This window comes from Cololabis saira, chromosome 5, assembly GCF_033807715.1.
Source record: "Cololabis saira isolate AMF1-May2022 chromosome 5, fColSai1.1, whole genome shotgun sequence".
NCBI lineage: Eukaryota > Metazoa > Chordata > Actinopteri > Beloniformes > Belonidae > Cololabis > Cololabis saira.
In genome coordinates, this window is record NC_084591.1 from 43,111,257 (window position 1) to 43,687,972 (window position 576,716).

The following is a 576,716-nucleotide window of genomic DNA, read 5'->3' on the forward strand; positions in this document are numbered from 1 at the left end:
GCGATCTTGTCCTTTCGGTCACTACCCAAAGTTCATGACCATAGGTGAGGGTAGGGGCGTAGATTGACCGGTAAATCGAGAGCTTCGCCTTTCGACTCAGCTCCCTCTTTACCATGACGGTCCAGTACATCGACCGCATTACTGCGGACGCTGCACCGATCCGCCTGTCAATCTCACGCTCCATCGTTCCCTCACTCGTGAACAAGATCCCGAGATACTTGAACTCCTCCACCTGAGGCAGGACTTCTCCACCCACCCGGAGAAGGCATGCCACCCTTTTCCGGTCGAGAACCATGGCCTCGGTCTTGGAGGTGCTGATTCTCATCCCTGCCGCGTCGCACTCGGCCGCAAACCGCCCCAGCACATGCTGGAGGTCCCGGTCTGATGAAGCCAACAGGACAACATCATCTGCAAAAAGCAGAGATGAAATCCTGAGGTTCCCAAACCGGATCCCCTCCGGCCCCTGGCTGCGCCTAGAAATCCTGTCCATAAAAATTATGAACAGGACCGGTGACAAAGGGCAGCCCTGCCGGAGTCCAACATGCACCGGGAACAAGTCTGACTTACTGCCGGCAATGCGAACCAGACTCCTGCTTCGATCATACAGAGACCGGACAGCCCTTAGTAGAGGGCCCCGGACTCCATACTCACTCAGCACCCCCCACAGAATGGCACGAGGGACACGGTCAAATGCCTTCTCCAGATCCACAAAACACATGTAGACTGGTTGGGCAAATTCCCATGAACCCTCGAGCACCCTGCGGAGGGTATAGAGCTGGTCCAGTGTTCCACGACCAGGACGAAAACCGCATTGTTCCTCCTGAATCCGAGGTTCGACTATCGGCCGTAATCTCCTCTCCAGTACCCTGGCGTAGACTTTCCCCGGGAGGCTGAGAAGTGTGATCCCCCTGTAGTTGGAACACACTCTCCGGTCCCCCTTTTTAAACAGAGGGACCACCACCCCGGTTTGCCACCCCAGCGGTACTGTCCCCTTCCTCCATGCAATGTCGCAGAGGCGTGTCAGCCAAGACAGCCCTACGACATCCAGAGACTTGAGGTACTCAGGGCGAATCTCATCCACCCCCGGTGCCCGGCCACCGAGGAGCTTACGAACCACCTCTGTGACCTCGGCTTGGGTGATGGATGAGCACGCCTCCGAGCCCCAACCCTCTGCTTCCTCAGTGGAAGGCATGTCAGTCGGGTTAAGGAGATCCTCAAAGTATTCCTTCCACCGTCCGACAATGTCCCCAGTCGAGGTCAACAGCTCCCCACCAGCACCATAAACGGTGCCGGCAGAGTACTGCTTCCCCCTTCTGAGGCGCCGAACGGTCCTCCAGAATTTCCTCGAGGCCGACCGAAAGTCCTCCTCCATGGCCTCCCCGAACTCCTCCCAGACCCGAGTTTTTGCCTCCAAGACTGCCCGAGCCGCGGCCCGCTTGGCCTGCCGGTACCTATCTACTGCGTCAGGAGCCCCACCGGCCAACATAGCCCGGTAGGACTCCTTCTTCAGTCTGACGGCATCCTGTACTTCCGGTGTCCACCACCGGGTTCTAGGATTGCCGCCACGACAGGCACCGGAGACCTTGCGTCCACAGCTTCGAGCCGCCGCGTTGACAATGGAGGCAGAGAACATGGTCCACTCGGACTCGATGTCCCCCGCCTCCCCCGGGATCCGAGAGAAGCTCTCCCGGAGGTGGGAGTTGAAGATGTCCCTGACAGAGGGCTCAGCCAGACGTTCCCAACAGACCCTCACAATCCGTTTGGGTCTGCCCGGTCTGTCCAACCTCCTCCTCCGCCAGCGCATCCAACTCACCACCAGGTGGTGATCAGTTGACAGCTCAGCCCCTCTCTTCACCCGAGTGTCCAAGACATGCGGCCGAAGGTCAGATGAAACGACAACAAAGTCGATCATTGACCTCCGGCCTAGGGTGTCCTGGTGCCACGTGCACTGATGGACACCCTTATGCCTGAACATGGTGTTCGTGATGGACAAACTGTGACTCGCACAGAAGTCCAACAACAAAACACCGCTCGGGTTCAGATCGGGGAGGCCGTTCCTCCCAATCACGCCCCTCCAGGTATCACTGTCATTGCCCACGTGAGCGTTGAAGTCCCCCAGTAGAACAATGGAGTCCCCAGTTGGAGCACTATCAAGTACCCCTCCCAGGGACTCCAAGAAGGCCGGGTACTCCCCACTGCTGTTCGGCCCGTAGGCACAAACAACAGTGAGAGACCTATCCCCGACCCGAAGGCGCAGGGAAGCGACCCTCTCGTTCACCAGGGTGAACTCCAACACATGGCGGCTGAGCTGGGGGGCTATAACCAAGCCCACACCTGCCCGCCGCCTCTCACCCTGGGCAACTCCAGAGTAGTGGAGGGTCCAGCCCCCTTCAAGGAGCTGGGTTCCAGAGCCCAAGCTATGTGTGGAGGTGAGCCCGACTATCTCTAGCCGGTATCTCTCAACCTCACGCACAAGCTCCGGCTCCTTCCCCCCCAGCGAGGTGACATTCCATGTCCCCACTGTGAGGGTTGATGTCCAGGGATTGGGTCGTCGAGGCACCCCGCCACGACTGCTACCCAGCCCACAATGCACCGGCCTGCCATGGTCCTTCCTGCGGGTGGTGGGCCTACTGGAAGGCGGACCCGCGTCGCCGTTTCGGGCTGAGCCCGGCCGGGTCCCACGGGCAAAGACCCGGCCACCAGGCGCTCGCCTACGAGCCCCGACCCCAGGCCTGGCTCCAGGGCGGGGCCCCGGTGACGCCGATCCGGGCGACGTAACGGTCCTTGATTTCTTTTTCATCATGGTAGGCTTGTGAACCGCTCTTAGTCTGGCCCGTCATCCAGGACCTGTTTGCCATGGGAGTCCCTACCAGGGGCGAAAGTGCCCCCGACAACATAGCTCCTAGGATCACTCGGGCACACAAACCCCTCCACCACAGTAAGGTGGCGGTTCAAGGAGGGGTAAAAAATAAGTATGCAAATAAGCAAATAAGGTATTTGCAAATTAAAGTTGAAAATAAGTATTTGGTCAATAACAAAAGTTCATCTAAATGTTTTGCTATATACCCTTTGTTGGCAATGACAGAACATTTTCTGTAAGTCTTCACAAGGTTTTCTACACTGTTGCTGGTATTTTGGTCCGTTCCTCCATGCAGATATCCTCTAGAGCAGAGATGTTTTGGGGCTGTCGCTGGGAAACACAGACTTTCAACTCCCTCCAAAGATTTTCTATGGGGTTGAGATCTGGAGACTGGCTAGGCCACTCCAGGACCTTGAAATGTTTCTTACGAAGCCACTCCTTCGTTGCCCGGGTGGTGTGTCTGAATCATTGTCCTGCAGAAAGACCCAGCCACGTTTCATCTTCAATGTCCTGCTGATGGAAGGAGGTTTTCACTCAAAATCTCACCATACATGGTCCCATTCATTCTTTCCCTACACGGATCAGTCGTCCTGGTCCCTTTGCAGAAAAACATCCCCAGAGCTGATGTTTCCCCCCCATGCTTCACAGAAGGTTTGGTGTTCTTTGGATGCAACTCAGCTTTCTTTCTCCTCCAAACAAGTTGTGTTTCCACCAAAAACCAAAAAATCCTCTTGTGCATCATCCAAATGCTGAAGTAAACTTCAGACCTGGACATGTCCTGTCTTCAGCAGGAACGTCTGTCCCTGCAGGATCTGATCCCTGATCGTAGTGTGTTACTGATGGTTCCTTTGTTACTCTGGTCCCAGCTCTCTGCAGGTCATTCACTAGGTCCCCGTGTGGTTCTGGGATCTTTACTCACCGTTCTTGTGATCATTTTTACCCCACGGAGTGAGATCTTGGTGGAGCCCCAGATGGAGGGAGATTATCAATGTCTTGTATGTCTTCATTTTCTAATAATTGCTCCCACAGTTGATTTCTTCCCACCAAGCTGTTACCTGTTGCAGATTCAGTCTTCCCAGCCTGGTGCAGGTCTACAATTTAGTTTCTCACGTCCTTTGACAGCTCTTTGGTCTTGGCCATAGTGGAGTTTGCAGTGTGACTGTTTGAGGTTGTGGACAGGTGTCTTTTATACTGATAACCAGTTAAAACTGGTGTCTTTTATACTGATAACCAGTTAAAACAGGTGTTTTTTATACTGATAACCAGTTAAAACAGGTGTCTTTTATACTGATAACCAGTTAAAACAGGTGCCATTCTGTGAAAGCCAGAAATCCTGCTTGTTTGTAGGTGACCAAATACTTATTTTACCCAGGAATTTACCAATTAATTCAGTAAAAATCCTACAATGTGATTTCCTATATGTGTAACTGCAAACTGTTCACTAAGACACAGCATTCATGTGGTATAATCTTTACCATTTCTGCCACTTGGAACAGTGAACATTTAGGGCAAGACTGCTGATGATTAGTTAAATGGCCTTAAACCTTAATTTTACCCTTGCTTTCAAATTAGCCCAAAAATGTTTAAATGTTTGAAACGCTGGTGTTCTGAAATAGTCTGAGCAGCAAACTCATGCAACCTTTCTTAGTGAATCATCATCCACAGCAGGGACCAGGATAGTGAGGCTGCGTTTTATAAGATCTGCAATTCCCCATCAAGATTTTAGATGCAACAAAGACATCCTCAGCTTTACAAACTAAATATCCATTTGCTGGGATTAATAGTTTTCACCTCCTCCTACTGGGTAGAACTCTAAACTTGGCAGAGAAAGCATTTCCACAAAAGAATATCAGCTAAAATGTTTGCTGAGTAACTTGCAGCAGCAGCAAGCTGTTCAATCAGCAGCCTTACACACGACTGAAAGGGAAGAGGTCAGAGGACAAAGCATCCAGAAAAAAAACATGCGTTTTCTTTTATGAGCAACAGGAGGGAGGTGAGAATGACATAAATGCAGAACAAAGACTTCCTCATTCCACTTCTGATGGAAAAAAAGCCCCGTCCGACCTGTGGATTATGCATTTTCTCTTTATGGTTTTATGGACTCGTGATTTAATCCCTGCTCTGTACTGGTTATTCCAACTGATTTCATGTGTTAATCCAAGCTAAGATCCAGGCTAAGACACTGCAAGAAATGCATCTTTTCAGGACAGAAAATAGGTCAAGTGTCCAGACATCATCTTGACCTGCTGCCATATCCACAACCTCATTTGCATTTTTGACTTTTCATAATTACATGCCCAATTATCCCCTGCTTGGTGGCCTATTTTGCCTGGCTGCTCCCAAATCAAGCAGAAGCAAAAAAACTCATTGTCCAAAAGAAAAAAAGCACACACTGAGCCATTGATTGAGAAACGGCCATTGCTTCAGCAGTCCTTCGTTCAATTTCTCTGTTAAATGTTATGATTGGACTCTGTTATCATCTAAACTGTAAAACATATTATCAGAATAAAAAACTAATTCAATGACGGAGTCAACTTTCCACGATTCATTTTGGTCAACTCTCCGGCTAAAGCCATGGGGATGAATTTATTAATATTATTATTACGTTTATTGAACAGGGACAAATGTATCAAACATTGTTTCATAAAAAATACAAAACAGATGTCATACATACAGGTTTCTAGCCAGAGCTAATTTGCGACCCCCTGTCCCTGGTTAGGCCTTTACTTAAAATTAGAAAGCAGAGTTAAAACAGTACAAAACCATTAAAATACAAAACATGCAAAACACAATAAACAGAATAAAGACAATAAATAGTAAATAAAATAAAGACAAAGACAAGAAGCAAAAACACAAACCAGATAAGGACAGAAAACTAACATAATACAGTGGTTCAGTATGTTAAAGTCAATGCTCATGTTGTTTTACTTGTTGCTAAAAACCTTGAGCTCTGTCGATATTTTGATTTCAGGTTCAGTGTATTCTATAATTTGGTACCTATTACCGAGAAGGATGACTGTCCAAATGTTGTTCTGCGTTTTGCTATCCTACAATTACTGCTTGTTGCACCTCTAGTTCTAATTCCACTGTTTTATTTGTTTACCAATTGGCAGAGTATTTCTGGGGCAAAGGTTATTCACACATTTGAAAATAAGTTTTAAAAATGAGAAGCCTACAAAACTGTCAAAACTTAATAGATTGAATGAACCACGGTGGCTTTTATCCACAAGTCACAGACTAATATCATGCTCAGGATGCATCCAGTATTTACACCCAAGTGGGTAAAGGTTGGAAACTGAGCCTAATCAAAACAACAGACGCCATCAACCTAGGACTGGACAATCAGTTGTGAGAGGAAGGATTTGAGAATTGTTTATTCCACAATCTTATAAACTGGATAATGTCAAAGCATTGTATTTTTCCCACACTCAGAAAGCTGAAACGGTCTCAACGAAATAAGGAATATGGGTAGCAATTTATAACAACTACACACTATTAAGCATTAGTTAGTTAGATAGTCCTCACTTTAGATGGGCTCTCCTGAAACACTTAACATAAATCGTTCATTGAGTATGAATAAGTGTTTATAAAACATGTATTAACACTCTAACCATGTACAAATGTACGCATAAATATACATACAAATGGTTCGTATATAATTTACTTAGACATTCTAAATGATCTTATGAACCATTAACAGACATATAATACTTATTTATAAATGGTGAACCTATCATTTACAAAGTATGAGAATCCAGCTATACAAATGATACATTCATGATCAATTAAGCATTTTACTAATGCTTAATAGTGTATGGTTGTAAGGTTTATAACTGTGTTTATTAATGCTTAGTAATGTATGAATAATGCTTTACTAATGATGAATTCATGATCAATTAAGAATTTACTGATGCTTAAGTAATGCTTAACAGTGTGTAGTTATTATAAAGTGCTACCAGAATATGACATTAAATATCTAGTTTGCATTGACCTACACAGCAGAAAATTTGAGAAGCCAGAGGGCAAAAACGTCACCTAACAAATATTAGAGGAAAAAACTCTTGAGAGGCTTCATCAAGGAGACGAGAACATATATAGATCTGTGCTGAGCAGGCGCTTCAAAACTCAAACTGTTGTCAACAAGAGGGTGACAACAAGAAGAAAGAAAGAAAAAAAATGATCAAGAAACCTCCCAGAGCAGGGGTCGGCAACCCGCAGCTCTTTAGTGCCGCCCTAGTGGCTCCCTGGAGCTTTTTCAAAAATGTTTGACCTCTTTTACCTTTTTTTCTCTCTTTATTGTCTCTTTTTTTTAATCTTTTTTTCCTTTTTTATTCTTTTTTTCCTTTTTTTCCTCTTTTTTTCCTTTTTCGTTTTCCTTTTTAATCTCGACATTTCGACTTTTTTCTCGACATTTCGCCTTTTTTCTCGACATTTCGCCTTTCGCCATTTGCCTTCATTCTAAGGCTTATAAAAGACTTTTCATTTTTTGCGGCTCCAGACATATTTGTTTTTTGTGTTTTTGGTCCAATACGACTCTTTTAACATTTTGAGTTGCCGACCCCTGCCCCAAAGTATTCTCCTCTGGAATGGGCTGCTGAGCTGGGATGTCAAGTTGGTCAATTTGCTGCAAGAGATTTTGGGAAAGATAAGAGCATTCCTGGCAAGTAAGACACCACTGGAAACTCAAACTCAACAATTATCCTGTCAAGGACTAGAGCTGCTGAAGAAAACCTACGGTGGACCCCAGTGTTTCAATTCCTTTACTCACTTACTTCCTATTCCTTACTTGGAACTGTTTGCAAAATTTTCAAACTATTCCCTTTTTGATTCCAGTGAATGACGTCATCACGCATGTTGTTCAGCAGTCAATAGTAAACATGCCCAAGGGTTACAAATGCTCCAAAGTCTGGTTACATTTCAGTAAAAAAGACAACAGGGTAACTTGCAATACTTGAATACCTCCTCAAAGGGTTAGGGTTGCAGATTTGCAAAATGCAGTTTGATTGTATTTGACTTGATTGTATTTGTCACGCTGACCGTTTTATTTTTGAGTGCTCATGTTCATATTTGAATTTCTATTAGAAAAATGTTAGACATTCTTGTGGAATTGCCACAGAATAATTTGTTGTATTTTATTTATTTCTACAGAAGAATATTTTATTTATTATTATTCAAATGTTATATTGGTGATGCTAATCAACCTTTTATTGTCCTTTTTTTGCCAAAGAGAATCGATAAGGGAATCGATAAAGACCCGAATCGTTACGCAGAATCGAAACTGGAATTCGTATACGCCCTATACGCAAGAAACAAAATTAACGTAGTAATTACAAGATTATTTCATCAGCTCCTCAAAAGAAAAACCTTAATTGATGGAGGAAGTGCTTTTTCACATGACTGTAAATATTGAGGGTTGTGTGAGAATACTTGAGTACTAAAACAAGCCATGTTTCAGTACCAGAACCTTCTTTGGACTCGAGCAAAGTCACAATTTTCAATCAGGTTGACTTAATGAAAGAAAACTGTCCCAATTAGCTACTACTTAATCATGAAAAACAGGTCTTAAGTTACATGGGTGTGAAAGTAACAACCCACAGTTCACGCAGGCCAAAAACACTTCATTTCAATCATCTCTATTCCACTGTTGATGCCTTTATCCCTCAGACAAATCATTTAGTTAGTTAATGAGCAGGAACCACTGGAATGTCCTTTATTAGTCGAGCAAACACTTCAGGAAACAGGGGATTTAACACAAAAAAAATATTTATTAATATCGTTACATTTTAAAAATCAGAAATACACTGTCAAAACTCTGACAGATGATTGAGGATTTTTTATTATGAACATCAGCTCATAGAGAGAAAAATAAAAATGGAGTCATGTTGGATGTTCATATGTTCGTATAGATGTGACGTAAGGTTTCAAATGATGCATTTAAAACTGTTAAACAGGCTCAGATGTACATGGACCGGGAATACAAACTGACATATTAGTGTAGAAATATACATCTCATGAGAACATATCCTTTAACCGTTTAAGGCATCACCTTAATCAGGCGCAAAAATAAACTAAAAGCTGATTCACTTGCAGACTAATAACCATCTCAATCTCAGCTCAACTCAGTCTTGTTTCATTCATTAAACTGAGCTCATAAATGAATGATGTGTAGTTCAGATAACACTTCTGTATGGCTTAGATTATTCAGAGTTGCCATATAATATTATGCCATTTACCTGCTGTAAAACTAACATCAGCAGTCTGCATGGAGTTAAAATCAATGTTTAATCAAGCAGAAAACAATCATAGCGTCTTCCCTTAAAACAAACGTAAGTGATAAAAAAAAAAAGTATGCAGCTTTGTTCCAGATGAAACCTGACCTTTTAGAAATGAATAAGGTGCGACAACAATCATTTATTCATCAGTTAATGCTGACAAACTAGGACGGTGATAGCTGGTAATGGCACGGGTCCACACTCGGAGGACGAGCGTATTAAAGTCCACGTTCCACCACTTCAGTCATACGTTTGCGAGTCCTGACGGCCTTTCCGACGGTGAGGCGTTTGCAGACAATCTGATACATATGGCTCTGATTTTGCAGCATCGCTCCAATTCTCCACCCAACACTTCTGGGAGGGCAGAACGCCAAGAGCTTTGTGTCAAAACCAACTGTGTAACATTCAGGAAATTCAGTCTCATAACCCCATCTTGCAGGGTTTCTACAGTAGTTTTAATCCGTTTCATGAAAAGCTGTATGTATTTTTTTTTAATGCTTTGATTTTTCTCATGTGTTTGATCCATTGACTTTTAAATATCTCTGAAACATTCAACATCATTGATGATTGTAGCTCAGTTGCAGTTTAGAAAAAACAGACCAAACCATTAGCAGTTCATTTGACTTCTGATGTAAAACTAACTTCACACTCAATGTTTACACAATAAAACAAATTTGCCCTCCTCCCTGTACAACCGTTAACACTTTCACATTTGTACAAATGTATCACAGAACTATGTACGTTTTCAGACTGGCAAATAAATAGAGAGACAGAGAGAGAGAGAGAGAAGAAAAAAAAAATCAAACCCAGACTAACAGAGGAAAGCTTGAGTGCTTTTGGATAAAGTTAATAAAAGGATTTAACCACACCGAGTGTTTGGACATGGTTTAAGGCTTCACTCGTGCACGGTGCTCTTGGACACGATGTGCAGTCCCTCGTTCTGCAGACGGGCCAGAGCAGGGCCGTAAACCTCCTTCTTCATTGGAACCACGAGACCTCTCTCATTGATCTCACCTACAAAAAAGCAACAACATTTAACAATATCACCTCTGTTCAGTGAGTGGATGAAAAACAATAACAGATTTCAACATTTTTCCGTTTCCCCGGACACTTTAACAACCTGAGAGTCACTGTGTAAATACAGTTATATCAAGAAGTAGCCATTCATTTAAAGGAGCATGAGGCTCCTTTTAAGAAATGAGACTCTCTAGCGCCACCCTTCACCACGACGGCCGTCGGGGGTACTGCAGCCAACTCATTCAATAAAGTCTGAACTTTGATCAAATCTTGACCATTTCTTTTCATACTTGACTGTCCAAACCCTTCTGGACTCAACTATCCACGCATGTTAGTCACAGACTTGCAAATGGAAGGTGAGCATGAATCAATCTTTTTTATGATGTTAAATTGTATGTATTTATTTACTTTTATTTATTTATTTAATTTTAGTGGTTAAATGTCTGGAAAAGAAAAAAGTCAAATCATACATGAGAGAAACTATTCAGTTTGTGGCAAAATATTTTTATTGTATGAAACTGAAGATCATAATGCAAACCTGACATTTACTTTTAGTTCAGTTTGTGGAAAATGGTTGGCCTGGCTTTCTCTTTAAAACTTAAACAGTTATAAAGCATTACAAACTGTAACAATAGGGCAAACGCACAGCATTGTTTTGTATTTTGTGTCTTTCAAATAAAAGACAATTTTTTCCAGTCATATGTTCCTCATTCAAGGTTGTTAAAAAAAATACTGCTATAATATCGTATCATATCGTTATCGTGACCTCAATATGGTGTATCGTACCGTATCGTGAGATTAGTGTATCGTTACACCCCTAGTGGACGCACAGTTATCGACAGATCTCTGTCGTTACGGAGAACGGTTTGTCTTTGTGTTGATAGAGCCACAAACTGCTGGGATTAATCATTTCACAGCGGCAGGGTGTGATCGCATAAATCTGCTTTCAGGATATTGGGGGGGTTGATGGGTAAACGAGGGTACTCATGGTACACAAAGGTGCAGGTGGGTACATGTGGGTAGATTGGCCTTCAGGAGGATATGCAGGCACAGGCAGGTACAGGAGGGAGAGGAGGGTAAAGGAAGGTGCTAAACCAAACCTAGTCAGTACAGCAAATGTATGAAGAATTTTGGAAACAGAACAACTTTCTGGATTTTAATGGATGTATATTAGCAAATTAAATCAAGTTGATCAGGGAAATTATTTCACTAGGGTCTTATCTCTTTGCTAAGAGCGGAGGAAGTGAGCAGTCGTGCACGGGGACATCACTGACCGTCAAGAACCATGCGAGCAGCGATGGCTGCTGGATATCCAACCGTCTTGGCCATGGCAGAGAAACCGTTGGGTTCCCCGTAAACCACCAGGCTGATGTGTTTGGTCTCCAGCTCACCCGTCGGATGTCGAATCCCCACATCGTTTCTCATGATGATCATGTCCCGCTCTCCCTTGTCTGGCCACAAGACACAGTCCATTCACTTTTGCACTTTTCATTTAACATTTTCTTCTAAGTGGGAAGACAATCAAGATGCTCACCAAAGGAAAGTTTGACTTCTAGATGTTTTGCAAGCACAGCCAGAATGCTGTCAGCGTGAGGCACTGCGGCATCGCCAAGCATCTCAAACCTGCAGACACAAATAAAAAGAAAACTGAAAGACACTAAACAGAGTCATCTTTGCAAAAGTTCATTAAAAGCTTAAAAGCAAACAACTGTGCTGCAAGTCCCCGGTGGCCCACATGTCCTTGGACAAATGTAGAGATCAGCAGTTGCTTTTTGTGGTTTTCATTTCAACGGCGAGTTTAAAGGCTTTGTACGCTTTAACAGCACAGATGGAATGTTTTAAAAAGTTCACTGTTACCGTTGAGAGTTTACGGCTCAAAGCCTGTGTGGCCCTCGGCCCTTCATCACCAGAAGCAGATGAATAATGACAGCATGCAGCCTTGATCTAAAGACACGCTCAGGAAGGTGCATTTAAACTCAAGTTTAAATGAAATGATTGAATGTGGTGGACACCTTCAGGCCTCCTTATTAGACAGGCAGCTGCAAAGTGGGGAGCAGAGGAACAGCCTTAGCGTTGCTCCGGCGCATCATACATATTCAAAATGAAGGTTTACTGGGTTTATTTTGCGATGTTTTAGCTTGTTTTTTCGAAAGTAAAAAAAGAAAGTTACGCCACAAAATCTACCATCAACCGGCGTAACAGCTGAAGCTTCTGTTGAAAAAGCTCTGACTGGAATATAAAAACCCGCGGCTCTAGAGCCGCATGCAGCTCTTTAGCGCCGCCCTAGTGGCTCCTGCAGCTTTTTCAAAGATGTTTGAAAATGGAAACCGATTGGGGAGGGAAATATATTTTTGGTTTTAATATGGTTTCTGTAGGAGGACAAACATGACACAAACATTCTCAACGTTTCCCAATTATATAAAAATGTGTAGAATAAATATTACATTGCAACATTTCTGTTAACGAAGATTTGTACGGAAGAGTATCAGGGCCATGCAGGAGAAAAAATATTTGAGAGGGGAAGATTTTTTTTATTGTGCACTTCGAGAAAAAAGTGAAAATGACGAAAAAAAAGTCGTAATTCCGAGAAAAAAGTCGAAATGGTGAGAAAAAAGTTGAAATTTCGAGAAAAAAGTCAAAATGTTGAGAAAAAAAGTCATAATTTCGTGAATAAAGTTGAAATGTTGAGAAAAAGGGCGAAATTTCGACTTTATTCTCGAAATTGTATTTCAACATTATTCTCGACATTTCGACTTTTTTCTCGAAGTGCACAATAAAAAAAAAAATCTTCCCCTCTCAAATATTTTTTCTCCTGCATGGCCCTGATACTCTTCCGTAGAGGATTCAATGTTTCTTGGAGCGAATCATTTGCATTCATTGCCTGAATGTTTGCTCTGTAGCGAGAAGTTGGCCGATAACAAAAAGAGTCGCGTGGAAAGACATTAACATGCTACATTTGCAGCCGAGGACCCAGTTATAACTAATATAGATACATGTGCTGCCTTCATTCTAACTACACACTCATCGTGTGATCGCTGTGAGAATGGCAGGGTACAGTGTATACAGTATCAATAAAATAAAGCTTTCTGTAAATGAGAGAAATAGTAAAACAGGGTTTGTTTTTAGAATCCAAGATTAAAAGGCACTACATAGAGGGAAGCACTTCTTCCAAATATTTACTGTTTATGTAGGATGATAAGATTGTGGTAAGTCATCAAAATCTTCAAATACTCCAGATAAATAAATGAGGCTTTCCACCCCATGTCTAATATTTGTATTTGGATGACAAACACTGATAGTATATGGTGAGCAATGCTATAGCCAGCAAGGTGCTGCAACTGCACAACTGCAGCTCTCTGACATTGTGGGAGCTCAACCCTAAATCCAAATGTTGCTCTGTAATCTGGACGGACTGCTGTTGTAGGAAGACGACGCCGAGGCGGTGAGATGGAAGCAGATGTTATCCAGAATATTTGTTCCCATGTTTTGAGAGTGTCAAGCTGAGTATCAGAGAGCTCATTCCTCCCAACATGTCTGCTAGAAGTGTGTGTGAGGTATAGGGCTGCAACGATTGGTCGACGTTGTCGACAAAAATTGATAATCAAAATTGTCGACAATGAATTCCATTGTCGACAATTGTCGCCAGACGTGTTTTTCCAACGGAGTGAGGCATCTCACTTCAGTACAATCTCTGCCGAGAGTCGCACATGCACGATAGTGTCTCAGCAGCTGCAGGTAATAAAAACTTCAAAAGTTTGGGAGCATTTTAGCCTCGATACGGTGAATAAAAAGACTGGCAAGGTTTGCAAAGCAGACGTTGCTTTTCAGGGGAGCACGTCGGTAATGCATTAGAAGAGAAAGCACGTCGGAGTGTTGAACAAAACGGACTCGCCTGTGTAAGATATTAAGCTTATTTTAATTTGTTAAATTAATTTGTTTCATTCGTTAACTTTGTTTATTTCATGTTATTTATTAGTATTATTTGAGCCACTCACAGCTACTCTCGTTGCTATAACCTCAATCATAATTGATGCAGCGCGAAAGTACAAAAAGCTTGTGTGATGACGACAATGATGGATTTGCATCTAACTTTCAGTCAGGTGCCTATAACTGTCAATTATTCATCAAGCTCCACAATGATCATTTTAACATTAAATCAGATAGATTTGTCTGGACATTTCTCTTGCGGGACGGGAGAAGACACTAAATTAATGCATCTCTATTATCGTGCGCCGTGCGGGCATGAATTCTCAGAGTTTTGCGGATGCGGGCGGAGCAGGATGAAGAAAACAGTCCCGCTATATCAGGATGATATATCATTTGCCACATAATTAATGCAACCTCATACTAAATTTTAAAAAAAATTACTAATTATCCGATTAGTCGACTAATCGTTTTGATAGTCGGTGACTAGTCGACTATTAAAATAGTGGTTAGTTGCAGCCCTAGTGAGGTATCTGGTTGTACATTGTGAACCCTGCATGGCAGCTTTGGTTTCGCACCATCTTAGCGTGTCCATGATGAAGTGGTCCTCTCCAACGCGCTTGTACACCGCCTCTTCAAACTCCTCCTGAGAGAGATCAGACGACAAGCCCATCTGCTGACAGAGAAGTTCTTTCTGCAGAAGAGACCAAAGAAAACATTCAATTTAGCTGCCATTAAACTCTTTCATTTCTTCACACTGAGACAATGACAGACTCCTGGTTTGCCTCCTTGCTCTAGCTCAGCTCTTACTGGGCTGTTTCATCAATCCCAAACGGATAACAGATAACGGATATGGCAAAGACAAAAATTACATTTGTGCTGCTATTACCGTTTTCTTTTCCTCCTCAAAAACTATTTCTGAATTCAAAATGATAAAACTCATGCTGAAGACACAGAATCCTGTGCATTTTTGTAATTTCAAAAAGGTGGATGAACTGGAAACAAGACAAAAATGCCACTGAACTTGCTCCACTCCTCAACAGAGCTTCTTACCCAGGAGACTGGTGAGGTTTGCTGCAGGAAAGGACTGGGGTCGGCGTTGATCAGACCAAGTTTAACAAAACCACTCATGGTCTTGGAGAAGCCCTGTCAGAGAGAAAAAGGAGCTATATTTAGTTACAATGAGCAAAAGAAACAAAACATCCACCCTTTCTATTCAAGGTGATGGTGATTGATAGACTAAGAACGTAGTTGTCTTAAAAGAGCATTGAAAAACCTTAAGTGTGCATATGTATGTATGTATGTATGTATGTATGTATGTATGTATGTATGTATGTATGTATGTATGTATGTATGTATGTATGTGTGTATGTGTGTGTGTGTGTGTGTGTGTGTGTGTGTGTGTGTGTGTGTGTGTGTGTGTGTGTGTGTGTGTGTGTGTGTGTGTGTGTGTATGTATGGAGCTAGAACAGTCTCATAATTCACAAATGCACAGGACAAGTTTTACAAATGCACAGACCGATTTGCAAATACACACACCGTTTCACACGTGCACAGAACAAGATTCACAAATGTATTTTTGATGCACACACAAATATAACCTGATTTACAAATGTTTTTTTGTCTGTGAGCTGCGCTGGATTTGTGTGTGAGTTTTGAGACTCCCCTGACGTGACTAGATCCACAAATGGTTTTTTTTTAACACGGAAGGATCTGCAACCAATCAGATTAAAGGGGCGGATACACCTGCTGTTTGAACTGCGTTAGCGCTGTTCACTGAGAAAAGTGATTAATATTTCAAGTTAGTGGAGTAAAGATAAAAAACAGTTACAGGAGATAAAATATAAATAAACAGGATGGAGAGGAGATCACTGCTGCTTTTCTTGTGATCCCGGTAAATAAAACAGCGCGATTGGAGATGGTTTGTGGGGCTGTTCAACCAGAGCCGTCGGGAGAGCTCTTAGTCCTGCCGATGCAGCAACTGATGATGAAAAACAGGGACTATAATGACACTAGTCAGTTTATCTGTAGTGATTAGTCTGTTTTAGATTGGGCGGAGTGATACGCCACAGTACGGCACTAGGTGCTGTGTTGATGTTCTAAAATCCTACGCTGTTGAGGGACATTAAAGTACACTGGAACTCAGCAGAAGTTTCCCCGTGTTTATCCTACTCACGACCCGAAAAGGTTTAATGTAATAAGGTAAGGCTTAACTCTACACCAGCCTTACATGAGTAAAAGTTCAGAGCTCAAAACCCTGCAAGAGTCCCGTGATCGGGACCAAAACGGTACTAGTTTCTTCTGAGCGGAGGAAGATTTTGGTTATATTATTGGTTATATGTTATGGTTAATGTAGAAAAACGGCTATTTTGCAAAATAGCTGTTTTTCTGCATTAACCATAACACACACACACACACACACACACACACACACACACACACACACACACACACACACACACACACACACACACACACACACACACACACACACACACACACACACACACACACACACACACACACACACACACACACACACACACACACACACACACACACACACACACACACACACACACTGGGGAATGCACGTTAAAGCAGTTTTACCACAGTTAATGGTGTGGGTGCTAATGCCTCCCTGGTATTCTCAGGTGTGTGTACCTTGAAGCGCAGCGTTCCTCTGACCAGAGTGTGGGCTGTCTGGATGCCGTACGGCTCGGCGTACTTGGTGCTGTCACGGTTTGGAAATCCCTCTAGGTTGAAACCTGGTAGGAAATCCATGGGCGAGGCTGAATCCATCAGAGATCCACCAGCCGGGACGCTCACCACCTCAAATCAACACAAGCATTCAGCTCATATCAATAGGCACCTTTGACGGACGGATGTGTGTCATCTTCTGCTCTTTGGACGGGCACGTACCTGGCTTTCTTTGAGGAAAACGGCAGGACTGATGGTGTTGAGGAGGACGCCGTACGGACTCCAACTAAACTTGTAGCGAAGAGGATTGTCTGAACACTCAGGAGCAGGAAGTCCACCACAGAATGAGCTGTATGATTCCACCTTGAAAACATCAACAACAACGTCATTGCACTCAGACTTATTTAAAGTAACTTCATATTAACAATTGTATCTCAGGCGCTTTCTCTCTACTTTTACATTTCAGGAGCACAAATGTGTTTTCTGAAAACATCCCAAGACTCAGTTTAGTTAGGATGTGACTGTATGGATGTCAACAAGTGGGCCGTCTTCAAGTCCATCCTCCACGGTAAAACCTCAGTGATTCAGAGCATGAAACTGTTACTTTGATTACACTGAACCAACAGAATGCCGTCATCACATCTCCTTGTGTACATGAGTTGGCCCCGAGTGTTACAAGGTGGTTACTTTGTGTTTCTCAGACACAGAAAATGACCAGCCTGCTCAAAAGGTCACTTCCTTTTATTTTAGGTGATTTTTAGAGCAAATGAGGCTGAAAGTGTAAAAAAAAAAAGTGTGAACTCAAAGGCGGCTAAAACCAGAAGTTAATGGTGAAATTGTACATTCTTAATGAAACGATGAAAGTTACTCTGTAGTTGCTGAATTCACCATTTTTGACTAAAAATATAAATCTGTTATTGCTTGATGCCACATTTATTTGGGTGGTTGTTGAGGCTCCAGGACGGACTGCTCAGAGCGGTTAAACGGTTGATGAATGCATGTGCAGAGGGGTCGATCTGCCCCCCCCCCGACGAAACCTTGCACGCAAGTGGAGACACATGCATTAATATGTGGAAAATCCTTTGAATACAGTCTCCTTTAAAGACGCAGAGACGGCGTGTGTGGAACTCACGGTGCAGCCGTCAGCTTTGGCCCGGTCGATGCACTCCATGGCGAGCATGTGATCGATGCCCGGATCCAGTCCCATCTCGTTCACGATGGTGATGCCTGCAGCCTCCACACTGACACACATCCACACACGGGTCGTTAAACACACGTCAACACTCTGGTGTTGTTAATACTTCTAGATCAGGGGTCGGCAACCCAAAATGTTGAATATTGGACCAAAAACACAAAAAACAAATATGTCTGGAGCCGCAAAAAAATGTAAAGTCTTGTATCAGCCTTAGAATGAAGGCAACACATGCTGCATGTATCTATATTAGTTAGAACTGGGGGAAGATTTTTTTTTCATTATGCACTTTGAGAACAAAGTCAAAATGTCGAGGAAATAGTCAAAATTTTGTAAAAAAATCGAAATGTTGAGAAAAAAGTTGAAATGTCGAGAAAAAAGTTGAAATATCGAGAAAAAGGTTGAAATGTCGAGAAAAAAGTCGAAAGGTCGAGGAAAGTGTCAAATTTTGAGAAAAGGAAAAAAAGAATAAAAAGGAAAAAAAGAAAAAAAAAGGAAAAAAAGAAAAAAATTAGGAAAAAAAGGAAAAAGAAAAAAAGGAAAAAAAAGGTCAAACATTTTTGAAAAAGCTCCAGGGAGCCACTAGGGCGGCGCTAAAGAGCCACATGCGGCTCTAGAGAAGTGGGTTGCCGACCCCTGTTCTAGATGCTGCCTTTTATGCAAGCAGTTGGTTTTAATTTATTCTGTTCATACATTTGTCACTTTATATTTTGTTTTGAAAGTTTTGAATTCAACAGAGTCGTATGTAGACACATCAAGTGCTGTTATAGCCTCATTAAAGCAGCTGACCTGAAATGATTTCAATATCTACACACGATACAACAAAATACTCTTAATTCCTGTTGAAACTTTGGGGTACAACTGGGGGGGTCACCTGCTCTGCAGCTCCTTCATCGCAGGACTCAAGTAGCTGGCTGTCACCATGTTCACCTTACTCTTGATGCAGTGTTTGGCAATGAGCGGGTGGAACGAGTACGGCAACATGCTGAAGACGGGAGGGAGGGAGGGAGAAGAAGAAGCTTCAGACAGACAACCTCTCAATTCGTCTCTACGTCAAACGGTACAAGTCTGGTTCGTCTCAAAGGAAAAGCTTTCCATCACACGGAGTAAGCGATCGACTGTTATTCACATTTGAAAATACTGACAATTAATTAGTTTGAATTAAGCAAAGATGAAAGACAAGTGTGATTTTCTGCTCAGGCTGCAGAGGCAGCTGTACCTGATGACCAGGTCGTGGTCTTTGACCAGAGACTCCAAGTGTGCCTCCTGGCTACTGACGTCCAACATGATGGAGATGGTGTTGGGGTATTTGGCCGCCAGCTCCTCTGCCTGCCGCAGCAGCGCTGACGCTGGTGGGGTATGAGACAAAACAACAAAAACATTGAAAAAAGTATTTTCTTCTTTACTCTTCCATCCCTGCTTACGGAAGAGTATTAGGGCCATGCAGGAGAAAAAATATTTGAGAGGGGAAGATTTTTTTTTTCTTGTGCACTTTGAGGAAAAAGTCGAAATGTCGAGATAAAAGTCGAAATTTTGTGAATAAAGTCGACATTTCGAGAATAAAGTTTAAATACATTTCGACTTTATTCTCTTGTTAAGCGTGTGTGGTGGTTTCCATCTTACTGCTATTATCTTTTTTGCTGCTGTTAGGCCAGCGAGTAAGATTGGTTTTTGACATAGTGAAGTATTGATTGTTGATAAATTACTTAAAATAAGTGTTTGAGGGTTTATTGGAATATTCTATACTGTTATGGAGGATAATGCAGCTGCAACCTGTTGCCAGGAATTTGCAACAGGTTGGCATTCCCAGACCATGTGCAGTCCAGTTTTTACCCAGCCAGCTCTGGTAAAGATCCTTAAGAGGGATAGCCGGGCAAACGCCTAAACAATGATATTGTTAGGATTCAGAGGAGCAACAGTGTTGTGGTCGCTGACCCGTACGTTCAGACAGAGCCCTAGTTCATGGGGGGGGGGGGCTTGTAAAAGCTTTAATACAGCCATGCTGACTGTTCATGTCTTTGAGATACAGCTGCTTCAATGTTTCTGAAGAACAATGTATTTAAAACTCAGCGGTTCACAAACTCACCGACAGTGACCTGGGTCTTTGCGTCACGAGTTAAATATTCCACGACGGGGCCGGAGACGTATCCCGAACCAAGCAGCAGGACTCGCTTCATCCCAGCCTTCTTCATGATCTGAGCTTTCTCCCTGAGTCACACACACACACATACACGCACACACACACACACACATACACAGTCAGGGAACTGTCAAAGGGAAACGCCATCGGGGCTCAGTGTCTGTACTTCACCCCGAGTCACACAGGACAAATAAGAACGGGAACTGCAGGCAAATTTAGGTGTTGAAGCCAATACACCGATTTGTGTATAGCATATTATATTTATCATATTCATGAGAGTCATTTATGATCATGCTGCCACCTACATATCAAATCAGGATGAATTACTACTAGGGCTGTTCGATTTTGCCCAAAAATAAAATCTCGATTTTTTTCTCTCAAAATCCGATTTTCGATTACGATTATTTTGTGAATTGACAAAAGGCAAAGAAATTATTTCAAATATGCTGTTTTTTTATTGAACATTTACCCATTGGGCTTTAAGTGCAAACTTTGCTCTTATTGAACCAAAAATGAATGAATAAAGTGCAAAACTCTGTAAAATAAGTTGAAAAAAAGTTTTAAAAAATATAATAAAATAAAGTTTTATCTCTGAAAAAAAAAAATCAGCAAATCAGCACTTGCAAACATACAGTAAGTTATATTTCCAATTAAATAAAACAAGACATTTTCTAATTAAACTAAACTGGGTCTTTGCATGCTAAATAATAATGCAACCCATGAAGGAGGTAGAGGTGTGTAATGTCAGTTATTACATTTGCTATTCACATTTGCAAGTTTTTTGCAAGGAAAACGAGCCGGTCTACCCGGTGACATGTTACAACGCCCCCTCCTACACTAAAGAGCCTCTCCGATGGGGCACTCAGGTATTGAGAGGTATTTCCATCAATCATCAATATGGTATCAATCATTAATATGTGTGCAGACAAGGTTATTAAAAAAAAAAAAAAGTGAAAAATCGATTTTACGAGTTTCACGTTTTAACATCGTTCTAATTACATAATCGCGATTACGATTTAAAATCGATTAATCGAACAGCCCTAATTACTACTGTTTATGTTGAAGTGCTGATGATGAGGATGCAATGATGATGTGAGGGGGTGTAAACTATTTTTCCGCATTTCCACATATTGGGAGTTTTCTGTTTCAGTTGATCTTTATTTATTCTGCTGTTGCCGTTATGCAATAAAAGGAAATATTGTGACACTGCCAAAGAGTGAACGCGCCCTGATTTACTGGCTCCCGCTCCCACATGAGGACTGCGATTAAACAGAATTAGAACAAAGTAGTTCAATTTACCCTGATCATTTTAGATAAGAGCCACACAAGTAAGCTCAAATAGCCACTTCATTATTTGCATTAATAAAATGATTAAAACAGGGCTTTCAACAGATACTGCAAGTCTTATTATTTTCTCAAACATCTTAAGATCTGAGCTCTTGTCTGGCATGTTTTTCTCATCCCTTCGGCCCCCTTAAGCATGATCACATATTACAGCATGTAACCCCCACATGTGATCTGGGACCTGTCCCCACTGCACCCCAGGGGGAAGAAGAATCATTTCAACATCCATAATATTGCTACACTTATGTAGCCATAACTACTTATTCCATTATTTGCTTAATCAACAAATTAAACATTATAGAAAAGTTCATGTTTGTGCATCACCACTCAAGGCAACTGCTACTTTTTACATATAAAGTCAAAAGTTCAGATTGTGTACCAGGTTTAGGTCTTCATGGCACAAAAGGTAAACTAGATTTTAACAGTATAAATATGATCCAGAACCCAGAAATATAACAAACTGTCTAAAAGACTGAAAGCCCCTCTCCTAAAACACAAAATCAGAACCAACACCAAACTGAGATGCACTACAGGTGGATGTATGGAATAAGTTAGAGAGGGATTTGAAATCATGTAGAACCTTAACTTATCTAAAAAGACATTGAAAAGAAGGATGATTTCTCTATATCAAATTAATGAGTGGTGATGCTGCTATGTTGATTTGGGTATTCATTTAATTGGTGATTGGATTTTTTAAGGATGAAGGAAACAGGTAGATGCACCTTTTTTTGCACCCCATGGAGGCAATGTGTTTTACTGGCAGTCTTATCTCTCACTTCTTGCTTTTATTTCATTACTTTAAATAATCTTTTTGAGGGTAGGCAATTAATAAGCTTTGCTTCAGGCTACACCTTTTTCAGTCTAGATGTTATTTGTATATTGGAAACTTTTTTGTAATGTTTTCTTTGAACAGTGTATTAGTTTCCTTGTCGTCATTTTTATTCTTAATTTTGTAAAAGCTATTTTGATGTTTGTCTTATTTTTAGTCTTTTTTTTGTAATGTCATGACCGAAATAAACTAAACTAAACTAAACAAGATTCGGTTCCAACTGACAGATTTATCTGAGCAGATTATCTCAACAGCAGCCCGTCAGTGATGCCAGCAGGATGATAATATTATTGAGGCGTCACACAGAGTAGCCTGTGGCATTCTCACCACAACGACCCCTCCCCTGCCCCCTAAAGTCTCCGGAGTCAGACTCGTGGACTCATTAGCTGGAGCCGAGTCGGACACAGCCCCGCACGCGTGCACAAGCTGCAGGCGCGACTGGCCGGAGGTCAGGCCTGCACGCGGCGTCTTAATTAATAAAAGGAAAGATAAAGGTTCCCCGGGGAGGATTTCTTCCCCAAGTTTACATATCTTAAGGAGCCAAACTCAAACAAAAGGATTAAGATTTTGGCTTGTCTGGAAAAAAATTATACGTATACGGATCAAGAAGGAAGAAGCTCATCTTGCAAGTGGCCTAAATATGAGCGAGGGTACGACGACGTTAGACGTTCCGCTCGGACGACAGCGGTCGACAAACTCTTCAACCAAGCTGTTCACGGAGCCGCCCGCTGTGGAGCCGGGCGGCCCCGAGTGCAAACGCTGATGACCTACAAACAATATCAGTGTTAGGGAGCCATTAAAATGCATTCAACAGTAACAGCCAGTCAGGCTGCTGAGCAGACAGACAGACAGACAGACAGACAACATGCAACCAATCAGAGCTTTGCTAGCCTGAGAAGATGATCAAACAGATTTGAGCTCCGAGATAAAACAGATCGGAGCAGAAAAACATTAGTGAATTATAAGAATTGCAAGTAAATTAACACATGCACATATTTGTGGATGATAATATTAACTAATCTTAGTAACAACACTTGCAGTCAGCAAACAACCAGGGCAAAACTGTCAGCCATACTTTGCCATATAATTGGTTTCTTATCAACACTTAATTTGCGAAGGACTTAATTAAATTAATTAAATTAAGACACGAGTTAAAAGTAGTCACTGACAGAAAATCTTTTTTTGCGAATGCTTAAATATCCCAAATTTAAACCAATTAAGGACGTTCTGAGTGTGAAAATGCGTTGGGGCGAAGCAAACTGTAAACAGACACTCCAGCAGCACACTGCCGGACACTCAGTTTATTTTCATATGCCGGACATGCCTCATGCATCTCTACATTCCTATGACAACTGTCTGTGCAGAGCGCAAGGCAGAGCAGGAGAGAGGTTTATTTTCTCCTGATTTTTTGTCTGTAGATGCTCATTGTTATACCATTCAAATGTGAGTTACAGAGAACGGATTGAATACTTCCTCCTCAAACTACAAGTCAAATTAAAGCTGCAAGCAGCGATGAACGGGCCCCTCACTCGCAGTCTTGTGCACGTTCAGGCTGCAGTGGAAGCTTGTATGACTTGCATGTAGATTCTTCAGGCCTGGACATTTAGTGGATGAAACCACCCACGACTCTCTATATCAAACCATTCAAAAGTTATGGCAGAAAGTAGGAACTAACACATATCGACCAAGCAGATGAATGGGGGGCGCGCGCTTTTTGGCGTCTATCGTCGCCACGGTAACGCTTTCGACTGAGAAAAGTAATGTGCATCGTCGCAGGATCGAGACGCACATTTTGATGTATAACACACCTGGGGGCACTTTATGGTTCGGGCGAAGAAGCGGCCAAAGAAATTGCATAAATTGCGGCAAAATTACACGATTAATTCAAAATGGCCGACTTCCTGTACGGTTTCGGCCATGGCGCCAAGAGACTTTTCTTTAAGTTGCAACATGATACAGGTGTGTACCGATTTTCGTGCATGTGCGTCAAACCGTATTGTGGGGCTTGACGCACAAAGTTTTCTAGGGGGCGCTGTTGAGCCATTTTGCCACGCCCATTAATGTAAACCATTAAATATAAAATTTTTCGCCAGGCCTGGCTTGCGTGAAAAAATTTGGTGACTTTTGGGGCACGTTTAGGGGGGCAAAAAGGCCCTCATTTCATTGGAAGAAAAAAATAATTCCTACAGATACAATAGAACCTTCGCACTGTAAGTGCTCGGGCCCTAATAATCGGTCAGATTATGTCCTCGTGTTCAGATCTCCCTTAAGGAAGACCAGGATTAGCCCCTTCTGCTTATCTGAAAAACGGTTACAACCACGCGTGATGAGCAAAACTTAGTGTTGAAACATCTTTTGAGCTTTGGATACATTTATAATCCTCTAAAGGTCTTGATGGAAGAATAGCAAGCAGCTTCCCATCGATTTCAGTCTTCATGCTAAACTAGACCAATTGTCGTGGATTTGTGCTTGTGAACAGGAATTAAACAAATAATCACATTCTGATCCAGCTCCAAATTTAGGAACAGCATGCAATAACTTGGAAAAAAAAGGAAGAAAAATGAGAGGCAGACTGATTGAGCATGACGGGTGATGGGGATGTTGATGTAAGGTAAGAAGAGGAAGTGTCTACCCCTCAGTGCCCGAAGGTAAACTTCAGCCTCTGCAGTTGGAGAGCAAACGTGGGCTATTAACACACAAGCCGCGTTAGGTGTTAGTGCAGTCACAGCAGGAGGAACTGTGGAGGAACAACCACAAGACATGAGTGGCTATGCCGACATCCACCACCGCCTACTGGAGGAAGCCAAAACATCACAGCTATTAAACTAAAACAAAGGAGCAGTTAGGAAGTAAGTCAGCAAAACGCAGGATTGCAAAGCACAACTATCACTACGCTTTTTACAAGTTATCAAGGGTACGTTAAAAACTCTAAAGTTGGGTAAGGTGGCCTGGGTGAGCTGTTACAACTGGCAACAAAGGGAAAATGTTACCTGTCTTGTTATCTTTAGACAACTCATCCTTAAACTGGTTGCATTAACTCGTAGGTAGAATGTGTGCAAAGTCATTTTGGACAGATGTATCAATATTTCAATTGGAATATACAAAAATCTACCAACCAACAACATGTTTTCTAGCCAAATATGAAGTCAAAACAGACATATTTCATAACACAAAACCTTTGTTAAATATTAAGTCCTACCTTCTTTCTCGAAGTTTTTCAATGTACTCAAACTTTGGGGTGAGTACTCCGTTAGAGGTGATGATGGCCTTTAATAATGAAAACATAGAAAAAGGAAGGAAAGGGAGGACCACATCAAATATAACAAAACTGCTTAATAATTTGAATCCTTAAAACTTCAAAATGATGGCAGGGAAGTGTGGATGAACAGCTTTTCCACTAAATGATGTGGCTCAACCCACATTTATTCGAGTGGTATTGCCATTCGAAGAACAAACTGTTTGAATCTCTTGATAAACATTATAATACAGTTTTTTTTGCCAAACACGACCTCTTTCCACGTGAACACACAGAAAAGCCAAGTTTCAGAAACAATTACAGCTGATAATCACAGTTGCACCTCAGTATCCCCTAGTACACGCGCCTGTTCCCTCCCCATTTTAACAAACTGACAAAACAGAAAACCCATAATCTTATTGACAGGTGGAGATTGCATATCCATGTAGATTCGGGCTGCAATTAACGATTCATTTCTTGTTGATCAATCGATTATTCTTTTAGATTAATCTTATGATACATCTTTCTGTAAAATGCCAACAAATAATACATTTTACCATTCTCACAAGTTTTTACTTGTTCATTCAGAACAATCTCCATAAATCTAAACTTATTCAAACCTCAAAAAGTGCAAACACTGTATAAGATCTCACTTTGTGTAAAAGTCCATAATTCTAATAAATTAAAGTGTTAATCGCTGCACAATTCAGTGTCTTCACTTTAAGGTTTGAGGACTATGGGATGTTTTCTTTTGAGATGCTCAGGCTTGGCCGTCGTACTCCGGTGTTGCACTAATTTAGATTTTACTGAGCGTACAGGGCACCATGTTGTTGGATCTCTCCCTGAAAAAGTCCCAAACCTGATGCTCGAATCCAGTATCAAGAGGAAGAAGTTTCATTTGATTAATGTTTGCTACTTGTACTCGCCGTTGTCAGGGTGTTGTGTACGTGCGGCATGCCACGCATCAACGCATGTTACAACAACCTACAGTGGAGATCTGCAGGTCACTTATTTTTCTATAGTAAATGCAGAAAAGTTGAATCAAGCCACATCATGTCCTGGAAAAACAGCGCTGTTTTCATAGATGATCCAGCAGCGCAGGCTCATGGGTAAACCTTAACATGTACACATCATGGCTTCCATGCGTATCCTGCGTTCATTTGGCATGTCGGTCGCGCACATCTCCCAAAAAATACGCAAGGCGAACAATTATACTACTTACGTCTCTGACTTGGGGGCTGTAGTCCTCTTCTTCCAACGGTCTGGAAGCGTCTGAGGCCAGCTGGTAATGAAAAGACCCAAAACTTAACAACCAAACAAGGAAAGTAGCAAGCCAGAAAGGCGTTATTGTCAGGGGGACAATCTGACTTATCACAGGTCTCTCCCACAGCAACCAAAATCCGAAGTGCGGGACGGAAAGCACCACAAAGTGAGGAAAAAAAAGCACTTCACCGAAAATCCAGAGCTCACCATCTCCCAGATGTAAGGGAATAGTCTGTCTCCAAAGTACTCTGTTGCTTCGATGGGCAGCTGAGCTGGAAGGTTGTCGATGGAGCACATTAGAATTCCGTTTCCCTCCACGCTGAAAGAATCAAAAGAACATTTTGCCAGTTGATTAGCCTCTTTGTGCCTTTATGCACAGTATTTTTGAATTGAACTGAATTTAAATCCCACTAGGAACATTTGGGGTCAGATCGCAAGGGACGTTTATAACAATGACATCAGTTCTGGATCATGGACTCTTCATAAAGTCATCTTCACTTAATGGAGCAACGTTCCCAGCAGCCACCTGGCAACACTCATACAAAATATATACATAAATGTACATTCATTTAATTTGTACCTCGGTCTGAAGATTTTGATCAGAAGTGTATACGTTTACATATGAAGATCTGATGTCTGTTGTATCGAGCAAGAAATTTACAAATCTTTCAAATTTCAAGTACCCCTGACCTGAATAGAAACACACCGTTGATTTTGGCAAGAACACATTTTATTATTTATTAACCGTTTTCACTGTACCTGTCATGATCTATGTGCTGGTCCGCATCATACATGCAGAAAGGCTTATCAATGGTGGTACACACGTTCATGAAGTCGATGGAGCCTCCGGTGTCGGCAGATATGTCGCAGATGGCCAGCAGCCTGTAACGACAAGAGGCCTGATTGTTACAGTGTAAAAATGACATGCTGCCATCCTGGAAGACACACTCAGATAATTAGTGTGAATGATTTCTACAATGGTCTTTTTGATCGAGTACAGTACCTATAAGAGAGGACGTTTTCCACTGAAAACTTTTTTCAAATCAAGCCAACCTTGTTAAATCTTTTCCTAATTGTACAGTGATGACCTTGAACATTTAAGATGCTAACTCAGGCCTGTAGATTCTCAAGATGCTGCACAAGGCCGTTTTTCAGAACTTCATATCCACTGCGAATTACATTTCTAAATACAGACTGATGTAAACTGCTCTAATTGGAAATTAACCATTGCTACATTACTGCTAAAAAAAAAAAAAAAAGCAGCAGTAAGATTATCACTTCATTCACATCCCCAGGATTTTTCCTCTACATGATCTCAAAAAGCAAAAACTCCCTCATTCCCTTCATCCGCTCTTCACTCCCTCCCTCCCTCCCTCCCTCCCTCCCTCCCTCCCTCCCTCCCTTCCTCCCTCCCTCCCTCCCTCCCTCCGCCTGTCCGTCCGTCCTCCCTCACAGGGTAACAAGATGTTCTGTTCTTCCTAAATTTGAAACATAACTCGGGTGTAAAAGTGATATTCTGTCATGTTCTTACTTGTGAGGTAATGCTGGTGATCCCTCTTTGTTTGCAGAGGAGGTGTTTTGAGGCCTCATGAGCCTCTGAGCATCCAGTCTTCTAAGCAGTCGGGGGGTGTGGGGATCCCAGTAAATACAGTTAATCAGACAGGATGTGTAGGGCGCCACCTGCGGTAAACATTACATTTCTGAAGGCTCCTTTAAGCACCATAAAGTGTAGAGAGAAAAGAAACTTGTGCAAGTGATTATCTGGGTTGAACTTTTCCTGTATTTATTTTGTTTGAAATAAATAACACAAATAGATGCAAATAATATACAAAGAAGTTGGAGAATATAGTAGGTTACTTAAGTATGAAGGGAAATCAGATACATTGGTTTTGGTAATAAAAGTAAATAATTTACTCAAGAATTTGAAAATCGGCCCGAATGATCCTAGGAGCTATGTTGTTGGGGGCATTACGCTGCTGGTAGGGTCTCCCATGGCAAGCAGGTCCTAGGTGACGGGCCAGACTAAGAGCGGTTCAAAGCAAATCAGGAAAAAGAAAATAATCAGGGACCGTTACATTGCCCGGATTGGCGTCACTGGGGCCCCTCCCTGGAACCAGGCCTGAGGTTGGGTTTCGAAGGCGAGGGCCTGGTGGCCGGGTCTTTGCCCGTGGGACCCGGTCGGGCTCAACCCGAAACAGCGACGTGGTCACGACCCGCAGGAAGGACCATGACAGGCTGTTGCAATGTGGTCTGGGTGGCAGTCCCTGGACCAAAACCCTTGCAGTAGGGACATGGAATGTCACCTCACTGGGGGGGAAGGAGCCGGAGCTTGTGCAGGAGGTTGAGAGATACCGGCTAGAGATAGTCGGGCTCACCTCTGCACATAGCTTGAAAGGGGCTGGACCCTCCACTACTCTGGAGTTTCCCAGGGTGAGAGGCGGCGAGCTGGTGTGGGTTTGTTTATAGCCCCCTGCTCAGCAGTAATGTGTTGGAGTTCACCCCGGTGAACGAGAGGGTCGCTTCCTTGTGCCTTCAGGTCGGGAAAAGGTGTCTCACTGTTGTTTGTACCCAAGGGCCGAAAAGCAGTACGGAGTACCCGGCCTATTTGGAGTCCCTGGGAGGGGTGTTTGATTGCTCCAACTGGAGACTCCATTGTTCTACTAGGGGGCTTCAATGCTCACGTGGGCAATGACAGTGATACATGGAGGGGCGTGATTGGGAGGAACAGCCTCCCTGATCTGCACCCAAGTGGTGCTCTGTTATTGGACTTCTGTGCCAGTCATACTTTGTCCATAACGAACACCATGTTCAAGCACCATCAGTGCACGTGGCACCAGGACACCCTAGGCCGGAGGTCAATGATCGACTTTGTTGTCGTTTCATCTGATCTTCGGCCGGATGTCTTGGACACTCGGCTAAAGAAAGGGGCTGAGCTGTCAACTGATCACCACCTGGTGGTGAGTTGGATACGCTGGCGGAGGAGGAATTTGGACAGACCGGGCAGACTCAAACGTATTGTGAGGGTCTGTTGGGAACGTCTGGCTGAGCCTTCTGTCAGGTAAGTCTTCAATTCTCATCTCTGAGAGAACTTCTCACAAAGTCCGAGGGAGGCTGGGGACATTGAGTCCGAGCGGGCCATGTTTTCTGCCTCCATTGCAACCCCCGAACCGGGTGGTGGACACCGAAAGTAAGGGATGCTGTCAGGCCGAAGAAGGAGTCATACCGGGCCATGTTGGCCTGTGAGACTTCTGACCCAGTAGATAGGTACCAGCAGGCCAAGTGAGCCGCAGCTCTGGCAGTCCTGGAGGCAAAATCTTGGTTCTGGGAGGAGTTTGATGAGTTCATGGAGAAAGACTTTCAGTCAGGCCTTGAAGAAATTCTGTTAAACGGTTCAGCGCCTCAGAAAGGGGAAGCAGTACTCTGCCAACAACGTTTACGGTGCAGGTGGGGAACTGTTGACCTCGACTGGAGACATTGTCGGACGGTGGAAGGAATACTTCGAGGATCTCCTCAATCCGACTGACATGCCTTCCACTGAGGAAGCAGAGACTGTGGACTCTGGGATGTACTCGTCCATCAACAAAGTCGACGGTAGAATAGAACATAGAATGTAAGATCCTCAGTGGCGGGGGACCAGGGGTGGAAGAGATCCACCCTGAGTATCTCAAGTCTCTGGATGTCGTAGGGCTGTCTTGGTTGACACGCCTCTGCAACATTGCATGGAAGAAGGGGACAGTACCGCTGGAGTGGCAAACCGGGGTGGTGGTCCCTCTTTTTAAAAAGGGGGACCGGAGAGTGTGTTCCAACTATAGGGGGATCACACTTCTCAGCCTCCCCGGGAAAGTCTACGCCAGGGTACTGGAAAGGAGAATACGGCCGATAGTTGAACCTCGGAGGAACAAGAGGAACAATGCGGTTTTCGTCCCGGTCGTGGAACACTGGACCAGCTCTACAGCCTCCGCAGGGTGCTCGAGGGTTCATGGGAATTTACCCAACCAGTCCACATGTGCTTTGTGGATCTGGAGAAGGCATTTGACTGTGTCCCTCGTGCCATTCTGTGGGGGGTGTTAAGTGAGTATGGAGTCCGGGGCCCTCTATTAAGGGCTGTCCGGTCTCTGTTAACTTAACAGACTGTTAAAATCTAACGTTAAAATGGATGTAAAGCAGAAGCAGCAATGGTCAACTTGCTGGATTGCAAACTTTTGCTGTCCAAGAAAGGCTTGAGAAGCCAGCAGCAACACTTGAGGTGCGTCCCAATACTCCCCCTCGCCCTAGGCTCTGCGTTGATGTACGCGGCGACGCGCGCCGTACGCCGTAATTTCTTAAAGGGAACCCTGCATATTAAGACATGTAGTCCCTAATTAGCCACAATTGTTCTCTTATACTAAAATATGTTGTTAGAAACACATAAAATAATCTAATTGCTTTAAAAATCTACAATGTTTATTACATATTTTGACCTGCGGGAGGCGCCATGTTTTACCTGCGCAATGTATTCTGGGGGCGATGACGTACGACGGTGGCTCTGGGAAGATAAGCCCCATTAGTTTAACTGGGACAGGTATCTAAAACATAGTTGAGCAGCTCTCTCCCGGCCGTGGAGGCTGACGAGGGAGCCCATAAGACGTCTCGGTTCAGGCAAACTGGATCAAAGTTCTGTGATGCACGGGAGATCTGCAAAAATGATCAATGTTGTGCGCATCTTACCAGTGCATTAGGCTCCTGCGTAGACGGCGTAGCCTACGGCGTAGACGGCGTAGACGGCGTAGGCTACGCCGTAGCCTGCGTAGGCTACGCCGTAGCCTGCGTAGCCGGGGCACTACAGCCCGCAGCGCTCCGCCACCCGCTCTCCGCTCTCGCTGCCGCCGCCGGGATGGAGACGCCGGTGGGCAATATGCACGTTTGAGTGGGCATAGCCCCCCCCTCTCCCCCCTAAAACCGGCCTCGGTGCTGGGTGATGACAGACCCGACGCTGAGGGGACTGGCCCGGGACTTTGACGAAACGGGAGGCGCAGACTTCGCTTCAAATAGGCAAGAACATCTTTATTTAATTTAATGACGCCAGATCTGGCTGGGGTTTTTATTGTAGCATCGGCTATCTGCTAGTTGAAACGTGTGGTCTGTTAGTCTGTCTGAGTTTTATGGTGTTTTTATAGTTCATGCTGTATGGGGCTGCACTTTTTTTTAATTTTATTTTACTTTTTTGTAGGTGCGCCGTCACCTTAATATTCAGCTGTGTTTTCATCTGTGTTTCTGGTGCGCCGTCACCTGTTTAGCTGTGTTTTCATCTGTTTCTGGGTGTCAGAACAGTGGACGGGGGTTAGCAGGTGCCACCGTGTGACGTACTACCCAGAACGTAAAAAACAATGGCGACCTACATGTTAAATTATATTTTCAAATTTTATAAAAACGAAGACATCAACAAGGTTTTTTATATCACATTGTTATAATTGATACCAACATTTATCTTTTAAGACCTACATGTCTTAATATGCAGGGTTCCTTTTAACAGGCGTAGCTACAACTGATAGATTTCATCTATTAAACCAACATTTATCTTCCTAAATGATTTTTTTCATCCAGTGTAATTCTCAACAGAGCTGCCGGTTTCTCCCCCGGGAAGACGGCGCAGGTTGAGCCGGCTGTGAGGGGCTGCTGTGCCCCGGGGCTGCCGGCTCTGGAGTCAAATTTATTAACAGGCGTTATTTGGATAAACTGAGCCCAGGTTGGGGATCTTAAAGGTTACTTTTACTGAAAAAAATATTAAAACTTAATAAAGTGCCATATTAACAGCGCTACAGCAGGAATTAAAACAGCTTTTAACTGTCGGCTTCCTCATATGGTGTGACGATCGACGCAGAGCCTACGGCGTAGGTTACGCGGCGACGGGCGCCGTACGCCGTACCCTACGCCGTAGGCTCTGCGTCGATTTAAAGCGGAACCAAAAATCGGCTCCGGACCCTGCAGTCAGCCAGAAATTCCGAAATTTTCAGAGCAAATTTCTTAACAGGCGTTATTTGGATAAACTGAGCCCAGGTTGGGGATCTTAAAGGTTACTTTACCTGAAAAAATATTAAAACTTAATAAAGTGCCATATTACAGCTGAAATTAAAACAGCTTTTGGCTCTCAGCTTCCTGATCAGGGTAGGGATGAAAACGAGGGGGCGTGGTGGTGACGTATACAGTAACGTAATGACGTGGCTCTCTGGCCAGCTGCTGGCCAACACCAGCTTGTGTAAAAGCAAACAGTTCTCAACCAGTTCTTACTTAGAACCAACCGCGAACCGGCTCTAGCAACAGCACTAGCACCAGCCCTGGAACCAACTTGGTGTAAAAGGGGTATGTATGATCGGAGCAGGAGTCTGGTTCGTATTGCCGGCAGTAAGTCAGACTTGTTCCCGGTGCATGTTGGACTCCGGCAGGGCTGCCCTTTGTCACCAGTTCTGTTCATAATTTTTATGGACAGGATTTCTAGGCGTAGCCAGGGACCGGAGTGGATCCGGTTTGGGAACCACAAGATTTCATCTCTGCTTTTTGAAGATGATTATGTCCTGTTGGCTTCATCAAACTGGGACCATAGGCATGTGCTGGAGAGGTTTGAAGCTGAGTGCAAAGCGGCGAGGATGAGAATCAGCATCTCCAAAACCGAGGCCATGGTTCTCCACCGGGAAAGGGTGGCGTGCCTTCTCCGGGTGGGTGGAGAAGTCCTGCCTCAGGTGGAGGAGTTCAAGTATCTCGGGATCTTGTTCACGTGTGAGGGAAAGATGGAGCGTGAGATTGACAGATGGATCGGTGCAGCGTCCGCAGTTATGCGGTCGATGTACCGGACATTCATGGTGAGGAAGGAGCTGAGTCGAAAGGCGAAGTTCTCGATTTACCGGTCAATCTACGCCCCTACCCTCACCTATGGTCATGAACTTTGGGTAATGACAGAAAGGACAAGCTTGTGGATACAAGCGGCCGAGATGAGTTTCCTCCGCAGGGTGGCTGGACGCTCCCTTAGAGATAGGGTGAGGAGTTCGGTCACCCAGGAGGAGCTCGGAGTCGAGCCGCTGCTCCTTCACATTGAGAGGAGTCAGCTGAGGTGGCTTGGGCATCTGTACCGGATCCTCCTGGACGCCTCCCTAGGGAAGTGTTCCGCATGTCCCACCGGGAGGAGACCCCGGGGAAGACCCAGGACACGCTGGAGAGACTATGTCTTTCGGCTGGCCTGGGAACGCCTCGGAATCCCCTCGGAAGAGCTGGAGGAAGTGTCTGGGGTGAGGGAAGTCTGGGCATCTCTGCTAAGACTGTTGCCCCCGCGACCCGGGAACGGATGAGCAGAAGAAAATGGATGGATGGATGGGATTTGGGAATGAAATCATAAAACTAAAAGGAATTTTAATTATATTTTTTTAATTTGAATGTATTGTTGTATTTTATAATGCTCAAAATCAAAAGGTTCAATGTTGAGTTTCAAATGTTTGTTTTTCATCAACAAGTTTGTTTGTTTAAATAAACTATTGGCCCTGATTTAGCTCCATACTAAAGCCAGCTTTGCAGCTGTTGGCTGTACCTTTACATCAAGTGAACAATAAAACATCAGTTATATTTCCATTTCCTGACAACATGGATGTCAGTAACAAATTCAGACACTAGAACATTCAGTTAGTTCTAGTGAGCCAAAAGTGTACCAAAACTCGTCCACAAATTTATGACACTGATGCGAGCAAAAGGTAAGCTTGCCGTGTTGTGTGGAGACCTAGTGCCGATGATCTCACTGCCAGCTTGAGTCTTGAGTGTAACTCAGATTCGTTGCAGTTCCTCAACTGGCCGCTAGGGGTCGGCTGCAAAAAAAGCAGTTCAATCTCCATTGACCTCCATGTTAAAATGTCCAAATTTAGAGCAAAAATAAACATTTACAGCCTGGTTCAAAAAAAGGTTTTCGTTTCATTCATTTGATTTAACACCTGTGACAACTCTGAGGAGAATTTACATGAAGAAATAAATGTATTTCTAATATGATGACTGACTGGCAGGCAGCGAGCCATCATCACTGAATCATCCCTAATCGTCATATTGCCAGCCGTTCTACTAGCCCAGCATTGGCTAAGCAAAACCGTCATTTTTGATTTCGCCATTGAGTCAACATGTTAAATTATATTCTGCTTTAAACATCAGCTGACTCTTGTTTTCCATTTTCAGAAACTGTTTTTGGATTTGCACCCACCATTTAGGAGTAACAGTGGAAAGCAAAGCTTATAAATGCATGACCATAGACAGCAAATACATGTGTGACATGCCGGTGAATCTCGATTGTGATCGTCTGAGGTCGTACTTCAGAAAGTCCCGTAAAGACTTGAATATGTGCACAAAGCTCTGTTTCTTCAACTGTTACCTCCAGGGTCGCCACAGCGACTTATCCACCTCCATCTAACCCTATGCTCCATCCTCTTGTTTCACAACTTCAAGTTTTTATAGTCTTATTAGCAGCAATGTCTGTTATCACACAGTGTAAATAAATCACATATTTTGGACTAAAATATTGTCTTGTTAGTTAGCCGAGCCTTTGGGCTAATTTAAAACCTTATAGTTATATAAGGTTTAGTTGATTAATTGTTTCAATAAGTGATAGATTAAACCAGGGGTCGGCAACCCGCGGCTCTAGAGCCGCATGCAGCTCTTTATCGCCGCCCTAGTGGCTCCTGAAACTTTTTCAAAAATGTTTGACCTTTTTTTTCCTTTTTTTCTTCTTTTCTTTCTTCTTTTTTCTCTTTTTCCTTTCCTTTTTAATCTCGACATTTCAACTTTTTTCTCAACGTTTTGACTTTTTTCTCGACATTTCAACTTTTTTCTCAACATTTAGATTTTTTTACGAAATATTGACTATTTCCTCGACATTTTGACTTTGTTCTCGAAGTGCATAATGAAAAAAAAATCTTCCCCCAGTTATAACTAATATAGATACATACAGCATGTGTTGTCTTCATTCTAAGGCTTATACAAGACTTTTCATTTTTTGCGGCTCCAGACATATTTGTTTTTTGTGTTTTTGGTCCAATATGGCTCTTTCAACGTTTTGGGTTGCCGACCCCTGGATTAAACAAACTAATTGTCGCTAATTGCAGCCCTTTTGACAATGCAAACCATTGTCACACTACGAGGCACATCCGACCATCCTCACATTTATGTAGCACTCCTCATATCTAAAGCGACGTTTGACATATTGCTTTCACTGCTGAATCGACACAGAGCTTTTTTTCCCGTCACACACTGATGAACTCATGGGAGGCCATGTGAGGTTCAATGTCTTGCTCCGGGATGCAGCGACATATGGACTGCGAGGCCAGAAATGAAACTACTGACTTCCCACTTGGCAGACAACTGTGCTACCTCCTGAGCCACAGATGTCCCATTTAATACATCGTACAAATGTGCCACGGAAGTGCAAAGTTATGCCTCCCACACAGGAAAGAAAGTCAACTTACTTTGTTCATAACTACATCATTGCTTATGAATTTTGAAAAATGAGCTGAGATAATGTTCAGAAAGAGTTCATATTTGGATCATAATCGTCAAAGAAGAAAAATATATATAAATATATTCTATTATTAAACAGGGTTAAAAAAAGACAGCACATGTGTTTTGTCAGACAGATGGACGTGTCTCCACAGTCAAACCTTAAACCAAGTTACACTGAAGTTAAATTTACCCTGAAAGCAAATTTTAAAAGTCCAGAGCAAAATCTGAAAAAAATAATATTATTTTTATTGTTAATTGCAATTATTATTATATTTAAACCTGAACACGAGAACTCTTGATCTCAACATTAAAAGTATCTATCACATGGACTTGGCCCATGACATATAATTTTGAATGCATTTAATTTTATATCAAATCATCAGAAGACTGTCCTGCTGATTGACTTAAGCCACGTCATGTGAACATGAAACATTAAGACTGTTAATGCTCAGATAAAATGTCATGGTTCTGTGTCATGATGGTGGGCAAAAACGTACCTTCTGCGTGTGACAAATAACATCCAGACACAGATCTAAATATATCTCAACTCAATAAAAGACCAAGTCCTGGTAATTGTCAGGATGACAAAGCATTTAGTGCTGCTGACAGAAAAGGACACCTTGGCGACTGACAGGAACAGGTGGGAGGTGAGAACTCTATAAATCAAAGCATGCCAAAGCGTGACCCATCGGTGTCTGAAGAGCGGTTTTAAAGCCCGTTTTCCTTCGTGCATGTCAGTTATTTAGCTTTGCTCCCAGCTCCTTCAGCCAAACCCTGCTGAAATATCTACAGCGGGATACACCGTTCTACATGTCGGCTTGACGGCAATATTGCAAAAGAGCGTTGTGTTCAGCCGACGCTGGGTTAATAAAAACTGGTTGTTGCTTGCCAAAGTTGGTACCATGAAGATTACAAATAAGGAAGTGAGAAACAGCTAGTGATTGGCTGAGGCGCCCGCCAATCAATCATATTAAAAATAAATTTAGTTAACTCGATATTTTATAACACCAAAAATAAAATCTACGCAACTCACCAACAACAAAACTGCTGGAGACTGCAGGAATGTGGAGGCAGACCATGCACACGTCTGCTGGAACTGTGCAAAAATTAAGATATACTGGCAAAATGTAAATTTAGTAGTAAAAAATATTCTGGGATATGAAATCCCAAATACTTGCCCAGTGACGTATCTTGGGAATATTGGAATGGAAAGGTTGTAACGAGAGAAGATCTGTACTTGACTAAAGTGTTACTCGCAGCAGGTAAAAAAGCAGTCAGAAACTGGCTCAATGTAAATGCCCTGAAACAGGAGTGGTTGGAAATTGTCCAGGAAATCTGTGTTATGGAAAAATTGACATATCCTTTAAGGATCAAAGAGAATGTATTTGAAAAGAACTGGGGAAAATTGAATACTTACATGAGACGTGACACAAACTGAACAAATGCCGTATGGAACAGTGGACTGAATAGAGGATCATCTCCAGACAGTTTGTTAATGTTACTATTATTGTTATTCTAATCTGTAACTTGATTGTTTTGTTTATTAACATGTGAAAACATAATAAAAATTTAAGTTATAAAAAAAAATAAAAAATGTAGTGCTTTATATAAAATTAAAAATTCACCCCCCTCAGAGTAGGCATAGATGTGAAATCAAATGACCGATACCAAAATGTTTTTTTTTTTTTTGTTTTTTTTTTAAACCAGGCTATAAATTGGTTTATTTCTGGTCAAAAAGACATTTTAACATCAGGTCAGGGGAGATTGACTCTTTTGGAGTCAGAATCTAGCAGTCAGCAGAACAACAAATCTTAGTTCTGCATGAGCATCGACGTGGAAGTGAGATGATTGGCGCTTAGTTTTGAAGCCTGTTTTTCGTCGTACGGGGCGCAGCCATGTTGCTTCGCCAGCCAGCGGAAACACGGCCACCGCATGTCAACCAAAGTTAACTTGCTCCCAAGCCAAAACCCCGCCGAAATGTCTTCAGAGCTGCCGGCAGACGTTTACAGCAGCACATACGGTTAACATGCCGACTTGCTGGCGAAATCAAAAAACCACCATGAAAAACTCACACTGGTCCTGAAATGTGAGGTGTACAGTTCCGGATGGTACTCGTACTCCAAGGGGTCGTAGATGCCATCACTCTTCCTCACCAGGTGGTGGTGTCGGCTCAGGACAGTGGCATAAACCTTCGTCATATCTGACAAATAAAATCAATCCATTAGTGTTCAAAAGAAATCAAATAGTTTGATTCAGACGTATGTAAACGATTCATACATGCAGATCAAATTAAAGATTTTTGAAAACTTTCCCTTTCAACTGCATAAAGAACCAAAATTTGAAAAACATTTGTAATGAAATATAAAGATTATATACAGTTGGGCAAAAAATTATTTTGTCAGACACCAGTTGTGCAAGTTCTCCCACTTAAAAAGATGAGAGGCTTGTAAGTTTCATCGCAGATATATCTCAACTATGAACAAAAAAAAGAAATTCAGAAATTCACATTGTCTGATTTTTAAATAATTTAGTTGAAAATTATAGTGGAAAATAAGTATTTGGTCAATAACAAAAGTTAATCTCAATACTTTGTTATGCCTTTGTTGGCAAAGACAGAGTTGTACAATATACGGTAGTCTTTGTTGAAATTGTATTCCTTCTTTTATTTTCTCTTTATTCTATTTTAGTTGTTTTGTTGTTGTTTGGCTGAATATAATTACCATTTATAATAATATAGCACTCATGTGACATTAGCTAAAGTCAACATATGAACACATCATTCATTTGTACCGAATGTTCATTGTCCTCACCACATAAATAAGGAAAGGAAATAATAAAAAAAACACAATGTCTTTGTCTCAGTACAGAAAAAATTTCCATTTAAAAAAAATATTTTTTTATAAAAAGTCATACCTCCTGTTTCAGAAACATCCTTCAACTCATGAGGCTCAACATACTCAACAGGAAGCTCATTTATCATATCTTGTGCTCCCTGAAAAGAAAAACAAAAGTATAATTTCTTGTCTTTTTGAATTGAGACACTGCTTTGCTCAGTTGTGTGTACAGGTTTTAGTTCAACCTTGACGTACCTTAGAAACATTTCCAGTTCCGGTGAAGCAGAATGTGACTGGGCCGATGGATTTGGGCATGAGCCCTATGGAAATCTCATACCCACAATCCCTCACTGCCTGGATGGCCTGACTGACATTCCTGTAGTTGTGAGCCATACCGATGTGCTATAAACAACAGGGAGCCGTGGCGACGGTACAGGATTAACTCAGGCAGCGCTGCACTTGTGGAAAATCATTTTCCGGCTCTGGATCAAATGTTAGTGGACTGGCTTTCTTACCATGAAGGGAGTGTGATGACCCAGTGCCAAGAACCGAAGCCCCAGTCCGTGCAGAATGTTAATCATTCCTGCAAAACGACAAGAATTATTTTCATGAAGGCAACGCAATTTTATTTGCATCGTACATTTCATACACAAAGGCAATTCAAAGTGATTTATAAACACTGAGGTGTTTGAAAAAAAAAAAGAACAAATGCCACAATATTGAGAGACAATTTCATATTACTTTTTTCGAGGTCAAAAGTTTCTAACGTTTGTTTCCTTAGTATTTAGTAGCATTGCCTTTGAACTGCATGACTCGGGTCAAACCTTTTGGGTCACCTTCCACAAGCTTCTGACAGTACATTGTTGGAATTCTGGCCCGTTCCTCCTGACATGACTGGTACACTGCAAAAACTCAAAATCTTACCAGGAATATTTGTCTTATTTCTAGTTAAAATGTCTCATTTTTATTCAAAAAATCTCATTACACTTAAAACAAGAGTCATCCCCAGAAAAATAACTCGTTATTTGAAAATTTTGACCTGTTTCAAGTAAATTTTCACTTGAAATAAGTAGAAAAATCTGCCAGTGGAACAAGATTTATCTTCTCATTACAAGCAAAAAAATCTTGTTCCACTGGCAGATTTTTCTACTTATTTTAAGTGAAAATCTACTTGAGACAGGTCAAAATTGTTGTTTTTTTCCAGTGATGAATCTTGTTTTAAGTGTAATGAGATTTTTTTAACTAAAAATGAGACATTTTAATTAGAAATAAGACAAATATTCTTGTTAAGATTTTTTGCAGTGTGTAACTGAATCAGGTTTGTCGGTTGCCTTTCTTGCACACGCTTTTTCAGATCTGCCCACAAATTTTCAATAGAATTCAGATTAGGGGTTTGTGTTTGCCACTCAAAGACATCGACTTTGTTGTTTTCAAGCCACTTTTTTAATTGTCCATTTGCAAGCTCCTTTTTAGTTTCATCAGACCACAGGACATGTCTCCAATTCAATTCAATTTTATTTGTATAGCGTCTAATACAGGGGTCTGCAACCCAAACTGTTAAAGAGCCATATTGGACCAAAAACACAAAAAACAAATATGTCTGGCGCCGCAAAAAATGAAAAGTCTTGTATCAGCCTTAGAATGAAGTCAACACATGCTGCATGTATCTATATTAGTTATAACTGGGGGAAGATTTTTTTTTTTCATTATGCACTTTAAGAAAAAAGTCGAAATGTCGAGAAAAAAGTTGAAATGTCGAGAAAAAAGTAAAAATTTCGAGAAAAAAGTCGAAATGTCGAGGAAAAAGTTGAGAAGAGTCCAAATGTCGAGGAAAAAGTCGAAATGTCAAGGAAAAAGTCAAAATGTGGAGAAAAGTCAAAATTTCGAGAAAAAAGTCGAAATGTTGAGATTAAAAAGGAAAGGAAAAAGGAAGAAAAAAAGAAAAAAAAGGAGAAAAAAAAGGTCAATCATTTTTAAAAAAGCTCCAGGAGCCACTAGGGCAACACTAAAGAGCCGCAGGTTGCCGACCCCTGGTCTAATACAACAAAAGTTGTCTCTAGGCGCTTTCCAGAGACCCAGAACATGACCCCCGAGCAATTATTACTAATAATAATTATTATTATTACTACTCCAGAAGGTATGGTGTTTGTCTTGGTGTCTTTTTGCAAAGTGTAATCTGACTTTTCTATTCTTTCTTCAGGAGTAATGGCCTCTTTCGCGTTGAGTGGCCTTTCAGCCCATGCCACTGTAGGAATCGTTTCACTGTGGATAATGACACTTTCTTACCAGCTTCATCCAGCATCTTCACAACGTCTTTAGCTTTTGCTCTGGGGTTGATTGGCACATTTTGGACCAGAACACATTCATTCAGAGCCCATCTCCTTCCTGAGTGGTGTGATGACTGGACATTCCCATGATGTTTCTACGTGCGTATAATTGTTTGAATAGATGAACGTGGCACCTTCAAACATCTGGAAATTGCAACCCATGGATGAACCAGACTTGTGAAGCTCCATGATTCTCTTCCTGATTTTTTGGCTGATTTCTTTTGATTTTCCCATGATTTCAAACAAGTAAGCAGGAGGTTTGAGGTGTGGCCTTAAAATACATCCCCAGATGTGCCATCAATTAACTCACATGTTCTCAGTTAACTTACCAGGAGCTTCCAAACCCCTGACATCATCATATGGGCTTCCCCACGTGGTTTAAAGACATAGTACTTTTTGTGTATGTAAACTTTTGACCTCAAATAAAGTAATATAAAATGATCTAAGAAATTCTCTCCCTCATTATTGTGGCATTTGGCAAAATGAAATTATTTTGGTAATCTTGACTGACCTGAAACAGGAGAAGTTTAGTCCGATTTAACTTCAGACAGGGAGACAAAAAATGTTGCGTCTTTTTGCACAGTTGTATGTAAACTTCTGGTTTCGACTGTACACCAATCCTCTGATCATTATCATTAGTCTCACAACAGTGGAGAAAAACGTAACCTGCTGAGAGTTATTTTTCATACCTGCAACACCAGCCCATTGGCCAAAAGCTACAATCCGGAAACCGTTGGGATCAACCATCTTCTCGTAGTCTATCAGACGGACCTCCTGAAAGAAAAGTGAAAAAGAGACAGAAAGAATTAAAAAAAAATCATCTGCATTTCTTTGAGAAATCTGACTAGAGACTGAGTATTCAATTCTGGTGGCACCTTAATAAAGTGCCTTGTCTCATTCAACCACTTAGTCCAGCAGTTTGCATCAGAAATAAACATTTTCCTGAATATCTTCAACTCAAATCCTCCATCCAAACCAACTTCATTTTATGACAATTAACCCTTCGACACCTCAGCTATACCAAAACTCCTCTCCCCAAAATAAATAAAGGAAAAAACGCGGAGAAAAAAAGTACACAATACTATATAATTAAAAACAAACTTTAAATCATCTATGAAGAGGAAATTAAATTCATTCATTAAATCTGCCAAGTTCTATACTAAAATTTGCAAAAACATCCATTTCATTACCAAAAACAAGGTAATTTACTGCATATACAATATAAAGTACTAAAAAACAATTCTCCATGAAGCAGAATTGTGGTTTATATCGGAAAACTCCAAAAGGCACGGAACCCATCCTGCTAAATGGTGTATTTGATTTGACACTACACACCGACTCCTGTTCTGGAAACCACTATCGCCCTCTCTTACCTTGAAATGAAATATACTAGTCAACATTTGAGGTGGATCAAAACATTGTATCAAAGTTGTCCTACCTTAACTTAACATGCAAGTGTGTTCTTGGGCCACGTCAAATGCCGACTACTGTACATAAACCGTATACATTACTCCCGGTGGCTCGAACCAGTCAAGGAAAACAATTCTCATGAATTGGAAATCGATTAATAACATAACATGACAGTGGAAAAAACGTTCTTATATACTGTATTTGCATGGAAAGTTTAACTCCATAATTCTCCAACAAAAACCTCACCCATTCATCTTTTGTTGGCCCTTCACAAACCAAAGTTGTTCTTTTTGGCCGTGAAGCAATAAAATAAAAACATCAGCTTTACATACTTTTTTCTCATTGATTGATTAAAAACATGGACATAGGCTTTCTTGCATGAATTCATCCTTGGATTCTCTCTGTCTTTCTTAATGTCATTTACCCTAGTTTTTTTCTCCTTTCTGTGATACGTTTCAAAATTGTTTGTGTCTCAACTGCTTATTTTATTCATTCTATTCTTTTCCTTATAATTGCATCTATGTATCTCTACATACTGTTAGTTCTAAGTGTCATTGATTGATTAATTTCATTGCTTTTTCTTTTGTCCCACTCTAATTTGAATTGATTTCAGAATCATTTGTCTATATTTAACAATAGCAATGTGCCAGTGTTAGCAAAATAAATTATTTTTAACTTTAGTCTCTTTGTAAATTCACAGATCAACATAAAAGTATACAATAAAGACAATCAGAGTCAGTATGATATACAGTAAAAGCATTTCCAAAAAGATTTTTTTTTTTTTTTTTCAAATACAGATACACAGTTCAGCAGTTCCAAATATGTGCTACGCTGGCTTTTCATGATTACAAGTTATGGCCATTTTTAGTGTGCCCTTCCTCAGACCCAAGCACAAAATTAACAGTTTTTAAAAATATTCTGTCCCATACAGTTTGCAAAGATATGAATTAACATTCAATAGCATGTAGGCTGAAATCAAGTGGGTTCCTGTATCTTCTGTTTGTATCTTAAAGAGACTCTAAAACAATATGGATGTCACTAAACCTTTAGTTTTGCCTCAGACTTTTGCACAGTTTGCAAGTACAGATGTGTCTAAATGGGCCAACGTGTATAAATCAGGAAATCCATTTAAACATCACCCTCAAAATCTCTAGACAAAAACCGTTACAAATAAAATGTGATCTTAAAAGAACCTCTCCTTGTACAAGCTTAAAATCTCCTGCCGGCCTCTGATTTGTTTACCCACTTAGTGTGCACCAGTCTAGAAATAAGAACAAGAATCTCTTTATTCTAATAATGCAGGGTTCATACACATTTTAACCAACAAATTTGCATGACTTTTCCATGATTTTTCCATGACTTGGCAGCAAGTTTCCATGACTATACATGACCTCTAAAACATCAATGTATGAATGAAATATAGGAATAAAACTATATAAAAAGTCACTACAGTGGAGATCTAATGACAATTATGGTTTAATACAAAATAAACATGTTTAAACTAACACTGATATACCAGCAATATGTTGTAGTATATGTTTTATAGTAATCTAATATAATTAATAACTGTAATAATAACCGATCTGCATGATGCACAAGATGCTTGGCACGTCAAGCGTGAGAACGCACAAGACTTTTCTATACGAAATATTTATTGATCAATTTTAAATCTACCTAATAGGCTGTTATTACTAAATTTTATCATTAAGTGAGAAAAATAAATTCCATGACTTTTCTATGTTTCAAAAACTTTTCCACGACTTGAAAATTACATTTACAAATTCCATGACTTTTCCAGGTTTTTTCAAAACGTATGATCCCTGTTAATGTTTTTCTGGAGGCACTGTCATTGAGGTGATACGGAAGAACTCACCTTCTTCAGCAGGTCCTCCAGGAGCCCCATGTTTGCCTCCTGAGCTTTGATGGTGTGAGAGAAAAAAGCGTAAGTCTTCCTGGGAATGACCTTCTCCTCCGGCGGCCTCTTCACCCCCAGTATCAGCGACGCCATAGAAATGTCCTCCTGAATAACAGCCCCGGCCTTCATGTAGAACTGAGAGCACAAAAGTGCAACATGGGTCAAATAAAGCAGCTAAGAACTATTTAAGTTTTATTTTTGCTTTTTTCAAACATCTTAAAATATTTGGAACACTTTAATGGTTGCAATAGTATGACGAAGTATTAGGGCCAAACTAAGAAACTAAAAAAAAAAATTGGAAATTACGAGAATAAAGTCATAATATAATGAGAAAAAAGTCGTAACATTACGAGAATAAAGTCGGAATTTATGAGAATAAAGTCGTAATATTATGAGAATATAATTTATGAGAACTGTAACAGGAAGAGCATCTTCTCCCTGTGTTAAAATTAGGAATATTGAGCATCTTCTGAAGTTATATATAGTCATAACATATTTAATATTACGACTTTATTCTCAAAATATTACGACTTTATTCTCAAATATGAATTTATTCTCATATTATTATGACTTTATTCTCGTAATTTCCATTTTTTTGTCTTAGTTTGGCCCCAATACTCAGTCGTATAATAGTGATATATGATCAAGTTAACAAAAAACTACAACATCAATTCAGGAAAGAAAAACTGGAACTGGGGCAATGTAAGGAAAGGGGAAATACGCCACTTACAATTCCTTTGACATTTCCTTGTCAGTTTGAACACAAGATACTTTCTTTTTTTTTTCGTCAACCTAATTTCATTTGTTAATACTAATCCAATGTTGTATTTCAGAACACATTCCAAAAAAAAAATCTGGAACTACTTTTTAATGCTGCTGTTCATTTACAAAACCAAAGCTGCATGCAGCGATGAACGGGCCCTCACACCCTTGTGCATGTTCAGGCTGCAGTGGAAGCTTGTATGACTTACATGTAGATTCTTCAGGCCTGGACATTTAGTGGATGACACCAGCCATGACTCTCTATATGAAACCATTCAAAAGTTATGGCAGAAAGTAGGAATTATCAGATATCAACCAATCAGATGAAGGGGCGGGGCTGATTTGCACCAATTATGTTCAAGGACTCAAAACCGAGTCCGATGACACCAACCACAAGTCTTTATGTGAAACCATTCAAAAGTTATGGCAGAAAGGAGGAACTATCAAATATGGACCAATCAGATGAAGTGGGGGCGCGCTTTTTGCAGTCTAGCGTCGCCACAGTATGGCGATCGTCGCAGGATGGAGACGCACATTTTGATGTATAACACACCTGGGTGCACGTTACGGTTCGGGCCGTATTAACTGCCCAAGAAATGGCATAAATTTCGCCAAAATTACACAATAATTAAAAATGGCCGACTTCCTGTTCAGTTTCAGCCATGGCGCCAAGAGACTTTTCTTTAAGTTGCGACATGATACAGGTGTGTACCGATTTTCGTGCATGTACGTCAAACCGTACTGTGGGGCTTGAGGCACAAAGTTTTCTAGGGGGCGCTGTTGAGCCATTAGGCCACGGCCATTAATGCAAACCATTAAATATCAAATTTTTCACCACGCCTGGCTTGCGTGCAAAATTTGGTGACTTTTGGGGCACGTTTAGGGGGAAAAAAGGCCCTCATTTCATCGGAAGGAGGAAAAAAAAACGAGGAAAAAAAATAAATAATTCCTACAGATACAATAGGGCCTTCGCACTATAAGTGCTCGGGCCCTAATAAAAGCCATTGTGGCACTGAAGCTACGAGTCAGAACTCTCTTTTACTCTTTACTCAAAAAGCAAACAGCCCTTTTTTTTTCAAAAAGATACTGTAGATCAGGAAAACTGATTCATCTGACCACAAAAAACACTTCCAGCCTGTGATGTGTCTCTCCACAGATGTGCACACAGTAAAGTCTTGGTCTACGTGGGAATGTGTCTCTGTATAACAACGGTTGGTGATGGCGGATCATGGATCTTGGAACTACTTGACCCCCCCAGTTCGTGTGGTCACAAGACCATCTGTCCCACATTGATAGGGTTCCCTTTCATCCTCTACACGGCAGACTGGTCTCACCACACAACTGCAGATAATCTGATGACTACAATCAATCTTTATGATCATTTTGATGACTCTGCAATCATCTGACTCATCAGAGATGAGGAACATGGAATACCAAACTTTATGAACTGATGCCACAAAGTTCTGCTAGAGCTGGTGATGCCGCTTCTCTAGCATCACAACTATGATCACGACCTTCTGCACAATCAGAACAACAATGATCCCTGAAGGCATTTTCCATTTCTTATGATTTACATTGGATTATTTTTACAGGTTTTTTTGGTTTTTTTTTTAGATAAATTGCTTTAATGGGTGGGCTGTGTTCAGTAAAGGCACAAGAAATTATAATTGTGTGATTTTATCTTAAACACATAGTTTTTGTTAAATATAATAATAATACATTTTATTTATAGGCGCCTTTCTAGCACTCAATCACATTTCCATTACACTTTTTCTAAATAAGTTACATATTTCAATGGCTTGATACACTTTAAGGTATAGTAGGATGCATTGAAGTCTTTTCTTGTCTCTACTCACTTGTAACAAAATGTGTTCGTAGTCGTTTAAATGTGACATTTTAGAAGTGTATCGTCATAGTAAAACACTACTTGTATTGCTCACACACTGCAGAAACTCAAAATCTTACCAGGAATATTTGTCTTATTTCTAGTTAAAATGTCTCATTTTTAGTCAAAAAATCTCATTACACTTAAAACAAAGGTCATTGCCAGAAAAATATGGTAACTTATTTGACAATTTTCACATGTTTCAAGTAAATTTTCACTTGAAATAAGTAGAAAAATCTGCCAGTGGGACAAGATTTATCTTCTTATTACAAGCAAAAAAAATCTTGTTCCACTGGCAGATTTTTTTACTTATTTTAAGTGAAAATCTACTTGAAACAGGTGAAAATTGTTGTTTTTTCCCATTGATGAGTCTTGTTTTAAGTGTAATGAGATTTGTTTTGACTAAAATGAGACGTTTTAACTAGAAATAAGAAATATTCTTGTTAAGATCTTGAGTTTTTGCAGTGCACAGGTGTGTATCCTACCTTCTCGTGGATGGCTCTGCGGTTGGACGGCTGGACCAGGACCTTCACTCCGGCGTTGGTGAGCTCTTTGACGTGCCGTGGAGCCAGCGGCGCCCTCCTCTCCCACGGGTTGACGTCCTCGCGGCGGATGGCCATGACCGTCCCGTGGTGTTCATAACGCCACTGACCCACGAGGCAGCTCGGACGCTTCTTACCTTGATGACTCAAGAGTCTGAACATGACTTCCCTTCCCCTGCTCAGGGTGACAGACTGGTAACCAACAACACATTTCATCAGAGATAGGTGACTCATGACATGACGCTCAAGGGCAAGTGACAAAGAGGTGTTTGAAAAGGAAACGTGCATGGTTGCTGTTGGGAGAGAGCTGCTGACAAGCAGGTGGTCCTGACAGGCCGCTTTCACAGGAAAAGCACAGGGGAGATATGCTCGGTTTAAGATCGTCCAGTTTCATTAAATACTCATGAAGGCATGGTAATGACGAGTACCGCCATCCTTAAACCAACTCACCTAAATCAGATGCAATTATTCTTACCGTCATGAATTACATCTGGGCTTTTCCTGCTGCAGCAACTAGGCTAGTTGCAGCAGGAAAAGTCCAGATGTTTTTATAGAGGCATACTTTACTTCCGATTACACAATTGAAGTGTCTCAAACAACATGCACATTCTTGAGAAGCAATAAAATAAAATAAAAAATCCATATATATATACACACACACACACACACACACACACATACACACATACATACATACATACATACTGTTGGATATAACCACGATTATTATAACCATACTGAATATAACCAAGTTGATATATCCACACTAAAAATGTAAACTGCATGTGCTTACTAATTGAATCTGTGTATGTGTTAAAACTAATAATCATAATTACACTGAACATATATAAACTGCATACACTTATTAACTAAATGTGTCTATGTGTTAAAAACTAATATGAGTGTGATGAACCATTGTATGTATTCTGAGTTGTCTCTGGAGAATTCTGTACCAGGCACGAGATAAGGGGGGCCCCAAGCCACCCCTACTTTCAGAGGTAATAAACTTGTTCTCAAGGCAGAGATGGGCAGATCTGAGCAGGACAGGGCAGACTGAGGAGTCTGTTTGAGGCTGGATCTCACTCTGCAGAGGTTGGTTAATTATATTCGAGTCTAATGTCTTTCTTTCAATTCCTAGCTCGATCAACGGATTCGGGGTGACCGAGGTTTCGATCACAACAATTTGGGGGCGTCGTCCGGGATCGAGCAAAAAGGTGATTCGGACAAAACTTGCTGAGTACGAACAGACCAAAAGACACGGGCCGGCACACACAAGGTAAGCAGACCTTTTTTTTTCTGCATTGAACATCACTAAAAGAAAACGTGTCTGAAGTCTTAGTAAATACTCAACTGCTAAATTTAATTTAAAAAGAGAGAGACAACGGCTGGAATATAAATTAACTAGATAGTGTACACAGGCGGGGTTAGAGTCCCCAGAGAGGGTTTGAGGCCCCAGAGGGGGTTAGAGTCCCCAGAGGGGGTTAGAGTCCCCAGAGAGGGTTTGAGGCCCCAGAGGGGGTTAGAGTCCCCAGAGAGGGTTTGAGGCCCCAAAATTGTCATGGTTTTAGGCCATTTGGCATTTTGAAAGTCTCGGGCGTAGCGGCCCCCCCCTAGGATCGACGGGTTTTAGGGATAAAGCTGGGTTTTTGGAAAGGCCCGGGATTTGAGACCACCCAAAAATTCTGACACATAGACACTGACACAAGGAGGAATGAATGCACGGAGCGCAGGGGGAAGAAAAACTTTCCAGCACTAGCTAGGCCGGAAAGTGAAGTACTCAGCCTGCACCGTGATTACAGATTTAATAACTTGAGTGTCTCCAGTTAAAGGTTTAAGGCCGAAACTGGTAAAGGTTTGGTACCCTGGACATTAATGTGCCATATTTCCAGACCGGCTCATGTACCGTAAGACGAGAAAAAACAAAAGTCACTACAAATAAACTGTGAGGACGTGCGAGACCGCTGTCCAAAATCAGGAGGGAGTCAAGCACAAGCATAAAGCCCCCCCCAAGAACACACACACACTCAGAGCAGCCTCTGTGAAAAGTGCAGACATAAATTAGCTGCTGCTGATACACACACATATACTGGGTACCGCATGATTGTGCTGTGTGTATGAATGCCAGTAAATCTTTCGTCTTAAACTGAAGCAGACGAAAGACCTGGATTAGGGAAAAACATGAACGGGGAATTTGACAAGGACGAGTGGGGAATCATGAATTCAGACCCTCCGAGTCAGGGTGAACTGACTGTAAGATCAATACGAGAGCAATTGATTGAATTGAGCAAAGTGTATAAAGTAATGGAGAATTCCAGGAATGCCGTTAAACGCATTAATGAGTTAGAAGATGACGTGCAACAGATGTTGGCACAGACTGGAGGAAATGATACGGATGAGTTTAATCTGAGAAACTGGTTCTGGCAACGTGTGAGCAAAATAGAGCAGGTAATGAAGCAGATAGAGGCGGAAATGAAAACGGCAGGACGGTCACAGAAGCATCGATTGAGGAAACGATTAGTAGATGCAGAAAAAGAACGCAGAAAATGGTATAATAGAGGTGTAAAATGGCAAGGAGTTAAGCATTTGCTAATTAAAAAAGAAGAAGGACCCGGTAAAGGTCCTCAGGAAAAGGGGAGTGCACCCCCGCCCTATGCGCCGGCTCAGGCATCAGAGTCTGGGCTTTACCCGGTTTTAAATATTGAAGGGGGAACTTTAGACATAAAAAATAAGTCCTTGAAAAACGTTTCGTCTAAAGGAGAGTGTCCCTCCCCTCCGGTGGTGAATCCCCCACTGACCCAGTCACCCCAAGAAAAAGGGGGTGCAGACATGGATATGGGATTGCGGGACAGAATAGTCAGAGAAATCGCGGAAGAAGAGAATAAGCTGAGATGGAAACAAAGTTTGCAACAACATATGATTAGCACTCCGGAACAGAAACTCGGCAGTGACCTTAAGACAACAAATAAGAGACAATTAGAGGAGACAATAGTGCAGCTGCATATAGGAGAGAGGAGGGGCTCGAAAGATGGCATAAGAACTGTGAATGTAATAGGAGACGGAGAATGGGACGATGGAGAGGGGGGGGTTCAGAAGGCTGAGTTCAGGTTAAGAGCTCGTGGCACGCTGGTAAGCTCTGAGGAAGACAGTGATTTACAGTCTGAGTCCTCCCTTCCCTCCCCTATTTTAAAGAATAAGAGAGTGGGGCGGAAGGCCTGTCATTTGAAAAAGAAACCAGGACAGATATATGATCTTGTAGATAGTGTTAAGGGGTCTGGTCTGGTCTCTCCTCTCACCCCCAGTGTAAAGAATGTGACAGTGGAGCAGAAGTCCAGTCAGTTGAAACAGAAATCTGGACAGAAATATGACCTTATTTGTTTGGATCCCGCCACGGACGATGATTCGTCCGGTCCGGTAGCGAGCCGACTTAGGAGCAGCCGCCGCGTTAGAAAGGAAGGCGGGGCACATTCCATGTTGCCTCTCGTAACTACCACGGGACAAAATAGACAGTACAAACCGTTCCAGTTCGGCGATTTGCAGGCTTTAGTGGATAAATTACCTCCCATACATGAGGGTGGTGGATTGTGGTTGAGCAAATTTAATCAGTATACACAGGGGCAAACTTTGGCCCTGGGAGACCTGAGGGCTGCACTGAGTAGGGCGGTGACGCCGGGGGATCTAAGGGACATAGAGATGACCGCGGGCACTGTAACAAAACAGGATGACATCCTGTTGGCATTACATCTTAATACACTTTCAGGTGTCTTAAGAGCCAAATACCCTCTCCCCAACACCATGGCTATGCCGAAAGTGACTTGGGATGGGAAACAAAACCCTAGAGAATTTTTAAGTAAGGCTAAAGATATGTGGGTCCAGCAGACGGGACATCATCCGGGGCAAGCGGGGACCCAGGAGGGGTGGTTTAGGGCAGCCATTTTGGCTGGCATACCCCAAGCAGTTAAGACAGTTATGGAAGACAACCCCGATATGCCAGGGTGCAATTCTCAGAAGTGGGAGAACCATTTAGTTCATCATCTGACTAGAGCACAGGAGGCTGGGGAGAAGCAACAAAAAGAGGTTGAAGAATTACAAAACCTGCTTTTAAAAATGCAGGTGGGGGAGGCCCGGCGCAAGGTCAATGAGGCTAAAGCCAAACCAAAGGCGTTGATAGTGTCAGAGGTACCACACACCCCCGAATCGTGTTCCCCACCACCTTGGGCACAACAACCCCCACACTACCATTCCGCATACAGAGGGAGAGGGATGGGGAACCGGGGTCCCAGAGGTGGCCGAGGGGGTCCCATACAAAGACCGGTCATAGCCAGTGACCAGTGCTCTTTCTGTCTGGAAAGAGGCCATTGGTCCCGTGAGTGCCCCCTGAAGGCCCAGAGGGGGAGAGGCAGAGGTCAGGGTCCCCCTAGGGGGCAAGGAGGATATTGCGCGCCAGGCCCCAACCCAACCAACCAGATGCCACTGGCATGGGACGAGTGGGAGGGCCAGGAGGGGCAGGAGTGACACGCCCCACAGAGAGACCAGGGTGTGGGAATCACGGTAGATCCCACACTGATCATGGAGGTGGACGGCGACCAACAAAGGTTTCTGGTGGACACGGGAGCCACCTGTTCCACAATGAAGGTGGTTCCGAAATCTCATCTGTCCAGCCGTACATTGACGGTGACTGGCTTCTCTGGGGATAAACAGACTCTACCATTCACACAACCCCTCAGGACGAGGGTGGGACTACAAACTCTGAAACATTCGTTTCTCGTATCACCACAAGCTCCTTGTAACCTGATGGGAAGAGACTTACTGATCAGGTTGGGGGTGATGATTCAGTGTGGTCCCGATGGTTTAACGCTTACCTTTCCGGACGGAGGTACACAACAATGCGTGGGTTACCCATCCAGCGGACAGTTCATGTTATCCCCTCAACCAGATCCGGCCGCAGACATATATTGGGCTTTGTTGGAACCAGAAACACCAGCTACTCCCGGTCTCTATACGGTCTATCAACAGTGGCGCCCTTGGGTCAACACACTGGGTCCCTATGCTCCTCCTCCTGATCCCTTACATCTTACATTATTTTATGACAGACAGGACACCCAATGCTACCACGATGCCTTCCAAAACATACAGGGGGACCGTTGGAGTATTGTGTGCACACACATGTATATTTCCGCTGTAGGCGTTGCCGCCTCTGCGGCACTCACAACTGAACAACTGAGGTGGTATGAAATGGCGGACGAGGCTTTTCCTCATGTGTCATTGGCCTTGCACCCGGGTCATCAGGCTAAAGATTTAGGTCCGATGGTCAAACGCCTTCAGAACAGCACAGACTGGCAGTCCACTGGGTTGCCTAATGTGCTTTATTCCCCTAGTGGGGAAGGTTACGCAATTTCAATTAAAACAGTTAACCAGTCTGTGCTCCAACACTCGCAGGTGACTCGACACCATGGACGCGAGCTTGAAGACCACCCATTGACTGAGGAGTTGATCGGAGTTCTTCCAGACTCCTTATGGTCTAGCAGCCCTACGGATGTTGGCTCCGTCTCTTGTCCAGATATTGAATTTGATCTGACGGATGGCAACCCCTTATGGGTTCCCCAATACCCTCACAAACCAGCCGCGGTTGAGGGAATTGCAGACACTATACATGGCTTATTAGAGGCGGGGGTGTTAGAACTGTCCTCCTCCAAGTGGAATACCCCCATTCTTCCTGTGGAGAAGAAAGGCACGGGTAAATGGCGCATGGCACATGATTTGCGGCGAATTAATGCGAGACTGGTTACTAAAACCATACCGGTCCCAAACCCGTACACAGCTTTGTCTACCTTGACCCCGGACCAGAGCTGGTTTACGTGTATAGACTTGGCGAATGCATTTTTCTGTCTCCCTCTACATCCCCGCTGTCGCGACATTTTCTCATTCATGTATAAGGGTTGTCAGTACCGCTACACTCGAGTCCCACAAGGGTTTGCCTTGTCTCCCGGACTCTTTAATGGCGTACTTAAGGAGGTCTTGGCGGATTGTCCGCTGCCATCAGGCACCACTTTGATCCAATACGTCGATGACCTCTTGCTTGCCTCACCCACAGCGGAAGACTGCTTAACAGCAACACGGGCGGTGCTGGAAATTTTGGCCCGTGCCGGATTTAAGGTCTCCAAAGCAAAATTACAATGTGCTAGAAAACAGGTTTCATTCCTCGGGAGATTGGTGTCCCAAAAGGGGGTGCACATCTCTCCAGAGCATCGCTCCTCCATCCTCCACCACCCCAAACCCCTGACTGTAAAGGACATGTTGTCCTTTTTAGGCCTGACGGGGTACAGTCGGACGTACATACCTGACTATACCTCCACCACCCAACCATTACGCGACATGGTAAAACAATTAGGCATGAGGAACCTAATGGCGCAATTAGAGTGGACCGAGGCTGCAGAAAGAGCGTTTATTCTGTTGAAACAATCGCTATCGTCGGCAGCAGACCTCTCCACCCCGGATTACTCGTCTCCGTTTTATCTGGATGTTTCTGTAACAGGATCGTCAGCGAACGGTGTCCTGTTCCAGAAAAAAGGGGGAGTGCGGTTTGTAATCATGTATGTCAGTGTCCTTCTGGACAACATGGAAACACGACACCCTACATGCACACAGCATGTAGCAGCTATGGCGAAATTGATCGAGAAAACGGCCCACATCGTGATGGGACACACACTGATAGTTCTAACAACACACAGTGTGGTGGCGTATGTAACATCAGCGTTGTTCACAATGACTCCATTAAGACAAAGAAGGTTGTGTAAAGTGCTGGAAGCACCAAATATTTCATATACACACGAAGGAATAAACATGGCAGATCATATCACACAGGGAGAACCACACAAGTGCATGGAAAGAATCGTTAGAGAAGACAAAGTCAGGGAAGACTTAGCGGCGACACCGTTTGACGAAGCAGTCAATTTGTTTGTAGATGGATGCTGTTTTAAACACTGGGACGAAGGGTTACAATCAGCATACGCGGTTGTGAAAGAGGAAGACGGAACATGGGAAACAGTAGAAGCTAGCAGGATTGAAGGCGCTCAATCGGCCCAGAGAGCAGAAGTGTTGGCTATAATAGCAGCTTTGAGATGGGGAACGGATCAGAGAATCAACATTTACTCAGATTCTGCATATGCAGTAGGGGCGGCACAAGTTGAACTAGGAAGATGGGAAAGAGCGGGATTTCGAACAGCAGACAACAGGCCAATCAAATATGAGAAAGAAATGAGGGACTTGGCACTAGCGCTGCATTTGCCAGCACAAGTGGCGATCATAAAATGCAAAGGACATGACAAAAGCGCAGGCAAAGTGGCACTGGGAAATCAGAAAGCGGATGAAGCAGCTAAGACAGCAGCGGGGTATATACCCACACAAATGATAGTGCAGGCAGAAACAGATAGATATGAATGGGGCCAGGAACAACTGAAAATCATGCAAGAAAAAGCGTCCCCGCAGGAAAAAACGTTGTGGGTAAACCGAGGTGGGAAAGATCATGAAGGCATTTGGAGAGCGCCCGATGGGAGAGTAATCCTCCCCCCAGGCATTCGACAACAACTTTTGGAACAAGCACACGGAGTTGGTCATGTGGGAGTTGCACAGATGATGAGAAATCTAGGACAATGGTGGCATCCTTATCTTAAGGACATGGCCCAACACGTAATCCAGTACTGTGAACAATGCAGGGATTTTAATCCAAAACGAACGGTCCATCCAGAGGCAGGAAAATTTCCCCTAGACACGCAGCCCGGGAGAGAAATCATAATCGATTACACCGACATGATTGACAGGGTACAGGGGTATCGATATCTGTTGGTTTGTGTGGATGCATTTACAGGATGGCCAGAGGCCATACCCACTCGCAAAGAAGACAGCAAATCAGTCATTAAATTTCTGATTAACCATTATATACCCAGACACGGGTTTCCACAAAAAGTAAGGTCAGATAATGGGACCCACTTCAAAAACAAGGACCTGGAAGAGGTGGAGAGCATGCTGGGTTTGAAACACAAGTTCGGGACAGTATATCACCCGCAATCCCAAGGTAAAGTCGAGAGGATGAACGCGAATATTAAGACAAAATTGGCAAAAATCTGTGCACAGACCAAAATGACATGGGTGGATGCGCTGCCCTTGGCCTTGATGGCTATACGGAGCTCGGTGAACACGGGCCACGGACTGACCCCGTATGAACTACAGACCGGACGACTGTTTCCAGGGCCGCAGAATGCGCCCTACTTGATGGATACCGACAAATATAAACTTGGTCAGAAAGCTTATTTTGCCGAACTGCAAAGTTTGGTATCTGCTTACTCCAAACAGGTCGGGGACTCCACGGACAGGCGGACACCAACCCCACAGACAGAGTGGGTTCTCCTAAGAGTCATCAAGAGAAAGTGGTCGGAGCCAAGGTGGACAGGACCCCACCGCATCACGGAACGGACCTCCCACGCCGTTCGACTCCACGGGAAGGGTGACACGTGGTATCACTGGTCGCAGTGTGCACCGACCGACCCACCTCAAAGATCAGTACCCCAGATCCGGCTGGATCTGGCACAGCTGCGGACGTCAGACCTGAGCCCTCAGCAAGGGGCAGAATAATCCCCTGGGCAGGTCCAACAGGCGTCAGGCTAGTCTACCCCTGGCGCCCGAAGACAGAAGCAGCAGAAATTTGACCTGAGCCCTTAACAAAGGGGCAGAATAATCCCCTGGGCAGGTCCAACAGGTGTCAGGGTAGTCTAACCCCTGACACCCGAAGAAAGAAAGAAGAAGACCTGAGGACATCTGCATCGTAAGATATAGGGTGATTTCATGTGTAGTAGACGTTGTGTTGTTTTTTTTTGCTGTGTTTTTTGTTTCAGGGGTAATTGTAACCTTTATTTTGTGATATTATGGGGAATTGCCGTGGCAAGATCGTTATGTTAATTTTGAGAATAATAGCACTGTGGGGGGCAATGGCACAGGCTACGACCACCCCGGAGCAGGACTGTCAGAGTACTAGGGGCATTATAGCTTTCTGTTGCCCGGAAGGGAAGTCATGTTCGTTTCAATTGGCAACCGCGTGGTTGGTAAACTCGGAAGTGTGCCCCAAAAGCCAGGTACCCAAGGGTTGTGCCAAATCATCGCTCGGGGAGCATATGTATAAAGATCCCTGGTATCTGTACGCGAACCGTCGGTCCCCCTGGGGCAATATTTGGTGGTACAACGGTAAGCCCGCTACATGGGGCCTGAATCCCAGCGCTAAGGCGCTACGATATATCCAATTTAAGCTACACCGACCCCAGAAGACGTTCACATTGACCATAAATGCGACAAATCAGAAACCTAGCACACCCTCAGTAAGCATAGGGGTGCATAAACGCGGCTATAACCCCTGGTGGACGTTAGATGTTAGAGTTACCAGGAAGGGCACGGTACCCATGCTGAGCACCCCCCCGGACCTCTATAGTGAGTCTCGCATCAGGGATTTGCCGAAATCACAAATTTTGTCGACATCGGAGAAGGAGGATTGGTTTAAGATCCATACAGGGAGGTCAGCCCATCAAAATAATTGGTTATTAATGACGGAACAGGCCGCTAACACCACAGATCACTCATGCGTAGTCTGCTTGGGACCCCGACCGCTATTAAGAGTGGTACCCGCACCGGTCCCGTATACCTGTGTTCTGGAGCTCATGAATAACACCAACATCCACCAAAACTGTTCCCAGTGGGACATTGTGTTTCCACTGGTACCGCTCGAACCCGTTAAACCTGTCTTTTCAAGTGAAGTGGCCCCCGGACAATTCCAGTGTATCAATCTGGCCGGGAAAGGATTCGAATTAGGACGCGTCAACAGTTCCTGGTGTAATTATACACAGAATGTTCCATCGACATTTGCCTCCGTTTCGCGGGCGGATGTCTGGTGGTGGTGTGGAGGTGACAGGTTGTTTGATAAATTGCCTCGTGCGGCCTCCGGCCTGTGTGGGTTAGCTTCGTTGCTTCTCCCGGTGTCTATAACCCCTGTTGCACTGGACGATTTGCTAACAGGGACCGCTCGGCTTTCACGGCACCTTGGGCGGCGTAAACGCAGCACTAAGTCATGGGAACCATGGGCAACGCAGGCTGATCCCACGTACATTGATGCGATTGGGGTGCCAAGAGGGGTTCCTGATGAATATAAATTAGTAAACCAGGTGGCGGCAGGGTTTGAAAACCTGCCTTGGATTTCGGCTATCTTTCCGGTCACTGCCAACAAGAATGTGGATAGGATTAATTACATCCACTATAACGTGCAGCGTCTTAGTAACTGGACCAAACTAGGGTTCGAAGCGGTCCACGAACAGCTGGCCGCGACGTCCCTGTTCGCTTTTCAAAATAGAATTGCGCTGGACATGTTGCTTGCCGAAAAAGGGGGCGTTTGTGCCATGTTTGGTAGTCAGTGCTGCACGTTCATTCCGAATAATACGTCCCCGGATGGGAGTCTGACCAAGGCGATTGATGGTCTTAGGATCCTGAGCAATAAAATGAAGGAACATTCAGGAGTAGATACCTCCATGTGGGATGCGTGGTTGGATCGGTTCGGGAAATATAGGACTCTCGTCGCATCGGCTCTCATGTCTATCATGGTTTTTGTTGCGCTGTTGACCATCTGCGGGTGTTGCTGTATTCCTTGTTTAAGGGCCCTGCTTCAGAAATTGATCACGACCGCGGTTGGCCCCCTTCCACTGGATAGTGGGGCCATGATGCCTCTCATGTCACTGGAGGCGGGCGATCCAGAGGACAAGGTTAGCCCTGAGAACGTTAGTTATTTCAGGGACCCGTAAGGCGTGATCTGTGCTCCATTGCGCCCCATCAGGTGAGGGTGATCTCTGAGATGAGATCAAAAGGGGGAAATTGTTGGATATAACCACGATTATTATAACCATACTGAATATAACCAAGTTGATATATCCACACTAAAAATGTAAACTGCATGTGCTTACTAATTGAATCTGTGTATGTGTTAAAACTAATAATCATAATTACACTGAACATATATAAACTGCATACACTTATTAACTAAATGTGTCTATGTGTTAAAAACTAATATGAGTGTGATGAACCATTGTATGTATTCTGAGTTGTCTCTGGAGAATTCTGTACCAGGCACGAGATAAGGGGGGCCCCAAGCCACCCCTACTTTCAGAGGTAATAAACTTGTTCTCAAGGCAGAGATGGGCAGATCTGAGCAGGACAGGGCAGACTGAGGAGTCTGTTTGAGGCTGGATCTCACTCTGCAGAGGTTGGTTAATTATATTCGAGTCTAATGTCTTTCTTTCAATTCCTAGCTCGATCAACGGATTCGGGGTGACCGAGGTTTCGATCACAACAATACATACACATGCATGCATGCATGCATGCATGTGTATGTATGTATATATGGTTATACTATTCAGTGCCAAAAATCTGACCATATTGTATTTTGAAAGCTTCCAAAGTGTCACAATCCTTGGTCTGTAAGACACCAGTGGAAAAATACTGTAGATTCCACTGCATTTACCACTTTTACATTATTCCAATTAAATTATGCATGTTTGAAGTGAATGTTCCCAAACCACACAAGTCGCATAGTAAACAGTCATGCTTCTGCGTTTAGTAAATGACAAGTCTACAATTGTTAAATTGGAGTTACAAATCCTGAGAAAGGTTTTTGTGGACTTTTCCCTGTAATGCATGTGTGACCTGCAGCTTTAGCCTGCACGGGGACCACATGGATTTCCGGGATCAGGTCAACACTGAGCTCTCAACTTCCATTCACTGACTTCTCCACATGATTACTGCCGACTCATAAAACCCACCTTTGTGTCCGGGTTCTTTTGACCTCTCCGGCTCCAGGCAGAGAAACCTCCGCGACGATTCACCTACTATACAACGGTGTGACACTGAAGTCAAGACGAGCTGCAGTTTCCTCACGGCGACGGCGACCAGAGCAACAGCTGTTTCCGGTGTTCGTTTCAAAATAAAACTCAAATTAGTAGTGGCTACTCGCATAAAATAACTGTACATTTTAAATTAAGGATTTATATATTTCTGTGATTTATCAAACGTTTAAATACCGCTGTATATAGATATACAAAAAGAAAGTTAATTAATATTTTTAGACATGGACTGATTCATAGATTGTCCGGCTCCGACTTTTGTCCATGTTTTGATCATTAGAACTGGCCAAATCATCTTTCAGACCACCCTCAATGCAGAAGTTTTTCTTTTTATCTAATTTACTTATTTACGCCCTGTAAACCAAATTACAGAAGAGTATTAGGGCCAGGCAAGAGAAAGAAAATTTGAGAGTGGAAGATTTTTTTTTATTGTGCACTTCGAGAAAAAAGACGAAATGTCGAGATTAATGTTGAAATACAATTTTGAGAAAAGTCGAAATTTCGTGAATAAAGTCGAAATTTCGCCTTTTTTCTCGACTTTTCTACTTTTTTCTCGACATTTCGACTTTTTTCTTAAAATTTCTACTTTTTTCTCAAAATTTCGACTTTATTCACGAAATTTTGACTTTTTTCCCAACATTTCGACTTTTTTCTCGACATTTCAACTTTTTTGTTGAAGTGCATAATGAAAAAAAAAATCTTCCCCCAGTTCTAACTAATATAGATACATGCAGCATGTGTTGTCTTCATTGTGCAAAGTGCATAATGGAAAAAAACTCTTCCTCCTCTAAAATATTATTTTTATTTTTATCCTATTTTTCCCCCTCTTCTGTACTAAATCAACTTTCGGGCTCCAATGTCTATTTTATTTTGAAGGCCCGGCCACCCTTTTCCGGATTTATTCGGGATTGTTTTGCTGGTATTTCGGAGTTCCTTCTCCGGTGGGACGGATGGAATTTGCCGAGCGAGAAATAGAAAGCCCCTGGTCGTTTTGCCTTTACGGCAGACACCGCCCCTACAGCTGCTTTACAACCCGCCCTGTAGAGCTGTCTTCGGGAGTAAAACGAACAGCCCTGTTCATCAGTGCTCCGCATGCGTTTGGAGCGATGCATCTGTGAGGCTGATTTATGGTTCCGCGTTACCTCAACGCGTAGTTTACGCCGTACGGTGCGCGTACCGTTCGGCGTAAGCTACGCCGTCGATTTAACGCGGAACCATAATTCAGGCTACTGTGAAGCGCTTCCAAGTCTGTCAGCCAATCAGCTTCCAGAGTTACGGCACGGCCTCCTGTAAAACTACAGTCTGGTTACACACTTCAGCAAACACTTAACCTTGTAATAATAATAATTATTATTATTATTATTATTATCATTATCATTATTGTTGTTGTTATTATTTTAATTATTACTATTACCATTATGTATGGAAAGATTTGGTTGGAAACTTTTGGTTTATCAAAACTTCTCTATGCTAAGGTTACATTTTTTTCTTTCAGTAGTCCGCTAATTTCATGTTCCTATTTACATTGTGAGTCTCTTGGATTTTTATTTATTTCTTTATTTTTTATCGCTGCTTTAGTTCTGCTGTAATTCGGTAAGCTCCACAAGTATTGGTTTAACATATTTGTCAGGTCTGTGCTATAATTACTGAAGAAGTACAAAAAGGACCACATAACAGGGGGAACGTCTACAATGTGCCAAAAGTTAAATAGTTCATGATTCAAATAAAAACAAACACAAAAAAAATCTAATTTATTTTCTTCAAAGCAGACATTTAATTGTCTGAAGTGGCCAAATAAAATCTCTGACGTATCCCAACACTGTCACTTTGTTTGGAGCCAGTCAGCCTGAAAATGGAGTTTGTACTTAAAATTCACAGGAGAGTGTGATATCACTGACGCAAATCATTACAGCTGTCGAGAAACTGCAGCTCTTCTTGTTATTCATGTCCATGCCAAGTTCCCAACATACTCCATTTGCTTTACTCTGGAAGGGAGAAGTGTAAAGTTGTAAGGAAACTGTTAAATGTCAAGGCATGAATCGTTTTTTAAAAAGTCATCCTTTAAGAATGTTATTAATTTTCCCCAATTGTCAAAGTTGAAAGAAGCTAGATTTCATCACTGCACTAATTTGAGCATTCAGTCTTAAATCCTTGTGACAGTAGGCTTCACACTGTACTAGAGAATCCATGTCAACAGGAAAGAGCCCATTACTCACACTGGGAAGAGGTTCAGAGTCAGCCAAGCCTTCAGTTCCTGAAGACAGTCAAGTGTACAGCTTGTATGTATGAGGCAGTCTTCTGTTTTAGGGTCAATTTACGTATAATCTGCATAACAATCAAAAGTGTTCAAAATGAAAGAAATCAGGGGAGAGACACAGGGAAACAGCAGAGACCCAAGTACTGACCAGGCTGAGCAGGGGAGGATGTGATATCATTTAGACCAGGGGGCGGCAACTCAAATTGTTGAAATTGGACCAAAAACACAAAAAACAAATATGTCTGGAGCCGAAAAAAATGAAGTCTTGTATAAGCCTTAGAAAGAAGGCGAAAGGCAAAATGTTGAGAAAAAAGTCAAAATGTTGAGAAAAAAGTCGAAATGTCGAGAAGAAAGTCAAAATTTCAAGAAAAAAGTCCAAATGTCCAGGAAATAGTCAAAATTTCAAGAAAAAAGTCCAAATGTCCAGGAAATAGTCAAATGTCCAGGAAATAGTCAAAATGTCAAGGAAAAAGTCGAAATATCGAGGAAAAAAGTCGGAATGTCGAGAAAAAAGTCAAAATTTTGAGAAAAAAGTCAAAATGTGAAGATTAATGTTGAAGTACAATTTCGAGAAAAATATCGAGATTAAAAAGGAAAATGAAAAGGGAAGAAAAAAAGAAGAAAAAGAGAAAATACAGAGGAAAAAAAAGGAAAAAAAGGTCAAACATTTTTGAAAAAGCTTCAGGGAGCCACTAGGGCGGCGCTAAAGAGCCGCATGCGGCTCTAGAGCCGCAGGTTGCCAATCCCTGATTTAGACTAACACAAAAATTTCTCTGAGCCAACCACTCTGGAGCTGCACCTGAATGCCTTCACATTGCTCCAAAGGAGATATTCAAATATTATGATAAGATAAGATAAGATAAGATAAACCTTTAATAGTCTTACAGAGGGGAAATTTGCATCCACTGTGTGGCATCTTAAAGAACCATGATTGATCACACCGTCTCCTGAATCTGTGGCCATGTGGAAATCATTAAAAACCCTAAGCAGCACAGATTTTTGAAAAGACCTTAAACCAGAGTGAAAACCTCAACAACTTAATTTGCATCAGATAAGACATTCAATTGAGTGTAAATAATTTTCTCAAAAACTTTTTGGAGGATAGGAAATAAACTGGATAAATGATGAGGTTTTTTTTGACAAGTGGTTGGAACGTTGTAGTGTTTCTCAATGTTGGCCCTCATGGGCCACTGCCCTGCAAGATTTAGATGTTTCTGTGTCCTTATACAACTGATTTCAATGACTTGATCACTATTGTCCTGTCAACAGAGTCTGCACCGGTTCGGTAACCACATTAAATCCTGCCGGTGTGTATCCTGCATGGCTCACAAAGCAACATGCACTCTGACTGGACGGCACACAACGGGCTCAGAGGAGCTCGGTCTTCTCCTCATCTCCTGATCAGGATCCAAGTGGAACGTTTGAATGTGATCACGCGGGAGATCAGCAGGAAGGTACAGAGGAAAAATCTGCAGAAATCATGCAGGTATCCTGAGTCTTAAACCCAGGAGTTTATAAATGCTTGTGATGTCAATCCTGAATCTCCATTCACTGCTGGAATTTTTTCAATTTATGAAAAAAAATGAACCTTGACCTACTTTCATTGATTGATTGATTTGTCTTTGACAAAACACTGTAAGTTATGCAACTTCTATTCAGTTTCTGATTTGTGAACTTTTTTTATGTCGGTATTCCAACTTAGATGAAACATTTGTTGAAAAATTGAGCACACAGATTATTTTGTGATTATTATTTTATGTTTTATGTTTGCTTTGGGAAGCCATTAACAAAATAAGACTTTTTTTTAATGCTGAAGTTCTTAGCCCAGTCCTTCTTTTTAAGTTACAAGAGGAACACACTTTAAAATCAATACCATAAAACACTTCTTTACACAATAATTCTAAGACTGAAAACAAGAGAGGGAAATATGTAAAAGTGACTTTTTTCCTTCTTTTTCTAACAACTGTGCATATATATGGCGGGTTATTGCAGAGGTTGGCAAACCGGGTATATTTATTTACACATGTTAATTCTTTTTAAAATGTTTTTTTTATTTCATTTACTTAGTTTTTAGTATTTTTTTTTTCATAATTTCTGTCATGAATTTTAACACCTTACTTTCCACTTTAACAAGTAAGATAGATTAAGATGATACAAATGCCATCTTGTCTGATGTCAACAATGAAACTGAGTGTTCTTAATAACTGCAGAATACTTTCTTCTCACGTACAACTGGTTGCATACAGTAACTAAAGCCAAACTTTAAAGGCATTACATATTTGAGTGTGTAGAGATTTGTGTGTAGCTGATTTAATAAAAAGGTTTTATCATCAGATGGTTGGATAGAATGTTGTTGCTGCTACAAAAAATAAAAATACAAGTACATTTGGGCCAGTCTAATGTATAAACTCTGAGAATAAATGGTGATGACGGCTAAATTATCAGATCTGTGAGCCAGTGTCAAATATATTTACATATTTCTTGGAAAATCGCATAAGAATGTGGGTAATAGTTGGATGAAAACGTGACCAATGTTTTAATTTTTATTTTATGTTACTGAACAGTATATCCTACTGAAGATGTGGTTAATTGTACCTTCTGTCTTATCTTGAGGATTTAGTTTCATAATCTCTGTTATAAGACTTTACTTACCACTTGAACAGTTTTTAACTGTACTGACTGCTTGTCTGATCTTTATACCGATAATAAAATACTTTCTTCTTGCATCCAACTGGGTGCACAGCAAAGTCATGTGTTATTTTCTTGCTTTTGACTAAAAGCAGGAACGCTCACTGAGGGTCTTGGTCCCTCTTTAGTTGTGCCAGCATTTTCAACCTTTTTTTTTTTTATTACTTTTTGAAAATGTTGTAAAGTGTTTGTGCAGAAAAGAAAAACTGCCATTGAACGTCAGGAATTCCAGACAAGGACAAATTCACTCAGTCACTCACAGGAACAGCCCTTTGCTTGACCAGTCACGGCATAAAGTTTTTACTATAAAATCACAATGAAATCATATGATCATATAGTAGTAGTAGTTTTATGTGGTTTTATCTTAATGTTTCAATTTAAAGGCGCTGTCACATTAACTTGAATCACCATTTTTAATTATTTTACTGTGTATTATGTTTTATCTTTGTTTTGTGAAGCAGTTTGGTTTTAAATCTTTATGTAGATAAAGTTGACTCCGGCAGACGCCTGTAACCCTGTACACAATTAAACGGGTATAGAAAATGGATGGATGGAAGTTGACTTGTCTTGAAAGCTGACTAGTATTATGCAAATGTTACCTCAAATGAACAACAACATATAACTTTTTTCACAGTGCCACAAAAGAAAAAAAAAGTGATTTGGGCAATGCTACACCCCTGACTGCTTCCATGGGATTGCAAAGGTAAGTTGCTCATCATCAGTCTTCAATGAACTGATCTTCATCAGGAAAAGCAGATGTTTGGGCAGTTTTCTGGTCATTCAAGCAATTGTTGCTTCATATAAGTCTGGATGGGGTAAGAAAACCTTCAACAGACAACCTGAATTCAGCATTCAGTCAGGACTATTACTCATTTTACATTTTACTATTACACACAGTTTCCAATGTTCTTGACAAGGAGCCCCTAAAAATGTACCTCAAGATAAAAACATGCAACCTTTTAAAAAAAAAAAACAGGTTTGCAAATCTGCCTTTGAGCAAACATCAAGATGAAACCAAAGTGGAGCCGTTTGGCTTGAAGTCCTTATACCTCCACCCATCTGGAGTGCTGGGATTGGACTGCGTGAGAGTTGTGTGTGAGAGTTGTGTAGACGAAACCTCAATAAACTGAAGATATGTTGGAAAAAAGAAAGGCCCAAAGTTTCCGGAATAGCGTGAGACTATTAAAAGTCATACAGGAAGTGATTACTTCATGTTGCTGCTGCTAAAGTAAACTAAGAAATGGGGGTACTTTGTGTTTTTCTTCTTTTTTGGCTTTTTTTTTTTTAATAAATAATGGCACACTGATAAAGCACTATCACTGTTTTATACTGCATTTGCTCATTGTACTTCATCTTGGGTTGTATGATTTTTATTCTTTTTTTGATTAAAAAAAAAAAGAAAAAGTAGCTTCAAGAGATGATATTAACTTGTGAACATGAAGTGCAGTACCCGTGTTAAGAAAATGAACAAAGATTAATTGAGTCCTGAAACTGAATCTGTACCTGTTGGGCTAGTCGGGACAAAAGAGTGAATGTTGATGTTTTACCAAGGCTGTTAAAAAGCAGGAGAGTGGTAACCTAGTGGTGAACAATGCTGAATAATGCTGGAAAAATGGCAGCCCACTGCTCCTGCTGTGACTGGTGACGGGTTCAAAAGGAAGAGTCCTGCTTTTGCTAAAGGGGATTAATAAAGTATCTCAGTATTTCTGTAATAGTGCACACAAAAACATGCAGTGATTCTTTTTTTCTTACCGAGTTGATATAAAAGTCTTATCAGGTTTTAACCGCTCCTTATAGGAAGCTTTAGTTTCCTGGTAAACTAACACTTTCTTTTTGCATTGCTCAGCAAAAGAAATACCAGCTTGACAGGACATCTCACCAAAAGCGTGTCACACAACAATCTCTTTGTTTGTCTGCATTGTTCTTATTGTCAACAAATGCCATGACAATCAAATTAATCTCTTCCCCCCACTGATGGCTCCCTGCCTCAGCTTTCCTTAAAAACTCAAAACTTAAGAAAACAAAACTACAAAAAAACAATTGAGCACTGATTTTTAGCAGTTTCTCAACCAGGGAGGAAAAAAATGCCTCTCTTTGGGAGCATTTTTGATATAAGGTTAAGCCACAGTTTATGCTGCCATTTAAGTTTATTTCTATGCAATTTGTTGACATTAAGAAAAAATGATTTTTTTTTACAAGATTAGGCCTCTAGTAGGTCAAAATATGTGCGAGAGATTCCAGAGTAAAGCCTGAGGGAACAAAAACACTACATAGATTAGAATGGGTTGAATATTTTACACTGCCAACTAATAATGAATAGAGCACTTACATGAACAAAGAAAGTGCACAAAAATGACAGTTACAGCTTTATGAAACTCTTGTCCCTGAGGACCGGGGCTGAGTTTCCCGTGATGGAGGTCACACACTTCCAAAGACAACTTTTTGGTGAACTGGGACGGAGACAGAGTCAGAGATGGGGCTCTCAGGGCTGCGGCGGTGATTGTCCTCCCACAGGGTCGTGCAGCTTCCTGACATGTTTCTTCAGGTCAAAGTTCCTGCAGAAGCCCTTCCCGCAGGTGGGGCAGGTGAAGGGCTTCTTGTCGTTGTGCGTGTGCATATGGAAGGTGAGGTTGTACACCTGGTGGAACGCCTTGCTGCAGATGGAGCATTTGAACTGCTTTTCCCCACTGTGTGTCAGCTTGTGGTTTTTATAGTTTCCTGCAAAAGAATAAGGACAGGATGAGAATGAAATACAGAGAGCCCTCCAAATCTCCCAAGATTTTGCGACTTTATGAAACCCTAAAAACTGTTATTTATGGCTGGTAATTACCCTGGCTTTTAATGATTATGCTTTTAGCAAGATTTTGCTCAATTTAGGAAAGTAGTGTACATGTCATGTTTAATTAAACATTCATTTTTTGAACACTCTAACTAAAGCAATCTAAACATATATAATATCAACAAATATTATAATATTTTTGGAGGGGATTATATTAACTAGACGATCATTTAAAAATCTTATTTTTGTAAATTTGATGGCTAAATCCTTTTGCTGCACGAACATAAATGCAACAATTCTGACTTCATCATAACCCTATAATGCCAGATTTCAGAGACATCCGCACCACCGCCATTATCAGAAAAAAACTAAAAATATAAAGTATTAAAAAAAGTATTAAAAAGTATATTTAAAAAGTACTAAAAAGTGTTAAGATAAATTAAAGAAAATATATATAAATATAAAATTACCCACTGTGTTAATAATAAGAGAAAAAATGTTATAATCATTATTTAGAAACTGTTAAAAACTAAATCGGAGGTATTTCAAGATACAATAAACACACACACACACACACACACACACACACACACACACACACATATACACACACATATATATATATATATATATATATATATATATATATATATATATATATATATATATATATATATATATATATATATATCGTCCGCTATATATTAATTCTGCACTTCCATTTGGCCCAATTTTACGTTGGACGCCCTTTCTGACACGTTTCAGCCCCGGTCTGAGGTGCTACTGGATTAGTATTTGTTTATTGAAGCAGCCTGGAGGCTGTTAGACCATCATTACATGGACACTGCAGCTGAGAATAAGATGTAAGCAAAAAAGTAAATTATTTTTTATAAAAGCGGAGATACAAATTTTAGAGCATAAAAACTGATTTACACCACATAATCTATATGGCGCTACACCTGAAAGTAAAGTCTCATCACAGTTTGTGACTGTCACAGTGTCACACAAAAAGAAAAGAGGAACTTTTACTCATGTAATCCCACCTTTCTGATGAAATCCTTTCCCACAAAACTCGCACACAAACGGTTTGTATCCGGCGTGGATGCGGGTGTGAGTGTTGAGGGTGGAGCTCCGGTTAAAGGCTTTCCCACACTGGTTACACTTGTGAGGTTTTTCCTGTCATAAACGTCGGAGAAAAAATCATGTTAGAGTTAAAAATCCTCAAATTACAACAACAACAAAACGCATCACAATCAGGGGCCTATTTTAGACTCAGATTATTCTCATTTCCAGCTGAGGCTGTGTGCATGTTGGACAGTATCACAGTAGTCGACAGGAGGAGCTCAGTCCCAGCGAAACCAAACCATCTCCTCCTTGCGCCTCAACGCTCTTGTACCCCTTATAATAAACAGGAAATTTGGAAGCAAGTGTCAAATTTACACCGCTTACACTTCATTGGATATGTTTGTTTTAGGTAATGTCTTAACCAAACATGTGAGCATATAAGAAAAAAATATCATCTAAATGGCATTTAAACGGTAACAACTTTAGGCTGCTGTTACATTTTTATCCTAAAAAAGAAGGAAAAAAAAACATTGGACACCGTCCGTTTAAACTGCAGACCACAACTCAAGCCCCATAAAAGGGAGTGATTAACGGGTCGGAAAATCAATGTTTGCCTTCTGAAATTTGACCATGAGTGATCATGATCGACTGTTGAATTGTCAACAGTGTCCTAGAAACCTTCAAATTTCAAGCAATAATGCCGCTGGAAGTATCACACACACACAGGACAAAAAATAAATAAAAAAATACTTTTGTCGGATAGACTTAAAAACAAGCCAAAGTCTGCCGTTTGGAAGTGAAAGCCTCCCGTCGTCTCACCTGAGTGTGGATGATTTTGTGTCTGCAGAGCGTGCTCGCCTGCCGGAATCCCTTCCCGCACACTTTACACACGAACGGCCGCGCGCCCGTGTGCACGGGCATGTGGCGGGTCAGGTTGTAGTGCGCGTTAAACACCTGGTAAGGAGATAATAATAATATAAAACAACAACAATAATAATAATAATAATAATAATAATAATAATAATAATAATAATAATAATAATAATAATAATAATAATAATAATAATAATAATAATAATAATAATAATAATAATAATGAGCACAACACTTGTATAAAAACAGGGTAAAATAGCGTTATAATGAAAATGAAAATGATGATGATGATGATGATGATGATGATGATGATGATGATGATGATGATGATGATGATGATGATGATGATGATGATGATGATGATTAATAGAAAAAGTAGTGCAGTCACCCACTGCAATTAATCAATTCAGGGGCAAATTTAAAAGTAAAAAAAAAGGGAAATTGAGGTCCTGTAATTATCCAGCTGTGTCTATTAAAGGCGGGCTAATCTGTTGGGGTCATTTAATAGGCTGAATAAAGTGAACAAATTGTTTATAACAGTATAATGAGAACGAGATAAAAGAGCAACACGAGCCGCCTAACCAGATTAACTTTAACTCCCGAAAAGAACGCAGCAGGTTGACCCTTTAATTAATTACTGGTCTCAGTTTATTCACATTTACAGAGGCATATAGGAATGCACAATTTAGCTGATGTTCGGAAATGTAGTTTTTTGTGTTTGGAGCTGCTCGTGCAGGCAGCACTTGTGCGCCTTCAGCGCGCTCCGTAATTCAGCGAGGAACAAAGGACGGGCCGAAACTCACACACTTACACAATTACAAGAGCAGATAAATGCAGCTCACAGTCACCCCGAGGAAGGAAAGGAGTCAAATAAAGAAACAAGACCAAAATTAAGGCTAAATGATGTTCATCCAAAAAACGGGGTATTGGTGTGCTTCATTATAATTATGCTCTTTAGTTATTTTGTGTTTCAATGCCGGTAAATCAAGATTAGGATTGAGTGTATAATAAATTAAAATGGATCAGTGTTATCATGCAGATCATTGGCTGTGATAAAGAAGGTCTTATCCTCAAAGAGCATGCGAGTGCACACATACGCACATATTCATAGGCTATATATACATATATATACATATACATATATATATATATATATATATATATATATATATATATATATATATATATATATATATATATATATATATATATATATATATATGGGGCTAAGAACCTCAGAATTTAAAAAAACGTCTTATTTTGTTAATGGCTTCCCGAAGTAAACATAAAACTTTTTTTTTGTAAGTAAATATGTACATATCTTTGTATTGGATTTACTTAAACACACACTGCTGCCCATTAAGTCGGAATATTTTATTATAATCATTGTTATCATTATTATTATCATCATTATTATTATTATTATTATTATTATCATTATTATTTTTATTATTATTATTATTAGTATTATTAGTATAAGTATTATTATTATTAATAATAATAATAATAATAATTTGTTCATCAGTTCAAGAGAAGACATGCATATATATATATATATATATATATATATATATATATATATATATATATATATATATATATATATATATATATATATATATATATATATATATATATATATATATATATATATAATACTTCGATGTACAGACTGCTGCCCATTAAGTTAGAATATTTTGTTTGCAAAAACATATATTACATTTTATTAACTGGTGCCAACAGATAGTTTTGCTGTCACATTTGCCATGGAGACTATTTGTGAGTGTCTCTCCCTCGCTCACCTTTCCGCAGACCTCGCAGGTGAACACCTTGGGCTTGCTGCCGGGGCAGGAGCCGCTGATCCGGGCGGTGGCCGCCGCCGCCGCCGCGGCCGCGGCCGCCGCCGACTCCTTGAAGATCTTGTCGGTGAGGATGTGCTCCCTCTCCTTCATGTAGTGCTGGATCTGGCTGTGGGACAGTTCCCTGAAGGCCTGCGCCCCGGACCCCCCCGGCTGCAGCCCCGGCCCCGGCCCCGGCTTGCCCCTCTCCTGCTGCAGCAGGGCCTTGTGTCGGGCCGACAGCAGGTACGAGGCCATCGGGTGCAGGTTGAGCAGCCCGGCCGGCGGCGCGCATGCGCCCCCGGGCTCCGCGCCGCGGTTCAGGTAGCACACGGCGGGGAAGGAGGACTGGTTCACCACCCGAGGTCTGAACAGTTTATACTGGCCGGCGCTCTGGCTCAGCCCGCACTCGTCCTGCTGGCTCGTGTAGTTGAACCCAAAGCCGAAAATGTCCGTCGGAGCCGGAGGGGTGGAGGCGTCCAAGTGCGGGTCCAGCCCGGTGACGCAGAGCCGGTGGCCCGGCTCGTACCCGAGCGGCACCAGAGGGATCATGCACTGCAGCGGGGACGGGCAGGCGTCCGGCTTCCCCGCGGGAGCGGGCTGGAACCAGCCGGGGAGCGCCGGTATCGACCTGCAGGGCTCGGGCGTCCTGGCCATAATCCGGTCGATGGAGAAAGCGAGGGGCTTGGTGCTGCCGCCGCCGGAGGGGAGCATGTCTGTGCCCGCGGGCTGGCTCTGGGCCGCCGGGGGGGAGCCCAGCATCCCTGCTGGGCGGCACAGAGACGCGTCCATCACCTGCGCACCAGCCGCGCACAGACGCGCAGCCGAGGAGAGAGTGCGCGCAGGAACCCCGGGGTCGGTGCTCCTCACCGGCCCGCAGGAGAGGGCCACATCTGCCGGGAAACCCCCCTCCCCAAAACCCCCCCACAGCAACACCTCCAAAAGCCGGCTCTGTCCCCGCGTATTGACGCCAATCAGGGCCGCCGGGCGCACTCGATAAGTGCGTGTGGAGAGCCGAGACCTCGCCGATCGTTCCCGTCCTGGAAGGAGAGCGCACAACTAAATCATTTGTTCAATTGTCCTCCGTCGATTCTCGTCACTTGTCGACCCTGGAGAGGAGGAGAAGGAGGAGGAGGAGGAGGAGGAGGTGGTTGTTCTTTACTTGCCAGGACTCCAGCTCAACTGGAAAGGAAGTTGGTAAATCCCAGGTCTCCTTGTGGCTTTGCGTGACATCACTTTTAATCTCGACACGGCAAACGGCGCGACGGCCGTGCGGGGTCACGAGCTGTCACAGTTTCACATCGCGTTGGGGGGAAAAAGTCTGTGCGCTTCTCCAAACACATGCACTTCAGTCGCGGTTCACGTGGCACGGAGCTGCAAACGAGCCGCTGCGTGCGTGCGCGTAAAAGGGAAGAATGGACCGCATCCATGTCGACCTCAGCTCTGTCTCCCATCAGTCTTCTTGTCTTCCATCAGTCTTCTTTTCTTCCATCAGTCTTCTTTTCTTCCATCAGTCTTCTTTTCTTCCATCTCAAACTTTGACTCAACCGCATTTCCCCCTTTTTTAGTGCACCAGACATTGAGACATTGAGAGGTTGCAGGCTCTCGTTAAACGGACTGATATGGATTTATTAGTTCTCCAACAGAACAACGGGGAAGAAACAACAACGCAAACAATTTAATCAAGTATTTTTATTTTTATTTCCACTTCGTCACACAAAAACGACTATTTTACGCAAACATACACACTTTTACTCAACACAAAAATCATCACTTCCTCGGTCGACATATTGGACAAAAATCGTACATATATTTAGGAAAACAAACAACTTGCGCAATTTTTCTAGATATTTTGGTGTCGATTCTCTCAGCACTTATAAATAATTACTTTTATTCTTTATGAAGACAAATGATCGGAATTGTCGGTATCTTATGAACAGGACACTCTTACAATTTATTTTGCGAGCCCGTTTTATTACAATAATGTTTCTGTGAACTTCATTTTATCTGATTTTCTTTCATATTTCTACTTCAATTTTATTTTTGTACCGGTATTCATTTATTTATAAATATTCAGAAGTATGGTTGTGCAAAAGGCCACAAGCATTTCTATTGTTCTAGGCCTACTAACAATAACAACAACGAAAAACAATAACAATGATAATAATAATAATAATAATAATATTATATCAGTATTCCACAGCCACCTCGACTTCTCATTATGTCACGTGATTGACATTATATTGCGCTCACGTCACTGTCAGATAACAGGTACGTGCGCTGCACTGTGGCCTCCTGATTGTTGGGTTTAGAAAGAGCGCTCAGATGTATATACAGTATATATATGTATGTATATATATATATATATATATATATATATATATATATATATATATATATATATATATATATATATATATAATTATATTTATTTACAGTTTAATTCATAGTTTATATTTATTTTATGCTCATCATCCGACGTTTTTCCCTGGTTTTTAATCATTTACGCACTGATAATGCCAGGACAGCTGAATCTGAGCTGCCTGCAAAACAGCAGATCCACATAACTGCAACATTAATACTGTATATTTCTGATACTAATACAGCCCAGGCTCAGGGTTCACTGACAGAAGTGAGGAATTTGAGTATATGCTTCTGCATTATTGACAGAGACAAAAATACAGTCAATCGAAATACTTTACTGGGGTACCAAAAGATGCTACATCTCTCTCATTCCTATCTTGCAGGGCAGAAGCGCAAATGGCTCCTGCAGCTGCCTTTCTCTGTGTTTCTTTAGCTTTTCATTTCCTGACATTTTGCTGCAATTGTCAAACAAAATGTGCGCCATCTATGATTATTAAGTGTTCGAGTCAACAGAAGTGAACCCGCTGTATCATTTAATGTTTAGCTGTTTGACCATAAAATCAAAAATACTGTCGGTGTTTGAAATGCAGGCACCTAAATAAAAAAGGTTTTTCTGATTTAAAAAAATAAAACTAATAATAATGATTATAAAAATAATGAAGAGAATAAATATAAACAATTAAAAAAAATACATAGCCTATAAACAACATTTTCTTTCAATTTTTATAAACATAAAACGCAGAGCGGAGAGTCGGGGTCCTCTGGCAGAAGGAAAACGGCGACTTCATTTAATGCATCCTCCATACATGAGGACTAGGCGCACAAAATCTACAAAATAATGAAGCTGGACAAATGCATAAATTCCGCCGGAAAAGGATGGTTCTAAAATACTATTTACAAGAAAAAGCTGCCCTTCATTCTGCATTATTAAATGGAAGGACAATCGACCAAGACTTGAGAGAATCATTTTTGAAATTAGTAATCTTCAACATGCATTTGCAGTTTGTGTGTGATCAGAGTCTAAATAATGTGAGTGGGATTTTGGGAAGTCGGGGGGGCATATGCCTCCTTGTCCCCAGTGAAATTACACTTGTGTCTATATTTTTTCAGCATTTACATAATTCTTATAAACAAAACAAAGACAGATTTCCTGCCCTCCTCGAAGCTGATGTTGTAGTACTTTTTTTCTTCTTTCTTCTTTTTATTTTTTAACCAATCTCCTGTCCTCTGCACTTTCTGCTTCAACAAGCATGTGCACTTTCGTTTTCCAGGCAGAGCCAGTTCCCGTAGATGCTTCCACGAAGTTTAAAGGCTGATTTATGGTTCCGCGTCACACCAACGCAGAGCCTACGCCGTAGCTCCGCGTCAATTTACCGCGGATCCATAATTCCGGTTTAATGAGTAGAAGTTGTGAACATAGAAGGTTCTCTATGGAGCCGCTGTGGAGACAGAAGTGAGGGGCCCCAAACAGCGCTATTCCCTCTTGTTTTCTCTTTTCACTTGCGCAAGCGGTCATGTACCCTGTCATATCATCGAGAGACTCTTTGTCAGTGTTTCATGCTCAACTATTGGTTCAGGAGCACAATGGGCTATTTTTACCGGAGTCTTGCAAATTGCGCAAGTCCCAGCAGGCAGGTGGGCGTGTGTATGACGTCACACAAGTCAAACAGTTGTAAACATTATTTTCATTCAAATTAAATCCCAATCGCTAAAGTAATGTTACTTATGCATGAAACTAAAGTATAAATTCAAACATTTGTTATACATAAATATACATATACATATTTTTTTTGTTTGAGTTTGAGTTTGAGTTTATTCACAATACCATAATAATAATTATAATAATACAATTGAATTGAACGGGTAGAGTGAATGGGTCCCCAAAGGAAGCTAGGAAAGCTTATAGGTGGGGGCCCATAGTACATATAAGGGTGAGGGTACAGTCAATGGTATAAGCAGTTACCATCCATAAATAGATGGTGATGGATAAATGCATACAAAGTACACAAAAAAACAAACACTTAACATACATACTTAACATTACATACACATACAGTCACACACATACATCCCAGCAGTCCATGAAGCATTTTATATTATATTATATTATATATATATATATATATATATATATATATATATATATATATATATATATATATATATATATATATATATTATATATGTTGAAGTCAGAGAAGCTGGAGTCTGTCTATCTGGATATCAACAATTTTGTCCCTTCACGCATACCTGTACATACATACTCTATGAACATTCAGTTGGTGCTGGTCCGTATACATATTCTTTATAACCGACATTTGTACTTATGTAATCGTGGGAATTACTTTATATTTTGCAGCTGCTGAAACCTGTGTCCAGAGAAAGCGAACGTCCATTTTTTTCTGTAGGTGTCTGCAGGCTCAATGGACTTCATCATCTGTAACAGAAGAATGTGGCCTGCAGCTTCATTTCTGCCATCAATCGGGAAGGCTAGGCTTGGCTATTTATTTGTATAACACATTCATTCAAAGTGCTTTACAAGAATACAAAAATTGATTCAAAAGTGAAAGAGTTTATAAGCAGAAATCAAAGACAGACAGACATACGTTTAAAAGGAAAAAAACAACAAATGAGATGCAAGAAATAAAAGTTCCAATGCATTGTGGGAGATTACTGAAATGCAGCAAAAGTTTTTCAACCGCTGAGAGTTTCAGCAGGCCTGATGCATTCTGGGATCTTTATTTCCACAGGTATAAAAGCTCAACACCAGCCCACGTGTTTGGTTCTAACTCTGGGTACAGAAAGTATGCGTGACCCTGAGGACCTGAGGGTTCTGCTTGGTTTCTATGGACCAGGAGATCAGAGATGTATTTTGGCCCTGGACCATTCAGAGATTTATAAACCAACAGCAGGATTTTAACATCTATTCTGTGACAGACAGGAAGCCAGCGTAAAGATCTAAGAACTTGAGTTATATGGTCCCTTCTCCTGATCTTAGTGATGACTCAGCAGATAACTCAGGCAATAAACCATTCATGCCCTGATGATCATTAAGAGCTCAAAGTGACAAAGAATATGGTACAAACAAAACAATATGTCTCCTCTTTTAATCATTTTATGTTTTCACATTAATCGTAGACAATATTAATTCTGGGCTCGGATAGGTTCCAGCGAACCTCTGTGATCCTGAAGGATACAGAATAAAGGAGTGAATGAATATTAGGGATTAAGTTGTTTATTTTTGTCAGCATAAAACATTACTTTGAAAGAGTGATACATGTTTTAATCTTTTATTTAGAATTCCTATTTCTATGTTTCTTTGGCTTTTTTTTTTAAATAGAAGCCACTACAGGTGATCATTGTGTTCCACATATAAATGTAACAAAGGTTTTACACTGATCCACCTGATTTATCCTGAGATGGAACCAGGCCAGAACACTGGCTTTATACAAAATTGTATCTAATTATTTTCATTTAAATAATAATAATAATAATAATAATAATAATAACAATAATAATAATAATAATAATAATAATAACAGATTTTGTTGCTAATTATTTTTTATAAGAAAAGAAGAAAGACACCTGGGGGTTGAAGGATCAGCTCCCTTTCAATAAGACAAACATTTCATACTGCAATATTGGGTCTATTCAGAAATTCATAAATGTATATTTTAGAAAATAAATCATAAGAAATTATCATATTTCACCATGATTTTATACTTTGTCCAATAAACATCAAATTTACACAAACAGTGTCCACCCTGATCTTTTTATTTTTTGTGGCTTTTATGCAGATCGGTGAATGGGAACAAACAATGTTTACATTTTGGACAATCAACCCCATAATGCCTGGTGTATCATATTTGATACATTGATTTCTGAGACTTTTGTACCACTCCAATAATGAAAAACGTAGAAAATAAATATTCAAACCAAAGATTTATAAAAAAAATAAATCAAATCAATTAAAAAAAAATATGAACTTACATAAGGATAAGAAAAATAATTACTTAGAAATTGTTAAATACAAAATTGAAAGTTATTTTATTTCATATAGCAGGCATTGGCAGGTTAACATATGTATTAACAAGGTATTCAGAACAAGGTAGTGCCAAAAAACAATATAAATCCCCCCTCACAAAAATAAGAAAAATAGAGAAACATATTTTCTCATCAACAAAACATATTTAAAATTTTTCAAGTAACAAAATAACATATTTGAACCATTTTTCAGACAATAAAACATTTGAACCATTTTTCTATATATATATAGCTGATATAACATGAATTACTCCTATGTGGGATCAATAAAGTTCTTATTTTTGCCATCTGAGAAAATTAAATATATTATATTTGGTGCCAAACTGTTTCCCAAGTATATTAGTGCGTGTGTAAATGAATAAATGAGACGTAAAATGTACATTTCTTTGCAGAAGGGCGCTTTATGAAAATAAGTCAATTTACTTGTATTAGTTTACAGCTCAGTCTTGCCACATCCAATATGGCGGCATGGTGGCAACACACCAAACGACAGGGCCAAGACGGCCACCGCCCGCTGCCTGTACCCGATACCGCAGTAGCAACAAACAACAGGGCACAACCTCCACCACTGGAGGTATGTCCTAGTCCCTAACAAGGCTCCTGACGTCCGTGTATTTATTGTATTTTATTGTATTGTTCGCTGTTGTTCTTTTTCTTCCTTTTCTTTGCACACGAGGGCTGCATTGCAAATTTCACTGGACATGTTCAGTGACAATGAAGACTTCTAATTCTAATTCTAGAGCAGTCAAGGCCCTGATGGACACATACAATAACAACCCCGGCTCCTTGGGTCCCCCTGGGACGCAGACGGCAGTACAGGGCCCAAACACCCCCCGATCAGTCCACCAGCCCTCCCCATTCCCAGTTAGATTTATATCTAATTTTAAGTTTGTGGGTCTATTTTGGAATGTGTGTGTCTGAGTGTTCTAAAACAAAAAAAGTTTGATGTGGCATGAAAGGTGGGATGTTCCAGCATCGTCAACTTTCCGCATCGCTGAGATACTGTATGTTTTTAATTAGTTTGTGTGCATTAAAAAGTGGCCTAGCAGAGTGATAGATCCCAAAATCCACAGTTTTCCTTGTAGCCAATGCCACCCCACTTCCCAGAACCCATACGTGTCAAGTCTCCTGTTTTGCTCGGAAAACTACTGTATTTTACCCGTTTCCTGTTGTCCTCCTGTATTAGTAATTTCCTGTAAATTTCCTGTATCATAATATAATAATTTCTAAAAAGCACTCCAGTGGCATCTCAAATCTGAATTGTCACTAGCCTTGCGAGAACTGCCACCTGCTGTAGTCTGGGTGTAAATATCTCAAAAAATGGGATAGCAAATTTACTTTACTTTAATTTAGCATGGGGCACAGTTGCTCGTTCTGTAAGATTTATAACTGCAATTTTAGTTTCTCTTACGTGGGAAGGAACGATATCAAGTCAGCATGAAAAATTGAACAAGCACAAGCGTGGGCTTGAGGCACAGAAACATGCATCTGTATAATCAGCCAGTGAATGCCAGAGAGCCACATGAGTGAAAAAGACAAAGTAAAAGAAAATGTAAATGTTTCACTGGAAGACAATCGAACTGACAATATGTAAAATAAATAAATGTGCTTTAATTCCCTTTTATGTTTTCATTTAGGCTCTATTATAGTAATTATAACAAAGGTAGGTCTTTCAGATTCTGATCACCTAATTGTAGTTTGTAAGTGGTTGACAGATAATTTTAGATTTCTTGTAAACCTGTCGTAAAATATAAGAGATACTGGACCTTGGTTGGCTGATGGGATGGCTGGCAGCGAGCGCTGGAAAATTTTACCTTATTTGTAAATCCAAAACTTTACTTTAGGTATGCCCCACTGCAGGCACTGACACACCCCCTGCACACTACCGTCCCTGCTACCCCTCTTATATGCAGCAGACAGAAAGCAGCAACCCCCCCAAATTTAACCCCTATTACTGTAGTTACAGTGGTGCATTTATAACAAAAACCCAACTAACCCATAGCCAATAGAACTCCATGTCAGTGTTCGATAATCTGACCTCCCTTTGGGGTAAAACAACTGTCATCGCCAAACCGCACAAGACATTGCAGAGGTCACAGTTGTAACATCATCTAGGTGTGGAAGTGGGTGTGGACGCAAGGATCAATTATCACCAACATCCTCACCCTCATGCTCACTCTTTGCTGATAGTGGTTCCATTGCCTCTTGGGAATCATCAGTGGCATCTGTAGCTGCACCCTTGGCCTCCACCACCCCTGAGGTAACTATTGCCAAGAAGAGACAGTCTATTTATGATGTCCAAGAGGAGCAGCTCATGTGTGATTTACTTTGCGAGAACATCACCCTTCAGGACATTAAAAAGTTTGTGTACAAGACCGCAAAGCTCTGGGGGAATCGAGCCAAGGCTATGGGGGAGACTGTTGAGCACCTTCAACGGTGGTTCAAGTTGATGTGAGACACACACACATTCATCTCAACAACAATCCAACACCTACATCCCAGAAATGTCTACTACCGCTTGTGGAACAACAGAAACAGTGGTAGTAGTCATTTTGTGGTTGTAGGATACTTCTCAGGTGCTATTTTTGGAATGCGTTCTCCATCAATTGCACCAACACTCTGTAGTGCTCCCCAGCAGTTATTGAAAAAGGTAGCCATTTATACCAGTTTAGCTGTGTGCAGACATGTATGGGAGGAAGTTGGCAGAGCTGTTGGAGAGATGCAGAGTCGGGGCAAACAACTCCACAGATCACCATCGGCCAAACATTGCATTCGTCAAACCAGGAGAGGTAGGGCAGAAGACAGAGGTGGGAAGATCGCCGCTGCTTACCCCTGATAAGGGATGGGAGATGCGTGTGCACCTGGACAAGCAGCTAGTCTTCCCAACCGAGGTAACACAGACCACGCTAAGACCAGATGTTGTGATGTGGTCCTCAGCTGCCAGGAAAGTCCTCATCATTGAACTAACTGCCCTGGGAGGAGGGAATACCAGTAGCACATGAGTTCAAGCGGTCAAAGTACAGCGACCTGGCAGAGGACTGCAAGGGGGGAGACTGGTCTGCATCCATTCACCCCATGGAGGTTGGATGCATGGGCTTCGTGGGAGGGTCGGCGTCCTGTCTCCTCCATGCTGCGGCAATGACCGGTTTTGGTCTGAGGAGGGCCATCAAAGAGTTGGCAGAGGAGGCCAGTTTCTGGATGTGGCTAAGGAGGAGGGACAACACTTGGGGCTCAACACCCCAGTGAGGTCAGTTGCAGGGAGTGACGCGGGGAGACGTCCCTACATAGCCACTGCCCCCCCCCCACCTGGAGGGGTCCTGGCTTGGTGGCGAAACATCAGTGAACGGTGGCACCAGCTGACAACCCTACAGCTGACCTCAAAGTGCACTGGAGGACAGGAAGGCAGAGATGCCAAGCAGTTAGGTCTGTGCTTATCAAATATGGCAAGCAAGACTGTAATGACTGCATTACAGGATCCCAACAGGATAATTACCCAGCTGGCCTTTAGAAGAAGCCCCCCGATCAAGGTTTCTTTCTATTTTTTAAGGTGAGTTTTTTTGGCCAATGTTTGGTCAAGGTTTTTCTCTGGAAAGGGGGCTCCGCCATTATTAATTTAATAATTGCTTGGGGGACATGTTTTGGGTATTTGGAAAGCATCAAGTGAAAACTTGTGTTGTACTCGACGCTGTATCCATAAAATTGAACTGGATTGGAGTACTCAGGCCTACTCCAGAAAGATAGCCAATTGTCCTATGTTCACTGCCAGTGGCCAGCTTGCAAATAGCGATTGCCCTTTTTTACAACAGGGATACACAGACGTTAGGTGGGAATGGAGGGTTGTGGCGTCTATATTGCAGCGTCTTTGCCTGTTTTCTTTTCCAATACACAGGGAGACAAAGTGGAACAGACAAGGAGTCACAACACAGACTCCTAAAATATGAGAATAAGTCCAAGTTAAGAGATGCTTGTATGTCTAGAACTTCCTGACTATCATACTGAATAAGCGACAGGAACATGCGTGCAAAAACATACGTCCATTTGACGGCACACCGAAAGCAACAAGTAACTAATTAGTAACTAATATTTTCTAACTATTTTCAACCTAACATGTATATTCTAAACGTGCACACAAATTACACATACTATTCCTGATAGAACAATCCAATCTTGGACTTAACAAATACATAGAAATAAGAACAGCAGTACAAAAAATTGACATTTTAAAAATGTTTAATAGTGAAACTTGACACCTGCACAAAACAGGTGGAAATAAGACCAGTTTTTTTCAAGTATTGTTTGGCCTATATGACAATATATGGCAGGTTTTCCACAACGTGAGTAAACAGCAGTGATAAGACATTATGCAGTTAAAAAGTCAAGATTGTTTCAGTTTGATACCATATCTCCTTTTTCAATATTAGATGAACAACAGACATAACACTCCACAATTCCATGTTCTTTATAGCTGCAAATATCACAATGGACAGAGATGTGGATCTACAACAGCTTTAAACCACAATATTTAGTCAGGTTCCTCAACAAATTTCATTCTGTCAGTTTTTCTGCAGATCCAATACATTTTCAAACATTTTTTTAAAACATTTTGTAATCATTAAACTTTACTTTACAAAATGACATCAATAAGAGTATGGCAGCATGTATCCTGCAAGCAGGACATTTGTTCCTCCACTTTCCGGTAGGCTGTTTTCCAATACCATCTCCTCACCTCAGTGTCTAGTTAGTTGCACACTGAGACTCAACTTTATAATGGCAGTGTCTTTACATTAACCTTTTCAAGTAAAAGTGGATGTGTCACCACGATAGATCGCTAGATGACATTAAGACATCTAAATGCTCCTTCTCATCTAATCAGGACCTTCAATCATGTTGAACAAAGAGAAATATCTTATCACTTACTGCAGACATGTGCAGCTGTACATGGATTACTAACTTTATGGTTATTCATTAATTTTTTTCAATTTTGGATTCTTATTTAGGTACGTCCGAATGACGAGAGGCAAGCCTATAATCATTGTTGACATTAAGGTTGAATTTTATAGATATGTCTCACTTATTAGCTAAGGCGGCGGGACCCGGCATGGATGTAGGTGGTGTTGTGCTACACCAGTAAAAACAAAGCAGTAGAGTAGGTGATATGTTAGTTTGTTTTATAGTTTAAGTTAAGTTCAAATGTTCTTAATAAACATCTCAATTCTAGTAAAAAACTGTTCACACAGAGAATTAAGCTTTATACTTGCGTATAAAGCCCAAAACGGCTTAGCTCCACATTATTTGCAGGACCTGATAGTGCCTTATGTTCCTGGCAGAGCTCTCCGTTCTCGGAGTGCAGGTTTACTCGTAGTTCCTAGAGTATCCAAATGTAGATTTGGAGGGTGGGCGTTCTGCTATCAGGCACCGTTACTATGGAACCAACTTCCAATGTGGGTTAAGGAGGCTGACACCACCTCCACCTTTAAAACTAAACTTAAAACCTTTCTGTTTAGTAAAGCCTATAGTTAGTGTTTAGTAAACCTCTAGCTGGTGTTGGTAAATCTCTAGGTAGTGTAAACTCTAGTGTGTTAGAGTCAGTAGTCATAGTTGCAGCTATAGAACATAGTCTGGTAGATATGCTGCTATAGGCCTATGCTGCAGGGGGGCACCGACATGATCCACTGGGCGGTGTCCCTCACCCTTCTTCTCTTCTCCTCTTCCCTTCCTCTCTTCTCCATTTCCATTTTTATTTACTATAAGTATCTCATAGCTATCATTCTTGTCCATCGTTCCTGTAGTTTCTTGTGCTGGCCCCCTTTTTTCTCTGTTGTGCATGTTTGCTGGCCGGAGCTTCGGGAGCTGCGTGCTGGCCTGCCCCCCCCCCCCCCGGTCATCCCGCTGCTGCTTCCACCTGCCTTCCCTCCTAAAGGGGAGTTTTTTCTTGCCACTGTTTGGCTTAAGGGCTTTCTCCCACTAGGGGAGTTTTTACCTGCCATTGTTTATGTAATAATTGCTCGGGGTTCATGTTCTGGGTCTCTGGAAGGCGTCTAGAGACAACATCTGTTGTATTAGACGCTATACAAATAAAATTGAATTGAATTGAATTGAATGTTATTACTGTGACTGGTTATATTGTCACTGTGAAACTGTGAAACAAACAAACAGACGCTGTGTCTTTTGTGATGCATAACTGCTGCTCCCACCTTGTCGGGTGTTGATCGTCGGTCTGATCTGCTCACTTGCCAAATGTACAGCAAGGCTTTTGTGCTGCAGGATTAAAACATGTTTATTTTCTAATGAGAAACAATCGTTTTAAGTTGACAAAGTTAAGGGACTGCTGGTGGACATTGGCCAACAGCTTGTATTTTCACCAGAAATTGCCACACCCACCTTAAGACCTGACTTGGTACTCTTCTAAAAAGACGGTTTACATCGTCAAGCACTGCTCCCTGGGAAAATTCAGTTGAAGAGACTTATGAGTACAAACACCTAGGCTATACTGAGCAAGCTGAAGCACAGAAGCCCACCCAGTGGGGATTTTGTGGCAATGTGGAGCATAAAACTACTAAAGGACCGGGAGAACTCGGTACACGTGGCCATCAAAGCTGCATCAGAGGCAGCAGAGAAAAGCAGGAATGATCCTTGCGGGGATCAAAGTAGTGGCCCGGGAGGTACAGTATGCAGTGAACTAGGTTAGACTCAGGAAATAGGACCCTCCTGCGATGCACAGTCTGTTGGGATGTCTGACATTTAACAGTAAGGCAGCTCTCATGACTAGGGATGCTACCTCAGGTTTGATCACCCTGTAGCCTTTTGATGAGGGAGTTTAGTGTAAATGTGAACATGTTTAGATTGAAACACAAAATGTTACTCTGTTAAGTTTAGAATTAACATGGATTTTGCTAAATTTGATTTTGCAAAGGGTACTCGGAGTCTAAGGCTGAGAATGTCCTTGTTTGTGTTATTATTCATAACTGGCTCCTTTGCTGGCAGACTTGTTCACATATTTGTCTGTAACCGGCCATCTTGGTTACGATTGGTCTCTTTGGACAGCACTTACACTTACTTTTTTCTGTCTGTGTCCTATGTCGTCAAACTTTTTGTCGCTGCATCTATTGAGCACTTCCATTTTGTATTTGTACTGTAAGTTTCCAAGAATGTGCAAAATCGGTTCTTCAAACAAAGGAAAGTAAAGCAAGATAAAGAAAACCAAAAGCGTAATCAAAAAGTAGGCTCTTTTTAAAATCACATACTTCACATACTCATAGGTTTATTAAACCGAACACAGCTTTGGATCAAACGTCCACTCTGCCAACACCATCGTAAACGGCCTTGTTCTTGGTCAGCTCATGTTCTCTGGTCATATTATTACATTTTATTAACCCAAAACTTTCCACTTTGCTTGAGCCGAACTTGTTTATGACTGCGTAAATATAAAATAGTTGAAACAAATTGAATAAAGATTACGATTTAACTTTTAAAAGAAGCTATTCTGATTTTTGTATCAATTTCATTGCAAAAAAAAAATAATTAGACTCAGGGTCAGTGACGATAATCCTTATCTCAACTCATCTATTTGTTCAAATGACAACAAACACTACATTTATTTGAACTTTTAACAGTCTATAAATCTTGACTGGTACCTGCTATTTCAACTTAACGAGTCTCAACTACCTGCTCAAGTGTGGTAGTATCACAAACTGTGACAGAAGGTCCTGATATGTCAGAGAGGATTTCTATCAAGTAGGAACAAATCATGAGAAATGACGACGTTTTGTCTGCACGAGTTTAGTCATCCTCCTCATCGCTGTCTCTCATGCTGATGCCCTGCAAACCCCCGCCGGCTTTGACGGCGGCTGTAGCTTCCTCCATTGTCAGCCTGTTGTAGACGGTCTCGTAGCTCTTGCTGTTGAGCGTACCATCCAGTACACCCTGCAGCCTAAAGTCACGGTAGGTCTTCTGATAAGGGGAGAAGGTAGAGGGAGATAAATAAAAAGGAAAAAAGGCAAGAAATAGCTTCTTAGTACCATCTTAAGAATGTAGCTTGCAGGGGGAGGCGGCTGCTATTTGCCGTTTGAAAAGGACAAAAGCTGGAAGATTGAGGCTCAAGGACGTTCAGTCTTTTATTCGTCACAGAAGGCACACTGAGGTGTGTGAGGGGTTTATACTTTCAAGTCAGGAGCTATTATCATTCTTCGTCTCATTGCTTTCTAGTTAAACTAGCAAACGATGAGAAGACAAAAGCAGTGGGAGGCAGCACACACAATTGAGCAGTTTCCTTTTTCATGTCTCTCAGCTTCTTCACACTGCTGCTTTCAAGGACACTTCAGTGTGCTTTCCACTTGTGTATTTTTTTTCTTCTTTTCTTTCACTGTCAGTTGTGACTGTTTTTTTTTTTACAGAGGAACACTTTAGTCACCTCACAGTGAGAGGACTCAGGACTTGAGCAGCTGCTGGGGTTTTTGGGGGAGTCTGCATGTGCTCCATGTGTGCTCACAAGCTTTCTCCAGTAACCTCTCTCTGCAGCTCTCTGTTATTAGCCCTGTGAAAGACTGACTAGTTGTCCAATGTGCACCTTTTTTCCGCAGGCTTAATTTGAAAATAAAATGAAAATCTTAAATTTGATTACCTTCACAATCTTGATGAGTGTCTTTAACTGGTACATGTGAAGCTGCAGGTCCAGTCTATCAGTCAACCACACACACACCGCCTTCATTGAGCTAGTGTACCATTCCTGTCAAAAGCAGAAAAAAATGACATGCTTTTTATTTCTGAAAGAGGAAACAAGAATGAAAGTGAAAAATGGTGACCAAAGCTTAATTTGTAAACATCAGACACAGTTCATACAATACTTGAAATTTGTCCAAAGCTTTGTTTTCATACATTATGCTTTAGGATTTCCAAATTGAGTCCCAGATAAGTTACTTTTACATGATCTGGTTTTGGACTTCACCTGGCTCAACAAGGTCCATGTCAACTGTTAGGGGACACTGATGTCGAACGGGATACTTGAACAAGACATAAGGTGTGTCCCAATTCAGGGGTTGGGTCCTTCTGAGGACGTGGTCTTCGTAGGCCACGCCTTCGAAGACCGCGAGGCCGTACCGAAGGCTGGACGGACGCTAGTGAAATGAGACGGTCTAGCCCGGGGGTCGGCAACCCGCGGCTCTAGAGCCGCATGCGGCTCTTTAGCGCCGCCCTAGTGGCTCCTGGAGCTCTTTCAAAAATGTTTGACCTTTTTTTTCCTTTTTTCCGTCTTTTTTCTTTTTTTTTCCTTTCCTTTTTTTCTCTTTTTTTCTTCTTTATTTTCTTTTCTTCTTTTTTTCCTTTTTTCTTCTTTTTTCCTTTATTCTCTCTTTTTTCTTCCTTTTTCCTTTCCTTTTTAATCTTGACATTTCAACTTTTGACTTTTTTCACGAAATTTTGACTATTTCCTCGACATTTCGACTTTTTTCTCACAGTTCGACTTTTTTCTTGAAGTCCATAATGAAAAAAAAAATCTTCCCCCAGTTATAACTAATATTGAAACATGCTGCATGTGTTGCCTTCATTCTAAGGCTGATACAAGACATTTTTTGCGGCTCCAGACATATTATTTTTTTGTGTTTTTGGTCCAATATGGCTCTTTCAACATTTTGGGTTGCCGACCCCTGATCTAGCCTGTGGGGGATTTCCTGGTTGCGTCACCAGCTGTTCCCGCCCTTGACCTACGTCACTAAACAAAGTAGAAAGAAAGAAAGATAGACAGACAGCAAGATAGACAGCAAGATAGACAGAAAGAAAGAAAGAAAACACGATAGAAAAGAAAGAAAGAACCAAAAAAAAAAAAAGAAATGGAGCCAGAAGTTTTGTTTTTGTTTTTTTTATTTTTCATTTTGTTGGAGGAGGAAGAGAGGCGTGTCCGCCGGCGCCGGCGGGTGCTGTATGTGCGGCTGAGGGAGGACCAAATATTAAATAAACCAAATAATAACCAAATAATAAATAGGACTAAATATTTTTCTGACTGTGCGCAATGAATCTTGGGATATGGTGGGCCGTGGAGGATACAACCGATGGATCCTTCAAACGGCGGGAAAAGAAGGCTGCATTTGTGGGCTGCATTTGAAGGAGCCTTCGAAATGGGACAGCCTTCGGCGCACCGCTGTGACGTAATCGGCCTTCAAATCCAGCCCTCGAAGGACGCAGCCCCTGAATTGGGACACAGCTATAATGTGGACTTGAGCGGATATTATAGGACTGTTCGAAGACTACTATGCAAGCAACCCAGATGCAGAGGTGGGTAGTAACGGGTTACATTTACTCTGTTACATTTACCTGAGTAAGTTTTGGGAAATTCTGTACTTTTAGGAGTAGTTTTGAATCACTATACTTTTTACTTGAGTAGATTTGTGAAGAAGAAACTGTTCCTATTACTCTGCTACATTAGGCTACGTTGAGCTGTTACTTTTCTTTTATCCCTTTTATCCGCATACGCGTCAATCTCATCACATCACTGGGTGATTCTTTGGGAAAAATGTTTGTTTTTGCATGTTTTGTCACATTTACACAGACTCAAACACACACAGAGTTTCTATGAGTTCATGGGCTTGTTCTAGTTCTGCCTGGTTAAAAAAGAAAAGTACAAAGGCTTGAAATTTTGTGCTACTTGTGCTTAATTTATTTTTTTATTCTGTTATTTTATTTATTTTATTATTTATTAAAGTACTTGAATTTACTTTAAGATTATTTTAATGTAAGCTATTTTTTATTTATTTTATTATTTTATTGATTTAATTTGCCTGAAGATGATTATTTTGTACTTTTGTCTGTTTGAATGGTTGTGTTAAAAAATAAATAAATCAGACGTTACTCAACAGTTACTCAGTACTTGAGTAGTTTTTTCACCAAGTACTTTTTTACTTTTACTCAAGTAATTATTTAGATAACTACTTTTTACTTCTACTTGAGTCATATTATTCTGAAGTAACAGTACTTTTACTTGAGTACAATTTTTGGCTACTCTACCCACCTCTGGCCAGATGATACATGCAGAGGATGTGGGAGCTTTGGATGCTTCAAAGCCCGAGGTGGAGGATGAATGAGCGAAGATCATGTGGAACTTCCAAAAAATCCAGACTGATAAACTGCTGACGGCTAACCAACCGGACATAGTGGTGGTTGATAAAGTGGCAATCCCAAGATACAGCAATATTAAGAAGGAGGAACTTGAGAAACCGGAAAAGTACCAGGGGTTGAAAGAGTAGATAGAGAAGATCTGGAAGGTGAAGACAGCAGTTGGAGCGTGGCTCCAGCAGATCTGAGGAACATCATCAGTGATCTCGGTCTACCAAAGCATAGACAGCAAAAATAGCACACAGAACGTCCAAGCTGCCAGACCTCTGGTGGAGGACCCGAGCTTGAAGAAGGGCAACCGCCCACAGAGGAATGGGCAATGTGAAGTGTTACAATGCTTCAGGAAAGCAAAGCAGGAGCAGATTGGTAGAATATACCTCCTTTATGACTATAGGCAGGGGTGTAGCTGAATGCTTAACTACAGTTAAAACTCACTTTGATTGGGATTGTAGCTAGTTGATGTTAAAGGTATTGTGACATCATTTTTAACATGCTTTTAACACTATTAAAAGTCTTGGCCAACATCCCTCAAATGTGTCTAAAAGAGTGTAACAAGAAAAACTTCACTCTAGTACTCCATTCCTGGCTTTTTATTACAGTGTTTTTTTGCCCCGTGAAAAACGGGTCCTTTTTCCCCTTTCCTGTCAATCATTGCGCCGCTCCTCCTCCAAACCTCCTCCAACCAACCGCTACACACTTCTGCCGTCTTCACACACACGCGCGCACACCAAACCACAAACACCGACACACAGCCCAGACAGGGCGACTACAGCCCGGGGATGAAGTCCAACCGGGACCAGAGGACCGGGACCGCAGCTCCCCGCGAGCAATACGCTCACAGCGGCATCGGAGAGTTAAGCTGGGAGCGACAGGCGAAGCATGCACGGAAAAGCAGCAGGGCGAAGCAGACAGTCCACAGCAAACAATCATAAAAATAAAGGCATGCAAGCAGCAGTGTCCTCTTATCTTAAGTCCAGTCAGTGGCCGCGGGTCTTCTTAGCAGTTTTCCTCCGGTGATTAGAACAGAAGAGGCTCTAAACAGCTCCTTGTTAAGCCTGATTTATGGTTCCGCGTTAAATCGACGCAGAGCCTACGCCGTAGGGTTCAGCGTACGTAGCGCGTCGCTGCGTAACCCTACGCCGTAGGGTCTGCGTCGGTGTAACGCGGAACCATAAATCAGCCTTTATGGTGCGCTGGAGAGGAGAGGACGCAGGGAGCTGGGTGAAGGGGGCGGTGATTTAGCGGGCCCTGACGTCACGGCCCGCCACCAAACCAGGTGCGCCGTTTTTGCATAGTTATGCGGAAAATCCCAGAAAGCACACAATACACTGAATGTTAAAAGTTCGTTGTTTTTTGGGTGTAATTGATGTCAAGACACCCAACAAAACACAAAAAATCAAGAAAAATGTGTTTTTCATGTCACAATACCTTTAAAATAATGAAATGAAAACTGTTCATTTTTTTTATTTTTTTTTTTAGATTTTTTGGGCTCTAGTGGCCCTTTATTGAGATGCAGACTGGAAAGGGGTAGAGAGAGAGAACGGGGAAGACACGCAGCAAAGGTGCGCGGGCTGGATTCGAACCCGCGACCGCTGCAGGAGGAGGACTGAAGCCTCAGTATATGAGCCGCCACTTAAACCACTGCGCCACCGAGCGGCCGAAAACTGTTCAATTTTAAGTTAATGTAAATTCTATAGATTTTGCTGTTAAGGACATTGAGCACAAAATGCTATTCAGTGTAACAACAACATGATGATGATTAAAATGTGTGTGAGAGACTTAAAGAAGCAGCACTATGTAACTCTTCCTCCTTAATATAATATTTCCAGAGTCATTGTGATGGTACATCAACTTCCAACAGGTTTAATGAACCTCTGTCATGGTCTGAGGGGTCTGTATCGCCTTCACTGGCACTATGTAACTTTGAGGAGCATGGTAGGAACCCTGCCACACTAAAAAACTACACATTTTTACGGCTTTGACTGCTTTACGGCATACGTCACTTCCCCCTCCTTCCCGATTCGTAGTCGAGACGAAAATGGGCGGGGCGTGGAGCGCAGAGCTCAGGTTGGTGGTGAGCTGAACGCAGAGTTGGTATCATGGCCGAAGCAGCGAAAAAAATGAAGAAAATAAAAGTTTTATCGGAGGAGGCGAAAAAAAGAAAGCGGGAGAGTAACAAGCTAAATGCCCGGTGGAGAATAAACATTGGCCCAGCGTTCTCTCGCTACAAGCCCTTGTAGCCGTCGTCTTGGACAAGAGATGGTTGAAGGATGTAAAGACGTTCATCACCTTCAGGTATGCACTTTTGTCAACACCTATGTCAGTGTGTTTTACAAAAACAATTATCCTGAAACTACTACAGCTGGTGTACGTGTTGCTACTGTATCAAATGTCAATATCTACCGTAGATGACCAAATAGTCGCCCGCGCGCAAATACGCGCCTGTGCTCTAATAGCTGCCGGGGTCCGAGCCCATTTGGCATAAAAAACGCCGGTTCAATTAAACGCCCGGGCGACTACCGGTAATAACCTGGTAATAACAGTGTATTTGCATTGAATTGTGTACAGTATCGTTCATACTGCTCTGATCAGCTCCGTGTGTCGCCGTTACACAGACAAACTGTCTTTGTATATCAGAGCATGTGAGCGGATTGAAGCGGCGAGAATTTCCGCTCCTCGCTCACAAAGGTTGTCACCGCTCTGCTCCTCCCTCAAAGTCGCAAAAAAATGCTCCACCCATAACCGCTCAGCGCTCCAGTAACACTGCACCCCGCTCCGCTCCAAAAATGTTTGCATGCATATAAAATGCACATGTTTACCTGAAGTCTGTGTACTGGAACTCGAGGCCGGTTTTGGGGCAGGGGTGGGCTGTTCCCACACCCAAACGTGCATCCTGCCCACACGATCAAAGGTTATGGGGATTCTTTATTATTTATAATTTTATTTTTTTATATATTAAAATCCCAAAATATCTGTACCGTTTCTGATTGGGTGTGTGCACTGCGAATCATTTTTAGACACAACAAAGAACGCGTACCGCATAAGTTGTATCTCGGCGGAGGAACCCGGCGTCCCAGCAAAATGAGAAGAGAAAAAAGAGGTTTTCTGAAGAGCAGACAGCGCACAACTGAAGGCTGATTTATGGTTCCGCGTTACACAGGGATTAAAGCAAAAAAAAATCCCAGGACGGAAAGTTTTCAGACCCCCCCCCCCGTTGCAATTGAAAACGTAAATTTATAATTCATTCCTGAGAGTTCATCTTTTAATCCAGTGGCAATATCCGTGCTAGTAGATACTTTTTATGTAATAATGACAGGGGGTACTAAGCGAGGCACTGCACTACAGACTCGCTACATAACTTTGAACAAAGCATCTGAAATTAAAATGCAGATATACAAGCTCACAGCGCGTCACATTCGTAATGGAACGTAGGCTTGTAGCTCCGCAGTGTTTACATTGCGGCACACCGACATGCGACGAGGTCTAGCGCTGAGTTATGGTTCTGCGTCACACCAACGCAGAGCACACGGCGTAGGGTACGCGGCGACACGCACCGTACGGCGCGCGCTGCCGCGTAACCTACACCGAGGCCATTGGCGTAGGTTACACGTCGATTTAACGCGGAACCATAATTCAGGCTTCACAGCGCGACTCCACTGTCCGCCGGCGCGCGCGCAGCTCCTCGCCACGCCGACTCCGTGCTCATATATTTAATACATTTATAAAGCCCATATATTTATAAAGCCCCACCTGGCCGAGCCCTAACACTGAGGCCATGGTAGATTTAGGTTACACACGGACACACGGCACTGTTGACCTTTTTTCCTTGCCGGCTCTGCTCATTCGCAACGTGACCAGATCGTAGAGCCATAGGCTCTGCGTCGATTTAACGCAGAACCATAATTCAGGCTTCACTCACTGCCGCAACGCCGCACAGAGGCTCCCAAATGGAAATGATTTTTGATTTCTGAATGAATGGATAGATACGTCGCTTATTTTTTGCATATTATGTTTTTCTTTTCTGGCCTGGCGCATCGCGTTTTCGAGTCCGTTGTTTGGGGATTTTTTTTTTTTTCCCCGTTCCGCGGAAATTTTTTGCTGAGACCAAAATCCGCGCAATTCCGCGGATCCGCGGAAGATTCTGATGTCTGGTTATTAGGTGTCAGGTTACGTGCATCTAAAACCAGAGGAGAACTTTACTGTGTGTGCACAGCCAACAGCTGATTGACTGCAGTGGGCGCCGTTCGACAAGTCACCGCGGCGCTACAGACACCCCGGTGTTCATATTTTTTGTCGGATTTGCGCTGATCTCATAAAAAAATATCCCAAAAAAATCCCCAGGACGGAAATCCGTACCCAGTACGGAGAACTTTAATCCCTGGTTACACCAACGCAGAGCCTACGGCGTAGGGTACGCGGCGACCCGCATCGTACGTGGAAATGCGCTCTTTTTTTTTGCTATTAAAACATGATTTGTAATGTGAATTTGCAAAACTTAAACTACAAATAATAGTTTTTGACGTAACATCAGATATTGCGCATGCTCTCTGTGAAAGGATGAGTCCAATCGGGTCGCAGCTGCTTCAACTGTGCGATTCCTTCACAAGGAGAGACCAGGATTTCAAACAGGCTTGATTTTCTTGCGACCTCACGATTTGTGATCGGGAGCTCGTCGTGAGGTGTTGTGTTGTGTACAGTGTGTACAATTTTAGTTCCAGTGGTACTATGGTGATCTCATATGTTCTTTGTAAGTAATGGTCTGGTGCTGCTCATTGCAAAAATAAATTGTAGCCTGGTGCAAATACCCGCCTGGTTCTTATAAACGCCTGGGGTCCAAGTGGATTTAGCATATTAAACGCCCGGGCTACTAAATGGTCATCTACGGTATGTAAACAATGTGACTCTGCAGGTCTGTTATACAGATACTTATACACTGATGGTAAAAGCAACACATTTGTAGATACAGTAAAATATAGCCAGAAAAATGAAATATATAGGCAAAGTATACACTTCCAGATAAAAAGAATACAATATAAACACCATATAAGCATATAAAATAAATCTACTTTGTTGGAATTATATTAAAATAATAACAAGGGTAGTAAAATAAACCTTATATGGTGTTTATAATGTGTCGTTTTATCTTGTGAGTGTATAAATATATACATTTCTCTAATTTTTCTATAGCTATACATTAATTGCTTTTACTGTCTGCGTAATTACAGTGACTTCAACAAAGAAAAAAATTCAAACTTGTGATCAACAAAATATGTTGATGGATTTATAGGTCAGTAATTATCAGAAAGACATAATGTTTTTGTATCTTTATTGTCACACTCTGCAGGACTACATCAGATCTGGAAAACTTCCAGAATCACATCCTCATGCAGGGAAGGTTCTCCTACTCCAGCAGTGAATCATCAGGGAAGGTTCTCCTACACTCCAGCAGTGAATCATCAGGGAAGGTTCTCCTACTCCAGCAGTGAATCACACGCGGACTCTCCCAGCACCAAACAAGGATGGACACAAGATGCTACTGCTACCATAGTCATTGTATTTATTTACAGTAACTTCTTACACTGTTTCATAGTTCAGTTTTTATTATCAGTTCATTATTTTTAGTTTATTTTTCTACTACTTTATTTGTACAACGGAGTATTAGGGCCAAACAAAAAAAACAAAAAAAGGAAATTACGAGAATAAAGTCATAATATTACGAGAATAAAGTCGTAAAATTACGAGAATAAAGTCATAATATTACGAGAATAAAGTCGTAATATTACGAGAATAAAGTCGTAAAATTACGAGAATAAAGTCGTAATATATTATAAATATATAAATATAACTTCACAAGATGCTCAATATTGCTCATTTTAACACAGGGAGAAGAAGCTCTTCCTGTTAGAGTTCTCATAAATTATATTCTCATAATATTACGACTTTATTCTCGCAACATTACGACTTTATTCTCGTAATGTTACGACTTTATTCTCGTAATATTACGACTTTATTCTCATAATATTACGACTTTATTCTATTACGACTTTATTCTCGCAACATTACGACTTTATTCTCGCAACATTACGACTTTATTCTCGTAATTTCCAATTTTTTTTGTCTTAGTTTGGCCCTAATACTCCGTCGTATATTTGTTTACTTTATTCACAGTAATTTACCCTGTCATACAGTTGTTCATTACTGCTACTGTGATACAGATTACTAATTGTTTATAATAAGTATGTATGGGATAACTGCTTTTGAAGTCAAGGCACCTCAATTAAACAACATAAGGAGCATTTTAAAACTTATTTTGATTCATTTACTTTTCACAGGTTCAAATATCTTTGAAGTTGGCAAAAAATATATTATGTTAAAAGAGTTACAGCTCTTTGAACACAAACCACTTATGGTCATCATTCCAGTGTGTTTGCCTTCAAAGTTCAAAGTGTTGGTAGTTGGCTGATAATTTTCCCTCACTTGAATTAGCGTTGAAAGACACTACAATACGGGGTCAACAGATTTGCTGCATGAAAACAGGAGAACTTGAAGATGAGAAAATGTTTAATTATTCAAAGAGGCTGATTTACTGGAAAGCTGGTGAATGCTACGTGTCAAGGGAAGAGTTCAGGGTTCTGCTTTACACTTCAAAGCGGCAGACAGAAAAGAAACATCAGGTTCCATCATTTACCTGTAGCATTAAAAGACTATTAGTAAAATGCACACATTCAGTGACTAGTCTAACTCAGAGCTGCTCTTCTGGTATAATTTCACATTATAATTACTTTCCTTTTAAGTGAGAAATTAAAGAAACAGTTCAAAGGTCATTCTGTCTTCTCGACAAAAGCCAAATCGATTCCATCATCCAAGGTTTATAGAAATATTTGAAGCCACCTCCAGCTTGAGCAACCTTTGCCTTCTTCATATTACTTCTAAAGTCATGACGCAGTTTTCTACCAGGTCTGAATACCAAGCATGCGTTTGTTAACGTACAAATTATAGTTCAAAGTACAATAATCATTAAACATGTAATTACCTTTGCCCTGAATGAATAAATACACATACTTTCTTCAATCATTTCCACTTAAGACCTGCAAAGTCACCAGAAGGTCATACACTGTGTCTTTTCATAAAAGCCTTTGAAACATAATCTTTATTGAACATTTTATTTTGTTAAAGTGTCTGGCAAACTCAGTTTAGTAACTTCTATGAAGCAGAAATGATCATCACATCGGAAAAGTGATAGACAGATGATAGACAGCCAGCTGACCTTTAAGGACCATGTTGCCTTGGTTTCCCGGTCTTGCTGATTCGCTCTCTACAGCATCAGGAAAATCAGACTCTACCTGACAGAACATACGACACAGCTCTGGGTTCAGGCTCTGGTCATGTCATGTATTGACTACTGTAATTCCTTGTTGGTCGGCCTTCCTGCTGCTCAGTTAAACCTCTGCAGATGATCCAGATGCAGCAGCATGTCTGGTCTTTAACCAGCCCAAGAGAGTCATGTCACTCCGCTGCTAATCTCTGCACTGGCTTCCAGTTGCAGCATCAAGTTCAAAGCTCTGCTTCTGGTTTATCAAACAATTACCCAAACAGCTCCTCAGAACCTTCACTCCTTCATCCAGAGCTACACTCCCTCTACCTTCACTCCTTCATCCAGAGCTACTCTCCCTCTACCGTCACTCCTTCATCCAGAGCTACACTCCCTCTACCTTCACTCCTTCATCCAGAGCTACTCTCCCTCTACCGTCACTCCTTCATCCAGAGCTACACTCCCTCTACCTTCACTCCTTCATCCAGAGCTACACTCCCTCTACCGTCACTCCTTCATCCAGAGCTACTCTCCCTCTACCTTCACTCCTTCATCCAGAGCTACTCTCCCTCTCGACAGCTCCGCTCAGCCAGTGAAAGATGCCTGGTTCTTCCTCCATTGTTCCCCGATGGTGGAATGTCTTACCAAACTCTTTCCGATTACTTTTAAGAGCAAGCTAAAGACTCAGCTCTTTAAGGAGAAATTCTGCATCTAGTAAACTTCTCTGCTCATCAGAATTAGTTAGAAAATGTGTCCAGCTCTTTACAGGACTCAGCACTGAGTAAGCTACATGCACTTATGACAAGATGATTGCATGATGGTGTCTTTTTAGACGTAGCTTTCTGTTATAAAGGAACTGTTGAGTTTTTAGCAGTGGCATGGCAGCACCTGTTTCCAACTGGACTCACAGCAGTCTGACCAGCACTGATCCAGCTGGATCCTCCTATGTGATTTCTTACTTGTGTTGTTCTCTCAGATGTAAGCCGATTTGGATAAAAGCGTCTGCTAAATGACAGTAGTAGTAGTAGTAGCAAGTATTCAATCAGTTTCCAGTTCAGTTTTCCATTTCAGAGAAAATCCTAAAGGCTTAATGCTGGATTAAGAATAAATGTAGTTTATTGTAAAATATTTGTCAACAACCTTAAACTTTATAAACATGAAAAATATTTATGTTGAGAAAGAAAAGTGCAGTTAGAACTGCACTAAGTAATGGATGTCCAAATGAAATGTGATAATAAGAAGAAACTTTGAAAACACTGTGCTAACAATATCTCACATACTGAGCCTTTCTATGGACCGTGATGATTTCTTCCAATCCTGAGATTTTGGTAGGTGAAGCAGCTGACTGAGCTTTCAAACGGCAAAAAATACCAAGCCTGAGACCCTGATGCCCTCTGTGAGTTGAAGAGCAGGAACAAAACAGAGCGAGAGCAAGAGGATGTTGAAATATTTTTTCTGGCAAATAAAGTGGACCGGTTTTGAGGACTGATGAGGACAAAGCAGGAACATTGGACATTTCATAGTAAATACAGACAACAAGCTGACATTGAACTGCTGTAAGAAGGAGCAGTGAGATTCCATGTTATTTACCAAGACGGTGCATTATTATTTTGGTGGTGGTGCCAAAATATCACACAATATCAAGGAATCAGTTGTTGCTAGGTTACAAACACAACACCCCAATCCATTCAGTCTCTGGAGATTTCAATCATGCCACTATCTGCCCTGCTCATCAAATTTTTCAACAGTAAATAAACTTCTGTATCAAAGAAATTATTGATTAACGTCAGAGATGCATAAAGCTCCTCCATCCATGTATAAAATTACATTTTCAACATAATATGTTGATTAAACAGTGGAATGTCCCCAGTGAGTCCAATGTGACTTCTTCAGCTGAGCTTCAACACAGACCAGTACAAAAGAACTGAAGCACTTAAAAATAATCAGTCTCAATCTTAAAAAAAAAACCACATCACTGCAGCGTTAATTTACCATGCAGCAGGTCACCGGCTGCAGGGCTTTTACCACACTTTATAATGTGGAATATAAGAACTGTACTTGCTGAAAGAGTAATGCAAAAGAAGATGCCAACAATATTTTGTTCCATGTTTTCTCCTTGACTCTGTAATTGATAAATAAGGCATACAAAGCTTACATATGAATGGGCTTTTTCAAATATTTTCATCTTCACTTCGTGTTGTGTCAACCAAAAACACTATAAAATTCTATTCACTAGTGTATAAAATAGTGTATCAAGTGAATATAGTGTATTCATCAAATGTAATTTAGTCTTTTCATACATTTTCTGTTTTAACTCATATTTGTGATGGTCTTTTTTTTAAATAAAAAATAAATAAATCTCATCCTACTCTCCTCAGGTTTTTTCCTCTTAGTTTGCTCTCGACAAAAAAATGTCTTTATGCCGATACGCTAGCTGTCAATAGTCCTAGAGCTAAGAAAAAGATGCTCGGGGATGCTGAGACTATTGAATTCTTTCCTGACCTTCACTCACTGAAACCTATTTTTGTTAGCAGATGACTTTATACAGAGCAGCTAATCAGCCGCCTGCGGACTGCCTTGTGAGCTTTGTTAACACTTTTTAAAAGACTGCGAACAAAGATGGTCCTTAATTGAGAAGACAAGAGTGAAATCAGATGGATGGAATATAGTGCATGTGTGCGTGTGTTTGGAGGTCAGTGTTCTTATTTGTTAGGGCAAAAACAATATTCACATGATGATTTCATGGTTGGGTGTATATGCTGGTGCCACATTAAGACCTGGCCCAGAATCAGGTCTACAAATGATGATATTAGAAAGAAAGCCTTATTATAAATAAAAGACCAAAAAAGTTTCCTCTCAATGATCACTGATTCCTGTGAAAATTTAAAGCAGCTGGATGAAAATATTAGCATTTTCTTTAATGTTGATACCAATTTTCCCTGATTCAAACACTTTATTTTGTAGATACGTTATGTACGTATGAATGTGTGTATGCGTGTAGGGGTGATTGTGTGTGTTATTTGGCTTCTAATTTCTAGAGGGTGAAGGTGTGTGTGTGTGTATGGGTTAATGACGAATAAGGATTTTCAACAGGTCAATTTTAAAATAATAAAAAAAAGAATATCTATTGCAGTATTTCAAACATTAAGAATGTTGTGTACACAAAAAGTGTATACAAAAAAGGTCATGTGGTGCAACCATGATTCATATTAAAATAAATTAATTTTCTTAACATCTTGACATCTTTTTTTTTACAGGTTTTCAGTATTATACAAAAAAATGTTTTTTTAATGGTCGCGCGACATGATATTTCATAAAATGGACATCATCAGTCAAACTTTGTTTGTATATTATGATGGAAATATAAATACAAATGTGTTGCAATCTTACACACTACAAGACATTTGGGAAATCATGCCAGATAGGGCAGAAGATTGATTTAAAAACATTTAGAGGGATTTCAAAACAAGAGTCATGGTCGGACGGCCGCACCACATGACATTTGATGCTTAAAACAACAACAAAATCCCAAATAACTAGTATTTTTTGTAAAATTCAAGTGAGTCCATATGTGGAACAGTTAGTTCATATATCTGGTATTTTTTATCCATTTAAACCTTTTTTGAATTGAAAAAAAAAAAATCAGTTTTTCAGAAAATATAGGTGTCACGTCATTGACCCGTATACATGTTATACTGCATGTTATCCTCCTCATCGACACCAAGATGCTTCCTGCTGAGCGCTTGTACACAAATAGATGGACAGGTACATCTAAGCATGCACATGGGAGGGGGGATTGGGCATGTTTGTTTACTCCACACATCTTTGCCAAAGCTTTTGGTGGGTGGCTCTCCATGTCCATCAATGCTCACATACTGTGTTCCTAAAGAGGTGCTGTGAATGAATTTGACTGACTTGCTGAGAGGTACATAAACAAGACAATAGCAACACTCAAAACACTCCCGATGCAGTCGAAAAACAAGATTTGTTTCCTTTGTTACACAGAAAATGCACGCGTGTGTGGGTGTGTGATGGATACTGAGGGGGTTAGCGAGCGGAGGCACTTCAAGGCCCCGCCGTCACCTCCTCTCTGGTGCATGACTGGGCGCTTCTGAGCTCCATTAAACTGATTCTCCTAAATCTCCTTTCCATTAAACGCACACACACACACGCGCACACACACACACCAGCAAGGTGCAGACTGCAGCTCCCTCTGAACTCTCGGAGGAGCTGGTGGGAGGCAGAAATCCATTGTTGGCCGTCGTGCTACTAATGCGCACAAAGTTCCATACTGCCATGTCTGAGCCGCTACATTCACTCACAACGGCGAGCTGAGGGCGTGTTTGACAATTCGTCGTTAAAATATTCTTATAAACGTGTGTATCCGAGATGGGCGCAGTCTGTAAAGAAGACAGACAGTGTGGGACGGAGGGATGGTAAGACGGATAGATAGGAGTGGGTGTAAAAGTGTTTTTGACTCCAGCAGAGAGAGCTACATGCTCAAAATGTTTCCCCCGTGATAAACAGGTTCATTTTCAGCAACAAGGCAGCTTGCTGCTGCTCTGGAAAGTAGGAAATCAAAGAGTATAAACACCAAAAATGTGCGCTACTTACGACAATATTATAACATCATTTACTGTAAAGCATATTAGAACATCAGATACTATCAAACCATATTCCAGTTCTGTCGGGGCCTGGAAGTACAAACACAGCACAGTATCTTCACAACAAACTACTGTATCTGCTGGACCCAAGTAATTAAGAGTGTACTACATTCCATCACACTTTTTATTACCGTGCATTATTTCAACATTGACAACAAACTGTCATTTGGAAAAAATACAGACTCGATATATAAGAAAAGCCAGCAGCGCCTTTTTTGTCTTCGAAAACTCTCTAAATTCCAGGTGGATTCTTCCCTGATGACTATGTTTTATCGTTCTTTTATCGAATCTGTCATCACTTTTTCTTTTATTTGTTGGTTTCAATCTTTGAAAGTAAAAGACAGAAACTTGCTCAACAATGTTGTCAGTCTAAGCAGTAAAATCATTGGGTCGGCTCAACAAACTTTACAAGAACTTTATAACAAACAGCTGATCAAGAAGGAAAACTCCATGTTGTCTGATTCTCACATCCCTTAATAAACAGTTTCAGTTTCTACCATCAGTTACTGCTTACACTCCCTTTTGCAAAGACAAATAGATACAAACACTCCTTTGTTCCCTCGGCAATTGTTCTTTTAAATGCCGGAAGGAAAAGGTAGTGGCTGAAAAAGCCTCTTAACTATAGCTTAGGTCTGTACTATGATCTGTAACTTATTGTAATTTATTATGTATATTTACCATTGTGTGCTTCTCCTGTCGCGAAACTAATCGCCCCCTTGGGGACAAATAAAGTAATTGATTGATTGATTTTCCTCTTCACATTTGCTGGTTTTCGTTTTCTACACCTGTCTCCAGATGTGTGAATGAGGCAACTGTAACCTTCCGGATTTATGTACTTATATATTTGTTTTCCAACATTCAAGACATTATTACTATTACAGAAAAATGTAAGAATTTCTTACAAATGTTATTTTTGTATGAAGTTTGTGAAAAGAGTTGTGATGTTCTGTAAAACACGGACACACAGAACAGCAGATAACGAGTTGAAGTCGTTGTGCGGGCAGCGCAGGTTCGAGTCCCGGCCTGTCACTCTACACTGCAACGTCCCCCCTCTCTCTCTACCCGTTTCCTGTCTACCTACTTTCTCAATGAAGGCCACTAGTACCACAAAAAAACAGCGGATAAAAAGCCAACTTTTCAGATGGAGACTGAAACACTGAAGTTCGCCGTTGGGAAATCGGTCCCCTACGATTCTGTCGGGAAGAAAGCTGACTGAGATTGTCAAACCTACATTTCGTATAGGACCGTGTCTTACAACTGCTGATATTCAGACTTTTAACAATGAAAGTTGTCCTGGATTGACCGTTCACTGGACTGCATCAAAATTGTTTAGTGAGAAAGTTACAAAATTTTATAATAAAGTAATAAAGTAGTAATAATTATTTTACTTCCAGCAATGCAAACTGTGACCTAAAACATGGCTCTAAAATATCTTTTTTAAATGTGCTGCTCCCATGTGAAAAAGTGTTTCAGAGCAGATCTGAACAGCCATGTTTCATTAGTGCCTTTTTGAAAATAAAAGATTATAATAAGAAAAACAATAAAAAGTCAGCATAAGACTCATCCATCAATCAGAAAGAAAATCAGAGAGAGACGAGAGGAATGAGATGCAAAACTACAGATATTTAATTCATATATGGCTAGAGACCGGGGTGTATGACGGCAAGTATTTGCAACAGAAAGCTTGAAACACAAAAAATGGGTCAAAGTTATTTGACCATCAAATTGTTGTGGGCAGAGGAGGGAGAGTGGGCCCACTATTGCAGTGCCAGGCCTGTGTCTTCAGGCTGCGCCTGACCCAGTCCTCATATCAAACCTGAACTCCCTGAATGTACTTTATGGATCCAAAGATGAAGAAAAGATCAAAACCTGGGGCTTCATGTACGTAACGTGCAGCGCACAAAAAACGTGCGTACGCCACTTTCTACGCTCACGGTTGTATGTTCAAAAAGTGATTTGAACGCACACATTAAGGCTGTTCTACGCACTTTTCTGAGGTTTTGTCCGTTGGCGACACTCACTGGTGATGCAGTGAAGTCCAGAATATGAGGAAACGTAACGTCAACAATAAGTTCACGACCACGTGAAGGACACGACAGTCCCGACATCACCAGATAAGTTACACAAGAGTGGAGCTGCAACAATCTCACAATCAACCACATGATCTGAACATACAAGTAAAGGCAGGAGCTCAACGATGGAACCTGCAAATCCTGATGGAGCTTTGGCTCCGTTAGAGGAACCTGCTGATGCATCAGATCACACCGATCTGCTGGTCCAGGACTAAGACTCACTGGACCATCAGCTGGTTCAGGTACCAAGAGGATCCTCCTGGATCTCTGCCCTGAACTGGACCAGCTGCTCCGGTTCAGATCAACATGATGCTTCAGCTGGAGCTGCTACAGGTCGGACATCTCTGTCACCATGACGACCGTATGGGATGACTACTGGAGATAAAAGCCAGATCCTAAAACATCCCATAACTGTGTCTGAACAGAAACACATTAAAATACATTTTGCAGCGAAAAACCGGTTCTGTAAAGTTGTCTTTTAAAATAAAACTAAGATATCACGGAAAGGTTGGTTGGTACGAACTGATGTGACTCAGAAATGAATGAATGAAGTTTTTATTGAATGTTTAGGCAAATTTCAGAGTCTGATATGGAGTCGCTGCAGGTGCTGCAGGATCCAGAAAGTGTTTCTCCGGTGATGGACCGGGACCGAGACCGGTCTCTCCTCCGGATGCAACACTCCAAGTTACAGCCTCTTTGCTCTTTATTTCTCACGTTTGCACCTCGATAATCCCGTCAGCATAAGTTGTCTTTCTGCAGCAGAGGAATCAGATCGTGATGCTTAATGTTTTAAATATAAGTTCATGTTGTTCACATTGTTATACTTATGAGAGAGGTGATCGCGGACATCCACAATGTGTAAGACTCCTGTACATCGGGCTTAATCCGTCAGTATATAACACGCGTGACAATAAAGCGGAACGAGGAGCCGTTTTTCATCCACCAACTTAAGTTCTGGTGTCGGTTCTTAAAAAACAAACAAGAAAAGGAGAATGTAATGATGCACTAATGCTGGCCATAAACATTCACAAACCCGTACGATCATAATAAAACCACAACTCTTCATGGAACGCAACACAAAGCAAAGAACAACAATACCCATAATGCAATGCAGCTGAAATCGGAAGAAATGCCCCCAAATAAATTAGTTTTTCCAGGCCTCAACTTTTGACAGGACTGTCTCCAGCTCACAGCCAATTTTTTTTTAATTTGTTTTACTTGTTTTTGCAGGTTCCTTGTTAAGATGAGTGGTTTTTAATGGATAATTATCCTCATTATCATTATCAACATGAGGGAGGAGACAGGGCGGAGTGTTGTGCGTGTGAATGTGCGCTCAAATCCACGTTGATTGTGATGTTCAAAGAAACGTGCGTGGATTTGGGCGTACGCACAGTTTTGAACATCTGGATTTTTTTTTTGCGTACGCAAGAATTCCACGCACGGATTCACGTTGAAATCCACGCACTCTTTGTACACGAGGCCCCTGGAGGAAGCTTGTACTGAGCAACTGTGATCTCTGATGGATCCAAATCAGGGGAGCAAATTCCTCTCATCACGTGACAACAGCCTCTGGATTTACTCGCTGTAGGTTGGTGGGCTCAGGATTATTTCCTGGGTTGGGTCATTTGTCCGTATTGCAGTTTTAATACTTAAATATACTCACATTGAACACTTTCTCAATGTAGATTTCATCATTGATCCGATCACGGAGGATGTCCTGGTTCTGCCGAATAAAAGTGATGTAGGTGTCGGCCAGATCCATCCCTGGTTTCTGCAGGACAGAGGACAATGTTAGGCCTGAAGACTAAAACTGCTAATGTCAGAAATCCACAGCAACACGCTGCACAGTGCTGAAAAGGTTCAAATGGCTGATATCCACAGTACAGAAAACAATAACGTAACACCAAAAATGAATCACGTGGAGGCTGTGTGTGATGACCTCTGCAAAGGTGAAATGTAGTAATAAATAAAAGGAGAATTGCTGTACAGTTTTTATCATAGAGTGATGGAAATATGTCCAAAATAAAACATGCAGGAGTGCACACAGTGCTGTACGGAAGAGTATCAGGGCCATGCAGGAGAAACAATATTTGAGAGGGGAAGATTTTTTTTTTAATTGTGCACTTCGATATAAACGTACAATTTCGAGAAAAAAGTCGAAATTTTGTGAATAAAGTCGAAATTTTGTGAATAAAGTCGACATTTCGAGAATAAAGTTGAAATACATTTCGACTTTTTTCTCAAAATTGTACTTCAATATTAATCTTGGCTTTTCAACTTTTTTCTCGACATTTTGCTTTTTTCTCAAAATTGTATTTCAACATTAATCTCGACATTTCGACTTTTTTTTTCTCGACATTTCTACTTTTTTCTCGGCATTCCGACTTTTTTCTCGGCATTCCGACTTTTTTCTCGAAATTGTACTTCAACATTAATCTAGACATTTCGACTTTTTTCCTCAACATTTCGACTTTTTTCTCGACATTTCGACTTTTTTCTCGAAGTGCATAATGAAAAAAAATCTTCCTCCTCTAAAATATTATTTTTATTTTTCTCCTGTCTGGCCCTAATACTCTTCTGAGATCCAGATCCAATCACAATTTTTTCCAAGCCGCTGACACAGAAGCTATTTTTACTTTAGGACTTTTTGAGGCAAAAAGTATATTCATAGTAAACATTTCTCTTTTTCTTGTGGATTTGTTTTTTAATCCCTCTTCACATATTTAAGTAACAGAAAGAAGTATATTACTACTAAATGGTTATGGAGCATTTTTGAAGTTAGTTATATATTACGGTTTTAAGGCTACACCCACACTAGCACATCTTCATTTATTGCAGCCTTCTACTCCAACCACTTCAACCACTGAAAACAACATTCTGATCCACTGCAGACCTTGTTTCAAGGAGTCAAAGAAATGTTCAAGTATTGGATGATTAGAAAACAGCTTCCTCTCTTTACTGGCAAGCTGTCTTCAAGGAACTGTGGATGTATTAGGAACCTCACTTATTTCTGACCAGGATTTGTCTTTAAAATCACAATATTAACCCTTACAATTACATACTGTTAGAATTTTAAGCCTTCACAGTATTAACCCGCACCAAACCCGCTCCTTATGACTGCTTATACAAGATTTTTTGACTTTATATGTATTAACTCGAAAACAAATGAATCTATGATTAATGCAAAAATAAGCCAAAAAAGCCATAATGATTAGAATTCATCTTAATGGATTGAAACATTTCAAATTTTCTTCTTTCTTCTTCTGTCGGAGTTGCATGTGTCTGGCACTTTTTTACAATTGTTCCGTCCTTAGTTGTCATTTTTGTCAAGGATAAATAAACATTGCTGCAATGTCTTTTACTACAATGCCAATTCAGGTAGTGTTCTTATGTGACAAAACCCCCATCACCATCATTACCCATCCAATCAAAATTGATTCAAAAGAGAAATATCTTCTTTTCTTTTTTACATTCCTACAAGAACCTGAGCTAATGTGGTGGGAGCAGATAGTTTTTGTGACATACCTCTGTCACCACTGCCCCACCAAAAATACAAACTAACATAATTTGCAGTTTCACAGGTTCAAGATTCCATAAAACAACAATTTCCAACATTGGCACATCTAAAATTCATCTATATACACCGGGGAAAATTTGACATGAAACAGTCTCAGGGTGCAAACATTTGTGGCACCTGAATGATAGTATAACATTTTAAAACATTTTCATTTTTGAGTATTTTGGATTTTTTTTCCAAAACTTTTCAATTTCAAGCTAAAATAACATTGTTTGGAGTACTTTTACTGCTGTTAAACGTAAAAATTGGTTAAATTTGACTTTAACAGGATGTAAGGGTTTAACAAGTTTCTTAGCTTCTTCCACCTTTGTAACTTTGTAAAAAATTGTAAATCTCACCACAGCACTATGACAACAGACTAGTCCCTGTATTGTTACTTCAAGACAAGATTACTGCAAATTCTTATCAACGGGATGTTCTGAAATGACTCTGAATAGCCTTCAAATTTCTCCAATTAACTCGTACCCTGGAGCCACCGGTAAAGGGGGGCAGATGCCATATAAGAACATAAGCCTGAGACCAGGCAGAGCATAATTAAGTATTAATTTACTGAATCTATGTCAAATCAAGGATAGAATTTAGAAATATTCTTCGATTGAAAGCCCTTAAGGGCCTTCCTGCTAAAGAACTTATATCTCCATATTATTCCATATGAGCACTTTGCTCTCACAGACTGCGTTTCCATGCATCAATAACCCTTTTAAAACCTGAATATTAGCAATAACCCGGTTTTGCACGGCCATGTAAACACCAATAACTTTGAATTACCTGAATTTGCTCATATTCAGGTTTTTAAAAACCCGAATATGACCCCTGGGTTACTCCTTTTAAAACCCGAATATTCGGCCAAACGGGATATCCCCATCAAACGGAACAGGAATTTGTTTTCTGCACATGCTCTGTTCACAAGGAATCCTGGTCTTTTGAGTCCAGGAAGTTCTTATAAACACGGAGAAACACAAGACCAGGAGGAGACTAATCACTTCATAAATGTAATGAAGGATATGAATATTTTGGCATTTGTAGACGGTAGAAAGTACGCGGATAGCCAGATTTACAAGAAGGTGAGCGAAAAGTTGCACGAAGCAGCATTTGTTTTGAATTTGGATACAGGAAGAAGAAGCGGAACTGACGGCAATTGCGTCATGATATTCTCTGCGCGTCGCTGGTTTGATCCAAATATCCCAAATGATTAATCACCATGTAAACAGGGATAACCCTGTTTGCTCACGCATGTAAACGGAATATTCTGAATGTTTCAGTAACCGGAATATTAGCAATAACCCGAATTTTGACTGCATGTAAACGTAGTCACACTGTAGGCTTAACTTATGGTTCCTCAAGTTTCCAAAAGTATAGGCATGAATTGCATTCATAAGTAATATTTAACATGATATTGGAAAATACAACAATGGCGTGTACAGACCCAAATCAAAAAATGTTGAGACAAAGAACTAACTGTTCAGGGTTCAAGCATTCAACACCAATTTCCACAACGCCTCTGCTAAATTACTGTTTCAATACGGCGTTAAATGATCTGCAAGTTCAAAGCACAGTTGGTGATGTTAAATGGAGCAGTATTTTCCATTACTGATATAAATGAACCTCAATGTACTAGTGAGGAGGAAGACGTGTCATGTGGTGTTATATTCCGCCTCAGACAAGCAGCATCAAAATACTGTATCTGTCCATCTTAATGAGGTCCAGGTAGACACCGATTAAGAAGTGGCAGGTGGCCATGCTACCCTACTTCACAGGATGCTTTCCGAAACCAAAAACTGCGTACTACATATATTAGTCATCGTTAATATATAAAGTGTAAAGGAAATGTATTTTTTTTCCATATACTGGCAAATTTTCATAAAAAATGTCATACAATACAGTGCATAATGAGCAAGGGAGCTGGCGTGTAGTATTACAATGGACAGAAGGAAGAAGGGCAGAAAGAATCAAAGGAACAGAATTAAATAAGGGAAAATAAATGAGAACTAAGGTAAAACAGAAATCGTGCTAGAAGTTCTCTGTATGTTGATGAACCTCAATCAGAAAAGCTTCAAAGCATTTCTTTTTTATATCTGTATTTCATGGATGACAAATACATATCTCTGTCTGAAAAACATGAACAAAGTCCTCTTGATTTCATGAATCTATTTATATTCATGGAAAAAAAAGAAATCCACAAATGATTATTGAGCTATCTCAGCCAAAGGCGAAGGATGTTGAAGATTTTGATGAAGAATTGATGCCATGCAAGTCATCTTTCACTATTGTACCAATTATAACATTTTCTTCATTAGATAAGCAAATTTGACAAATTTAAGAAATACATGCAAAATGTTTAACTCATCCAAGAATGCATTTATAAAAATACATACATCATAAAGTAAATGTTCTATAATTGCAGCTTGTTTATCAGTTATTGCTGTCGGAGTCAAAATTCTTCACTTCTGTTTCAAGTGAACTTCAACACCGAAAATTTCATTTTTTTTCTTATTTCACTTTCTCATTTGCTTCTCTTTTAGAATCGAATTTAGGTTTGAAGAGAATGGATATAATTCCATAAAAACTGTAGTTGTCCAAGACAACTTGATTGGACTTGATTGGACTTCTTTTTTGATAAGTGCTTGTTAAGTCACCACATTTTACATAAACCATCCACATTGATAATAAATCATTTGATAGTGTACACTTATTCATTTAATCATTTATTTAATATCCATAAATATTTTCAAGGAAAGCATTGCATTTAATTAAAAAATATTTAAAAAACTGTAATTTATACGAAAATACACCAGAAAAAAGTTGATGTGAACATGATGGTCATTTTTGTGTTCTGTTTGTCACAGTTTTTGCAGAGTGAAATAATGCATAGAGCCACAGTACGGAGGAAACAGTAACACTTGTTGTATAAATGGGTGTAAATGACAGGAAAGTTGAGGAAACTCCCCTAAAAAGTTCTCCTCAACTTCTAGAGAGGGGCATAGGAGAATATCGAAACTGGAAACACCAAAAACTAGTATAGTTTGTGCACAGACCAAGAGAGAAATGTTCAGCAGTGGATGATTGAGCAAAGAAACTGAACAAACTGTTAACGAAGGCGGGCTGTGTTTCCAGATTCCTAAAGAACAGGGTCGGCGTCATGGGGGGTCATTCGCGGGCCATGCCCCCCCAAATGACTTATTGTGCCCCCCCACAAGCAGGCCAAGCCTTTGTGCCAAACTTTGTATTTTATTGATTACTTATCTTATTGAACGTGAAATCATCCTTCATAAATTACATTTAATTAAAACCTGTGCTTATTAATCACAAAACACAGGTTAAACATCATGACCAAATCTGCTCCGACCCGCTGTGTCAGGATCAGCGCAGAGACTGCAGCTTCGCCTGAATTATGGTTCCGCGTTAAATCGACGGCGTAGCCGAGTGTGTAGGGTCGCGGTGCGGTGTGCGTCGCCGCGTACCCTACGCCGTCGGTTCTGCGTTGGTGTGACGCGGAACCATAAATCAGCCACCGGAGCAAGGGGTTGGGGGAGCTGGGTTGATGTTGTTCCGCGGACCAAACTTGTTAAAGAGCATCAAACTCACTCTTATCTACGCTGAAATAACGCTAAAATATAAAGAAGGCGTCCCAAAGTGTGATCTATGGTGAAATAGGAAAATTAAGATGTGCAACTCTTCTAAAGGTGAGACATGCATTTAATTGACTTCATGGCGCCAGCCTTGGCGTTTATTATTACGCAAATGTGGAATGTTTAGGTCTGTCTAATTTCGCCAAATTAAATTTGGAGATTCACCGTTCACATTTTTATGTGTATGCGTTGTATGAGAGAGAGATGGAGAGGGCGAGGGAGGGAGGGAGAGACGTGGCCTGTACGTCGTTGTTTTTTGTTTTTTTGCAGTTTGGGTGCACAATACACTTGTGTGTGTGTGTATTAAAAAGAGATTTTGCAGTATGTTGTGTAATTGAAACTGGTTTGCTGAGATCGTTGATGGCAAACTCATATTAAGCATTTACATCATATTGCGTTCTTGAACGGCAGTTTGTGCCCCCCCGCTGGTTATTATGTGCCCCCCAATTAGATCTGTTCTGCCGCCGACTCTGCTAAAGAAGAACATTTAGACTGTTACAGGAGACGCTTTTACATGGGTTATGGTTATGAGAGGCCAAGTAAGGCTCAAAGACACAAAAGAAAATGCAGATTTGGACCATATGGATGAATTTAGGAACCCATGGTCCCCTTTGAGTTGATGTTTTCCAAAGCAGAGTTAACCAATATGAACTCAGGGGAACATTTATGTGAAGGAAAACAAAGGCAAGAACCAACGTTAAACAACGATGCATCTCAGTGACAGGAGTTAATCTGTGGAACAGTTTAGATAAAGAAATGAATATGTGTAGCACGTTATTACAATTCAAAAGCACCTATAAATACAAAATGATCAATAAATATAAAACAAAGGGATAATACACATAGGCAGGTACCTATGGACATGTGTATGTATGTAGGTATATATGCGTATGTGTGTGTGTGTGTGTGTGTGTGTGTGTGTGTGTGTGTGTGTGTATATATATATATATATATATACACAGTATGCGTGTGTGTATGTATGAATGTATATGTGTAGGTGTGTGTATGTACTATTGTATTATTGCTTATACAAATACTGTATGGAATGATATTTATTAATGACACTGTACTAGTTTATAAAAGGGTAGGCGTCATAAGCTTAGGCTTCAGTCTACACCTTTTGGTCCTTGGTCTTTAGCTAGAATTGTATAAAAAAAATTGTATATATATATACGTGTATATACCAAAAATTATAATGTTTTTTTTGTATGGCACCGACGAATTGCACCTGTACTGGGAATCGAAATTACCAATAAACTAATGTAATCTAAACTAGACTAAACTAAACTAAACTAAAATATCATCAATCAAGGTCAATTATGCGGCAAAGAAAGCTGCAGATTTGGTCTCTGTTTGACCCAAACTATTTTTTTAGTTCTAATTTTTCAGGGCAGAGATAGTGTGTACCTCAACTGTAAAACTGTAAAAATTGTTGCCATCAGCAAAGCACTGCAGATACTCATGCAGCAGCAGGCTGGGGAGAAATGTATTTTCTCTGGCTATTAGGGCTGGGACACACCAAAAGGGAGTCTTCTAATGAATAATGATTTAACGTCCTCATCACTAAACTGTAATAAGTACACAACATTGTTTTGCTAAATATTATAGGCAATGATAAACTTTCTTCTATGCTGCACATTTTAGTTTTAGTTTTAACTGAGCTAACTGTCTTTGGAGCCAAAGAGAAAGGATTACAGGTCACCATAGAGGTTCAATCTAAACACCTAAAAACCACCAACCAGGCCAGAAATCTAGGTGTAGTCATTCAGGGACAGAAACAGTCTTAACAGTGTGGTGAAAATCTGTTCCAAGCTTATTGGACTCAAGCAGAGAGACCTCGGCTCCCTATGGGAACAACAGGTTTTGAGGAAGACTCCTCGTATTCTGGGAACTTCTGGACATGTCTTAGAAAAATAATTTTCACTGCTCCTTCAGGGCGTCGTTATGCCCAACCTGTTTGTAAGGGTAATCGCTTTCCAAGTCTTTTATCCCCTCTGCTGTCCGGCTATTAAATTTATCCTTATGAATTTGTTTAGTACGTGCAGTTAGTGCATTTACCTTCTAGGAATGATATCATCCAATGTTTGTATAGACTGTTTTTTTTTAAATTAATTAATTTGTTGGTATCAGCACTTTTTAATGCAACAAATTGCAGATTTTTGCACACAGCTGCCAACTTTCTCTCTGTGTTTCTATTGAATGTGTTATGTGTTTGTTATGTGTGCGTTTGGGCGAATCAAATTGCCCTTCAAGGGATAAATAAAGTTGTCTTGAATCTTGAATCTAGTGATAGACTCGGACCTAAATTTGGAAAAACACATTAAGGCAACAACAAATTCAGCCTAGTATTACCTTAAGGATATATCAAGGTTAAAAGACCTGATGTCTCAGCAGGACCTGGAAAGTCCTGCTGAGAGACTAGTCCATGCATTCATCTTTAGTAGCTTGATTATAGTAACAGCATCTTTACAGATTTACCTAGAACGTCAGTTATACAACTGGCTGCCTGTCTGTCAGAGGATATACACTAAAGTTCTGATGCTGGTCTATAAAGATCTGAATGGTCCAGGACCAGAATACATCAGTGACGTCCTGACCCAGTATGAACCTGACATGGACATGGAGAAGCTGCATTCAGCTTCTATGCTCCACATGTCTGGAACAAACTCCCAGAAAGCCTCAGATCAGCTGAAACACTCCAGGCTGAAGGGGACTTTTCAAAACGTAATAATATTTTAACTACTGATTTTTATCCGAGTTTTACAGATTGCTCTTTTTTCTTTCCGTTTTAAACCATGCTCTTTATTTACGTTTTAATGTCTGTAAAGCACTTGGAGTTGTGCTGTGGAAATAAACTTGCCCTGCCTTGTATACCAAATAATCCAAACAGGTAACAGATTTTCACACTTACCTGCATTACAGGGGATCATGAGAAAAAATATTTTCACTCTGTTTGTTCCGAGTTTCAAAGAAAACTGCATTTAACTAAGAGTGAAATAGTAGCTTGTGTGGCAGTGACAGTCCACAAAAAGAAGAAGTGTTCATTCACGATCCCTGCCGTCAGGGGAGATTACAAGTGCAGTTCCTGTTGTAATTGCCTTGACATTTTTCACACCTCTTTTCTCTAAACGATCTGCAGCAGCCCCAGGGAGATCTGCTATCTGGATCCAGTGCTGCACGACACAGCGCATTAGAGGACAAACTAGTAACATGACACATCAAGAAACCAAGAAGCCTTTGACTTAGCTTAAAGACAGCAGTCAGGTTGGAGACTGATTCTTCACTGGGACTGTAAGGCCTTGTCAAAGATTATCAAAAATAAATCAGTACTTGAGCTTTTAACAAAGTTTGAAAAAGCCTTAATTTAGCTTGCATGCTCACAAGAAGCCAGTGGTAGAACACAATAAGCAGCCCCTACTCTTGAGGAAGATGACCTGTTCTGATAAATCCACTTGTTGATTAACTGATTAGCTGCTGTATTGAAGTTTCTGAGGTTATCCTTATCATCTTTCATTTTCTCCCTTGCCAATGTGTGACGGTCTTTGCAGACAAAAGCACACGTCACATATACATGTACCGTATTTTCGCGACCATTCGGCACGCCGTGTGGAAAGGCGCACCCTCAGTTTTTTGTGTCATATTTTGATTTAAAACACACATACGGCGCACCGACCGAAAAGGCGCTGTCTACACACATGGAGCGCTGCCTTACAACACACACACACGCGTGCACAACACACACAAATAGAGCGAAAAATAAATAAATTAAAAATAAAGCGGGAGCAAAACTTAGTTTGATTGTACTTTATTTAAATTATTACATTTATCAAACCCATCGAAATCTTCATCCTCCGTTTCTGCATTCATCCGAGCCTAATCGCGCTGAGACCAGGAGAACTGATCAGTGAGACCAGGAGAACTGATCAGTGAGACCAGGAGAACTGATCAATGAGACCGGGAGAACTGATCAATGAGACCGGGAGAACTGATCAATGAGACCAGGAGAACTGATCAGTGAGACCAGGAGAACTGATCAATGAGACCAGGAGAACTGATCAATGAGACCGGGAGAACTGATCAATGAGACCGGGAGAACTGATCAGCAGCGACAGGCAGAGTCCGCAGCTCTCTGGCCGCGCTGCAGCAGAGTCATTTCCCGTGCCGTACGGCCCCTCGGAAATGATGCCGGCTTTTGCAAAAGCACGAACAACAGTCCAACCCAGCAGACAAGTCAGCCCACACATCTACAATCCTTCAATAGTAAACGACGGAGCCCGCCGACCGAGCGGGAGCCGACGTGTCGGCTTCTGCTCGGTCGGTGGTTCCTCCCTGCCTTCCGGCCCGCCTCTGCGGCGCAGCCACCCCGGGAGCAGCGTCTTCTTCTCGGTAGCGAGTCAGAGTCTGCCCGTCCGCCACGGAGCCGCCGCCGGGCAATTCACGCGCCCCCTTCCCCCTTTAACATCTCATGGTGGTCCCTACTAGGTCCGCAAATCCCGCCCCACCCCTTCCCCCTTAACTTCTCATGGTGGCCTCAATTACGTCCGCCTTATGGATCCGCGTTAAGTCGACGCAGCCCTACGCCGTACGCTCTGCGTTGGTGTAACGCGGAACCATAAATCAGCCTTTAAATAATACAATAGGCGCATTGCGTCATTGGGCGTGCGGCACATTTAAAAAAAAAAAAAAGACGTTTATATGCACCTAATGGTCGCAAAAATACGGTACAATTTTGTCCAAGCAGACACTCAGGAATGTAGAACTATAATAATTTGTTTAATCATCAGCTACATGCTTTATTGGAAATAAATAGTTCAAAATCCTACAGTAATTTAATCGGCGGGCGGACGGGTGGGGTGGAAAACTAAGGGATTACTGTCAACGTCTGAAAATACATCTACGTAATCACAGATATCCTCTAAGTGAGAGAACAACATTTTGATTCAACTCTGACGCTGAAGAAATATCAGAAAGAAATGTGTGGCATCATCAAAACAATACAGGTTTATTTAGATTTAGAACGTTCCTCTTTTCAAAATAAAAATAAACTGTATAAAACATTTACTTATTGTATAAAATACAAAGAAAGCAAAACTCTGTCAATACAGAATGCAAAAAAACGAAAGAAAGAAAAGTTGCTATGGGCTATCCTGAAAAACATCATCACTTCATTTGCATAAACCATCATTTGTATGTATTACAAAGCAAAAGTCTTCAACAACAGGAGACTAAATAAATTGTTAGACGAGTCCCTGGCGACTAGCGGCAGCAACAACACAGCAACAAAGAGGCCATGACGGAAACACTGATTGGCTGTTTTTGTATAAGTTTTCCTTCTTCTTCTTGTAGTTTTGTGGCAGAGTAGAAGTATGTTATTGCTTGTCCTACTGGCATGTTCACAAAACAGCTTTTCACATGATGAGATATTGTTTCTCTTCACATCCCTACTTAAAGCTAAACTGCATTTATCAACTCTTGTGTCTGCAAAACGGGGAGCTAGAGGCTTTTCATTGTTTGACGACTAAAATCTGAGCGCAATGTTTCCGTCAGACAAACAAAGAGGGTGGAGCGGTGAAGTGGAGGGAGAGAGGAGGTAAAGAGCAGTTTGATGGGGAGGAGCGCAGTGAAAAGACAGGTAATTCTATACCGCTAGAGATTGTTCCTGAGCATTTGTGTTTCAGCAAAGTGAGCAGGTTGAATTTAAAAACAAGTCACTATAAATAAGACATTTATGGTCTTATTTTATTGTATTATTATTGCACTTACAATAAAGGACACATGTATGCCCAGATTAGTTCTTTTTACAGTGAAAGCGATCCACACTCAAAAAAAACATCTCCATCCACATGACACCAGCCCAAAAGTCTGTCACACAGCCATCCACACAACAGATTAAAACATCTTCGCCAATATAGAAACCAACGATGTTTGGGGAGTGCTGAGTCTCAATTTTCTGCCCCCAAATCGTTTGCGGGGTTTGCATTATAGCTTGTATATATTGTCAGGAGCTGTGGATTCCCAGATTTGTTTGGAGAAATATGTTGTAAAGATGGTGAACAGCCAGTGATGCTGATCACTCTTCCAATGTTTGTGTTTCTGCTTTGCTTGCGTGCATATGTTTGAAATGAGCATGTGTGGCTGTCAGTCACTGGAATCTTGGCTGCACAGGCGTGAACATGTCCTGCTGAACATGTGTGACTCAAGTGTGGGAAAAACACACAATGAGCTCCTCCACCAATTTGCAGCGTTTGAGTCCTGTCATGTTACATTATTTTGAGAGAAGTCTTGCACGGGAAGGATGAATTATGTTAAAGGAAGTATTATTGGTAAATATCTAGGATTACATGGCTCGTACTCAAGTGAGACTCCCAGCTGTCTTCTAGAGGGTCAGTGCCATAGACTGTTCACAATGTAACAGTTTCATTTGACTTTATGGCAAACTTGTCGATCACAAGTGGTCCCGTATTCAAACATACTGTAGCTTCATTGTCATTTTTGCTCTAAATGTAATCACAATTTATAAAATAAACACCATGCTGTATTGAGGTACTCTTAAAACTGGATTAAATGAATGACTAGATCAAATTAAAAAAGATTGAACTGAACAGGATTGTGTTTGGTTGGACGATACTGGACTTTTTCTGTGGAAAGTGCCTTGAGATGACTTTTGTTTTGAACTGGCACTAAACAAATAAAGGTGGATTAAACTGAACTGAATCGTTCTCACAATAAGAAAGTACAAAGATTTAACCACTGCAGAAGCCTAATGTTTTAAAGCAGGTTTTCAGACGAATAGTTCATGATCAGTGTGAAATAAAAACAAAAAAAAAACAAAAAAAAAACAAAAAACATCTGGTTAATGAATTAACTGGTTAATGAAGGTTTATTTCCCTTTGATTTGTTTAATGACTGTTTATTTGTATTCTTTTCTGATATATGTGTAATTGTTTTTCTTTTTTATAATTAATATGCTTGAAATAAAGATTTCAATTCAATTCAATACGTTTAGAATTGTTTTTATTATTTACTCATGACATGGACATAACTCTTAGATATGAGCTTAAATGTCAACACTAATGAGATTTGCTGAAACACAAAACCAAGTCAGTATCAAAATGATGGAAATAAAATGTTGATAATTCAAAGTTGCACTGCACTTCAATTGTTAAAATTTTAAAATGATAATGAAATGATGAATATGATGAAATTATAATATTTTTTTTTTAATATCACTGAAGATGAAACACTTGGAATAAAATGCCTTAAGTCAGCATTTATCATATATGACTGTAAATAAGACATCAAATTCACGAGTCAGATAAATGTAAAGCTTTAACAAAGAGTACAGTACTCCCATCTCAAATTAAATGAAAGAAAAGGAGAAGGTTGAGATTATCGCTTTATCTTCCCGTGACAAGGGAGGAGGAGCTGTCGTGCAAGAGGTCTCAGGAGGCTCCACCTCCTGTTCTTCAACCCAAAAGAAGCTTACCTGTGTCAGGTTTCCTCCACACAAAAGACCAACAGGCCGAGGTGGCTGTTACATTATAATTTCATGGCAGGGGGCGGCTAAGAGGGAAGTCTGGATGGCTACCAGAGAGCATTGTGGGATAGGTTGATGGCGTTACAGAGGGGGCAGGGGATTAAAAAGGTCAAGTAAGGTTATTCTACTGTTCTTTGTCTAATACTCAGTAACTTAAAGAAGGACCTTTTCCACATCTGGTGTTTAATAACCAATACCTAAAAGAAGCAAATAAAATAAACTAGCTTTGACTTAACGTTTGGAATTTTCTACCAGTTAATCGTTAATTACAGCTTTCAGTTAATTAAAGCTCTTCACCCAGAGTTGTATCCTCGTTCGGCACTGACCTGAATCGTGCTCAGAGATGTCTGATCACCATGTCTCGCTCACACTGAACAGAAGCACCAGTTCAAGTTATGAAGTAATAAATAAAATATATCTTATTCAAACTCACCAAAGAGGAGAGAGACAACCTCGGACTATAATTCTTTTGATTTTCTGTTTGCAGCATAATATATTAAGCTTTTAAAGAATAACTGACCATATTTGCTAACATATTTGCTAATATTTGCTCCAGTAGAACTACATACTATGATTATTTAAAAAAAGCTACAATGGTAATAGAGGTCATTTAATATTTTACAATAAGCCTTTAGAGTTGAAATTCCATTGAACATATTTTATTGACTGCCATATAAAGGGTTAAATGTCTTACATTAAGTAACTTTATACATGTTTTTTTTTCTCCTTAGAAAATAAGTCATGTTACCAACTGTGAGAACTAATACTGCTATTTTATGTTTGCTGCTTTAAGGTCAGAAATACATGTGTGAATGAATGAATAAATGCTGTTAATCCCAGTGCCGACCCTTGATCCAAGACAAAAGTTACATAATGGGAAGCTCACCCAACAAAACTTAGATATGGTATTGGAACAGGGGTTTGCTCTTTAAATGCTGTTGGTATGGGAACATTCTTTGTCTTTATGGCTATTAGCACAGCATTTTTACCTATTAACTACTTTGAACTGTTACTGTAAAGATATACCAATTGGAAAGATATACCAATTGGAAAAATTCCATTCCCCTATCTGGGGAATGGAAGACTTTTAGAGAGAACAATGTTGAAGCGCTAACAAAATGGGAAAATTTGTTGCCATTGTTGCTAATATATGCATTTTAATCTTGGAGCATATGCTAGTTTTTTGTGTGCGTGAAAGTGAATATGTCCTCCAACAGTCCTCTTGACAGACTGATCAAACATCAGAGCTGATCAAGCATTAAGAGCTGAAACCCGGATTCACCAAGAGAGAACTAAAACCACTGATGTGAAACATGAAAGGACAAGACAGAAAACGACTGAAGGCAGTGATGGGTGCAGTGTGTGCAGAATGGCGACTGTGAGGTGTGTTGTGATGTAAATAATTGTGTGGTGGATTAGTGTATCTTTAAAATACATATAACAAAACACATATTAGGTCTGCTATGTATTATTAATAAGAATATTAGATGACAGGGAATAGTCAAATTGAATATATTTCTATCTGACATAAATCAACCCAGTCACTTTGAAGTTGAAGATCATTCAGTGAGCCATACAGATTGGCAGGGTACAGTGACATCCCAGACCCAGCTAAGATTATAATTATCCAGCCTTCCCATCTTTATCTCAGCCCGACATCCCATCCTGCTGTATTTGATCCACCTCAGAAATAAGTAGCACAGAGCACGGAGCAGGAGTTTGGTTCGCATTGCCGGAAGTAAGTCAGACTTGTTCCCGGCGCATGTTGGACGTCACCGTTCCTGTTCATAATTTTTATGGACACGATTTCTAAGCGTAGCCAGGGGCCGGAGGGGATCCAGTTTGGGAACCACAGGATTTCATCTCTGCTTTTTTGCAGATGATGTTGTCCTGTTGGCCTCATCGGACCGGGACCTTCAGAATGTGTTGGGGCGGTTTGAGGTCAAGTGCAATGTGGCAGGGATGAAAATCAGCACCTCTAAAACCGAGGCCATGCTTCTCCACCGGAAAAGGGTGGTGTTCCTTCACCGGGTGGGTTGAGAAGTCCTGCCTCAGGTGGAGGAGTTCAAGTATCTCGGGGTCTTGTTCAGGAGTGAAGATAGAGCGGGAGATTGACAGACGGATCGGTGTAGCGTCCGCAGTTATGCGGTTGATGTACTGGACCGTCGTGGTGAAGAGGGAGCTGAGTCGAAAGGCGAAGCTCTTGATTTACCGGTCAATCTACGCACCTACCCTCACCTATGGTCATGAACTTTGGGTAGGGACCTAAAGGACAAGATCGCAGATACAAGCGGCCGAGATGAGTTTCCTCCGCAGGGTGGCTGGACGCTCCCTTAGAGATAGGGTGAGGAGTTGGGTCACCCGGGAGGAGCTCAGAGTCGAGCCGCTGCTCCTTCACATTGAGATGTCGGCAGGTGCGGAAGATGGCGGCAGGTGCGGCGCCGACGGATGGCAGCAGCTGTGTACGCTCTAGTCTTTGCAGTTATAGCTTCTTTAGTCTCCTACGTTTAAGTATTTTCCTCTCCTTTTTTGCCACACACATAGTCTCCAGTGTATACACGTATGATAGGCACACGCTTTTAGAGATCAGATCAGCGATCGCTCACTCACCAGAGTTCCAAGGAGCAGATCCTCCATACAGCTTTAATGCAATGGATCCATGGATCAGTGGGGTGGCAACCATGCCACCGAGACGGCGTCGGAAAAGGCTCCGTAGAGGAAGGTACCGCGGCAGACGTGCCGGCATCCTAGTACGGGCGAGGAAAAGAACGGACCGGCTCCCATTGCTATCGATACTCCTCGCCAACGTTCAATCGTTGGACAACAAAATGACCGAACTACGAGCGCGGATGCGGTTCCAGGGGGAGACAAGAAACACAAACATTGTTTGTCTCTCCGAGACATGGCTGGATGATACGGTCCCCGACTCAGCGATTGAATTGCCCGGGTACACTTCCGGGTGGACAGGTCCAAGGAGCTGACCGGAAAGGGAAAAAGAGGCGGGTTCTGGGTCTACGTCAAGGACACCTGGTGTACCGACGCTCAGCGCATTGGTTCCCTCTGCTGTCCAGACGTGGAATTTGTAACCATCCAACTCAGACCATTCTGGCTCCCCAGAGAATTCAGTGCTATTATTTTTATTGGTGTCTACATAACACCCAAGAGCTAGTATAGATATAGCACTGAATGAGCTGCACAAAGCCATCAGTGAAAAAGAGACTGCTCAGCCTGAATGCGCCTTCGGGGTGTCAGGAGACTTTAACAAGGCGTGTCTTAAGAAGGTTCTCCCCAAGTTCCACCAGCACATCACCTGTAATACCGGAGGTGGTGGCATACTGGACCACTGCTACACCACCTTTCCAGATGCCTATAAACCACTACTCCGCCCCCCTTTGGAAAATCAGACCACAGCGACATTCAGCTTTTGCCTGCTTACAGACAGAGACTGAAAAGAGAGCCCATCTGCAAGAAGGAGATACGGATATGGTCAGAAAAATTGGACTCTGCACTACAAGACTGTTTTGACAACACGGACTGGGAGATGTTTAGGAACTCCGCAGTGACAATGTCAACAAGTTTGCAGATACAGTCATGTGTTTCATCAGTACATGCATTGAGGACAATGTTCCAAAGAAATCAGTTTGGATTTTCCCAAATGAGAAACCGTGGATTAACAGCGAGGTACGAGCTGCTCTCCATGCACGCAATGTCACCTTCAGAGCTGGGAATCTGGGGGACACACGTGCGGCACTCCTGAGAACCATCAGGAAGGCCAAGAAGGACTACAAGACCAAGCTGGAGGCTCAGTTCGAGAGCAGGGATGTGAAGACTACATGGCAGGGGCTGCGCACCATCACAGACTACAGAGGGAAAGCTAGATCTGCAGAGACCCCCTCTGCCTCCCTCCCTGACGAGCTCAACACCTTCTACGCCCGGTTCGAGTCTGGAAGTACGAGACAGCCACTGCCTGCACCACCTGTGGACACCAGCCCTCTTGTTATCTCGGAGGCGGATGTATGCAGAGTCTTCTTGCAGATCAACACCCGCAGAGCGGCCGGCCCGGATGGCATCCCTGGCCGTGTGCTCAAGGCCTGTGCAGCCCAGCTGGCAGGAGTGTTCACAAACATTTTCAACCTCTCCCTCTCCCAAGCTGTGGTTCCCTCCGGTTTTATATCCTCCATTGTGGTCCCTATTCCAAAACACTCTAAGGTGGCATGCCTCAACGACTGGAGAGCTGTCGCTCTGACACCGATTGTCAGCAAGTGCTTCAGGAGATTGGTGAGAGACTACATCTGCTCTGCACTGCCTGCCACGCTGGATCACTGGCAATTCGCCTATCGTCAAAATCGTTCAACTGACGACGCAGTTGCCTTGGCCGTACATTCTGTACTCTCCCACCTGGACAAGAGGGGGAAGAATAGATGTGTACGGATGCTTTTTGTGGATTACAGTTCCGCTTTCAACACCATCATACCAACCAGACTGGACACAAAGCTGAGGGACCTCGACCTGCACCCGACCATGTGCAGCTGGACACTCAACTTCCTGTCTGACCGCCGTCAGGTGGTGAGGATGGGCAACATAACGTCGGACCCACTGACCCTCAACACAGGGGCCCCCCAGGGCTGCGTCCTGAGCCCTCTCTTCTACTCATTGTACACACATGATTGTACAGCCACGCACAGCTCCAACGTCATAATTAAATATGCGGACGACACGACAGTCATAGGCTTGATTGACGACGATGACAAGTCGGCCTATAGGGCAGAGGTCGGGTCACTGACACAGTGGTGTCGAGAGAACAGCCTGGCTTTAAACGTCAGCAAGACCAAGGAGCTGATCGTGCACTTCAGGAGATCAGAGAGAGAGTACCCACCTGTAATCATCAATGGTGCTGCTGTGGAGCAGGTCAAAGACTTCAAGTTCCTTGGAATCCACATATTGAGGGACCTGAAGTGGGCTACACACACCACAAAAGTGGTGAAAAAGGCCCAACAACGGCTATACTGCCTGAGGTATCTGAAGAATTTAAAAGTGAGCCCCCGCATCCTCAGGGCTTTCTATACAAGCACCATCGAGAGCATCCTGATGAGCGGCACCACTGCCTGGTTCGGAAACCGCACCGCTGCAGAAAAGAAAGCACTGCAGAGGTTGGTGCGAACAGCACAGCGCATTGGAGGAGGGGAGCTTCCACCTCCAAGAACTTCATGTGAGACGTTGTGTGCCTAAGGCCCACAACATTATCCGGGACATCCATCACCCCAGCCATAGCCTGTTCCAGCCACTGCCGCACCCACGGCCGGGCCAACGGTACCGGTGCATAAAGAGCAGCACCACCAGATTCCTGTACAGTTTTTATCTGTCAGCAAATAGATTGCTGAACAAGACCTAGTTCTTGTTAAAGACTGAAATGAAGATTTTTTATATCATACTTTTATATCATACATACAAGCCCAAGACTATTTATTCATTTTTCTATCCTTTTATTCCACGTACTGTTTTTATGTTTTTTATGTAGATTATTCATGCACAATGCACGTTGTTTGTATGTCTTCTGTCGTCTGTATATCTTTTAACTGCAAATAATAAGCCTGCACAAACAAGTTTTTACCCATGTTACTGAGTAATATGATGTGACAATAACGTTTGATTTGATTTGATTTGAGAGGAGTCAGCTGAGGTGGCTTGGGCATCTGTACCGGATGCCTCCTGGACGCCTCCCTAGGAAGGTTTTCCAGGCATGTCCCACCGGGAGGACACCCCGGGGAAGACCCAGGACACGCTGGAGAGACTATGTCTCTCGGCTGGCCTCAGAACGCCTCGGACTCCCCTCGGAAGAGCTGGAGGAAGTGTCTGGGGTGAAGGAAGTCTGGGCATCCCTGCTGAGACTGCTGCCCCCGCGACCCGGGAACGGATAAGCGGAAGAAGATGAGTGAGTGATGAGTGAGTGGATCAAGAACCAGGCAAAAGTGGCCTTCAGGAACGAGAAACGTTCCCGTAGTAGAGGAGGTATTTAGGTTGGCCCACAGGAACTAATTGTCAGGGGTCTCTGCTGATTGAGATTTCAAAATGACTAATTTGTACTTATTGGACCAGAAACATTTTGCTCTGAGTACATTTGATAAAGATGGAGATTACAATAAAAAAAACCTGATAACGAGTCCGTCCCTTGTTGGTGTGTTACACTAATGAAGAGTTTTAATTCCAATTGCTACAACCCCGATGTATGTTAAAAAAGCAAAAAAAAAAAAAACACGTAGCATCCCTTATTTCTTCTTCTGCTGCATTTTTCTTTCCATTTCCTTTTATGCTGCTGACCGTTAGCAAACAGTAAAATAATTACGCATTACCGCCACCTCGTGGTCAGCAGTGTTATTTATTCGATCAATGGTTCTTGTGTGGTGCCACAGTGTAATGGAAACACAGCGTTTCTTAATTAACTGCACAAATCCCAAATACTGCAAAAAAAAACCCTCAACGGGCAATTTCACTTCTATTTTATCTTTGACATACTTGAAAGTGTGCAACGTAAAACAGATGTAACACAAACAGTAGCTTTGCATTTCCATGCTGCTTGATTTTCCAGCCAACACTAAATCCCTGGATGCAAATGCAGATGGAAACACAAATATGTGAAAGACAAATGATAGAGAGAGCGGAAAGAAAGGAGCTGATCAGCTGACTCACAGGAACTTCCACATATTTGGCAGCTGCTTTCACCTTTCCCGTTGAAGGCAGCAGGGTGAGGAAGACAAAGAGGAAGAAGAAGAAGAGGGCCAACATGTAGTTTCCAGAAAAGAACAAACTACATCATTGAGCTGAAAACCCTCTGTGACACTGAACAAAAATGTTGCTACTCACTGTGAAAGATAGGATTGAAGAGAAGAACGTGCCTTCATCATATCTCGAGAGCTTGGAGAGAACACCGTCTAAAACAGCGGCAAACTACAGACAGAGAGGAACAAAATAATTATCCACAATTTTTGAGTGAATTTTATTTTATTAAAAAGTTTTTGTCAGTGCAATCAGAATGTTTTAACTTGCTTAAAACCTTTTATAAAGTTTTTTTAATTTCTATTAAATTTGTCAGCTCCAAGTGCTCCAACTATTAATGGCACCATTGCTGTCTTTACCTTCCAGATCTTCTTTATCTATTTATTTGATTTGATTTGATTTATTTTAGTACATGTAAAAAAAAGAAACAGCACTTCATGAGAAGTCTAAGAAAACAACAACAAAACAAAACAAAGAATTTCATCCTTTAAAACTTGCTAACTTGATTAACATGTGCCAAAAAAGGAGTAGGAAGAAGTGTAAACTTATTTAGTCCTACCCCCATTCACTGATCATTTAACCTGTATTTATAATTATTCTCACACTGTACTCACACTGCTAACATTATTATTATTATTACTATTATATACTGTAATTATACTCACACACATCCTTATGCATGCATACATATATACACATAGTTGCATATTTCTATATATTTGTACACATATGCCCATATAGATATTTATATATATATATATATATATATATATATATATATATATATATGTATATATATATATATATATATATACCCTTTTCGTGGTTCTCCATCGGGAAAGGGGGGCGTGCCTTCTCCGGGTGGGTGGACAAGTCCTGCCTCAGGTGGAGGAGTTTAAGGCTACGTCCCAATTGACCCCCTTGCCCTCGTTTTCATCCCTCCCCCTAAATTTTGCGCGTTCCCGTGAGGGTAGTGGTGTCCCAATTCCTCTTTTCACCTAGAGGGAGTGGGCATAACGAGGGCGAAGGGCTGAGAATAGCCCCTACGGATCGAGTGATTTCAGATGCTGACTTCGCGAGCGAGGGGGTATAAAAATTTCCCAGAATGCTTTTCGTCGTCATTTGCGGACTGAATAAAAAAAAAACAACATGGCGGACATTTCTTAGTGAATAAATCTATATTTTGAGTTAGTTTCTGCATAAAAATGCGTTTTGATTAAATTTTTAGCGACAAATGTATATTTTACTTTCATAATATTCACTCAGTGAATTTACATAATCTCTTTTTTGTTCGTTGTTCGCGAAGAATCGCGCTGGAGTAAAGGCCGTTAGGTTACGTAACGTACGCCGTAGGCTACGTAACCTACGCCGTAGGCTACGTACCCTACGCCGAGGGCTCTGCGTCGATGTACGCGGCACGCGCGCCGTACGCCGTACCCTACGCCGTACCCTACGCCGTACCCTACGCCGTACCCTACGCCGTAGGCTCTGCATCGATTTAACGCGGACCCAAGCTCCGGAGCCGGCAGACAGAAACCTCGAAATTTCGGAGCAAATTTCTTAACAGGCGTAGCTACAACTGTTAGATTTCATCTATTAAACCAACATCTTCCTAAATGATTTATTTCATCCAGCGTAATTCTCAACAAAGCTGCAGGTTTCTCTCCCGGGGCGACGGCGCTGGGTTGACCCAGCGATCGCGTCTGTCCCCCCGGCCGTGAGCTGCTTCTGCTCCCCGGGGCCGGGGGCTCTTCTCATCTCCGAAAACGTCGAGTCAAATTTCTTAACAGGCGTTATTTGGATAAACTGAGCCCAGGTTGGGGATCTAAATGGTTACTTTTACACCTGAAAAAATATTAAAACTTAATAAAGTGCCATATTAACAGCGCTACAGCTGAAATTAAAACAGCTTTTGGCTCTCAGCTTCCTGATCAGGGTAGGGATGAAAACGAGGGGGAGTAGGAGAAATGGGACAGGCACCTGGGCCAAGTGCCCTAGATCTCAAGTGCCCTAAAATCTCCCCCTTCTTTTTTAGGGGGTAGGGAAGAAAAGAAGGGCGAGTGGAGAAAAGAAGGGTGAGTGAAAGGGAATTGGGATTGGGCCTAAGTATCTCGGGGTCTTGTTCAGGAGTGAGGGAACGATGGAGCGTGAGATTTACAGATGGATCGGTGCAGCGTCCACAGTTATGCGGTCGATGTACCGGACCGTCGTGGTGAAGAAGGAGCTGAGTCGAAAGGCGAAGCTCTCGATTTACCGGTCAATCTACGCACCTACCCTCACCTATGGTCATGAACTTTGGGTAATGACAGAAAGGACAAGATTGCGGATACAAGCGGCTGAGATGAGTTTCCTCCGCAGGGTGGCTGGATGCTCCCTTAGAGATAGGGTGAGGAGTTCGGCCACCCGGGAGGAGCTCGGAGTCGAGCCGCTGCTCCTTCACGTTGAGAGGAGTCAGCTGAGGTGGCTTGGGCATCTGTACCGGATCCTCCTGGATCCTCCCTAGGGAGGTGTTCCAGGCATGTCCCTCCTCCCTAGGGAGGTGTTCCAGGCATGTCCCTCCTCCCATGGGAGGTATTCCAGGCATGTCCCTCCTCCCTAGGGAGGTGTTCCAGGCATGTCCCTCCTCCCTAGGGAGCTGTTCCAGGCAGGTTCCACTGGGAGGAGACCCCGGGGAAGACCCAGGACACGCTGGAGAGACTATGTCTCTCGGCTGGCCTGGGAACGCCTCGGACTCCCCCCGGAAGACCTTGAGGAAGTGTCTGGGGTAAAGGAAGTCTCGGCATCCCTGTTGAGGCTGCTGCCCCCGCGATCCGGGACCGGGTAAACGGAAGAAGATGGATGGGATGGATGGATGGATGTATATATATATATATATTTATATACTTTGCTTTATCGTTTTTCTCTTTATCTCTAGTTTCTCGTATTTCTTCATCTTGATATTGCAGCCACCTGGGATTGCCATGTCAATCACTATCCTGTAGATGGGTTACTATGCCAGTTTATTACTGGTAGGGCATACGTCTTGATGACCCGTACTTTGTTATTTTTATTCAACTGGCTCTTCAGGACCTGCCTAACCCTTTGTAAGTACTTGGTCGTTGTTGAATTGCTTGCAGCCTCCTCAGAGTTGCCATTTGCTTCTGAGATCCTCATCTATTTGCAATGGTCTTTCTGAACCCAGAGTTAGAACCAAACACGATGAGGCAGCGTTCAGCGTTTATGCTCCTCACCTGTGGAACAAACTCCCAGAATGCATTAGAGCAGCTGAAACTCTCAGTTGCTTTAAGTCAAGGTTGAAAACCTTTTTATTTCCTGCTGCATTTCAGTAATCCACCATGATGCACGGTAAACTTTATTCCTTGCATCTCATTTGTTTATTTATTTTTAACTGATGTCGGCCTGTCTTTAACTACTGCTTTTAAACTCTACTTTTGAATGCATTTAAAATAAACTTCTTATGCAAAGCACTCGTATATGATATGTGCTATACAAATACATTTACTTTTCCTTGACCTGTCTTGAAAATCTCTGGTAGCTCAACCCTCTCAGACACAATCCAAGCACATTTATTCAGGCTGAATGACATTCCGATATCTCTGCTGTATATCCTTGTGAGGTGTATTAGTGAGTCAATGTTTCGCTCACTCTTTGGCATACAGCTTGGTGTCGTCCATGTCAAGGATGTGGCTGATCATTGCTCCATACCAGAACCGGTATCCATAGCCACTCTTTGTGATGATCTGGCTGAAAGGCTCCAAGCCTAAGCAGAACAGCAGTGGGGACAGAGCATCTCCTTGGTATATGCTGCACTTGATGGTGACTTGTGCAATTAGCTTTCAGTTGGCCTCAGTAGTAGTCTTCCATGGCCCAATGTAGTTCTTGATCAAGGTTACCAGTGTCCTGTTGATGTTGTACACAGTAGCGGAGCCAGAAGGGGATTAGGGGGCGGTCGCCACGGGGCCCACAAGCTCATAGGGCCCAATGATAGGGCCCCGTTTTGTGTGATACGTTCATATAATCGTAAATTGTAGGCTATAATAAAGATAAAATTTGCATTGTGCGGCCAGTGTAGGTTAATTCTTACTTGGCTGTAACCCTACGCTGTACGGTACGGCATAGGCTCTGCGTTGGTGTAACATGGAACCATAGATCAGCCTTAACAGTTACAGCCAATTTGCCGACTTCCTGCCATGAAGGAGATGAGCGCTAAACTTTAAAAGAGGACTTATGTACAAAGTTTTGAATGTTACCCTGTTTTCCACGTTACCTGGATTATTTTGTTCGGGCCAAGGGTTATAGAAGAGTCAACTGCCATTGGTGAGTCTGTGTAACCTTCATAAATAATTTCTTTATCAGAATGTTGTGTAGCCTTGACCACCTGCCTATTTGAATGTGCTTTGTGTTGTTGTCAACTAGAGCGCCGAGTCTATTCTCTGTTAGAGAGCTCAGAAATGATGTTATAGACTGCTGTGTCTGTATCTATCTGAATAGATTGTGTAATTTTAGACCATTTATGTTTTTTTTTGTATTTAAGCTGTATCAAAGATGGAACTGAGTCAGTCCATGACTATCTGAGTTTTCAGCGCCATGTGATTGACAGCTGTCAGGCCTGTGTGTGTGTGTGTGTGTGTGTGTGTGTGTGTGTGTGTGTGTGTTTGTGTGTTTGTGTGTGTGTGTGTGTGTGTTCTTCTGAACAAGTTTGTGACATTACTCTGCTGTCTGCAGCATAGGCATATAGGCTTGGCTCAATAAAAGTGAGAATAAATGTTGTTTGATGGGTAGGATGAGGTGTTGTTGAATGTTAAAATGACCATCATAAGGGCCCATCCACAATGCCCCTCTGTACTGAGACCCGCGCTCCGCCACTGGTTGTACAGTTCCAAGCATTCCAGTATCCGTGAGTCATAGGCTTTCTTGTAGTCTATCCAGGCAGTGCACATCTTGAAGTCCTTGGCAACTGTTGTGTCGACCAGCAGGTGGTCCTTGGCTCCTTGGGTTTCCTTGCAAATTCCCTTGCGAGCTGTGATCATTTGTGGCACCATGTACCTACCCATCTTGGCTGCTATGATCCCTGACAGGAGCATCCACATAGTGCAGAGGCATATAATTGGCCATAAGTTGGATGGGGCCGCCACTTTCCAGGGTTCCTTCATGTTGAGGACCATGCAGCCTAGGGTTAGCCATTCTGGGTGGGTCCCATCCGTGAGCAGCAGGTTGATTTGTACTGCTACACGCTCATGGAGTGCAGGCAGCTCCTTCAGCCAGTAGCTGTGGAGCGTGTCCGGGCCTGGTGCCTCTTCATACCGGAGACTCTTCTTTTGGATGTCTGTCATTGTGGTGGTGACTGTGTCTGCAGCCTGTATGCCTGATACCAGCGTGTATCCTCCGTTTAGAAAGTCCAACCGTAACATATACAACAGGAAAACTATTGGAAGAGGAAGCTATCGTTTTCACTATTGAGGAAATAAAAACGTATAAAAAAATCAAAATACAAACTAGGAAATGAACTACATTGTTACTACAGAATTAATACATTTCTTTAGGGAGACATTCTCTCGGGGAAAATGTAGGTAGGGGACGCATTTATATCAAAAAGGGATTTTTAAACAAAGAGACGGGAGTTGATAAGCCTTTGCATTGACTCTTGGTGAAAATAAATGTTTTTTGGAAGATATGTAGGCTACTTATGGATATATAGTTTGGTTAACAAGAGAAAAAGGTGGATTAGAAATTCACAATTTTTTAAAAGTCACTCTGAAGGAAGCCACAAAGAGAACAAATTAAAATGTTCAAACACGTTACAACACAAGGGTATGAAGAAAAAAAGCTAGTGGTTTCCATGTCTGGATTGACCTGGTTTTGTTGCAGTCTTGGCAGAGAAAACAGCAGTACTGTACATCAGAGATGGCGGAGATTGAATCAACACCATTTGGATCATCAATAGTTTTTTCTGGTTTTTCTGATGCAGGACATTGATGACGTGAAACACAAACACTATCTTTAACTGTGCTCCACGAGGTTTGTATGTGTAGAATTTGAATAGATTTGATGACCCATTGCATCCGATTGCTTGACCTGATCAGTGCTACACCAGTCGCCTGCTGACCAGCGCTGACCGCTCGTTTGCTGAGAACCTAACGGTCAACGGTGTATTGCAGATCACATACGCGTCACATATTTTTGAGGGACATGCACGACAGACATGCCAAATGAAAGCAGGATACTTGTGGTAGCCGTGATGCGTACATGTAGGCATTGTTAACTGCAAGTATATTCCAGGCCTTAGATCCACCAACCATGGGGCATTAATGTCATATACTATATTATATATATATATATATATATATATATATATATATATATATATATGGGTCAATGACGAATAAGGATTTTCAACAGGTCAATTTTAAAATGAGAAAAAAAAGATTATCTATTGCAGTAGTTCAAACATTAAGAATGTTGTGTACACATAAATTCATTCGTCAATTTTAAATTAAGTGATTTCTGAGTTGAGTTTCTGAGATGAGTTTTTTGTCAAGATGAATTGGCACTAGCCTTAAAAAAGGTCATGTGGTGCAACCATGATTCATATTAAAATAAATGAATTTCCTTAACATCTTGACATCTTTTTTTTTTTACAAGTTTTCAGTATTATACAAAAATGGTTGTTTTTTTAATGGTCGCGCCACATGATATTTCATAAAATGGACATCATTAGTCAAACTTTGTTTGTATATTTCCATCATGATGGAAATATAAATACAAATGTGTTGCAATCTTACACACTACAAGACATTTCGGAAATCATGCCAGATAGGGCAGAAGATTGATTTAAATACATTTAGTGATTTCAAAAAAAGTTTTCAGAACAAGAGTCATGGTCAGACGACATGACATTTTGACGCTTAAAACAACAACAAAATCCCAAATAACTAGTATTTTTTGTAAAATTCAAGTGAGTCCATATGTAGTACGACAGGTAGTTCATATATATCATATTTTTTTATCCATTTAAACCTTTTTTGAATTGAAAAAAAAATCTGTTTTTCAGAAAATATAGGCGTCACGTCATTGACCATATATACTGTATATATATATACACATATGGACAATAGAAAAAGGATACTATGAGGAACTGTTTAAATGGCATAAAGAAAAAGAAATTTACCTTAGACACGAGGGAAGAAATCATTTCTTTGAATGCCTCGTCAATCAGAACGTCGATTTTGGAGTGGTACTGTTGCTGTGGTGGTGACGGTGGCCCAAGTATGTTGGTAATGAAGACACATGTTTATGTGGGAGACATAGACAAGGAACAAAAAAAGCAATAATTAAATTTTTCCATGGAACTGATGGTCATTTCTTTCTTTATTTAGCAATGACTCCTAATCTTGACGTTGAAAAGGAGTGTGTTGTTAAAAAGACAGAAACAAAAACGCTGCTGCTGTCCTCATGTGTGGACACGCATGCACACATGCACACACGCACGCACGCACGCACGCACGCACACACACACACACACACACACACACACACACACACGCACGCACGCACACACACACACGCACGCACGCACACACACACACACGCACAATCTCCCCAGCCAGTGAGGTGTGAAAAACCTTCCCATCTGTATAACGCTGCTAAGTTAAGCAGCTAATAGGATGCATTATGCTGGTGAATAACATTCCCATTCGCAGCAGAAAAGAGAAGGAATCTGAAGGATACTTTTTGTGAACCTCCCCACAATTAGAGCAGCCTTGTACTCCTCTAAAGCACCGGTCAAGCTGCGAGGACCAAAGGCTCACACAAGATTCAATTAATTCGCCATTTCATGTCTTGTTTGCCCCACCCCCCCCCCCGAAAAAAATATTCATGGCACCTTTTTCCCTTTACGGAGTGAGAGTAAAAAAGGCTGGGGCTGAATGCTGAATAACAGCGGCAGCAGGGGAGTTCATCTCTTGGCAACAATGCCCTTTCATTGGCCATCTAAAGAACGCCCAAATTAAAAATTTCAATCAACAAAGCACACAGATCGCTGACAAACTATGGGTCCAGGAGGTCACTGCCAAATTTAGTTTTTTTTTCCTTTTCTTTTCTTCCACAGGTCTGCAAAATGGCAGCTCTCTTTCAGCTGAAATCTTTATGGCTAATCTTGAGTTCTTCTCTTCTTTCCCCTTCTTCTTACCTCAATTAACATGGCTGCTTTCTTTTTCTGACAATGACGTCTATAGAAAAGCAGGGAAGAGGTGAAATTGTTGGTCTTTGCCATATGCAAAGCAAAAACTGAAAAGAACAATTATTTCTTTTGAAAGCATTTTTGTTTTGTTTGTTTGTCTGCTGTTTTTTCAGCTCTACAACATTTTTTAGGTATGAATTGCTTCACATTTTTTTATTAATGCCCCCTAAATACTATCTTTGTGTACTCAGCAACATAATGAAACTAGAAAAATAATATCTATTAGCATATTTTATTCATCAAGTGGAGATGTTTCATGTTTGGTAAAACTGTCAAGTTGAGACCCTTAACATACAGTATACACATATATATGTTTACACATACATACATATGTATGCAACACCCAACACAGGTCATGTGCAGAGCTTCAGAACCAAGGAAAAAATAATTTAAATAATAAACCACCTCATAAAAGGCAAGGAAGATATCTGCTTTTAAAAGAAACACATATTGAAGACAAATAACTCCCAAATATTAAACTAAAAACAATTTAAAGGCCCTATTACACCATGACGGTTTAGCCAGTGACTTGTGAAAAATTTGGGGAATATGCTGGCATATGTCAAATAAGTTTTGAGAAGGTTTAAGGGCACGACGAAGCACAATGGAATGCACAAACTTTCATAACTTATACCGAGTTGTCCTCTGACATCGGCATCACCTTAACATAAGAGTATAATGGTCTTTTTAAAAGGCTGAGCTTGGTGTGTGTGAGCGTGGATGCATATAGAGCTCCGGACCGGGAGGTCACAATTCCCAGTGTGCAACACTGTAGAACGTAAACAATGCCGTGTTTCTGTAATGGTAAATGGTAGTAACAACGCTTGATAGCTGTTGTGCACCGGGATGCCAGAATATTAGACAAAGGGGAACATATAGAGCTTTTTAGCGGATTCCTTAAGATCCAAATAGGCAAGATAAACGGATTTATGCCATAAAACGCACGACCAAGACAGCTGACACATGAGACTCAGCTCTCACCAAATCCAGCCGTCTCCCATACTTTCTGAACACTATTCATGACTTTAACTGAGGGTCACTTAGTATTTCTGAATGACTCACCTAAAAAAAACAAAACTACATGGATAAAAAAGGCACCTGCATGACAAATATTTATCATAGATGTATGAAATTAATGGATGAGGTGGTGGCTTAAAATTTTCATTCACACAGTAAACATATTCTAATTTATCCAGCAAAAATCCACGGTAACATTTGATTCTAATGAACATGCCGATTACATTAGCCGACACTGACAGTGTTGGCGTTGTGCCTCAATTTAGCTACTTTGTTTATTTTATGAATGAAGTGCCCCTTATCCTTCCAGTATTGATAAAATAATCCTTTGCTGAAAGATTCCAAAGCTGAATGTTGTTCACAAATCCAGGCATAATGTCCCTACACGGCTTTGTAATTTTTAAGAGAATCCCCGGAGTAGGACGAAGGAAAGGTGATCAGGTAGTTGTAGATGTTGGAATATTAGAGGACTGGCAGCTCTGTTACAGTTTTGATGCTTTTAAAAAGGACTCCCGGAGCTTTTTAAGGGTCAGTAATATTGAGCCTTTCAAGTTTAGCAACATAGTTTTCTTTATCTTTTGGGTTTAATTGCGCAGTAAACTCGGACCTTGTGAAGTTCATGATTACGCTGTGACTTTTGACTTTTCTTTCCTGCCAAAATGGCGCTGCAAACAAAACAGGTCACGTGGGGTCCGGAGCAATATAAAGGCGTTTAAATACTGCCATTTCTTTCCTGAACATTTCCCCCTTTTGCTGTGTCGATGCCTGTATGTAAGAACCACCTTCCAGAAAGACCACCTCTTTTTTCCCAATCACATGAAGTAGACCAAAAGGCGTGAAAAAGCAAAGGCCGGTAGTGTATGCAAGGACCACTCCCCCATTCTGTAACTAGTGATCTGATTATGTTGGAATTGTGCCGACCGTAGTTGTAAGAACAAAGGAGTTGCACTTTGCTCCAGGAACGATCAGTGTTCGTAGTTAAAACCCGCTCCCCCACCAGGGGACGCCTTAGCAGTGCCTTCAACGTTTTCGGCATGTGGGGGTGATGTTGATTTCGATACTGTGACTTCAGCAATGTTTAATGTGGCTTCACACGGGAGCATTTTTGAGGCCGTCTGTGATACGCTAACATGTGATATGGAAAACTTTGACTATCGTTTGGCATAATTAGTGAACGCTGGCAAGACGCACAGTATTCAATGGTATGATTATGTTATTGAAAGGTTTTTATAAAAGTTACTCATATGTGTTTATATGTTATTTATATGTTCAACTTGTTATGAAGCTATGCATAAGCCCAAAACCTTTGAAACTTTGATATTTCACTTTATAGCACTGGTTTAGATACATTTTGACACATCATCATACGCTGGCTAAATTGTCAAGGGGTGACCTTAAATACATCTTTTCATGAGAATACAGTAACAGATAGAGGATTCTTTAAATTGATTAATAACAATATACCTTTTGTTCACAATGCAACAACAACGTACTCTGGTGACAGAATAATTATAATCCATGCTTCCATTAATCATAATAATCAGTTTGGTCAATATTTATGGGCAAAATAATGATGATCCTTCCTTTGTTCATAACTTTTTTTCATTAATTTAACATATTTAACAAACATAACTATTGCAGGAGATTTTTACGCTGTCATTAATCCAAAACTAGATCATTAAATTCACAGACTTCTATAAAAAAATCAACTGAAACCATTATAGAATACATGAACCATGGAGGTGTAAGATAGTTGGAGAATAAGAAACCCCTTCACTAGAGAATAGATTCATACCTGCATCCATCAGTTGTGTTTATATGTTATTTCAATTTCATTCAATTTCCTAATATGTAACCAAAACTATGATCCATCCAATTATAATTAGTACCCATGACTCCATTTCTCTCACATTATAAATCCTAACACCATTTACAGTGTATCCGGAAAGTATTCACAGCGCTCCACTTTTTCCACATTTTGCTATGTTACAACCTTATTCTTAATTTGATAAAATTAATTTTTTTCCTCAAAGTTCTATACACTACACCCCATAATGACAACGTGATTGACACACACCAACCCCCCACCCCCCGAGAAGTGAACGGAGCTAGTACCCACTAACTCTTTGCACTATTCTGCACATCTGTACATAATATAATTGCACTGGAATTTTTTACCAACTACCTCATCGCACTGCTGCAATCACCCATGTACATACTGTAACTCAAATCTGTTGTAAATCATATAATCACATCTCATCTGTTTATAATATATATTATCACTCATTCATCTCTGACCTGCACCTTATAACAACAGTATTTATTAATCTGCACTGTGTACATACATATATATATATACATACATATATATATATATATATATACATATATATATATATATATATATATATACATATATATATATATATATATATATATACATATATATATATACATATACATATACATATATGTGTACTGCACAAGCACTTCTGGTTAGATGCTAACTGCATTCCGTTGCCCTGTACTTTAACATGTGCAATGACAATAAAGTTGAATCTAATCTAATCTAATCTAATCTAATCTGTATATAAGTATTAGGGCTGAATAATTAATTGCATTTGCGATAATATCGCGATGTGATAAAACGAGACCGCAAAGGCTGCGATTTGAACAGTCACGTGATCTGGTCACTGTATTTGTATTGCATTTTTGAATAATGCATCTGGCCTAAACGGTTTGCTGATGTGCTTGAGCTTTTTCTTTTGAATTTCATTATTATCAAACACACTTCACCAATAAAAATGTGGATTTCAAATCTTCTCTTCTTAGTGTATTCAATTGATTAATCATGCACTGCAATTGTGTAATGTCCTAGAATTCGAATTCTTTATTTGGGGACCTTTAGCAGATATGAGATTAAAATGCGATTAATTAGATTAATTAATTATAAATCCTGTAATTAATTAGATACATTTTTTTATCGCCTGACAGAACTAATTCCAACAACTTGTTTCTAGAATCTAAAAACGTGGAGGTTGGAAGTGCTTACTTGGTGGACTAAGTAAGCTTACTTATACTTACAAGTGGTGGGGAGGCGGCAACACATGAGTGTGTCGCTATCCTCCTACCACACCCCTGTCCACTCCTGCCCTCCTTTAATGCATCTACCTATCCCAATTACTGAATTTGGGGTTTACGGGTTTTATTAGCACTCACACTTACTTTTCTTATTTAGAAGTTAGAAAACAGCCTAACTAGTCTGAAGCTCTACACATGGTTAGAGTTAGCGTTCCTGGCTCGTGGCCTATCTGGATTCTGGGGTGGCCCGGTTTCTGTCCGGTCTGGGGAGTGGCTTTTCACCTACCGTATTTTCGCGACCATAAGGCGCACATAAAATTCTTTTTTCTTTTTAAAAATGTGCTGCGCGCCCAATGAAACGGTGCGCCGTATCTATTACCTGTATTACGGTAATGTAAGGCGGACGGCCACCATGAGAACGGTAAAGGGAGAAGGGGGCGTGTGAAGCACCCGTGAGTTGCGGACGTGAATGAGACCATCCTCAGACTGAAAGCAGTAGCGCTGGCGGAAGAAATGAAAATTGAACATTTTCATGGAGGTCCGTCCTGGTGCTTTCGCTTCATGAAACGGTGCCAGCGCAGCAGCAGCGCCCGGCCGATTATATGGAAAAGATGGAGAGCTTCCGCTCATTCTGCAGCCGACACATCACCGACAAACACATCCAGTCCAGACACATCACCAACATGGACGGAGTGCCGCTCACGTTCCACATCCCCAGTGCATCACACAGTGGAGTTAACGGGGACCCGCGCGGTGATAGACAGAACCAGCGCGGTGGAGAGATGGGACCCGCGCCGGGGAGAGACGGGACCCGCGCCGGGGAGAGACGGGACCCGCGCGGTGGATAGACGGGACCCGCGCGGTGGAGAGACGGGACCCGCGCGGTGGAGAGACGGGACCCGCGCGGTGGAGAGACGAAACCAGCGCGGTGGATATCCACACAACGGGTATGAAAAGTTTATTTATTGTCATTTAAAGTCATTTATTGTTGTGCTTGCCTGCCACGCTGATGGACAGAAACTGCCGCCGATGGTGATTTTTAAAAGAAAAACTTTGCCTAAAGACGTTCCCAGCCGGAGTCATTATAAAGGCAAATGAAAGGGGCTGGCTGGATGAAGGCATGATGAAAGAGTGGCTGAGGCAGGTCTATGTGTGGCGACCCGGTGGTTTTTTTCACACATCATGCCTGTCATTAACGTGTCTGCAGGGACTGTTGTTCGGGCTTTTGCAAAAGCCGGCATTTCCGAGGCGCCGCACGGCACGGAAAGTGACTGACAGCGAGGAAATTCGGACTGGCACAGCTGAATTAGCGGAGCTCTTTAATGCAGAAACAGAGGATGAGGACTTTGAAGGGTTTGATTAATGTAAAAACTGAAATAAAATACAATCAAACTAAGTTTTGCTCCTGCTCTATTTTTAAATAAGCACACTTGTGTGCTTGTGTGTGTGTTCTGCAGCAGGTGTGTGTGTTTTGTGGCGCGCGTGTGTGTTTTGCGGCGCGCGTGTGTGCAGCTCCGTGTCTGTAGACTGCGCCTTTTGGGTTGGTGCGCCGTATGTGTGTTTTAAATCCAAAAATTACACACAAAAATGAGGGTACGCCTTTTCACACGGTGTGCCGAATGGTCGTGAAAATACGGTACTCTTATCCATATACAGTATGTGGGGGGCAGGCTGACAGGATAGTTCCTAATGGGATGGGGAGGAAATCCATACACTGGTGGAGGTCCGCTGCTTGACATTGGCCCAAGAAACCAGTAACAAATGTGCTTCAACCTGAAGTACTGGTTGTGCTCACAAGTTTTTGCTGAGTGTTTGTAGTCAGCATATCTGCTTTATATCTCTCTTTAGCTGTGGCATGAATTGGGGGGGTATTTTCATCCAGCATAACCACATGAAACCAAATTGTCTTTCTGTACTTCACTTTCTGTGATTTTATTCCTCTTTGTCAGAACCCATCTCAGGTCCCACCAAAGTTGGTTAGACTTTCAAGAGGACTGCTGAAGGACATTTTCACCCTCACGCTCATATTGAGTTGCCAACAAACTTTTATTGTATACTAAAGTACATAATAAGTAAGTAAAGGCAAATTTGAGGCAATCTGTCTGATAGCTAAAGCTTGGCCAAAATGTGGTCAGCACAACAATCCAAAGAGCATCAGTACAGCTACATCAGAATGATTGAAACATTTAATAGTCAGGGTTGTCTAGTACAAATCAAGAGGTCAGTTTCACTGAAATGCAGTTTCTGACCATAAGACTGTTTAAAAAATAATGACACAGGCAACTGATTAAACCTCTCAAGTGTTATGAGATGGATTTTTTTTTAGTTGAAGTGTGATCTGTTCACTAAGAAGGAACAACTTATATTTTACTATGCAGAGACCATATAGGGAAAATATAAGAGGAAAGAGAGGCAATGAGAAAATGGAGGGACTTACCCACTGTCCGTCAATCTGGAAGTGAAACAATGAAGCACGGGATGGATGGACATGAAGGTCGGGAAGAACATGAGGCAAAGGAAAAGAAACGGGCACAGTGAGCTATGATGTAATATTTTACAGTACAAAGATTTCCGCAGTTCATTTAATGCATGGTTGGTGGTTAATATATGGTGAATAGTAATTGCTGCTTCAATTCCCCAGTTTTCTTTTGTTTTTTTTATTGGAAAACCTGCAGTGTCATAGCAGTTTTGGAGAACCTAAGGGAAACAGTTTCCCTTGTGTTTTCTTTGTTAATCAATGCCGCTTTGACATATTTTTTATCATTATGCCATTCAAATTAAAATCTTGTCATTGCTAACGTACTTAATACAAACCCCTAAATGAAAGAAAACAAAAGGTTTTAAGATGCAAAAACCCCCAGAGAATTTGATACAAAAAACTCACTCAAAAACCGTTGAGGAAAAGCAAAGCTTATAGAATATACAAATAGTTTGAAAATTCTCTAGCCTACAGATTCATTGATGAGCGGTGAGGATGCCAGGAATAGGCTTAAAAGGAGCATCTAAAGGCTCAGTTTTTCTAAATAAAGATGGAAAGATGCTCACCACCGTGTGCTAAACTCGGTCAGACAATCATCTCAAATGTTCTTAATGAATTATTGGAAATACCTGTGAAATCTGTAGTGTATATAATTGTGAAAAGATTCCTGGAGTTTTTGCAAAAGTCAGAGAGTAAAGGCCGAGCACAGAAACCGCTCCAGTATACAGTGTCATCTTGAAACCTGTCATACCACTGTGTTTAACATAGCCACATGAGTACCATTGAAAAACCATTTTTATTCAACACATTCTGCTGCTACATCTACAAATGTAACCTGAGATTGTATAATTGTGCTGATGGGGGAACATATTACAAAAGTTCCAGCTATGACATACAAGTGAGCGTCTTTTATTAGACACAAAATGCCAGGTAGGGATCATAATTTGATGAAAATATGTGCTGAAAAGTGAAACAGATCTTTTCCAAGTATTCACGTCCAACAAGCTGCAAATGAAAATGGGTTGATAACTTCAGTCCACCCTGTGAAAATGCCTTACACTTAAACAAATATTTGTGGTTTTAAATTACACTATACTTTCACGGAAGTCAGTTTAATGTATGTTTTAAGTTATAGTTTTAACTTTAAATGTTGTTTTTATTCTAATCATAGTTGTTTTCTTGATGCATAATTCACCTTAGAAGACAGGCTGTCCAATGGCAGACTCACATTTTATTGCTACCAAATAATAAAAAGCAATTGTGAAACTTCTAATTCATGAAATCCAACACTGACATGCTTTTCATTTAGAGTCCTAATGCATCACCCTTTCATGATTTCAAAACCAAGCATGTAAAAAACAGCTGAAAGAGGGCATGTTGTAAAGGATTTTCTTCTTTTGATTAATTTTTCAGTCTGAACATTTATTTGTCAAGGTTATTCAGATGTTGGACTCTTTTGGGCATGGTGAATTCCATCTTGAAAAGCTGAATCATCTGCGACACAATGCCAAACTGAGGTTTTCATGTGTTTGGAAATCTGGAGGAATTTTAAGGTATTATTTTTTTCCTCTCTAGTTGACAAATGATTAACAAGAAGATTTGAGTAATTTGTTGATGGCATCATTTAATGTGGTGTTTGAGATCTTTTCTACTCGGGTGGAAAACAGCTTATGTTTAATTGGATTGTCTCCAACTGTTCCTCTGATGGCCTTGATGTTGTTGTTATTGTTTCTGAGGTAACTACATAGGTATCTGAGATGTTTTTAATCTGGATGCTGCAACCTGACCCGAGTCCTCCTCCTGCCTCATATCCATGTTTGTTTTTCATTTGCTCATTTTACTATCATCCTGACATGAGTGGGGAGTCATACAGTTGAATTTATACAAATTAGATGCCACCTATTGAACGTACACTTCGCTTTTGAGTAATGTTGCAAGATATAGGCAAGTATGGAGTCGATTTTGCCAAGCAGGGAGTCTGCAATGTCAAGTCTTGTAGTGCACACAATATAATTAGGCAGTTTAAACTTAGTTTAAAAAAATCTTTATTGAAAATCATTTCAACTATAATAATGGCACAATGTATGAACATATGGAAAAATAAATATATTAGTTGGTTTATTATTTAAGTTTTAAACTTTTGAATGGCAGTCATATTTAATGTGTTCAAGTGTGTATTCAGGATTTTGTACTTAATGAGTTTTCTTTTTTTCATTTATTTATCATCAAGTCTAAAAGTTATGATCAATAATTTTCAAGGATGCAGGTTTTTCACTGAGGATTTTCTTCTTCTATGATTTAATATTGGTGAATGCAGACTCCTTTCATGTATCAGATTACTATTAGTCATTTGTTTTTTTTTGTGTAGGCTTCTGTAATTGACTTAAATATTCTAGAAGTCTTAAAAGTTAAGTTTTGATGCTGCCATCATCCACTCCACATATTCCTTTCTTCTGCTTGTACTGTATATACCACTGAAAACCATTCTGCTGTTTTCACGTCTGAAATAAGTCTAAAAGGATCGAAATTAAGATGGCTGATAATGAAAATATGATACAATCAAACGCAAGCCAAATTCAAACCAACGCGATGATAGAGTGTAGTTTAGCGTTTGTACCATCGCTGTTTAGCTAGTAAGTTTATCATCGTTATTTTCGGTTAACTCTGATTCGCTAGTGTAGGGCTAGCACTCAACCAATCAGATCTGTCATAGAGGCCGACATCTAGTGGCCAATTCTACATGTCGAATTGGCCGAAATGAGCGCAGACGCCGATGGACGACAGTACGGACACACCAACCCGACCCCCCGACCGACCGTACTCTTCCCTCTGGCACGAGGCTGCGGTCCATCAGGACCAAAACCTCACGCCACAAGAACAGTTTTTTCCCCGTCTGCAGCTGTCCCCATCAACAAGGCCCCGGTCCCCCTTCCGTCCCGTCTACCAAGGACTGCCCCCCCATCCCACTCTACGTTACATTAACGTAAATATTCCAACCCCGTAACATTTGTACAGACTCACATCCGGCACTTTAAAAACCCCATATTGTACATTTCTGTTTATATTGTTCATTTCTGTTTATACATTTTATCTGTCATCTGTCATCCTACGTCACTTTTTGTAAAGACTCATATCCGGCACTTTTTAATCCTCATATTGTAAATTTCTGTTTATTTCTGTTTATACATTTTATTTTATTCTATCTCTTATTTTATCTCCATATATTTGTTTGTTTTTATATTTTTATTTTTACTGTATTGCACCAATCACCACAACAAATTCCTTGTGTGTGTTAACAAACTTGGCAATAAACCCCCTTTCTGATTCTGATTTCTGATTCTTAAGTCCATATTGGACAATATCACACACTCTTTCTATAGCACACTGACCCAGCAGAGGAGAACTTTCAGCAGAGGACTCCTTTCACTCAGATGCACCACAGGAAAGCATTCCTGCTTGCAGCCATCAAACTTTAAAACACCTCCCTAAGAGAGTCAGATACTTCCTCTCTGTAATTTGGAACTAAAACAAGGACAATCATCAGAATTATGCCAGGGATTTTCATGGTGGTCTTTCTCTCAATATGGACAGTTCTACTCACACTTTCTTTATCGGCTTATTGTTTGATCGTAACTGATCGTAAAAGTTGGGGAAGGTTCTGAACTGGACGTCTTTCACAATCAAGTTTCTCATCAGGAGTTGCACCTATTACCTTAGCCAAATTGAACTGATTTCTTAGGGCATTCTGATGAGTAAGCCAAACAATGGCCTACGACACTTTTCTCTCCTTTGTGTGCCACTTGCTTCTGACAAGGTTCGGGCCTGCCAACTGACACCACTTCTTCCAAAACTTGTTCACCTCTCACTGGATAATTCTCAGTGGATTGTAGGGGTAACCCCTTATATTGGAAATGTCCTGGATCTCCTTTTGAACAGGCTTACCCCAAAAGGAGGGAATTTGGAGTGATATACTTCACTGACTCTTCCTGGCTTTGTGTCCTAGCATCTATAGGCCTCGTTAGCCAGACTAGTTGACAGATACACAAAGGTCGGAAATTCTCCCCATTTGAAAACTCCATCACCACTCAAGTTTTTCAGAGCTTATTTCACAGTTCAGACTTCTGCTGCTGCCACTCCATTTCTGTGAAGGAAATAAGCTTGGTGTATCCTCCTGGTCCATTTTGGTCCCATTTCCATTTCTTAACAACCTTTATCTCCCCTTTTGATCCTTTTAGGTGCTTTAAGAACTTATAGAGGTCATCAACAAAATTTGTGCCTGGGTCAGACCACACCTTGCTGAGATGTAATCTCAGTGTTGTAAACTTCTAAAAGGCATTTAGAAAGCCCTTTGATGACATGTCACTGACAATGTCTGCATGGATGGCTCTAGTTGTCATACACCTGAACACCTTTCTCCAGACTTTCAGTCTCTTTTCTTCACCACATCTCTTACTTCATAGGGTCCGAACACGTCCATGATGGTAAACTCAAATGGAGCTGCTGGTCCTGCCCGCACTGGTGGTAAGTCACTCATTATCTGTCAGCATAGTTTTGCCTTTGCCTTCTGCAGGTGACACAGACATGTATTATCTTTTTTGACACTCTTTTCCCTTTGACAACCCAAAGTTTGCTCTTCATGCTCAAAAGTGTTCCTGCCAATGAACCTCGTGTTTCATAGCATGAGCCCCTCGAGCCAGCAATGCGGATATCAACACATGTGGGAGAATGGGCTCTGCCATCTTATCTTCAATGAAGGCTTGGATCTTTCCTCCACAGACAAAAAGTCTATCTTTTTCTTCAAACACCACGGGTGGTGTCAGGGAGTGTTACTCCAGCTTAAGATCCATGTTGGATAACCATCTGTTGTTTATTCCACATGGCAGTGCATGCAGACACTTTGGCTCTTCTTCGTCCTGACCAAACAGTGTTTTTGTGTTTTCCGCCATGTTTGTCAAAGTGTTTCTGTCCATCCTACGCTCAATTTGAAGCACACAACAGCACTCCTGCACACATGAATCCATCCCTTCCAGGTGATCAGGTGGATGTTTAAGGTCTTTGTAAAGCACTTTGAATCACCTTCTTGTTGAATTGTGCTATAGAAATAAACTTGCCTTGCTTTACTTTGTTAGCACTGCTGAGAATGTCTTTCTCTGCATTTTACCGATGTCATCTCGTGTGTCAGTCACAACTTCTCCAGCAGACTTTACTGGCCACTGAACCAATGACCATTTCAGAAATTCTGGCCCACTTTGCCAAGCCCATTGAAAATCTTTCAATTTAGCTACTCTCATAATGATGTCTGCAATATTCATGTTACCTGGTATCCACCACCAGTCTCTAACTGGTCCAGCCTTTTTGAGCTCCCCTATCCTAATGGCAAAAAATGTTTGGTAACCAACTGTCTCGCTGAATGGCTCTCAGTACTGTTTGGCTGTCAACTAGGTGGAACTAACGGTTTATCTTCTTCTGGCCATAGTTCTCAATAAACTTCCAGAGCTTTGCTGAGAATACTGCACCACAGACATCAGCTTTGACAGAATCCTCCTTGTGGTCCAGTGGTGTCTGCTTAGTCTTGGACTCGACATCAATGCCTTGCTCTGTTTCCCACCTGAGCTGAGAACAGCTTGGTAGGATTTGTCACTCCCATCAGAGAAGGTAATGGCCCAAGGTTCCTTCTTCAGCCTGGTGGTGGAAGGCTTTTTGGAATTTGATCCTAGCTATGCATACTATTGAAACAGCTTGATGGCATCATCCCTGAAACCCCTCAGAAAGTGGTTTGTTTTTAGAGCCATATTTATATCCCCCGAGTTCTGAAAAGCCTTCCTGACAAGGATAGCACCCTTTTGCTTGATTGGGTTGATAAGTCCAAGGGGATCATAGAGCCCCGCTACCTGGCTCGGTAGCTCTCACCTCATTAGGGCTTAGGTGTCTTTGCATTCACCTCCTCTAGTCTAGAGGTCCTGGCCTGTCCTCATCTTCCCTCTCTTCCTCAATAAGTTAACTGAAGTGATCATATAGAGCCTATTTTCCTCTACCAGATACCCGATGATTAAGGCCTTGATATCCTCATCTCTCATCTGATTTGGCAGCATAAATGATTTGTCCATATCAAATGCAGTGTTCCCTGTGTGGGCTGATAATTCCTCTTTCTCTCCTCTCACTTTGCCCTGACTGGACCCATGACTTCGGGAAAAATCTACTCGCCTTCAGGATTTCCTCAACTTCCTTAATGATTTGTTCAGCCTGTGTGCATTATGTAGGATGTCAGGATGTGATTCACGTAGCTGTCCTCCAGCACAACAAGTTGGATCTCTCCTAAGGCAGCAAGGCAGGGGTTCAAGAAATCTGGTCATTTTAACAGTAGATCATTCATACTCATTTCCTTGAATTGTCAATTACTGATCCAGACGAGGCGCACTGGAGTTGAGAGAGGGGGGGATTGGTGCTACTAAATGGCTCACATCCTTCTGTCCGAGTCTCCTCGCAGTACTTTACTCAACCATCTCATGGACTTGAGCCGGCAGGTTCCTTTTTGAGCCACTTTTCAGTTCTTAAAAGGTAGCCTGAACCCCACTTCTGTTGTTGGTAAGGCAAACTGGATCCATTAACCAGGGAGACTGTGAATCTCAGTGTGGATTATTGCTACGTTCACCCCTTCATGACATTTGTGAGGCTATATTTTATGATTTCAAGCTGCCTTTCTTCTGCTAGGGTCATCTCCTTCTACCCAGGTTGGCAGTTCCCACAGCGGCATCAACCACAATTCAGGGCAAAGGCCGTACCAATGCTGTCCCAGCTCCATCACTCTAGGAAGTCTCTGAATCGCAGCTATGTGTTTGGTTTCTGCCATGGTGTCTTTCAACTGTCTTTCTCCTGAAGGGGAGTCCAGCATGAATTTGCTGATAGTTGACAGCACCAGTTCTGATCGAATGAGCAAAGTGAGTCTTTGACTTGTGTGCAGCCATGCTAACTTGCTCAAGTAGGTCAGGGTGTGCTCCACCTACAATCTTTCCACGGGGGCTCTCCCACAAGACAAGATCCCCTCCAAATTTTACCCTTTGTGGGGCAAGTCTCCTTTCTCTTTGCGTTATGAACAACTCAATCACTTTAGGTCTCCTCAGCTCCTCAAGGTTAACTTCCGGGAAGAACATTTTCAACTGTTCAGGTCTGACTACTTGATGGACCTCTGCAATCTCCATAAGGCCATAACAGATGAGCTCATGTGCCCTCTCATTTCCATTGAGGTTTTGACTCAGACTCTGAGGAGATGTTTTTTTTGGGCTATCTTGATGGTCATTCCATGCACAACAAGTATGATCTTTTTGTTCCTGAAGTTAAACATATGAGCAGCATAATGAGTGATGTAATTGGTGTCTGATGCTAGGTCAACCAGGGTTCCAATCTTCTGTCCTGCATTTGTGGTCACTTCCAACAACATCATTGTAACAGGAAGTTCTCTCAGCCCACTTTTTTTTTTCAGGAGGCTAAACTGAGACTCAGAAAGACAGTTTATTTGGGATGAATTGTTAATGAAAGCCTTCCTGCACCTTTCTGCCAACCATTAACAACTACAAAATTCACACATGAAACAGTTTTACCACTAGTGGCTTCCCTGGAAATGGACACTTGAGCTCTCTCAACATGCCAATGAGAAGCTTAGAGAGTCAATTTCCTACTTCAAAATAAGTAGTAAGTGAATTAGTTCTCTTTTTCTTATTTAAAAATAAAGTGTGTTCTTCAGAAACCGATAGCACATTGATAAATACCAAACCATGGCACAATCTGAAAAGAAGTCTAATTGTTTGCTTGCAGGAACAATCGCCTCCAAGGCTACACCTGACAGTAGCAGGTTGAACCTATTTGAAAGAAGAACAAGAGTAAATATTTTATCGAAGTCAAATATTACATCCTCAGTTTTGGCACATTTTGCATTTCGCCGCCTACCCAGTCGTGCGGCGAGCGGTGCTGGACCGTCTGGGGCGGTCCTCGGAAGACTACCGCCGTCGCTTCCGGATGCCCAAACTGGGGCCAGAGGACAGGCCCTTCACCTTCGCGCACCAGCTCCACGACGGGCGGTGGTCGCGGACTCATCGGTTCCTGTTCCGGCGGTGGTCCCGGATGCACCTGTTCCTGTTTCGGAGGCGGACCCGGACGTGCCTGTTCCTGTTTCGGAGGCGGTCCCGGACATGCCCGTTCCTGAGGCGGACGCCCCTGTTCCTGTTTTGGAGGCGGTCCCGGACGCGCCTGTTCCTGAGGCTGACACGGTCCCGGACGTGCCCGTTCCTGAGGGGGATGCGCCAGTTCCTGTTCCTGAGGCGGACGCGCCAGTTCCTGTTCCTGAGGTGGACGTGCCTGTCTCTGTTCCTGGGGGGGACGCGCCAGTTCCTGTTCCTGAGGCGGACGCGCCTGTCTCTGGTCCTGAGGTGGACGCGCCTGTCTCTGGTCCTGAGGTGGTCCTGGACGCACCTCAGCGGGCGCCACAGATTCCGTCAGCCCCGAAGCCACCCTCTGCCCAGTCCCGAGAATGGTCCTCTGGCCGGTGTGCCCGGTCCTGAGTCCGTTTCCGAGGTCTACCCCCTGAACTGTCTCGCCGTTCTGGACGGCCCCTGAACTGTCTCACTGGTCTGACCGACCTGGAAGACCTGGAAGACCAGGAACCTGGAAGACGGCGGCCCCTGGTTTCCTCTCCCGCTTCCAGGGGCGGGGGGGAGTTGGCTAGGCCAGATGGTCCCAAGCCTGAGTCAGGCGATGGGGGTATGTGGCAGAGTGGAGGATTGGGTGTGGTCTGCGGGGGAGTAGCGCACAGGTGGCGCGGGTTAGATCAGCTGATTGGGCACAGGTGTTTCCAATCAATCTCTCCTCCCTGCCTATGTAATTAAGTAGTGGGTTGAGGGTGATGACACAGAGCTGCCTGAGACCCGGACAGGATGGCTGCCGTGTGGTTGTGTGTGTGTACGTGTCTGGTGACGAATAAATCCGACCATTTCTCCGCTAAACCACGTGTCCTCATTCCTTTCTGGTGACCCCGGTAGCACGAGTTGGCTAAAAACACGAATTGTTAAAAACCTGGCAGAGTCAACATGAAAGGCAGGATCCAGTGGATTCCTACTGCAACACTTCAGAATAAAAGGTGAACTTTTCTTTTCTACTAAGCAGAGAACAACCATGGGTCATGCAGAAAGTTGGAGGTTTTATTTTTGGTTAAGCTTAAGATGCAGAAATCTGATTGTCAGTTCCAATTGTCAAATGGTGACTTTCTGTACGAGAAATGACAGCTATTTGTTTACAGATTTTGAGCCCTATTTGGCCAGCCAGCGGAGAAATGCTTCATCCTTATGTGAGAATAAGTCCAATTTAAAGCAGCATAAAGGAACATTTTTAGTTTGGTCATGGGGGTTAAATCACTTTTACAACACTGGCCCAAAATTGCTTGTTTTGTGTTCTTGATAAGTCCCATTAGTTTCTTGAGTCCCTTAATCACCTCTGCCGTGATGCCAGTTGTAGCTTTGTCAAAAGATGAAGGGCTGCTCAAAAAGGTACCTGCCTCATAAATGGCTAGATATTCTCAGGTGTTTGCTTATGCAAATTATTTTAAAAAGTTGACTTCTGATTAAATTAACCCTGTCAGTGCTTGCAGCATGTAAATGGTCAAGTTTACTTCAATTAAATCAAAACAAGACAGAAATCATTCTATTTAGTAATAAAATAAAAATAATGAAAGGGCTGTTCTGATGCACTGTGTTTGGGGTTCTTATGCCCAGTAAACCTTTTTTCCTTTTTTTTTTTAAATTGAATTTAGCAGATGCTTTTATCCAAAGTGACTTACAATTGAACTTTTTCAAAGTGACTTATTTTTTTAATGAAATCTCTTATTTTGTTTTGTTGCCATGAATGTGGAAAAACGAAAGCAGTATGTGGATGACTAAAGCTAAAATGCAGTAGCCTACCTCTGCTGCAAACAGAGTGTATGTGAGAAAGAATAATTGTCAAAGTGTTTTTCAGGCAGCAGAAGACTTTGATGGAGCACTGAGGAAGCTGAAGGTTAAAAGAGCAGCAAGCTTAGCTTTCTGTCAAGACTGCCAATGGACAAGGGTTTTGCTCTCAGAGATACCAAGGCCACTGCTTCACACAAACTTCACCGTCATCCATTTAGCAGCTCACTTCGAGCATTTGGCGGTTTCAAGTGAGGACGAATACACCTGAACTCTAATTCCACTGGATGCTCAGAGGGGAACTTACAGTTTAGTGGCTGATCTGACAATTTGACTTGACCCGGTGAGTCTATTCTTGGAAATATAAGACAGCTGAACAGTTTTTAGAAGATTACACACTTCCACTTTGTGAGAAATAAATCTGAGATGCAGGATACAGCTGTTGACTCAGACTAACTGATCACATCAGATACTGACACTTGGTATTGACACAACAATTCTCCCAATGAACAATTCTATAATTTTCCAAGTACAATTTTTAACAAAATTTGACTAAACAGCCATTTTTTGCTGCTAAATTCACTGTTGGCACCGCACAACCTCACCACATAATATTACAAAAAACTGACAACAGCCAAATAACACATCTACAATTATTAGTTTTTTTGGTAACTTTTATTGCTTCATGACTTTTGGTTTATAAACTGAGCTCATAGATTAATAAATGATGCAGATGGATGGGGGTGCCAGTGGATGTCAAATTATGAAACCAGTGCGAGTATTGCTTTAGCATTGCTGCAGAGACGCTGCAGTTTCTTAACAAACAAATGAAAGAAAAAGTTAAGTATTAGTGCAACAGAATAAAAAAAAAAAAAAAAAAAAAGGCCTTTATGGTAAGTTCTTGGCCACTAAAGCATTATCAAGTAAAATCTAAAACAGTGTCATTAAACCAAAGTAATGTAGAACAAGGACTAATGTGGACTAATGTGAAATGCAATATACTGCTATCTGATTTATTGTGTGGCCTTTAAGATTATTTTTGAAATGAGACACAAGTCGGACATCAGTGTGAATGGCTATGGCCCTGAAGTGACATCATATGAAGAGAAGAGCAGTAACAAGGGCTCAAATGTAGCATGCTGGAAGTAGAGATGGGAAGCATGCTTATGGTTTCATTTTTAAAGTTCTCATGCAGTGGAAGCCAACCAGGTTATTACAAAATGGCAACAAAAAGAGGAACAGAGGGCTAAATTTTGAACGATGGTTTTATGTGGAGGAATGGCTACTTTCTCTGTACAGAGATGAATGCGCTGAAACCAGGAGAGGTAAGATCACGACAAAAATTGAAACAAATTGTCTGTTTGCTGTGTTTGTAACACAAGTATGAGTTGGGATATGTCTGTTGAGAGTTGAGACCAAGTTTGCTTCGAAAATCTTGGATCTTCATTCAACTTTGATCACATACAAAAGCAGCCAAGGTCTGATAAACAATAATAATAATAATAATTGAAAAAAAACCCAACAAAAAATCAATTTCAAGTCATTTTTGCCGTTGAGAAAATCATAAAAAAAATAAAAGAGGAGTGAAACCACTTTTGCCAGCAGTCTGAAACTACACTCAACCGAGGTTGGAATCTGGAGCAATGTGGTTTTATTTGATTGTAAAACCATGAACATGTATTGGTTAAAAAAAAAGTAAACCACAAGCAATACTCAGTAAAGATGGGAGGATTTCTTTTAGTGACGGCTCACTCAGATCTTGTACAATGCAAAAAAAATGCAAACAAGCTAAAAGTGAAACAGAGATCTCAGTGTGGTAGCATCATACCTCCTGATCGCAGTCCAGTGCACAGAGTTTGGAGCACTGCTTCTTGGCATCCATCAGCACGTTGAACATGGTGCACACAGACAGCGGTACCCGGAGGTCTGTTGACTTACTCACTTTCTGCATTTTGGCATCAAATGCAGATTTTGTTCTACAGGACAGGAGACAAAGACTGACTTAATCACATTTTATGACAGCATGCACGGCATCGAAATTGTAGTTACTTTGAAGTGAGTTTGCAGTAAATTACACCACAAGATTTCAAAGATTTTGTTCCTTTCTTTTTCAGATCAGAAATGAGTTTGCCCAGTTTTTCTGCATGAACAGCTGCACGCCTTCATATGATATGATATGATCAGTACTCGAGTTGTAAAAAAAAAATCAGGGGGGGTGGTGGATTTTATCATATAGGGACAGATAATTTGTGCTGATTACAAATAATATAATATATTACAAATAATAGCACTGACCAAAACACCTGCAGAAATACTGCAGGAATGACATAGCAGCAGTTAAATGCAGCCTTCTGTAAGAAGATAAACAATAAAAAACACTTTTCTGAACTTATCAATATGACTCTGTCCTTCACAGGATACGTAAAATGGATCACTGCAAAAACTCAAAATAAGAATATTTGTCTTATTTCTAGTTAAAATGTCTCAATGTCTCAAATGTCTAAAATGTTTTAGTAAAAAAATCTCATTACACTTAAAACAAGATTCATCACTGGAAAAAACAACAATTTTCACCTGTTTCAAGAAGATTTTCACTTGAAATAAGTAGAAAAATCTGCCAGAGGAACAAGATTTTTTTGCTTGTAATAAGAAGATAAATCTTGTCCCACTGGCAGATTTTCCTGCTTATTTCAAGTGAAAATTGACTTGAAACAGGTGAAAATTGTTATTTTTCTGGTGATGACTCAAAATGTTGAAATAGCAGTAAAACCACATTCATTGATGAAATAACATAAGGAATGGAAAGGGGGGAAGGCAGTTTTACTGGGGGGATGATTTGGACCGTATTTATTTCAGGGGGGATGCCATCCCCCCCTCATCCCCCCTCAACTCGAGTACTGGCTGCACGCCTTCATATGATGTGATATGGATATAATAGGAGGTCTAGATATTGCTGTTGGGGTCTTTCAGTCTGACCTTTTGACACAGGCCTCCATCATGTCGCTGGCCATCAGTTTGAGTCTCTGCTCCAGATGTTTGGCAAACTCTGGCTCAGGCCAGTGGAGGTCCAGCACGAACATCTGGAGAGCGTCCAGCTTCCAGAACAGATCTTCAGAGGTTGCTGTGCCGTTACTGAAAAGAGGATGGAGACAGTTACTGAGAGACATCAGCAAATGCTACCCACGCCTTTATATGGACCTGGTGTGTTTTGTGAACATGGCTACGATATCTGCATTAACAATGCATTAAGATAATTCAAAAAAAAGAGACAAATGCAAGCAATAGTGTAAAGGAGTACAGCGAGAGCACTTTTGTATAATACTATGTGTTTTATATTAGATGTGGTTTCACTCCTACAATTCTGATTTTGTTTTTGGGCTTATATTACAGCGTGAGTGCCAGATGGTACACAACCATGTGGGAAGTCCTCCAGAGAAATTGCTTGGTAAAGGGCAGAAAGTTTAAAAAAATCCTGTTTGGATAAAGCCTCAGTCCATCAACATCTATCGCAAGAGGATTCAAACCAATAAAAGCTGCTATAGCACACGCACACCCATCAAAGCGCCAACCTCTCCATTTGGCAACAAACAGGGAGATCAGACCCTGGTCATGCAGATTCTCTAGTGATTCTGACACCTGCTGTACCTTGGAGAGCAACTTTTCTCCATCTCCTGTACATGTTTGGTTTGTTTATTTCTTTATTTATAGGATCCCCATTAGCTGATGTCACAACATCAGCTATTCTTCCTGGGGTCCCCAATACAATTTAAAAGAACATAGTCCATACGTACACACATTTATTGCTGTTACTGTAACACCAAGTCATCATATACACAAACAGCAATCTTTCTGTCTAAAATACATTATTGGTACAAAGACATTAACATCATTACAATACCACAAAGTATAACCCACAAATAAATTCCTGTAATAAATTATAGCACGTGATATATTTCTTACTCATTGAATTTTATGTAAATAGTCTTTTGCTACCTTTTTAAAACTGTATTTTAATGTAATATTTTGATGTTATTAGGTAATGCGTTCCATCCTGTGATAGCTCTGTATTAAACAGTGTGTTTTAAAAAGTTTGTTCTTGGCTTAGGTGCCAGTAAATGATCATAACATGATTGTCTGGTTGGATATTTATTGACATTTCTAGTGAACAGTATCTGACCTGCGAAATATTATGTTTTTTTTTTACTATTAATCAAATTCCTCATGAAAGTAAGAGACTTAATGTTAATCTGTCTACAACCAACAGCCATGATAAATGCTGATGCATTTTTAAGATATTTGCCTGCAGTGAACAATGTGCACTCTGTTGACCAATCTCTTGATGTTTTCTGGTACTAAGCAGGTTTATATTTTTTAATTTCTTCTTTGAACAACCAGTGGTGAAAGTTGAGATCACGATAATGTCGTTTCTGCAACAGGTTTTGGTCATTTAGCCGCAGAGCTGCGTGGTCTTGGTACAGTGAACACAGTACCAGGCTGACGGCGACAGATGGACATCTCCCTGCCTTCTCCCCTGCGTACAGGTTACACAGCTACACATGGCAACTCTCAGCAACACTGACATCCAAGTGTACAGCGCCAACAGCTAGAATGGTAGCACACAAGAGGACGAGGGGGAGGGGGGGCTTTAAAAGACTGTTACCTTAACAAGTGGCGCACAGGAATAAATGCTTTGGGTTGAGTCTGTGGTGCAATTACATCCTCAGTGGCTATCCCTCTCATGTCTAATTAGTGGTGCTCTTCTCTGAGCGCGCTCTGCCCTCCTCCCCGGGGAACGGGACAATCCCACTCGCCCGTCTGTGCTTGCTAATGAAGTGCCAGTTTTTTTTCCCTCTCTTTTCTTCTTGGATAGTGGTGAGCCAAGTGAAGTGAGGTAGAAGAACAGTGTGGTCTGTGCTGTGGGAAAGGCTGGGGGAGTCAGACTGAGGAGCCTTTTTAAGAAACACACCCTCCACTGGTCTCTTGAGACCCCCCACCCCCAAACCCCTCATCCCCCCAAAATGGCCACCCATGCTGGCAGATCTGTGGCAGACTCCCATGTTCTAAGAATATGAAAACCCACTGAGTGTTTTTCTGGAACACCACACAAGCAGACGCATGTCACAGAGTCCACATCTGAGTACTAGAAACAACAGCACCCAACAGTTATTTTCAGCGCTGATTTTCTCAATTCGTTTTGGATTTAATTAGTCATTTAATCGTGCTAATTTTAAGAGGCATGGTGGACTGCTTTCCTCTGACCACCAACCCAAATGCCACAGATATTCACAAATTCTTGATGAGGTTGACGTGATAATGCGCATCGTCATTCAACTAGTTGCAACATTTATAAAACTGGAAATCACTTGGCTAGCTCAATCCTCTGTTTGCATGCACAGCTGCATTTAGTTAGTTAGGTAATATTTATTTCGGTCAATCACAAACATAAAAATCAACAAACAAGATAACACAGGTTTTTCCCTGGTCAACATTGTGATTATTTTGACCGAAAAGGTCTGGACTTGAAGCATAAAGATTATCTTGCCCACCTTTTAACAGATTAGAATATACAAAAAGAACAAATGAAGTATCATGAGGCTACACAAAATAATAATAATAATAATAATAATAATAATAATAATAACAATAATGACAACAATAATAATAATAATAATAATAATAATAATAATAATAGCTTAAATAACTGTAATAATAGTAATAATAATAATAATAATAATAATAATAATGATAGCTCTGAAAACAGAAAGTGAAAAGATGCTAAAGAAACCAAAAAAAACAATTTAGGTTGTAATTTCATCTCATGCATGTGTACATTCTTCTTGTTTGCTTATTGTGCTCCTATATATGTGTCCATTACCTTTGCTTTGAATAATATCTTGTATGCTTTTATTGAGTTTGCTAGTTTAAGGTTGTTATCTAATGAGTCCCACCGTTTTACTCCTAAAACAGATAAACATCTGCCCTTTGTATTTGTTCTTATTGCTGTTGTGTCAAACATTGCTGCATGCACAGCTCTGTCCACTGTTGACCTTTAACCTGGTGCATTGTGATCAGCTCCAGACCTGGGGTCCGTTTCACAAAGCAGGTTCAACAAACACTGAGTCTAATCCTGAACTCTTAGTTGATCTACTCTGAGATCAGAAACTCTGAGTTTTCGGTTCCAGAACAGCGGATTTGAGGTAATTTACTCAACTCTAAGTAGTTTCACCGGGAGTTAAGCGCGAGCGTGAGGGAAATAAAAAGCCAGCATCAGTCGAGCGCTGATACAAGGATTCACCATGGCAACCGGCGACACAAAAGAGCGACATACATTTTCTTTTTTTTCTTTTTAACTTTATTTATCTTTTCAATTTACAAAATCCCTTTGAGGAAACATTAGTTTGCATCTCAAGATCCACATACTTCACGCCACTGGAGTTAGAAGTGTTAATACGTGCATATGGCGAGTATGAGAGCATATTTTGAAAAAAAAAAATGAAATTTTATTGTCATTTAGATCAGGGCCGTCAATTGGGTACGGCAGCTGCCACACCTCGGCTTCAGGGGAGAATGTAAATGTTTTATTTTAAATACATTTATGGAATTACTCTGTATCTATTTGTATTGATGTATTCTATTACTTCATACATATAAAATAACTACAAATGCATATCAGAACAACATGATGGATTTCAGTAGGTATTATCTATCCCAACACTTGTATACCCCCCTCATATCTTGAAATGTCCCAGCGTCCCTGACGACAGTGGTCGCTATCAATCTGGTTTTTAGTGCGCTCTGCAGATATAATATATGTCCTGCCATTTTCTTTCTTTTTATTTAAATTCATTTATTTTATTATATTTATGTTACTTATGTAATGACTTATGCACTTCATCCACTTTATGTCTCATACTGTATTTGTTTATTTAATTCCTTGATGCCTGACTGTCCACGGTCAATGTTCTGACTGTAATTGGAACTTTTAAATAAAGTTTTAAATAAAGTTAAAAAAAAGTGCGCTCTGCAGTGTTACTAACTTACAAAAATTAAAATGAAGCAGACAACCACGCAATAAAAAAAAAAGAAAGAAGGCAAGTGATGGGTCCAGAAGATATTAACGAGGCTGTTAGCCACTGATGGATTAATTATGCAAGTTCATCTCAAAGTAAGATATAAATCCTCTTATACATCTGTTTAAGGGAAATATTTGACTTTTTTTTATTCTCCCTCTCCTTTTTGCATTTGGACTTTAACTGTTTGAAGTTAAACTGGGATGTCCCTGTGATATTGTTGCACTGACATAGTGAATAAAATACGTTGCGTTTGTCAGATACGCCTTTTCTGCTCTATAACTCTGCCGCTTGCTGTCCGTGCTGCAGAAAACGGATGCGTATTGCGTAAAGACCCATTGGCTGAATTGACGCCACTGAGGGAGGAGACAGAGAGAAACTCCAGGTTCGCTGAAATAAACCTGGTCCCGACAAGGTTAGATTCAGAGCGTCTGTTACTACGGTAACTGACCGAGAGCTTAAGTTACCTCTCTTTGTGAAACAGGCTAGAGTTACCTCTCTTTCTCTGGTTTGAGTTACCTCCCTTTGTGAAACGGAAAACTCAGAATTTCCCTCATTTCAGGGTTAACAGACTCAGAGTTTTCACTAAACCTGCTTTGTGAAACGGGCCCCTGAACAGGTTGTTAACCAGTCTGTCAGTTACCCGTGATCTCGGCTGTGGTGAACGCCATCTTTGATGTTTTTAGGAAGGCAATGATTATGTCGACAGTGCGGATTCAGTACAGTCAGTTCGATTTGAATTTCATTGAACAATTTCTTAATTCCATCTACTAAATTCTGTTCTTAAAATTTCTGTTCAATTTTACCAAAGCAAAGAAAGATGGTGTAGCTTACTAAAATAAATGTCAAAAGGCTTAGAGAACCAATGACATTTGTGTTTCCTAAAGACACCATTATTAACCACAGCTGTGCTGTGAAAGCTGGGACAAATGAAAACACGGTAGAACTTCTAATTGGTTAAAACAAGCAGGAAAAAAACTCGATTAGGTGATCATAATACATAAATGTAACACAGATGGTTCACTTTCATCTGACCGACTGAATGACCAATTGTTCGTGTTTTCTATAAACACTCAAGACAGTAATCCATACTTTTATTGACTTCAAAGACCAAAAAATGCTTCAGAGTGAATTTGAACATTTCTCTCATCACCTTTTATGTAAGAAAATCTTTCAACTTACAAAATGTCAGGAAGATTAATTCCTTGGAAGCTGCAACACAAGGCATTGTGTTGTTATTGACATTCATATCATTGTCGCATGCATGCACCCTACAAAGCACAAGGACGCAGACGCACGGCAAACGGGAGAATCTCCAACAATGAGTCTCTGAGGTAAAACTGATGCAAGGAACACAATGTTGGCAAATGAGCCCAAGTGTTGCAGAAACAATTTAAATTTGCAAATCTTTGTCTCGAGTCTCCAGTCTCCAGTCTCGCTTTTTCAGATAAAAATAATGCTCAGTTCACCATCAGAAACCAGGACCAAACAACAAAGTGACTGCTTAATAAAAAAATAAGAATGCATATCATGCAGGGGGAAAAGAGAAATGAAGAGTGGAGTTCTGACTTTCATGACACTGGCAAACGCACAGACGGATGAATGATCACAGAGCTGCAAGCCGACTGTTGAGCATTCAGGACAATCAGAGAACACCCCAGACTACAGGTCTTCATCCACATCTGACCCTGAAAATAGTCTCTTGTTCATGTTTATTGAGGAAGATTCCTCATGGATGAATCCCAGCCGTGTGGCTGAGTGAAAGTAAGGACTCCAGCTCCAAATACTGAGAAAAAGAGCTGCAGCATTTTTCAAGATCTCTTCAGGATAGGACACATTGGAAACAACAGAAAATTGTTCAATAATTCCTTATTGATTCTTAAGAAGGCGGGAATAAATATATAAACACACGAAATGTAATAGTAAACAGAAAAAATGAAAGCCAAATGAATAGAATCAATTTGCACTTAAGTCTGTTTTTTTCAGATTTTCCTTTTCTGACGCTATGATTTTCTTGATTTTGATGTGTTCATTGGTTCATGGTCACCCCTGGATATGAAATTCATTTTCATTTTCATCTTTTCAACAGTGGACAGAATGTCTTGCGCTAAAATATCTTATTTGGTATTTGAAGCTAAGAATTCTTGGCTCTGGGCTTCAGTAGCCTCTCTGATAAGGTTCCCAATTGTTCTCTCATCAACTTTGGAAGACACTTTGCGATGTCTCCATGGTAACACAGCTCCTCAATTTATTGATTGTGGTTTTGATGGTTTTCCATGGAATATTTGGTGCCTTGGACATTATTTTATATCTATCTCCTGACTGGTGCATTTCAGTGATGAAATCTGAGAGTTTCTTTGGCAACTCTCAGTAGTGCACGTCTTTCAGTAGCATTCATACATTAATGAATTCACTTAAGTAGATGAGAAAAAGCATTAAATATATTAGTTTATGATAACTACAAATAAATAGCATATAATAATGACATTCAATGTAAACTGAGGAGATTTTCCATTCTGATTTTCCTTTTTTTTGTTGTAGTTAAATATTTTACCAAAAAGCTTTCCACTAAATAAAATTCTGATATGACGTCCAACTGATATATCCCAATTATTCTGGATGATTTCTCTTTATGCAGTTTTCCCAGTAAGTCTCGTGATTCTAGACAGCCAAAAATATGACGTCTCACTGACGGTGTGGGCTCAGAGAGAGCAGCTGCTGGAACTCTGGTAAACTCAAATCCACCACACAGAGCTGAAATGTACATTTTCTTTGCCCAACGAACTTCCATTACATCTGTCAAAGCAGACGTCTGACATTTGGGTCACATCTGGCCCATATGACACACTGCGACCCGTGTTTTAACCTTTAGACCAGGGGTCGGCAACCCGCGGCTCTAGAGCTGCATGCAGCTCTTTAGCGCCGCCCTAGTGGCTCCCTGGAGCGTTTTCGAAAATGTTTGACCTTTTTTTTCTATTTTATTTTCTATTTTTTCCCCCTTCTTGAACCGCCACCTTACCGTGGTGGAGGGGTTTGAGCACCCGAATGATCCGAGGAGCTATGTTGTCCGGGGCTTAATGCCCCTGGTAGGGTCTCCCAAGGCAAACAGGTCCTAGGTGACGGGTCAGACAAAGAGCGGTTCAAAGCCCCTTATGAAAGAAAAAACAACAAGGAAGTGTACGTCGCCCGGACTGGCGTCACCGGGGCCCCACCCTGGAGCCAGGCCTGGGGTCGGGGCTCGCAGGCGAGCGTCTGGTGGCCGGGTCTTGGCCCACGGGACCCTGCTGGGCGCAGCCCGAACGAGCGACGTGGGCCCGCCCTCCGGTAGGCCCACCACCCGCGGGAGGGTTCATAAGGGGACACAGGTGCCGTGTGATTTAGGTGGCAGCCGTGGGCGGGGGCCCCGGCGACCCAATCCCCGGATGACGACTCTGGCTTTCGGGACATGGAATGTCACCTCGCTGGGGGGGAAGGGGCCTGAGCTTGTGCGGGAGGCTGAGAGGTATCGACTAGAGATAGTCGGGCTCACCTCCACGCACAGCCTGGGCTCTGGAACCCAACTCCTTGAGAGAGGTTGGACTCTCTTCCACTCTGGAGCTGCCCATGGTGAGAGGCGGCGAGCTGGTGTGGGCTTGCTCATAGCTCCCCAGCTCAGCCGCCATGTGTTGGAGTTCTCCCCACTTAACGAGAGGGTCGCTTCCCTGCGCCTTCGGGTCGGGGATAGGTCTCTCACTGTCGTTTCGGCCTACGGGCCGAACGGCAGTGCAGAGTACCCGGCCTTCCTGGAGGCCCTGGGAGGGGTGCTGGAAAGTGCCCCAACTGGGGACTCCATCGTTCTGTTGGGGGACTTCAACGCTCACGTGGGCAGCGACAGTGTTACCTGGAGAGGTGTGATTGGGAGGAACGGCCTCCCCGATCTGAACCCGAGCGGTGTTTTGTTGTTGGACTTCTGTGCGAGTCACAGTTTGTCCATCACGAACACCATGTTCGAGCATAAGGGTGTCCATCAGTGCACGTGGCACCAGGACACCCTAGGCCGGAGGTCAATGATCGACTTTGTAGTCGTGTCATCTGACCTCCGGCCGTATGTCTTGGACACTCGGGTGAAGAGAGGGGCTGAGCTGTCAACTGATCACCACCTGGTGGTGAGTTGGATCCGCTGGCAGGGGAGGAAGCTGGTCAGACCTGGAAGACCCAAGCGTATCGTGAGGGTCTGCTGGGAACGTCTGGCAGATTCCCCTGTCAGGGGGGTCTTCAACTCCCACCTCCGGGAGAGCTTTGACCGGATTCCGAGGGAGGCCGGAGACATTGAGTCCGAATGGACCATGTTCTCCACTTCCATTGTTGACGCGGCCGTCCGGAGCTGCGGCCGTAAGGTCTCCGGCGCCTGTCGCGGCGGCAATCCCCGAACCCGGTGGTGGACACCGGAAGTAAGGGATGCCGTCAAGCTGAAGAAGGAGTCCTACTGAGCCTGGCTAGCTCGGCGGACTCCCGAGGCAGCTGACGGGTACCGGCAGGCCAAGCGGGCTGCAGCCCGGGCGGTCGCGGAAGCAAAAACTCGGGTCTGGGAAAAGTTCGGGGAGGCCATGGAGGAGGACTACCGGTCGGCCTCGAGGAAATTCTGGCAAACCATCCGGCGCCTCAGGAGGGGGAAGCAGTGCTCCGCCAACACTGTTTACAGTGGAGGAGGGGAGCTGTTGACCTCGACTGGGGACATCGTCGGGCGGTGGAAGGAATACTTCGAGGATCTCCTCAATCCCACTGACACGCCTTCCGTCGAGGAAGCAGAGGCTGAGGATTCAGAGGTTGATTCATTCATCACCCAAGCTGAAGTCACTGAGGTAGTTCGAAAGCTCCTCAGTGGCAAGGCACCGGGGGTGGATGAGATCCGCCCTGAGTACCTCAAGTCTCTGGATGTTGCGGGGCTGTCGTGGCTGACACGCCTCTGCAGCATCGCGTGGCAGTCGGGGACAGTGCCTCTGGACTGGCAGACCGGGGTGGTGGTCCCTCTCTTCAAAAAGGGGGACCGGAGGGTGTGTTCCAACTACCGGGGAATCACACTCCTCAGCCTCCAGGGGAAAGTCTATTCCAGGGTGCTGGAGAGGAGAATTCGGCCGATAGTCGAACCTCGGATTCAAGAGGAACAATGCGGTCTTCGCCCTGGCCGTGGAACGCTGGACCAGCTCTACACCCTCCGCAGGGTGCTCGAGGGCGCATGGGAGTTTGCCCAACCAGTCCACATGTGTTTTGTGGACCTGGAGAAGGCTTTCGACCGTGTCCCACGTGGCATCCTGTGGGGGGTGCTCCGAGAGTATGGGGTCGGAGGCCCTCTGCTGAGGGCTGTACGGTCCCTGTATGACCGGAGCAGGAGCTTGGTTCGCATTGCCGGCAGTAAGTCAGACCTGTTCCCGGTGCGTGTTGGACTCCGGCAGGGCTGCCCTTTGTCACCGGTTCTGTTCATTATTTTTATGGACAGAATTTCTAGGCGCAGCCAGGGGCCGGAGGGGGTACGGTTCGGGAGCCACTTGATTTCATCTCTGCTTTTTGCAGATGATGTGGTCTTGTTGGCTCCCTCGAGCCAGGACCTTCAGCAGCTGGGATGAGAATCAGCACCTCTAAGTCTGAGGCCATGGTTCTCGACCGGAAAAAGGTGGCTTGCACCCTCCAGGTCGGGGGAGAGTTCCTGCCTCAGGTGGAGGAGTTTAAGTATCTTGGGGTCTTGTTCACGAGTGAGGGGAGAACGGAGCGCGAGATCGACAGGCGGATCGGTGCGGCGGCCGCAGTAATGCGGTCATTGTATCGGTCCGTCGTGGTGAAGAAGGAGCTGAGCCGAAAGGCAAAGCTCTCGATTTACCGGTCGATCTACGTTCCCACCTTCACCTATGGTCATGAACTCTGGGTCATGACCGAAAGAACGGGATCCCGGATACAAGCAGCCGAAATGAGTTTCCTCCGCAGGGTGGCGGGGCGCTCCCTTAGAGATAGGGTGAGGAGCTCGGTCACCCGGGAGGAGCTCAGAGTCGAGCCGCTTCTCCTCCACATCGAGAGGAGCCAGCTGAGGTGGCTCGGGCACCTGTATAGGATGCCCCCTGGACGCCTCCCTCGTGAGGTGTTCCGGGCATGTCCCACCGGGAGGAGGCCCCGAGGAAGACCCAGGACACGCTGGAGTGACTACGTCACTCGGCTGGCCTGGGAACGCCTTGGAGTCCCCCCGGAAGAGCTGGAGGAAGTGTCCGGGGAGAGGGAAGTCTGGGGATCCCTGCTCCGACTGCTGCCCCCGCGACCCAGACTCGGATAATGCGGTGGACAATGGATGGATGGATGGATATTTTTGTCTCTTTTTTTCTTTTTTCTCTTTTTTTCTTCTTTTTCCTTTTTTCTCTTTTTTCTTCCTTTTTCCTTTCATTTTTAATCTCGACATTTTGACTTTTTCTCGAAATTTCGACTTTTTTCTCAATATTTCGACTTTTTTCTCAACATTGACTTTTTTTCGAGATTGTACTTCAACATTAATCTCGACATTTAGACCTTTTCCTCGACGTTTAAACTTTTTTCTCGCCATTTTGACTTTTTTCTCAACATTTCGAATTTTTTCTCGCCATTTTGACTTTTTTCTCGAAATTGTACTTCAACATTAATATATCGACATTTCGACTTTTTCTCGAAATTTTGACTTTTTTCTCGATATTTTGACTTTTTTCTCGATATTTCGAATTTTTTATCAACATTTCGACTTTTTTATCAACATTTCGACTTTTTTATCAACATTTCGACTTTTTTCTCGAGATTGTACTTCAACATTAATCTCGACATTTAGACCTTTTCCTCGACGTTTCAACTTTTTTCTCGACATTTCGACTTTTTTCTCAACATTTCGACTTTTTTCTCAACATTTTGCCTTTTCGCCATTTGCCTTCATTCTAAGGCTTATACAAGACTTTTCAGTTTTTGCAGCTCCAGACATATTTGTTTTTTGTGTTTTTGCTCTTTCAACATTTTGGGTTGCAGACCGCTACTTTAGACCTTTAGTTCGCCCAGATGCAGTTGGATTTCAGTACAAAAACCGAGCTTACAGTTCATTTACAGCCGAGTCTGATAAAGTACAGAACTCAAACAGGGTTACCACTGAAACTTTGCAACAAGCCATGTTGGACTACCAGACGCTGTGAAGACCTCTAGCCCGGAGAATCAGGAGCATCACTACCACTGCCATCATACGTACGTGTTTTCACACAGAGGTCCCATCCAGGCCGGCGCTGAGAAGCTCGGCATCTGCGGCAACGTGAGGGGAAGGCTTGGGACTTTGGGGAGAGGAACACTGGCTAGATTGTTAGTTAAGGACCTGTCCGGTGACAGGCAGCGGCAAGGTTGGTGGATGGATGACGTCAAAAATAGTATAAAACAAAAAATAAAGAGAGATGTTTGAAAGGGAAAAGAGAACAAAAGGAAGAGTCAACATCCTTTATCTCAGTGGATATATAGTCACGCACGCCAGCACGTATGTGCACGGAAACTCTTATAACAAAGGACACTTTTAGACTTTTTTTCTGTGAGCAGTTAACTGATTAGAAAACAAATAATTAAACAGTCACTCCTCCATTCTGTTCACTGAATTTTCTGTCGTTCTAGGAGCTTTCTTCTGTCTCCTTGTCATATGTGTTGTATATTGAACTGTACCTTTGTTCTCCTGCTATAAACCTCTGCATTATGTTTCCTCAGTTACGTCTTTGACTGTTTTGGTGACGAAAAACTATAGTTCTAACAACAAGATGAAGTCTGATTTGTGCGACGTGTGTATACTTGAGTTGATTGCAGACGGGTTTACATGGAAGCAATGAATAACATCTAAACTTTGGAACACTGTCAGAGGGATTTGGTGAGGTGCCAGTCATTGACTACATTTCTTCAACAGTTTACATGCAGTCAAAATTCGGGTTATTGCTAATATTCCGGTTACTGAAACATTCGGAAAAATTCCGTTTACATGGTAATTTATCATTTGGGATATCTGGATCAAACCAGCGACGCACGGAGAACGTCATGACGCAATTCCCGTCATTTCCGCTTCTTCTTCCTGTATCCAAATTCAAAACAAATGCTGTTTCGCGCAACTTTTCGCTCACCTTCTTTTAAATTTCGCTATCCCGGTACTTTCTACCGTCTACAAATGCCAAAATGTTCATATCTTTCATTACATTTATGAAGTGATTAGTCTCCTCCTGGTCTTGTGTTTCTCCGTGTTTATAAGAACTTCCTGGACTCAAAAGACCAGGATTCCTTGTGAACAGAGCATGTGCAGAAAACAAATTCATGTTCCGTTTGATGGGGATATTCCGTTTGGCGTTTATATGACCAAATATTCAGGTTTTAAAAGGAGTAACCCAGGGGTCATATTCAGGTTTTTAAAAACCAGAATATGAGCAAATTCCGGTTATTCAAAGGGGTTATTGGTGTTCACATGGCCGTGAAAATTCGGGTTATTGCTCATATTCGGGTTTTAAAAGGATTATTGACTGCATGTAAACGCATTCATCGTGGGCCAACAGAAGCACAAGGCAAAGGAAGACTGGGCGATTACTTGGAGGCATCTCCACCATGTTGTGTCCTTCATGCTGTGTGTATTTGTGTGTTACTACAAAATGTAAAATCGATTGAATTAATCGATTGAATCAATGCATGTGCGTGAGCGCGAGTGTGAGAGAAAGCTGTCTGCGTTGTAGGAGGACGCCTCGAGTGGTCCTTGAACTAGAAAATTGCTACACAAGCACATAGTTGTCAAATCCAAAGCATTTCACTTTGCTTTGATATCTCTATTTGACTTCTTTTGTGCCTTTGTGTACACACGAACTTACAAAAAGGAGACGTGTACACAAAGGCTGTTGTTATAGATGTCGGTAATTTTTTCAGAATGATTATAATTCTTTGCGACACATATCTTAACTAAATGAAACATGGTTCCACATCCGTGTTAAAACACTGATTTTGCGCACCGAATGACATTTAGGCTTTCCAATTCGACTAATAAGGAATCTGCACCAACATAATTTGATTTTAAGAAGGAATAAAATGCATTTCTGACAAAGAAAAGAGAACTCTTCAATGGCCCAACCAGCAGCTGCAGAAATGCCGTCAACAATGATCATCATTTTCAACAGCAACACACTAATAACAGTTCTTTGTGTTGATCAAGGGGTTATTCTTACTTGACGGACTGCCAGGTTTCATGTTCGAAGCCGCGGTGGATTGACTGGGCGATGGAGGACTCCATCAGATCAATGTAGCGCACCACCAGAGGGACAAACAGGTCCTGCAGATGTTTGTGGAACGGTCCATTGCAAAGGTGAGCTGTGTGAACAGACCAAAACACAAGACTGAAACAAGCTGCAACACACACAACCTTCACGTAGAAAAGTTTTCTATTCTGGTAACTGAAGGCAAAATGTAGACAGTATTTGAAATGCACAAAATACAATTCTAGTCACTGACAGTTCAGGCAGGTGAGACATCAGTACTGCGTGTGAACAATGTCAACATAAAGTTACAGTTTTGCACCGTTTTTAGGAACATTTGTAGATGTACCTACTGTATTACTTGACAAAGGTTTACTACAATATTTTGTTTCCCATGTGATATCAGTTATTGATGAAAGATGTTTCTTGAGTGTTTGAGGGTTTTAATATCAAGTCTCAAGGTGAAAAAGGTGACCTGAAGGTGGTAGTGAAAGTATAATTGATGATCAATTATATGCAATGTAGGAGGAGAAATATGCAAATTCCGTCAAGTATTTCTCTCAGGAACATTATTCTAAACATTTCAATGATTGTATCATGATATTGCTGACAAATTAGGCGGACGTGCCTGATTTGCTCCTCAAGCCTTCCAAGGATAATGTATCAAATCATCATTTAGACTTCTTGATATTTCCTGTTTTAAATAACTTTCTTTTATTTCTCTTCCTTATTTGCACTAGATTGCCTATTGCACCGCAATGCAAGAGCTGATATACAAATGAAATGAAGTTGAAGAGGAAAAAATATGAAAAATCTTGGATTCACAGTCCAGAAATAAGTAAAACTCAAAGTAAAGGAATCATTGGCAGCATCTTTTCTTGTAAGTTTAGGGCTGCAAAAAACATGCAAATATCCATCCATCCATCCATCCATCCATCCATCCATCCATCCATCCATCCATCCGCCCATAATTGCATCTCTCCATCCATTTATCAATCCATCCGTGTATCCGTCCATGTCATCTGCAGCAAAACTGCAGCTATTCTTCCTGGGGTCCGACACATAATATACAGTACATGACAAAAAATTTAAAGCAAACCTAAAGAGGTACTGTAAAAAGAAAAGAAAAATAGAAAAGAAAAAAGCAAAAAAAGGAAATTCTACTATAAAATGTACTTTAGATTTCTGTCAAATAAGACCAGTGCTCCTTTTGAGACTCACATTAAGGTTAAAGTCATTCCGTTACACATTTAGATATAAAGCAATACAATACAAAATCATACATTCTTATGGTTACTTATCGTAACTTGAACCAATGACGATTTTTAGTAAACCAATAACCATTTTTATAATAATCAAATACATTTTATATATATTTATTTAAGAGATGTTTCTTTACTAATAATTTGAATTCTTTTATGCTAGTATTTCGCTCAAAGTGTTTGGGAAGTAAGTTCCATTCATACATAGCTCTGTACACCACCGTTCTCTTACTATAGTTTGTCTTTGTTTTTTGGGGTGGGGCTGAAAACGAAACAACGGCTGACAAAAGTCAGTTTTGTGTTGTAGCAGGGTTTTGATTTAGTGACTGAAAGTGACTGCACAGGTGTTCATGTTATTGTGAAAACTCCTTCAGTATCTCCAGCTCCAATCCTCCCTCTGGGTTAAAGTGAGACAAATAAATCCTCACCAATAGTGCCAGTCCACATAAGAAGAGTGCTGAGAGAGTAGCGAGGAGCCACAAGCCTCCCAGGGCTTCATTAGTTTTAATTCCTCTTACTCTGCTCCATCATGATTAACATTAGCCTTTTTACCCCCCCAGAGGACGAATATCGTCTCTCCCACGACCACTCGTCTTCACTCGCTGACAATCAAGTGAGCATTTAAATAATCTGCCCAACAAGTGACACATTACACACTTGCTGAGGGAAAAGACAAAGGGTTTGCTGAAATACAGTCAAGTGGCCTGAGATCAGCTGACCGGTGGTCACTGCTTGAGGTCTGAATCTCTGAAAATTGATGTGCACAAGTAAAAGAAGTGGTGACTTTATTTCCTTTGTATTATGTTGAGATTCTCTGATTGAAACTTGCAAATTACTGTAACTTCTTTGTCCATTAAAACTTTTTTCTCATTCCATTGGACTCGATATGAACTGAAACTAATCCCTTTTGTCTCACTTTCATCTTAATTACCAAAGGGAAGACCTCATTTGTGGAAACAGTCAAAACTGTGTTTCTTCTATCCATGTCTCGGCTCCATCTACTGCCTCATTACGCTCCAATTCAGGATGACTCATGTTGTGACACTTGGAATAATTATGCCATGAACAGAGGATGGTAATTAGAAAGAATATATGCGCCACAAGAAAGATATTTGTGGGTTCTTTTAGAGATGTACAAAGTTTTTTGTTTCCAACAGTGCCCTTGGGGTGTCTGTCTGCCTGCCTGCCTGTCTGTTACTGTAGCTGAGCTACTTGGGCATCAGCCATGTTAAATAACGCCTCGCCTCTAGCCAAGTATGTGTTGGCTCACAGAGAAAGCATCACAGCCGATAAACTGCTCAATGATGATTCAATGAACTCGGATTTTTTTTGTCAACAGTCAAAAGGAATCTTAAAGGAGCCTTCAAATTTTCACTAAACTGGTGCAGCAAAATGTCGACATCAGACGTTCTTCTGTGTTTTCCACGGCCACTTTCGAGCGTTACTTTGCTCAACTTATCACAGATCATTCTTAAAAGTTCAAAACACATCTCTGTTCCCTGTCCCGGGGGAAAGTTGAGTGTATTTACCCTTGTAATGACCTCTCTTTTGTTCTTTGTTTTTGTTGTACTTGATGAGATTGCTGTCAATCAAATGCTGAAGGACCAAAAAACGTCATATACACACCAACAGAAAAAATCTGCAAATAGGCATATAAATCTTACAGAAAAAAATATCAAATTATTAATAAAGGAAGAACTAATACAATTATTTGTGGTAGTATCGTGGTAGTATTTTTTGGATCTATGAACTACTGGGTCTTCTCCAGAGGTGGACAGAGTACTCGACCCCAGTACTTGAGTAAGAGTACAAATACTACTAGTCAAAATTTACTCCGTTACAAGTAAAAGTAGCTCAGTCAAAATATTACTCGAGTAAGAGTAGAAAAGTACTTGCTTTTAAAGGTACTTAAGTATTCAAAAGTAAATGCTTTTAAATTTACTTTAAGTAAAAGTAAGAGTAAGAGTAAATTTCAAAGCAGAGAGGTAGTTCTGCTTCGGCAGACACAATAAACATTTGAAAATAAATGTCTGTGGTTTGTCTGTGCCCTCGTTTTTTACTCGGTGGAACTCAAACATTGAGTTAAGATACGGCCAAGGATTTTGTGAAAGTCCCTGCTCCGAGTCCGGCTCATTATCAGACTCAGACGACTCAGCGGATTGTCTTTCTTCTCCTGACGCAGGCGTAGCCATTGTTGCAGCTCTGTCTTCACTTGTTGCAGCTCTGTCTTGACAAACGCAGGCTACTTTGGCGGTATGGTTTTGAGGAGGCTTGACGTATTTGCGCTTTACGTACATCCCAGTGGAGAGCGTGCACTGTGATAGGTCTCCTCCTTTGACAAAAACAGCTTGTGTCCAATAGGATTTTAGGGAAGAAGAAAAAAGAGCAGACCTGAAAGTAACGAGTACTTTTCAGCCTTCCTAGAAATTTACTCAAGTAAAAGTAAAAATATTTGTCTTGGAAATGTATTCAAGTAAGAGTAATAAGTACCAAAGAAATCTAATACTCAAGTAAAGTACAAATCCTCTGGATATGTACTTAAGTACAGTACTCAAGTAAATTTACTCTGTTACTGTCCGCCACTGGTCTTCTCCTCCTTTAATCTCTCTTTATATATAGTAGGTTAAGGGTGATTAGTACAGTGTCATCAGTTGGTAGATATTTAATCTCAATGATAGAAATGAACATTTTCAAAAGGAAATATTCAGTATATTTTTGTAGCCAGCTCACCTCATGTCTTGGACACTTAACATTCCTGAGTTTCCACCTAACTAACTGAGGCAAGACCACAATACAGTCATAATAACCCACAGGACAAACGTATCCCGTTCCAGAGCGACGGAGCACCAGGGATTTGGACGGATAAATGAAGACTCATCAGATTACTACATTTTTCCAATGCTCCAGAATTAAATCTTTACGCTCTTTAGAGGGTGTCAGACTTCAAGTTGCTGGCCACGCACGTGTCAGAGCATCTCATATAGGACACACAACACAAGCTGCCTGGCCGAGAACGTGCAGGAGCCACGAGTTTCCTGAGAGCTGTCAGAAAGATCAGCGTGTATGAACCCCCACTGTGGCTGTGGATTCTGCTGTGGTTGTAAATTCTGCTGTGGTTGTGGTTGTAGATGCTGCTGAAGATGTGGATGCTGTTGAAGATGTGGATGCTGCTGAAGATGTGGATGCTGTTGAAGATGTGGATGCTGCTGAAGATGTGGATGCTGTTGAAGATGTGGATGCTGCTGAAGATGTGGATGCTGCTGAAGATGTGGATGCTGCTGAAGATGTGGATTCTGCTGAAGATGTGGATGCTGCTGAAGATGTGGATGCTGCTGAAGATGTGGATGCTGCTGAAGATGTGGATTCTGCTGAAGATGTGGATGCTGTTGAAGATGTGGATGCTGCTGAAGATGTGGATGCTGCTGAAGATGTGGATGCTGTTGAAGATGTGGATGCTGTTGAAGATGTGGATGCTGCTGAAGATGTGGATGCTGCTGAAGATGTGGACTCTGCTGAAGATGTGGATGCTGCTGAAGATGTGGATGCTGCTGAAGATGTGGATGCTGTTGAAGATGTGGATGCTGTTGAAGATGTGGATGCTGTTGAAGATGTGGATGCTGCTGAAGATGTGGATGCTGCTGAAGATGTGGACTCTGCTGAAGATGTGGATGCTGCTGAAGATGTGGATGCTGCTGAAGATGTGGATGCTGTTGAAGATGTGGATGCTGTTGAAGATGTGGATGCTGTTGAAGATGTGGATGCTGCTGAAGATGTGGATGCTGTTGAAGATGTGGATGCTGCTGAAGATGTGGATGCTGTTGAAAATGCGGATGCTGCTGAAGATGTGGATGCTGCTGAAGATGTGGATGCTGTTGAAGATGTGGATGCTGCTGAAGATGTCGATGCTGCTGTGGTTGTGGTTGTGGTTGTGGATGATCCTGAAGTTGTGGTTGCGGTTGCAGCCGAGGTTGTGGTTGTGGTTGTGGATGGTGCTGTGGTTGTGGTGCAGCAGCAGCTCTTGAGCTCATAAGAAGGCCCTGCAGAAGGTGATTAAAGCTTCACAGAAAATAATTAACACACACCAACCAGTGTGTTTGTGCGCACACATGTGAGCTCCCCCGTTATATAATGATTATAAACTTTCCATTTTCCATTCTTACTTTTTTTTAACATTTTGTTATATTTACATTCACAAAGACAATCAAGAAATCTAACCGAGTTTTATTTTCAATGCTGTGAAGTCTGTTCATTTTCTGGTGTTTAGACTGTTGATTTTTCTGCTTCCCACAAAACATTTTTCTTGATATCATTAATCCATTAGAGGTTAAGAGGAAATCATACAACTGAGAACGAAATTAAATCAGTAAACACTGTTCACATGTATATCCAGCCGCTACTTTATATAAAAGACTGACATGGAGACACAAAGACGACAGGCAGCTGATTTTTCCCTCGTCTCCCTACTTGTGTTAATTATCTTTCTGCAGAATATAACATGCTATTGACCTCCTCTTTTAAAAACACTTGTTTGCTCTAATGTTACCAGTGTTAATTAGCAAACCAAGTAGGGTCCTAGAGGAGCATTTTCTCAAAAAGATGCAGCTTCAGGGGCCAAAAAATTAAGGAGATAAACAAAAACCAGATGAAGTCAGAAGGAAGCAAACCTGGATTGCAGCCAGTGAGACCAGTTTGTGGGTGTCAGAGCCACTTAGATCACAACAAAAAATCTGAATATGTTGAGCTTTCTGGATCTTACTTTAAAAACCATATAGCAATACATATGGAGTCAGAGTTGCAAACAGTTTTTAGGGGTGAGCTGTAATAGTCAAGTCTTTGATGAATCTTCAGAGAAAACTAGCTCTGATAGTTGTTGCAATAATCTAATAATCTCCAGCTTTGTTTCTGCTCAAACGAGCTACTGAGAAGACTCGCCTGATGCATGTGATGTCATCAACCCAGTTTGTCTGTCTGCAGAAACATCCCAAAGCATATACGGTGATTGCCATGGGTTGTAAAGCATATCTGCCTTTCCATTAAACTTCCAACTTTCCAGCAGTTGTGAAACATACATTAAAAAAAATCAGCGATAAAAAATATTCATTTACAGGTCAAGAAGGGGAAAAAAATTGTAATAACAAAAAATGAGGGCAAAATATTGTACTTTATTTGAATTTCTAAAAATAAAAATAAGCAAATCCAAGATGTATGCATACAGGCCCAAGTTAATACGCTGCTGTACCTGGCAGACTGATGGGAAACAAACAAACATGACTAAACAACATGCGAAGACTGTAAAAGACTGTAAAAGAGAAACATACAGTACATGTAGATCAAGGAGGCAAGACAGAAAATATACGTCTTGAAATTAAAAAATACACACTACTACTGGACAGAAACAGGAATCATTGTTTGCTCCCGATCTGGAAAATGTACATTGAATAAAATGTTATTCATATCCAGCAAAGCTAACTATATACCAACATGAACACCTAAAAATAAATAAGCAAGGACTCAGTACTCAACCCTGAATATATTTGAGCCAGAAGATGATACCTGATATATACAGTATGAAGATGAATGGACGAATAAAACAAACACATTTCCACAGTCACCAGTGACAGGGGCTGCTGACGTTCAACTGCTCAGCAGCAAACGCACCACTGCAATTTGGAGGGTTGGACACTTTTTTAGTCTATTAGTCAAACATACAGTTTGGATGTCTATCAGACTAGAATTTCATGATGGAAATGGAAAAAAGCTTCATCCTGCAAAGCTTGTCAGTCAACTGGGATATGAGACAGTTACCAACTGATTTTTTAAATTTGTGACTTTTTTGCCTCAATTAATCCAACCTGTCAGGTTTGACAGATATAAAAAACAACCATAATTGTGATTTTTGGTTCTGAATTTTCACCCTCGTGATTGTGTGACTGTCACGGTTTGGTCAGTTCCTGTTTTATTCTAAAACCCATGTCTGTGTTTCAGTTCTGTCTTGACTTCCCTGGTTCCCATCTGACCCAATTGTCTGCACCTTTGTCCCGTCGACCCTTCTGTGTGGGCCGCCCGATCGATCGGTCCCGATCACAGCATTTTCTAAACATCGGTATCGGCCAAAAAAGTATCGGGACATACCTAGTTATTAATGTTTTTAATATATATTCAATCGTTTTATATATCGTTGCATTTAACGTCACTTCCGGCCAGCGAAACTAACATGGTTTACATGTTTGAATTTTGAATTGTGTGTTTATATCTGTTCATGTTCATTAAGCTGCTGCTATTCATGTCATGCCATTCAGAATGTTGCACTAAGGTTAAGCCAAAAAGTATTTTAATTTTCTTGTGTTTGTGAGTTTGACTGGATGTCATTCAACTACCTCTTTTGAAGTTAAATGTATTTATTTTTGTTATTGCACTATTTTGCACTTTTTGTTTTAGATTGCACTTTCATGTTTTTACATTTTGTGTCACCAGAGCTGATAAGCTTTGTTGAAATAAATGCCCATGTTGTTCTCCAATGGACAAGAAAAGAAACTTGGGATAATTTAGTTTAAGTCCTCTTTTTCTTTTTTTTAATTCATTGCCAAAATGTATCTGATCGGGAAAAAGTATCGGAAATGTACCGGTATCGGGAGCCAAAAAAAGTGATCGGATCGGGAAAAATCGGGATCGGCAGATACTCAAACTCAAGTGATCGGGAGCTAAAAAATCCTGATCGGGACAACCCTAGTTTGCACACTCCGTGTGTCCCATCAGGTTTTTGGATTTTGGCTCTTGTGTTTTTTTTGTCAACCCTGCTCTGCAACACTTTTGGTTTGTTTTCGGCATAAATAAATCACCTTTTTGGAACTCCTGTCTCCCTGCGTCTCTCCTGCGCTTGGGTCCTAATCTACTTTATCTACTGACTTTGTTATTTTCTGCACCTGATCTGAAAATTTGTGCCTGGATTTTCTTGCAGCCCAAAAAACAAGCACGTACTGTAAGACTGATCGTTGACTGTGAAGTGTCAGTAGGAGAGTGGGCGTAGATTTTTTGTCTTGTTTCTCATTGTGACTGTGACGGAATGGCCAACTGCACAGGATAAACCCCAACTCTGACCCTGATCAGGAACAAGTGCAATGGAAAAATCCCTGAGCCTTTTTTACCTTCTTTTTTTTAATGGATGAACATCTTCCAAAAGCAGTTGTTCTATTTCAAGCAACATGTCAGAACTCATAGCAGACTTACAGTCAGTCTCAAGGAAGTTGTTGAGGAGCTGAAATAGCGGGAAGCTGTTCCAAGAGTCAACAGACTGGACCTGCAGAGCGGCATCCATGTCGGCTCTGTACAGAGACAGAAACGTCTCAGCATGTTCAGCCATGAGCTCTGGCCACCACGAAAAAGCCTGACAGAAATGGAAAGACACATTAGACCAGTTGAATCAGAGAAGACATGTTATAGTGTTTGCGTTCAAATAAATGACTCTCACGTTACGAAACCCACTAAACTGCAGTATTATTGCTTTCTAACTTATTTGGGAAAATAAAATGTGGATGATGAAGAAATCTCCACAGAAACAAATGTATAATAAAGCAAATAAAAACATCAAAGTGGATCTTGGGATGTTTTTTTTTTTTACCTCCTATATCTGTCAAACATACCCGTATTGACCACTGGGGTATTTTTTTTAACGCCATCTCAGTTACGTCATTGCTCACTTTAAGGCATGTATTTAAAAACTTGAAAACAATTAAGTATTAAAAAAAAAAGTGGATCTTGGGGCAGGACTGCTGGGTGGTAACCTCTTCCAGCAGTGATTACAGTTATTGCATCTACAAACAATTGCCTATTATAATCTTTAGCAAAGATTAAATCATGGTAAACATGACCAACCCATGACCATAGTGCTGTTACATTATAAAACAAGATATGTTTCTACTACTGCTGTCATTTACCAGATGCTTTTATCCAAAGCGACTTACATCCAAGAGAACAACACAGGCAAGAAATCATATTCTGCTCTTTCAGAAAGGATGTGCAGATTTTGAGGTGTTCATTTGTTGAAGTCCTGTCAGTTGAATGAAAAGTTTCTTGACATTAACCAGAAGGAAGATAGACCCTTTAATGGCCATGTTTCCCAGATTCGTAAGAAGCTCTTAAGCGCTAAGAGCCTTTTAGGAGCTTAAGAGAGAAAAGAAGGACGTATTTCCCAGAGTCGTTCTTAGCTTAAGAAGATCTTTCACTAAGAAGAAAACGTAAGATCGCTCGACCCACTCTTAACAGCCCTCTTAGCGACCAAACGCAAGAAAAATAGCAATATAAAAATCAAGAGTTGCCCATGTGCTCCTGTAGCTACATAAATAAAATGAATCCTAATTACTGTCACTCATTACGTTTTCACACACATTCGGCATCTGCATAAGTTTACAGTATCTATAAAAAGATCGACAACCCCTGTGCTACTTCAGATATCAGGGAAACTGACAAGTGTAATTGAACTCTGCCGGAGCCTCATCAAGAGAGGCTCCACCTACTAGTCTATATAAAGGCGTTGCTGAAGTCCACGTGTGTGACACAATGGTTGCAATACAGCATATTCTCGCTGCCAACCAACAGCGTCGCCGTGCGCAAAGCCAGATGGTTTACATGAATGCCTATGTGCGTCAGGAATTCTCCCCACTTAACGTGCTGTCAGACCGTGCTGCCCAGTCCAAGCACCGGCTTCCCCAATGCTTCCAATCAGATCCAATGCCTCATCACGCTAGTGTCAGCACACATTGAGTGTTTTTACGCAGCGGGGAGCTTCCTGGAGGTGGTGGGGGACGGCACCAGCCCCAGCAAGGCTTTGGTTTCACTGAGTCAGTACGTTTACATGCAGCAGTTCAATCGGATTTCTGATCGTATAAGACATTGTTCGGACGGAAACTGCATGTAAACACCTCAATCCGATCTATTTAAGACCTATTTCGGACCTATTTCGGACATTTAATGATCGGATAGCATAGAATTTTAACGCCATGTATACGGAGACATCGGATATTGCAGTCTGCGCATGCTCAAGAATTTCCTCTGGGGCATTCACCCGGAAGTGAAAGTTGTTTAAACACCTTTAAAAAGATTGCGAAAGAGATGGCAGAAGCTACATCAGGACACTGGAGCAGATCAAAATAAAGTGGAAAAATATACGGAAGGCGTACATTGGCGCCAAACAAAACAACCGTCAACCGGAAGTGGCTCTTTGTTGAAATGGTTACCATGGTTACAGCGCCACATAGCGTCACAGAGTCAGCCATGCTCTGGACATTTATCCCATTCTCTGAACAGCATGTAAACTCAGACAAGTGATTGGGTCTCCTGGATGTCTTTATCTGATACGATCAGAAATCCGATCTCTTTGCTGCATGTAAACGTACTGAGTGTGGTAGCCCTGACACAGCTCCTCCTCTGCCAGGCCCGGACACACATCAGAATGCCCACCAAACGGGACGAGGGTCCGCCAGTTCCACCATGGATTTCATACCATGGCTGGGATCATCTGGGTGATTGGTGTCGTGGATGGCACACTGATCCAATCCACAATCCCTCTCTGGTGGATCCGTGCTGGATTGGGAGGAAACATTACGCAGCCATCATCACTCAGGTGGCAGTGGTCCGCGATGGCCTCATCACAGACATCGTTGCCCGGTGGCCAGGAGGCCCACACGACAGCTTTGTGTGGGCCGACTCAGCTGTGGGGCAGAAAGCTGGCAGAGGTGGGTTCTTCCTCGGGGACGGTGGCTAACCTCTCCGGAGTTACCTCATGACACCGATAACTATCCCAGCAACACCACAGGAGGAGAGGTTCAGTGGCGACCATAGGGCGTTGTGTGTGATTTATGCACTGATAAAGTGGTTGGTAATCGATTTGCCTGGCATTGATCGATTTAGTTCCAGCACCACGGCGGTGGACAGCTCCCACTAAGAGCTTCTTAAGAAGCTTCTTTGGCAGGATCTTAAGAAGGCACTGAAGAACGCGTCTGGGAAAAACACCCCTATCTTAGCGCTCCTTTTTAGCCTTCTTAAGTCCTTAAGTCCTTAACTATCGAATCTGGGAAACGCAGCCAATGTCAGTCTGATGATTTTGATTAAAAGATTTTCTGTGGTGAAAAGCCTGAAAGTAATATATATATATATATATATATATATATATATATATATATATATATATATATATATATATATATATATATATATATATATATATATATATATATATATACTTTTATCAGAGACTTATCATTTTTTTTATTCCCATTCTCTATCCTTTTATCCATTTTAATCATTATTCTCCCTTCTTAATTTTTTTTAATATGTTTCCTTGATCAGAAAACCTGAATCTATTCATTCAAATTGGCAGTTATATTCCTGACTATACTTTCATGTGCCTCTTGTTACATCTAATCATCTTTTTTTCCTTTACTTCTGCATTTCAACAACTATTTACTAGCAGCCGTTATTGAAATTGATGTATTGAAAAGACAGTTTGAAGTGCAGAAGAAACGTCAATGCTGTTTGTTGACAGTAGCAGGAAACTGAAAAGACGCATTTGAAATGTCGGATGATTCAGCCTTCAAGGCCACAAGTATGAGGCACCGCCGTGTAATTTCTCTTCTCCCCCTCACCCCTTTTCTGCTTCCTCTTCCATTGAACACAAATACTGGCATCAGTATATCAGCACATGCTTCGAAGCTGGTTGCACTTTTCTCTCCGAGGTCCTTCAGCCATTAATAGCGCGGGTCACGCGAGCAGATGGACCTCGGTCCACCGAGGAGTCACACAGCCTTGATGCTCTCTAGACAGAGTGAAAAGGCAGGTACTTTCACAGAAACACCCGTGGCCTTTCCTGACCTCTTTTTTTGGTTTAAATTCATCCAACAGTCAGAGCAGGTACATTTCTGTCTGTTCACTTGGACACGAGCAGCTTTTAACAGCTCATACATCTTAATCACATTTTACTCATCAACACTTTGAAATACACGAAACACAGACGTAGCAACTGAACCTGCATCTAAGTACATCCATTCCATCTTTTTTTACACTGACAAGGAGGAAAATAGAAACTTTAATGCCAAATGGAAGGCCAATCTCTACAAATTGATTCAGATTCTTGGCATGTATAAATGCAACTATCTTAACATGAAGTGTTAACTAAAGCTGCCCCGGTATTAGGTCAAAATGTGGTTCTCATTAGATTTTATGTATAGAAATGATTAAAATAAAACTCACAGATGTGACTAGGGCTGAACGATTTTTGAAAATAATCTAATTGCGATTTTTTTCCTCAATATTGCGATTGTGATTTAATATGCGATTATTTTTCAACTACACAAGCAATAAATCATTCTGTTTTATAATAAACAATGTCAGATTTATTTAAAGCACAGATTACAACAATAAAGCAAACAAATCTGTGGCTTTACCTCTTTAACACGTCTACACACGTCTGTATACACGAGTGTTATGGGTCGTTCTCTGAACCCAATCGCACGACACCAAACCAGGTTAAACTTTAGCCAAAACGAGGTGTAGTTTAATAGAAAAACACAGAAAAACTTCCACAGGGAACAAAAAAACCCTTCCTCACCGGGAACTCAGAATTTCTTCACAAATAACTCAAAAATCACAGGAAGAAAAAAACCACCAGCAAACTAACAAAACAAACCAACAAAGCTCAACAAAGAGTTAACAAAAAGAACCAGCAATGAACAACTGGCAGCCCCGCTCTTAAACCTCCTGATGAGCTGACGGGCTGCAGGTTCAGGCTCACAGCCGGACTCAAGGCTGATTTATGGTTCCGCGTTACACCAACGCAGAGCCTACGGCGTAGGGAACGCGGCGACACGCACACTCTGCGTCGATTTAACGCAGAACCATAATTCAGACTTCACTGTCCGCCGATGCACGCCCGGCTCGTCGCCGCGCGCAGCTCCTCGCCACGCCGACTCCGCGCTCATATATTTAATAAATATATAAAGCCCATATATTCATAAAGCCCCGCCTGGCCGAGCCCTAACGCCGAGACCATGGTAGATAAGTTACGCTGCACCGCTCTGCTCACTCGCACATCACGTGACCAGATCACATGACTGGTCAAATCGCAGCCTTCGCGGTTAGAAAATCTCGTTTTATCACATCGCGATAATATCCCAAATGCAATTAATCGTTCAGCCCTAGATGTGACTGTTTCATATCGAGAAAAGTGAGAGCGGTGATATGAGCTCTATTGTAGAAATGCTCATGATTGACTTGTGTAAACTCAAACTTACTCAAACTTTATTTATTTATATAGCACCAAATCATACAATACAAATGTAATACATGGTACTTTACACGCAGAATAAAATAAGTAAGTTTAATAGTGTAACTGTATAATGTTGTCATAAATGCTGAGCAATATTTGGTTTGATATCTGGAAAAAACAAAAATTGTGGTGAGCAATCCCCAGCTTTAAAAAATCTGACTGCATTTTTCTTATGGTCTGGCGATGCTGGTATTAGATAATCAAGTAGGAATGCAGAGGCACAACAAAAATGTAGAAGAGAAGAAAGAGAGGGAGGTAAGATAAAGAAAAGCAGGAAATTAAATAAAGTGATGAAGAGAAGTGAAAAAAGAAAAAAGAAAAAATGTAAACCACTGAGTGAGCAAAACAGAAAATTGATAAAGAAAAAAGAGATTTGGAAGAAGTGATTAACTTAAAAAAAGGTGTTGTGCTTCTACTAAAGAAAAGGTTTCTTTGTTTCACAAGTAGAAGAGTGTTTGCGCTGTAAAGGGCTGATGTGCTTATTGTCCCTCCCAAGGACATCCATTGCTCTAAATTCTCCCTTCAATTAATGATGTGTCAACAAATGTTTGAAAGTCTAATTACTGAATACTTTCAAAGGTGAAGTGGATTGTTCCATCAGAGACACTGGCAGTTTTCAAAGCCAAGAAATAAATGGAAGAAAGAAAGGAGGTCAACTTTGAGAATGAATGTGAGCACACAAGATTTATCTTCTCATTACAAGCAAAAAAATCTTGTTCCATTGGCAGATTTTTTCTACTTATTTTAAGTGAAAATTTACTTGAAACAGGTGAAAATTGTCAAACAACAAGTTATTTTTCTGGTAATGGCCGGGTTTCCCAGATCCAACCTCTCTTAAGGATTTAAGAGAGGTTCAAAGAAGGTTTCAACTAAGAAGGTACCCTAAGATACGGGTGTTTCCCAGATGACTTCTTAACACCGTCCTTTAGTTTCGCTCTTTCAGAAGCTCTTTGGAGGAGCTGTCCGGTTCTGAAACCAAATCAATCGATGCCAGGCAAATCGATCACCGATCACTATCAGCGCATTTTCACACGCAGCACTGCTGCCTAACGCACTAATTCCCTGCTGTGCGTTACAATGAAAAATTAAGATGATAAATATAATTCAATGACCCTTCTTCATGATGAAAACATGACTGCAACTAAATAAGAAGTAGTCTTGGTAAGAGAACAATGAGGAAATGTATTGTTTTTACTAAATGTGAAAGATGGACGACAGGAGAAATGAACTTAACGATCATTCAGCATATAGGACCACGTTGTATCCTCCTGACTAGTAAAACAGAATCCTTCAACTCAAAAAAATATTCTGAAGTTTATAAAGCTGCTTGACCGTTTTCACTATTGCATTAATGAACGTTGTATTTGCGGATGTTTGGAGACACAGCGGGTGTGGAGACCAGTGTTGGGACTAACGTTATTTAGTAACGCGTTACAGTAACGCCGTTAGTTTTGCGGTAACTAATACTCTAACGCATTACTTTTTAAATTCAGTCACGCAATTACCGCTACCAAACGGTGCGGTACTCCGTTATTTCTGCAGCTACAGTGAAGCTTTTTTTCCCCACACGCGGAGACCGGAGGAAACGTAGTGGGCGTTCAAAAACATGACGGTCATGAGCCAAGAGAAGGCGAGTTTCTCAACGTGGAATTACAGAAATCCCTGGTTTTTCGCAGGGGTTATGTTCCAAAAAGAACCCGTGATAATTGAAATTCTTTTTACAATTATTATAGAAGGCTTCAAATTGCGGAGATCAGCACGCACGTATGTACGCATGTATGTAGCACGTACGTATCTCGCACGTATTTCACTGCTCTTCTGATGCTGCTGCATCCCGACTCGCGCTGTAGCCTCATTTTATCCTAAACCCTGCAGTGTAGCTGTGTTTTTTCAAGAGAAGAAAATAGTTATGGTTGTCTTCGCCCTTTTTTCTTCTGGGCAAAAAGATTGTTATAAACCGACATGCTACCATTGGTTATTATATTTGAGGACTGTAATGAACGATTCATCAAAGGCTCCTGTTCTTCAGCTGCTGCTGAAGCTCATTGGCCGTTCTCAGCTTGTTGCTAAGCAACCAACGTTATTGATACAGGAAGTGAAGAAGCGGGGAGACTGTTAAGAATGCAGAACAAGATGCACAATGTAAATCCATACAGTACCTGCCAGTGGGACCAGATTTATCTTCTCATTACAAGCAAAAAAATCTTGTTCCACTGGCAGATTTTTCTACTTTTTTTAAGTGAAAATCTACTTGAAACAGGTGAAAATTGTCAAATAACAAGTTATTTTTCTGGTAATGACACTTGTTTTAGGTGTAATGAGATTTGTTTGACTAAAAATGAGACATTTTAACTAGAAATAAACAAATATTCTTGGTAAGATTTTGAGTTTTTGCAGTGTAAGCTTTCTCCTGGCAACACTTCCAAACATGCCATATCGTTTGGTCTCTTTCTAAATGCATAGTAATGAACTTTCACATTTAACATGGTAACCACCGTAGAATGTGGTTGTTTTTTTATTTTTAATCTTTTTAACAAGTTGTCTGGGGATTGAACAGCCAGGTTTGGGGGGTAAACTTGCATCTGTGTTCCTTCCTAGGAGGATCAAGGATCATCTCAAACATTTCTCATTTCTCAATAGTTCTAATGGACTCTGTGGCAGGGTGGAGGAGCAGCCACTCAGCCGATTGGGCACACCTGTGCTCAATCGGCCTCTCCACCCTGCAAGAGGTCTGCTGGGAGAAGGTTCTGCTGGTGCACGTGTGGCTGTGTGATTGAATAAAGAGTTCCTACACTAAACCCTGTGTCCTCTGTCCTGTCGGCCGGCCCCAGTGGCAACGAGCTTGCTACAGACTCCAAATAGTTTGGAAATGGTTTTGTGACTCTGCCCAGATTGGTGGGCAGCTTCTCTGAGTTCAATGCCGATGTCTTTCCTCCTTGGCATTGTAGTCATTCACATGTGAATGACTCAGAACACAGCAAATCTTCTGCTTTTATATAGATGCTCACACGTACCGTTGATTAGTTAATCAAGTGAATTTGATTGCCAGCACCTGACTCCTACTTTCCCTTTCAATTCCTAACGAGGGTAAAGGTTCTCTTACCTGTAGGCCCCATTGGGAGTGGAAGTGTTGTGGTTACTTTTCAGCTGTTTTGTTCCAAGCTCAGGTCTCACAAAAGGAGCAGAAGCAGAATGCTTACATGCGCTGCCTGATTGGATTTATTTGTAAAACGACGACTCTCCCCAAATGTAGTCTGCTCATTTAAAAATGTATATCTTGTAGGGATTTCAAATAAAACGTTTATCAACTTCTAAACTTAACCTCTCTTTGTACATAGCTCAAATATCTCCTGAATCTTCTAAAACCCACCTGAATTGACTGACTGTCAATTCCAAGCCAAAGGTTAACATTTGAGTAAAGAGGGCTGTGTGTTTTATTTCTTTTTTTGGCTTTCTGAGGATGAGCAAAGGATATGAGCTCCATTACAAAAAATGATTATTATAACCAATAAATAACAAAAATTAAATGAAATAAAGAATCAATGTAAAACTAAAGTCATCTAGGTCTTTACATGGTGGAAATAGTTTAAACATCCATTCACCATGACACACAGAGAGACCAACTATGCGAAAGGAGGATGACAGAAACCAAACAACCAGCTTACCTCTCTTCCCTTTCCATGGAAGGAGAAAAAAAGAAGAAATGTAAAATGACAGTGAGATCAAAATACAAGTTTAGCCTTAATTGATATTTTACTAAGAATGTGTTTGTATCTGTTTTGGAGGCATGGGTCTTCCTAGAACTGGTGCAACTCTGTCTCGCAGTCTGGTCCCTGATGTGAAGTAACGTTAGACGTAACCTTCTGTAGATAAAAGCTGCGGGGTTCATTCCCTATTTTATACATTGCTGACTCAAAAAAAACATAGATACATAAAAAAAAAAAATGAAGGAAATGTTGGGAATATCAAAAATACAATGAGCACGCTGTTTACAATAACATTTCCACATTTAAGCTTGAACAGATTGTGGCAGAGCTCTAAAAAAATCTTTTAATTTGTAGTTAACATCACATCGGAAGCTCGGAGCAGAGATCTGCTGGTCGCCATGGCAGCGGCAGAGCTCGGTATGTTATTAATACTGTAGAAACAGATGCCTGAGTGTCGAGCTGCCACTTAAGGCCGAAACAAATGCCACATCTCAACACCTATGATTGATCAGTTTTACACCTTGGCACCAAACTCTACGCATATGGGCCGTGGGCGTTGTTTTCATCGTGTCTCTGCGGTGGAAGTAATGCAACACCACCACTTGCCGTGTCATCTACCACTTTAGTGTGATTGCTGCCAACTGAAGTGAAGGAAGAAACCGGGTAGAGCTGCGGAAAGTGATCAAGCATGTAAATGAAATGATCAAGTGACTCGTGCTGGGTTCACTTTTAAAAAAAAAGAAAAAAACAACTAAGTTTCTGCCGTAAAGAAACTCAAAAGGATTTTTTTTTTTCCAAAGGTAAACTGTTCTTGTTAGAAATCCAAAACACTTTCAGATTGGAGGCCAGGGAGTCACAAAGCAGACTTTCTGTCAGAACAAGAACAACGTGACAATAAAATAATACAAGGGTAAAAAGAATACCAAAATGTTATTTCTTTTAATGTTAGTGTTTTTTTTTTTTACTGCGATTAAACTGAATGCTCCCAAACATTTAGGGTTAAATTATGAATAAATGTACAAATAATAGCAATGACCCGCTCATTTCAGCCTGTACAACATAGGATTTTGTTGCTTGAATGAGTTGCTTGAGTTTGAATTTGTCTGAAGATTTAGATGTTTATTTATAAGATTAATTCCTCAAAAAGTAAATCAAAATAAACTGGAATGAAAATGACAGTTTTTTCTCTTAGTGGCAGACATATAGTTAAAGCTGTAAAAGACAATCTGTCTTACCTGATGAATAAAATAAATAAATATTAACCTGCCTACTGATAACTCAAAAGCTGAAAAGAATACCTCAGAGTGGTGTTCATCGTTCTGCTGCAGGACTTCAATGCAGAGCTCTCCCAACCTCATCATGTCCTCCAGTCTTTTTTCTGGTGTGTCTTGAGGGTCAACTAAAAGTTAGAAGAGAGGAGAAATATGTACAATACTGATTTGTTTCTTGAAAACTGACTTTCAAACATGACCTTTCCTCATACTTGCTACGCTCTCAGAGTGCAAGTTTACTTGTAGTTCCTAGAAGGCCAAAATGTATTTTTGGAGCTTTAAATACATAACATCTGCAGACGTCTATGAACTAAAGCTGTTGTAAAGAAGAGTGGGCTGAAATTCCAGCACAATAATGTGAAAAACTGAAAGGCACCATTACCATGGAACCAACTTCTAATTTGGGTTAAGGAGGCTGACACCACCTCCATCTTTAAAACCAAACTTAAAACGTTAGTGTTTAGTAAAACCTCTAGTTAGTGTGAACTCTAGTGTGTTAGGGCCAGTAGTCATACCTGCAGCCTAAAGACTAAAGCAGCTGGTCTTAAACAGAGCTTCATCCTAGATATGCTGCTATAGAGCTACGCTGCAGGGGGATGAATGAATGAATGAATGAATGAATGAATGAATGAATGGTCTTTATTTCGACAAGTACAAGTTATTTTACAAAACAAAATGAAAAAAGTAAAATAAACATTGCTTTTGCCGAAAAGGTGTAGGCTGAAGCCGTAGCTTATAGTGCCGACCCTTTTTGTCTTGTGATCAGCTTAAATCTGAAACATTAGTATTACTTCGAGGAAACAAATAATGCATAAAGAAGACAAAAATAAATAAGACAAAATATAAAATTGACGTTTCACATTCTAGAATGTTTTTGATAATATACTTTATAGTTATAGTGTTTTATATTTATTTAAAATATTTTCTTTAAACATTTCCTTAAACTTGTAGATAGAACTGCACATTTTTAGGTCGTTGTCACAACTATTCCATATTTCTCTTGCCTTAATTGATGTACATCTCTTTTTAATATTTATTCTTGCTGTCGTCGTCTCAAACATGAGTTTCCCCCTCAGGTCATAGCGGGTTTCTTTAATTTGGAACAAATCCTGAATGCAGTTTGGAAGCAGTTTCTGCTGGGCTTTAAAAGGCAAATAGAACAGTTTTCTGCTCTACTATATCATGGAATCATGGAGTATTATATTTAATAAAGAGATTATTTGTTGGTTCATAATAGTCAGATCTATTAATTATCCTTAAAGCTCTTTTCTGTTATAAGAAAATAGGGTTTATATTTGTTTTATAGGTGTTACCCCAAACCTCCAACACAATAAGTCATGTATGGAACTATGAGTGAGTTATACATCAAAAACTGTGCTCTTTGACAGAAGATATAATTTGTTTTACTTAATATTGCTAGGGGGAGATGGGAGTGGTGCCTACAGGTGGTGGACCTCTTGGCCCTGCGATCGGCCTATACCAGGTGGCTGGTGCCTGGCTGGGTCCTGGTCTGTCGCCGTGGGTTTCCTGGCTGCCTCCTCCCGTGGACATGGGGGCTCCACCCGGGGCTTCCCTCTGTCGCCACTGGCGGGGGGCGGGGCTTCCTGGTAGGGGGTTTCCTCCTGTCCCTCTTCTGGTCCTCCGTGTGGCTGCTGGTGGCCTGGGTTCGGGTTTCTTCCTTGTCGGCTTCTGGTGTCTCGGGTGGCGTGTTTGTGCTCTCCCTCTTCCACTGTAGTTGCAGTTCAGGTAAAGCCCTGTTTTCACCTTGCACACACACATCACCTGCTCACACACCTACACGCTCACCTCACAGTTCAGGGGCAGATAATCGCAGTAGGCTAGTACTGATTTAGTTTTAGAGACCTGGAATGGTTGCTGTTTGTGTTTCTGCTTGTTCCCGTTTCTGTTTATTTCTTTCTCTCTTGCAGATTGCAAAGGCTTGTGTGCCCGTTGTGTGTTTTCCTGTGTTTCTCTCAGTTCACAGATGCCCCCCGACCTATCCCTCTCATATATATTATAGGCTTATAGGCTTCTGGCCTGTTGTTGCTGGTACCTCTGAGTATTTAAAAACAAAACTAAAAAAAAATTCCACTATTTTTGTTAATTTTTTTTTACATGAATTATTTATATAACATTAAATCTAAACTGTAACCTTTTGATAAAAAGAAAACTTACCCTTGATCTGAGCATAATCCATCAACTGACTGTAGTTAAGTTGTGCTGCCTTTTCCAGACACCTTTGGACCAGTTTCTTCATGTCCTCAGAAGAAACAGGTGAGGAGATGTCTTTCATCAAAACCTGAAAACACAAAGATATCATTTCTCAGAAGTTCTAAACATAGGTGTCCCTGGAAAGGTCAGAGCCTGCATTCAGCAAGTTTATCAGATCAAGAAATGCTGATCTATTCTGCTTACAGTTCTGATTTGTTATCGATTATTTAACCAATATTCAATGTGGTAATATAAGTGCTTTGTCAGCATATTGAATGCTAGCTGAAGCAAAAGTCTCAATCAAAATCTAAAATTAAGAGAATTAGAAAACATGTAGAATTTGATATTTATGTTTTTTAGTTTAGAGAAGAGACAGCTCGAGTAAAGATTCTTAATGACATGCATTCCGATACAGATAGTGACAACAATTCAGTCTTCAACAGTCGAACATAACACATTGATAGACTGGTTGAAGAACTGGGTGGGACTTTCTGGCACAGCACTTGCCTGGTTGGAGTCCGATCTAAAAAAAAAACAGGGACTATTTTGTGTCTTTAGGAAACTGCAAATATATATATATATATTAAAAAAAAAAAAAAAACAATTTGTGGAGTTCCTCAAGGTTCAGTTCTGAGGCCTCTGTTGTTTAACATCCATATGCTTCTACTCGCTCAAATTATGTAAAAAAACAAAATGTGCATCATAACTGCGCAGATGTCACACAAATCCATATACCGGTAATCATCTCCCCAGGAGACTATAATTCAGTTCAAACATTGATCAAATGCATTGATCGAATTAAAGAATGGATGTGCCAGAATCTTCTCTAGTTAAATGAAAGGGGTGGTTCTGGACTCAGATCTGAATTTTAACAGCCTCATTAAGACAGTAGTGAAGTCAGTCTATTATCACCTAAAGAATATTACGCAGATTAAAGGACTGATGTCTCAGTGGGACTTATTTTCAGGTCTCCCTAAAAATCCATTAAACAACTGCAGTTAGTTTCAGAATGTTGCTCCCAAGAGAGTGGACCATATAACTTCGGTTCTTAAATCTTCACACGACTTTCTGTTTATCACAGAATATATGTTAAAATCCTGTTGGTTTATAAATCTCTGAATGGTCTAGAGCCAAAATACATCTCTGATCTCCTGGTCCATTATGAACCAACCAGAACCCTCAGGTCGTCATGGTCACACCTACTTTCTGTAACCAGAGTTAGAACCAAACATGGTGAGGCAGCGTTCAACTTTTATGCTCTTCACCTGTGGGACAAACTCCCAGAATGCATCAGGTCTGCTGACCCTTTCAATTGCTTTAAATTAAGGTTGAAAACCTTTTTAATTACTGCTGCATCTCAGTAATCTCCCACAATGCACTATAACCTTTAAGTCTTGCATCTCATTTGTTTTATTCTTTTTAACCTATTTCTGTCTTTAATTTCTGCTTTTAAACTCTTTTTTAAAATCTTTTCATGGAAAGCACTTTGTACATGAAACGTGTTGTACCAATAAACTTGCCTTGCCTTCACATAAATGCACAAAAGGTAAGTAAACAAATAAATACACTAACAAGGAAAAGGCTCGGGATGAAAATCAGAGAGATTTCTTCTTACTATAATACCAATGACTTATTAAAGGTATTGTGACATCATTTTTAACATGCTTTTAACACTATTAAAAGTCTTGGCCAACATCCCTCAAATGTGTCTAAAAGTGTGTAACAAGAAAAACTTCACTCTAGTACTCCATTCCTGGCTTTTTATGACAGTGTTTTTTTGCGCCGTGAAAAACGCTTCCTTGGTGCCGACGTGGACTTCCGGTGAGGCACCGCATGCTGATGGACGCGTTCTGAACGCCGCTCTAACCCCCCGTCATCTTTAACAAAGTATGCTTTACAAGAGTGATTAAGCGATACGAGACTTAACTTAAATGTGAGTAAAAAGAAAAAAGAAACAAAAGAAAGAAAAAAAACCGACAAGATCAGTAGCCTAAGGAAAAACAGCAGCTTTTATGGCTACTCGACTCCGCAACAAAGCGGCAGACCAAACGGACAAAGACGAAGATAAGATGTTGGATAAAATCCTCCAAGAGCTCAAAGACTCTCGAAAAGAAATCCAACAGTTCCGAACCGAAACTGGGAAACATTTCGTGGAATTGAGGGAAGAAATGAAAGAAATCAGAACGGATTTGAGTAAAGTGGAACAGAGGCTGGACGAAGCGGAAACTCGAATCACAGAAATGGAGGACAAAGACACGCGACTGACAAAGGTGATGATCCACCTGCTGCAATCTCAAAGAGAAATAAAAAAGAAATGTGAAGATCTGGAAGGACGAAGCCGTAGAGAAAATATAAGAATACACGGAATTAAAGAGGGGAGTGAAGGTGACAGCCCCATTAAATTCATCGAAAGGTTGATAAAGGAAAAGTTAAATATCGCGGAGGACTTGCAAATTGTCCGAGCGCACCGCTCTTTGGCTCCGAAATACAATGTGGGTATGAGACCGAGATCCTTCATAATTCGCTTTCTAAACTACAATACCCGCCAGCGAGTTCTGAGTTCAGCATGGGCGAGGAAGGAGATTTATGTGGATGAAACGAGAATCTTCTTTGACCAGGATTACTCCACCGCGGTCCAAAGAGAGAGAGCAAAGTACAAGCCAATGCGTAAAAAGTTGCATGAACTACAGATAAAGTCCCATCTGATATATCCAGCAAAGCTGAAGGTCTTCAGCCAAGAAGGCGCAGTTGTCTATGACAATCTCCAGGCCGCAGCGAGGGGATTACGGGCCCGAGGTATCAGCATGGATGTACCGGAGGAACCAGACCTGGATGAGCTGCTGCGCAGAGACGGCTGGATGACAGCGGACAGACGCAGAGAGGGAGAGGCCGCGCTGGTGGCCCAGGTGACGGCTTTGGCGCAGTCATTGAGACGGGATGGAGAAGATGATTAGGAGTAAATAATCTACCCTGGAAAGAGGTACTGCTGTTTCTTCTTTTTCTTCTTCTTTTTTTTTTTTTTTTGATGGAACTTTTTCAAAGATCAGTAACTCCATCTAAAGACTTTTTTTTTTTTTTTTAATGGAACTCTCTCAAAGATCAGTAACTCAATTTAAAGACTTTTTTTTTTTTTTTTTTTTTTTTGGGAACTTTCTCAAAGATCACTAACTCTATTTAAAGACTTTTTTTTTTTTCTCTCTCTTTTTAAATGATGAGACCCGAGTAAATGGCAAGGAAAGGGTTTTTTTTTCATTTTACCTTATACGTGTGGGTCTTGAGATAAGAAGGCTATTCAAAACGCTTCCCACTCCTTTTTTTTTTTTTTTTTAATTTATTTTCTTTTTTTTTTTCCTTTTGAAGAACGTGAGACTCTAAAGTGCAACTGAGAGTATAAATTGTGTATGGGACTTCGGAAAAGCAGCCCACTTAAAGGACTGTTTTGCTTTTGGTCTTGTTTTTTGTATGTTGTCCGTTTGTTTTGAGTAAATATGACTTTAGTAGGCTATAAGAGCATTGTCACGAGTGATCTAACCTGTGATGGCTTCTATTTAAAGTATAAAGGGGAAAAAAAAATAAAGTAAAACTGAATGATTAGATGAATTAGGCTAATATAAAGCCTGAAAGAAGGCAATAATCTAGACTCTTCAAAATATTGAGTACTTGATTTTCTAAAGGGGATCATGGATTAGGTTGTTGCTGTTAACTTTGTCTGTTTATCTATTTTTATTATGTTTTGGCATAAATTCAGTGCTGTTTGGTTAAGTAGACTATAGGTAATAGAAGGCCGAGAGGAAATATCTAAATCAATGCTTTAAATGAAATGTATATGAAACAAGTTACAGTAAATAGCCTTCTGTATGGATTTTTTTTTCCCCTTTTCTTTCTTTAACCTAATTTAATTTTTGTTTTATTTCAAAAATCTTTTTCATATATATTATATATATTTTGCTTTTCTTTGCAATACATACAATCTAAGAATTAAATATATGTTTGTATAAAAAGGGCTTTTGTAGTAATGAAAACATAACGAAATTATTGATTTTATTTTTTAAATATATATCGCAATTGTGAACAGGGGGGTCAGGGTGGGGGGTAAAAAAGGGGATAATACTCATGAACTTAAGTCACAGCATGGTGTTTCCCATATTAATATGGGCAGTATCCTTAGGATGCCCAGTATTCCTGAGAATACACAAGGAATCATCGTTTCGGCAAACTAGTAGAGTTTGCCACTCATGGAAGCCGTTAGGGGATTTAGTTGTTTTTGTCTTATTATTTTTGCACGTGGTGGTTGACTCAAATTGTAATAAAACTTATTGGAAAACCGTCAAAAAGAAACATAGGAGTTTTAAGCTGGGGGTGCTAGACATGGTACAGAAATTATCAGTTATTTATGAAACCCCTTAAAATAACTTCATACAATGTAAATGGTCTTAAAAACCCCATCAAACGAAAAAAGATATTACATCAATTGAAAAAAGATGGAGGGGACATATCATTTTTACAGGAGACCCATCTAAACCAAACTGAACATGAAAAATTAGGAAAATTGACTTCAGCGCAAGTTTTCCATTCATCACATAAATCATCAAGGAGAGGTGTAGCAATCCTAATATGGCCCCAGTGTGTGTTTCATGCAGATAAAGTGATCTCCGATAAAGAAGGGAGATACGTGGTGGTGATTGGAAAGATTGATAATATAATGATTTCTTTGATAAATGTATATAACCCCCCAGAGGAAGGGCCAGATCTAGTAAAAAAAGTTGTCGATATAATTGTTTCTCAAAGCCAAGGAATAGCAGTAGTTGCAGGAGATTTTAATCTCATCATGGACGCCAATTTGGATTCTCAGAGTAAAAGACTACATAGTTCTGAATCTGCCGCCAGGATACTTAGAAGAGCTATAAAAGAAATTGGAATAGTGGATGTTTGGAGAAGTCTTAACCCTACAGAGAGGGATTACACTTTTTATTCAAAATCTCATGACAATTATTCAAGACTAGATTACTTTTTTATTTTCAAAAATGAAATGTCTAGAGCACAAAATTGTAATATACATCAGATCACCCTCTCAGATCATGCTCTAATATCACTACTAATAGATATAGGACGGGAAAAGAGCAGGACATTGTGGAGACTTAACAACTCATTACTGCAATTGGAAGATTTTAAAGTGAAGATAAGAACAGTAATACAAGACTATCTGGAAATTAATGATACAGGGGAGACCAACCCAATTACTATCTGGGAAGGTTTGAAAGCCGTTACTCGAGGGGAAATTATTTGTTTTTCATCCTGGAAAAAAAAGGAAAGAGAGAGAAAAGTTGAATATCTTGAACTTAAGATAAAGGAATTAGAAAAAAATCATAAAGCAACAGGGGGTGCCTCTATAATGGTAGAATTAAAGAAAATAAGAAAAGAACTAGATGATCTGTTAACTGAGAGAGTAGAACGAGCCCTGACTTTCACTAAACAAAAATATTACGATGGAGGCGTAAAATCACTAAAGATACTTTCTTACAAATTGAAAAAACAGCAGACAAAATCTAATATTGTCTTTATTAAGAATAAAGTTACAAATAAGAAGCTAACAAGTAAACAGGAGATTGTAGAAGAATTCGCTGAGTATTACAAACAATTATATAGTTCAGACAAGGGAGAAACTCGGTATCAGTCGAGAGATTATTTGCAAGGCTTGAATCTTCCACAAGTGACAGACTTACAGAATCAAAGCCTCACTGCACCAATTACTGTGGAAGAGATATCCAAAGTTATCGGAAGATTAAAGTTAGACAAGAGCCCAGGCAGCGATGGCTTTACTGGAGAATTTTATAAAATATTCAAAACCCAACTTACTCCTATCTTGCATAGAACATTTAACTGGGCACTTACACAGGGAATATGGGCAGATACATGGTGTAACTCTATAATAACAATTATACACAAGGAAGGTAAGGACCCATCACAATGTGAAGGATACAGACCTATAACTTTATTAAATGTGGACCAAAAGTTGCTAAGCAGTATCATAGCCGACAGATTAGCTAAAATTGTACCTGATATTATAAATTTAGACCAGACGGGGTTTATTATAAATAGACAATTATCAGATAATGTTAGACGTACATTGAATATAATAGAACAAGTACATAAAAATGAAAAGCAGGCACTCATACTCACCTTAGATGCAGAAAAAGCATTTGATAGAGTGGCCTGGCCTTTTATTTTTGAGACCTGTCAAAGCTTTGGTTTTAGTGATACTTTTATTTCTTGGTTACAGACTATGTATGGACTATCTAAAGCACAAGTCAGAGCTAATGGAACACTATCAAGCTCCTTCGAACTTAGAAGAGGTACGAGACAGGGAGACCCTCTCTCACCACTCATTTTTGCCTTATGTATTGAACCACTAGCTGCTAGTATCAGGAGGAATGAGGAAATACAAGGGGTAGAAATTGCAGGTACACACCATAAATTAGCATTGTATGCAGACGACATTATTTTATACTTAACTAAATTAGAAAGAACTCTTCCGGCTCTAATGACTAATATTAAGGATTATAGTGCAGTATCTGGGTATAAATTGAATATACAAAAATGTGAATCGATTAGCTTAGGAGAACCCATTCCTATAGAGTTAAAAAATGGATTCCCATGGAAATGGGATAGAGAGAAAATTAAATATTTAGGAATAGAAATACCTAAGAATATAGAACAATTATATAAGTGTAACTATGATAAACTTGAAATAAGAATCAAACAGGATCTAAATAGGTGGAGTTTAGTCCCTTTGTCGTTATTTGGAAAGATTGATACTATCAGGATGAATATACTCCCTAGATTTTTATTCCTATTTAAGTCATTACCCTTATATGTTAGTCCAGTTACGTTTAGATGTTGGGATCGAATGTTAATTAAATTTATATGGAACAGCAAAAAGCCGAGGGTTAAAATGAAAACACTTAAATTGGCCAAAAGATTTGGGGGGCTGGCTCTCCCAAATTTGCAGAATTATTTTTATGCATCCCAAATACAGTCATTACAAACATTACTAAATGATGATATAAAAGCAAAATGGAGGTCTATAGAACTGTTTCAATGTAGAGAGATGGGGAAACTTCTTCCATTCTTAGCAAAAACAAAAAAACAAAAAATAGATAATAAATGGTTTCAAAATACACTTACTGCTTGGAATAAAGTAAGAAGAGATCTAAAGATTCAAAATGAACTGTTACTATTGAGAGAAATAAGTAAAGATCCGGACTTTAGACCGAACAAGGAAGTGGGTATATTTAAAATTTGGAGCAAAAAAGGATTGAGTATATTCGGACAGTTAATAGATAAAAAGGGCATTGTGGAATTTACATTATTACAACAAGAACATGGTCTGCCATCCTCCCATTTCTTTGGTTATTTACAAGTTAGAAGTTATCTGGAAAACAATGATATACAGAAGAAAACAATTAGAGACTTTCATCCTTTGATTCAATTTTTAGTTAAGAACTATAAAAGTGTGAATGTTAAACATCATATATCGGTATTATATAATATCTTAGAAAGTGATGACGAACCAGAAGAATTGAGACAAAAAATAAGTTGGCAAGAAGAACTCGATCTTATTATATCTGAACCCGATTGGGAAGATATAAGTTTATCCTCACATAAAACAACTGCATCTCTGTTCTGGCGAGAATATGCATGGAAGATTCAGATGAGATATTTTCTAACACCTGTCCAACAAGCTAAATTCCAGCAATCAGTAGCATCAAAATGTTGGCGGGATTGTGGTGAAAACCATGCTAATTACAGTCACATCTTCTGGTCCTGTCCTATTCTGAAAATGTATTGGTCAAGTATTAGTAAAGAAATCTGTTGTATTTTGAAGTTGGACTTAAATATCGATTATGAGTTTGCTTTGTTAGGGAAAATGCCAAAAGAGATAGTTAAAACTGAGGATAAGTACCTTATAAGAATTTTAAGAATAACAGCTCTTAAACTCATAACAAAAAACTGGCTTCAGAAATCAAGTCCAGTTTTAGAGAAATGGCGAGACTTAATGGAACAAGTAAAAGAAATGGAGCAGTTAACATGTAAAATCAGAGGAAATCTTGGGATGAGACACATGCTGTGGGCTAAGTGGGAGAGCTATAAAAAAAATGGGGGTGAAATGCTAAGATAGCATAAGAAATGAAGAGATCTAAATGCACCTAAAAGCTTACTACTCTTAATACTGAGGCGGTCAATGGATTACTTGACGGATATGGAGGAGTATAATAATAATAATAATAATAATAATAATAATATGAATATGAATATGGAGGAGTCAACAACTGAACGGGGAGCACTTAATGTTTTTTTTTTTTTTTGTTTTTTTTTTGTTTTTTTTTTTGTTTTTTGTTTTCCTTTAACTTAATTTAATTTAATCTTTTTTTTTTTTTTTTTATTTATTTTTATTTATTTATTTTTATTATTATCTTTTTATCTTTGGAGGCACTGTTATGTGCTCGTTTGCTTACTTGCTCTCATGGTGCGTCTCTCTCCCTCTAGCTGTATTGTGTTCATGAAATAAGAATGGAAATAAGGATTTGTGAAAATAGGAATTTTGGCTAATACATAAAAGAGTGAAGTGTAAGGGATGTATAGGGGAGGGAGGTAACAGGGGGGTTAGAAGGTATTTAAAGGCATGTTAGGCCTCTCTTTGCTTTGTTTGTGTTTGTTGTTTAGATATGTCCTTTTTAATTTTTTTTTTTTTTTTTTTCGTGTATATGTTGAGGTTGGTGTCTGTCTTATGTCTATATATGTATATTAGTTGTTGTTTTTCTTTGTTGTTATACTGAACGTCACTATGGTGTGGCACATAGAAAAATAAAGTACAAAAAAAAAAAAAAAAAAAAAAAAGAAAAACGCTTCCTTTTCCCCCTTTCCTGTCAATCATTGCGCCGCTCCTCCTCCAAACCTCCTCCAACCCAACCATACGCTCACAGTGGCGTCGGAGAGTTAAGCCGGGAGCGACAGGCGAAGCATGCACGGAAAAGCAGCAGGGCGAAGCAGACAGTCCACAGCAAACAATCATAAAAATAAAGGCATGCAAGCAGCAGTGTTCCCTTATCTTAAGTCCAGTCAGTGGCCGCGGGTCTTCTTAGCAGTTTTCCTCCGGTGATAAGAACAGAAGAGGCTCTAACAGCTCCGTGTTAAGCCTGATTTATGGTTCCGCGTTAAATCGACGCACAGCCTACGCCGTAGGGTTCGGCGTACGGTGCGCGTCGCCGCGTAACCCTGCGCCGTAGGCTCTGCGTCGGTGTAACGCGGAACCATAAATCAGCCTTTATGGTGCGCTGCAGAGGAGAGGAGGCAGGGAGCTGGGTGGAGGGGGCGGTGATTTAGCGGGTTTATACGTAACGACCCGCCACCAAACCAGGTGCGCCGTTTTTGCATAGTTATGCGGAAAATCCCAGAAAGCACACAATACACTGAATGTTAAAAATTCGTTGTTTTTTGGGTGTAATTGATGTCAAGAAACCCAACAAAACACAAAAAATCAAGAAAAATGTGTTTTTCATGTCACAATACCTTTAATAAAGTTAGTTCTAGATGAGGTCGCCACCGGGCCCACAAGCTCATAGGGCCCAATGATGGGGCCCCGTTTTGTGTGATACGTTCATCTATAATCGTAAATTGTAGGCTATAATAACGATAAAATGTGCATTGTGCGGCCAGTGTAGGCTAATTCTTACTTTACAACTGTCCTGAACGCATCGGGGCTGTGAGCCAACGCTGATTGGCTGTAACAGTTACAGCCAATTTGCCGACTCGGCAAGTTTGTTAAGCTGTATCAAAGATAAGTCAGTCCGTGACTATCTGAGTTTTCAGCGCCATGTGATTGAAAGCTGTCAGGCCTGTGTGTGTGTGTTTTTCTGAACAAGTTTGTGACTTTACTCTGCTTTCTGCAGCATAGACCTATAGGCTTGCTTGGCTCAATAAAAGTGAGGAAAAAATGTTGTTTGATGGATGGGATGAGGTGTTGTTTTTCTAACCATTTTTCCCCACTCAATGACAAACCCGCTCATAAACCGACCTTGGTGATTGGTGACTGACAAAGAGTAATCATAAATTCAGAAAAGATCATACATGCGCCAGTGACACACGTCTACGCCAGTCTGAGGTCACGAAAGTTAACATTGTGTCGGTGTGTAACTACTCCAAAACCATGTTTTCTATGGTCCCCTTCTCAATCTGACCAGTGATAATATGTTTGCATGTCATCGCTCCGTCGCTGTGTCTTTTTATTGACAATTCCCTCTACACACTGCAAAAACCCAAAATCTTACCAGGAATATTTGTCTTATTTCTAGTTAAAATGTCTAATTTTTAGTCATAAAATCTCATTACACTTAGAACAAGAGTCATTACCAGAAAAATAACTTATTTGACAATTTTCACCTGTTTCAAGTAAATTTTCACTTGAAATAAGTAGAAAAATCTGCCAGTGGGACAAGATTTATCTTCTCATTACAAGCAAAGAAATCTTGTTTCACTGGCAGATTTCCTTCTTGGTCTGCACCCTCGTAGGTCATTCCTGTGCAGAGCTCTAGTTATGGTCTTCTTCGAGACAATGATTCCTGATGTGGCCAAGTCATTTGCCAGCGCCTTGGAAGTTAATCTGGGGTCTCTAGACACGTCTCTCACCAGTTTCCTCTCCAGTCTCTCTGAAATCTTTCTCTTTCTACCTCTGCCAGGCTTGTTCTGCACTGTGTTGCCGTCTTTGGAGCGTTGAATGATGCCTCTCACTATGCACATCACCTGTGAAGGTTAAGCACATCACTGCATAAAAGTGGCTTGTGTGATGACTTAATAAATGGTAATTTCTTAAAGGGGGCTAATAATAATGCCCCTGGTCATTTTAGCTTTTTCTTACATAATAATGTTTTGGTGCACAAATATAAATGTTTTGGCTCATATAATGACAAATTGTATGTTCAGGAATGCTCTGTTAGAACCGCCTTGCTCTGCTAAAAAGGATCTTGCCAGAAACTTGAAAAAACTTAAAATTCCATAGGGGGGGCTAATAATATCGTCCTCAACTGTAAGTGTAATGACATTTTTTTGACAAAAAATGAGACATTTTACTGTAACTACAAATAAGACAAATATTCTTGTTAAGATTTTGAGTTTTTGCAGGGCAATTCAAGGGCCAGGCTAGGATGAAGAGCAGCAGAAGCGTGGGGCTTTTGAGATTATTATGATCACATTTTTTTTTTTTAATCCCAATTTTTTTCCCATTTTTATCACCCAGTGCTCCTAATTAAAATCACCAGGTGGAGTTGATTCATTTAAACTAACATACACTTCCTCCAGTAGCCACGTTTCTGATAAACAAAGAAAATATCACTCTAATTTTTTGCTCTTTAATTGCTCTAAATGGCTACCAGTGTTTATTTTAATAAGGTTATTTTGATTAACGCCTCTATCGTGCTTGCTGAACTTTGGAGGACTGGGAATCAACATCAATTTTTATTTTACTTGGCACTTAGCATTGACGATTACGTAACTGATTCCTATATTATCATTGGTAGGATGTAGCTCTTGAGAAGCAGCAGAGCTGGAAATCAGAGAAGCCATTTTTGTTAGTTGTAGTGTACCGGACTGTAGCACCCTATAATGTAATAATTTCCTGAAAATGTAATAACGCCTGAAAATGTAATCAAATTTGCACTTAACTCAATCAAAAATGTAATAAAATCCAATAATGTAATAACTTCACCAATAATGTAATAAAATATCTTGACGGATATTGTAATAACATTTTTATCGATAATGTAATACCTTATTACATTATTGGCAAATACTGTACCAACAAAACCTTTCTTCGCCACCTCCGTTCAGCTTTTTGACACGCCCCTTTTCAACAACTTACCAGTGGGGCAATGAAGTCAATGATATCTGAAATTTTAGAGTGAAAGTTATCTGATAGTTCATTTACTGAGTTACAGGGCCGAGTGGAAGTGGAAGAGTAGACTTGGTTAAAGGTTTCAGCTGAGTTGTCTGTTTAAAAAAAAAAAAAAAAAAGTGTTTTTTATAACCTCTCTTTGGGTACTTGAGTGGATGGAAATGGTGCTTTCAAAGAAAACAGAAAAGTGGTCAACCAGGGCCACATCAGTCACAAAGACCTTGGAAATGTTAAGACCCTGACTGATGATCAGGTCCAAGCCCCCATTTCTGCGTTGTCTGTTTCACATGTGGGGAGAGACCAAGATTTTCAAGCACATAACAAAGCAATAAACCAGATAGGAAAACTCAATAAGTTAAACTAGAAAAGCACCAGCAGGGGTCCGTGTAGCACCCTATAATGTAATAATTTCCTGAAAATGTAATAACGCCCGAAAATGTAATAAAATTTGCACTTAACTCAATAAAAAATGTAATAAAATCCAATAATGTAATAACTTCACCAATAATGTAATAAAATATCCTGACTGATATTGTAATAACATTTTTACCGATAATGTAATACCTTATTACATTATTGGGAATTTATTACATTTTCAGGTGGGTCTTTTTTTTTTCTTCCAAAACTGATAATGTAATACTTGACAAATAATGTAATATATATGTTCATGTTAGAGTGTAATGAAATTTTTTTTGACAAAAAATGAGACATTTTAACTAGAAATAAGACAAATATTCTTGTTAAGATTTTGAGTTTTTGCAGTGTGTAACTGCTAAAACTAATTAAGATTTGATGTCACGTTGTAGAAGCAATATTACAAAAATAAAAACAGACCTAGACTATTTCCTTACCCGCTCCAGCAGGGAAAGTGTTGCTTTCAAGGCCCCATCTGGTCGTCCAAAGGGAAAGCAGTACCTGCAAATGCAAAATGTGCACCGGCATCACATGTAGAAACAATCTCAAGGACAACTAAATAGAGGCAGAATAAAAAAAGAAGAAGAATAGGAAGATTGAAGCAGCAAGGAACACATTTGTGAGCACTAACAGATGGCTGCCGTCTTTTGTCTAATTACCCTGATGAAGGAAGCTTTTCTCACCTCCAGCTTCATCTGAGCACAGATGAGGCAGTTCACGGAGGTTTCACGTTGCTAATTGACAAGTGAACAGTACTTAACAAACAAAGGAAGGCGGTCACACAGGTTGGCCATTTATTAGGCAAAAACCTACAGGCAGATGTTCTGTTTCTTCAAACCAATATGACAAGGGGAAAAAAGTGTGGGTTTAAATGAACACTATCAGACAGAAATAGTTTGAAATTTTAGTGCTTTGGCAAAAGTCATGGAGTTCATGATGTTCATTTAAATGAAAAATAGAAATCCATTAGAGAGCAAAATAATGAATGTGTGTTAAATTAAAATGTGTTAAAGAGGTGTCTTATAGAAATTAACAAAATGTTATAGAAGAACACCTAATTGCTAAACATTTAAGAAGAATTATGAAAGTTGTATGAATTCCTAATTGTTGCTTATCGCTAATTAAATGTCATGTGTTTAATTTTTCACTTAATCTCTTCCATTGTATACCAGAAACTATCAATAAATGACTTTTTTTTGCCTTTCTTAGTTTTGACGGAATGCAATTGCTTTAAGTTCAAAAGAAATGATCATCAGCAGCATTGAACTCAATCTTTTGTCACCAGAACTTGTGAAGCCCACACTGTGTCTCTGCAGTGTGTCATTAAGTTTGAGAAATACATATTGTTTGACTGATCCACTCTAGGTTCCACGTGTAAGTAAAAAAAAGAAAAAAAAAAAAAAAAGAAAAGTTACTAAAATACAGTTGAGAGACTATTGACAAAGAAGACAAAAACATTTTTTGTTTAGGTTTCATCTAACACAGCCATCCAGAAGCATCATCATGAATCTTAAAGGGGACCTATTATGAAAAACACGTTTTCTCTTGCTTATAAAGTGGTCACCCCTCACCCTGACAACTCAGAGAAGGAGGAATGCAGCCAAATTATGCAGGGTCTGGATGATCCTTCCAGTGTCATGTGACTTCTACGAGCCGTTCAGATTTGAGCATTTTCGTTACGTCACCAAAATGCAAACCACGCCTTGGTCTCCTCCGCTGCTGAAACCACGCCCACAACCAACTCCGCCGGCCAGAGCGTCAGCCATTGTTCAGCAGCGGTGGCTGTTTAAACAGCGAGGGACAGTAGAAATGAGATTTTGCATCGACATTTACCCTCATAAAAGGATCAGTTCACACAGCACGGACCCGGTAACTGCACACGAGTCAGTTACCGGGTATGTTCCTTTTTTTTTAATGTTATTTATATTTGTATGATCTTTGCATGGGCTAAGTATTTAGCTTAGCTCCGGAGCCCCGGCGCCGCATACGGAGCTGCGGGGGCTGCTCACGGACCGGACCGTCGAGGAGCCCTGGGCTCGGGGCTCTATTAGTACCGTAATACATTTTTCTTCTGTGGTTTCAGATCTTTCAAGCACCTGGAGCTGTTCACATTCAGAAGACGCGCGGTCCTTCCTTGAGCCAGTAATAGTGCATACATTTTATTTATATATTTTAACAATAAAGTTGCCATTTGTGAAAATTCAGTGTTGTGATTTCTTTACAGTTAACAAGATTCATTGGAGTAAATAACTGTGGTGTAACTGTTTAGAATTAAATTCAATCTTCCTGTTTGAAGACTAGGTGACTAAAGGCTGATTTATGGTTCCGCGTTACACCAACGCAGAGCCTACGGCGTAGGGTACGTGTCGATTTAACGCAGAACCGTGGACACGCTTTGCTACGCAGCCGCTGCCCCTCTGCCCGGAGCAACGCTTTGTCTCCTCCCCTGCTACACGTCATTCAAGCAGCCAATCAGCACAGAGCCTTATTATCATAGCCCCCCCCGCCCTGAAAATGAATCACAGAAAAAGGCTTTAGAAGCGGAAAAAAATAAAAACATGGCCCTGAGGCTGAATTTCTGATATATGTAGAAAAAACAAGCTTTAGATTGTTTTTAAGACATTCAAGGCCTGTTTAAAATATACATTAAATGCCATAATATGTCCCCTTTAACGCAGAACCATAATTCAGGCTTAAGATCCGTTAACACCGTGTAACTGAATGAGAGCGTCCGACATCGGACGCTCTCTGTCCACACTGAAACTGTTAAACTCGTGGCCAGTTAGGACAGTCCAATAGAAAATAAAGCAATGGAATTGATTTTGTCACTGAAGTTCGATCGCATCGCATGGGACACGCTTTAATAGTGTACGCAGCCGCTGCTCTTCTGCCAGAGAGAGGCTTCATGTCCTCCCCTGCTACACGTCATTCAGGCAGCCAATCAGCGCAGAGCCTCATTATCATAGCCCCGCCCCTCAGAATCCCTCATAGAGAAGGAGGTTAGAAACGGTAAAACTAGAGACATGGCCCACAGGCTGAATTTCTGATTTATGTAGAAAAAACAAGCTTTTGACTTAGAGGAATCGATACCATCAGTAGTTTCATGCATGTCGTATTTCACACACACACACACACACACACACACACACACACACACACACACACACACACACACACACACACACACACACACACACACACACACACACACACACACACACACACACACACACACACACACACACACACACACACACACACACTTTTTTTTTTTTTAAACTAACAACAAATAAACAAAAGGGCAGTTGGGGAAGGCACAGTTGTCATGGCAACTTTATATAACAATCATACAAGTGTAGGTGTAACACTAGATAAGAGTTTTTTTTCTGTTGCAGTGCTTTCCAGAGCGGAAAAGACATGAAAGACATATGCACAAGGTTTGATGAAGAAATGGCTCCTTAAAGGTCATGTTTGAAAGCTCTGATGAACTGTCTTCTCCCCATCAGTCCTGCAGACGGGTTTTCACAATTAATAATCTGGTACGCTTGAAATGTGTCACCATAAGATCAACTAACAATCTTTGGTGCATTGGTGATTGGGTGATCTTTATTATCATTTTCAACTATTTCTATTTTTTTGTTGTTGTTTTTTTCTGATAAAATATAATGTGGTAACAATGTTGTAAACTTGAACTGGGCTTGACTGATCTGACTAATACTCATAATTCCCAGAAGGAGACTATGTAGTTGCAGTACAAATTATTAAGGAAAGAAAGGAACAAACTGGTGGAAAGTTGGTGCAGAGAGAGCCAACAGTTTGTGGACCAACAGTCCACAATCACAAGATATTAAATTTACTGTCATAGACTAGAGAAATCAGAAAATATGTATATTTAAATAGCTGCCATTGGAGAATTTCGACTTTTTTTTTTTTTAAATAAAATACTCAAAACGCTAAGTCGATTATCAAAATAGTTGGTGATTAATTCAATAGTAAATTAGTATATTTAGTATATTAGTATATTTTATTTGTGGGCCTTGCCGGTTTCTGCAGGCCAATCAGTTACACCAATGTATAATGATGTACCTAGAAGACATTTTGTTCAATTTGTAAAAAAGTTAAAAACATGTGTCATTTTTTTGGTCAACATATGGAGGTTATTCAGGACTATGTCGGTCAGGGAATATTGGAACATGATGAAAATAAATAATTCCTTCGGATTCATGAATTGCCAGACCTTCATGAGGAAGTTTAGGAGCATTTTTTAGTCATTTTCTTTGCCTGCAACTATTAAGACATCATTTCAGGAAAAACTAACAAGGAAATTCCTGGTGTCCACGCTGAAGCCAGATCCTCTATGACAAAAAACATTAAAAAATGCAAATAAAACACAAATTCTAAAGAGGTGAAATAACTGCAAAGGAAAAATAGAAAACACAATAAGAGGAAATAGTGAAATGAAACATGTTGAAAGTTCTGGTTTTAGCATGGAGAACAGAGCCAGGTGACTTTGTTTTTGATTTGAAAAACTTGATTGAATTTCTGGAAAACCAAAGCAGCACTAAAAGGGCCATGTTTGAACAACTGTGTGCCCATTCAATCCAATTGGATTTCATTCTCCTTTCATCACCAGTGAGACTTGTCTTTTTCTAACAAATACAGGAATATGGATTTGAAAGGGACAATAATCTACCTGAGCATCTTTTACATTGGTATAATCAATGGTGTGCAGAATTGCCTAACATCAGAAATATGGGAATCCATCCATCTTCCTCTGATTATCTGGGGTTGTGTCGTAAGGGCAGTAGCCTAAGCAGGGAACCCCAGACTTCCCTATCTTCAGCCGCCTCGTCCAGCTCATCTGGGGGGATCCCAAGGCGTTTCCAGGCCAGCCGAGAGACATGGGGCCTCATCAGTGGCGGAGCGTGGGTCTCAGTACAGAGGAGGCGGAGCATTCTCGATGGGCCCTTATGATAGTCATTTTAACGTTCAACAACGCCTCATCCTACCCATCAAACAACATTTATTCTCACTTTTATTGAGCCAAGCCTATAGGCCTATGCTGCAGAAAGCAGAGTAAAGTCACAAACTTGTTCAGAAGAACACACACACACACACACACACACACACACACACACACACACACACACACACACACACACACACACACACACACACACACACACACACACACACACACACATCAGCCTGACAGCTGTCAATCACCTGGAGCTGAAAACTCAGATAGTCACAGACTGACTCAGTTCCATCTTTGATAGAGCTTAAATACAAAAAACAAACAAACATAACTGGTCTAAAATTACACAATCTATTTAGATAGATATAGACACAGTGGTCTATAACATCATTTCTGAGCTCTATAACAGAGAATAGACTCGGCGGTCTAGTTGACAACAACACAAACATTCAAATAGGCAGGTGGTCAAGGACCACAACATTCTGATAAAGAAATTATTTATGAAGGTTACACTGACTCACCAACGGTAGTTGACTCTTCCATAACCCAAAATAATCCAGGTAACGTGGAAAACAGGGTAACATTCAAAACTTTGTACATGCTTAGTCCTCTTTTAAAGTTTAGCGCTCGTCTCCTTCATGGCAGCAAACTTGCAGAGTTGGCAAATTGGCTGTAACTGTTAAGGTTGAATTATGGTCCGCGTTACACCAACGCAGCGCCTATGGCGTAGGGTACACGGCGATGCGTATGTACGGTGCACGTCGCCGCATAACCTACGGCGTAGGCTCTGCGTCGATTTAACGCGGAACCATAATTCAGGCTTTACAGTCAATCAGCGTTGGCTCACAGCCCCGATGCGTTCAGGACAGTTGTAAAGTAATAATCAGCCTACACTGGCCGCACAATGCACATTTTATCGTTATTATAGCCTACAATTTACGATTATAGATGAATGTATCACACAAAACGGGGCCCTATCATTGGGCCCTATGAGCTTGTGGGCCCCGTGGCGACCGCCCCCTAACCCCCCTCTGGCTCCGCTACTGGGCCTCATATACAAAGAGTGCGGCGCACAAAAAACGTGCGTACGCCACTTTCCAAGCTCACAGTCGGATGTTCAAAAAGTGACATGAAAAATTGCGGTCCCTCACGCACACATCAAGGTTGGCATACGTACATTTCTGAGGTTTTGTCCGTTGGCGACACTGGTGATGCAGTGAGGTGCAAATTATGAGAAAACATGACATCAACAATAAGTTCACGACCACACGTGAAGGACACGGTAAGTGCTTTACAACCCCTCCCTCCTCTGGTAATGTAATATCGTATTTGCACTGCATCAACGTCAGTTGAGCAGAAGCTGGAACACAATACAGCGTAATGTTTTTGACTCAACAGTGCAAACAGCACCTATCCTATCATCTTGTCCTGTAAAAACATCTGTGGACATTCTAAAGCACGGACATATTAAGTTTGTGAATGACCCTAAACTGCCAGGACAACTTTGCAAAATGAGAAAAATCACAGAAGTTTACAATGGGAAAAGATGGACGGTTACGTTCTCATCTTGTCTTGCCTTTCTTGGATGACTTTAAAAAGACCAGCAAAACTATTATAAACTCTGAGCTGACAGGTCAGTAAAACTGACCAGGAAAACAACTACATCTGTTGTGCTGCTTAAATCAAGTGCACCTACATAGTGATGTCATATCATACAAACATCAGTTATCAGGGAACTGGTTATCTGTGCTGATCAATATTTGGTCATGAAATAATCTCAGTGTGAACAAATGAAAGCTAAAGAACACTCTTTACACAGTTTTCTATCTTCTTCGAAACAAAAGGATGTCGCAAAAGAGAATGTAACTGCGGCTTGAAACACACCATTACAAGAGCTATGTATGTTACTAATGACAACATAGATTAATATTGGTTAAAGCCTTCTTTTCACTCTGGGTGGTTTTATTTTCTTTTTTTCTCAAGTAAATAATAAATGAGTGAATGGATGGAAGTCTTGCTATCTAATGCCCTAAAGTTTCCATATAATTGTAGTCGTGTGGTCCCTTCAGAGATGTTTAAGAAGTCATTTGAATAAGAATGTAACAGATAAAATCTTTAACTTTCAACATTTGCAATAGGGAGGGGCAATAGATACAATAATTGGCCCAAAAAAAGCAAAATTCATCTTAAAATGATCTTCTAAGCAAAAAAAAAAAAGCTGCAGCTGTAGATAACATTCATCCTGCATTATTCTTCAGCTCAACTTTAATCCAAACTAAATTGTGGAAACCTGCACATGTTTTAGGGACATTAGGATAATCCCAACATTGGCCGGGTTTCCCAGATCCGACCTCTCTTAAGGACTTAAGAGAGGTTCAAAGAAGGTTTCACTTAAGAGAGAACCCTAAGATACGGGTGTTTCCCAGATGACTTCTTAACACCGTTCTTTAGTTTCGCTCTTTCAGAAGCTCTTTGGAGCAGCTGTCCGGTTCTGAAACCAAATCAATCGATGCCAGGCAAATCGATCACCGATCACTATCAGCGCATTTTCACACGCAGCACTGCTACCTAACGCACTAATTCACTGCTGCCTGTGCGTTATAATGAAAAATTAAGATGATAAATATAATTCAATGACCCTTTTTCATCCAAACGGTGCGTTACTCCGTTATTTCTGGCTACAGTGAGGCTTTTTTTCCCCACACGCAGAGACCGGGAGGAAACGTGGTGGGCGTGTGTGTGCGTTCAAAACATGAGCCAAGAGAAGGCGAGTTTCGCAAATCCCAACGTGGAATTACAGCAATCCCTGGTTTTTCGCAGGGTTTATGTTCCAAAAAGAACCCGTGATAAGTGAAATTCTTTTTACAATTATAGAGGGCTTCAGATTGCAGAGATCATCCCCGCCACGCATTCCACTGCTCTTCTGATGCAGCTGCATCCCGACTCTGTAGCGTCTTTTTTTCCTAAAGCCCGCGGTGCAGGTGTGTTTTTTCAAGAGAAGAAAATAGTTATGGGTCGTTGTCTTCGCTCTTTTTTCTTCTGGGCAAAAAGATTCTTTAATATAAACCGACACCATTGATTATATTTGAGACTGTAATGAACGATTCATCAAAGGATCACGTTCTTCAGCTGCTGCTTCCCTGTCATCACACATGTAGGTGCTCGGGCTCGGGCTCGGGCAGGTGTCACGGTTGCCTGGACAGCCCGGTCCGACAGCACGTCCAGGGGATTGAAATGCTGACGCACCAATGCGTTCATATAAACAGTTCTGCTTTGCGCACGGTTGATTTGCAGCGAGAACATGCTGTATAGCAGCCAAATTATCAAATAAATGATATTCATGATGATCGTTTTATTTGTGCGCATAAAGCATATACAGGAACACACTTGTTATTCCTTATTTTTCTTTTTTTTCCCCCTTTGCTGTCACCAATGAATGCTAAACAATATAAATCTAAAGTATAAAATAGATCCAAATTTGTGCGGGGTGCATTGTTTTAATATCTCATTGCTTGGTGTGATATTGATTTGCCTGACACGGCTGGATCTGTGAGTCTTTGTTCACTAAGATGGTTGTAAAGACTGGGTCAGCAGCATCTTTCATTTCCTTCTTAATGAAAGAGATACTTAAGCTAAGAGCGACTCTGGGAAACGCGATTTTCTTTCACAGGCTCCTTAAGAAGGTTTGAAAGAAGTCTTTCGCTGTTAAGAACTACTTAACTGATCTGGGAAACCCGGCCATTGTCTAGGCCAGGGGTCGGCAACCCGCGGCTCCAGAGGCGCATGCGGCTCTTTAGCGCCGCCCTAGTGGCTCCTGGAGCTTTTTCAAAAATGTTTGACCTTTTTTTTTTTTTTTCCTTTTTTTCTTTTCTTTTTCCTTTTTTTCTTCCTTTTTCAATGTCGACTTTTTTCTTGACATTTTGACCTTTTCCTCGACATTTCAACTTTTTCCTCGACATTTCGAATTTTTTCTCAACATTTCGACCTTTTCTCGAAATTTTGACTTTTTTCTTGACATTTTGACTTTTTTCTCAACATTTCGACTTTTTTCTCTTATACAAGACTTTTCATTTTTTGCGGCTCCAGACATATTTGTTTTTTGTGTTTTTGGTCCAATATGGCTCTTTCAACATTTTGGGTTGCAGACCCCTGCTATAGACCATTGTTTCCCAGCATTAGGCTGTTGCTGAGGTGAGTTAGTAATGACTCCTGCTGGGGACCCCCACTGCTTCTCCCCAGGCCCAGACCAGCCCCTCGTCTCTGCCCTGCAGCCAGATGGAGAGTCCTCCTCAGGCGTGAAGGGTTTAAAGAGCCATGCTTCAGGATTGTTAATGGCACAGGTTCATTCAGATGAGTGTTGCTCAAGGTCTTGGGACTGTCGCTTTCACACCGCACTAACAATGAGTTCACAGAGCAGCGGCAGCGCTGAATGGCGGCACACAGATGCAGGGAGGTCTCGTCAGCCGCCGTCGGTGCATGTCACGCACCTGTTCTGCACAACTGATGGGGCTAGAAATACCCAAACCCATTTCTATCCATTTAAGTCATTATGACTGAGTTAAGGGAACATACCAATGGCTCTACATGTTTGGTTGGATTTCAGCAAATCAGAATATAGCCTGAATAAATGTCAAAAATAAAAAAGATTTTTGTATTTCTTTAACAACAAAATACACAAGAATTAATACGTGAAGTTAATGCTGTGACCAGGAATTATTTTCTATATTATTATCATTAGTAGTCATTTTCTTTTTTATTTCTCACAGTAAGACACACTGCACTCAAAATCTCAACAAGAATATTTGTCTTATTTCTAGTTAAAATGTCTCATTTTTAGTAAAAAAAAATCTCATTACACTTAAAACAAGACTCATCACTGGAAAAAAACAACAATTTTCACCTGTTTCAAGTAGATTTTCACTTAAAATAAGTAGAAAAATCTGCCAGTGGAACAAGATTGTTTTGCTTGTAATAAGAAGATAAAACTTGTCCCATTGGCAGATTTTTCTACTTATTTCAAGTGAAAATTTACTTGAAACAGGTGAAAATCGTCAAATAACAAGTTACTTTTCTGGTAATGACTCTTGTTGTAAGTGGAGATTTTTTGACAAAAAATGAGACATTTTAACTAAAAATAAGACAAATATTCCTGGTAAGATTTTGAGTTTTTTGCAGTACAGTAAGACTGTACATGCCTGGTTCCCAGCGTGAAGCATGGAGGAGGAGGTGTGATGGTGTGGAGGTGCTTTGATGGTGACACTGTTGGGGATTTAGTGGAAATTGAAGGCATACTGAACCAGCATGGCTACCACAGCAGCGGCGGCGTGCTATTCCATCCGGTTTGCATTTAGTTGGGCCATCATTTATTTTTCAACAGGACAATGACCCCCAAGCAATGATCCTGCATCATCAAAATGAGAGCAGGCTCGCTGACAAGGCCATGCCATTTTCAAATCCAGCCACAAGACGAGACGCAAATAACACTGGGTCTGAAAGGGACTTATTTGCTTTTATTTGGTCCAAAATTGGTCTCTTGGACGTTATTGATGATTAATGTTAGAGCTATTGGTTTATAATTACCAAGCATCACATATCTCTGGTTGTTAAGGGATGAGTTGGATGAGATCTGTTTTTTCTATAAATGTAGTCTACTGTATATTGCTATAAACACAAGTCTATACATTCGATCTGTAATTGACATCATTATGACAGGATTTAGCCAAGCATTCTGCTGTTTTTGGAGTTACAGCTGTTTCTTTGGTTTCTTTCTTTTTTCTTTTCCTTTAAATCTGTCAATGTTGAAAATAAAGGTACAAACAGAAAACTTGCTTAATTACTTTTTTGCATTTTACTTCAGAGACCGTTTGATATACTGCATCAGCACATGAATGGAAAGCTAGATACGCTGTTTGAGAAACACTTCATCACAGTGGAAAACTACACGCCGATTTCTGCTTTGTCACTGCAACAGAATGGTGTTTATACCTGAAATGTGTAATCTGGTTCTCCAGCAGATCAATGAGGCGACTCCTGACAGCGTCAAACTGCTCCTTCTCCTCTACAGTCACCGTCCCCATCCCATCAGGTCTGAAGAGGGAGAAAAAAATATCAGGGAAAAAAACCTTTTACTTTTTACAAGGCGTAAAAAGCCTGCTGATGATAAATGCCATTAAATCTCACAAAAAGCCAGATTTTAAACCAAAGTGATCAAAAGCAGATTAAATTAATTGCTAATTTGAAAATTCAGTTTGTAAAACCAGGATATTTATCTGTAGTATAGAGATATAGATCAGTAAGATTTGTGGCTCCAGTGGCTTTTATGTGAAAAAATGCAGACAGTAAATCGAGTAAAAGAGAGGGAGGAATGACACGAACACAGGCCAGCACGCAAACCTTGGCTGGCTGCATACTTTACCTTTCAGTTTGTGGTAGACAGTGGACATGGATATGTTATGCTTTTGTAGGGCCCGAGCACTGACAGTGCGAAGGCCCTATTGTATCTGTAGGAATTTTTATTTTTCTCGTTCTCGTTTTTCTTCCAACGAAATTAGGGCCTTTTTTCCCCCTAAACACGCCCCAAAAGTCACCAAATTTTTCACGCAAGCCAGGCCTGGCAAAAAATTTGATATTTAATGGTTTTCATTAATGGGCGTGGCCTAATGGCTCAACAGCGCCCCCTAGAAAACTTTGTGCCTCAAGCCTCACCATACGGTTTGACGTACATGCACGAAAATCGGTACACACCTGGATCATGTCGCAACCTAAAGAAAAGTCTCCTAGTGCCATGGCCGAAACCAAACAGGAAGTCGGCCATTTTGAATTAATCGTGTAATTTTGGTGCAATTTATGCCATTTCTTCTGCCGTTAATGCGGCCCGAACCGTAACGTGCACCCAGGTGTGTTATACATCAAAATGTGCGTTTCCATCCTGCGACGACGGGCATTACTTTTCTCTTTCAAAAGCGTTACCGTGGCGACGCTAGACGCCAAAAAGCGCACCCCCCCTTCATCTGGTTCCATATGTGATAGTTCCTACTTTCTGCCATAACTTTTGAATGGTTTGATATAAAGAGTCGTGGGTGGTGTCATCGGACTCGGTTTTGAGTTCTTGACCTTTATTGGTGAAAATTGCATGTGCGAGGGCCCGTTCATCGCTGCTTGCAGCTTTAATTTTTATTTTGTCATTTTAATCATTAACACAACACCTTCCAAAAAAGTTGGTACAGGCACACTTTAGGACAAGTAAAAGGTGTAAGTAAACAAGCAATCAATTAAATGGCTTTTTCAGATGAGATTTTTTAACAGATGACGTTAGAAAGTGATGATTTGGTACACTGTGTTTTCTGGATAAAGGACAAAAAGGACAACCCAAACATGCCATGGTAAGGGGTTGTATCAGTGTCCTTGCAGGAAGTCATTCAAACTTCAGTGGTGGGAGCATTTACATAGAAAAATACAGTGACATTTTAATTTTCAGGGACATTCATGCATTTTACAACTTGACAATACAAAAATATAATTCTGCACACTTTACAAATGTATGGATGAGGATGGAGAGGGTAAAGTTACTGGACTGCCCTGCCTGCAGTCCTGGGGTGTGTTTCCCAACCCCAGGACTCCCAAATACAACCCCTTCAAGCTCTACACCAGAATCAGAATCGTCTTATTTGGCCAGGTTCGAACATTGTCCAACAAGGATTTGACTCTGGTTATTTTGCTATTTAGATTTAAAAATATCAAACAGTAAATAAACAAATGTGGCACTTTTTGACATATATACAATTAAAGAACTGAACTGAAGGTGCAGCAGTATGAGGAAGGCTCTGAATAAAATAACATATATACAATTATACAAAAAACTGAGAGGTGCAGCAGAAAGTGAGAGGTGCACTTATTTTGTGTGGGGACTACTAATTTCTCAATGGCTATTACAAACATCACAAAACAATTATGAAAAATAGAGTAGATGCACTTGACTTCTGAAGAGATACAGGGGGTACCATCATACACAAAATAAAGCATAAAGGTATTTAGATGTTGCATGAGTTTATTCTTAAGAGGGCAGTAGAATAAAAAAACCCAAGTGACGAAAGACCTGGTGGTTGCAGGCATTGAGGTTTGAGTTGACAGTAAAACACACATCTCAAACTAAAAGGAAAAACATATTTTCAGATAAGTGTAAAATCATCTGGAAAAGCGATTAGAGCTAATTTAATAATGGAGCAGAATGGGGACTTGTGGTACTCCGGTTTCCTCCAACAGTCAAAAAACATGGATGTTTGGTTAATTGATGGTTTTAAAATTATTCATAAGAGTGAGTGTGGTTGATTATAAACATGTGGCCCTGTGATGGACTGGCACCCTGTCCAGGATCTACTCCTACTATTCACCTGAGCAGAGTAGGGTTAGATATTTAACATGTAATAAATGCTTCAAATAAAATAAAAAACAAGATTTAAAGAGTTAAATCATAACAGCAGGGGCTGGCTATACAGAGTATTATGGATGGTTTTGTTTAAGGCACTAAATAAAGACATATAACATTTATTGAACTCTTCCAAGTCCAATTACAGACACAGAAATAAGGAATGATTTGAAATCATGTAAACAATGAAGTGGAAGAAGCTACAAAAATCCATGAAAAAGCATGTGATGCCAAAATGTAGAAATCCACTGTGGTTCTTTTTTTTTTTTTTTTTTTCCAGTTTTGTAAGTCTGACTGGTCAATTTATTTCTCTCGCTCACTCTCTCTCTCGCTCTCTCTCATTTTCTTTTCTAAACAAACGGGTGAGACGACCAAACCCTCTATCATGACCTCAAACTAAACCAATCAAATACAAAGCCGCTCTGACTCCTCTTTCTCCTCACAACTCATCCAACTGGCAGCAGGAGAGTCGATAAAAAGAAGAAAAGGAAAAAAAAATAGCTGAATGCTTCATTAATGTTTTCAAAGCCTTCATTCCCTCTTTGCTTTCATCTGAATAGGCACTCTAGTAAAAAAGGGAAAAAAATGCAATCAGTACCCAGAGCAACCAGCCTTGACTTTCCGGGCTTTTTCTGTGCAGCTAAAAGAGAAAACAGCCTCTCCAAACGGCCCTCGCGGTCGCTGGAAGGGAGAAGCGCGGAGGTTGTCTGTTAATGAGTTGTTCTTATAAAAGCCTTCGCTGGTTCAGCCTCTGCTGTTTCTCGAGTACCAACAACTCCGCTTAGATTAGCATGTCCTCAGCTCTTCAAAGTTTAAAATAATAGCACGAAGAAAAAGCAGCAGAAAGTCACGAGAATGTGAGAGTGAAGGATACTGAACTTTATGTGACTAATAAACAGGGAAAGGATTAACTTCACTGATTTATGTGGAAAAAGAAGTCAATCCTACAAAACAATGATGGCTGAAGGCTAACATTAAAAACCAGAAACAAGTTGGGAAAAAAAACTTGTATCAGCGCCCTTCGCAAAGATCATTTACAACGGCAGAGATGCAGCATTAATTTATTTTTGTCTGGGGCTAGTGTACTAACCTGATATCTCTATTTTCCAGCTATTTAACGGTTATAGTGTATTGTCATTTCCACTCTGCATCAGTTTCAAGTGTTATGTCCTGTCATATCTTGTCATGTCTCATTTTTATGTTTTATGCAACTGTGTGGATGTGAACAGGTCACACTTGAAAATGAGTCTTCGGACTCAAGTGTTTTATCTGTATAAATAAAGGATAAATAAAATAAAATAAAAATGCCAGAACTGACATTGAGATTTTTAGAGACGCGTATGTTGCTTTCAAGACCACATCTGCTCCATGGACATGCAAAGATAAATACATATAAATAATTCAAAAACAACATCCTGCACATGTTAAAAGGTAGAATTGAGGAAGAACCCGTACTGGAGTAACCTGCAGTTCAGACGTGTTCCCAACAGAGAACGTATGGGGTGATTTTGAGATGAAATATGCAGAACAACCTTGTCCTCTTACACAAGCATTTCATCTCTTCAGACATTCAACCCAAGAACACCCTTTGACTGAGAAGGAATGGCAACATCAGAAAAGTGCTCAAACCTTCATTTACCTTCACCTTTATTTGGCACGTGTTGCAGGCCAGAAATGCAAAAAATGGAATTCAGCTGACAAAAAAAAAAAAAAAAAAAGCATGAAGTAACATGGTTACAAAATGTTGCATTTTCTGCATTAACCAAACCTTCGGATATGTGAAAACCTGAACATTTTTCTTAAAAAAATTTGCTCATTTTGAAAGAACACATCAAATAAAAGCTGGTTGTTTTGTTGAATGACTGTAGGCGGTCGTCACACATTGTGTGAGAACATCAGCCCCGCTCTTCTGCTTCACTCAACTCAATTCATTCTGGAGTGAGAGCAGGCTTTCTTTACACAACGGCTCTTGTTAGCACAACTTATAAACCCCCGTTGTTCCCTAAATCTGTCATTTCATTACCGCACCCCTCCTCTCAAACCCCTCATTTACCAAGCGGCCGATCATCTTGGGGAGAACAGAAAATGGAGTTGTTGGAAGGTGAGGGTGTGTTTGCTCATTCACATGAAAACAAGAAAAGTTTGCTTTCATGTTGAAGGGGCCAGAGGTCTCGCCACACTCGGAGCGCCCCCCCGATACGCAGACAAATGAGGACATGAGGACTGTGATCAGTGGGAGGTGCTTGATGGAGGGAGAGATGGAGGGATGGCCTTGGGCAACAAGCCCTCACAGCAAATGCCAGCTGTCCTGTAATCCAAGTTGTTCATCCTCCTCAAAAGATTACTGTGCAGCCTAGGTTGAGATGTCAAAAAATAAACCGACTGATCATTTTTGCAGCTTAAGTGTGCAAAAGAGTAGAGATGAACTTTTGGAATGTTTTTGGAAAACAATCTCTTAATTGCTGAGTCTCAAAATACTTCAGCTGAGAGAGGAAGGATAAGAGGGTATAAATGAATAATGCTGGGTAATTTTACCAAGACAATTTTATCATAAGACTGAAAGTGTTACTCATGTGGTTCATGTGGTTTTTGTGTGTAAATAGTCTGATCAACTTTCAAGTGAAAAAGGAGGTACTTTCTTTCTTTTCTACTTGCAAATCAAACAACTTCCAGTTTTAATTCTAGATATTAGGCCACGTGTTTTTAATCTAAATGCTTGTAAAAATAAAAAGGTTCATTGCTGAGGATGATATTTGGCATTCAAGGGGATTGCTGTGTTTGTGAATTAAGCAAGAGTTTAAGCTAGAACAGTACTTATTATCACTCACTCATCTCACTCATCGTCCGCCGCTTTTCCGTTCCCGGGTCGCGGGGGCAGCAGCCTCAGCAGGGATGCCCAGACTTCCTTCACCCCAGAAACTTCCTCCATCTCTTCCTCCATCTCTTCCTCCAGCTCTTCCGGGGGGAGTCCGAGGCGTTCCCAGGCCAGCCGAGAGACATAGTCTCTCCAGCGTGTCCCGGGTCTTCCCCGGGGGTCTCCTCCCGGTGGGACATGCCTGGAACACCTCCCTAGGAAGGAGGGACATGCCTGGAACACCTCCCTAGGGAGGAGGGACATGCCTGGAACACCTCCCTAGGGAGGAGGGACATGCCTGGAACACCTCCCTAGGGAGGAGGGACATGCCTGGAACACCTCCCTAGGGAGGAGGGACATGCCTGGAACACCTCCCTAGGGAGGAGGGACATGCCTGGAACACCTCCCTAGGGAGGAGGGACATGCCTGGAACACCTCCCTAGGGAGGCGTCCAGGAGGCATCCGGTACAGATGCCCAAGCCACCTCAGCTGACTCCTCTCAATGTGGTACTTATTATGTCAAAATCCAAAGTATAGACAGGCCATTTGTAATTTTAGGATCAATAACAGCATAAAAATTTTAAAAAAAAGTCACTGGAAGGTATAAAGGTCTGGATATAAGTCAGAGATTCTATAACCTCTGTAACGTCAACTGTATTGGAGATGAGTTTCATATTTTGTTTGAATGTAAAAATGTAAATATAATGAATCTCAGACAAAAATACTTACCAAAGTATTATAAAAACCCACCATTTATGTTTAAATTGATTTTGTTACTCCAATCTAATAAGTTAAATGTCATTTATAAATTAGGTTCCTTTTTAAAGAATGTCCTTCCTGTTTAAATGATTTTTTTTTTTTTTTTTTTTGCCAAATTGAGTATTTTAGTTCAACATGTACAGCCTGCCACTTGCTACAAATGTACAAATGTTTGTGTTCTTGTACCATGTGATCATGGTCGTGAGTTAAAATAAATGATTGATTGATTGATTGATTTTAATCATGACAGATTATTGATGAATACAAAAACCAGCCTCAGACAAAAATAGGGACGAGAGAGATCGCCTTCTCTAGTCAGTGAAACTGAACAGGAGTTGATCACTTCAACAGATTTGTTTGCGTCTTTGTGCATTTTTTCCATAAAATCTTAAAGAGGAAAAGTTAATGCAGAAGCACAGAAAAAAAAAGATATTTTTAACGGCGTGAAGGTTGTTTCACCGAGAGCAGAGCGGACGGAGCTCAGAGAAACATGACGCGGTGTGGTGTTTGCTTTGGTAGCTCTCACGGCAGAGTGGGGAGCGACAGCTTGTCGGGGTTCAGACACATTGTTGCTGCTAAATGAAGCAATCACACCGAAAGCGAGGCTGCAGTCAGTGGTGGGGGTGGGGGAAAACGCAGAGGGCAGGGACACGTCTCTGTAGGCCCAAGTCAACGTGTTTACATTCGATGTGGCTGGAGTGTAAACGATAAGCCCCACGGCCGCCTGTAGGATCCACCAGAACCCCAGTCGGTGCTGATGAGGGTCGACAGCAGTTGTCATGAGCGGAGCTCTGCAAGCGGCGTGGCAGAGTGCTGGGTGTGGGTGCCACTTCACCTTAAGAGGTGTAGAAAGGAGATAAGGCTGAGTGGCAGGTGATCTCATGTGTCACTTTCCTCCTCTCCATCACCTCTCGGGAGACAGCGCTTTGCAGTACGGAAGGTTGGGGGAGGTAAAAGCTGCTGTCACATCCTGTGTCGGAGTGTTGTGGATAGCTGCGACAGGAGGAGATCCGACCTGACAGGTGAGAGGGAGGCGCAGCGCCCTCCTCCCGGCTCTCGTAATGCTCCTTTAACCCTGATACAGGTTCAAACACAGCTGTCTCTTCAAACCCGCGTCAACCGTCAGACCGTTGATGCTTCCTTCACTCTACTCAGGACCAGTTGGTCCAGGCAAACTGGCAGTCTCTTCATATTTAACTAAACAAGTCTTCCATGGCCATCCACTGTATAATGTTAGAAAACAGTAAACATGGTAAAGATTTAAATCTTATACCGGCAAAATGTTAGATATTACTTCTGGACTATCTCAGTTTGGTGGTCCTTAAGTGAAAATAACTCAAATATACAGTATAAGTGATTTTTCAGGTCAGCGTCAAGAGTGGAGACTTTCCACACTGCAAAAACTCAAAATCTTACCAGGAATATTTGTCTTATTTCTAGTTAAAATGTCTCATTTTTAGTCAAAAAAAATCTCATTACACTTAAAACAAGTCATTACCAGAAAAATAACTTGTTATTTGACAATTTCCACCTGTTTCAAGTAAATTTTCACTTGAAATAATTAGAAAAATCTGCCAGTGGGACAAGTTTTATCTTCCCATTACAAGCAAAAAAATCTTGTTCCACTGGAAGATTTTTCTACTTATTTTAAGTGAAAATCTACTTGAAACAGGTAAAAATTGTTGTTTTTTTTTCCAGTGATGAGTCTTGTTTTAAGTTTAATGAGACTTTTTTGACTAAAAGGAGACATTTGAACTAGAAATAAGATAAATATTCTTGTTAAGATTTTGAGTTTTTGCAGTGCACTTTTTCTTTTTTTACTTTACGCCTGCCATTCAAGCTCACAAAACAACTAAACCTTGGTCTGATGGTGGTTGTTGAAAGATGGGATGTTTGATGTGGCTGACATGCAGTGCTTTGATCAAACCTGGCTGACGTCCTTCAAGTTATTTTGACCGATAATTTGGCCGTGTGGGGGAAAAAATCCATCCTCAAATTAGAAACTAACAGACATACTTGCTTTGCTATTTTTCTATATGCTTCGTCAACTTAATACTGCGGCAGCTGGCATTTCTGCTGCCATATATTTATTTATAAAAGTATATACGTTTGATAATAACATAAATTAAAACTGCAAGCAGCGATGAACGGGCCCTCGCACTCACGGCCACTGCCCCCCATAAGCATATCAGAAATGACACCACCCACGACTTCCTATGTCAAACCATTAAAAAGTTATAGCAGAAAATCGGAACAACCAATCAGAAGAAGGGGCGGGGCTAATTTTCACCAATTATGGTGAAAATTTGCGGAAAGTTGAGTTTCCTGTTTGACAAAGTCTATGACAGGCGGAAGAAGCTATATTACAGTCCTCCTTGTATTACTGTTATATACTACTATTTATTCATTTTAAATGCCTCCATTAAGGACTACTTTAACAATACATAAAATAATTGAAAGCATATTGTGCAGTCTTGGAAGAAAAGGACTGGTTTAACCTGTGAAAAAATGGTGGAAGAATTGCTCTTATAAAGAAATAGAAAAGGCAAGGCAAAAAAAATATATCACTTATAAACTGTAATATACTGTGAGACAAATTGCACATTTTAAATGAAAGACCAACTACAAAACAATCTTACATTGGATAATTAACATGTACGAAAGGTTAAAAGCCTTTTCAACTGACAAGATGGGTTCACCTATGTGAAGCTTTGATGTGGAAAAATATTTACATCTCAAATCAAGATCCAACAAGGACACCGTTATTCATTCTGAATTCAAAGTCATCATAGTTGCTGACTTTGACATTCATATGGATGTTGACAGCATCTCACAAAAAGTAAACAAACGGAGGCACTGCTTTAATCAGAACCTCATTAACACCTCTGCATTACAGTACGTATTTAAACCACTGGGTGACTATCTGGACTGAAACTGAGTGCGTTAGATTATCGTGAATAAAGACGTGAGATGATCCAAGTTTAGTATGCAAGTGGGTCAAACATACATCAGGCGTCTCAGTGAAGGAACGACACAGAGTAAAAGGGTGCATAGTACTTTGAAGACCACAAAACGATGAAGACTTAACACTACAGTTCTCATAAACAGGCCATTGTGACACCAAGTCTAAGCTTTCAAAGACAAAATATGAGTCTGCAGTCTCTGTACTCAGGCTCAGACTAATATTTCCCCACCCTTGATCTCGTTCTCACCTATGGTGTAGAACCCGGTAATCTCCCTCCTATCAGACCACTATTTAATCATTTTTGAATCTAACGTCGTCAACGTTAAAGCGCAAAATAGGAGGTATTATTTTAGCAGATGTCTATCCGATTGCTACTATGATACAGCTGTCACTCAGGAAGGGTTATCATACCAAAATATCATCTATAGACATGGGAATTAAAGTTTTGTGTCCTTGAGTGGTGCTGACAAGTGAAATTTTGGGCTCTGGCCCACGGACTACTGGGCTGACCTCAGTTGCCGGTAGAGCTAAATCATCCACGTGTCTGTTAGACTATGGAGTAAGATAGCCGTCCTAATGTTAACCATTCACGTGTCGATTTTTTTATGCGGGTACGAATCTAAAAGCTGTGAGTGCAAAGTCTTGTTAATACAACTTTAATTTCTACAACTACGAAGTCTTCACTGTGAACATGAATTAAATATAACCATAACCAGTAAAAAAGTGTTGAAATAACATCTCATTGGTCACAGAGGAAAGTACGACGGAGTATTAGGGCCAAACTAAGACAAAAAAAAATTGGAAGTTACGAGAATAAAGTCATAATATAATGAGAATAGAGTCGTAAAATTACGAGAATAAAGTCATAATGTTGCGAGAATAAAGTCGTAATAGAATAAAGTCGTAATATTATGAGAATAAAGTCGTAATAGAATAAAGTCGTAATATTATGAGAATAAAGTCGTAATATTATGAGAATAAAGTCGTAACATCACGAGAATATTATTATTATTATATACTAATAATATACACTAGTTAATACTAATATCTTGTCTTTTGTACTTTTGACAGTATGCATCTCTCCTCTCTCTGTTCTTCATCCTTTCTTTGCCCCCCTTATGATTCAGGTTTTACTCCAGGTTTCTTCCCTCCCACTGGGGGAGTTTTTACCTGCCACTGTTGTTACGTTATTATGTAATAATAGCTTGGGGGTCGTGTTCTCTGGAAAGCACCTAGAGACAACTTTTGTTGAATAAATTCAATTGAATATTTAGCCTTTATTAGTGAAGTTGCTGATCACTCATTTTTTCTTCAACAAGCCTGCCAGCTTTCTGAAACATCCGGGTCAAATCAGCAAGTCCTGAAAAGACAGTTGTTCAAATCAAAGCTCTAACTGACAAAAAGCTCATTTTAGTAACCCCCCCCCTTCCCCCACCCCCCATTTATATCTGACAATTAACTGAATAAATTAATAACTACACTTTCTAATTGACTGAATGAGCACGGGTATGAGTAATTAGCATCCAGGGAGTGGAGCAGGGGGGCGGCTGAGGGTGAGGCGCTGATTTCAACTCCAGGAGTGATTTGGATGCTGAAAGAAACTGTTGTTGTTAAAATGTGGCCAGTTTGAGAATGCCATGACTGACTGACTGTCCTGGTTCACTGTCCAAGTGCTAAAACAACAATCATAGTAGTACAAATATGTAAATGACAGATTTACTTTCAGAAGGTGAAGAAAAAATGACTAAATATAAATCAAATTAGCACGTTAATTGTGATTAATTAATTACAGGCATATTTAGTGCGTTATGTTTGTTATTTGCTTAATCTATTTTTTAATCTCTAACTTTACTTATTCTGTTTGCGAGTTGCCTTTATTATGAAATCTGTGTTTGCGGTGGGCTTGTTGTGCTTGAGTTGTGGGTGGAAAACAACGGTCAGTCCCACCTTGAAGTGGACGCTGATTGGTTGTTACTGACTACGTTTACATGCAGTCAAAATTCGGGTTATTGCTAATATTCCGGTTACTGAATATTTAGTTTCTGAATATTCCATTTCCATGCGTGAGCAAACAGGGTTATCGCTGTATACATGGTAATTAATCATTAGGATATCTGGATCAAACCAGCGACGCGCGGAGAACAGAAAGTTCATATCCTTCATTACATTTATGAAGTGATTAGTCTCCTCCTGGTCTTGCATTTCTCCGTGTTTATAAGAACTTCCTGGACTCAAAAGACCAGGATTCCTTGTGAACAGAACATGTGCAGAAAACAAATCCATGTTCCGTTTGATGGGGATATTCCGTTAGGCGTTTACATGACTGAATATTCGGGTTTTAAAAGGAGTAACCCAGGGCTCATATTCGGGTTTTTAAAAACCCGAATATGAGCAATATGAGCGGGTTATTCATAGGGGTTATGGGTGTTTACATGGCTGTGCAAAACCGGGTTATTGCTAATATTCGGGTTTTAAAAGGGTTGTTGATGCATGTAAACGCAGTCATTGTGTTTGGGCTTGTTAAGCAACGATGCTAGGCTCCCATTGTAGCTGGACAGGCATGGGGGGCGGGGGTGAGTAGCGGAGAAGAGAAGTGAAAATGGAGGAGCGTGTGGAAGTTGTCGGCCCAGTGAATGGGGGAATTACATTTCTAAAACACCACCATTGATAAAGGTAGAGTGATACATGTTATTTGTGGAAAGGACTTGCTCACCACCGAAGTATCTCAAGTTTAGCCACATAAACGCAAAGCATCTGGTTGCGAGCGCAGCCGCAGCTAACGTTAGCAGCAACGATGTTACCACAGCAATGATTTTGCCACACCACACCAGTTCCCCAAACTAGACTCTAGGAGAGCACCGCGCATGCGCACGTCTGCAAACTGGAGGCTGGCGAATGATCTTGCCAAGTGGATGTAAATGGCTAGGACTGCATCTGTTCAAGTCCGTTTAAATTAGGGATGTTAAAAATTAATCGATTTTCGATTAATTGCCGTTATGAAATTACCCGATTCAAATTAACGATTACAATTAATCTATTTATTTATTTTTTTTTTTTGTTTAATTTCACCAGCTGGTATTACGCCCGGACCACATTTAATGCGACACAACTCGCCGCGCCGCGCACATAAAGTAAGAAAGAGACGGCGGATATGTTGGTTTTAGTAATATCATGCTCAGACAATGAGTCTGCAATGGCCCAGACGGGAGACACATGTAGCTCAGTGCTTAACTTTTATTTTTAATCCACTCTATATTCTTCTGGTTGTTCTCCGGTATGTTCCCCTAAAGCCTGAAGGTTCCGCCTTAAATCGACGCAGAGCCGCCGCCGTAGCCTACGGCGGCGGCTCTGCGTCGTTGTAACGCGGAACCATAAATCAGCCTTCACCCGGTACATACATAGGTTTCTCTAAACATCTGTCCCCGCTACAGTTTTAACTAAAATAAAATGTGCTCCAATACAGCAGGTCTCATAATTTTATTTTGAACACTGCCAAAACTCTAACTTAAAACGTAACTAGAACTTAAAATTTGCTTGACACAAATGACACTATTATGGCTGCTGCTACTACTAATAGCCTTGAAGTGCACTTTATATTATATTCCTTGTAGTACAAAAATGTCTTTTTGTTACTTTGGTATCAAATAAATATTTGATTAAGGAATACATTAAAATGTCCTTTGTATTTTGCAAAAAAAAATTATGTTTGTATCTCAGATGGGGGAAAAACGCCGCTTATCAACTAATCGATGATCGATCGATAAGGTTATCAACTATCAATTAATGAAATAATCGATAATTTGCATCCCTAGTTTAAATGACTTTATATAGCCACTTTTTTTTGTTATATATCAATGTTTTGATCTGCCACAATAGTGTAATGAATTTAAAGGAAATCACCTCAAGTTGAGGGTTTTTCTCAGCAATTTTTAGGTGAGATTAAAAAAGAGATTAATAAAATTTATTAATTACAGATCTTAATTAATCTCTAAATTTTTTTAATTGCCGACAGTAAAAGACAGTAAAATAAAGGTGCTATATATATATATATATATATATATATATATATATATATATATATATATATATATATATATATATATATATATAGGCTACATACATACAAACGCACTTAAAAAGGAAGAGCTTTTGTCCTTCTCTAACTTAACTAACTAAACATAATTCGACTGCAGTTTGTATAACTTTGCTCTGAAATGAGTTTTGTTGGATTGAAAAGCTTTCCTGTTTGATTTCATATTGAAGAAACAAAAATAACTCTCCAAACTTACAAAGTCCCTGAAAGTCTGTAGAAAGTGCACTGAATGCAGCCAGTCAAATCGCTGAGTTGAGAATTTGGACGCTTCTCAGTAGCCCGTACTTCACCATCACACGCCCACAAAGTGATCTCGTAAGTATGAGGAAGCTGGAACATTTGGATTCCGCTTGCACAGGGCTGAAAAAGACCATCTGTGCTCAGCGAGTATATAAGTCAAACGCTCAGCTGACAGTCTGTTCACTGGGCTCTTCCCATAAAACAGGGAATCTGGATTTTACAGGTCTCAACTCATTCCATGTTGCACATACTTTTCAACCAGGTAAAAGAAACAAGAAAATCAAACCTGTTACTGTTCATACTACTCATGTTTCAGTTCCTGGGCTGGCTTCTACTGATTTAACACAAAATGACTACACGTTAGGGGTGTAACGATACACTAATCTCACGATACAGTACGATACACGATATTGAGGTCACAATAACGATTTTTTTAACAACCTTGAATGAAGAAATGTAAAAAATTGTCTTATTGAAAAACACAAAATACAAAACAATACTGTACGTTTGCACTATTGTTACAGTTTGTAATGCTTTTAAGTTTTAAAGAGAAAGCCAGGCCAACCATTTTCCACAAACTGAACTAAAAGTAAATGTCAGGTTTGCATTATTCATCTTCAGTTTCATACAAGTACAAATATTTTGCCACAAACTGAATAGTTTCTCTCATGTATGACTTGACTTTTTTCTTTTCAAGAAATTTAACAACTAAAATTAAATAAATAAATAAAAGTAAATAAATGCATACAATTTTATCATAAAAAAGATTGATTCATGCTCACCTTATAAGTGTAAGAGGAGATTTATTTTTGTTAATGGTTATTTTGGTAATTCAGGGTTCATTATTTTATAAATATATTCTTTGTATTCTGATGTAAATCAGGGACTATAATGACACTAGTCAGTTTATCTGTAGTGATTAGTCTGTTTTAGATTGGGCGGAGTGATACGCCACAGTACGGCACTAGGTGCTGTGTTGATGTTCTAAAATCCTACACTGTTGAGGGACATTAAAGTACACTGGAACTCAGCAGAAGTTGTTCCCGTGTTTATCCTACTCACGACCCCAAAAAGGTTTAATTTAATAAGGTAAGGCTTAACTCTACACCAGACTTACATCAGTAAAAGTTCAGAGCTCAAAACCCTGCAAGAGTCCTGTGATCGGGACCAAAACGGTACTAGTTTCTTCTGAGCGGAGTAAGATTTTGGTACGCGGGTCGAGGCGCGGTCGGCACAAATACACTGCGCGTTACTAGTCAACACAATAGATTAATATTAATAACCCAATATCGCGATACAGTTTGTCACCTCCACGACACGTAGCTGATTTTGTATTGCAAAAATTTCGTGGCACGATATATTGTTACACCCCTATTACTGTTGTTGCTTGTGTACCTGTTTCCATGGACGTGGGAGGCGCAGAAGGCGTAGCTGTAATGCAGCAGCGTCGGGTCGACCAGGGCGTTGCTCTCCGAATAATCCATCAGGTCCTTGAGGAAGCTCAGATGACGGTGGCAACCTCGGACACCGTACCGGGCGCAGTACTCATCCAGGACAAACACCTGACCTGGGCTGAACCAACCCTGAACACAAATCACATGCACATTACTCAGAAATAAACTCAGAAAAAAATCTACTTGTCCGTTCAGACCAAAATGAATATTTACACTGCTTTACTCATACGACACTGCAAAAACTCAAAAGAACCAAGAATATTTGTCTTATTTCTAGTTAAAATGTCTAATTTTTAGTTATAACTTATAACACTTAAAACAAGAGTCATTAGCAGAAAAATAACTTGTTATTTGACAATTTTCACCTGTTTCAAGTAAATTTTCACTTGAAATAAGTAGAAAAAATCTGCCAGTGGGACAAGATTATCTTCTCATTACAAGCAAAAAAATCTTGTTCCACTGGCAGATTTTTCTACTTATTTTAAGTGAAAATCTACTTGAAAATTGTCAAATAAGTTATTTTTTTGGTAATGACACTTGTTTTAAGTGTAATGAGATTTGTTTTAAGTGTAATGAGATTTGTTTGACTAAAAATGAGACATTTTAACTAGAAATAAGACAAATATTCTTGTTAAGATTTTAAGTTTTTGCATTGTAATAACTGAATAACTGATAACGATGGAAAATCTGGCTCAAAATTTCAGTAGTAAAAAACAAGCTTTGGTGGTTATTGAGGTAGCAACAGTTTTTCAGGGTCTCATGAAGCTGTTTTACAACTTTAACAACGCTTCATCCTAACTTTGTTTTGTTACAGACAGAATGAACCCAAGGTATTAAGTGTTGCTGATGTTTTTTTTTCTCATAATCTTCATTGTATTTCTTTATAAAACTCTATTGTCATTTGAGGTCTGCAACACATTCCAGAAAAGTTGGCTCAACACTTGACAGGCATTAAGTGTTTAAGTTAGTATGTTGCGCCGCGCTTCCAAAACACACACAACAATCTAAAGGTGTGTACAGAATGAGGTCATTGTTAGTTGGACCGGAGTTGATCAGCCCTGCTATAAAGGATACGTTTAGCCTTTTTCACTTTCTTTCGATACCCTCTATTTTTATATTCACTATGCACAAAACAGTGTATTTGTTGATGCAACTGTGATGTTGTTCATGCCTCACTTCAAACCATCATTTCATAATATAATTCCAAAGTGAGTGTAAACTAGAATACTTGTTTAATTATTTTGTACCAGACACTCTGTTGGAGCTTTTCAGGTTGTCTTATAATAGGGACAATGCAGTAACATCAATCAATGAATACGTGTCCTAATACAAGTATCAACATTGGTAAGGCAGGATCAGTTCATGCACGTTCCATCCAAGACAAAACAAGGAGGTAAAGATAAGATTAAAACATGATCATAAAATAAACAATTCTGAAAATACAATAAAGATCTCATTAAAGGAGCTTGAGGCTGGATTGAGGCAGGATTTATGAAAAAAATTCGTATACGTTTTAAGTTTTCTAGTAATAATGTCAGATGAAGCGTTCCAAACCAAAAAGAATGAGCCCTCTAGTGTATCTCTCCGTTGCCTTGAACAGGCTGTGTGCTGCAAAATGTGCTGCAATTGTGGGGCCGAATTTCCCGCGCTGGGCTGCGGATGTGACGTCACATGACGCTGCATGTGCGTTCTCCCCGTTCTCCCGTGCCGGCTTCACTGTTGGCTGCAGTACCCCGACGGCCGTCGTGATGAAGGGTGGCGCTAGAGAGTCTCATTTCTTAAAAGGAGCCTCATGCTCCTTTAAATAAATTAATGAAACTAAACACATTTTTACAGTTATGTAGGTATTTGTAAGTATTTAAACATCCCTTTTCATGTGTTTTTTCCACAGATTTATTTATCTATAGCAATACTCAATCATGGCTTCAGGAGAACCAACATGGGTTGTTTGGGATTTTTTTGAAGGGTACGGCCCTTCTAAAGAATCCCAAACAATCTAATTTAGCTCAAACTCAATACAACCTGTCAATACCTTATTGCAATTAAAACACAGTGTAGACACTTGTAACTACATCTGAGATATCTGCTGAAGTTTTCTATAATAAACAACAACAATGATGCTGAACAACTGGAACATCCTGAAATGTTCATTAGTTTATTCATCTTGCACATAATCACTAAATCAGGTATGAAACTTACAAGCTAATTAAAATTCCACATGGAAGCAACATTAACAAATTAGCACCTCTGAAGCCACACACACACACACGCACACACACACACACACTTCTTCTCTCCTGACAGCTCTGGCACCGTCTGACGATGAGTGACCCGTGAGAGAAAACAAGCAGCAGAAAAAACGTTGTGTTTTTACTGGATTTTCTGTCATTTTCAAGTCCAAAAAGACACTTTTGTTAAACATTAAATCAGGGCAAAAGCAAAATGTGTTATTTAGATAGAGTTTATATTAATGGGTACTTTTCAACACAGACTATGATTTTAAAACATCTCACACAGTAAAGTGTAAAAATGTCTTTTGCTTGATCAAGATATAAATTGATTTGAGCAAATAGCTCGTAATTTGTGAGATAATCTATGTACACTTGTACATTCGGTCTGGTCTTTGTGGCTGCTGTGGCAAAATGTTTTCAATTACCCATTTAAGTAAATGCATGTACCCAGTTGATAAAGTGCATGTAAATTGAGCTGCAGACCTTACAGTAGATCTACTGTACTGGTGAGACTAACAACACATGATTTGTTCAGGTACTAAAAACAGCATCAACCAGTGAAAAGTCTGTGTTGGCTGAATATTACTATGTTGTCTTGTTTAAATATTTACTCTTTAGTGAAGCGATTCTGGATTAAAGGTTGTCGTATGTGATTATAGACAATCCACACAAAAATAGGGAAGAACCACATCTGGACTCTTTGCAAATGACGTCAGGATTATTCATTGTTTTTTAGGAAATCTAGTCCAAACTAGAATGACATCCACAGGTAAATCAGGATTATAAACTGCAGCTCGTCTGGCGACCTCTCACAATCGACTGTTTTGCAGATGCTAAAATTATACGACTTGTGTAACTTTATTTGAAACATTTGTTGTAAATTCTGCAGTAATGTAGTGATCAGAACCGTGTTTGGAGAGTGGACAGTTGTATCTTTGGTACATCACATTCAGCAGAAATTGACAGAAACTCACAGACAACTAATAGTAAATAACAATCAAAATTGTTATTTACCAATAATTGGTAAGTAACATAGCCACAGGTTTCAGTTTCACAACATTTCCCCAAAATCTCAGTGATCAATTTCTGATGTGGATGTTTTTCCTCTAATAGTGAACGCTGGAAAGGAGCACTACATGGATACTAAAATGGGTACTTGAGTTTTGTAGGATTTGATCTTTGAAAACATTTTGGCCTGCAATCTCATTTATACTCTTTCTAGCATTCCTTTTCTTGTCTGGGTTAACTGCACCTGGCTGATTCTTTTGGGCTCTTTTAGTTCCCTTTTTTTCCCACATTCAGGTCTGTTGTTTGTCTGTCATTTTACTCAGTTTCTTTTTTTCATTTCCCTCTCTATGTCTGTGGGCCAGAGCTATTAATATCACGCCACAGAAGAGGGAGAGAAAGAGAAAGATGGGGAGGAGGGGGGCCCTCATTGATGGGCGTGAAGCAACAAGATGTTCCTCCATGACAAACAGATGGCGCGCTCCAGTCTTGGCGCTGACCGCTCAATTAGCAGCTAACGAGCAGACTGCCTCATTACGTCTCCATCAGCCGCGTCCGCCCGCCGGAGCGCCGGAGCGCCGGCGTCCGCCTCCCTCCGAGGTAAAGCATCGCCCGAGAAATGTCAAAGCAGTGTCACCGCTCGCCTGACCCTTCCTTCACCCCGAAACACAGGGGAGCTGAGAGTTCCTGGTGTTTCACGTGATGGCCTTGTTCTTAAAAAAACGCTTTTGGCCCGTCAAGCCCATTTGCTAAGCTTTCTAGTGAGGTAAACAAAGTTGTCTTGAACTGCATTCGCTGTTCAACTTGAATAACAGTCTCGTAAAAAACTAAAACCTTAAAATTAACAAAGGACAATGTTGATTGGTTTCCACCGTACATCAACTTGGCCTGTCTCTCTCTCAACGCCAGATACTGTAGAGGGGCTGGAAAAAAAGAGCAGCTGGGTAAAAGCTGTATTTATAGAAGCTAAGCAAGTGGAAACCTCCCAACGTTTTGAAAAGTAGGATGCTGCAGCTTAACCCAACAGGTTGTAGGTATCCACTCCCTCACAGTGACACACACAACACTGCAAAAACTCAAAATCTTAACAAGAGAATTTGTCTTATTTCTAGTTAAAATGTCTCATTTTTAGTCCAAAAAAAATCTCATTACACTTAAAACAAAACTCATCAATGGAAAAAGCAACAATTTTCACCTGTTTCAAGTAGATTTTCACTTGAAATAAGTAGAAAAATCTGCCAGTGGAACAAGATTTTTTTGCTTGTAATGAGAAGATAAATCTTGTCCCACTGGCAGATTTTTCTACTTATTTCAAGTGAAAATTTACTTGAAACAGGTGAAAATTGTCAAATAAGTTATTTTTCTGGTTATGACTCTTGTTTTAAAGGGGACCTATTATGAAAAACACGTTTTTTCTTGTTTTAACATATATAAAGTGGTCTCCCCTCACCCTGCCAGCACAGGGGAGACAAAATACCATGAATTTCTGCAGGGTCTCTGACCCCCGCCGGACAGAGTCCCCCAGTGTCACGTGGTTTTTTTTGAGCCGATTAGAATCTGCTCCCGTCGTGACGTCACGACGGGAGCAGATTTCCAGAGGTTCAGCCTCCGCTGCTGAAACCACGCCCACAACCAGCTCTCTCCGCTGCTGGAGCGGTCCTTCCTTCAGCCAGTCGGACGCGGCGCTGCGGCGGAGCGGATCCGGGTTAAATCATCCAGGTTCCCGGGTGGTTTGGGAGCTGGGTCCTCGGGGGTCTGTCCCAGGCTGGACCAGCTTCACCCTCCGAGATTTTCAGGCAAATCTGTCGGTTTGATCACCGGTAACCGACGATGCGCCGCGGATGCGCTCCGGAGCTCTGTGCGCCCGCCGTGAGGTTGCGGCGCCCGTCGCGCAGCATCCGCCGCGTAGATCCGGCTGAAATTCCGCTGGTCGGTCCCCGGGAGTCCTTGCTACCAGTCCAGGCCGGTTCCTGCGGTCCCGGCCGGTCGGAACCGGTCAGATTCCCCCGTTAAAGCCGCGGTGATGCGCGCTGCTCCAGCAGCGCTGCTCCCGGGCAACCGCCGTGGCTCCGGGGCCAGCGTTCAGCATCCGCCGGGCAGATCCGGCTTAAATAGTGCATAAATGTTATTTATATACAACTCATATTTTATTTTTTTAACAATAAAGTTTCCATTTGTGAAAATTCAGTGTTGTGATAATTTACAGGCTCGGGCTGCTCTGGCGGAGCAGGTTTATCCTCCTCCCCTGCTACACGTCATTCAGGGAGCCAATCAGCACAGAGCCTCATTATCATACCCCCCCCTTCCCTAAAAATGAGGCGCAGAAAAATAGGTTAGAAGCGGTAAAACTAGTGACAGGGCCCACAGGCTGGATTTATGATTTATGTAGAAAAAACAAGCTTTAGATTGTTTTTAAGACATTCAAGGCCTGTTTAAAATATACATTAAATGCCATAATATGTCACCTTTAAGTGTAATGAGATTTTTTGACTAAAAATGAGACATTTTAACTAGAAATAAGACAAATATTCCTGGTAAGATTTTGAGTTTTTGCAGTGAAGACACCACAAACCAACTTATACCCTCACACAAACACCGACGGATGAGTGGAAATCTAATGTGTGTATTTTTGGAGGAAGACATAGTACCCAGAAAAACCCAATTAGTTCAGATTAAACAATATAGAGTGGAAAAAAAAAGTAAAATGTTTTACAAAAAAGGGAAAGGTAACCAAACAAGCCAAGTATATTAGTATAGCCCATTTCATGTACAAGGCAATTCAAAGAGCTTAACATCCCAGTTCAAACGTCTTTTATTGGGAACACAAGGGTCAAAGTGAACAAAAGTTTCACGTTGTGTCCCCCATTTATTTTCATGAATCAACAAAAAAGTTACATTTTAAGTAACAACAGTACAAATAGCAAATAGCTGTGTCCTTGGATTAAAGTAAACTTTTGAGTTTGTTCTCAATCAGGTTTCAGAATTTATGAACAAAGACAGAAAACATGTGCATCCTTCCAGACTGGCAGTTAAACTGTTAACGCTCTAGTTCCACCACATGATCATTACGCCCTTAAGTGATCAAATATTTCCCTCATCCTGAAATCACTAACACTGAAAATGACCAATAATAAATAATAATCAAACATTTAATAGAATGTGTCTAAAGTCCTTGGTATTCTGTTTAAAAAGACAATGATTCTGGGTCCCACATCGACTTAAACAGTCAATTATTGGTTTGGGTTTCTTCCCTTTTGAAAGTTGGACAGGAACAAAACTTGGCATATGATACCAAATCATTACAAAAACAAGGCAAAATGTGAATTATGTGTGCACACACTTTTTTTTCCCGAAGTACACAATTAGCTGGCCGATGCTGCTGATAAAAATCACGTGATAATGTGATCATCATAAAGAGTGATAGCGTCTCTTTCTGGACGTTTGCTGGTCTGAAGTATTCAGGTGTGTGTTGATCCCTCAACCATGATCTGCTAACCGTAGCGACCATGAATCTGGGCAGAATCGTAAAATCATTTCCATTCTACAATGAAAGTCATTCTTCATGAATGGAAAACATTCAAGATAGCTGCCAATCGTCCAAGGATGTGTTGTCCAAAAATCAAGCACAACGTGCTGCAGTCTCACTTTTTGTCATACAGTTATTGGCACAGAATAACACGTTTTATTGAAAATGTGAGGCAATATTTATCCAATTTTGAAACCTTGTAAGGACCAAACTATTCATTTATTGATTTTAATTATGACCTGCTACATGAACCATAGAAATGACTGAATATCATGTTTCTTTTATCACAAATGTTTTCCAGCACCCACCATTCAACAGTCTTCCTCTGTGTAAACGGATCCTCCTCCTCCTCCTCCTCTCCTGCAAATTCCTCTAATTACTATAAATGTGACTGAACTGCTGGGGGTTCCTCAGGTTTAAAAGGAAAGTGAGTTTCATCTGTGTGCACGCATATATTTGAGCAGTTATATCAGAGTCTGCCATATTAGATCCAGCAGGGGAAGTCATTGTGGCATGAGGACACCAGAGAGCAGATATGAACGGTGGCCACCTGCATCCCCATCTCTCCAATGCATAAGAAGACACAGGACAAAGGTTTCCATGTCCCAAAAGTGAGAGTTCTGTCAGGAAAATGGGTCAGAGTCATGAGAATTAACGTTAAATATTGGTTTTCAGATGTTGTCCACTCCAGTGCTCATCCTCAATGACCTCATAGCCCATTTCCCTCTGCTTCACTGGTCACTGGGCGGGGGGGGGGGGGGGGGGGGTGTCTTGGGATGACAATAAACCCTTGGACACGAGTGTTTATACAATGAAAAGGTCTGTCACCTCAAATCTAGGAAAACCCAAACAAACGAGATGAAGTTGCAGACGATAAGCGTAACCCCCACTGAGCAGCACATGACGATATGTCGTATCTATTTCAAGACCGCCTTAAACAGCTTTAAACCTGATTGGTGTGGTCACTTATCTTCAAGGTTTAACAACATTGAAGCAATTCTCTGTCACTGCTCCTTTCCTGATTCTGCGTGTGCAGAATCAGTCCCTTCTTTTTACCCTGCAGCATCACCTGGGACTACTGTACGGTGGCCGAGACCCGCCACTGCTGAAAATAAAAGTAACGCTACAAACAGAAACAAACGCCGCTGCAAATTAAATAAACGCTTAGCAAATAAAATAAACGCTGCAAACAAAAAGAAACGCCGCTGCAAATAAAAGAAACGCTGAAAATATAAAGAAACCCCGCTGCAAATAAAATAAAAAAAACAACGCAAATAAAAAAGCCACAACGGAATTGAATTACCGGGGACTATTTTTGCAGATGCACCGGTGTTTTTTACGTGAGAGGAGAAGAAGAAGACGAAGAGGACGTAAGTGAAAAGGAAGAAATAAGAAGAGCGAGGAATAAGAAGAACAACGAACGAGAAAATAAGTAAAAAGGTTAGTGTTCAATGTCACTACGTGTAAAATACCGGTGCATCAGCAAAAATAGTCCCCGGTAATTCACTTCCGTTGTGGCTTTTTTATTTGCGTCGTTTTTTTTTTAATATTTGCAGCAGCGTTTCTTTATATTTGCAGCGTTTCTTTTACTTGCAGTGCCGTTTCTTTTTATTTGCAGCGTTTATTTAATTTGCACTTTTAATTATTTTCATATATTTATATATTTAATTATACTTAATTACACTTTTTAACCACCTGTTACAATGAGTGACCATAGCAACAACAAAGTTGTTTCAAGAGGGACATTTCAAAAGCCAAATAATACCTAAACTGAGAGCCCAAATCCCTGATAAGTTGAGATGGATGGATGATGTAATGTTGGCGCAGAGAAAGAGAGAGGTTTCCCTCATCTATTCCCTTGACTATAACGGGGAGCACAAGATCTCTCACAAATAAGAGAGACGTACTGTATATTGAGAATCCTGGGAACATGTGTGAACAACTGTCTCCTGTCTTCCCCCGCCGTCACCTCTGTCGGTGAGAGCGATGGCCTTGATAACTGCGTAGTGAACGGGTGAAATACATTCATGTAACAGGAACTGCTTATGATGTGCTAGTGAAAAATGATAAAGCTTTTTGGTTTATTAAAATACACGTAACTATAATGAAACAGGTTAATATGCTGAGACTATGCAAGGAAACACTGAGCTCATAGCCACATTTTTTCTTTGTTTTCTTTCTTTATTTATTAGGGCTGTCAAAGTTAACACGTTAACTTAACGTCCTCTTAATGGCAACAATTTTTTTAACGCACGATTAACGCGCAGGATTAAAAAAAACAAAAACGTGCATTATATAGTTTCTGGCGCTCGACGGCACCGTAGTCTGAGGAAAAGTCTGGTGAACTGAAAGATGGAAAATGAAAAGGGACTTTTGAATGGCTAGTTTACTTTCAAAAAGATGCCAGATGGTTTGCTGGACAAGACTAAAGTTATTTGCATGTACTGTCAATTTGAAATGAATTACCATCAAAGCACGTCGAGTCTCAAATACCACTTAGGAGAAGGGGATATTTTTTGAGCCTTTTATTTTCCTCCATATGACGTTAGACATAATTACATGGAAAATTTAACTGACCAATGCACTTCTTGTACAATGTTTGTGATGCATCATTGTTTTACATTGAGCTGCTTAAAACAACAAGGAATCTTAGGTTAGTCTTTACAAGTGTAAAGTTGGGGACTGCATTGTGTTTGTATTTATGAAGGAAGCTTTTTTTGTGTACAGTCTAATAAACATTGGCATAAAGCAAGCATATTTGCCCTTTCTCATGTTGTTAACAGTATTAGAAACATTAAAAAAAAATACCTAAAGGTAATTTGGAACAGCAAAAAATGTGTGAATAAATGTGCGATTAATCGTGAGTTAACTATGGACAATATGCGATTAATCGCGATTAAAAAAATTAATCGTTTGACAGCCCTAGTTTTTATATTACTGTGTAAAGTCTACACCATTTCTCCCCTCTAGTCAGAGGTACAGATGTAGTTGATATGTTCTTGCTGACAGTTGGATTTGATTTACGCGGAGTTGCCATATTTCTTTTGCCCAGACGCTGCTCGTGTGCAGAGAGACAGCAGGGGCCTTTTCTTCTGCTGGTTCTTCACGTGGGTTTGCTGTACAAGGGCCCTTAGTCATCAATAGAACTACACTTAGTTGGGCAGTGGGCTCCATCTACACACCAAATTTCTGCCTAATTACTGTTGTTGTTGCAGGGTTCAAACTCTTTGTGAATAAAATATGACCTAGATCATGACATGAATCCAAGCCACTTCTCAACAGATGTCCCCCCACGCCTCAGCACTGGCCTTTTCTCAGAGCGCTCGCTGAAAAGGGGCTCAGGTTGGAACACAAAACCCTCCAGTTTTCACAAAAGACCAAACACAGAAGAGCTGGATGGGCGGTGAATGGATTGTTCTAATTGCAGTGCTGGAAGGAGTCTTGGTGAGGCAGGTACAGAAATGAAAGAGGCCCAGATGTCATTCTGGAAAACATCTCCTCAGTCTGCTCCTTTAAAGAGACAAGCTCACTACTCAGCTCGAGCCTGCAGCACAATCCCGCAGCACAATCCCGCAACACAATCCCGCAGCACAATCCCGCAACACAATCCTGCAACACAATCCCGCGACACAATCCCGCAGCACAATCCTGCAGCACAATCCTGCAGCACAATCCCGCAGCACAATCCTGCAACACAATCCCGCAGCACAATCCTGCAGCACAATCCTGTAACACAATCCTGCAACACAATCCCGCAGCATAATCCCGCAGCACAATCCCGCAACACAATCCCGCAGCACAATCCCGCAACACAATCCTGCAACACAATCCCGCAACACAATCCTGCAGCATAATCCTGCACGACTCCTCAGAATCTGACACTGTTTGTCTTCAGCGCAGTTTTAGTAATAATTGTTTGTCAAGAATTAGTGTTGCCCGTTCACGGCATTTTCAAAACATCGGTATCGGCCAAAAAAGTATCGGGACATACCTAGTTATTAATGTTTTTAATATGTATTAAATCGTTTTATATATCGTTGCATTTAACGTCACAGTTGGTGGCCGGAAGTGACGAAGTAAGCGAAACTAACATGGTTTACATGTTTGAATTGTGAAATTTTACATATGTTCATGTTGCATTAAGCTGCTGCTATTCATTACATGCCATTCAGAATGTTGCACTAAGGTTAAGCCAAAAAGTATTAAAATTTTCTTGTGTTTGTGCATTTGACTGGATGTCATTTAACTACCTCTTTTGAAGTTAAATGTATTTATTTTTGTTATTGCACTATTCTGCACTTTTTGTTTTAGTTTACAATTTCATGTTTTTACATTTTGTGGCACCAGTGCTGATAAGCTTTGTTGAAATATATGTCCATGTTTTTCTCCAATGGACAAGAAAAGAAACTTGGGATAATTTGAGTCTTAGTCCTCTCTTTTTTTTTTTTTCTTAATTCATTGCCAAAATGTATCTGGTCGGGAAAAAGTATCGGAAATGTATCGGGAGCCAAAAAAAGTGATCGGATCCGGAAAAATCGGGATCGGCAGATACTCAAACTCAAGTGATCGGGATCGGATCGGGAGTTAAAAAATCCTGAATCCCCTCAAGAATACGTTTAACCTTAACAGAAATTAACAATAAAGGATTTTAGAGCGTTGGGAATATATTGAATATTTGCACTAATATATGATAGATTCAGACAGTAAAATAAACAAATAATAGCAGATTTAGCATAGCCTATGTAATGATTCTCACCATTACAGACAGAAATCACTCAGTATTTTCAAACATTTTGGGAAGCAAATCCACATGGTCACTATTTCATACGCGAGTGTCTTATCGAATAACAAAAAAAAAAGCTTTATTTTCCAGCTGACATGCTACTACTGTAATTAAACAGTGAGAATGAAAAATACTGACACACTTTTGATGCTGCCCCTGACAAACAAATGAAAAGCTCTTTCAGACAGAATAAGGCATCTGCTACGATCACTGATGGGAAAAAAAACTAAATACAAACAAGCACAGTCCTGCCTGTGACAAGAAACATGCCCATGTGCACCCTGTAGGTGCAAGGAGTTCTGGGAAGTCACACACTTGCAAACACTGACTTTTTCCTCAGCTTTTCCTCATGTGCCTGGATGGATGTTTGTGCTGCACAAATATCTGTCACGGGGGACCACACTGCAAAAACTCAAAATCTTAACAAGAATATTTGTCTTATTTCTAGTTAAAATGTCTCATTTTTAGTAAAAAAAAAAATCTCATTACACTTAAAACAAGACTCATCACTGGAAAAAACAACAATTTTCACCTGTTTCAAGTAGATTTTCACTTAAAATAAGTAGAAAAATCTGCCAGTGGAACAAGATTTTTTTGCTTGTAATGAGAAGATAAATCTTGTTCCACTGGCAGATTTTTCTACTTATTTCAAGTGAAAATGTACTTGAAACAGGTGAAAATTGTCAAATAAGTTATTTTTCTGGTAATGACTCTTGTTTTAAGTGTAAGGACATTTTTTGACTAAAAATGAGACATTTTAACTAGAAATAAGACAAATATTCCTGGTATGATTTTGAGTTTTTGCAGTGCACTATGAGGGAACTGTACTGAATTTCAGCGCAGTGGTGTCATTTTCATGTTTGGTCTGGCGTAGCCAAAAGGGGGCAAAAATAAGGACATTTCAGGACTTTCCTGGGAGCCATCAGCTTTATCGAGCTAAAGCCTTCCTTTTTGCTTTTTAGCTTTAACTGCTAACGTCTGTAAAGTAAAGCAGTCACTTAATTCCAAGAGGAAACTAGGGGGTCCTTGTTTTTGCTTCACTGGACACAACACAAAACCCTTCATCTCATCCCTCTCCCGCCTACACACTTATTTAGGCCTCGTCCCCCTCCTCCCTCCTTGTCTTCTATTAAGTCAACCCAGCAGTTGTCCATAAGGGTCATGTTCCTATTTGGAAAGTATTGATTAGAACGTTTATCCCCTCAATCAGTGTGAGAGAGCCTGCAGGGCATCACACACACACACACACACACACACACACACACACACACACACACACACACACACACACACACACACACACACACACACACACACACACACACACACACACACACACACACACACACACACACACACACACACACACACACACACACACACACACACACACACACACACACACACACACACACACAGTGAGAGGGGGAGCTCGGTGTTTTCCTGTCTTTTCCAACTGTGCACTGAAATGTTTGTGTTCCCTCACAAATGTTTTTCTTGTTCTTCATCTCGAGCTTGGAGCTTCAACAACACACAGAGGGGTATAAATGTCTAAAGTTAATGGTTTGATTCATGTTCTTCAAGCAACCAAAGAGACGTCAGTGTTTTATTCATTGATTTATTTGCTCTGATGGCTTCAAAATCACACTTCTAATAAGAAATAAATGTTCATTATGTCTTCTATGTCAAATGATGAGGAAAGTAATACATCACAGTCCTGGATGAAGATTTGTGGTTGTCCCCAGCCCAGGCACAAGCTTGAATGAGAAGGTGATTGGTGTGTTTGGCACTTATTAACATAATTAAGCTTTCATGTCTGACATGTCAGACATGATGTGTTAAACTATGATTGAAGTGGATTTGTTTATTTGGAAACATTGCAGTTTCCTGAATCAGTCATGCAAAAATTGCGCAACTGTGTATAATTCTATCTGATGAATTTAATAAAAATTCAACCCCGGTACAGTTGTGATGGGCGTGAAATCCAGCCATGGAGGGCGTTTTTCTGTACCAGGCTGTAATTAGGTTTATTCATGCAACCAAGAGGTCTTTTCAGGAACTGGACATCTCAGCAATAGCCCCTTTGACCATTGCATAGCTGGACATGAGAGAGGTGAAGGGGCAGGGCGGTGCCATCTGCTGGCAGGAGGAAGTGAGCATGTTCATCAATCCCTATTAATCTAACAAAGACAAGAGATCTGGGGCCTCATGTACAAAGAGTGCGGGATTTCAACGCAAATCCGTGTGTGGAATTCTTGCGTTCGCAAAAAAAAATTCAGATGTTCAAAACTGTACGTACGCCCAAATCCACGTAGGTTTCTTTGAACATCACAATCAACCAGCCTATTTCATTCAGAAATAGAGTTTTTTGTCTCATGGTGTGATGAGAATCACTTGGTTTTGAACGGTAAGAAGACAGAGGAGATGGTTTTTGACCCCAGAGGAGTGGGTGACCACCGGCCCGTGGTCATACACAATGAAGCCATCTCACAGGTTGCCTCGTTTAAATATTTGGTTGTTATTATTGATAGCTCGCTTACTTGGAGTATGCATGTTGACACGCTCTGTAGCAGACTCCAACAGCGCCTGCACTTCTTGCGGCGATTGAGAGTTCATGGTGTAGAACAAAAATGTATGTTGATTTTTTACCATGCTGTTTGTGAGAGTCTTATCAGATATTGCATCGCCGCTTGGTACGGTAATTTGTCTGTACAATTAAGGTCCAAGTTGGTTTGTCTCATGCAGACGGCATGGAAGATAACAGGTGTACAGGAACACCCACACCTGCAGTCCACCTATGAGCAGGCTGCTCTAAGGCGGGCCAACAAGATCATACGCCATCCTTCCCACGTGTTACACAGGGAGTTCCAGTTACTGCCATCAGGGAGGAGATTTAGGGCCCCACGCTGGAGGCTAAATAGATTTAAAAACTCTTTTATCCCGTCCTCAATAAGGCTACTTAATAGCAGCAAATGAAATATAGAGGAGGGTTATCTTTGAACTGTGTTATTGAAACGGTATCATCTAGTACACACTCTGTGGTCTATGTCTATGTAAATATGGTGTATGTTCTTGTCCTTGAGGAGTCCCTGTCCTTTGTTGTTGTTGATTCTTGTTGTCTGTGTTTCTATGGGCGCAGCATGGGTTAAAGCCCAACCCCAATTCCCCACACGTGGGACAATAAAGTGTATCTTTTTTTTTTTTTTTTAATATTTTTTATCCACAATTTTTTCCTCATTTCATCACCCAGTGCTCATACCTAAGGTACAGTCCTGGGCATTGCCATCCTCTACCAACCCCAGGAGGGCCCTGCACTGAGCTCAGGTCTCCTCCTTAACCTGAGGAGTGAGCAGGCCGCATCTTTTCACCAGACAGGGTGGGGTAGCGCGTAGAAGGATCACGTTATTCCGGCCGGATCTTCCCCACCCCATCTGTTCCCCGGTTGGCCAGAGGGGGCAGTATAGCCCAGGACTGTTGCATGTTTTTGTGAGTGTAGCTCACATGTGAGGGTAGCTCACATTAGCTACGCAAGGGGACACGGGGAGAACATGCAAACTCCACACAGAAAGATAATTTCTCCAACCCCACGCTGTCTCCTCCCTCAAGTAGATCCATTTGAATATAATAACGAGGATAAATATCCATTAAACGCTCATCCTTAAAAGGAACTTGCAAAAACAAGTGAAACAAATAAAAAAAAAAAAAAAAACATCGGCTCTGAGCTGGAGACAGTCCTGTCAGAAGTTGAGGTCTGGAAAAAATGATTTATGTGGGGGCGATTCAAGCTGTAAAAGAAAGAGTAACGCGCTGTAGTTGTGTTGAACGGATTGCATTATGGGTATCGTTGTTCTTTGCTTAGTGTTGCGTTCCGTGAAGAGTGGTGGTTTTATTATGTTCGTAGAAAGTGGCGTAGGCACGTTTTTTGTGCGCCGCACTCTTTGTAAATGAGGCGCCTGTAGTCAACCTTTTTTTTTTTTTAATGAAGTGGACTTTAAAAAATGGTCCTTTCTGTCCTGGAGGTGGCTACTTTACAATGCAACCTGCCACTATTATGGCTATATATTAAGGTCACTGAGCATGGCATACATTATGAAGAGGTTGTTTAATATAGGCTGTTGGAAGCATTGGCATACTTTCTTAGGGGTGGGGGATTTGCATCAAATTTAGGTAATACATCTCTGAATCTGCTTTGTTTGCTGTGGCTTTTCAAAAGTTGCTCTGCTGTAGGGGGGGGTGCTCGTCTAGTGGCTACAGAGGTGGGCTGGGGTCTGGAGGACTCGGGTTCAAGCCCCACAATGGCAACCAAGATGAACCACCTTGGGCCCCTGAGCAAGCCCATAACCCTAATTGCTGTGTGCATCTCAGATGTAAGTCACTTTGGATAAAAGCATCTGCTAAATGACCAGAGGTGTAGGGTAGAGTAGCTAAAAATTGTACTCAAGTAAAAGTACTGTTACTTCACAATAATATGACTCAAGTAGAAGTAAAAAGTAGTCATCCAAATAATTACTTGAGTAAAAGTAAAAAAAGTACTTGGTGAAAAAACTACTCAATTACTGAGTAACTGTTGAGTAACGTCTGATTTTTTTTTATAACACAACCATTCAAACAGACAAAAGTACAAAATAATCATCTTCAGGCAAATTAAATCAATAAAAGAAATTAAAAATAATAAAAAATAGCTTAAATTAAAATATTCTTAAAGTAAATTCAAGTACTTTAATAAATAATAAAATAATAACAGAATAAAAAAATAAATTAAGCACAAGTAGCACAAAATTTCAAGCCTTTGTACTTTTCTTTTTTAACCAGGCAGAACTAGAACAAGCCCATGAACTCATAGAAACTCTGTGTGTGTTTGAGTCTGTGTAAATGTGACAAAACATGCAAAAACTAAAATTTTTCCCAAAGAATCACTCAGTGATGTCATGAGATTGACGCGTACATGCTTAAAAGGGATAAAAGAAAAGTAACAGCTCAACGTAGCCTAATGTAGCGGAGTAAAAGGAACAGTTTCTTCTTCACAAATCTACTCAAGTAAAAGTAAAAAGTATAGTGATTCAAAACTACTCCTAAAAGTACAACATTTCCCAAAACTTACTCAAGTAAATGTAACGGAGTAAATGTAACTCGTTACTACCCACCTCTGTAAATGACAGTAGTAGTAGTAGTAGTAGTAGTAGTAGTGTACATTTTGATCTACAGTTATTGGATTTTTGGATGCGTTGTCAGTGGTTTAAAGCTAAAAAAAAAAAAAATAGCCTTGATCTGAGGAGTTGGAGGTTGCAGAATCTTCTGCCAGTTGACCAACAATAATTCATTCACTCAGCTCTACAGTACATGTCGTGAACTAAATCCACATATTGAGTTCAAGTCACCTTGGAAGTTGGGGCATACATGAAAATAATTACTGTCTGCACATATCTCTTGAACTTTTTCATCAAGACATCAGCAGATTATTGGAATATTTGTACCCACGCAGTTTCCCTGTACCGTTGATTATCAAATACGGTAACATCAACTTCCCGTTTCCTGTGCCCCACCAACCCTGCTCAACAGAAGGCCGACTTCCGTGAAGTTTTGTTTATGAAATGGTTAAGAGAAGGTGCTTATTTCAACGTACCAGGCAGGAGAAGGAGTCGTTCATGCGGTGTTGCAGAGTGTGTTTCTGTAAAACGGTGAAGAGAGCAGCGTGGTCGAAGCGACTTGGAGCTGCAGAGATGAACTCCTCCACTCCCTGACGCTGAGTTGGATCCAGACCTGAGGAGGAAAATCATTACAGCCTCATCAGAACATTGTGGGCAACAAGATCCCCGGATTAAATGCAAATGTACTTCGGATTATTGATCTCAAACAGCAGCTAGATTTGGGTGTTTAACGTGGGGTATCCACCAGTATAAGCGAGGCTACAGAGGGAAACATCACAGTAGTCTGGTGTTTTGTTTTCAGCCATTCTTGGGTGGTTTTAGCTGTGTGTTTCAGGTCATTATTCTGCTGGAGGACCTACGACCTGCGACTGAGACCAGTTTTTAGAGGGAAAAGGGATTATTCAATGACTCGTACATGGATCAACAAGATTTATTCTGCAAAACTGCTGCATTTCACACCATTTTGGACATCTTTGATTGGCTCTGCCAATGTCACATGCTTCATTTGTCTGATTGGTTGTATGCCTGTCCAGTAACATACAGTTTCTTCTGCGTGCATTGGAAAACATGTGCAAAGAGTTTCAAACTGGACCACTGGGGTCATCTCAGACTCTTAATTTACTGGGAGGCACAGTCTAGATAAAACAAACAAATGTGCAAAGTCTGTCCCGGAAACAAAAGGAAATGTGGTCAAACAAATAATATGAGGAACCACATGTTCCTTAACGAAGCCAGGTAAACTTAAAATCCAAGAAATAATTAGGCAATGTCCCCTTTTTTCTCCAAGTCTAAGAGGGAATTGGTAATAAAGCTGTTTACATGGGTGAAGGTGAGGTTATATGAAATGATGTGGTCAATTGGAAATGCAAAATGCTGAGATGCATCAAGACATCAATGGTCAGTGACGTGAGCAGATTCACACCAGTCGTCATCAGGTGGGAGCAGACCTTTTATCTGACTGATGTGAACAAAGCCTTTGTACTCTATAGACGTGGCAGGCCCCGGGGCTGCAGACAAGAACGAGTCTTTGCCGTCAGTGGCGATGGAATACAAAAAAGGAGGAGAAACCAGGAGAAGTAAAAGAAGCAGAAGAGGCCCACAGCGTGGCAGCCTGAGCAAACCTGGGTTCATTTCCAGTCCTTTCAGGCACTCTTGTTAATGGCTCCTACTAAATGAAAAGCCTAACGCTCCCCACTCTGCCTTCTTTGTAGAAGTACATTTCAAGATGGGAAGTTTGTGAGCCTGACACATGGCCCCACAAAAGACCACAGCTTTCCAAAGAATGCCGGCGCCGTTTCCACGCCTGCGATGCCTCCGGCCTTGCGCCCGAGACAAGCATTAGTGATTGCTTTTTATTAACACTGCCATTTTGTTTTTGTTTGGATGCAGAGAAGCTCACAAGGACTCTCAGACCCCCCCTCCTTCTTTCAGCCTCTCTTTGTGCCTTTGGAGGAAAAAAAGACAGCAAAAGTGAAAACTCCACAATCATCTTCCAATCAACGCTCTTCTGCTTTTCTTCGGACTCTCCCACTTTTCTGTCGGGGCCTTGCCCTTCGGCTCATGTGTCCTGCTTTTGCCCTGCCCAATTCCAATGTAGGTCATTTTATATTCGTTACATCAAAAACATGGGATTGTCCCTAATGTAATTTAGAGAAAAGGACAGGGAAGCGAAGGAAGCGACTCTAAAGAAAAGGAGACAAAGAGATATAGATTAGTACTGATAATAACAGGAGGAAAGAGGAGGGGAAGTATTGATTGGGGGACGACGGGCAAAGGAGTGATGTTGATCCGTGTCAAGTCCAACTTTCAGCTATTATCTACGGGGGGTGTGTGCGTTTTGGGGGGCAGGGAGAGTGCATTCAAATGTGTGTGTCTGGGGCAGAAACGTGGATGGATGGATGTAGCTGCTCCTGCCACAGATGGTGCATTCAGTCCCGGCTTTCTTTAGGTCTCTGCAGGTCAGGTTCAGACGGACGGATGGATAAAGATAGAGAGCGACAATGAACCTGTTCGGCAGGGTTTGAAAAGGGTAACAACAGTTTCTAGAAACCACAAAAAATGCTATTGCCTTAAACAACAAAGCATAGCACAAAGGGCTGATTCTTTTTTAGGTTGTTTACGTGCGTCACATGACATTCATCATACATTTGAAAAATAAATATCGACTTTTCCTCCTCGATCAATACAACCTGAGTAGATGTATTTCTTTGTTATTCGTAAAATGTTTGAATATAAATGTTATTTGCACATGAACCGGTCATAATTCTGTTTTCTCTTTGTTTTAAATTACATTTTTTAAATGTATTTTGTTCTAAATTTGATATTGAACATTTTGGTGCATTTGCATCATTAACTCATTTCTTTGGACCAGTGCCTTTTGCCGTTGTTGTCTTTTTTTTTATTCATTTCTTGTTGACGGCACTCAAGCCTGAGGATGGCAACGTGACATTTCCTGAGTGCACACGAAACCAACTGTGTGCAATCACAGTAAACAGTTGGTTCATATCAAAGATGCGTTCCAGCGGTTGAAGCAACCAGTTTATTCAAAAGCTGCTTATAGTTTTTTTTTTTTATTGGGAGTGGTAATATTGTGGTGTTTTTCCAACAAAAAATAGATCATTTGAAGATTTTAAATCACTGCATCTTATTTTTTTTATCCATCTGAAAGCACAAAGTGCAGTATATATGAAGATTATATTAAATATAAAAATATGAGCTTATCGGTTATCCGCATCAACCATGCAGGAAGAGGTAGAGCGGTGTAATCAATTGGAGTGTACACTGATGCATCAATAAAGAATGAAATGTTAATACGTGTAATCTAGCTACATGTTTGGCTCAATAAGGAAGCACAAAAAAACAGCTAAATCCCATTCTTTTGCTTTGAAAGGTGTTATGGAGCAAAATACACCACATCAGTAGGTTATCAGACCATAAACACACATCTCTCTCTGTGGCAAAGCTTTCTCTGGTTTCTCTGAGATGAACCTTTAGGCCGTTGACCCTAACTGACCCCCAGGCGCTGGAAACACGGCAGCTCACTCCTACTAGTCCAACTGATGGGTTAAACGCAGAAGACTCGTTTCAGTGTGTTTGGTGAGATGTATACTGACAAATAATGATTGTTTTTAGTTTTATCTATTGTTAAGTGCTGAATCTGCAAATGTGAAATGATAAAGGCAGGAGTAAGGTGACGGCATATCCCAATTGGACTCATCCTTTCACAGAGAGCATGCGCAATCTCTGATGTCACGTCAAAAACTATTATTTGTAGTTTAAAGTGTTGCAAATTCACATTACAAATCATGTTTTAATAGCAGAAAAAAAAGACTGCATTTCCCACGTCTGCCCAGCCAATTCCTTGTCCAATCACGGCGTTGGCAGCGAGTTTGTTTTTGCTGAGCATCTTCAGTGTCTCCCACGTCGGGGTTCCTCCTCTTCCACTTCTTTTTGACGTTGCAGTTCCAGTAACAGAAGTCCGACATGAGTATTATGAACGTATAGTGTGAGCAGACGGAGCATCAGAGCATCGGGTCGTACAGTGTGAGACCATAAATCGTGGGCTGTGAACTTTTGAACTCAGCGATCTAGTCGTGCAGTTTAAGATGGGGCAGAATCAAACGATTTAAAATATTGCACAGTGTATGCCCAGCTTAAGAAACATCTTGGACTGTTCTTGCAGCTCAATATGGCTGACTTATGAAGCACTTTGCACACAGAGGTTTCTGCTATCACCAATGCCCCACCTCTCATAACGGTGTTGGCTAATCCAGACAGGTAACCCCCCCTCACACAAAAGGTGAGCATGTCTTCTGTCCCATTTGGTAACCGAACCAAAGACCTGATTACTTACGAGTGGTGTGAAGACTAGCACCTGGCTCAGACCTTCATGCACAGATGACAGAAGCTATACGTCTCCTCAGTTCAGTCACCAAGGAAACGGCTGTCTTCCCAGCCAAACATTGAGCAGGAAAGCTTGGTGCTCATCAAGAATGACCAAGTAACGGGAAATGAGCGTGTAGCACCATATAATGTAATAATTTCCTGAAAATGTAATAACATTTGCCCATAACTCAATCGAAAAATTTAATAAAATCCAATAATGTAATAACTTCACCAATAATGTAATAAAATATCCTGACGGATATTGTAATAACATTTTTACCGATAATGTAATACCTTATTACATTATTGGGAATTTATTACATTTTCAGGTGGGTCTTTTTTTTTTTTTCCAAAACTGATAATGTAATACTTGACAAATAATGTAATATATATGTTCATTTTCAGTCCAGAGTTCTACATTTTGTGTTTTAAGTATCTAAGAATGTTATATACGCTGGATTTGAAACACCAGAATAACTATTGGGTTAAATTGCAGACTTTGAGTACCATGTAATACATTCCCAATAATGTAATATTACAGGTATTACATTGGTAAAAATGTTATTACAATATCCGTCAGGATATTTTATTTCAGATGTTTCAGATGTTTTAAACGTTTCAGGTGTTTTAAACGTTTCCAATGTTTCCGACGTTTACAACGTTACGGACGTTTTGGACGTTAACAACGTTTCAGATGCTTTAAACGTTTCAAACGTTTCAGACATTTCGGACGTTTACGATGTTTCAGACGTTTCCAACGTTTTAAATGTTTCCGACGTTTCAATGTAATAAGGTATTACATTATCGGTAAAAATGTTATTACAATATCCGTCAGGATATTTTATAACATTATTGGTGAAGTTATTACATTATTGGGTTTTATTACATTTTCGATTGAGTTAAGTGCAAATTTTATTACATTTTCAGGCGTTGTTACATTTTCAGGAAATTATTACATTATAGGGTGAAATTATTACATTATAGGGTGCTACAGAGCGGCCTTTGGATCTTTTACTCAAGTCTCCCGCAGCAAAGATGCCGGAGTTGAGATCAAGGTCTCCAGGAAAGAAGGGACTAAAATGTTCCTGCATTCCGTTACTGGGACAGTGCTGCTCCCAGCTCCTCGGGATGAGAATAATCAGTAAATATACTGAGGGGAAAGCAGAAAATAAATGTATGACATAAAGTCACAGTGTAATTGGAAGACTTTGAGAACACACTTTTGTCTTCAGGTATACACAGGTAACAACTGGTAAACCACTGAGCGAGCACAACAATGCACCCGGACTCCAGGAAGAAGACAGCAGTGCACGAAGGAGAAACACAAATGTTGATATATTCCTTAGAGAAGTATGGAAGAGAGTGATTAATTAATCCCCCCCCCCCCCCCCACACACACACACACACAAGAAGGATATCTACACTAATAAGGGTGCACTGGGGAACTGTATGTGCGTTTTCCGCCCTGCTGCTGGCATTAGTGCCGTAATTTAACCAGTGTTCATACATGAACGCATCCAAACTCCTACAGTACCCCACAGCTTAGTTGTGAGTAACACAAGTGGAGAGTTTTGAGAAGAATGTACTGACAAAAATGAAAAAAACCAACAAAAAAATACTCAAAACTAAACACTGTTTTTGCTCGATTAATTTTCGATCACTTTAAAAAAAAAAAACACTATCATCTTGAGTTGGGGCACAGTGAAAATCTGCTTCTCATTTGTTCAGCTTCTCATCATAGTTGTTCCTGGTGAGTATCTGTGTGTTGGTAAATGAGGTGAGGTGGTGGGGGAGTTGTTGCCACTCGATCTCTCCTGGCCAGAGCTCCGCTGGATCGTCACAGCAACAGTCACATCTATGTGACATCCTACTCTGGAAGATAGTGGCGGACACTGATGACAGGTTATTGATGCAGACGAGGAGTAGGAGGAGGATGAGGACAGAAAGCGGTTCAGTTTCAGGAGCACGGCGCTCCGAGATGTGACATGATCTGCCTGTCGGAGCGGAGCAGCACCGGTGATGTCAGAGTGAGCTGAGAGGAAGATGCAGATGGACGTGTCGATCAGCGTCCGTCTACTTGAGCGTGACTTCTGTCCACGAGAGCTTGAACAGACTAACTCCACTGATGGAAAAGTTTGAAAGGAGCACATAAAACACAGTTTTGATTTGTCGAGATTCTGGGAGTTTAAGACAAACGGACAGTTTTGACGTCTCTCCTCAATGTCCAACTGACCACCTGCTTTTCGAGAAAAACACAAATGACAGGTGTAAACATCTCTAAAAAAACACCTCCAGCAGCCAGACTTGGCCCGTCTGTTCCTGCTGAGGATGGGAGTTCCCAAAAGTGGATTTCAGTTCAGACTCAGATGTTGTGGGCCTTGGACTTTATTCATGGGGTGTTTTAAGAGTCAGGCCATTAAATTTGCCAGTGCATTTGAAATCCTGTCTACTGGAGATTCTTTATCATGGCTGCTCTGAGGTATTTGTCCTATCACCAGAATTTTTAATTCAAAAGTAAACACCATGAAGCGAGGCCGCTGACACCTGCTCCACTGAAGGCCTGGTTTCCTTTTATTCTCCAAGTCAGTGAACCTTACTTCTTTGGAAATAGCCTCTAACCCTTTTACTTACGACACACACTGCAAAAACTCAAACTCTTAAGAATATTTGTCTTATTTCTAGTTAAAATGTCTCATTTTTAGTCAAAAAATATCATTAAACTTAAAACAAGACTTATTACCAGAAAAATAACTTATTTGACAATTTTCACCTGTTTCAAGTAAATTTTCACTTTTTTTTTGCTTTTAATGAGAAGATAAATCTTGTTCCATTGGTAATTTTTTCTACTTATTTCAAGTGAAAATCTACTTGAAACAGGTGAAAATTGTCAAATAACAAGTTATTTTTCTGGTAATGACTCTTGTTTAAAGTGTAATGAGATTTTTTGACTAAAAATGACAGTTATTTCATTTCAGAAATATAAACACAAAACCATGTACTTTTTTGTTTAAATAAAGCTTTCTATAAAAGTTGGTTACGTTCTAAAAAGAAAAAAAACAAACAAGATTTTTTTTTTCAAATCTTTGTTATAAAGATCCACGTGTAAAGAAAGGAAATTATTTCCTTCACTGACCAACGTGAACACAAGCCATTGAGAAAAAAATTATACGGATCAACAATTTGATGCCAAAAATAGCTTGGAGGGAAGAGGGGAAAAAGTTGGACGATTCACGTCTGTAGCAAGATTGATCACTGATTCCTCTTGAAAAACAATGTTAAATCTGTGCAGTAAAAACGAAAGTAAGTCAAGTCTCACTCACTTCTCATTTGCAGCTGACACATGCATGCGGCATATGTAATGTAACGGGTCGGATGCGTTTGTATGGCCCATATAACAATCCATTTTTAGTAAACTGCACACTTATTCAAGTGCAACTTTGCAACAGGCTAAAAAGCAGAGTTTTCTGTCTCCTGACTCAGTATCACAACAGTCCTATTCTAAAAGGTGTAACTGTTGTTAAGGTGTCATAAAATGAACCCCACAGACATCAGGACCCCGCTCAAATAACCCCCACAGTTTCAGTCTTATGTGGGGATTCTGGCTCAGTGGCAAAGCTACATTAACACATCTTCTGTATGCAAAACATATACCACCCACAGGGGAGACTGGATGACACGGGAAAATAAATCTTGTAATACCAATGCCGTATCACAATAGCAGACACCCAGGGATAACCTTTAAGCATGATTAAGTGGACTGCACCAAATCCTGACATGGCAGATCCATCCAGACTGGTTAACTAAAGACCGGACCAGAAAGTCCCGATCATGAATGATTGTGTAAACGGGAAAATTCCATGCAACTACTGGATAATGAGTTGCATTTGCACAACATGGAAACTTCTGTCAAGCATTGCAGCGGCAAATATGAGCAGACATTTGGCTCAAATGCATACTGGAGGGAGGACACAGAAGGGAAGTGCAGCTAACGCCAGAGAACCTAAGCACTAGACTGACAGAATTATGGCTCAAGACTGTAAAACCAGACAGATTAATCTGTTCACCACCTATATTCTCTACAAGAAAGCCTTGGGCTCAGCACAAATAGCTCCAGCAATACAGGAATACTTGGAACTTTCCAACATCAACAGACGACTAAGGCCCCATTTACATGTAGCAAAAACGTGTTTTCATGCGTTTTGGCCGTTCGTTTACACGAAAACGAAGCTCAAAGTCACCAAAAACGAAGCTCAAAGTCAATAAAAACGAAGCTCAAAGTCACCAAAAACGAAGCTCAAAGTCACCAAAAACGATCATTTCTGAAAACTCCGGCCAAAGTGGAGCTTTGCAAAAACTCCGTCTTCACGTTTGCTTGTAAACGGAGAGAAACGGACATTTAGGCTTCAGAACGTCACATTATGTCACAGAAACATCACCACACTGCAAAAACTCAAAGAATATTTGTCTTATTTCTAGTTAAAATGTTTAATTTTTAGTAAAAAAAAATCTCATTACACTTAAAACAAAACTCATCACTGGAAAAAAGTGAAAATTTACTTGAAACAGGTGAAAATTGTCAAATAAGTTATTTATCTGGGGATGACTCTTGTTTTAAGTGTAATGAGATTTTTTGACTAAAAATGAGACATTTTAACTAGAAATAAGACAAATATTCCCAGTAAGATTTTGAGTTTTTGCAGTGCAGCGTCATGAGTGTGACCTGTGTTTACAATTTGTTTGGCCACCGTCAATATTTTCTTGTATTTTACCTGTTTTATATTCTAAAAATCACACTTAAAAGCAACTCCACTTCTCTGTCACTCCAAACGAAAGACTCTCCTTGGCACCGTTTCCTTTGCCGAGATCGCAACCAGAGCAATGTTATAATCTCCTACATCATCCAATGGTGTCATGTTAACTTGTTTGTTGTTCTAATCTGCTACTGCTAATACCGCTAATACTAAATATTTAATCACTTTTCCAACTGTTGCGAACACAAGCACCAACAGCAAGTATATATCAGCCTTTAAGGTCCGTTGCTCTCTAAACGAATGCAGAGATGAACGGAGCCTTCTTTCCGTATCTTGCGTTGATTTCATCCGTCTTCTGGTACGTACAGTAACCTCGATATAGCCTCAATATTACAGATGAAAGGGACTAATACCACTGGAGGTTGTGAGGACAGCATTGAGCATAGTGAATTGTTAATGAAATATGACAAAACAAAACAGAAGAAAATGGAGTCACTCCCAGCTGCTCTGTATGGTCCTCCCCACCTGATGAGCTGGGACTATCAAACGTTCTGCTGGACATCCCAAAGTAGTGAAAATCACGCGTCGTCATCAATTCACAAACTTTTGTTCAGCGGTCTTACACCACCACCATTCACACCGCTATTTTCATTTCTTCTGACGTACATGAATGATAAATAAATCTGAAAAGTAAATGAGTTCATTGTCTCCAAAGGCCTCCACAGTCATGTATAGATTTAGAATGTATTTATAGAAAATACGTTTGCTTTAATTAACAGCATGAAACTCATGTACAGTTGCTGTTTGTGACGGACTCAGTGATTGACTCATTACTGCTCCCTGGTGGAGGACTTGCTGAACAAACACACAAACGCCAATGACTTGCGAAGTATCACTGATAGTGACAGAAACAACGTTTAAAACGGACAGATGTACAAACGTACGAAAGTTGAGCATAAATGTTCCTATCCTCATCGAGAACCCAGTGAGAATGTGGAAAACAACAGCAGAATCGAAAGCCAACAGCCACAATGTCATCAAGTGAGATATATACCAGATAGATGTCCGGTCCCCACCTGTTTGTCTACATGCCTGAACCTCGTCACCCAGATCATCACATACAGTAGCTACGGATAAGGACTCTCAAGTGGAACTATCAACAACTACTTGGATCAAATATCCCAGGATGGAGAAATACATTGAGTCACTCACCGTCTTTAATATGATTCATAGCAGAAAGTCATGTGGACTAGCTAAATGTGGTCAAACGATATCACCTCGGACTCTTACTAGGAAATAAGAGCTATGAAAGGGTCACACAGAAGTCAGTCACAACCACGAGAAGTACCCACGAAGAGCAAGTCAGATCCTGAAGACCCAGCTTAATGGGAAGAACAAAGTTCAGGTCATCAGCACAACATGACTCGCCAGTAACCAGATACTGGCTTTATAAACGCGGCTTAATAAACAGCTGGTGTCACCGAAGCTTCTCACAAGACATGCAGGGTTTCACCCAAAGCACAACGAGACTGTACACGAAAACAGAAGAAAGGTAGCCGGGGGCAAGTGGTCATCAAAGTCGGATGAAACAGCAAACATCCACAAGTGCATTGCAGGCTCGGTGGGTTAACACTGACTGTGTTTCCATGCATCAATAACCCTTTTAAAACCCGAATATTAGCAATAACTCGGTTTTGCACGGCCATGTAAACACCAATAACCCCTTTGAATAACCCGAATTTGCTCAGGTTTTTAAAAACCTGAATATGAGCCCTGGGTTACTCCTTTTAAAACCCGAATATTTGGTCATGTAAACACCAAATGGAATATCTCCATCAAACGGAACAGGAATTTGTTTTCTGCACATGTTCTGTTCACAAGGAATCCTGGTCTTTTGAGTCCAGGAAGTTCTTATAAACACGGAGAAACACAAGACCAGGAGGAGACTAATCACTTCATAAATGTAATGAAGGATATGAACATTTCTGCATTTGTAGATGGTGGAAAGTACCGGGATAGTGAGATTTACAAGAAGGTGAGCGAAAAGTTGCGCGAAGCAGCATTTGTTTTGAATTTGGATACAGGAAGAAGCAGTGGAAATGACGGGAATTGCGTCATGATGTTCTCCGTGCATCGCTGGTTTGATCCAGATATCCCGAATGACAGAGGTGTCAAGTAACGAAGTACAAATACTTTGTTACCTTACTTAAGTAGAAGTTTTGGTTATCTATACTTCACTGGAGTAATTATTTTTCAAACGACTTTTTACTTTTACTCCTTACATTTTCACACAATTATCTGTACTTTTTACTCCTTACATTTTAAAAACAACCTTGTTACTCTATTTCATTTCGGCCTTTAAATAAAACTATCCAGTTAAATTGCTCCATCCGGATAGAGTGAATTTGGTTGTGGTTGTGGCACGGATGTTCTTGTCCAGTTTTGTTCTTACATCCGTTCCCTCAGATTCCTGCAACTAAACTTGGATGTACATTCCAATAAAGGTTAGGATAAATGATAACATGCCTCTGAAGTTTGACTTTTTGCACCATTACAATACTTATAGGCAACTAGTCATCATATCTGCTGCTCTCTGAAACACATGTTAATGCTCAATAGTACACATATATGGTTCTTTAATATATTTACATTATACTAAGATGCATTCATTTTCAATGGCTTTTGTCGTTCATGGCTTTTTTCCCCCTTACATTACTTTTACTTTTATACTTTAAGTAGTTTTGAAACCAGTACTTTTATACTTTTACTTGAGTAAAAAACTCGAGTTGATACTTCAACTTCTACAGGAATATTTTTAAACTCTAGTATCTATACTTCTACCTGATTAATGAATGTGAACACCCCTGCCGAATGATTAATCACCATGTAAACGGAATATTCTGAATGTCTCAGTAACCGGAATATTAGCAATAACCCGAATTTTGACTGCATGTAAACGTAGTCAGTGACATGGCAGCTAACCTAAGATGAGATAAACTGGTCCAACTACATCTATCTCTCCGTCACCCATTTGGCCTCCACACACACCTGTGAACAAGTGAAATTCAAAAACCAGGGATGTAACATATTTATATAGTGTGTATGCAGTTGCTGTTTCTGCAGGTCAGGCAGTCGACACGTGCTCTCAGTAGAAAAACTGCCAAAGTCCCCCACCATTGACGGTGTGTGAAACCTGCAACAACAACATAATACTCCATCCAACGGTTAGCATTGGCAGGAAAATGATCCGCTTTGAAAGTGCTGCTACAAAAAAATGTTCACAAATGACTTCAAATATTTTCCTCAATGTTCCTTCTCAGAAAACAGAATGAGGTTTTTGCCCTTCCAAATGATGTCCTAATAAATACACTTTAATTCGAGCGACACCGCAGCCAGAGACGGGTGATCAGGTGCAGTTTTGCCTTCATGCAATCACCGACTGCAAACGTGAAGGTAAGAGCATTGTAGAACACCAGCTGTCAAACGAGAGGGGCAGCTGTTCCCTGCACACGGTGAGCCAGGCTTTACAGAACAACAACAATAACCTGCAGCCGCTCCGTTCACTATCTCAGCCTCTGACACGAATGTCATTATTCGCTCGCGCACGCTGGTCAATAAAAATGTGATGGTGTCGCCGACTCGCTTTCTGAAGGCGCAGAGTCCTGAGCTGCAGACAAACAAAGAAAGATGTGGCTCCGCTCGGCAATAAGCGCCGTATCTGCGTTGTTTCCACGAACATGTCTAATAAGGCTATTACGTGCATGAGTGGTCGGCCGTGTACGCATCCAGTCATTAGTGTTATTTAACCTCTACATTTCATTTTCATGAAAACAGGCCTATGGAGCGAGTAGAGAGAAAGAAAAAAAAACACAGGTTTCACAGCCACGATAGTTATTACAGTGAACGACTTTCTGTCAAGCGCATTACACACACACAAAGAGCAGCACTTAGCACCCAGTTAAGAGCTATTTCAGGGACACCTTTTATTTCCTCCTGCAAACAGCGTGTCAGCACCTCTCGCCACTGACGCTTCAATCTGTTCCATTAAGCGCTAACGAGTCGCGGTGAGAAGGGAATGCTGTCACACCAAATTACAAGAATACAGCCGTAATCAGCTCTCAGTATGAAGCTCCTCGTCTCCCCACGTCCCGGCCGGCAGGAGGCCAGAACTCAGATCATCTCTCCTACATGCAGGTAATAGACGACATCATTTGCAGAAGATGGACAAGAAGAGTAGAAAATAAATAAAAATAAAGAATGTGTGGAATTTCTGTTTAGAAGTGGGGACAAATAAAGTAAAACAAAATAATGACAAATAGAGAAATAAGAGGAACACAACTGTGACAAAGGAAATAAATGACAAAAAAGAGAGTATGCGGTAAAAATGTGAGAATGAAAAGATAAGAAGAGAATAAGAAAGCAGGTTGCAGGTAGCATGAGTGAATGATTCAGTGACCCCCCCCCCCCTCTCCCCCATTCCTTTATCTGTTTATGTCGGTTGGTATCACCTTTTCTTCTGCAGTGTTTACTCTCACTGCACGATGACCAGAACAAACACCGACTCGCTTCAGTCTGGTTCCTGCTGTGTGCGGACGCATGTGTGAGCGTCAACAAACAAATCAGAACCGAGCTGGAGGGGATAGCTGTGAGAGCCCTCGTCCCGCGAGCTCCTCTCAACAACACACACCGACGGGACGTGGCTCCACTGCTGACCTGGACGTCTGTAATCCTTTTATCTCATCTCCAGGTCTGTGTGAAATACATGGACCGCTCTCACCTTGAACCAGGACCGTGTACTGGCCGGGGCCGGGGGCAACAGAGCCCACAGACGCATCACTGCATGTGGTTTTAACATCCCTTTAGTGTACTCTGCAGCGCTCCAGAGACTTAAAGGGGACCTATTATGAAAAACAGGTTTTCTCTTGCTTTAACATATATAAAGTGGTCTCCCCTCAGCCTGCCAACTCAGAGAAGGAGGAAAGCAACCAAATTCTGCAGTGTCTGTACAGCCGCCCTGATGAGGCATCCAGTGTGATGTGGATCTACGAGCCGTTCAGATTCTGCTCATTTTCGTTACGTAACCAAAATGCAAACCTCGCCCACAACTATAAAACCGTGTAACTGCATGAGAGCGTCCGACTATCGTAGCACTGTGTGACATCGTCTCTCTGTCCATCTCCCTCCAGCAGCTGCCACTTTATTGAGGTTTTTGTAGTGAAATGAGGAGGAATCATAGAGATAACTTCTCATTTCAACTAACTGGATCAGCCGTTCCTCATCCATGACTGTTTCCTACAGCGCTTTCAACCGGCTTTCAACGCGAGCGACAGGAATAGAATAGAAGCAGGGCGTCCGACAAATGTTTAGCTCAAAACGGCACTGCGCAGTTAGGACAGTCCAATAGAAAATAAAGCAAATGGATGGATGGAATTGATTTTGTCGCTGACGCTCGCTCGCATCGCATGCAGTTATGACACGGTGTAACTCCGCCAGCCGGAGCTTCCATCATTTATCTGTAGCGGTGTATCGCGTCATTCAGGCAGCCAATCAGCACAGGGCCTCATTATCATAGCCCCGCCCACTCAGAATCCCTCATAGATAATGAGGTTAGAGAATGAGATGATAAAGACATGGTTTAGAGGCTGAATTTCTAATTTATTTAGCAAAAAAAGCTTTAAAAAAAAGACATTAGATGCCATAATAGGTCCCCTTTAATAACTGTTTGGTGTTCATTCTGTGTTGACAAAGGTTGTTGTAAACAAGAGATGGTGCTTGTGAAGGCACTGTAACACGCCAACCAGTGTTTCCAAACAAGCCCAGAACAACTCCGAGGTTAAGGTTTTGAGATTTGATTTGAAGTTATTTTCCCCGGACAAAGAAAGTGTTTTACACGAGCTGAACAATGTAAATGCAAGGCATATTATTTCCTTTATCTACGTGTGTGTGTATGCATTTATGTATATTATAAATAAGAAAGCGTGAAATACCTTGGAGCATTTATGAAAGCATTCAAAGAAAACTAGAATAATTGATGTCACTATAGAGGGGATTTAGGTCCCACATGACAAGTGAAAGTAAAAGACTTCAGTTTCAAAGAAAGCAGGTACAGTATACCCTCTGCGGATGTAGTGAAAGTTCATCTGATACCATGTCTTCCTGCATCTTGGAATATATCCCATGTGCCTCATGTTCGGCTTCTTTAGATCTGCTCGTCTTTTTTCTCACTCGAGTCCCTTCTTGAGGCCGTCCTGGTTATCTTATAACTCCAGTGAACAGTGCTACAGTGAGTTCTTTACTTAAAGGGGACCTATTTTGGCATCTAATCCCTATTTTAAACAGGCCTTGGATGTCTTAAAAACAAGCTTTTGATTGTTTTTGCTAAATAAATTAGAGATTCAGCCTCTGAGCCATTGCTTTATCATCCCATTCTCTAACCTCATTATCTATGTGGGATTCTGAGTGGGCGGGGCTATGATAATGAGGCTCTGTGCTGATTGGCTGCCTGAATGACGCGATACACCGCTACGAAAAAAAGGCGGAAGCTCCGGCCGGCGGAGTTATTTACACCGTGTCCTAACTGCATGCGATGCGAGCGAGCGTCAGCGACAAAATCAATTCCATCCATCCATTTGCTTTATTTTCTATTGGACTGTCCTAACTGCGCAGTGCCGTTTTGAGCTAAACATTTGTCGGACGCCCTGCTTCTATTCTATTCCTGTCGCTCGCGTTGAAAGCCGGTTGAAAGCGCTGTAGGAAACAGTCATGGATGAGGAACGGCTGATCCAGTTAGTTGAAATGAGAAGTTATCTCTATGATTCCTCCTCATTTCACTACAAAAACCTCAATAAAGTGGCAGCTGCTGGAGGGAGATGGACAGAGAGCGTCCGATGTCACGCAGTGCTACGATAGTCGGACGCTAATGCAGGTACACGGTTTTATAGTTGTGGGCGAGGTTTGCATTTTGGTTACGTAACAAAAATGCGCAGAATCTGAACGGCTCGTAGATCCACATCACACTGGACGGATCATCCGGGCGGCTGTACAGACACTGCAGAATCTGGTTGCTTTCCTCCTTGTCTGAGTTGGCAGGCTGAGGGGAGACCACTTTATATATGTTAAAGCAAGAGAAAACCTGTTGTTCATAATAGGTCCCCTTTAAGGCGTCTGTTTTCACATTTGCTTTAAAACACCCCGCAGAGCTCTGGACACTCCACCTCATCTCTTATCTGCTGTTTTTCCTTTCAGTACAATTTGTCAAGTTTCAAGTCATTCAAATAGACCTGCTGGGAATGAGAACCTACTGATAGGGGATGCTGGTTTCTGGTTCCCTCCTCTGGAGATGGCGGTTTTGTTCTGCAGCGGTGGGACGGGTTTGTAGGACTGGCCGGTGGCTCGGTACATCGCCTGCACCCACAGCGCTCTGTCCTGCTCGTCGTCACAAGCAAACATCACCAGGTCTCCTTCCTTCACCGCATTAAAGAACACCCGACCGCCCTGCAGACCTGCGGATAACAAGGAGGAGGAAGGGAAGAACATGAAGGTGGAGCTATTTCTGCACATTTCTTGATACGTTGATAATGATTTAATGTGTGTCTCATTTCATTTGATGACTTCTTTCATTCTTAACCCTTAAAATGATCAAACCCTTCCTTTTTTTTTTTATTCTGTATATGTGGACCTTTGCTCAGGATGTTCTACTCTATTAGTCTGATATTGTGGGACTTTATATCAATGGGGTGGAACGTGGAAGAAGAAACAGCTTCTTATTTATCAACTCTTACCATTTTCATTGTTGATTAAATAACAGAAAACATCTCTAAGATGCTATAAGTTTATCTGAAACAGATAAACTTTTTCAATGTGGACGAATGTCTACGATTATTACAAAAAAAGCTCATAGAGGTCGTTTAATATTCTCCAATTACCCACTTTTGAAATTCCAATGATTGTATTGACTGCCCTATAAAACAACATAACATAACAACATTTAATAACAAACTCTTCTGCCGAGATTTTACGACGTGGGCTGACAAATGCCTACCGTAAGAATTTGACATATTTGTGGCAACAAAGGCCATCTTTTTTTGTGAAAGGGAGAAAGTGAAGATGTTTGGTATCTGAGTGTGGTAAGGGGGGGGCTTGCTGTGCACACTGTTGGACACTTTTTCAAAGCTGTCAAAGTTACACTTCAACATTACCAGCACTGCAGCAGTCCTCGGTCTTAATGTGTGCACTAAACAGGACCACCAGTTGTTTCTCAACAGCACCATGTGTCCCTTACAAAAGGATTTGCAGGCTGTGCACAAGAGCATAAGATAACCTGTAGCCGGATTCACCAATATGTTCTTAAGAACGATCTTAAGAAATGTCTTAAGATCTAAAATTAAGAAGTTCATAAGAAAGTTCTTAAGTGCAATTCCTCAATATTTTCTTAAGAACCGTCTTAAGAACTGTAATTTCTTACGAATTTCTTATTTTTATTCTTATTTTTCCTACTTAAGAACTTCTTAAAATATGTCATTGCATTGCACGTGCCAACAAACACAACAACAACAAACATTTATACAGGTAGTTTGCGTTTTAACCGTCAGTCACTCACTAAACATGGAGAAGGAGAAAAAGAGATGCAGGAACTTTTCAAGGTTATGGTGGATGAGATTAATGTGCGAAAAAAATTACTATTGGGGAAAATTTCTAATAATTAACTAGCACGCTAACAAACAGTTAACAGACTCTTTGTGTAATTAATTACAAAGTATATCCTCAAACTATGACCTACTAGTCTAAACTTGTCTAAAATGTGTTGAAAAAGGTGATATTAGAGAAATTTTAAGACAGGACAAGGTTGTCTTAAAGTTAAGAAAAAAGTCAAGAACAAATTTGAGAACTTTTATTTCAAGAATACCATTTATTCTTAAGTTTTTCTTAAGAAGAAACTTAAAGGAGCATGAGGCTCCTTTTAAGAAATGAGACTCATTAGCGCCACCCTTCACCACGACGGCCGTCGGGGGTACTGCAGCCAACAGTGAAGCGGGAAATTCGGAGTCCGAATTGCAGCACATTTTGCAGCACACAGCCTGTTCAAGGCAACGGAGAGATACACTAGAGGGCTCATTCTTTTTGGTTTGGAACGCTTCATCTGACATTATTACTAGAAAACTTAAAACGTATACCAATTTTTTTCATAAATCCTGCCTCAAGCTCCTTTAAGAAGAAAGTTGAGAAAATACTTTTTTGGAGAATATGACTTCTTTTCTGGGGGCATAGCGGGTATAGATAATGGATGGATGGATGACTTCTTCTCTTTTCTTCTTAAGACTGAACTTAAGAAAATAATGACACTTAAGAAGATTTTTTTTCTTAAGAATGTTTTGTGAATCCGGCCCCTGGTTTGCAGACTCCCAGGTGAGGTTCAGTGTGTGTTGATATGCACATCTACCTGGCTGAGAGTCGCAGTAGTCCACCGTGTAGCCCTCCAGCTGCATCAGCTCCTGAGGCTCAGCTTTCTTTTCCCTGTAGCTGCACATGGCAAACGTGTACTGGCTTACCTGAAGGACAAAGATACACACTGATCAATGCACGGCGTGCACACACTTCAGAAGCTGCACAGAGTCTCCAGAGGGGGTTCAGCTTCATGTTTCATGTGGTTCAGTTTCCAGACAGAAAGATACATGTCAGAGAGAATTCAAGTCAGGTATTTGCTCATAAGTACAGCCTGTTGTGAACGTCCGGAGCAACGGCAACTGTACCTGCTCACATAAGATCTCATCCAGTAGCACCATGAAAGTATGTGCAGTTAAAGGTGTCAACATGAATATGTGCAGCCACAAAAAAACGTGTTGATGTAAATATGGATGTCCCACAGTGACATAACACGGCCTAGAAAGATAATAAAATAATGAACAAAACACCAGTTTTGTTGGTTGCTTTAAGCTGCATGGGTCAGTAATTCATATTTTGTCAAACAGTCTCTATTCTATTTAGAAATCCATGTTGTGTAATCAATGAACACACTGATACAATCGACTGCAGGAATTCTACCAGAGATTGTGTGATCAGTAAAAGCTTAAATGTAGATTGAAGCTCGAGGAAAAGAAAAAAAAAAAAAACTTTAAAAACAGGTTTTAGGAAAGACAGTTAAGCAGCCAGAACATATACCTTCATGTCTGTGGCGCACAATGCCCTTCCTGAGAACACGGTCTGATTAATCACATCATCATCATACATCGCATCGTACCTGAACAAGAACAAAATATCTCCTTTTCCATCGTTTCCAGACTCTCTGTCCCAGAGCGTACAGGTACCTGGATCCAAAGAGACACATGACACACTTCAAGAAATATCTCACACCTGGCAGTTCCTAGAAAATAGAAAATATATCACTATTTTGAGGTAGAAATTGTAGTTACAAAGGTACACTGCAAAAACTCAAAATCTTACCAGGAATATTTGTCTTATTTCTAGTTAAAATGTCTCATTTTTAGTCAAAAAATCTCATTACACTTAAAACAAGAGTCATTACAAGAAAAATAACTTTTTATTTGACAATTTTCACCTTTTTCAAGTAAATTTTCACTTGAAATAAGCAGAAAAATCTGCCAGTGGAACAAGATTTATCTTCTCATTACAAGCAAAAAAATCTTGTTCCACTGGCAGATATTTCTACTTATTTAAGTGAAAATCTACTTGAAACAGGTGAAAATTGTTTTTTTTTTCCAGTGATGAGTCTTGTTTTAAGTGTAATTAGATTTTTTTTTTACAAAAAATTAGACATTTTAACTAGAAATAAGACAAATGTTCTTGTTAAGATTTTGAGTTTTTGCAGTGTAATTGTAGTTACAGTCTCTATTTACTCACAGATGAGGATCATTTGGGGAAAAAGAAACATTTTAACAACAAAACTCATCTGGTGTTAGAATTGACCTTGAAGCCTTTTTAGGTAAACACTACAATAAACGTCACCCATGATGATGATGGGTTAGTCCTCTGGATTAAATGTCTTACAGTGACGAGAAGAAAAGACTGGAACCAAAACACAGAGAGCTGTAAGAGGAAAATGAAAGAATGAGCAGCATTCCTGGCTGCTCCACACCCTCCCTGAAGCGTAGAATAGAGGCAAGCGGAAGAATGGGAAATCAATCGATTGACAGACTTTTCTTCAGCCTTGCCGGCCGCCATTAAGGGAGAGGTCTTCCGTTAAGGTTGCTGCGCGTCTGGAAGGAGACTGACCCACTCAGCTCGACTCTGAGAACATGTGACAGCGCTCACCAGCCACTTGTGACAATTATTGGGCCTATTGCCCTTCCTGCAGTTTCCAGCATCCATCTAGACAGCTACACGTGTCAACGCCCCAGAAGCCGCTGACAGAGATACAGACGAGATGCAGGACTTGTTTTATTCACACAAAATAAAAAATACAATTTTTTTTATTTTATTATTAATTTATTTTTTATTATTATTATTTTTTGTTATTATTTATTTATTTTATTTTTTACTATTTTTTATACTATTTTATTCATTCAATTAATCGCTCAGTTATTTATTTGACTAGATAGACTGTACTAATAAAATCATTTGATTAGGCTGCAAACACAATCTGAACAACTAACACTTTTTAATTATCCGTATAAAAGGAGGGAAAAAATCCACCTTTTAAGGACTTGACATTTTTAAATGATTAATTTTACCGAAGAACTGTAGAGGCCTCAAACTTTCACTGTCCTTCCGGTACTGTAAATCTGTATATCTACTTTTACTGTTCATTATCAGACTTCCACTATTTCAGTGTTTTTCAGCACATTTATCTGAAAAGTATTTCCTGTTCGTCTCCTGTTTCGTTCAGTTATTATCTTCATGCAAAACAATTAAATAAAATGAAATAAACAGATATCACTAGAGAGCAATAACTAGCAACATTTTAGGAATGCTCATTTGTTTTTGAGCAACAGCAAAACAAAACAATTACAGACTTTCATTCAAATCTGTGACGGTAAGATCAATAAAATAATTATGATAAAAACAAAGTGCAAATTGTCAGACTGTCCATTTGTGGAAACTAGTATACTAATCACTTCATTAAAATAATTTAAAAGGATTCATGCATAAATATTTAGACACATTATAAAAATGTATACAATTTGAAAACGACTGCAGGCTACCGTTGTGTCCACTGTTCAGGTAAAATAACAGCAAAAATTAAAACAGAACATCTAACAAATAATATTTTTTTTTTCTTTTAAACAGTTTTTGGAGTAAAATGATTTGTGTTTGCAGAGAAAATGCTTACGTATTTCAAGAAAATATGACCCTAAAATATGTCCCTGCCTCAGCCACCTACTAAGTTCTCTAACCTGCAGACGGTCCAGGAGTTTACATTTTTATTTATTTAAATTTTACACTTTCATCAAAATGTATTCATATTCAAAATGCATTAATATATTTAACTGCATGGATCAAACAAATTCAGAACTGAACTCTGAAAATAATAAACTATATATTAAGCAATAAAGACGGAAGTGGAGCTGATCGCACGCAGACAGAAACCCACTCTGACCCCTAGTGGACAATCGTGAAAATAACATGTTCAGCCTCTTCCTGCAGGATTCTGTTTGCAGTTATACATGTATGTTCCCTTCAACAAAAGTTGGGGAAGATCAGGTCAAGAACAGAAGCAGCATAGAGAAGCTCAGTTTGTTTCTTTCTTCTCCATACTTCTTCACTTCAGTATCTCTCGTTTGACTTGAAGGACGTGAGGAATATCATCGTGTTCAGTGCTGACGTTCTATCCCTGGCTAAAGATGTGGAAACACCACTCCAGAAGATATTCATTCTAGTTTTTTTTAAATGGGGGGGTGGTGAAAAAAGTAAAGAAAGAAATACAATAATGAAAAAAAAATACTTTATCTAACTGCTGCTAAAACATAACTAAAAAATAAATAAATAAAAGTTGAAAGTGAAATTGCAGATCCACTCCCCATCTGCAGTCTGTCTTTTCCCTTTACACTGTTATCTTACATACAGTATTCATGAAAGGTTTATGTTGGGCTTCCCTGCGTGTAAATCTTATGTTCCCTATCCGTCTATTTCACAATGACACTGATACTTTGGTGACAAACATTATTTTTGTTGTATTTTTAATTTCTTATTGCTTTGAGTTTTGTGTCCCGACAGTTTGACGTCTAACTGTGCGCAACTATAAAGATCCAGTAAACTCTCTGTAAACGGCAGGTTAATTTGCAGTATTTAGACCTGGACATGTGTTTCTTCTGTAAGTGCTGTTGGCTGTTATTATAGTTGTTGTTGATGTTCTTTTTCCTTCATTTTCCATCTTTGACCTGAACGTCGATTGCCAAAACTATTTATCTTTTGGTATATTTTAGTAAGCTGTTGAAATACGAATTGTGCCATAAATGTTTTTCATTTCCAAGATTTGACAGAAAAATGAATATTCCCCTCGAGTTATAATTCACTAGTCTTGCCTGGAGTTGTACAGCAAAAAACTGGAAGGCAGAAAAAAGATACAACTGGGAACCAAACCAAAAAAAAGTACAGTAAACAGAAATAACAAAAGAAAAACAAGAAAAACACAAAGTTTGTATTTGCTGATTAAATCAAGAGAAATCTGTAAACACTAGAGGCTCCAGGCTCCAGCTGTGACTTAAATGATAAAAGTTCTCTTGTAAGTACAGCAGTTTCTTCTCCAAGAATGGCAGCAGCTTTGAAAACAAAGATTTGCTGCCATCTGCTGGCCACCACGAAGAACTGCGGTTGTTGGAACAATTTCTACTCTGAATCAACAGCATGGAATCCACCTCCCATACAAACAAAATTAACATGAATATTATTTATCCAAGTTAAAGGGGTTCATGGAACTGAATCAATGTATGGACATTTCACTTTATCTCTCTTGCTCTCTTAAAAAAAAAAGAAAATAGAGAATAATTCACAGCAGGAACTAAGTGCTCTTTTAATGTTAAGAAAAGCGAGTGCGCGCATGGGACAGGGCGGGGGGGGGGCGTCTGGGGGCGGTTCTTTCCCTTCCTGGACCTGGACCAATCCGTATCATTCGGACCGAATGGGCGGGGCTTAGAGGTGCCTCTTTCAAAATTCTTGCTAGCTCTTCCGGATCAGGGAGAATACCTTTAACTAGTGGAAAAGATGAAGAGTTCTGTATATTTTCTTAAAGGATTGTGTGCAATCAGATGTAAAATATGTAAAAACCCTAAAATAATTTGGAGTAGTGCCTCTCTAATTGGAATACTTTGGAAATGTGCATGCTGGCTTCACAGAGACTCATCAGCTCACAATAAAGAGGAATCTACTGTATGTGTCAGATTTTCACAGAAGTGATTTCAAATCAGCCCACACCTGGCAAAAGTCTGGTTGTCTTATTTAACCAGGAGGTGGCAATGTTGGTCTGATTTTGGCCTTTTTCTAGCCAGTCATTTCTTTCAGCATCGTCAAGTATTACAAATGTCATCATGGAAAAACAAAACATTATATTAAATAGAGTTGTGCCCTATTCCTTCAATATATTTACATTCAATTCATAATCACCGTTATAATTTCTGTTTAAGAAGAAACACATGTTGTGTACCATATGAGCTGCAAAACCTTGTTTCTTATTATTTTCTCTCTCCCAATTCTTTCACTTCTCCATGGGTCATACAATCCAGACGCAAAAAAATCAATTAAAAAGAGGAATGAACCTCGTACTCACCCGCTGTGCTTCATGTTGGCAGGTTTGTCCATGCGCACAGCCAGCTTGATCCTCAGATCTGTGTCCTGGCTGTTCTTAGGGACAACCATCCGATGGAGCTCTGCCTGCTTCGGTCCACTGGTGGTGGGGCTTAGGACCACCTGAAGGATAATCAATGAAAAATAAAAGTTCACTTCCTAAACCTCCTATTTCAAAACTCAAATTCATCTGCAGAGCCAGCTACTGCATTAGCAATCTCTGAGCTCGACAAGCTTTCCAAAGTATCCAGTTGGTGGCCTGCTGGGAGCTCTGCTCGAAGGTGCACACCACCACTGACTTGATTGTTCCTACATCAAGGTGATAAGAGATGAGGACTCGCTTTTCATTTATGGCCTAGTAAATAAAAAAAATAAATAAAAGTTAAAGGGGACCTATTATCACATTTAATGTCTATTTTCTAACAGGCCTTTAATGTCTCAAAAACAAGCTTATAAATAATAAATTCAGCCTCTGGGTCATGTCTTTATCTTTACCGTTTCTAACCTCATTATCTATGTGGGATTCTGAGTGGGCGGGGCTATGATAATGAGGGACTGTGCTGATTGGCTGCCTGAATGACGCGATACACCGCTACGAAAAAATGGCGGAAGCTCCGGCCGGCGGAGTTAAGGCTGATTTATGGTTCCGCGTTACACCAACGCAGAGCCTACAGCGTAGGGTACGCGGCGACGCGTCAATTTAACGCAGAACCATAATTCAGGCTTTATGCGATGCGAGCGAGCGTCAGCGACAAAATCAATTCCATCCATCCATTTGCTTTATTTTCTATTGGACTGTCCTAACTGGCCGCAGCGACGCAGTGCTGCGCGCCGTTTTGAGCTGAACATTTGTCGGACTTGCTGCTTCTATTTTCTTCCTGACGCTCGCGTTGAAAGCCGGTTGAAAACGCTGTAGGAAACGGTCACGGATGAGGAACGGCTGATCCAGTTAGTTGAAATGAGAAGTTATCTCTATGATTCCTCCTCATTTCACTACAAAAACCTCAATAAAGTGGCAGCTGCTGGAGGGAGATGGACCGAGAGCGTCCGATGTCACGCAGTGCGATGCGATAGTTGGACGCTCTCATGCAGTTACACGGTTTTATAGTTGTGGGTGTGGTTTGTATTTTGGTTACGTAACGAAAATGCGCAGAATCTGAACGGCTCGTAGAAGTCACATCACACTGGATGGATCATTCGGGCGGCTGTACAGACACTGCAGAATCTGGTTGCTTTCCTCCTTCTCTGAGTTGACAGGCTGAGGGGAGACCACTTTATATATGTTAAAGCAAGAAAAAACCTGTTTTTCATAATAGGTCCCCTTTAAGTTTGAATTAAGTGGTGGCGGAAAACTGGCTGGGAATGACAAGGCGAGGCAAGGCAAGTTAATTTGTAGAGCACAATTCATACACAGGGCAATTTAAAGTGTGCTACAGCTACATACAATCACAAGAAGGCAGATAAAAATAATTTAAAAAAAAACATAAATATTGATGGAAAAGTGATGGAGAATTTAGCCTTGGCCACTTGATTAAACCAAAACTGCTGAAAGCAGCAAAATATAGCCTTGGCCCAACTGAGTGTACAGACTGGTAGTCTGCTTAAAAAAAGATTAACACTGACCTGATGTTTTTGTCTGCTCGTATCATAAGAATTAATTATCCTTTATGCCTTAAAATCGGTATACTTCCTTTGTGTCTTTGTCATTCTGCATGTATGTCCTGACCCTTTTGCATGCAATTGTTTAATTAAATCTAGCGAAATCTGAATCTCAAGTTTTTTTCTTGGTAACTTAGTTTCTAGTTTCAGTCCAGTTATTCACCTAGTTGGAAAGAATGTAATAGAGAGCATTTAATAGTTTGTTTTACATGACAAAAAGATCCTTAAATAATTAATTCAATCACAAAAGGAAGAGTGCAGATAAAGTCCTTTCAGTTTGTTATACTCACAGCTAAATAGAACTGTTTTTAGCCTGGAATTGGACATTGTTAGAGCTGCGGCCTGTTTCACATCTTCTGTAAGACTGTTTCAGATTTTCGGAGCAGAAAACTGAAACAGCTTAACCTTGTTTAGTCCTGATTCTGGACGCAGCAGGTTGTCAGAGTCCAGGTTAGTTCATATGTCTCTAACATGTGAGAAATGTACTTTGCTGCTAAGCTGTCAGCATAGTAACAAATACTAGTCAAATACAATTAAGCTGTCCATTTTGCAAATCTGCAACCCTAACCCTTTGACGAGATATTCACTTGGCAAGTACTGCAAGTTCCCTGTTGTCATCTTTTTGACTGAAATGTAACCAGACTTCTGAGCATTTGTATCTAAACCTCACAAACAGATGAATGGCCATTGAGTATTAGTTCCACAGCAACCAGAGCTCGGACATCTGAACCTTTCAGCTCCAAAGAAAACCACTTGACGATCCTGAAGTCTCATCGGTTTTACAGAGTTTATGTCAATATGTCATTTTTTTGTACCACATAATGTAAAAATTATGCACAGCAACAAATGTGTGTATTAGACTCAGTGACATTTGATTAACACCCAACACAGCCAATGGCCAGGTGGCATCACTTTTGCAACTTAGCACTGTACAGACTTCTAAGCTGTAAATAAAGACCTGACAGAGCATCGTCACTCAGATTGTAAAGAGAATGTGTTTCGTTGCGCTTTTTGGCGTCTATCGTCGGCACGGTGACGCTTTTGACTGAGAAAAGTAATGAGCATAGTCGCAGGATCGAGATGCACATTTTGATGTATAACACACCTGGGTGCACGTTACGGTTCGGGCCGTATTAATGGCTGAAGAAGTGGCATAAATTGCGGCAAAATTACACGATTAATTCAAAATGGCCGACTTCCTATTTGGTTTCGGCCATGGCTCCAAGAGACTTTTCTTTAAGTTGCGACATGATACAGGTGTGTACCGATTTTCGTGCATGTAGGTCAAACCGTATTGTGGGGCTTGAGGCACAAAGTTTTCTAGGGGGCGCTGTTGAGCCATTAGGCCACGCCCATTAATGCAAACCATTAAATATCAAATTTTTCACCAGGCCTGGCTTGCGTGCAAAATTTTGTGACTTTGGTGAAAAAGGCCTTCATTTCGTCAGAAAAAGGAGGAAAAAAAAACAACCAATTCCTACAGATACAATAGACGAATCCGGCGAAACCCGGAAGTCGAGCGGCCGCCATTACTGCGGTGGCGGCTCCGCTCCTCCGCTCCAGCCCATAGACATATATACGTATGGATCTATTACTCCGCTCCCTGCCAGGCTCTCTTAATGTGTTTGTATCATCGGAACACTCCTGTCCCGTCACGTGCATTTGTTTTGATAGTGAATGAAGACGGGAGGGACTTTCAAAACTACTTTTCTGTTTCACCAAGTGAACAGACGGAACGCAAAAAAAAGATGTTAAACTGCTGGAAAGGAGCTGGAATTTACCTGGATACCTTAAACAAGGAAGCCAGGGAGCGGTATATGGAGAAAATAATGATTATTAACGGTTTGGGTTCATATGAAATCACTACTAAAGAATGGAGCTCCGATGAGGATTTACTGCCGCAGTTCTGCACAACCCACGTCTTACTACCTTGTTTAGTGTTTGGCAGCTGCTTTGGTAAATGTTTGACTCGCCATGTGTTTCAATAAATTAGTATAATATAACAACATACAGTAGCCTACATCTTTTTTATTACTCTTACTTCTCTTTTCTTTTTTTTTATGCTGAAGAGGCTCCGATGGCGTGAGCAATATTTTTCTTTTCCTCGTGAGATTATTTTTTTCTTCTGCAGCTACAAATAGAGTTGATATTTTTTCCTCAACAAACTAGTTTTATCTGCAGATTGGGGTTATGTATGTATGTATTCTGTATCATCGGGAGCTGAGATAGTTCTGCCCTTCAATTAGAGACCTGTAATTGCGTTTTTTTTTCGTCATCGGACGCCAGGCGATCAATAAAATATTCTTGGATACCTAAAATAAAACAAAACATAAACAGGTAATATTTAATTGTGCAGATGTGCCTCGTAAGGAGAGGAGGTGGAGAGAGCTATATTACAGTGTTTAATCATACACTCCCTTATCTCCCTATTCCTCTATTCTTTCCTGCTTATCGCTCAAACAAATCATTATTTATAAATTAACATCAGCATTAATTTAAGATACCTTCATTATTTATGGAAGGCCACTGTCTAACATCATCAATCCAGCTATAATGATGCTGTAGAGCGTCAGGTTACAATAACAGCGCTGCGGTGGCAGATTGACACCTGCCACCGCAGCAATGGCGCCGCCGCAAGATGGCAGCGCACACAAACCGGTCGCCGGATTCGTCTATAGGGCCTTCGCACTGTCAGTGCTCGGGCCCTAATTAGGATGTTTGAACAGATTTGATGAGATTGAATGCAAAGTAATACTAATTAGGATAGGTCTGTTCGTTGGCCGTTTTGTAACATCTTACCTTACAGTACAAGGAAAACAGGCATCAAAAGTGCTCTTCGGGAAACTCAAGTGTTTTTAAGTGTGTTTGTCTAGTTTGTATCGATTCATCTGTCTTTAGGTGCTTTTTAGCAGTATGTTATAAAGGAACTTTTTGGCAATCTGTGTGTGTATCTACATCTAACTGCTGGGGTTCTCTGGTACATTCACTTTAGTCACGTGTGGTTTGCTGTTTATTAAAGCACTCAATCAAAGGACACAAAGCAGGATGTGATTATTCATGCATTAAGACACTGTCTGGGTAAGAATACATTTTGACGGCTTGATCACGTTCACTGACCCCTCAGATTATCAGTGAGACAGGCAACATATTTTATGTTTCAGTGAGTTTTGCATTCAGAGTGATTAGATGATGTGTGTCATGGATGTGTGAGTGTGCATGGGTGCACTCACCCTGCCCAGCTCCTTGTCCTCCAAAGCCAAGACGCCTGTGCTTTCTGTAAAGAGTTTTACTTTGACTAAAGGGAGCGGGTGTGTGGTGATGAAGTCCCCCTGAGTCCCCCACCTGAAAGGCAAAATGAAACCTTGTCTGTCTCGGACTATACATTGCATCGTAAAAGAATCCATTGGATTCATTTCCTTTTTAAATTTGAAACCCAGAACTATTGACAACAGGAAGGTCCAAATAAGTCCAAATAAAGATGGCTTGACATCCAGAACTACACTGCAAAAACTCAAAAATATTAACAAGAACATTTGTCTTATTTCTAGTTAAAATGTCTCATTTTTAGTAAAAAAAAATCTCATTACACTTAAAACAAGACTCATCACTGGAAAAAACAGCATTTTTCACCTGTTTCAAGTAGATTTTCACTTAAAATAAGTAGAAAAATGTGGAACAAGATTTTTTTGCTTGTAACGAGAAGATAAATCTTGTCCCACTGGCAGATTTTTCTACTTATTTCAAGTGAAAATTTACTTGAAACAGATGAAAATGGTCAAATAAGTTATTTTTCTGGTAATGAGTCTTGTTTTAATTGTAATGAGATTTTTTGACTAAAAATGAAACATTTTAACTATAAATAAGACAAATATTCCTGGTAAGATTTTGAGTTTTTGCGGTGTCTTTTAAGAGACATAATGACAAAAGTATACTATATGCAACTACAGTACCCTTAAGATTAATGTGTCATATTGTGGAGACATTTTTTATCCCTTTCCAACCAACTTGAACCAGGTCCTGGTGAGGACTGATACTTTAGCCAGTGAAAAGCTGATTCAGCTGTGGAGCATTTTTGCCATTATCATACACAAACACAACATATAGGCAACAAGAGAGCCACATTTAATATCATTATGTGGTTTGAACCTCCCTTTAGTGTACTATAAAATTCTATTGAGGAAAATCAATTCCTAAATATTGTCAGTCTTATGAATACTTTTTGGTATCCATGAAAACCACTGCACTGGGGCTTGGTGACATGCTAAGAGTCTCAATTGCATGCCTGCATCTTTCATGGCACAACAGTCATTTTAAGAGTGCATGCATGTGTGTAGATAACAGATGACAGATAAACCCTTTAAACATGTTCAGGGCAAGAAGCAAAGCTGAGGTCTACATTCAGTTTCCAAGGCAACACTCCACAGAAAAGTGTGTTTATTTTATGAACCAATGGCATGTGCACAACTGAAGAACAAAACCGATACAGGCAGCTCTGTCCAAGCAACAGTGCATGTGATATGCCATCTAAACTAAAATCTCCACATAAAATATGACATTTAACATGCCTGAATATTTTGGCAGTGGCTCTTCAGGTTAATGTACAGATGTTTGGAGTGTACAGTAAATACAATGCCGTTTCCATCATGGTAAAACCACATTTACGCTATGCTTTTCTAGTCTTGTTCTCCTCTCAAAACCGTTTTACACTACAAGCCACATCCATCCATTCAAACACGTTATTCTTAGGGTAAACATTCTTTTGTTTTTATTCTTTGTTATTTTATGCTGGGCTTTTCCTTTTTGTATCCAATACAAACAGGTACACCAATCTGTATGGTGAATTTATATAAGAAAGCAAATCATTTCCTGTCTAAATGCATTTGGTCATTTCAAAGCTTTTAAGGGTTAACATGTGATCTTTTTAATTGGCTCAAGAACTTCTGGTAGAAATGTCGGCTGATCAAGTGCACAACTCTTTATGCCCGTGGTGAAATGAAACATCAGGGGTTCCATTGGACAACTGGGTAGGGATTTGAAAATTAAGATAACTGATTATGGGCAGAAATATGTGCCACTAGAAACTGAATTTGAATAATTTATATTTGAATTTGAATTGCTCAACTTGAAGAATTTCATCAAAAAACTGAATCTGAATCACATAATTTGAATTTGTATTGTTTAATTTGAATTATTGCATTGAAAAACTGAATCTACATTCAGTTCTCACAATTCAAATTCAGTTCTTGCAATTCAATTTCAATTTTACTGTGCCAGACATCCGGGTCTTCCGCAGGAACAGCAATCGAGTGCAGATACACAAACTCCTTTTCACGTAGCCTAATACAACCTATTTTCTTTCAACGATATAAACGACCAATGGGAGATAGATATTTCGAAACCTATTGTGTTTTCTCCATTCTGTGTAAAAAGTGTAGATTTATATCTTGCCGTTCAAATTCGAATTCAAATTCAAATATAAATTTTTCAAATTCAGTTTCTAGTGGCACATATTTCTGCCCATAACTGATGCCTACAAAGCGGGAAAGGTTAGAAATATATACCAATTTTCTCCCAGCTTGAAATGTCCTCCCTCTGATTTGTTATAAAAAATTGGAAGGTTGAGGTAACTAACTAGTCAAGAAAGTGTGTGAGCTTTCACCGCACAGTGTATGGAGGTAGATTTGTGTCTTAATTATTCAATCAAAAAAAAGATTGCTTCAATCAAAAAATATATTTTCAATTAAAAAAGAAATCACTTCAATCAAAGAAAATGATTTCAATCAAAGAAAAAAAGTGTTTGAATGTAAACAAATATTTGAGACTCAAAAAAATGCATTTGAACATTTGAAAATATTTTTTTCGATTTGTAGTGATTTCTTGTTTTTGATTGAAGTGAAAAAGTATTTTTTTTTATTGAATCATTTTGACACAAACATCCCAGAGTGGGCGGATGCTTCCCCATTGGTCAGACATGTTTTTTGCATTTTTTTTTTTTTTTTTACCCCCAGGTAAATATTAAATACGGGAGTCCTGCTGTGAACCTTTTGATGAGTGGGAGAGAGAAAAGCACTGGACTGGTGGCTTAGTTTTTTGTTAATGTAATTTAAATAAAAAATGTATCTCGAATACTGAGCTTATGGTAATTACTTACCCATATGAATTTGTGGTTGTGTGCAGCAGCACCTGCTCAAGTGTGAGCACATGTGTGCAGCGTATGAGTAGGAGTGGCCTGAGTGAATGTACGACTCCCGGCTGGACTTGAAACATGAACAACAAGAAACTTGACACTAACATTGAGAGTAAACTTAATTAAACCATATCCTTTTGCTTCAGGCCTCATATTCAGTATCTGCAAGTACATTTACATTATATGCAGAATAAATTGTATGGATTGGAAGCATTATAATCATCAGGAGAGGACTTATATTGTAATGGGCAGCAAGTCAAGAACAGATGACATTTCTTTCTTCTAACGATAATGTCATCGTGATTAAAGATTTATGCTACAACTTCATGGACCTTGATGATGCAAAATGAGTTTCAGCATGGCAAGGTTTGCACCACTTTATATATCAGAACAAAGCAACTGGAGGTCAGTGCAATCATAACATAATCATAACAGGCTCTCTGTATAGGAATATGAAATATAATATTTGAAGTGGTTATTTATTACTAAAAGTGAGAGACAGAGGGCACTGCAGGCTAATTGCAGAGAAGGTCATGAGCTGCGAAGAAAAAAACCTGTCGACCAGCAAGGTCGCCGGCTTACTTTGAGCTCATTTAATTGTCACCGTTATGTGATTTTGGCAGGTGGAGAGCTACACATGAGAGAGAAAAAGAAATAAAACTCCATTAGCAGTTGGAACATTTGAAAGGGCAGTCTCATTACTGTGCAGACCCCTGCTGCCCGAAAGACATCCAACAGATCACCGATGTGTTCAGTCTTCAGTGCTAATCAGCTGAAACATCAGCATTTTGCTTAGAAAGAGGATTGTGGAGAAGAATAAATGACCAGATAAAACAGACTTATTATTTCAAAGGGCTGTTTAACTGGGGTTCATTTATTTCAATTAGCAGGATCTAAACTTATTGAATATAATTCATTTTTACAACTCTGAAAAGCAGGCCTAGTCCTTAGAACACAGAATGGCCTTGTCCTAGCATCACAAAGGGAGATATCAGTCCAGACTGTCCCTTGTTATTCCTCATAGTTGGAACATGTTACCACTGGCCTTCTGGCTGTGGCTACCAGTGGCCTTGTGGCCACTGGTAACAGATCAGAGCAGAGTCGTCCCTCTCTACGTTCGACAAGGAGTTGATAACGGTCCTCTTCGAAAATCACCTTTTGTCATGAACTGTGCTCTTCCTTCAGTTCCTGAGGACTTGAATGTCATCTTAGTGGCACTTATTTGAATACTGCTTTTATCCACACCAGGGGTCGGCAACCCAAAATGTTGAAAGAGCCATATTGGACCAAAAACACAAAAAACAAATATGTCTGGAGCCGCAAAAAATGAAAAGTCTTAGAATGAAGGCAAATGGCGAAAGGCGAAATGTTGAGAAAAAAGTCGAAATGTTGAGAAAAAAGTCGAAATGTCGAGGAAATAGTCAACATTTTGAGAAAAAAGTCAAAATGCAGAGAAAAAAGTTGAAATGTTGAGAAAAAAGTCGAAATGTCGAGAAAAAAGTCGATATGTCGAGATTAAAAAGGAAAGGAAAAAGGAAGAAAAAAAGGAAAAAAAAAGTCAAACATTTTTGAAAAAGCTCCAGGAGCCACTAGGGCGGCGCTAAAGAGCCGCATGTGGCTCTAGAGCCGCGGGTTGCCGACCCCTGATCTACACCTACATTGTGATCTACAATTTCAGTGTAGCTTGATTGTTGGATTGTGTGTCGCTTTGGATATAAGTGTCGGCTAAATGTAATGTAATGTACTTTCTTCAACTGTGAAAATGAAGTAGTGACTGTTAAAAAACCTACAGTAGCAACAGGCCACCATTACTGAAACCTCAATGGTAATTAGTAGGATCTCAGTTCACCATTTACTCAGGTCTGTAAGATGTGGACCTTCTTCTTCTTCATCAATGATTAGTTCTACCAACAAATTTATACAGGAGGCCTATGTTTGCTATGGTCTCTCCATTACCTTCACTTTCTTGTTCTAACAACACTTTGCAACTCATTTTGTATGCTAAGTATGCTTAGGCTAAAAAAAAAGGCAAAGAAAAAAATCTTTAACATAAGATTTTCCTTCATATATGTATGAAGTGGATTAGTCCTTGTTACAACAAAGCAGCCCTGCAACAAGATGCTTCCACCCTCATACCTCGCAGTTAGGATTTTGCTTCTAACGTTAGGTGTAGCTGAGCTTGCGACCGGGTGCTTTGCGTTTATTTGGTAGGCTAAACTTTAGCTGGTAAGCCAATTCCTTTCCACAAAGAACACATATCAGTCTACCTTTATCAATGGTGCCATCAGGGCGTTTTAGAAATGTAAATTCCCCATGGACTGGACCCACAACTTCCACATGCTCCTCCATTTTCACCTCTCTTCTCTTCTACTAACCGTTCCTTCCCAAGCCTGTCCAGCTACAATGGGAGTCAACCAGTGTTGCTAAACACGCCCAAACACATTGACAGCCAATGTCCACTTCAAAGTGTGACTCACCATTGTTTTTCACCCCTAACAACCTCGGGCACACACTTCACTTTAAAAAAAAAAAACAATAGAAGGAAACCTAAAAAGTTGGATTAATTTACCAATACATTTTGCTGGTAGAATTGCCACAGTAAAAATGACCATATTTCCAATGTCAAATTATCTTTTCACAATGATCCCCTTCAAGCCTCCACCCACCTGGTTCAAATCCTTAGACTCAATGAACTCACACTATTATTTGAAAAACAAAAATTAAATGGCGGTGTGGAAGCCCCAAACTTTCTTCATTACTTTCTTGCACATAAACTCCAATTTCTTGGATAGAGTTAGAACAGTTATTTGGTAGAGAAATTAGTATCGGAGTTTTGCTATTCATAAGCCGTTCTATAACACCCCTGCATAAAAACCCAATAATAGTCACTGGAGGTCTTTTCACTAAATGGTCAACAGCACAGTCTCACCAAATAAACACACTCCCATTTGGAATAACCCGGAATTCCTGATAAACAAGAAACCATTAAATCTCTCACCATGGATCACTAAGGACATCATGCACTTTAAAGATATCTATGAAAACAACATTCTGGTTTCTTTCTCTGACCTTGTACGGAAGTATGACATTGGAGGAAATCAATTTCTAGAATCCCTTCAGATCAAACCATCTGTTTAGGCAAAAATAAATAGCAAAGAACCCAACCTCAACCTTTCACTGTTGATTTCAGAATTAACTAAAATTTCTAGTCACTGTAAAATATTATCCAAAATTTACAAATGAATTGCTATGAATATCCGTCCCATCAACTGAATGGGAACAGGATCCAAATTTTTAAAAAGACTGGGTTGCCGTCAGGAGCTCAGTGAATTCCAGCATCGGACTGTGATAGGACAAATGGAGTCGTGAAATTTCCTTGCTCATAAATATTTCACAGTCAAATGTACACAGAAGTGTTTGGGAACGACAGCAACACAGCCACAAAGTGGGAGGCCACGCAGATTGACAGAGCGGGATCAGTGGATGCTGGGGTGCATAGTGCTTTTTGATTGAAAGGTTTGCGGCGATGAAGAACCAGCTGATGGTTCGGAAATAGTTCGGATTTGAAAAAGTTTTAAAATGAAAGTTTTTGCATTTTGGGTCGTTCAATGCGCTACCCCACACCCCAGATGGAAATATGTTTTGTTATGATTCTCTGCTCACCACTGGATGAAACCATCATTGGATAAGCTGTCATAATATTAATTATTTCTGATAACATTGTCATAATGCTGAATATATGGCATTTCATATATTGTTTGTTACTGTTTGACCGCCGTGTCTGATTGTGTTAAATAGCCTACATGTCGTTGCACATTGTAACTGTTGTGCAGGTTGAACACGCGTGTCTGAATTGTGCTACTTGGCGAATCCGACATCTACGGCTAAGATGAAAACTTAGCCTTAAAAATAAAAATATCCCCACGATAAGTCATAATTATGAGATAAAAAGTCGAAATGATGACTTTTTATGTCATAATTATGACTTACCGTGGGGATATTTTTATTTTTAGAGTAAAAGTAAAAAAGTAGGTGAAAAAACTACTCAAGTACTGAGTAACTGTTGAGTAAAGTCTGAAGTACAAAATAATCATCTTCAGGCAAATTAAATCAATAAAATAAATAAAAAATAAAGAATAGCTAAATTAAATTAAATTAATCTTAAAGTAAATTCAAGTACTTTAATAAATAATAAAATAATAAAATAATAAAAAAAAAACATTAAGCACAAGTAGCACAAAATTTCAAGCCTTTGTACTTTTCTTTTTTAACCAGGCAGAACTAGAACAAGCTACTGAATTCATAGAAACTGTGTGTGTTTGAGTCTGTGTAAATGTGACAAAACGTGCAAAAACAAACATTTTTCCCAAAGAATCACTCAGTGATGTCATGAGATTGACGCATACGCGGATAAAAGGGATAAAAGAAAAGTAACAGTTTTGTTTAAAATTGAATTTCTGTTGCAAATAAAACCTGTCTTCCAATTCATTGCATTTTTCATTGCATTTTTAGCCTAGTTATTTTTGTGGTAGAAGTATCGGATCGGTACTCGGTATCGGCGAGTACACAAATTTAAATACTCGTACTCGGTGTGAAAAAAATGGTATCGGGACATCCTTAGTACGAACGAGTGTAGCGTTACAACATTAATCAGTACAGTTAATAAAAGTGCTGCGGCTCCTTCAGCTGGAAGTGCCCGGGTCTTGCTCACCAGGGGCCTCATTGTACAAAGAGTTTGGCACAAAAAACGTGCGTACGCCACTTTCCACACTCACAGTTGGATGTTCAAAAAGAGAAATTACAGTGAAAAATCCCTCACTCACATATCAAGGTTGGCATGAGTACATTTCTAAGGTTTTGTCTGTTGGCTACGACGGAGTATAAGGGCAAAACTAAGACAAAAAAAAGGGAAATTACGAGAATAAAGTCATAATAATATGAGAATAAAGTCGTAACATTACGAGAATAAAAGTCATAATGTTGCGAGAATAAAGTCGGAATATACAATGATAGTATGTTCTCATAAAATTACGATTTTATTCTCGCAACATTACGACTTTATTCTCATAATATTATGACTTTATTCTCGTAATATTACGACTTTATTCTCACAACATTACGACTTTATTCTCGTAATATTACGACTTTATTCTTGTAATATTACGACTTTATTCTCGTAATATTACGACTTTATTGACTTTATTCTCATAATATTACGACTTTATTCTCACAACATTATGACTTTATTCTCGTAATTTCCAATATTTTTTTGTCTTAGCCCTAATACTCTTCCGTAGTTGGCTACACTCAGTGACGATACAGTGAAGTCCAAAAATATGAGAAAACATGACATCAATAAAACAGGGCACAGTCATGAACTCACTGTGGTCGAGAAGCTTCCGCTTGGTCAGTCTGCAGTTTTTCTCCTCCTTCCACCTCCATAGTGCAGTAAACAATTCGGTGTGCAGCCACTGATTTAAGTCCTTGGACCTCCACAATTACAATCTGTAAACCGCAGACAACATAATCCCTCTTTACATTAATAACTTTGTGAGATATTTTTACTGTCATTTATTAAACTATTTTCACTTATTCCTTAAAAAGGGGACAAAGCAGAAGAACCTGACACTTGAAATTCAGCTGTTAGTTGTTATCACTTAGAGAATCTATTTGGTCACGATGTCACCTGCAAAACTGACATGAACGCTTAGGAACAGACCTCGAGAGTGAAGGTCAGCACAACGTCTGATTTGGACAGGATGTCTCCCTCGTCCCCGATGTCCAGGAAAGAGTTGTTCATGGAGGAGCGTTTAAGCTTCTGTTTGAAGTCTGGACCTCCTTTGGACACCGGCAGACTTTCCAAGTTGGCCATCAGCAGGTTGACGGAGGAACGCAGCTCTTCCACATAAAGAACCTCCATGTCAGCAGAAACAAACTTTGGGTATCTTCTTTCCTGCAGCACACAGTAATTGTTCATTAGGAGAAGAGTTTCCTTCACGTCCACATGTTAATGACCACCACACTGAAATGAACAACAAACAGTTGATCTTCAGTGTTTCAAGATGTTTCCGCTTAGACCAGTGATTCTCAACTGGTGGATTGTAGAATAGATTTTGTTGGTCGAGACCTTTGACACTTGGAAAAGCCTAAATTAAAAAAAAAAATGCTTTTACATTGATGGAGAAATATTCAAGTCCTCAAAATAATGTGTGTTATTGAAGGCTAACTACTTCACATAGCACATCATTCGAACTGTGAAGGGAGTCACAAGGAGTTTGTCAGATACGTTGTTATTCAGCTTTTAATATCTCCTTCAAATCAAAGTTTTTAGGCTAGAATAGGTTTTACAGAGGAGGTCACATGAAAACCTGCAGGACTTATTTTTTAATTCAGCATTTTTGACCATGGTACCAGGTATCAAGATTTGAGCTTTTCAGAGGAAAGGCAATTTTCTTAATTTACCATTTTTTCGGAGAGATGGAAATTCAAAATTCGGGCATAACATGAAAGTGATTTTGGACTCACAATAACAGAATAAACCAGAACCAATACTGTTGTCCACAGAGCTGCAGAAATGAGGATCATTTACTGATTCATTCACTGGTCCTTAAAAAAAAAAAACATCCTTAAAATAATTTAGCTAATAATTTAGCTTTATAATGTGGGCTGGTATGTTTGGGTTCTAATAGTTCATAATTACCGGTATTCTTTTGTTTTCTTAAATTGTGAACAACGTAAGGGGTTGTTTGGCTTTGAGTTTCATCATAGACTAAGAAAACTAAAATAAAAATATGTCTCACCCTTGAAATCTTTTCAGCCAGCTGTAACCTGCCATCCAGCTCTCTGCGAATCTGAGCAGCTTGTTCATCCACATTATCCAGCTACAAAAAGAAAATGAGACAACCGAGATTTCATCAGTCAACCATTCAGAGACCGGCAGAATCAATAGACTGATCAAACAGAAAAGTTGAAAGGGGGAAAAGTAGAGGTCTCTCTCAGTGGGGATGGATTTATCTTTTATTGCCTGCGGGAGGTAGGAAATGACAGTAATTAGCGACACAGTCGGAGAGGATCCGAGTTCAGCAATGTCATCAGAGCACAGAAAAAACATATTGGTCAGTTACAGATAAAAGAAGTTCAGTCTTGTTTGTTTTCTCTCGTCAGCAGCTCAATATTTATTGTTGAAGTCAAAGCTACATGTCTTGCCTTATTTCTACTTCATGTTGCTCAATAAAAACTATACTGATGTGAATATAAAATCTTGTACAGCCTGTGTAACGGTTACCAAAGGTAAGTATATAGATGATATTCATTGAACCAGTATCAGTAAGGTCTAGGAACGACTGAAGAGCCTGAAAACCTGTGTCAGCAGAATTACCACACACTCACACACACACACACACACACACACACACACACACACACACACACACACACACACACACACACACACACACACACACACACACACACACACACACACACACACACACACACACACACACACACACACACACACACACACACACACACACACACACAACGGAATGGTTTGAATTCAATGTATTGTTCACAAAATAATAAAGATGAGTTTACAAACCCTGCCTACCTAAGCCGGCTTCCTAGTGTGCACAAATGCACAATAAATGGGCCCATAAAAATAAATAAAATAAAATAGAGGTTCCTTCAAAATAAAGAGTTCAATGTCCAATGCGTACTGCTCCTTTAGGGAAAGAAGCAAAGGTCTTCTTGTGTATGAGTGTGTGTTCTTTGATGTCTGTGTTCGAACTACCCGGGTAGATTTTGAGTGTTAAGGCTGAAATATGGTTCTGCGTCACACCAACGCAGAGCACACGCCGCAGCCGTGACGCCGTGCTGAACCCTTCGGACTTCTCCGTCACTCCATTTGGTCGCGGTGCAGTACCCCCCGCGGCCGCTAGTTAGCGATCTTTTTCTGAATGGTTTATCCGACTTTTTCCAGTCACAGTGAATCAAAAGAGATAAGGACAACTATTGTGCAAAAAACCAAAACAAAAAAAATCACATATAAACGAAGAAAAGAGCCCTGGAAGTTCACTACTGCTTCAAACCGGAAACCGGAAATGCTTCGCTTCCAAGCGAACCAATCACAGCCCTCTCCGTCTGCGTGTGGTCTGCGTCGCCTCGACGCGTAGTTACAATTTTCGGGAGGTGCACGTCAGTGACGGCGCAGGTGACGGCGTGTCGTCTGCGTCGACCCAAACCACACGCCGTAGGCACGGTGCCATTTTGACGCAGAAGCATAATTCAGCCTTTAGTCTTATCTGTCTGTTAATGAAAAAGGAATCGACGATGCTGTGCTCTGCAGATGGATCCTGCGGCTGGCCACACCACGTTGCTGGTTCCTCCACAGTCAATCCTCAATTCAAACTGGCTCGCCACTGAACATAAAGTTCAGATCCCGATCGACTCGGTCTGGGTAAAAAACCAATCTATGCAAACAGCGAAGAATGCATGTTATAATATAATTTTCTCTCTATCCTTAAATCATCACTATCATTAACATTTCCTCTCTTAGTATATCAATCATGAAAGATACACACTGTCTAATCATTGCAAAATGAATAGAATTGCATCACATCACACAAGATAAGTGTCAATTAGCTGCAAATCATGCACACCAAATCACAACATTCACTTCAACATGTAAATGAAATATAATATATTTAAACTCACTATTTATATTTTTAACACATTAAATCTATTTATGCTCTTTTAACAGCACTGTAATTGTAACATATTTTAATTAAACATAGGCCCTTTAATATTCAGCCCTCTTTTAACTGTTAAGATGGACCAACAGCCCTTATGTATTCACTTAAGCATATTTAAAGGAGCTTGGGGCTGGTTTTAAGAAATGAGACTCTCTATCGCCACGACGGCCGTCGGGGGTACTGCAGCCAACAGTGAAGCCGGCACAGGACAACGGGGAGAACGTGCATGCAGCGTCATGTGACGTCACATCCGCACCCCAGCGCGGGAAAATCGGGACCGACTTGCATTACATTTTGCAAATAAAAAAAAACAGCCTCAAGCTCCTTTAAACCATTAAATTACCTTAACAATACAGGTAATCAATCAATACTCCTTCAGTAACATAACTTTAACCTCAAACAATTAAATATAAGGCACCTTTAATGGTGTAAAACACTGTTACTGCTCTGCTACAGTATCACAGCTGCATAGTGTAAGTGAACCTTAGCATGACAGTGCACAATTAGCTCGTGGCTAGCGGGATTAGCTCGTTGCTAACGTAATTAGCGATCTTTTTACACTCATTTATCATCACTAAAATGATATGTATCTGTATCTGTGTAGTCTCTCGTACTCTTGGCGACAGTATCACAGCTCCAATTGGTTTTTATTCATGAATCAAGAGTAACACAGTCACAAGGAGTCCTGATAGCCAAGATGGCGCATTAGCATTAGCATTTCTTACCGGAGCTAAGGCCTGCTAACAGAGGCCCTCCATTCCAGCTGAATCCTCACACAATGTAACACCCTGACAAACGAATAACATGTTAACAGTCTGTACCAGGCGAATTATGGTGAATTTCTGGTGTGAGAAGTGTTTATTCGTTACCGGGAGTTCTCAGTTGGTAAGCTGTGTGCTCTTGGCAATGACTTCTGCCGAAAAGAGAGTGAACACAGGCTGCGCGGTTTACTCATAGCTAGGGGTGTAACGATACACTAATCTCATGATACGGTACGATACACGATATTGAGGTCACGATAACGATACGATATTATAGCAGTATTTTTTAACAACCTTGAATGAGGAACATATGACTGGAAAAAATTGTCTTTTATTTGAAAGACACAAAATACAAAACAATACTGTGTGTTTGCCCTATTGTTACAGTTTGTAATGCTTTATAACTGTTTAAGTTTTAAAGAGAAAGCCAGGCCAACCATTTTCCACAAACTGAACTAAAAGTAAATGTCAGGTTTGCATTATGCATCTTCAGTTTCATACAAGTAAAAATATTTTGCCAAATACTGAATAGTTTCTCTCATGTATGATTTGACTTTTTTCTTTCTAATTTAACAACTAAAATTAAATAAATAAATAAAAGTAAATAAATACATACAATATTACATCATAAAAAAGATTGAAATGCTCACCCTATAAGTGTAAGAGGAGATTTATTTTTGTTAAGAAGGTTATTTTGGTAATTCAGGGTTCATTATTTTATAAATATATTCTTTGTATTCTGATGTAAATCAGGGACTATAATGACACTAGTCAGTTTATCTGTAGTGATTAGTCTGTTTTAGATTGGGCGGAGTGATACGCCACAGTACGGCACTAGGTGCTGTGTTGATGTTCTAAAATCCTACGCTGTTGAGGGACATTAAAGTACACTGGAACCCAGCAGAAGTTGCCCGCGTGTTTATCCCACTCACGACCTGAAAAAGGTTTAATTTAATAAGGTAAGGCTGAACTCTACACCAGCCTTACATAAGTAAAAGTTCAGAGCTCAAAACGGGACCACAAAACGGGACTAGTTTCTTCTGAGCGGAGTAAGATTTTGGTCCACGGGTCGAGGTGCGGTCGCGGTCGGATGCGTGTTACTAGTAAACACAATAGATTAATATTGATAACCCAATATCGCGATACACTTTGTCACCCCCACGACACGTATTGTGAAGTTTTTGTATCGCAAAATTTCGTGGCACGATATATTGTTACACCCCTACCCATAGCGGACGGGCCACCCTCTGGTCGGCCATGGAACTGCACCGTTCCACAACAATAAGTTCTGAAACCCAGGTGGGTTACACCAGCTTTATAGTTGAATAGCTGTGTTCTGCAAAGAACAATTCAAGAAAGCTGAAAACGCTATGGCATGTCACAAAGTTAGATAAACATCATGCGGTCTGAAAATATATCCCTTTAACATATAAGAAAGCTCATGACTAATGTTATGTTTGCTGCAGTTTTACAATCGCAAAGAGCAAGGGAATCACAAACTTGATGTTAGTAAGACTCAGAACAGAGATGAAAGTTGAGTAGGGATGGGGTGGAACTGCTTAGAGGGCACAACTTGTTTTTAACAAATCTGTGATGAGCAGAGGCGTCAAAAATCACAGCGATAAAACTGCTCTGATGCAAAGTGGCCTGAAGCCAAGGAGACAAATGAAACCTTCTGAGCGGATATGGCATGGAAAAGATAAGCCATTTAATCTGAGCCTCTACTAGAATGAGTACCAGCGAGGATGAGATGCTCCAGACTTGATACAGTTATAAGGAACCGTAAAGCAGCTTAAGAGAAAAGTACACTGGGGGGAAATTTAAAAAACAAAAAGAAAGAAAGAAAATAGACCAATTAACACTGACCACACAAAAATGGCTGGTCAGTAGTGCAGAAACCTCCATTTAATGTAGCTCAGTCAGTCATCTTAGTTATGTAACAGTTGATATAATAATTGCTTTGAGCAGAAAGTGTGGACAAGCTATTCATGGAAAGTCCACATATTACTCTTGTTGCAGGAGACTCTGACCTTGCTGGGGGTTCATGTTGCTTAACAACTGACTCATACTGACAGTTATTGACTGCACAGTTCTTCAAGCTTCTTTTTTTTTAAAGATTTTTTTGGTAGTAGTGGCCTTTTTTGGGAAAGTAGGTAAACAGGAAACGGGAGGAAGACACGCAGTAAAGAGTGACAGACCGGGACCCGAACCTGCGCTGCCTGCAGGAAGACTAGGGCGTCTGTAAACAGCACCCACTCAACCCACTGAGCTATCCAGACACGACTTTTTCAAGTTCCTGTCTAAAAGGTCTTTGCAATTCCTGAATTTGCATTTTAGGGCCAAAACACGGCATAAAACATCCATCATGTGGAAGATGGATGTCAGTTTTGAAGGTTTGCTGAATGGTTTTAAAACAAAACAAATTTTGCACAACTTTAAAAATCTACTTAAAGATGAAAGGAGCCAGAGTTATTAAAAGTTCATACATCCATAATCAACATATTTAAAGTGATATGAGTCAATAATATTGATCTGGTTCAGACAAAGAATGTCTTTAAATACTTGCACTGGTAGTGCAGCCGTCTCACAGCAAGAATGTCCTGGGTTCAATTCCCGCCGGGGACGCTGTAGGCGCTGAATGCGTGTTAAGTTACCCCATGACTTCAGCGCCCATTATTTTGAATTATTTTTTTTCTTTTTGATGCACTGTATATACATGTACGAGGATGATGCCTCAATAGGCTGTGAAGTAATCATTGACTCACCAGCAACCTCCTTAGGTACACCAGGTCTACTTATATCATGGAGTGCCATAAATAAGATGGAGAGCCAATGTTCTTCCAATTCAGATGAGAGCTGTTTTTAATTATGGCTAATGTGCATTAATGTTCCCATGAACCACAAGTGCTTGTCACATTGCCAAAGACCAGCATGCGTGTATGGAATACTCAATGGAGATGATTAAAGGAAAGTGAGACAGTGAGAAACACCAGAGTACTGTGACATGTGTTATTGTGCATTTGTTTCATTCCACACCTAGGCCTACGCATACATTGTAGGATGGTAAATTGTTAATTGAAATGCTGCCAGTGAGACCTGAGGTAAACACACACACGTATATATATACATATATATATATATATATATATATATATATACACACCGTATTTTCTGGACTATAAGCCGCACCTGTATATAAGCCGCATCCGCTCTATTTAGAAAAAAAGATCTGCAAGCCGCAGATATTTATGTTGTTAGATTAGATATATACTACATGTACAGAAGGATTTTGAGCTGTAAATGATGTACATGTTTGTACCTAAATAGATCATTTCCTAACAGTGTCTTTTAACACAGCAGCAACTTTGCTGATTAAAACGGGACAGAACCAAGAGAAAATAACCAGTATTTATTCATCCATTTATCTGTTTGAAATCTGCTTTGCATTTATTTTGTCTTAGTTTTTATTCTAATTCCGGTTAGCACTCCCCCTAGCGGCTTATAGTCCAGAAAATACGGTATATATATATATATATATACAGAGCCGCCGCAAGGGGTGTGCGAACCGTGCGACCGCACGGGGCCTCGCGCCCCAAGGGGGCCTCGCGCCGTTTTTGAAAAAAAAAAAAAAAAAAAAAAAAAAAATTGTTTTTTTTTTTTTCGTTTTTTGTTTTCGTTTTTTCCCTTATAAATATCAACAGTCACATTCCATTACAGACCTAAATGTGTACTAGTCTGTGCATATCAGTAAAATATATGTGCAATGATGACGCGTGTCTGTTGTTCAATACAACTGATCAGACCAAGCGCATTAACACAAGGTGCTCTGATCCAGACGGGTGGAGTTGGAACAAACTGTCACACAATGTCGAGAGAACGAGACAGATTCAGGAAATTTCCATCAGGGGATGAAAAAAGAAAAAAACTAAAGAAAATGGAAGAGTTTAATGCCTCTCTGAAAGGCTCGTTTGATAAATTTGTCACAAAAACACCAATCCGACCGGGTCTCAAGCAGTCGTGGGGCCCCGCGTCGAGGCAAGTCAAATGATGATGAGGCAGGGGAAGGTATCCAGTATTTTGCTAATTGGAGAGTTAAAATTGCGCATATAGACACCCGATCCGACCCAAAAAACCCCAAAATTTCGCGCGCGCTCGCTACGCTCACGCGCGAGGGCCCCCCCAAGCCATTTCGCACAGGGCCTCGCAAATCTCCCAGACGGCTCTGTGTATATATATATATATATATATATATATATATATATATATATATATATATATATATATATATATATATATATATATACGGCGGCCGGCGTCACTTCCGGCTGGTGGGCGGAAGTGACACATGATTTATGTGGCAGGGTGGAGGTGCAGCCATCAGGAGATTGGATACACCTGTACCCAATCAACCTCTCCACCCTGCCTCCCTTGATAAGCAGCAGCTGGACTCCGGAGAGAGGCTGCTGCTGGAGAAGGTTCTGCTCTGCTGAAGGAAGCTGAACGCACGTGTGTCTTGGGTGAAGGGAGAAAATAAAAGGTTCCTGCACTAAACCCTGTGTCCTCTGTCCTGTCGGTCGGGCCCCCGTAGCACTAGCCTTGCTACAATTTACAATTGTGAAATGTTATATCTGTTCATGTTGCATTAAAGCAGCAAAATGTAACTTTCAGCTTTTGTTGAGTTTGGCGGCTCCTTTGGACAAAAGCGGTAGTGCTTTACCAGAAAGAACACTACGTTTCCCATGAGCACCAGCGCGTACTGCCGGAAAACTCCTGTCCCGTCGCGTGCATTTGTTTTGATAATGAATGAAGACGGGACGGACTTTCAAAACTACTTTTCTGTTTCACCAAGTGAACAGACGGAACGCAAAAAAAAAGATGCGAAACTACTGGAAAGGAACTGGGATTTACCGGGATACTTTAAACAAGGAAGCCAGGGAGCGGTATATGGAGAAAATAATGATTATTAACGGGTTGGGTCCATATGAAATCTCTACTAAAGAGTGGAGCTCCGACGAGGATTTACTGCCACAGTTCTGCACAACCCACGTCTTGTGAACGCAGGTTAGGCTACCTTGTTTAGGAGTGTTTGGCAGCTGCTTTGGTAAATATTTGACTCGCCATGTGTTTCAATAAATTAGTATAGTAGTACAACATACAGTATATGTTTTGTATTACTCTTACTTTCTTTTCTTCTTTTTGACTGCTATATTATGCTGAAGAGGCTCCGAGGCGTGAGCAATATTTTTGTTTTCCTCGTGAGATTATTTGTTTCCTCTGCAGCTATAAATAGAGTTAATATGAGGGCTATGAGACCTCCTGGCGTGGATGGCTCCCTGATACCGTTTCCTCACCTGGATCCTCGGTGCTCAGCCATGTCTACACCGTGTGTCTGCGTCTGTGTCTGTGTGTGTAACTTGGGTGAATTGTGGTGTGCTTGTGTCTGTCTGTGTGTGTGCGGGGAGGGGGGCAGGGCATTAATACGTTTTATGTTTATTTGTTTTATGTGAAGCACTTTGTATTACATTATTTGTATGAAAAGTGCTCTATAAATAAAGTTTGATTTGATTTGATAATATATTTTCCTCAACAAACTAGTTTTATCTGAAGATTGGGGTTAATTGCACCGCAGAGAGCTGGCCAGCAACGGCGTTTAGCTGGAGAAGTGGGGAATAAAACCCGATCAGTCTGTGTGCGTGTTTGTTTGTGATCATGTGTGGAAGGTTGTTTGGTCGTTACAGCCGCGATCCAAGCGAGCCGACGACTCTTTCACTCTTTTACTGTGTTATATCAGATACTCTGCCTCCGTGGTTCTGCCTCCGAGCAGGAAAGCGGTGAAAAGTTAAACCATTAGCGATCTTTTCCCCACGTCTGTTGTGTGGAGCTGCTGCAGCCACAACGCAGAAACGGGTTACCAGCTTCTGTGGAGCTGCGCTCCAAGCCCCGCCAATTTTCGTCTCGACTACGAATCGGGAAGGAGGGGGAAGTGACGTATGCCGTAAAGCAGTCAAAGCCGTAAAAATGTGTAGTTTTTTAGTGTGGCAGGGTTCCTAGCATGCTCCTCAAAGTTACATAGTGCCAGTGAAGGCGATACAGACCCCTCAGACCATGACAGAGGTTCATTAAACCTGTTGGAAGTTGATGTACCATCACAATGACTCTGGAAATATGATATTAAGGTGGAAAAGTTACATTGTGCTGCTTTAAAGCAGTTTTGTGTTTAATGAACTGTTTGATCCTAAGAAAGTTCTTAAAATTCACATTTATTCCATATGCCTCATCAACGCTTGGTGTTTTCCTTTGATTGAGTGGCTTTCTGGGTAATCTGGTCCTAATGTGACTAAAGTGGGACATATGGAAATATTAGATTAAGGTGGAAAAGTTACATAGTGCTGCTTTAAGCTGCTGCTATTCATTACATGCCATTCAGAATGTTGCACTAAGGTTAAGCCAAAAAGTATTTTAATTTTCTTGTGTTTGTGAGTTTGACTGGATGTCATTCAACTACCTCTTTTGAAGTTAAATGTATTTATTTTTGTTATTGCACTATTCTGCACTTTTTGTTTTAGTTTACAATTTCATGTTTTTACATTTTGAGGCACCAGAGCTGATAAGCTTTGTTGAAATATGTGTCCATGTTGTTCTCCATTGAACAATAAAAGAAACTTGGGATAATTTGAGTTTTAAAATTTAAAATTCATTACCAAAACGTATCTGATTGGGAAAAAGTATCGGAAATGTATCGGGTGCCAAAACTAGTGATTGGATCGGGAAAAATCGGGATCGGCAGATACTCAAACTCAAGTGATTGGGATCGGATCGGGAGCTAAAAAATCCTCATTGGGACAATATATATATATATATATATATATATATATATATATATATATATATATATATATATATATATATATATATATATAGATAGATATAGATATAAATAGATACATAAAAACACATACACACATAACATGCCCCATGTGTTTGTATCTGTTGACCTTACCTGACAGGCGTTGTACAGAAGTTGGTGCTCAAACTTGCGAATGCCAAGGATCTGCTGGAACATCTCGTACAGCTGGTCTTTGCTGAGGATCAGCTCCGACACGGCACTCAGGTGCCCCCGCTGTGGTGGTCGCCGCACATCCTCCTCCCCCCTGTAAATGGCATCGTACTTTGCAATCCAGGAGCTGAGCACAGTTTCCTTGCTGAGGCCATCGATCTCTGGAAGGCTGCGGACTCGCCGCTCGATGTTTTTCTTGAAAACCTCTCGGAAATCATTGGCAGAGCAGCCGCCACTCTGAACCATCCGGGAAGCGCGCTCACTCTTCAGAAAGCCCTGTTATGGAAGCAGAAAAAAAACAATAAGCACTTTTTTGAAGCACATGACAGCAACCCAGGTTCACTTTTGGTTGAAGGCCTAGAAAGTATTAAAAAAAACATTAGAGGTGGTGACAGACTGAAATTACTTCTGCAGAGAGAGACCTTTTATATTTACCAAATGAAAGCCACTTTCTATCCAGGTTTAAATGAAGACATTGTTTTCAGCCCTCTTTTTGTAACTTTTTTTCATTACAGATAGTGTTCTTTCTTCTCCTACCGTATTTACAGTATTTAATTGTTTAACAATTGGTGGAGCCATTTATTGGTCATTATCTGTTATTTCTCTTGTTTACATTTGTCCTCCCACCTACCCAGGTGATTTCAATCATCCCAATTAAGGAGTGTTACACCCTGAGGAAGGCTGTGGCCCAAACGCGTGGGCTAGGGCTGGGCGATATATCGAGATTTTAATATATATCGATATATTTTCAAACACGATATGGTACGAGACAATATCGTTTATATCGATTTAAAAAAAAAAAAAGAATTTTTTTTTTTTTTTAAATGATTTTGATATAGCTTATTTTGTGACAAATTGACTTGAATGTTTTATTTGAGATTTGCACAAATGTTTTGTTATTCGCACAACTGTCAACCTCAGTGGAAAAGTCTGCCTGTTACTGTCTACATTGTATTAATTGCACAGTGTATTTTAATTTAATTGTTATGCAGGAAAGGGATATTTGTTTTATTTTATTCAAGAAGCATTTTTATTCTATATATGCAGGCAGTTTATTTTTATTTCATTTGTGTTATACATTTTGATATTGTGCAGACCTCTGTTAATAAAAGGTACCTGTGTGACATTTGGCACGAGGCTTTGTATTAAAACTGACTGTTTTTTTAAGGGTTTGCCTCAGAAAAAAATGAAGCTAACAGAGATGCTATGCTATAATGCTTTGGGGGAAACCCCAATTATGGCACAGAAAAAATATCGAGATATATATAGAGTATCGCCATTTAGCTAGAAAATATCGAGATATGACTTTTGGTCCATATCGCCCAGCCCTAGCGTGGGCTGTAACCCACTTTTTTAATCTTCTACATGAAATAGCCATTTCAAATAAAGGCTTTTTATATTTGAAGAAGAGTGCCTTGGATTTTTCTTCTTTTTTGAAGCACTTTGCTTGATTGATTTTTTTCAAAAGAAAGTTTTCATTGCCCTACACTGTCACCTATGAAAATAAGTGTTTCAATTTATGACTATGAATTACTGGAGACACCAAGAACAATTCAGGGGATCAATTCAAATGATCTTTGGGGAAAAGATATCATTTCATAAGGCATCTCACAAGCAAAGTACATCATTAAGTGATCAAGTATAACAATCAGTCATAAAGCTTCAACAATCAATAGTTTATTGCCATGTCGATACGGTTTTTGTGAGCTCACGTACAGACAAAGCACCAAAAAAATACACAACCAGATAAAAATTATATTTATTAGATCAAATTGGAAAAAACCTAAAAAAAAGAATGATATACTGGAACAGAATGATAACGCTGAAGATTTGATAAGGAATTTGCGAAAGAAGCATATCCTCCAAGTAATTAATAATATGAGACTTTCTGAGCCAATTTGACAGCACTCAGGTTTTGCCAAAGGCAAATCAGTGCACAGTACGTACACCATCCTGTAGTCTCTTGTATGGAAGTGAGCCATGAAACAACATACAAAGTTACTGCGAAGCTGAGAAACATGGTGTGGAATCACTGCAGATTTGTGAAATCCTGTAGTTTTTTTGGCTTCTGATATTCCTTTACAATCCAAGATATTTCACAGCTGACGATTTGACATGTCACGGCAGAGAAAGCACAAGCGTTGCTGGAAACACAGCCAGAATCCTGAAAATCTGACACTGGTGGTTTAACACTTCAAATTTTCTCACTGACGTCAAAGTATCGTATGCATAAAGTCCACACCATCTATCCATCTGTCCGTCTATACAACATGGACTGCAAAATGCATCTTATTTGGACTTAATATACGAAAGAAAAAACAATATAAATCTTATTACTATGGTACGAATAACCTTTACAGATAAAAGGTCCAAGCAACAAAGCTGAAAAACAGATAGTGCTAAAGTTAAAAGAGAAGTGGATAAAAAAAGAAAAAACTTGAGCGGTGCAGAATTATCTATGTGACCAGACAAGTGAGTCTGATCATCTTCTGAAATGGGAAGACTGATCTGCTGATATATGTGATATGTGCAGCACCAGTCCATCAAATGTTTATCAGGGCTCATGTTTCAGCATGTGAAAGCTGTTGATGCAGCTTCCAGAGAACGGGGGCGGGAATTAGTGATTTGTCCTTTCAGCAGATGTTGCTGCTACATACAGTGTTCATTTCTGATGACATCTATTATGATATCAATCTGTCACCTATTTACTGTGGACTCTTTACTTTGTCTTTCGTGCCTTCTGATTTTCTTTCTGACTGTGTGTCTGTACTCATCATCAGTCACCAAGGATGATTATAATAGACAGGTAAAGCTGGGTCTCCAGCATGAAATTGCTTGGCGTCTCCAATAATTGTAGCGAGTGCAGAACTCAAAAGCAGTCATTGAGCTGTGAAAAAGGCCAGATGAAAATGCCAATAGTCCCAACAACATCTATCAAGCATGTCCTCTAAAAGTGCTCTGAACACAACAGTACCTCAAACTTTAATCACTCCTAAGTTCTTTGAAAAATGACATCACCCGCGTTCCCTCACCGGCCTGGGCCTGGGACGGGTGGGTCGGGTTACCCGGGCCTGGCGGGGCCCGCCGTGCAGCCTGGGGTGCCTTCTGGCGGTGCTGGATCCCCCCGGGGAGGGGGAAACGGTGCGTGATTGTATGTCTGTGTCGGTGAGAATGCGGTATGGAAGGGTCCTGCCATGGAGGATTTGAGCCTCCATTGGCAGGACATCAAAAACTTAATAATTTATCAATATTATATTATACAAAGATGGTTATTATTATTATTATTATTATTATTATTATTATTATTATTAGTATTATTATTAGTATTATTATTAGTATTATTATTATGTATAGTATATTATATTATTATTAGTATAGGTATCGGATAGGTGAATGGATGAATGAATGGGATGCCTGGGTCTGGGGCCCTCCGTTGTCGGGCCTGCGCGGGTGTCGCCTTGTTGGGGGGTTCCCTCTCTCCGGGCCCGTCTCCGGTTCCCCCCCGCTGCCTCTACGGCGGGGCGCCCCTCTGGTCTTGGAGGGCCACTTTCGTGGGGGACGGGTGCGCCTGCCCGCGTCGGCGGCCGGGGCGGCTCTGTCTCTCCGGGCAGGCTGGCCCCCTGCCGGGTGGGGGTCGTTGGCCTGAAGGGTGAGGGCCTCCTGGCCGCGTGTCCGGCCCGGACCGGGTGGCCGGGGATTGCCTGGGTCGCGGTCCGCCGCCGCGGGATCCCTGGCTGCTTCTTTCCGCGCCGTGGGGGCCCCGCCCGCGGGCCCCCTCGGCCGCCGCCGGGTGGGGGGGGGGGCCTCGCAGGCGGTGGGTTGCCTCCCTCCTACTTCTCCCCTCTGTGGGGTTGCCGGTGGCCTGGGTTCCGGGCTCTTCCTTGTCGGCCTCTGGTCTCACGGGTGGCGGGGTTGCTCCCCCCCCTCCCCCACTATAGATACACTTCAGGTGGAGCTTTGTTTGGTTTATTACACACACACACACACACACACACACACACACACACACACACACACACACACACACACACACACACACATATAGTAATTTAGTCACATGCATACACACACACACACACACACACACACACACACACACACACACACACACACACACACACACACACACACACACATGCATGATCATATACATACACACACACACACATAGACATACACACTGGCTTGTTCACCTGCATGCTGGCTCTCTAGTTTTTGGGTTTAGGTAGCGGTAGCGATAGCTTAGCTCAGACTGCGATCAGATCTCAAGATTTAGGTCGATTGCTGTTCGTGTTTTGGATGGCTCCGTGCCGGTTTCGTGCTTTGTTTGTGGTTTTTTTGTTGCAGATTTCCAGTGCTTGACGTGTGTCTCCGTGTGTTCCTGCTTCCTGGATTGGCAGTGGATGTCGTCACCACCCCCCCCCACCCCCTCACCCCCAAAAAAAAAAAAAAAAAAAAAAAACACTGGGTTTGTATGTGTATATTTATGTATGTGTACGCATATGTGTGCGTATATATATGTATATATTACATATAGTAATAATGCACATATATACACTTTTGGTTTCTACCGTCATGGTATCAATCAATAATATGTGTGCAGACAAGGTTAAAAAAAAAAAAAAAAAAAAAAAAAAAAAAAGAAAAATGACAGTTGATGTCAATTGTTAAATTGAAAAAGGAAGATCATATTGTACAAGAAAAAAATCCATGAGAAGTAAAACCTAATACAGGTATGAATTGTAAAAGGGAACGAACAAAGCTCTGTGTTTAATTATTCATTTTTAATCACTTCATGTTAAATTGCTTCTACAGAAATCAATTTTTCATCTGCAGTCTTGTTCTGTCCTGCTGTGTCCCACTTTAGTCACATTAGGACCAGATTACCCAGAAAGCCACTCAATCAAAGGAAAACACCAAGCGTTGATGAGGCATATGGATTAAATGTGAATTTTAAGAACTTTCTTAGGATCAAACAGTTCATTAAACACAAAACTGCTTTAAAGCAGCACAATGTAACTTTTCCACCTTAATATCATATTTCCAGATTCATTGTGATGGTACATCAACTTACAATAGGTTTAATGACACATCTGTCATGGTCTGAGGGGTCTGTATCGCCTTCACTGGCACTATGTAACTTTGAGGAGCATGGTAGGAACCCTGCCACACTACTGGTAAAGCACTACCGCTTTTGTCGAAAGGAGCCGCCAAACTCAACAAAAGCTGAAAGTTACATTGCGCTGCTTTAAAGGTATAGTCAGTAATGTTGGAGAGCTAGCAAGATTTGAAAGTGGCACCTCCTCTAAGCCCAGCCCCCTCCTCACCCTCCCGTCAGTGCTCCGTCAAAAGCCACGCCCCCACAAACTTTGGGGAACGCGCATTTGCAGGAGTCCAGTTTCCCTGGACATTTTGGACAGCACATTTTCAACTAAACTACCGCATATCTCATTCACCTGTAAGCAAGGCCGGTTTTAGGGGGGGGGGCAGGGGTGAGCTGTGCCCACCCAAACGTGCATCCTGCCCACCCAATCAAAGTTATGGGGATCCTTTATTTTTTTACAATTCTATTTTTTTTATAAATATAAAAAAATATCACAGAATATCTGTACCATTTCTGATTGGGTGGGCACTGCGCATAATTTTTAGACACAACAATGAACGCATACAGCAAAAGTTGTGTCTCGGCGGAGGGACCCGACGTCCCAGCAAAATGAGAAACAGAGAAGTTCAGAACAGCAGACAGAGCACACACTGAAGGCTGATTCATGGTTCTGCGTTACACCCACGCAGAATGGTGCGCGTCCCCGCGTACCCTACGCCGTAGACTATGGCGTAGCCGTGACAACAGAGCCTGCACGGCACCGCAGCGCACCGCAGCGCACCGCAGCGCACCGCAGCGCACCGCACCGCACCGCACCGCCACCCGCACCGGCACCGCTCTCCGCCCTCGCCGGGATGGAGACGCCTCCATCCCCACGGACCCCCATACTGGGGAGGGGGTATTTTTTGCTGCATTTTTTTCGTTTTCTGCGCCATTCTTCAGCAATCGTGACTCGAGTGTGTGAAGTTTTCCGGCAAGATTTTCGACGTGACAAGTGCGCGCATGGGACAGAGGGGGGCGTGGGCGGGAACTAAAATGAAGGTATCTGATTGGTTCTTTCCCCCCTGCCAATCCTCTGGTCCTCTGACCAATCCGTGCCACTCGATGCGCAAATAACAGATTGGTCAGAGTTTTTACAGGATTAAAGCTGTCAGAGAAGTCGGATTTTTTTCTTTCCTTTTTCTGAACACATTATTCACTGGCTACTCTCAGGATGGAAGGACCGTTTCACCCAGTATAACAATAAATGTTTTTGAATATGATTACAGACTATACCTTTATGTACAGAATCCTGATTAATTGCTGGTTGGTAATTTCAACAGCCTGCAAGTAAGTATCCAGGATTTTTGGACACAATGAGAGCTTTAACTTAGACCTCATGTGAAACTATCCTTGGTTGGGAATCGTAGAGCAGAGCATACACTACAAATATAGTTATAGTTCATGACTTTCACAGCTCCACTTCCATCCTTACACCCTAGAAAGGGTCAGTTGTTGGAGACTACACTTTCCTTTGTTTTGAGAATTGTGAAAAAAGGAAACCCATGGACAAGCCTGGAGCACTGATGAGAACCCAGACATGTGTTTCAACCAGACATAGCTGCAGGAGAACGCCGTCTCCAACACCTACGTGGGTTTCAGATGATATTGGCAGAAAGAGAAATGAAGTGGAGTGGCAACGGTTAGGGCAGTGGACAGTGCTCGTCAAAAACAGACGATCTCATCCAAGACACGCCACTGTGAAACATCATCTCTGCAGTCCAGACACTGAACTTTTGGCTCAAAGGTTCAACCCATCTTGTCAACCAAGAGTTATTTTAGTAGCAGTATAAATCCCACCATCAGCTGCAACTGACGCTGTGCGTGACGTCAGTTCAGTTGTCTAAACTACCAAGACAAAACCCCACATTGTTCGTGGTGATCACTAGAGACTTTAAAGAGAGACATCTCTCTCTCTCTCTCTCTGCTGCACTTCCAACTAAACAGTTTGTGAATTGCTCCATGAGAGTAAATCAAATATTGGATTTGTTATATAAAAATGTAAGAGATGCATGCAGCCCCTGTGCATGAACTGGTCTCAGAAAGATAGATCATAGTCTGGTGTCTCTCCTCCACTTAAAAACCTGTTGTTTAGAGGCAACCTGTCACCAAAACACTGTAGGAAGTAGTCAAAGGAAGGTGAAGAAACTAATGCTCTTGGAATGAGTAGTACATTAAAAAAAACAACAATTGGAGTTTTTTATGAAATCCCTTGAAAAGAAAGTCTCAGCATGAGCAGAAAAGATAGACACCACAGAAAATTAACAAGTTAGAAATCAGCAGTGACAGCAGCTTCCACATAAAGAAAGTCTTCTTTACAGATACACAGAAATGAGGCAACCATAACGTGATGGAGGCAGATGTGACAAGTCTGTCTCTGCTGCAAACTGGAGAGAAGACATGAGACAGGTCCAGCCATAGAGGCCACTGCCCTCAGATACTGACTCCTTCAGATGATGACACTTGGAACAAGGCAAGTGAGGCAAGAGTTTAGAGTTTCAATAAGACATGAGTGTCTAATGAGGCTGCTCAGGCCGTTTTTCCTTCACATGAAGAAGCAGAAAGACAATTTTCTCAGCAATTAGTTCTCAGGAAAAATGTCACTATTTTCTATTCATTTCCTACCAACACAAAAATGTAATAACCAATCATGTTAACTGAAATCTGTGTACATTTATATTTCATTCTTTGTTACATCGGTTTGTGGAATCATTTGTGGCAACATCTTAAAGAGTAGTCGTATGCCACCCATCACTGCATGATGCAGGGCTCAAATCTTATATTACAGGACGTCATGTTACAGTATATTTTTATTCTTACTGTTACAAAAGTGAGAAATGCAAAAAGCAGGAACATCCATCTATTGTCTCTAAGGCTTATAAACGCACATGGTTCCTGTTGGCGTGTGAAGGCCACTGCTTGATAAAGCTGCAGGCCCAGTTACTTACAAAATAAAAAAAAACACCTTGTCAACAATGGCAGCATCATTTTCCTTTTGTATCCCATAATATGCGACGACAGCCTGGTGGACAGACATCTCAGTTCCAGTGGTGTTTGGCATCACTAACAACACCTCCTTGTGCAACTGGCTGTTGGACTTCCTGACGGGGAGGACACAGGCATTTCGGGTTGGCAGCAACACCTCCAGCTAGGGGTGGGCGATATGACCTAAAATTAATATCACGGTATTTTTCATCTTTTGAACGGTGACGGTATAATATCACGGTATTTTTTGGTACGTTTTGGGAGGAGTAGCCTGTCCTGTCCCTTTATGTGAATAAGGTTAATATTTTTATAATATAATAAGTAGGTATCCTTATTAAAAAGAGACATGGGAGAGTATTATGCATTCTCAACATATTTATCTGGCAAAAAACCTAAAGATCTTACTTCTTGGTTGGTTGGTTGGTAATCAATATTTTTTTTTTAATTCTGGTGCTATGCCCATACCTGTCAAGTCTCCTTTTTATGATATATTAAAGGGTTATTGTGCCTCTACAAACTGAATTGTCACTAACCTCACAAGAACTGCCCCTTGCTGTCGCCTGGAGGGCAGTTCTCACAAGGTTAGTGGCAACAACGGAAAAAAAACAACAAATCAGATGGATGAATGTAACGACAGAGAATACATTTCTGCCAGAAAATCTTGTAAATATATCTAAAAATGGGAGCCAGAGACCCACATGAGTGACGATGACAAATTAAAAGAAAATGTTTCACTTTAAGACAATCAATTTGTATTTAACTGAAAATATTTAGTATAAATAAATGTGCTTTATTTCCCCTTTGTTTTCATTTAGACTCTATTATAGGAACTACATACATAGGAATGTCCACAGCATTTCAGTGTCAACAAAGGTACATAAAGAGCACATAATTGTAGTTTGTAAGTGATTGACAGGTAGATATTTTAAATATTTTGTAAACCTGTCTTAAAATGTAATACTGGACCTCGGTTGGGCTGGTTGGACAGCGGGTGGTGGAAAATTTCCCTTAATTTTAAATCCAAAACTTGACAGGTATGCCATGAGTATTCATATACAGTAATCCCTTGTTTTTCGAGAGGGTTACGTTCCAAAAAGAACCCGTGATAAGTGATATTCACATAGTAGCAACCCTTTTTTTTTTTATAATTATTATACAAAGCTTCAAATTGCGGAGATCAGCACCGCCTCGCACGTATTTCCCTGCTCTTCTGAGCCGCTGCATCCCGACTCGCGCTGTAGCGTCTTTTTCTTCTAAAGCCCGCGGTACAGGTGTGTTTTTTCGAGAGAAGAACATGGTTATGGGTATTTTTTTGTCACTCTTTTTTTCTTATAAATTCTTATAAACCGACATTCATTAATTTTTTCTCCATCTTGAAGTCGGTGATTTGTATTCCGGCAGGTTGAAACAGCGCTCTGCGCTCTGGTGCTGTCAAAGACCCGCCCAGCTCTACTTCTGATTGGCTTGGTTGAGCGCCAGAGCTGCTTTCCTCTCATTCCATTGGTAGACGAACTCGGTTGACTCAAACTTTTTTTTTCTCTCAAAGCTTTTTTTTTTTTTTTTTTTTTTAAAGCAGTCAAACTCGCACGCCGAGAAAAAAAACTCCGTACGCCGGAGATTCGGCACAGTGCCGGAATACTTTAAGCCCTGCATTTCTTACTACTCTTGTCGTAAGGTGTAGCAGCATAAACGATGCCTGCAGTGAAAGCTGTGTAGTCTTGGGACCGCTGCTCCCAGCGGGACAGCGGTCCCAGCGGGACCAGTGGGACCAGCAGCAGGTGCTGGTCCCACTTGCGCTCGTTTTGGCCCGGGTTGCCTCTTCATATTCACGGGCGTGCGTGTTTTTTAAGTGATGAAACAGGTTGCTTGTGTTTCCACCTCTTGCTGTCACAACACGGCGGCAAACCTTGCATATCACCAAAGTTTTTAATGCCTTATTTAGGCTTATTATTTTATAATTGATTTATTACGGTATTGACGGTATTGCAAAATCCATGTCGTGGCGCAGTGTCACACCGGTGATGACTATGACACCGGTGTACCGCCCACCCCTACCTCCAGCACCATCACTTTGAACACAGGGGGCCCCCAAGGATGTGTGCTGAGCCCCTTCCTATTCACTCTACTGAACCATGACTGCACACCATCATTCAGCTCCAACCTCTTCATAAATTTTGCTGACGACACAACTGTGGTGAGTCCCATCAACAACGCAGATGAGACCAACTACAGGAGTGAGGTGAGCAGTAATCAATAATCGCCACCTGAATGCGGAGAAGACCAAAGAGATTATTCTGGACTTCAGGAGAGTGCACACCCACTATACTCCACTAACCATCTCCAATGCTGCAGTGGAAAGGGTGAGCAGCACCAAGTTCCTGGGTGTGCACGTCTCTGAAGACCTGTCCTGGAGCCACAACACCACATCACTGGCCAAAAAAGCCCAACAGCGCCTCTACTTCCTCCGTAAACTGAGAAGAGCAGGAGACGCCCCCCCCCATCATGCACACCTTCTACAGAGGCACCATTGAGAGCATCTTGTCCAGCTCTATCACTGTGTGGTACGGCGCCTGCACCGTGTCCTGCCGCAAGACTCTGCAATGCATAGTGAGAGCAGCTGAGAAGATCATTGGTGTCTCTCTCCTTCTGGACATTTAAAACACCTGCATCACCAGCAAAGCCATCAGGATTGCAGGTGACCCCACCCACCCATCTCACAGCCTCTTCAGCTTGCTGCCATCAGGGAGGAGACTGTGCAGTCTCTGGGCCAAATCCAGCAGGCTCAAGGACAGTTTCTTTCACCAGGCTGTCAGGAGACTCAACTCTCTCTCTGCTCTACCGTCACTCCGTCCTCTGCCCCCCTACTACAGATTAGGACTGTACTGACAAACTCATTTTATTTTTTGCTATTACACAATCACTGCCAGAGAAGGGCAGCTAATGGAGGGACTGTGTAGGTGCACGAGTGCGTGCGTGCTTGTAAAGGTCATTCTCACCTTGGTGCCGCTGCGCTTCCTGCCACCCAGCTCTCAGTCAGTGAACCCGACTCAGATGACATCACCTTCAGCTCCCACCACCACTCCACTTCCTTTTCAGTACAACCCTTATCCATTCTGTGTATTGTTCCATTTAAGAGGGTGACAGAGGACTTTTTGCAAATATATATCTGTTATGGATTGAATAACATTTTTTGACTATATAATACAAGACTAAAAAGTATAGTCTTCAAAAATGTATCATAACTGTACATCTTGTATTTGTTCAGAATGTTGATGGCTTATAGAAATAAACTTTCCTCTATCTGTTTGTGCTTCAAAGTTTCTGTAGCGCCTGCCAGATGGCAACAGCTCAAACAGCTGAGAACTGGGATGCGGGCGGCACTTGGTGATGTTGCGAGCTCTGCTGAGGCACCGGTTCTAGTAGATGTCCATCAGGGAGGGGAGAGGACAGCCAACGATGCTGTTTTGCCTCACTCTGTCTGCCTCAGTGCAGCTCCCGTACCAGGTGGAGACAGCAGTCGTCAGCAGTCTCTTGGTGGACGAGTGCTAGAAGGCCAGCAGCAGCTTACTGTCCAGGGGCCTCATTTATAAAGCTTGTGTGCGCACAAAACAGGGCTTGAAAGATGCGCACGCCACCTTCTACGCAAAGGTTGGGATTTAAAAATAAAAAACTAACGGAAAAATGTGCGTATCTTTACGCAAACCCTGACCCTCGCGCACAAACATTTTGAAGATATGGGGAACTGGCGACGCAGACGGTGAGGTGGTCAAATGATGCCAGATTCATGTCATACTTGTAATGTCATCATATATCAGACTTGTAATATAATAGCGCTGATCGTGTCCCTCTGTGTTTGAAGCACAGCGTCAGTCAGTTGGCCACTTCCAGGTGCGCCATGCACTTGGATCGCTCTGGTGCTGCTGGTCCTGCAGCCGCGGTGCAGGACACGCCGTGCCGGTGTCGTGCCAAAAAGTGATTGCCTGCCAGAATCTGATTTCTCCCCCGAAAAAGGGTCTTTTTACCTGCCAAAAATTGATTGAAGACCAAATACAGTTAATGAAAGGTTGTTTCTATCTAAATATGATTTGATCTCATTCTTGAGCTTCATAATCTGAAAATCTGACGTTTCAGCTTTTCATCGCTCAACGGGCTGCTGTGCGCGCTCCCGCGGCCAGAAATCAGATTCTGGCAGGCAACTCACTTGCTTTATTTTTGTTAGTGATGCCACTACTGTGACCACCTCATCCACAACATCTCCATCTCAGTCTCCGTGAAATTTAGTGGCACGGTGGCTCCACACGTCTCATTCATCCTAACGCACAGCAGAAACAGACTGCAGGAAGCCGCTGCGCATGCTCGGCTTTTGAGCGCACGTACACTTTTAGTATGAATCCTACGCACTCTTGTATAAATGAGGCCCCAGATTGTTCCTCCTGAGGACTCTCAGGAAGTGCAGACACCACTGAGCATTCTTTATGACAGCTGTGGTGTTGTGTCCAGGAGACGTCAGAGATCCGGACTCCCAGGAACCTCCCTACTGTAAATATGTTTAAATGTGTTGATTAAAGATTGTAAAGACTAAAGTAAAAAAGTAAAGTAAAAAGTAAAGACTGTTGACTTTATGTATTTTATGTTTCCATGGTATAGGTAGGGCTGGGCGATTTTGGACAAAAGTAAAATCCCGATTTTTTTCTCTGAAAACCCGATTTTCGATTTCGATTTTTTTGGTACAACTACAAAAGACAATGGAATAAATTGTTTCAAATATTTTATCTTTATTTTTAAAGAAAAATAGCAAACAAATTTCCCTATTGGGAAATGATGAAGTGCAATTGAAAGATACTGTAAATCCTCCTTGAGTTTAGTAAAGTGACAACATTTACAATGTTCTTGACCAAACAAAGATGACTAGACAAGCTCTGGCTGTAATGCAGCCAGCTGCAAAAAAGGAAAAACGATTTTCCGATTTTCCTTTTTTTAAACATCGTCTTGATTAATAAATCCGATTTAGATTTAAAATCGATTAATCGCACAGCCCTAGGTATAGGTATGTTTAATTGCTTTATACGAGAAACTTGTGTGTGCTGTCGTGGCCAGGACACCCTGGAAGAAGAGATCTTGGATCTCAATGGGACATTCCTGGACAAAAAGAAACCTGAATGGGTGGACTCTCTCCAAACGCTCACCGTTGATATAGAGGGGAAAATTAAAATGTAATTCTCATTTCTCTCTTATTTCTTTGGAAAGAAGTTTAACTTTTATATGCATCTTCTGAGGAGTGATTTTGGTCCAGTCTTTCCTCAGCCACCTCTCAGCTAAAAGCTTAAATAGTCCTCTCTTTTACAAATACTTCCCGTAACATTTTTATTTTGAAGTAAATCTTTACTTGAAAATGTTATTTGTTTTCCTTGTCACTTTTCCTGCATTGGTTGAGAGCAAAATGTACATTTTGAATTAATTTGCTTCGTTTGAAGTGATGCAAATTAGTACAATATGACAGCTGTCAGAAAAGTTGGACAGTGCGAGTTCTATCATGGTACCTGGACTTGAAAGTTACAACATTGTTGCTCTGTCATGTTTGAACCACCAACTTTTACATTCTTTTTTCCTATAATTTCCTGGAGAACATATGAACTTTAATTTGGTCTCTCTCTGTTTTTTCTCTGTGAGTATCTTATCCCACAATATTGTTTATGCAACATCTGTTCAACTATTAGAACTCACAGGGAAACTTTTATTAGGAACCACTCATAGTAACAATTAAGCCATCTGGATAGGGATTTATGTTTTTTCTTGCATATGAGTAAAACTTGGAACCTGTGCTGTAATATCAAAAAAGAAATTCATATGAAATCATGCAAAACAATGCCTGCCTCGAGCCACCAGCATTGTGAAGTTCTCTACTGTTGTGGAGCTCACTGAGCTTGATTATGGCCTTTTAATCAGGCTGCGGTCTTCGCTGCAGTCTGGATCCTGTATGCCGCTCTCCAGTTTGTGTGGGAACACTAATGTCACCCATTACTACTAATGAAATGATCAGCTGGAGACTTCCTCCCACCCTGCTGGTTAAATTAATTGGGACTTTATAGCATTAAATTATTCATACAGAAGCAGATCCTTTCTAAGTCAATATATGAAAGACACAGATTAAGAGTGCCTGCGATCCCCTGTATGCACTTTAAATACCATTAACACAAGTGTAAATTGAGTTCTGCAAAGATTTTATCGAAAGTGAAAAATCACAGTGGCAATTTATACTTGAGCTGGGCAATTCATTGAAAATGAATTTTAACCGACGTTTTAGCGAATTTAAAACCTATAATCAGTCTTGCTTCTGTCAGTTATTTTGGTTTTCCAAAATTGGTTTGTGTGTGTTTATGTGCTGCCCTATGACACGCTACCGCCAGGCCTGCATTTGTAGTGAAGTGACTCCGCCCTCTCCAGTTCACAACTTGGACCAAACATGAAAGTAACTCAGTTGAGGAGAGAAATTAACAAGATCTTGGACACATTTTGAATTTAGTGAAGATGACACAGAAAACAAAAAAGTCAAATGTACCGTAATTTCCGGACTATTAAATGCACCCAAATATAAGCCACACGCAGTAAATTTAAAAAGAAAACAGATTTTGTACATATATAAGCGGCACTTGTCAGGCGTCCCCGACGCTAAATGTATTGGCGGAGCTCGTCAGCCCATAAAAATCCATGAATTAGCTGCATCGTTGTTAAAGCCACAGGGTTCAAAGCCTGTTAAAAAAAGTAGCGGCTTATAGTCTGGAAAGTACAGTAAAATCTAAACGCTCTAAACGGTTTCAGTAAGTAAAGGTAAAATTTCCAGCTTATTTCAACACCTGTCCCATTGCATGAGCACCCAATCTAGCCTACGGATAATACCGTAACACACAACGTAGATGATCTGAAACATTTAAGTGTGACAAACATGCAATAATAATTGCCACGGCATGCTCCGGTCAGCTCGAGACAATTGTCTCGAGCTGACCGGAGGATCGAGACTGGAGAGATGATTAAAAATGTGATGTCCGCGCACCATGAGCTTAAAAATGTATGTACCGGTACTTTGCAAAATAGCTCTTTCTACATTAGCCGCCCTGACGGTTATTTTGTACATTAGCCCGGCTATTTTACACATTCTCCAATTGGCCGGCTATTTTACATATTCACCGCCCTGCTGGTTATTTTGCAAATTAGCCGTTTTTCTACATGAACTGTAACATATATATACACCTCTATATCAAGGGGATACAAAGAAATTACATTACAATGATGCTGCAACAGGCTGCCACTTATGCAGTGCTGTTAGATTATCGTTTCTATATTTCTGATTACCACACTCAGTCAGCATAGCTAGAAGGTGCCTACAAATGCCTGCTTGATGTATTTTATCCCATGTGCAGTCACAATGGCATTACACTGTCACACCATGATTCTTTCTTCGTGGCGCTCCACCATCAGCCGTGATGAGCCGTGGATCATGGCTCCGTTTATGTGTTTTTCATACATTAAACTTGTTTCATTGCATTGTTAAAACTTTCCATCAACGCTGTCCCCTCAGACTGTGGGAGCTCCTAAACACTTCACGTTGCAGAATAATATAGTCATAGTGCAGCTGCAGGGTGAGTTTCACCTCATTCATGTGATTGAAGCAGCAGAGTTCAGAGAGGGATTGGATTGTCTGTCAGAAAGTATTGGTTTTGTGTAAAATGTTTTTCCCCTTTTGTCACAAGGGTGTTTTTTTCAGTTATTTTTATTTTATTTTATTTTTTTACATTAAAATGTGCTAAAATATTCAGAACTTTGGCATAAGTGGAACCCAACAAGTCTTCCCTAAAACTGCCCCTAGCAGCACGGTAACACTGGAGAGGTTTTTGTAGAAGTTGAAAAGGACTAAAAGAGCCAAGAACATCTACACTGCAGTAAGAACAAAAACACAAGTCCAAACTGACATCTTCCATTCAAACCATGCTTACACACGTTTTATATTTTGTTTAATTTGAGAATATTTTATTTATTGGAGGACTTGATAATAGATTTAAGCAGTACTTTATTTACTAGTTTATTTACTTACTTTCTAGAGTTGTGGAGAACCGAGATATTTGGGCTTTAGGCTAAGAAAAAAGATGTTTCGAGAATGTTTATGTTCCCGCATTTACAACCTTCTCTACTTTCTGTATCATTCAGCTGAGTTCCACCTCGAAGCATTCAATTCGGTTCAATTTCATTTATAGAGCGTCTGTAACAACACAAGTTGTCTCTAGAACCTTTCCAGAGACCCAGAACATAAACCCCCGAGCAATTATTACATGAACAATGGCAGGTAAAAACTCCCCTAGTGGGAGAAAAACCTGAAGTGGCAACACAAGAAGACGGCCACTGTGATCGTACTGTTGACCTCACAGGGTTTATTCTAAAAAAACATTCATATATGAAAACATAAAGCTCAAATAATTTGGATGTTGAGATTGAATGAGTAAACAAGGTCTTCACTGTCTGAAAGTTAGCTAAAGAAAGCTTTACCCCCCTCCACCCACCATCGCCACCTCACCAATTCAACTGCTCCTTTCAAATTGCAAATGTCACAGTTGAAGCATGGAGTAGCAGAGTTATGAAAGTCATCAGTCAGGCAGTGAAACTAAAAGAACTCGTAGGAGGCGTATCGGAGCCTCAACTAACAGCTGTTGGGTCTCTTTGAGGGTGACAGTTGGAACTCAGAGAGGCATCTGCAGGATTCAGCTGAGCTCGGATGAGAAATGTTCAGACTGATCCAGATGCTTTATGCCTGAGCGGACAAAAACTCCACTGTCCATCACTACACTGAAAGAATTACTACTAGACGAAGGGTAGACACCAAAACAAAAAAATACACAATAAGAATGGAGGAAATGTTGTTTGAAAGATGTACAGGAGGAGAAAAATAACAAAAGCTACCGTAGACAACCAACAGTGTTGTCATATGAGCATGCTGTATAAAGATACCGATGCACAGCTTTTCTCTGTGGGACTGACAGAACTAATCAAAAATTAAATTAAAATTTTAAAAAGTGGTGGGTGGCCATGAGGCAGCTCCAGAAACAGGTTGGAAGAAGAAAAACATTTTCAATGTGAATGGTTTTCTGTTTAGTACTATGTATTCAGAAAATATTTAATACACAGATCCAAGAGGTATCTCCCCGGTTGAACATGATTTTACAGGGTTTCAGCATCTGCTGTGTACTATCTGTAAGTCAACCTGAATTAACCAAAACATGGCGGGGGAGGATGCCTGAAAGATCCAGTATGCCAAAACATGTAGTTAGAATTTAGTGTTTATCTGCTGCATGAGCTTATGATCAATTAAAACTTTTTTGGAAACTAATTTGATAAGTGAAAAGTTTATTCTTGACTTTCTGATGTCCTGAGATAACCCTCTCCTGTGCTGCCTTTGGTCCATGTCAGCGTGGGTCAGAGTAACCACTTTTCAACCAGAGGGCACACTTTTATGTCTCTATAGTCAAATTAGTATCTTGCTACATCAACCTAGGTGTGTGCAATTAATCGATTTTAAATCTAAATCGGATTTATTAATCACAATCGATGTTAAAAAAAAGGAAAATCGGAAAATGGATTTTCCTTTTTTGCAGCTGGCTGCATTACAGACAGAGCTCGTCTAGTCATCTTTGTTTGGTCAAGAAAATTGTAAATGTTGTCACTTTACTGAACTCAAGGAGGATTTACAGTATCTTTCAATTGCACTTCATTCCCAATAGGGACATTTGTTTGCTATTTTTCTTTAAAAATAAAGATAAAATATTTGAAACAATTTATTCCATTGTCTTTTGAAGTTTTACCAAAAAAATCGAAATCGAAATCGAAAATCGGGTTTTCAGAGGAAAAAAATCGGGATTTTATTTTTGTCCAAAATCGCCCAGCCCTACATCAACCACTATGTACTCTGTTCATTATTTGGTTTATCAAAAAAGATTTCAGTAGATTTTCAGTAGTCGGTGTCCCAGCATTATCAATATTTTTGTTCGTTTCAAGGTATTTGAGAGACATGTTTTTTGCTTTCTGAAATGGAAAAATGCCAACAAATTCTTCCACACATCCTGGTTGGACTTTGTCTATCCATTGTTCTTTTCTTTTCTCTGCATACTGTTTAGTTGATTCTTGCATTTGTCCATACATGTACACACATACATACATCTGGAGTTGGGGCTTCACAGATATTTCTAAGCTTGTCATTACCAACGAAACTTCCAAGTAAACAAGAAAGACAAAAAAAAAAAAAATCACAAAGAAAGACTCCAGTTTGTAGTATCCATGACAACTGGAAAAGGATCCACTTTACACAAAATACTTTAAAGAAAAAGAACACCAGGTTTGTGCGTTTGTGGTGACAAAGTGAGAACAAAACTTAAGAGAAGGAAGGAAGAATGGAAAGAGGGAAGAAAATCTACTTTCTAAATTGTTGCTACACTGAAAGAGGAAAGATTAGTCACAGTGCCTATAAATAACCATTCAATTAAGTTGTTTTTTTAATTAAATTATTTCTTCATTTGAAAAAATGTATGTAATTAAATAGATTGTTTTTTAGCAAATTACAGTAGATGCAACTCTGCTTGTACACTGACAATAAATATAAAGGCCAAAATATACCTCTGCATAGTGCACTAATTAGACTGGACTATGTCCATGCTAAAATCATTTAGAACTGTGTCTTTATTTCTCATTCTGGAAATACAGAACCTAGAAATATGCATTTCAGGATAGACATGCTGTGAAGCTTTAGAAAATAGAGGATCTTAAACACGTGGAAAACCTTTAACACTGTCCATGTAATCTTGAATTATTTTCTTAGATTTTTTTTACTTCCTTCAATCCGCCTTAATACTAGCCATCCGTTCCCCTGTTTATTATAAACAACATACAACAGACCAACGATGACTGTAAATGTGCTTTATATCTGATTTCCAAAACTGCCTGTGAGCTACACCCTCAGAACTCTTCTGAATATCCAATGGTGACAAATATTGCTCTGCATACAGGATCAAATGATGTCTCCAAGCAACAATCTGAGCTTCTGAAACTGGATTATTAAACACAGTGAGCTCTCTGAATGCAGCTGTATTCATTAGTGGACCTGTACCACCCGTCAGAGGAAGAGAGGAAAATTCATCAGGTTGTTGGCCCTGAATAAATGGCTACTATCGGCATGTGCTGACCACTCTGACCCGATCTTTATTAATAATTGTAAAAAATTTTGGAAATGCAGGAATCTTTCCATGGCAAATAGATTTAATTTTGACAAAATCTGGGTCAAACTGTTCACCTGCAACATATTTTAACTTTCTGTGTCATCCATCTTTTCTCAGTGCTAAAGCTGAGATAAACAAGCAGTTATCTCTTAGAGAGGAACAAAGAGAACCCAACAAAAACCTTGAGGACAAACTACATCTGCCCCCATCTGGGGAAAGCTTTGAAAAGGAGAGACATCAGACCCAAGAACATGGGTCCTTATTTGCCTCCAATCTTCTCAACAGCACCAATGACCAGGACCTTCTCCAACCCCCCCCAAACCCATGACAGGTCATCGTGCTCCTCACCCTCCCCACACCTGAAATTCACTGAGCAGATGATGGAGTGGGTCAACGCTGGGATCAGATCTACCCACTGGTTCAATCCCTTCTTGTCCCCCATACACCCCCCACTGGAGCAGCCAAAGGTGTGCCACTGAGCCCTAACCCCAGCAGAACAGTCAAAGTTACAGAACCCAGCCCCGCCCCATACGGTCCTTCCACCCCGCCATCATGCTCTGTCTTCCCAGTCCGATATGTGATGTGCGGAGGATAGGCTCGGGCGGTATTACGGTAATACCGTATGCTGTCGGTAGGGGTGGGCAAAAATATCGATACAGCAATATATCGCGATACATAGTCTCCCGATACGATATCGATATTCAATGTATGTATCGCAATATATTGCCGTATCAATATTTTTGCCCCCCCCCTATACTTGATTTTGTTATTTCAGTGTGGGTGAGACACTGCATTTTATTTTGAGTATTTTGTATTTAAGAATAATGCACACAAACAATTTAAAAAAAAAAAGAAAATGAAAACACTGTTCTCCTCTCTTCTCAAGCTGAAGCCTTTATAATCAAACCCAATAATCACTCAACCCTCACATTGTAGCCTATAGATTTATAATGTAACTGCAACTATCTTAAACTGAATGTCAAGTGTAACTACCGTAGATGACCATTTAGTAGCCCGGGCGTTTAATATGCTAAATCCACTTGGACCCCAGGCGTTTATAAGAACCAGGCGGGTATTTGCACCAGGCTACAATTTATTTTTGCAATGAGCAGCACCAGCCGCCGCGAACCCTACGCCGTAGGCTCTGCGTTGGTGTAACGCGGACCATAAATCAACCTTACGGCGTAACCTGCACCGTAGGCTCTGCGTTGGTGTAACGCGGAACCATAAATCAGCCTTTAGTGTGTGCGCTGTCTGCTGAACTCTTTTTTTCTCTTCTCATTTTGCTGGGACGTCGGGTTCCTCCGCCGAGACACAACTTGAAATGATTCGCAGTGCACACACCCAATCAGAAACGGTACAGATATTTTGGGATTTTAATATATAAAAAAATTTAATTATAAATAATAAAGAAGGAGGAGCAGAGCGGTGACAACCTTTGCGCTCCACTCCGCTCACATGCTCTGATATACAAAGACAGTTTGTCTGTGTAACGGCGACACACGGAGCTGATCAGAGCAGTATGAACGATACTGTACACAATACAATGCAAATACAGTGTTTTTACCAGGTTATTACCGGTAGTCGCCCGGGCGTTTAATTGAACCGGCGTTTATTATGCCAAATGGGCTCGGACCCCCGGCGGCTATTAGAGCACAGGCGCGTATTTGCGCGCGGGCGACTATTTGGTCATCTACGGTACTTTATCATTTTTACTATAACGTGACCTTTTGATTGTCAAAGATGATATTGGCAAATAAAAATGAGAAATTTGAAAAAAAAAAAAAAAAGAATAATGCACACACTGCACTTTTCAGTGTGTTTCAGTGTGTTTTTTCATGCAAATATGTTGCATAATTAAAATGGAAAGTTTGAATTACATTGTTTTGACTAAGTCTGTCCAATCCATTATCACTATCATCTGATGTACATATATACAACTTGGATTTTAAGATGTGTAATGCATTTTTAAATTTTTCGGTGAACTATGTAGAATATCGCGATATATCGCATAATCGGGATATCGCAATTTGTATCGTATCGTGGCTCAAGTATCGTGATGCGTATCGTATCGTGAGGTCCTTCCCAATACCCACCCCTAGCTGTCAGTGTCTAAAAATAGCAGCGGTATCATTTTCAATACCATCATGAGGACTATTACCCTGATGAAGGTTTTCTGACCCAAAGCTTGGTTAATTAAAGATACTTGCATTGATCCAAGTGTGCAGATCCTCTTTTTTACAATACCGTCATGAAAAAATGCAATGGATTTATATAAGAGATAACAATTAAATATCAAATAAAAGTCATTTAATGCCTAAAATTGATTCTATGTCCAGTAGCACTTATGTGTGGTTGAATTTTCAGTTTTACTTAAATAGTTGAATATGTTTTAGCCTACATTTTGAGAGCGGAGAGACGCACTGGGAGAGTGAGGGGGAGAAAGATGGCAGGAAAACGACCTCGAACTAACAAAGTCAAAAAAAAAGCTGCAATTCTAAAAAAGCTGGAGGCCAAGTATGAATCTGATTCAGTGCGCTAATTAATGCGAAAGTGCACTTTCCTCGACCCTCGTTACCGCGGAGGATATGAGACCGATGATAACGCACTGGCTGAAATCGAGGCTGAATTCCAGGCTGAGATCGTGAATTTAGAGGGGCGAGCAACAGCAGCAGTGGCCGTCAGAATGCTAGAGACAGAGGCACAACCTGAACCCCCACGAAAAAAGATGTCTCTGGGAACCTCCTGCAAAAACCACCACCAACCACCGCAGAGGAGCGAGCCGGCGCTGAAATAACAGCGCCGGCTCGCTCAAATTGATTTGTGCGTGACTGTTGTATTTGCACTTTTTTTATAAGCTGCATTTGTTGTTAATATTAAGCATGTTATGTTGTTATTGTTCAGTAACAGTGTTTGGTATTCAGTTTCTGAACGGTGAAGGCTCAAGCCAACAGTTTGGTAATACCACTTGAGGCTTAAGTCATCATTTTTAATTAGTTACGGTAATACCGTATACCGGGGTAAAATGTGGAGGAAGTTTGACGGTAACAAAATTTGGATACTGCCCAAGCCTAGCGGCAAGGACGGATTATCATGACCACGGGCTATGGGCAGAAATATGTGCCACTAGAAACTGAATTTGAATCATTTATATTTGAATTTGAATTGCTCAACTTGAATCATTGCATTAAAAAACTGAATCTGAATCACATAATTTGAATTTGTATTGTTTAATTTGAATCATTGCATTGAATAACTGAATCTACATTCCGAAAAACTGAATCTACATTCAGTTCTCACAATTCAAATTCAGTTCTTGAAATTCAATTTCAATTCTACTGTGCCAGACATCCGGGTCTTTTGGAGGAACAGCAATCGAGTGCAGATACAAAGAACTCGGTTATCAGTCACGTGACGTTTTTTGTTGTCAGCGCCATCTGGAGGACCGACCGGGGAAATTCCAGCCCCCCAGTCTCCACTCCGCAGCACGCCGATTTTTCCCAGTGGCCAGCCGCGGTACTGCAACAAAAAATCCCATGAAAGCTCCCCAGAAAGCTTTTGTCCCATAGACCGATTAACCATACCAGCCCTGGCCACAAGTATGTACCCTCCAAGAAAGTGATTGAAGCTGCAAAGTCTGAAACTACAATTACAACAGGTCCTTGGGGGACAGAGGGAACCTGGAAAACTGAAGTCCTGGACACACACACACACACACACACACACACATCACCACCACCTCAGTGCGTGATTCAGTATGTGTGTGGTTTAGAAGATGACATTATTGACAGCATTGTTTTTTGTTATTATTGTATGTACAATTGTATTTTATTGTTATTAATATTAAACATATTTGGCTCCAAAAAGGCTGTAGAGTCATTTTGGGAGGTACATTTTAGCACATTTCATTGTAGCTATGGATTTAAAGCTCATTAAAAGTCGTCTTGTTTATCAGGGCGGGGATGTTGTGAGTGGAGCATTCCAACCGCTACCCCAGAAAATCTCCCTCTTTTTCACAGCCCAATGTTGGCAGGTATGGGTATGTATAGTTTAGTTTAGTTTAGTTTAGTTTAGTTTATTTAAGGATCCCCATTAGAAGCACACAAATGTGCCTCTAGGCTTCCTGGGGTCCTGAACATAAAAATACAGTACAGTGCAGTCATACAATAAAAAAAAAAACGACAACAAAAACATTTAAAAAAAACAATGTATAAATGTAAATGTATAAAGTCCATGACTTAAAAATATAGAATACAAAGATTAGTAATTGTCGGTGATTACAGCTGGAGGTTCCTGTGAACAGTTTTAGAGGCTTCTCTTTTACTATTGCGGTCTATGGGACAAAAGCTTTCTGGGGAGCTTTCATGGGATTTTTTGTTGCAGTACCGCGGCTGGCCACTGGGAAAAATCGGCGTGCTGCGGAGTGGAGACTGGGGGGCTGGAATTTCCCCGGTCGGTCCTCCAGATGGCGCTGACAACAAAAAACGTCACGTGACTGATACCCGAGTTCTTTGTATCTGCACTCGATTGCTGTTCCTCCAGAAGACCCGGATGTCTGGCACAGTAGAATTGAAATTGAATTTCAAGAACTGAATTTGAATTGTGAGAGCTGAATGTAGATTCAGTTTTTCGGAATGTAGATTCAGTTATTCAATGCAATGATTCAAATTAAACAATACAAATTCAAATTATGTGATTCAGATTCAGTTTTTTAATGCAATGATTCAAGTTGAGCAATTCAAATTCAAATATAAATGATTCAAATTCAGTTTCTAGTGGCACATATTTCTGCCCATAACGGGCCCTGGACACAAACTCGCTATGGCCCCCTACCTACAATAATATCCTACGGGCACGGTGCATGCCCTCCCGAATCACTCAGTTTGGTCTCACAATGGCGCAGAGAATCCACAATCACACGCAGTGGCGGAGCGTGGGTCTCAGTACAGAGGGGACGGAGTATTCTCCATGGGCCCTTATGATAGTCATTTTAACGTTCAACAACACTTCATCCTACCCCTCAAACAACTTTTATTCTCACTTTTATTGAGCTAAGCAAGCTTATAGGCCTATGGTGAAGAAAGCAGAGTAAAGTCACAAACTTGTTCAGAACACACACACACACACACACACACACACACACACACACACACACACACACACACACACACACACACACACACACACACACACACACACACACACACACACACACACACACACACACACGCCTGACAGCTGTCAATCACACGGCGCTGAAAACTCAGATAGTCACGGACTGACTCAGTTCCATCTTTGATACAGCTTAAATACAAAAAAAAAACATAACTGGTCTAAAATTACACAATCTATTTAGATAGATATAGACACAGCCGTCTATAACATCATTTCTGAGCTCTATAACAGAGAATAGACTCGGCGGTCTAGTTGACAATAACACAAAGCACATTCAATTAGGCAGGTGGTCAAAGCTACCACAACGTTCTGATAAAGAAATTATTTATGAAGGTTACACTCACTCACCAATGGTAGTTGACTCTTCCATAAAATTTGTACATGCTTAGTCCTCTTTCAAAGTTTAGCGCTGATCTCCTTCATGGCAGCAAATTTGCCGAGTCGGCAAATTGGCTGTAACTTTTAAGGCTGATTTATGGTTCCGCGTTAAACCAACGCAGAGCCTACGACGAAGGCTCTGCGTCGATTTATCGCGGAACCATAAATCAGGCTTTACAGCCAATCAGCGTTGGCTCACAGCCCTGATGCGTTCAGGACAGTTGTAAAGTAACAATTAGCCTACACTGGCCGCACAATGCACATTTTATCGTAATTATAGCCTACAATTTACGCTTATATATGAACGTATCACACAAAACGGGGCCCTATCATTGGGCCCTATGAGCTTGTAAATTTATTTTAATTTACACATAAAAAATAAAAAATGTTTGAAAGCCGAGGGCCCCCATTGGCTCCAGGGCCCTGGGCACACGCCCACTTTGCCCATGCGGTAATCCGTCATTGCCTAGCGGAGGGTCTGGGCTGCAAGGATTGCAGCAGTCATGACTCTTCCCAGGACAATCTGGGGCCCTGTTAATTAGAAGGTTTTAAAATGTCTAAACTTTGAGGCGACAGAGGGAAAAATGTGGCCCAGTCAAAACAGAGTTGCACAAGATTTTTAAATAAAGGAAACATAACTTGTGTGACACAAACTGCTCCTATACATGGGTGGGCATATAATACTTCTAAAACACTGAAGTTTGCTTCATTAAATATTAGGTCTTTAGCTGGAAAACCGTTTTAATTAAGGACTTTATCCCTGAGCACAGCCTGGATTTTATGTTTTTAACTGAAACCTTTTCATGGAGTCAACCCCTCCTAAATACAGTTTCATCAGTGAGGCCAGAGTGAGCAGGAGAGGGGGAGGGGTTGCAGTTTTATTTAAGTGATCCTTCAAAAGTAAGGAGTTATCTCCTGGAAGTTTTCAGTCTTTTGAATATGTGGATATACAGCTGAGTCTTGTTCAGAGTCCCCAAAACAGTGTGCAGACTTTTTTGATCACAAAATGGTGTACAACTGAAAACAGTAATGAGACCTTTAACCGGGTCTTCTCTCTAACACCCGCTGCGTTTTGCAGGAGGTAAAAGTACAAGTAGATCATTTAATGCTCCACTTAGCTACAATTCTGATGTTTTATGTGTACGTGGGTGTTATGTTGCAAAAATCTCCTTAATGATCTGAACGGAACTTGAAACGGTATCAGGCTGCTCAGAGTAACATCTAACAGGTTGCTCAACGTTGCTCAGCTTTACAGCAGGAAGAACAGGGAGTCAAACATCACCTCTCACAAATCACAAATTCTCACTGATGAGGCAGAAGAGGAAGTAGCTGAGGGTTTATTTCAAAAGGAAATCTAAGATTTGATCTCCAGATCGACATCATCTCAGCCTTACGTCAGCTCTCTTTTGTGCCAAGTCTGATCAAAAGGAAACACATGAGGTTGTATGTGAGGATGAAAGACAATTTTAAATATTGATCAGTCATGTCTGAATATCAACAAAAATGTGATACATTGTATCAGATATTGTGCTTTACATTAAATTTTGTTGCAGCACATAGTTGCATCCATTTAACTTCTGCATCACAGTTAGAGCAACAGCTATCTGTTGTTGTTGATTATCAACAACGTACTGGTGCTCTAAATCTAAATTTGGGGTTTTTTTGAGCTATGCGCTATTTTTTAAATTTTTTGCTATGATGGGAAATGTAAGTTTATTTTGGGTTTGAGCCATGTGCTATTTATTTTTGCTATGATGGGAAATTTAAGTTATTTTTGAGTTTTGAGCTCTGTGCCTTTCTTTATTTTGCTATGTTAGGAAAGTTTTGAGCTTTGCTCTTTTGTATTTGCTTTAACCAAATGTAAGGTACCAGTAAAAGGGGTAGGTATATATAAGCCATGCTTCTACCTACACCCTTTCGGTTACAAAAATGTACAGATATAAATAAACATTCATTCATTCATTCAAAAATTACAAAAGTCCTCGTCACACGAGGAAACAAATCAGCATTACTATTAAACTTCAGGATTTTTTTACATTTTTTTCAATTATTTTTTTTATTTATTCATGAATGGAAAAGCTGTTCTAAAAAGTCTTTTGTGTCGTCATCATTTCCTGGAACACTAACATCAGCCCCTCACCCAGTACTCGAGTTGTGAAAAATAATCAGGGGGGATGGTGGATTTTATCATATGGGGACAGATAATTTGTGCTGATTACAAATAATATAATATATTACAAATAATAGCAGTGACCAAAACACCTGCAGAAATACTGCAGGAATGACATAGCAGCAGTTAAATGCAGCCTTCTGTAAGCTTTAAATATCCACTGCTTACATCAAATACATCAAAACACAACAATAAAAAACACTTTTCTGAACTTATCAATATGACTCTGTCCTTCACAGGATAAGTAACATGGATCACTGCAAAAACTCACAATCTTAACAAGAATATTTGTCTTATTTCTAGTTAAAATGTCTCATTTTAGTAAAAAAAAATCTCATTACACTTAAAACAAGACTCATTACTGGAAAAAACAACAATTCTCACCTGTTTCAAGTAGATTTTCAGTTAGAATAAGTAGAAAAATCTGCCAGTGGAACAAGATTTTTTTGCTTGTAATGAGAAAATAAATCTTGTCCCACTGGCAGATTGTTCTACTTATTTCAAGTGAAAATTTACTTGAAACAGGTGAAAATTGTCAAATAAGTTATTTTTCTGGTGATGACTCTAAATGTTGAAATAGCAGTAAAACCACATTCATTGATGAAATGACATAAGGGATGGAAAGGAGGGATGGCAGTTTTACAGGGGGATGATTTGGACCGTTTTTATGTCAGGGGGGATGCCACCCCCCCTCATCCCCCCTCAACTCCAGTACTGCCCTCACCCTTCTGGTGACTATTGGGCCAACTGGTGAAGCTGAGATTTATGACACATTAGATCATATTTGGAAAGTACACTTTTTCTTTTCCTCTTTTTTGACTTTGATCATGTGTTTGATGAGACATCAAATATTGCCCAAATTGAGACTAATAAAAGGTTTTCCTCATTTTCAACATGAAAACAGTTTGTGGATAAGGGGACACAGTGGACTGTTATAGTTTGTAGATTCAATGCATCTATGATTGTGGGTGAAGATGCGTTTGGTAAAACATCAAAGCTCCCACAGTTGCATACAGCAGTTGTAAATCCACTATAAAAACAAAACTTAGCAAACGTTTAAATAAACGTGCAAGAACTTTACCACAATCTAAATGAAAGACTGGCCTTACACACACTTCAAATGTCCCCACACTCCCCCTCAGTGAAGCTGAAATCCATTTTCATGCTGCATTAGGAGGCCTCGATGTCAAATTTGTATCAGTGCAAGCAGACGTCCACAGATACAGGCTTCCCACTCAAACACGGAGGAGAACTAAGGAGTGTGTTCATGCCTGAAGGCTGGCTGTCAGAGTCTCTGATGTGCTCGCCGTCTCTCTGTACATGGCAGGTGACTTTCTTTGGAAGGCAAACAAACACGTGATATTACATTCAGTTATCATGTGCACACAACTTACTGTCGAGGATGAGTTTTAAATTATGTTCACTGAAGTATTACTATTATAACAATAGTATACATTCTAGCATTGTGGTCACACCTTTTAATGAATGTTGTTAACACAAAGAACCACGGCACCACAAGAGAATCATCAAAATTCTCAGGTTTCTATGGTTGCAAAACTAAAAAATCTTTAGCTTTTTTTTTTTTTTTTTCCATTTATCAAAGCAACTGAGTGTGAACCTTCCAGTTGCATAATGAAAACACCACTGAATTCAGCATTCTCACATGTACATAAATCATGGGAACACAACTCATTTGAACCATTTCGACCAGAAACAATTTGCAATGTGTTCCCGTCTGGCAGATTTATCCTGAACTCCTGCTAGTGGAAACACAATTCATGACACAACTCCACATGGCACCTATAACAACATGTTCAATTTGGTTTCCCGCAACTGCCTGCATTTTGGATAATCGTTCAACATCTCAGAACAGCCATACATGAATTGCTAATGTCAGAAAAAGTGTAGTTAAGTTAGAGGACAGAATTGATTTCTAGCACTGTCATATGACATTGCTTCAAACTCAATATCTCAACGTTTGCATCAGACATTATTACACAATGACCGATGTTAACCAGGGATCCATTTCTGTCTGATAACGCATTCTTTGCTTTTACTTTTACTTTACAAAATGCAGTTTGTCCATGGTGGGGGAGATGGAATCTCTGCGCACACAATGAAATTAGTAGGCAGAAAAACCTTGAGAGTTTAGTTGATATGAGCGACAATGGAGCCTTGTGTTTGATCACACTGATTTCTGCAGGCCTGAGAGAAAAAGCTGCTCCACTTAAAATCTTTATTGTGTGACTTCACCTTTCGATTTTGTTGAAATACCTACACTGCTCTCCTGAACATCGTCTTTGAAGGGTTAAATGGTGTATAGCAGTTTGATTCCTTGTATATTTATTTAAGAGAACAGAAATACTCAAAAGGTACAGACTAACGTGAACTTTTTTTTTTGTTGTTGTGGTTGTCTTAACAAGAGAATCATTGTCCAGCTGCGAACATTACTTAATTTTCATTCTGGTGAGTGTTAAAGATGCAAGAAATATGATTTTACTCCTTAAAATATTTTCTCTTAGCAAATAAAGGATGAAATATGTGACAATGTTTCTTCAAGGTTGGTAAGTAACTAAACTATTGTTGCTAAGGTATGCTAATATTTATACTTGTTACACCACAACAGTCATTGCACACTACACATTTCCAGTGGAGTGGAAGGGATTATTATTGTGTGCATCATGCTGCCTTGCGCCAGAGGCCTACTAATGAACTTGTCATGATATGGTGTACTCATTTGATCTGGAGTTGTACGACTACAGAGCTAAACATGTTTGATAAAATTGACATTATTTGCGAAAAATATTGGTTATTGCCCCTGTTGTGGCCATTGTTGGTGCTTTTGGGACTAAAGCTGTAACCATAAACTTCAATAATACACATTTTACTGCATTAAAATGAAGTTTACCAACTGCAGGAAGTACAATACAACACAGGGTATTGTGGGGAAACACAACCTAAACAATAATGCACATGTTTTGCAATTTCAGTTGGTAATGTCTCGCACTCATTCACGGAGTAAGGACTGAATAAACGCTCAGATAAAAGTGTGGTCAGACGAGAGTATATAACAACTGCTGATAAGCACTCACAATAACAGTAAAGCTGGGACGTCTTTTGCCACACCAAGACAAGCAAGAGGGGAATACATTATTGAAAAGGTTTGGCTTCTTTCACAAAGAGCAGTGTTGAAAGCAAACTTGGACCAGCTGAATGCTGCAACCCCAACTTAACCCAGTCCCCAGTCGCACAGAGATACAGGTACCGGACAGTTAGGTGTGAAAACCACCTAAGCCTGATAACTGTTGAGCCATTTCTTCCTTTGACTCTCAGTAGTATTGATTTTATTATTTTTTTTTTTTTCACAACAAAAAAAGTGTTTCATGTGGCGAAATAAATATGTGCCACCCTTCTCATGCCTGCAACTGTGGTGTGAAGCAGAGCACTGTTCAGTGGCACACTTGACCCTGATTTGTCTCCGGTCTGTTTCTGTCCTGTTGGGCTCTCTGAGCCCAACATTAGGCATGTCCCAGTCACAAGTTTTTGCTCCAGAGTAGTGATGCACCGAAATGAAAATTTGTGGCCGAAACCGAAAATGATAATAAACACTTGGCCGAATACCGAATAATACCGAACATGGTTCTTCAGCAGTTTTTCATTTATTTTGCCAATTTTTTCACCATTGCATAAATCAAATACATTTGATTTAGGCATGCTTTTACAAAATTACAAGGTAGAAAATATTTATTGAACATAAAAAAATTTAATATTTTTAATTTCCCAGCATTCTGTTGTTTTGGTTCCACCTCCTGGTGAATGTTAGGTAAAATTCTTATGGGGTTACTTTTTGGTTGGCCAACGATTTATGTAGTGCGCAACGTTATGGGACGGAGCGGCCAGTCTATTTCCTTATTTTACAACGCCGTTATTAATTGTTCGTTTTTTTTCCCCACTTATTCCACCGAACACCGAAAGTGTTTTTTTGCCATTTTCGGCCGAACAATTTCGGTTACCGAACAATCGGTGCATCACTAGTCCAGAGTCCTTTGATTTTGAGTATCAGCTGAAAGAGTCCCGATCTGATAATTTGCCAATCCACAACAATAAAGAACAACAACAACCGACTCCCAAATGGTAAACAGTAGAAGCTGCCACAGCACTCCATTCAGTCCGATTAGAGATCATTCCAAACTACATACAAATGTTCAGAAATACAAATTAACTTTTATTTTGTCTATTCTTTTTTCACAATTCCACCCTCCCCCTTTGTCCTGACTATAGGCCAGGGCTTTGTCATTGAATATCTATCCCAATCTTAACATCAATTTGAACTGTATGTGAATAATTATTGTCAATAATTATTCAATGGTGCTGAGTCAGTACAGGCTCAGTCAGCTGTGGATTCACAAGTGCACTTTTTTTTTGCAGTCTGGACACAGAGAGTTAGGTCTCGTGTTGTGACAGCAGCTGAGAGGGAGTGCTGCTGGAGGACAGAAATCTGAGAGCGCTTTGTTACGGGGAAGGGCTCACGGTAGCACCATTTGCTCAAACAGTACGTTTACATGCAGCAAAGAAATCGGATTTCTGATCGTGAAACCACTTGGACTTTGTTTTTTTGCATTCATTTGTAATCTGATCTTTATCAAAAGACAAAAAAAATACAATGCAAATAAACTGATAATCTTTTGTGTCTTCAAACACAACCACTAAAAATCCACCCCGCTGGAGGAAAATGTAAGTGAAACCATAGAACAATTACTTCCATCAAAGCTAACTGGAGTTAGTAGTTTGCAAACTTGTAGTCCTATTTATGAACTAAGTTTAGAGGTGCCAACTGCACTGTCCTACCTACACTGAAATATTACAATAGTACTGCTCCTCTTCCTTCCTTTCCTGAGAACAACTGCTATAGCTGATCCGACTGTGAACGAATTATCTAGGTGTTGCTATCCGATCATTAAATGTCCGATATACTGCAGATCCGAAATAGGTCCGAAGTAGATCGGATTGAGGTGTTTTCATGCAGTTTAAAAGTCCGAACGATGTCTTATACGATCAGAAATCCGATTGAACTGCTGCATGTAAACGTACTGAGTGAGAAGAGTGAGCACAATACAAGCCTTCAAGACTAGGGGTGGGCAAAAATATCGATATGGAAATATATCGCGATACTTTTCCAGCCGATTCAATATCGATATTCAAAATTTGAATATCGATTTTTTTTATTTTTTTTTATTTATTTTTATTTTATTTTTTTTATCCCCGATCTTTTTCCCATTATATCACCCAGTGCTCCTACCTAAGTGACAGTCCTGGGCATTGCCACTCTCTACCAACCCTGGGAGGGCCCTGCACTGAGCTCAGGTTTTATTTCACGTTTTATTTCATTTTATAATTTATTTTTTATATAACACAATTGCCTGTCCTTAAAAAATGAAAAATAATGGACAGAGGTTTATTTATTTATGGATTTATATCTATACTGACTGATCACTGTGCCTGTCCTTGGTTTTAGTACCATCTTTCTTGTGTTTATTATCATTTGCCACATAATTAAAGCAACCTCATACTAAATTTAATGTTAATTTCATATGATGTAAATAATATGAAAAACATATACAAATAAGTTGTAACTTTAGCTTGTATAGTTATAATAAAACATTGTTTTGACTCAGTTTGTCCCATGAATTGTCACTATAATCTGATGAATGTGCAACTCGGATTTTAAGATCCATCACTATCATCTGATGTACATATATACAACTTGGATTTTAAGATGTGTAATGCATTTTTACATTTTTCGGTGAACTATGTAGAATATAATAATCGGGATATCGCATAATCGGGATATCGCAATGTGTATCGTATCGTGGCTCAAGTATCGTGATGCGTATCGTATCGTGAGGTCCTTCCCAATACCCACCCCTGTTCAAGACAAACTCTAAAATCTTCAATAACACCTGAGATACTTGATATTTGTCACTAATCGTTTATTTTTTTTTTAAGTGGTTCGAGGAGCATGAAAACTCACTGAATATAGTGACAAAGTCGCTAAGTAAGCAACACTGACATGGTTAAAAGTTATACTTACTCCCTGCCAAACATAAACTCTAAATGTTAACAGAGAATCGTATTGAAAGACAATAAATAAATCATATAACTTCTGTAGGCGTCTGTAGGAAGCCTACAGAAGTAACTTGTATAAACGGCTATGTTTTCTGCTTCAAATCTGAAATGGTTCATCTCCTCTAATGAAAACCCTGCAGGCGAGTGAGGAGATGCTCATGCAGCACACTTGCTGAACTACAGTATTTCAGGAAAAATAAAACACTAACAAAAACAATGTGCTTGTGTGAAGAGGAAATCAGTAGGAAAGCTATTAAATCCTGTTGACTTAGCAGCTGTCTCACTTCCTCTGAGGTTTTCAGTCTTAAATTCCTCTGCAGTTCACATCCATCTACACGCCAAGATCCACCTCCTATCCTTTGCATGCTTGTGATCATGATTTTTTAAGGTGGCACAACGGCCACGTATGGTGAGATATCATGCACTGCAACATAAAGCAAGATGACTTGATGGAGCACAAGGGTGGAGAAACATTATCACCTATCTTCCTCATTTCCTGCACACTCTCTTCCTTCCCAGCATGAAAAAAAGCATGCAATAAAATTAGAAACAACCACATTCCAAATTGTGGCTTTTATACAACGTATGGAGAATTTAAATCATATCTTTGTGAGTACCATCTCTACATCTGCCCTTTCTCCAATTTCACTTTAGTGAAATATATACATGTATATATTTCTGTACATTGTCTCAGGGAACATTCGCCTACCAAGTCTGTCTGCAGTTTTTAATCTGCCTTAATAATAACAATCACTGCCACACTTTTGGAAATAGTTAAAGCTTGCATTGTGGGAATAAGGTTAACATTATTTTACATATCTGCATTTTTGTCATCGAATCCACACAAATAAAAAAAAAAGAGATCTCAGTTCTTTTAGGAAACTCCACATCACCTGCAGCTCTCAGCTCCAGGTATGTTTAATCCTGCTAAGATGTAAACTGTTAAAAATAGTTTGAACATGCATAGATTTATTGTAGTAGCAGCTCAAACAGTACGTTTACATGCAGCAAAGAAATCAGATTTCTGATCGTGAAACCACTTGGACTTTGTTTTTTTGCATTCATTTGTAATCTGATCTTTATCAAAAGACAAAAAAAATACAATGCAAATAAACTGATAATCTTTTGTGTCTTCGTCAAACACAACCACTAAAAATCCACCCCACTGGAGGAAAATGTAAGTGAAACCATAGAACAATTACTTCCATCAAAGTTAACTGGAGTTAGTAGTTTGCAAACTTGTAGTCCTATTTATGAACTAAGTTTAGAGGTGCCAACTGCACTGTCCTACCTACACTGAAATATTACAAAAGTACTGCTCCTCTTCCTTCCTTTCCTGAGAACAACTGCTATAGCTGATCCACAGTTTAACTGGATGGAAACTGAAAATACTTCATAGCGCCAACATTAACCCTGTAGAGTCAGATCTAAAAAAAATAGTTAGACAACTGCACAATCAGTCCAGGTCTAAGGTCTTTACACCAGCTGCCTGTCCAGGAGGATAGACTTTAAAGTTCTGATGTGGTCTATAAAGCTCTGGAAGGTCTTGCACCTAAATACATCACAAGACATTACTGGCATTACAAGACATGAAAAGCAACGTACAGTAAAGTTTATTTCTGTAGCATATTAAATAAAAACAAACAAAAAAACAAGCTGAGTTGAAAAAAGTGCAGTACAGGCTGAAGCAAATAAAAAAATCCTCAAATCGACAATAAAATAAGTAAAAATACCTAATCAGGCAAAATAAAAGCATAAAAACTGAGCAAACTGTGTCTAATAAAATTTTAAGAACAACAAATCTCAAATGAAATGATGTAACGTAAATAACGTCATATGATTGACATATATGCACAATAAAATAAAATGAAAGCCAAGTTATTGCTTAGGATGGAGGAAAACCCAGTGCAAAAAGTTGTGTTTTTAACAATGACTTCAAATGATCAGTGGTCTGGGCAGACCTGAGATTAAAAGGTAAAACTGTTCCACAATTTGTTAGCAACAACAGAAAATGATCTATCGCCTCTGGCTTACAGTTTGGATCCAGGAACTGTCAAGAGCAGCTGATTGGTTGATCTCAGTGCTCCGACAGGACCATGAACGTTACTGCTTTGTCAAAGCTCAGATGTGTAAGATGGTGCCATACTGTTCGACTAAGACAAGCAATAAAATCTTAAACGCCATCTTGAACTGGACAGGAAGCCAGTGAAGGGTAACTAACACAGGGGTGATGTGCTCATGCTATGTTTTCCATGTCAGAAGATGAGCTGCTGCATTCTGGACAGTTTGTAAATGACGAAGCAACAACTGATGAATCCCAAGGTAAAGAGAGTTGCAATAATCCAGTCCACAGGTCATAAAGGCCTGAATAGCTCTCTTTAGGTCTTTAGAGGGAATGCAGGTTTTTACCTTACTAAAGAGCCATGGATTAAAAAAAGCTTTTTTCAAAATACATTTTTAATCACTGAGCTAATCTGTGTATTGAAAATCAAGACTAGCCCAGGGAAACAAGGCCAAATAGACAAAAAAAAATTAAAATGTCCCCTTAGATACTTAATTACCCCTATGTAGAGCCAAATACACACATGTATTTACTACTACTACTGTCATTTAGCAGACGCTTTTATCCAAAGCGACTTACATCTGAGACGCACACCATGGAGCAATTAGGGTTACGGCCTTGAGCCACACATATCACATATCTGAGACACTGGTTGCCATTCCGGGGCTTCGGTCCTCCAGACCCAAGCCCAAGATTAGACTACCACCCCCCTATTTCTGAAACATGCACAAGACATACTGAGTCCTCTTACGTCATAGTAGCTTCTCACAGCGTTACAGAAAGCTTCGTCAGCCACGATCTGAGTTTCCCCGTTGAGGAAGGCCAGGAAACGCTCCTTCACCGCCTGCAGCTGCTGCTTGTTCACCTGGGAGAGCAAGCACATGGAGGGACAGAAATAATCAAATATATTCTCAAGAAGAAATTATAATTACAAAAATTGATTGTTAATCAAACGTAAGAAAACTGGATGATGAGAAAAATAGTAAAAGTAGGCTGCAGTCATTGTTGAACAGCTGGGTAGTAACATCAAAAATATAAGAGAGACAAGAATCTAATCAAATAAATGTCTTTATGAAAGAAACGAGATGTAACAAGAGAGAAAAAATGTGATTCAAAATAGATTACATATTTTCAAACTACCATTCTAACATTTCTTTAAAAAAAAACATAAGGTTTGGTTTGCTAACAGCATCTGCAAAGCTAAACTACTTTTTTCAGTTCACAACACTGAACATCATAAGTTACATTTGTTGCATGATTTAATATTTTTTGAGTCAGATATACAATATTATCTTCACAGGGCTAGAATAGTTGAAAAATTGGCAAAGTTGATTTAAAGAGCTAAGATTTAGAATATTTATCATCAATTTGCTTTATGCACAGAAAATACAGAGAACTCCATGTGCTGTTTCCCTCTCAGACAGTCTCGATAGCCATGGAAGTAAGTAATTGAAAGAAAATAAAGTAAAAATTAAAAGGAAATATAAGCAGTATAACCCAATAACTCTTGGAAAGATGTCTCATCCCTATTTACAGTCAAACAAGCAAGACAGCAGTGGTATCAAGTCGAGTGGGAAGACAGACTTTCTTATTCACACTAAACACGAGTCAGTACTTTAAACTACACTCACCAGCCACTTCATTAGGTAAATCTGGTATTTCTAACGATGTGGCTGGTGAGTGTATAGTTAGCAACCTAAGTTAGAAAATATAGCAATATACGGCTGAAACATATTGACACATCAAACATACTGTTGTTGAACCAATGACAACACTAAAATGTGGCTAATATCATGATTCAGCCCCTGAATTATTGAGATCACTGGAAGAGTAACACATTTAATGACTTTAGTTTTGTTTTACTTTTTGCCCCCATAGATCACACACACAGATTAACTATTGATGCTCATTTATTGAATATTTCAAACAATGGAAATCAAAAGAAACCAGCTGAAATAAAAATATCTTCAGAAAATGTTAATTCATTCATTTTAAATGTAAAAAGAATGTTAGCAAACTTAAAAAAAAAAAGAACATTTTCACAACAATGTCCCATGAAAAAGGTGCCAAGAATTTGTGGCTCTCTGCATAGGAAGTAGAGGCCGATCTGACAGAGGAACCAGATCAATCAGTGAGGTCGGCTGCTGTTGAGTCGACTGAACCCATATAATGATCAAGTCCAATTTGGACATCAAAAATGTAGATGCATTATCTCAAGATCGAACTGTGATTTTAAATCTAATACTATTTGGACTTCAGGGCCGGAGTTTGGTTGCACATTTCCAGTTAACGGGAGGATCGGCCATCTTTGTTTCACAATAGTCGGTTTAAGGAAGAACCCTTCTCTGAGGAGAAGTCATGTTAAATAAAATAATTCTCATGGACATAAAACAAGGTTTTATAAAATTAAAAGATTCAAACATATATTCATTTTAAGTTTCAGTTGTGCTGAAGGTTTGCGTCTCCTGAAAGTAGGCGAGATGTGATCATACTTAGCATCAAACAGAACAGCCTAACTGACCATGAAAACAAATGCGGCCTGTTTGATGGGGAACTGTTCATGTTGTCACTGTTTACTGAGAAGCAGAGTAGGACTTTAGCAGTTATTACTGAAGACCTGGGGCCTCATTTATCAACCGTTCGTACGCACAGATGTGTGCGTAAGAAGATTCCCACGCAACATATGGAATTTATCAACTTGTACTTGTGCGTAGAAACGTGTGTAAATTTAAGCACAACTCTGACCATCCACACAAAACCTAGTGGTAGAACAGTGAAACTACAAATAGAACCCTGGGCCGCTCGGTGGCGCAGTGGGTTAAGCAGCGGGCCATATACTGAGGCTACAGTCCTCCTCCTGCAGCGGTCGCGGGTTCAAATTCAGCCCGCGCACCTTTGCTGCGTGTCTTCCCCGTTCTCTCTCTCTACCCCTTTCCAGTCTGCATCTCCAATAAAGGGCCACTAGAGCCCAAAAAAACCTTTTAAAAGAAAAAAAAAAGAAACTACAAATAGAACCCATTAAAAGAGTCACAGTGTTCAGCGATCTCAAACTTCACACACGTTCCCCGTTTCCTCTAATCAATAAAAATTCTTCAATTAGTAATTTAGCAGACATTTTGAATAATTGGTGTGACAGCTATAAAAGACAGCTTTGGCAGGACAACCTGAAAAGAAAATACAAGTACCATGGCTTATCTTGCAGTGTTGGAGGATTTGGAGAACCGTGCATTTTCAAAGAGCGTGCTGATGTTCAGTGAGAGACAGAGCGGCTTCTCAGCAGGTACCGCTTCCCCAAAAACATTCTCATGGATCTATGCCGTGATGCCTGCAGCCTCAGGTCAGATTAGGGGCAGTGGCCATTATTAATCACACAGCTGTATATTTTGGGCACTCTATATTTAAGTGTCCATTACATTGTAAGTCTTGAGCGGTAAAAGCACATTATACATGTTTAATATTTCAGTACAGCCATTTCAGACAGAGCAAACCGACACAAGGATGTGTGTGCAACTGTCTTAAGAACTTATCCCCAAAGAAGCATTTCATAATCAGCAGTACCTGAAGTTAATACGACTTCATCTATATCTATATATATATATATATATATATATATATATATATATATATATATATATATATATATATACATATACATATATATATATATATATATATATATATATATATATATATATATATATATACATATATATATATATATATGTGTGTATGTATGTATGTATGTATGTATGTATGTATGTATGTATGTATGTATGTATGTATAATATATATATATATATATATACACACATACACACACACACACACACACACATATATATATATACACACACATATACATATATATATATATATATATATATATGAGGTCATATCCGGTCATATATATATGGAACCTCATCTATATATATATATATATATATATATATATATATATATATATATATATATATATACACACATGCATACATACATACATACACATATTTCGACAGGTACCATCATGGGAAAATGTAAGTATTATTCCTCCACTTGTTTCAACACTGGCAGGATAACACAAGAAATATATTCTCGAAGTCAAAGTGGCAATTCAGAGCAACAAAATGAGCAGTGACTTATCTCCTCCTGACAGCTTGTCGTGTGGGCTTCTTTGCTTTTTTCCATGTGCAAATGAAGCTGCTAAGATTCTTCTTTTCACCAAAAGGGAGGCGGGTGCAGTTACAAAGCCAGCAGATTGCAAAACACGCAAACATTCAAATTCAGTCAACCACCGTCTAGCAGGTTAACAATATGGAATTAATCAATTTACACAGTGGACCATATAATCAAAAACATGCTTTGATAAATGGAGATGGCATGGGCTGAGCAAGTTGGTTATGGAGCAAAACATCGATTCTGACATGAACAACTCTGCAGAAATGCTTTTCCAGAACATTGTGGAGGTTGCAGCCACATTTTCTCGGCTCAGTGGATGAAATGTTGCACAACTTGTTACAAACAAATTCCTTAAAACTCAGTACTTGCAGGATTCTTAAAATCCGTGCAAATCAAATACTTTTTTATTAAAACTGCAGTTTATTTTGGCTGAACTTAAAATTTAACTTCTGAACATCAAGCCTGTGTTCGTGATGAAATCTGAAAGAGGAAATCTATCACATTTCAAGGAATACATCACCTAAGAGCCTATAACTGAGATAAAATGTAATTCTAGTGCCTCTACCATCAGTGTGACAACTACTCTTACAGGTGTGTTCACACTTGGCCTGTTTGGTTCCATTACATGAAACTGACAGAGATGACATCTTTGTACGCGATAGTCAAGTGTGAATGCACCGTCAAGCTCAGGTTCTAATCATTCTGGTACTTATCCAGTCAACATTCCCATTCAACCTTGGAAATACCATTACAGCTCCCCTTAATATAGCCATAATATTAAAAATACCATCATATTTTAAGCTTTGCTCTGATACGAAATGGCCCTTACCCAGTGTTCTGCAATGCAATGACTGCAGAACCCACCCCATGTTTTAGACCAGGGGGAGGCAATCCTGGTCCTCGAGTGCTACTGTTTTTCTTTTTTCAATTTAAGATCGTGATAAAATCAAAATCGTGATTGTATATTTAAAAAAAATCATGATATGATATTTTTCGCCATATCGCCGACCCTTACTCTGTAGGCACTTGTCTGACCAATGGGGAAGCATCCGCCCACTGCGGGATGTTTGTGTCAAAATGATTCATGACTTCAAAACTTTTTTCACTTCAATCAAAAAAAAAAAATCACTTCGAATCGAAAAAAAATTTTTAAATCCAAAAGAAAGTGTCCAAATGCAATTTTTTGGGTCTCAAATATTTTTTTGCATTCAAACACTTTTTCTTTTTTATTGAAGTGATTTTCTTTGCTTGAAAATATTCTTTTCTTTTTGAAGCAACTTTTTTTTTTATTAAAAAAAAATGTCCTACCCATAATATGGCCCAAACACAAAAAACACTACTTACTACAAAAAAGTTGCTTCAAACTAAAAAAACTTTACTTCTATAAAATAAAAAATTTCTTTGATTGATTTTTTTATTTTGATTGAAGTGAATTTTTTTTTAATTGAAAATATATTTTTTGATTGAAGCAATCTTTTTTTGATTGAATAATTAAGACACAAATCTACCTCCAAATACTCTCACTGTTACTTTTTTGATAGATGTTTTTTCCTTGCTGGCAGCACAAACACTGCCACCTGCCAACAACACAATGACAAGCCTGAAGCTTTGGAAACTCTGCCTGTTTTGCTCTGTACTACTGTACGTAAAGTGTGAACTGCAAGCAGCAGCAACCAGCGCTTACGTCACACTCGCTGTGAAGGGAGCAATATTCTAAAAATCCTTATAAATCCTTGCATGTTACAGGGAAAGAGTGCACATGGAAAGATGAGAAGTTTAGCAGTTTTTTTTTTTCAGCTTACAAACATCCCAAACTGCCACTCGTCTGTTTGACTGAAATATTAGCAGGTTTGAGTGTTTATCTGTTTCAAATTAGTGTTAGCTTGGGCTTCAAGGCTTTCAATTGAGGTTCTTCTTCTCCTTGGGGGAAGTGATAGATTACTGAGGAGAGTTAACAGCCCATTTGGACAACAAAGACTACTTGATGAATGATCAATAAGCAAGAATGCTCCAAGTGTGACATACACTAGCGGAGCAGGCGGGGGGGCAGGGCGGGCGGCCGCCCCGGGCCCACTGCTCCGTGGGGGCGCACGCCGAAGAGGGAAAAAAGTGTTCTGAATAAAATAAGGTAAGTTGGACTATACAATTGCGTTCAAAAGGATAAAGTTGTTTAAAAAATAAAAATGAAAGAAATAGTCCCTTCTCCCCTCGTGTGTCTGCCTGTCATGCACGGGTACGTACGCGCATGTTGTCTGTTTACTTTTAAGCCTGATTTATGGTTCTGCGTTACACCAACGCAGAGCCTACAACGTAGGGTACGGCGTAGGGTGGGTGTCGCCGCGTACCCTACGCGACTTGTTGTGGTTCTCTGCTCACCACTGGATGAAACCATCATTGGTAAGCTGTCATAAAATTAATTATTTCTGATAACATTGTCATAATGCTGAATATATGGCCTTTCATATATTGTTTGTTGCTGTTTGACCGCCGTGTCGCTCATTGTGTTAAATACATGTCGTCGCACATTGTAAACTGTTGTTGTGCAGGTTGAACACGTGTGTCTGAATTGTGCTACTCGGCAAATCCGACATCTATGGCTAAGATGAAAACTTAGCCTTAAAAATAAAATATCCCCACGATAAGTCATAATTATGAGATAGAAAGTCAAAATTATGAGATAGAAAGTCGAAATTATGAGATAGAAAGTCGAAATTATGAGATAGAAAGTCATAATTATGAGATAGAAAGTCATAATTATGAGATAGAAAGTCTTAATTATGACATAAAAAGTTGAAATTATGACTTTTTATGTCATAATTCTAATTTACCGTGGGGATATTTTTATTTTTAAGGCTAAGATTTCATCTTATTTTTTTCTTTTACTGGTGGAAATGAGCTTCCATAGACATCACTAGATGTCATTTGATTTTTATCTGCAGTTTGATACTTATATCTTAAAGTCTGCATTAGGTTATAATTAGGTTTGACATAATGACTGGTAAATCCCTGGTGCTGAAACCTCATGTGATGGTTCTGACCGTGTCGCCTGCTGTGGTTGTGTGTCAGAGGGGCTGATCTGTGGCATTCTTTTAGCGATTATGTTTTAACAGGGATGTTTAGACCACAAGGGCCCATCTAGAATGCTTCGCCCCCCCTAGGCTGGGACCCCTGCTCCACCCCTGGTGACATACATGCGTTGGTGGACAGAAGCAGCTTCTTGTCATTAGTGGTAGCACTTCAAAACGGGGCTCCAGCGACAAATGAAAAAGTAAAACATATCTGAGGCAACTGATAACTCAAAAAGGGTTAAAAACAGCAACAGACGGGCGGACAGACGGACACACACACACAGACACACACAGAGTAATCATCTCAGGGCCTGCAAACCTGGAGGTAATCAGATCAGATTGGAGTGTGAAGGCTGCCCCTTCCTGAGCTACACCTGCTTTCATATTCTTCCTAGAGAACCTGCAGAGAGATGTGGGGCTCTCTACAAAACTCTTTTGGTTTTCATTTTTTAGCTGATTAAGATTTGCTTTTGAAGTATTGTACTTGCTATGCCCCAGTCTAGGGGTGCCTAGGACACAACAGGTTGGCTTCCTCGCACATATGCGTCATTCTAACCAGCGGCTTATGCGCTGGTCTCTTCTCCTGCAGGATTTCAATCTGCAGATTCACCACAAAAAGGGCACAGAAAATGTGATAATGTTGAAAGAGCCGTATTGGACCAAAAACACAAAAAACAAATATATGTCTGGAGTCTTGTATAAGCCTTAGAATGAAGGCAACACATGCTGCATGTATCTATATTAGCTATAACTGGGGGAAGATTTTTTTTTTTCATTATGCACTTCGAGAAAAGTTGAAATTTCGAGAAAAAGTCAAAATGTCGAGAAAAAAGTCGAAATGTCGAGAAAAAAGTCGAAATGTCGAGATTAATGTTGAAGTACAATCTCGAGAAAAAAGTCAAAATGTTGAGAAAAAAGTCGAAATGTGGAGAAAAAAGTCGAAATGTGGAGAAAAAAGTCGAAAAAAAAGGGAAAAAAAACAAGAAAAAAAAAAGAAGAAAAAAAGAGAAAAAAAGGGGGGGAAAAAAAAGGCCAAACATTTTTGAAAAAGCTCCAGGAGCCACTACGGCGGCGCTAAAGAGCCGCATGCGGCTCTAGAGCCACGGGTTGCCGACCCCCGGTTTAGAGTTTGTGTCAGCTGGAAAGCTCAGGTGTTTTAACTGTTGCCACTCATTTTGGGAACCGAGTTACTGACAGACTCTCTCATGGTGTCAGTAGCTGACCATTAAGACACAGAACAGGTTTGTGGTTCAATCCAGGATATAATGGTATGTGGAGCTCCTTTAAGCAGCACGTGAACTCCCATATGGCACCACGAGAAACAAGTTTGCATGGTGAGTCCCATGTACGGCAGCCGTGCGTGTGAATGGGTGTGATAAAGATGGAACAACATTAGATGGAGGATTTCACAGCCAACAGCCAACATCCACATGTGGAAAATTGAGTGTGAAAAAGAATTGGAAAGATTGAAATGGCAAGTGTGTAGGAGACCCTGAGTACAATTTTAATTTACAGTTGTTGTCCAAAAGGTATCAATTTTCAGCTACATCCAGACTATAACTGAATTTAATTCAAGTTTGTTTTTTTTCTCGTGTGCTCATCCTTTTCAACCCCAAAATGCCACACTCTCAAACCTGCCTTAGGTTACACCTTTCATCAGTCCATCATCATCAACCATTTCAGCGTAATCCCTGTGAGCAGAGTGGCTGCCACAGCGGATCATAGTCTGCACATCCATTTGGCCCCATGTTATGCCGTATGTCCTTCCTGAAGCAACCCCGCACACACGGACCTTTCATCTGTCCATGCTGCGGGACAGTTCTGAATCTTTCATTCCTTGAGACATTCACTGCCTCCTGTTGGACAGGAAGAAAAACAGAACCACACTTTGATAGAAGCAACACCACATTTTACTGTATTCCAGGCATTCTTAGCTTCATTACTTTATCTTTTTTCTTCATTTATTGCCTTCAGTACATCACCTACAAGCAGAATTGCACCCTTAATAAAAATGTCAATGTCTATCTCTGTCTTTGTAAATGTGCATCTTTTTATGAATACAATTTCAGAGTTTTTATCAGTAACACCAGGCGCACCTAATAATATCGTCCCTGGTCTCATCTAAAAGTAAAATTAATCTGCTTCTTGCGATGGCATGAGATGATCACACCCAGATAACAAACAGCTCCTCTCCTCCCTTCATAAACACCACCAGCCGACTGTCAACACTCACAAATCCCCCTCCCACATGTGTAAAATCACATTACATCAGGGTCGACTGAGGTTAGAGCAACTGTGGGTATTAAGGTAACTAGGACTGGGTGATATATCGAGTATAGGCGATGTATCTCGGCTTCTACTCTGTGCGATGTACAAAATGACTCTATCGTGAATATTCGAATATACATTTGCTTTTAGCCGCGGGCGTTAAATTATAGGCTTTTCTCACTCTCTCGTCTCGTCTCTCCTTCTCTGAGACATAAAACAAGCGCACCCTGTTACACACATCAGTCACGTGCTGTCGTGTGTGCATTATCATTGGCCCCCGACCAGCTGCAGGTGTCAGCGCTGCTGTCCGGGACCGGCGCTCACTTCCCCGCTTTAACTTTACTTTAACTTTCCCAAACTCGCCTGTTTGCGCCGTGAGCTAATCTGCGCGGTTGCTACGCGCGACGGACTCTTTTCAAAGCAAACCGGTTTAGTAAAGACGGGAGGGGATGTTTTCTCCTCGCACGGCTCCGGAGAGCCGAGGAGCCGCTCAGCGCGACACGCGCAGCCGAGCCTTTAGGCTGATTTATGGTTCCGCGTTACACCAACGCAGAGCCTACAGCGGAAATGCGCGTCGCCGCGTACCCTACGGCGTAGGCTACGCCGTAGACTACGCCGTACCCTACGGCGTAGGTTCTGCGTCGATTTAACGCGGAACCAAAATTCAGGCTTTTCTCTTTCAGAACTGAGAAACGTCACCTAGTGTTGCTTAAATGTGGCCACATGAAATCAACCACTATCATCGAAACAAAGTCAAACAAGACTATATTACGTCATATTTCTAAAAGTAAGTGAAAGTGATCCAAATTAAAGGAGGAAAGGATGAAACATTGCAGTCCCTACACCTACAATTAGTCTTAATATAAAAGGTGCTGTAAAGGCCGTCCTGCTCAGAGCAGCTCACCCTGGTAAAACCTGGTAAAACTTGGTAAAACCTGGTAAAACCTGGTAAAACCAGGTAAAATCAGCTCATCCAGGTAAAACCAGGACCAGAACATTACTTAGCAGATGTTTTTCAGACGGGAGTCAGAGATGCAACGTGCACTTTCTGTTTTGAAATGACACTTTTTATGTTTATGCCACTCACTGCTTAGTAACTGTTTAATAAATACAGTTTTGGTAAATTTGACTTATTTGAAAGTTTAAAATGAGCATATATTAATGCAGTATGAACAAGAATGTTTTAATGTAGACATATAGAATCATCATAGGCTACTGGTGTGATTGTAGGCATAATTTTTTTTTTTCTTCTTTCTTTTCTTTTCCTTTTCTTTTTTTTTCTTTTTTTCTTTTTTTTTCTTTTTTTTTTTTTCTCTTTTGTGTATGTTTGCAGGCCGGAGCCTCGGGAGCTGCGTTCTGGCCTGTGTTCCCGGCCCTCCCCCCCCTCTGGTCATCCCATTGCTTCTTCCACCTGCCTACGTGGATGTCTGCTGTTGCTGCTTCCGCCTGCCTGCTTTATGTTTATGTTCATGTTCATGTTCTTGATCTCTGGAAAGCGTCTAGAGACAACATCTGTTGTATTAGACGCTATATAAATAAAATTGAATTGAATTGAATCAAAGTGTTAATTCAAGGCTAAGGCAAGATATCGAGATATATATCGTGTATCATGACATGGCCTAAAAATATCGAGATATTAATAAAAGGCCATATCGCCCAGCCCTAAAGGTAACATAGGAGTATTTAGTCTTCATTATTTCATTGCATGGCAGAAAGGACAGCTGCTGGTTGTACAATACATAGTTTTTTTGAACATGATTTTAGGTTCCAGATTCATGCCAGCAGGCAGGATAGAGCCCAACCTTTTGGGCTGAAACACAGACATTTAAAGTGATTCTAATGATTTTGATATGAACTGTATAATTTGGTATGCAAGTGGGTGCCAATTCATTATTCCGGAGAGCTTTCCTATGGCATCACTATCTGGACAAACTTCCAATTTCTCAAGTTTAACAAATCGAATTCCCCAGGATTTATCAAATAAATAAAAACACACACACTCTTGTAAAACCTCAATGGTCTGTTTAAAAAAATAATAATAAATAAATAAAATAATAATAATAATAATATATATATATATATATATATATATATATATATATATATATATATATATATATATATATATATATATATATATATATATATATATATATATATATATATATTATATATATATATATATATATATATATATTCAACAGTTTTAATTAATATAATAGTATCTAACAGAGCGGCCAACTTTAACCAACTTTTCTTCACGTGAAATGAACAAAGGCGGATGCTGAGCACAGCCCATTTTCCACTCATCCTGACTCCACCAACAGTGGCACATATTGACCCGTCCTGAAACTTTATTGTGTGATTTCTGGTTGAGTTCCAAGAACGTGTCACTCAAAAGCAAAGACAGGAAACTCTGCTGCCGGACTGCTTTTTCAGCTGCTTCCTGAAATTGTTTCCGACTCACTTTTGAATATTAGACTCTCCGGCGAAATTAGCAGTTCTTTGATGACAAATGCCACACTCATACTTGAAGAGGGAAAATATCAACCCTGCACTGGCTGGAGAAACATCAAGTAGAGCAACAGATTAAATTGCAAGTCAACAACAACCAGGAGCTGTTTCAGTCAGTGTGACAAAACACCAAAGTACAGTAAAAGTGACAAGTCATTCAGGTAAGATAAATCAATTGGAGCTTTGTTTTGACTACTCATAAATTAAGTCACTCTGTGTCATTAGTTCACACTATTTGATTTGTAATAATTAAAAACAGTCCAGCCATTCTTCTTCCAGTTTAATTATGAGTGGATTTAAACTTTTTAAACTGTGGGAACAAAAGGTAACCACTTTATTTCTAGAGTATGTATACAGCATTCAGTAACTTTACTAGTGCTTAAAAGGAACCCTGGCTATTAAGACATGTAGGTCTTAAAAGATAAATGTTGGTATCAATTATAACAATGTGATATAAAAAACCTTTTTGATGTCTTCATTTTTATAAAATTTGAAAATATAATTTAACTCGTAGGTCGCCATTGTTGTTTACACCGCACCGCAATGCATTCTGGGTAGTGACGTCACACGGTTGCACCTGCTGGCCCCCGAACACAAAATGTTTTACTTTTTTGTAGGTGCGCCGTCACCTTAATGTTTTTAGCTGCATTTTCATCTGGGTTTCTGTTGCGCCGCCACCTGTTTAGACGTGTTTTCATCTGTTTCTGGGTGCGCCGTCACCTTTAATATTTAGTTGTGTTTTCATCTGTGTTTCTGATGCGTTGACACCATAATGTTTATGTTTGCATCTGTGTTTCTGGTGCGCATAATAATGTCTCCATATCTGTAGTGCGCCGTGGCACGTTATCCAATTTGTCACTGCAAAGTTTTGTTTGAGGAAAAAAGATTTTTGAAATACTTATTGAACTCTGAATAGCCAACCAACCTATCCTCTACCTAATGGATAGTGTAATATTCAGGCCGAGTGAGAGCCTGAAATTAGCCGTGTAGAGCAGTGGACGGACTGTTTCTGTGTCTATTACAAAATTGAATCCTGGCGGCGCCACTGTCCTAATGATTTATAAAGTATAGGACAGCGGTGGATGCTAATAATCTCCAAAATTATTGATATTGGAATACGTTTTATCACACAATAGCTTAAAGTGAACAGCTGCTGACAAAAACACGAGCTCTTGACAGCAAACGCTCTCCTCCTCTGTTTGCATTGAGACGCAGTTGCTGGGATTTTGTCCCACTCTCGCCTCATCCCGTCTTTTTTGGTCTTCATTTGGCTCGTTTTGAGATATGTTTTCAGTGTTGTCTTCCTCATTGACCTTGTGCTCGGGTTCAAATTGAAATGGCTGAACAGATGACATGTTTATCCTCTGGATTATCTGGTTGAACAGTCACAACAGTGTTCGGGGGCCAACAGGTGCAACCGACTGACGTCACTACCCAGAATGCATTGCGGTGTAAACAACAATGGCGACCTACGAGTGAAATTATATTTTCAAATTTTATAAAAACAAAGACATCAAAAAGGTTTTTTTATATCACAGTGTTATAATTGATACCAACATTTATCTTTTAAGACCTACATGTCTTAATAGCCAGGGTTCCCTTTAAAGTTCTACTTCACTTACCAACGAAGAAAAATTACCTTCATGTACAATAAGGTACTGTGGGGGTAATAAAGACGTTTGAGCAGGGATTCAATACTGAGACTGTGGCATGTTTAAAGTCCTTCTTGCTCAAGAAAAACTTTTGCTCTTGCCATAGAAAGCTTTAACTAATATATAGCCATTTGCTAGGCTGTATTATACAGCTGTGTTATATTTTGTCTAATCTATCTCACTGTTAAAAGTCACTAAACTGCTAAATAAGAAAACCTACAGTACTTAATTTAAGTCTATATGCCCTGTATATGAACCAGTAAGATTAAAAACTGGCACAGCAGCTTAGATAAAGTAGAAAACAGCAGTTGTGAATGTTTGGAGGAATCCATCAGCAACCTAATATTTAATAACTGTTGATAGATCTAGCCAGTTAGGTAGAAAAGTGCTCGACCAGCCCAAAGTATGCAAACAATAAAGGAGGAGGCGAAGGGAGGAAAACAGAGAAAAATAAAAAGATTGTTGAAAAGGGAGGGCATCGTAGGGGAGGTGGTATTAGGTTGAGGGTTGCTGAACTGCAGATGATGTGACTGAAAGGGCAAGAAAGAGGGGGATGGCGGCTGCAGCTTCGTCAGGGCTTGGATAAAAATAGAAGCAAACTGCTGCCACAACTTGTCTTCTGAGACCATTTGAACCAGCCAATCATTGATTCAAGGGGAAGTCGAAGTCTTATCATATTAAGGATTTCATTGTGGTGCAGCAACGGTAACTCAGACTCAAACCACCTCTTCCCATGCAGGCAAAATGCATCACAATGTCACTACCTTGAGTGTTTTAAGAACATTTTACAATTTAAAATTCCCTGTGATGTCAAAAGAGACATCACATAGTTTGTAAGAGCATCATGGTCAATCGTCATTCCTAATTTTGACCAATCCTTATGACCAATGAAGCTAATCATGGCATTAAATATAAAGCAAACATGTTGATGATATGGACTTTGTTCTTTCTACTCCGCTGGCTGTTGTCATTCTCTATTTAGGTGCTTAGTTACGGATCATTTCATTGCCATTTGTTTGTGAACCTCCAAGATATTGGTAAATTCTCTTAACATTTGCCTTGTTGGCCTCTGGTGATTCAACCCCTCGGCTGTGAGAACGTTGTAGCTCTGATACTAAATGAGGGCAATTATATAGTCCAAGTCGGCCAGTCGTGGCACACAGACTGATGTCATCCATTTAGAGAAGGCAGATAATTAAGATAATTACCCCACTTTTTTTTCCTTACCTGTCGCTGGTGGAGCTGAGTGCTGGTTCCAACACTATTTCCTAACTCTTTCTCAAACTTATTTGGCTATTGTTGTGCTTGTCTTTGTATCTTGAATTGTCAAGATTCGTGCAGCTTTTGAGTCAATTTATGCAGAGAATCAGACGCTGTGCATGCATAGTTTACAGTAGGGGACAACTGATAACTCTGCAGAGTTGCCTTAGTGTTTCCCCAGGACAAGCATGAGACCCACTGATGATGCCGCGCTGAAAGAAAGCTCAGAGAAAAAGGAGGCACCTTAGACCTGACCCCCCCCCTCCGTCACCATGGGAACATGGGGTCCCTTTCCAACAAGACGGATGAGCTCACGCGACTCAGTGGGAGTAAAGAGAGAGAAGCATCATCACTCTTTTTACATCCTATGGTACTCTCCTGTTTCCCTGGATGATTTTTTATTTTTTATCTGCTGTACGTGGACATAATGGAGGACAGTGGTAAGAGGAAACGAGGGGGTCTGGCTGCATTTGTTCATGTGAGATCGTGCTGATCCATACACTGTTCAGTGAAGGAGCAACTGTGTAACGGAGACAATGAACAGTTAGCACCAAGCATACGGCCATACTACCTGCCACAGGAGTTCATGCATGTCATTGCATGTGCGGTGTGCGTGCCCCCCTCTGCTAACAGTAGTGATGCACCGAATGTTCGGTAACCGAATTTGTTCGGCAGAAAATAGCAAAACAAACACTTTTGGTGTTCGGTGGAATAAGTGGGGGAAAAAACCGAACAATTAATAACGGCATGTTTAGATCAATCAAACAGCGAGCAGCGTAGAGTGAGGGGGGAGTGGTGTTAAATGCAGCAAACATGTCAGAATGTGAGCTCATTACTTGGATGTGGGGAAAAAGCATAGGACGTGAGAAATGATCCAGGCTGAGTTGGATTTGGGAAACCGCTTGATGATGGAGACGTCAGGGGACGCACAGCGCAGCAGATCGGGGAAAGAGCGCAGAGGAAAGGGCCCGTACGGTGGCGAACCCTCACTGTCTGATATGTTTGACGAGATCCTCCAAGAAAATAACCCAGATGCAGACGACAAGCGCAACCGCACAGTTAGATGGTTATCCGTCAGAAGTCTCCATCCCCAGGAGCGAGAACCCTCTCGCCAGTAGAACAAATCAGAGCTGGGCCGGGGGGCGGGGCTTATGGCCAGGGGGCGGGGCATATCAGGACCGGGCCCTCTGCACCCTGGAGCTTCTCATCAGGCTGCAGAAATACCCGTCTCATTAACATAGCCTACACAAGCCCAACAACAGCACTTACAAGCATTTGTTCCCGTGTTTTCCTGCTGGGCGCAATGCGCACGTTGCGCAACATGCTTGGTGACGTCATTTGCGCCCACTGGAATCGATAAGGGAATCGTTTGGGAAAAAGGCAAACGATTCCAAGGAATTGAAACACTGGGAACCGGTTCTCAACAAGAACCGGTTCTCGATTCCCATCCCTATGGGCGCATCACTAGCTAACAGCCAAGAAATTACTGAATATTTTGTGTGACTTAAGGTAGCAGCTTGTCAACACAACTTAAAGAAATTATTTTTGATCAGAAACAATGTACTCACGATGCAGCTAATTCATTTTAATGATATATAACACAGAGTGATTTAAAGGCTAGAAGTGGAAATCCAGGTAATGGAATGAAGAGCCACGTAAAAATAGTGAGTTGTGTGGGTTTCACGTTACCTCTCTCATTTTTTGATACTATGAACATTGACTGTGTTTACATGCAGTCAATAACCCTTTTAAACCCCGAATATTGGCAATAACCCGAATTTGCACGGCCGTGTAAACACCAATAACCCCTCTGAATAACCAGAATTTGCGCATATTCGGGTTTTTAAAAACCCGAATATGACCCCTGGGTTACTCCTTTTAAAACCTGAATATTGGGTCATGTAAACGCCAAACGGAAAATCCCCATCAAACGGAACATGAATTAGTTTTCTGCGCATGCTCTGTTCACAAGGAATCTTGGCCTTTTGAGTCCAGGAAGTTCTTATAAACACGGAGAAACCAAGACCACGCCACACTTTTGGAGTGAGGAGGAGACTAAGGAAATGAAGGATATGAACATTTTGGCATTTTTAGACGGTAGAAAGTACCGGGATAGCGAGATTTAAAAGAAGGTGAGTGAAAAGTTGCGTGAAGCAGCATTTGTTTTGAATTTGGATACAGGAAGAAGAAGCGGAAATGACGGGAATTGCGTCATGATGTTCTCCGTGCGTCGCTGGTTTGATCCAGATATCCCGAATGATTAATTACCATGGAAACGGAATATTCCGAACGTTTCAGTAACTGGAATACTAGCAATAACCCGAATTTTGACTGCATGTAAACGTAGTCATTGACAAAGGTAACAAGCTTACCTGTGAATCTTTTCTACAAGAATATTATAACTCTTTATGACAAATTTGAATACATAGACATCACAGCTTCTATCACCCAAAGTCTGCTCTGTTTATTGGGAGAGTAGTTATTACCATTGTTAACTTGGTGTGTCTCTTTTTTAGTTTCTCTGACAGTAGTCATTCCTGGTCTGATAACTACCCTCCCCGAGTCTGGTTTTTTGGGTTCAGGCAGTTAAAAGAGAGTCCAGCATATCACCGCTCTAAGTGTGTAACATTATATTCAACAGGAAATCAATAACGCATTAAAATGACGGAGGAAAAAGCTAAAAAAGACTGCTCCTACCAAGGATGAAAAGAAAACAAACCATAAAAAAAAAAAAAAAAAAAAAAAATCAAAGATCATGGTAATTGTGACCACTGTTTATAAAGCTGCTGGTGGTTGATTACTGACTAAAATATATTTTTCTTCTTTGTGTTAGAGGAACAGGAATAAATGCATGCGTCATATGAGCACCATAATGACAGGCTGCTGCATCCTTCACTTTGACACATGACCTGTCAGAGGAAACAAGATTATTTTCGTGCTCAGAACTTCACCAAGCCTTCTTTACAATTCATCACAAACATACTGTATTATTCAACTTGGAGTTAACATATTATAACATAATCAAATGGACCACATGAGCAACAACTAATAAAAAATAAAAAAAACATAGATTAAAGTCATAAAATATCAAAAAGTAAAGCAGAGAGATATGGACACAAATAGGCAAGTTGTTTTCCATGTATATTATTTCATAAAGTATCTACTCTGTTGAGAACAAAGGGTATTAACCATCAAGTATGGATTTCCTCTACAGATTTTGAGACGCGCGCTACTTCTGCAGTACTCTCAAACTTTCATAGAGCCTTCCTCGTGAGAGCTTGATCACAGTATCTTGGGGATTTGCCGGGTCAGTAGTACAAATTTACTTTAAATAAAAATTGGACAGCTGCCCACTCCAAAGAATACACGACAGGGAAAACACACATTGAGAAAAAGCCAAAGTGATTAATTCACTAAATGAAAATCTGGAATTCTGCTCAATCCACGCTGCACTTACTGTAATCCCCCTCAGGCATGCTGCATGGCAAGAGTCAGCTGCAAAAATATGTAGTGCTTCCAACAGTACAGGATTATGTCTAGTCCAGAGGACACAGGGAGAGTAGTTCCTTTATAGTATTGATTGACATTTTTCCTAAAATCATATATAACAGATTTTAACATTACAATATAGGAAACAATGGTTGTGTGTGGATTTTCCAAGTCTTTACTGACCCACTATATAGTGTTAGCTATGTATAGAGGACTCAATATGGGATATATACCCACTCGTATATTTCAGATAATTTGTTGATGGCACATCACTGACAAAACTGGACAACAAATCAGCTTTGCTTGTTTATGGTTGTGCTTAACACTAATCATAAAAATATTACCATAAATACATTTAAATAAGTAAAAACGAGCAACCGTTTGTAAACAACAATAGCAGTCAAGGTCACCAGCTTGTTATAACTCACAAGATGGGTCGCTTTACTGATCACTTAATAAATATAATCAATCATCATTACATGGATCTTGAACTGTCTGTTTGTCAGTAATAAAGGTCCTTGTGGAAGCATCCAGCTGTATATTCTGGCTTTCAGTGTAGTTAAATATCAGAACTTTATTCCAAGTGTTGACATTTCACCATCTGGAGCCGAGCCGAAACGAAGCTCTCCTACACCGGAAAGCCCCGGCAGAAACCTGATCACCCCCGACAGAGTCCGCAGCCCAGAGCCGGAGACCGGGAGGCGTGAGGTTTTATGGTCCTGGGTGATTAGTTCCATTTAGAGCAGTTCAGAGCTAAATTTGCGTTTAATGTTTAGTTACCATTAGGAATGGGTGATATTTTACCGTTCACGATAAACCGTCAAAAATATTCCCCACGGTAAGAATTTGTCATCTCACGATAAAAACAATAAATTCCTGTTGATGACGTTTTTGTGTAAAACTGATTTATGGTTCTGTGTTAAATCCACGCACAACGTACATAAAGAAAGAAAGAAAGAAAGAAAGAAAGAAAGAAAGAAAGAAAGAAAGAAAGAAAGAAAGAAAGAAAGAAAGAAAGAAAGAAAGAAAGAAAGAAAGAAAGAAAGAAAGAAAGAAAGAAAGAAAGAAAGAAAGAAAGAAAGAAAGAAAGAAAGAAAGAAAGAAATGAGCCAGAGAGAGAGAAAGAAAGATATGAGCCAGAGAGAGAGAGAGAGAGAGAGAAAGAAAGAAAGAAAGAAAGAAAGAAAGAAAGAAAGAAAGAAAGAAAGAAAGAAAGAAAGAAAGAAAGAAAGAAAGAAAGAAAGAAAGAAAGAAAGAAAGAGAGATAAATTTACGTTTTTGTGTAACAAACATGGCGGATCTGAGAGTGAGATAGATTTATATTTACAAAGGTGGAGTTAAATTGGTATTTTTTTTTATCGTCATTTTTATCGTTATCGGGATAAATGCCAGAAATTATCGTGATACATTTTTTAGTCCATACCGCCCAGCCCTAGTTACCATATGTATATTACTGTGTAACGCCGACAACTACCGGCATCATTGTTTGTTTATTTTGTGGCGCCATTTTTCGCATGTTTTGTCATCCCGTCTGATTGCACGTGGCGTGGCGAGGGCGCCGCTATCTTTAAATACCACAGGGCCCCGCCATCTTTAAATACCGCAGCCTTCTTTGGCCGGCCACATGCAGCCACGTTGTTTTGAACCATAGATGATCGTTTTGTATCACGTGTTTATTGTTTTGATTTATTCTCCTTATGCAGTTAACGTTTTATTGTTGTTGTTTTTCTTGTTAGTTGATGGTTTTATGTTTTAACGTAGTGCGCCATCAGGATTTATTCAATGGTGTCGCTTTTCCATCTGCTTGACACCTGGATGTGAATAAATGCTGATTGATTTTAATGAGAAGTTGTTTGTGATGTTTTACACATGTCTCGTCGCCATGGCTGTTTGACAGAGCTAGAGCCGAACTTTGTAATGGCCTTCAACATTATTCACCAGAAATAATAGCCCTTACTGTTATTCTGGTAGAATAATCCCTATTTTGAGACTGATTCCTGCTGTTAAGCCTGAATTATGGTTCTGCGTCAAACCAACACAGAGCACACGCCGTCACCGTGACGGCGCCCTGAACCCTTCGGACTTCTCCGTCACTCCATTTCTCCGTGGTGCAGTACCCCCCGTGACCGCTAATTCTCACGATCTTTTCCTGAATGGTTTATCCGACTTTTTCCGGTCACAGTGAATCAAAGAGATGAGGACAACTATTGTGCAAAAAAAAAAAGAAATCACACATACACGAAGAAAAGAGCGCTGAAAGTTCACGACTGCTTCAAACCGGAAACCGGAAATGCGTTGCTACCAAGCGAACCAATTACAGCCCTCTCGGTCTGCGTGTGGTCTGCGTCGCCTCGACGCGTAGTTACAATTTTCGGGAGGTGCACGTCAGTGACGGCGTCAGTGACGCGTACCACACGCCGTAGGCACGGCGTCATTTTGACGCAGAACCATAACTCAAGCTTTAAAATTATCATTTTTCCTGGAAATCCAGGTGGTGCCCCGATTAGGATTAAATCATTTTGATAATTCAATTTGATTTTGAGTCTACTTTATTATTAATAATTGTTGAATAAAATTATTAATAACTCTTGATAACTGGAACAGCGCTACCGCTGTGGCACAACACACTTCAGGTTAATTTTCTTCACAACTTCCTGTGGTACAAATCCCATTATAGTCCGTTTCTTTATTTCATCTCTAACCTTTCACAACAAATACTTTATCATTGTTACATTTCTTTGTTTTCCCCATCTAAAAGCATTCCAATCATGTGAACGCCTTCTTGCTAAGTGGAACAAATTCTTTTCTGATTCGAGCCTTGGAGTTTTTTGTGGTTACTGACAAAGCATTACATCGGCCTGATATAGAAGCGGATTTCAGCCTCAGAGCTAAGCAACTTGAAGGACTAAGTGACATATTTTCTCCATGAAGATGTTCTGATTGAATAGGGAAGGTCGAGACATGGCTGCCAGACAGGATTCACATTAGATCCTCATCTTTCTCAACATTCTGTAGAGGGGAAGATTGCACTGGCAAGTAGAGCTGTTCCTCACAAAAGGTTTCTTGATTTCTAAATCAATAAAAACATTAAAGAGGTCATAACAAATGGCAGGTACCAGCCATTTCTCATGAAGAAAACCTGACACTTGCGTGAGTCATTGCAAGAGCCTAAAAGCCAAGATTCAACAATGTGCACCCTTTTATTCGCCAAAAATGTATGTTTTAACCTTCACTGCACAAGACTATAGAGATTATGGAGATGTTACCGGGACCTCTTGTGGGGCCAATGTCTCCATGAGGATCAGTGTGTAGAGTGGCGGTGAGGAGGACACCTCTGGGACTTCTATTAATCACCAGAAGCAATGTGTGAAACTGCAGCCTGCTCAAGTTGGCACACAGACACAGGATGAAAGGCGCTCAACTTGTCAATACCGATTTACTCGTGATGAGCCTCAAATGTGGTTGGCCTCTAGTGGAACGCAGATGACAGCAGTTGTCTGAGGAGTGAACCCATTCTGACCGGTTTCAAAATACATTGAAGTTGTACAGTCTCTTACAATCTAATTCAGCGTAGGGATCGAAGAAATGAGAAACACTTCATCTCACATATATCATGACTTAGCCTAGTGCAAGGTTTGCCTGATGTAAGGAAGATTACGTTTTTTCTGCTTCAAACTAGTGATGCACCGATTGTTCGGTAACCGAAATTGTTCGGCCGAAAATGGCAAAAAAACACTTTCGGTGTTCGGTGGAATAAGTGGGAAAAAAAACGAACAATTAATAACGGCGTTCTAATATAAATAGACTGGCCGCTCCGTAACTGTTGCGCACCACATAAATAGTTGGCCAACCAAAAACTAACCACATAAGAATTTACCTAACATTCACCAGCAGGTGGAACCAAAACAACATAAATCAATCTATTACAGGTGCGTTTAGATGACGAAATCAAACAGCGAAGAGCGTGGAGTGAAGTGGTGCGGTGCAAACATGTCAGCAGTGTGGAAGTATTTTAGAGTGGCAAAGAATAATACAAGAATGGCTGTTTGCAATGAATGTTCTGCTCAAATATCTAGAGGGGGCACATCTGCAAAGTCTTTCAGCACTACAAGTTTGATTTATCATTTGAAATGATAAAAAACCCTGAGCGCTTTAATGCATTTTTATTGTTTTAAGGTCTATGTTACAATGTTCAGTCAGTTAAGCCTAACGTAAGCTCAAAGATGGCCAAAAAATGTATTTTGCTAATTTTTTTTATTTTAAGTTATTGTTCTTTGCTGGTATAATGTCTGCTGGAATATTTAAGAAATGCTGGAAAATTAAAAAAAATTCAGTTTTTTATGTTCAACAAATGTTTTCTACCTTGTAATTTTGTAAAAGATTTTTTTCTTTTAAAAGCATGCCTAAATCACATTTATTTGATTTATGCAATGGTGAAAAAATTGGCAAAATAAATGAAAAACTGCGAAGAACCATGTCCGGTATTGTTCGGTATTCGGCCAAGTGTTTATTATTATTTGCGGTTTCGGTCACAAATTTTCATTTCGGTGCATCATTACTTCAAACTGGGAATATACCTGCTGCACTGATCACAGTGCTGTGCAGTGATTAAAACACTGTACCATGGGGGGCGCTCGAGAGCGGCAATGGAATAAGACGTGCTTGGCCTGAGCTCCCGCTGGACCTCTGCTTTATTTATATTTAAAAGCGCTTCATGCACAGAACTTTTGATAAATCGGACTTATAACATTGCTGTAACCTGACCGGTCGAGTTTTGATGGATTGATGGCGTCGAATCTCCGGAAATTTGCATACAAAGGATCTTCCACCGCCGGGCCCGACACCGCCTCGGCAACCAGCGCCAAAGCTCAAGCCGCGGCAAGAACCCCCCCGCGGCTTGAGAAAGAGAAGATGGATGCCGTGAAAGCGGATATTCTCCAGGCGCTAAGAACTGACATTTCTGAGGCGATAAAGTCGGAGATGCAAACCGTGATTAAGTCAGAACTCAAGAGGGAATTAAAAAGTGCGCTCGCCGATGACTTCGACTTTATTAAAAGTGAGCTGCAGGCTGTTAAGACTGAGCTGGCGAGCAACACGGCGGCGCTGCATTCCGACATTGACCGGATGAAGACTTCTATCCGGGAGGTTGAAGACGGGCTGAATACATGGTCTGACGAGGTGGCTGGTTTAAAGTCTACGGTGGCTGCCCTGGGCGCCGAGGTGACTGCGCTTAAAGCTAAATGTGAAGACATGGAGGGGAGGCAGCGGCGGTGTAATATTAGGATAATTGGAGTTCCAGAGGCTGATGGGTCCTGCTCCGCCGCTGCGGTCTCATCGCTGCTTAAAGAGACGTTACAGCTGGATAGAGACGTGCTTGTGGACCGCTCGCACAGAAGTTTGGCTACAAGGCAGGACGGGAGGACGCGCGCCATCATCGCCAAGCTCCACTATGACCGGGACTGCGCCGAGGTATTGAGCCGGGCGCGCGCCATGGCGCGCGACCGAAAGCCGCTCACATTCAACGGGCAGAGGATCAATATATTTCCCGACTTCACTACAAGCGTCGCCAAGGCCCGTGCTGCGTTTACGGAGGTGAGGAAACTGCTGCACGGCTGCCAAGGAGTCCGGTTTGGCATCCTGTTCCCGGCGCGTCTCCGGATTACGCACGGCGGAGTGCAGAAGGATTTCACTGACGCAGCGGAAGCCTTGTCTTACGTCAAGGAGAAAATTGCCCGATGAGTCTGACGTTGCTGTGAAACAGGATTACACTGAACGCTTCTGGATTTTTTTTTGTTGCCTTTTTTTCTCTTTTTCCTCCTCGGCAGCCTGCCTCAGCGGACACCAAATTATTGACTATTAATATTATTTCCTGAACTAAGTGGAGGTATGTTCTTTAATCTTCAGTGTCTGCTACTGTTACTGTTCAATATTTGGAGACACAGGCTGTATGCGTCAGTGATAATTTCTTAATCAAAGGCAAAACTTGGATTGCTGGATAATATATTTTGGTTAGCTATTTACATACTACTCTCTTTTTTTTTTCTTTCTCTATTGCCACTGCTATGCTGTCAGTGTCTTAAGAAAAATAGTGGTGGGTTCCACTGGTGTTTTCATTGTATTGATGAAACACCCAGCATTTTACAAATTTGTTTCTGATAAGACAATGTGTGGTTATTTCAGTTTATTTTGGTATATAGCAGGGTTTTTGATATGTGTGATTTCATACGTGCTATTTGAATTATCCTAGTTTAAGGAAGGTCCAGTGGGAGCTTTTGAGTGCTTAGCTCTCTAAAGTTCCCCAACACAAACACTTTGATGTGTGGATTTGTTTTGGTAGGGTATTTTGCTCACCTCGTTCTAGGTGTTATGGGTGGGGAGGGGGGGTTTAACCAGACTTTTTCATTTGTGGGATTGCCAGATATCTATTGTTTTTTTTTACTTGCTTTTAAGTTGTGGTCTTTAAAATGTCAGCTCCTAATTTCAACCTCTAGTCAACCAACATGAGTAGCATTTCCACTCCCAGCGGGCTCGATGGCTGTGTGGTCAACTTTGTAAGTTGGAATGTTAAATCGCTAAATCATCCGGTAAAGCGTAAAAGGATATTTACACATCTAAAACAGCTCAAAATAAATATTGCATTTCTCCAGGAGACTCACTTGCGCACATCTGATCATTTTCGACTGAAGGGAGCCTGGGCGGGGCAGATATACCATTCCAATTTTCAGTCTAAGGCCAGGGGGGCTGCAATATTGATTGACTCAAACACCCCTTTCACAATGACGAGTGTAGAGGCTGACTCTGCTGGGCGATATATTGTTGTAGTGGGACTGCTTTATGCGTTTCCTGTTATTCTAGTAAACATTTACGCGCCAAACTGGGACAATCCCATGTTTTTTTCTAATTTATTCTCCAGACTGCCAAACATGACAACGCATCATCTCATTCTCGGGGGTGACATGAACTGTACACTTTCCCCTACCTTAGACCGTAGCTCACGCAATATTTCGTCCATGTCCAAGTCCGCTCGTTCTATCCAGCTATTTCTCGACTCATACGGTGTTTCCGATGTGTGGCGATTCCGTAATCCTACTGCCAGGGAATATTCTTTCTATTCCCCTGTTCATAAGACCTACTCGCGTATTGACAATTTTTTTCTTGATAATAGGCTTCTCCCCCTTGTTTCAAAGTGCAACTACGGTGCGATTGTTATTTCAGATCATGGTCCTTTGACTCTGTCAGTACGTATTCCCAACACTCAGTCTATTTACCGCCCTTGGAGATTAAATTCATTGCTCTTATCAGAGGAAGCTTTTAACAATTTTATTGCATCTGAGATTACGTCGTTTATTGATATCAATCGAACTCCGGGAATGTCTTTTTTAACTATTTGGGAATCACTGAAGGCATATTTACGTGGACAGGTTATTTCATATTGTGCAAATAAGAAAAAAGTGAACAATACTCGCCTGAAAGAGCTGGCAGATGAGATTTTGGATCTGGATAGGTTATTTAGTCAATCTTCATCACCTGACATTATGAAGAGGCGCTTATTACTCCAAGCTGAGTTTGATCTCTTATCAACACAACAGGCAGAATACCTCATCTCTAAATCCCGACATGGCTGCTATGAACATGGAGAAAAGGCAGGACGGATACTCGCTCACCAGCTGCGCCAAAGAACAGCCTACCAGACCATCCCTGAAATTAATGATCAGTATGGTGCTAAAACCACGGACAGTCTGAAAATAAATTCTTGCTTTCAAAATTTTTATCAGTTGTTATATACGCCAGATTCCTCTGCAAGCCCCTCTGAACTTGATGACTTTTTTAACCCTTTACGTATTCCATCTATAGATCAGGAGATGGCTGATGGCCTGGAGGGAGACCTCTCGGCCGCGGAGATAGCGTCTGCAATTAGCTCTATGCAAACTGGCAAATCTCCGGGCCCAGATGGTTTTCCGACAGACTTCTATAAGAAATTCTCCACCCAGCTTTCGCCCTTGTTACTGTTAGTTTTCAGAGAATCATTAGCGTCGGAGTCCCTCCCTCCAACGATGCGTCAGGCTGTTATCTCATTGTTACTGAAAAAGGACAAAAACCCTCTAGAATGCAGCTCATTCCGTCCAATTTCCCTTATTAATACAGATGCTAAAATTCTTGCTAAGGTGCTGGCGCGCCGCTTGGAAGTGGTTCTTCCCTCCATTATATCACCTGACCAAACTGGTTTTATTAAGAACCGCTATTCTTTTTTTAATGTTAGGCGTCTTCTAAATGTCCTTTATGGCCCCTCTCCACCCGGAACTCCAGAGATAGTGCTTTCACTTGACGCTGAGAAAGCTTTTGACCGGATCGGGTGGGGTTATCTTTTCACTACGCTGAGGAAATTTGGGTTTGGGCCTAAGTTTGTATCATGGATAAAAATGTTGTATACATCCCCCATGGCTGCTGTACGCACTAACAATAACCTGTCCTCCTACTTTGAGCTCCAACGAGGCACAAGACAAGGCTGCCCTCTGTCGCCCCTCCTGTTTGCAGTTGCAATGGAACCGCTTGCTCTTGCTCTGAGACAGAATACTGATATCAAGGGTATTCAGCGTGCTGGACTGGAACACAAAGTTTCGCTTTATGCGGACGATATGTTACTGTACATTTCGCAACCACTTTCCAGCCTCCCCAAATTAATGGTTCTACTTAAAGAATTCGGCCAAATATCTGGTTACAAAGTAAATTTTCAGAAGAGCGAGTTAATGCCAATTGGTACTAGTCAGATAGCTTTGGATTCATTCCCATTCCGAATTAGCCTTAAGAAATTCAAATATCTTGGAATTTGGATCACCCACAATCATAAAGATTTATACACTGCAAATTATCAGCCTCTTCTGTCTAACCTTAGTAGTGATATTGAGCGTTGGGATCCCTTGCCTCTCTCCTTAGGTGGTAGAATTAATACCGTGAAGATGACTGTATTGCCCAAATTTTTATATGTCTTCCAGTGCCTTCCTATTTTTTTGACAAAATCTTTCTTCTCCAAACTGAACAATTATATTTCGACTTTTATCTGGCATAAAAAACCACCTCGAATTAAGAGAAGTGTGTTGCAGAGAGCTCGTACAATGGGGGGCATGGCTCTCCCAAACTTTATGTGTTATTACTGGGCTGCTAACATTAGAGCCATGTTGTACTGGGTGAACAGTGACATCACGGCCCCTGCGTGGACGGTCCTGGAGGGAGCCTCAGTTAGAACTACCTCTCTGTCAGCCTTGTTGTGTGCCAAATTGCCATTCGCGCAGCCTCTCTCTCACTTCACCTCTAACCCAGTTATTATACACTCAATTAAGATTTGGAATCAATTTAGAAGGTCCTTCTCCCTTAAAGACATACCGCAAGCTGCACCGATCGCAAAAAATCATATGTTTACCCCATCAGTGATTGATGATTCTTTTGATGTTTGGTGTAGAAGAGGTTTGATCTCACTGTCTGATCTCTACACAAATGGCACTTTTTCCTCTTTTGAGCAGTTGGTGCAGAAGTACAATATCCCCAGATCACATTTCTATAGGTATCTGCAGCTTCGGAACTTTGTAACCTCAAACTCAGGTTGCTTCCCAATGTCCCCTCCCGATTCTCTGTTAGATACAGTTTTTACTTGGAAATCAACCACAAAGCGGGCTATCAGTCTGATTTATGATCACCTCAACACCCACAATCAGACAGCTTTAAACTTCCTTAGAGGTAAGTGGGAGACTGACTTTGATGAGGCAATCCCAGAAGGAACCTGGCAGAAAATAATTAAGAATATTTTTTCATCCTCCATATGTCTAAGATATGCTGTAATCCAGTTCAAAATTGTTCACCGTTTACACTGGTCTAAGGTCAAGCTCTCAAGGATCAATGCTGACATAGATCCCACATGTGATAGATGCAGCCGGGCCCCTGCTACTCTTCTGCACATGTTTTGGACTTGTCCTAAACTTTTTTCATTTTGGCAGAACATTTTTGAGACTTTTTCTACAATATGTGGGAAGACAATCCTGCCGTCACCATATATTGCTCTGTTTGGCGTGGCTCCTGTGGACTCTCCTTTACTTATGCAGCGGGAAACCAACATGATGGCCTTTTGTTCCCTCCTGGCTAGGAGACTGATTTTGTTTAAATGGAAAGACTCTGCCCCACCATCATCTAATCACTGGATAAGGGAAGTCATGGCTCATCTCAAACTGGAAAAGATCAGGTACACTGTTCGGGGTTCCACTGAGACATTTTATAGGATCTGGCAGCCTTTCCTGAACTTTGTGGAGGGTATGGATGCTGATAATATAATGTAAGAGTCTTCATTCATTTTCATTTGTGTTGGCCCTGTGTCTGATGGTTATCTGGCAATATGTTATTTAATTTCCTTTTTTTTTTTTTGTCTGGTTTTTGGGGGTTATTTTTCTTGTTTTTGTTTCTCTTTTCTGTTTGACTGTACAGTCCTGTTTTAATGATAAAAAACTAATAAAAAGACTTTGATCAAAAAAAAAAAAAAAACACTGTACCATGACTGTTTATGTAACACACCCAGCGAATTATCCTCATTTCAAGTGTCGCTGCTGAAACAACATCAAAAATGAGTGCTGCCAGAACCAAAACATGGACCAGCAGCTTTGCTGGGACCTGCGATCACACAGCCTGTCACTACAGGCACCATGACCATGGCCAATTGACTGTGGGTCCCAGGTACCACCAGCTTCTACATATAAAGTTTAACGCCAAGGAACTTTTCCCAAACAGTTCAACTTTTTGTTGATGTTCACAACTCTTAAGTGTTACAGACTGCCACAGTGATTTTCGGCAAATCTCAGGCATGCAGTAGTGTTTTATTTGGAGAGCAGTGACTTCCTTTGTGGTACCATAGACTCCCTGCCTGTTCGATGACCTGCATATGATACACTTATTAACATAAATGTTTGCCCGGATCAAGCTTCTGTCCTGAAGCTTATATATTTTTGCGTTAAGTTAAGCATTATACCAGTGGATTCAAGTTCAACATCTGGGAAGATTAGCCTCAAAACTGATCTTGCGTTTAATCAATGAGTCTAACTTTGGATGCTTAAACACTTTGAAGCAACTATATATCTTCAGGGATGTCCTTTTTGTGAGACATTGACAAGAAAGGATGATATATCAAGTATCCATTTAAGGCTGATCATCGGATCAGCATTTTTGGGATACCAAACTACTTGTTGCAGAACCGAGCTAGAGGGGGACAACAACTATTGCAACTGATGCTATGCCATCACTATTGGCATTTTAAGATTAAACCCTGTTATCATCTCTGGGTGATAAACACTTGTTGAAAGCGTGCTGGGCAATGTAAATCAAAGGCATGTCATTGCCTCTCTGATGCCTGAACCCAAGTTGAGGCGAGGGAGGATGACTCAGAGGTGTTATCGAGTGGTACTACACAACATGACGGCCCACTGTCTGGTTGGCCCAGCTGGCTTTCCCAACATTAGAAGAGCTGGATGATGCAGAAGATGGTGCGTGTGGCAGATGCATGTTGAATAACAACAGGATTTGAATCGAAATAGTGTTGCACAAATATTAGCAGTAGTGTCCTTCCGCCATTTTTGCTGTTGTGGTTGTTGTAACTACTTTTTAAATGAACCACCTTTTGTTTCCGCAGCGGTCTGTGCCGATTTATTGACATGAACGGCTCTGAATATGAGGAGCTCGCATACCCTCATCTTATCAAATCCCATCCACAACCCACCACCCCGTCCCACTTCTGTTAACATTAGGCCTGATCCGTGATGTAGGCCCTGTCCCAATACTCCCACTACCCCTTGTTTTCATCCCTACCCCTAAATTTTGCGCGTTCCCGTGAGGGTAGTGGTGTCCCAATTCGTCTTTCCACCTAGGGCTAGTGAAGAAACGTAGTGTAGTGACTATGAATCTCTCCCTACGGACGTAGGGATTTCCGATCCTCACTAGTTGATCTAGTGACAGGAAAATTTCCCAGAATGCTTTTCGTCGTCATTTGCAGACCGAATCCAAAAAAAAAAACATGGCGGACATTTCTTATTTTTTAGTGAATAAAATCAATATTTTGAGTTAGTTTCTGCATAAAAATGCATTTTGATTACATTTCTATCAAGAAATATATATTTTACTTTCATAATATTCACTCAGTGAATGTATATAATCACTCGTTTGCCCGTTGTTGCGAAGTCTTTTTCAAACCTCGCCAGAATAAAGGCTGATTTATGGTTCCGCGTTACACCAACGCAGAGCCTACGGCGTAGGTTACGTAACCTACGGGGTAGGCTCTGCGTCAATTTAACGCGGACCCATAAATCAGCTCCGGAGCCGGCAGGCAGAAATTTTCGGAGCAAATTTCTTAACAGGCGTAGCTACAACTGTTAGATTTCATCTATTAAACCAACATTTATCTTCCTAAATGATTTATTTCAGCCAGCCGTAATTCTCAACAGAGCTGCAGGTTTGTCCCCCGGGACGACGGCGCAGCGCGATCACGTCTGTACTCAGGCTGCTGCTGCTGCAACTGCTGCTGCTCCGAGCCGGCGGCTCTTATCATCACCGAAAACATCGGGTCAAATTTTTTTAATTTGACCCTATTTGAGCCTACCCTACGCCGTAGGCTCTGCGTCGATTTAACGCGGAACCATAAATCAGCTCCCGAGCCGGCAGGCAGCTTTGATTCCGAAATTTTCGGAGCAAATTTCTTAACAGGCGTTATTTGGATAAACTGAGCCCAGGTTGGGGATCTTAACGGTTACTTTTACACCTGAAAAAATATTAAAACTTAATAAAGTGGCATATTAACAGCGCTACAGCTGAAATTAAAACAGCTTTTGGCTCTCAGCTTCCTGATTTTAGGGGTGGTGCTGAAAGTAGGGGTAGGGGGAGTATGGGGACAGGACCCTGGGAAGATTTCAAGTGCCCTAAAATCTGTCCCTTCTTTTTTTAGGTGTAGTGATAGAAAGTAGGGCTAGTGAAAGAAAGTAGGGGGAGTATTGGGATTGGGCTTAAGTGTAGCCTCAGAGGCGAGTTATTGGCAGGGCTGATAACTCGCATGCCACCCCGTGTCAGTTATCGTAAAAAGGTCAGGCGGTGTGCTATATTGAGGTGTTGAACGCAGAATATCCGCAAATGCAAAAGGGGTTTAAGTTAGAGGGGATCAGCGCTCCTAGCTACAAACTAGTGCCAAGGCTGGCACAAGGCTGATGTGTGAACTGTTAATAAGGCACACAGTACGTTTACATGCAGCAGTTCAATTGGATTTCTGATCGTATAAGACATCGTTCGGAGTTTTAAACTGCACGTAAACACCTTAAGCCGATCTATTTCTGACCTATTTCGGACCTATATCGGACATTTAATAATCGGATATCAACACCTAGATAATTCCTTCAGAGTCGGAATTTTAACGCCATGTATACGGAGACATCGGATATTGCAGTCTGCGCATGCTGGAGAATTTCCTCTGGGGCATTCACCCGGAAGTGAAAGGAGACGGCGCGTGTTAAATGGTTTTAAACAACTAACAACTTATACACCAACATGAAGATCGCGAAATAGATGGCAGAAGCGGGCTTCATCAGGACACCGGAGCAGATCAAAATAAAGTGGAAAAATATACTTATTTTTTAAGTGACAAGCTCATTAATTCAGCAGTTATACAATCCCAGATTATCCCACGGCAATGGCACTGTACTACTAGGAAAAACCCTGCTAAACTGACTGTAGTGTAGTGCTCTGACCGAGGGTGTTCTTTGGCCCCAGGAACGAACTATCTAGCTGTCTGGAGTTTTTCATGAAGCTCCATGGTGTAAGGAACCCAGCTGAGACGTGCTTCCACTTCTCCGAGCAAAAGAGAAGGAGAGCTTACATAACCCTCTGAGAAGGGCTCTGTCTCAGGGAATTTGACAGGAAATAACTATGACAGAGGATGATGGAAGCGCCTCAAGCAAATGTGTGGCCAAAAATTGCACCCACAACCAAACATTTAACTCTCCTCATCATCAGAGGTTTCCTTCTTATAGCGAAGGAGCAAAAGGATATGCCATTTATCTTGTTTGTGTACTAAGCAGCTGCCAAGGGATTAAATGTGAAGAAAGAGGAATGTGTGGGTCTCCATCAAAAGGGGGATCCTCAAGCTCTGGTTTCGCTGCTTGGGTTTTCAGACGTGTTTGGAAACAGGACAAAAAGAAAACATCAGTGGGAAGCAAGAACACAGTATCCTGGAGTAGTAGTACTATATCACCATTTTCAGAAACAAATCCAAGTCATCACTTTAGAAGAAAAAGCTAATAAAAAAAAAACAACCTGCCCACAGTGCTAGTCACCTGATGACACATGGGATTTAAAATGATATAGGTATGACGAATGAAATAATAAAGCTACATACTAAAACCCCACATCAGAAAAAGATGGGATGATAATGTGATGAAAAGTGTGAATTAAATATAAAGTCTTGACGGCATAAATCAAAACTATTGGATGTTATTTCTTGTTTGTTAATAAACATCCATTTTTACATTTCAATGCTGCATAACATTCAAAAGAATATTGTTGGCATCTATGAAAGGCTGACACTTGCAGGATCAATGATGGGCAGCGGATCTAACTTTGTCTAAAAATATGAGAGATCACAAATTTTTAAAAGCTCCTGCTCCTCAAACAAAGACAGAGGAATTGGCAGATTTATTCTGCAACATGGCAGATTATCAAACAATTTAAAGTATGGACACATTTCAGCAAGAGCAAAAATGTCACTGCATCAAGAACACATCAAGATACAGTACACTTTTTAGCCCCAAAAATGATTACGAGTTCAGGATGGGTACAGCACTCATGTGAAAAGTTGATGCAGTCTGTTGAGTTCCTCAGCAAGAATGATTTTTGTATCAGTACTTTATTGGAATTAAATGAATAACCCAAATTACAATAATTTAGACCGAAACAGAATTATAGATGCAACAGACCTGATTCAATATAACGAAACAGGGGAGTTTAAAAGTGGATCACGACATCTCAAACTGGAATATAACAGAGTGAAGTCAGTTATTCAGTGATATCACTCTATATGTGCGCATGAAATTTCAACATTAACCTTACATACAGTAAGCTCAGAGAAACCACATGTGCATCATAATTATTAATGCTAGTGAGTTCTTCAACAAAATATTTGAGCGCTTAACTTGCTTTAAACCAGGAAGTGTAAAACAATAACTATGTGAGACACCAGAGTCTTCACAGAGTTCATTCAGTCTAATCTTTAAACTATGTAAACAAGGAAAGACACAAGACTGGTTTCTCTGCAGGTCTGGTTTCTCCACAAAGTCACTTTACCAAAGAAAAAACTTACTGCAAAATTGCAGGGCTTAAAACTTTGTGGAAGATTGATACATATCTGAGGGCATAATGAGGAAAAGATTCATGCCTTCCTTTAATGGTCCTAACAGAAGAAATATGAACAATTTCCGGGGCAAATAACCGGGGCAAACTGTTAATTTTAAAATATCAATAGAAATGTCAAAAAAAATCCTCTGAAATGCAAAAAACTAAGTTGTTGATATTCAAGCTGATGAAACACATCCATGACATATTTCTCCAAAATAATTATTCAATTGTATTCATATATATTCATATATTCAGACAGCAGAGACTGAGGTGATCAACAAAGGTGGTTAAACTGCTCTGACAACAGATGCAGAATAAAATGACTGCATCCACAATGTGCATATCATACAAATGTGATTGTAGTTATTCAAGTTAGTGAGGTAGGTCATTTTTGCAGTCACCAATTGGCTACATTTTATACATTCCTGATCAAAATATTAAGACCATTAAAGAACAGCTTCAAAATGCAAAAAGAAGAGGTGGGAGCAAGAAAAAAAAAATCAAGCTTGCAACAAGATTTTCACTGAAATGGGCTGTTCAACAGATTCAGCTCTTTGGTTTGTGCCGCTCGCCACACAGCTGGAAAACCTGTGTGTCTGAACTTGCACTGCAAAAACTAAAAATCTTAACAAGAATATTTGTCTTATTTCTAGTTAAAATGTCTCATTTTTGTCAAAAAAAAAATCTCATTACACCTAAAACAAGACTCATCACTGGAAAAAACAAAAGTTTTCACCTGTTTCAAGTAGATTTTCACTTAAAATAAGTAGAAAAATCTGCCAGTGGAACAAGTTTTTTTTGCTTGTAATGAGAAGATAAATCTTGTCCCACTGGCAGATTTTTCTACTTATTTCAAGTGAAAATTGACTTGAAACAGGTGAAAATTGTCAAATAAGTTATTTTTCTGGTAATGACTCCTGGTAAGATTTTGAGTTTTTGCAGTGTGTTTGTCCAACTAGAATCTTCCAGACCCACTCAATCTAAACTAACTGAAACTAAGGGTGCTTTCACACCTGTGGCCCGTTTGTTTGGTTCCGATTCAGGGGCTGAATCGATACAGTTGTTCCGTTTCTCGTTCGTGGGGTTTGTGTTCACAAGGCAAACGTCTGTACCGTTTCAAAGCTGTTAACAAATGCCATGCGCGAACCAGCTGCTCTCTGATTGGTCAAATGAACGCGGAAGGAGTTTCTTCTTCCGCACCCCGGGATAAACAACACGCCCCTTTCAGCGCAGACTGCAGCCGTTGGTTTTAGGCTGATTTATGGTTCCGCGTTACACCAACGCAGAGCCTACGGCGTAGTGTACGGCGTAGGCTCTGCGTCGATTTAACGCGGAACCATAAATCAGGCTTTACCCATCCATTTATGTGTACCCTGAGGCCGCCTGCCGCAGGGTTTGCGCTGCGCAAACCCTGCCCGAATTGAATATCTTTTTGTGGCAGGGTGCAGGATTGGGGCGTGGTCTGCAGGGGAGAGAGGGAGTGCGGGGGAGTGGCGCACAGGTGACGCGGCTGGAACAGCTGACGGTACACAGGTGAATCTAATCATTCTCTGTGTATTTCAGTAGGGTGTGGGCTCTGGAGACGGGGGAAGGACAGAAGCAGAGCAGAGGAGAGAGCAGCTCGGCTGACGAACCTCTGGAGGAACCGTGGTGTTGGTGCACGGAGAAACCTATAATAAAAGTCCTGAACAGATCCCGGTGTCTGCTGTCTCTATCCTGTCGGTCCGTGACCCCCGTAGCACACGCTGTGCTACAGTGGCACCCAACGTAGGGCATATCAATGATGACAGCAGAACGCGGAGGGGAGATGGAGCGGGCAGTGGCGTCTCTCGCCCGGGCGATGGAGGAGATGTCGGCCATGCTCCAGAGCCAGGCCGAGCGGCAGACCGCCACTCTGGAAGACCTGGCGGCTCAGCAGGCAGGCAGGGGGGGTCGCCCGGCCGCGCCCTTTGCGGGGGTCGTCCTGCAGAAGATGACGGAGGCGGACGACCCCCTAGCTTTCCTCGACACCTTCGAGGCGGTGGCGGAGGCCTGTGATTGGCCGGGGGCTGAATGGGCGGTGCGCCTCCTGCCGCTCCTGTCAGGGGAGGCGCAGATGGCGGCTCTCGCCCTCCCAGCGGCGGCACGCGCCACCTACGGCCAGGTGCGGCGGGCGGTGATGGATCGGCTGGGGCGATCCCCGGAGGACTACCGCCGCCGGTTCAGGGAGCTCAAGCTGGGGCCAACGGACCGCCCCTACACCTTCGCTCACCAGCTCCACGACGCGGCGGTGCGGTGGCTGCGACCCGGCGAGACAGAGGGGGAGAAGCGGGTGGTGCAGCAGATCGTCATGGAGCAATTCATCCAGGGGCTCCCCACCCGGACGGTGGCGTGGGTCCGCTGCCATCGCCCGGGGACCCTGCAGGAGGCCATCACCCTGGCAGAGGACCATCTGGCAGTCCATCCGGCGGCCGCAGCCGCGGCGGGACCCGCAGCGCGTCCCATCCCTGCGCCGCGCCGGAGGTTCGCCGCGGCAGGGGGTCCGCTGACAACGCATAATCATGCTTCTCCTTTTTCTCCTCCCCAGAGCTCACACCCGGTTCCGCCCGCGCCAGCTGACCCGGCGGGGGCCCCTCAAACACCTGGGCAGGGCTGCTGGCAGTGCGGCCAGCCCGGACACATCAGGCGGGAGTGCCCGCTGATGGAGGTGGGCCAGGTGATCCGGGTGGCCGGTCCGCCAGCATCCTCCCCAGACTCAGGAGGGACATACCGGGTTCCGGTAAGGATCCGTGGGGGTATACACTCGGCTTTGGTGGATTCTGGCTGCATGCAGTCGGTAATTCACCAAAGCCTGGTGCGACCCGAGGCTTTGATGAATGTGTCGTCCTGGGTGGAGGTGGTGTGTGTTCACGGTGATGTGCATAAGTACCCCGTGGTACCAGTGGAAATTAGACACAAGGGGAAAAAGCATAGATTAAAGGCCGCGGTTAGCTCCCGCCTTTTGCATCCTCTGATTCTAGGACTCGATTGGCCGGGGTTTGGAAATTTGGTGAGTCAGTGTGTGGGGATGCAATCACGGCAGCCAGGGACATGCGGTATGTGCGCTGTGCTCAGCGGTGACGCGAGGTTGTCCGACGCTGCAGACGGAGAGGGAGAGGGACCCGCGGAGGCTCCGGCGGAGGCTCGGCGGGACCCGCTGCACTCTATGGAAGATTTTCCACTCGAGCAGTCTCGTGATGATACTCTACGCTCAGCCTTCGACCAAGTGATACAAATTGATGGTCACAAGGTGCGCCCTGATGCAGCGCTCACATATCCGCACTTTGCATTGAACAGGGACAGGTTATATCGAGTGAGCCGTGACACTAAATCTGGCCGGATTATTACCCAGTTGTTGGTACCAAAGAACCGCCGGGAAATGGTTTTCCAGGCGGCTCATTATAACCCGATGGCTGGTCACATGGGGTGCGACAAAACACTGGCCCGCATAATGGACCGATTTTATTGGCCGGGCATTTGGGGGGAGGTGCGCCGCTGGTGCGCCTCCTGTCCCGAATGCCAGCTAGTTAACTCTCCGGCTGTGCCAAAAGCACCTTTGCAGCCGTTGCCATTAATGGAGGTTCCATTTGAGCGTGTCGCCATGGACCTCATCGGTCCATTTCAGCGGAGCGCACGGGGATATCGTTTTGTACTAGTCCTGACGGATTATGCAACACGTTATCCAGAGGCAGTGCCGCTGCGCACCATCTCGGCAACGAGTGTGGCGCGGGCGCTGCTTCAGGTCATCTCCCGCGTCGGGATCCCGAAAGAGATTCTGACGGACCAGGGCACGCAGTTCATGTCACGAACACTGAGGGAACTTTACGGATTACTGGGCATTACGTCGGTTAGGACCTCCGTTTATCATCCCCAGACGGATGGTTTATGTGAGCGTTTTAACCGGACGCTTAAGTCCATGATCCGTAAGTTCATTCACGAGGACGCTCAGAATTGGGATAGGTGGCTTGATCCTCTGCTGTTTGCAGTGCGTGAGGTTCCCCAGGCCTCAACAGGGTTTTCCCCCTTTGAGCTGCTGTTTGGCAGAACACCACGTGGGGTTTTGGACCTGGTTAAGGAAAACTGGGAGGATGGTCCAAGCCCCAGCAAAAATGAGGTTCAGCACGTCTTGGAGCTGAGAGCAAAACTCCATACACTGGGGAGGCTATCACGGGAGAATTTGCTCTCAGCCCAGGAGCGGCAACAACGGCTGTACAACAGAGGAGCCAGGCTGAGAAATTTCACTCCGGGAGATAAAGTGCTTGTATTGCTGCCCACTTCTAGCTCCAAATTACTCGCCAAGTGGCAAGGGCCCTTCGTGGTCACACGGCGAGTGGGGGACGTGGACTATGAGGTGGTGCGTCCTGACAGTGGTGGAGCGACACAGATGTATCACGTCAACCTCCTTAAAGCCTGGAGGGAGGCGGTACCGGTCGCTCTGGTGATGCAGGTAAGAGAGAGAGATGAGTTGGGGCCTGAGGTGCCAAACTCGGCGAATCCAGCCTCGCTCGCTTGTGGGGACCAGCTCTCCGCGTCCCAGAGGGCAGACCTGGCCTCGTTGCAACAGCGGTTTGCTGATGTGTTCTCTCCCTTACCAGGACGCACAAACCTCATAGAGCACCAGATTGTGACACGCCCGGGGGTGACGGTGCGCTCACGTCCCTACCGGCTGCCGGAACACAAACGCAAAGTGGTGAAGGCCGAATTGGACGCCATGCTGGCAATGGGGGTAATAGAAGAGTCCCACAGTGGCTGGTCTAGTCCCATCGTTCTGGTGCGGAAGAAGGATGGGTCTATACGCTTCTGTGTGGACTATCGCAAGGTGAATGAGGTGTCACGTTTTGACGCGTACCCGATGCCTCGGGTCGACGAGCTCCTGGATCGGCTGGGCACAGCTCGCTTTTTCACGACACTGGATTTGACCAAGGGCTACTGGCAGATTCCCATGTCTCCAGAGTCTAAGGAGATCACGGCTTTCTCCACTCCGTACGGTTTGTACCAATTTCGCACACTTCCGTTCGGCTTGTTCGGAGCCCCTGCCACGTTTCAGCGTCTCATGGACAGAGTACTGCGCCCGCATGCTGCATATGCTGCCGCCTATCTGGATGATGTCATCATCTACAGTGACAGCTGGGCGGAGCATGTGCGGCAGGTGGGTGCGGTGCTCGGTTCACTGAGACAGGCGGGGCTCACGGCCAACCCGAAGAAGTGTGTGGTTGGACGGAGGGAGGTACGGTATCTGGGGTACCACTTGGGAGGCGGGCAGGTGCGTCCCCAGGTAGACAAGACAGCTGCGATTGCGGCCTGCCCAAGACCCAAGACCAAAAAGGAGGTTAGGCAGTTCTTGGGGCTGGCGAGGTATTATCGGCGGTTCATTCCGGACTTTGCCGATCTGTCCAGCCCCCTGACTGACCTGACCCGAAAGGGTGCCTCAGATCCGGTCCAGTGGACGGAGCAGTGCCAGCAGGTGTTTGAGAGGGTGAAACAGGCCCTCTGCGGGGAGCCGCTCCTTTATACTCCTGACTTTTCTCTCCCTTTTGTTCTGCAGACTGATGCCTCGAACAGAGGGCTGGGGGCCGTTTTGTCCCAGCAGGTGGAGGGGACGGACCGCCCCGTGCTATACATCAGCCGCAAGCTGTCGGAGAGGGAGGGGCGGTATAGCACGGTGGAGAAGGAGTGCCTCGCCATTCGGTGGGCGGTCGGGTCCCTGCGCTACTACCTCCTGGGACGCCCATTCACCCTCTGGTCGGATCATGCTCCCCTCCAGTGGCTCCATCGCATGAAAGATACCAATGGGCGGATCACACGTTGGTATTTGGCTTTACAGCCCTTTAATTTCAGAGTGGTTCACAGGCCGGGTGCTCAGATGGCGGTCCCTGACTTCCTCTCCCGCTCCGGGGGGGGGGAGTTGGCTAGGCCGGACGGTCCCCGGCCTGAGTCGGGCGATGGGGGTATGTGGCAGGGTGCAGGATTGGGGCGTGGTCTGCAGGGGAGAGAGGGAGTGCGGGGGAGTGGCGCACAGGTGACGCGGCTGGAACAGCTGACGGTACACAGGTGAATCTAATCATTCTCTGTGTATTTCAGTAGGGTGTGGGCTCTGGAGACGGGGGAAGGACAGAAGCAGAGCAGAGGAGAGAGCAGCTCGGCTGACGAACCTCTGGAGGAACCGTGGTGTTGGTGCACGGAGAAACCTATAATAAAAGTCCTGAACAGATCCCGGTGTCTGCTGTCTCTATCCTGTCGGTCCGTGACCCCCGTAGCACACGCTGTGCTACACTTTTAATTTCACTGTGCCGCGCTGGGACGACATCTCGGCACGTCCAATAGGAGAGAAGGGGGTGGAGGCTGCACCGACTCCTCTCCTTGCACCGCGGAGCACATACACATGAATGGAGTTGTATCGGTTGCTGTGTGGATCATGTTCTCACTACAAATAAAAAAAATTAACCGTTCCAGGTCTGGAATGGAATCGGGCCGAGACCACCTCTCCTAGGTGATCTCGGATCACTTGTTTTGTAACGTTTCAGAGCGCGATTGCTGTGTTCACATATACCAAACGTTCCGATCTTTAGGGGGAAACGTTCCCTGTTCCGGAACAACTGCTTGAAACGGGACAGGTGTGAAAGCACCCTAACTTCACATGTGCGCTCTGGTCATTCAACTGGGAAATGAGGAAGGGCTTTGCTTTGTTATGGAAGAACATGTCATGAAGATCCAGCAAAGTGGATGCACCAGTAGAGAAAACGATAAAATAAACAAACACAGTTGTGACGGGATCAGCAGTCCGGCTCACGACGTAGCCAGCGTTCCTTGGTGACCAGCTGGACGGTTACGCTCCGCAGGTGATCCCATATTCGAGTATACATTGTCACGCATTTGCTTTTAGCCGCGGGCATTAAATTACAGGCTTTTCTCACTCTCTTGTCTCTCATTCTCAGAGAGATAAAACAAGCGCACCCTAGTTAGATACGTCTGTCACGTGCTGTCGTGCGTGCATTATCATAGGCCCCCGACCAACTGCTGGTGTCGGCACTGCTGTCCGCGCTGATGCAGCTCCAACTATTTGCTCAGCGCCACCGAGCCTTTCTCTTCCACAGCTGAGAAATGTCAACTAGTGTTGCTTAAATGTGGCCATATGAAATCATTCACTGTCATCGAAACAAAGTCAAACAAGACTATATGACGTCATATTTCTAAAAGTAAGTGAAAGTGATGCAAAGTAAAGGAGGAGAGGATGAAACATTGCAGTCCCTACACCTACAATTAGGTTAGTGTTAATAAAAGGTTCTCTAAAGGGCCTCCTGCCCAGAGCAGCTCATCCTGGTGAAACCAGGACCAGAACATGTTCTTAGCAGATGTTCTTCAGACGGGAGTCAGAGATGCAACGTGCTCTTTCTGTTTTGAAATGACACTTTTTATGTTTGTGCCACTCACTGCTTAGTAACTGTTTAATAAATACAGTTTTGGTAAATTTGACTTAGTTGTGATTTCCCCCTTTTTGCAGGAAAGTTTAAAATGAGCATATATTAATGCAGTATGAACAAGAATGTTTTAATGTAGACATATAGAATCATCATACTGGTGTGATTGTTTGCATCAAACTGGTAATTCAAGGCTAAGGTAAAATATGGAGATATATATCGTGTATCGTGACATGGCTTAAAAATATCGAGATATTAATAAAAGGCCATATCGCCCAGCCCTACTATATAGAATGTGATATAGTCAGTCACACTCAGTTATGGCGTTGATGTCATCTCCATGGGGATCACAGAGCTCATCCCAGTGTGTGGCCTCCACGCACCCCTGCAGTTTGACGGGTTTGTAGTTGGAGGAGAGAAAGACCAGATTATGATCATCCAGTCATCCAAGTCATCCAGAGGCACTCTATGCATCTCTGATGTCTGCACAAAACAAAAAACAAATCCAACTTTTTTTTCAGTTCGCTGAAACGTTGGAAATGTGGCAGAGGTTGTTGTGTCTGTCGCTTAGCAACAGCAGAGCTGATGACATCACACGCGTCTGTACCGGCTATCAGCGGGATGTAAATTGGCGCTCTAATAACACTGGTGAATTCTTTCAGTGGATAGTAACAATGGAAACTCACAGCTAACAGTTCAATATCTGGCTGCAGAAATTATGTTTCACAGTGGCATGTCGTGGATTACACCATCTGTTGTAGACAAGCACTGCAGTTCCATCACCATCACTGATCACTGATATATATTACACATACACACACACACACACACACACACACACACACAGTGTAACAATACACAAAAATCATGGTTCGGTTCATTTTCAGTACAGTAAAAGGGAAAAAAAACAACACAAAAATTGCTTTTCATTTAATTTTCGACTTGCAAAATGCGGTTTATACATTTTCTTATAAGAGTGAAATTTAAAAAAAATATATATAAAAATTGGAAGAAAAAATAGAATACTGCTTAACTCGATTACCAAGTCCTCCAATAAATAAAATATTCTTAAATTAAACAAAATATAAAACATGTGTTTAAAACTTGTGTTCTCAACAACTGAGTTGTTGCAGATCCGCCGCTATAAAAACACCAAATGACAGTTACAGCTTCAGCCCGATCTGAATTACTGGCAAAAGCATGTTTAGATGCCAAAGGCAGCTGCGTTGACACGGTGCTGGTTTCCTTGCAGCGATATTCACATTTGCGTGGTGCCGTTTCAAATGGGTTATTATGGGGTTTGACGTGTTGCCAGAAACATACGTCACACTGCTCTCGTCTAATCTACTTGTCTTTGTCCATTGTTGCTTTTCACCAGGAAACCAGAGTGTTCCCAAACAGGAGACCTTAAAGATAAGGAAAGGTCTTCAAGCTTCTTGTTTGCATCAATGACGTCTGCTACTGTAAAAAAAAAAAAAAAACTCACGTGGGAGTCCGACGGCCCCTACGAATGCATGTATCATTACACCCCTAATATATATATATATATATATATATATATATATATATATATACATATACATACATACATACACACCTATACATACACACACCCACACACAGGGAGCGGAGTATGGGCTGTGTCACATAAAGTGAGTTCAATAAAGTTGTTGGTTTTTTGGTGATCTACGCATGCGCACAGCAGTGTTACAGCCGAGGCAAATAAATAAAAGTTACAACGGTGATTGAAAACCCAACGAAGCTGCGTCTGTGACGTCTTCCTCAGCTGAGCGTTCAGAAGAAACGCCACAGGCTGCGTCGCGCATTCTTGACGACTTTGCATGCACACGGCCTTGCTTTCTCAACGCAGGTGATGGACACTGGCTACCGCAAGGACGATTCTGGGTCACTTCAAACACAAACATTTTATTATTTAAGCCAGACCAGGACAGTAAGAAGTAAGAGTTACAGCCTAAAAAAAACACATTACTGGCCTTACTTTATGACAGGATGTTTGAATGTGCAATATTTTTACTTGATTGTTCAAGCTACCTCCAAGAGAACTGCAAGGTTTAAGTGCAAAATGATCAAATAAGGTGAATAAAATAAAACCAACCTGGATCTGTTTATTTTGCATTTGTTCATTTTTTTAATGTGTTACGTTCGGATCGTGACTTGGTATCGGCAGATGCTCAAAATCAAATGACATCCCTAACACACACACACATTATATATATATATATATATATATATATATATATATATATATATATATATATATATATATATATATACACACATATACAGCATATACAGACACATACATACACACACAAATATATATGAGACCTAAGCTTTTGATTGGCAAATGGCTTGTTATCATCACTTCCTCATCAACCACTGTCACAAACATTTCTCATTTCTGATTTTGCCACCAAGTTAAAATTTTAAACAGAATACTCCACTGCAAACATTGGCCAGCAACTGTGCAGCTCGTTGAGCACGGATCAACAAACTTTCATGAGCGTGTTCCAGTCAGCTCTCAGGTTGCTCATTCCACCCAGCTGTGTTGCCACACAATGACTACGTTTACATGCAGTCAAAACTCGGGTTATTGCTAATATTCCGGTTACTGAAACATTCGGAATATTCCGTTTACATGGTAATTAATCATTTGGGATATCTGGATCAAATCAGCGACGCGCGGAGAACATAATGACGCAATTCCCGTAATTTCCGCTTCTTCTTCCTGTATCCAAATTCAAAACAAATGCTGCTTCACGCAACTTTCCGTTCACCTTCTTGTAAATCTTCTATCCCGGTACTTTCTACCGTCTACAAATGCAGAAATGTTCATATCCTTCATTACATTTATGAAGTGATTAGTCTCCTCCTGGTCTTGTGTTTCTCCGTGTTTATAAGAACTTCCTGGACTCAAAAGACCAGGATTCCTTGTGAACAGAACATGCGCAGAAAACAAATTCCTGTTCCGTTTGATGGGGATATTCCGTTTGGCGTTTACATGACCCAATATTCAGGTTTTAAAAGGAGTAACCCAGGGGTCATATTCAGGTTTTTAAAAACCGGAATATGAGCAAATTCCAGTTATTCAAAGGGGATAATGGTGTTTACATGGCCGTGCAAAACTGGGTTATTATTACTAATATTCGGGTTTTAAAAGGGTTATTGACTGCATGTAAACGCAGTCACTGAGAGAATAGAGGCTTCCAAACTGCCATCCAGAAATGAACTGAACACAGATCATCCGTCCAGTAGTTTTAAAGTTTATAGTAATCCTTGTTACGTTTTGATCAGTTAGAACCAAATTAGCTCATGAGAGTGAAAACTAACCACCTTTGACAGAACCACCTCCTTTTGCACTTAAAGGGAAAGTTCGTTTATTTACAACCTGGACCTTATTTCTGGCATTTTTTATGGTTGTATACTCACCCAGAAAAGTTTGGTGTCATTTGGAGTCCTTCGGAAGATATTAGGAGTTTTTTTGCTAGCCGCTTCACCATATAACGGTAGTGAGCGGGGCACAGCGGGACACAGACGATGCAGCGTCTAAATAACACATTATTGCCGCGAAACTCTTCATTTCTTTTATGAATCACTAGATCTGCTTCCAGGACCTGTTGTCTACATCCGGGGCTGTGTGTGTAACAAATAAATCAGTTTGTAAACAAGACCTCTGAACTCATGACGTCATCTCTGTGCGCGCACCCAGACACAGCTCTGTGTACAGCTGGAGTTCGCTACTGTTAGTTTACTGTTAGTTATTTGAAACATGTCTGAATATTTGTCAAATTCTGAGGTTGTGGACGACGACTTTGAATATGATGGACGTCCTTACCGTTTTGAGCCAGAGTTTACGGCTGAAGAGCTCACTGAACGGAGGACAGAGTGCGCGCACAGAGATGACGTCATGAGTTCAGAGGTCTTGTTTACAAACGGATTTATTTGTTACACACACAGCCCCGGATGTAGACAACAGGTACTGGAAGCAGATCTAGTGAACGAGTTTCGCGGCAATCATGTGTTATTAAGACGCTGCATCGTCTGTGTCCCGCTGTGCCCCCTTCCGCTACCATTATATGGAGAAGCGGCTCGCAAAAAACGAATTTCTTCCAAAGGACTCCAAATGACACCAAACTTGCCTGGGTGAGTATACGACCATAAAAAATGCCAGAAATAAGGTCCAGGTTGTAAAAAACCAAACTTTCCCTTTAAAGTTCAGAGTCAGAGCAGACATCGATTTTATGAATGTTATCACAGCATCCCTCCTTCTCCATGTGTAAATTGTTAACAGATATATTTAAACAAACAGCAGCTGTATATTTGTAGGTTCAATATGATGGTAAAAACATTCCTAGCAACTTCTGCACGATATTGATTTCTGTGCTCTGCAGCGATCCAGAGCAGACGGCTGGGCGGGAGTCGGGGGACTCCCACCAACACAGACATGACCACAGCTGGGAGTGCAACAACATGATTAAGAAAAGAAAACCTCTACAGGTTTTAATGACTTCACATATAAATCAGCCCATGACATCCAGCAGGGGTTGAGGTGAAGAGAAAAACTGAGAATGATTTCTCAAATAATTAATGCAATACAGAGTTTCACACACTGAAATCACCTTTATGCACAAATTAGGTGTGTTTTTAGCAAATACTCAGGGTAAACCCGCCAGAGAAGAAACTGTTACAGGGCCGACCGTCTCTTCAGCTAATGTGTCTCCATGACACTGTGGCGCCACATGACTATGGACATAATTGGACCTAACTAACATCATTAAAAGCAGAAATACAGTGGGGCAAAAAAGTACTTATTTTACCCATGAATTTACCAATTAATTCAGTAAAAATCCTACAATGTGATTTCCTGGATTCTTTCCCCCCATTCTGTCTCTCATAGTTGAAGTTACCTATGATGAAAATGACAGGCCTCTCTCATCTTTTTAAGTGGGAGAACTTGCACAATTGGTGGCTGACTAAATACTTTTTTGCCCCACTGTAAATGTTTTTGTTTTTCCTTTCCCTTACACATGCCTTTTTGAAGCAAAAATGTATTTCTGCCTCGTTATGTAAATGAGAGTGGCTGCCCTTCTCTCTCCAACTCCTTTACTACTGGTCAATAAACAGGAAGCAGCAGGATTGGTCCAAAATCAAGACTATTAAGCAACCGGCAGTGACACACTGGGATAAACATACGTACCCCTCCCATTGGTTGAAGTGTATGTATAATACCAAGTGGTTTTTTTGCATGCATTCCTTCATATATGTTTTGTTTATTTTGTATTTAATGGTGGGCTCAAGTTTACTGAGATCACGTACAAGACAAACTCATCATTGTGTTTCAAGAGACACATTTTGAATTTTAAAGTTGGACCAGACTAGTAAGTGGCTTGGCACTCCAGGAAGTATTTTAGAATACATGGGGGAAGCAAAAGATTCTTAAAAAAAACAAAAGAGTGTAGTTATTACACTGCAAAAACTCAAAAATCTTACCAGGAATATTTGTCTTATTTCTAGTTAAAATGTCTTATTTTTAGTCAAAAAAATCTCATTACACTTGAAACAAAAGTCATCACCAGAAAAATAACTTGTTATTTGACAATTTTCACCTGTTTCAAGTAAAATTTCACTTGAAATAAGTAGAAAAATCTGGCCAGTGGGACAAGATTTATCTTTTCATTACAAGCAAAAAAAATCTTGTTCCACTGGCAGATTTTTCTACTTATTTTAAGTGAAAATCTACTTGAAATAGGTGAAAATTGTTGTTTTTTTCCTTGTGTTTTAAGTGTAATGAGATTTTTTTGACGAAAAATAAGACATTTTAACTAGAAATAAGACAAATATTCTTGTTTCTAGTTAAAATGTCTCAAGCTTTATTTTTTTTTCTTCCTCCCACCTCTTCCAATTAAGATTTATTTTATGGTCTTAATATTTTGATCAGGAATGTATAAAATGTACATTTGATATAACACACTGATACAGTGTTGAAGTTTGAGGAAATGCCTGTAAAACATATATTCAGTCAATTTTCATTTTGCAAAAAAAATCTTGTTCCACTGGCAGATTTTTCTACTTATTTTAAGTGAAAATCTACTTGAAATAGGTGAAAATTGTTGTGTTTTTCTGTATGTTTTAAGTGTAATGAGATTTTTTTGACGAAAAATGAGACATTTTAACTAGAAATAAGTAAAATATTCTTAAGATTTGGAGTTTTTGCAGTGATAGTTTCAGAAATGGATCAAATGTGCGCTCACCTTCTGCTGCCGGCGGGCCATGTCGGTGGGCTGCTTGGCGTTGAACGGGTAGGCGATGCATCGCAGGACAAACACATAAATCTGCAGTTTAATTTTATTCTCCTCTTCCTCTTTGTGCATCCGCTCTTGCTCCTTCCTCCTCTCCTCGTCTTCACCTGTGTTGGTGTCTTTGGCCCCTTTGGGGGCCCCTTTGCCGGGGGCCCCTTTGCCGGGGGCCCCTGCGGGTGCGGGCTCTCCTTTCCCCGGACTCTCCTGCACAACTTCAGGCTCCGAGTCCCCGGTGTCTTCGCTGGAGGACGGATCCAGCATGATTCCGGGCGCAGCTTCACACTCACTAGTTTGTTTGTTTTAAGTTGACGTGGCGTTAACCAGCAGCGGTGTTTCCCCCCCTCCCCAGCTGGGATCTGTGGTGCGCTTTAAGTCACGACTGTAGAGGGATGTTGGCTGCTGTTCTGGAGGCGGAGTTTCCTCGGTAAATACCGGATTGTCGCCGGGCTGCGTTCCTCCGCAGGAGCGCTGCATGTGTCGGTATGAGAGCAGGTGAGGGACCTGTAGCTGCGGACACAGCTGGGGGAAGCAGCGACGAAGTCTCACTCCGTCTGGTTTTCAGGGACGAGAAAAGTCACCCACAGTTAAAGCCTGAATTATGGTGCGTTACACCACGCAGACCGGGTCTGCGTGGTGTAACGCGGAACCATAAATCAGCCTTTAGGGTTGCCAACTGTCCCTTGAAAAACGGAATCGTCCCGTATTTGATTCATTTTATTTTTGTACATGTAAAAAAAAAACAACACTTCAAGATAAGTTTAAGAAAACAAAACAACAAAACAAAGAATTTCATTCCTTAGCACTTGATAACTTAATTTACATGTGCAAAAAAGGAGTAGGAAGAAGTGTAAGTTATTAAGTCCTACCCCCATTCACTAATCATTTAAAGCGACACTATGTAACTTTTCCACCTTAATCTAATATTTCCAGAGTCATTGTGATGGTACATCAACTTCCAACAGGTTTAATGAACCTCTGTCATGGTCTGAGGGGTCTGTATCGCCTTCACTGGCACTATGTAACTTTGAGGAGCATGGTAGGAACCCTTCCACACTAAAAAACTACAAATCTTTAGGCTTTGACTGCTTTACAGCATACGTCACTTCCCCCTCCTTCCCGATTCGCAGTCAAGACGAAAATGGGCGGGGCGTGGAGCGCAGCTCCGCAGAAGCTGGTAACCCGTTGCTGCGTTGTGGCTGCAGCAGCTCCACACAACAGACGTGGGGAAAAGATCCTAATGGTTTATTAAACCACAAACAAACACTCACAGACCGGGGTCGGATCATTCCGACCCCGGTCGGGGTTTTATTCCCCACTTCTCCAGCTAAACGCCGTTGTTGGCCAGCTCTCTGCGGTGCAATTAATTTTGTTGAGGAAAAAATATTAACTATTTGATTTGTAGCTGCAGAGGAAAAAAATAATCTCACGAGGAAAAAAAAATATTGCTCACGCCTCGGAGCCTCTTCAAAGCAGTCAAAAAAAAAAGAAAAGAAAAGTAAGAGTAATACAAAACATGTACTGTATGTTGTACTATTATACTAATTTATTGAAACACATGGCGAGTCAAACATTTACCAAAGCAGCTGCCAAACACTCCTAAACAAGGTAGCCTAAGACGGTGGTTGTGCAGAACTGCGGCAGTAAATCCTTACTAAAGAGTGGCGCTCCGACGAGGAGCTTCATTCTTTAGTAGGGATTTCATATGTATCCAGACCCTTAATAATCATTATTTTCTCCATATACCGCTCCCTGGCTTCCTTGTTTAAGGTATCCCGGTAAATTCCAGTTCCTTTCCAGCAGTTTAAGATCTTTTTTTTTGCGTTCCGTCTGTTCACTTGGTGAAACAGAAAAGCGTATATATATATATATATATATATATATATATACCTATACATATGCATACAAACATACAGCTGAAAAGGGACATACTTTGTCCCGTTTTACTGTGAGAGTCAAAAAATAGTCCTAAAACACCAATGGAAAATGGCATTGAGCTGTTGACTTATTTTTAGTTATTTTTTTCTGTTTTACTCCAACTGTAGCTACAGTCATGGCCTTTGAGGCACAAGTATGTTTACAAGTTTTCTACAGACTTTCTGTTTGCACTTTTGTTATAGCACGAAAAATGTGCACTATTACAGAATGGATGTTCTGCTTTCTTTCTATTGTTTTATATTCATCTATACAATTTTAAGTTAAGCAGGACAGGTTTCTGTTTAAGAAAGATATTTCTTTTATTCAGTTAATTTTGTTAGTTTGTATTAAAGTGAATTGCTGGATAATAATTTGTTTTCCACGTGTTCATGGCATTCAAAAATATGCATCTAATTCAATTCAGGTTCGAGTCAAATAGTTAAAAAGTAGTTTCACTCACAAAAAAATGGGGCTAAAAAAATTCACCACGCCAGGAAAGGTGAAGGGAATCGGGTTGGCCGGCCCTGCCGATGAGGTGTCCCTTATTTATTTTTCAGGGAGTTGGCAACCCGACCCAGAGTCACCCTGCTGCTTCACTCCGGGAGAAAAAAGGGAGAACAGAGGACGGTTCAGCGATGCCCTGACCCGAGGGCCAGAGTTTTCAAACACCATGGTAACACAACCTGCTGAAGAGGAAGTGATGTCATTGTGTTGATTAAATCTGCCCTTAAAACCTTTTCTATGCCTTTACAATATCCTTGATGATGAAATAAGAATCCGGTGAGAACAATCAGAAGCATAACAATATCTGAAAGTAAATGAACGAAGAATTGACCGTAAGTCGACCATCAACACAATGTTGATGACTTTTTTCTCTTTCAGTCATAACATTGACCACAACATTGGTGTGATTGATTGCATATTTTAGGTATTGGCTGTTTTTAGAAGATTGATCTATTAGCCAAGTACATTTCTACTAACCAGGGAATATGTCATCAATGTAAACCTGCTGTGCTGTACTTTTAAATGCTGTACAATGAAGCTGTGCATTGAGAATAGTAACAATTGTTATGCATCATGTTGCCATGGTAACCCAAATGCACTTCATTTGGGGTGCAGAAAAGTATAAAGATGCAGGATGCAGGAAGTATAAAGCCTGTGGTTTTATATGTGGACCCGATTTCCTCCAAAGTGAGGTCTGCACTCCTGACACGGCATCTAATAGAAGACAGATTGTTAACTTTATTGATACTTGACTGCAAATTATGAGAAAAATAGACCGTAAGCAGCTTATCACAATTCTGACAGTGCTGGAAAACAAATGTGGGGGGGAAAGAACACTACAGACTTAAAACATTCTGATTCTTCATTTTTTATTTCAAACCATAAGTTGTGTAAATAATAATGTTAGAAACCGCAGCTCATATCTGATATGAATCAGCTGGCAGGAAATAAGAATCTCAGACCAAGGGGAAAAAATGAAATCTTCAAAAAAATATGAAGGAGAGCGGCGAGAGCGAATAATATTGGTTACCTTGCTCTCCTCATATTACTTTTCCCAAATTAGTTTTTACAAATAGCAGTTCACATTTATGATTTGAATTTATGTTTGCCTTTGGTACATTTCGTACACACTCAAAGTCCTGAGTTTGGGATGGCTGAGGCTCCGTTGGCAAATCCATCCTTAAAATCAACTTTAGTGTTGGATCCCCAGCAAAAGGAATGCCATTAACCCCCACATTCAACTCGATACGGTCATGGATAAGTGACTGTAGAAGGAAAAAAGAACTGCATTTGTGGCATGCAACTACATAGTGAACACGGTACGATTTGTATACATGATGATGTGTGTTTTTGGAACCCAGAGAATGATGTGGTTAATTGTGGTTTGCTCTCTCTCTGTCAGTCTCTTGGCGATGAGTGTGAACAAAGGATCAAAAAGACTGCTCGGAAGCCAAATTTTAAATGTAATATAAGGTTTATTAAAAGAAGGCATGAAAACAGATCTGCAGAATCTGGGGGGTTTTCTGAGCCAGTTGTTAAAAAATCAATCGTGGTCTCAACTCAAGCTTTTAGAGAAGACAAAAGAATGCAAGCCTGTCATACTATACGTACATTATCCATCAAACATTGTGACAGTTTTATCTTCAGTAAAACTCATGACTGAGAGAAGCACAGATCACTGGTAAATGTACTTCTTTCTTAACATGGAGAAATAATCACCAACCAGTATTCTGCAAAAAGTAAAACAATGTGATATAAGAAAACATTTTAAACACAGGTGATCACATTTAAAAATAAGTATACATGGTAAAAATCACCATAAAAACTATAAGAAAGGTCAATTTCTCCCTGGGGTGTAGTTACTATTGTGTTTATGTGGTTTGTATGTGTTTTTGCTGGCTGCAACAAATGACCCCTCAGGGATAATTAAGCTAACTAATTAAGGTATGATCTATGACCTACAGTATGTTCTTTAGACATCAAAGGAGGACTTTTTGAGGTAACTTCATACATAATCATCTTAAAATAAGTCATATTATCATAACGTAACAAAAAATCAGCTTGTAGATCTAAAATAGAAATCTATTAGAAGAGGAATGGCTGTTCTTTGCTTCCTTAAAAAAGATTCCTCCTTTATTTCCTGTTTTGGACTATGAAAATATTCTCACTCCAGGATATCTGTGGAGGTAAATCTGTACCATAATTCATATGAAAATGGAAGTGATAAAGAAATTGACATTTAAGATTTAATTTTCAAAGCTAATAATAATAATAATAATAATAATACATTTTATTTGTATGGCGCCTTTCAAGACACTCAAGGTCGCCTGACAGAGCAAGAATACAACAATAAAAATACAAATTACAACAGTAAAAAACAAGTATAAAAAATTTAACACATTATCGACAGCAGAGTCTAATCCAAATCATAAATCATAAGCCTGCCTAAATAGATGGGTTTTGAGGTGAGATTTAAAGGTGGGAAGAGTGTCCATGTTCCTGATGTCGGGGGGGAGGCTGTTCCAGAGGCGAGGGGCAGAGCGGCTGAAAGCTCTACCCCCCATGGTGGACAGGCGGGCTGGGGGAACAGTGAGGTTGGTGGAGGAGGCAGACCTGAGTGACCGGGTGGGAGTGTTGACATGGATGAGGTCTGACAGGTAAGGGGGGGCAAGATTATGGATGGCATTGAAGGTGTTGATGAGGATTTTGTAATTTATGCGGTATTTGATGGGAAGCCAGTGGAGTTGGTGAAGAACGGGGGTGATGTGGGAGATGGCAGAGGTTTTGGTGATGATGCGGGCTGAAGCATTCTGGACCAGCTGGATTTTATGGAGGAGTTTGTGGGGGAGACCGAATAGAAGGGAGTTGCAATAGTCGAGACGGGAGGTGACCAGAGAGTGAACCAGGATGGCAGTGCTGTTGGGGGTGAGTGAGGGGCGGAGGCGGTTTATGTTGCGGAGGTGGAAGTAGGCGGACCGGATGGTGTTATTGATTTGTGTGTGGAATGAGAGGGTACTGTCGAGGACGACACCCAGGCTCTTGACCTGAGGGGAGGGGGAAACCGAGGAGTTGTCGATGGTGAGTGTGAAGCTGGGCTGTTTGGTGAGTGTGGTTTTGTTGCCAATGAGGGCTAACTCGGTTTTATTGCCGTTTAGTTTGAGGAGGGATGAGGTGAACCAGTCTTTGATGTCATGGAGACAGTCACAGAGGGAGGGAGGTGGGAGGGTGGGAGTGGGTTTGGAGGAGATATAGAGCTGGGTGTCGTCCGCGTAGCAATGAAAGTTGATGTTATATTTACGGAATATTGAGCCAAGTGGGAGGAGGTAGATGATGAATAGAATGGGGCCGAGGACAGAGCCCTGGGGAACACCAGAGGAGAGGGGAGAGGAATGGGATGAGAATGATTTTAACTGTATAAACTGGGTGCGGTTGGTGAGGTAGGAGTGGAACCAGTGTAGGGGTGTGTCAGATATGCCAATGGATGCTAGGCGGTCGAGGAGGATGGAGTGTGAGATGGTGTCAAATGCTGCGGTCATGTCGAGGAGTATGAGGATGGATAAATGTCCAGAGTCAGATGCCAACAGGAGGTCGTTTGTGATTTTAATGAGTGCTGTTTCTGTGCTGTGGCGGGGGCGGAAACCGGATTGAAACTGTTCGTAGAGGTTGTTGGTGGAGAGGTGGGCCTGTAGTTGAGAGGCGACAACTTTTTCCAGGATTTTTGAGAGGAATGGTAGATTGGAGATGGGGCGGAGATTATTGAAATTGTTGGGGTCTGAACCAGGTTTCTTTAATAACGGTGTGATAGAGGCATTTTTGAGTGGGGATGGGACAGAACCAGATGTGAGAGATGAGTGAATAATGGCTGTTATCAGGGGAAGTATAGAGGGAAGGGAAGCTATGACAAGGGGGGATGGCAGGGGGTCGAGTTGACAGGTTGTTGGTTTGGAAGTCCGGATGAGTTTGGAGAGGCCTGTGGGAGAGGGGAGTTGGAAACAGGAGAGAGGTACAGAGACTGGGGGGTTTGGAACATAGGGAGGAGGACAACCGGAATGCGAGGGGGGCTAGTTGGTGAGAGAGCGGGTGTTGAGGAGACCAAAGTTGACGTCGGAGTGTTGGTTGGTGAAGCTAACGCTAGCCGACCTGGCTAGGCTGGCTAACGCGCTGTGATCCACTTTCCTGCTGGTGTTTCTCGGAGGACGACGGCGACCGGAGGACCAGATGGAATGAATGGCAGTGGAGTCGTTGATAGTATAGCTCCGTCCGGCTCCGCGGTGGATGTGTCTCCGACGGGGAGGAAGGTGAGAGATGTCCGGGAAGAGGTGCAGCACAGACGGGGGAGCGGCGGGGCGGAGGAACCGGAGTTGGAGGAGCTCCGCGCTCATGTACTGGATCAATGTAGACGCCGGATGAATTAAAAGGGACAAGACTGTCCACAGGAGCACAAGGCTCACAGCGAGCTTGTGGATCAGCGCCATGGTCCACGGGATGGTGAGCCGAGCAGCAGCAGCAGTAGCCGGGTATTCAAGGTAAGGAACCCCAGCACGCTACGAGCTTGCCCGGAGAATACAAAACTGGTGATGCAGTATGTTTCTGTTATAGTCCCGTGGAATGCAACAACAGTACCAGGTTCCAGTTGAAGTAGATGGTCTGCTGTAGACGATGCGTGGAATCATAAAACTTTTAAAGAACAACCGGAGAGCAGCGGCAGCCAGACGTGCCAGCGTTCACTCAACCGGAAACCAACCAATTAGTCCAATTAGTAAAAGAAATTCAATTTTGTTACCAAAATGTAATTAGAAATGTCATCTGACAATTAAAATGCAGAAATGCAGTACAGCTGCATGTTAATTTGAATTATTTTACAGATTTGCTACAGTAATCCATCATATCAAGCAATTTTTACAGGTTCATTTTAATGCTGTCCATTTTGTACAGTGGCTTCTCCCGTTCAAGGCTGTGAGGGCTTTTTGCCCCCTCAAACCTTCACCTTGAATTGAACTGCTTAAACTGGTGTGGGATGTGAGAGAGATGCACCATCAAGTTCACCGTGGGGAGGTATTTCAGGCATTTTCTACAATGAGGAAGCCACAGGACAGACCTAAACTATGCTCAAGAAAACACCATCTGGTGTACAAATTGGACCCTTCTGGAGGAGCTTGGAGAATCAGCCTTTAATCTCTGGTGATTTCTGCAAAACAGGAATATACAAAATAAAAAAGTAAAAAAACATAATTCAATAGGTTTACATCCTTAAAAGACCCCAATGGGGTACTTGCAAGTGTGTGTGTGTGTGTGTGTGTTGTGAATATTTAATCTTATTGAATGTATCATTTTTGTAATACTGATATATATTCATTGTGTGTTTTAGACATTGCAGACATTAGACATTAATGTTGAGAGGTTTTTCTGTAAGTGTAACTCCATGAAGAGAGCCTGTGCTCAGAGGGACTTGTGCAAGTAGTACCGGTAAGTAACCAGTAGAGGTGAATATCTCCCTATGAAGCATACAACCAAACCCTCAACTGAACAGGAAACAAAACACAAAAATAAACATGTGGAAACAAGTGGCAGCACGACGCACTGTAGGCATGTTAACATATCAAATGGCATTGTAATTTTCTTTTAACAAATTCTGTCCTCACCATCATGTGGTTCAAAGATGTCAGGGTTAGTTTTGGTATGCAAACACTGATTCAACACTTGAAACTATTCATCCATTCATCCATTATCTATACCCGCTATATCCCAGCCTATCCCAGCTAATTTTCAGGCGAGAGGCAGGGGTTACACCCTGGACAGGTCACCAGTCCATCACAGGGACACATATACAAACAACTAGATATACTCACACCTACGGGCAATTTAGAATCATCAATTAACCTACTACTAATTAACCTACTACTGCGATCAGATCTCAAGATTTAGGTCGATTGCTGTTGTTGTTTTGGTTGGCTCCGTGCCGGTTTCGTGTTTTGTTTGTGGTTTTTTGTTGCAGATTTCCAGTGCTTGACGTGTGTTTCCGTGTGTTCCTGCTTCCTGGATTGGGAAGCAGGAACCCCCCCCCAAAAAAAAAAAAAAAAAAAAAATCACTGGGTTTGTATGTGTATATTTATGTATGTGTACGCATATGTATGCGTATATATATGTATATATATTAAATATAGTAATAATGCACATATATATACTTTTGGTTTCTACCGTCATGGTATCAATCATTAATATGTGTGCAGACAAAAAAAAAATAAAAAATTAACCTACTACGCATGTTTTTGGACTGTGGGAGGAAGCCGGAGTAACCGGAGGGAACCCACGCAAGCACGGAGAGAACATGCAAACTTCACACAGAAAGAGGCCAGTGAGTCGAACCGGGAACCTTCTCGCTGTGAGGCAACAGTGCTAACCACTAAGCCACCCACTTGAAACTCTTCTTCACTTATTAAATAATATCAGATGTATGACAGCTGAGACCTTGAATGTACACAGGACTGTATTGTTGCAATTGAATTAGCATTTATTTGAATTGCCGCGAGACAAAAGTGAAGGACATGAGAGTCCAGGAACCAGATGCATAAAACCTACTGTATTTTAGCGTGTAAAAACCACATTCAAAGACACAAATATGCATCTTTTCATCAGCTTTGTAAAGCCAGAACATGCGTATGGTTCTTTTGTAACTCTATGCATTATTTGTACTACTCCAGTCCTCTTCAGTGTGGCAGGAGTCTGCCTGGACTGTGAGATGAGGCCAAAGCAGGAGACACAAGCATGAAGACAGCATGGAAACTCCACTCACAGAGACTCCAGCTGGGATTCAAACCAGGAACCATAGGTTTGCTAGATCCTTCAGGCTGCCTGATCTATCCCCACCCTCACATCGCGACCATATATGAATGGATCTTCTATTTACACATAACGACATAACGATGAAACATGACAGTTAAAGCGGTAGCAAAGAAGAAGCCCAGTTTTATCAAATGTAAAGCCGATACATTCACCAATAAAGTTGAAAAAATTAAATCTGCTTTATTTGTTGGTCTTACAACTGGATGGAAAATAGGTTCAAATGAAGAAAACGATCATCTCCATGAATTCTGAGTCCCACATTAGTGAAAATAAATTTTTCGACTGGATACCAGACACCAAAAAGCATATCACATGATATAATCTAAGGCGCAGGAGCTTTGTCTTGATTTATAGGACAGAAAGCCTTTTGTGAAGACATTCAGCCAGGAGACACAGATGCACAGATTGATCACAGTTGACTGTTTTTATTTTAGTGAGGTAGCTAAGGTTTCCCAACACCAGCACCGAGTTAAGTTATGTACTGTAGGTCCTCACAAATAACCATTCTTGCACATTTATACTCGCTTTTCTGGTGAATTTAGAGCCACTGATTGAACTAACATTCATCTTTTATGACTGAGAGGAAGCCGCTGCACCCACAGAAAACCTGTGCCCAAGTAAGATAGCTTTTAAAAAGGAACAAACATCAGACAAACATCCCAATAGTACAATTGTTATGAAACTGCTGTTTTATTTAATTTCTTTCACTTTCAACGTCGCTATATCAGGCTTTAATCATTCAAAAACACCTGCACGCAGCATGGAGAATGTCTGAAGTGCGCATTTTGTGTGCAGGAAAAGCCATATACGTGTGTGCGTGCGTGTGTGTATAGCTAGACTAGTATTTTTCCAGAAATAAAAACAACACGTAAAAAAATAGAAAAAACTAAGTACACTAAATACAATACTAAATACAAGTTTAACAACTATCTACAATAAAAGTTTTACAAGTATAGTCCAATTCAAGCCAATTCTAAATGACTTTATTCATCCCCGAAGGGTAATTAATTATTTTTTTAATTCAAGAACTAATAGCTTTATTTATTTACATTATTCTTTTCCTTTTTGTATCAACTGTGATAAAAACTTGGTTGAATAAATGAGTCTCTGGAATGAGTATTTTTCACAGCCAATAATGAAAATAAAAATTAGATGCAGTCTTTGCTCCTCTTTTATTTCCATTAACCAACTGAAACTCAGAATCTCTCCAACTCCCATTGTAAGTCAGACTGAGCAGTGGCTTGGTTCCTCTGTGAAATACAGTGTGTTCCACTCCTCATTTATCAACAAGTCCACATCACATTCTTTCCCCTTCCTGAAGTTGTCCAATGGACAATGTAGACCTAAACCAGCTGGTCACTGTAGCATTTGGCAACAAAATCACAGCAGAAAACAGTTCATTTGTTGCACATTTTCAACATTGTAATATTCCAGTGTGATACACAAGTTAGCAGTTTACATTTCACGACAGCATGTACGAGACTGAGCAAAACTAGTATACAGCTACAGTGTTCATGGTGATGACGGAGCATGTGTGACTCTGCCCAGAATACCATTTGTAATTGTCTTTGGACAGGAATGGAGCTTTATGACAGTGAGAAATGAGGTATTTTGGATACATTTACTGTTGGTTTGAGTCTGCACGTGAGGCCTGCTCACAACTGGAACAAAAAGGTCGCCGGTACCACATTTCACCATTGATCTGGTTTTTAGCAAGAAAAACTTTTAATGTCGGAAAGCACCACTGGGGGCATCTGGTGATGTCCTCCATACATCATTATGATTCACACAACAAAGGTTTTTTTCTGAGCCCATCATCAAGGTGCTGTGGTGTTGAAGCTTGGATGAGTTGGTGCCCAGTCAGGGTATGTAGTTAGAGAAAAGAGAGGAACTCCCCACGTAGCCGTAGCCATCAGGACAGAAAGAACGCCAATGACGTTGACGCCTAGCCCCGCTTTCACCTGCAACAACAGCAATCAGAATGAGACACCAAACTTGTGACAGAGCACACAATCAGTGCACAAATTCAGCCTTTATTTATTTATTGAAAAGGGTCCATCATTCGGCGAAGATTTAGTGAGAAAGGACTAACCATGTCCATGATGGTGATGTGTCCGTAGGCGAACACAACAGCGTTGGGTGGGTTGGACACTGGCAGCAGGAAGGAAAAGGATGTGACCAAGGTAGTGGGGATGAGGATGTACAAGGGGTTGACGTGGATGGCCTCAGCCTGAAGAGAGATCAATCACACACAAATGTATTTGACTGTTGGATGTGACGTTTGAGCACTGTTATCATCCATGCATTTATTTATGAGAAATTAAAACATCTGTAAATACAGAAAATCACAGTTATTTAGTGGCCATGACTCACACATCCAGGAATAAAGACATTTAGTTTTGGTGGGAAATAAAGTATTACGCCCTTGATTAAGCTCCACCATGTAAAGTTGTTTAGTTTGTTGTATTTTACCTATTTTAAGTATTCAATGCATTTACAGAAAACACGTTATGAGGAATGGAAGTTTTAATTATGTAACCTCATAACTATGGCGTCTTTTTAACAGGCTTCAACTACCTCAGTTCCACAAAAGTTGAGACAGTAACATTAAAATAAAGACAGAATGCATTGTTTTCAAAATTCATAAACTCAGATAATACAGGCAATATGCCAAGTGTTGAAAGTGAGACATTTTACCATTTCACAGAAAGTAAAAAGTCATAATGAATTTGATGGCAGCTAAAACTAAATGAGTTAACCTCCACAGACTTAGCGTACACATGGCATCACACATTTTATTGTCTATGTCAAAATATTGTTTCTTAATGGGCGCCCAAAGCAATAAGAAAAAAAAACAGCACCAAGTCTTATGAGGTATAGTATAATACCACATGACTATACTCTGACTATACTACATGAAATACTGGCATTATTCTGTAAAGAAATCTGTGGATGGGCTTTGGAGCATTCTGGAAATCACTGTCCTGGAACAAAGTTTACTATGCAACCCCAAAAAGCAGGTTAAACCTCTGTCATATGAAGAAGAAACAATATGTGAACATATACAGTATATGAATATATGAAGGCAAATCTAAATTTGACATTTATTTTGGTAACTATGGGTACTGTGCCCTCTAGATAAAGAGGACAGGGACCGCCCACTTTGTTATCAGCGCATGAAACTGGAGTGGGTTTACTCAAGTGCCCCTTTGTGTGTGCTTATTCACCAAATGGCAGTTCAAGGTACACACCCTTCTTGGAGTATTTACTTGGGGTGCTGGAAGGTACTTCTAATGGGGACTCTATCATTCTGCAAGTGAACTTCAGTTCTCACGTGGGCAATGACAGTGGTATCTTGAGGGGCTTGACTGGCAGGAACAAACCTCAGGGTTCTGTTGTTAAACTTCTATGCCAGCCACAATTTGTTCATAATGAACATTAGGTTAAAGCATGTGTCTACATATGCACATGGCAAAAGGGCACTTTAGGCCACAGTTCAGTGATTCACCCTATAGTTAAATGTTGGATCTGCAGCTGTATGTTGAGCTGCCAACCAATCACCACCTGGTATTCAATTGGGTCCGTTGGCAGTTGAGAATGCTTGTGAGGGGTTGGCTGGGAACATTGTGCAAAAAAACAAGTCACAAAGATCTTCAACTCTCACCTCCAAGAGAACTTCAAATGCATCACAAGAAAGAAAGGAAAGTGAGTTTGAGTTGGCGTGGTTCCATGCCTCTATTGTAGAGATTCCAGACCACAGCCGTGGCCACAAGGTTTCCAGCACATGCCATGGCGGCAATCCTCAAACCCAGTGGTGGAGTCCTCTCAAACTTGATAAGCTTGTGGGACCACAGAAGTAGCCGAAAAGTACTAGCAGGCAAAGCGGATCGCAGCCTCAGCGGTCGCTGAGGGAAAAACTTTTGGTCAGCTCAAAGACGGTTCTGGCAAACCATCAGGTAGCTCAGACAGTGAAATCAAGGCTTCACCAACACTGCCTACAGTGGGGATGGGGTGATGCTGACCTTGGCCATGAATCTCAGCCGTGAATCATCAGGCCATGAAAGAAATACTTCGAGGTTCGTGTCAAATCTGACGATTAGAGGAAGCTGAATGTGAGGACTCTGAGATGGGCTAGCCCATAACCCAAGCTGAGGTCACTGAGGTTGTTACAAAGCTCCCCAGTGGCAGGGTCTGGGGGAGAATCCTGAACTGGGATCCACCCCACAATGGAAGTTTACCTAATTAGTCCACATATGTTTTGTGGACTTTGAGGAGTCATGTAAATGTGTACCGTGGACTATCCTGTGGGGGCTGATTTGGGAGTGTGGGCTACTGGATCCATTGTTACAGGTCAGTTTGGTCTGCGTTGAAATTGGAAATGGAATTCAGGGAGTAGTACTCGACCAAGGCTTTATCAGTACGTCTGGTCATACAGTTACTTTTATGGACAGAAATGTCAGGGTGAAGCCAAAGGGTCGAGGGGTCTAGTTTGGGTGGCGTCAGGATTTATACGCTGATCTTTGTAGAGGATGTTGTCTTATTGATTTTGTTGGGTGAGCACTGTCAGCTCCCACTTGAGCTGTTTGCAGCAAACTGTGAAGTTGTGGAGATGAGAATCGGCATCTGCAAATCTGGGAACATATTTTCCAGTCAGAAGAGAGTGGATTGCCCTTTTCATATTGGGACTCAGGCGCTGCCACAAGTGGAGGAATCCAAGTATCTTGGGGTCTTTTTCACAAGTTAGGGGAGATTGGAATGGGAGTCAACAGGCAGATGGGTACAGCATCTGCAGTGATGTGGACCCTATACCAGTCTGTTACTGTGAGGAGTTAAGCCAAAAGGCAATGTTTACCAGTCTATCTTTGTTCCTACCCTAGCCTATGAGCATGAACTGTGAGCTCTGATCATAACAACAATATTGCAAACACAAGCTGCTGAAATTAGTTTCCGAAGTAGCTTTGCATGTGGTTAGACCTCTTGGCCACCTCCCCAGAGAGGTATTTTTGGGCATCTCTAACTAACTGTGAGATGGCCTAGACGCAGGCCCAGGGCACACTGAAGGGATTATATTTCCTGACTGGCCAGGGAAATGCCTTGGTGTCTTCCTGGACATCTCCTGGAGCTAAGGGGATGTATTGCATTGTGAAAAAGAAATGGTTTTATGAGCTTTGCAAATCTGTTTTTATCTGTGCTTTACACTGTCCCAACTTTTTTTTTTTTTAGGGACTCGGGGTTGTAATAGCCCACAAAATTAGATAAAGAGCAGGGAAGACAGAGAGTAATTAAGTAGATACATAAGCAACAAAGAACCTAATTTAAGTAGCCAAGTATGAGATGGATATGAATAAGAATATGAAGATGGGCCAGTTTGTGTGTTTAGATTGACCTCCAGTCAAAAGTTTGGACACACCCTCCAATTCATTTCTATTGGAAAGTCTGTCCAAACTTTGACTGGTAGTGCACAGTACTTACCAGAGGTGAGAGGATGGGGAGGAAGATGGTAATGGTGGCGGCATTGCTGGTCACCTCTGTCAGGGTGGTGACAATAATGCAGATGACTGTGATTATGACCATGACTGGCAGATTACCTAGAGGTTTCATCAGCTCAGCCACCCACAAAGACAGGCCGGACACCTGCATGCACACAGACCCATGGAGTTAAGTAAGACTTACAAAAAAAAGGCAAACATATTGAGACACAATTTTAATGTAGGTTTTAGTTGCTTTTACTTTAGGCTGCAGCACCTATACTCACTGTGAGGGTTTCAAGCCTTGCCTAATTTGTAGTCTTAGTTTGTGGCTCTAATCCCGGCTAATGGTTATTTTAACATAACACCCAGTCACAAGTACAGTGTCTAGATTTGGCATCCTGTATCATCACAACAATGTCAGAACAGAACACTCTTATGATGAGGCATGCAAATTCTGGGATGTAAGAGAATGGAAATTGGGAACACTTCACACTTGCAAGCATTTATGTGTTGTTTTTAGTACAATTTGCTTGGGTTGCATGTATAAAAATATTGGAAATAGGTTGTTCAGACTATTTCTGATCTTGTTATGCTGAATGTACTTAACCAAGCAAAGCAATGTATACTAAATATAGTTCCATAGACTTTTAAGATCAAGGCCAGGAGGGTAATAGCATTATACTGGAGAAAAATTGAAATACTATCAATAAGTGTCTGGTTGAAGGAAATGGCATCCTGCATTGTCCTGGAGAAAGTGACTTACATATTTAAAGAAAGAGAGTGGAAAAAGTGTGGAAGCACATGCTGGAGTTTCTCAAACAACACAATGTGTTGGGGGATGAGTTGCAGATGTTGTGGAGGGTTTTATGTAGATTTAGTTTTTTTTTTTGTGATGTTTTCCATTTGCAGTGACTGACTGTGTGGTATGGAATTTGTCAGACAAACCAAAGCGTAGGGAACAATAACTGAAAGAGAGAGCCCAAGGAATGACTGACTTCTGCAAGTTAAAGACAGATCAGCCAGTCAGCCGGCCTGCCAACCCTGGTGAAAGAGTGCCACTGATTGCGTCCTGTCAGCCACCCCCACATGGAAAGACAGCCACAGGAGGAAATACAGGACTGACACACTCATTATTTCAACAAAGGTGTCCAATTAATAATATGAGTGTGGAGATGTGGTTTAGAAAAGAAACTCATTTACATTTGCGGATCAGATGAGGTGAACCATGTCTCATAAAAAGGAGATCCCTGAGGATAATACGATGATGCATGATGAGTAGTTGATCTACATTCAAAGCATCCATCAGTCCACAGTTAGATAAACTTTCTATAAATGGAAGAAGGTTTATACCATAGAAACCATCCAAGATGACTCAAAGGGACAGCACTGAATTCTTAATTAGGAAAAAAAGCTTTTGTGTCCTCTCACCTCTTTCATTTGTTTTTATACAGTATACCAGGGGTATTCAACTGGATTCGGCCGGGGGCCACATCTGCAAAAGGACTGTATGGAGAGGGCCGCACAATTTGAAAATGTGGGGGTTTTCAAAATGTATTTTGCACTCAAAGACGAAGACTTATGTAAATATAATACATTTGTATTATACATTTGAATATATCTAGTTTACATATGAATTATGTATTAATTGTCTCCAGATTTAGTAATTGTGAATGTTAAATATAATATTCAGATAAAGAAATATTATTTTGAATGCAAGTTCATTTTGAAACCATGCATTGTGCAAACTTAATGAAGTTGATATTGACCTACTTTTAATAAAACACGCCATAATGACAAAGCACCACTTTCCACCAAGATTTCCTTACTTGAATATTATATTAAGCATTGAGCACAACCATTTTAGTCCATAGTAGCCAGTTATAAAAAAAAAAAAAAAAAAAAAAAAGATTTTTTTTTTTTTCCAACAAACACCCCCTTTTTTGAAATATGACCAGGGGCCACATAAAAGCCCCTGGCAGGCCGCATGTGGCCCGCGGGCCGCCAATTGAATATCCCTGCAGTATACAAATGAATGGCGTAGACATCACGGCAGGCGGAAAATGATCAGAATCAGAATCAGAATCAGCTTTATTGGCCAGGTTCGAACATTGTCCAACAAGGAATTTGATTCGGTTATTTCGCTCTTTGGTAGTAAAAAAAAAAATAAACAATAAACAAATAAACAATAAACAAATGTGGTATTACTATCTACAGTATAAACATTGTAAACATTGATCAAGTTTGCTGATGATTCTGATGACACGGTCCAGTTCTGAGTGATTTTATTGACCGGTGTGAATCATCCTTATTAGAAATTCATATGGAAGAAGCTATGGAGACGGGGATTTAGGGGATTGTTAATATTTGTAGTATGTTGCTGTACAGGCTTGTAGCACCTTATAATGTAATAATTTCCTGAAAATGTAATGACGCCTGAAAATGTAATAAAATTTGCACTTAACTCAATCGAAAATGTAATAAAACCGAATAATGTAATAACTTCCCCAATAATGTAATAAAATATCCTGACTGATATTGTAATAATATTTTTACTGATAATGTAATACGTTATTGGGAACATGGTATTCAAAGTCTGCAATTTAACCCAATAGTAATTCTGGTGTTTCAAATGTATATACTATTCTTAGATACTTAAAACACAAAATGTAGAAATCTGGACTGAAAATGAACATATATATTACATTATCTGTCAAGTATTACATTATCGGTTTTGGAAAAAAAAACACAAAAAAAAAGCCCACCTGAAAATGTAATAAATTCCCAATAATGTAATAAGGTATTACATTATCAGTAAAAATGTTGAAAATAATAATGTTAAAAAATAATGTTACATTATTGGTGAAGTCATTACATTATTGGATTTTATTACATTTTCGATTGAGGTAAGTGCAAATTTTATTACATTTTCAGGCGTTATTACATTTTCAGGAAATTATTACATTATAAGGTGAAATTATGACATTATAGTGTGCTACAAGGCTGATCTGAGCCGTCCTTTATGGAGGGATTTTGACACACTGCTTTCAGGTCGCGGATATAGTTTACCGAAGTACAGATCAGTCCAAAATAGTTACCTTTATTTAATATTTATTGTTGTGTTTATCGTTTGTATTTTTTTCTGTATTGTTTGCTGAGGTGACGTATTGTTCACTATTTACAGAGCGAAAAAACCCAACCAACCTTTGCGCCTTCAGCGAGCGCAAATCCTCCACCAACTAGCAGGGCCACCGTCCAGGGCATCGCTGCCTCAAAGTCCTTCCAGGTGATCATGGCCTCTGCATGCAGACACAGAAAAACACACCTTAACAAAAAAAAAACAACAACTAACTATTAACTTTGAGAGCGGCTGAAACGAGCTGAGTTTGAAAAATAGTTATACGTTTAGGTACAAGTTAATTTGAACTGTCAGCTAGTGTGATAAATAAATGTGGACAAATTTCATTGGTGCTTCTACAGCTCAAAGGGGATGCTCAGTTCTTCCTGAAAGGGAATTTAATCAGGTTCTAAAATGGGACACACCAACCCAACGGCCGGACGGCACTTTTTTCAAAAGTAAAAAAAATTTAAGAAAAGTAAAATGTATTATTTGTTGGCATTTAAGAGAAAGATGTATCAAAAAGTGGAGAAAAAAAATCATTGATAGATTAATTAGAAATGAATCATTAGTGGCAGCTTGAATAATTGTGTACACCACAAAGAACAAGGACCAAGTAGAGGAGAGTGTTATCTGAGAAGCTCAGAAAGAAAACTATTGATGAGCATGTTGGAGATAAAGGCTATTAGACCATCCCAGTAGTTTCATGTTGGACTACAGCTACAAATGTTATTCAAAGGTAGATGGGACTTCAGGCAGCCTCAGATGATGTAGCCAAAAAAAGAAATGCAACCCCAGGTTGATCAGAAAGATCGTTTGTGTGAACATTCAACATTCATGCTGAACTCCAGTGTACATCATGGTCTAATCTAGGGGTCGGCAACCCGCGGCTCTAAAGCTGCATGCGCCTCTAGAGCCCTAGAGCCCTAGCTGGAGCTTTTTCAAAAATGTTTGACTTTTTTTCCCTTTTTTTCTTTTTTTTCTTCTTTTTTTCTTTTTTTTTATCTTTTTTCTTTTTTTTCTCTGTTTTTTCTTCCTTTTTTCTTTTTTTCTTCTTTTTTTTCTTCTTTTTTTTCTTTTTTTCTCTTTTGTCTTTTTTCTCTTTTCTTTCTTCCTTTTTTCTTTTTTTCTTCTTTTTTAGTTTTTTTCTTCTTTCTTTCCTTTTTTTCTCTTTTTTCTTCCTTTTTCCTTTCCTTTTTAATCTCGACATTTCAACTTTTTTCTCGACATTTCGACTTTTTTCTCAACATTTCAACTTTTTTCTCGACATTTCGACTTTTTTCTCGACATTTCGACTTTTTTCTCGAAATTATTTCAACATTAATCTCGACATTTCGACTTTTTTGTCGACACTGCAACTTTTTTCTCAACATTTCGACTTTTTTCTCGAGATTGTACTTCAACATTAATCTTGACATTTCAACTTTTTTCTCGACATTTCGCCTTTCGCCATTTGCCTTCATTCTAAGGCTTATATACAAGACTTTTCATTTTTTGCAGCTCCGGACATATTTGTTTTTTTTTTTTGTGTTTTTGGTCCAATATGGCTCTTTCAACATTTTGGGTTGCCGTCCCCTGATTTAATCCATGTGTTACCTTCTGAACAACAATGGTCTGCATGGAAGAGAACCCAGCAGACCTTCTGTTGTGTTTGGGGCTGCTACATCTGGCACGAGGGTTATTGGATCAGTGTAGGGCACAATGACATCTCAGCACGTTTAAGAATGACTCATATTTCTGATTGCTGCATCTAACTTACTCAACCATCACAGCTCAAGTGTACTGTTCCATGAAATTACCATATTTTCGGACGGGTCCATAGGCGGGTACGATGAAGAAGAGTAAGCCCAGCATCAGGGCTACAGTGGCATCGGTGATATAATTTGTGTCACTAATACAGAAAAAGAACAACTATTTAAGATGGAGAACACTATTAACAGTAATAAATAATAACAAAGTGAAATGTGGCTATAGTAAAAGAGTAAAAGAAACCAAAAATGTAAATGTGTGACTCACTGGGGGAAGAAAGAAGCCCAGCCAGGAATGAAACCTGGAGATCTGGTTAACCACAACAGCACCATGAACACAAACACCACTCCTGTGAAGATCTCCTGAGAACTGAAAACATTAAAAGTTTGAATGAAATGCAGATAAATAAGTATGGAATGGCTCCAAACCCCACATCATACTCTGAGTTGTGCTTATCGGAGTACGATTGTAGAAACATGCACTACTGTACGTAGAATGACTTTGTAAGAAGAAGTGTTTGATGAGGGTGTTCACATGAGACACCCTCATAAAACATAATTAAAATAATTTCTTTCCTATTTTGGAGTTAAACAGGTTACCCTGAGAGAGACTTTAGGAAAATATGTAGATGAATACATGATCAAACAGCCATTAAGAATGATGAATGAGAGTGCGGTGGCGTGAGTGATCACCTCATGGGTCCCAGTGAATTGTATTCATCATCTATTACTTTTTTTGCCGCCTTCTCTTTTTCAGATGCTTCTCCTCGGCACTTCCACAGGAAAGAGAAACTGTTCATGGGAGAGAGTGTTCATGATCATCAGACATTGATATCACATTTGTGATAGATTACAATTAAGTTTACGCCCTGAACTAAATGTTTGGCTGCAACTGGTTAAATGGATCGTGAAGTTATGACATTACCTTCCATTTATGGACATTTGGACACTGAGGGCCCGATTTACTAAAGGTTTGCGTGTGTTAAAACCTGTGCAAACTTGACAGCACCCGCAAACCAAAGTGCGAGCTGATCTACTAACAGCGTGCAAAGAGGATTGCGTCTCTGAAATGCGCAAAATTGCACACGCAATTCAGTTAGTACTTTTGCCCTGATGAATAATCAATATGGGGCGTACCCGGCAGAAATCCTAAATACTGGGAGGGGAAGATGCAAATTGCTCCATTTACCACGCGCAATGAGATTTACCAAGCCTGAAAGTAGTTGCGCGTATTGTGATTGCGTCCGTATTTAATACGTTCGAAAGGAAGGTGCAAATCTGCTGCTGCTGTTATTGTGGCAAGGAGGCGACATCCAAAATCAAAGAATACGCAGAGAGAGAGTCTTTATTCTGCTGCATGCTATTTTAAAAACGGTTGCACAAGTTTCATTAAAGGCCACTTTTTCTTTAGTTCTTCGCCTTATATCTTGCCACCTTCTCTTATTGTGCCCCCCTCCACTCGCCCACAAGCAGGCCAAGCCTTTGTGCCAAAACTTTGTATTTTATTGATTAGGCTACTTATCTTATTGAACGTGAAATCATCCTTCGTAAACTACATTTAATTAAAACCCGTGCTTATTAATCACAAAACACAGGTTAAACATCATGACCAAATCCGCTCCGACCCGCTGTGTCAGGATCAGCGCAGACAGACTGCAGCTTCGCCTGAATTATGCTTCTGCGGTCGCGGTGCGGTGTGCGTCGCTGCGTAGCCTACGCCGTCGTTTCTGCGTTGGTGTGACGCGGAACCATAAATCAGCCTTTAGTGTGCGCTCTGTGCTGTTCTGAACACTTCTCTTCTTTCGTCCATATGCTGGTCCCGTCTGTCACACATTTACTGTCAGTGTTTGCTATATAATATATAATATTTGCAATATACTGTGGACATCTGAATAAAAACTTAACTCATAAATAGATTGAATCAAAGCGCTCTCCAGCTCTGTGTCTGATTGTCTTTTTCTCTGTGCCTAAAATTGAAATATGAAAAACCAGACGTTTTTCCGTTTTTTGTGTTACCAACTGCATTTATTCTATCGCAGGTTTTCTCCGATATTGCGTTTCTTTTGGTAATGTTTAAATTTCTTGGCTGTAGTTCATGAATGTGTTTATTTGCCTCTTCCACTAATATCTCTAACTCCAACTCGTCAAATTTCATTTTGCGCTTGTGACTTGTGTCTGTGCATTCCATCCACTCTCCATGGCGCAGATTTTGCGCTCGCAAACCTTAAGACACGCAACACCTCATTTAAATACTGCTGTTTGCACCTGTTATCAATTGCACACGCAATCTTAGTTGATCACCCGCAAACCACACGCAAACAGCACGCGCAAACTTTTTCAGTGCACACGCAATTTAGTACTCTTTATTTAGGATCTTAGTAAATCGGGCCCTGAGTTGGTAGATGTTTATTGCTCAGCTTAGATGTTTGAAGCATCTATAAGTCCTGTATCCACTGTATTACAGTCTTCGACTATACTGTATCTTTACAACAATTAAACATATTTATTATATGTGTTAATAAGCTTGTATTTTAACTAATTAATTAATGGATAATGATATAAAACAAAACTTATCAAAGACAAGACGTGGGAAAAAAAAATGGAATTAAATAGTGAAAAAGGAGGGAAGAAACTGACAGGAAACAAACAAGAGATTTGATTTGCAGGTAACTGACACTCACTCTGAGCCGATGAAGAGCCAGTAAAGCCAGATCCACGTCAGCAGGAGCATGATGATGCTGATGGGAAGGCATAACAGCAGCCAGTTTCCGAAGTTTATGCTGTCACAATCTGGGTAAATTCTGAATGTGAAGACAAAGTTTGAGGTGGCTTTTAATTACAAATATAAATTCCATCTACTCATTTCTTAATAACTAGCATCTTCTGGATTGATTTTTTTATTTCTTACGTGAATCCTTCCCATTTATGCCATGATTTGAAAAAGATAGGACACCCTCTTTCAATTCTTTTAAATGTATGACATTTGTTGTGAAGTGTGTGTACTAAGATGTCTTACATTATACCCAAACATCTTCACCTTGGTCTGAGACCAGTTTCAGGGTGAGGCCTGTCCTTGTTTGGGCGGGGGATATCAAGATACTTGTTCATCTTGGAGTTTTGTTCACAAGTGACAGAAAAATGAAATGGAAGCAACTGGAATATGTTTCCACCACAATTTTTTGGACTGTCCTTTAGAGATGAAATGAGAAGTTCACTCATCTGGGAGAGGGTGGGAGAGGCTTGAAGTAGACTTGAAGCCAATGTTCCTACATATCCAGAAGATTTAACAAAGGTGCTTCATGGATCTGATAGAAGGAATCTTAGGGTACTTTCACACCTGTCCCGTTTGGAGCAGTTGTTCCGAAACAGGGAGCGTTTCCTCACAAAACAATTTAGTCGAGATCTCCTAGGAGAGGTGGTCTCGGATCGATTCCATTCCAGAGCTGGAGCAGTTCGTTTGCAGTGAGAACATAATCGATCACAGCAACCGACACAACTCCATTCATTATGTAAGTGCTACCGCGGCACAAGGAGAAGAGTCGGCACAGCCTCCACCACCTTCTCTCCTATTGGACACAACTTTCTCTCTTCTCCCTTCTTTCTCTTCTCCCTTCTCTCCTATTGGACGTGCCAAGATGTCGTCACAGCGCGGCACGGTGAAATTAAAAAATGTTCAATTCAGGCAGGCAGGCGTGGCGCAAACGCCGCGGCAGGGTCCGCTGAGCTCGGCGGTAGCACATACACAATGAATGGGATCGCCGGCGGCGGTCTGCGCTTTGCGTCCTCTCTGTGAAAGGGGTTATAACCATTGTTGTTTTTCCCAGGGTACGGAAGAGGAAACTCCTTCCGCGTTCATTTCTGACCAATGAGAGAACAGTTGGTTCGCGCGTGGCATTTGTTAACAGCTTTGAACCGCTACAGACGGGTTGCCTTGTGAACACAAACGCCACAAACGAAAAAACTAAACAACCATATCGATTTAGCCCCTGAATCGGAACAAAACAAACGGACCACAGGTCTAGAAGCACCCTTAAGGAAGCTTAAGTCCCTCAGCATTTGCTGCAAACTGCTATGTTGCTCCAATAAGTCTGTTGTGGAGAGTTCAATCCCCCAATCAGTCAGCTGTTGGGGGTGCAGCATCAGTGACTTAAAGAAACTGAACAAACTGATAAAGAAGGCTGACTGTTCTGGGGACTGTTCTGGATCCTCTGGAGATGATTGTATGAAAGAGGATACTTTATAAAATGAAGACAATCATGAACAACCCTTAGCATCCTCTTCACAACACAGTGATTCAGCAACAAACTGTCAGTCAGAGGTTTCATCAGATCCGCTGCAACACAGACCTCTACAGGAGATCCTTCAGACCTCTACAGGAGATCATTCAGACCTCTACAGGAGATCCTTCAGATCTCTACAGGAGATCCTTTAGACCTCTACAGGAGATCCTTCAGAACTCTACAGGAGATCCTTCAGACCTCTGCAAGAGATCCTTCAGACCTCTACAAGAGATCCTTCAGACCTCTACAGGAGATCCTTCAGACCTCTACAAGAGATCCTTCAGACCTCTACAGGAGATCCTTCAGACCTCTACAGGAGATCCTTCAGATCTCTACAGGAGATCCTTTAGACCTCTACAGGAGATCCTTCAGAACTCTACAGGAGATCCTTCAGACCTCTGCAAGAGATCCTTCAGACCTCTACAAGAGATCCTTCAGACCTCTACAAGAGATCCTTCAGACCTCTACAGGAGATCCTTCAGACCTCTACAAGAGATCCTTCAGACCTCTACAGGAGATCCTTCAGACCTCTACAAGAGATCCTTCAGACCTCTACAGGAGATCCTTCAGACCTCTACAGGAGATCCTTCAGACCTCTACAGGAGATCCTTCAGACCTCTACAGGAGATCCTTCAGACCTCTACAGGAGATCCTTCAGACCTCTACAGGAGATCCTTCAGACCGCTACAGATCACTTCAGACTGCTGTAGGAGATCCTTCCTGCTCATAGCAATAAACCTATATAATGAATCTCTGAAGAGACCGAAGTCATGAAGACTACTGCAAAACATTTATTTTTCTCCAGGGATTAATAAAGAATTTTTGAATTTAATTGACAAAAAATGCCTCCTTGATGCCTCCCTGGAGACTTTTTTTTTTGGCATGTCCAACCGAGAGACAGGTCAAGGCACACCCAGGACATACTTGATATTCTTCAATATCCCCCCCCAGAGGATGTGTCTGTGGAAAGGTCTGTGTCAGTCTTTAGGCTGAATCCTTCACAACCGGAACACCGAGAAGGGGAAGTTAATGGATGGATGGTTAATCAAAATGAGGAGGACTAGTTTGTTTGATCACAACTTTGTGAACCGGTGCTGCTGTGCCATGTTCTCTCCAGGCCTTTCTTCAAGAATCAATTTTAAAAAGCCATACTTCTTCGCTCTTTTTCTTACTGAGCTGTCATGAACTTTAAAATTGAACATGATAACTGAGGCATGTAACATCAGAGAAATAGCTCCTGGGCTTTGTGGAACTTTCTTTGATCACTGCATGATTTGGCCTTGGGGGAGAACTTGCCGAGAACTTGGCCCTGCTGAGAAGACGGGTAATCCTTATCCCTGCAGAATCAACTCCAAACAGGAAATGCCATTAGAACCTTTTAAATCAGGCCTGTTTCTTTAAGATCATTGCTGATGTCATTCCTCCTGTAACACATAGGAGCCAGACCAGCAAACTGATGAAGTTCAAGAGAACCTGATCAGAACCACCTGGCTGCTACTTACTCTCTTAAAGGAGCTTGAGGCCGGATTGTGGCAGGATTTATGAAAAAAATCCGTATACATTTTAAGTTTTCTAGTAATAATGTCAGATGAAGCGTTCCAAACCCAAACGAATGAGCCCTCTAGTGTATCTCTCCGTTGCCTTGAACAGGCTGTGTGCTGCAAAATGTGCTGCAATTCGGTCCCGAATTTCCCGCGCTGTCCTGCGGATGTGACGTCACATGACGCTGCATGTGCGTTCTCCCCGTTCTCCCGTGCCGGCTTCGCTGTTGGCTGCAGTACCCCCGACGGCCGTCATGGTGAAGGGTGGCGCTAGAGAGTCTAATTTCTTAAAAGGAGCCTCATGCTCCTTTAATTCCAATGGAAATGCTAAAAGTGTATTCATTCTGAGATCTGGCAAGAACCAAACTATTTTTCTGATGCAGATAACCTTTGAATTGAAAGAGGATGTACTTTCTTTTTCACTTTTACTTGATAATTAAATGTCTGACTCAAGACAGTAACTCACTGCTGGAGATACTCAGAGAAGATGAGGTTGGGAGAAGTTCCTGGCAGTGTGGTGATGCCGCCAATGCTGGATGAGTAGGCGATGCCGATGGACATGGCTTTGCACATCATCCGGTCCCGATTACTCCCACTGGCACCTTCAGACTCACATTCTGAACCCTTTAAGATAACACAGAAGGAGTAAAGAAAAGACGAGGAAATTACTCATGAGGAGCATTAGTGGCAATACTACTCTAACAGAGGGAATAATATATGTGTTTTAAACTAGAAGCAAAATTAATTGCAGTATTAGTAGTAAGTGGTTCTAGATCACATAATTATTGGGTGAATTAGATTACTCAAAATTGTTTTGGTCGTTGCATGTTACTGAATCATGAGCCTTTAACAGACTACACAGTAGACCCACAGTTTACTCCAAGTGAGAGAAGGTGTCCAGTCATTTTGGTACCTGATCTTAATATCCAAACATAATTTCCAACAAGCCTATTCACAACAGCTAAATATGTGAGGTTTTCAACATTAATAAAACAACAGAAAATTTATTTAATTTTTTTTTTTTTTTTTTTATTTGCCATCCCCTTTTCAAACAGCGTTTGTTTTGTTTTGTTATAGTGTCTGTTGTTGGTATTGTTGTTTGTTCTGTTCAATGGTGTCCTGTAACTTTCTGTTCTTGTAGTACGAGAGTTGTGGTTTTGTTGGTTTGAAATAAATAAAAATGAAATGAACGGAAAATGATTTTGTATGTAACAATAATGTCTTGGCATCCTGTCACATAGATGTTTGAACGTTCTCCAAATACTGAAGGCAAATCCCAGGTCAAAAATCTTGGTATTTTCGTAATTCACACAATTTATTTGAGAGTTAAAAAATTAGCAATTTCAGATACAGATATATGCTGACCTTTACGCTGTTAAGATTTTCCTCAGTTTTAAATGTACCATCTCTTATCTCTGAGTTTGTATTTCTACTTGTGTGATGCAGGTGTTTTTTTTACTGTTTCATCCGATACCCTCCTCTTCCTCACCTTTCTTTCTTTGTTGGGGTCCGATGTGTCTTTTGCACTCTTCATCTCCTCTAGTCTTCCTGTTTTCTCCTCCTCTTTCCAGTCCTGCTCAAAAAGAAGAAAAGAAAATTGCAGTCACATGCCAAACTATAATGATATTTTCATCTTCTCATTTGACAATTAGGCTATATGATAAAAACATGTTTTATTTATACATTTGTATGTGCTTACACTTTAGCGAACATTCATACACATAAGCAGGGGTACCTTAAAACAAGTTTCATTCCTTAATAACAACGTCTGCTCTGACAGCTCAACTTCTGATATTTCATGTTCTGTTTAATTTTAACTAACTTTAACTAACTTGACCTTAGGTGCTGTGAATTTTTGCTCGGGTCAAATTTGACTAACAGAAAAGACATGAATCATGTCCTGTCATGAAGTCATGAAGTGTTTCCTCTGTTCATTTTTCAACGGTAAACATGTCTTTTTTAGTGGCATTTTTATAGTTATAATTAAAGTAATATATTTAAGTGCTCGACAAGGGTTTCCCAAAGCAGTTCCTTCATCATATGTTTTTATTGTTTTATTTGAGAAATATGATTTAATCTTTTCACACATTTAATGGTGAATGCACGAGAGCCTGTCCTCATCATCGTTCCTAAAAGACTCAGCTTGTCGTCAATGCTGCCTGTTTCAAATCATCAGTGCTAAAATCCGTAGTCACCTGTAAAAAAACATATAGATAATGTTTCACCTTCTCACTAGTACTATACTGTCCTGTTGATGTGAAGATGTGAAGATGTGAAAGTCAAAGTAAGTATACGAATCTCTGTCGTTGATTTCTGTTTATATTTTTGATATAATACCAGTAATAATGTTGATTTATTAATATCATTGTTATGTTACTATTGATAAGGTATTTTCTGTTAATGCCATATTTATGAAAGTTATTTACTGTAAAACATAATGTTTTCCCAGTTTGACATGTTTTTACTTTGACGGTTTTTACTTTTTCATGGAAATCGCATGTTTCAGTTGATGTCTGTGTAGCCCTTCAAAAAAACAACCATTGAATAAATTAAAATAAAAAAATAATATATACCGGTAGGTAATATATGTATGTTATATATATATATATATATATATATATATATATATATATATATATATAGGGACACATCTAAAACATGCAGGACTGCGGCCCTCGAGGACCAGGATTCCCCACCCCTGCTGTAGAAATACCAACAGTAACATGTCGTAGTGGGGATCTTAGTCGTTTTTTATAAGAAATTATATTAATAATTATATTAATAATTATATTAATTTGTTATATTATAACAAATTAATCCTAGCCAAACGAGAACCAGGAGCAAAATCAGAAGTTGCTTTAACCATGGTTGGTACTAATATGAGTAATAGTACTCCAGCAGGTATCGGGATGCATTTAAATTCACTAAATGGTGGAGATTTAAGTTGCATAAGTAATAGAGAATACAAACTGTATAATGTATTTGTATCTTTGTACCTTAGAAGCAGAGTTCATCCGGACACGAGTGCAGGGTTCTGGGTCCTTCTTGCCACTGAGAAACAGTATAAGAACATCTAATTAATAAAGTGTAAGGACAAGCATCGAGAGGAACCCGGGACAAATATGTGGACAGCAGAACAATGTAACACGGTTATTTGATAAATAAACAGCTTTTAGCATTGGGAAGTTAGAATGCTTTACATACCTCCCAATGTCCTTTGTTCCCTTTTCTTTTTCAGTCCAGTCGTCACTTTCTGCAAAAATAACAGAATCTGGTTAACGGCGCTGTATTCAAATGGCACCTTTATGTTTCTATTCAAAGCAGTCATCTTTATAGCTGTTTACTGGGACTGAAATGGCCTCAGTAAACACCAGTGACAACTGATTATTTATGAAATAACATAATGATATTATCAGTTACTAATATTAGTAGTCTACGCTTGATTTTGTTGATGAATGATGGAGTAGAAATGCCCTCCTCTGTTAGCGGTCAGTTATAAGCATGCTGAATTATGTGAAGACTGTGTTTCGTTTCGTTACAATTCATTCTTTTGTCCCCTCTAAGCTGTAATAGGTTATTACTTTAAATATTTTATGTGTAAAATTCTAGATATGCAATAAAAGGTTGTAAGGAAGATTTGTAACATTCCAATGCTCAAATTTTGATATGCAAAACACTGAAACTGAGTTTTCTGTATATACAGGACTGTCTCAGAAAATTAGAATATTGTGATTTTCTGTAATGCAATTACAAAAACAAAAATGTCATACATTCTGGATTCATTACAAATCAACTGAAATATTGCAAGCCTTTTATTATTTTGATATTGCTGATCATGGCTTACAGCTTAAGAAAACTCAAATATCCTATCTCAAAAAATTAGAATATTCTGGGAATCTTAATCTTAAACTGTAAGCCATAATCAGCAATATTAAAATAATAAAAGGCTTGCAATATTTCAGTTAATTTGTAATGAATCCAGAATGTATGACATTTTTTTTTTTTTTTTTTAATTGCATTACAGAAAATAAAGAACTTTATCACAATATTCTAATTTTCTGAGACAGTCCTGTATGCATCATCACTTAAATGAGTAATTTAACTAAGCAACAGCTTGAATATGATGAGGTGTCTAAAGTTAGTCCTCAGTACGACACACACATATGCGGAGAAATGTGTACGAGTGGATGACACAATGTTTTTCTAGGTACCATCGAGCTCTAGGCCGGGGTTGTCTTTGCCAGCATATCCAGACTCCTTGGCTTTCAGGATCTGTTGGAGGACGGCATCCACAATGGGCATCACCATGGCAACAGCTGAGGTGTTTTGGACCCACATGGAGAGCAAGGCACAGCCAGACATGAAACCCAACATCAGCCTAGGTAGCAAGCAAGGGGAGAGAATGAACAACTCTTGAATCTCCACACTTATATTTACAGCATCTGTTAATTATATTCAAAACAGAAAATGAAACCACGGTCCACAGCATTACTTCAGCTGTGATGCAGACTTTGGTTTCATGTTTGCATTGTCAGCATCCATCAGATACTGCAACGGTTACAGATGATGAATGCTGGGTAAAGTTTGCATAATGTCCAAGCTACGCCACCGCAGTTAAATAAAAAAGAACGAAAGCATTTACAGTTGTTATATTACTTCCTTTTTTTTAATGTAGAGTAATCATTTTGTCTTAAACTGGCTGACATTAACTGGTGAAATGAGTTTTGAGTGCAGAGTCAGTGTATTGTATATTGCACCAGGATGCAGTTATGAATTTTACAACCAAGAATGATTCACATCAATATATTGAAAACAAATAACAGAAATTGATTTATTTATCTAATTTACATTGCACCAATTCACAATAAATGCCACTTAATGGTACTTTAGATAGAAAGTTAACAGGCTTCAGTTAAAGGAGCTTGAGGCCGGATTGTGGCAAGATTTATGAAAAAAATCTGTATACATTTTAAGTTTTCTAGTAATAATGTCAGATGAAGCGTTCCAAACCCAAAAGAATGTTTCCTCTAGTGTATCTCTCCTTTATGGAGCTAGAACAGTCTCATAATTCACAAATGCACAGGACAAGTTTTACAAATGCACAGACCGATTTGCAAATACACACACAGTTTCACACGTGCACAGGACAAGTTTTACAAATGCACAGACCGATTTGCAAATACACACACAGTTTCACACGTGCACAGAACAATTCACACGTGCACAGGACAAGATTCACAAATGTATTTTTGATGCACACACAAATATAACCTGATTTACAAATGTTTTTTTTGTCTGTGAGCTGCGCTGGATTTGTGTGTGACTTTTGAGACTCCCCTGACGTGACTAGATCCACAAATGGGTTTTTTTTAACACGGAAGGATCTGCAACAAATCAGATGTCTTCATTTGTTCCAGCCAATCATAAGAGCGCACCCCACGCGGGGGACGATTCACTCTAAACCAATCAGATTAAAGGGGCGGATACACCTGCTGTTTGAACTGCGTTAGCGCTGTTCACATAGAAAAGTGATTAATATTTGGAGTTGGTGCAGTAAAAGATAAATAAACATCAACAGGAGATAAAAGATAAATAAACAGGATGGAGGGGAGATCACTGTTCTGGTTTTCTTGTGATCCCGGTAAATAAAACAGCGCGATCTGAGATGGTTTGTCGGGCTGTTCAACCAGAGCCGTCAGGAGAGCTCTTAGTCCTGCCGATGCAGCAACTGATGATGAAAAAGAGCGGAGATATTTCTGTATTTGAACTACAGGTGTCTTTCAGGAGAACGAGCCTGTTGACGGGGGTGAATATTGCTCCAGGTCGTGTTCTGGCTCTGTCCACTAGCGGCGCTGGTCCCGGTCAGACACCAGCTGACCAGTGACCAGACACGGAGGTCAGAAACAAGCAGCTGTTATCCTCACATTTATGATGTGACATTGTCACCACACAGAGACAAACATGTGTCAAAACAGCGGCGGCAGATCAACACATTCCCGGTGCACATTCATGCTCATGGGAAGATGCAGCCGTGATGATGCTGGTCGGGGTTTAGTCCACCGATCATCAAACATCTGAGCTGGATACAGAGGTTCTTCGGTTATCAGTCGACTGATACCGACTTTACTCCAGATATTTCGGTAAATTAATCTCCTGACATGAGCTGCTGCTCCACCTGGCCGCTGCTCGTCCCCGTCAGGCAGCGCAGCAGCTCTCTGTTGTCTGTCTGGTTCTGAGCTCAATCAGCGGGACAGTAATACTTCGTGAAACCAAACAGAGCAAATATATAAAAATCTCCGCTGTTTCTCATCATCAGTTGCTGCATCGGCAGGACTAAGAGCTCTCCCGACGGCTCTGGTTGAACAGCCCCACAAACCATCTCCAATGCGCTGTTTTATTTACCGGGATCACAAGAAAAGCAGCAGTGATCTCCTCTCCATCCTGTTTATTTATATTTTATCTCCTGTAACTGTTTTTTATCTTTACTCCACTAACTTGAAATATTAATCACTTTTCTCAGTGAACAGCGCTAACGCAGTTCAAACAGCAGGTGTATCCGCCCCTTTAATCTGATTGGTTGCAGATCCTTCCGTGTTAAAAAAAACCCCATTTGTGGATCTAGTCACGTCAGGGGAGTCTCAAAACTCACACACAAATCCAGCGCAGCTCACAGACAAAAAAACATTTGTAAATCAGGTTATATTTGTGTGTGCATCAAAAATACATTTGTGAATCTTGTCCTACGCACGTGTGAATTGTTCTGTGCACGTGTGAAACGGTGTGTGTATTTGCAAATCGGTCCGTGCATTTGTAAAACTTGTCCTGTGCATTTGTGAATTATGAGACTGTTCTAGCTCCATACTCCTTTGCCTTGAACAGGCTGTGTGCTGCAAAATGTGCTGCAATTCGGTCCTGAATTTCCCGCGCTGGGCTGTGGATGTGACGTCACATGACGCTGCATGCGCGTTCTCCCCGTTCTCCCGTGCCGGCTTCACTGTTGGCTGCAGTACCCCCAACGGCCGTCGTGGTGAAGGGTGGCGCTAGAGAGTCTCATTTCTTAAAAGGAGCCTCATGCTCCTTTAACTATTGTACCAACATAATTCGATTTAATTTTATTAAACACAAACTAATTAAATACATCTTTTGTACAATTCTGTACTTTAAAATTCAGTATTTAATAAAAGTGAAATCATAAAAAAATGTCCCTCAGACTGAGCAGGAGGGACATCTGCGTGACTGCTGGAGACTGATGTTTGCTCCACACTGTGTTGTTTACAAGCAGCGCCAGCTGATCGAGACATAGACTAGCCAAGTTATACCCAGACTGAGACACTAAATCCCCCAAGAGTTGAAGAGGAGAGCTCGTGGATATAGAGCAGGAGCAAAGCAGGAAGAGGGGAAATGGACTTTTAAACCGCTTCAAAATGTGTCAACTCATAAATAAGATGGGTGGGCTTGAGGTGAATGACACACTGCAAAAACTCAAGATATTACCAGGAATATTTGTCTTATTTCTAGTTAAAATGTCTCATTTTTAGTCAAAACATCTCATTTCACTTAAAACAAGAGTCATCACCAGAAAAATAACTTTTTTATTTGACAATTTTCTCCTGTTTCAAGTAAATTTTCCCTTGAAATAAGTAGAAAAATCTGCCAATGGAACAAGATTTATCTTCTTATTACAAGCAAAAAAATCTTGTTCCACTGGCAGATTTTTCTACTTATTTTAAGTGAAAATCTACTCGAAACAGGTGAAAATTGGTGTTTTTTCCAGTGAAAAGTCTTGTTTTAGGTGTAACGAGATTTTTTTTACTAAAAATGAGACATTTCTAACTAGAAATAAGACAAATATTCTTGAGTTTTTGCAGTGCAGGGACAAATCCAGAGTTTCGATCAATGCCTTATCATGTGTTTGACTGATGGCTGCAGGAGCACATCCTGGACTCCAGCGTCTCTCTGTCCAGCTTTCAGACCACACAGACAGAGACTTGAAGAGGAAAAAGCAAGGCGGGGTTGTCAACAACCGTTGTTACTTAGAAACATAATTTCTGCAGCCGGATTTTGAACTGTTAGCTGTCAATTTTCCTTCCTTATTAACTACTGAGAGAGTTCTCCAGTGTTGTTGTAGTGTTAGTTACATCTCGCTGGAAGTTGGTACAGACGCTGAGAGTGACGTCATCGGATCTGCTGTTGCTAAGCGACAGACTCAACAACCCAGCGCGTTACCGGTCATCTCAACAACATCTCTCACAACAGTTTGTCAAACAGAATTATCAAAAGAATCACAACATTTTAGATTTGTTGTATGTGTAACCTGAACGTATGTCCCTCCCTCTTATAGATATCCATACTGCTGACCATGAGTATAATATCTACAATATCTGAATCTAGGCTTGTATCAAAAATCTTAAGACCTAGGACCTTTCAGTACAAGAGTATCACAGGTTTACTCCGATTCACACTCACTCATCTACTAGGTTTGGGAAGACGTCTTCGAGGTAGGTACTTGTTCGTGGTTACACTGCAAAAACTCAAAATCTTACCAAGAATATTTGTCTTATTTCTAGTTAAAATGTCTCATTTTTAGTCAAAAAATCTCATTATATTATATTATATATATATTGAAATAAGTAGAAAAATCTGCCAGTGGAACAAAATTTATCTTCTCATTACAAGCAAAACAATCTTGTTCCACTGGCAGATTTTTCTACGTATTTTAAGTGAAAATCTACTTCAAACAGGTGAAAATTGTCAAATAACAAGTTATTTTTCTGGTAATGACACTTGTTTTAAGTGTAATGAGATTTGTTTGACTAAAAATGAGACATTTTAACTAGAAATAAGACAAATGTTCTTGGTAAGATTTTGAGTTTTTGCAGTGTAATCGCCTAAAACAGCTCTCTCACCAATGTTCATAGAACTCTCCTCTCAAGTTTTTCTGCCTTTTCCTTCCCTCTCTGTTTTTTTTCTCTGTCTCGCACCTTCATACACACTGTGAGCTGCAGGTAATGCCTTCAGAAAGCTCCGGAAATGTAACTACTAGACGAGAAAACTACCATACAGGAAAACTACAATCCATTCAAGGAAACTGGTATTTCTGAGTGCTATAAATCTAATCGGGGTTACATACAGAGGTGTCAAAAGTATTCACATTCATTACTCAGGTAGAAGTATAGATACTAGAGTTTAAAAATACTCCTGTAAAAGTTGAAGTATCAACTCAAGTTTTTTACTCAAGTAAAAGTATAAAAGTACTGGTTTCAAAACTACTTAAAGTATAAAAGTAAAAGTAATGTAAGGGGGAAAAAAGCCATTAAGGACAAAAGCCATTGAAAATGAATGCATCTTAGTATAATGCAAATATATTAAAGAAGCATATATGTGTACTATTGAGCATTAACATGTGTTTCAGAGAGCAGGAGATATGATGACTAGTTGCCTATAAGTATTGTAATGGTGCAAAAAGTCAAACTTCAGAGGCATGTTATCATTTATGCTAACCTTTATTGGAATGTACATCCAAGTTTAGTTGCAGGAATCTGAGGGAACGGATGTAAGAACAAAACTGGACAAGAACATCTGAAACAACCACAACCAAATTCACTCTATCCGGATGTAGCAATTTAACTGGATAGTTTTTATTTTAAAGGCAGAAATGAAATAGAGTAACGAGGCTGTTTTTAAAATATAAGGAGTAAAAAGTACAGATAATTGTGTGAAAATGTAAGGAGTAAAAGTAAAAAGTCGTCTGAAAAATAATTACTCCATTGAAGTATAGATAACCAAAATTTCTACTTAAGTAAGGTAAGGAAGTATTTGTACTTCGTTACTTGACACCTCTGGTTACATATGCAAACATCAGAGATGGATACGGCTGCTCTGCATAACCTGCTTTTGGCAAGACTGATCATAATCTGGTCTTTCTCTCCTCCACCTACAAACCTATCATCCAGAGGGAGCTGAAGAAACTCTGCAGGGAGGTTTTGAGGCTACAGATACTGTAGATCCATATGGAAATGACATCAATGTCACAACTGAGTGTGTGACTGACTATATCAACGTCTATGTAGACAACATCATCCCTCCAGAACAGTGAGGCGTTTCCCCAATAATAAACCCTGGATTCCCAGTGACCTGAACGGGCTCCTCAACAAGAAAAAAAGAGCATTCAGGGAATTACTGATTACTACAAGAACAACTGTAAGTCAAGATTAGAGACAACAAGGAGGTGGAAAGGATGAAGCTGGGGAACTCGTGGACTATTTTGTGGCATGGTGTGGAAGCAATCATCTCATCTTGAATGTGAACAAGACAAAGGAGATGAATGCGGTGGCTAAAGTGATAATATAATATATATATAATATCATTTTGCTGAATTTTTTCAAAACGTTTCTTTTCACACATCGCCACATTACTGACATGTGCATTCATACAGGATTATCTCATTACCTCCATGTCTGCTGAAATAGGTAGGAGGGAATTATTACAAATTACACACGCATTCACACTGGATTCAAATCACACACATCCTCTATAATTATTATAAATGACTGCAGGTCCACCGATAATTTTGACTCTGTAGGGCTTCGTCTCCAGTTCTATGTCCGTATTAAAGTGCAATCCTGCAAAAATAAAGGCTCAAGACCAAACACTATTTGTGACTAATCATTGATAATCATATCATTTCATAACCCGGCTATCATGTGGTCCTCGCAGGTAAAATGAAAGTGCATAGAAGGGCGGTGCTCACCATGCAGGGTTGACGCCCACCATCTTGACGAGCCTCAGGGCGATCCTGCGGTGGAGGCCCCACTTCTCTATGGATGTAGCGAGGCAGATAACGCCCACTAGCAGGATGTGGAAATCTTTAAAATACTCCTTTGCCACCTGAAAGGAATGCAGACAGGTTCAGTGCTATAGCAGAAAGTAATGAAGTACGATAAAGTGTTTCCTTTTCAGCAAAGGCATATAAAGCTCTTGTTATCACGACCCAACAATGAAGAACATTTTCATTCCATTTCTACATAATCAAATCACATGTATTTATATTATAAAAAGTACCACATTTATATCTAAGATAACTTAAATTAATCCTAGAATTATTTTATATTCATTATCAATTTAAAACAAAAGAATAGGCCCTGAGGATATAGAGCATCTTGCAGCTGATTTTTACCACTGTCTCCATGTGATGTGTTAATATATTCTGACAAAAGATTTTATGAGACATATGAATTGTTGAATAGTGTAAAATAGTGCATGAATGAGTTTTATTTTTGTGTCATGTCCGAAGACCCATCCCTTACAGGATTATAAGACACCAGAAACAGAAAATCATCAATATACACTATGACACTCACTTAATTGGGAGCTGCACTATGTACACCGGAAAAACAAAATAAATACATCAAAATTAAAAATAAATAAATAAAATACTTAATATTTCTTTCTCCCCAACAAAAACCAGAATGGATATTTTCACATATGTTACTTTTCTTCGTTTATCCCACGCTTTCTCTAAATAATCAGCAAGTGCAAATACTTTATAATCAAAAATCCATTAGTGCAAGTGCTACTAAACATGTAGCAAGCATAATAAAACGTTAAGCTTCCTGTTGTTTCCTAGAAATGAACTTACCATGGACGATTTCATGACGCCGAGGATGGGGAAGAGGATGGCAGGCAGCATGGCAGTCATGGACAGAGGAATCACCTCTGTCATCCAGTAGATGGCCATTATCAGCAACACAAACGCACATCCTGCCTCCTATTGAGGAAGAGAACGACAGAATACACAGTTTTATGTTTCAGAGGGGACTGTAAAGTTTTATTAAGTTTCTTTTTTTACTTGAAAATTACAGCTCAATAAATTGTTTTTTCAAAAATTGCACATCCACCTATTTTGCAGGAGATACAAGAAAACGGATATTGTAGTGATGACAACAATAAAACAGTGTGTGTGTGTGTATATATATATATATATATATATATATATATATATATATATATATATATATATATATATATATATATATATATATATATATATATATATATATATATATATATATATATATATAGTATATATTATTTTTAACAAAATCAAGCCCAGAGCTTGTAGGTTGTCTGCAGCTTAGCGGGTGGAAAGAATGAGGCGTGGGAGTAGAATCTGGCACAGGGAAAGGGAGAAATTGCAGACTCTTGAGCAGCTATGAGGTTATAAACATTAGCTGGAGGTCATGTTTTGTACCTGCTGAAGCCACTGATCTGACCAAGCCTGGAAATGACTTAACAGCCGCTTGTGGTAAATAAACAGGTAACCAGTTTTTGACTATAACTCAGATGACAGTATTTCATCATTAAAGAGTAGTTACATTTCTCTCAAAGGTTAATATCTCTGCTGGTAAATATGCACCATTCACACTACCTGGATAAAGTTGCCAAAATCAATCCCCCCCCCCCTTGTTATTTTTCTTCTTCATTTTATTGATATGCACCTGCTGAGCGTCTGTCCTTGACTTGCACTGGCTGCATGATTTTAATCAGTCCTCTCTGTATTGCTCTTCACTGTCCTCTGGCTTTAAATGTTACCAACACCAGAGTTGTGATCACCTCTTTTCTGAACTGTTTGTATCCCATTTCAATTTAATATCCTACTTCAGTTTGGTCTTGCAAAGATTCTTTTTTGTTTTTGTTTTAGTTGTTTTAGTTTGCACAAATGACACACGTGCCAACAACAATCTTGTCCATATATGCACTCGCATATTGGTGATTTTGGTGGACCTGGAGAGATCCACTATTTCCAAGAGATTTCATATGCACACTAAAGTCTGATGCCTGGCTTTTGTAGTTGTGAATATGTGTACGTCACATCTTAACCAAATCAGAATTGTACTGTCTAAAGCTGGACTTGTCACCCGAGTCTACACCTCTGTGCTTCACTGAGGACAATAACAGCTGTGCTGCTACAATAAGAAAATAAAAGAATCCTAAAGCTCAGTACGATTCATATTGTTGGAAAATTGTTAACTAATCCCCCAGAGAAAAAAAAAGGATACTTTTTTTTTCCATTTTTCTGCTTCTGACTTTTACAACACAAAATACATGCAACACTAAAGGCCCAGTCTTTTCTGAGCAGTAGTACACAGAATGTATAGATTAATTCTGTCCTGGGTTATTTGTGCCGAAACTGAGCACAGGTCCAATAAAGCCCATCAAATAAAGCTCCTGTATTAGTCACAGTCCAACCTGCAAACCAGTCAAACCCGGAAGTATTAATGGAAAATAGTGCACATTATACAGGGCGTGTCAGTTTTTATGTGTTCTTAGAAAGTAACATCTGTGAAACAATCAAAGATTAACAGTTTATAGGTAACTTGCTCTTGCCTTGTCATAACTGGAGCTCTGTGTCCTCCATGAAGCAAACTTGTAGCTACCAGCCCCCCCCATGAGAGCTGGGGGCTTGTCCGATTAGGTCATTTCATTAATGCTCCACACAGCCCTCACCAATCTGGAGAGCAGGAACTCCCATGTCTGTGTGTTCTTTCTGGACTTTACCCCAGCCTTCAAGCTTTCAACTCTCCATATGAGTCCTTCACTGGGGTACTGAGTCCTGGACTTCCTGATCAACAGACCGCAGACCATCAGTATCCTCCCCCATCACACTCAGCTCTGGCACCCCCCAGGGCTTTGTGTTAAGCCCCCTCCTGTTCACTTTGCTGACACATTACTGCTCTGCCATGCACCCAAACTGCCACATAAGGCGCGTTTCCACTAGCGGGGGTTCTAGGTAGATTTTTTGGGGAGCAGGATCATTCTGAAATCTGTGGGTGGTATGAACACTCGGGCATGTGATAGAGGTGACTGTGAGATACCCCATAGATACCCCATAGATACCCCATAGATACCCCATAGATACCCCATAGATACCCCATAGACGAACCACCTTTGGGTTATCTGTTGTAGGCGGGAAAATCTGGAACAGCCTTCCATCTACAATAAGGGATTGTCCCTCATACTCTTCCTTTAAAGGGGACCTATTATGAAAAACATGTTTTCTCTTGCTTTAACATATATAAAGTGGTCTCTCCTCACCCTGCCAACTCAGAGAAGGAGGAAAGCAACCAAATTCTGCAGTGTCTGTACAGACGCCCGGATGAGCCGTACAGTCTGATGTGGCTTTTACGAGCCAATAAGATTCTGCTCCCGTCGTTACGTAACGACAGGAGCGATAGGTTGGCCTCCGATGCGTGAAACCACGCCCACAACTAACTCTGCCGGCCGGAGCTTCTGCCATTTTTTCGTAGCGGTGTATCGCGTCATTCAGGCAGCCAATCAGCACAGAGCCTCATTATCATAGCCCCGCCCACTCAGAATCCTGCATAGATAATGAGGTTAGAGAATGGGAAGATAAAGACATGGCTCAGAGGCTGAATTTCTAATTTATTTAGCAAAAATAATCAAAAGCTTGTTTTTAAGACATTCAAGGCCTGTTTAAAATAGGTATTAGATGCCATAATAGGTCCCCTTTAAGGGAAATCTCAAGGAATGGCTTAAAGCGTCTCAAATCTGTGATCATTAATTGTTTATTGTATTAACTAATGCAGTGTTGTGCGATTTTTAATTGTTGTTGATATTGTGTGTGCTGTAATATTGCTTATATCTTTTTACTGAGTCTTGCAGGGGGACTGCCAATGCATATTAGCTTTTTGGATACTTTGGGTATATTTACATTTTAAAATGTTTATCAATGTCCCTCTACACAAAATATAGTGAAAAATGAAAAAATGTACGTATGTCTCCATTACCAGGAACGGCCCTGTAAAAGTGGCTTTCAGGAACCTTTACAGGGATTTCTAAATTACATTCAACACTTTCACATTTAAATAAATAAAGTGAATCCAACTCATTTGAACGATTTGGACCGGAAACATTTTGCTACGAGCACATTTGATAAACTTTAGATTACAAGAAAAAACGTTAGATGGAGTGACAAGTTGATTCAGGCCTTATCGGCATATTACGCGAATGTAGAAGTCTGGTGGGGGCTTTGTTTTCATCTCAATCACTACAACCGCAGTGTATGTTTAAAAAGAAAGCAAAAAAAACGCAAGTATCATCCCTTGTTTATGTGTTTCTCCTGTCTTTCTTCTGTTACTACATTATTCCATCTCATTTTATGCTGCTGGCTGTTTGCAAACAGCAAAACAAATGCGCATTACCGCCACCTTGTGGTGGTCTGTGCTATTACACATTACAACGGTTCTAGTGCGGCGTTACAGTGTAATGGAGACCTGCTGTCTGCAGGGGTCGAGGAGACAATCAGCCTTGAGACTTAGAGACCCTTCCTTTCATCTATATGAGGGGTCGGCAACCCGCGGCTCTAGAGCCGCATGCAGCTCTTTAGCGCCGCCCTAGTGGCTCCTGGAGCTTTTTCAAAAACGTTTGACCTTTTTTTTCCTTTTTTTCTCTTTTTTTCCTTTTTTTCTCTTTTTTTCCTTTTTTTCTCTTTTTCTTCTTTTTTTCTTCTTTTTTTCTTCTTTTTTTCATCCCTTCTCCTTTCCCTTTTAATTTCGACATTTCGATTTTTTTCTCGACATTTCGACTTTTTTCATGAAATTTTGACTATTTCCTCAACATTTCAACTTTTTTCACAAAATTCTTACTATTTCCTAGACATTTTGACTTTTTTCTCGACATTTTAAATTGTTCCTCGAAATTGTACTTCAACATTAATCTCGACATTTTGACTTTTTTTTCTAGAAATTTAAACTTTTTTCTCGACATTTCGACTTTTTTCTCGAAGTGCATAATGAAAAAAAAATCTTCCCCCAGTTATAACTAATATAGATACATGCAGCATGTGTTACCTTCATTCTAAGGCTGATACAAGACTTTTAATTTTTTGCGGCTCCAGACATATTGGTTTTTTGTGTTTTTGGTCCAATATGGCTCTAAAACATTTTGGGTTGCCGACCCCTGATCTATATGTTTTACCAGTAAGTCCTATTGAGATAAGAAGTATTCTGAGAGCAAAGCTTTGTGGCAGCAAAAACTTTTTTAAATGTTTCTTATTGTATTGCAGTTTGGTCTGTTATAGCAGCTTAAAGTTCTTTATAAATAAAGATGATAATCAGTTTCAAGTTTAGTGTAATAGCATGTATTATTGTCACACCCAGCTCCATAAGGGGATCGATATCTTTTAGGAGTTGTCATTACTAAGACTTGGATCAAACAAGTCCCTGAGCTCCCTTGACTCAAACAAACAAAAAATCCTGCCAGTGAGACAGGAGTTCACTGTCTCTGACAGCAAAAACCTCCAAAGTTATTGTTTTAGGAAACTTGTTTGAACATTCTGGATTCATTACAAATCAACTGAAATATTGCAAGACTTTTATTATTTTATTATTGCTGATCATGGTTTGCAGCTTAAGAAAACTCAAATATCCTATCTCAAAAAATTAGAATATTCTAGGAATCTTAATCTTAAACTGTAAGCCATAATTAGCGATATTACAATAATAAAAGGCTTGCAATATTTCAGTTGATTTGTAATGAATCCAGAATGTATGACATTTTAGTTTTTTTAATTGCATTGCAGAAAATAAAGAACTTTATCACAATATTCATATTTTCGGAGACAGTCCTGAAACAGTTGCTCTTCATCCAAGGGCTGTTGCATGAATCTCCAGACTTGTCAAAAATGTCAACAACCAAATCCAAAGTTGATTGAATTACCTAAATAGAAAAGAGGAAGAACCAAATATGTTGCTAATCTGGCTACTTGTGATTTGCTTGTAAGCAAACTACTAGTTTTCAACATTGCAATATTTTGCCAGCTGGTAGCTTCTTTCTGCAATCCTTGCCATGTTAATGATCATGGTTTGATGTGTAGCTGTGTAAAGATGCACTCATTGGAATTAGAGGTTTCCATTAGCCACTGCTGAAAGTACATGCTCTGGTAGCAGTTTATCATCGGCCCGATAAGCATAGCAGGTAAATAGCCTCCAATAAGGAATATATAGCTGACTACTGAGTAATCAGAACTGTGCCCCTTTAGTGCACCACATCATACTTGAATGTTGCTGAACAATGTTAATATTTTATCACCGAATCGTGATAGAGAATCAGCATTTATCCTAAGAGCCAGGAAGGAGCCGATTATCAGTACAGGTTAGATAACAGATCACAGATTACATGTTTATATAATAATTGCAAGTGCAGAGATGAACAAATTTATAATATTTCTGGATGTGCACTTAAACTTATCAAGAATATCAAACCTTAACAAGTTTCGTGGAAGTCTTTTACATTGTGTTCCTCATTTACCAACTGTCCTTCTTGCATATTGCCACGCTAAACACAGTAGTGCTTTGACTTTTTATGTTCATAGTTCCGTGACGCGCTCAGACACTTTAATACTTAATGCTTACATACTGGGGTTCTATAACGTACCATAAAAGTGGGCCACCAATTTTACTGCTGGTAAGAAACCAAGTGTGACTTAACGTTGTGCGCGTGTCATGTTCATTGCGATAAAATAATAATAAAAAAATCATTGCGGACGTGATAATACTGTCAATTATCTTCATATTATAAGATTGTCATGTCCTTTTAATGGATTTAGTGCCTTCCTCCCCAGCTGGAAGTGTCGGTCTAGAACGTGATCTGAGAGTTACTCAGTTATCACACATAAGAGGTCATCAGATTCTGGGCTTTTCTGGAAAGGTTTTCTTTCATAAATGCACCGTGACCGGCACACTGATACAAATATTGTGCTTGATCTACTTAAAAAAAATTAGTCAACTTTTTGCATGAGATTATTATGTAGATCAAGAAAGACTAGTCTTTGTACAAACTACTCAATTTTATGTATGTAAATAATACATTTTGCAAGTACGGTCAACTTAATTGTGTTTACTTTATTTATCAAAATTAGTTGACTTTAATTGCAAATTAATTTTGTACATACTAAAAATTAAGTAGTTTATACTGTTGTGTTTTACATAAAACAAATAAAGCATGTTTCATCTAAACGTTGGTCAATCTGCCCAATAGATTAAAACTGTTAAAGGAAAAGTAAATACAACAAGATCATTGCTTGTTGTTTGTGTGTAAATGAAAAGATTACTGGGATTACATGAATACTGCTTGTTAAGGAAAAAATGCACAATGTCTTGTTTTTTGAACAAATGCAGATTAAGTTAAAAACTACTGTAGATGTATTCATTTAAAGCAACAAACTTAATTTTTAATTGTTAATATCACAGATTTAAATATGTTATATTTACATGCGATTAGATTTTTTTTTTTCAGTGCAAAAGGGGGAAATGGTCCGCAAACAAAAGCCAGTAAGGGCCAATATGTGTGTAGGAGGACTGATCGTTTGGTGAGAGGACGACCCTCTCTAACCTCTGATCCACAGCTTCCCCAAACCTGGAGAAATAATGGACACCTGAATAATAACTCCAATATTCATGCTGTTGTTATCTTTTCAGTTCATTGCAGCTTCTTCTTGGTAAAAGCTGAGACGGACGCATCCACCCCGACCCTGAATACGACCAAAGCATTCACGGCCAATGGACGGCTAGATGGATCAAACTGCACACAACAGTCCTCTCCCAGTAACGTGGGTGGAAATGTGCTGAATTGTTTTGATGGAAACGTATTAACCTTAGATACATTTAGATAAAGTATGTGTGGTCTTCATCGCCCTGCTAAAGTCAGGACGGGGAGCTGTGAATTGGTGTCTCTTGGTGTAGTAAAGAACTTCTCGACCTCCACTGCAAAAACTCAAAATCTTAACAAGAATATTTGTCTTATTTCTAGTTAAAATGTCTCATTTTTACTCAAAAAAATCTCATTACATTACATTACTTATAAAAAAACTACAATTTTCACCTGTTTCAAGTAGATTTTCACAAGTAGAAAAATCTGCGAGTTGAACAAGATTTTTTTGCTTGTAATGAGAAGATAAATCTTGTCCCACTGGCAGATTTTTCTACTTATTTCAAGTGAAAATTTACTTGAAACAGGTGAAAATGGTCAAATAACAAGTTATTTTTCTGGTAATGACTCTTGTTTTAAGTGTAATGAGATTTTTTGACTAAAAATGAGACATTTTAACTAGAAATAAGACAAATTCCTGGTAAGGTTTTGAGTTTTTGCAGTGTAGTTACACTGATGATTAAACTAAAGAGCAGAAACTGCGTCTCCACGGTTGCCGTGTGTAACTGTCCTACCGTGCTGAGGAAACTCACCTTTGTCTGTATGAGAATGGGAATAGGAAGCAGTAGCAGTGGTGTGAGGACGATTAGGATAATGGCGCGATAATTCCACAGTCCTTTGCCTAATTTCTTCAGCATTTTCTTGGTCTTTATTATTCCTCGTTGCCCCTTCTGTGTAGTTTCTCAGCGGTGAGAGCTTCCCCGGGCGGTTAGCTGACTCTGTCACGTTGGCTGGAACACAGAATCAAGTTGGCGTCAAACTGTTGAAGGTAATAAGTCATGTGTTCATATCTGTTGACTTTTCCTTGAGCAAGACATGAAACCTCAGTACCTGCTGGTTATCTCTGTACTAACACAAAGGTGAGACAGTAATAGCCTTTCATTTATGACACTCAAAAGGATAAGTATTGGTGGAATTTACACCGCCACCTCTGCAAAAACTATGGATGCTCTTGAGTAACAAAAACATTGTTTTTAAAAACATCTAAAGTTTAAAAAAAAAAAATTAGAAAAACTGAATGTAATATTTGGTTTAGTTTTTCCAGTTATTTTACAAACTTGAGAAAACTGACTTAGACAATTTTTTTTAGCAGGGTCACCACATTCATTTGTTGAAACTGTGGGGTTCTAAGCTTGTGGCAAAAGAAAATAATCCTTTCCAGCATCGGCACCACTGGTGTTGCTGTCTTATCAAGTTTGTTTTTCTTTTTCCTGATTAAGGCTTTTTTAAATAATTGGCATCAGCCACAAACGAAGTCTCCACTTCCTGCACACATGCCTTAAAATTATTTTCATTAGTCTACCATTGTGTTTATGTTGAATAAAGCCTGGTTCCTGCATTTATTGTTTGCTTCTCAGAAATAAGAACACAAATGTAATTAAATCTTTTGATGAATCGACAGACTAGGAATGCAAGACTTGTGCACAGTTATTGTGTGATCTGCTTATTTTCTGTCATGGATGCCGAGGAGATGCTGATTAGAGCTGATTTACTGCGGGAGCAGAAACCCTGGATCAGCGGCGGCTTTTCTTAGCTCAGAACATGTTTCTCCTCATCCTGTCTGAGATTGGAAGCAGACTTATTTTTAGCTGCCCTCCTAATTAAGCATGCATTATAAACATTTAATTTTTGTGTCCACCCAAAAATAATAGTGCAACAATATTTAGCAAATCATTTTTTAAATAAAAAAATGTTAATAAACGAAAGACTCCTTCAGGATCTAACACAGTCATCTGAAAAATAAATTATAGCCGTTTTTAGTTCAAAGGTTTCTTGCATAATGCATTTAGTAGAAAGAAAGAAAGAAAGAAAGAAAGAAAGAAAGAAAGAAAGAAAGAAAGAAAGAAAGAAAGAAAGAAAGAAAGAAAGAAAGAAAGAAAGAAAGAAAGAAAGTCTAAAAAATTAGGTAAACATCAAAAGAAAAACAGCATTTTACAAACTGCATTGTGAATTTAGTTCATAATACAAAAAAAAGAAAATAAGTATATCATTCATATTCATCAAATTTACCCAGAACTAGTGAAAAACTGACAGTTCTGTGCCGTTTTTAGTGGTTGAAAAAGTTTTGTTACAACCTTCTCTAAAGAATCAATGTTGTATATCCCATACTTGATGAGCTTATTAGAGATATAACTAACATATTTATATTTTCTCGTACTTGACCTGTGTCGTGGAAAACCCCATTAAACGCTCTTTAATATGTTCTTTCCAATAACTGGACTGAAACTGAATGTCTAAGTTACCGAGAATAAGACTTGAAAGACGATTCAGATTTCAGTAGATTTAATTAAACAATTGCATGCAAAAGGGTCAGAACATACATCAGGCGTTTCAATGCAGAATGACAATGAAACCGTACTGATTTTAAAGCAAAAAGGATGATTCATTCTTACGATTCGAGTAGACAAAAACATCTTTAAGGTCAGTGTTTATCTTTTATGAGCAGACTGTCTGTACATTTAGTCGGGCCAGCGCTTTATTTTGCTGCTCTCAGCAGTTTTTGATTATTCAAGTGGCCAAGTCTAAATTTTCCAACACAACCTGCATGAAACAAGAAGCAAAAAACTTGTCACAGTATTATTTGTTGACGTGCATTTGTCCAATAAATCATCTTTGGACAGAGATAAAGTTAAGAAGAGTAAAATTAAGTATTACGGCGTTAGATAAAAAGTAGATGTAGCTTGTTTTTTAATTGAAATCTTTCATTAATTTGTACAATGTTAAACAAAGTATAATAAAACAACGTAAATAAGAGTAACATTTAAAATTAAAAACCAATGTGACACATTAAATCTTCACATTTCATCACGGACCCCAGACATGTTCATAGCTTACCTTGTGGGAATCTTCTGAGGAAATGTTCTTGCACATCTATCTAAGAACTCTTGAGGATAATAAAATGTAATAAAATGGAAATATGCCACGTCACAAATTAATCTACTGACCCCTCCTTTGTCGAAAAGCATTTTAACAGCATTTCTGAGCATGAGTCAATAATCATTAACGTGCTTGAGAAACCTTCAGAACGGTTGTCATAAAACCTCTTCAAGACAAACTATGGATAGCATTATATTTAGAACTATATCTAATCTTCTGTTCAAGTACTTTAATTAGTGGTGTTAATTTATATAAGTACAAATGTGTATCGTACCTGACCCTACTGTTATTAACTGAGCAAAGAGCTTTTGACTCACTGGGGTTTCATTTATAGTATTGATCATTACTAATTACAACGTGGCCAGTTGGGTCAGTCAGAATCCTTCAATAACACCTGAAAAAAAGTTGCTTGATTTCTTGTCACTTTTTTGAAAAAAAAAAAAAAAAAAAAGTGTCTGAAAACTTGCTAAATATAGTGACAATGCCTACGTTGATAAGAAGGTTCATGACGCTGAAGTGAGGCCAAAATGTTCTAATGATCAGAATTAAAAAACTAAACCTTAATTACTGTAGACAGAATTTGCATGATAACACACTTTTTTGGTTAAAAAATTAGGGAGTGACTATTTGCACCAGGGTACAAATAGCAAGCCCCCACCAGCTGAACTATTCACACCCTGTTCACATGTGAAAACACATGCGTTTCCCATGCACATGTGCACCAACGTGTCTGCAACAGAAGGCACTTTTTCACTTGCCCATGTGCATGTGCACCACTCTTTTTTTTTTCTTTTCTTTTTTTTACCTTGTCTGCACACATATTAATGGTTAATACCATGCTGGTAAGAACCTAAGGCATATATATGTGCATTGTTAATATATTTATCTTATCAATATATATATATATATATATATATATATATATATATATATATATATATATATATATATATATATATATATATATATATATATACACGCATACATACGGGGGGTGACATCCGCTGCTAATCCAGGACGCGAGAACACACATGGAGGGGCAGGTTGAGCACTGGAAATCTGAAAAAAAAAAAAAACAAAACAGAACAGACACGAAACAGGCACGGAACCGGCAGGAACACGAGCAGCAACCGTCCCAGGTCCCGAGACCCAATCACATCTAAACTAAGCTACCTAACCTTACCTTAACTAACCCCCAAAACTACAGAGCAAGCATGCAGGTGAACAGGCCGTATTTTTGCGACCATTAGGCGCATATAAACGTCAATTTTTTTTAAAAAAATGTACCGCACGCCCAATGACGCAATGCGCCCATTGTATTATTGCAAGGCTGATTTATGGTTCCGCGTTACACCGACGCAGAGCCGGATGAATGCAGAAACGGAGGATGAAGATTTCGATGGGTAATGGGTAATAACTTAAATAAAGTACAATCCAACTAAGTTTTGCTCCCGCTCTATTTTTAAATAAGCACACTTGTATGCTTGTGTGTGTGTTGTGCAGCACGCGTGTGTGTGTTTTAAGGCGGCGCTCCATGTGTGTAGAAGGCGCCTTTTCGGTCGGTGCGCCGTATGTGTGTTTTAAATCCAAAAATGACACACAAAACTGAGGGTGCGCCTTTCCACACGGCGCGCCGAATGGTCGCGAAAATACGGTATATGTCTGTGTGGCTATGTGTGTGTGTGTGTGTGTGTGTGTGTGTGTGTGTGTCTGTGTGGCTGTGTGTGTGTGTGTGTGTGTGTGTGTGTGTGTGTGTGTGTGTGTGTGTGTGTGTGTGTGTGTGTGTCTGTGTGGCTATGTGTGTGTGTGTGTGTGTATGTGTGTGTGTGTGTGTGTGTGTGTGTGTGTGTGTCTGTGTGTCTGTGTGGCTATGTGTGTGTGTGTGTGTGTGTGTGTGTGTGTGTGTGTGTGTGTGTGTGGCTATGTGTGTGTGTGTGTGTGTGTGTGTGTGTGTGTGTGTGTGTGTGTGGCTATGTGTGTGTCTGTGTGGCTATGTGTGTGTCTGTGTGTGTGTGTGTGTTTGTGTGTGTGTGTGTGTGTGTGTGTGTGTGTGTGTGTGTGTGTGTGTGTGTGTGTGTGTGTGTGTGTGTGTGTGTATGTGTGTGTGTGCATGCATGTGCACCACTCTAAAATTGGAACCATGTCAAACAATAGAGCCAGGCAAACGTCTGCTCTCACACTTTTGTACGAACAATTTTTGCTCTTATGTCATTGTAAGATAAGTGAAATTAAGTTTATCAAAAGTGGTGTGAATACCTGTCAATCACTGATGAGCTGATGGATTTTTTTTTTTTTTACATTTTTTTTTCTAATAATACATGGGTGCAAATAGCATACATTGATATTGGTAGCAGGGTGTAAATAGCCTACGCATCAGTACTTGCACCCGGGTGTAAATAGCCTAAGCCAAAAAATGATCAACGCTGGTGACAAGTTGGGTGCCATCTATAGACTGGTAATGTAACTGCTGCTTTTAGTTTACATACAAACGTGAGTAATTTAGTGATCCGCTCTCTGTTAGGTCATTTAAATATGCACTCATCTGCATTATTACAACACCCTCACATCTCACTTCCATTTTTATTTATATTGCGTCTGTTACAATACAAATTGTTTCTATAGGTGCTTTCCAGAGACCCAGAACACGACCCCTGAGCAATTATTAATAAACAGTGGCAGGTAAAAACTTTAAGAGAGAAGAAACCTTGATCAGGACCTGGATCGTAAAGGGGGGACCCTCCTGCCGAAGAGGAAATACTAATACATGGAGCACAAACATGTCGACTGCAGACAGGCTGTTGCTGGTGATCAGCTTGCTTGAGTTGAGTGAAGAAGGTACGTTCTGTTAGAGCCTTATTCCTGGAACATGATTGTTGATTCATTTAATTGTAAATTACGTCGGCATCATTCAATTGTAAACTGTAGGGCTATAATCTAAGGGGAGAACTAAATTTTAGAAAACATAAAGTACGAACAACAATGAAAAGCATGTGCATATCGAACTGTGGAGTGACTCTGTGGAACAGTTTGGAGCAGGAAATGAAACAAAGATTACTAGAGTACTAACATAAATCTGTTTAAAAAGAAATACAAAAAATTATTTATAAAAAGGCATATGGAAGAGGAAATGGGTTAACGAGGAGTGTGATAAATTGATGTTGATTGATAAAATTATATCTATGTGGATATTTATGTAGTATATATTATATGTTGAGAGGGATAGTTATAATTATGTAATATATGTAATATATTTATTATGTATGTAGCATATATATATTGATAGGGATATTTATGTAGTTTATATAGTGTATTTATATAGATTTATATAATATTTGTAATTTCTAGAAATTGATATAATATTTATGTAATATTTATATTTTCTACATACTTATATGGATAATTATGTAATAATAGGCATGTTTACATAGTATTTATATAGATTATATTTATATGGATATTGTGTAGATATAATAATAGCAATAATTTAAATCCATAGAATTATAAAGGGGTAGGAACTAGGAAAAAGTGTAGACTTCTTCCTATACTCCTATTTTTCAAACATATGTGAATATGAAGATGTAAATGTTTATCTTTTTATTTTTTATTTTTACTTTCAATTTTATATACATGTTCGAAATAAAAATTAATTCATTCAAAAAAATTAATTAATTAATTAATTCATTCATTCATTTTGGGAAATGCTTTTTTATGAAATACTGTCATTTTCTTATTCTGGGTATCAACTCTGATAACACCAAACGTCAAAGTCACAGACCAGCTGAAACACTAAAAGGTAGTATTTTCTTTTTTATTGTTCCATGTTTCTTTAGGGGTTCAAAATTTTGACCTTAACTGAACAACCACTGACAAAAATAAATAAATCCAGAATTGTGACTCCTGAGGACTGTTTCCCAGAACCAAGACAAGGGATGAACTTCCAGTTGGCTACACGAAGGCAGGGGAGGATGAGTTACCATGGAGATTTGTTCTGTGAACCCAGACAACCACTCTGTCTGTTCAGTCGACTGACACTCACATTGTAAATCAATTTAATACATTTAATCAACAATTATTCATGATTCAAATCATCTCTATTTAACATTCAAATAATAATATTAAAATTACTTCAAATTAACATGCATGAGCTGGGGGAAGGTCACGAAGAGAGGATGAGGAATAGAGAAAGGAGAGGCACAAACATGAGGCATTATCAGCTCTATAGGTTTGAGGTTCGATGGCAAAAGCTGTTTTGATTGTTTTTAATTGTTAAGGGAAGATAACGAAATTGAGATGTGTCCATTTAGTATAAAAATGTAATTTGTGCTCCGTAAAAATGTATAACGATCATGAATGACGTTAAACAAGTTACCAAATCTTACTGACCAGTAGTTGTAGCAGCAACCGACACCATTCCCAGTTTAATACCTTCAAATACTGTATGTTTGACTAAAGGGATGCAGGACAGTTAAGACAGTTTCTCTGAGCCACGTACCGGATGGACTTGGTGGATATTTGGTTGACAGTGATAATCTGTCCACTCGATTATATTTGGTCTGTATGTTTTTGTATCTGGTTGGACATGCAGGAAATATCAGCAAAATGCACTTTTTCCCAGCCTTCTGAGTTTTCTTGATCTTAACAGGCATAATAAGGCAGGACATTAAGGGCCGTTAAAAGGTATCTTTTAGGATTCAAAGTTATTTATTGAGGATACTTCTATTTCTTGAAATTAAATTCCAACATAATCAGAGGCACCTGCGTTTGGTTTGACTGATATAACCCACAGCAAGAAAGTATTGACCTTTTTAATTGTAACCTAAGAGGCTGTAATATACTAGCCTGCGGGCCAGATTGTACACCGGCCAACATATTCAATCTGATGATGTTGACTGACAATCAGACTCTCTAAGTTGGGGAAGGTGGCTCAGTTGGTAGAGCGTTTGCCCATGAACCTGAAGGTCAGTGGTTCTGAACCCTAGTTCCTCCTGTGTCCACCAAAGTGTCCTTGGGCAAGACACTGAATCCCCCGGTTGCTCCCGGTTGTCAGGCCAGCGCCGTTGTGTGGCAGCTCCGCCGACAACCGGTGTGTGTGGGTGAATGTCTACAGTGTAAAGCGCTTTGGGGCTGTAGGAGTACAGCTGGAAAGCGCTATATAAGTGTAAAGGCTGAATTATGCTTCTGCGTCAAAATGGCACCGTGCCTACGGCGTGTGGTTTGGATCGACGCAGAGGACACGCCGTCACCTGCGCCGTCACTGACGTGCACCTCCCGAAAATTGTAACTACGCGTCGAGGAGACGCCGTCCACACGCAGACCGAGAGGGCTGTGATTGGTTCGTTTGAAAGCGAAGCATTTCCGGTTTCCGGTTTGAATCAGTAGTGAACTTCCAGGGCTCTTTTCTTCGTTTATGTGTGATTTTTTTGTTTTTTGTTTTTTGCACAATAGTTGTCCTTATTTCTTTGATTTACTGTGACCGGAAAAAGTCGGATAAACCATTCAGAAAAAGATTGCTAACTAGTGGCCGCGGGGGGTACTGGACCGCGACCAAATGGAGAGACGGAGAAGTCTGAAGGGTTCAGCACGGCGTCACGGCTGCGGCGTGTGCTCTGCGTTGGTGTGACGCAGAACCATAACTGAGCTTTTAGCCATTTACCATTTACTACAAGTTTAGAAATGAAGGCTGTATTGCTCATTTTTGAAAGTATTAGGTTTTTATTTTCATCGTAGTTAGCTTTTGCTCATCTGCTGAGTGCTGACAAATAAGCCACGTGCATCATCTGGATTTGTGCATCGGTAATTGGTCCGACCTTGCGAACGTGCACCAGGATTACTCGTCACACCCTTCTCACTGTTATATAACATATAATTGTTCATGTTCTGGGTCTCTGGAAAGCGTCTAGAGACAACTTTTGTTGTATTAGACGCTATACAAATAAAATTGAATTGAATTGAATTGTTATACAACAAGTGCCATCAGTCAGTGCTGAAAATAAATAAATAAATACTATATGTGGCAGAGTGGAGGAGCTGCAGCCACTCAGGCTGACGGGACACAGGTGTGGCCCGTCAGCCTCTCCACCCTGCCAGCCTTATAAGAGGAGAAGCTGCTGCTGAGACGGGTGTTGGACTGGGAAGCTGCTGGTGATCTGTGTTCTGCTGGTGATCTGTGTTCTGCTGTGCTGGAGCTGAAGCACGTGTGTCCTGTGTTGTGGGTGATTATAATAAAAAGGGTTCTGCACTGAAGCTCCGTGTCCTCCTCTATCCTGTCGGTCGGGCCCCCGTAGCACTCGCCCTGCTACACTATAGTTAGTATATAAAACATTTACACACAAGAATAAATAAAATAAATAACTGATACAAACCAATAAATAATTATTGCCCACAATCCTTCATATCAGTTTACAGTTTGTTCTTGAGTAGATTAAGTTTTGTTACAGCTGTAGGATAAAAACTGTCTGTGAATCGGTTTGTTCTTGTTTTTATTGCTCTGTACCGTCTACCTGAGGGCAACAGTGCAAACACAGAGTGTCCAGGTTGAGAAGTGTCCTGTCAGGGTTTTCACATTTCCCCCAGTTTGAGTTTCATTTCTGTCCTTCCTGTTTTCCATCTGCCCTGATTGTCTGCACCTGTGTCTCGTTATCCCCTGTGTGTATCTAGTCATGTCTTTCCCCGGCTCCCTGTTGGTCCGTACTGTTTGTTTGCTCTCTCCATGTCTCCTCGCCTAGATTTTGGATTTCTGTTTTTTGTTCTGCTTTTGATCCTGCTCTGCAGCGTTTTTGGTTTGGTTTTGCTTAATAAACCCAGTTTTTGGAAGTTCTGCCTCCCGCTCTCCTGCTTTTGGGTCCTCAACTAAACCACACCTTGACAGAACGGACCAACCATGATGGACCCAGCGGGAGAGCTCATCACGCTGCTTGAGTTCTTCTGCCGGGAGTAGGCCAAGAACATGTGCTGGGTCGAGGAGGAGTCCCCCTTCCGGGCTCGCCTGGCTCGAGGGGGGCCCAGGTGTGTTCGAGCCCAGGGGAGATGACGTCGGCGCCAGCCCCAGCCTGTTCCTGTTCCAGCGGTGGTCCTATAACCTAGGTGACAATGACTGCATAACAGGTTGAAACGGACTAAGTCAGTCCGTCACGAGTGTAGTGAGAGAGCCCAGAGGGCCAGCTGCCAGAATGCTCCAGATAAAACACCATCCTTTTCATCTACGGCAGGGGTCGGCAACCCAAAATGTTGAAAGAGCCATATTGGACCAAAAACACAAAAAACAATATGTCTGGAGCTGCAAAAAATGAAGTCTTGTATCAGCCTTAGAATGAACACATGCTGCATGTATCTATATTAGTTATAACTTTTTTTTTCATTATGCACTTCGAGAAAAAAGTCAAAATGTCGAGAAAAAGTCGAAATGTTGAGAAAAAAGTCAAAATGTCGAGGAAGTAGTAAAAATTTTGTGAAAAAAGTCGAAATGTTGAGAAAAAAGTTAAAATCTCGAGAAAAAAGTAGAAATGTCAAGATTAACGTTGAAGTACAATCTCGAGAAAAAAGTCGAAATGTCGAGAAAAAGTAGACATTTTGAGAAAAAAGTTGAAATGTTGAGAAAAAAGTCGAAATGTCGATTAAAAAGGAAAGGAAAAAGGAAGAAAAAAGAGAAAAAAAGGAAAAAATTGAGAAAAAAAGGGAAAAAAGAAGAAAAAATTAGAAAAAAGGAAAAAAAATCGAGAAAAAAGTCAAAATGTCGAGAAAAAAGTCGAAATTTTGAGAAAAAAGTCGAAATGTCGAGAAAAAGTCGAAATGTTGAGAAAAAAGTCAAAATGACGAGGAAGTAGTCAAAATTTTGTGAAAAAAGTCGAAATGTCGAGAAAAAAGTTGAAATGTCGAGAAAAAAGTCGAAATGTCGAGATTAAAAAGGAAAGGAAAAAGGAAGAAAAAAGAGAAAAAAAGGAAAAAAGAAGAAAAAAAGGAAAAAAAGAAGAAAAAATGAGGAAAAAAAGGAAAAAAAAGGTAAAACATTTTTGAAAAAGCTCCAGGGAGGCACTAGGGCGGCGCTAGACAGCCGCATGTGGCTCTAGAGCCGCGGGTTGCCGACCCCTGGTCTACGGTAACAAAGATCGGACTGGCTGTATTACAAACTTCTTCACACAGCCTGGGCAAACCCTGTTGGTGTGAGTTACATCTTCCACCAGCGGAGTCCGAGCCATCGTCTTCCTCCGGGGGAAGTTGGAGGGTGTTTCAACCCAACAGCCGTAGTAGCAACCCAACCACCAGCAGCCACGGGGAAGCTGAGCCCAGCTCTCCCAAACACAACCACATACAGCCTTCCTTTTTTCTTTTTTTTAACTGCAGTTTGGTCAGCCTTGGGAGTAATAAACCAGCCTGATACATTAAAGACTTGTTGGTAATGGACGATGGTCAAGTGGAAGAAAGGCACCGTCTTCAGTTTGCAGAACGCCGTAATGCTTTGGAAAAACACACTGGGGAGGGAATAAAGTGCCTTGATGCAATCACAGTGAATGTACACCTGGAGAGGAGAGGCTCCTAATGACATCTTTATAGACCGATCTCTGTGTGAAAGTGGCTCTAGACACTTATTTTATGTGATCGCTTGCTTATAATACTATAAGTATTATAGTATTGAGGCTACAGCAATGTCAACAAAACCATCAACCTGTGCAATCCATCCATCTATCAAGGCATCATTCATCCATCCATCTATTCATTCATCCATTTCTTCAGGGGTCCCCCCAGGAAAGACGCGTTGGAATCTGCCCCACATCCCGGCTGGCTTGGATCATTAAAAAAAAAACAATATAATTTGCAAGTCTTTGGATTGGAGAACAAAAGCCATAGTTTGAATGAATAGATGAGCAGATCAATGCTTATATAATTTAACTGACAGCAAATAAATTACAGCAAGATCGAATCTTCACAGAGAATCCTCTGCACTTTTCTGCCGCCCTGTAAAACCATCAACTCCTGACCATAAAAGCTCTTGTGTCATTAAGACAAACAGAAGTCGTGGTTGTCAGCCAAGTATGTATCTGCTCCCATAAGTAAAGTATTTTTGAATAGTCTTCTTTTGAATACAGAACCTTCATGAAGCCAGGTGTAAATAACATAACTACTCCAAAAATCTGATGACGCTGTAAAGGGGAATTATAATATTAATCAGCATTCTTTAATTCTTTAATAATGTGCTTACAAGAACAGGTCATGAACCCTATTGATGGGATATTAGGTTGAGGAAATGTCAGCCGGTGTGATTATTAACTCCTGATAGTGAGATCAATATACCTTACTTCTTCTTCCACTCTTATCTTGAATTAATGAAGGGATGGTTAAACAGTTGCTAACTCTATTTGTCCTTTGGTCTTTGGCTAATTCCCTGAATCACCAAAATCCGGGAGAATGATTTTCAATGGAACTCAGAATGGGAAAAGTTATGGACCTCTTTATCGTGGATTTACAATGAAATCACAAGATATTCCCTTCAGTTGCTGAACATTCATATTTAGTCTTCAGCTTGCATATCCAATTTTTGTTTAATATTCTTACTAACAATATAAAATGACTTGACTGTGCTTGGAGGATATGATTTGTTTTTGTACAATACCACCACAGAGAAAATAAAAACTCAAAAGAAGCAACCGAATTGTTGCATTGTCCACCGGTCAGACGGACAAAGGTAGACGTTAAAGATTTTATACAAATGTTTCAAATGATTTGGATGGAAATAACATTCAGAAACATAATGATATATGACTATTATTAGCAAATATAGCTGTTTCTTGTAATAAAGGTTATTCTAAAGTAGACTACTGTATATTAACCTTAAATTATGGGGCTTACTGAGAGCTTAAGAATGAAATAGACGTTTTTTCCTGCCTGTTATCATTTTACCGATACGCGTCAGTATCTTTAGTTAGGCATTAGTCATGTTACACCCAAAATAAGTTAACATATTTATCCATATTCATCATATTTAACTATTTAAGATAAAGTAGTAGTATGCATACAGAATATTGAAAATAGAGCCTTTGTTGCATTTTTTATCATTTGATCACTGGACGGACTGCTGACTGTTAGAAACCTCCCCCCAAAAAAACTGCGTTAACCTTGTTTGGACGGCGCATCATACATGGACCTCCACACGGATGAAGTGCACATCAAAGTCCGAGGAATTAGTTGGAAGAATGTTTCTTTTTTTTTTTTTTTTTGGAATCAACGGACAATGTGGGCTCTAACCGAGAATTAAACAGGACCCTCCTGATTTTACTCCGAAACAACTTTAAACGCCAGGCTCTGTGGTGGTATTGGATTGCATTTGTTCACTTATGTGATGCTTGTATTAATCCAGAGTTTAGAGCAACATATGCTGCCTCTAAGACCACACCTGTTCCTAGGATGTCCATGTGCTTTTTTTTTCTTCCCACAAGACAATGCTATAATGATAATGATGCTGATAATAACCTACTGTAAACTCCTTGTCCCTTAGTAACCTCAAACCCACAACACATTTTTTAGTCTTGTGAGAGACAATGATCACACTACAAAGTGGCAAATGCCTTTTCAGAATGTGCAGAGGGCCTGAAATATGAAAACAGGTGTATATTAATTTAAACTGTGATAAAATACCGATTATGTAATTGACATAGCAATGCTGATGACGTAAAAACAGAATATCCTAGTTTTAAACTGACTTTGCAGTTCTTATTTGAGGCTGTAAATGATATATACCCCTGGCACAATGCCTGGGGTATTAATGTTACTGTACAAACACACACAAACACAAACACACACACACACACACACACACACACACACAATAAACATTAAGGGAGTGTTCAGAAGCAGTGATTTATAACCTGAAGATATTACTGCCGGTCACTCTTTACTTCCATGCTGGTTCTCGGATATTAAGAAAAACTGTTGCTTTAATGACCTAAACAAGTACAAACAATGTTTGACGGATAAGATATGATGTGATTTATCTAATGAAACGATTTGCCATACGCACGCCAACCCAAGGAGACATGAATGTGTGTAAACTTACTGTGAACCTACAGCTTCCTAAGATCAAACTGAGCCACTAATGAAGCATTTTATTGGCCATATAAAGTGTTTTCATTGCTAAGAGAGCACATTGTAAATGTCACATGCCAGAAAACCATTATGTTTATTTTCTCGAATAACAAAGGCAACTATAACAGCTGAGTGGTGGGACCTCGCCAGTGTATGTGGGTCAATTCTCCATAATCTTATCGGTCATGTATTGGAATATTATATTCCCTGCAACATCACGGCAAAATCTCAAAATCTTAACAAGAATATTTGTTATACTTCTAGTTATAATGTCTCATTTCTAGTCAAAAAATCTCATTACACTTAAAACAAGACTCATCGTGGAAAAAACAACAATTTTCACCTGTTTCAAGTAGATTTTCACTTAAAATAAGTAGAAAAATCTGCTAGTGAAACAAGATTTTTTTGCTTGTAATGAGAAGATAAATCTTGTCCCACTGGCAGATTTTTCTACTTATTTCAAGTGAAAATGTACTTGAAACAGGTGAAAATTGTCAAATAACAAGTTATTTTTCTGGTAATGACTCTTGTTTTAAGTGTATTTGACTAAAAATTAGACGTTTAACTATCTGATGATCTGTTTTGCATGATGAACAGTCATTCTGAATCATTCAAGCTTTGGTTCAGGATCACCAAGTTCACCAGCACGTGGGAGGACCTGGAGAAGAGGAAGTACTTCTGTCTCTGCTACTCTGCTTATCAGGGAGGAACACCCTGATTGGAACAGCATCCTCTGTTGATCTGTTCTCTCTGTACGCAGAGTGATGCTGATCCAGACCAGCAGGGATGGTGTCCTTCTGTGCTTTAGGACGACCCTCTCAAAGCACTTCACTATCACCGAAGTAAGAGCAACAGGGCAGTAGTTGTTCAGGCAGGGGACTGTTGATGTTTTAGGCACAAGCACAACGGGCGGACGGGGACTCCTGCCAGTTGGTCTGCACATGACCTCACAGTACGACCTGACACCTTATCTGGTCCTTCAGCTTTCCTGCTGTTGATTCTCTTCATAGAGGAGCCCACTTGGTGCAACTGCAGGACTAGGGGTTGAAGCTGTTCCTCTAGTGGGGGAAAGTGAACACTCTGCCCGGTGAGTCAAAGGGAGCACAGAATGTGTTCAGGATGTCAGAGAGAGTGCAATCGTAACTAACCAGCTGATCGCTGCACTTACTGTATGATCTGGTATGGTCCGGATGCCTCTCCACATGTTCCTCAATCTGTTGTTTGTACCTGCATTTTGCTCTCCTGCGTTTTGAGTGTTACCACGATTCTGAGGACTGAACTCTGCTCTATTGCCTGCCGTGAGGTTGACTTTAATAAAGACTTTTACAAAACACTCCGTGCCGTTGTGCTGCATGTGGGTCCTTCACATACTCTTGTCAGTTTTACTGTACTGTCTAGCCATGCTTTGGAATGGAATTTGGGGAAAACCAGCTCTAACTCGACGTGGTTAAAGTCACAGTCCCCCCTGGACTGTTGGACTGCTAATGTGATTGTGCCGTAAAGCTGGTGCTATGAATAGAGCTATTGTAACAGAGTGGAGCTCTCTAACCATCTTAAATGGTCTTCATTTCAGTGCCAGATATTCCAGATCAGAGAAAAACCCCAACTTTAATTGGTTTAATTTTTGGTTTAATTTTCTTTTTTTTTACAATAACTCCCACCTTACGATTAAAAAGATTTGAGATCCCTTTGAGAAGGAGTTTGGGATCATATCCTGTTCTTGAGTCAGAACCAGAAACAAAACCATCAAGAACCTTTTCGTACAACGTAATCCGCGTTTTATTAGGTTACAAACTAGATGAGAGTTGAAAGAAACTGGGACAAAGCGGTTAAAAATCCCACACATGCACCAGGTATTTGTTAATGAGGCATGACTGTTGTGGTGTCAGAGGCATGCTGGCCCGTCGCCATGGTGACAGACTTGGAAGCAGATGTGTCGCCCATGGCAACATCTGGCTGTGGGTCCATGCACTTAACCATGTCAGGGAGGTTGCTGAAGTGACGTCGAGCCATTGTGTGTTTGCGTTCAACCTCACAGATGAATGTCTTCTTGTACGCCTGGAAACACACGTAAAAACACACATAGACACACACACACACACACTCTGTTAGTGGAACAGCTGGCTCTTGGAGGCTTTAGTAACTATTCAATTCAATTCTCTGTTATTTATATAAAAGCAAATCCCGACAAAGACATCTCAAGGCAGTTCAAGAATATGATTCATGGGACAAACCTTCTGGATGTCAGTCAACTGTAAGTGAGCTGCCGTCTCTTCTTTGCACAGCAGTATACAGTTCCAGGGACTCCAGTCGCTTCGACGGTCCCAGCGAACAAACACCAGCTTGTAGAGGTCCCTGCTGCCGCTGAGAGCTGAGCGGGACGCCCAAACTCCCTCTACCAGGTACCACATGTCCTCAACCTGAAAGGGTATAGTGGTTGGGATTTGCAGCAGATATGAAAGAGAGAAAACAAACGGACAAATATGCAGAATCAAAGCAGTTTACCTGCAGCAGGAAGGGGATCTTAGCATTCTTATTGAGCTGCTGCTCATCGTCTCTCAGCTTCTTCAGAATGTTCTTGTAGAAACTGTAGTCTTTACGAGATCTGGCTATGTTGTCGAGTCCAGCACAGTGTTGACACCAACCACTCAGCCAGCCGCAGGCAGACGTGGTGAAGTTGGCAGAGCGCAGGTAACAATGGCAGCCGCGGCACAGAATCACGACCTTCTCCGGCTGGGAGGACTTCTGGGGGGTATGAGAGATTTTCCATTTTCAACACATGCATGTTTTTTAAAATATTTTATCTATGTATATCAGATCTCCCGTATGGTGACGTGCAGTTAAAAGTGTTCAGAAACTAACTTCTGAGTCCTGATGGGTGAAGAGGAAAAGAAGATTTAAATACAATTAAAGCTGCAAGCAGCAATGAACGGGTCCTTGACCAATAAAGGTCAAGGACTCAAAATGAAGTCCGATGACACCACCGTACACCGTATACCGTACTCTGTGAAACCATTTAAAAGTTATGGCAGAAAATAGGAAATCAGGACCAATCAGAAGAAGGGGCGGGGCTAATTTGCACCAATTATATTCAAGGACTCAAAACCGAGTCCGATGACACCACCCACGACTCAATCAATCAGATGAAGGGGGGGGGCGCACTTTTTGGCTTCTCGCGTCGCCACTGTAACGCTTTTGACTGAGAAAAGTAATGCGCGTCGTCACAGGATGGAGACGCACATTTTGATGTATAACACACCTGGGTGAACGTTACGCTTCGGGCCGTATTAACTACTGAAGAAATGGCATAAATTGCGCCAAAATTACACGATTAATTCAAAATGGCCGACTTCCTGTTCAGTTTCAGCCATGGCGCCAGGAGACTTTTCTTTAAGTTGCGACATGATACAGGTGTGTACCGATTTTCGTGCATGTACAAACCGTATTGTGGGGCTTGAGGCACAAAGTTTTCTAGGGGGCGCTGTTGAGCCATTAGGCCACGCCCATTAATGTAAACCATTAAATATCAGATTTTTCGCCAGGCCCGACTTGCGTGCAAAATTTGGTGACTTTTGGGGCACGTTTAGGGGGGCAAAAAGGCCCTCATTTAGTCGGAAAAATCAAAACGAGAACGAGGATAACGTCTCCTACAGATACAACAGGGCCTTCGCACTGTCAGTGCTCGGGCCCTAACTAGTGAAAGGAAACACTCACTAAAACTTGTTTTGAGGACTAATATGACTTGTGACTTGATCCCCATAACAAGTCACATATCTTTTTGTGTTATCTATGTCTATTTTTTCCTAAATTAATATGTGAAGTAAATATTGACAGCATTTCAAATCTATCTTGAAGACTATTGTGCGTGTACTGTACCGTCTTAGAGCGGAGGGCTGTTTGGGAGCCTTTCTTCAGCTTGGCCACTTTAGGGTTGAATGCTGGAGTTTTGATGAACTGAAGGAAAAGTGTACAGATCCTTTTCCTCAGTCCCTCAAGATTGTGTGCTTTTACTGCTCGGGCCATCAGGTCCACCTCTCTGTCAATCAACTCTATAATATCCCGAGTCAGCTGACAATCATGCTCCTGTTCAATAAGGAGAAGCAACGACAATAATAAATCACAACACATTTCCCGGACAGCCATTATCCTCATAAATCAGGATTGAGCGTTGCACAGTACATTTATTGTTTTCATATCAAAGATACCGGTCCTTTAAAATGTGAAAAAAGCATTATATCATGGAGGATTCCTTTTAATTTCAGGTTCTAGATTTCCAACTTTACACTGCAAAAACTAAAAGAAATGTCTCATTTTTAGTCAGAAAATCTCATTACACTTAAAACAAGAGTCATTACCAGAAGAATAACTTGTTATTTGACAATTTTCACCTGTTTTAAGTAAATTTTCACTTGAAATAAGTAGAAAAATCTGCCAGTGGGACAAGATTTATCTTCTCCTTACAAGCAAAAAAATCTTGTTCCACTGGCAGATTTTTCTACTTAATTTAAGTGAAAATCTACTTGAAACAGGTGAAAATTGTTGTTTTTTCCAGTGATGAGTCTTGTTTTAAGTGTAATGACATTTCTTTTGACTAAAAATGAGACATTTTAACTAGAAATAAGACAAATATTCTTGTTAAGAATATGAGTTTTTGCAGTGTAGCTACAGGATATATGTCCAGCTGTTGTTAACATGTTAATATAGAACATTGGATTTACTTTTGTTTCAACTGAAGAGGACTGAGTAAAGTACCATGAGGGTGTGTTTGAGCGCCATCAGGTGGTGGAGTCGTTGCTCCTTGCTGCCGGTGCTGAGGCTGATATTGTCGTAGAGATCTCTCAGCTCTCTGGCTCTGATACAGTCCTGAGTTTCCATCTCAATCAGTCGGCCATCATCAGCTCGCCACTGATGAGGAGCAGCAGACTGGAAAAGATACACCAAACCCTAAAAATACTGCAAGGTACAGATGTTGATAGTCCACTGCTGCACTACAGGAAGTTAAAAATGCAATTAGGATTATTTATACATTGCACTCACAGCACAACAGACTTGCAGAACGCAAAAGAAAAATGGTTCTGAAGGAGCTGAAATCTATACGGTTTGTACCAGTGGAACATTTCTGTTTGGCTTATTTGCTGTCCCAGCATTTCAGGATCTGACTGCTTTGTACGCTCCTGATATGGTGTGACGTTTGTGCAAACGTAACTACGCAGTCGCTTACGTACCTGAACGTAAACCACGCAGTGAAGTAGCAAGTGGTGTCCCAATCCCTAGGGAACATTACAAGGGCCCTACCTATTTTTAGGGCTAGTGGTAGTGGGTGAGGGCTAGTGGTAGAAAGTAGAGGGTGTATTGGGATTTTGCCCCTAGTGTGGGTTCAGCTGGATGGCTCCTGAGTAAGGTGGTGAGGATATGTGGTGTGGGATGTGCTTTCTGCTCAGCAATCGACAGTGGTTTGGGAAACAGCACCAGAAGAAACTGAGCCACACATCTAATCATCTGTCTTATTTTGCAGTAGCATGCTGGAACCAGGGGGGGGGGGGTCTGCATCTAGTTGTTCGCTCAAAAGTAAAAAAAAATAAAAACAAACATACTTGTGTTTTACTGCTGGAGAGGGACCTGAAGTGGCTGAAGTTTACAACAATAAAAAAACAAACAAGAAATACTCTTTATGTTGGATTGAGAGGGAATGGTACAAACATGTTAAAAGTGACCTCTGACCTTGTCCAGCAAGTCCCTGATGAGTCTTTCATGCTTGTAGTTTTGGAAGGAAATGCAATGACGCTCGATTTCAGCAATGAACCTTGTCTCCTGCTCCAACAGCAAGCGGAGAGCTGCCGTCCTCTCAGCCCCCCGCAGGGACGAGTTTATTCTTTGTTCCTCTTCCCTCCGCCACTCTGAAACACACGTACTTTAGTCTTAACAACCATGAACAGCTCAAGAACAGAGTGAGATTTTAAGTAACACTCCCCACTCTTCAATCAGCTTACTCTCCAGAGCGCAGTACTGCAGGTTGATGTCGCTTCTTGTCTGGGGCTTCTTCCAACGTTGGCGGCGATCCCTCAACTGTTCCTCCTTCTCCTCCTCCCTCCTTTTATTCTGCAGTTCAAGCCAATCCAATCGCCGCTTTCGCTCTTTCTTTAACCGGTCTACTGTTTGCTGGGCAAGCCAGCGTCGAGCATATGACTGCAGACAGATGACCTGTGTGCGTGGAAAACAGAAATGGTGTGCTGGACATTATCTCGTTAATTCAGAAAAACAGAGCAGATTTTTTTTAATTAAAATTTTATCTCGTTAATTCAGAAAAACAGAGAAGATTTTTTTTTAATTAAAATTTTATCTCGTTAATTCAGAAAAACAGTGCAGATTTTTTTTTTATTAAAATTTTATCTCATTAATTCAGAAAAACAGAGCAGATTTTTTTTTCTCAAGTGAATGCAATACGCTTCCGTAAGTACATATCTGTACATTTTTATGTATCAGTAAAATACATAAAAACATCAAATATATTAGCACATAAGAACTACAGCTACTTTAAAAAAATCATTTTTAGATGTTTATGAATTCAAAGAAGAATTCATTAATACATATAAGTAATTTATTTCCCAAATAAAAACCAATCATACATAATAATAATCCTCACTCACAGCTCTCAGCCTCTTGTTGTGGTATTGATCAGCAGTTGTGTATTTCCCAGGAATCAGCAGCTTGTCATTCACACAGGAGACGTAGCAGCCGGTCCTAGTCATCTGGGTGGAGATGCTGACGGAGCTCTGCTGAGTCTGATCCTTCAGCTCTACTGTCTGTTACAGAGAAACACTTTCATTCATTTCATTCAAGTAAACGCATTGAATCAGTCCGTCTTTATTTACCATGCACCTTGCAATAACCAGCTGGCACCCAAGTGTTTTACAACAAATAAACTTGAAATGATGAAATTCAGCGGAGAAAAGTTTAATGTAAGTGTCGAGCTCAAGAACGGAAATTTGGCATTGATGATGAATGAAATATATTACTGTTTATATATTACTAACTACTGACAGACAATTTCAGCTTTGAAGCTGTGGTGTAGTCACCATGTATTCATCATTAGAGATATGATCTACTGTATGTCAGCTACATGTATGTGTACCAAGGTTAAGTGCAGCGTACATGTGCACAGTTCTTTGTTCAATAACATGGCCAAGTAGAAGTCATGAACAGTCCTGTCAGTCTCTCTCTCATCAATAAATGATAGAAACTAACCCCAAATCACACAAAAACATGATCTCAATATCGCCAGCAGGATAGTGAAATGTTGTGATGACCAGTAATTTGTGTTTCAGTGGGTGTTGTAAATAAAAAGCAGAATATCCCCACAGTAGAAAAAGAAAAGGAGCGCAAGCATGTCTACATGTCAAACCTGCGGGTATACATCCTTGGATTTTGTCAAACCTTCCAAGAAATCAGAAAAACAGACCACAGCTTCAAACAGACAGGAAAATAGAAAAAGAGGCACAAAAAATTTGCTATGCTTTGGACTGGTCTAAGTTGCCATGTTTAAGTGAAAGATTGCAGTTTTATTTATGTGAGTAGTAAAACCCTCCACAATTCCACAAATGCTTGGCACAACATTGAGCTTCAACAGTCCACCTTCATCTCAAGGATAACGGATGCACTGCAAAAACTCAAAATCTCAACAAGAATATTTGTCTTATTTCTAGTTAAAATGTCTCATTTTTAGTCAAAAAAAAATCTCATTACACTTAAAACAAGACTCATCACTGGAAAAAACAACAATTTTCAACTATTTCAAGTAGATTTTCACTTAAAATAAGTAGAAAAATCTGCCCGTGGAACAAGATTTTTTTGCTTGTAATGAGAAGATTAATCTTGTCCCACTGGCAGATTTACTTATTTCAAGTGAAAATTTACTTGAAACAGGTGAAAATTGTCAAATAACAAGTTATTTTTCTGGTAATGACTCTTTTTTTAAGTGTAATGAGATTTTTTGACTAAAAATGAGACATTTTAACTAGAAATAAGACAAATATTCCTGGTAAGATTTAGAGTTTTTGCAGTGAGGGACCGTGTTTTGAGGGTGATAATGTACGCATTTTGGACAAAGGAGAAAAACAGTTGGAACAATGAGTTTATATAAAGCGCCTTGAATTGCCTTGATGATATGTATGTATATATATATATATATATATATACATACCGTATATAGTTTGACATAACCCTTATAACTGGCTTCATCACTTGTACTGTTTTTGGTTTTTGAATTAAATTGTTCAGTTTGAGGAACAATTAAGTAAAAAACAATAAATAAAAAGAAGAATTGTTAGAACACATCAAAAAGCGTTTAAAGAATAACCCAAACAATCTGTACTGCAGGATGAGGTTACCCTGTTACAAGGCTGAGTAGAAAGCAGCAAAGAGATGGAGAAATCTCTCTACTGCTGCCATGTGTGACCTCATATATGTTCATGTCTAATGAGCTAATTCCCATCATTAGACAGAGAGGGGGTGTCTGTCATTAAATGTGAGTCATTCAATCCAGAGGCAAGACCAGCTGTGTGTGAAAAAGAGAAACACCTGCAGGGGAGGAGAAAGATGTCTTTCTTTCAGATTCATTAATGTTCATGGTAGTCCTATCTTTGAGGTGGGGGAAGAAAGAATTCACCGAATGACAGGCCGTTACCTCACTATCTCAGTAACCAGGAAATGAAGACATTGTTCCATTTGTTGACTTATATCCTCTACAATCTAGATGTGGCCACATACAACTGTGCAGTTAGGAAATAATACATGCCATCAAAAAGACATAGCAGTTATGGTAAGGCAAGCATTTTAATGGCAAGTGCACACATGTAATATCAAATCAAAATACTATTTATAGCTAACTGTATGGACATTGTTTTGGATAGTGTGTAAAATTGTGCATTTGATATCAGTCTGGCTTTTCTTTGTGTGCGTGGGCAACACACTGAGCTGAGCTTACATGTTCTTGTCATTTTTTCTTCCCAGACTGACTGCACATCGGTGAGCCATCCAAGAGAAAAAACTTTCTGCAAAATTCTAAGCACAGTCTGTGTCGATTGTCATTAAACAAAGCTGTTTATCAGTTACACCTAAAAGTAACTGATAAACTGGAAAATGATAAACAGTAATTGATTTATGCTTCATTTGGGTTCATGAACTTAAGAATGCAAAGTCCAACATGTGTATTTAAGACATTGACAATAAATGTAAAATAGATTACAGCTTTGTAAAAGAGAGAATTGAACAAATTTGATCCTTTTCTCCTTAGACAGGTTTTTCTGTGATCATTTACTTTTTCCTCTTTTCATTGGTGAAGGACTTTCAGTTGTCTCTCTCTGTAATTAGGTTGTTTCATTTGCAGACAGTGACATGTACTGTCTCACGCCTGATTGAGAATGCTGCGCATTCATGGGTGACCTTTAAATTAACCACACACACATTTGAATTTCAAAATAACAGTTCTGGACCTCTGTTCTGTACCTGAGTGTCCCGGCTAAACACGCCCACAAGTTTGTCAGGTCTTCTGGTCTGGGTCTGGACCCCAGTGTGATGGTACTCTGCTCCGGTCAGCCGGTGTCTGTAACCGCCCAGCATGGCCTTCTGCTGGTGGGAGCGCTCGATCTCCACCACCAACTCCTGGACCCTGCCCTCATCTGGAAATCAGAAAAAACAATTAAAGCTGCAAGCAGCGATGAACGTCGCACCCTCGCACCCTTGTGCACGTTCAGGCTGCAGTGGAAGCGCTTGTATGACTTGATGTAGATTCTTCAGACCTGGACATTTAGTGGATGACACCACCCACGACTCTCTATGTCAAACCATTCAAAAGTTATGGCAGAAAGTAGGAAGTATCAGATATCGACCAATCAGAAGAAGGGGCGGGGCTAATTTGCACCAATTAAGTTCAAGGACTCAAAACCGAGTCCGATGACACCACCCACGCGTCTTTATGTCAAACTATTCAAAGGTTATGGCAGAAAGTAGGACGCTTTTGACTGGGTGCATATTACAGTTCGGGTGAAGAAGCGGCCGAAGAAATTGTATACATTTCGCCAAAATTACACGATTAATTAAAAATGGCCGACTTCCTGTTGGGTTTCGGCCATGGCGCCAAGAGACTTTTCTTTAAGTTCCGACATGATACAGGTGTGCACCGATTTTCGTGCATGTACGTCAAACCGTATTGTGGGGCTTGAGGCACAAAGTTTTCTAGGGGGCGCTGTTGAGCCATTAGGCCACACCCATTAATGCAAACCATTAAATATCACATTTTTCCTCAGGCCTGGCTTGCGTGCAAAATTTGGTGACTTTTAGGGCACGTTTAGGGGGAAAAAAAGGTCCGCATTTCGTCGGAAGAAAAATAACAATTCCTACAGATACAATAGAGCCTTCGCACTGTAAGTGCTCGGGCCCTAATAATACAACGCAATATTAACTGAGCACTGCTCAGACATAGATCAGCAGTGGATGTAAAGTTCATCATCATTTAGACAAGTGTTTAAGTCCTTCTGCGTCTGCAGTGAGCATCACCATGACTCTTTAAAGCAGCGCTGGGGAACCCTGCTCCTCCACTGGGCTGCATGTTTTAGTTGCATCAACACACCTGATTCTAATGAATGCTCATCCTCAGCTTGTCATCCAGGTCTGAACAAGTCTGCTGATGACACAGTCATTTGTATCAGGGTGGAAACATCTAAAACATGCAGGACAGCGCTCCTCTGTGGCTTTGAAGACACTCACTGACCGTTACAGCAACTCATAAGTTCCCCTTCTCATAAAAACTGATTAAGTATTGCCTTGAACTGAACTGAAGAATGCATTCAAAAATAGTCTGCGCTATTAGTAACTGAACTTGAGTCTATTTATCAAATTTGAAATAAGCACAAATGTATTGCTAAATATGAGTTTTTCAGAATTTAGTTCATACATTTAATTGTCACATTCTTCATGCTTATTATGTTTTCTTGTACTTCTGGCCCTGACGCAGCCTTCCTTATAGTGCTTAATAATAACTCAAATGTTAAAATATATGTTTGACTTGACATAATTTCTTCTTTGTGATACATTTATCGTTTGAAAAAATTCTTAATACTTTTTTTCTCTTTCCTTAAAATGGTGTTGTGAATTCTTAGAATATTGTATATTTTTTTTAATAAAAATCTAAAACAATAGTCTAATTGGAGCTTATTATGAAACTGAACTGAACAAATACTAATGATTACTATCAGTTTTAACTGAATAAGTTCAGTTCTTGACACATTACTGTACATGTCTAGGGAATTCCTCTCTCTGAACTGATGCAGAATAAGCAAACTTGGATTTTCTAAATGTTCAAACGTGTCATGTTGTGAAGCACCAAGTTGAATACAGTCTTTTTATGGAGATGTCAGCCTGTATTTCACTTTCATTGTTCTGGGTCTGTAGCTGAGGGGAGATGAGTGACTCTTTGTATTAGGTGTTGCATCCTTCATATTCTATTTAGATGATCTTTGTATTTAGAGATGTGTTTGAAGGCCAAATTGGTCCACATTTATCCTGCTTTGTGCTTCAAACATATTCATTTAAACCTACATTGACTGACAGTCAAACTGACACACGTCACTGATGAACCCTAACTTAAATGAGGCACGATAGCTAACATTTCAAACTGCATGCCGAAATGTTTTACATACACACCCAGTGCTGAGTATATTTCCCAGAGTACATTGCAAAAGGCTTCACACCTGTTTGGACCTGGACAGTGAGAACATCTGGCATGCTGTCGTGCTCTGGGGGGTGGACGAGACGGAGAGGATGGGAGCGCGGCTCCGTGGAGCTCAGCTCCATCCGCGTGGAGCTGTGAGGACGGATACCGAGCTCCATCAAGCTCTGCTGCTCCTCCAGGACTCTTCCTGAAAAACAACCACTGTGTGACTGACTCTGCACTAATTAGCTCAGTTCTGTTTCACATGAAATTTACATGAAGACGCATTTAAACATGAAGCGAGAAACTGGAGAAATCCATGCACGTACTTTGATGAATATTGGACAAACAGTATTTGTATACTGTATGTGGGACTAATAAATACAACAATAAAATGTTAAAGTCAAACAGCATTGTGACTTTCAGTGGGAACAAATGTGACCTGTACTGAAAAAAATCACTACCAGTGGTCAAGAAGACTATAGAAGCACTATGCAGGCCATTTACATGTTTTTCTTCCAGAATTGTTATTAAATTGTATGATTTGTTTTATTATAAAATCATGCAAATTATGTTCAGAGCAACATCAAAAATGCTCCCTGACTCAATACAGAGGTTTTTTTCAATTCAGGAGACTCCGTATAATCTTAGAGGTGTCTGCAATTTTACTGTACAAAAAGCTAAAAAAGGAATGAAAGGACAAATTCTGGAATGATGCCAACATAAATTTAAAAACATGTCATTCTCTTTTGGTTTTTAAGCTATTTTTGAAGCTTATAAGTGCGATTGACTATCTGTTAATGTTTCTTTGCTTTTCTGTTGTTTCTTTGCCTTTTGTTGTTTCTTTGCTTTTCTATTCTCTTTTTGGTTTTCTGGAGGTCGGTAGCCACAAAAAGAAAGTTGGTAATATAGGATAGGCTTTTATAAGCAGTTTGCTTCAGCCTATGTCTTTTCAGTCATTGTTCAACACATGATTATTAGTTTTGTGTGAAATGTTAATGCTGTGCACAATGTTTTTTGGCGTTGTTTTTGTGTCGTCATAACTGAATAAACTTCATTCATTTGTTCAATTGCTGCCTTTAAAAATATAATTAATTCACTAAAGAAAGTACATTAGTGTTAGACAGTATGAAAACACATTCTTATGGACCTTCCCTTTGCAGGCGTTTTGCAGGCATTTGAGTAGTTAGTTGCAACTTACTACCCTCTACTTTACGCTCACCACGGGCTGTGTTGGGTTTATTTTGACTAATGAGTGTCAAGGCTGAGATATAGACTTAAGTCTTAACACAATTAAAGTGATCTGAGAAAAGAGCCTCACCATCCAGAGAGAGTTGCAGCACCTCCACAGGAACTCGGAGCTCTGAGGCGAGGTGGCGCTTCAGCTCCTGAATGTTGTGTCCGATGGGGAACGCCACAGTCACCACATGGCCCTCTGGTTCCAGCACCACTTTCACTACCAGCACAAAGAGAGCAGGTATGTACTTAACTTTGATTGGTTGAAGCTTTAGCGTATGGAGTTTGCATCTCCTTATTGTGCCGGTGAAGGCTTTCTCTGGGTAATCTGGAACCGTCTCCAATTCTTGGGTTAATTGAAGACTCTGGATTGGTCCTAGACATGAATACGGGTGGATAGTAACCTATTCAAAGAGTAGCTGACATCTCATTTCAAGTCAGACTACCCCCTAGCCATGTTTGAACAAGACAAAGCAGGTGAAGAGAAAGTCTTTATTAATACCTGGAATTATATTGCTTTTCATAAATTCAATACTGACAGAACAATTGTTTTATGTCTTAGTTCAGAGTTTCATCAGGTCTATAATGGGTTTCTAATCTCGCAAATCTTTTTCATTTCTCAAAAAATGTAGTCCATTAACTTCTCAGAACATGACTAATTTATTCATAAATCTTTAATTTTAGAGAATAGAGTAGAGTAATTTAATATCTCAGACAGCCATCTTGGTCCCAGCTGATAGATCTTTGACAAAAAAATGATCCTGCTGTCAGTTTCACGGCACACATCAGGAACTTTACTGCCTCCATATCTAATTACAGTTCCCAACAGCCTGCCTATATCCATCCCTCCATTTGTCAATCCCTCCATGCCCATGTTTATTCCATGCCTTCATATTTTATCAATTCATTCAAATTCAACTGAACAAAACTGAAAATGACACTTGCATGACAAATGCAAATGAGTCGGACTGTAAACGGATCAGCCAGAGTGAACCAACTTTCAAAGTTTTTCCTTTCACGTACAGTATATCATCAGTGAACTTATTTCATTTCATCTGCATTACCACTTCCAATTCACTCACAATTTGCATTTACAATTTTGGAGGCAAGAAATGTTTTAACCAATTCAAAAAATGAACTGACGTGTGAGGCATGGAACAAGTGAAGCGGTTGTTGTTGCTGATCGGGGTATCCGTCTAACCCGGGGGTCGGCAACCCGCGGCTCTAGAGCCGCATGTGGCTCTTTAGCGCCGCCCTAGTGGCTCCTGGAGCTTTTTCAAAACTGTTAAGGTTTTTTTTCATTTTTTTCTTCATTTTTTTCTCTTTATTTTCTCTTTTTTCCCCTTTTTTCTTTTTTTTTCTTCTTTTTCTTTTTTTCCCTTTTTTATCTTTTTTTCTTCCTTTTTCCTTTCTTTTTTAATATCGACATTTCAACTTTTTTCTAGACATTTTGACTATTTCCTCGACATTTCGACTTTTTTCTCAACATTTCGACTTTTTTCTCAACATTTCGACTTTTTTCTCGACATTTCGCCTTTCGCCGGTTGCCTTCATTCTAAGGCTCATACAGGACTGTCTCAGAAAATTTGAATATTGTGATAAAGTTCTTTATTTTCTGTAATGCAATTAAAAAAACTAAAATGTCATACATTCTGGATTCATTACAAATCAACTGAAATATTGCAAGCCTTTTATTATTTTAATATTGCTGATTATGACTTACAGTTTAAGATTAAGATTCCCAGAATATTCAAATTTTTTGAGACAGGATATTTGAGTTTTCTTAAGCTGTAAGCCATGATCAGCAATATTAAAATAATAAAAGACTTGCAATATTTCAGTTGATTTGTAATGAATCCAGAATGTATGACATTTTTGCATTACAGAAAATAAAGGACTTTATCACAATATTCTAATTTTCTGAGACGGTCCTGTACAAGATATTTAGTTTTTTGCGGCTCCAGACATATTTGTTTTTTGTGTTTTCGGTCCAATATGGCTCTTTCAACATTTTGGGTTGCTGACCCCTGCTCTAGTTTTAACCCGAACCCCAACCATAACCCTACCCCCCTAAAGACTCACCTGTAGCTGTGGAGCTTCCAACATTCTCTCTTTCCTCTTCCAGCTGCTCAACATCAACAAGGAACTCCTCCTGAGCTTCTTCCACAGTTTCCAGCACAGCTGACATGTTAACACCACCACATAATACACTTATTTATTCATTTATTTTTCATGTTTTACATGAGAATGATTGTATCGGAGAAAAGTATTTTCTCACCAGTTCCTCCTGAGTTTTCAGTATTTTGACTTTCCTGAGTCTCTTGAAGGCTATTTTTGTCTGTGGGGTTTTCAGCTGGAGATCCAGTCTCCTCAGCATCCTGTTGCACATCTGTACAGGGAAAAAGATTACACTGATTTTATTGTAATCAAAGAAACCATACATCATTGGTTACTGTTGTTTTTATGATCATTTATTTTATTATTATTATTGTTAGTAATAGTAGTAGTGGTAGTAGTAGTAGTAGTAGCAGTAGTAGCAGTGGTAGTAGTAGTAGTAGTAGTGGTTAATAGTAGTAGTAGCCTAATAATAGTAGTAGTAGTAGTAATAATAGTAGTAGTAGCAGTAATAGTGGTAGTAGTAGTGGTCAATAGTAGTAGTAGTAGTAGTAGTAGTAGTTTTGGTGTTATTAGAAGTAGTAGTAGTAATAGTAATAGTAGGAGTAGTAATAGTAATAGTAGGAGTAGTAGTAGTAGTAGTAGTAGTAGTAGTTCTAGTGTTGCATTGTCATTTAATTTAGGTGCGGTTCTGTTTAACTGCCCCATGAAGGTCACTGACTCACCAATGGCAGTTGACTCATCAACTAATCATAACTCATAACTCTTGGCCCGAACAAAATAATCCAGGTAACGTGGAAAACAGGATAACATTCAAAACTTTTTACATCCTTAGTCCTCTTTTAAAGTTTAGCGCTCATCTCCGTCATGGCAGCAAACTTGCCGAGTCGGCAAATTGGCTTTAACTGTTAAGGCTGATTTATGGTTCCGCGTTACACCAACGCAGAGCCTACGGCGTAATGTACACGGCGATGCGCACGTACCTTACGCGTCGCCGCGTACCCTACGGCGTAAGCTCTGCGTCAATTTAACGCGTAACCATAATTCAGGCTTTACAGCCAATCAGCGTTGGCTCACAGCCCTGATGCGTTCAGGACAGTTGTAAAGTGAGAATTAGCCTACACTGGCCACACAATGCACATTTTATCGTTATTATAGCCTACAATTTACGATGATATATGAACGTCAAAGCAGCAGAAATTGGCAGAACACCACCTCCCTGTCTCCCTACCTGGAGACAGCTCTCCTGTCCGCTCACCTGTCCGCTCCTCCCCGTCCATCTCCGGGTCGATGTGTCCTCCTGGTGAATCTGAGGCAGCTCCACCTGGTTGTGAGCTTACACTCGTGTTGTCTGCCTCTTCTTCCTCTTTAACTCCCTGTTTTGCGTTTTCCTCCGGCTCCAGCATGGCAGCTTTTTAAATCCCTACTAAGATGAGGTTGATTGAGCTGAAGTAAACAGAAACACCGTGAATCCGTCAAGCAGCTGCGAGCAGTAGCAGGACGGTGGAAAACCATCAGTGCTGTGAAAGTCACATCTCGTTACTATGGTATTTTCCTCATACGATAACCTTTAAATGATGCGAGCGTAGCTAAGCCTGTTTGGGAAGGCCTGTGTAAAGTTTGTATGTTGCTATAGCAACCGTAGGACCGTCTCTATGGTTACGAGGTGTAACGTTCTATCCAAACACAAACACGCTTATATATATATATATATATATATATATATATATATATATATATATATATATATATATATATATATATATATACATATATATATATATATATATATATGTATATATATATATATATATATATATATATATATATATATATATATATATATATATATATATATATATATATATATATATATATTGTTGGAGCCAAAATACTTTGATTTATTTTGTTTTATTTATTTAAACATATTACTTGATGAATCTCAAACTGAATATGAATTGTCATTCCCCTTATGGTGACGTCATGTTATACCTGTCAATCATTCAATCAGTCTTGGTTGGTGGTTGTGATAGAAACCATTATCACCTTCCTGGGTGGTGATTGCACTCAGGTGCGACAGGGGGAAGACAGACAGTTTTGGAACGTGCAAGACAGACAGTGGTGTTCAGTCACAGGTTTATGTTTATAAGTTTAAACAGTGGATTTATGTTCGTTTTGAGTGCTGCTGCAAATCAAATAAATGGATTGGCATATCCTACCTGGATCCTATGTCATAGCTTTTGAATTTGTTTAAAACACGCGTCCTAACTAAAACCAACCCAGTTGCCCTGCTGTATACCCTATAGGTGCAGGCTTTACACATATATATATATATACATATATATATATATATATATATATATATATATATATATATATATATATATATACTGTATATATATATATATATATATATATATATATATATGTGTGTGTGTGTGTGTGTGTGTGTGTGTGTGTGTGTGTGTGTGTGTGTGTGTGTGTGTGTGTGTAAAGCCTGTACCTATAGGCTATACATGTGTGTGTGTAATCATGAAATGTTCATTCATAATTTCCACAACCCCCATTTGCCTTTTTTTTTAGTGGTTAAAAAAAAGTGACTCCTATAGCATTTTGGAAACCATGCATGTTTTAAGTCTACGGAATTTTAACAACAAAATTATGTTTTAAAAACAGAATTTTCATGTTAAAGGAGCCGTCTGTAAGAAATGTCCAAAACTGGTACTGCAGTCACTTTCAAAATATTGTTGAGCGGCGTGTACCCTCCCCCTCCTCCCCCCGACCAGAGGTTGCCAGGTAGGCTGCAGAATGCAGCAGGAACGTAGGCTGCCATGGCTGCGATAATTAGAGCCGAGCTGGCAACCCGGATGCCGAAACAATACTGACTTGGTGATTGGGAGATAGGTGGAGGGTGGAGCTTCAGAAACAATACTGACTTGGTGATTGGGAGATAGGTGGAGGGTGGAGCTTTAGAAACAATACTGACTTGGTGATTGGGAGATAGGTGGAGGGTGGAGCTTCAGAAACAATACTGACTTGGTGATTGGGAGATAGGTGGAGGGTGGAGCTTCAGAAACAATACTGACTTGGTGATTGGGAGATAGGTGGAGGGTGGAGCTTCAGAAACAATACTGACTTGGTGATTGGGAGATAGGTGGAGGGTGGAGCTTCAGAAACAATACTGACTTGGTGATTGGGAGATAGGTGGAGGGTGGAGCTTCAACATAAACATCAGTTGAGGGCTGCAACTCCTCTTTTTAAACTGGAATATCCTGGCTTGAGTGCTGTTGTCAGTGACATAAGTATTTGAAATGAACATGATTTTTAAATGTCTTTTGACATATCGGGGTCATTTTATGATTCGTTTTATTATTGCTCTTACATACAGCTCCTTTAAATTTGCAGTTATATTTAGTTTAAAACAATACTAAATTACACTGTAAAGAAAACAATGTTTTGCTGTAATTCCCTTTACGGTTTCTTAATGTTGGGGTGTACAGAGTTTGTCTGTTATTTCTACGGACATTTTTTACAGTGATGGATCTGTGGTGGGCACAGAGCTGGACTCTCTGGTGTCGGTGGCAGAGAGAAGGACCCTGGAGAAGACTCTGTTCATCCTGGACAACACCTATATCTATCTATCTTCTTCTCTTCTCTTTTTTCAGCTCAATCCACAGTTATTAATTAGAAGTATCTCATCACGGTATTTGTTTTCCATCGTTCTTGTATTTTGATGAGCTGGTCTGCCCCCTCCTTTTCTCTTCTATACAAGGTTTGCAGGCCAGATCTTCTGCATGCTGCCCTGCAGTCCCCTCCTCTGACCACCCCAGTGTCTGAGGTCTACACCTGTTTATACAGTTGTGTCTGTAGTACACCGACTAACCATGTATCAGTAATATGAACATAGAACTCTTAGTTCTCCCTCTCTTTCAGATCTCTCTTTTCCTGCTCTACCCAGCTGGTCTTTGCCAGGAGGGCCCCCCATAGTTTTTCTCGCCACGGTTTAGCATCAGGTTTTTCTCCCACTAGGGGAGTTCTTACCTGCCATTGTTTATGTAATAATTGCTCAGAGGTTTATGTTCTGGGTCTCTGGAAAGCACCTAGAGACAACTTGGATTGTAACAGAAGCTACAGTATATCAATAAAAATGAATTGAAATGAATTGAATAATCTGACCTGAGAGATCAAAATCCACACAAAGTTACAAAGTCTAGTGGGTTTTAAAGTTTCAAACATGCACCTTCATGATTGTGTAAGACACATTTTAATGATACCAAAGTTTATTCCAAAATGGATATCATTTCAACGCAGCCACCTATCACTAAACAATTACCATAAACGCAAGCGTGCATGCGCGCATGTGCATGCACATGCACATGCACACATTTAATCCTAAAATTAATTTCTTTCATTCAGTATGTCAACAACGCTGGTGTTTCTGCTCTAAAAATAACATCACAACAATCCCACAACACAAGAATGTGTATCAGAAAAACCTTGTCAGAAGTGTTTTATCACATTCAAATGTTGTTACAGAGATGACACAGGGCCTGTTCCTGTGTTGCCGTGCTGGTTTCAACTCAGCCAAAACTTTATGACAACATTTGTGTCTCATATTTCTTTGTGAAATTAGCAGGGAAAAAATAGACCGGACTGATTCTATTTTCCATGAAACAATAGACACAGGACTTCTTTGCAGCTTGAGTTCATTGGCCTGTGGGACCTCAAAAGTGGGATTCCCACCAAACACGTAAAAGATTTGGCTGAGCTCACACATGCAACCTGGCTATATTTATACAAACCCCACAGGGCCGGCGTCCAGTCCAGGCCTCTTGTTGTGCCGCTGCAGGCAGCGATGCAAGGCATCTGAAAGCAGGTCATGCAATCATATAAAAGCACTCAGAGCAGAGTTTGACCCATCTGTTGGGCTGATCACACACCTGATAGGTGAGAATTCTTTGCTTCATTTGTAGAGATGCAAAGAGGGTCTGATTTAAAAGAATGTTATTCCTGGATACTTGCATTAGGGTTAGGATTGTTCACGCCTGATGGCAGTAAGTTGTGAACTTTAAAACTAGAAACAATGATTTTTTTTTTTGTCTGAATATGTGTGGATGGGCTGCTTGTTTTTGTGTCTGTTTGTTTTGTTTTATTTTATTTTAGATATGTATATACAGGACTGTCTCAGAAAATTAGAATATTGTGATAAAGTTCTTTATTTTCTGTAATGCAATTAAAAAAACAAAAAAGTCATACATTCTAGATTCATTACAAATCAACTGAAATATTGCAAGCCTTTTATTATTTTAATATTGCTGATTATGGTTTACAGTTTAAGATTAAGATTCCCAGAATATTCAAATTTTTTGAGATAGGATATTTGAGTTTTCTTAAGCTGTAAGCCATGATCAGCAATATTAAAATAATAAAAGGCTTGCAATATTTCAGTTGATTTTTAATGAATCCAGAATGTATGACATTTTTGTTTTTGTAATTGCATTACAGAAAATCACAATATTCTAATTTTCTGAGACAGTCCTGTATTTTGCATTGGCTTTTAGTAGTCATTGCTTTTATTGGTACAAAAGGATCCCTAAATTATAAAACAAAAGACAATATAATATTTTTCTTTTTTAATAACTTATTTGTATAAGTATGGTGTAATTTGGTATCAATTAAAAGAAAATCAGAAATTACTCTCAAAGAAAAGTGCAGTACAACATCATGGATATCATGTTCCTTAATCTTCACATACTTTGACTTAATCACTTTCCTGTGAATAAGTTTCACTCATATTTTGTCCAGTGTCTTGTGCAGCCACCAGGATTAAATTGTAATCTATGGTGGATAGGTAGTGTTGCTTGGGAGCAGGTTCCAGTTGAGACAGCAGTGGAGACTTTTGGTCTGAATTTTGAATGTTGTCTCTGGGTACTCAGTGTGGGTGTTTTTGATGGACTGGTAACCTGTCCAGTGTGTATTCTGCCTTTTGTCTGGGCACAGATAGCCTCCAACAGACACTAAATATATAATGTAGATACAGATACGACTGTATAACTATTTCAGTATGGCTCAAAATGGTAAAGATGTTGTCTAGAAGATGCAAATCTACCAAACTAAGTGTTTAACCCATTACAGGGCAAATAACCATATTTGGTAACTTCAAATGTCAGTTCAAAAACCCTCAAGAACTGACATTTTCAAATGTCAAGTATTTTATTTACTGATCAATAAAGAGAAAACTTTGTCAACAATAAAAATGATAATTTGCTCAGGAAATAAAACAAATGGCAAACTCCTTAAATATTTTTGTAACAGAATTCATAAGGATGTTGGTGAGTACTTTAAGATCCTCATCATTATTTCAGGAGTTGGTAGAACCTAGTTCACATCAAGAGCTGAATCCACATTGGACTCAGAGTCCCAAAATCTCCAAAAAGTTCAATATTGTAGTTTAATGTATGTACATTTGTAGTAACATGTTAAAAAAAATGCAAGATGCCTATTTCCTGCAGAATGATGAACACGTATGAGGAATATGATGAGGAACTGATTGACTACAGCATCCAGCTCAGTATTCAAAGCTCCTGCCAAGATGCCTATCTGAAATCTGCAGCTAGGTATGAAAGCCACATACAAAGTGCTTTTTCCATCAAATGCATTTATCACATGTCGACTGACTGCCCTCCACCTCCTCTGCCCTTGACTATTAGTTTAGCAGCAGCAGCCAATGAAAATCACAGAGTCCTGGCAGCCATCGAGCAAGGTGAGTTGGACATCATGCTGGAAATACCTTCACTATTATCATAGTCATTTTATGTTCAGTTGGCAAACTTTCATTTGAAGCCAAAAACCAAAGTCATGCGATCCGCAGCTGCAGTCAAGAATTGCAATACATCATGTGGTTGGCAGCTGCACAGAAAGAGGGAGATAAATAAACAGAGAGAAGGGAGGGTGTAGTGCTGGACAAAGGGAGGTGGGAGAAGAGCAACGAGGACAAAACACAGGTTTACACTTTGATTCCCTTTCTTTTGTCGTGTTGCTGTGTCTGCAGGCGAGGTCTCTGTGCTCAGGGAGATGCTGAGTCACACCCTTGCCTTCAGGGAGTCAGACATTCATGGCTGGTTTCCCCTCCACCGGGCTGCTGCCCAGTCCGTCCTGGAGGTTCTGGAGACCGTCCTTAAATGTGAGTAGAGTGTTTTAACATACATTCAGATTGTATGTGTACAGTCTCTTGCCTTCTCCATTAGACCCTGTGGCAGGGTGGAGGAGCTGCAGCCACTCAGGTTGATTGGGGCACAGGTGGCCCCAATCAACCTCTCCACCCGGCCTGCCTTCATAAGCTGCAGAGCAGCAAGAGGTCTGTGGTCTGCTGCTGGAGCTGCTGAGCTGTCTGGTGCTGTGTTAGTGCACGTGGGGTAAATAAAACAGTTCTGCACAAAACTCTGTGTCCTCCTCTATCCTGTCGGTCGGGCCCCCGTAGCACTCGCATTGCTACACTGGCGCCCAACGTGGGGCCCGACGGGATGGAGAAGGGAGGCACGGAGCGGGCCCTGGAGGCACTGGCCCGAGCAATGGCCGACCTGGCAGCCGTGCTTCAGGGCCAGGGTGAGCGGCAGCTCGCGGCGCTGGAAGCGCTGCTGGCGCCGCAGCCGGCAGGCCGGGAGGCAGAGGCTGCGGGACCAGCGGAGCGACCCACTCCAGCGCCACGTCTGAGGTTCGCCACGGCGGTCCCTGAGGATGCGGTCCCGGAGGATGCGGTCCCGGAGGATGCGGTCCCGGAGGATGCGGTCCCGGAGGATGCGGTCCCGGAGGATGCGGTCCCGGAGGATGCGGTCCCGGAGGATGCGGTCCCGGAGGATGCGGTCCCGGAGGCGGCAGAGGCTGAGACGGAGGTCGGCGAGGCGGAGACGGACCAGCTGCTGGAGCAGCGCTGCATCGGGGAGGAGACGGACCAGCGGCCGGAGCAGTGCTGCGTCGGGGAGGGGGTGGTCCTGGACACACACCGGCCACGGATGCCGTCTGGCCCGAGGCCACCCTGGGCCCGGTCCCGAGAGCGGCGTTCTCGGCGGTTACGCCGAGGGCGACCTCCCGACCGGGTTCTGTGGTCGGCCCGTCGCCGAGGACGACCTCCCGACCGGCCCCAGCGGTCGGCCGAACCGGGAAGGCCCGGAGGCGCAGTCTGCGGTTCCTGGCTTCCTCTCCCGCTCCGAGGGGGGCGGGGGGAGTTGGCTCGGCCGGATGGACCCCGGCCTGAGGTTGGCGATGGGGGTGTGTGGCAGGGTGGAGGAGCTGCAGCCACTCAGGTTGATTGGGGCACAGGTGGCCCCAATCAACCTCTCCACCCGGCCTGCCTTCATAAGCTGCAGAGCAGCAAGAGGTCTGTGGTCTGCTGCTGGAGCTGCTGAGCTGTCTGGTGCTGTGTTAGTGCACGTGGGGTAAATAAAACAGTTCTGCACAAAACTCTGTGTCCTCCTCTATCCTGTCGGTCGGGCCCCCGTAGCACTCGCATTGCTACAGACCCATTGAGTTGAGTTGAGGATATGGCTCTATTTAAAGATCTTATGGCGCTTTTGCATTAGTACCACCTTAGCTCGGTTCTACCCGTTTTGCGCTTTCGCACTAGGGCTGAGACGAGTAGAGCCGCTCCAAGTCGATACTTTTTTCAGTAACCATTTCAGTGAGGTTCTGAAAGCGGGCTGAGCAGGGACTATTTCTGACGTCACCACCCTCCTCGCCACCGATTGGTCGGGGGGGGGGGGGGGGGGGGGGCGTCATCACCCTCCTTGCCACTGATTGGTCGGGGGGCGGGGCCGGCAGACGTTTGAATCAGGAAGCGGGAGTCAGAGCGAGGGGACTCGCGGCTCGCGGCTCGCAGCGATTTTATTATAAAGCGCAAAACGTCTGTTTGGTGATCCAACTCTGAGGTGCAGATGTTCATAAACCTGGTGGCTGTCGAGCAAAAATTAAAAAAGCGATGTAGACGGGCTGTTTTTTTCTCAGCCGCTCCCGGCTCCAGCTGATTTCTGATCAGCGCCGACATGAACAAAGGTGTTGCGCAATCGAGTACGTCACAGCAGCTTCACCACAACCTGCCCGCTTCTCCCCTGGCTGTGCGAAAACACACGTGTGGAACCGTGCCGCGCCAAGCCGAGCCAGGCTCAGCCGATACTAGTGCAAAAGTGGCTTTAGTCAGCCATATCACAACACCAAGTACGCTCGCCGGCCACCTTATTAGGTACACTTTGCTAGTACCAGATTGGACCCCCTTTTGCCTTCAGAACTGCCTTAATCCTTCGTGGCAGAGAGTCAACAAGGTTCTGGAAACATTCCTCGGAGAGTTTGGTCCATATTGACACGATAGCATGATAGTTGCTGCAAATTTGACGGCTGCACATCCAGGATGCGAGATCTGAAAAAACGAGCAAGCGAGTGATTATGTACATTCGTTGAGTGAATATTATGAAAGTAAAATATATATTTCTCGCTAGAAATGTATTCAAAACGCATTTTTATGAAGAAACTAACTCAAAATATTGATTTTATTCACTAAAAATTTGAAATGTCCATGTTTTTTTGTTTGATTCAGTCTGCAAATGATGTAAAGCATTATGGGAAATTTTCTCTAGCCCTCGGTCAGCGAGTCAGCATCTGAAATCCCTCTCTCTGAAGGGCTAGATTCATGCCCACTAACCCTTGTTATGCCCACTAGCCCTACATGCAAAGAGGAATTGGGACACCACTACCCTCACGGGAACGCGCACAATTTAGGGGTAGGACTGTAAAGTAGGACGGGGGGTGGGGGGGATTGGGACCGGCCCCAAGTCATTGGTTGTTAACACAACAAAAACAGTGAAAAAAATCTTACCTTACATTTCACCTTGAATAAATATATTTATATATAACAAACATAAAACATGCAGGGGAGATGACAGGAAATGTGGCATCATTAAAATAAAAGCAGTTTTCAGCTGATGGGTAGCTGATGCCAGCGTTCCTCTCTGTATAAAATAAGCTGTGATGTCAGTCCGCTCTCATTCAGCTGGGAGGGCAGCCAGCACAGTGGTGTCTATAACTCCCAGCCTCACCTGCCAGGTTAGCACAGCTGACAGATATGAAAACCAGGAATGTAGACTCTGACCTCTGTGTGTTGTGTTTGCATGAATGGAAGCTCCAGAAGTCAGTCTGGAGGAGAAGACGGTCACTGATGGAGAGACGCCGCTCACACTGGCAGTCAAAGCTGGACTTGGGAGGAATGTGACGAGCCTGCTGGAGCACGGGGCATCGCCTGACAACACAAACAGAATAAATGAGACGCCGCTGCTGTTGGGTAATAAATCTATATGATCAATTGTTGAACTCTTATTAGCCTATTTTCACCCACTTCTTCCTTGCATTTGAGTACAAGAGGTAGGGTATAGAAAGGCAAAGCCATTTCACAAGACACAAACGCCGAGCTGAAGTCCACGAACAGGATCCTCGCGTAGGTCCCTGAGGTGTCGAGATGACGCAGGATGTGGTGCAGTCCCATGTTGACTGCATCATCCACCGACCTGTTTGCCCGGTAGGCAAACTGCAGGGGGTGGAGCAGGGAGCCTGTGGTGTCCTTCAGGTGGCTCAACACCAGCCGCTCAAAGGTCTTCATGACAGCAGACGTCAGGGCGACGGGTCTGTAGTCATTTGGACCTGTGATGGTGGGTTTCTTGGGGACTGGGATGATGGTGGAGCGTTTGAGGCATGAGGGCACCTCACACAGCTCCAGGGAACCGGTTAAAGATCCGTGTGAAGGTGGGAGCCAGCTGCTCGGCGCAGGCTCTCAGGCAGGAGGGGGACACGCCGTCCGGGCCTGGAGCCTTCCTGATCTTCTGCCTGGAACAGCCGACACACGTCCTCCTCGCAGATCTTGAGTGCAGGCAGGGTGTCGGGTGGGGGGAGGGGGGTAGTTAAAAGTTGTTATTTTTAGTTCTTGACAAGTCCATCATATTTTGGTTCCAATAGCACAGGGATATAACAAAAAATGTCTCCCTTTTTGTGATCCCTCTGCAGCGGTGAGAGCTGGCTCGTATGAAATGGCATCCACACTGGTGGCTCATGGTGCCTGGGTGGACCAGGTCTGCAGAAAGAACTGGTCAGCTATGCATGAAGCAGCCAAGCTCGGCAATCTGGACATCCTGATGCTGCTGCTGAGAAATAGTGGATACGTACACCAGAAGGATGACATGGGAGTGACGCCGCTCGCTGTGGCTGCCGAGCAGGGACACTTCCCCATCGTCGAGCTTCTACTGGACTACGGTCAGTTTGATGATAGAACTTTAGATCGGAAACAGTTAAATTGTCATAAATTTAATAAATACAGAGAGTGAACAGGAGTAAATAAACAATGAAATATTAAATATAAATTAAAGCTGCAAGCAGCGATGAACGGGCCCTCGCGCGTGCAATTTTCAGTCCGATGACACCACGCACGAGTCTTTATGTCAAACCATTCAAAAGTTATGGCAGAAAATAGGAACTATCAAATATGGACCAATCAGATGAAGGGGGGGCGCACTTTTTGGGGTCTAGCGTCGCCACGGTAACACTTTTGAAAGAGAAAAGTAATGCACATCATCGCAGGATGGAGACGCACATTTTGATGTATAACACACCTGGGTGCACATTACGGTTCGGGCGAAGAAGCGTCCGAAGAAATGGCATAAATTGCGCCAAAATGACACGATTAATTCAAAATGGCCGACTTCCTGTTTGGTTTCGGCCATGGCGCCAAGAGACTTTTCTTTAAGTTGCGACAAAATACAGGTGTGTACCGATTTTCGTGCATGTACACCAAACTGTATTGTGGGGCTTGAGGCACAAAGTTTTCTAGGGGGCGCTGTTGAGCCATTAGGCCACGCCCATTAATGAAAACCATGAAATAGCAAATTTTTCGCCAGGCCTGGCTTGTGTGCAAAATTTGGTGACTTTTGGGGCAAGTTTAGGGGGGCAAAAAGGCCCCTCATTTCATCGGAAGAAAAATAAAAACGAGGAAAACCAGAAAAATAAAAACATCTCCTACAGATACAATAGGGCCTTCGCACTGTCAGTGTTCGGGCCCTTAATATAACATTTCAATGTCAGTCTTTTGATGACCAAGTCATCTTCTCAACACACCTGTCCTTTTTTCTTTACTCTTGACTTCATTAAAGGCAGTGAAGTGAATTCCCAGGCGCGTGATGGGGAAAGTGTCCTATCGGATGCAGCCGGGTCTGGAAGCATGGAGTGCATCCAGCTGTTGCTGGACAATGGAGCCAATCCCAACCTTCCCAGCATCACTGGACACCTGCCCATTCACAAAGCAGCATATGCTGGACACTATGAGTGAGCTCCTCCTTTCATTCTTGGACACACCGCTGCGTGTAGAGTGTACCAAGCAAATAAGGGTGGGAAAGTAAAATGTAACCGTGTGATTGACTCCTTCAGAGGAGCTATCTTTGATGCTGAACTTTTTCTGTCTGAATTGGCAAGGTTTTACAGCTTTCAAGCTTACATCCAGTACTCGAGTTGAGGGGGGATGGCATCCCCCCCTGAAATAAAAACAGTCAAAATCATCCCCCCTGTTAAGCTGCCATCCCCCCTTTCCATCCCTTATGTCATTTCATCAATGAATATAGTTTTACTGCTATTTCAACATTTAGTCACCAGAAAAATAACTCATTTGACACTTTTCACCTGTTTCAAGTACATTTTCACTTGAAATAAGTAGAAAAATCTGCCAGTGTGACAATATTTATCTCATCACAAGCAAAAAAAATCTTGTTCCACTGGCAGATTTTTCTACTTATTTTAAGTGAAAATCTACTTGAAACAGGTGAAAATTGTTGTTTTTTCCATTGATGAGTCTTGTTTTAAGTGTAATGAGATTTTTTTTACTAAAAGGAGACATTTTAAATTTTTTAACTAGAAATAAGACAAATATTCAGAAATAAGTAAGTAAGTAAAAAATAAGAAATAAGTTCAGAAAAGTGTTTTTTATTGTTGTGTTTTGATGTATTTGATGTAAGCCCAGTGGATATTTAAAGCTTACAGAAGGCTGCATTTAACTGCTGCTATGTCATTCCTGCAGTATTTCTGCAGGTGTTTTGGTCAGTGCTATTATTTGTAATATATTATATTATTTGTAATCAGCACAAATTATCTGTCCCCATATGATAAAATCCACCATCCCCCCTGATTCTTTTTTACAACTCGAGCACTGCTTACATCTAATATGAAAGTTGATGTGAAGAAATGTGATTAATCTCCACTGGTAAAAAGTTTGTTTCCTGTTGCGTGTGTGTGTCTTATTCTAGCTCTTATTCAACCCCCTCCTTATTTTTCCCTTAGTGCTTTAAAATTGCTGATCGGGGTCACCAACATGAGGATCATAAAAGAGTCGGGTCAGAGCCCCGTCCACTCTGCCGCAGACGGGGGCCACGGCCACTGCCTGAAGCTCCTGTTAGACTACGGGTTTGATGTGAACCTCCGCATGAACACCAGAAACTCTGAAAACTACCCGGACATGAGAAGAAGCGCCTTGTTCTTTGCCGTCTCCAACCAGGATGTGGAGTGTACTAAAATGCTGCTGAAAGCGGGGGCGAAGACAGACCTGGACCCGCTGAACTGCCTGCTGGTGGCGGTCAGGTCTGGCAGTCACGACATCGTGAAGATGCTCCTGGCTGCCAAGGCAGACGTGAACTGTTACTTCACGGTGGTGAATGACACGCTGTTCCCCACGGCGCTGCAGTACTGTCTGAAGGATGAGGCCATGATGCGCCTGCTCTTCAATAACGGCTACAAGGTGTACAGCTGTTTCCAATGTCCCCATGACAAGAAATCTGGTGCTGCGGATGATGATGGGGCAGGAAAAATTCCAGTAAGTTTCTGTTTTTCCTTGGTAAAAATACAAAACGTATAATTTGGGCCGGGGGGGATATCTTTTAATTCAGCTTTAACTGGTCTCAACTGTGTCAGAAAGGGAGTATATACGAGTTTTGCAACAACTATGCAAACTTTTTGACTTCAACAGCTTTCTGGGAAATAGAAATTGTGGCCTGGATTAATATTATCTACAGGACTGTCTCCGAAAATTAGAATATTGTGATAAAGTCCTTTATTTTCTGTAATGCAAAAATGTCATACATTCTGGATTCATTACAAATCAACTGAAATATTGCAAGCCTTTTATTATTTTAATATTGCTGATCATGGCTTACAGCTTAAGAAAACTAAAATATCCTATCTCAAAAAATTTGAATATTCTGGGAATCTTAATCTTAAAATGTAAACCATAATCAGCAATATTAAAATAATAAAAGGCTTGCAATATTTCAGTTGATGTGTAATGAATCCAGAATGTATGACATTTTTGTTTTTTTAATTGCATTACAGAAAATAAAGGACTTTATCACAATATTCAAATTTTCTGAGACAGTCCTGTATATTTGTTGAATGTCCTACTACCCCATTTGTCTGTCTGTCTGTCTGTCTGTCTGTCTGCCTGTCTGTCTGTCTGTCTGTCTGTCTGTCTGTCTGTCTGTCTGTCTGTCTGTCTGTCTGTCTGTCTGTCTGTCTGTTGTAGACCACCTTGCAGACCATTCTAGAGCAAAGTTTTAGCTTTTATGATTGCATTATTGTTAATCATTGTCATATGCTTCCCACAGATGTAGATTTGGTGGACAGGTCTTCTGCTATCAGGAACCATTACTATGGAACCAACTTCCAATTTGGGTTAAAGGGATTGTGACATGAAAAACACATTTTTCTAGATTTTTTGTGTTTTGTTGGGTGTCGTGACACCCAACAAAACTTTTAACATTCAGTGTTCATTCAGTTTCCGCATAATTATGCAAAAACGGCGCATCTTGGGTGGCGGACCTATACGTATAGACCCGCTAAATCACCGCCCCCTCCACCCAGCTCCCTGCCCATCACCTATCCTCTCTCCGCCCACAAGACAAATCATCCGAGCACTGAGCCGCGGGCTGGAGGGAGAGAGACGTCTAAGTCTCTCCTCTCCACCCGCGCTCTCCTTTTTTTTTCCGCCTACGACCTCAGATCAGACGAGACAACCCGTTGGGAGGAGGAGCGGGGCAATGATTGACAGGAAAGGGGGAAAAGGACGCGTTTTTCACTGCGCAAAAAACACCGTCATAAAAAAGCCCGGCATGGAGTACTGGAGTCAAGATTTTCTTGTTACACCTTTTTAGACACATTTGAGGGATATTGGCCAAGATTTTTAATAGTGTTAAAAGCATGTTAAAAATGATGTCACAATACCTTTAAGGAGGCTGACGCCACCTCCACCTTTAAATTTGACTTGACTCAAGGCCTTTGCTCCTCTAGGGTGCATAGGCCGTTGACAAATGTCCTCCGTTTCACTCGGCTTTTAGCTGTTCTTTCGAGATCTCCCCAGTTGAGGCTGCTCTCTACCCTCTCCCTTTTCTTACTTTGCCCAGCTGGGCTTATGAACTAGTTCCTGCTCAAGGTTTCTTCCCTCCTAAAGGGGAGTTTTTACCTGCCATTGTTTATGTCATAATTGCTCCGGGTTAATGTTCTTGGTCTCTGGAAAGCACCTAGAGACAACATGTGTTTTAATACGCTATATAAATACAATTGAATTGAATTGAATATGCTTTCATCTGGAAAGTTGTAAGTTAGTCCGGTTTCTCAAAAGACGGTATACTGCACGTATTATTGAAGTGCTGTGTCTTTGTCCTCCTTAGTTCTGTCAGTTCATGAGTCTCGGCTGCGTCAAGCATCTGTGTGGAAGTGTGATCCGGATCCTGCTGGACTATGTCAACCACGTGCACATCTGCTCCAAACTCAGAGTTATCTTGGAAATACAGAAAGAGTGGCCTGAGATTTGTGAAATTCTCTGTGAGTTGATTGTTTTTATTGCATATGCTTACTGCTATGAGATAAGAATTCAACAAGAGTTCAGGCTTTAATGAAGTCCAAGACTACTTTCAGTGAAAACAAAGCATTGTCAAAATCCAAAAGTCACATATTTAACACAATAAATTACGATTGTTGAATATCAGCCAAGGTGATGACAACAGCCGAGTGATCAGTTGTTTTGTTTCTACAACAGGCTGACATCTCATTTCAAAAGTATTATCCTTATTTAGCTTTTTTACGCAAAGCCAAAAGTAGTTGTTTTCTATTTACATATATAGCTTTCCTTTGCGTCATATAAATTTGAATATTGCAACCTTTTTTTCATGTGCCTATGATAACGCGGTTATACTGTAGTCTTGTTCACATTGGAGTAGACCTGTGAAATTCACATAACTTTTAATAACAGGACCTGATGTCACTATTTAAAGCAATGGCCATCACTTTGGTTAAAAGTCCATATGAGGATTCAATCTGTACAAGATATATTAGTTTTACTTACCTGACCCACTGAGCCATCCAGGGCCACCAGTCTCTCTTTATAAATGTCATAATGAACCTGTAAGTTTTCCACCACCTTCGTTCAGCTTTTCAACACTCTTTTTTCAGTTTTGACCCATGCAGCATTTCTCCATGGAGGTTGATTAACTCACTTTATTAACTCCCTCTATTTCTCCTTTCTACAATTATATTTGATCCCCTAACCCGGGGGTCGGCAACCCAAAATGTTGAAAGAGCCATATTGGACCAAAAACACAAAAAACAAATATGTCTGGAGCCGCAAAAAATTAAAAGTCTTGTATCAGCCTTAGAATGAAGACAAAACATGCTGCATGTTTCTATATTAGTTATAACTGGGGGAAGATTTTTTTTTAATTATGCACTTCAAGAAAAAAGTCGAAATGTCCAGAAAAAAGTCGAAATGTCCAGAAAAAATTTGAAATGTGAAGATTAATGTTGAAGTACAATCTTGAGACAAAAGTCAAAATTTCGAGAAAAAAGTCGAAATATCTGGATTAAAAAAGGAAAAGAAAAGGAAGAAAAAAGAAAAAAAGGAAAAAAGAGAAAAAAGGAAAAAAAAGAAAAAAGAAGAAAAAAAGGAAAAAAAAGGAAAAAAAAGGTCAAACATTTTTGAAAAATGTCCAGGAGCCACTAGGGTGGCGCTAAAGAGCCGCATGCGGCTCTAAAGCCACAGTTTGCCGACCCCTGCCTTAACCTATAATTCAATACAGAATGAATGAATGAAGTAAAATGTCCCAAACCTTGCTTTTCAGGCAATCCTCGCTCTCTCAGGCAGCTCAGTAGACTGGAGATCAGGAAGCGTTTGACCCTGAGGCGCCTCAAAAATCCTGAAATCATCTCAAAGCTTTTCCCTCCTCAACTCAGGCGTTTCATTCTATACGAGGAGCTGGACCTTTCTAGCCAGAACCCTGAACTCGTCCTGTGAAGATCTGCATGTTTCCTGCAGGAGTCTGGCTTGTGCTGGATGTAGCCTCATTTAAAAAAAAAAACATTTTGAATTGTTGGACTTGATAAAATGTTATCCGCCTGCAGGTTGGCTTTGGACAGTTTTTCTTTTCTTTTTTTTTATATTTATGATTAAAAACTATATACTGTTTTAAAATGTGATTAATTTGTCTCAAAAGAGAATATACTGTACTCACAAATGTGAATTTGTTTGATGGCTTTTTTTCTTTCTGTTTCAACTTTCCTACTGATGAAAATGTGTATGTTTCAGGCCATGGTAGTCAGAAAAATGTGCAGGATTGAATGACTCTAGTCTAGATTATGCATCTACTGTATATAAAACAAATAACTTTAATAACTCAGAGTTTGAATGGATGTCTTTAATACAACATGCAATGTACTGATGATGGAAGCTCAGTGCTTTAATGTTTGAAACTTAATTTGTAGTGATTTATGACTGAGACAAAAACTAAGATACTGCTGATATAATATATACTAGAAGTTTAATATGTATTAATGCAGAGAATGCCCTACAGAAGCTGCCACAAAGTAAAATGTGCGATATGTAGACTTACTGAAAATGAGTCCGTGACCCACCAGTTGAGAATCACTACTTTAAAAGAAGGTGACTGGACTTCTCTTTGGTTCTTAAAGATTCGTTAGAAAGACTCAGATCAGCTGAAACACTCTGTTTATTTAAATCGAGGTTGAAGTCACACCTTTTCTCAGCTGCACTTGAATAAAGCTTCAAATCTTACTTTTAAACTTCAGTTTCAAAACTTGATCATATTTTAACTACTGTTTTTATTGTTCTTTTTTCTTTCTTTCTTTTTGTTTAAATTTTAAACCATGCTTTTTATTTTCGCCAATGTGATCATGTTGTAATGTCTCTGTAAAGCACTTTGAATCACCTTGTTGTTGAATTGTGGTATAGAAATAAACTTGCTTTGCCTGGCCTTGCTGTGCCTTTACACCCCATCATTTTACGTTCAGGGAAGTTACCAGGAAGTAAAGATCCAAACATGGTTCTTAAAATAAACAATTAAATAAAAACAGCCAGCAGGAGAAGGAAGTCTAGGATGTGTGGGAAGATCGTCATTAAAATAAGATCTAACATGAATGTTCAGGACTATTTCCAGTTTTTCAGGGTCACTGTGAAAGATTCAGTTTTAGACTCCCATGTTGTAAAACTCCAGTGAAAGAAGTTTAAACCCTTCAACTGGGTGATGGTGATCTATTAATACGTTTCACTTGAAGAAGAAAACAAGCTAGAATTGTGGCGCAAATATTTAAATTCAAGCTGAGCATGCAAAATCTGCATAACTAGCAAGGGATATTGGGGATGGGGGGGTATTTACATGAAAATATCTCAGAATTTCTGATTGAATGTTAACTTATACATTTCCTAGAGAAGAGACAGTATATATCTGAGGCAAATTTCAAATAGTTAATTTCGATTAGGGCTTCTATGGGCTTGTTTAGGATGTTACAAATTTCATTTAATTACTTCTCTTATACTGTTGTTTGAATCTTATGTTGAAGTGGGATCTGACAAGTCTTTACAGATATACTGTATAAAAATCTGTACCACTGAAACATGCAGGCCTTTCTCACTAACTACAAGTACATGTATCTGAAGGAGATAGCAGACAATGTGCAATGATTATTTTAAGAAACTTGGTGAAGTTGAGCGACTGGTGTGGTAAAGACAGTCCTCTTTCATGAACAATGTTCACAGCTGGAAAGCTACATTTTATTCAAACGTGTGGATATAAAAGCACAGAAGAAATCCAAAGTTACAGTACAAGTAAGAGGATCCTCCAGTGCTGTTTTTCTGACTGAACTACCACTGAATCGTGTCTCCGTACACACGGATGAGTTGAGGGATTCATGTGAGTCTTCCAGATCAGCAGGTTTAATGCCTCAAATCTGAAAGTATAGCCAAAATACGTGTATGATAGTGAAGAAATTGTTTTTATAAAAGTGCACTAGAAGAGAGGAAGCCTGTAGGCCAGCTGTTCTGACTCTACTTTTTCAACATATCATCAACATATCACTAGCCCCTTTTAAATTGGTGGATACCCCGCGTTCAACATGTGGATCTAACCCAGGGGTCGGCAACCCAAAATGTTGAAAGAGCCGTATTGGAGCAAAAACACAAAAAACAAATATGTCTGGAGCCGCAAAACATGAAAAGTCTTGTATAAGCCTTAGAATGAAGGCAACGCATGCTGCATGTATCTATATTACCTATGACTGGGGGAAGTTTTTTTTTTCATTATGCACTTCGAGAAAAAAGTGGAAATGTCGAGATTAATGTTGAAGTAAAATCTCGGAGAAAAAAGTCGAAATGTTGAGAAAAAAGTCAAAATGTCGAGAAAAAAGTTGAAATGTTGAGAAAAAAGTCAAAATGTAGAGAAAAAAGTAGAAATGTCAAGAAAAAGTCAAAATTTTGAGAAAAAAATCAGAATGTCGAGATTAATGTTGAAGTACAATCTCAAGAAAAAAGTCAAAATGTTGAGAAAAAAGTCAAAATTTCGAGAAAGAGAGATTAAAAAGGAAAGGAAAAAGGAAGAAAAAAGAAAAAAGAAGAAAAAAAAGTAAAAGAGAAAAAAGAAAAAAAAAACAAGAGAAAAAGAGAAAAAAAGAAAAAAGAAGAAAAAAAAGGAAAAAAAGAAAAAGAAAAAAAGAAGAAAAAAATGAGAAAAAAAGGTCAAACATTTTTGAAAAAGCTCCAGGGAGCCACTAGGGCGGCGCTAAAGAGCCACATGCGGCTCTAGAGCCGCGGGTTGCCGACCCCTGAGCTAGCGTGCCGCCTGTCCTTACATTGACTGATGCAGGGTGGTGTGTTGAGCTGCCCCGCCAATAACTCACCTCCAACATTAGTCTTAACCGCGGGTCAGGTCTCATGTAAACGTCACAGGTAGGGCCTTTATTTGCAAGATGAGTAAGTTGGGAAATAAAGAGATACGCAAGCTACTAAGCTGAGGAGCCGAGGACACCGTAAACCAACATAAGTCCAGAACCATAAACTGTTCAACAACTGGCTACAAAAATAACAAACTGGGGCGTTGCAAAAACCTTCATCCCGACATCTTCGTTTTGAAAATTACACCTGCTGACAGCGTATAAATCTAACGCCTCCCGACTCACCTTCACTTCCTCCAACTCACCTTCGGGCATGAGGTGGTAAATGATACATACAAGAGAGAGAAATACATTCTCTCTCTTGAAAATCTAAAAACACTGGAGGGAACTCTTTCATAAATGTATCAGGGATTCCAGAAGCGGGGATTCTTGACCCACACCCACAGATCTGGGTTAACCACCTGGACATGCAGGGATTTGCCCGTCACTAATAGGCTTCTATACAAAAAAAGCAGTTCTGCTTGTGGATTGGTCCTTCTCTCTCTCTTTTTCTCTTGAAATTTTATTTGAATGTCTTCTCTAGGTGAGCTCCTCAGTGACCATTCATTCATTCTGTGTCACTTCATCTGCTGACCTCTGGTACTAAATACTGATCACATAACCAAACCAAACTGTACCCAGTCGAATCCAGTCGGTCAAAGGGACTGGTGATTGCCGTCCCATCAATTGACTGTGATAACCTCCGTCTTTTTATGTTCATCATCCTTCGACTGTCGTCGAGATCCTAGATGTCACTTCTTTCCATCGGGTCCTGTCGGCCATTGCTGCTCCCAGTTCTTGGAGTGTAAGTCCTGTGTCCCTAGAGATTGTGTCAGGATAAGTATGAGGCCTTGTTCCTCTGGATGATTGGGGGAGCCGCCATAGCAGGATGTCGGATATTACTTGATCCGTAGCACGGTAGCAATGACCTGCAAAGATTGCTCTACGGCAGGTGTCACTAATCCTGGTCCTCGAGGGCCGGTGTCCTGCATGTTTTAGATGTTTCACTGCTTTAACACACCTGATTCTAATTAATCATGGTCATCAGCTTGTCATCCAGGGCTGCACAATTCTGTTAATGACACAGTCACTTGTATCATGGTGCAATGAAGCGGGGAAACATCTAAAACCTGCAGGGACACCGGCCCTCGAGGATCAGGATTGGTGACCCCTGCTCTACGGCGTGCTACAGTTGTTGTTATTGGTGGCAGTTCACCATAGATCTGCTCCTTGGTTGGATGAGTTTTCCAGGAGATGTTTTTGACACACATGAGGAGTCTTGTGTATGTGCCGTTGAGCCGGTCTTGTAGTTCCTTCTTCATAGTCCAGGTCTCAGCACCAGATAATAGGATGCTTTCAACACAGGCCCTGAAGAAAGAGACCTTGATGGAGGTTGAAATTCCTGACTGCCAGACTCTGAGGAGTTTGTTGCAAGTGTACCAGGCTTGTCCCTTTCTGGCAAGAAAGTATTTTCTGCTGTCAGCCACATATGAACCCAGATATTTAAAATCCTTGACTTTTTATGTTAAGAATCTCCTGAACCAATTACCAGAACTCGTCCTGCCTTGTAAGCCCTCATTATGGAATACCACCATCCACCTCAGAGACCATCCAGGAAACTCCCTCCTTCACAATACAATCAAATGTTTACTGTCACATGTCTCTGTCCTGCATTTGTGTCCAGTCTTCCAAAAGAAAGCTGCTCAAACTGAAGTGTTAATTTAAAGCTGTAACGTCTCCGTGTGACCATCACCATGTTCATTAACATCAGAGAAATCAAAGGCCAAAGCTGTAATTCTGAAAGACTTGGAGAATAAGCGATTAGTTGTCTCTACTGTAGGTTCTTTAATCCGGTTTCATTCAGCTGGTTAATTTAGTGTGTTGTCTCCATGTGATTGGAAACACGGTGGATTGCTCTCCAGAGCAGTGAAGCCATCGCTGCTCTCGGATGAATCATAAAGAAAACCGGTGCTTACAAGCTGCCAACTCATTATTGTTTGTCGTTAACTGGTGAGAAAGTGCAGTGTTGAATGGCCTGCATGTTGAATACAAGGGAACAGATGACACCTATATATAGCGTAGAGGGAGGAGGGGTGGGTGATAGGTGCTCAGCCATGACACAAACAGTATGTTGCAGCTGCCGCTTCACTCCGTCACTCCGGCCCTGAAACATTTAACAGGTGAGAAACACACATTTATCATCTTTCAACCGTATTTTCAAAGGCATCAATGAAAGTGTAACTGTGAAAGTGAAATACTGTTGCTGTGCCTGAAAGCAATGAAGAAGTCAAAGCGTGCAGACAACTGAAGTAAACAGTTTTTTCCAAACAAGTCTTACATTTCACCTCTGCTGCTCTACATGTCTTCTTGATAAAATGCATTCATATTCTTTCACGCTTAGACTATATCTCTTTTAAGAAAGATTTAAAGTCTTTATACCGACAGTTTAAAGACCACATCTGTTATATTTGGTGGAGTGTCCAAGGAATGACTAAACTCCATTAAAGCGACCCTACGTAACTTTTCCACCTTAATATCATATTTCCAGAGTCATTGTGATGGTACATCAACATCCAACAGGTTTAATGAACCTCTGTCATGATCTGAGGGAGTCTGTATCGCCTTCACTGGCACTATGTAACTTTGAGGAGCATGGTAGGAACCCTTCCACACTAAAAAACTACAAATCTTCTCGGCTTTGACTGCTTTACGGCATACGTCACTTCCCCCTCCTTCCTGATTCGCAGTCGAGACGAAAATGGGCGGGGCGTGGAGCGCAGAGCAGGAGAAGCTGGTAACCCGTTGCTGCTGCAGCAGCTCCACACAACAGACGTGGGGAAAAGATCGCTAATGGTTTAACTTTTCAACGCAGTTGCTGGCCAGCTCTCTGCGGTGCAATTAACCCCAATCTTCAGATAAAACTAGTTTGTTGAGGAAAAAATATTAACTCTTATTTGTAGCTGCAGAGGAAAAAAATGATCTCACGAGGAAAACAAAAATATTGCTCACGCCTCGGAGCCTCTTCAACATGATATAGCAGTCAAAAAAAAGAAAAGAGAAGTAAGAGGGATACAAAACATGTACTGTATGTTGTACTACTATACTCATTTATTGAAACACATGGCGAGTCAAACATTTACCAAAGCAGCTGCCAAACACTCCTAAACAAGGTAGTAAGACGTGGGTTGTGCAGAACTGCGGCAGTAAATCCTTCTAAAGAGTGGAGCTCCGACGAGGAGCTGCACTCTTTAGAAGGGATTTCATATGGATCCAGACCATTAATAATCATTATTTTCTCCATATACTGCTCCCTGGCTTCCTTGTTTAAGGTATCCCGGTAAATTCCAGTTCCTTTCCAGCAGTTTAACATCTTTTTTTTTGCGTTCCGTCTGTTCACTTGGTGAAACAGAAAAGCGTCCCGTCTTCTCTCAAAACAAATGCACGCGACGGGACAGGAGTTTTCCGGCAGTACGCGCCGATGCTCATGGGAAATGTAGTGTTCTTTCTGGGAAAGCACTACCGCTTTTGTCCAAAAGATGCTGCCAAACTCAGAAAAGCTGAAAGTCACGTTGTGCTGCTTTAAATCCTTGATGGAAATGAAGCAGTATGAGGTTTATACGTGTGTTTTCACGTGTTTCCTGTCAGGAATGGATGCAGCAGGTGACATGGATGAAGATGAATATCTGGACCCTGATGTTCAGATGGTCATTCAGGAGTCCTGTCAAAAACAACAACCTTTTGCCATTTCTGTTTGGGGGAGTGAAACTTTGAAACTTGCAAATGTTATTAAACAAGGTAAAGTAAAATCCTGGTGTGGATAGTCAATCATGTTTTTCCTCATGTTCTTTAGGTTGTGGAGGAAAGAGAAAAAAACTTACAGAAGCAGATTCCCCCAATTTGTTTGTGCTATTTAAGGCCAAGGAGGATGCATGGCGATCAATATCAAGCATTTAAAATGACCACTGATTTAAAAAACTGTGCAAATATTTCAGTGTTTAACTAAAAAACACAGATCAAACCCTCTCTCTGCAGGGGATATGTTAGCTCTGCAGGAGCTCTGTGATTCCTCAACAGCTTTTAGTCAGGCGGATGAACAAGGCTGGTATCCTCTACACAGAGCAGCAGTCCAGCCCCTGCTCCCCATCCTGGAGACGGTGCTGTACGGTGGGTAAGATGTCCACGCTTTTCATTTCAGTCAGCTCATGTTCCAGACAGAATAACATAACAACTATAGTTTGGTATCTTGGCAAATACCCGAAGTAGATGCAAGTAGATGCTGGAGCAGTAATGGGATTTTTGTCTCAAAGTTGTGCATTGTTTGACAAGGTAGAGATGGGCATATGTGATCCTTCAAAAGGATGAATGAACTAAAGGTTATAATTGGGGATGTAGCATGTAGAGAAGTTCATGTCAATATAAAGTGTTACTCTTATTGGCAGCCTGAGTATCTGTTGTGTTTGTGAATGTTACCTCCTCCTCATTGTAGCCTTTCCTCCTATTCAGAAACAACAGACTAATACTATCAATTCACCTTTACAAAGTTTGGTCCAGTACTAGCAGTACTGGAGTTGTAAAAAAAAAATCAGGGGGGATGGTGGATTTTATCATATGGGGACAGATAATTTGATGCTGATTACAAATAATATAATATATTACAAGCAATAGCACTGACCAAAACACCTGCAGAAATACTGCAGGAATGACATAGCAGCAGTTAAATGCAGCCTTCTGTAAGCTTTAAATATCCACTGGGCTTACATCAAATACATCAAAACACAACAATAAAAAACAGTTTTCTGAACTTATCAATATGACTCTGTCCTTCACAGGATAAGTAAAATGGATCACTGCAAAAACTCAAAATCTTAACAAGAATATTTGTCTTATTTCTAGTTAAAATGTCTCATTTTAGTAAAAATATCTCATTACACTTAAAACAAGACTCATCACTGGAAAAAACAACAATTTCCACCTGTTTCAAGTAGATTTTCACTTGAAATAAGTAGAAAAAAAGATTTTTTGCTTGTAATAAGAAGATAAATCTTGTCCCACTGGCAGATTTTTCTACTTATTTCAAGTGAAAATTTACCTGAAACAGGTGAAAATTGTCAAATAAGTTATTTTTCTGGTGTTATTTTTCTGGTGATAACTCTAAATGTTGAAATAGCAGTAAAACCACATTCATTGATGAAATGACATAAGGGATGGAAAGGGGGGATGGCAGTTTTACAAGGGGGATGATTTTGACCGTTTTTATTTCAGGGGGGGATGCCATCCCCCCTCATCCCCCCTTATCCCCCCTCAACTCCAGTACTGAGTACTAGTAAGAATGAGCATCCGGAAAAATCAAGGAATCTGTTCTATCTCCACAACAACATCACCAGTGTTTTTTCTCTGATGTGTTTGCACCTTTGCACGGTCTGCAGCTGAGTCTCTTGTCAGGTGTAATATAACCTCCCCTCTAACGCTGGTTCTTCAGTCATTGCCCCTGGGGACAGTCTGTTACAGCCCACAACTGGTCCTATAAGACATGAAATGCGTACCTTTAGACATGAAATAGAACGTAACGTTTGATCTGTGCCTCAGCATCTTTCAATCTGACGCTGGAGGAAAAGACTCTGGAGGGCGAGACCTTCCTGACTCTGGCGGTGAAAGCTGGTCTGGTGGAAAATGTCAAGATGTTGCTGGAGCATGGAGCTTCTCCTCACACAGCCAATGGGAAAAATGAATCCCCTCTGCTCTTAGGTCAGAACATTGTCTCAGTATCTTCAGCCAAGAAATGTTCATGAGAAAAAAAAAACAAACAGCTTCAGTTCCTCCACCTGGTGTTTTTTCTGCAGCGGTCAGAGAGGGATCTGTTCAGATGACGTCCAGTCTGATTGCTGCTGGAGCTAAAGTGGAGCAGGTGTGTCTGAAGAAGTGGACAGCTGTGCACGAGGCCTCTAGGGCCGGCTGTGTCCGCATCATGGAGCTGTTGCTGCAGAACGGCGGGCAGGTTGCAGAGACAGACCAGTATGGAGTCACTCCTCTGGGCATCGCTGCAGAATACAGCCATGCTGAAGTCCTGGAGGTCCTCATCAAACACGGTGAGGTATTGTTACATACATGTTCCCCTGAATGCAACAGATCCATGTCACAGCTAAGTTCATTCATATGATTCTTATGTTGCCATTTTCAATTGACAGAAACTTATCAGAACCTTTCTTTGGAACTAGAGCTTTTCAGGCTCTTATTTTACATAGAGAATGACTTTCAGACTAATATTCATGAGAAGGAAATGGATTTTAGCCTGCACGTTATCATGTTATCTTTATACTGTGAATATTTAGGTGAATGTGGGTGGGATGCATAGGTTATCACAGTCATCATTACATATTTGGTCAGGGCTGCAACAGCAAACACGCTATGTAGTAAGGGAGTACTACATGTTTGGTCACTGACAAGTGGATCCTCACTGTGACATATCCTTCATCCATAGAAACTAATGCAGAGCCCTTAAAAGTAATAAGCACCCTAAAATGTGTATGTTTAGTTTAGTTTAGTTTAGTTTATTGGTCTTTTCAATTCCCACAAACCCCAAGTACAAGTGTAATTCATCAGTGTTATACAAAAAAATATAAATATAATTTAAATATAACATAATATAAATATAATTTTCGGTATATATATATATATATATATATATATACTCACTCACTCACTCATCTTCTCCTGCTTTATCCGTTCCCGGGTCGCAGCAGCCTCAGCAGGGATGCCCAGACTTCCCTCACCCCAGACACTTCCTCCAGCTCCTCCGAGGGGAGTCCGAGGCGTTCCCAGGCCAGCCGAGAGACATAGTCTCTCCAGCGTGTCCCGGGTCTTCCCCGGGGTCTCCTCCCGGTGGGACATGCCTGGAACACCTCCCTAGGGAGGAGGGACATGCCTAGAACACCTCCCTAGGGAGACGGGACATGCCTGGAACTCCTCCCTAGGGAGGCGTCCAGGAGGCATCCGGTACAGATGCCCAAGCCACCTCAGCTGACTCCTCTCAATGTAAAGGAGCAGCGGCTCGACTCCCAGCTCCTCCCGGGTGACCGAACTCCTCACCCTATCTCTAAGGGAGCGTCCAGCCACCCTGCGGAGGAAACTCATCTCGGCCGCTTGTATCCGCAATCTTGTCCTTTCGGTCACTACCCAAAGTTCATGACCATAGGTGAGGGTAGGGGCGTAGACTGACCGGTAAATCGAGAACTTCGCCTTTCGACTCAGCTCCCTCTTCACCACGACGGTCCAGTACATCGACCGCATTACTGCGGACGCTGCACCGATCCGTCTGTCAATATCCCGCTCCATCGTTCCCTCACTCGTGAACAAGATCCCGAGATACTTGAACTCCTCCACCTGAGGCAGGACTTCTCCACCCACCCGGAGAAGGCACGCCACCCTTTTCCGATGGAGAACCATGGCCTCGGTCTTGGAGGTGCTGATTCTCATCCCTGCCGCGTCGCACTCGGCCGCAAACCGCCCCAGCACATGCTGAAGGTCCCGGTCCGATGAAGCCAACAGGACAACATCATCTGCAAAAAGCAGAGATGATATCCTGTGGTTCCCAAAACGGATCCCCTCCTGGCTGCGCCTAGAAATCCTGTCCATAAAAATTATGAACAGGACCGGTGACAAAGGGCAGCCCTGCCGGAGTCCAACATGCACTGGGAACAAGTCTGACTTACTGCCGGCAATGCGAACCAGACTCCTGCTTCGATCATACAGAGACCGGACAGCCCTTAGTAGAGGGCCCCGGACTCCATACTCACTGCCCCCCCAGAGAATGGCACGAGGGACACGGTCAAATGCCTTCTCCAGATCCACAAAGCACATGTAGACTGGTTGGGCAAATTCCCATGAACCCTCGAGCACCCTGTGGAGGGTGTAGAGTTGGTCCAGTGTTCCACGACCCGGACGAAAACCGCATTGTTCGTCCTTAATCCGAGGTTCGACTATCGGCCGTAATCTCCTCTCCAGTACCCTGGCGTAGACTTTCCCGGGGAGGCTGAGAAGTGTGATCCCCCTATAGTTGGAACACACTCTCCGGTCCCCCATTTTAAACAGAGGGACCACCACCCCGGTTTGCCACCCCAGCGGTACTGTCCCCTTCCTCCATGCAATGTCGCAGAGGCGTGTCAACCAAGACAGCCCTACGACATCCAGAGACTTGAGGTACTCAGGGTGAATCTCATCCACCCCCGGTGCCACCGAGGAGCTTACGAACCACCTCAGTGACCTCGGCTTGGGTGATGGATGAGCACGCCCCAGAGTCCTCACTCTCTGCTTCCTCAGTGGAAGGCATGTCAGTCGGGTTGAGGAGATCCTCAAAGTATTCCTTCCACCGTCCGACAATGTCCCCAGTCGAGGTCAACAGCTCCCCACCCACACCATAAACGGTGCCGGCAGAGTACTGCTTCCCCCTTCTGAGGCGCCAAACGGTCCTCCAGAATTTCCTCGAGGCCGACCGAAAGTCTTCCTCCATGGCCTCCCCGAAATCCTCCCAGACCCGAGTTTTTGCCTCCAAGACTGCCCGAGCCGCGGCTCGCTTGGCCTGCCGGTACCCATCTACTGCGTCAGGAGTCCCACCGGCCAACATAGCCCGTTAAGACTCCTTCTTCAGTCTGACGGCATCCTGTACTTCCGGTGTCCACCACCGGGTTCTAGGATTGCTGCCACGACAGGCACCGGAGACCTTGCGACCACAACTTCGAGCCGCCGCGTCGACAATGGAGGCAGAGAACATGGTCCACTCGGACTCGATGTCCCCCGCCTCCCCCGGGATCCGAGAGAAGCTCTCTCGGAGGTGGGAGTTGAAGATGTCCCTGACAGAGGGCTCGGCCAGACGTTCCCAACAGACCCTCACAATCCGTTTGGGTCTGCCCGGTCTGTCCAACCTCCTCCTCGGCCAGCGCATCCAACTCACCACCAGGTGGTGATCAGTTGACAGCTCAGCCCCTCTCTTCACCCGAGTGTCCAAGACATACGGCCGAAGGTCAGATGAAACGACAACAAAGTCGATCATTGACCTCCGGCCTAGGGTGTCCTGGTGCCACGTGCACTGATGGACACCCTTATGTTTGAACATGGTGTTCGTTATGGACAAACCGTGACTAGCACAGAAGTCCAACAACAAAACACCGCTCGGGTTCAGATCGGGGAGGCCGTTCCTCCCAATCACGCCTCTCCAGGTATCACTGTCATTACCCACGTGAGCGTTGAAGTCCCCCAGTAGAACAATGGAGTCCCAAGTTGGAGCACCATCAAGTACTCCTCCCAGGGACTCCAAGAAGGCCGGGTACTCCCCACTGCTGTTCGGCCCGTAGGCACAAACAACAGTGAGAGACCTTTTCCCGACCCGAAGGCGCAGGGAAGCGACCCTCTCGTTCACCGGGGTAAACTCCAACACATGGCGGCTGAGCTGGGGGGCTATAACCAAGCCCACACCAGCCCGCCTCTCACCCTGGGCAACTCCAGAGTAGTGGAGGGTCCAGCCCCTTTCAAGGAGCTGGGTTCCAGAGCCCAAGCTATGTGTGGAGGTGAGCCCAACTATCTCTAGCCGGTATATCTCAACCTCATGCACAAGCTCCGGCTCCTTCCCCCCCAGCGAGGTGACATTCCATGTCCCCACTGTGAGGGTTTTGGTCCAGGGATTGGGTCGTCGAGGCACCCCGCCACGACTGCTACCCAGCCCACATTGCACCGGCCTTTCATGGACCTTCCTGCGGGTGGTGGGCCTACAGGAAGGCGGGCCCACGTCGCCGTTTCGGGCTGAGCCCGGCCGGGTCCCACGGGAAAGACCCGGCCACCAGGCGCTCGCCAGCGAGCCCCGACCCCAGGCCTGGCTCCAGGGCGGGGCCCCGGTGACGCCGATCCGGGCGACGTATATATATATATATATATACATATATATATATATATATATATACATATATATATATATATATATATATACACCATTTTAGCTAAAGACCAAGGACCAAAAGGTGTAGACTGAAGCCTAAGCTTATGACGCCTACCCTTTTCAAAAAAATGTTAGCTTTCATAAACTAGTGCAATGTTATTAATTAATATCATTCCATACAAATACATATATATATATATATATATATATATATATATATATATATATATATATATATATATATATATATATATATATATATATATACATCATGCATACACATAGGTACCTGCCTATGTGTATTATCTTTTTGTTTTATAGTTATTAATCATATTGTATTTATAGCTGCTTTTGAATTGTAATAACGTGCTACACATTTTCATTTCTGTATTAAAGCTGTTCCACAGATTAACTCCTGTCACTGAGATGCATCGTTGTTTAACGTTGGTTCTTGCCTTTGTTTTCCTGAACATAAATGTTCCCCTGAGTTCATATTGGCTAACTCTGCTTTGGAAGAGCTTCTGAATACTGTCAGGAAGTGTTTTATTGTTGATTTTGAGTATAAATTGCCCTGATGTAATTATAAAAAACATTTTACTGCTTAATAACAAGTGCTCTGCTTTTGCATTTAGGTGCCGACGTAAATGCTCAGGCCCCAAATGGCGACAGCGTTCTGTACGATGCTGCAGGTGCAGGGAACCCCGACTGCATCAACATCCTGCTGCAACATGGAGCTAATCCCAACGTACACAGCCTGAGCTCTCAGCTGCCCATCCACCGGGCTGCTTACGAAGGTCACTACCTGTGAGTGAGCTGCTGCTCTGCACCACCAGTCATCATCAATTCTTTTTTAAAGCTTAGAATCTTAAAGTTAATTAACGAAACAAAACATTCTGTGTATGTAAACATGTCTACAGTGCAGTTTGAGTCTCTGAAAGCGTGCAACTTGCCACACTTTCATATGGTAGAGTGTGTGCAGAAAGCTGTAAAGTAACAGAGTTGGTATATCTAATAATCATCAAAAATAAAGAAGCTTGTCCAACATAAAAAACTGTTCACCATTTATCTGTTCAGACACAGTTATGGGATATTTTAAGGATCTGAAGTTTCATCCCGATTAGTCGTCCCGTCCGGTTCAGGGATGACTGAGAGATGTGCGACCTGTCAGCAGCTAAATGGTTCATGTTGCTGGGAACCGGGGCGTAGCTGGGACCAGTTCAGCAGAGATCTAAAAGGATCCTCTTGGTGACATAAATCAGCTGATCATAAATCAGATGCAGACGTCATCCTGGACCAGCAGGTCAGCGTGGTCCCTGAAGACTCTTCAATGTACGCCAAAGCTTCCATGGTTGTGCAATTACACAACCTCACGCAGTCATTTATAGGAAACACATATCATTATCTAACCTTGTTGATTTTGAGTTAATTTCAGTATAATGTGATGGTCGTCTGTGTTCCTCAATCCTCACAACCGATCATCTTCACGTGACACAAACACAGTAAACCTGTCAGTTTACTTTGATTTAGGTTGTGGTGATCACTTTAAGACATTTCTGTTCGAAAATAAGGTTACACATGGTTTTCTTTCGTTGTTCAGGTATAAATCATAAATGTTCAAACACGTGAAGGAGATCAGAGGAGTATAAACTACTTCATAGCTGGACACTGCCAACTGACAGAATTTGCTTAGCTGTGTGCAAGTTCTCACTCCGGGTCCAAAATGTGTGTGGTGGTATCTACACACCCACACAAAGTTGATCTTTGAACATCCAACCATGACTGTGAAAAATGGCGTACGCAAGTTTTGCCATTTTTTGACCATGTGGCCCCCAGACCGAGACGTTTTCTATAGTCTTACCCAGAATGCCTGGATCATAATGCTGAAAAGTGACAGTTGAGATCTGTCAAGTGCAGTGTGACACATTTATGTGTGCAGCTACACAAAAATACAGAAAATCTATCTATGTATATGCCGTATTTTCTGGACTATAAGCTGCACCTGCTCTATTTAAAAAAAAACAATGAAAAAAAGATATACAAGCCGCACCTGCATACAAGCCGCATCCGCTCTATTTAAAAAAAACATATGCAAGCCGCAGATATTTATGTTGTTAGATTAGATATTTACTACATGTACAGAAGGATTTTGAACTGTAAATGATGTGCATGTTTGTACCTAAATAGATCTTTCCTAACAGTGTCTTTTAACACGGCAGCAACTTTGCTGATTAAAACGGGACAGAACCAAGAGAAAATAACCGGTATTTATTTATCTATTTATCTGTTTGAAATCTGCTTCTACCTACTTCTATCTGCTAAAGAAGAAGTAGCGTATTCTTCTTTGCATTTATTTTGTCTTAGTTTTGATTCTAATTCCGGTTAGAGCAAAGATCTTCTATACACAAGATAGCGCATTGCCGTTACTGGCAATGGTTTGAAATTGTATCCACTTCCGGTCTCCTAAGTGGGCGTGGCCGCCCCTCTCCCTACATCGTTTTGGAACATACAACACTAGATACAGTACAACTTTCTTCCAAAAATACTTAAATAATAAAAATAACAGTATTATTAAGCAAAGAAGCAAGTTTTATTTTAGTTTTAAACTTCATTTTATCCGATGGGAAAACGATGAGAGCCAAATCTGGCGAGAGTGTGTTGCTCAGACAGAGACAGGTCTCAAACAAAGTTCATTTTCTCCTAATCTGTCGGTCTGAAAATGTCCATTTTGGTGTCAGAATGTTCAGAAGGTTTGTGGCTTTTGAAAAATGGGTCCCATATTTACTTGGGTTACTATGGGGCGAAGGAAATGGTAATAATCTGTGCTCACGTTCACTTTTCCCATAGGACTCAATAGACTCAGGACCTACTTCCGGTCTCCTAAAGGGGCGTGGCAGTCACGTGACACAGATACAGCAACTAGAACCTTAGTGGGCTGTCTCGGTTTATAGAACGTCTCTGGTTAGAGCGCCCCGAACGGTGGAAGAAAAATCCACAGAATAGAACCTTTGTATAAGCCGCATCGTTTAAAACCTATGAAAAAAGTAGCGGCTTATAGTCCAGAAAATACGGTATGTAGCTTTTACTAATGTATTGTTTTATTTATCCACCAGGGCTTTGAGGATTCTGATCCCCGTCACCACTAGGAGAGCCCTGCGACTGTCCGGTCAGAGCCCCCTGCACTCGGCTGCGGACGGAGGTCACGCCCAGTGCCTGGAGCTCCTGCTGCAGAAAGGTTTTGATGTCAACGCTCTTTTAGCCCCTCACATGTCTGAAAACTACGGAGACATGCGGCAGAGCTCTCTTTACTTTGCAGTCTCCAATGGAGATGCCACATGTACTGACATACTGCTGAAAATGGGGGCCCAACCAGACCTGGACCCCCTGCACTGCCTGCTCGTGGCGGTCAGGTCCAGCCGGTACGAGATCGTGAAGCTGCTCCTGGCGGCTGCAGCGGACGTGAACTGCTACTTCACGGTGGTCAACGACACAGTGTTCCCCACAGCGCTGCAGTACTGCCTGAAGGATGAGGTGATGCTCACGCTTCTGCTCAACAATGGCTACAATGCAGAGAAGTGTTTCTGTTGTGACCATGACGACGGCTGGGATCCAACGTGCTCCAATCAGGAGGGAAAGATTGCTGTGAGTTTTTCTTTATACATACAGTAAGTTCAGCACATCTTACAATTCTAATGCTCCATTTGAAAAGACCGGACTTGAGTTAACTTAAATGGGAACAGTTATTTGAGATATTTGTGGTTTTCGCTACACATGAGGATCACATGTGGAGTCTTTCATATTTTTACCATACAGGACTGTCGCAGAAAATTAGAATATTGTGATAAAGTTCTTTATTTTCTGTAATGCAATTAAAAAAAACAAAAATGTCATACATTCTGGATTCATTACAAATCAACTGAAATATTGCAAGCCTTTTATTATTTTAATATTGCTGATTATGGCTTACAGTTTAAGATTAAGATTCCCAGAATATTCTTATTTTTTGAGATAGGATATTTGAGTTTTCTTAAGCTGTAAGCCATGATCAGCAATATTAAAATAATAAAAGGCTTGCAATATTTCAGTTGATTTGTAATGAATCCAGAATGTATGACATTTTTGTTTTTTTAATTGCATTACAGAAAATAAAGAACTTTATCACAATATTCTAATTTTCTGAGACAGTCCTGTACATACCTTTCCTAATTTGTTATTTCAGGGTGTTTTCTTTAATTAAAAAGGCCAATCCCAATGAAGTCAGGACATTGTGTAAAATGTATATAAAATACAAAATGAAATTATTTGCAAATAGTTTTCTACCTCAAACTGATTAACCCTATTGTCCATCCATCCATCCATCCATCCATCTTCTTCCGTTTACCCGTTCCCGGGTCGCGGGGGCAGCAGCCTCAGCAGGGATGCCCAGACTTCCCTCACCCCATACACTTCCTCCAGCTCCTCCAAGGGGAGTCCGAGGCGTTCCCAGGCCAGCCGAGAGACATAGTCTCTCCAGCGTGTCCTGGGTCTTCCCCGGGGCCTCCTCCCGGTGGGACATGCCTGGAACACCTCCCTAGGGAGGAGGGACATGCCTGGAACACCTCCCTAGGGAGGAGGGACATGCCTGGAACACCTCCCTAGGGAGGAGGGACATGCCTGGAACTCCTCCCTAGGGAGGCGTCCAGGAGGATCCGATACAGATGCCCAAGCCACTTCAGCTGACTCCTCTCAATGTGAAGGAGCAGCGGCTCGACTCCGAGCTCCTCCCGGGTGACCGAACTCCTCACCCTATCTCTAAGGGAGCGTCCAGCCACCCTGCGGAGGAAACTCATCTCGGCCGCTTGTATCCGCGATCTTGTCCTTTCGGTCACTACCCAAAGTTCATGACCATAGGTGAGGGTAGGAGCGTAGATTGACCGGTAAATCGAGAGCTTCGCCTTTCGACTCAGCTCCTTCTTCACCACGACGGTCCAGTACATCGACCGCATAACTGCGGACGCTGCACCGATCCGTCTGTCAATCTCACGCTCCATCGTTCCCTCACTCGTGAACAAGATCCCGAGATACTTGAACTCCTCCACCTGAGGCAGGACTTCTCCACCCACCCGGAGAAGGCATGCCACCCTTTTCCGATGGAGAACCATGGCCTCGGTCTTGGAGGTGCTGATTCTCATCCCTATATAGTATATTATTATTTATTTATTTATTTTACAAATATTCACTCTTTTTGAATTTGATGCTTTCAAAAAATCTGGATCTGGGGCAAGAAAAGACCAGGAAAGATGGTCCAAGAAGATGGTTTTGGATCAAGGATGGGCCGAGGTTCACTGCTTTGTGAGGGCAAATAGTCCAGCTGTTTAAGAACAGTCTTTCTAGATGCACAATTGCAAAGAATATAGAGATTTCATCATGTACACTCCCTAAGATCATCAACGGATTCAGATAATCTGGAGAAATGTCTGCTGTAAGCAGAAAGGCTGAAAACTAACAATGAATGCCCGTGACCTTCGGCCCTTCTAGCAGCTCTGCTTTAAAAGCCGACAATCGTCTGTAAGGATTTTATCACGTGGGTTCAGGAGCACTTGAGAAAAGCATTGTCAGTTCACAAAGTTTGTCACTACATCTACATCTATCAAAGCAAAGCCATTATTCTGCACGTGTTGCAACAGCAAGGCTTTGCAGTAGGAGAGTAGGTGCTGGACTGACCCGCCTGCAGTCCAGAACTCCCTGCAGTCCAGACCCGGCTCCCACTGAAAAACGTGATATGCAGTACTCGAGTTGTAAAAATGTTGTGCTGATTACAAATAATATAATATATTACAAATAATAGCAGTGACCAAAACACCTGCAGAAATACTGCAGGAATGACATAGCAGCAGTTAAATGCAGCCTTCTGTAAGCTTGAAATATCCACTGGACTATCCTAATAACTTGTTATTTGACAATTTTCACCTGTTTCAAGTAAATTTTCACTTGAAATAAGTAGAAAAATCTGCCAGTGGGACAAGATTTATCTTCTCATTACAAGCAAAAAAATCTTGTTCCACTGGCAGATTTTTCTACTTATTTCAAGTGAAAATCTACTTGAAACAGGTGAAAATTGTTGTTTTTTCCAGTGATGAGTCTTGTTTTAAGTGTAATGAGACATTTTAACTAGAAATAAGACAAATATTCTTGTTAAGATTTGCAGTGTAGAAATGTGTTGCAGGCATCAAAGTCAAAATGAGTCGATATTTGTGAAAAAGAAAACTCAATGAAGTTTCAGTTTAAACATAAGATGCTCTTGTCTAGATATAGAATATAGGTTCAAAAGGATTTGTAAATCATTGTATCCTGTTTGACTTACCTCGTACACAATGTACCAACGTCGGTGGAATTGGGCGTTGTAAAACAGAAAAGAAAGAAAAGTAATATAATCTGAAAGTTCTAAATCATATAAGAATTGTTATTTTTTGTTAAATAACATAAATACATAAATACATAAACATAAATAAAAAAATGTTCTGTATTCATTAACCAAATCTTTTGGCCCCCAGTTTTGTGATTTCATCAGCGTCTCCTGGATGGTGAGACTGGTGGGAAGAGTTGTGTCAATTCTCCTCGACTATGTTGGCCAAGTTTCTCTCTGCTGCAAGCTGAAAAGGATGCTGAAGGAACACAGAGAGTGGCCTCAAATCCACCAGACCACTGGTGAGTTTACTGTGCTAAAACATTATAGAGGAATGTTACACAGAAGAGCTTTTCTATCACTTTGGTGTAATTGACTGTTGTTGTGATCCAGGCAGCCCTCGCTCTCTGGCTCACCTGAGCAGAGTGCAGATCAGGAAGAGCATGAGCTGCAGGACTCTGGCGTCCCTGCATTTACCCACCAGACTGAAGGACTACCTGCTGTTTAAGGAGAAAGATCTGTACGGAAAAATAATCTGCCGGGAGGACTGAGGGAACAAGACTGCTCCAGGGTCTACAGTCTTAAAAATGGGTCATTTGTATATGTGTGTATGTTTTGCGTATAAAAATACTCTGAATAAACACTTTAGAAGTGTAATAATTCAAAGAAAATAAAAAAGCCACATTTGTGAAACTTATAAGTGACCGTTGACTTGACTGAACCCAGAAAGCAGACACAAGGCGGCACAAGCTGGTTTTACTGGGAGACGTGTGCCGGGTTTCATCTGGACCTGGAAGTCTGTTGAAAAGTCGAGTTCCGCCTCTCCACATCCCTGCGCATGATATTACAGATGATAATGCAGCAAAGGTGGGAGAAACTGTGAGAAGAAATAGAACTAACTTTGAGCTTTTATTACAGATTCTGCATTTTAGTTTAGTTTATTTTGTTTTGGTCATTTACATTAAAGATGTTTGCATATACACACTGTATATGTATACACACAGGTATATATATATATATATATTATATATATATATATATATATATATATATATATATATATATATATATATATATATATATATATATATATATATATATATATATATATATATATATATATATATATATATATGTGTACACGTTTCTTTTTTTTCTTTTTTTTTTTAGACCAAAAAGGTATAGGCTGAAGCCTCATGGCTTATTTTGCCTATCCTTTTCAACAAAAGGCAGACTACAGAAAAGGAAAAAAGATACTAATAAGAAGAAAACGAAACAAACGAACAAAACAAAGAAAATGAACAAAGAAGAGAAGAAAATAAATGTGGTCACTCACGATTGAGGACAGCATAATTTAGACAGTTGGATATATAATATCAAGATAATTTATATTAGTGTTCTATATTTATCTATTATTTTAGATTCATAATTTTTTTTTAATTTGTAAATTGAGCTACTTTTTTTTAGTTCCTCATCCAGGCGGTTCCATAGTTTCACCCCTTTAACACTGATACACTTTGACATTTTGTTTGTTCTTGGCCATTTCTGCTCAAAAATGCCATAGCATTGTTCTGCAATTAATAATTAAAACCATATGTTTTCATATGTCTCCTCCTGTAATATGTTTATTGAAATCTGTCTTGGACACAGACTCATCATACAGATAGCATGTTTTATCATTTAGAATGTGTTGTCTCCAAAACAGCAATCTTATTTATCGATACGCTTTTTTCATCTCCAGAACTGTGTTTGTTTTTCTTTCTTTCTTTCTTTTCATTTTCTTGTTTCTTTTCTACTTAACTCCAGCCGTGAGCTTGTCTCTGGGTTCTCTACACCACACGATTCTTGATGATGGAATATGATCTTAAACTCACGTTTGCATACAAAGTCTAAGTTAAAGTTTTGCTGTCACTTCAAACCATGTTCCTACATGAACAGAAGCGTAAGCGTGTAAATAAGACAAAACGGAGACCAAACGGCCTGATTAGAGACGGCACCGCAGCACAATGTGTTGATGAATCAGTGAAGTCTAGACTTAATCAGTCTCTCAGCCTCTGGAAGGAACACGAGCTCCAGCCTTGATGTCGTGGCTTTGAAGCTTGGCCGTGTTTGTGTGAGGGGACGTGGGGTCCTGAGCTGAGTGGGTGATGCAGGTAAACCTGCTGATCAAGAGGTCATCACAGGAAGAGCTGTGGCAGCCGTGCAGCTTTCATCCCTCTCAGCACGGCCTTATTGTGAGCCACAAAGACGTTCCTACAAGACAGTACGTAATGGCCTTCTCCACCACATGTACATGTACATGTCAGGACCAGGATGCTGGGACCAGGACAGGGAGACGCCTCCTCAGTTTACATGTGTTCCCAAAGTGTTTCCAACTGTATTTTCTGCTAACGACACCCTCGTTGCTTTCATGCAGCAGATGAATGCTTCACTCCTGTATGGTCTTGGTATGTTTACAGGCAGTACTCGAGTTGTAAAAAAAAGTCAGGGGGGATGGTGGATTTTATTATATGGGGACAGATAATTTGTGCTGATTACAAATAATAAAATATATAACAAATAATAGCAGTGACCAAAACACCTGCAGAAATACTGCAGGAATGACATAGCAGCAGTTAAATGCAGCCTTCTGTAAGCTTTAAATATCCACTGGGCTTACATCAAATACATCAAAACACAACAATAAAAAACACTTTTCTGAACTTATCAATATGACTCTGTCCTTCACAGGATAAGTAACATGGATCACTGCAAAAACTCTAAATCTTAACAAGAATATTTGTCTTTTTTCTAGTTTAAATGTCTCATTTTAGTAAAAAAAAAATCTCATTACACTTAAAACAAGACTCATCACTGGAAAAAACAACAATTTTCACCTGTTTCAAGTAGATTTTCACTTGAAATAAGTAGAAAAATCTGCCAGTGGAACAAGATATTTTTGCTTGTAATGAGAAGATAAATCTTGTCCCACTGGCAGATTTTTCTACTTATTTCAAGTGAAAATTTACTTGAAACAGGTGAAAATTGTCAAATAAGTTATTTTTCTGGTGTTATTTTTCTGGTGATGACTCTAAATGTTGAAATAGCAGTAAAACCACATTCATTGATGAAATGACATAAGGGATGGAAAGGAGGGATATCAGTTTTACAGGGGGGTGATTTTGACCGTTTTTATTTCAGGGGGATACCATCCCCCCTCATCCCCCTCAACTCCAGTACTGGTTACAGGAATATCAGAGGAAATTCAGCAGCAAGTTCATGCACACCAGGACATCTCAGGAAGAGTGTCCTCTGACCTTTCAGAGCAGCCTCAGCATTAGTACGTGACGGTGCAGCTCGGCGAGAGGAAATTAAACAGGTTTTGTCCAATATCTGTGTCACAGCTCAGGATAGGACGCATGACACACAGCCTGGTGTGATGTTCTCAGCTTCCATCAGCCCAGTGCTTAACCAACATCTGAAGAATGCTTTTTGTTTTGGAGCTTGTCTGATTGTGCCGGTCGGGAGAACTTTTCCATTGCTTTTTTTTTCTTTTCTTGTTTATGTTTTTATATGTTTTTATCTGGTGATGTACAGCAACACAGGCTTGTTGTGGTTGTTGAGACCATTGTGGAATATACAGTATATAAAGCTACTACTAGTACTACTACTACTACTGTTATTTAGCAGATGCTTTCATCCAAAGCGACTTACATATGAGAGAACAACACAAGCACAAAAATCACATAGGAGGGTACAGCTGGATACGTTTTTTTTTTATAAAAAAGAAAGCTACGTCTAAGAAGACACCATCTTGACATAAGTGCATGCAGCTTACCAGATGCAGAAGTGCTCCTTAAAGAGCTGAGTCTTTAGCTTGCTCTTAAAAGCGGGTACAGACCCTGTAGATCGGACAGAGTTTGGTAGGTCGTTCCACCATCGGGGAACAATGGAGGAGAAGAGTCTAAAGCTATAAAAAAAAGAGCAATTACAAGAACCAAGAACATTAGACTTCAAAAAATAAGAAAATAAAACAACTTTAAGTATGTACAGTATTTGGATATCAACAAATACTAAATAAAGTGACTACAGTGCATCAGTTGCATTTCCAGAACCACGCCTGGAGGATGAATGAAGGTACATATTATTGTCAGCAGGGGGCGCTGTTTCCTGCATTACACATGTAAAAGAGTAGTATACTATACATCACAAATAATGATGTACCGTACTAAAAAAAAAAAAAAAAAACAAATATGATAGCTTTTTATTGTTTGTCTGTATCTAATGACACTATTGCAACATCAAGAGAGTTGGAGTAGAGGACAACAGAGTGAGGAGAGGTGCATCATGGGAGGTCCCCCAGCAGTTTAGGTCTATAGCAGCATTACTACGGGGTATTTTGGGTCACTTGAGCCATCCCTAATGATAAACTTCTATCAAAAATGAAGGTCTTAAGCTTAATCTTAAAGGTAGAGGGGGTCTCTGTTCCTGAACACAAACTGGCACCTGATTCCCAAGGAGATGAACCGGATATTTGAAGGATCTAGCTCCCATCGCACTTTTAGAAACTGTAGGAACCACAAATAAAGCTTCCAGCTGAGACCGAAGTTCTTTGATCAGAAACATGGAACTATGAGCCTTAAAGATATGATGGAGCTTGGTCACCAAGAGCTTTATACGTGATGAGAAGAATTTTAATTTATATTCTGGATTCATAGGTAACTACTGAAAAGAAGCTAAAACTTGGGAAATAGGATCTATCTTTCTAGTTCTTGTCCGAACCCAGGCTGCAGCATTTTGGATGAGTTGGACATTTTTAAATAATTTTTTAGACAACCCAATAATAAAGAAATTACAATAGTCCAATGTTCAAGTAACACATGCAAGGATTAGTTTTTCTGGTTAAATCTGAGACAGCATGTTCCTAATTTTAGCAATATTAGGAAGGTGAAAATAGGCAGTCCTAGGAACCTGTTTAAGACAGATTCTGGTCAAAACTAACTCCCAGGTTCCAAACTGTAATATTTGAGGACCAGGTAATACCATCTAGAATAACTACATAGCTTGACTAAATGTCCTTGAAGCTCGTAGGTCCAACTACAACAACTACAGTTTTATCTGAATTTAGCTTAAGATGGTTTTGAGTCATGGTCTTTATGTCTTTAAGACGTTTGCACTGACCAACTGTTTAGTTTCCCCTGGTTTCATGACAGGTAGAGCTGAGTGTGTTCAGCATAGCAATGGACATTAATGGCAGGCCGTCGTATAATATTACCCAATGGTAGCAAATATTGGGTGAAAAGAATCGTTCCCAGGCAGCACTGAACCCTGGGGAACTCCGGTGGTAAGTCTACATAAACAGTAAACATGAAGAAGACTCTGATTTATGTTAACAAATTGGAATCAATCAGATACATATTTACATGCATTAGTCCAGATTTTTATTTCCCATATACTATGTTAAAATGTTAAAAGAATTCACAAGTTCATTTTCGTTTGAGTTTTTGTAACAGCACCACTGTGCCCACTGTGTTGTTTATTTGAAGTGTGAGCTAAAAGTGTGCTGGACATTAATCCACAGTCCTCAGAGAGGACAAGTGGTTCCCCAACAAAACCACAAACAGGGCATGTTTCTGTGTACAAACACGTTACTTAACACCGCAGAACCTCATCCCTAATGTTGTTCCACGGGGCTTTGCTTATTGCATTTCTCTCAAGACACAAATTGTCCATCACTTAACAGTGCATGCCATTCGCAGGGCTTGCATTCCTACAGTAAACCTATCTCATTGACACCCCGCACCACCTCCCCCCCAACACCATAAATAAAGACAGGATTATCAGGGGCCAAGAGCCAAGTCTTACACTTTCTCTTGTCAGAGTTTTGTGGCAGCTGGCCCCAGTGTGTTCAGATTTTACTCATAGCATCATTTTATGATGGAGAACGAGTGACTGGAAAAGCAGGAGAGTTGCAGCAACCAAAGTTGTAGCAATATAGAAAAAAGGGAGTTGATCATTTAAACCTACGACTACACTATGAGCACCTTCGGGTATCTCAGAGAGCTCGAGAAATATGAAGAGGTGGATGAAGATGATCTTTTGGCCACACTTTCCTCTGAAGAGCTGCAGGAGCTGGAGAGGGAGCTGGCTGATCTGGACCTGGAGGAAAACATCCCCAGTGGTTTGAAGCAGAGAGACCAAACCACAAAAATCCCAACGGGGACGTTTGACCGGGACGGTTTGCTCAAATACTGGGAGGATACGAACAAAAAGCTGGAAAGGGAGGAGGTGGTAGTCAGTCTCGGGCAGGTGAGCATGGGACATTTTTGAATAACCTTATTACCCCACCAGGAAATTAACATCTACTCTTAAAGTCAGAACTGAAATGATTTATGTGAGATGTGTCACATGTGTCACATTTAACTTAGATTTGCTGCTGGACAACAGTCTAAAAATACAGACGGGTCTGAGAAATGCCAGCACTAATAACTGTCTGACAGCAATTGAAGGGGTATTTAATTAAAGGGGAGAGGCTGAAGAATGTTAGCATCCATCTAATCTTCTTTCCTGTCATCTACAGGAAGGACACCCAGACAAAAGTGGGCACCCGACGACGACTAGTGAGGCCTGCAAGACTGTGGACGGTGACAGGAAGAAAATGTCATGCAATGGAAGGAAGGCTAGAAAGAATGATGAAAAGGAAGTTGAAGTAGAAACCAAAAGTGAGGTTAAAAAAAAGGATTTGTCCAGGATCAAATTCCCCCATTTAGAAGGACCAATGAGGGCTGAAACCTCTCAAACACCAAGTGGAAACCCAGTTGTAATCGACAAGGCTCTGGAGCAGGTTCTTAGCAACGATCCCACCCTGGCCGAGCTCAACCTCAACAACGCTGAAAACATATCACAGTGCACCTTGCTTCGTTTTGCCGAGGCCTTGTCCACAAATGATCACGTCCACATTTTTAGCCTGGCCAACACACGTGCTGACGACCGGGTTGCGTTTGCCATCGCCGAGATGCTTTGTAGAAACCGCTTCATCAAAACTCTGAACATTGAGTCCAACTTTGTGTCGGGCCAGGGCGTCCTGGCTCTGCTGGCGGCGCTGCAGCACAACAGCACGCTGGAGGAGCTGCGCTTCCACAACCAACGGCACATCTGCGGAGGGAAGGTCGAGATGGAGATGGTCCAGTTGCTCAAAGAAAATACAACTCTAATGAAACTCGGTTACCAGTTTGAGCTCCCGGGCCCGAGAATGACGGTGACCAGCATTCTGACGCGTAACCAGGACCAACAGCGACAGAAGAGGCTGCAGAAGAAGAGCAGCTTACAAGCTCCTACAGAGAAGTCTAAGCAAGCTGCATCAGCTAACCAACAACCTGCCAAGCCGTCACATCATGCTCCCAATCAGAAGAGCGATATCTCTCTTTCAACGGTAAATGCACCGGCAAGGAAGAAAGTTGAGATGGATAAATACCATGAAGGTTCAAGTAGCACAAAGGCTCTGCTTAGTCCAAGAAAAGACAAACCAAAGCTCAATAAGGGCACTGTTGAAAGAGAGAGCCCAGATCATTTTGGGGAACTGAAGAACGACTTGAAGCCGTCGCTACAGAAGAGTGAAGATGAACCCTTACAGCCGCCGCAGAAGTCAACTCACATTGCCCTGATGACGGCCATCCGTGAGAGCAGGGTCAGCTCCTTAAAGAAGGTAAAACTTCACACCACTTGGTTTCAGAGGCAGGGAATGGATAAATAATATGCAGTTTGAGGGAATTCTGTTTCGGGGAATCACTAAATACATTTAGGGCCAGTCCCAATCCCCCCTAGTCCTACTTTTCAGCCCTTCCCCTAAATGTTGCGTGTTCCTGTGGGGGTAGTGGTGTCCCAATTCCTCTTTGCATGCAGGGGGAGTGGGCATAACGAGGGCTAGTGTGTATGAATCTAACCCTTCACAGCGAGGGATTTCAGATGCTGACTTCATGACCGAGGGCCTTAAAAAATCTTTTCCCAGAATGCTTTACGTCATCATTTACAGACCGAATCAAACAAAAAAACATGGCCGACATTCCTTATTTTTTAGTGAATAAAGTCAATATTTTGAGTTAGTTTCTGCATAAAAATGCGTTTTGATTACATTTCTAGCGAGAAATATATATTTTACTTTCATAATATTCACTCAGTGAATGTACATAATCAATCGCTTGCTCGTTGTTGCGAAATCTTTTCAGATCTCGCCAGAATAAAGGCTGATTTATGGTTCCGCGTTACACCAACGCACCAACGTCGATTTAACGCGGACCATAAATCAGCTCCCGAGCCGGCGGCTCTTCTCTGAAAACATCGGAGCAAATTTCTTAACAGGCGTTATTTGGATAAACTTAGCCCAGGTTGGGGATCTTAACGGTTACTTTTACGCCTGAAAAAATATTAAAACTTAATAAATTGGCATATTAACAGCACTACAGCTGAAATTACAACAGCTTCTAGCTCTGGGCTTCCTGATATGGTGTGACGTATGTGCAAACGTAACTACGCAGTCGCTTACGTACCCGAACGTAAACCACACAGTGACGTAGCAAGTGGTGTCCCAATCCCTAGGGAACATTACAAGGACCCTACGCCTGTGGCTTCATTTTTAGGGCTAGTGCTAGAAAGTAGGGGGTGTATTGGGATTGGCCCTTACCCTCCGAAAGCCATGAGAAGCCGAAGCCCTCACTCAGAGGACCCACTATCTTCAGACGACAGGCTGGGTCCATCAGGTCAGGTTATAAATAGTCTGACTTCACTGTTTGACAAGAATGTGGGCTCCAAGAGTTGCTGGGAAACAGACAAGATTAAAAAAGAAAAAGAAAAGGTTTCCAAAGGTGGTCTTACATGGAATCTGTGATCTTTATTCATTTATACGCCTGGTCCCAAAACAGCAGAGGCCTTGTGAGGGTGTATGGGATGAGGGATGAATGTTTGTTCAACACTCCTCTCTGGTACCTGCATTAAGAGATGTTTTAAATGTCCTGTTTGTTGCTAGGCTGCAATGTTTCTGGAAACGCAAAGGCAGTGCAAAAGGTCATATCCAAAAGGTCAGTCCAGCTCAGGGAAACAGCTCCTATGAGGGAGCTAAAAACCAAGTAACAAATAGGGAATCATTATGGACATATGCCAGATAGCTGGGGAAACACAAGGTAACCAGGAAGTGGTAAAGGGCTAAGGATCAAACATGTGAGGGTTGACAGGACAATGAATGATAAATGATGTAGGGGAGGAGGAGGAACCAGGCCAGGCAGGTGACAACAGTACCGGTAACTAAAGAGCATGGAGCTGTAACAAGAGATATATAAATAAGTATTTCAAAATGAAAAAGAAAATATAACCAGATATATTTTATTACATCGTAAAAAATGAACACATAAGAATTCAATATTTAAAAAAAATCAGAAATTATGATTAGCGATTATTGCTCATACAACAGAGACACTGGTGTAAAATAGTTTTGAATGAATAAATGAATGAATGAATTCATTAATTAATTAATTTTTATTTCGAACATGTATATATATGCATGCATATATAAAAATGAAAGTAAAAATAAAAAGATAAACATTTACATCTTCATATTCACATATGTTCAAAAAAAAGGAGTAGGAAGAAGTCTACACTTTTCCCTAGTTCCTACCCCTTTATAACTTTATATTATCGCTATTAACCCTTAATTATCTACACAATATCCATATAAATATAATCTATATAAATACTACGTAAGCATGCCTATTATTACATAATTATCCATATAAGTATATAGAACATATAAATATTACATAAATATTATATCAATATCTAGAAAATACAAATATTATATAAATCTATATAAATATACACTATATAAACTATAAATATAATTAAAATATTAAATTAAAATTAAAATTAATTAAAATTAAAATATCCCTATAAATATATATGTGCTTTAATTAAGTTATTTATTGAACTTTTATTGTTATCATCATTATATTTGAAAACAGAATGCAACACTATGCAGATCTCATAAAGCTTCATATCAACATATCAAACATTTTCAATGAAAAATTGTGAGGGGACAATGTCTAGCACAGTTATCACGCTCTTTTCTCTGATCTGTGTGTTTCTGGGGCTGAGGGGAGCAGTGGTCAGAGTTTTGGGGGGACTGTTGTCCCCTTCTGGTCTGATAAAGGGTTTGGGTGATGAGCCAAATGTTTTCAGTATGTGACACATCTGGACTGCAGGCAGGTCAGTTAAGCACCTGAATAACTCTCAAATGAAGCTAAACCTCTGCTATGGAGGCAGTTTATGGTTGGGTATTGTCTTTCTGAAAGATGCAAGGCTTCTCCTGGAAAAAGACGTTATTGGGTGGGAGCAAGTTTCCTTTCCAGATGTGCAGGCTCTCCATTCCTTAGACATTAATCTCCTTATCAGAGAGCCGGCTTTTGAATTGAAGGCTGATAACAAGTTGGATTATCTTTCTACTCCTCAGTCCAAAGGACGTAACAGCCATAGTTTCAAAAAAGAAAAAGATTCAACTTTTCTGGCCTGAGAACTGTTTTCCATTTCATCTCCACATGTGTTCCTGCAGTAATTCCCTTTACAGAATGGTTCCTGTTTTTAACTCAGAGCTCAATGAAGTCCAGAAGATCACAGGCATCTGAAACAGATTTTCAGTTTAGTCATATTTTAACAGATTATTTGCATCTTTTGACAAGATTATGCATTTAAGATGATACGATATCCAAAGTCTTTGCAATTTGATGCAGAAAAGCAGGATTCTGAAACTGTTTCCCACTTTGTAGATGCAGTTTTTTCCCAGGTTGGTGAACCCATCTGTAGTTGGAGAGTCTGCCTCTCTAAGATGTTCTTTACAGTCATGTTGCTGACAGTTGTCTTAATTAGTTTCAAACTGTTCCTCCAGGCCTTTTTCTTTTAACAACCACTCACTTTTTCCCCAACTTTTTTTTCATCTGTGTTGCTGCCATCACATTTAAAGTGAGTTTGTGTTTCAAAATGTTGAAATACTACCAGCACAAAATATCCCTTTCAAGATTTTATGGCTTCTCTGTTTTGCTGTGAATAAAAATTGTTTCGATTAGAAGTCGTTGCGTTCTATTTTTCTTTACATTTTGCACTTTAGCATCTTTTTTTGGAGTTAGGGTTTTGCTTTATCTGGAATTAAATATCAAAGCGATTCATCATCACTTTGATATTCATCACGGCTCATGATAGATACACTGTAAAACCTGATAAGTTAGTTGAACTCAAACTGAGGAAACCGATCGCCTAAAACCATTTAGTTTATTAACTCAAATAATTAAAGTGTAAAAAAAATATTCCATTTAGGTTCAAGTAACTCAAATATTTATTGTTAAGGTAATTTGGTGAAATAAATTTGATAGTACCATTTCATTCAGTAAACTGAATTTAAAACTAATACGTATTAAACACTCATATGTAGTATTTCCTTCAGACGTATTAAAAAAGTATTGATTGTATTAATTTGCATCAAGCCAGACTAACTTAATTGAATCTTCTTTACATAAATTGTATCACTTAAGTTGAAGTTATTCCTCTAAATTAAATTATCACATTCTAGTGGTCACAAACCGATTGCCACCATTTTAGTCGTCATAACTTAAATAACTCAACTTTAAGTTGCTTTAACACAATACAAACACCTTATACCAGCTTCAAACATTTATTTATTTCATTTTTGAGTTATCTTAACTGATGGCAATGAGTGACCACAACTTTTTCCAAAGTTTAAGTTATTTCAACTTACTTCTTATTAAGATGCACTGTTAGGTTTTATGTTTTCAGAAGAAGACTTGTTATCTGTATCCAAATGGAATTTTATTCCCAAAGTTCTGATCAGTAATTTGCTGACGTCAATGGTAATTTTTTTCTTCCACACCTGATAGCTGTTTGTGTGTTTCATGTCATTTCAGGTGGATCCTGCTCAGAGCTGAACTGTTCTAACGCTGCATTCTTGTTTTATATTCATTTAATATGTGTGTGCTGTGTTATTTCATTTGTAACAATGTTGCATTTCTGCCGGCTTCAGGTTGTACTTTCTTTTTGTTACTGTGTGAAAAACCTGCGGTGAACGCCGTCAAATAAACTTTACATCATGACACAGATATTTTTTCTCCTTTAGCCTTCATGAGTTTAGTTTGGTGAAAACATCTAAAAGTTGTCGTTAAAATGACAGAATACTTCCAGCTTCTAAGGTGTGATTTAAACACCATCCTCCACACCAGCACTATACAGATATGCTGAGCCAAAGTAATACCACAGTTCACATATGTGTCAGGGTTTGACACTTCCCCCCAGTTTTTGACTTTCAGTTTCTGTCTTCCCCCGCCTGTGTCCCATCTGCCCTGATTGTGTCTGCACCTGTGTCTCGTCATGTCTCGTTATCCCTTCAGTATATCTTGTCTTGTCATTCCTTGGTTCCCTGTCGGTCCGTACTGTTCTCTCCTCCATGTCTCCTTGTAGTTTTTGTCTTGATCCTGGTTTTTGTGTTTTTTGATCCTGCTCTGCAGCGCTTTGCTTTTGCCCTTTTGGATTAAAACCCTTTTGTTTTTGAGAACTTCTGCCTCCAGCCTCCCTCTGTCTCCTGCACTTGGGTCCTTTAAGAACCAAACCATGACAGAACGGACCGACCATATGGACCCAGCGGGAGACTACCTCATCCTCATGGAGTTTTTGCGCCAGGAGGAGTACTGGGACCCCTTTTGGGGAACACGCCTGGCTCTGGGTGGGCCCAGGAGCCTGCAGGCCCAGGGGAAGCGACGGCGTCAGCGCCAGCCCCAGCCCCAGCCTGTTCCGGTGGGGGCCCTGGACGCACCTCTTCCTGTTCCCGAGGTGGTCCTGGACGCATCCCAGCCTGTTTCCCCCTTCTGGGGAACACGCCTGGCTCAAAGCGGGCCCAGGGGTTCTCAGCCCCAGGGGAAGCGACGGCGTCAGCCCCAGCCTGCTCCGGCGGTGGTCCTGGACGCATCGCTCCCTGTTCCTGCTCCGCCGGTGGTCCTGGACGCATCGCCCCCTGTTCTGGCTCCAGCGGTGGTCCTGGACGCCTCAGCTCCTGGTGGAGTTCCTCCTCCGGTGATGGTTCCGGACCCTCCTCAGCCAGCTCCGAGGACCCGTGCCCCCCCTCAGCCAGCTCCGAGGACCCGTGCCCCCCCTCAGCCAGCTCCGAGGACCCGTGCCCCCCCTCAGCCAGCTCCTAGGACCCGTGCCCCCCCTCAGCCAGCTCCGAGGACCCGTGTTCCCCCCCAGCCCGCCCTGGATGTGGACTGTGGGGACATCTGGGATCTGTCCCTTGAGGGGGGGCCAGCGCCCCGGACCCGGGTACCCCCGCAGCCGGCACCTCGGACCCGGGTACCCCCGCAGCCAGCGCCACGGACCCGGGTCCCCACTCGGGCAGCTCCGGGGATCCTCTGCCCCCCGACGCTGGCTCCCCGCATCCTGTCTGCTCCTGTTCCGGCTCCCCGCCTCCTGTCTGCTCCTGTTCCGGCTCCCCGCCTCCTGTCTGCTCCTGTTCCGGCTCCCCGCCTCCTGTCTGCTCCTGTTCCGGCTCCCCGCCTCCTGTCTGCTCCTGTTCCGGCTCCCCGCCCCCTGTCTGCTCCTGTTCCGGCTCCCCGCCCCCTGTCTGCTCCTGTTCCGGCTCCCCGCCTCCTGTCAGCCCCGACTCCGGATCCTGAGGCGGTCCCGCAGCCCTCTGTTCCTGAGGCGGCCCCGCAGCCCTCTGTTCCTGAGGCGGCCCCGCAGCCCTCTGTTCCTGAGGCGGCCCCGCAGCCCTCTGTTCCTGAGGCGGCCCCGCAGCCCTCTGTTCCTGAGGCGGCCCCGCAGCCCTCTGTTCCTGAGGCGGCCCCGCAGCCCTCTGTTCCTGAGGCGGCCCCGCAGCCCTCTGTTCCTGAGGCGGCCCCGCAGCCCTCTGTTCCTGAGGCGGCCCCGCAGCCCTCGGTTCCTGAGGCGGCCCCGCAGCCCTCGGTTCCTGAGGCGGTCCCGCAGCCCTCGGTTCCTGAGGCGGTCCCGCAGCCCTCGGTTCCTGAGGCGGTCCCGCAGCCCTCGGTTCCTGAGGCGGTCCCGCAGCCCTCGGTTCCTGAGGCGGTCCCGCAGCCCTCGGTTCCTGAGGCGGTCCCGCAGCCCTCGGTTCCTGAGGCGGTCCCGCAGCCCTCGGTTCCTGAGGCGGTCCCGCAGCCCTCGGTTCCTGAGGCGGTCCCGCAGCCCTCTGTTCCTGAGGCGGTCCCGCAGCCCCGTCAGGTTCCCGAGTCCCGTCAGGTTCCCGAGTCCCGTCAGGTTCCCGAGTCCCGCCAGGAATCCCTGTCACGCCCCCCGCCAAGACCCAGGCCTAGGCCTCGGGGACGCCCCCCCGAGCTCTCTCGCTGGTCTGCTCGGTCCCGAGGGCGGCCCCCGGAGCTTTGGCCGTGTGTGGCCTGGGCCCTCCTCCAGGCCCCCTCCGCCCACCCTGGGTTAGGACTCTGGGGACATCTGGGATCTGTCCCTTGAGGGGGGCGTACTGTCAGGGTTTGACACTTCCCCCCAGTTTTTGACTTTCAGTTTCTGTCTTCCCCCGCCTGTGTCCCATCTGCCCTGATTGTGTCTGCACCTGTGTCTCGTCATGTCTCGTTATCCCTTCAGTATATCTTGTCTTGTCATTCCTTGGTTCCCTGTCGGTCCGTACTGTTCTCTCCTCCATGTCTCCTTGTAGTTTTTGTCTTGATCCTGGTTTTTGTGTTTTTTGATCCTGCTCTGCAGCGCCTTGTTTTTGCCATTTTATGGATTAAATCCTTTTTGTTTTTGAGAACTCCTGACTCCAGCCTCCCTCTGTCTCCTGCACTTGGGTCCTAAGAAAACCTAAACCATGACAATATGTGTATCCAACACTGGAACAACGCTGTGTATTAATGTACCAGCAGTACTGGAGTTGAGGGGAGATGAGGGGGGATGGCATCCCCTCCTGAAATTAGACGCTATATAAATAAAATTGAATTGAATTGAAATAAAAACGGTCCAAATCATCCCCCCTGTAAAACTGCCATCCCCCCTTTCCATCCCTTATGTCATTTCATCAATTAATGTGGTTTTACTGCTATTTCAACATTTAGAGTCATCACCAGAAAAATAACACCAGAAAAATAACATGTTACTTGACAATTTTCACCTGTTTCAAGCAAATTTTCACTTGAAATAAGTAGGAAAATCTGCCAGTGGGACAAGATTTATCTATCTTCTCATTACAAGCAAAAAAATCTTGTTCCACTGGCAGATTTTTCTACTTGTTTTAAGTGAAAATGACAAATATTCTTGTTAAGATTGTGAGTTTTTGCAGTGATCCATTTTACTTATCCTGTGAAGGACAGAGTCATATTGATAAGTTCAGAAAACTGTTTTTATTGTTGTGTTTTGATGTATTTGATGTAAGCCCAGTGGATATTTAAAGCTTACAGAAGGCTGCATTTAACTGCTGCTATGTCATTCCTGCAGTATTGGTCGGTGCTTTTATTTGTAATATATTAAATTATTTGTAATCAGCACAAATTATCTGATAAAATCCACCATCCCCCTGATTTTTTTTTACAACTTGAGTACTGTGTACCAAACATCATCAGTCTGTCAGCAGAGGATTTTATTTAGCTTCAATTAAACCCTAACATTTATACGACATCTGATTAAAGACATGTTGTAATGAGGGATCCCCCCTCGGGGTAGTTGTCATGTACTTTGAGCAGCTGGTAAACGCATCTCAGTGACAGCGGGATGTGAGGAGACGGGATTAGAAGCTGACTGAAGCTCTGCACTTTCACTCACGTCAGATCCAATGAAAGTTCACACAGCACGTTGGAAAAAGAGATCATTGTTCAGAAACACACAGCTGTAGTCAGATCTCACACACTGGTTTATTACAGTTATCAACTGAACGCTTTAACAGTGAACTGTGGCAACAAGAAGTATGTGAGCATTTTGAAATCAACCGATTTTAGATCTTTATATTCACCACAGAATGTTGGGTATTTAAGTGACATAAGTCAACAAACAATGTGTTTAAGATGATAACACACAAGCAGCAATTACTGTTTGGGATTTTGATGAAAACAGCCAAATGGAGGGAAGTCTAAGTGACCCCTTATAGCTATTCATGAACAGCAAACCTAAACTGTCATTTTTCAAAGCAGCTCTAAAACCACAGCTTCAGTAAAGACACTTAACATGATAATTGTACAACTTAAGTTCATTGTGTTTGTTTTTGACTTGATTGAGGATCAGATCACTTTTTGGTGGGCAAATTAAAGGTATAGTCCTTGATGTTGGAGAGCTAGCAAGATTTGAAAGTGGCACCTCCTCTAAGCCCCGCCCACTCCCCCCCTCCCGTCAGCAGTCCGTCCAAAGCCACGCCCCCACAAACTTTGGGGAACGCGCATTTGCAGGAGTCGAGTTTTCCAGGACATTTTGGACAGCACATTTTCAACTAAACTACCCCATGTCTCATTCACCTGTAAGCGAGGCTGGTTTTAGGGGGGGGCAGGGGTGAGCTGTGCCCATTTTATAATTTTATTTTTTTATAAATCTAAAAAAATATCACAGAATATATGTACCGTTACTGATTGGGTGGGCACTGTGCATCATTTTTAGACACAACAATGAACGCATACCGCAAAAGTTATGTCTCGGGGGAGGGACCCGACGTCCCAGCAAAATGAGACAACAGAGAATTGTTCAGAACAACAGACAGAGACACGCTGAAGGCTGATTTATGGTTCTGTGTTACACCAACGCAGAATGGTGCGCGTCGCCACGTACCCTACACCATAGGCTACGGCGTACCCGTGGCAACAGAGCCTGCACAGCACCGCAGCGCAGCGCACCGCAGCACAGCGCAGCGCACCGCACCGCCACCGGCACCGCTCTCCGCCCTCGCCGGGATGGAGACGCCTCCATCCCCACGGACCCCCATACTGGGGAGGTGGTATTTTTTGCTGCATTTTTTCGTTTTCTGCGCCATTCTTCAGCAAACGTGCCTCGAGTGTGTGAAGTTTTCCGGGCAAGATTTTCGACGTGACGAGTGTGCGCATGGGACAGAGGGGGGCGTGGGCGGGACCTAAAATGAAGGTATGTGATTGATTCTTTCCCCCCTGCCAATCCTCTGGTCCTCTGACCAATCTGTACCACTCAGCGCGCAAAAAACAGATTGGTCAGAGTTTTTACAGGATTAAAGCTGTCAGAGAGGTCGGATTTTTTTTCTTTCCTTTTTCTGAACACATTATTCACTGGCTACTCTCAGGATGGAAGGACCGTTTCACCCAGTATAACAATAAATGTTTTTGAATACGATTACAGACTATACCTTTAAAGCTGAAAAACGTACTTCTAAGATGTGCGGTTCTTGTTGTCACGGTCACTTTTTAAATAGCATCGTGTGACGAGCTGCTTTGCAGAACAGATGTAAGTGTACACACAAAGTTGTTAAAACGCCTCCATTAAAGAAAGAAAACAGCAGTGCTCCCTGGAATCATTTGAAACTAACAAAGTAACTAATTTACTAGACACTTAGTGGACATACCCTTTCTATTGTTTCAACTATTATATATATATATATATATATATATATATATATATATATATATAAACAAACTAATGAAATGGTCCTTGACAAAGGCAGATCCTCAACTAATATGTCTTCCACCCTTTTGAGTTGATCCCTCCCATAGAGTGATGAACAGTCTCAGGTTTTAAGGGCTCCATCTTTCCATGGATGTTGAACACGGTTTAGTTAATTGGTTCTTAGCCACTCCTGCAACAGGCTGAAGACACCCTGTACCAGACCAGAAATGAGCCTCCTTCATGTCTCTGGAGTTTTTTTTACTGTGGATCCTAAACTTCTGAATTCAATTTCCAACTGTAGACACATGGGCATCAAGCTGTGGGGAAATGGTATTCTAGTCTTTACCTTCACACTGCAAACACACAAAATCTTAGCAGGAATATTTTTTTAGTCAAAAAAATCTCATTACACTTAAAACAAGAGTGATCACCAGATAAACTTATTTGACAATTTTCACCTGTCTCCAAGACAAGATTTATCTTCTTATTACAAAATCTTGTTCCACTGGCAGATTTTTCTACTTATTTGAAGTGGAAAATCTACTTGAAACAGGTGAAAATTGTTGTTTTTTCCAGTGATGAGTCTTGTTTTAAGTGTAATGAGATTTTTTTTGACTAAAAATTAGACATTTTAACTAGAAATAAGAAATATTCTTGTTAAGGTTTTGAGTTTTTGCAGTGCAACATCCTGTTCTGAGGAGATCTTTCTGATCTCGCCAGACAATTCTCTCCTCTCCACTTTAAAACCTTTACATGATCAGACTGACGATTGTAGACCCCTGTAGCGTTCACTGCAGGACACACAGTTGTGGTCACGGTATTTACGCCTTCTCTAGGGCTAGTTAGTCCAGGTCAGTTTCAGTAGTTTGGTTTTAAAAAGGATTCGGTTGAATTACAATGTCTGACTTTAAAAAGTAATTTGTACTTTTGTCAGTTTTTCTTTCTTTGATGGGACAGTATCAAAATATGTATCCATGGGTATCTGCAAAAAAAAAAAAAAAAAAAAAAAAAAGAAGAAATCCTCCAACATTGAACAAAAGACAAGATTCTCTCTGTAAATATTAACATTTATTTAGGTATACAATTTAGTATTGTCGCTGAGCCTGCCCGGCCCGTTTCACAGGTGTCTGTCAGTACTCGGCTTCTCAGTGCAGCATCAAACCTCGCTGGAGGACGGACAATTAAAACAAGCGCCTGTTTCTTCACACCATTTACAGCTGAAAGACCACAGACAAACGCCAAACCCACAAGCTGCTTGAAAATGCCACATTTGGTTCATTATTATTTGCTTTTGTAACATTGTTCCATTTGGAGGCATAAACATTTGCATTGCATAAAATCATAATTTGTGAATGGAGGGACGGAGGAGGAAGAAAGATGATTCCTTTTTTTTTTTTGGCTGTGCTGTGAAAGATTACTGATGCTTCCTCTTACATGGACTAATGCAAGAAAGCAGCCAGACATGAGAACAAAGCTCCAGTCATATCAGACATACCACACAGTGTGCTAGTTTGTGTGTTAGGATGAAACAATAAAATAAAACAAACATTGTTGGGCAAGTCTGAAACCACGTCTTCATCACCGAATCCCACTACACATACAAAAAGAATAAAAAATGTATCATTGACAAATGCACACCGAAAAACAAGACCAAAAAAAAAAGAAAATCAAGTCCTATTACAGAGACTGTGTGCAAATAACCACTTTACTTACATAAAAATTAAACCACGATCCACTTGAGGTGACTGAATCACCACATTTTGGTCATTAAGTATCTTCATGAAAAAATATGACTAAACCACACTTTAGTAGGAAACACGAAGGGTAGAAAAGAAATATGTTAAGAAAATAGTGTTATTTTGCATTTCACCCAACGACTATCAAACACAAAGAGGATCCTGCGTGTTCGGTTACGCGAGGCTCCCTTAAAAATGTCTCAAACAAAGGAATGAAGAAGTGAGCAGACGGATATTTCCCATGAGCAGACGGGCACCCCAATTTCTCTAATTGGCGTTTTACACTGCAGGTTAGTTGTGAGGGAAATGCAGATGTCGTTTAAGTGCCTTCTATTGACCCGTGGGGAGTGAAGCAGCTGTTACCACCGCGGCGTGTGATGAACCCAACAGTCTAACGGATGAGGTATTGCACAGATTAGAGGAATAAAAAAAAAACAAACTAAAATAAATAGACAACAAAATCATACATAACATTTACAACTGTAGTCAGATTCTGGAAGATTTTCAGGAGACTTTTTTTGTCAGGTGCAGGGGCAGAGGGGTTGAGGAGGAACATCTTCACTAATCCTCCCATTCATCATCATCCTCAAAGTCCTCATCTTCGTCGTCATCCTCGTCTTCGTCTGGGAAAAGATAAGTGATAGTGAGGACTGGGTTTTCCCACATAACCAATTGGAAAAAGAATCACTGGCTGCAGGGGAAACAGGCCCACGCTGCTGTCATCTAATGTGTGCAATGGGCAGCTCTCTGCCTTATCTGTAACATCTACTGGCTCACCTTTCCCCTCTGTAGTACTTACTGTATACAAATGGTTGCTGTAGCACTTTTGAAAACTGTCATATACTGACGTTTGCGGATGACACTGTTCTAGTGAGGCTGCTAAATAACTGAGACTTCACATGGTCCTGTGTTTGAATACTTTTGAAATGGTGTGAGGAATCTTTTTTTATCTTTGAATATCTTAAAGACAAAGGATATGTGTATGGATTTCAGACGCGTGCAGTCCTCTCCTGTAAGTAAAGTGATTGAGGGTCAAGAAGTTGAAATAGTTGAGTCTTATAAATATTTAGACACTATTATTGACAATAAACTGTCATTTGGAAAAAATTCAGACTCGATATGTAAGAAAAGCGGCAGCACCTTTTTTGTCTTCGAAAACTCTCTAAATTCCAGGTGGATTCCTCCCTGATGACTATGTTTTATTGTTCTTTTATCGAATCTGTTATCACTTTTTCTTTAATTTGTTGGTTTCAATCTTTGAAAGTAAAAGACAGAAACTTGCTCAATAAGGTTGTCAGTCTAAGCAGTAAAATCATTGGGTCGGCTCAACAAACTTTACAAGAACTTTATAACAAACAGCTGATCAAGAAAGAAAACTCCATGTTGTCTGATTGTCACATCCCTTAATAAACAGTTTCAGTTTCTACCATCAGTTACTGCTTACACTCCCTTTTGCAAAGACAAACAGATACAAACACTCCTTTGTTCCTCTGCTATTGTTCTTTTAAATGCCGGAAGGAAAAGGTAGTGGGTGAAGAAGCCTTCCCTCTTAGGTCTATACTATGATGTGTAACTTATTGTCATTTATTATGTATATTTTATGTATATTTACCACTGTGTGCTTCTCCTGTCGCGAAACTAAATCGCCCCCTTGGGGACAAATAAAGTAATTGATTGATTGATTGTCATGTGTCCAGCAGCCAGAAACTAGACACCGGCAGCAAATAAATGTGTGCAAATGTAACAGCATCCACCTTGTGCTCCATCAGGTGGACCTTCAGATAACAGTCTGACTCCAGCGTTCCTGGTGGATTTGTGATTCTGGGCCACTTACATGTATCACAGATGTGTTTATGTTCATCACTGGTGTAAAAGTATTGATTCTTATCTTTTTGTCCCACAGACAGTAGGAATCCATCATTTATGTTATTTTCTTTTCAACTTCCAATTAATCTGGGAATAAACATCAATTTTAGCATTTGAGGCGTGCAGAATATATATAAAAAAAAGAGGTTATTACTTTTGGTCCTTAACACCTTAGAAAGGGATTAGATGGTGTTGTGATGACCTCTAGTACAACTGTGATAAGCCTTGGTGTTATTCTCGATTTTGTCATTTAAACAGCATATTAATCAGGTTTGTAAAACAGCGTTTTTCCATCTCCGTAATATGGCAAAGATTAGGAACATCTTCTCTCAGAGTGATGCAACAAAACTAATTAACATGTTTGTATCTTCTAGACTAGATTACTCTAATGTATTATTAGCTGAATATCCTCCAGCTGATCCAGAATGCAGCAGCATAAGTGTTGGCAGGACTCAACAAGAGAGACCACGTCTCTCCAGTGTTAGTGTCCCTCCATTGGCTCCACATAAAACTTACAATCCAATTCAAAATGTTGTTACCTGCATATAAAGTCCAAAATGGCTTGGCTCTGCGATATTTGTACAGTCTGATAGGTCCTTATGTTCCTAATAGAGCTCTCCCTTCTCAGAGTGCAGGTTTACCAAAATGTAGATTTGGAGGACGGGTCTCTGCTATCAGGAACCGTTACTATGGAACCAACTTCAAACCAACAGTTAAAGAGGCCGACACCACCTCCACCTTTAAAACCAAACCTAAAACCTTTCTGTTTAGTCAAGCCTCTAGTTAGTGTAATCTCTAGTTTGTTAGGGCCAGTAGTCATAGCTGCCGCTGCAGGAAAAGACTAGAGCAGCTCGTCTTAAACAGAACTTCATCCTAGATATGCTGTTATACTGTTATATTGCTGTTACTAATATCTTGTCTTTTGTACCTTTGACATTGTGTCTGTGTCTTTCCTCTCTCTGTTCTTCATGCTATCTGTCGGATCTCTCTTTTCCTGCTCTGCCAGTCTGGCCTTCGGCAGGAGGGTCCTTATGATCCAGGTCCTGGTCCAGGTTTCTTCCCTCCTAAAGGGGAGTTTTTCTTGCCACTGTTCGGCTTCAGGTTTTTCTCCCACTAGGGGAGTTTTAACCTGCCATTTTTTATGTAATAATTGCTTGGGGGTCATGTTCTGGGTCTCTGGAAAGATTCTAGAGACAACTTCTGTTGTAATAGATGCTAGGTAAATAAAAATGTATTGAACTAAACTTTTAAGTACTTTTCTTTTTTCAAATCGCACTAAATTGTGCCAGTAACTTATTTTTGGAGGTGTTGTAGGACTGAAATGAAATACAAAAATTGATGTATAACAAGTGAAATGGGTAGATTTAAACAAAAGGTAACCAACTTAGGATAAAATTGTCTGCCAGAGAAATAAAAAGTTACAATTGTAAGAATTGGTTGGGGATTTTTTTTTTTTTTTTTTTTTACATTTTGTTCATTTATTTTCCACCACATTTTCCAGGGGGGATTAACAGGAAACCTGCTGCTGGTGGACAAATACAGACCAACAGGCAGTAAGCTCATCGTGATGAAGCAACGGTGTAGTTCTTCACCCTCACAGATCAGCTACCTGGTTGTGTTTTTGAAGGTTCATTCTTAAATGTTGATACACTAATCTGAAGTGTTAAATTGCAGTTGTGTCTGGATTTTGTCAAAAGCTTCAGTTCAGCTGAAGGTCCTGGAGTTGTGACGTGACGGTGCAGGATGGCTCTCAGTGCTCACCTGAAGAATGGATGGCTTTGCTCCTCTTCTGCATCACTTCCATGAGAGCACCAACGATGCCCGCCGTGGGGGCTGGAGTTGGAGGCCCAGATTCACAATGATCCGGCACCTGGGGGACACAGACAGGCCCAGTCCAGTTTGATACAGCACATTCAGAAACTATACATCCAACCTGGACCAAGTTAGGATTTTGGCACCAGATCTCATTGACACAACTAGGAGTACCGTATTTTCCGCACTGTAAGGCGCACCTAAAAGCCTTTAATTTTCTAAAAAACTGGCAGTGCGCCTTATAATGCGGTGCGCCTTATATATGATCATTACTGTAATTTCTGTTACTGTAGTCAGGGGGATTGTGGGTAATGTAGTTGGTGTTGCCGAAGTAACGCCTCTAAAAACGTCAGGAATCGTCACAGACGTTCAAGACAACATCAGCGACGCTCACTCTCATAATGGTGACTGTGAGGAGACGGAGCCGGGACCGTTGGATGCTGCACCGCCCAGCTGTTCTACTCCGACACAAAGGAAGAAGATTTCCAGGGATTCGGCGATGGGAAATGAACTGGAAAATTTCCCCTCTGTGTTTGTTTTTGGGAGTGAACAAAGTCTTCAGAAGCAGGTTTTTATTTTGTTACTATTTGACGTTACTTTTCTTCTTGTTTTTTTGCATTTGCTGTAGCATTTTGTAGCATTTCCTGTAGCGCAGCTCCATCAGGTAGATGCGTAACTCAACCCCAGCCACTGTAGTACGGTATCTTACCGTATACAGTAATCCTTGGCTATAACGAGGTTCACCTTTCACGTCTCTGCATCGTGCATACTGTTGTGCATTCTGATTGGCTTAACAGTCTCCCCGCTTCTTCACTTCCTGTGTCAATAACGTTGGTTGCTTAGCAACAAGCTGAGAACGGCCAATGAGCTTCAGCAGCAGCTCAAGAACGGGACCCTTCGAAACATTACAGTTTTCAGATATAATCCATGGTGGCATGTCAGTTTATAAGAATCTTTTTGCCCGGAAGAAAAAAGAGCCACAACAACTGCACATAACTATGTTCTTCTCTCGAAAAAAAAAAACACACCTGCACCGCGGGCGGAGTCAGGATGCAGCGGCGCAGTCAGAAGAGCAGTGAAATACTCGCGAGTCACAATTTGTCCTACTGTACTTATTGTATTTTTTTTTCATAATCATTTTTCATTTTCTCCCGTTCAAATTCAATTACCGTATTTTCTTGACTATAAGACGCTACTTTTTTCATATGTTTTGAACCGTGCAGCTTATACAAAGGTGCAGCTATTCTGTGAATTTTTCTTCCACCGCTCGGGGCGCTCTAACCGGAATTAGAATCAAAACTAAGACAAAATAAATGCAAAGAAGAATAGGCTACTTCTTCTTTAGCAGATTTCAAACAGATAAACAGATAAATAAATACTGGTTATTTTCTCTTGGTTCTGTCCCGTTTTAATCAGCAAAGTTGCTGCTGTGTTAAAAGACACTGTTAGGAAAGGATCTATTTAGGTACAAACATGTACATCATTTACAGTTCAAAATGGTTCTGTACATGTAGTAAATATCTAATCTAACAACAGAAATATCTGCGGCTTGCATATCTTTTTTTTTTTTTTTTTTTTTTTTTTAAATAGAGCGGATGCCGCTTGTATGCCGGTGCGGCTTATAGTTCAGAAAATACGGTAATCGGGTCGTGGTGGGGCTGATCTCCGCGAAGTAGCAACCTTTTTTTTTTTAATAATAATTTAAAAAAAAAAAAAAAAAAGGTTGCTACTTTGCGGATTTCACTTATCACGGGTTGTTTTTGGAACGTAACGTAACTTTAAAAAAACGAGGGATTGCTGTATTTCGTGCACCCTATAATGCAGTGCGCCTTATATATGAAGAGAGTTTTAAAATTGGCCATTTATTGAAGGTGCGCCTTTTAATACGGTAGTGAATACTATGTACTTCTATGAGAGTTATGTATGTGTGGCGGTAATAAGTGGGAAATGCTCACAGTCTTGAGCTGAATCCCCTGCCGGATCTGGTCCAGCAGGGCGTCCCGTCCCGTGCTGGAGGCCGGCGCTTTGTGGTTCTGCTCCACTTTCTTCAGCTGCGTTCCTCCTCTGATCTGCTCCAGCAGGGCCGACTTCCCGCCCGTGACGGGAGAGTGAGGCGAGTCCCCGCCTCCACCTACACCGTCCAGCTCAGGTGGAGGAGGGGGGCCGGGCGGCGGAGGGGGGGGAGGCGGAGGAGCAGCAGCTGGAGCTGGTGCAGGCACGGAGCTTGCAGGAGACTGCTGGGATGATGGTGGGGGAGGTGGAGGAGGAGGAGGAGCTTGAGGAGCGACAGAAGATGAAGGAGGCTGATGGTGGTGGTAGTGTTGGGGAGGTGGGGGGGGCTGGTGACCCCCCCTGGTGGGAGGAGGAGGGGGAGGCGGCGCTCCCAGAGTTCCAGGTCTGGAGGGTGGAGGGGGAGGAGGAGCTGAAACCGGGGCCCTGGACGGAGGAGGGGGAGGGGGGGCTCCTCGGCCCCCCCTGGACGGGGGAGGTGGGGGGGCAGGTGAACTGTGAGGGGGAGGAGGAGGAGGAGGAGGGGGGCCACCACGGGAGGGAGGTGGAGGGGGCGCTGCAGGAGGAGATGAGAGGGGAGATTAGCGCTGCTGTCAATCAACAACCTGTTCATTTCCTGCAACTGGAACCTGATGGTCCTGGTACCAGATACAGAGTAACACTGTTTAAAATATATGCTGTTATGCAGCTTTTTCTTTAGAAAAAAGAAATCATTGAACAAGAATCGTACCAAGCATTTAAGCAAATTCGCAGTTTTACATTTGGTGCATCATATTTTCTTAATATTTTATCAAATCCTGAAGCAACAACTATTGACCCTTTATGACGGAGTATTAGGGCCAAACTAAGACAAAAAAAAAAAATTGGAAATGACGAGAATAAAGTCATAATATAATGAGAATAAAGTCATAAAATTACGAGAATAAACTCAATGTTGCGAGAATAAAGTCGTAATAGAATAAAGTCGTAAAATTACGAGAATAAAGTAAATGTTGCGAGAACAAAGTCGTAATAGAATAAAGTCGTAATATTACGAGAATAAAGTCGTAATATTACGAGAATAAAGTCGTAATATTATGAGAATATATTTTATGAGAACTCTAACAGGAAGAGCAGTCTTCTCCCTGTGTTAAAATTAGGAATATTGACCATCTTGTGAAGTTATATTTATATATTTATAATATATTTAATATTACGACTTTATTCTCAAAATATTATGACTTTATTCTCGTAATTTTACGACTTTATTCTCATATTATTATAACTTTATTCTTGTAATTTCCTTTTTTTTTGTCTTAGTTTGGCCCTAATACTCCGTCGTACCCCTTCAACTCTTCAGGGCCATTTTTAGTCAACTCTTCTTCTGACTGAAGATTCTTCTACTGAAACAGCTGAAAGGAGTGCATGTTGGGACCATACCTGTCAAGTCTCCCGTTTTGGCCGGGAAAATACCATATTTTTACCCCTCTTTCCCGCCGTCCTCCCGTATTAGTATTTTACCGTAAATTTCCCGTTTTATAATATAATAATTTTTAAACTGCAAACGGAATTGTCACTAATCTCGCGAGAACTGCCCATTGCTGTAGCCTGGGTGGCAGTTGTCGCAAAGTTAGTAAAAACAAATCAGAGATGGATGAATATCACGAGAGGAGGCATTTCTGACAAAAAAGCAAAGACTTTGTGTAAATATCTCTAAAATGGGATACTGAATTTACTTTCCTAAAGAGGAGCAGCTACATGAGTGAAAATTATAAATTAAAAGAAAATGTAAACGTTTCACTTGAAGACAATCAATGTGTATATAAACCAAAAATATTTAAAATAAATAAATGTGCTTTAATTCCCCTTTGTGTCTTCATTTAGGCTCCATTATAGGAATTACATACATATGAATGTCCACAGCATTTCAGTCAACAAAGGTCGCCCTATCAGATTCTGAGCACATAAGTGTAGTTTGTAATTGGTTAACAAGTAATTATTTTAGTATAAATGTAAGATACTGGACCTGGGTTGGGCTGGTGGGACAGCGGCGGAAAATGTCCCGTTTTTTTAAATCCCAAACTTGACAGCTATGGTTGGGACTGAGATCCATTATGGTTTTTTACTGCCATCTACTGGCTGCTCTGTGGTCCTACACATTATTATCATCATCATTCATCATCATGGGTTTTATAAAAAAAAAAAAAAAGTCCCCATGACCCTAATGGGGGGGAATATTCTGTTATTGGACATGAACTTGTGCACAGGTGCCTGAAAGAACATCAGTGACGGCCACCAGGTGCTTGTTTCCTTTCAGAAAGCATCAACTACCGGTACTTTCCCTGAATATTGTCCATCTTCTATGTGCATTCTCAGCTGGGTTTCCGTCGATGAGGCTCTGAGCTCATCCCTTTTGGCCATCCTTTGCTATATCTGAGATATTTGGTCAGACGAGCACGTTGAAATATTAAAGGAGCCGTATGTAAGAGCAATAATAAAACGAATCATAAAATGATCCCGATATGTCAACAGACATTTAAAAATCATGTTCATTTAAAATACTTATGTCACTGACAACAGCACTCAAGCCAGGATATTCCAGTTTAAAAAGAGGAGTTGCAGCCCTCAACTGATGTTTATGTTGTCATTTTTTGTTTTGGTTTGAAGCTCCACCCTCCACCTATCTCCCAATCACCAAGTCAGTATTGTTTCTGAAGCTCCACCCTCCACCTATGTCCCAATCACCAAGTCAGTATTGTTTCTGAAGCTCCACCCTCCACCTATCTCCCAATCACCAAGTCAGTATTGTTTCTGAAGCTCCACCCTCCACCTATCTCCCAATCACCAAGTCAGTATTGTTTCTGAAGCTCCACCCTCCACCTATCTCCCAATCACCAAGTCAGTATTGTTTCTGAAGCTCCACCCTCCACCTATCTCCCAATCACCAAGTCAGTATTGTTTCGGCATCCGGGTTGCCAGCTCGGCTCTAATTATGGCAGCCATGGAAGCCTACGTTCCTGCTGCATTCTGCAGCCTACCTGGCAACCTCTGGTCGGGGGGAGGAGGGGGAGGGAACACGCCACTCAACAATATTTTGAAAGTGACTGCAGTACCAGTTTTGGACATTTCTTACAGACGGCTCCTTTAAGTAGAACCAAACGTGTTGTTTTTGTAAAAGATAAAGATTGTACACACCTGAACAATGGACATGTCAACAACCAGGTAACTGATTACACTGCAAAAACTCAAAATCTTACCAAGAATATTTGTCTTATTTCTAGTTAAAATGTCTACACTTAATCTCATTACACTTAAAACAAGAGTCATTACCAGAAAAATAACTTGTTATTTGACAATTTTCACCTGTTTCAAGTAAATTTTCACTTGAAATAAGTAGAAAAAAATCTGCCAGTGGGACAAGATTTATCTTCTCATTACAAGCAAAAAAATCTTTTTCTGATAATGACACTTGTTTTAAGTGTAATGAGATTTGCTTGACTAAAAATGAGACATTTTAACTAGAAATAATACAAATATTCACGTTAGGATTTTGAGTTTTTGCAGTGTATCAGGTGGAACCGTACATACAGATCACTGAAAATAGTCATCAATCCATTCATGGCCTACCTAAACCCGGAGGACTCAGAAAGTCCTCAAACCATGCCATAGTTTTAACTTCCCTATGTTTTAGCATCCTGGTAGGAAAAAACGTGTGAAAACTAAAGTCAGATGGACAAAAGTGTTTCATCAGTGCACAATTCGTATCTACCATCTGACAAAAATGAATGACGAGGAAAAAAGAAACCCCGTATTTAGGTTCTGAGAAGTCTGACCTGTTCTGAGATCCCAATTCCAGCATTTATGAAGAAGATTTGTGTAAACCTTTGGTCTGTGTTTTAGTGCGTCACCGTAGCGGTAATGACGGATACTTTCCAGCAGCAGCTGAAAAGCACTTTCTTCTAACGTGGTCAGTAGCATCGTTAATTACTCACCTGAACCTGAAATGCTTTTGGTCATTTACAGGTGAAACAAACGTCAGAGGACCAACCAGACAACCATCATCAGACCTGTGTTAGTCTGCTGCTCGGATCAAAGCGCTCATCATTGACTACGTTTACATGCAGCCAAAATTCAGGTTATTGCTAATATTCCAGTTACTGAAACATTCGGAATATTCCGTTTACATGGTAATTAATCATTCAGGATATCTGGATCAAACCAGCGACGCACGGAGAACATCATGACCCCTCATTTCTGTATCCAAATTCAAAACAAATGCTGCTTCGTGCAACTTTTCGCTCACCTTCTTGTAAATCTTCTATCCCGGTACTTTCTACCGTCTACAAATGCAGAAATGTTCATATCCTTCATTACATTTATGAAGTGATTAGTCTCCTCCTGGTCTTGTGTTTCTCCAAGTTTATAAGAACTTCCTGGACTCAAAAGACCAGGATTCCTTGCGAAAAGAGCATGCACAGAAAAAAAAAAACATGTTCCGTTTGATGGGGATATCCCGTTTGGCGTTTACATGACCGAATATTCGGGTTTTAAAAGGAGTAACCCAGGGCTCATATTCGGGTTTTTAAAAACCCAAATATGAGCAAATTCCGGTAATTCAAAGGGGTTATTGGTGTTTACATGGCCGTGCAAAACCGGGTTATTGCTAATATTGGGGTTTTAAAAGGGTTATTGATGCATGGAAACACAGTCAGTGTCACGTGCACACGCCGGGGCTCACCCTGCCTCCTCAGCTCGTTCTTCACGGCCTCCACTCCTCCCTTCTTCTCAATGAAGTCATAGATGACTTTGGACGTCTCTCTGTCCTTCAGCTGAGCCTCGGAGATGCCGCACATGTCGAACAGGTTCTTCAGTTCGGGGTCCAGGTTGTTCAGCTGGAAACAACACAATTTACATTTTTTTTAAAAACACACTCCCCGCTGCCGAGGATGCAACAACATACATGAGATTTATGGGTTCTGCTGATGTATTATTCAGAAAAGGGGAAGCTGAGGTCAAGATGAGCTGCTTTATCATACTTGATCAGCTCCTTTATGTGATGAATCATCTCAATCCTGATGCCAATGTCTAAAACAATAACACACGTAGGCTTGAAATAAGTCTGAATGAAACCCTGAGGTCTTTGTTCCAAGAACAGATCAGACAAACAGAACAGAACAGAACAGAACAAAAAATACAATCTATTAAGTTTTGACAGTTTTGTAGGCTTCTCATTTTTAAAACTTATTTTCAAACGTGTGAATAACCTTTGCCCCAGAAATACTCTGCCAATTGGTAAACAATCAAAACCGTGGAATTAGAACTAGGGCTGCAACAAGCAGTAATTGTAGGATAGAAAAACGCAGAACAACATTTTGACAGTCATCTTTCTCGGTAATAGTTACCAAATTATGGAATACACTGAACCTGAAATCTAAATACTGACAGAGCTCAAGGTTTTTAGCAACAAGTAAAACAACATGAGCATTGACTTTAACATACTGTACCACTGTATTATTTTAGTTTTCTGTCCTTATCTGGTTTGTGTTTTTGCTTCTTGTCTTTGTATTGTCTTTATTCTGTTTATTCTGTTTTGCATGTTTTGTATTTTAATGGTTTTGTACTGTTTTAACTCTGCTTTTGAATTTTAAGTAAAGGCCTAACCAGGGACAGGGGTTGCAAATTAGCTCTGGCTAGAAACCTGTATGTATGACATCTGTTTTGTATTTTTTACGAAACAATGTTTGATACATTTGTCCCTGTTCAATAAACGTAATAATAATAATAATAATAATAATAATAATAATAATAATAATAATAATAAGCGCTGCTCACACACACATATCACTGGGAAAAAAAAGGTTTTGTTTTCTTATTTTCACTTCACATCTTGTAGTTTTTTATTTTTAGAATGAAAGCACTGAGTTTTCTGCTCCTTTAGGACTGACTGGTTCACGTCAGTCCATGTGTCAGTGAGACATCTGGTGGCCAGCAGCTAAAACTACAAGCAGCCTGAACCATCAAGCATCAAGAAGCATCTGCTTTTAGTGCCCTCAACCCTGCAAAGCATTCTGGGATTGACACACTGTTGTCTTCTCTGTCTGTTTCAGGTTTGTCAGGAAAAGCAGCAAACAAACTAAGACAGTTTGACTCAGCAGCTCTGGCTGCAACTCCTGAACAGTGGGAAACGCTGATGTTACAAATCTACGCGCAGACACGAGCTCTCTGTGTTGACAGACCGGGTTCCCATCTGTACAAACCAGCACAAATAAATAAAATCCCCCCCCCCCCCCCCCCCCTCTTAAATCCTAAGTTGACATCACACTTGATTAAGAAACATAATGTTTCATTGTGTGTCTGACAAAATCCATAAATGAGAAAGAGAATCTTCTGTTCGTGTGTCATTTTATCTCTACATTCTGAGCCTTGGGGCTCATTGTTCCCGTACAGGCTCACTGCCAAGGTAATGATAAAGTTTAGCTGTGTTACGACTTTCACGAACCTCAACATCGATGTGATGGCACATTTAAAAACAACAAGGGAAGTAAAGTGAACAGAAGGTGAAAAGACAGATTCCAGAGTAGCGGCAGTTGTTGTTTCCTCACCTTGTCCGACACTTTTGGTAACCAGTGCTAAGAAGAAAGAGCTCAGGGGGAACGACTCTAACAAGACGTTAAGACTGGTACGTGTCCCGACATTCCTTCATCAGGACAGCTTGTGGTTTGCAGGATATTTTACAGGTCGGGGAGGAGGTTTGGTTGACTTTAGTCACAATCCTGTCCACAGGCACAGTCTCTATTCCCCACAGATCGGTTGGAGTTATTCCCTGCTCCTTAAACTTTTAACTGTTCTCAGCTACAAACCACGATGGACTGAAACTTCAGTCCCAAAGCTATTTGCACAAATAAGCATGAAACTGCCTTTACTTCACTATAATGTTTGCCTGTTAGAGCCAGTACTGGAGTTGAGGGGGATGAGGGGGGATGGCACCCCCCTGAAATAAAAACAGTCAAAATCATCCTCCCTGTAAAACTGCCATCCCCCCTTCCCATCCCTTATGTCATTTCATCAATGAATGTGGTTTTACTGCTATTTCAACATTTAGAGTCATAACCAGAAAAATAACACCAGAAAAATAACTTATTTGACAATTTTCACCTGTTTCAAGTGAATTTTCACTTGAAATAAGTAGAAAAATCTGCCAGTGGGACAAGATTTATCTTCTCATTACAAGCAAAGGCAGATTTTTCTACTTATTTTAAATGAAAATCTACTTGAAACAGGTGAAAATTGTTGTTTTTTCCAGTGATGAGTCTTGTTTTAAGTGTAATGAGATTTTTTTGTACTAAAATGAGACATTTTAACTAGAAATAAGACAAATATTCTTGTTAAGATTTTGAGTTTTTGCAGTGATCCATGTTACTTATCCTGTGAAGGACAGAGTCATATTGATAAGTTCAGAAAAGTGTTTTTTATTGTTGTGTTTTGATGTATTTGATGTAAGCCCAGTGGATATTTAAAGCTTACAGAAGGCTGCATTTAACTGCTGCTATGTCATTCCTGCAGTATTTCTGCAGGTGTTTTGGTCACTGCTATTATTTGTAATATATTATATTATTTGTAATCAGCACAAATGATCTGTCCCCATATGATAAAATCCACCATCCCCCCTGAATTTCTTTTACAACTCGAGTACTGGTTAGAGCTGATGACGAAAGACAGAGCGGACTACATTCATCACCGTCTATCAGCCGCAGTGCAGATAATTACCAATAACTAATAAGGTGCTGCTAATGCCCAATTCCAGACCTCAGCCGGACTGAAATGTTGTGTGGGGGCTTGGATAGATCGGTGCATAAATGATGTCTACAAACCTAGATGACAGAAGCAGTGAGTGGGTTCAAATTCCTCCACAACAATGTGAGATGTGGGCTTTGATAATTCATGATGAATGTCCTGAACAAATTACACATTAATTAATTACTCCACAAAGCCCCATAGTCATTAGTTAATGATGCTGAAGCCGCTTCTCTAGAACATTCTGTCTGTACAAACGCTGAGAGATGTTTGTGGAAACGGGCAGGAAGCAACAAGAGCCTATTGTGTGATCTCACTGCACCAGACGGCTCACTATTGTGCGGTGCGCGTGCACGTCTGTGGCTGGAAAAAGGGGGTACTCACATCAAAACCTGTGTTTGGATCCCAGCCCACGTGACCGATGTGCCTGAGGAAGACGGGACACACACACACATGGTGAGATCACACACACGTGTCAGCATAGCAGTATACATCAGCTGTTGAGCACATGCAAGTGGGCAGACGTGTGCACATGCTAAATAGTGAGCCCACACACACGTGTCATGACAGTGGCTCACTGAGCAGAGTCTGACATGTTTACGGCTGGATCAGGCGTGCAGACAAACAGGACTGGAGCTTTCTTCCTCAGAGTTTCAGCCAACATTGCATGACGTCCTGATACCCGCTGCCTTACCTCAGTTTCATTTCACTTTATTTTGTCTAGAGGGACATTGTACATTGATAAACATTTTAAAATGTAAGTATACCCAATTGTAGCTAAAAGGCTAATTTGCATTGGCAAGACTCAGTAAAAAGATACAAGCAACATTACACGACACACAATATCAACAACAGTTAAAGCTGAAGATGAACGGGCCCTCGCACTCATGGCCCGGGTTCCCCCCACATTCCTAGGTCAATAATACTAGAAAAGTGCCTTTGCTGTTCACATAAAACTCAACTTATCCCCATAACTAATTCAGGCCAATGGAAGTCCAGGACTCAAAACCGAGTCCGATGACACCACCCACGACTCTCTATGTCAAACCATTCGAAGGTCATGGCAGAAAGTAGGAACTATCAAATGTGGACCAATCAGAAGAAGGGGGGCGCGCTTTTTGGCGTCTATCGTTGCCACAGTAACGCTTTTGACTGAGAAAAGTAATGCCCATCGTTGCATGATGGAGACGCACATTTTGATGTATAACACACCTGGGTGCACGTTACAGTTCGGGCCGCATTAACGGCCGAAGAAATGGCATAAATTGTGCCAAAATTATTTTTTTGTAAAAAAAAAAAAAAAAAAAAAATCTCATTACACTTAAAACAAGACTCATCACTGGAAAAAACAACAATTTTCACCTGTTTCAAGTAGATTTTCACTTAAAATAAGTAGAAAAATCTGCCAGTGGAACAAGATTTTTTGCTTGTAATGAGAAGATAAATCTTGTTCCACTGGCAGATTTTTCTACTTATTTCAAGTGAAAATTTACTTCAAACAGGTGAAAATTGTCAAATAAGTTATTTTTCTGGTAATGACTCTTGTTTTAAGTGTAATGAGATTTTTTGACTAAAAATGAGACATTTTAACTAGAAATAAGACAAATATTCCTGGTAAGATTTTGAGTTTCTGCAGTGTAAAAGCAAACATGTGTCTGGCTCAGTTTTTATTGTATGTTTGTATTAATGGAGGCATAAATGGTGATACTGATGAGAAGCTGGAGACGTGACCAGGTCAGTTCCTGTGTGGTGGGTGCGACTCACTGGAAGTTGCTGGGCGTGCCGATGTCGGCCTTGGTCAGCTTCTTCTTCTTGCCTTTGGTCTTCTTGTCTCTGCGGATCAGAGCGCTGTGGCTCAGCATGTTGTTGAGCTGGTACGGCTGCTGGGGGCCGTGGGAGTTGTGGAACCGGACGTTGTTGATCTCCGGGTTCTTGATGTCCACCGTGGCCATGGGCAGAGCCGGACCTGGGTGAGGAGGTAACCAGGATTTTAACGCCTTTTCACCGTGAAAAAAAAGCTAAAATAAACTTTTTGTACACTTACAGGTTAAGCTTTTGAAAGCTTTTCATCAGAAACCATCAACTTCCACGAATCATATCCACGTTGCTAAAAACCTTTGATCAATTGAAGCAAATTTACTGATGCCATCTCTGCACTCTCATAAACCTAATACCTTCACTCTGAAAGAAGCAAACCTGAAAATAGACAGACTAGTTGCCCTGAGATAAAAGCTGCTGGAACCATTAGATCCTGTCTTGGGGAAACTGTGGTCAGCAGGACTTTGCCCTGGAAAACAACAGACCTTCAAACTTTTCCTGACGTCCTGAATCAAACCTGACTGACCAACTGGAACCTGGACATCAGCGGCTTCAAGGCAACAGTCTTCAGTCTGGACATAACGCTATAACCAGTTAAGCCAAAACGTGCAACTTTTCCCGGAAAGATTCATCTGACCTGCAGTTGGTGCAAATTTAGCAGCTTTTCTAGCTGCAGTGTCTGCATTAAATTAAAAAAAAAGAACTCCACAGTAATATTACTCGCTCTTGCACTGGTGTAGAGCATAGACATATATACGTAGACACCACATCGAGTGGTTTTGCCCGCTGCTGTGATACGTCAACGTTGCCGCCATATTGGATGTTCAAGACTGCGCTGTAAACTAATACAAGTAAATGGACTTATTTTCATAACGCGCTTTTCTACAAAGAAATAGACGTTTTACGTCTCATTTATTCATTCACACACGCACTAATATACTTGGAAACAGTTAGGCACCAAATATAATATATTTAATTTTCTCAGATGCCAAAAATAAGAACTTTATTGATCCCACAGTAATTCATGTTATATCAGCTATAGAGAACAAGGTAGTGCCGGAAAACAATATATATCCCCCATCACAAAAATAAGAAAAATAGAGAAATATATTTTCTCATCAACAAAACAAATTTTAGATTTTTCAAATAACAAAATAACATATTTGAACCATTTCAACTGAAAAAAATCTGAAAAATGTTTAAAATATGTTATTTTGTTACTTGAAAAATTTAAAATATGTTTATGTAAAATATGCTTTGTTAATGAGAAAATACATTTCTCTATATATATTGTTTTTCGGCACTACCTTGTTCTCTATAGCTGATATAACATCAATTACTCCTATGTGGGATCCATAAAGTTCTTATTTTTGAGAAAATTAAATATATTATATTTGGTGCCTAACTGTTTCCCAAGTATATTAGTGCGTGTGTGAATGAATAAATGAGACGTAAAACGTACATTTCTTTGTAGAAAGGCGCTTTATGAAAATAAGTCCATTTACTTGTATTAGTTTACAGCGCAGTCTTGAACATCCAATATGGCAGCGGTGTTGACGTATCGCATCAGCTCCATGGAAGGAGGAGGATACATGTCTATGGTGTAGAGGAGCATGTGTGGTCTGGAATGACAACCCGCCCTCACTCGCATCTTCAACATGCTTTTAATAATCCTGTGCAGGATCACTGTAGCAAAAAGCTGCTGTAGATTCAGGTTTTCCAAGTTCCCAAACACGGATTCACTGGATCTGTTAAGTGTTGGACACTCCTTCCTCCTCTTCTGCTGGTTGCGTCATCCAGTCCTCGAAAACGTTATAATCTGCAGAAACTGAGGCAACATCTGACATAAGCACTAATCCCCTGCTAATCCCAGTCCAAATCCCCGGTCCCCCCTGAATGCTGGATTTCTACGACCAGACCAAGAGGCTTTCCTTAAATCTTCCATCTCCTGATGTCATGTCCTGCCTTCTAGCACGCTGGCAGCGCCGTTCTTTGTTGCCCTGGGTGTCAGAACTGGTACTTTTGTAGTCCGACAGCTGCATTCATTAGGAGGACGGATCACATTTTATTTTACTGAAACTTGTTTAAAAGGGGACCTATTATGAAAAAGAGGTTTTTTCTTGCTTTAACATATATAAAGTGGTCTCCCCTCAGCCTGCCAACTCAGAGGAGGAGGAAAGCAACCAAATTCTGCAGTGTCTGTACCAGAGGTGGAAAAAGTACAAAAATATTGTACTTAAGTAAAAGTACAAATTTTCTGCTTGAAAATTACTTAAGTAAAAGTAAAAAGTACCCATTAAGAAAATTACTTAAGTAAAAGTATAAAAGTACCTCAACTTAAATATAATAAAGTACCAAAAGTACATGGTGTAAAATGTACTTAAGTACAAAAGTAAAAAGTACAAAGTACAAAGTACAAAATTCAAAGTACAAAATTATTTTCAAAAGGATTGCAAAGAAATGAAGAATCCAAGAATTTGCTTACAACTCTAAATAATGGTGATATTATTCTGACCCCTTAGCGTTTGTTTCCATTACCCCATTTTAATTTCTCCCTTTGCTCATCACTGCTGCTGTACCCCAGTGGCCCCGCTGACAGGTCCACCCCCAGCCTGTAGTATGCAGGGACAACATTAAGCAACCCCAGCTGATAAAGGATGAGACTTTTGAACTTTTAAATGCCAAAACCACCTTAGAAGGGGTGGAATCAAAGAATGGTGCGCATGGACACGCGTCGGCTGCCGCTCAAGGCTGATTTATGGTTCCGCGTTACACCAACGCAGGGCCCGTACCCTACGGCGAGGCTCTGCGTCGATTTAACGCGGAACCATAATTCAGGCTTCAGTCCTCATCGGTACTCGACGCGACGGCGGTTCCTCCGGCCTTCCGGCCGCCTCTGCGGCGCAACTCTCCCGGGAGCTGCGGCTCCTTCTCGGTATATTCACGCGCCCCCCTTCCTTCCCGTCCGCCTCATGGTTCCGCGTTAAATCGACGCACACCTTACGCCGTAGGCTACGGCGTAGGGTGTGCGTCGCCGTGTACCCTACGCTGTAGCTCTGCGCCGGTGTAACGCGGAACCATAAATCAGCCCCCGCTGTGCTGTTCTTTAATATGTAGCGAGTAACGACGTGTCCAATTTTAAATGTAGCGGATTAAAAGTACGATTATTTCCTTGAAAATGTAACGAAGTAAAAGTAAAAGTACAGAAAAATGAAAGTATCAATAAAAGTACAAATTCTCAAAAATCTTACTTAAGTAAAATAACGAAGTACTTGTAGTTCGTTACTTTACACCACTGGTCTGTACAGCCGCCCGGATGAGCCGTCCAGTGTGATGTGGATCTACGAGCCAATAAGATTCTGTGCATTTTCGTTAGATAACCAAAATACAAACCACGCCCACAACTATAAAACCGTGTAACTGCATGAGAGCGTCCGACTATCGTAGCACTGCGTGACATCGGACGCTCTCTGTCCATCTCCCTCCAGCAGCTGCCACTTTATTGAGGTTTTTGTAGTGAAATGAGGAGGAATCATAGAGATAACTTCTCATTTACACTAACTGGATCAGCCGTTCCTCATCCATGACCGTTTTCTACAGCACTTTCAACCGGCTTTCAACGCGAGCGTCAGGAAGAAAATAGAAGCAGGACGTCCAACAAATGTTCAGCTCAAAACGGCGCCACGTTGTAGCCAGTTAGGACAGTCCAATAGAAAATAAAGCAATGGAATTGATTTTGTCGCTGGCGCTCGCTCTCATCGCATGCAGTTAGGACTAGAGCTGGGTATCATCACTGACCTCCCGATACGATACGATTCCGATACACTAGGTCCCAGACGATACGATTTCCGATACGATACGATATCGATATTCTGGTTACAATAAGGGAATAACGTGATCCTTCCACGCGCCACGTCCGGCCAGAGAAACCCCACCCTGCCTGGTGAAAAGAAGCAGCCTGCTCACTCCTCAAGTAAGGAGGAGACTTGAGCTCAGTGCAGGGCCTCCCGGGGTTGGTAGATGGAGCATTGCCCAGGACTGACTTAGGTAGGAGCACTGGGTGATAAAATGGGGGGGAAAATCGGGATTTAAAAAAAAAAAAAAAAAAAAAAAATTTTTTTTTTTTTTTTTTTTTAAATCGATACTTGGATTTATGTATCGATAATCGTTCCTACACATGCATATCGATAAAATATCGATATATCGATATTTTTAACCCACCCCTAGTTAGGACACGGTAACTCCGCCGGCCGGAGCCTCCGCCATTTTTTCGTAGCGGTGTATCGCGGTGAATTTCTCATTTATTTAGCAAAAACAATCAAAAGCTTGTTTTTAAGACATTCAAGGCCTGTTTAAAATAGGGATTAGATGCCATAATAGGTCCCCTTTAAGTTTCAGAAAAATAAAAAGATAATCAGATCATCAGTTTCAACTTTGTTGACCTGTAGTTTGCATTGCGTGACGACCTCCACTGACCTTCAAGTTGAGCATCCTGGTGAATGAGCCACATTAAAGAACTCTTCACTATGATTCTCCCGCTGGTCTTGAAATTGTAGTGAAGCTCAACGTTATATCTCTCAGAGGGGAAAAGGTGGACATACAGATGCCCCAAACATTCACCTGGATCACTCAGACTCAAGTGAAGTCCTTGACCCTCCTTGACCATTTAGATACTCTAATGTCCCCAACAAGATCTTCTCAAAGTTTTTGACTTCAGATAACATTGGACGGTCAGTCAGGACGATTATCAAGTCCTATTATAAGTGACATAAGACTTGGCAGCATCTCCTCCACAGTGACCATCAGCCTTGATGTCAACACAAGCAGCTTCTTCCAGCTACTGATCACTGCCATCTCACGAGGAGTTTAGATTATGGGTATGCAACCAATGCAGACAGACTATAGTGTGTCGTCTTAAAAAAGATCCGACGGCACTTGGAGATGGAATAAATGGTGATTGGTTGGATCTGAAAGTAACAACCACCACAGGGTTCATTCCAGAGGCAGAAGGAACACCTTCAGTGGTTTGCAGAACCAAGGTTCACAATAGTACAGACCATTTATGTACTACTATGTTCTCTTTTGTGTCAAAATGTCAGCAGATGGGAGGGGTAATCATCCAAAAAGGAAGAATTCGATCAGATCTGTAAGCACCATCAGCGGCGCTGCGGCCATCAATGTTTGTTTCTGAGCGTTTGATGAGAAAACATTCACCAAACACTAAAATGAGCTACTCCAAATAACCATCTTTTTTTGTCCCGTGAACTGTGTGTGCAAAAGCAGGTTAAGTCATTAATTGGCAACGTTAATTAAGGGAATATGAGAGAATGTCAGGGATTTCTTCAACATTTTAACAACGCTGTTGAACTGTAGCATCTCAGTCTGTCCACATACCTGATCACCCATCAACCCTCCTGTCTTTACCTTACAACACGTTTCATTTACCAGTCAGACACAAAACCCAAACTTAAAAAACTTAAAAGTCCTATTAAAACTTCCTTAATTCCTGAGTGATTAAACAGTCCCCAGCACAAGACCATCCGCTGCAGTCACTGAGAAGATTAGGGATTAGTCCTCACGTTCATCACGACAGGTCTTAGAGGGGACAACAACAGAGACCATGTGCTCACATATGGCACACGCGGCTTCCTGCTGACCAGATTAACCTGCAGTGGACGGATGGCGTGTCAGCGAGTCGCAGAGAAACAGTGCTGGCAACTCGTCAGGAAACATCACGGCTCTGCAGTCTGCTGATGTCCAGCCAGCTAGCTAGCTAGCTAGCTAGCTACCTACCTACCTACCTACCTACCTACTAGGGGTGTAACGATACACTAATCTCACGATACGGTACGATACACGATATTGAGGTCACGATAACGATACGATACGATATTATAGCAGTATTTTTTTTAAACAAGCTTGAATGAGGAACATATAACTGGAAAAATTGTCTTTTATTTGAAAGACACAAAATACAAAACAATACTGTGTGTTTGCCCTATTGTTACAGTTAGTAATGCTTTATAACTGTTTAAGTTTTAAAGAGAAAGCCAGGCCAACCATTTTCCACAAACTGAACTAAAAGTAAATGTCAGGTTCATGCTCACCTTATAAGTGTAAGAGGAGATTTATTTTTGTTAAGAAGGTTATTTTGGTAATTCAGGGTTGATTATTTTATAAATATATTCTTTATATTCTATGACACTAGTCAGTTTATCTGTAGTGATTAGTCTGTTTTAGATTGGGCGGAGTGATACGCCACAGTACGGCACTAGGTGCTGTGTTGATGTTCTAAAATCCTACACTGTTGAGGGACATTAAAGTACACTGGAACTCAGCAGAAGTTGTCCCCGTGTTTATCCTACTCACGACCTGAAAAAGGTTTAATTTAATAAGGTAAGGCTTAACTCTACACCAGCCTTACAAAAGTAAAAGTTCAGAGCTCAAAACCCTGCAAGAGCCCCGTGATCGGGACCAAAACGGTACTAGTTTCTTCTGAGCGGAGGAAGATTTTGGTCCGCGGGTCGAGGCGCGGTCGTCACCAATACACTGCACGTTACTAGTCAACACAATAGATTAATATTAATAATCCAATATCGAGATACAGTTTGTCACCTCCACGACACGTATCGTGACGTTTTTGTATCGCGAAATTTCGTGGCACGATATACTGTTACACCCCTACTACCTACCTACCGGCCGGCCGGCTGCATACACAGTCACTTCTCGTTTCAGATTGATTCCTCTCAACTGCTCTACAACCAGAATGAATCCTGCCTTTTTTACAAAACTAACCAATCCCAGGGATGAATGAGCTCTAAACCGAAGCCGAAAGTCTGCTCCAACATCTGCTCCCGGGTGCATAGCCGTGTTCATTTGATCCAAACGATGATGATCTAGAGCAGGGGTCGGCAACCCAAAATGTTGAAAGAGCCATATTGGACCAAATACACAAAAAACAAATATGTCTGGAGCCGCAAAAAATGAAAAGTCTTGTATAAGCCTTAGAATGAAGGCAACACATGCTGCATGTTTCTATATTAGTTATAACTGGGTCCTCGGCTGCAAATGTAGCATGTTAATGTCTTTCGAATCTATGGAAGAGTTATGGCTAGGCAGGAGAAAAATCAAAATAATATTTTAGAGTAGGAAGATTTTTTTTTCATTATGCACTTCGAGAAAAAATTAGAAATGTAGAGATTAATGTTGAAGTACAATTTTGAGAAAAAAGTCAAAATGTCGAGAAAAAAGTCGAAATGACGAGAAAAAGTCGAAATGTCGAGAAAAGTCGAAAGGAAAAAAGAAAGAGAAAAAGGAAAAAAAGAAGAAAAAAAGAGAAAAAAGAAGAAAAAGAGGAAAAAAAAAGAAAAAAAAAGAAAAAAAAGAAGAAAAAAAAAGTCAAACATTTTTGAAAAAGCTCCAGGAGCCACTAGGGCGGCGCTAAAGAGCCGCATGAGGCTCTAGAGCCGCGGGTTGCAGACCCCTGGTCTAAAGTTTAGACCCCAAAACTCTGGATGGTGGTGAGATTTCTGACGCAGCGATTGCTGGTTGTTATAACCCCTGGTTCAGTGAGTTTATTGAACTGAAATTAACTCCATCCATCCATAAAGAATACAGCACTGAAGTAACACTTAAGCTGATGATGTCTCACGCAGCATCAGCAGGCCAGGAGACCACATGGCCAAAAACTCACAGTCAGCAGTTCAAAAAACGAGTCCAGAGACCATTCTTCACTCGCATGTCAGGGATTAGACCATCTGCTGTCAGCAGGCACGGCCGTCCTTCTGCTTTAGTCCTGTTACTCTGCAGTCCCGGGCTTCTGAAAAGTTGGTGCAAAATATGTTCCTCCAGCTTCTTTTGGATGGAGCACACAGAACCAAAGTTAAGTTACAGTGCTGCAAGTGCTTTCCTCTCACGCGACAGTTCAGAGAAAACGTGGTTTAAACGTCATCTTCCTCTCCGTTGTATTGCTGCACTGCTTCTGCAGAGTCTTCTCTTCCCACAGCTTTGGGGTCGACTGAGCTGAACTATGGAAAGCTCTTTCAGTGTCAGTGTTTCTCCCGTGAGAAAACAACATTCCTGATGTCGTGGCCACTCGCAAGGTCACAGCGTCGTCGAAAAAAGCCGACATAACAAGCAGACTTGCTGCAAGCAGCAGATCATCCAAGTCACAGATCCCTTTTAAAAATAAGTGTTGCAACGGGGAAAAAAACTACTTTGACCAAAATCAACAGGACCAGAACTCTAGGACTTATGTCCAGAACTACATTTGAAATCCTTGAGCACCGTTATCATGTGGACACATTTATTTACACCAGTGCAACACAGACAGACAGAAGAGTGAAGTGAGAAGTAGTTCAATTATTCCCAAAGTAATAACTCCAGACGTTTCCAGGGTTTGGTTGCTGGCAGTGAAGATTAGCAACATTTCATTTAAGGGGACCATTAGTTTTGGCCATTTTAATTGTTTTTATTGTGTAAAACTATTAGTCGAATCAAAAACTAAAAGTGTAATTTGTGTTAAACACGGAGTGAATAATATCAATAATGGTAAATAACACAAATATGTGTCAGTCTGAAGTTATGTGAGAGAAACTTCATGCGCTTGTTTCCTGTGGGGTTACTGATACATCCGTCCAAGTCCGCAGAGAGTTTTTAACTTAATTTCCAAAACAATTCAAATGCATAAGAATATTTAAAAGACGAATATTTCATATTACAGGATGGGATGCCTTGTAGTAAGCAACAGCAAAATCAGTAGGTAGAGTTCAACATACCAAATTTCAGGTCACCTCTTTTTTCTGCAAAAGAAAAACGAACACAATTATGGTTTTTTGAAAGGAGGAAAGAGTCAGGTCACTTCAGAGGGAATGACGTGAAGTTATTTCAAGTTTTTAAAAGGGTAAGAAGAAGCCCACTGCTTCAGGAAACAAAGTGTTATCAAGTCCAGTTAGTTTTAGAAGACGTTTCAGAGGAAAAAACGCTGCTTTTAGTGTTTCAATCACACACTTGCAGAAGGTTCAGAACCGTGTGAGCAGAGGGGGAAGTTGGAGAGCTCGGATGTGTCCGGTATGCAACCGCTCCGTGTCCCGGCTCTGACAGCGTTTCAGCGTTAGTCCTCATCGCAGCGTGAGCAGTGCTCTTCAAAAAGGCCGTGCGTGCTGACGAGAGCTGGGCGGCCGCCAGAGAAGGGCCTCGCTGCAGAGGCATTTCATCACGCGGGGAAAGACGGGCGCTTTCAGAAGAGAAACAGAAACAAGGACACGAGCGCCCGGCAGCACAGAGAGCAGGAAGACTGTCCCAAACCAAACCTCCACTCATGTCCTCATCCTTCACACGCTCCTTGTGTTTGTGGTTAACAGCTGCTGCTGCCGTCGTCTGCAGTCATTATACCCCTCTTACACAACAGACGTACCCACTGACATCAGACAGATGCTCTTATTGTCGCTACTTGCCAACACTCGAGTCTGCAGCGTAGCTGGAGATGAATGGCTGGCTGTTTTCCTTGAGTTAGAGAAGGACCAGAGATGCAGCCGTGGCCCACACGGACCCACGTGTGACCTTCTGCATACGCTCTAAAGCCACAGGCATGTGCACAGGACAAACGCGTCAACGCTTCATTCATGGACTTCGTGTTTCTCGTGCTTGCCAGATTTCTGTTCTCATGCAAAAATGTAGTTTAGGGCCAGTCCCAATCCCCCCTAGCCCTACTTTTCAGTCCTACCCCTAAACGTTGCTTGTTCCCGTGAGGGTAGTGGTGTCCTAATTCCTCTTTGCATGTAGGGGTAGTGGACATAACGAGGGCTATGTGTATGAATCTAACCCTTCACAGTGAGGGATTTCAGATGATGACTTCGCGACCGAGGGCCAGAAAAATTTCCCAGAATGCTTTACGTCATCATTTACAGACTGAATCAAACAAAAAAACATGGCGGACATTTCTCATTTTTAGTGAATAAAATCAATATTTTGAGTTAGTTTCTGCATAAAAATGCGTTTTGATTACATTTTATAGCGAGAAATATATATTTTACTTTCACAATATTCACTCAGTGAATGTACATAATCACTCTCTTGCCCGTTGTTGCAAAGTCTTTTTCAAACCTCGCCAGAATAAAGGCTGATTTATGGTTCCACGTTACACCGACGCAGAGCCTACGGCGTAGGTTACGCGGCGACGTGTAACTTACACCGTACGGTGTGCATCGATTTAACGCAGAACCAGCTGCTGCTCCCGAGCCGGCGGCTCTTCTCATCCCCGAAAACATCGGATCAAATTTCTTAACAGGCGTTATTTGGATAAACTGAGCCCAGGTTGGGGATCTTAACGGTTACTTTTACGCCTGAAAAAATATTAAAACTTAATAAAGTGGCATATTAACAGCGCTACAGCGGAAATTAAAACAGCTTTTAGCTCTGGGCTTCCTGATATGGTGTGACGTTTGTGCAAACGTAACTACACAGTCGCTTACGTACCCGAACGTAAACCACGCAGTGACGTAGCAAGTGGTGTCCCAATCCCTAGGGAACATTACAAGGGCCCTACGCCTGTGGCTTCATTTTTAGGGCTAGTGGTAGAAAGTAGGGTGAACATTGGGATTGGCCCTTCATCTACTCATCACGCCAACTGCTGTTTTCAAAACTCCAAGCTGGGATGAAGCAACTTTCCCAAATGTAGCATGCAGCCTTTGAATAACTGCCAATCAGCGGTGTGCTAAAACATAAGTGAATGGTGCATTAAAGAATGTTTCCAGTTCCAGCATCAGAACCAACGTCAGTGGCAGCCATTGCCACAGCGCTACAAAGTACCACAACAATCCCGCTCATTCCCATGGAAAGTTCTCAAACGGGAATATTTCCCTAAATTCCCAGCTTAACATGGAAATTCACTGGACGTTTATCAGAAATGTCCCCTATGACGAACCTGCCACATTTGCAGATTTGCTCCAACATTTTTTACAAGCACATTTGAAAGAAGCTGCTTTTCAATACAAATAACTGCACGCTACAACTACACCAAAGAGAAGCCTGCACTGCAAAAACTCTAAATCTTAACAAGAATATTTGTCTTATTTCTAGTTAAAATGTCTCATTTTTAGTCAAAAAATCTCATTACACTTAAAACAAGACTCATCACTGAATAAAAAAACTACAATTTTCACCTGTTTCAAGTAGATTTTCACTTGAAATAAGTAGAAAAATCTGCCAGTGGAACAAGATTTTGTTTCTTGTAATGAGAAGATAAATCTTGTCCCACTGGCAGATTTTTCTACTTATTTCAAGTGAAAATGTATTTGAAACAGGTGAAAATTGTCAAGTAACAAGTTATTTTTCTGTTAATGACTCTTGTTTTAAGTGTAATGAGATTTTTTGACTAAAAATGAGACATTTTAACTAGAAATAAGATAAATATTCCTGGTAAGATTTAGAGTTTTTGCAGTGTACAAAGCTGACGCCAAGAGATCAGACCATTTCACACACATCCTAACCTTCAGGCAGCACAGAGGACTTTAAAGTGGTCATTTCCTTTGCCTGATCCAGCTGGACATGAGAACCACGGACTGGTTTGGGACGCACAACGCGTGTGTTAGGTTAGCGGAGCTGAAAAAAAGCTGGCACTAACCCGTTTTCCGCTGCCGTCGGTTGAGCAGGTCATTGACTGCCACTCTGAATCTTTTGGCCTCCTCCTCACTTGCAAAGTTCAGACCGATCTGACAGCTCTGAGAAAAAGAGGAGCTAGGTCAGAAAGTGTAGCAGTAAAGACTACGAAGCGTCAGGGTCTGAACTCGGGGAGACGCGTACATCTGCGTTCAGAAGCAATCACACTTACATCTCCTGAAAATGAGATGAAGTACGGTCTGGCGCTGCTGATGGAGAAGTTGTGATACAGTTCTTGCTCAAACATGGTTCTCCCTTCCTGCAAGATCACAAAACAGAAAACATGTTGAGAGGAGGAGCACGCCGGTTTGAAAGAGGGCGTAGAAACGGTTGTCAGATTCCAGTTTGAACCTTAACAGAAGGATTTGAGGTGTTGAAAACAGTGTTCATCGTGTGTCCAAATGCTAAAAATGTGCATCTGAATGGCTGTGGAAGCCGTGCACATACATGAGCCACAATCTCCCGTCTGCGGACACATCTACAGGAGATTAAGCAAACAAAACACAAAAGGAAACTTGAGTCAAACTGTTTGTTTTTCCCCTGTGGTTCTTGGCCGGTTGTGGGAACTTCTGCTGGCTGGAAGACTGCTACAGGGGCACCGGAAATTACAATCAAATGACTGAAAATGAGCATATTATGGCTAATTTAAGTTAATTGCGTTCGTCTATTATCTCAGATGTTAGAACTTTAATATTAGCCTTCAATCAAACTTAAAAACAGAGATAAGACAGTGAACCAGAGCCACGTTTTCAAAAAGAAAACATGGCTCTGATCTGTTAGGTTAGTTTAAACTCAGATTTGGCTAAAAGCAGAAGTGGGTAGTAACGAGTTACATTTACTTGAGTAAGTTTTGGGAAATTTTGTTCTTTTAGGAGTAGTTTTGAATCACTATACTTTTTACTTTTACTTGAGTAGATTTGTGAAGAAGAAACTGTTCCTCTTACTCCGCTACATTAGGCTACGTTGAGCTGTTACTTTTCTTTTATCCCTTTTATCCACGTACGCGTCAATCTCATGACATCACTGGGTGATTCTTTGGGAAAAATTTTTGTTTTTGCATGTTTTGTCACATTTACACAGACTCAAACACACACAGAGTTTCTATGAGTTCATGTTTGTTCTAGTTCTGCCTGGTTAAAAAAGAAAAGTACAAAAGCTTGAAATTTTGTGCTACTTGTGCTTAATTTATTTTTTTATTCCGTTATTATTTTATGTATTTTATTATGTATTAAAGTACTTGAATTTACTTTATTATTTTAATTTAAGCTATTTTTTATTTTTTTATTAATTTTATTTTATTATTTTATTGATTTAATTTGCCTAAAGATGATTATTTTGTACTTTTGTCTGTTTGAATGGTTGGGTTAAAAAATAAATCAGACGTTACTCAACAGTTACTCAGTACTTAAGTACTTTTTTTACTTTTAATCAAGTAATTACTTGGATGACTACTTTTTACTTCTACTTGAGTAGAATTTTTGGCTACTCTACCCACCTCTGGTTCCTCATTACTGCCCAAATTCAGAGAGTCGTGCACTTAAAACATCATGTTTAATATTAAAAAAGAGCTAAAATGCAGCTAGAACTGGGAAAAAAAATCAAAAGCAGCCAATAATATTTGGTTGTTTGGTTAAATTTACATTTGAATTTAAAAAACCAGTTCCACATTGAGCGGCGGTGCAGAGGAAGCGTGACGTGAACGTGCTGCACCACCCACCTTTATGTCAAACACCCTGATGTAGTAGGACCTCTGGGGATTGTCTTTGACCAGGCAGGCCACGCCGCAGCACTTCTTCACCCAGCTGCACGTCCGGTCCGCCCCGTACACCTGGACCACGGCCGAACACAGAGTCTGAACACAGAGGAGAAGACTGTGAACATCAGCAGGTGCGTTGGTTCAGGAAAGACTTAACAACACCGATGCTGCTCAGAGCAGCAGCAAAGCAGCAATACGAGGAAGAGGAAACATGCATCATGCAAAACCTGAAGACAATGATAAGGACTGCTGCAGCTGTGCAGAAAAAAAGGGGCACTTCATACCAGCAACTTAGAGACCTTTTCATATCAGATTAAAATTAAAACGCAAATATCTCCACAGATATGGATCCTCGGATGTGGCAGGAAAATGAAGCGGTGCTGAAAGCTTGTTCAGCTTTTTCATTTACACATCTGTAACTTAATACAAGTGTAAACATATGATTTAGTGTTCAGTGAAAGAGCGTATGGAGCCCTCATCTTTTCACGTATTTGTGTATAACAGGAAGTTGGGTCCAGCTGGCGTCGGTTTCTGCCCTGGACTCGGGGTTTGGTTAGTCTGCAGAGGCTTCCAACCTCTGCCAGGATTCCTCCCTCTGCGGCAGAAAAGCAACTCCGACCGCGGAAGAGGAAAGAGGAAATGCCTGGGACTGACTTCCACCTGGTGATTTATGAGCAGCGTGTCAGAGAAGATGCAGGATGCGTTTGCACCGGGAAACAACCACTCAGCATCACACAAGGTGAAAAGGTTGACCGCTAAAAGCTTCATCTGGGCCTCGGAAATGTCTCAGTGAGTGAGCAGTAATAAAACCCTATGTTGCCTAAACGGCTCTCTGCAAGGCTCATCGGCCGACACCTGACTGTCCTGGAAACCGTAAAGGCCACTGCAGCGTTTTATGCAACGACCCAACGAGTGAGTGCAGTAAAGGAGGCACTCACTCTTCTCCTGCGTACTGTTACAATAAAGGCACTAACATGCTGGAAACTAGAAACTAGAGATGGCCACAAATATGCAGGAAACAAAAGAAGAGTAGCAGAGTTCAGCCGTTTCCACATGTTAAAAAAGGATAATCAAAACCGTGTTTAGGACCAACTGCAGCCAACTGAATACCTTCATGTACAGGTAGGGCTGTTCGATTAATCGATTTTAAATCGTAATCGCGATTATGTAATTAGAACGATGTTAAAACGTGAAACTCGTAAAATCGATTTTTCACTTTTTTTTTTTTTATTTATTTAATTGGAATTATAACTTACTGTATGTTTGCAAGTGCTGATTTGCTGATTTTTTTTTCAGAGATAAAACTTTATATTTTATTATATTTTTTAAAACTTTTTTTCAACTTAGTTTTGCACTTTATTCATTCATTTTGGGGCAAATGTACAAATAAAAAAACAGCATACCGTATTTGAAATCATTTCTTTGCCTTTTGTCAATTCACAAAATAATCGTAATCGTAATCGAAAATCGGATTTTGAGAGAAAAAAAATCGAGATTTTATTTTTGGGCAGAATCGAACAGCCCTATGTACAGGTTTATAAAAACCAGTACAGTCTGCCTTAAAACCAGAGACTCATTCAGCTTCTGGGCTGCAGTGAAGCAGAATTAAACTGCAGGGGGGTGAACAACTTGTAGCTGATATAAACTGCCCCTTTTCACGCTCATAAAGATTTAATGAATCTCATTTTCAAGTGAAGCTACACTAATAAAAATAAAGTTACGAATATTATGATAGAGCTGTGACGTTCCTCAGTCAACCATTTGATGTAAATATGAAGAAAAAAAGACTAAGTACTAAACTGTAAGAACTTGGGGGGGGGGGGGGGGGGGGGGTGGAATCAGTTAAGTTTATGGAAACAGGAACTACTTTTTTATGATTAATAAATCACAGCAGTATCAGCTCCTAAACACAGACACCAGTTCACATCCCTCACACCTACTCATCAGATTAACGGCTCGTATCAAAGTTCTGGACCAACGTTCCAGGTTAAACCTTTTCTCATATCGTTATTATACCCCAGTTAGCTTAAATATTGACTGGTAAGTAAAGTTCTGGTGGGGGGCGGGGGGTTCTCTCTCCTCCACAAATCCGGATTAGCAGTCAGCTATGTAACATCAAGAAGCGCCACTGCCACATATCAGCTCCCCTTCAGATATGTAAAGAAAATAAACATGGCAGCAAAGATCCCAGAGGCGTATTAAGGACATGCACCCCAGCAGTGGCTCTGTTTGAGTCAAGCTCGCTTCCCGTGGATCATTTATTTCCAACTAGGGCTGGGCGATATGGACCAAAAGTCATATCTCGATATTTTCTAGCTAAATGGCGATACTCTATATATATCTCGATATTTTTTCTGTGCCATAATTGGGGTTTCCCCCAAAGCATTATAGCATAGCATCTCTGTTAGCTTCATTTTTTTCTGAGGCAAACCCTTAAAAAAACAGTCAGTTTTAATACAAAGCCTCGTGCCAAATGTCACACAGGTTCCTTCATTAACAGAGGTCTGCACAATATCAAAATGTATAAAACAAATGAAATAAAAATAAACTGCCTGCATATATAGAATAAAAATGCTTCTTGAATAAAATAAAACAAATATCCCTTTCCTGCATAACAATTAAATTAAAATACACTGTGCAATTAATACAATGTAGACAGTAACAGGCAGACTTTTCCACTGAGGTTGACAGTTGTGCAAATAACAAAAAATTTGTGCAAATCTCAAATAAAACATTCAAGTCAATTTGTCACAAAATAAGCTATATCAAAATTAAAAAAAAAATATATATATATATATTTTTTTTTTTTAAATCGATATAAACGATATTGTCTCGTACCATATCGCGTTTGAAAATATATCGATATATATTAAAATCTCGATATATCGCCCAGCCCTATTTCCAACCAGTTTGTTTGGAGCTGTAAAACCTGCAAATACCAGTGATTTTCAATGTTACGTTTTGAAAAGACGAGCAGCAAGTTCCTACGTGGGTCAGCTGTTCTGCAGTAAACACTCCTGGGTTTTACTTTTCCTTTTCCCATTTTTTTCAGTAGAAAGTATCAATGACAATGTTTTATAAGTATTAAATATTACATTTTAAAGAGAAACAAGTCCTCATTTCAGCTGCCTATTTTCCCTGGACCAAACTTTTTTGTTTAAAATCACAGTTGAGGTGTATAAGTTTAAGAAGGATAACAAATAAATGCACACCAGTTTCATATTCATGTGTTTTAAGGTCAAACTTAAGTCTTTGTTCAAATGGATTCCTGTTGAAATCACATGTCAGTCTTTACAAGTGATCTGTCTTTCAATGCAAATTTCCTTCTCTGGGATAATTTTCAAAGATATAAGACCGTGTAAGCATTTCAAACTCAAACCCATCTAAAGTTGTAATGGTTTTATCTCCTGGCTATTGCTCATGGTTTAGATCCAGAACATTAAAGGATAAGACGAGAGATGATCTCCTGTGTCTCCATGTGTCTCCCTGCAGACTGAAGCATCATCTCCAGGTGTCTGCAGACCTGCTCTTACTAAGTCTGACTGAATCTGACTTTCAGTCTACACTGAGAACAAGGCAAGGCACATTTATTTATGTAGCACAATTCAAACAAGGTGATTCAAAGTGCAAAGAGAACAGAAACTCTGGTCCACATGGCATCAACAGAAATAATCTAAAAGTTCACATCAACAAATCACTATTAAAAACATGCAAAATATACCGAATATATAACAAACAGTTTATGCTGACATAAATTTCAACATTACCAATTATTTGGAAAAACTGCAAACATCTGACATTATCTGCTTAGCGACAACAACAATTAAATGATAAGTCTGTTTTCTGTTGCTCATCCAGTCCAGTTTGTTGACTACTTGTATTATATTATTTGTCATTTGTATTACATTACTTGTATTATTGTATATTATTATTGTTCAGAGCAGTGCATTTAAAAAATAAACATAGAAATGTGTAACTTTGTCAGTCAATAGTCGTGAACTTAAAAAGTATATTGATTTTAATTTTGCAGAAAGGCAGCAGATATTGGAGGGCAGTTGGAGAAACTAAACGGGGGTCGTTTTGATACCTGAAATGATTAGGACTGATCATAGATGCTCCCACAAACAAAGACGTCGGCAGTTTGAGTGTCAAAGATGCTGCTGTATAACATCCACCTCTGGACCAGATATCAGCACCACTCAAGGTGACAAAACTTGCTTATAATTTTTGAAAAGATCCATGACTATAGATGATATTTTGGTATGATAACCTTCCTGAGTGGCAGCTGGATCATAGTTATCAGCTACAGGATATCTGTCAATGTTTCAGAATATTGTCTTTGGTATCATTTTAAAGGGGACCTTTTAAGCATTCATTCAAGCTAAGATGTGAATCTTTCAGACCAACATAGAGGTCACTGCAGCTCTTTAAACTCTAAACAACACACATTTTTACACAATTTTTGCCTAAATGATATACTATCTTTTATCCCTGTGTCATCTAGGAACAACAGAGACACAAAATACAAAAACTGGAATACTCACAGGACCCCTTTAAAATGATACCAAAGACAATATAGTGAAACATTGACAGATATCCTGTACATGAGTCTAAACCAGGATATGCAGCAGCATCTAAAATGTAATTTTCTGAAGAGGGTGGGTAACTATCATACAGCTGCCACTCAGGAAGGTTATCATTCCAAAATATCATCTATAGACAGTACTGGAGTTGAGGGGGGATGAGGGGGGATGGCATCCACCCTGAAATAAAAAAATGGTCCAAATCATCCCCCCCTGAAATAAAAACGGTCCAAATCATCCCCCCTGTAAAACTGCCATCCCCCCTTTCCATCCCTTATGTCATTTCATCAATGAATGTGGTTTTACTGCTATTTCAACATTTAGAGTCATCACCAAAAAAATAACACCAGAAAAATAACTTATTTGACAATTTTCACCTGTTTCAAGTAAATTTTCACTTGAAATAAGTAGAAAAATCTGCCAGTCGGACAAGATTTATCTTCTTATTACAAGCAAAAAAATCTTGTTCCACTTGCAGATTTTTCTACTTATTTTAAGTGAAAATACTTGAAACAGGTGAAAATTGTTGTTTTTTCCAGTAATGAGTCTTGTTTTAAGTGTAATGAGATTTCTTTACTAAAATGAGACATTTTAACTAGAAATAAGACAAATATTCTTGAAACAAAATCTTACCAGGAATATTTGTCTTATTTCTAGTTAAAATGTCTCATTTTTAGTCAAGAAATCTCATTACACTTAAAACAAGAGTCATTACCAGAAAAATAACTTGTTATTTGACAATTTTCACCTGTTTCAAGTAAATTTTCACTTGAAATAAGTAGAAAAATCTGCCAGTGGAACAAGATTTATATTCTCATTACAAGCAAAAAAATGTAAGTGAAAATCTACTTGAAACTGGTGAAAATTGTTGTTTTTTCCAGTAATGAGTCTTGTTTTAAGTGTAATGAGATTTTTTTTACTAAAATGAGACATTTTAACTAGAAACAAGACAAATATTCTTGTTAAGATTTTGAGTTTTTGCAGTGATCCATTTTACTTATCCTGTGAAGGACAGAGTCATATTGATAAGTTCAGAAAAGTGTTTTTTATTGTTGTGTTTTGATGTATTTGATGTAAGCCCAGTGGATATTTAAAGCTTACAGAAGGCTGCATTTAACTGCTGCTATGTCATTCCTGCAGTATTTCTGCAGGTGTTTTGGTCAGTGCTATTATTGGTAATATATTATATTATTTGTAATCAGCACAAATTATCTGTCCCCATATGATAAAATCCACCACCCCCCTGATTATTTTTTTTACAACTTGAGTACTGTATTTCAAAAACCATCAGTAAGTTTTGTCACCTTGAGTGGTGCTGACAGGTGAGATTTCAGGCTCTGGGCCGGGGACTCTGCGGGGAAGAGACGTAAACAAACGGGGAACTTACGGCGCATTTCCTGCCCAGGTATCCGAACAGACACTCGTTCTCCTGCGGCGTGAGCAACAGCGAGCCGGCGTTGGCAGCCCTGCGGCTCTGGGGGTGGCTGTTCATGCCTGGGAGCGGCTGGACCGGCCCGCGGTAAGATGCGGTTGTTTCCCCGGGAGAGGGCTCTGCATGCACGCATTAAAGCCGCTCCTGCATGGCCTGCAGCCGGACCATCTCCGCCCGGGCTGCAGGGCAGCAGGGGAAGGGAGGAAAAGGGAGGAAAAGGGGCTGCCCTCTGCAGCCTCCCTCCTGGTTAAGGAAAGAAAACGCTTTTAGACTATTTGCTGGATGAAAATGTAAAACTAAACACTCTGGATATGACTGTTAATGTGTAAACTTGGGTCCGGAAAGTCCAGCAGCTGCAGAGTGCCAAAGCTGCGGGCGCATCCAACATGGCAGAAGGACGGACCCGACCACTTTAAAGGCAGAGCGGGGGGGAAGGGGGTTGGAGGATAATCAGGCTGCTCCCTCTGTAACGACAATAACACGGTGTTACCGGAGGACACAAATATAAAGAGTACTTTTAAAATGTATTTGATATCTAAGACTGTGTTGTATCCGTGTTGTTTTTAATTGCTTAAGCGTTGTAAGTTTGGGTGAATGGTACGGTCCGCCGTGGCAGCAGGAATGCAGTGCTGCGCAGGGAAAGAGAAGGGGGGGGGGCACTGGGAGAGCGTGACGTAGAGGGAGGAGAGGGGTGAACCAGCTACATCAAAACTCCTTAAGTTTCCCATTGCACCAAAAGAGAAGGAAGTTTGTTTTAAAATTCTTAAGGTAAGGTAAGGTAAGGTAAGGTAAGGTAAGGTAGACTTTATTCATCCCCGAGGGGAAATTCATTTATCACAGCAGCACGACACAGAACATAAATAAACAGGACAGATGAATAATACATAAATTACACTAAAAACATAGAAAAACTGCACTCTGCTTGATGGATAAATACACATTAAAAAACGCTCAGTCAAAAAATAAAATAAAATAAAATAATGGAATATTTAATTCCTTTCTGTAGGACCTCTGTTGCTAAATTTTCATTTGTCTACCAAGGTGTAGTGCTGTGGAACGATATAAAAAATTGAACAGAATCATGTCTCTCTTTAAATACATTTAAGATTAAATTAAAAAAATCCTTACAGATGTTCAAACACTTTTGTATTGTACTGTATATGTATCTTTATTTTTTATTATTATTTTTTATATATATTTCTCTTTTCTTTCAACATTTTATGTAACTATTGTTCTCTGCTGTATAACATACTTCTTTGTATATGATGGAAATATGCACATGTGTGTATGTGTGTATGAGGAATTCTGGGTATTGGGTGGGGAGGGGGGGTGTAAAGTGTTAATTATAATTATTGTAGGTTTAAGAAGGGAGGGTCGCTTAGAAGCCCGTCGGGCTTCATGATCTTTCCTGCACATTTTTTTCTTTGTTTTATTACTGCTTTTTTTTCGATGCTTGTATGTTTGTAAGTGCAAACAAATAAAATAAAAAAAATATACCCCTCTGCTGAATTTTTAAGACATCAATTTAATTTTGACCACAACAACTGCTCTTTTTTGTGACGAACATATTGAAAAAAACTGAACATTTATTTTATGATTGTACATTTTCTAATACTTTCTGAGAAGATTTGTATAACTGGTTATTCCCTAAATTTGTCTAGGAAGTTCATTTTAAAATTCTTAATGGAATATACAACCTTTGCTGAATTTTTAAGACATCGATTTAATTTTGACCACAACAACTGCTCTTTTTGTGATGAACATATTGAAACAACTGAACATGTATTTTATGATTGTACATTTTCTAATATTTTATGTTTTTGTATGGCTTGTATGGCTTGGGCATCTGTATCGGATGCCTCCTGGACGCCTCACTAGGGAGGTGTTCCAGGCATGTCCCACCGGGAGGAGACCCCGGGGAAGACCCAGGACACGCTGGAGTCTCAGCTGGCCTGGGAACGCCTCGGACTCCCCCCGGAAGAGCTGGAGGAAGAGCTGGAGGAAGAGCTGGAGGAAGAGCTGGAGGAAGAGATGGAGGAAGAGCTGGAGGAAGAGCTGGAGGAAGAGCTGGAGGAAGAGATGGAGGAAGAGCTGGAGGAAGAGCTGGAGGAAGTGTCTGGGGTGAAGGAAGTCTGGGGATCCCTGCTGAGGCTGCTGCCCCCGCGACCCGGGAATGAATAAGTGGCAGACGATGGATGGATGGATGGATTTGTATGACTGGTTATTCAATAGTCAATTTCTCTAATCTAACAAAAGTTTTGTTTGGTATACAGGACTGTCTCAGAAAATTAGAATATTGTGATTTTCTGTAATGCAATTAAAAAAACAAAAATGTCATACATTCTGGATTCATTACAAATCAACTGAAATATTGTAAGCTTTTTATTATTTTAATTTTGCTGATCATGGCTTACAGCTTAAGAAAACTCAAATATCATATCTCAAAAAATTTGAATATTCTGGGAATCTTAATCTTAAACTGTAAGCCATAAATTTTGCTATTTAAAAAAAAAAAAGTTGTGAACCAGCTCTTTTATCCGACAACGGAGGACCAGGAGTATTAATTAATGTAATCAGAAATATTTAAATACATAGAGGTATTTTTACTTAGAAATGTTTATGCTTTTTTATTCATCTGTTTTATGGATGAGCTATATACTGTACATGGAAAAATAATACAGTGATGATTAATGTTTAATAATGTTGTAGTCCCCAATGTTTTTGAAAATTGTTAAGATTTAAAAATTGTCTGCTGCATAGCCAGCCTTATGAGGCATTTTCTCAGAGATAAAATTGGACAGAGGTTGACCAATCTGCAAAAAACTGTACAAATTGTGAAACAATTTACCTGAATATGTTCCAAAGCAAAAAGCTGAAAAGGGTTTGAATCATCTAAAGTAGATAATTTCAACCAAAGATTCCAAGAATCTGGAGAATCTCTGTGTGCTCTTGATGTGGCCCAAATTCATTATTAGGTGCCTGCAAAGTTCATGCTTTCAAGTGGCCCTGTGCTTTAAAAACAGGCACGATTTTGTAAAGATCAAGGTCTACACAAGTCTGTCAATGGCCCACTACCTTGAATCAGGTGTGTTAGATCTGAGCAACTTCTAAAGAAGAGGGACAGTTGGTCCCGAGGACCAGGGTTGACTGGGGCTGCTCTGAACTGTAGTTTGATCATTAATGTTGTGTCATCTCTCCGTGTGTTTTAGACACTCGGATGAAGTCAGAATGGGCCTTATTTTGTGGTTCTGTTGTTGAGGGGGCAGACAAGAGCTGCGGCTGCAAGATTATCAATGCCTGCAATAGCAGCAGTCCTCGAACCTGGTAGTGCACCACGGGTGAGAGAGGCTATGAAGCTGAAGACTGAGTCTTTGTTGGGCTTGGCTTGTAGGACACTGGCAAACCAAGTGGACTGCAGCCTCAGTCGTAGCCAATAAAAAAACTAGACTGTAGGAGGAGGGCGGTGGTGAGGCCACAAAAACCAACTCTGGGTTGGCTCCACTAAGTTAATAGGCTCAGGTTGGGAAAGCAATGCTTCACTGTGTACAGTCACTGAAGTAGTAAAAAACCTTGAGTAACTAAAGGCTCTGGGATGTTGTGTGGGATGTCTTGGTTGATGTGCCTCTGCAGCACTGCATGGACATTAGGGGCAGTCCCTCTGACACACTTGAGATGGTGGTTCCCCTTTTTAAGAAGGTGCTGGAAAAGAGCGTGCAGTCAATTGTTGAACCTCAGATCCAAGAGGAACAATGAGGGTTTCCGTCTGGGTGTGGAAAACTGGGCCAGGTCTATACTCTCACTAGGGTCCTGGAGGGGTTATGAGACTTTGCACAACCAGTCCATGTGTGCTTTGTGGAACTGGTGAAGGCATTTGACGGTGTCCCCCTGCAGATGTCTTGTGGGGGTTGTTCTCAGGGTATGAGGTCCTGGGTCTGTTCCTAGCTGGTCAGTCGCATAACCAGAGGGAGAGTTTGGTCTGCCGGGAATGAATAGGACTAACTCAGGAGTTGTACTTCACCCTTTCGCCCTTTATCACCGATTTTGTTCACAATCTTTACGAATGGAATTTCTTGGCGTTGCCACGGGTGGAGGGGGCTCAGTTCAGTGGTGTCAGGATTGCATCTGGACCTTTTGAAGATGATATGGTTCAGTTGGTTTCATCACGTAGACACCTATCACTGGAGCTGTTTGCAGCTGAAAGTGAAGCAGTGGGGATGACAATCAGCACTTCCAAATCTGAGACTGTGGTCGCCAGGCAGAAGAGGGTGGAATGCCTTCTCTTTGTCAAGAGGCACCTGCAGTGGTGCGAACTCCGTCTGTTGTGGTGAAAAGAGAGTTGAGCCAATGACCAAGGGCCAATCCCAATACACCCGCTACTTTCTTCCACTAGCCCTACTTTCTACAACTAGCCCTCCCTCACTACCACTACCCCTAAAAAAGAAGCCACAAAATTTAGGGCACTTGGAATCTTCCCAGGGCCCAGTCCCAATACTCCCCACTACTCCTACTTTCAGCACCACCCCTAAAATCAGGAAGCTGAGAGCCAAAAGCTGTTTTAATTTCAGCTGTAGCGCTGTTAATATGCCACTTTATTAAGTTTTAATATTTTTTCAGGCGTAAAAGTAACCGTTAAGATCCCCAACCTTGGCTCAGTTTATCCAAATAACGCCTGTTAAGAATTTGATCTGATGTTTTCGGAGATGAGAAGAGCCGCCGGCTCGGAGCAGCAGCAGCCGGAGTACAGACGTGATCGCCCTGTGCCCTCTTACCGGGGAGAAACCTGCAGATCTGTGGAGAATTACCGCTGGCTGAAATAAATCATTAAGGAAGATTTTTTTTTTTTTTTTTTTTTTTTTTTTTTTAACCTTGTCTGCACACATATTAATGATTGATACCATGACGGTAGAAACCAAAAGTATATATATGTGCATTATTACTATATTTAATATATATACATATATATACGCACACATATGCGTACACATACCTAAATATACACATACAAACCCAGTGTTTTTTTTTTTTTTTTGGGGGGGGGGGGGGGGTGACGACATCCACTGCCAATCCAGGAAGCAGGAACACACGGAGACACACGTCAAGCACTGGAAATCTGCAACAAAAAAACCACAAACAAAGCACGAAACCGGCACGGAGCCAACCAAAACAATAACAGCAATCGACCTAAATCTTGAGATCTGATCGTCGCAGTCTGAGCTAAGCTATCGCTACCGCTACCTAAACCCAAAAACTAGAGAGCCAGCATGCAGGTGAACAAGCCAGTGTGTATGTCTATGTGTGTGTGTGTATGTATATGATCATGCGTGTGTGTGTGTGTGTGTGTGTGTGTATGCATGTGACATATACACACACACATCACATCATTTAGGAAGATAAATGTTGGTTTAATAGATGAAATCTAACAGTTGTAGCTAAAGAAATTTGCTCAGAAAATTTCGGGATTTCTGCCTGCCGGCTCCGGAGCTGATTTATGGTTCCGCGTTAAATCGACGCAGAGCCTATGGCGTACGGTACGGCGTACGGCGCGCGTCACCGCGTAAACTACGGCGTAGGCTCTGCGTTGGTGTAACGCGGAACCATAAATCAGCCTTTATTCTGGCGAGGTTTGAAAAAGACAACGGGCAAACGAGTGATTATATACATTCACTGAGTGAATATTATGAAAGTAAAATATATATTTCTCGCTAGAACTGTAATCAAAACGCATTTTTATGCAGAAACTAACTCAAAATATAGATTTTATTCACTAAAAAATAAGAATTGTCCGCCATGTTTTTTTTTTTTATTCAGTCCCCAAATTACGACGAAAAGCATTCTGAGAAATGTTTCTGGCCCTCGGTCAACTAGGGTGCATCAGAAAACCCTCGATCCGTAGGGACAGATTCATAGCCACTACCCTCGTTTTCTCCACTACCCCTAGGTGGAAAGAGGAATTGGGACACCACTACCCTCACGGGAACGCGCAAAATTTAGGGGTAGGGATGAAAAGTAGGGGTAGGGGGGGGATTGGGACAGGGCCCAAGACTCACAGTTTACCAGTTGATCTTTGTTCCTGCCCTTACCTATAAATACCAACTGAGGGCAGTGACTGAAAATACGATTGCGAATATTAGCGGCTGAAAATTTGCTTCCTCTGCTGGATAGCCGGACTTTCCCTTACAGATACGGTGAGAAGTGCAATCATCCAGGAGGAACACAAAGTCGCTGTTCCTCGACATCGAGAGGAACCCACTGAGGTGTTTCGGGCATCTGTTTAGGATACCTCTTGGTCACCTCCCTGGGGAAGGGTTTTGGGCACGTCCAACCGGAAGAATACCTCAGCGCAGACTTAAGACTCGTTGCACAAACTGTATTTCTCCACTGGGAATATGTAATCTCAGAGGAGCTGGAGGACATGGCTGGGGAGAGGGAGCTCTGCGCTTCTCTGCTTAGGCTGCTTCCACCATGACGATGTGGCAAAGTGGGAAACTGTCCTGTGGTCAGAAAAAGCAAGTTCTTTTTGGAAACAAGGCACATCCCTGAACCCACAGACCAAAGAGGAGAGTGACAAACTAGCTCGTTATCAGTGCTCAGTTATAGCTTTTTATGTGGCACATATTGAAATGAAAAATGTGACAAATAGCACTCTGGACTGTTAAGCCGCTTGGATCCAACATGAGAAGAATGTGACTAAATTCCCCTCCCAAAACTCCTCAGTTCGCTAGACGGCTGTGCTGGTAGACACCCGGCAGGCCCCATCAGCCTTCATGAGGGTTGAAGTCCATCATCAGTATTAACACACAGTAATCTGTTGACCAGCTGTTTCAACACTCGTGGTTTGAAACGCTGAGCAGAAGCCATGCACAGTTAAATAAAACCGCCAGTTCAGAAGTATCAGAGACTGCAGTTACGAGATCATTATCAGCAGCAAGTTTACACCATGACAGCACACCACTAACCTCTAACTACACTCTTCCTTAGTTTGGGCTTTGGAACTCCATGGACTTCTCTGCAGATATCTCTTCCACCGGAGCTGTTTGTTTCTGATCTGTGTCAAGAAGCTTGTGTGTTGTTGTCTCTTGTTCTCTCACTTCCTGTGCCTTCAACCTCAACCCAGTGAGATACATGTATATAACTGTCTCTTGGAATAAAAGTCTGAAAAGCTCCATTACACTTTGTTTCATCAGTTTTGAATATTAGGGATATTTGACTGCTGAATCATTGTCTTCCCTGCTGATACTTCGCATATTCCTAATTACACTTTGGCATTCTTCTATGACAGCTGAGGATCAGGAGACAGACTGGGTGTTTACCCATGAAAAGGTCCACTAACTAAAAGATCAGTGGTTCAACTCTCAGTTTCCACTCACGGCTCGTTAAAATCTACTGTACTTTGGTAGAATCTACTACTACAGGACTCCATCAATGCATTTTTTGATGTACTTTATGTACAGAATCATTAATCAGAATGAATGGCAATGTGTGAATGATTGTTTGTGATTAAATAAATGTAGTGTTTTGAGTGGTGTTCCAGTAAAAGACTCCATACTGGAGTGATGCGCTGGTACCTAGCGATGAATATGACAATTGTTTTGGACATGTTTTAGGAGCTTTCATTGTGTGTACCCATGCATAAGGTTCAACATGACATGGGCACCACTAGATGGCGATAAAACACTGCTAGACTGCTGGTCAGGAGCAACGCCACACTGGAGAAGCACCCCACCAAACATCACATACTTGCATGATCATTTATACTTCAGAACACTGCTGAGTTAGGGGGATGATTTTGCATTTTTGTCACTATAAAGAAAAAATTTGATTATCAAAACCTTCGGAGTGTGTGCAATAAAGAACAAAAACACTGGAGTCCTTGTGTTGTTATTTTATTATCGTGTATACAGGGGTCCAAGTGGCACAGAAGCTACAACAGTCTATGAAAAAAAAAAAAACCTAACGCTAGTATTTATACCCTACACACAATCACATATCTCATTATAACATGAAACACCTGCATAGGCGAGAACTTCTGGTCTAGTCCAGGAGAGGACACCTTCCTCATCAGGAAGGAGGGAAAAATAACTTCCTGTTCATTAACAGTTTGACCTTTTGACAAAGGATCAGTAAAACATCTCTCACAAACACATCAGTCATTGTGTCAGCAAGTTGTGACTTCAGCTTGGCAACATAATTGTTTACACTGATGCTTCAGAAAAGTGCAGAAAAGAACCACCAAAGTCAGCAGAGCATGCTGAACGATTTAAGCTTCTATTCAGGAAAGAAATGCATTTGGCAAATCCAGATTAGGGAAACGGTTATGATACATGTATAACCTTTAACTGGTTAAATTGCTGGTCATTAAAATGGCACATGAGGGTAAATTCAGAAAATACCTGCGTGAAACTGCTAACAAAGACAAAAAGGTCAGCTAGGGCTGTGATTCAGTCTCCATGAAGAATGGATTTCTCCTTGGCAATATTTGCATCATTGTTTTTATTTCAGAGAAATGGTCACATGATATGGCCGTGGCATGCTCACTCACGCCCACAGATAGAACAAGTGAATGAATGAATAAACTAAAAAAAAACAAACATAAATGTGAATGTATCCCCAGTTAAACCACCACTGGATCACCTGTGGGAGGATGGGGTATCATTTAGAGGGAAAACTGGGCCAAACCAGTGTTTAAGAAACCATAAAAAGTTGGGATGGCTTTTACCACTTTGTAATATTACAGTTCCTTCTCACACCACCTCAAAAGGCGCTCTGTCATTCTGGATACCGAGGAATGAAGAGTTTCAGTGGTTATTTTGTTCCACTGATCTTATGAACATGCCTTAGGCTGTGCAATACTCTTACTGCATTTCCTATCTCATAACTGTCCACACATTACCTAAGGATGATGGGTCAGGACTGCTGGCAGGTCAGTCCAGTACCGGTACCTGTAGCAGAATGTGCCTTTGCATCGTCTTATTGAAAACTGCAGGGATATCCTGAAAAGATGTGTTCTTGATGTGGATGTAGTTTACTGACATATCTTTTTTACTGAAATCTCTATTTTTCTGCATTAATGCTGTCATCACATAAGTATACACCATATTTGTAAGAGTATAGCACTTATGAATGTTTATATTAGATTTATTTTGATTTTGTATGATTATTTCAGTTTAGTTTTAGTTATATTAACAAAGGCAGCAGTTATTTTATTTATTCATCTTTATTTTTATTTCAGTTATTTTTTCACTGTTAGTTCCTCTATGGCAAAAGGGATCCTGGAGCTACCTCTCACTAGTCTAACTGAGGAATACAAGTGTTCTAAAGTGAGACTCCAGATGACACTGAAGGACTCCAGAGACAAGACCATCAGTACTGCTGCACCGCCCCTAGCAACTGGACGGAAGTGGACACCATCCGATGCAGTGCAGCAAGTTACATCAGCCCTGAGGCACAAAGACATTGTGGGACAAGTCCAGCAAGGGAGAGGAGGCTTAGGCCTGACCACAAGAGGACCAACCTGGAAAAAGGCTACAACATCAGAGCAGAGGGCACTGGTGGTCGAGGAGGTGCGTCGACAGGAGGAGGTCTTGAGGAGTGCGAAGGCTGTCTCTCTTGCCAAACAGGGTCAATGGATGCAGTGGGAAGGTGTGGAGAGGAGAAAGATCAGCTGGAGGGACCTCTGGGAAATGGAAGCAAATAAGATCAGCTTTATCATCAGAGCAACCTATGACGTGCTCCCATCACCAAAGAACCTCCATCAATGGTACGGCGAGGATCCAACCTGCGCCCTCTGCCCAACTCCAGCCACCCTCAGACACATCATGACAGGCTGCAAGACTAGCCTCACGCAAGGGAGATACACCTGGCGGCACAATCAGGTCCTCAAAAGCCTGGCATCAGCCCTGGAGAGCATGCGGAGTGTGACCAACGCCTTGCCACCAAGAGCAACCAATCCCCCGAAGACAACAAGGTTTGTCCGAGAGGGACAGAAAACACCCAAACATCCTTCCACCAAGCCAGAAGCAGGACACCTACACATGGCCCGCGACTGGAAGATGCTGGCAGACATCGGCAAAAAACTAATCTTCCCACCTGAGATTGCCGCCACCAACCTCAGACCAGACCTGGTGCTCTGGTCCCCTTCACTGAAGACTGCGTACATCATAGAGCTCACAGTCCCGTGGGAGAACTCTGTTGAGGAGGCCTATGAGCGTAAGATGCTGCGCTACTCAGAGCTAGCAGCAGATGCGAGGCAGCGTGGCTGGAAAACCAAAGTCTATCCAGTTGAAGTGGGATGCAGAGGATTTGTGGCATCGTCTACCATCAGACTGTTGAAGGAACTCGGAAGCCACGGCCAGGCTCTTCGGAGGACCATCAGAGCAGTCTCAGAGGCGGCTGAAAGAAGCAGCCAGTGGATTTGGCTCAAGCGGAAGGACTCGTGCTGGGCCCCAACATCAGATTAACAGGAAGGATTTCGGTGGCGGCTGAGCATGGGACACAAGCTGAGGACTGATCATCCTGCGGCGGGCCACCCTTGTGGAGGGTGTATAGTGTTGGAAGGCCGAAACACCCAATGATGCAAGGGCATACACTACTGAAGATGTGTCTCTTGCCCGGCTGTCCTGAAATTCTACCCTGGCCAAGACTCACCTCCCACACAACTTGGAGAACCCTGACCTGTTGACTACATACCACTCCCAACAACATGGCATATCTTTCATGAGTGCTCACCACCGATTGGCACAAGGGACAATTTAACATCTCGTCCAGTGTTTTTTGATTCAGTTTAAGTCTCAGTAACTCAGTAGTTTAAGTCTCTAGTAACTAGTAAGTCTCTAGTAACTCTGCCCCAAACATCACATAACAGTTCTCCTTTTTGTGCTTTTTGTCTTTGATTCAGAGCATGCAGCAGCTATTTCTTCCTAGAGAGTCTGAAATACTGATTTATCTGACGACAGTATACATTTCCACTGTGTGATGGTCCATCCAGATGCCTCATAGCCTGGTGACGTCAACACTGTCTCTAGCCAAGGTTTCGTAACTTATGATTGCAAAAGTGTAGTAATAACTACACTTTTTTTAAATGCACATTCCATATTGTACCCATTTCTCCTAATTTGGGGTTATAAACTATTCAGTTTTGTGTCAGTTAATCTTTTAACTTTTAACATATTTCATATAGGCTTAGTTAGGGAGAAACTTCAAATCACGTGGTGGTTTTGCAGTAAAAAACGTTCATTAAATCCGCCGATCCCTTTCATCTTAAACATAGAGAAAACCCCTAATTTCAGTTTCCCTGAAGGACTTAAAGATCACTGGGGCAAGTGTCGGCAGGGGGGGGATCTCTGGGTTTGTGGCAAAGAAAACTCACACAAAACAAACACAACACTACAGGGAATTGCTCAGTAATAAAATAAGGAGAGATTCCCATCAGAATCCTTTTTCTAAAGCCCAAATGTAACCTGGCTCAGTCTGCCAGTGTAATTTAATCAAAATTGCTGCATTTCAGATTGATGGGCGTCATCCTGTCTGCAGTGTTTCCGGTCTATGGATCCAATAAATCCTACACTCTCACATTACAAATCTCACAGTTGTTGTTTGTTAACTCAGCCTGAACCAAAGAGACAAAGAATGATTTATAAGATAGTATTTAGGCATGACATTCAACTAAATACAAATTTCAAAGTGCAATTTCAAGTACACAGAATGCAGTGCAGCAGGAATGCACACATCATAAATAACCCGTGCATGTGTGTATCTTATGGAAAGTGACACACATTTATGGTGGGCAACAATCCTTGTGTCACTGCTTCATCCTTTTTTATTTAAAGTTCTGTGTTGCCTGAATACAACTCAGATATGAACTGTCAGCTTGTTAATGCAAATGTAACAGCGGTTTGAAAAGCTGCCTTGCTGACTCCGTCTTCGGGACAGATCTTTGTGGAAACTAGCTCCAGCTTTGTGATCCACCTGCTCTGCTCAGCATTTCTACTGTTTCTGCAGCTGTCTGGGAATGTTTCACACCAACTTTTCTGCGCTACGAAACCGAGCTCCTGCTGCAGCTGCACTATGTCTGTGTGTGGTAGGGTCATCTGCTGTGCAACCTGTTCAGCTGTCTGATCTGGAGAAGGAATATCCAGTTGCTGTCAGGAGCTGCAGTTTTAAGTCCTTTTAAATGAGGTATTTCTGTGAAAAATATTTGAGCATGGTTTAAAAAAAACAGTTCAAGATAAGAGCTTTAAAAGCTCAGCATATTCTGTGAAAAGACTAAACATTATTGTTCCTGAAATGCTTTTTCAACCAACCAACCAACCAACCAACCAACCAATCAATCTTTATTTATATAGCACTTTTAAAACAACCACTGTTGACCAAAGTGCTTTACAGTTAAAATCAAATAAAAACATGAACCACCACAATAATCATAAGACACATGATAAAACCAAAATAATAGAAATAAAGAAATAAAAGTATAAAAGGCTATTATGAGCCAAATGCCAATCTGAATAAGTGGGTTTTGAGTTTGGATCTGAACAGAGGCGGGTCAGTGAGGGACCGTCACTCAAGGGCAGGGCCGCCGCAAGGGGTGTGCGAACCATGCGACCGCACGGGGCCTCGCACTATCGGCCGTTTCTTTTTTCTTTTCTTTTTTTCTCGTTTTTTTCCCTTCTTTCCCTTATAAATATCAACAGTCACGTTCCATTACAGACCTAAATGTGTACTAGTCTGTGCATATCAATAAATATATGTGCAATGATGCGCGTGTCTGTTGTTCAATACAACTGATCAGACCAGGCGCAGACACAAGCTGCTCTGATCCAGACGGGTGGAGTTGGAACAAACTGTCACACAATGTCGAGAGAACGAGACAGATTCAGGAAATTTCCATCAGGGGATGAAAAAAGAAAAAAACTAAAGAAATTGGAAGAGTTTAATGCCTCTCTGAAAGGATCATTTGATAAATTTGTTACAAAAATCACCGATCCGACCGGGTCTCAAGCAGCCGCAGGGCCCCGCGTCGAGGCAAGCCCAGATGATGATGATGAGGCAGGGGAAGGTATGCAATGCTTCATAATCAAACGTGTGTATGTGTTTGTATCCAGTATTTTGCTAATTGGAGAGTTAAAATTGTGCATATAGACACCCGATCTGACCCGAAAAACCCAAAAGTTAAAAAAATTACGTGAAGGTGCAGCCAGTGACCTTGACAGCAATCGGGCCTCATCTACAATCAACGTTGTGCTCATCTAGGACATGCTGTGTCAGTGAAACCTACGCTGGTATGTACCACATGAAAGGATGTCAACTATCAAAGAGAGAAGAAAGAGACCACAAAACCAGGAATGTGTTGATCCAGGGAAAGGATGTGTAAAAAGATCTGCCTTCACACAGCAGACAAACCTGCTCAATTGTTTCTTCTGGAAGTTTTTGAGCTTAAAGAATGTACGCTGATATTATCCGATGCAAAATACTGCACACTGCTCCATCATGAGCTGGAGCTGCGTGACAGCTGTGTGGAGGTGTGAAATCAGCTTAGGTTTCTCTGTATTCAGCAGTAAACTGATGTTTTTGGACATTTTTTGAAGTATTGGGGCTGAGGTGAGGCTGTGCACAGGGTTACTTTCAATGCTGTAGATGTTTTCTCAGCTGGAGGGACACAGCTGAGAAAGAGAAGGATTTGAGTTTCTCTGGTCACTGGAGCCAGGAATCAGGTCTACAGAACCACCAAAGATACCAGTATCTGATCATATTGTTCTACACACCATATGTAACATTTTATAAAATAACATATAGAATATTCATTTAAAAGGTTAGTAATTCCAAAAATGAAAGATGTTGTCGCAGGCTTCTCACCTCTGCTGCCATTCCCCATCTTTGTCAGAACGGCTGGATGAAAATAAACCAGTATCACTTTGAATGTCGTCATGTTGAATGTGATTATAGGACAGAATTATCTTGTCTCCTTTCATAAAACTTGAACATGTAGTTCCCGCTGCTAATGTTGTCAAATAATGAGACCAATTAGGCTCCTTTTCTCAACATTTTAGAAATCGGCAATCCTTCAGTCTTTATTCAGAACCTTCCTTGGGAAACCCATCAATTTTCTATACCTGCTTCATCCTTTGCAGGGTCACGGGTGTCTGCTGGAGCCTATCCCAGCTAATTAAAGGCAAGAGGCAGGGGTTCACCCTGGACAGATTGCCAGTCTATAGCAGGGCCACATAGACACACAGACAACCAGGCATACTCGCACTGACACTTACGGGCAATTTATAATCATCAGTTAAAGGAGCTTAAGGCCGGATTGTGGCAAGATTTATGAAAAAAATCCATATACGTTTTAAGTTTTCTAGTAATAATGTCAGATGAAGCGTTCCAAACCCAAAAGAATGAGCCCTCTAGTGTATCTCTCCGTTGCTTTGAACAGGCTGTGTGCTGCAAAATGTGCTGCAATTCGGTCCCGAATTTCCCGCGCTGTCCTGCGGATGTGACGTCACATGACGCTGCATGTGCGTTCTCCCCGTTCTCCCGTGCCGGCTTCACTGTTGGCTGCAGTACCCCCGACGGCCGTCGTGGTGAAGGGTGGCGCTAGAGAGTCTTTCTTAAAAGGAGGCTCATGCTCCTTTAACCTACTACGCATGTTTTTGGACTGTGGGAGGAAGCCGGAGTACCCGGACCCACGCAAACACATGGAGAACATGCAAACTGTTTGTAATGATAATTTGGTTCAAAAGTCTTTACGGATCAAAAATAGGTGGAGGACCTTTGGTTTGTTAACTACAAAAACGTCCATTTCAGGCTGGTGTTTTAACGTTGACGACCAGTCCACCTTTAATTAATTAGGAAGAAATTCTGCTTTGAGGTTAGCATCCTGCACTTTTTTGCTTTACTGTTATTATCAGTGAAACACTTTTCCACAGTGGTTGTTTGCTGTTCTGCCTGTGTGAGATCCCAGGGAGGTGAGTTGGATGAGCTAGCAGCTCAGATGGAGGGATTGCAGACAGGGAGAGCATCGTCTTGAAACACATGGCTGCAGGAGCATTCTGGACTCCAGCATGTCTACGTGAATTTTAGATAAATGTGGATCAAAAACTTCAACAGAGGCAGGATGTTCACAACAGTTGGTGTAATCCTGTGACTGTGAACCTCTGCATCCCTGATATTGACATACTGGCTCGTTGTTTTCTTTCCATGCCGTCTTGCAGTTCATCCATCATACCTGCCAATGCATTAATGCAGAAAGTATGCTGCGATTTCAGAACAATATACGCTGCCTGCAGGAAAACATTTGCTGCATTGATATTGGTGTTTTTTCATCAAGACGAGGCAACACCCCATTCTGCAGAAAAAAAAAGGCATGACCAAGGAGAACAGGGTACAGTTACCAGACTGAGCTGCCTACTGACCTGAACAGTGAGTGTCCTCAGTGCCAAAATGCCCAGATGGTGTAAGGAAGTATATGGTACTGTCAAGCGATTAAAAAAATTGAGCGCTTAATTAATTAAGATCTGTAATTAATTAATCTAATTAATCGCTTTTTTAATCGGCCTCTCAGGCTGGCGAATGCGCGCATGCGCGCGGTGCTCTCCTCTAGTCTAGTTTGGGGAAGAGCGTTGCTGTGGTAACATCGTTGCTGCTAACGTTAGCTGTGGTGCGCTCGCGACCGGGTGCTTTGTGTTTATGTGGCATACCGTTCAGTGCCAACACTTTGAAAAAGCAAGCAGGGAAAGCAATAAATAGCATTGCTAACTTCACATCCAGCTAGCCAACTGTGTTTGGCACATGGATCTATTATAAAACTGGATGGGACGTCAAAAATGGCCGCCCATTCATTTCAATGCATTCTGCTCAGCCAGCGCATACGCCGAAAAAATCTCTGACTTCCGGGTTTACTTCCGCATACACTGGCCCATAGAGCATGCGCAGTTGAGTCACCTCCATGATGCTCTGGGGCCTCCCATCATGCCCCGGGGCAATGACGCGAGTATTAATATAATATGTATTAATATAATATCTTAATTAATGTATATTATTACATGTATAGTATTACATATATTATTAATGTATTAATATAATATAATTACATAATATATATTAATATAAACATCCGTGGAATGCATGGACACGGCTGTGACGTCAGCCGTGACGTCACGCCCAGAAAGAGACTTTTCTTTTACTTTTCTGGCCGTTATAAAACATTTTTGACAGATATAAAGTCCATGACTTAAAAATATAGAATACAAAGATTAGTAATTGCCGGTGATTACAGCTGGAGGTTCCTGTGAACAGTTTTAGGGGCTTCTCTTTTACTATTGCGTCTATGGGAAAAAAAGCTTTCTGGGCCCCATGGGATTTTTGTTGCAGTACCGCGGCTGGACACTGGAAAAAATCGGCGCGCCTTCTGACTGCCAGACCCGGGGGCTGGTTTGGCATAGCGGGAAAAGCCCCGGGTGTAACTCCGTCCACGGTCACTTGCCTGCTGCTAGATTTTTAGTTCTGGTTGGTCCAAACTCCTTAATCCGCTTCTTTTCCTCCGGCGAATGCCTCGTGAAATTATTATTTTGTAATGAAACAACCAAATTTAGTTTTTCTGCTGCCATTGTCTCCTGTCTTGTCGTTGTGACTCCGTTTGTAGCGAGTGACAGATGCAGTCACGCGTCTACACTGTCAGGGGTGTGACTTTGATTGACAGCTCATGAATCAATCAGATTGGATGAAGAATGACAGAAAACACACTGATTGGCCACGGAGGAGAGGCTTTGAGTAACCAATTAGAGACCAGCATGAAGTCACATGGAAGAAAAGTTTAAGAACATGCAATACACACTCATTTGGCCGGCGCCCCTCGCCATTGAAACCTATGTATTCCGGTCTGCACAAAAAACAACTCTGAATAAACCCAGTATGGGATGGGAAGGCTTGAAAAATTAAAAGTTAGACACATTTTATGAGTGCACAGATGTGATAATTACTTTTTATTACGTAATTTATGTGTACTGTGTCTATATTTTTTCCTGTAATTTTAATGGGGGCGGCGCCCTAGTGCCCCCTATTGACAAGCCGCCACTGCATATCACTCTACCTTTATCAAAGGTGCCGTCGGGGCATTTCAAAAAAATGTAAATTCCCCATTCACTGGACCGACAATTTTCACATGCTTCTCCATTTTCACTTCTCTTTTCCACTACCCCCCCATGCCTGTCCAGCTACAACAGGAGCCAACATCTCATCCAGAAGCCCACCGCACAAACACAGATTTCAAAATAAAGGCAATTCGCAAACAGAAAAAGTGAAGTTAGAGATTAAAAAGTAGATTAAACAAATAAAAAAAATAACGCGCTAATTTGACACCCCTAATGGCAATATTTAAAAGTGGTAAAAACTCTCCAGCTAATGTAAAAACCAAGAATCTATGTTAACAAATAATATAAAGTTGATGAGAGAATACATGAACTGTCTTGGGTTCGTAATGCAGATCAATTAAAGTTAGAGTGTATGCACTACTTTTTATTTAGTTAGTTATTTTTGATATTGTTATTCAAATGTAGAAAAAGATGTGGTCCCTGCATACTTTGCGAGGCTTTATTTGCTGTAGGGTTGAGTGAATGAATCCTCTTGTGGTGAGGAGGGGCCAGTCAGACAATAGCGGGGCGATGAAACACAGGGGACTTTAGAGGCAGGGGGCAGAGAGATAAATCTGTGGCATATTAGAAAGTAACACTCTTTATTTGAAGTTCTGGAATATTCAAACACCAATAAAAGAGGGAATTATCTACCTGGAAGAATCAATCACCAGCAGGGAGGGGGACAAGGTATGTAGTTTTGTCAAAAAACTGCTATTATTTGTTCTTGAAAATGTAGTGCCTCATCATTTAATCACACATAACAGCTTCTAACAGTTCTGCTTCCTTGAAAACAAAAGGATACACATTTTTTGCAGTAGTAAAGTTTAGATTAAGCCAGCTATGTTGCAATGTCAACATCAACAAAGTCCAGTTTTTGTTCCAGAGATATTTCTTCTCAAGTGAGTCTATTCAGAGTATTCATAAGCCCATTTTATAATTTAAGGCCAACAATCCATGAATACAAAATTGAGCTGCTAAATTCACAAATACATTTAAACTGACAATAAAACAATTGACAATTAAAATGTGAAAAAGGGCAATGTTAATAAAAAAACAAAATATAAAAAACAGATTTAATAATTAAAGCTTGGTGTTTGGAGAGTTTAGACTAAGATTCTTGAGTTTGATAGTGTGACTATCAAATATTTTGGCATGGGATTAGCCTTGTTGAGTTTAGGCACTTATAACCAAGTGTAAATTATTATGATGAAGAATATATCTGAAACACAGTCTAACACTGAAACAACAGCTATAGATTCATACAGAAGTAGTTTATCTGTCCATCCATTTTTCACACACACTTTAGGACTGAAGTGGTGTGGAAGTTAGAAGGGATTTAGTTCAGTTCAGTTAATTTGTGGAGCACAAATTACCAACAAAGGTGAGGAACTTTACAAATAAAACAGGTTCTGTAATAAATGCAACTTAATACGGTCCTGTTCAGTCTGATAATAATACAATTATTATTTAAATCCACTGCATTATAATTTTTTTTCAAAATCCAGTTCCTTCCACTTTAAAAAAAGAAAAAAAGACCTTAGCTCAGGAACCCGACAGACTGCATGAAATCCTCTCTTGATTGATTTGATTGATTTGATTTGCATTTATTTGTTATAGAGGGACAATGTACATTAATGAACATTTTAAAAATGTAAATGCACCCAATTGTAGCCAAAAGGCAAATTTCCATTGGCAGTCCCCTTGCCAGAAGGAACACACGGCGTAATAATAAAAGCAACAAATTACAGTAAAAACAAATACACAATATTTAGAAAGCAACAGTAACTCCTCCCCTCCCACACACTCACATATACAACACACACTCTATCCGATCCACTACCAGTGACACGCTCTCATTCCCCCTCAGCAACACAGGAATGTACAAACTAGGCCAGTATTCATATCAACAAACAATACATTTCACACCAACAACAATAGACCATGCACTACAGGTAAATCAGGGACTAGTGCCGACAAATTTGGCTGTCCATTAGCCATTTCTTTAGATTTTTCTTAAATGAGCTGTATGAGATGGACTCTCTTATGTTTTGAGGGATTGTAATCCACTCATTAGCTGCCCAGTAGGTAAAAAACTGAACCAAATACAGTTTTCCTGAATGGGATCTCACAATCACAATCCTTAGTTCAATCTTCTGTCTCTGTCTCAGCAAAGACAATGTTTGAAGGAAAGCAGGCGGGAACCTCAGCAGAACCATGCAGGGCAGCTATACCCTCGACCAGAGAGAGGTTCAAGAGGACTGAGATGCCCAACAAACACCAAGTCCAGGGATACCACCAGTGATGGAATTAACCATATGGAAAGTTGAGAGAGCAGAATGAGGAAAGTGTCCAGTGCATCATGGGAGGTCCTCAGTCCAGGCCTATGGCGGCTTGCTTAAAGGGACTTACAGCCCGGTATGTTTTACCAGGAAGAAAAAGTCTTATAGTTAATCATTAAGGTATATCATAGTTTTTAATCGCTCTGAGAGAAGATGTTACTGATTTGGGCAAAGTGAAAAACAGCAGATCGAAGGCCAAATGTTGCAAATAAAACAAAATAAAATCCATAGTCCTTGACCAGTTTAGAATAATCAATAATAATAATATTAATAATAATAATTATTCAATCAAAAAAAGATTGTTTCAATCCAAAAATATATTTTCAATTAAAAAAAATTCACTTCAATCAAAGAAAATTATTTCAATCAAAGAAAAAAAGTGTTTGAATGCAAACAAATATTTGAGACTAAAAAAAATCACTTCAAATCGAAAAAAAATAATTTTAAATCCAAAAATGCAATTTTTTGGGTCTCAAATATTTTTTTGCGTTCAAACAGTTTTTTCTTTGATTAAAAACGTTTTTTTTTTTAATTGAAGTGATTTTCTTTCATTGAAAATCTTTCTTTTTGAAGCAACTTCTTTTTTGATTAAATGATAGACACAAATGTCCTACCCATAATATGGCCCAAACACAAAAAACACTACTTCAACAAAAAAAGTTGCTTCAAACAAAAAAAAACTTGACTTCTATCAAAGAAAACATTTCCAATCAAAGAATAACAGTGTTCAAATGCATTTTTTTGAGTCTCAAATATTTGTTTGCGTTCAAACACTTTTTTTCTTTGATTGAAATCATTTTCTTTGATTGAAGTGATTTTTTTTAATTGAAAATATATTTTTTGATTGAAGCAATCTTTTTTTTGATTGAATAATTAAGACACAAATCTACCTTTTTGGACCATGGGACAAAGCTGGATAACCTGGAGAAAATCCATGGGAGCATGGGGAGAGCATGAAAACTCCCCTCAGGAAGAGTCCTGCTGGGAGTAGAACCAGGAACCTTCTCGCTTGGAGGCAGCAGTGCTGACCACCAAGCCCAATAAGCATTATAAGCTCTACTCAGGACAAATAGTGTAATGCTCATTTTTGTGATTATTGCAAGCACTGCAATGTTTTTAGGTCTTAAATCAGCAGCTGAACTAAAGATCAACGCTGGTGATGGCGGATCTGGTCTGCTATGGCGGGATCATCCAGGTGACCTCACACGTGCTTCAGCGTGAAGCACCATCAGGAAAAATAATCATCTTTAAAAGGGGCTGTTGACTCACGTTGCTGGTTTTCACATTTATTTCAATGATGCCAATTTTTTAAAGATATTTCATAAACCACAGCTTTGATTTAACCACTCTAATGAGGGGACATTTTAATGAGACTTTACGTCTCTGAAAAAACTGTTCCTGCACCTGAATGAGGGAAAATGTGTGTTTAACATGAATGACATCAATTATAAACAATTGCTTGTTCAAAACAGTAATGGTTAAAGGAGAGACGTGATACTTTCTTTTACTTTTTTTTTAAGTTGAAAGAATTTTCAACTTGCTTTGGTCAAAATACCACACACATACAGGACAACTAAACTCAGACAACTGTGCCAGCTTTTGAATAAAAGTCAGTGTTGGTCAAATTAAAATATACTTTCTTCATAAAACTAGTCAAACAGCGACATTTAAGCTCATGTGTGCGTCAACGATAACTGAAAGAGAGCACGGAGGACCACACACAGACATAATGAAGACCACATGAAAACCTGGAAATTAAACACATGCAGTATATTTTGTATAAAACCCTTAGATGAACTAGTTCATCTGGTTCCAGGAAATACAAAACAAACGTGCTTTAAATCAAAATGTCATCTGTTGCATAAGTAGGGCTGATGGCGGATTTAATTTCTTACTAGATGTGCTGCAACCGTCCAACTCCGCTTCTGGGGTCTTTATTTTAAAAAAAGAAAAAGAAAGGAAGAAAAAGGTTTAATATTAACACTTTCTATTTGCATCTTAACCATTAAAACGTTGTTTGCTACACATGATGTAGCATTTAATATTTTCATGGTTAAACAATCCGGTGAGCCTGCAGGAGCGTGCATGTGAGTCAGGGAAAACCGACTCTTGGGAGAGGAAATGTCTGGTGTTGGAGGAACCTGAACTCCTCGAGGCTCTAGATGGTGTAGGGCCGTCTTGGCTGACATGTCTCTGTAAAATCAAGTGGACATTGGGGGCGGTGCCTCTAGAGACCAACTGGGCAGGTGATTCTCCTTTTTTTTTTTTTTTTTTTAATATTTTTTATCCCTTGATTTTCCCCATTTTATCACCCAGTGCTCCTACCTAAGTATCAATCCTGGTCTTTGCTCTCCCTCTGCTAACCCCGGGAGGGCCCTGCACTGAGCTCAAGCACCAGAATTTTAAGAATGTGGACTGGAGGATGTTTTTCATTTGCAGTGTCTGGTCGATGGTCACACCTCAGATTCAGGAGGAACAATGCAGTTCTTTCCCACCGTGGGAACTCTGACCAGAGTTTAGGGCGGGAGTGGCTCAGTTGGTAGAGCGGGTCGTCCAATAGTTCCAATGATTGGCGGTTCAAACTCTGCCCCCCCCTGTCATCTATTGTTGTGTCCTTGGGCAAGACACTTTACCCTTCTTGCCTCCAGTCAGGGCCTTGCTGGTATGTGAATGTATATGAATGTTTCGGTGGTGGTTGGAGATGCGGTTGGCGCCCATTAGCAGCCACATTTCTGTCAGTCTGCCCCAGGGCAGCTGTGACTACATACAGTACTGGAGTTGAGGGGGATGAGTATGGAGCTAGAACAGTCTCATAATTGACAAATGCACAGACCGATTTGCAAATACACACACCGTTTCACACGTGCACAGAACAATTCACACGTGCGTAGGACAAGATATACAAATGTATTTTTGATGCACACACAAATATAACCTGATTTACAAATGTTTTTTTGTCTGTGAGTTGCACTGGATTTGTGTGTGAGTTTTGAGACTCTCCTGACGTGACTAGATCCACAAATACGTTTTTTTTAACACGGAAGGATCTGCAACCAATCAGATGTCTTCCTTTGTTTCAGCCAATCATAAGAGCGCACCCCACGTGGGGGACGCAGAGCAGTGGATAAAACACGACTTACTCTAAACCAATCAGATTAAAGGGGCGGATACACCTGCTGTTTCAACTGCGTTAGCGCTGTTCACTTAGAAAAGTGATTCATATTTTGAGTTGGTGGAGTAAAGATAAATAAACAGCAACAGGAGATAAAATATAAATAAACAGGATGGAGAGGAGGTCACTGTTCTGATTTTCTTGTGATCCCGGTAAATAAAACAGCGCGATCTGAGTTGGTTTGTCGGGCTGTTCAACCAGAGCCGTCAGGAGAGCTCTAGTCCTGCCGATGCAGCAACTGATGATGAAAAACAGCGTAGATTTTTCTGTATTTGAACTACAGGTGTCTTTCAGGAGAACGAGCCTGTTGACGGGGGTGAATATTGCTGCAGGTCGTTCTGGCTCTGGCCGTTAGTGGCGCTGGTCCCGGTCAGACACGAGCTGACCACAGTGACCAGACGTGGAGGTCAGAAACAAGCAGCTGTTATCCTCACATTTATGATGTGACATTCCCACCACACATAGACAAACATGTGTCAAAACAGCGGTGGCAGATCAACACATTCCCGGTGCAGATAGAGTCATGCTCATGGGAAGATGCAGCGGTGATGATGCTGGTCGGGGTTTAGTCCACCGATCATCAAACATCTGAGCTGGATACAGAGGTTCTTCGGTTATCAGTCGACTGATACCGACTTTACTCCAGATATTTCGGTAAATTAATCTCCTGACATGCGCTGCTGCTCCACCTGGCTGCAGCTCGTCCTCGTCAGGTAGAAGGATGACGGTCAGCTCTCTGCTGCGTCTGTCTGGTTCTGAGCTGAATCAGCGGGACAATCCCATGTAACACGTAGTCAAACCAAATGGAGCAAATACAGAAATATCTCCGCTGTTTCTCATCATCAGTTGCTGCATCGGCAGGACTAAGAGCTCTCCAGTCTCCTGACGGCTCTGGTTGAACGGCCCGACAAACCATCTCAGATCGCGCTGTTTTCTTTACCGAGATCACAAGAAAATCAGAACAATGATCTCCTCTCCATCCTGTTTATTTATCTTTTATCTCCTGTTGATGTTTATTTATCTTTACTCCACCAACTCGAAATATTAATCACTTTTCTAAGTGAACAGCGATAACGCAGTTCAAACAGCAGGTGTATCCGCCCCTTTAATCTGATTGGTTTAGAGTAAGTCGTGTTTTATCCACTGCTCTGCGTCCCCCACGTGGGGTGCGCTCTTATGATTGGCTGGAACAAAGGAAGACATCTGATTGGTTGCAGATCATTCCGTGTTAAAAAAAAACGTATTTGTGGATCTAGTCACGTCAGGAGAGTCTCAAAACTCACACACAAATCCAGCGCAGCTCACAGACAAAAAAAAATTTGTAAATCAGGTTATATTTGTGTGTGCATCAAAAATAAATTTGTATATCTTGTCCTACGCACGTGTGAATTGTTCTGTGCACGTGTGAAACGGTGTGTGTATTTGCAAATCGGTCTGTGCATTTGTAAAACTTGTCCTGTGCATTTGTCAATTATGAGACTGTTCTAGCTCCATAGATGAGGGGGGGTGGCATCCCCCCCTGAAATAAAAACGGTCCAAATCATCCCCCCTGTCATCACCAGAAAAATAGAGACAGAAAAAACACTTATTTGACAATTTTCACCTGTTTCAAGTAAATTTTCACTTGAAATAAGTAGGAAAATCTGCCAGTCGGACAATATTTTTCTTCTTATTACAAGCAAAAAAGTCTTGTTCCACTGGCAGATTTTTCTACTTATTTCATGAAAATCTACTTGAAACAGGTGAAAATTGTAGTTATTGATATATATTGATAAGTTCAGAAAACTGTTCTTTATTGTTGTGTTTTGATGTATTTGATGTAAGCCCAGTGGATATTTAAAGCTTACAGAAGGCTGCATTTAACTGCTGCTATGTCATTCCTGCAGTATTTCTGCAGCTGTTTTGGTCACTGCTATTATTTGTAATATATTATATTATTTGTAATCAGCACAAATTATCTGTCCCCATATGATAAAATCCACCATCCCCCCTGATTTGTTTTTACAACTCGAGTACTGGCTACACATGCAGTTTACCATCACCAAGTATGAATGAGGAGTGAGTGAATAATATGTGACCTTGGGTTCCTTGAAAGGTGCTATATAAATGCAAGTTATTATTATTAGACCAGATCTACACCGTAGCTAGGATCACGGAGAGGTCATAGGAGTTTTCCCAACCAGTCCAAATGTGTTTTGTGGATTTGGAGAATGCATTTGACCATATTCCCTGGGGTATCCCTGTTCCCTATTATCCCTATTATGAGGTACTGGGTCCATTTCTACAGGCAGGCTATCCAGTCCCTGTACAAACAGAGAGAGTGTTTCTGTACGGGCAGTCGTTAGTGGGACTTGTTTCCAGTCAGGACTGCCCTTTGTCACCAATGCTGTTCATAACTTTTATAAACATCATTTCTAGGTGCAGCCAAGGAGCAGAGGGTTCTGGTGGTTTTAGTATTGCTTTTTTCAGATGATGTTGACCTGTTGACTTCATCAAATCACAAACCTCAGCTTTTCTTGGAGCAGTTAGCAGCCCTGTGTGAAGAATCAAGACCTCCAAATCAGAGACCATGGTTCTCAGTCACAAACGATGAGGTGTTTAATTATCATGGGACCTATCAAGAGAGCTTAGTTCTGTGGACTTGTCACTTCAGACTGCCTGGTGGTTGGTGTAGTTTTCTTGCAGGAAGGTCACCAGTTCATTTCCCAGCTGTGTGGATTTCCTTGTTCTCTCCATGGATGCATCTGGTGTAAAACATACTGCCACATCTGTGTGCAGGCTGCAGAGGTCTGCTGCAAGAACCCTCCATCACAGGAGAGATGTAGCTTAATACAGGACTTGTACTTGTATGCTAGTATTATCATAAGAAGCAGTCTTTAGCCTGGCCATTTGGTGAAGTCCAGCTGATATCTACACCGGGTGATCTAAATGTCTTCATCAGCTCTTCATTGATCTGGTGTGTACCTTCTGTAAATCTCATGAAGACCACTTCCGTTTCCTCTTTGAGACCACATTTGGAGGCTGCTCTGCGTCTGTCTTCCACACTAACTCTTCCCTTTTCAATGTATGTCTGACTGCAAGCTCCATTTTCAAGCAGTGTAAGAAAAATACACCCTGAATGCAGCACATGTTGCTCTAAAATGTCAGTGTACTGCTGTGCATCAATTCTGCTTTTAAAAAAGTGGGAAACAACCTTCCCCAAGGTCCCTGATACAACCCCATACCCTCACAGAGCCTGGCTTTTGGATTCGAGGCTGTCTAGTCTGTATGATGCTTTTGGTCTTGTACAGAGCACACATCATCCAGTTCATCAAAACATGTGGAAAGCTGATTCATCTGACCACAACATACATTTCCACTATGTGATGTTCATTCCCAGACGTCTTCAAGCCCGAAAAAAATATTCGAACAGCTGATTTGATACGACATAAATCGGCTCAGTTATACTGAAAAAGTGGATTTGTCCTTTAGAAACGCCTGTAACTTCACAACACATAAAACACCTACAAGCATTTTGGTGGTAAATACACTAACTGAGAGTGTCCGCGGCTTAAAGCCCCCACAAGCAGTCTCACTTACAAATGCAAGCACATTTTTGCTCTGCTGTATAAATTTATGAGGCAGTACGGTTTCTTTACACCGTACTTTCTGTTTCTGTTCTGAGCCTCATTATGAGCTGTGTGAATACATGATCAGTTCTGCAAAACTTCAAGGGTAAAATTTAGCAAGTAATGCATATACAAACATGTTCAAAAAGCTGTTATCTACAGCCCTGTTTCCACTGAGTGGTTCGGTACGGTCTGGTACGGTCCGGGACAGTATTTTCTGTGTTTCCATTATAGAATGGTCCCATTAAACTGAACCATACCGTACCATTTTTGGACCGCCATTGTTTGTAGGTCCATAAAAAAATGGCCTGGTACGGTAAGGGCAGAGCTAATGGCATACGTGGCATAGATTGTACATACATAGTACCAAAAGCCAAGCATAACAAAAAGGAGCTGGTGGATGTTCTCCATTCTTGCTGTTGGTAGCGTCTCTATGGTAGCTTCATTTTTTTTGGCGTGACACCTCGCTAGGCATTTAGTCTACAACCCGCATGCACCGTGGTGGTCTGACTTGCAGTGGAAACGCTTACCTGAACTGACTGGACCATTTTAAACTGTAAGAACCGCTCAGTGGAAACGGGACTTATTAATGTTCTAACAAAAGCGATCCTGACAAACAGACAAAACAAAATTAAGAAAAACGTTGTATTGAGGTCTTCAACTGATGTCTCATGTGTGAAAGCAACATCCCTTGCTTTCTTCACTGAACTTTGTGGGTGGTTACAGGAAACACTTGAGAATGACGCTGTCAGGAAGGTTTAAGTGAGGACCCAGATGCAGGAGAGCAGGAGGCAGGAGTTCCAAAAAACTGAGATTTATTCACAAAAACTTAACCAAAAACAGGCCCAGGCCAACACATAGTCAAAGTTCAGGGGCCGTTCGGGACTGGGCAGACCAGCGAGACAGTTCGGGAGGCCGCCCTCGGAACCTAGGCCTGGGCTATGGCAGCGGCCGTGACGTGGAGCTTGAGTGTGGTATGGCAAGGCAAATGTATTTATAAAGCACATTTCACGCGAGGAGCATCGACTCAGAGTGCTCACATACACAAACAAACAAACAAAATTACAGGTTTACAATAACAGTAACAGACAAAAGGATGTCAAGAGAATTATAACATATATAAAAAAAATGCTATCACTCAATCAATCATGTAGAGTTTACTCAAACGCCTGTGCAAAAAGGTGAGTTTTTAGTCTGCTTTTGAAAGAGGGCACTGTTGGAGCAGACCTTAGTTCCTGCAGAGAGGAATTCCAGAGAGTGGGACCGTGGTGACTGAAAGCACCATGAGCAGATCTAGTGTGGATTCTAGGTATGATGAGAAGACTCTTATTTGATGATCTAAGGCAGTGGTTCCCAACCTTTTTTCCTTGTTTCCCCCCCTACTTGTGTCTAAGGCCCCCCGACCCGTACGTACTAGCACCAAAATAGTCTTTAATTGAAAAAATGAACATTAATTATGTTTTTTTTGATACATTTCTCTTTGGTTTACTCTGTATACATATGACTTGTATAAATGTATAAAATACGCACAAAAGGACATAAAAGGAAATACAAATATTTCTGAAAAATGTCTCTTTTAATGTGAGACCTAATGTTGAGTAATGATATAATAATAATAATAAGGAATGAAATCATTTCCTGTGTTTGTCACCAGTGTATAAAAAACACAAAAGCTATTCAAGACATTCATAAATTTTTCCTAACAATGTCTTATGAATGACTCATTCGCAAATGTAATTTTTACAACTGCATAATTTCAAAGCAGACAAAGTTTCGCGCCCCCCCAGAGATCTCTGGCGCCCCCCCAGGGGGGGCCCGGACCCCAGGTTGGGAGACACTGATTTAAGGGACCTGTCCGTTATGTATTCAGCATGTCAACCATTAGGAGGGAGCTAAGCCATTCATAGATTTAAAGTACTTTAGAAGTACTTTAAAATCTACTCTTTGTTTAACAGGGGGCCAGTGAAGAGAGGATAAAACAGGAGTGATGTGTTCATACCTCCTGGTTTTGGTTAGAATTCTGGCTGGAGCATTTTGAATAAGCTGGAGTTTATGTAACACTTGCTTTGTCAGTCCTGCAAAAAGTGCATTGCAATAATCTAATCTACTGGAGATAAAAGCATGAACCAGCTTTTCAGAGTCTGATTGTGACAGAAAGCATCTTACTTTAGATATATTTTTGAGGTGATAGAAGGCAGTTCCTGGAGACATTAGCTATGTGTTTCTGGAAGTTAAGATCAGCATCTAAAATAACACCCACGTTTTTGACAAGCTCACAAGGTTTAACTGATAGAGGAGTTAATAAAGGGACAATATGTTGCCTTAGAGCAGTTGGAACAACTAAAAGAATCTCTGTTTGTTCTTCATTCAGCTGTAAAAAGTTTGTTGCCATCCAATACTTGATATCTGTAATGCGTTGAATGAGGTCATTTGGGCTCAAATGATCGGCAGTAACAGATACATATAATTGTGTGTCATCAGCATAAGAATTATATTGAATATTATGATGCCGAATGATGGACCCAAGTGGTAAGTTAACCTATACAAATTGAAAAGTAGAGGACCTAGAATTGACCCTTGTGGGACTCCATATTGAATGCTGACCTTATCAGATTCATAGCTGCCGACCGAAACAGAGAAAGATCTACCACTTAGATATGATGAAAACCAGTTAAGAACTGAGCCTCTGAGGCCCAAACACTGTTCAAGGCGCTGAAGTAGAATGACATTGTCCACAGTATCAAAAGCTGCACTAAGGTCAAGCAGTAACAGAATAGAGACTTTGTGGTTGTCTGTGTTAATTTTCAGATTATTGATAACTCTGACCAGGGCAGTTTCTGTACTGTGATTTTTTCTAAAACCAGACTGGTAGGCATCAAACAGGCTATTATATGACAGATACCTGTGTAATTTCTGGTAAACTATGGAGCTAGAACAGTCTCATAATACACAAATGCACAGGACAAGTTTTACAAATGCACAGACAGATTTGCAAATACACACACCGTTTCACACATGCACAGAACAATTCACACGTGCGTAGGACAAGATATACAAATGTATTTTTGATGCACACACAAATATAACCTGATTTACAAAAGTTTTTTTGTCTGTGAGCTGCGCTGGATTTTGGAAGTTGGAGTGCTGGCACTACGGTGCTGAGCGGAGGGAGAGGGGTCATGTCCACCAGCAGAGGAAGCCGCAATATTATTCCTAATGTTCAGGATTTTAGATTTGAAGTATAATGCAAATTCATTACATTTATCAGAGGAGTGGAACTCAGTGGGTTTTGGTCTTGGAGGATTAATGAGTTTGTCAATTGTGCTAAAGAGAAACTTAGAGTTATGTGAATTGTCAGTGATGATTTGAGAGAAGTACTGCTGTCCAGATTGTTTTATTTCTTTGTTATAAGTGCTCAGCGTATCCTTATAGATCTTATAGTCTGTCTGCAGTTTGGTCTTGCGCCGCCGCCACTTGCGTTCGGATTTGCGGCAGTTCCTTCTAAGGGCCCCTCACTGTTTTCACATTCCTCCGTGGTGCTTTTGTCTTGCCAGAAATTAATTTGGTTTTAATAGGCGCTATGTCATCCATAATTTGTGTCACTAAATGACTAAAGTCATTCATCAAGCTGTCACAAGAAGACAATGGAGACAGTAGTTTAGAGTCAGAGTATGGCCCAAATAATCTAGCAGCGTTGGTTTATTTAGCAATAAAGCTACCAGCTGTGTCAGCAGCAGTGGTGCGTCTTTTGACTAGCTTTAAACCAGGTGTAATTGTAGTTGTCCAGGCAATATTAAAGAAGATACAAAAGAGCTCGCCCGAGCCCATAGGTCTCAGCAGGGAAACATGGAGAGGTGTGTCCGGAACCACCTCAGGAACAGGGGCCGATGCGCCCGGGACCGCTGCCGGAGCAGGAACCGATGCGCCCGGGACCACCGCCGGAGCAAGAACAGGAGGGGGTTGCCACCGCCACCATCGTCGTGTCTTCCATCTGCCCTGAGCCTGAATGCTCTTGGGCCCACCGAAAGCCAGGCGCGTTCCCCAGAAGGGGGACTCCTCCTTCCTGAACCGCTGCATGGTCTTCTCTGCCTCCCGGCAGAAATACTCCCATAGGGTTATCCACTCTCCTACTGGGTCCATTCTGGCTGGTCCGTTCTGTCAGGAAGGTTTTAGTGAGGACCCAGATGCAGGAGAGCAGGAGTTCCAAAAAACTGAGATTTATTCACAAAAACCTAACCAAAATCACTGCTGAGCAGGATAAAAAAACAGAATATGAATAAGAAAACTTAGAAAACCTGACGAGGAGAACATGGAAGGGGGAGCAAACAGTACGGACCAGCCAGGAGCAGGGGAAAGACAAGACTAGATATACACAAAGGTTAACGAGACACAGGTGCAGACGATCAGGGCAGATGGGAAACAGGAAGGTCAAGACAGAACTGAAACACAAAGACATGGGCTTTCAAAATAAAACAGGAAAATGTCAAATCCTGACGGACACTGGCATTTATTTACTAAATTATTTGAGAAAGAAATATACCATATTTATTTGCATTGTATTGTGGTCAGATAAGTCAGTACTTCAGGTATTTTTTTCAAAGAACCACGTGGCCTCTGCTCCAGAACAAAGCTGAAAAGGACCATCCAGACTGCATCAGCAGCAAGTCCAACAACCAGGCCCTGGGATGGCGTGAGGTTGTGCCAATACTCTTGCCAAAACTAATTTCCACTTCTGTGACAGAAACATTCAGGGAGAAAAGTATCCAGGAATTTTAAAGTAACATGTACTGGCTTCAAGATGACATCCCAAGCATCAATGCAGTCTTACAACGAGACGAAGCAAAACCACTCTCACGTAACAAAGGCACGAAGTGTATGATGACCCCTATGATGTTGTACGCCTTAAAGGGGACCTATTATGAAAAACATGTTTTTTCTTGCTTTAACATACGGTATATAAAGTGGTCTCCCCTCAGCCTGCCAACTCAGAGAAGGAGGAAAGCAACCAAATTCTGCAGTGTCTGTACAGCCAAGAGCCATCCAGTGTGATGTGACTTCTACAAGTCGTTCAGATTCTGCTCATGTCGTGACGTCACGACATGAGCAGAGGTTTGGCCTCCGCTGCGTGAAACCACAACTATAAAACCGTGTAACTGCATGCAAGCGTCCGACTATCGTAGCACTGCGTGACATCGGACGCTCTCTGTCCATCTCCCTCCAGCAGCTGCCACTTTATTGAGGTTTTTGTAGTGAAATGAGGAGGAATCATAGAGATAACTTCTCATTTCAACTAACTGGATCAGCCGTTCCTCATCCATGACTGTTTCCTACAGCACTTTCAACCGGCTTTCAACATGAGCGACAGGAAGAAAATAGAAGCAGGGCGTCCGACAAATGTTCAGCTCAAAATGGCTGTGTCACTGCGGCCAGTTAGGGCAGTTCAATAGAAAATAAAGCAATGGAATTGATTTTGTCGCTGACGCTCACTCGCACCGCATGCATGACACGGTGTAAAGGCTGATTTATGGTTCCGCGTTGCACCAACGCAGAGTCTACGGCGTAGGGTCTGCGTCGATTTAACGCAGAACCGTAATTCAGCCTTAACTCCGCCAGCCGGAGCTTCCGCCATTTTTTCGTAGCGGTGTATCGCGTCATTCAGGCAGCCAATCAGCACAGAGCCTCATTATCATAGCCCCGCCCACTCAGAATCCCGCATAGATAATGAGGTTAGAAACGGTAAAGATAAAGACATGGCTCAGAGGCTGAATTTCTAATTTATCTAGAAAAAACAATCAAAAGCTTGTTTTTAAGACATTCAAGGCCTGTTTAAAATAAGACATTAAATGCCATAATAGGTCCCCTTTAAGACAGGTCTGTAGGAAGAAGGGGGCAAAACAGCAGCTGAAATACTTCAGCATATGGTATCGTCAGTTTTATGTAGATGTGAGAAATGTTGAGCCGCTCTGTGGCGTAGTGGGTTAAGCAGCGGCATACTGAGACTACAGTCCTCCTGCAGCGGTCGCAGGTTTGAATCCCGGCCTGCGCACCTTTGCTGCATGTCATCCCTATTCTCTCTCTATCCCCTTCCTGTCTGTACACTTTCAATAAAAGGGCCACTAGAGCCCAAAAAAAGATGTGAGAAATGTAGTCATGGCAACATTACAAAGTGGCTAAATCTTTACTGGTCCTTTTTCCTGCAGTAAAGCCTCTGGATGCGTCTTTCCTCACTGAAAAAGTCAGACTCAAACTGTGAGACTGACTGGCAACTTGTCTTTCATAAAGACACTGTCTTAACATCCGGAGGATTTGCTCTAACCGACAGCTTACCTCATGACCATCTGGATCCAGTTGAGTCAGCTGCTTTGCCCTGTGCTGTGACAAAACACGAAACTGAGTTTCCTGTGACTTTGTGTTTGGGGGGTCTGTCTTGAGGTTTGGAGTCTTGATGGTTTCGAGGGCTCTTTGCCTTCAGTGGTTTGGAGGACAGCATGAGCTATTCCACCGCAGTCCGTTTGTCTTGGCTCAGCATCCCCGGAAAACAATCCAGCTGGGTGGTTTTGTGAGAATTGTGAGAAAGGCAACCTGAAGAAATGTTTTCAGAGGCTAAGTCAGAAACGAAAGAACATACTGATCAGTTGTTGGATGTTTTGAAGTAAACATTTCATTACTTTATTGGTTATGTTAAACCCTCATCCTTCAACCACCATCTTACCACCTTTCTTTGCTGATCCACATAACAATTTACTGCAACCCTCAACACAACTGAAAAACCTAAATGATTGCAGAAGCCCCAGCAAAGGTTTCCTTCTCCTCTGCTCTGGCAACAGTCCTGCACAGAAAATGATGAAGATTTTCCATGGCGTCCTTGGAGGCAGCCTCAGTGGCTACATTTCCTAAGGGCCAGGTCCCAATGTTTTCCTCCCAGCTTTGGAAAAGCTGAGATATGGATTTCTAGCATAAGAAGGGGTGCCAAGTGGAATTAGATGAGGGGGTGGTGATGGGGGCTCCCACATTAAAAGCTGGCGTGAAGTGTTTCACATGACTGACTGAAGAAAATAAAAGTCTGAACTGTTGACATACTGTATGTGCACATGGGTTTAAACAGAACGGCTCTGCAGGCTTTGAAGCTGCAGATTTTACAGTTTGTTCTGGTTTCATTTAGAAAAAAAACAACTTCATTGTGAAACTTCACAAAAAATATGTAGACTTTTTCCAAAGCCTCCCCTTGCTCTCTAAACATATGTAACTCTACATGTTGATTTTAGACTTTTTCTAAAACTGACTCCTTATCCATCATAGTCTCACCCAACAATCAAAGAAAAACCGCCTTGATCTACGGTGGAAATATGTTTAATGATAAAAACCACAAAATTGGCAAAACCCTTCACTTCCTGAACTCTGGAAATGTTCCATTCCTACATCTACATGATGTTACTTTGCAAGTCCTTGTTTGGGTAGTGACCCTGGTGCACTCTTCAGATAACCTGTAGATGACATCATGCTGCTTTTGTCCAGTAATTTTACACTCTAGGATTGTAACTTGCCTACGTTTTCCATAATGTGAAAGTGTCACCGAACTGAAATTGTGCAAAAATAAAATGACCAATAATGCTTTTAATGGGCGAGGAAGTGATGGAAGGTGTCTTTACAAGGTTGGCTGTTACACCAAGGAACCTAGTCCCACCTCACTTGTTATATGGCAAGGACTGATCATGCTCTAACCTGCCCTGCAGGCAGGGCTGGATTAGATATTGATCAATTAGTCCTTATAGTAGTTACTTTTTTACTTTTACTCAAGTAATTATTTGTATGACTACTTTTTACTTCTACTTGAGTCATATTATTCTGAAGTAACAGTTCTTTTACTTGAGTACAATTTTTGGCTACTCTACCCACCTCTGGTCATAACAGAGATGAGATGATTATTAGTGGCTTGAATCTTTCACTTTTACTTCAAATTTAACCTCTTTCAACTACTTGGACTCCATGAAGAAAAGACACGTTTTAAGAAATGTAAGAAGGCAACACGTTTGTGGAGTGTAAACGTGCCGAGGTAGCCGTCTGTCTCAACCATGTGCGATGCTCTGAATGATTGAGCAACCTGACAACATAGAGCAGCGGCATGAGAGCAGTGGCATGCAGGGTTTCACTGCTTACCAGGTGAAGTTGCGGTACATTGACAGCCTTCAAGCATGCAACAAAAGGAGTGATTTTGCCCAGGGCTCTGAAATATGGGAAAAGAGACCATCTATTGACTCAAATGTGGAAGTCTGCAGCTCATAGGAGCCCCCGTCCATGTTTCAAGCTTACAAATACTCCATGGCCGTATAAACTATAACCCATGTGTTTACACTGGCACTAACAGACTTGCATCCTCTACTGTTGGGGGTGCAGTTCGGGGTGCAAATCTGACAGCTGGGAGATAATGTTACTGAGGTACAGCATCATATCTACGCTGGTGAAGACCTTGTGTCCAAAGAGGGCTGTGCTTGGATTCAAGCACATTCTTTATTATATTTCACATATATAACATACACGTATCACATATAATCAAAAATGAATAAAACAATAAATTTTGAAATTAAAATGCATTATTTTAAGGTGTATGTGTACTGTGCTGAAGTCTTTCACTGAATCCCATGAAACATTTCTTTGTTTCCTCTTACTTTGAACAGGCTATTCCAATATTGATAAAATCATCTACTAAGCTGTTCTTATAACTATCCAGAATAGTCAGTTTTGAACTACTCTTTGTTTTGATTTGGCTTGTTTTTCTTTCACAATTGTTTTCTTAAAATGTATAAGTAAAGTAATGTTAAAGTAATTTTCAAAATTGTTTTTCATTATCAACTGGAGCCACATTAGTTGGTTGACAGAGTCTGAATCAAACATCTTGAGTATGTATTTTACAGGAAGCCATAAAGCTTTGGCATAACGACATCTCAGCAGTTAATAATCCTAAACTAGCTTTGGTTATGTGAACATCCCAGTCAGCAGTCAGTAACAGAGTAGACTTAGTATCTGTTTCAACCAGGTAGATCTTTCAGAAAACAGGTTTTATTTAAACCTGAAATGAGGAAAACTCAGGGTTTTCTTTTTTATCAACGGAGATCATTTAAACCTGAAGAAGAGATTTAAGTCAAGCCCTTTTCAGAAACTGAGGTCATTTATAATACCCTGAGTCTGTTTCTATGCTCACTTACTCTGTGAACACAGACCCTTTATGTATCCTTGCCTTCAGATTTAATTTGTTAATCAATCTCATAACCCACATTTTGAAGATGTCTCAACAAAATCATGTCTATTTGTGGATTTAGACCCGGCCTGTTTTAAAATGCAGCAGTACTTGCCTCTGGAAAGTTCATTAAGAGAGTATTTTGTTTCATGGAGTCAATGCAACAATGCGTGCAAAAGACAGAGAAAGCAGTGATGACTGGTTAGTTTCATTCAGGGGGTCATTTACTGCGGATCTGTTGAATATTGAGCCTAAAACTGAATTGACCATGGCCATGACTGGTCCTGGATCTCAGTTATTTCTTTGTTTCTGTCTTTGTTGAGTAGAATTTATAGTTTCGTTTCATCAACAGAATTCCACATGATTCCAGGCACATAATTTAGAAACTGATGTCATAAATGATTAATAAAACAATAATTTTTTTTGTTTTTACTTTTAAACTATTGACACCACTCGTTTACCATGACAGATCTTCTCATGATGCTCACAGGTAAGCAAATGTTGGCAGGGAAATGAGAAGCAAGAATATATTTATGAAGAAAGTCTGACTTCTTCCGGCCCCGTCATATCTGTCGAGCTCCCGTTAAGGAGCTTGCTGTCACTTGTAATGCGCCACCGCCACATCATTTCTGTACCTTTACTGTGACACCGCTACCTTGAACATGTCAGCAAATGTAGAGATGAAACATTTTCTTGTGAAACTTGACTTTTTAAACTTTACTGTCACCCACCAGCTGTACGTGTCAGGATTAGGATTAAAGTGAAGTGAGGATTCTTCACCCTCTGTTCGATTGAACAGCTGCTCTGCTTTTTATAAACTGTGGTAAGTAAGCTTGATATGACTTTTGTTACGACATGGCGCTATACAACATACAAGACTGAAGTCAGGCTTTCGTCGTGTTTTCCCATGAGGCCATGGTTATTTTCTCTGTTGCTAAAAGCTCTTTATATTAGAATAGGTCCACATATTCAACTTCTTAATATTTCCAAAACAGCTAAAAGTTGCAGAATTTCCTGTGAAACCAAATTAAGGAGTTTTTCATTCATGACAGAGACCTGCAGTGGACTGTTCCATGTTGTAGTGGATGAAGTCCGGGTTTATTAATTCTCTGTATGGCTTTTTGAAACCATATTTGAGTTAAGGGTGATGTACAATAAAAAATTTCATTTCATTTCATTTCATTTTTATTTATTCCGATCATGGAAATATGCAAACAAAAGAAACAAACAAGTAAAATGACAACACAATCAAAAGCATATTCCATAACCAGAAAGGAGCAGGAAGAAGAAAATCTTATTCTACCTGCCCCTCCCTCAACACAAAATTGAAGAATAATAACAGATGGTCTGCACAATTACTTAGTTAATATCACAAGGAAAGAAAAACAAAAAAATCAAAGATAGATTGTCTGTCTCCATACGCATATATTATACATTTTTACTATTTCATCCATACATTGCTATTTCTTTCTCTTTAAATTTCTTTTTCAACTGAAATATGTTTATACAGCCCTTTAAATCATTATGTAATGAATTCCATAACTTAATTCCAACAATTGAAACGCTCATCTGCTTTAAAGTTGTTCGGGCAAATAAATGTTTAAAATTAGATTTTAAAATAAAATCAAAAACAAATCTGAAAGAAGGTAGAGCTGTTCCTGTCCACGTTCTCCACCCTATATCATCTTCATAACAGTCCTGCCTCTGAGAACAGAAGAGCTTTGTGTCCTGTTGTGGTATTTGGAGCACTCACTTCAGTGCCCATCGCTTATGTCCTCTCAAAGGCTTGCTTGATTATCCTTGTTCATTGAACCTACTAATATCTTTCTGTCCAAACATGTAACATTTCTTCCCTCCTTGTGCAGGACCACTAATTGCTCCATGAGGAACGCCGACCATGGTGCTAACCGGGCTTTATCTCCTACAGTTGGTCTTGTGGGCTGGCACCAGACTAAAGCTCCAAGTAAGGGGTGACCAGATGAAGCCAGCCCATGCTCCTTTAATCCCTCATCGGCCCTTTGTTGTCGTCTGGAATGCTCCAACAGAGTCATGTCGCCTTCGATTCAAAGTGGACCTCGACCTCAGTGTGTTTGACATTGTAGCAAATCTCAACGAAACCTTAAGTGGACCAAATGTGACTATATTCTACCACAGCCATCTGGGCTACTACCCTCACTACAGCAACGCTGGGGCTGCTGTCAACGGTGGCCTGCCGCAGAACCAGAGCATCTCCAAACATCTGAGCAAAGCCCGGGCAGACATCGACAAACTGATTCCACACAAGGATTTTCGGGGTTTAGGCGTCATAGACTGGGAGAACTGGAGGCCTCAGTGGGTACGAAACTGGGGATCCAAAGACATCTACCGCAAAAAGTCCAAGGAAAAGATAAGAAAAAATCACCCAAACTGGCCAGAGAGCAAAGTGGAAAAAGAAGCGAAGGAAAGTTTTGAGAGCGCTGGACTAGCTTTCATGAATCTGACCTTGGCTCTGGCTGAAGCTCGCAGGCCCGATGGGCTGTGGGGGTTTTACTTGTTTCCTGACTGCTACAACTACGGCTACAAGCAGCACCCACAACGCTACACAGGCGAATGCCCCAATGTGGAACATGTCCGCAATGACCATCTGATGTGGCTTTGGAAGGAGAGCACAGCACTTTACCCTTCCATCTACCTGGACTACGAGCTAAAGTCTTCTCAAAACACAGTCAAGTTTGTTCACTACCGGGTTAAAGAAGCCATGCGGATAGCATCCATTGCCCGAATGGACTTCACATTGCCTGTCTTTGTCTACTCCAGACCCTTCTACGCCTACACCTTTGTTGTGCTTTCAGAGGTATGTTTTTACTTCTATAATCGATCACAAGTCTCTAGTCCCCATGTCCATATTTAATAACCAGTATGGTGGTGCTGTCCGGACACCTGTACGTAACGTATATATCGCAGCATCCCTGTGTGATCCCCAGCTGAGGCATCTTTCCTTACTTGTCATACACATACCCTTGTTTCATGCCTGTCTGTTAAGAGTTTTTTATTGTTGTTTAATGACATGTTAGCAATATGAATTAAAGCTGCAAGCAGCGATGAACGGGACCTCGCGCGTGCAATTTTCACCAATTAAAGGTCAAGGACTCAAAACCAAGTCCGATGACACCACCATGACTCTTTATGTCAAACCATTCGAAAGTTTTGGCAGAAAGTAGGAACTATCAAATATGGACCAATCAGATGAAGGGGGGGCGCGCTTTTTGGCGTCTAACGTTGCCACGGTAACGCTTTTGACTGAGAAAAGTAATGTGCATCGTCGCAGCATGGAGACACACATTTTGATGTATAACACACCTGGGTGCACGTTATGGTTCAGGCCGTATTAACGGCCGAAGAAGTGGCATAAATTGCGGCAAAATTACCCGATTAATTCAAAATGGCCGACTTCCTGTTTGGTTTCGGCCATGGCGCCAAGAGACTTTTCTTTAAGTTGCGACATGATACAGATGTGTACTGATTTTGGTGCATGTACGTCAAACCCTATTGTGGGGCTTGAGGCACAAAGTTTTCTAGGGGGCGCTGTTGAGCCATTTTGCCACGCCCATTAATGCAAACCATGAAATATCACATTTTTCGCCAGGCCTGGCTTGTGTGCAAAATTTGGTGACTTTTGGGGCACGTTTAGGGGGAAAAAAGGCCCCTAAACGTGCCCCCCTAAACGTTGGAAAAATAAAAACAACGAGAACGAAAACAACTCAGAATCAGAATCATCTTTATTGGCCAGGTTCGAACAATAAAACAAATGTGGTATTTCTATGATACAGAATAAACAGTATAAACATTTAAGGTGCAGCAGTTTGAGGTAGAGATAGAAAAGAAAAGAAAAAGGGACAGTTCTGAATAAAAATAAACATAACCTATTTACAATTTTACAGGGCAATTATACAAAAAAAATACAAAAGATTATATAAATTATACAAAGAAATACACAGTGAGGGGGGTGCAGCTGAGTGAGGCAGACATGGTTGTCAAGGAAATGGCTAGGTCCTACAGATACAATAGGGCCTTCGCACTGTAAGTGCTCGGGCCCTAATTACAACATGTATCGTAAATAACAAAATAAAAATAAACATTATGGGATGGCTCCAGTGACTAATGTCTAATGTTTCTAATGTCTAACTAATGTTTCCTTTTTGTTTAAGAGTGACTTGGTTCACACTATTGGTGAGAGTGCCGCCTTGGGATCGTCGGGTGTCGTCCTTTGGGGATCATCAGAATACGCTCGATCACAGGTGACTTTTAAAAGCTGAATGAAAACATGACCAAACATGATATAGGCTGGTGACTGGTTGCACTTGATTTTAGCACCCCTTTCTGAGCTTATTCTGTGTAAATTCTAACGGCAATCATCGGAAAAGCATTAGTTATTCATAATATGTAGGGAGAATACAGGATTTGCTGTGAGGGTATGAGGCTGTTGGTGCTAAACAAAATAAAAGTGTCTGGTTTTATATGAGGGGCAATGTACGGTGGCCGAGACCCGCCATTGCTGAAAATAAAAGTAACGCTGCAAACAGAAACAAATGCTGCTGCAAATAAAAGAAACGCTGCAAATATAAAGAAACCCCACTGCAAATAAAATAAACGCTGCTGCAAATAAAAAAAAAAAAAAAACGACGCAAATAAAAAAGCCACAACGCAAGTGAATTACCGGGGACTATTTTTGCAGATGCACCGGTGTTTTTTACCGGAGAGGAGAAGAAGACGAAGAGGATGTAAGTGAAAAAGAAATAAGAGCGAGGAATAAGAAGAACAACGAATGAGAAAATAAGTGAAAAGGTTAGTGTTCAACATCGCTACGTGTAATTTTTTTTGTCTTCCTCTTCTCCTCTCACGTAAAAAACACCGGTGCATCAGCAAAAATAGTCCCCGGTAATTCACTTCCGTTGTGGCTTTTTTATTTGCGTCGTTTTTTTATTTTCAGCGGGGTTTCTTTATATTTTCAGCATTTATTTTATTTGCAGCGGCATTTCTTTTTGTTTGCAGCATTTATTTTATTTGCTAAGCGTTTATTTAATTTGCAGCAGCGTTTGTTTCTGTTTGCAGCGTTACTTTTATTTTCAGCAATGGCGGGTCTCGGCCACCGTAGAAATGTATTATCAAACTTGAAAAATAATATTTAATATCCACATTTAATGACGAAAGG

General features: G+C 40.9%; 12 protein-coding genes across 17 annotated transcripts in view; 6 read left to right on the plus strand and 6 right to left on the minus strand.

Moving 5' to 3' along the window:
• Positions 1-8,597: 8,597 nt before the first annotated feature.
• On the minus strand, positions 8,598-59,929 carry aass (aminoadipate-semialdehyde synthase). Of its 2 annotated transcripts, none has more exons than XM_061722216.1 (24): positions 59,799-59,929; positions 47,896-48,144; positions 44,722-44,898; positions 42,128-42,212; positions 39,627-39,694; positions 39,367-39,513; positions 39,191-39,269; positions 38,350-38,477; positions 28,308-28,456; positions 27,536-27,658; positions 26,984-27,095; positions 26,736-26,795; positions 25,478-25,545; positions 20,052-20,173; positions 19,185-19,314; positions 18,840-18,950; positions 17,906-18,014; positions 16,996-17,136; positions 16,738-16,905; positions 15,127-15,219; positions 14,652-14,767; positions 11,684-11,772; positions 11,424-11,600; positions 8,598-10,146 (listed from the first exon to the last, which is right to left on the minus strand). In XM_061722216.1, the coding sequence occupies exons 2-24, from the start codon at positions 48,112-48,114 to the stop codon at positions 10,028-10,030; spliced, it is 2,790 nt and encodes a 929-aa protein (XP_061578200.1). In that variant the 5' UTR covers positions 48,115-48,144; positions 59,799-59,929; the 3' UTR covers positions 8,598-10,027. The 2 variants fall into 2 exon arrangements, with proteins under 2 accessions (XP_061578200.1, XP_061578199.1); XM_061722215.1 differs by having other exon boundaries at positions 47,896-48,127; positions 59,799-59,923.
• Positions 50,937-52,854, plus strand: LOC133444429 (uncharacterized). Its single transcript, XM_061722213.1, has one exon. The coding sequence runs from the start codon at positions 51,421-51,423 to the stop codon at positions 52,462-52,464; it is 1,044 nt and encodes a 347-aa protein (XP_061578197.1). The 5' UTR covers positions 50,937-51,420; the 3' UTR covers positions 52,465-52,854.
• Positions 53,043-56,599, plus strand: LOC133444428 (uncharacterized). The gene has a single exon (XM_061722212.1). The coding sequence runs from the start codon at positions 53,116-53,118 to the stop codon at positions 56,578-56,580; it is 3,465 nt and encodes a 1,154-aa protein (XP_061578196.1). The 5' UTR covers positions 53,043-53,115; the 3' UTR covers positions 56,581-56,599.
• Positions 59,930-66,922: 6,993 nt separating the features above from the next.
• Positions 66,923-72,279, minus strand: fezf1 (FEZ family zinc finger 1). Its single transcript, XM_061722693.1, has 4 exons — positions 71,344-72,279; positions 69,488-69,622; positions 68,647-68,779; positions 66,923-67,542 (listed from the first exon to the last, which is right to left on the minus strand). The coding sequence occupies exons 1-4, from the start codon at positions 72,169-72,171 to the stop codon at positions 67,307-67,309; spliced, it is 1,332 nt and encodes a 443-aa protein (XP_061578677.1). The 5' UTR covers positions 72,172-72,279; the 3' UTR covers positions 66,923-67,306.
• Positions 72,280-82,006: 9,727 nt separating this feature from the next.
• Positions 82,007-372,730, minus strand: cadps2 (Ca++-dependent secretion activator 2). 3 transcript variants are annotated; one of them, XM_061722217.1, is made up of 27 exons: positions 372,219-372,730; positions 325,430-325,543; positions 289,328-289,660; positions 279,614-279,694; positions 278,533-278,766; positions 278,197-278,318; positions 269,857-269,968; positions 264,951-265,090; positions 260,469-260,535; positions 259,671-259,779; positions 257,533-257,733; positions 241,571-241,707; positions 224,344-224,531; positions 209,598-209,699; positions 199,072-199,135; positions 186,238-186,361; positions 184,090-184,190; positions 173,993-174,149; positions 165,477-165,618; positions 152,180-152,335; positions 151,032-151,179; positions 139,230-139,244; positions 131,624-131,698; positions 124,543-124,626; positions 104,602-104,709; positions 86,408-86,512; positions 82,007-85,737 (listed from the first exon to the last, which is right to left on the minus strand). In XM_061722217.1, exons 1-27 carry the CDS (start codon positions 372,525-372,527, stop codon positions 85,567-85,569), a joined length of 3,699 nt encoding a protein of 1,232 aa, XP_061578201.1. In that variant the 5' UTR covers positions 372,528-372,730; the 3' UTR covers positions 82,007-85,566. The 3 variants fall into 3 exon arrangements, with proteins under 3 accessions (XP_061578201.1, XP_061578202.1, XP_061578203.1); XM_061722218.1 differs by lacking the exon at positions 139,230-139,244; XM_061722219.1 differs by lacking the exon at positions 124,543-124,626.
• A 9,060-nt stretch (positions 372,731-381,790) lies between these two features.
• Positions 381,791-417,175, minus strand: slc13a1 (solute carrier family 13 member 1). Its single transcript, XM_061722222.1, has 16 exons — positions 416,942-417,175; positions 409,321-409,449; positions 408,433-408,569; positions 401,894-402,060; positions 400,887-400,935; positions 400,679-400,733; positions 399,172-399,255; positions 398,149-398,306; positions 394,543-394,662; positions 392,555-392,653; positions 392,130-392,231; positions 391,913-392,004; positions 390,200-390,294; positions 387,000-387,161; positions 383,620-383,757; positions 381,791-383,488 (listed from the first exon to the last, which is right to left on the minus strand). The coding sequence occupies exons 1-16, from the start codon at positions 417,044-417,046 to the stop codon at positions 383,345-383,347; spliced, it is 1,836 nt and encodes a 611-aa protein (XP_061578206.1). The 5' UTR covers positions 417,047-417,175; the 3' UTR covers positions 381,791-383,344.
• A 15,008-nt stretch (positions 417,176-432,183) lies between these two features.
• Positions 432,184-446,825, minus strand: iqub (IQ motif and ubiquitin domain containing). Its single transcript, XM_061722795.1, has 14 exons — positions 446,678-446,825; positions 445,583-445,693; positions 445,387-445,485; positions 443,390-443,524; positions 442,109-442,276; positions 439,866-440,038; positions 437,009-437,164; positions 436,352-436,562; positions 436,083-436,258; positions 435,114-435,284; positions 434,238-434,444; positions 432,867-433,106; positions 432,596-432,781; positions 432,184-432,419 (listed from the first exon to the last, which is right to left on the minus strand). The coding sequence occupies exons 1-14, from the start codon at positions 446,823-446,825 to the stop codon at positions 432,222-432,224; spliced, it is 2,379 nt and encodes a 792-aa protein (XP_061578779.1). The 3' UTR covers positions 432,184-432,221.
• Positions 446,826-451,935: 5,110 nt separating this feature from the next.
• On the plus strand, positions 451,936-463,744 carry LOC133444790 (ankyrin repeat and SOCS box protein 15-like). Its single transcript, XM_061722694.1, has 9 exons — positions 451,936-452,036; positions 452,130-452,182; positions 452,471-452,602; positions 455,588-455,746; positions 456,463-456,708; positions 457,602-457,773; positions 458,779-459,307; positions 461,157-461,310; positions 462,603-463,744. Exons 1-9 carry the CDS (start codon positions 451,936-451,938, stop codon positions 462,773-462,775), a joined length of 1,719 nt encoding a protein of 572 aa, XP_061578678.1. The 3' UTR covers positions 462,776-463,744.
• A 4,082-nt stretch (positions 463,745-467,826) lies between these two features.
• Positions 467,827-482,698, plus strand: asb15a (ankyrin repeat and SOCS box containing 15a). 2 transcript variants are annotated; one of them, XR_009782738.1, is made up of 9 exons: positions 467,827-467,882; positions 469,348-469,497; positions 469,735-469,866; positions 471,289-471,447; positions 471,543-471,788; positions 476,260-476,431; positions 478,738-479,289; positions 482,158-482,311; positions 482,403-482,529. XR_009782738.1 is itself a non-coding variant. In XM_061722695.1 (9 exons), exons 1-9 carry the CDS (start codon positions 467,831-467,833, stop codon positions 482,558-482,560), a joined length of 1,752 nt encoding a protein of 583 aa, XP_061578679.1. In that variant the 5' UTR covers positions 467,827-467,830; the 3' UTR covers positions 482,561-482,698. The 2 variants fall into 2 exon arrangements, 1 of the variants encoding a protein (XP_061578679.1); XM_061722695.1 differs by having other exon boundaries at positions 478,738-479,266; positions 482,403-482,698.
• A 5,326-nt stretch (positions 482,699-488,024) lies between these two features.
• Positions 488,025-493,969, plus strand: lmod2a (leiomodin 2 (cardiac) a). Its single transcript, XM_061722797.1, has 3 exons — positions 488,025-488,297; positions 488,569-489,693; positions 493,949-493,969. The coding sequence occupies exons 1-3, from the start codon at positions 488,025-488,027 to the stop codon at positions 493,967-493,969; spliced, it is 1,419 nt and encodes a 472-aa protein (XP_061578781.1).
• Positions 493,970-500,662: 6,693 nt separating this feature from the next.
• Positions 500,663-536,430, minus strand: wasla (WASP like actin nucleation promoting factor a). Of its 2 annotated transcripts, XM_061722220.1 has the most exons (11): positions 536,007-536,430; positions 529,998-530,132; positions 528,453-528,539; positions 528,246-528,342; positions 525,400-525,423; positions 516,569-516,770; positions 515,189-515,231; positions 511,749-511,902; positions 506,977-507,587; positions 504,971-505,079; positions 500,663-501,966 (listed from the first exon to the last, which is right to left on the minus strand). In XM_061722220.1, the coding sequence occupies exons 1-11, from the start codon at positions 536,109-536,111 to the stop codon at positions 501,905-501,907; spliced, it is 1,629 nt and encodes a 542-aa protein (XP_061578204.1). In that variant the 5' UTR covers positions 536,112-536,430; the 3' UTR covers positions 500,663-501,904. The 2 variants fall into 2 exon arrangements, with proteins under 2 accessions (XP_061578204.1, XP_061578205.1); XM_061722221.1 differs by lacking the exon at positions 525,400-525,423.
• A 35,824-nt stretch (positions 536,431-572,254) lies between these two features.
• hyal6 (hyaluronoglucosaminidase 6) overlaps positions 572,255-576,716 on the plus strand; it is a 5,459-nt gene continuing 997 nt past the window's right edge. Inside the window, exons 1-3 of the mRNA XM_061722697.1 lie at positions 572,255-572,348; positions 573,391-574,358; positions 575,713-575,802. Of these exons, the coding sequence (XP_061578681.1) occupies positions 573,423-574,358; positions 575,713-575,802 (1,026 nt within the window). The 5' untranslated portion in view covers positions 572,255-572,348; positions 573,391-573,422. The remainder of the gene's footprint in view (positions 572,349-573,390; positions 574,359-575,712; positions 575,803-576,716) is intronic.

What these genes read in the sequence shown, in the direction of transcription:
- aass (XM_061722216.1), bottom strand. Translation starts at nt 48,114, where the DNA reads ATGTTCAGACTCTTGAGTCATCAAGGTAAGAAGCGTCCGAGCTGCCTC. An exon ending in ATGAAGGAGCTGCAGAGCAG is followed by an intron (nt 18,015 to 18,839) that starts GTGACCCCCCCA and finishes GATGTGTGTCAG; the next exon opens with TGTGGAGGCTGCAGGCATCA. An exon ending in CCAAAGCTGACGGCTGCACC is followed by an intron (nt 17,137 to 17,905) that starts GTGAGTTCCACA and finishes GATGTTTTCAAG; the next exon opens with GTGGAATCATACAGCTCATT.
- LOC133444429 (XM_061722213.1), top strand. Translation starts at nt 51,421, where the DNA reads ATGTTGCCTCTCGTAACTACCACGGGACAAAATAGACAGTACAAACCG.
- LOC133444428 (XM_061722212.1), top strand. Translation starts at nt 53,116, where the DNA reads ATGTATATTTCCGCTGTAGGCGTTGCCGCCTCTGCGGCACTCACAACT.
- fezf1 (XM_061722693.1), bottom strand. Translation starts at nt 72,171, where the DNA reads ATGGACGCGTCTCTGTGCCGCCCAGCAGGGATGCTGGGCTCCCCCCCG. An exon ending in CCTGCGAGGTCTGCGGAAAG is followed by an intron (nt 69,623 to 71,343) that starts GTGAGCGAGGGA and finishes TCTCCTTACCAG; the next exon opens with GTGTTTAACGCGCACTACAA. An exon ending in ACAAAATCATCCACACTCAG is followed by an intron (nt 68,780 to 69,487) that starts GTGAGACGACGG and finishes CGTTTATGACAG; the next exon opens with GAAAAACCTCACAAGTGTAA.
- cadps2 (XM_061722217.1), bottom strand. Translation starts at nt 372,527, where the DNA reads ATGCTGGATCCGTCCTCCAGCGAAGACACCGGGGACTCGGAGCCTGAA. An exon ending in TTCTGTACAACGCCTGTCAG is followed by an intron (nt 279,695 to 289,327) that starts GTAAGGTCAACA and finishes TTCTTTTTGTAG; the next exon opens with CTGGATAATGTGGATGAACA. An exon ending in GCGGAAGCTTCTCGACCACA is followed by an intron (nt 269,969 to 278,196) that starts GTGAGTTCATGA and finishes TTTGCCTTTCAG; the next exon opens with GTGGGGGACTCAGGGGGACT.
- slc13a1 (XM_061722222.1), bottom strand. Translation starts at nt 417,046, where the DNA reads ATGCTGAAGAAATTAGGCAAAGGACTGTGGAATTATCGCGCCATTATC. An exon ending in TGGCTCTTCATCGGCTCAGA is followed by an intron (nt 392,654 to 394,542) that starts GTGAGTGTCAGT and finishes TCCCATGAACAG; the next exon opens with TTTCTCTTTCCTGTGGAAGT. An exon ending in TCCCCATCCTCTCACCTCTG is followed by an intron (nt 383,758 to 386,999) that starts GTAAGTACTGTG and finishes ATCTCTCTTCAG; the next exon opens with GCTGAGGCCATCCACGTCAA.
- iqub (XM_061722795.1), bottom strand. Translation starts at nt 446,825, where the DNA reads ATGCTGGAGCCGGAGGAAAACGCAAAACAGGGAGTTAAAGAGGAAGAA. An exon ending in ACAACAAGAGGCTGAGAGCT is followed by an intron (nt 436,563 to 437,008) that starts GTGAGTGAGGAT and finishes CCACGCACACAG; the next exon opens with GTCATCTGTCTGCAGTCATA. An exon ending in AGATCCCCTTCCTGCTGCAG is followed by an intron (nt 432,782 to 432,866) that starts GTAAACTGCTTT and finishes ATACCCTTTCAG; the next exon opens with GTTGAGGACATGTGGTACCT.
- LOC133444790 (XM_061722694.1), top strand. Translation starts at nt 451,936, where the DNA reads ATGAACACGTATGAGGAATATGATGAGGAACTGATTGACTACAGCATC. An exon ending in CCTGGCAGCCATCGAGCAAG is followed by an intron (nt 452,183 to 452,470) that starts GTGAGTTGGACA and finishes CTGTGTCTGCAG; the next exon opens with GCGAGGTCTCTGTGCTCAGG. An exon ending in TCTGGAGACCGTCCTTAAAT is followed by an intron (nt 452,603 to 455,587) that starts GTGAGTAGAGTG and finishes CATGAATGGAAG; the next exon opens with CTCCAGAAGTCAGTCTGGAG.
- asb15a (XM_061722695.1), top strand. Translation starts at nt 467,831, where the DNA reads ATGTTGCAGCTGCCGCTTCACTCCGTCACTCCGGCCCTGAAACATTTA. An exon ending in GGAGGTCCTCATCAAACACG is followed by an intron (nt 471,789 to 476,259) that starts GTGAGGTATTGT and finishes TTTTGCATTTAG; the next exon opens with GTGCCGACGTAAATGCTCAG. An exon ending in ATCAGGAGGGAAAGATTGCT is followed by an intron (nt 479,267 to 482,157) that starts GTGAGTTTTTCT and finishes TTTGGCCCCCAG; the next exon opens with TTTTGTGATTTCATCAGCGT.
- lmod2a (XM_061722797.1), top strand. Translation starts at nt 488,025, where the DNA reads ATGAGCACCTTCGGGTATCTCAGAGAGCTCGAGAAATATGAAGAGGTG. An exon ending in TGGTAGTCAGTCTCGGGCAG is followed by an intron (nt 488,298 to 488,568) that starts GTGAGCATGGGA and finishes TGTCATCTACAG; the next exon opens with GAAGGACACCCAGACAAAAG. An exon ending in GGGTCAGCTCCTTAAAGAAG is followed by an intron (nt 489,694 to 493,948) that starts GTAAAACTTCAC and finishes ATGTCATTTCAG; the next exon opens with GTGGATCCTGCTCAGAGCTG.
- wasla (XM_061722220.1), bottom strand. Translation starts at nt 536,111, where the DNA reads ATGAACAGCCACCCCCAGAGCCGCAGGGCTGCCAACGCCGGCTCGCTG. An exon ending in ACCTGGGCAGGAAATGCGCC is followed by an intron (nt 530,133 to 536,006) that starts GTAAGTTCCCCG and finishes CTCTGTGTTCAG; the next exon opens with ACTCTGTGTTCGGCCGTGGT. An exon ending in CAAAGCCATCCATTCTTCAG is followed by an intron (nt 501,967 to 504,970) that starts GTGAGCACTGAG and finishes ATCTTTTCCCAG; the next exon opens with ACGAAGACGAGGATGACGAC.